At 46.7% G+C, this 576716-nt stretch overlaps 5 protein-coding genes across 20 annotated transcripts; 1 reads left to right on the top strand and 4 right to left on the bottom strand.

Moving 5' to 3' along the window:
• Positions 1 to 119811: 119811 nt before the first annotated feature.
• On the bottom strand, positions 119812 to 149190 carry ERCC6L (ERCC excision repair 6 like, spindle assembly checkpoint helicase). 2 transcript variants are annotated; one of them, XM_068264336.1, is made up of 4 exons: positions 149041 to 149190; positions 131090 to 133655; positions 125310 to 125450; positions 119812 to 121023 (listed from the first exon to the last, which is right to left on the bottom strand). In XM_068264336.1, the coding sequence occupies exons 1-4, from the start codon at positions 149136 to 149138 to the stop codon at positions 120028 to 120030; spliced, it is 3801 nt and encodes a 1266-aa protein (XP_068120437.1). In that variant the 5' UTR covers positions 149139 to 149190; the 3' UTR covers positions 119812 to 120027. The 2 variants fall into 2 exon arrangements, with proteins under 2 accessions (XP_068120437.1, XP_068120439.1); XM_068264338.1 differs by lacking the exon at positions 125310 to 125450.
• A 16090-nt stretch (positions 149191 to 165280) lies between these two features.
• Positions 165281 to 349051, bottom strand: KCNQ2 (potassium voltage-gated channel subfamily Q member 2). Of its 4 annotated transcripts, XM_068263700.1 has the most exons (17): positions 348667 to 349051; positions 283820 to 283910; positions 281963 to 282089; positions 277670 to 277845; positions 266542 to 266670; positions 260769 to 260879; positions 258863 to 258958; positions 248777 to 248871; positions 243536 to 243559; positions 239974 to 240042; positions 225205 to 225234; positions 203729 to 203958; positions 201544 to 201655; positions 200386 to 200517; positions 191633 to 191740; positions 176845 to 176968; positions 165281 to 170012 (listed from the first exon to the last, which is right to left on the bottom strand). In XM_068263700.1, exons 1-17 carry the CDS (start codon positions 348963 to 348965, stop codon positions 169275 to 169277), a joined length of 2691 nt encoding a protein of 896 aa, XP_068119801.1. In that variant the 5' UTR covers positions 348966 to 349051; the 3' UTR covers positions 165281 to 169274. The 4 variants fall into 4 exon arrangements, with proteins under 4 accessions (XP_068119801.1, XP_068119797.1, XP_068119798.1 ...); XM_068263696.1 differs by lacking the exon at positions 191633 to 191740; XM_068263697.1 differs by lacking the exon at positions 191633 to 191740 and having other exon boundaries at positions 201544 to 201652.
• Positions 293933 to 524599, top strand: PPDPF (pancreatic progenitor cell differentiation and proliferation factor). Of its 11 annotated transcripts, none has more exons than XR_011025342.1 (8): positions 294054 to 294172; positions 382950 to 383048; positions 438726 to 438789; positions 463238 to 463371; positions 486309 to 486406; positions 503054 to 503230; positions 516808 to 516898; positions 520960 to 521037. XR_011025342.1 is itself a non-coding variant. In XM_068263703.1 (5 exons), exons 2-5 carry the CDS (start codon positions 516844 to 516846, stop codon positions 524324 to 524326), a joined length of 336 nt encoding a protein of 111 aa, XP_068119804.1. In that variant the 5' UTR covers positions 503139 to 503230; positions 516808 to 516843; the 3' UTR covers positions 524327 to 524599. The 11 variants fall into 11 exon arrangements, 2 of the variants coding, with proteins under 2 accessions (XP_068119805.1, XP_068119804.1); XR_011025341.1 differs by having other exon boundaries at positions 382947 to 383048; XR_011025345.1 differs by lacking the exon at positions 294054 to 294172 and adding an exon at positions 332551 to 332603.
• On the bottom strand, positions 406197 to 458079 carry EEF1A2 (eukaryotic translation elongation factor 1 alpha 2). 2 transcript variants are annotated; one of them, XM_068263701.1, is made up of 8 exons: positions 457971 to 458079; positions 447689 to 447869; positions 426787 to 426966; positions 424216 to 424512; positions 415137 to 415287; positions 412900 to 413156; positions 407903 to 408137; positions 406197 to 406549 (listed from the first exon to the last, which is right to left on the bottom strand). In XM_068263701.1, exons 2-8 carry the CDS (start codon positions 447830 to 447832, stop codon positions 406422 to 406424), a joined length of 1392 nt encoding a protein of 463 aa, XP_068119802.1. In that variant the 5' UTR covers positions 447833 to 447869; positions 457971 to 458079; the 3' UTR covers positions 406197 to 406421. The 2 variants fall into 2 exon arrangements, with proteins under 2 accessions (XP_068119802.1, XP_068119803.1); XM_068263702.1 differs by lacking the exon at positions 457971 to 458079 and adding an exon at positions 455129 to 455232.
• A 14668-nt stretch (positions 524600 to 539267) lies between the features above and the next one.
• LOC137541640 (uncharacterized) lies at positions 539268 to 540326 on the bottom strand (the record flags this gene model as incomplete). The annotated part of the gene is made up of 1 exon (XM_068263042.1): positions 539268 to 540326. A coding segment is annotated over one exon (1059 nt), but the record flags the coding sequence as incomplete, so codon positions are not given.
• Positions 540327 to 576716: the final 36390 nt, after the last annotated feature.

The following is a 576716-nucleotide window of genomic DNA, read 5'->3' as shown; positions in this document are numbered from 1 at the left end:
CAATCTGTGAACCTGCTGAGTATGTTGAAGGAATTTTATCAGCCAATGCCAGAAAATCCTTCTAGCAGCAGCACCACCAGTGGGCAAAGCAGTCACTGCCAGCGGCTGGCCCGTATGGTGAATGATTTCTTGGGGTCAGCCAGTGCTCCAGACAATATGGAGAGTAATGATGACCTCATGGAGTATTGGACAAAACAACTGGATACCTGGCCTGAACTCGCTCAGTATGCCCTGGAGGTTCTGGCATGCCCCGCCACCAGTGTTCTTTCTGAGCGAGTATTTAGTACTGCAGGTGGGGTGGTCACCAACCAACAGACCCGTCTGTCCACAGACAATGTGGACATACTAACGTTCATAAAAATGAACGAGTCATGGATCAGTGACAATTACAAGGCCCCTCACTGATTCACGATGATGATTAGACTAAATTAAAATGTGCTGTTTTTCAAGCCTCAAAGGCTCTCCCTCTCAAACTCTGCTGCCTATCAACATCATCACATATTTTTACATTTTAAGAGCAAACAGTCTGTTTTTGCAGCAATCCGACGTAATATTACTAACCCTAGGCTTTTTGCCAATGACTACTCCTGCTGCTTTAAAAAAAAAAAAAATTAGAATGCCTGCCGTGAAACCATCTCTAGGTCCCATGGCCTACGACAACTCCTGCTGCTCTAGGTCCCATGGCCTACGACAACTCCTGCTGCTCTAGGTCCCATGGCCTACGACAACTCCTGCTGCTCTAGGTCCCATGGCCTATGACAACTCCTGCTGCTCTAGGTCCCATGGCCTACGACAACTCCTGCTGCTCTAGGTCCCATGGCCTATGACAACTCCTGCTGCTCTAGGTCCCATGGCCTATGACAACTCCTGCTGCTCTAGGTCCCATGGCCTATGACAACTCCTGCTGCTCTAGGTCCCATGGCCTACGACAACTCCTGCTGCTCTAGGTCCCATGGCCTATGACAACTCCTGCTGCTCTAGGTCCCATGGCCTATGACAACTCCTGCTGCTCTAGGTCCCATGGCCTACGACAACTCCTGCTGCTCTAGGTCCCATGGCCTATGACAACTCCTGCTGCTCCCCAAAAAAAAAAAAAAAAATTACCGGTGGAACAGCCACTAGGTCCCATGGCCTACGATGTTTAAAAACAAGGTTTCAAATGAGATTACTGAAATTTTACCACCGGAACGCGGAATTCCGCCGCAATGTAATGGTTTACGGAATTTCGTTCTGATGGAATTCCGAATTTCCGCGGAATCGGAAATCGCCCTTTCCGATTATCCCTAGTGGGAACCATGACTTTTGCCCACAGTTTTAGGCTAAATCCTGATGTCATTTCTTCCCTTAACTTTTTTTCTTTTCTCCTCCAATCGCTGAGTCACCTCAGACTTGCTTGAAAACACAAGTGAGCAGAGGATCATGTTTCAGATAGGCAGCTAGACAGGGAAATAAAGGGAAGGAAGGGGAATATATTATAGATAAAAAGAGCCCCTAGCATGCAACTGTTTGGCACTGACTATTAAAGGGCCAGTGCTCATAAAGTATGTGATAACTCCAAACCATAACAGCAGAAAATTTTGTGAAAGTTTTGAATGCAGGGTTAGCATCTTTATCACTTAATACACTCAGACCAGTTGCTGTTGAAATTTGATTTTTATGGTGACAATCCCGCTTTAAAACACATACATACGTATGTAAATTTGCATGTGACTTTCACATCCGAAAAATTACATAGTGGAAAACGTACCCTGAGCTTCAGAGAGCGACAGAGGGCAAATCAGAAACTATGTGGCAAGTTTCATGAGCGAGGTTTTCTCAGCGAGCAGAGGCGTACCTAGAGGGGTGCTCATGCTATGGGCGCCATCTTACCCAGAGATGCCACTGGTGAGTGTTATATCACATTCCAATTTCTTTTCTGCCCACTTTGCATTATGTTATGTACATTCCGGGGCGGACCTACCATAAAGCTACCTGAATTGCGTGATTCAGGCAGCAAAATTTAGGGGGCAGCGTTTGGACAGACAGTTCGAGCCACCTGGCGTCTGCCTCCTCTCCATTCTCCCACCCGTCTTCCTGGCACATACTACCCTACCTAACCATGCATCCCCCCCTGCCGCCCTTCCCTATGACATCATAAGCAGGTGAGCTGCTACGGTAAAACCTAACCAGTGAGAGATCCCCATGTCCAATCAAAGGAGACATCAATAGGTCACTGGTACTCATCGATTGCAAGGATTAGCACCAGTTAGCAAAAGGATCTGCGGGTGACCAGTCTGGTGCCAGCATGTCCCCATCATATACTGTATGGGGTTCACCATATCCTCCAAAGTTTGCTTCTGGCAGCAGAAAGTCTAGAACCGTCCATGTACACGTTACAACACAATTCAATGCCACAGTGTGAAACTAGCCTAAATGTCAGCTGCCACATGCATTCTGCCCTCCCCTTTGCCTGACCCCCACCGTAGTCTGAACAGGGATTGCTCTTTAAACATAAGTCACTTGCGGCTTGGAGTGGCGTTCATTTGTAGAGTAATCCGCGGGGTCGGGCAGGTCACCCGCCTCGGCAGAGTCTCAGGTGCGGCAGTGACAAGCCCGGAGACAGGAAATCAGAATGCATAGCCTCGTCCGCCTGTCAAGTGCGCCGTGCGTCCCTATCGCCAGCGGGAGATGTGTTCCTACATGAGATTGCGGTTTATTTCTGGTCGAGGACGCGATACAATCTCCAGGCCCTTGTCGCTAATAAGAATCATGAAAGATGAGGGCTGTGGGGCGCTATCGCATCTATACGTTACATGCAATGTAAGCCTCCACATCTTCTGAGAGAGGAGAGGATGTAAAGACATTTCCCCTCCACATGCAGCTACACTCAGGAGAATCCTGCATTATAGATCATATACCATCACTTCAATATACGCACCTCTCAAACACATCTCCGGGGCTTAGCCACTAAGCTGGACCGACTCTGGAGAGAAGGAATTACCTGCAAACCTTCAGATAGAGTTCCCACTTAGCTGTGCAGAAACCATAAACTTTATCTGTGTGTGTGTCAGTTTTCCAGACACGATGCACATTCTTGGGTGAGAGGTTGCGTGTGTTTTTTCAGAATAGCTAATGAAAGTCAATGAGTATGCCAATTTATACTGCCATACGTAAGGTGTTTCACGCATCTGAAAACACAATTTTTTTGTATTTAAAGAGAAACTCCGACCAAGAATTTAACTTTATTCCAATCAGTAGCTGATACCCCCTTTTACATGAGAAATCTTTTCCTTTTCGCAAACAGACCATCAGGGGGCGCTGTGTGGCTGATATTGTGGTGAAACCCCTCCCACAAGAAACTGAGTACGTACTCTTGGCAGTTTCCGGTCTGTGAACCTTGCTGCATTGTGGGAAATAGCTGTTTACAGCTGTTTCCAACTGCCAAAAAAGCATGCAGCAGCTACATCACCTGCCCACAGTAAAAATGTCACCATGTAATAAATGTCAGAATGTAAATCAGGGATTTAAAAGATTTTACAATGGGCAAACATTGACTAAATCATTTATACATAATTATTGTAAAAATGAAGCACTTTTTTTATTACATTATTTTCACTGGAGTTCCTCTTTAACAGCTACAACAGTGTAGTGAGGAATCAGCTGTTGAAGAAACGTTGTATATACTTTCTCAGCCTGTGTAACTGACAAACTGTTTACATGTCTCCTTCTAGACGGGATAATACACAAGTACCGAATAAATACTATGTATTTATTCTTAAAAACGTGAACGCAATTGCTGCACAAAGCGATTTTGTGAGCGTTTTGTGTTTTCTCTATACCTTCCATTGAGACAAATCGCCTCAAAAATGGCTCAAGCACCACTTTACAAAGCAGAACGCAAACAAGCCGCTCATTTGTAAACTCTCATATGCAGAATCATTGTGTAAGCGCTTTCAGGGCGATTTTAAAAAATAATAAAAACTCCTGCAGTGTGAACAAACCCTTACAGCAGACATATGGAAACTCGCCTGTACTTCGCTCTCCACAATTAATGGACAACTGAAGCGAGAAAGATATAGAGGCTGCCATATTTATAAGCAATACCAGTTGCCTGGCTGTCCTGCTGATCCTTTGCCTTTAAAGGCCATCAGTATTTTGAGGCTCTTGGAGGCTCTGGTACAAAGACAATGGTTAGGTTTAGATGGAATTTAGAAGGAACGTAGAAGGAAAGTACATGCAGGCCTCTTGTAGGGGGAAAGCTGGTAAAGGTGGGCATTAGGAAAGTATGAAGGTGAAGAGAATATCACACCTGCACAAATCAGACAGCTATCTCCAGTGTTCCATTTAGCAAGGGGCCCCCGGATGCCCATACTTTAACCCCACCACCACCAGTGAAATAATTATACTAATGTACCCCTTACCCATTTCCACATTAGGTTAAGGTAAAGTACAGACACAACCCCCCCCCCCCCCCCTCCAAAAATGTTTTTTTAAATGAATGTTCTTAACCACTTAATGACGACCAGACTTATAAAAAAAATGTCCAGCTAGAGCCCCTTAAAGGCTTTATAAGTTAAACAGTGCTGCTGCCGCTGTGCGCATGCATGTGAGATTACACACCTTTATTTCCAAATACTATATTGTCACCATACTTTGTACTAGGGACATAATTCAAATCTTGTGATCACCAGGACAAAATAGGCAGATAAAATGTGTGGGTTTTATGTACAGTAGCAGTGTTTATATTAAAACTATAGGGGGATGAAATTGGAGAAACTGTATTTTTCATTTTTTCCCTTTAAAATGCATAGAAAATAAAGTAATTCCTGAAAACAAATATCAACCCCAAAAAGCCTAATTGGTGGTCAGGGCAGTTTCTAAGATAAATTTTACCCAGGGCGAGGGTGTAAAAATCGCCCCCCCCCCCCCCCACCACCACCACCACCGTGGAGCCAGGTATAGGTGCCCACAGTATAGGTTAGCTACTACGTAGGTGCAACCAGTATGGGTTAGATAGCTAGGTGCCGCAGCATAGGTTAGATAGGTAAGTGCCTGCAGTGTAGGTTAGGTAGGTGACTGCAGTATAGGTTAGATGGGTAGGTTCCTGCAGCATAGGTTAGGTAGTTAAGTGACTGCAATATAGGTTAGGTAGGTAGGTAAGTGACTGCAGTATAGGTTAGGTAGGTAGGTGCTGCAGTATAGATTAGGTAGGTGCTGCAGTATAGATTAGGTAGGTGCTGCAGTATAGATTAGGTAGGTGCTGCAGTATAGGTTAGATAGGTGCTGCAGTATAGGTTAGATAGGTAGGTAGGTGCTGCAGTATAGGTTAGGTAGCTAAGTGATTGCTGTAAAGGTTAGGTAGGTGCTGCAGTATAGATTAGGTAGGTAGGTAGGTGCAGTATAGATTAGGTAGGTAGATAGGTGCTGCAGCATAGATTAGGTAGGTAGATAGGTGCTGCAGTATAGATTAGGTAGGTAAGTGACTGCAGCATAGGTTAGATAGGTAGGTGCCTGCAGTATAGGTTAGGTAGGTAGGTGCCTGCAGTATAGGTTAGATAGGTAGGTGCCTGCAGTATAGGTTAGATAGGTAGGTGCTGCAGTATAGATTAGGTAGGTAGGTGCTGCAGTATAGATTAGGTAGGTAGGTGCTGCAGTATAGATTAGGTAGGTAGGTGCTGCAGTATAGATTAGGTAGGTAAGTGACAGTGGCGGTGGAAGCGGGCATAATAGTAATAACTCACCTACCTTCAGCCGAATAGCCGATCCCATGCAGCTTCAAAGTCCTTCCTTTCCTGGCATCTGTCTCAGTAACAGCGCCCCTGTGATGACGTTCTGCATGTCATCACAGGAAGCGCCGTTACCGAGACAGATGCCGGGAAAGGAAGGACTTTGAAGCTGCGTGGATCGGCTATCCGACATGAAGGAATGTGAGTTATTACTATTATGCCCGCTCCCATCGCCACAGCGCCCCCCTCCTGCAGCAACAATCCAGCGCCCCAGGCGATTGCACGTGAAAAAAAAAAAAAGATATAGATCATTTTATTGTGATTAGTAGTGATTAAGCTATTTGCAAATGAAAGGGATGAGCACTGAAAGGTGAAAATCGCTCTTGTCCGTTACGGTAAAAACCACTTTGGGGTGAAGTGGTTAACCTTCCTGGCGGTATGATTGCCACGGCCGCAAGGTTTTTTTTAAACCTTTTTTTTTCCAGCATGTAGCTAGCTACATGCTTCCCCCCTCCCTGCGGCGTCCCCCCGTACCGTCTGATCATTAACCATGACACTGCCAGGGCTAAATAAAATTGAAAAAGGTGCGAAATCGCACGCGAAATCGCGGGTAAAAACGCATGTAACAAACGCATGCGTTTTTACTATTAAATACATTAGCGGCGATTCGCACGGATTCCCGACGCAGGCAAAATCGTTGGCTCTTTTGTGCGTTTTTTTACCGCTGAAAAAAACGCACCTCAACAACGCTACAGTGGAAACAGGCCCATCCACTTGCATTACATGTGCGGATCTGCATGCGTTGGACGCATGCAGATTCGCGATAGTGGGAACGAGCCCTAACAAAACATCTGTGCACAAAGATATTAACGGTTTTTAACAGATAAATGCACTTTTCCAATAGAAAGCATTGCTAGCAATCTCACCTGCTCTGCAGTCAGCCTGCACTGAGTACTAGACCAGACCAACTGACCACATGCACAGAGGGGGGTTATGGGAGAGTCCATTATGGAGATCCAGTCTGATAGAAACTTCCCTCAGTTTTTGTTAAGAACATATAGAATGTGCTTGCTTTGGCCTCTCTGGAAACTTTAGTAACAGGATTGGAGCATATTACATAACATTTATTTAGTGTGCTTGCTGCAGTACTTGACAGAGTTAGGGATGGTCAATAAAATGGGTTTGTTTTTTTTGTTTGTTTTTTGTTCTTTTTATTCTGGTTGGACTGCAACAAAACTAGCTATATGAAAGTAAAGGAAAATGATCCCCAGTTGGTGCAGGATCATGCAAATTTTGTATGCGAGTTTATGTAGCTTGAAAATAGACCAATGAAATACCATGGCAGGACTTGATTGGTCCAGTTTCAAGCTTCATCAATTTACATACTAAATTTGCATAATCCTGTACCAATTCAGGATTATTTGCATCTCAATGATCATCCCTGGAGAGCTTGAGGGCCCATTGACACTCGGGCACAGGGTTTCGCTTTTTCAAAGCACTGCTGCACAAGCGCTGCATAAGTAATCCTATGAGATTATTCTCACTGCGGTGATTGTGGCACGCTGGTGATTGTAGCTGGTCACAAACGTGCCACATGCAGCATTTTCCCGACGTTTGCGTCGTGATTCTCATTGGAATGAGAATCGCTAAACGCAATCTCCAGGAAAGTCGCAGAGTATCGCAACACAAAAAAAGTGCAAAAAATCACATAGCAAATCACACCGCTATACAGTTTTTCGGTCATTTTAGCCATTCGGACACCCTTCCTGATGCCTAAACTTAACACCCCCCCCCCCCACTCAAACACCCTACCTGACACCTAACCCTAACTGATGCAGACCCCCCCCCCCTCCCCGCATAAACGCTCTTCCTGACGCCTAACTTTAACCACCTCCCTGCTGTCAATCGCCTTTCCCCACTGCCACAAAAAAAAAATACACAATTTTTTGAGCACCCATTGAAATAACGGCACTAATGGGTAAGATAAACATCGCTTTTTCAATGTGCGGGGCTGCAGTGCAACTGGTATTATTTGAAAGGAAATAAATATGGCAGCCTCCATATCCCTCTTACTTCGGGTTCCTATTAAAGGGAACCTTAAAGGGGTTCTCTGGTACCTGTAAATAAGCTAAAACTGACACTTACCTGGGGCTTCTATCGTCCCCCCCCCCCCCCCCTGCAGCTGTCATGTCCCGCGCCGTGCTCCTCCCATGCTCTGTTCCCCGCCGCCGGTAACCTGCTAATTATTCATCTAACGAGACAAATAGAACTGCTGCTGCGCTGCCGTGGCCGTGCGTGTGCTCGCTCCCACACGTGTCATCGGGAGCTTACTGCGCACAGGGACGGATCTAGGGAGCGGGGCAAGCGGGTATCTTGCCCCAGGCGCAGTTTGTTGAATTCTTAAAAAGGAGGCAAAATTTGGATGGGGAATGGCAGTTTAGGCGCCAAAACCTGACCTTGCCCCAGGAGCAACTTGGTCTAGATCCATTCCTGGCTGCGCAGGCACAGTACAAAGTTTTCTTGTACTGCGCCTGCGCAGTAAGCTCCCGATGCCACGTGCGGGAGTGAGGACGCGCGCAGCCACAGCGGCACAGCCGCAGTACTATTCATCTAGTTAGATGAATAATTAGCAGGTTACCGGCAACGGGGAACAGAGCATCGAAGGAGCATGGAGCGGGGCATGACAGCTGCAGGGGGGCCGATAGAAGCCCCGGGTAAGTGTCAGTTTTAGCTTTTTTCCAGGTACCAGAGAACCCCTTAGGGCCCATTCACACTAGAAGCTCTTTTCTGAGCGTTTTGCGATTGATTAGCATTTTTTAAAATCGCTCCCATTCACTTTCATTAAAATTGCAGGAAAAAATAGCAGCAATTTCGCAATTGCATACGCGAAAATTGCAGCGATTTTTACTGCGATTTTAATTAAAGTGAATTGGAGCGATTTTAAAAAACGATAAGAAAAACGCTTCTAGTGTGAATCAGGTGCACAAGGTGCACAAATAACATAACATGAAATGCTGCATTTTATGTCAGGTTTCATTTTATGTTGTGTGCGTTTTTTGTGCGTTTTTGCTGCATTTTTGGTGTGTTTGTGTTAGCATTCTTTTTTTTTACGCAGATGCGTTTTTCTAGTGTTTTGCGTGCATTTTAACGAGTTTGCGGTTAGCGTTCTGTACGCGTTTTTCATACGTTTAATTGCGTTAATAGAAAGCGGAAATACATCACAAAACAATTTTTTCTTACAAAATTACATAGAAAAACGCATTTAAAATGCATACCATTGTGCTTCCATTGACTTTCATTATGTGTGTTTTGATGCGTTTTTGAAGGATATGCAACAAAACAAGCGTTTTTGAAAACGCAGGGAGTGAAAAAACGCATCTCCGTTTTTGATCTGCATTTTTTCCTGCGGCCCATAGACTCCCATTAGCGGCAAAAATGCAGCGTTTTCTGCAACGCTTGCATTTCTGCTAAGTGTGCACCTAGCCTCACTGAGATCGATATGGATGTTTCCTGTTAAACAATACCAGTTGCTTGGCAGTCCGGCTGATCTATTTGGCTGCGGTAGTGGCTGAATCGCACACCTGAAACAAGCATGCAGCTAATCCAGTCTGACTTCAGTCAGAGCACTTGATCTGCAAGCTTGTTGAGGGGGGCTGTGGCTGAATGTATTAGAGACACAGGATCAGCAGGAGAGTCAGGTAACAGGTATTACTTTAAAAGGACAAATCCATATCCTTCTCAGCTTAGGTTCCCTTGAGGGCTCGTTTCCACTAGTGCGCCGTGCGTCTCGTAGACGCACGTCGGCACTGAGCGGGTGGGCGGGATCGCAGGCGAATCCCATGAGCCGTGCCATGCACGGCTATAGGAATCGCAGCCTCTGTCGCAAATTCTGTAGGGGGTTCCGGCCAAAGAGTTTCCCCGCGCGATTTGCCTGCAGGGAAACTCTGCGGATTCGCGGCCATTTCCGCGACAGTGGAAACGGGCCCTAATGGATACCCGAAGTGACATGTGACATGATGAGATAGACATGGGTATGTCCAGTGCCTAGCACACAAATAACTGTGCTGTGTTCCTTTTTTTCTTTCTCTGACTGAAAGAGTTAAATATCAGGTATGTAAGTGGCTGACTCAGTCTTGACTCAGACAGGAAGTGACTACAGTGTGACCCTCACTGATAAGAAATTACAACTATAAAACACTTTCCTAGCAGAAAATGGCTTCTAAAAGCAGGGAAGAGATAAAAAGGATCAATATTTCATACATTTTAGCTCTGGCATACGTCAATGAATGTGTCATTGAGCAAAAACAATAAAACACTTAAAACTTAAAAAGTAGAGTTAAAGAGAACCAGAGATGAAGCAACCTCATGTATTTTACCTTATAAATCAGTGGGAACATGACAACACCTAATCTGCTCTTTGTTACATTGTTCTCTGTTTAATTTGCCTGTTATCACCTCTAAGATAAGAATCCCGACTAAGCAGTCGGTCTGGCTTTGCTACAGAATAATTATAGCTGAGACTGTGTTCTTTGCTGTCTTCAAGTCCAAGCCTGCCCCCTGCTGGCTTTGCTCAGAAATCATTATAGCTGAGTCATTATAGCAAAGCCAGAATCAATGCTCAGTCCGGGATTCTTATCTCAGCTAGATAACAGACACTTTTAGCAGTGAGGATGGAACAGAGAGCATGGTAAATGTTTTCTCTAATGTTCCCACTGATTTCTATGGTAAAATACACAAGGGTGCTTCGTCTCTGGTTCACTTTAAACATAAAATAAAACGGTGGGATATCTTAAAAAGTCATTTTTAGTAGAAGGAAGATAGATACAATCATTTATTTCATTAGTTTATTTTCGCCTCGGATGTCCTTTAAGGTCTGCTTGAATGGGTTGAGAGTTGGTGCGAGCTTAAAGGAGGGAAGGATGGCATTCCAAAGAGTAGGGGCTGTATGAACATAGGTATGTTTCTGGCAGTGGTCAGCTGGGTGCAGGGAGAAGCCGATAGACCACCCTACATCTGCTAGGCAATATAGGGGAGCATAACAAATACCTACTGATTTGTCCCTTTGGACACGTAATTCGGGATCCGGCTATTGCCAGCACCCGAATTATAGTGATTTGAGGAAAAACTCCCCCAGCGCCGCTATAGCCAGAATTAACATTATGATCTATGGACCAAGTCGAGCACTACACGGTGCTGCACAGGCGCCGAGATGACTCACTGACTGTATGGCATCTCTGTATCTAAAGTCCTGTACCAATGGTCTATATTCAGCTCATCACATTTTTTGTAACAGAATTTTTTTTTTAATACCGCTTGTCATAACAACGCATCGTTCAGACATCCGATTTAATCAGCGCACAAAACTCTGAATGTCTATGATCTGATGATCACGGTTGTACGTCTATGTGCAGCCACCTTCCAGCAGCTATTTTGTTCTACACACACAGCCATTTACTCCAGATGGAAAGCAGCAAAAATAAAACTGAAAACGTGAAGGTGAATTTGCGCTTCATGTAAGTCTTCGGAGGCGCCCGAGGCAGCGGAGAGGTTAAAGAGCGGAGCCCGATTGCACACCTCCTGCCGCGTTTCACCGTATGCTAATCAGAACAGCTAATCACTGGCTGATGATCGCTGCCGGGCCCGCCGTGGCGGTGAGGCTGAGCGGAGCTGACACGCGACCCCAGAGGGGCTGAATGCTATTCCTGATTCTCACACTCCAGCGGGGAGCACTGCGCATGCGGAGGGGGTCAACTGCTCAGAGTCAGCTGCACACGGAACAGTTCCATCCAGGAGTGTGTCGCTGCACCGCAAGGCCCAGAAGTGGCTGTGTGATGAGATCCAAGGCGACATGTGAGCAGCGAGAACGGAGTGCTGCGGCGCTGGACTGTCAAGAGATCATCGTTCAGCCGCCTCATCCCTCCTCACTTCCCCATACCCAGGATATGCAGATGGTGAAAAAGCATGACACAGCTCATATCCCCCACAACTCTCCTACTGTATACAGGGACGTAACTACAAATTACGGGGCCTCCAGCAAAACTTTGATGGCACCCCCCAATATTAAAGAGGAACTAGTAAAAATAACATAATGAATAAAATTACTTAATTTTTTACAATATTCATTTAGGCTTTGTTCACATTATAATTTGCCAGCGCTATCGTAAGCACTGAGCGATTTATCGAGAGTTTTTTAAGCACTTTTCCCTGCGTTTTGAAAAACGCTTTTCTAAGCGCTTTTGCAGAGCGATTCCTTTTTTCATTTCCTGACGTCAGTCAGGAAGTGAAATCTTTCACCCGGAAATTAATAAATACAATGTATTTATTCATAGAAGCGCTCGGGAAATCGCTATACAAAGTGCTTTTTTCCCTAAACCTTCCATTGAGGCAAAGTGCTCAGAAAATGGTACATGTAGTGCATTTGCGATTTCAATGAAATTGAAACACTTACATGTGAACACTCTCATAGGAAATCATTGCACAAGCGTTTTTTGGGGCGAATTCTAAAATCGTCAGCGCTTAAAAAATCCCTGCAAACGCACATAGTGTGAATGAGCCCCTTAAGGGCCCGTTCAGACTACAAGAGCTTTTTAAACGCTAGAGATTTTAAAAGCTCTTGCTAATGCAATGCTATGGGGGATTTTTACAAAATCACACAGCTCCAGTGTGAACACTCACATAGGATAATATTAGCAAGAGCTTTTAAAATTGCAAACGCTTAGAAAAGCTCTTTTAGTGTGAACAAGACCTATTTACAGATAATTTAGTCAGTTTTTGCCATAGAGTTCTTTGCACACAGGGAGATATTGTTTGCTTGGCAGTTGGAAAAAGCCATTATTTCCCACAATGCAATAAGGTTCACAGACAGGAAACGGTCAGGACCATGGTCATGACATCACACTGTGGGAGGGGTTCCACCACAATATCAGCCATACAGATGTCCCTGATGAGCTATTTAAAAAAAGGAAGGTACAGATTTCTCGTGGTAAAGGGGGTATAAGCTACTGATTGGAATGTAGTTCAATCAGTAGCTAATGTTTCAATCCCTAAATCCCCCTCCTAAAGCTAGCCCACCTTCCACAAAGCTGGGATATGCGGCTATGAAGAAGGTGGGATCATTTGTTGCGGACTGGCTTTGCGGGAAAAAAATAGCGGGCAATACAGACCTCAATCCAACAGAGAGCCAGTAGTCAGAATGGGGAAAAATACCAGTGGCAAGCTCATAGGGACATATGAGAAGCTATCTGCAGCTGTAATTGCCATCAAAGGTGGCTCCACAAAGTACTGACTTTAGGGGGGTGAATAGTTACTTATGTATGCTTAAGTTTTCAGTTATTTTGCCCTATATATGGTTTGCCTCACAATAAACCAAATAACACATCTTGAAAGTTGTAAGCATGTTCTGTCGATTAAATGGGGCAAACTCCAAATCCATTTTAATCCCAGATGGTGACATGAAAAAAATATAAACAATGCCGGGGGGCATCTTCCTCCTGTCTTCCTGTCTGGTCACCTCTTCTCACCCCCACTTACAAGACTTCTCACAATCCTCTCCCCTCCTCTGCAACACTCTCCCTCAACACATCCGCTACTCACCTACACTTACTGTACTCTTTTTAGCCGCAATTTGAAAACTCACCTCTTCAGGCAAGAATATTCTCTTAGGGATCGTTCACACTGCAGGCGTTTTCTAAATTTTGTTCTCCACTTGCGCTTTTTAAATACGCCCCCCCCCCCCCCCCCCCCCGAATGCTTGTGCAATGAAATCGCTTTGAGAAGCAATTGCGTTCACGTTTTTTAAGAATACATTGTATTTATTATTTGCCGAGTCAAAGAGTTCATTCCTGACTTGTGTCAGAGAGTGAATTAACCGCTCGGGAAAAGCACGTAGAAATGCGCTTTGCACAAAAACGAATCACCCACCTGAGCGCCGGGAGGAGAAAACTCCTCCAAAAACGGCCAACGCGAATGGCCACGCAAGCAGAACGCAATGTGAACAAGGCCTTACCTAGGACACCTTGCCCACTGACCACCATTTCTACCATACACAGCTTCCCTTTACCTACTGTCCTATACCAGGCTAACCTTGGCACTACAGCTGTGGTGGAACTACAAGTCCCACGAGGCATTGCAATATTCTGACAGCTCTAACCATAACTCGGGGAGGCAGAGGCATGATGGGATTTGTAGTTTTGTCACAGCTGGAGTGCCAAGGTTAGCCATCACTGTCCTATACCTTTAGACTGTAAGGCCTTTCGGCCAGGGCACTCTTCCTCTTTTTGTCTTGCATTGCTGTGTAATGTGTGTACATATTTCTCACCCGTGTAAAAACTTGTAGCTGATTTGTTCACTGCATCAGCGGTAATCCACCATTGACTTGTATTAACCTCCCTGGTGCTAACCCCGAGTCAGGTTCTGGGTGGAAAAAAGCAGCCAGGAGCGGTAACCCTGAACCTGACTCATGGTAACCGCCGGGAGCTCTATGCAGAGTTCAGAGTACAGCGAGTGTTTTAACTCACCTCCCCTGGGATCCAGATCCATTCTACTTCCTGTCTTTGGAGGACGACAGACAGCAATCTCCCTGCAGGGTTACAGCTCCACCCGGAGGACGGAGGGAGAATTGCAGCGCTGGATTCCAGGGAGGTGAGTAAATGCTGGGCTGCCACAGATCTCTGCGGCGTGATTCTTTTCCCCGATTTTAGCATTTAAAAATCATGCTAAAAAATTGCACCACTTATAGACACTAACATCTGGAAATAATCAAACCGCCAGGGAGGTTAGCTGTTGTATTGTTTGTTTTGTATTGTTATACCCTGTATGTTGTTGTACAGCGCCACAGAAGATGCTGGCGCTATATAGATCAATAATATTAATATGCCAGAGGTGTAATATTCTAATTATTCTATGTACTGTACTATTATTTCCCATCCTCTGCAGCTGCTAGGTAACTGGAGATACAGATTTCACTGTGTAACATTTGTGATGCTTTACATTAAGCCATATTATTCGCATGGAATATGCAGAGGTCAGGCCATGTTGGATTTAACGATTTCTCTTCTCTGCTGATAAAAGTTTTAGCACGTACCTGAATCCTATGTCTAGAGATATGCCAGCATACCTCATTAGAGCCTTCTTAGGCGATGTAGCAGAGCAGGGGGGGCGCAGGGGGCTATGTTTTAAACCTGCAGCCTTTTGATCTGCAGTGTTCGGAGCAAGATTAATACAGTCGGCGGTGAGAACAGTCATTATCTGTCTCGTGTGAAGCCAGGAGAGTCGCTACTGATGTTTTCATCACGGTTTATTAATCTGTTATCGTGCTATTTCAGGACAAAGCGAGCGTCTCTAATGATCGCCGTGAACCAGTTACAAACATTTCTGCAGACTGTGTGCGCTGATATAACACAAACACCTGTTTATTATCGCAGACTGCGGGGGAAAGCAACCTGATTGGAATCCTAAATTAAAGTGTACGGGCCACTTCTGAGAATTTTCTCTGCCTCGCCTCGAAACTCTATTTTGGTGGCCCCAAAGCCCTTTCGGTGATCGCTAAAGGTACAGCGTCCAAATCTTTAACCACTTCACCTCCAAGGGTTTTTCCCATTAAAAACCAGAGCAATTTTCACCTGTCAGTGCTCCTTCTATTCATTCGCCAATAACTTTATTACTACTTATCACAACAAAACAATCTTTATCTTGGTTTTTTTTGCCACGAATTAGGCTACATACACACTTGAGATAAAAGTCCTTGGAAAAGGCGAGATCACAGACCAATTTTACCCCATTCCATGTAGTATGAGAGCCATACTCTACACAGTCTATTATATGGAGCTGAACTCCCCATCAGATAAAAAATCTTTGCAAGATGCTGGACACAAAGATGCTGTACACATGCAACAGATCAGTATCTGCAAAAGATCTCTTCCTGCAAAAGATCTGTTCCTGCAAAATGCATTCATAGTCTATGATATCTGCAGATCCTCATACACACCTTGTTTAACAGACATTCATCTGCATATCTGACAATCATCTGCAGATCTGAAGATCCATCCTGGTGCATCTGATCTGCACATGAATGTCTGTTAACCCTCCTGGCTGTCTAATAAATTCCACCAGGAGGCAGCGCAGCAGTTTTTTTTTCTTTAAATCATGTAGCGAGCCCAGGGCTCGCTACATGATAGCCGCTGCTCAGCGGCTTCCCCCCGCCTGCTTCGATCGCCTTCGGCGATCTCCGATCAGGAAATCCCGTTCAAAGAACGGCATTTCCTGGAGGGCCATGGCGACGGGGCGGGATGACGTCAGCGACGTCGTGACGTCATTGGGAGTCCCGATCCACCCCTCAGCGCCAATCAGTGCCAGGCAGCGCACGGGGTCTGGGGGGGGCGGCACAGCGCAACGAATAGCGGCGATCGGTGTGTTGACGCAGCTAGCAAAGTGCTAGCAGCGTGCAGCAAAAAAAAAAATGTGCAGATCTCATAGACTATGAATGCATTTTTCAAGAACGGATCGGAGAGCAGAGGGGGAGTAAGCTGGGATGGACAGGGGAAGCGGGCACTATCAATAACAAAGTGCCTGCTTCCCCCGTCCATCCCAACTTACTCCCAGCGCAACTCCATCTAGCATGTCACGCTAGCTTTATTAGTGGAGCACACACGCTGGGAAAGGAGGGGGTGGGGGAGTGTCCGTTCTTCTGCCGTCATGATGCGATGGCAGAAGGGAAGATTATAGGACATACTGCGCATGCCCAGCACAGTATGTCGGGGTCAGGGGTCAGGAGAGTTGGCCGGTACCGGCAGCTGTGGGAACCGAGCGGGGGCCGACGGCAGGGAGCAAGGGAATCGGTGAGTATGTCCTTTTTTCCCCCTACGCATAGCAGCATTAATTTTACCACAGCCTCTGGGCTGTGGTATCCTTTAATAGAAATGTCCAAAGACAAGAAAATAAATCGGAGCTTCTAAGCAGATTTCATGTAGATTGTTAAGCTGCTTGAGATTGGAGCAATCGATTGAATTTCTTGCTGAATCAAAATACTGCAGTGTCAAGCTACATACAATCTTCATCTTAATGACCAACATTTTTCTTGCTCAGTGTATAATAAAGCCATGTGCACCTTTAAAGTGTACCTGAGTCAGAGCTCAGGTACAAAATTAGATACTTACCTAAAGAGAGGGAAGCCTCAGGATCCTATTGAGGCGTCCTTTGGTATTCTAATGTCCCCCGTCACTGAGTGCGGCCCCCTGGAAGATCAGTGACTAGGCATTGTCGCTAATCATATCGATGCCACACTGCTCCTCGTCCTCTTCCTGCAGCATGGTGACACAGTAGCCGCGCGAGCCCGTCCATGTGCAGCAAGCCAGAGCGGCGGGCTAGGGTTTCCAGTGCCCGGGCACAAAGACAGTTTTTGCGTTCCCCCGGTCGCGGCCATGCATCAGAACATGGGCGGGGTCATGGGAGGAGCCAAATGTACAAATGCTGTTTAAATAGCTAGATGTCCCCTCCTTCTCCCCATTGAGATAGCCAAATGTGCCCCCTTTCCCTGTTCAAATAGTCTGTGTGTCCCCTATAGATAACTAGATGTGCCCCCCCTTTAGATGGGCAGATGTGCCTCCCTTACCTCTGTCCAAATAGCCAGATATGCCCCTTCCCTCATTCATATAGCCAGATGTGCCCACCTTTCCATTGCCAGATGTAACAGCAGAAGGCTCACCGACTCCAACGTTCCAGTGATGACATCATCTCTCCTCTGCAGTGCGCCCAGTATCCTCTACTTGGAAACACTGGCGTCTCTTATCACATGACACCGCTGTTACCAAGGAGAGGATGCTGGGTGCGCTGCAGAGGAGAGATGACGTCATCACTGGAAAGTTGGAGCCGGTGAGCCTTCTGCTGTTGTTAATGTTGCCACACTCTTCTGCAGAGGTAGGCAGAGAAGCGTAGGTACTATCACTAGGCCCGGATTTACACCACAGTAGGCAGTAGCCTATATCCCTGGCACCCTAGACTTCGCCCTCCATGAGGTTACCCCTGCTAAAACGCAATGCAAGTGTGCTGGCTGGCCCAGCTGTTACTTCTCCCTTATTTCCCTTGCTCATCATGGGTAGCTACAGGTGTCCCTTAGTATTAGGGAACCAGAGGACCCCTCAGTATTAAGCTGCATAGGAAAAGAGGGAGGAAGGCACTCGAGGAGCAGAGGGAGACGCCTTTCTCTCATCAGGTGCCTGTAGACGCGTGCCTACAGTGCCTTATGGTAAATCCAGCCCTGACTATCACTCGCTTGGGAATTCAGCGGACGTGCTGAGCGCCACCACAGTGCTGCGCCCAGGGACATATGTCCCCTCTTGCCCCCCCCCCATAGCTACACCTCTCGGCTCACACGGCTACTGTGCGGCCACACTGCAGGAAGAGGAGCTTTACATCAGGACTGGGCATAGCAATGGAAGACCTTGGATCACCAATGGAAACCTCAATAGGATCTCGAGGCTTCCCTTTCTTCAGGTTACAATCTTACTTTGATCCCGAGCTTCGGCTTGGCATCGCTATAATAAACTTACCTTGTCTGCAACACGTTCACACTGTTGTTTTTTGTTTAACCACTTTATAAAGACACCAAGGCAGGGTGAAATGCGGTTACACAGTAAGCGGGACAGAGAGAAAAGACTTGGCTCAGTTGCGGTGTTGCAGTGCTGGCCGCAAAGAGTTTGACCCTTAGTCAATGCAATTTTTCTCCTAAGTTTTCTCCTAGGTGATATTTTCACACTTAATTAATAGAATGCCGTTTAAGTAACCAGCAAGCAAGAAAAATTTGATGGCACCTTTTTTGGTACTTTTTCAATAGCAGAGTGCTGAAAAGTCATTTTAAACAGGAGATGAAAAATGACCTCCTAGGAGAAACTTAGGAGAAAAAGTGAAGTGAATGAGCGCGCTCATCTCTTAGCAGCAGAGGGAGGTGGTGGGCGGAGTCAGATGATCTGTGCTCACAGGGAAAGACAGCCTCTTCCTGGTGCTGGATGAGATAGAGGGAGGAAAAGGAACCACAGGACCCAGCCAGCCCACTGCTTTCATTATAGTTACTGGAAAAGCCACGATTAGGGTACCCTGTATCGCATCGATACTCTTACCGTCATCCTGGACGCCGTATGACTCTGCAGCGCTTTCTCCTTTAACCACTCGCAATCAGTGATTTCCGTAGCCACTCATTTTAAAACAATATCCATTCAATTGAAGCTGATTTTGAAAATGAAACGGTAATTCTATTGAACGCTCATTTTTAATTCATGAGCCTTTTTTTTTCCTTTTTTTCGTCGGCGCTCCCTGTTCTTCCCATCAAGCGTTCTGCATTATTCTTACACGTGCGTTCCTCCCCACAGCGTGCCAGCAGAGGTTAAACACAGTCTTTTTAATTGCAGGAGATAATTGACTGTTTGTTTACAGTGCGATGCGTTCCGGGCGCTCTATACGTCAAGCGCGCAGGTAACGATCGCTCACTAAAAGGGAGGTGCGAAAAGAGACCTTGACCTGTTTTGATGAAATCTACAGCGCACTAATCAAAAGTAGTTCCAAAGAGACAATGCTTATAACTATGTTCTTTATGTGATAACCTAGGCAACGCGTTTCGCGCGGCACGTAGGAGAACACAAACACAGTACTTGTTACAATATCTCATCAAAGATAAAGAGGAAGTGCTAACAATAATGGAAGGAAGAATGGAGGAGGTGCAGGGAAATTTGGAGCCAGGTGTCTGACCGAACAACCCCTCCCCTCTTTTTTTTTATAATTAGCCTATTTGTGGCAGCGGCGGAACCCACACGAAATTTGCCCGCATTCAAAGCCCGCCAGCCACTCCGTGACACATTGCAGTGCGGCGTTCTTTAAAAATCATCTTCAGCCCCCCGAGGGCTCTGCAAATGAAATTTTGGAAAACAGGAAATAGAAAATTGGGAAAGGGCTCGTAGTTCTCCGAAAATAACTCATTATGTAAATGTGAAGGGGGAGGGGGGGTAATGGATTGAGAGCGCTGTCAGGTAAGGATGCACAGGGGGGTGTATGCAAAGTGGTCTATATCAATTATACCACAGCGAAATTCATTCTGAGTAACGAGTTACTGAACAGAGAGGAGCAGAACCGGCGGGTTTTCAGTGTATAATTTGTTTCCCGGAAAATTAAAAAAAGAGGATGTGAATTAAAGAGGCCCTGTAGTGGCATAAAGTGGAATGCAGTAAATTACAGTGGGATCTCTTTTATAGTAAACCTCTGGATATGGTAAACTCAGTGCTCATGTCCCAGCAAATGCGTCTGTATAAATATACAATGCATTAACCTATTCTGATATAGTAAACTTCTGATATTGTAAACAAGACAAGACAAATAACATTTATATCGCGCTTTTCTCCTGGCGGACTCAAAGCACCAGAGCAGCAGCCACTAGGGCGCGCTCTATAGGCAGTAGCAGTGTTAGGGAGACTTGCCTAAGGTCTCCTACTGAATAGGTGCTGGCTTACTGAACAACAGGCAGAGCCGTGATTCAAACTCTGGTCTCCCATGTCAGAGGCAGAGCCCTTAACCATTACACCATCCAGCCACCACACAAACAGGGCTATGGAGTTTATGAAACCACCGATTCCGACTCCAGGTACACAGGGCCGGTTCAAGCCACAATGGGGCCCTAAGGCAAAATTAATCTGAGGGGCCCCCTGCCCCTTCCCCCAGCATATTCACCCCCAGGGCACCTGAGCCAGCTGCTGTGCCCACAAGATCTTTCCCTTAAACTTTACTGTGTCGTCCCCCAGCTAAGCCTGCACTGTTTTTGTCAGACTAGGAACTCACCTATCCCAGCACGCTGTTCCATCCATGCTCCCTGTCTTCATCCCTGCTGGCTGCCTCTTCTCTATGACTCTGGATGAAGACAGGGAGCTGCTCCATCCATGCTCTCTGTCTTCATTCCAGCTGGCTGTCTCTCCTCCATGACGAGTCATTGCGCAATAATGGATCGGAGAGGCAGCCAGCTGGAATGAAGACAGAGAGCATGGATGGAGCAGCGCCCCGGTGCCAGGATAGGTGAGTTGCTATTCTTACAGATTGGTGCAGGGGGCACAAGTCAGGGGAGATCTGGTGGCCCTTCAGTACTCAGGGGCCCTGGGGCAATTGCCCCCTGTTCCTCTATGGTAGCACCGGCCCTACAGGTACACAAAATTGCTGCGACTCCGACTCCTCGACTAGTAAACTACTTTTCCTGGTCCCTTGGCGTTTACTATAAAGGGATTCTACTGTATTCACTTTTGTGGTAATTTTCCTGGTTTCATCATCAGAAACACTTCTTATATCTATATATTGCTGTATATTGGTATGTAACCCCCCCCCCCCCCCCCCTTCCCGGTGGTTCTTAGCCTAGGCTGTTAACCACTTAAGCCCCTTAAGAACCAGAGACCGCTGGTACAATAACAATGGAATCCCGATGAATCGCCACACGGCGGGACTCCAGGACATAGACTCTGTTATCTCTATTGTGGCAGAGTCATGTGAGCCGGTCAGGAGCCGCTTTCATTGGCTCCTGACCGTATCTACAGTATCAATGTAAGCCAATAGGAGCGGCTTACATTGATAGACATGGCCAGGAGCCAATGAAAGCGGCTGCTGACCGGCTTACCCGGATATCCGTAATCCGGATGAGCATCCCTGGTACTGATATCACCAGGAAGATAGCATGCGCAAAAAATGTGAGCAGGGACAACCTGAAGAGGGCGCTGCCCCAAGAAGCATACAGGCAATATCCAACAAGAAAATAACCCCATATAGCAGCATACATGCACCACACTGGAGAAACATGCAAAGATTTTGAACGTGGGACCACAAACCATACTGAAAATATGTTACAGATATCTGAAGACAAAGCCCAGTGATGGCATCTACAGAAATGAATGAGTAAGGACACATGTGGCAGGGGTACATTGGCATTAGTGAACTGGAGGGGGCATGGAGTATTGGCTAAACATTTCCCAATGCTAAAGTACTTGTATTGTGTCGTGTGTGTGGCCACCTTTAAAGGACAACTGAAGCAAGAGGGATATGGAGGCTACCATGTTTATTTCCAATAATACCAGTTGCCTGGCTGTCCTGCTGATCTCCTCCCTCTTATACTCTTATGGCTGGGTCACACGCGTTTACCGCCAAGCGTTCGGGACTCGTCGGTTAAACGCTCCCATTCAAGTGAATGAGAGCGTTTACCATCACGCGGTTACCAGCAATTACCGTCGATTATGCAAACGCGACGTTTCAATCTCGATTAACCGCGTCGTTTCAGCCAGCCCTAGAAGCTGCATGCGGCGTCCAGAGTCGCCTAGCCGCAGCGTCTTCATGTCCCCTTGCGGGGATGAGAAACGCCGATCGCTGCCCCGAACGAGACGTCACAGGACGTCCCTGCTTCCAGCCGCCTGAAGCCGCCTGCGGCCCATGTGAACCAGCCCTAAGCCTTAGACCCTGTGAACAAGCATGCAGACCAGGTGACTGAAATCAGACTGAATTAGCTGCATGCTTGTTTAAGGGCCCGTTTCCACTCTCGCGGAAACGGCCGCGAATCCGCAGAGTTTCCCCGCAGGCAAATCGCGCGGGGAAACTCTGCCATAGGGGACAACGGCGCCGCCGGCCGAATCGCTTGCAGTAGCGATTCGGCCGGAAACCCCCACAGAATTCGCGGCGGAGGCTGCGATTCCCATAGCCGTGCATGGCACGGCTGATGGGAATCGCCTGCGATCCCGCCCACCCGCTCAGTGCCGGCGTGCGTCTACGAGACGCACGCCGCACTAGTGGAAACGAGCCCTCAGGTGTATGATTCGGACACTACTTCAGCCAAAGAGATCAGTAGTAGCGGCCATGCTAGTGAAATATCCCAGTCGCACCACACTACATTGCGTGGCAAATGCAAGGAATGCACGCAACTTAAGAGCGCTTGCTACCCAATAGGATCACGCGTAGTGTGTGCGCACGCTAATTTTATCCCGTGCTGCATATTACTGGGAGGTTTAGCGCTTGTGAATACACCTGTATCTTCCTGAGGGCTGATTCACACTGCAGGCGGTTTTTTGGGGGGGCTTTTTTTTTGCCGGCGTGCGGTTTTTTAAAACGCCCACCGACTGCGTGGACATTGAATGTTTATGAGAAGGTTCATAGCGCGGGTCGTGCGCTGTCCGTAAAGCGCGCGTATATCATTTATGAGGCGATTCCGCCTCAATGGAAAGTATAGGAACGGCGCAAAACACTCACAAAATTGCGTTCGCGTTTTTAAGAATAAATACATTGTATTTATTCTTTTCCGGGTCAAAGAGTTAACTTCCTGACTTGTGTCAGGGAGTGAATTACAAAACCGCTCGGAAAAAACGCTTAGAAAACCGCTAAGTACAAAAATGAATCGCCCCACCAAGCGCCGGGAATCGGAAAAAAAAGAAAAGCCTCAAAAACAGCCCTACGTGGACATGCGAGATGAACGCAATGTGAACGAGGCCTGAGAGTTGATAATTGTGCACAATTTGGTATCATCGGCAAAAATAGCAACATTACTCTCTACTTCCTCTACTTTATTAATAAATAGAAGTCTGCTTTGTTTTTGCTTTATTTCCCAGGACACTAGTCCTCTCCTCTCTCTCTACCCTGCAGAAGGCATATTGCGGTTACTGGTGGATTTTGTTCTTCATATCATATCGGATTAGCCGTTTCCGTTCCCTTGCAGGTCAGGCCAGGACACAACGTACAACCGGCGCACACACTTCACTGGTGGCCCCGGTGTTAGCAGACATCTCAGAGCCCATGAGATGTTCCTCAGCCTCACGGCCTCCGTGTTTCAGCCAGATTACAACTAATTGGCTAATTATTGCAGCAGCGCCGGGAGAGGCTGCGAGATCTACATAACGCTCTACGTAGACTCTCCGACCTGGAATGTGTTCTGCAGAAGAGGGGACAGTCTGCAGCTCAGTGACATAAGAACACAGCTAAGCACTATTATAATCTAAATCTGGTCACCTAACATAACCCCAGCCTCCTGCATAACACCGAAAACAGCAGAGGTAAGTATAGGAAAGAGTATTTCTGACCGAGAGTCTACGGTTTTCAACGAGGCCGAGCTGATATATCTACTAGCGTGGTGTTAGGTGTTAGGTTTTTAAGGGAAACCAGTGGGGAAAAAGTGCCCCTAAGGACTCTTTGAGGGCTCGTTCACACACTAGAGGCGTTTTTCATTTTGCTAAGCGCTGGCAATTTTTCAAAATCGCCCTGAAAGCACTTACACCATTATTCTCTATGAGACAGTTCACATCTGAGCGGTTCAGTTCCGATCTGCTCAGAAAAGTGGTTCATGGGCCATTTTTGAGGCGATTTTGCCTCGTTGGAAGGTATAGGAAAAATGCAAACGCTCACAGCAGCGATCGCTTTCGCGTTTTTAAGATTAAATACATTGTATTTATTATTTTCCGGATCAAAGAGTTCACTTCCTTACTGACATCAGGAAGTGTAAAAACGCAATCACTCGGAAAAAAACGCTTAGGAAAGCGGTTCACACAAAAAACAGCGTGCAGGTAACCTTGATTGTGCAGGAATCTCGTCGTTTGAAGCCGCTGGACCCGCAGGGGCTCAGCGCTGGTTCAGTGGAGCGCTCATTAAGTTAGCAGCGCACGCTATGCTGCACTACCGCAGCATAGCGTGCACAGCAGATCTTTACCTCGCGCTGCTGTCATTAAAGCTGCAGCTTAGTGAATCAACCCATAGTCCGCAGCAAGAGAAGGGCTACAACACGACAAATTACAGCTGAATTCAATGCAGGTGCGCCACAAAGTTTATCCCAATGCACAACAAGACCAACTTTGCAAACGATGGGCTTTAGCAGCAGGAGACCATCAAGAGCGCCTTTGGTATCACAGAAAAATAGGAAAAGACGCCTGTTGTGGGCCCTTGCCACCATGCTCAATTGGTCTTAAATTGCTTTGAGGAACATCAGTCAGAGTTTAACCTGCTTCCCTGGCCAGCTCAGTTCCCTGACCGCAATCCTATTGAGCATTTGTGGGAGGAAGTCAAAAGATCACTTCAAAGCTTGGAAACGCCACCATCCAATCTGCTCCATCTTAGAGCAGCCAACAAGTCAACATAGGTGAACATTCCTCAGCAACTGTATCAGCTTCTTGTGGAGTCCATGCCAAGAAGAATATCGGCTGTGATCAGAGCTAAAGGTGGACCAACTCGTTATTAGATGAAAAAATTGTGCAGAAATTTTCACTACTCGCACTTTATTTTTTTGAAAAAAAAAAAGACAGCTTTAGATTCTTTTGTACATCTGATCAAATTACCTTGAAATCAGTATCGTGTGTGATTCGAGAATTTGATCAAATTCTGAAAAAAAGTTGCTTGCACCTATTAGGCTCCCTTCACATCTAAAATCGCAAAACGCTAGCGATTACCGCTAGCGTTTTGCGAAAGTGATTTTTCCGCGATTAATACAGAAAAATCACTAGACACTGTAGCGTTTTGGTAGCGATCACGATTAGCGGTTCTGTACATGCTAATCGCAATCGCCGAGAAAACGCCGCATGTAACGCGTTTGCAGTTAACACTAACCGCAAAACGCTGCGACGCCGCAATGAGAACACTGCCATAGGATTAAATGCTATGTGGGTGAGCGGGATTTGGGGTGAGCGGGAATCGCGCGATTCCCGCTCAAGTGTGAACGAGCCCTAAATCTAGAAATGTATAATCTTCTGAAAAATGTATCAGAATTTTCTACCACTCCCAATCAACTTATATAGAAAAAAGCTGCACATTCGATCACATTTTTTGCTAAAAAACAACTTTTGATTTTTCTGTACAACGGTTTATACAAAAAAATGAGTGTTAAAGTGGCAACACACATACAATAAAAATGTGATTTTCCAGTTTTTATAAGGCTCGCATCTTTAAAGAGAACCCGAGGTGGGTTTCTTACATCAATATTAGGACACAGAGCAGAGGCACATTCTGCATACAATGCCCAGCCTCTGTGTCCTTACAGCGTGCACCCAGTCCCCCCCCCCCCCATACTCTGTTGTCCCCCAATATAAAAATCGCTGACTAGCGCCAATCTGCGCAGAGAAAGCACAGCGCGGCTGTGATTTATGGGAGATCGCAGAGCGCAGGGGGGCTTAGGGGGGATCTGGATAGCAACAGAGGCTGGGCTGTATAGGCAGACCCAGCCTCCGTATGCGGATTTCATTGTCAGAATCCCACCTCGGGTTCTCTTTAAGGATTCCAATGGCACGCCAATACTGGGAAGTTGAAAAACTAGCATTTGTAATATGTCTTTAGAGAAACGGCATTTTAAAATACTGAACTCGGTGCCTATCTCTTTGCGGTTAGGATGTATAAACGCCGGTGACAGCCGCTGTCTGTTTGTATAGCAGTGATTCGCACTGGCGCTTCGTGTTCTATAGCGGAGGCAAGGCTTGGCCAGGCTTGCCATGCAAATGGAGGAGCGTGTGATAGAGGTGACGCCGACACTTGTCCAAGAATGGCGCGGCGTGCCAAGACTCATATCTGCAGCTTGCGGGATGCGGCACCTGGGAGCTCGCCACTTATCCGCGGCCTCCAGGAGAGGATTTGAAGGCCTGTCAGTCAGGATAAAACAGTGTGGCACTCTGCTGAAGTCCGGCGTTATCAGCACAGAGACGGGGAGGGGGGTGGTGGGGGGAGAGGACATTGTGTGCCGGTTTTCTGGCCATGATGAGCAGGACTATGCAGACACCTTGCAGAGAAACGGTGTCACAAAGCGACAAGGAAACATGCAGCAGTGATTAACCCTTTAGCAGACAATTTATTTAGAGGCTTGTAAGTGCTCCAGTCAATTTATTTTAGCACATATTTTCATTCTTATTTGTTACATTTCTTTGCTTCTAATTAGTACTGCTGTAATGGGTATAATCGCTTATCACTAGGGGGCAGTGTGAGACAATAACAGAGGACTTCTGCTTTCAGTTTCTATATTTTCTGCTAGTAGAGAGACATCATAGTATTCCAAGAATTTACAGCACAACGAGTTCTGCCGGCGGAGGTCAAAAGCAGCGCACTTATCTTAAATGAGATAACTCTATTGAAGCTGCTAATAGGTAAATAACGAGGGATCGGATGATGGAGCAAAATTAATGGCAAGCTCTTCTGTTTCTTGCCTCTGATTTCCTGGCAGACCACAAGGTCTCCCATCTTCTATGTCATGCTAAAAGCTTTATATTACTCAAAAACTATAACTGTACTCACACTCAAAAAGTGCACTTACTGTCGGAATCGGAATCAGAATCGGAAAACGGATTTGCAGTGTGCAGGGAGCCTGATACTCACAAGCCAGGGTTACCTCTCAGGCAACCACTGTAGATGCAGATGGGAAGATTAGACCCATCCCCACTCAGGGTTAAGAAGTCGCTCTCCGTAGATCAGAAGGAAGGGGTAGCACACCTCCACCAGGGGTGGACTTGTATAGTACAAGGTGAACAGAGGCGCCAAAAAAGTAACAATAGATAAAACCTTTTAAACATGGGGAGGCAGTGGTGGATTTACCTCCTCCAAGTAGACACAAAAACATATTAACATTTAAAACATAGAAAATGTATTGATACACTCCAAAGTTCCTTGCAACACGTTTCGCAGGTATGACACTGCTTCATCAGGCAATGAGGTAGGAGTATATAGTAAATGCAGGTCTCAGTCTGGGCCAAGCGCCTCTGGCCCAGACTGAGACCTGCATTTGCCATATACAGCAACCCCATTGCCTGATAAAGCAGGGTCATAGAGTGTATCAATACATTTCTATGTTTTAAACAGGTAGGGTGTCTATGTAGGGGGAAGTGGTTAGAGTAAAGGCATCAGGTAGGGTATCTGTGTGGGGAGAGTGGTTATGGTTAGGGGTCAGGTAGGGTGTTTGTGTGGGGGTTTGATCCAGGGCACCAACCCCGAACCTGTTGCCATGGTGCCCCGGATCCTCCCCCAGGGCCATTTAGGCCAGTTTGAGCGGCAGGAGGGGGCGCGCTGGGCGGAGCGGCAGGGGGAGCGGGCACAGGTAATTACAAACTCACCTTCCTCTGCGATCCCCGCACAAAGCCTCAAGCTTCTTTCTATTTCCTCCCCCGGTGTCCATCCGTTGGTTACAGCGCCTCCTGTGATGATGTAACCGCATGTCATCACAGGAGGCACTGTTACCAATGGATGGATGCTGGGGTAGGAAGTAACAAGTGGAGGCTTCGTGCAAAGATCATGGAGGAAGGTGAGTTTGTAATTACCTGTGCCCGCTCCCCCTGCTGGAGGCACCTACCTATCTAACCTATACTGGGGGCACCTACCTATCTAACCTATACTGGGGGAACCTACCTATCTAACCTGTACTGTGAGCATTTACCTATCTAACCTATACTGGGGGAACCTACCTATCTAACCTGTACTGGGGCACCTACCTATCTAACCTATACTTGTGGCAGCAGAAACAGCCATTGATTAGCAGCTGCCACTGTGCCAGCAGCAGTAACAGCCACTGATTAGCAGCCGCCACTGTGCCAGCAGCAGTAACAGCCAACTGATTTGCAGCTGCCATTATTCCAGCAGCAGTAACAGCAACTGATTAGCAGCCACCACTATGTCAGCAGTAGTAACATACACTGATTAGCAGCCGCCACCATGCCAGCAGCAGTAACAGCCACTAATTAGCAGCTACCACTGTGCCAGCAGCAGTAACAACAAATGATTAGCAGCCGCCACTCTGCCAGCAGCAGTAACAGCCACTGATTAGCAGCTGCCACTGCTATTTAAAGGTGTACATGTGTTTGAGGAGGCAAGCAGTTGCTGGTGTTTGCTGCAATCTTGAGCACAAATAGAACGGATTGGATAAAAATTGTGTTTAATCTCGGTAGTTCGGGTCTCTAGTGCTCTCTAGAATGGTATGGCCCTTGGCCTGAATAGTTTAGACACCTCTGGTCTACAGTAAAACTTTCTTAACGTACATCTAAAAGCTCCTCACAAGTATTATACAGGAGGGCAGTGGTTAAAAAAAAATGAGAGCAATCTCTTTCGCATTACAGCTTCCCCATCCCAAATCTCGGGGGAACACACTTGTCATGTCCTGCAGATGACCTCTGATGACACTCTGGTGATCGGATCGCTGGATCCGGAGGGATTCTTAGAACATTGCGTCCCCCTCAAAGTCATCCCACGCATTACTAGAGTGCTGACATCTCCAGTCATTATCCCGCTCGCAATGTCTCTTCTGCTAAGAGCTGTTATATAATAAGTGACAAAAAAATCGAGTTGATGGCAGCTTCCCCTGCCATCTGCGGGCAGGAGCGGTTATTGCGGCGCGCCGCGTGAAAATACATGCCGATCACCGATTCAACCAATGCATCAATCTGACATGCTGGAAATTCTCAGGCTGACGTGGTTGATTGCCAATTTCTGATTCCATGGAAATTCCAATTTCTACTAATGCTAATTTTCATTTTTTGTGATTTTCCGAGTATTTAATTAGTCATTTTTTGCATCACAGAATGTAAAAAAAAAAAAAAAAAAAGGAAAAGATCGGAATAACGGAAATCAGAAAAACTGAAATTTTTGCTGAAAAATTCTGCATTCTCTGATAGACCAATGCTTCTGAGTTCTGTGACTGGGCCAAAATTTCCAAGTTGCGGTAAAATCGGATTTCGACTGAATTCCGATTTTCATTTTCCAAATTCCAATCAGAAATGCCGATTTTCAATCGAAAATGCAGGAATTTAAATTCCGCAGTATGCGAATGAGCATCCCTAGTGGTTGATTGGGTGCACGGAGGTGACAATGTACGACATCCCGACAGCTGACAAACCCAACGGACCCCCAGCCACTGTCCCCCCAAATGTAAAAGCTCCCTCCTGTCCCATTTGTCCAGCAGTCGGGACTCCTTGTCTCCTCCGAGCGGCGCTAAGCGCATGTGATATAAGAGGCACATAATCGCTAATGTTTAACACCTAGGGCTGGGTTTGTACAATTTACTGCACAAGGCCTACAGTAACCAGTCTCTCCCCCTAACCGCGGCATCTGTTGTGCCCCTGTCTTGTGTGCTTATGGTATACTCTGCATGCTGAGCTGGGGGAGGACAGGATGGGGAGTGCATGCGGAGACATGGGGGGATGCCACCGCGGGAACGGGAAAAAAGGGCGCAGGCAGCAAGTGGACAAAAAGGGCGCCGCCATTCACTCCCATAATAAATAACGTTTAATGGGCACCGAGCAGGAAAAAAGGGCGCCGGAGCTTTTTAATGTTTTATAACTGTGCTTGTGATGATTTACGTTTAGAAAATGCACCCGTGACAAATAACGTTTATAAAAATACTAAACATATTTATCCTATTTAACTAAAACATTATTTAAAGTTTTATCCCTTACTGTTTGTAAAACACTATTATTCACAAAATAAAGCAATCAGTACGTAACGTAAATTGCAATATATTTTTTACAGATGAGTGCTTACCTGCAAAAGAGTGCAAGCCCCACTTATGGGATAAAATACACACTGAGCATACACACATGACCTGTCTACCACTTGGAGGATGTTAGTTTCCTATAACAGCTTGCATGCAACTTGTTAAGTACTTGTCCCTCCCACTATCGAAGAAGTCTTTCCTCCATGGGAGGGGACCTAACGCTAACTAAATCCTACCTATGCATATGCATAGCCTGGGCGCGCTACCAATTTTATTTGGTAGCGCGCCCAGGCTATGCATATGCATAGGTAGGATTTAGTTAGTGTTAGGTCCCCTCCCATGGAGGAAAGACTTCTTCGATAGTGGGAGGGACAAGTACTTAACAAGTTGCATGCAAGCTGTTATAGGAAACTAACATCCTCCAAGTGGTAGACAGGTCATGTGTGTATGCTCAGTGTGTATTTTATCCCATAAGTGGGGCTTGCACTCTTTTGCAGGTAAGCACTCATCTGTTTTTAAGTAGCGCTGTTCATTTCTTTGCTATGTTTTAATTTATTTCTGGTCAGCTGCTCCCACTTAACAGTTTTGCCTTTGGTGTATATGCAGAGCCTCTGTTTGGGTTCAAGGTGCGTTTGTAGTTTCTGAGGGGGCTCAGCGCATCTCTGAGCAGAGGCCATTCAGAGGCGGCCTGGTGATGCGCTGATCCCACTTTTTTGCGCAATATATTTTTTACAGTCACTATTTGTAAAACATTGTTATCCACATCATAAAGCAAACACTAAGGGGGGTGGTTAGGGTTAGGCACCACCAGGAGGGTCTTAGCTTTAGGCACCTCGGGGGGGGGGGGGTCTTAGGGTTAGGCACCTCCAGGGGGGAGTCTTAGGGTTAGGCACCTCCAGGGGGGAGTCTTAGGGTTAGGCACCTCCAGGGGGGAGTCTTAGGGTTAGGCACCTCCAGGGGGGTCTAGGGGTTAAGGATAGGTACAGGGAGGGTTCTGTGTGAGAGTAGGGTTAGGTATAGTTTTAGTAATACTAATGTTTTACAGCACTTATTACAAACGTAGTTATATTTATATCATCGTTATAAACAATATTTTCAGATTTTATTATTAGAAGAAACCATAAATGAAGGTTAATCACTATAATATACAATTATAACGATTAACCATATATTCGCTTTTTTTAATAAATGTTATTTTACGTTTCACTTTTGAAACAGAGAAGATTAACGTTTTCACTATTGCCGATTTCATACACATTATTTAATGATTTATAGATTTGTAAAACATTATCTGTACACTAAATACAAAACAATATTATCGTTTACACCCCACGCCCTTTTTTCCTGACACCCTTTTTGTACGTACGCTGCCACCGCCGCAATGTGCCCTGTGAAAGCAGGGCATCTGCGGACTGGGTCTGTGACCACTGTGATTTACATGTTTAGTAGTTAAATTGCCTGAGTGTGCCAGTCCACTGCCTGCCCCTTGCTTTCTGGTGCCCTAGGTCATGGCCTTTGTGGCTTTGTCTCAAATACAGCCATGTTAACACGAGACAGTTTTTCTATTTGCTGGTGCCAGGTGGTGGGTGACACCGTTTTCCAGGGACTGAATGACAGAAAGCGAGGAGAAAAAAAGTGTGCAAGATTTAACAGAACTGCATCTTCCCTTTGTACTGGAGTCCAGAGAAGTGACTTCTGTCAGAATTACACATCGCCACCCCTTTAAAGAGACACTGAAGAGAAAAAAAATATGATATGATTTGTATGTGTAGTACAGCTAAGAAATAAAACATTAAGATCAGATACATCAGTCTAATTGTTTCCAGTACATAGCAAGGAAAAACAGCCATGCTTTTGGTGTATATGCAGAGCTTCTGTTTGGGTTCAAGGTGCGTTTGTAGTTCCTGGGGGGGCTCAGCGCATCTCTGATGGAGGCCATTCGGAGGCAGCCTGGTGTTGCGCTGATCCACCTTTTGCGCAATTTTTAATTGTTTCCAGTACAGGAAGAGTTAAGAATCGCCAGTTGTTATCTCTATGCAAAAAAGCAATTAAGCTCTGCAACTTTCAAAGTCATGAGGGCTGTTATCTGACTTTTATTATTTCAAGTGTTATTGAACTATTTACTTTTTCTCTGCTAGAGGAGAGGTCATTACTTCACAGACTGCTCTGTCGGACTTCATTCATTGACACACCAGCAGTCAGCCTCAGACAAGGATAGAGACCTTGTACAAAACAGAAGTTGAATTATTGATGATTGCTTCAAACAGTGATACAGACTTCAGGTCCTCATCCTTCCCCAACTTTCTGACTTAAAAGGTATGTGTGACTTTAAAACAGAGATAGATTAAGGTGTACTGGGGCCCTAAGCAAGGTAGTAGATTTAGCAACCCCTCGTGGTCTTTTTGGTAAGCAGAAGTGTAGAGAGGTCAAAGAAGGTGGCAGGTGGGCCCCTTGACACCCAGTAGGCCCCAAGCACCTGCCTGGGTTGCCTGGTGGATGATCCTCAATGTCCCAATCTATCTCCGCCGTCTTCGCCTTGTGTGGCGCATCCCCACTTGAACGGGAGGTGAGAGACAACACCTACCCGACTTTGGTTATACCCAGGTCTTTAGGGCGCAAGATATTGAGGCTGAAAGCAGGGTGGATTTAGATAGATCGCCAACACCAAACACAAGAAACAAAAGCAGAGTCCAATAACAGTCCGGGGTCATACACAGGTATCCAAGATTCGCAGTACAGAAGGAGCAGGCACGAGAGTAGTCAAAAGTTTCCAGGGTCAGTTCAGGCGGCGAGCAAGGAAGGTCCAAAATCAGGCAGAGGTAAAAAATCCGAGTAATCCAATAAAGAATAGTTTTCAAACCAGGATACACGCACCCAGCAGCTAGACTACCTAACGCTATCACGGGCAATGACAGGAAGCACTCAGCAGGTTAATATACTACATGCAACCAATCAGTGGCCGGCCACATGCACACAACAGCCAATCACACGCAGGCATTAATCAGCTGACAGTGAGATCAGCTGATACAGATGACCACAACAGGTCAGCTTAGCCACCCAGTACTGACCAGCAAACCTTTCTGACAGTATCAGCCATAGCACAGTGGTCAAGCTCTCACCACCTCTGATGGGAGAGACCAGTGTTCAATCCCAGGCAGGGTCAGCAACCAGTTCATATATTATTTAAATAAAACCCCTGCCTAAATGTCAGCTGACTATCCTGTCAGCTGACACTACCTCTGTCGCCGCCTCAGACCATACTGCGGCCGAGAGGAGCGGACCCTTACAGATACTCACCTTAGTAGAGGAAAGCTTCTAGATAATCCAGAGGTTTCCCCCGGTTGCGTACATAATAAAAGGGTGCCTCAAAACGTAGGCACACAGGAAAGCCGATAGCAGAATATCGCAAACATATCATGGATTTTTTGCAAAATACAGATTTTTGCAAGAAATGTGTTTGCGCATGCATGTCCAAAAATTTTCACTCATATGTTAAGCTGTGTGAAAATGTGTTTTCTTTTGCCTGTAGACTTCAGTGCATTTGGTGAAAATTAGTTTTCTCTAGCCAATATATTTTCAAGGATATTCACATTTGTTCGAAAAAGTAGACCACTACTTCACTATTCACTAGTAGATCTGCTAAAAATGCAGCTGCAGGCTAGGTGCGGCAACCTCAGCAGGAATTTTTGAACCACACCCTGAGTAAGAACCTGGGCAGGACTTTTTGAACTTACCCCTGATGAAGAACCTGGGCAGGACTGGTTGAACCACACCCAGAGGAAGAACCTGGGGGAAGGAATTTTTGAACCACCCCCTGATGAAGAGCCTGGGCAGGACTTGTTGAACCACACCCTGAGGGAGAACCCGGGCAAGACTTTTTCAACTACACGCTGACTGAGGTAGACCTACTGTAGGTGTGGAAGAGAAACATATTGATAATGTCACTGGCCCACCTCCACTTACACCCAGCTTCACATACATCATTTGGCCACAAACTCATGCCCATGCCCAATCTCTGCTCTTTCTTTGATGCCCAGATTCTAGCAATGCCCCTGCACATGGCTATTGGCTAAAATGATCCACCTTGACAATTGGGTACTGCTGTAACTGCTTAGTGTTGTAGTTTACTTAGTTTGATCTGGTTTTGCCTTTCACCTAAGCTTGACCTCTGTCTACCTTGGCCTTGGCATACATTTCAACTCCTGTTGTTCATAGCCTGCCGTGGCCTCTAGTTTGATCTTGACCTTGCCTATCTCCCCCAGCCCTGACCTTCTGCCTCTTCTTGATTGAAGACCAGGGACCACTTAAACTCTGCACCCTGGGAAGGCCTTGTTAACACTGTTGCCAGGATCAGCAGAACACCACAATCCTAACATGCATAACACTCGCTTTATGTTGCAGGTGTCTCTGTGTATCCAGGGCCGCCTTCAGAAATTTCTGGGCCCCATACAGGGAAAACCTACTGGACCCCCCTCATGCCAGATCATAATCTGCAGAAAACAACTCTTTAAATGCCTGAAAACATGGGTGCTCTTGGGCCCGCTTTTCATCTGTAAGGTCTGGGGCACACAAGAGCGCTTTTTGGAACGATTTTAGAGTTTTGAGAATTGCCGGCACTTGTAAAAAAGCTTTGCTAATGCCAGGCTATGGTGTTGAGCCCACTAGAGAGATTGCGATTTTGGAAATCGTAATCACAGGACATGCAGCATTTTGTGAGCATTTGTACTCAGATACATAGTATATGAGTTAGCGTAATCGCTGGAAAACGCAGCTGCAATCACCTACAAAGTGCTTACACCAGGGACACATACTACATGCATACCTCACACACAGGCAGTATTCCTCACTGTCTCTAAACAGCAGAGAAAATTACAGCTTTCTCTGCTCTGAATAGCTTGGTCTCCACTCTCCATTCAATTGTCATTATCTACTAGAATCACATATACAAATGTTACAGATTGCCCAGCAAGGTTATGGTGAACCAGAACTCCTAGGAATTGTGTAATGCTGGGCATACACGGAGCATTTGCTCCTTATCAATCGAGCCGCTGATGGCTCGATTGATAATATCCAACAAGTCCGATGATCTGCCGGATAGATTACCCGCTCGATCCCCACGGGCGGACAATAGTGGGGACAAGCGGGGATCGATGCAGGCGCCGGCAAGGATGAGCGGGGATGCGCTGGGATCGAGCTAGCGGCTCGATCCGGCGCATAATCTGATCCGTGTATGCCCAGCATAAGGGGCTGAAAGAGACCAAAAAAAACTCCATACTAAGATAAATTTATGAACAAATGTGAACAGGAGTTCCAAGATGATTACTTACTCTTGCAGTCAGCACTATCTCCAAGTGGGGAGGATGGAGACTAGAGATGTCGGCGAACATCTCACCTTGTACTACTTCTGGGTCGCTATGACCCGTAGTAGTACGCCTGCGCTGGCCCGGTGGTGCGCGTCCTAGATCGCGCTCCTGTTGACAGGCACTTTCTGCTCATGTGCGTAACGTCATGAGTGATGTCACGCTCATGCGCAGAGAGTGCCCGGCAACAGGCGCGCGATCAAAGACGTGCACCTTTGGGCCAGCGCAGGCGTACTACTCCGGGTCATAGCGACCCGGAAGTAGTACTAAGCCCATAGAGATTCGCCCGCGAACGGTTCGAGCCATCTCTAATGGAGACTGAAGTGAATAATGATGAGAAGATGCATTCACATGGAGGGGGGGTCAAGAGGTCTCTGTGACAAACAGAAGCTGGTGCTGCTATTGAATGAAATGATTATACCAGCAAGCATCCCCTCAGATCTTGCAGCTCTGGCCAAGTGTGTGATAAGTGCCTTCATGTGCTTCATGGTAGAACCCCCCTGGCGGGGCCCTAGAATTCTCTGGGCCCCACCCCAGACTCCCCTCACTGATGGTCTATCTTCGGCCCTATGTGTATCCACTGGCTTCATTTAGGGATTCATTTTTATTTTGTTAACATCTGCTTGCCTCACCCTATGAGTTCCTCACATCATATACAGGTTACATGTTTGATTGAGTGAACTAGCATTTTTCACATGGTCAACCGCTAACAGCCGCTAACCTTTCACGAACCTTTGCTTTATCCTAATATGTTACCGATTCTCTCTACCTAATAAGAGACAAATTTCCAGGACAGGTTTGGAGGATGAGTTACAGCAGTTTCCCAGATGTTCTCCAGCCTCAAAGAATCAGACCTATCATTTTCTGGATCAATATTAAGCCCCCTTATACCCACTCATAACTCATACTGGCCTTCCAGAATAATGTTTTGGTCCCCTTTCCAAGCCGAAGAATCCGCCGTAACCTTCAGCAAGGTCACCAAGCATCCGCGGTCAATATCAGCCATAGTAAAACCGTTGAGGACTCCTGATGGACATAAATACTTATTTGTTATGCATTAAGCAAAAGACAATGACAATCTTCCTCAAGGTCTCTTCTGGGCCTCCATCGGCATTCATGATGTGTCATGAGATGCCGCAAGTTGACAGGGAGATCGAAAGCGCTCACTCTACTTAATACCACCAGCCACCTTCTCCTTGTATGCTTTCTCACTTATTCTTTACGCTCTCCATGTCCTGTTTACCCTCCCTGCCTGCTACCTCTCATCTCAGCAGCTCTTCCCCTTCACTGGCTCCTTCGCTAATTCACCTCGCGCCAGCGCTTTCTGACGGAAAGTTAACTCTTGCCTGACAGTTGGTCTTGTGTTACTGTTGGAAAACACGGCCAGCCAATAAAAGAAGCAGGAGACAAGCCTTTAGGAAAGTGTTCTCAACCAAAACAGGATGCTGCTATTGAGAAAAAATAACGGCTAGCGACCGAACTGAAAGGATTATTTTTGTTTTAAACAAGTTTTTAGTGAAAAAGTAATCAACGCCTTGATAAAATTATATTTTGCCATCAGACAAAATTATACATGTCTCATCTCAGGCATATAATAGCTCTTTCACAACAGAAAGATGGACAGCACTTGTCGGATAGTATGGTTTTAGTATTAAGCATAGTCAATTTTATCAATGTGAGTAAAGGTGGCCAATGGCCGTACATCACGGCCGCATCCCCCAAAGTGTACATGTAACATCCCCCCCTCCCCGCGATGCCCAAGCAGTAATATTTTACCTGTGGCAGCTGTCTCTGCACTCTTCTTCCTCGTTCGCGCACCATGCGGTTGCCGGTGTATTGCACATGGGCCGCAAATGAGGAAGAACAGATACAAATATTACTCCCATAGCTCTTAATAGGATCTATTGCATAGGCAAAACGGATCACATGACTTCAGGGTACCAGGAGAAGTTTGTATCCTTAGGTTTAGAGATTGGTTTAAGATGAAATGAGGTCCTTGGCAAAGAAGGAGCTGTGCTCTCCCTACTTGCTACATTAAAGTTAGGAAAAAAGAGGGTTTGATAGATCAAAGGGGTGGTGGCTAGAATAGGTATTACCACAGCGCCGCACCAGTTGGGCGCTGGGATAAGTCACTAATAGTAAAATATCTGCTTACCAGACACCTATACTAACCTTAACACTTCCTAAAAGTGACAAACACTAATGTAAACACTAATGAGACGCCTGCCAGTCGCGGCGCCAAAACTACCTGCTAACCATGACCCTGGAAACCAATCTGGAATCAAATATTTACAAATAAGGTATGCACACCTAATTAAATTGCACTAAAGATATACAGCAAAGGGTGCTGAGTCCATAAACAGGCCTACGATAGGCCATACACTAGCATTAATATATACAAATGACTCGCACACCAGCACAGAGATCTATGCAAGGATCTATATATATAATAGAGTAAGTGCCTCAACCTTCGAGCAAGAAGAAGAAGTACTTTGCATGAGAAAATGTATGCGTGCTCAATCACCAAGTTTTAGGCTTCTTTTCCACGGACTGTTGAGCTGTGTGCTCAGCAAGCAGTTACCAGGCAGCAGCAAGCAGTTACCAGGCAGCAGCAAGCAGTTACCAGGCAGCAGCAAGCAGTTACCAGGCAGCAGCAATTACCAGGCAGCAGCAAGCAGTTACTAGGCAGCAGCAAGCAGTTACCAGGCAGCAGCAAGCAGTTACCAAGCAGCAGTGAGCAGATACCAGGCAGCAACAAGCAGTTTCCAGGCAGCAGCAAGCTGTTACCAGGCAGTAGTGAGCAGTTGTAAGAGTTTGAGAGGCATGTTACTGCCTATCAACTGTCCGTGGAAAAGAGGCCTACCCTAGCAAGTCTGGCTTTGCAAATCTGGCCTAATTGGATATTCATGAGGCAATGCTCATGCAAATATGCATTTGCTTTTGCATGCCAAACTATGCAGGGTCAAAAAACCAATACTGCAAAGCATTCGCCCTGCTACATGCCAGTGATGAGCGAAAATGCAAAAATTTGTTTCGATAAATTTTTACCGAATTTTCGCCTAATTTCGTTTTGACAGGCAAATTTTCCATCTAATTTTTTCACGTTAATTTTCGCCTAAGGCCAGTCATTTTCGCATTACTTGCGTATGATTGCAGACATTTTCCACATAAGGGCATTAGCGCCCGCATTCAGAGAAGTTTCTTGCGCATTATTGCGGGCATTTTTCCGTATAAACGTCCGCATAGATTGAATTTCCATGCGGATGTGAGAGAGCCTGGGACCCTGTGGTCCCCCCGGTTGTATAAAAGGGGGGCATTGGGAATCCTCCCCGTGGCACTCCTGGATAGTGCTAATGTAGCATGTAGCAGTGTTGCTTGTGAATTTTCGCCTCGAAAATCCTGTTTTCGTTTTTTGGCGAATTTTCACGAAAATCTTCAGAAATATTTGTGTTTTCGACCAGCATCGAAAATTCATTGTATGCGGATGCTTATGCCCTTATGCGGAAAAATGTCCACAATAATCCGCATGGAAATATAGACTATGAATGTATTTTGTAGGTACTGATCTTTTGCAGGAACGGATCTTTTGCAGATAATGATCTTTTGAATGTGTACAACAACTTTGTGTGCAGCATCTTGCAAAGATTTCTATCTAATGGGGAGTGCAGCTCAATAGAATAGACTGTGTAGGTGTGGCTCTGATACTACATGGAAGGGTGGTAAGATTGGTCTGTGATCTTTCATTTTTCCAAAGACTTTTATCTGATGTGTGTACCCACCTTTATTCTTCTTGCTTCAAGGTTGAGGCACGTACTCTATTAGATAGATAGAAGATGCGGCGTATGCTACGACGCGGGACGGCTAGTAATTTATAGTTGATGTAACAGCCCATACAAAAATTGTAAAAAGTTCACAGCAGTTGCATCATAAGAACACAACACAGTTAGTGAAATTAGCAGCAAATGCACAAAGGTTTTGTCCCAACACACTCAGGGTCTCGTTTGGAACTTGATTGTGACCTTTTCAATTTCTTTAGGACCCTAAGAATTAAAGCGTTCTTCTCGAATCAAGCCACGTCTAGTAGATCCTCCACAGGTGTCCAATTATTTCCACCAGAGATAGACCTTACGATGTGCAAGGCAAAGAGTAAGTGGCTTCCGCCTACAACTTCTCATACAGTGGAAACTTTTATCCACATGGTCCAGCGTGACCTTCATGATGTCGGTAGGCCTGATCGTCCAACCCATGGCAATTTACCTCCACAGGAGCTTCAGGCTCTCAATTCTTTATGCGCTAACCCAGGGTTGGTAATCAAGCCTGCCGACAAAGGCGGGGCCACGGTGGTTATGAATAGCTCTGATTATAGGCATGAGGTCCTACGTCAACTGAATGACACGAGTGTCTATTCGAAACTTTCAGGTGATCCGACAGCCTCGATCAAACTGGAGATTGATGGTTTAACTTCAAGGGCATTAGAGGTTGGAATTATCTCTAAACAACTGCATGACTTTCTTCACACTCCATTTCCTCTCACTCCTCTTTTTTATGTTCTTCCTAAAATCCACAAGTCTCTTGTTCACCCCCCAGGTAGACCTATTGTGGCGGGTACCAATTCTGTTTTTCAACCACTGGCTGTCCTACTTGACCAGGTTCTTCGCCCTAGGGTCTCGTGCATGCGGTCCTTTCTGTTAGACACAACTGATTTTCTGGCTAAACTCTCTGGTTTTGGGTCTTTTCACCTTCCGATTCTCCTCTGCACGATGGATGTCACTAGCCTTTACACTTCTATTCCTCATTCTGAAGGCATCTCGGTGATCAGTAACAATTTATCCAAGATGGATATGGCTCCCGCCCTGACTGATTTCCTCCTGCAGTTGTTACAACTTGTTCTCACAAAAAACTACTTCCGATTTGAAGATAGTTTTTATCAACAGCAACAGGGTACAGCTATGGGGAGCAATGTAGCCCCCAGTTATGCAAACCTCTTTATGGAGGCCTTTGAGGCTCAGTTTGTATACACACATCCTCTGTACCTCAGCCATGCCTTGTGCTGGCTGAGGTACATTGATGACGTCTTCCTGATATGGACAGGCACTGAGGAATCCCTCCTTAGTTTTAAACAGGACCTGGATGGCTCATTTTCTACTATCACCTTTAGTTTGGACTATAGTCCATCAAAGGTCCATTTTTTGGACGTTTTGGTCTCTGTTGAGGGGGACACATTGCACACAGCCCCATACAGGAAGCCGACTGATAAAAATACTTACCTGCTGGCAAAGAGCTACCACCCACAGAGGCTTAAAAAGGGACTGCCCTACAGTCAGTTTTTGAGACTTCGTAGAATTTCCTCTACAGATGAGGCCTTCTTTAGAGAGGCAGGTATTATGCTGGAGAATTTCAGACAGAGGGGGTATAGCCCTGATTTGCTGAACCAGGCTTTGGAGAAAGCTACTAGGCAGGACCGTACTTCCCTTCTAAAGAATAAACCCAAAATAAAATCAAAGCGTATTCCTATGGTTCTAACGTATTCACCTTTTTCATTGCAGGCTCAACAAATAGTTAGAAAGCATTGGCATGTATTGAGCAGTGATCCGGCGTTAGCCGAAACATTCCATGATCAGCCTATATGCGCTTACTGACGCTCCAGGAATTTGAGGGACTCCCTAGTTCATGCCAGGAGCACAAGCTCACCAACATCAAGTCGAGATAATTGGCTTGGCAGCTTACCAAGACCTACGGGTATGTTCTCATGTGGACATTGTGCACAATGCAGTTATGTACAAAGGGGCCCCTCTTTTCCCCATCCACGTACAGGGGAGCGTATTGTGCTAAAAGGGTTTGCCAACTGCTCTTCTAAATTTGTGGTGTATTGCCTGCTGTGCCCATGTGGCCGACTGTATGTCGGACAGACCACTAGGGAGGTTAGGACCAGGATAAGTGAGCACCGCAGCAATATTCGCTGCGGCGACATGGATTCGCCTGTTGCACGTCACTTTTGGGAGGCGGGCCACAATGTAACCCAATTGAGGTTCAGGGTGATAGAAGAGGTGACCCCGTCGTATAGGGGAGGGGACTTGGAGCAAAAGCTGTTACAGATAGAATTGTACTGGATATATAGACTGGATAGCAAAATACCTAATGGGATGAATGAGGAGGTGGATCTATCACCATTTCTGAGATGAGGGGTGTTGATTTGGGGGCCGCTTGGTCAGATCTAGGGTAGTGACATAAGCATGCCTTTTGACTTCCCCAGATTTTTATCCACATTGTTATTGACCTTTCCCTTTAAAAATTTGACTGACTTCCGGTTTTGATACTAATAGTTGTTTTTATTCCTTCTTAGATTATGTCTTTGTTTGTGATTCCGCCGTACCCGGACTCTGGACATCCTTCTTTGAACAAATTCTGAAGCCCCCGCCATCTGGACGCACTACTCTGCATTATGCTTATTACTGTGGCTTTTACTTGTATGTGGCTAGTGTTAGATACTATCCCGGTACTGTCGCTCCGCCCGCGCATGCGCGGCGGCCATACTGGGGATGGCTTGTCTGTCTCCGGGTGGCTGGCTGCACAGGAAGCGGAGCTACGGGTTTCCGGAAGGCGTATTAGGTATAAGGTATTTAAGGCTTCACTTGTGTTGGGATTATACAGCAGCCGGAAGGTCATATATACTCTCTGACGAAGGACGATTTCCGAAACAGCGCGCTGTCAGGGTATATACTTGACATTATGGGGATATCACTATGATTTTTTGCATTGGCTACTCTCATGTTTATTTCCTTGCTGTAACTTATATGTATGCTTGTATCTGCAGTTGATATCCCCTTTGTGCATTTGCTGCTAATTTCACTAACTGTGTTGTGTTCTTATGATGCAACTGCTGTGAACTTTTTACAATTTTTGTATGGGCTGTTACATCAACTATAAATTATCCTTGCATAGATCTCTGTGCTGGTGTGCGAGTCATTTGTATATATTAATCCTGGAAACCAATCTGCCCTCAGGCATCTGCGTTCCACTGTACAGTACAGTGGGCAGCATTGCAGGAAGTGACGAGTGGTGTAACGCGGAAGGAGGTGAGTCATTGTTTCCCCGCCCGCTGCGTTAACAGCTGGAGGGGGAGAGCGGATGGGGGGACCCTGCTGTGCTTGCTGCCCCCCTTCCTGCCTGCTACCTCCAGCTAGGTGCCCCCCCCCCCCACGCCCAGACGGGCGCCGCCCCCCCTGCCTTCGTCCACCCGAGGAACCTGCCTCATGGATGGCCCGGGGCTGCACATTTTTGCAGATAAAAGAATCAAGTAGTTCCATGCCTCCAGATAAAAGAACCAAGTAGTCACATGCCCCCAATAAAAAAAAATTAAGTAGGTACGAGCATCCAGATAAAATAATTAAGTAGCCATTTGTCTCAAGATAAACAAGTAGCCAACCCCTCCCCCCCCCCCAGTATGGGTAATGAGAGGTGTCCTTCAGTCTAAATAGCCCTCAGCAGAGGCATCACTAGGGTTGGTGTCTAGTGTATAGCCTTACTCCATTCTCCCTTAGACTGGAACTTGGTGTCACCCCCTGTGCAGGTGACATCTGGTGCGGTGCGCACCTACTGCACCACCCTAGTGACGCCACTGTACCCCAGTATACAGTAGGTAGTGAGAGGTATGCCCTGGTATGGTGGTGCAGCAAAAGGAATGAGGAGGCAGGCATGGTGCCAATGTCGCTGTGAAGCCCACGGCACGAGCCATGTCTGCACCCCTTTGAGATACGCCACTGGCGATGAAGCCCAGGCTCGAGGGTGTATATTGCGTTTTGTGCGCAGAGACTCTTGGTTTTTTCTTTCCTCCTACATGTTTCTTTAGCCCCCCCCCCCCCGTTGGCATGCGGAGCTATTGTATGGCGGGAAGTGACAGGCGTTGTTACGCCTGACAATTGAGAATATTTCAGCGGTTATTATTCTTCACAAGACTCCGTCCTGCAGACACAAGAGATGACGCGCGCACAATGCCTGTGAATGGACGCGCTGAAAGCCTCGCTGATGACCAGATGAGGCCTTAGATGTGTCTGTGGATGACAATGGCGTCCGCGCAACGCACAGCTGACAGCCACGCTCTGAATGGGAATGCGGACATCCGCAAAACACAATATTTATCAGCAGCTGTCGTCTGTCCGCGCTCCGAGAACATTCACTCCATTCAACATTATTATTTCACAGCCATTGTGGGGGAAAACAATTGTAGAGGGAAAAAAAGGACAATACCAATTCTCAGATCTTCATTTCTTCCCCAACCTCCAGCTGCCTGCTCATCTTCAGCTATGGATCTCTGATGAGATGCTATATCTAAGCAGCGTAAAAACTTTTTTGTTTTGTTTTGTTTTGTATACTATCGTGATATATTTTTTCATGAAAATGCTTAATAAAAATATTTTTTAAAAAGCTGCTTAAAAATTGCCCACAAAAAATTGGGGATTACTTTTTAGCACTGCCATTGACTTGCTTTAAAACGAAAATTGTACACCACACAAGAAAAAAAAAAGAAAAGAAGGCCTGAAGTGAGAAGGATATGGAGGCTGCCAGTAGGGCTGCTCAAATCCGGATCCGGGAGAAACCCGGATAGTTGCTATCCGGATATCTCCCAGTAAACCTGTGCGGGCTGGGGGGTCAAGGTTACCTGTCTGATATCTTCTTTGTCCGTCCCTGGCACCTCGCACGATGCGTTCCACGAGCATCACGTGACTACAAACACTTCCTCCTTCAACCCGGAAGGAGGAAGTATTTGTAGTCACGTGACCCTAAACAACTTTTGTTGTTCTGTCTACAGGAAATAGCAGCTAACCAAGTTAAAATAAAACATCATCTAGGTTTAGGACTAAGCAGCATTCCAACAGTTCATTCCTACACATTTCTAGAATTAACAGCACACTTTTCAAACCTCTTAACATCTACTCCATATTGATCAGAACAGACTCTGCCAAGATCAGAGCTTCTTGTAAGTCACAGAGGCCTAGTGCACACCGGAGCGTTTCCGCTGCGGTTTGCGATCTGCTTGCGAGTGCAGATCCGCTAGGGTAATGTATTTCAATGGGCTGGTGCACACCAGAGCGGGAGGCGTTTTGCAGAAACGCATACTCCCGGGCTGCTGCAGATTTTGGATTGCGGATGCGTTTCTGCCTCAATGTTAAGTATAGGAAAACCGCAAACCGCTCTGAAAAACGGCACTTCAGAGCGGTTTGCCAGGCGGTTTTTGTTACAGTAGCTGTTCAGTAACAGCTTTACTGTAACAATACATGAAATCTACTATACCAAAACCGCTACAAAACCGCAAAACGCTAGCTGAAACGCTGCAGAAAAAATAAGAAAAAGCGTTTCAAAATCTGCTAGCATTTTTCGGATCTGCTAGCGGTTTTTGGTGTGCACTAGGCCTAAGTCTATGCCAGTGTGGAAAACAAGCAACAGCTGTTCCTACTCCGTGCAGCAAATGCCGTCTACAGGAAGGGAAAACTACCTGGACTGTCTGTAGAGAGAACCAGTGAGCTGCAGACTCGCAGAGTACAGACACCAGACCAGAAAAGTAATGCATTGCAAATTAGGCTTACAGACAGTTTTTGGAAATCTTTGTCCATAGATTGAAACAGACTACGCTGAATTCCAAAATCAATTTATGCCACCCTGATACATATTTATAACAAATTTGAAGCAAAAAAAAATATTTCAAACTCGGTTTATTTGATATTGGCTAATTATTTTAACCACCTTAGCGGTATGGACGAGCTTAGCCCCTGGTGGGTCTTTTTTTACAATTTTATTTAAAAACCCGCAGCTAGCACTTTGCTAGCTGCGTGTTTAATTCGATCGCCGCCGCCGCTCGCCGCCGATCCGTGCAGCGAAAGAGGGCCCACTCCCCCCAGACCCTCAGTGCAGCCTGGCCAATCACCGCCAGGCTGCGCTATGCGGTGGATTGGGACGCCCTCTGACGTCATGACGTTGATGACGTCATTCCGATCGTCACCATGTCGACGAGGGAAGCCCTAACAGGAAATCCCGTTCAGAGCGGAATTTCCTGTTGGGTATGATCGCCGGTGGCGATCAGAGGGGTGGGCGGGATGGCGCGGGGAGGGGGAATCATGTAGCTAGTGCTAGGCTAGCTACATGATAAAAAAAAAATAGGTTAAAAAAACCCACCCACAGCCGAGCGCCGCAAAAAAATAGAACACCAGGGTGGTTAAAGGGAACTGAGGTGATAAAGGTTATAAACAATGCAAGTAGCCTGGCTGTCCCCCTGATCCTCTGCCTCTAATACTTTTAGCCATAGACCCTGAACAAGCATGCAAATCAGATGTTTCAGACAAAAATCTAACAAGATTAGCTGCATGCTTGTTTCAGGTGTGTGATTCAGACACTACTGATGCAGGATAGATCAGCAGGACAGCCAGAAACCTTTTCCTGGCCAGGATTGGACTGGAGAAAAGTTTTCATAAAACTTTTGTTTCTGATCTCATTCATTACGACTCTGAGCGCCGCGGTGTTTGGCTGTACTGCGTTGCTCATCACTCGAGTATTGGCTGCGGGCGTTCGCATGATAGACTCAGAGATCTGAGCGACGTCTATGCATCAGCCTCCACTGCCCGTCCCTCCGATTTATCATAACACAGGCCAGAGCTGGCCACTTGCCGCGCCTCATCTGGGAAGCAGTGACGGGAGTTTGTGCGCGCAGAGCGGCTCTGCTCTCATTAGGCACTCAGAGCCAGGCGTGCACGCAAGCGCTGGGTGTGTAATGCCAATGTTCTGGGCTGGAGAGCTCTTTAAATATGCAGTAGCTTGGTAAAGTACTCTGTAGGCTTCTCTCCTCTCTCCGGGCGGTTAACTCATCGCTTGCTGTCTGCGAGGAGGCATGCGCGGGGAAACCGGCACTGTACTCTGCACGAAAGACGCTCTTAAAGAGCAACTGTAGTGAAAATAACATCATGAATAAAAATACTGATTTTCTTTCTCTTTTTTTTTCAATATTCATTTTAAAACTATTTGGTCAGTGTTTTCCTATTGTAAAATCTTTGCTTTCAGATTTACTTTCTGAAATTTACCACAGGTGGCGACATCTTCACTCCTGTCTGGTGCAGCTCTGCAGAATATTTGTTTACTGAGAATTCCAAAGCCAGTGAAAATAATACCTGATCTCCCAGAATGCTCTGGGAGAAGAATGGCGCAGATAGAGCTTAAAAGACAACTATAAGCTGTAGAAAAAAAATAAAATAAACGTACCTGGGGCTTCTACCAGCCCCCTGGAGGCGTCGTTTGCCTGCGCCGGGACAGAACGATTCTCCAGTCCCCCAGGTGCAGTGGTTCGCGACATTAAAGCCACAATTGAGCCGTGGCAGGGACTGGAAGATCGTTTTGTCCCGGAGCAGGCACAAGATGTCTGCGGGGGGCTGGTAGAAGCCCCAGGTAAGTTTTGGGGGTTTTTTTTACAGCTTATAGTTGCCCTTTAACTGCCTAGACAAAGCATCACTGGGCATCACTGTGAGGGTGAGGCTACATACCAATAGTTAGCAATATATAGCTATGGGAAGCGTTTCTGTTGCTGAAACCAGGTATTAGCTGGTGGTATATTGCACAAATGACACATTCCCTGAAATAAAGAAAGGTTTGCACTACACAGAGAAACTCCTTTTTACAAACCCTGCTCCTTCTCCAAGGGACTTTAAATTGGTTGGATAGTGGGAGGTGCTAAAGAGGAGTGCTACCAATCAGAAAGAAGCATCGTGAAAGGTTATATCAGCCTAAACAAATGACTGCAGTGAGCTTATATTTGCAATTTTAAGCAATGTTAGAAGTGCTTTTAGGGCTCGTTCACACTAGTGGCGTTTTCGTCCTATTTTTAAGCGCAGGCGATTTTGAAAATCGCCCACAAAATGCTTGTGCAATGTATGTCTATGAGAAGGTTCATATCAGCGCTGTTCGTGCGCTGTGCATTGAGCAAAGCGGTGCCTGTACTATTTTTAAGGCGTTTTTTTGCTATAATGGAAGGTATCGGAAAAACGCAAAACACTCACAAAATCGTTTTGTGCAGCGATTGCATGAGCGTTTTTAAGAATAAATACATTGTATTTATTCTTTTCCGGGCCAAAGAGTTAACTTCCTGACTTGCGTCAGGAAGTGAATTACAAAATCGCTCTTGAAAAGCTCTTAGAAAAGCGCTTTTACCAGAAACGCAGCGCACAGTGGAGCGCTGGGAAGAGGAAAAAAAAGCGCCCAAAACACTTGCGTTTGTGATTTTAGGTGTGAATGAGGCCTTATTGCGGTCTGTGGAAAAAACTATTGCATTTCAGTGTGCAACGAGATAACCTGAATATGCGTATGTCTGTGGCCTATGCCACATTGTTAGGTTTGGAACCCTCCACAGCACTTTTTTGAGTGTTTAGGGAGCGCTTTAAATCGCTAGCGATTTCCCTAAACGCTCTGCCAATGTCAAAAGATGTAACAAATTCCACAGTAGCGATTGCGATTAGCAAAACTGCAATTGCAGGACATGCAGCATTTTGAGAGCGTTTGCGCTTCAATGTAAAGTATTGAAGTGCTGGCAAATTGCTCATGAATCGCTACACATAGCGATTTGTGTGCGATTTTAAATTACTGCAAACTGTAAAAAAAAATAAAAAAATAAAAAGACCAATTAGCATTAGAATTGCTGATCGCAAATCGCTATCACAATCGCAAACACTTTTTAAAACCGCTACCAAAAATCGCCGGAAAACGCTCATGAAATTGCTTACAAAACGCTAATTAAAAAACGCTAGCGATTTGTACTGGGTTCCAGGCCTCACAAACATTTGATTATGTCAACCTTTATGTGTTTATGAGATCTAATGCAGCTTTCACACTTATCCCTGCAATTTCTGGCTGCGTTTTTAAGCATTTTTTTTGCATTTGCTTTTCTGCATTTTGTGATGTTTCAGTTCCGAATCTTCTTTGGTTTGAGTTGTTTTTTTATGTGAAATTTTTCGGAATGGAATTTTTTTTATGCATACTAGTGAGATTAATTTACATAAGCATGTATCTAATGAACTTAAATTTTGCACATTTTTCTTGCATTTTTAATGCAAAAATTTGCAATTCCTACATGCAAATCATTGCATAAAAAGCAGGCATGCTCGCCAAATTTTTTTCATAGAAAAATTGCATCTGAAAAATCGCAGAATACAAGCTGAATGCAATGCCACTGATTTGCATTAGATGTGCAGCGAACACATATTCGCAAAAACGCAAAATTCCGTTCTGTGTGAAAAGGACCTAGAGTATTTTTTGACATAAACCAGATCACATTAATATGTTAGTTTCGGAAACAGACTTAAGCCTAGTACACACTAGCAATTTTGATAGGCCAATCATTGGTCAATTTTACCACCTCCATGTAGTATGACCATTTACCTATATAATCTGCATAGAATTGAAAATCTGTTTGGCCCTCATACTACATGGAGGTGGTAAAATTGACGAATCATTGGCCAATCAAAATTGCTAGTGTGTACTAGCCTTTAGATGTAATGGAGCCCTGGGCAAGGTAGTAGATTTTTAGCCCCCTTGTGGTCTTTTTGGTAAGCTGAAGTGGACAGAGGTCAGAGAAGGTGGCGGTTGGGCCCCTTGACATGCACTAGGCCCTAAACACCTGCCTAGGTTGCCTAGTGGATGATCATGCTCTGGTTCGTTTACCTAAAGGCCATGCAAAGGTAGAACTGAAAAAAAGAAAAAACAACTGACTGCAGAACTAGTGCCAAAAGTACAGCACCCCACTGTTGGGTATTGTAGTCAAGAAACCGAGTAATGAACAGCAACTTATTAGCAGAATTATCAGTCATTAGCAGTTCACACCAGGGTGAGACACAAGCAAGGCTAGAGGAAACATACACAGTGCAGTATGCAGAAGATAATATAACACTGACACCTACAGGCACAAGTCGGGAATTTAATCTTTGGTTAAAAGAATTTAAAAAAAAGCAAATAAACATTTTTCTAAAGTTCTGTAGAATGAAAACTAATTGTAACCAATATTAAGAATAAACAGGACAGTGGGGGAAAAAATACAGTATATGTTGCATTCAGTTATATCACACAGTTCCTATTCTTTAACCGCTTGAGGACCATAGGCTCCAGTGGCGTAGCTAAGGAGCTGTGGGCCCCGATGCAAGTTTTACAATGGGGCCCCCCAAGCACTCTATATATAAAAATTGATACGGCGCACCAAAACCTGCCAATGGTAACTACAGTGTCAGAGGTGCAAGAAGGGAATGGGGAACAGTTTGTTAATGATTACCACTATTCAAAGTATCTATAGAAGTGATTATTATGAGCACAGGACCAATAGAGAGCTAATACTGGAGTTGAGGGAGGCCCCTTCGGGGCCCCTCTGGCCCAAGGGCCCCGATGCGGTCGCTACCTCTGCACCCCCTATTGCTACGCCCCTGATAGGCTCACACCCCAAAGTGACCAGGCTATTTTTTTTACAAATTAGGCCACTGTAGCTTTAAGGGCTCACTGCAGGGCCGTACAACTCAGCACACAAATTATTCCCCCCCCCCTTTTTCTGCCCACCATCAGAGATTCTGTTGGTGGGCTCTGATCGCTGCAGGGATGTTTGTTTGTTTGTTTATTTATTTATTTTTTTTAAATACATTTTGCCTTTTTTTTCTATTATTATTTATTTAATCACTGCCCCTCCCTCCCCAGCTAATGACGGCGATCGGCTGTCGTAGGCATCAGCCTATGACAGCTGATCACTCCTGTGCCTCTGGAGGGGACAGCCAAGTGTCACAGTTCCAATTGGCGTGGAGCAGTCAGCAAGGGGTTAAAGAAATATTTAAGTGAGGAAAAAAAAAGAGTGAATTTAACTTACCTGGTGCTTCTTTTAGCCCCCTGAAGTCATCCTGTGCCCAGAACATCTTCCTGGCTCCCTCCAGTAACCAGCAGCGACCCATCGCTAATGTACCCCAAATATATGTTCAATTTTTCTCCGATTAAAAAAAAAAAGAATTGAAAACGCTGAAAAAATTGCTTGGGTCTGTGCATCAAGAAATTGACAAGCTACCACACACCATTCAATTTTCATAAAAAGTGATCAGAAAAATCCAACACCCCTGATCTTCTTTTATTGAAGAAAAATTGGGAAATTCAATCAGTTTAAAAAATATTGAATTATTTTATTGTATGGTATATGGCCACCTTAACCACTTGATGACCCAGCCTTTACCCCCCCCCCCCCTTAAGGACCAGCGCTGTATTTGCTGATCTGTGCTGGGTGGGCTCTACAGCCCCCAGCACATATCAAACACCAGGCAGAGCGACCAGATCACCCCCCTTTTTTCCCCACTAGGGGGATGATGTGCTGGGGGGGTCTGATCGCTCCTGCCTGCGTGTGGAGGGGGGGCACCTCAAAGCCCCCTCCACCGCAGGATTCCCCCTCTCCCTCTCCTCCCTCCCTTCCCCGGAGATCCGAGGCTGCACAGGAACGGATCTGTCCTGTGCAGCCTCTAACAGGCTCCCCGCTGTCATGTGACAGCGATCCCCGGCCGCTGATTGGCCGGGGATCGCTGATCCAGTACAATGCTGCTACCGTTAGCAGCGTTGTACAAATGTAAACAAAGCGGATTATTTCCGCTTGTTTTTGTATTTAGCCTGCGAGCCGCGATCGGCGGCCCGCAGGCTATTCACAGAGCCCCCCACCGTGAATTGACTGGAAGCAGCCGCTCGTGCGAGCTGCTGCTTCCTGATTAATTAACCTGCAGCCGGCGACGCAGATCTGCGTCGCTGGTCCTACAGCTACCACTTTGCCGATGCGCGTTATGAGTGCGCGGTCGGCAAGTGGTTAACACTAAACATTGCTGTCCCCAACACTACAGAACTCCACTGCCATTATTTCCACAGTACAGAGTTCGGGTACACAGTAGCTGCACTGTCCACCGTCACTATCAAACTTTGGCACCCAAATAGCTGGGTTTGGTGATTTGCCTTCTTAAAACTGAAGGTACTTGCGATAATTCAGCTTTAAATGACCATCTGTAGTTAGGCACAATGCACTGCTACCAGGCATGCTCGAATGTACCAAAATTCGATTCAGGTACATTCGAATTCGGGGCCGGGGAAAATTCGTATTCGGATTCGGTTGCGATCGCCGAATTCGGTTCGGATTCGAATTCGGTTCGGGGTCGGTAACAAAATTCGGGCAAAAATTTGTGTTTGGGAATTCGGATGTCTTTTTATGTAAAAGAAATCCTCTTCTTCCTCTCCTTCTTGTCTTGTCTTCCAGGGATTTGCAGGATGTCAAAAACCAGCTCACATACATTGACCATGGCCAGGAATCAAACCCAGGTCAACTGCTTGGAATGCAGCTGTGAGAAAGCGTGGAGGAGCCGCCGCCATGAGCCAGCGGCAGGCGGCTCCTTCCGCGCATAGTGAGCCTGCAAACGGAGAGGCAGCCGCCTCCTCTCGGTATGAGGCGGCTGTCTCCGTGCAGGGCTCAGCGGAGCGCGGAGAAACCGCCGCGCGCATACCCCCGCTGCGGAGACACCGCAGAGCGGGGCTGCTATGGCTGGGACTCGTAGTCCCTCTAGTTTCAGAGTGACGCGCGTGCGCGCACTCAGGCAGGGAATTTATGGCAGCCAGAAAGGAGTCAGCTGACCAGGCTGGTCAGCTGACTCTGGCCCCACTCGTCATTGGCCCAGCACTTAGGGAGGTGCTGGGGGAATACCTGTGTATATATCCCACGGGTTGTTCACTTGCTCATGGTCTGGCGTGCGATCACATATGTGAGAGCACCCAGATCCGTAGTCAGATCCATAAGTGTGCCGGGACCAGCTGGAGCTGTAATCCTACACTTAGCTAGATTCTGTTGATAGCTAAAGTACTAGTTTGATTTTGATTATCTGTTATGACCTTTGCCTGCCTTGACTATCCTCCTGAACTCTGATCTTGTACCTCGATATTTCTGATACTCTGTTGCCGAACCCAGGCTCGTTCCTAGACTCCGCCTCAGCCTCCTGATTCTGTACCTCGATATATCTGATACCCCGTTGCCGAACCCTGCCTGTACTTAGACTCCGCCTTTGTCTTCTGATCTTGTATTGTATCTGTCCGTGTGTGTACGACCTGGCTTGTCTGACCTCGAGAACCGACCTTACCGTTAGAGGCGGTTCCTCGCTCTGTTAGCGACCCTTCATCCTGAGGGTTACTTTCAGACTATCCTTCCTACTGTCAGTCTGACTCCTCCTGTCTTGGAGAGCTCAGGTCTGCGGAAGGAATCTGTGCAGTACTCCTTGCTGCACTGAGGCCTAGTCCTTGAAGTGTTACTGTTACACCAAACACTACACTCTACTCAGGTGAACAGAGGTTAGCTAGTATATCGGATTATCGGTGATACTGCAGATCACTTATAATCTGGTATATATCTGTATTCCCAGTGATACTGCAGATCACCGGTAATCAGATCCTCTCTGTGCTTCACCGATCGTTACAGAACGCCAGACCCATAAACAGATGGACGCACGCGCTGACCCTCTGACTGTGCTTGCCACTTCGGTGGATACTATCCATCAAGCACTGGGCCAGCACAAAGCTTTAATTGATGCCCTAACAGGCTCTGTGCAAACCCTTCAGACGTCAGTTGATTCGGTGCGATCCCCTCCTAGTGATGACATACGGATGCCCATACCAGACAAATTTTCCGGCCACAAGTCTGACTTCCGGAATTTTAAGAGTGGAGTGTTGTCATACTTCGAGACGAGCATTATGAGTACCTGGTGATGCCCTTCGGGCTATGTAATGCCCCAGCCGTTTTCCAGGAACTCATTAATGAGGTCTTAAGGGAGGTGTTGGGGAAATTCGTTCTAGTCTATCTAGACGATATCCTTATCTTCTCCAACAACCTCTCTGAACATAGGAACCATGTGAGGTTTGTTTTGAATCAGCTAAGGCAGAACTCTTTGTACGCAAAGCTTGAAAAGTGCATTTTTGAGGTAACATCTGTCACTTTCCTGGGGTACATAATTTCCACCACAGGCCTGTCTATGGATCCTGCCAAGGTCTCCGCTGTTTTGGAGTGGCCACAGCCGGTTGGGTTGAAGTCCCTGCAGCGCTTTCTTGGCTTCGCCAACTATTATAGAAGGTTCATAAAGGGGTACTCCACGGTCATTTCTCCCCTTACCAGTCTCACTAAGAAAGGGGCAGAAACCACTCACTGGTCTCCTGAGGCTTTACAGGCTTTTGCCACCCTGAAGGGCCTATTCTGTTCAGCACTTATCCTCAGACATGTGGATACGTCCTTCCCGTTTATTGTTGAGGTGGATGCTTCGGAGGTTGGGGTGGGGGCTGTGCTGTCTCAGCGGTCAGGCTTGCAGGGTAGAATGCACCCGTGTGCTTACTTCTCTCTTAGGTTCTCCCCGGCAGAGAGGAACTACGATATTGGCAACAGGGAGCTCCTGGCCATTAAATTGGCTTTCGAGGAATGGTGACATTGGTTAGAGGGAGCTGAGCATACCATCACGGTTTACACCGATCACAAAAACTTAGAGTACATCGAGGGGGCTAAGAGGTTGAGCCCTCGTCAGGCTCGATGGTCGTTATACTTCTCTAGGTTCAGTTTCATTATTACGTACACCCCAAGTAGCAAGAATGTTAAGGCGGATGCTTTATCCAGATGCTTCGAGTCAGAGACAGCACAGCCCTCCGTTCCAGAGACCATTGTTCCCCAGAGGTTGATACTGGCAGCAACTGAAACTTGGGAGGATTGGAGGGAGACTTTGATTCCCTTTCAGCAGGACATCCCGGAAGGGAAGCCCGCAGGGGTTCTGTTCGTTCCTCTGCCGTTTCGCCTCCAGGTTCTAGAGATGTTCCATGCGCATAAGAATGCGGGGCATCCTGGAGCATCTAGAACACAGGATCTGGTAGCCAGATGCGCCTGGTGGCCTTCTTTGGCAGCGGATTGCAAAGAATACGTGAGGGAGTGTGCGACATGTGCCAAGAGTAAACCCTCCCGGGTGGCACCTGTCGGTACCTTGCAGCCTTTGCCCACCCCGAGTGAGCCGTGGACCCACCTGTCCATGGATTTTGTGGGTGAGCTCCCCAGATCTGAAGGTATGGCGGTCATTTGGGTGGTAGTCGACCGCTTTAGCAAAATGGCCCATTTTGTGCCATTGAAAGGACTCCCCTCGGCTCACGAATTGGCCGAGTTATTCATCATTCATGTCTTCAGATTACACGGCATTCCTGAAGACATAGTCTCAGACAGGGGAGTCCAATTTGTCTCTCGATTTTGGAAGGCTTTTTGCCAGCTTATGGGCATAAAGCTGTCATTCTCATCAGGCTATCACCCACAGACTAACGGCCAGACTGAGAGGATAAATCAGTCCTTAGAGCAGTTTTTGAGGTGTTATGTGGCAGAAGCGCAAGACGATTGGGTCAGTTTCCTGCCCTTCGCAGAATTTGCTCAAAATAATTTAAAGAACTCGTCCTCCGGATTTTCTCCTTTTCAGGTAGTGACGGGGAGATCACCCAAATTTTCCCCATTACCAGTAGCCGCCACTCCGTTCCCAGCCCTGGAGGCCTGGCAAAGGTCATTTAAGGACCTTTGGGGGACGGTAAGAAGTAACCTGGAGAAGGCCTTTCTGAGTCAAAAGGGTCAAGCAGACAAGAGACGATCCGTGGAATGGAAGTTTCAGCCAGGGGATTTAGTCTGGGTGTCCACACGTCACTTGACCCTGAAGCAGCCTTCTGCCAAACTGGGTCCCAGGTTTGTGGGTCCATTCCCAGTGACCAAAAGAATCAATAATGTGACTTACGCCATTGATCTTCCTACCAGCATGCGTGGCGTAAGGTCGTTTTATGTGTCCCTACTCAAACCTGCGGTCCAGGTGGGTCCCACTCCTCCTCCTCCTGTGTTGGTAGATGACCAACCTGAATACGAGGTGGAAAAGATTTTAGATTCACGCATTGTGCAAAACTCGGTACAATATCTTGTACATTGGAAACGGTATGGCATTGAGGAGAGACAATGGGTACCAGGGACTCGCATGCATGCCGATGAATTGAAGAGGGAGTTTCACACTTTGCACCCAGGGAAACCTGGAAGGAGCTGTCCGGAGTCCACTCCTCGGGGGGGGGGGGGTACTGTGAGAAAGCGTGGAGGAGCCGCCGCCATGAGCCAGCGGCAGGCGGCTCCTTCCGCGCATAGTGAGCCTGCAAACGGAGAGGCAGCCGCCTCCTCTCGGTATGAGGCGGCTGTCTCCGTGCAGGGTTCAGCGGAGCGCGGAGAAACCGCCGCGGCTGGCGCGCATACCCCCGCTGCGGAGACACCGCAGAGCGGGGCTGCTATGGCTGGGACTCGTAGTCCCTCTAGTTTCAGAGTGACGCGCGCGCACTCAGGCAGGGAATTTATGGCAGCCAGAAAGGAGTCAGCTGACCAGGCTGGTCAGCTGACTCTGGCCCCACTCATTATTGGCCCAGCACTTAGGGAGGTGCTGGGGGAATACCTGTGTATATATACCACGGGTTGTTCACTTGCTCATGGTCTGGCGTGCGATCACATATGTGGGAGCACCCAGATCCGTAGTCAGATCCATAAGTGTGCCGGGACCAGCTGGAGCTGTAATCCTACACTTAGCTAGATTCTGTTGATAGCTAAAGTACTAGTTTGATTGTGATTATCTGTTATGACCATTGCCTGCCCTGACTATCCTCCTGAACTCTGATCTTGTACCTCGATATTTCTGATACTCTGTTGCCGAACCCCGGCTCGTTCCTAGACTCCGCCTCAGCCTCCTGATTTTGTACCTCGATATATCTGATACCCCGTTGCCGAACCCTGCCTGTACTTAGACTCCGCCTTTGTCTTCTGATCTTGTATTGTATCTGTCCGTGTGTGTACGACCTGGCTTGTCTGACCTCGAGAACCGACCTTACCGTTAGAGGCGGTTCCTCGCTCTGTTAGCGAACCTTCGTCCTGAGGGTTACTTTCAGACTATCCTTCCTACTGTCAGTCTGACTCCTCCCGTCTTGGAGAGCTCAGGTCTGCGGAAGGAATCTGTGCAGTACTCCTTGCTGCACTGAGGCCTAGTCCTTGAAGTGTTACTGTTACACCAAGCACTACACTCTACTCAGGTGAACAGAGGTTAGCTAGTATATCGGATTATCGGTGATACTGCAGATCACTTATAATCTGGTATATATCTGTATTCCCAGTGATACTGCAGATCACCGGTAATCAGATCCTCTCTGTGCTTCACCGATCGTTACAGCAGCTATGTTCACCATTATACCACCAACACTGCCTGCGGAAGCCAGCCTAGCATGTACCATTGTGATATACCTTGAATCTACATGGCTATCTGGGGTTCTCTTCGGACAACTGTTGAACAAAAACTGCAAGGCTATCCCTGGGTGGGCTTGAACCACCAACCTTACAGCTAACACCCAAACACACTAACCAACTGCACCACAGAGAATGTGTGCACAACCATTGCTACACTTTCTCTTACAGGGCTATGGAAACAGTTCTGCCCATGCGATAAAGCAAGGTGCAAAAATGAAATCATGCCTAGCAGAGGATGGTTTTGATCTTTCAACTTCTGGGTTATGGGCCCAGCACACTTCCACTGCACCACTCTGCACTAGAGAGAGATGAATCTACATGGCTATCTGGGGTTCTTTTCGGACAACTGTTGAACAAAAAAGACAAGACTGTCCCTGGGTGGGCTTGAACCACTAACATTTCAGTTAACAGCCAAACACACTAACCAACTGCACCACAGAGAATGTGCACACAGCCACTGCTACACTTTCTCTTACAAGGGCTATGGAAACCATTTTGCTCATGCGATAAAGTGAGGTGCAAAAATGAAATCATGCCTAGCAGAGGATGGTTTTAATCCATCAACCTCTGGATTAAAAGCCCAGCACACTTCCGCTGCACCACTCTGCAATTGAGAGAGATGAATCTACATGGCTATCTGGGGTTCTTTTCAGACAACTGTTGAACAAAAAATGCAAGGCCATCCCTGGGTGGGCTTGAACCACCAACCTTGCAGTTTACAGCCAAACACACTAACCACCTGCACCACAGAGAATGTGCGCATCTTCCCTGCTACACTTTCTCTTACAGGGCTTTGGAAACCGTTTTGCTCATGCGATAGAGCGAGGTGCAAAAATGAAATCATGCCTAGCAGAGGATGGTTTCAATCCATCAACCTCTGGGTTATGGGCCCAGCACACTTTCACTGCACCACTCTGCACTAGAAAAATGTGAATCTACATGGCTATCTGGGGTTCTTTTCGGACAACTGTTGAACAAAAAAGACAAGGCCATCCCTGGGTGGGCTTGAAGCACTAACATTTCAGTTAACAGCCAAACACACTAACCAACTGCACCACAGAGAATGTGCGCACAGCCACTGCTACACTTTCTCTTACAGGGCTATGGAAACCGTTTTGCTCATGCGATAAAGCGAGGTGCAAAAATGAAATCAAGCCTAGCAGAGGATGGTTTTGATCCATCAACCTCTGTGTTATGGGCCCAGCACACGTCCGCTGCACCACTCTGCACTAGAGAGAGATAGAGAGATAGAGAGATAGAGAGATGAATCTACTCTTTGGACAACTGTTGAACAAAAAAGGCAAGGCCATTCCTGGGTAGGCTTGAACCACCAAGCTTGCAGCTAACAGCTAAATACATTAACCAACTGCACCACAGAGAATGTGCACACAGCTACTGCTACACTTTCTCTTACAGGGCTATGGAAACCGTTTTGCCCATGCGATAAAGTGAGGTGCAAAAATGAAATCATGCCTAGCAGAGGATGGATTCAATCCATCAACCTCTGGGTTATGGGCCCAGCACACTTCCGCTGCACCACTCTGCAATAGAGAGAGATGAGTCTACATGGCTATCTGGGATTCTCTTTGGACAACTGTTGAACAAAAAAGGCAAGGCCATCCCTGAGTGGGCTTGAACCACCAACGTTACGGTTAACAGCCAAATGCACTAAACAACTGCACCACAGAGAATGTGCGCACAGCCACTGCTACATTTTCTCTTACAAGGCTATGGAAACCGGTTTGCCCATGCGATGTGCAAAACTGAAATCATGGCCAGCAGAGGATGGTTTTGACCCATCAACCTCTGGGTTATGGGCCCAGCACACCTCCACTGCACCACTCTGCATTAGAGAGAGATGAATCTACATGGCTATCTGGGGTTCTCTTTGGACAACTGTTAAACAAAAAAGACAAGGCCATCCCTGGGTGGGCTTGAAGCACTAACATTTCAGTTAACAGCAAAACACACTAACCAACTGCACCACAGAGAATGTGCACACAGCCACTGCTACACTTTCTCTTACAGGTGTGATGATCGCTGCTGCAGCAGCTGTTGCTGGAAGTAGTAGTGCTGCAGCTCAGGCAGTTCTGATCTATTTCCATGCAAGCTGCATAGCTTTGTCTGTCTTTCCCTGCTGTCAGCTTGTGACTGATTATCATTCACCTGTGTGGGAATCTGCATGTCTGCTCCCATTGGATGGCCTCAGTATAAAGATCTGCTTCCTGCAGGGTTTCCTTGGGTTTTCATAGCTTCAGTGTAAGCCAGTCTTGCTGTCGCTTCATCCCCGATCGTGTTTCTTGTTCTAAAGATACTTTGCTGGTCTTTGCATCATATATTGGTTCATTGCCAATATATATGCATACCAGCACGTTTATTATTTTCCTTGTATTTGTGTTACGTTGATACATCAGTGTCGCTGATGTATACGTACACGAACTGTTTATATCCTGTGTGCAGTTAGTCAGCTTTCCAGCACGTTTTGGTAGGTTGCGCGTACCGTGACCACCCGTGCTGAGGTAGTTACCCTGCTCCTGGTTCTGTTTGTGGATTGCGTTCATCTCTGCGAAGAGATAACGAATCCTTCTGAATCCTGTTCTGTTACCGTTTGTGGATTGCGTTCATCTCTGCGAGGAGATAACGAATCCTTCTGAATCCTGTCCTGTTACCATTTGTGGATTGCGTTCATCTCTGCGAAGAGATAACGAATCCTTCTGAATCCTGTTCTGTTACTGTTTGTGGATTGCGTTCATCTCTGCGAAGAGATAGCGAATCCTTCTGAGTCCTGTTCCCTGTATTACTCCATTCCTAGTCAGCGTTCCTGCTTATGTCATATATCGGTTCATTGCCGATATATACATATGTTAGTCAGACGTTACAAATAGTTTCATTGATAGCTGTAATTGTAATACGCTAGGAAAACATACTTATTGTATATTTATCTGTGTTACGTTCATCTATCTCGATCCTGCTATTTCCTGTCTATCCTGTCCTGTCTTTGTGAGGCACGCCATCGCCGCAACGCATTGGCTGCCTCATTCCAGTCTGTCTGGTTTTGGACGCTTGCTGTCGCTAAGTAGCCGCTAGCTAGCAAGCGTTCATTCTGTCTACCTGTCCTGATCTCCTCAGTTCTGGTTTATGCGCTAAGCGCTACTTTGCGCAGAGACGTTATAACGAAAGCATTGTTTGTGGCTGTCAGATCTGCACCGGCTCTGTGCGCCACAATCTCCTATTGGAGTCAGTCCTCCCCTCCACTATACTAGGGATAGCCTGTTTCTTTGTGCTAGTGTGTGTACCTCCTCCACGTCAGCTCATGCGTTGCATGCTGACTGTGGAGAATACACCACCAAGCCTTACAACAGGGCTATGGAAACCGTTTTGCTCATGCGATAAAGCGAGGTACAAAAATGAAATCATGCCTAGCAGAGGATGGTTTCGATCCATCAACCTCTGGGTTATGGGCCCAGCACACTTCCACTGCACCACTCTGCACTAGAAAATGATGAATCTACATGGCTATCTGTGGTTCTTTTCGGACAACTGTTGAACAAAAAAGACAAGGCCATCCCTGGGTGGGCTTGAAGCACTAACATTTCAGTTAACAGCCAAACACACTAACCAACTGCACCACAGAGAATGTGCACACAGTCACTGCTACACTTTCTCTTACAGGGCTATGGAAACCGTTTTGCTCATGCGATAAAGCGAGGTGCAAAAAAGAAATCATGCCTAGCAGAGGTTGGTTTTGATCCATCAACCTCTGGGTTATGGGCCCAGCACACGTCCACTGCACCACAGAGAAATAGAGAGATAGAGAGATGAATCTACTCTTTGGACAACTGTTGAACAAAAAAAGGCAAGGCCATTCCTGGGTAGGCTTCAACCACCAAGCTAACGGCTAACAGCTAAATACATTAACCAACTGCACCACAGAGAATGTGCGCACAGCTACTGCTACACTTTCTCTTACAGGGCTATGGAAACCGTTTTGCCCATGCGATAAAGTGAGGTGCAAAAATGAAATCATGCCTAGCAGAGGATGGATTCAATCCATCAACCGCTGAGTTATGGGCCCAGCACACTTCCGCTGCACCACTCTGCAATAGAGAGAGATGAGTCTACATGGCTATCTGGGGATCTCTTTGGACAACTGTTGAACAAAAAAGGCAAGGCCATCTCTGAGTGGGCTTGAACCACCAACCTTACAGTTAGCAGCCAAATACACTAACCAATTGCACCACAAAGAATGTGCGCATAGCCACTACTACACTTTCTCTTACAGGGCTATGGAAACCGTTTTGCCCATGCGATAAAGCGAGGTGCAAAAATGGAATCATGCCTAGCAGAGGATGGTTTCAATCCATCAACCTCTGGGTTATGGGCCCAGCACACTTTCACTGCACCACTCTGCACTAGAAAAATATGAATCTACATGGCTATCTGGGGTTCTTTTCGGACAACTGTTGAACAAAAAAGACAAGGCCATCCCTGGGTGGGCTTGAAGCACTAACATTTCAGTTAACAGCCAAACACACTAACCAACTGCACCACAGAGAATGTGCGCACAGCCACTGCTACACTTTCTCTTACAGGGCTATGGAAACCGTTTTGCTCATGCGATAAAGCAAGGTGCAAAAATGAAATCAAGCCTAGCAGAGGATGGTTTTGATCCATCAACCTCTGGGTTATGGGCCCAGCACACGTCTGCTGCACCACTCTGCACTAGAGAGAGATAGAGAGATAGAGAGATGAATCTACTCTTTGGACAACTGTTGAACAAAAAAGGCAAGGCCATCCCTGAGTGGGCTTGAACCACCAACCTTATGGTTAACAGCCAAATACACTAACCAACTGCACCACAGAGAATGTGCGCACAGCCACTGCTACACTTTCTCTTACAGGGCTATGGAAACCGTTTTGCCCATGCGATAAAGCGAGGTGAAAAAATGGAACCATGCCTAGCAGAGGATGGTTTTGATCCATCAACCTCAGGGTTATAGGCCCAGCATACTTCCACTGCACCACTCTACACTAGAGAGAGCAATGAATCTACATGGCAATCTGGGGTTCTTTTCGGACAACTGATGAACGAAAAAGACAAGACTGTCCCTGGGTGGGCTTGAACCACTAGCATTTCTGTTAACAGCCAAACACACTAACCAACTGCACCACAGAGAATGTGCACATCACCCCTGCTACACTTTCTCTTACAGGGCTTTGGAAACCGTTTTGCTCATGCGATAAAGCGAGGTGTGAAAACAAAATCATGCCTAGCAGAGGACGGTTTCGATCCCTCAACCTCCAGGTTATAGGCCCAGCACACTTCCGCTGCACCACTCTGCACTAGAGAGAGAAGAATCTACATGGCTATCTAGGGTTCTCTTCAGACAACTGTTGAACAAAAAAGGCAAGGCCATTCCTGGGTGGGCTTGAACCACCAACGTTACGGATAAAAGCCAAATGCACTAACCAACTGCACCACAGAGAATGTGCGCACAGCCATTGCTACACTTTCTCTTACAAGGCTATGGAAACCGGTTTGCACATGTGATATGCAAAACTGAAATCATGGCCAGCAGAGGATGGTCTTGACCCATCAACCTCTGGGTTATGGGCTCAGCACACTTCCACTGCACCACTCTGCACCACTCTGCATTAGCGAGAGATGAATCTACATGGCTATCTGGGGTTCTCTTTGGACAACTGTTGAACAAAAAAGGCAAGGCCATCCCTTGGTGGGCTTGAAGCACTAACATTTCAGTTAATAGCCAAACACACTAACCAACTGCACCACAGAGAATGTGCACACAGCCACTGCTACACTTTCTCTTACAGGGCTATGGAAACCGTTTTGCTAATGCGATAAAGCGAGGTACAAAAATGAAATCATGCCTAGCAGAGGATGGTTTCGATCCATCAACCTCTGGGTTATGGGCCCAGCACACTTCCACTGCACCACTCTGCACTTAAAAAAGATGAATCTACATGGCTATCTGGGGTTCTTTTCGGACAACTGTTGAACAAAAAAGACAAGGCCATCCCTGGGTGGGCTTGAAGCACTAACATTTCAGTTAACAGCCAAACACACTAACCAACTGCACCACAGAGAATGTGCGCACAGCCACTGCTACACTTTCTCTTACAGGGCTATGGAAACCGTTTTGCTCATGCGATAAAGCGAGGTGCAAAAATGAAATCATGCCTAGCAGAGGATGGTTTTGATCCATTAACCTCTGGGTTATGGGCCCAGCACACGTCCACTGCACCACTCTGCACTAGAAAAAGATGAATCTACATGGCTATCTGGGGTTCTTTTCGGACAACTGTTGAACAAAAAAGACAAGGCCATCCCTGGGTAGGCTTGAAGCACTAACATTTCAGTTAACAGCCAAACACACTAACCAACTGCACCACAGAGAATGTGCGCACAGCCACTGCTACACTTTCTCTTACAGGGCTATGGAAACCGTTTTGCTCATGCGATAAAGCGAGGTGCAAAAATGAAATCATGCCTAGCAGAGGATGGTTTTGATCCATCAACCTCTGGGTTATGGGCCTAGCACACGTCCGATGCACCACTCTGCACTAGAGAGAGATAGAGAGATAGAGAGATAGAGTGATGAATCTACTCTTTGTACAACTGTTGAACAAACAAGGCAAGGCCATTCCTGGGTAGGCTTGAACCACCAAGCTTGCGGCTAACAGCTAAATACGTTAACCAACTGCACCACAGAGAATGTGCACACAGCTACTGCTACACTTTCTCTTACAGGGCTATGGAAACCGTTTTGCCCATGCGATAAAGTGAGGTGCAAAAATGAAATCATGCCTAGCAGAGGATGGATTCAATCCATCAACCTCTGAGTTATGGGCCCAGCACACTTCCGCTGCACCACTCTGCAATAGAGAGAGATGAGTCTACATGGCTATCTGGGGTTCTCTTTGGACAACTGTTGAACAAAAAAGGCAAGGCCATCCCTGAGTGGGCTTGAACCACCAACCTTACGGTTAACAGCCAAATACACTAACCAACTGCACCACAGAGAATGTGTGCACAGCCACTGCTACACTTTCTCTTACAGGGCTATGGAAACCGTTTTGCCCATGCGATAAAGCGAGGTGCAAAAATGGAACCATGCCTAGCAGAGGATGGTTTTGATCCATCAACCTCAGGGTTATAGGCCCAGCATACTTCCACTGCACCACTCTGCACTAGAGAGAGCAATGAATCTACATGGCAATCTGGGGTTCTTTTCGGACAACTGATGAACGAAAAAGACAAGACTGTCCCTGGGTGGGCTTGAACCACTAGCATTTCTGTTAACAGCCAAACACACTAACCAACTGCACCACAGAGAATGTGCACATCATCCCTGCTACACTTTCTCTTACAGGGCTTTGGAAACCGTTTTGCTCATGCGATAAAGCGAGGTGTGAAAACGAAATCATGCCTAGCAGAGGACGGTGTCGATCCCTCTACCTCCAGGTTATAGGCCCAGCACACTTCCACTGCACCACTCTGCACTAGAGAGAGAAGAATCTACATGGCTATCTGGGGTTCTCTTCAGACAACTGTTGAACAAAAAAGGCAAGGCCATTCCTGGGTGGGCTTGAACCACCAACGTTACGGATAAAAGCCAAATGCACTAACCAACTGCACCACAGAGAATGTGCGCACAGCCATTGCTACACTTTCTCTTACAAGGCTATGGAAACCGGTTTGCACATGTGAAGTGCAAAACTGAAATCATGGCCAGCAGAGGATGGTCTTGACCCATCAACCTCTGGGTTATGGGCTCAGCACACTTCCACTGCACCACTCTGCATTAGAGAGAGATGAATCTACATGGCTATCTGGGGTTCTCTTTGGACAACTGTTGAACAAAAAAGGCAAGGCCATCCCTTGGTGGGCTTGAAGCACTAACATTTCAGTTAATAGCCAAACACACTAACCAACTGCACCACAGAGAATATGCGCACAGCCACTGCTACACTTTCTCTTACAGGGCTATGGAAACCGTTTTGCTTATGCGATAAAGCGAGGTACAAAAATGAAATCATGCCTAGCAGAGGATGGTTTCGATCCATCAACCTCTGGGTTATGGGCCCAGCACACTTCCACTGCACCACTCTGCACTTAAAAAAGATGAATCTACATGGCTATCTGGGATTCTTTTCGGACAACTGTTGAACAAAAAAGACAAGGCCATCCCTGGGTGGGCTTGAAGCACTAACATTTCAGTTAACAGCCAAACACACTAACCAACTGCACCACAGAGAATGTGCGCACAGCCACTGCTACACTTTCTCTTACAGGGCCATGGAAACCGTTTTGCTCATGCGATAAAGCGAGGTGCAAAAATGAAATCATGCCTAGCAGAGGATGGTTTTGATCCATTAACCTCTGGGTTATGGGCCCAGCACACGTCCGCTGCACCACTCTGCACTAGAAAGAAATAGAGAGATAGAGAGATAGAGAGATGAATCTACTCTTTGGACAACTGTTGAACAAAAAAGGCAAGGCCATTCCTGGGTGGGCTTGAACCACCAAGCTTGCGCAAACAGCTAAATACATTAACCAACTGCACCACAGAGAATGTGCACACAGCTACTGCTACACTTTCTCTTACAGGGCTATGGAAACCGTTTTGCCCATGCGATGTGCAAAATTGAAACCATGGCCAGCAGAGGATGGTTTTGACCCATCAACCTCTGGGTTATGGGCCCAGCACACTTCCACTGCAACACTCTGCATTAGAGAAAGAAGAATCTACATGGCTATCTGAGGTTCTCTTTGGACAACTGTTGAACAAAAAAGACAAGGCTATCCCTGGGTGGGCTTGAAGCACTAACATTTCAGTTAACAACCAAACACACTAACCAATTGCACCACAGAGAATGTGCACACAGCCACTGCTACACTTTCTCTTACAGGGCTATGGAAACCGTTTTGCTCATGCGATAAAGCGAGGTACAAAAATGAAATCATGCCTAGCAGAGGATGGTTTCGATCTATCAACCTCTGGGTTATGGGCCCAGCACACTTCCACTGCACCACTCTGCACTAGAAAAAGATGAATCTACATGGCTATCTGGGGTTCTTTTCGGACAACTGTTGAACAAAAAAGACAAGGCCATCCCTGGGTAGGCTTGAAGCACTAACATTTCAGTTAACAGCCAAACACACTAACCAACTGCACCACAGAGAATGTGCGCACAGCCACTGCTACACTTTCTCTTACAGGGCTATGGAAACCGTTTTGCTCATGCGATAAAGCGAGGTGCAAAAATGAAATCATGCCTAGCAGAGGATGGTTTTGATCCATCAACCTCTGGGTTATGGGGCCAGCACACGTCCGCTGCACCACTCTGCACTAGAGAGAGATAGAGAGATAGAGAGATAGAGAGATAGAGAGATGAATCTACTCTTTGTACAACTGTTGAACAAAAAAGGCAAGGCCATTCCTGGGTAGGCTTGAACCACCAAGCTTGCGGCTAACAGCTAAATACGTTAACCAACTGCACCACAGAGAATGTGCACACAGCTACTGCTACACTTTCTCTTACAGGGCTATGGAAACCGTTTTGCCCATGCGATAAAGTGAGGTGCAAAAATGAAATCATGCCTAGCAGAGGATGGATTCAATCCATCAACCTCTGAGTTATGGGCCCAGCACACTTCCGCTGCACCACTCTGCAATAGAGAGAGATGAGTCTACATGGCTATCTGGGGTTCTCTTTGGACAACTGTTGAACAAAAAAGGCAAGGCCATCCCTGAGTGGGCTTGAACCACCAACCTTACGGTTAACAGCCAAATACACTAACCAACTGCACCACAGAGAATGTGTGCACAGCCACTGCTACACTTTCTCTTACAGGGCTATGGAAACCGTTTTGCCCATGCGATAAAGCGAGGTGCAAAAATGGAACCATGCCTAGCAGAGGATGGTTTTGATCCATCAACCTCAGGGTTATAGGCCCAGCATACTTCCACTGCACCACTCTGCACTAGAGAGAGCAATAAATCTACATGGCAATCTGGGGTTCTTTTCGGACAACTGATGAACGAAAAAGACAAGCCTGTCCCTGGGTGGGCTTGAACCACTAGCATTTCTGTTAACAGCCAAACACACTAACCAACTGCACCACAGAGAATGTGCACATCACCCCTGCTACACTTTCTCTTACAGGGCTTTGGAAACCGTTTTGCTCATGCGATAAAGCGAGGTGTGAAAACGAAATCATGCCTAGCAGAGGACGGTGTCGATCCCTCAACCTCCAGGTTATAGGCCCAGCACACTTCCGCTGCACCACTCTGCACTAGAGAGAGAAGAATCTACATGGCTATCTGGGGTTCTCTTCAGACAACTGTTGAACAAAAAAGGCAAGGCCATTCCTGGGTGGGCTTGAACCACCAACGTTATGGATAAAAGCCAAATGCACTAACCAACTGCACCACAGAGAATGTGCACACAGCCATTGCTACACTTTCTCTTACAAGGCTATGGAAACCGGTTTGCACATGTGATGTGCAAAACTGAAATCATGGCCAGCAGAGGATGGTCTTGACCCATCAACCTCTGGGTTATGGGCTCAGCACACTTCCACTGCACCACTCTGCATTAGAGAGAGATGAATCTACATGGCTATCTGGGGTTCTCTTTGGACAACTGTTGAACAAAAAAGGCAAGGCCATCCCTTGGTGGGCTTGAAGCACTAACATTTCAGTTAATAGCCAAACACACTAACCAACTGCACCACAGCGAATGTGCGCACAGCCACTGCTACACTTTCTCTTACAGGGCTATGGAAACCGTTTTGCTTATGCGATAAAGCGAGGTACAAAAATGAAATCATGCCTAGCAGAGGATGGTTTTGATCCATCAACCTCTGGGTTATGGGCCCAGCACACTTCCACTGCACCACTCTGCACTTAAAAAAGATGAATCTACATGGCTATCTGGGGTTCTTTTCGGACAACTGTTGAACAAAAAAGACAAGGCCATCCCTGGGTGGGCTTGAAGCACTAACATTTCAGTTAACAGCCAAACACACTAACCAACTGCACCACAGAGAATGTGCGCACAGCCACTGCTACACTTTCTCTTACAGGGCTATGGAAACCGTTTTGCTCATGCGATAAAGCGAGGTGCAAAAATGAAATCATGCCTAGCAGAGGATGGTTTTGATCCATTAACCTCTGGGTTATGGGCCCAGCACACGTCCGCTGCACCACTCTGCACTAGAAAGAAATAGAGAGATAGAGAGATAGAGAGATGAATCTACTCTTTGGACAACTGTTGAACAAAAAAGGCAAGGCCATTCCTGGGTGGGCTTGAACCACCAAGCTTGCGCAAACAGCTAAATACATTAACCAACTGCACCACAGAGAATGTGCACACAGCTACTGCTACACTTTCTCTTACAGGGCTATGGAAACCGTTTTGCCCATGCGATGTGCAAAATTGAAACCATGGCCAGCAGAGGATGGTTTTGACCCATCAACCTCTGGGTTATGGGCCCAGCACACTTCCACTGCAACACTCTGCATTAGAGAAAGAAGAATCTACATGGCTATCTGAGGTTCTCTTTGGACAACTGTTGAACAAAAAAGACAAGGCTATCCCTGGGTGGGCTTGAAGCACTAACATTTCAGTTAACAACCAAACACACTAACCAATTGCACCACAGAGAATGTGCACACAGCCACTGCTACACTTTCTCTTACAGGGCTATGGAAACCGTTTTGCCCATGCGATAAAGCGAGGTGCAAAAATGGAATCATGCCTAGCAGAGGATGGTTTCAATCCATCAACCTCTGGGTTATGGGCCCAGCACACTTTCACTGCACCACTCTGCACTAGAAAAATATGAATCTACATGGCTATCTGGGGTTCTTTTCGGACAACTGTTGAACAAAAAAGACAAGGCCATCCCTGGGTGGGCTTGAAGCACTAACATTTCAGTTAACAGCCAAACACACAAACCAACTGCACCACAGAGAATGTGCGCACAGCCACTGCTACACTTTCTCTTACAGGGCTATGGAAACCGTTTTGCTCATGCGATAAAGCAAGGTGCAAAAATGAAATCAAGCCTAGCAGAGGATGGTTTTGATCCATCAACCTCTGGGTTATGGGCCCAGCACACGTCTGCTGCACCACTCTGCACTAGAGAGAGATAGAGAGATAGAGAGATGAATCTACTCTTTGGACAACTGTTGAACAAAAAAGGCAAGGCCATTCCTGGGTAGGCTTGAACCACCAAGCTTGCAGCTAACAGCTAAATACATTAACCAACTGCACCACAGAGAATGTGCACACAGCTACTGCTACACTTTCTCTTACAGGGCTATGGAAACCGTTTTGCCCATGCGATAAAGTGAGGTGCAAAAATGAAATCATGACTAGCAGAGGATGGATTCAATCCATCAACCTCTGAGTTATGGGCCCAGCACACTTCCGCTGCACCACTCTGCAATAGAGAGAGATGAGTCTACATGGCTATCTGGGGTTCTCTTTGGACAACTGTTGAACAAAAAAGGCAAGGCCATCCCTGAGTGGGCTTGAACCACCAACCTTATGATTAACAGCCAAATACACTAACCAACTGCACCACAGAGAATGTGCGCACAGCCACTGCTACACTTTCTCTTACAGGGCTATGGAAACCGTTTTGCCCATGCGATAAAGCGAGGTGCAAAAATGGAACCATGCCTAGCAGAGGATGGTTTTGATCCATCAACCTCAGGGTTATAGGCCCAGCATACTTCCACTGCACCACTCTGCACTAGAGAGAGCAATGAATCTACATGGCAATCTGGGGTTCTTTTCGGACAACTGATGAACGAAAAAGACAAGACTGTCCCTGGGTGGGCTTGAACCACTAGCATTTCTGTTAACAGCCAAACACACTAACCAACTGCACCACAGAGAATGTGCACATCACCCCTGCTACACTTTCTCTTACAGGGCTTTGGAAACCGTTTTGCTCATGCGATAAAGCGAGGTGTGAAAACGAAATCATGCCTAGCAGAGGACGGTTTCAATCCCTCAACCTCCAGGTTATAGGCCCAGCACACTTCCGCTGCACCACTCTGCACTAGAGAGAGAAGAATCTACATGGCTATCTAGGGTTCTCTTCAGACAACTGTTGAACAAAAAAGGCAAGGCCATTCCTGGGTGGGCTTGAACCACCAACGTTACGGATAAAAGCCAAATGCACTAACCAACTGCACCACAGAGAATGTGCGCACAGCCATTGCTACACTTTCTCTTACAAGGCTATGGAAACCGGTTTGCACATGTGATGTGCAAAACTGAAATCATGGCCAGCAGAGGATGGTCTTGACCCATCAACCTCTGGGTTATGGGCTCAGCACACTTCCACTGCACCACTCTGCATTAGCGAGAGATGAATCTACATGGCTATCTGGGGTTCTCTTTGGACAACTGTTGAACAAAAAAGGCAAGGCCATCCCTTGGTGGGCTTGAAGCACTAACATTTCAGTTAATAACCAAACACACTAACCAACTGCACCACAGAAAATGTGCACACAGCCACTGCTACACTTTCTCTTACAGGGCTATGGAAACCGTTTTGCTTATGCGATAAAGCGAGGTACAAAAATGAAATCATGCCTAGCAGAGGATGGTTTCGATCCATCATCCTCTGGGTTATGGGCCCAGCACACTTCCACTGCACCACTCTGCACTTAAAAAAGATGAATCTACATGGCTATCTGGGGTTCTTTTCGGACAACTGTTGAACAAAAAAGACAAGGCCATCCCTGGGTGGGCTTGAAGCACTAACATTTCAGTTAACAGCCAAACACACTAACCAACTGCACCACAGAGAATGTGCGCACAGCCACTGCTACACTTTCTCTTACAGGGCCATGGAAACCGTTTTGCTCATGCGATAAAGCGAGGTGCAAAAATGAAATCATGCCTAGCAGAGGATGGTTTTGATCCATTAACCTCTGGGTTATGGGCCCAGCACACGTCCGCTGCACCACTCTGCACTAGAAAGAAATAGAGAGATAGAGAGATAGAGAGATGAATCTACTCTTTGGACAACTGTTGAACAAAAAAGGCAAGGCCATTCCTGGGTGGGCTTGAACCACCAAGCTTGCGCAAACAGCTAAATACATTAACCAACTGCACCACAGAGAATGTGCGCACAGCTACTGCTACACTTTCTCTTACAGGGCTATGGAAACCGTTTTGCCCATGCGATGTGCAAAATTGAAACCATGGCCAGCAGAGGATGGTTTTGACCCATCAACCTCTGGGTTATGGGCCCAGCACACTTCCACTGCACCACTCTGCACTAGAAAAAGATGAATCTACATGGCTATCTGGGGTTCTTTTCGGACAACTGTTGAACAAAAAAGACAAGGCCATCCCTAGGTAGGCTTGAAGCACTAACATTTCAGTTAACAGCCAAACACACTAACCAACTGCACCACAGAGAATGTGCGCACAGCCACTGCTACACTTTCTCTTACAGGGCTATGGAAACCGTTTTGCTCATGCGATAAAGCGAGGTGCAAAAATGAAATCATGCCTAGCAGAGGATGGTTTTGATCCATCAACCTCTGGGTTATGGGCCCAGCACACGTCCGCTGCACCACTCTGCACTAGAGAGAGATAGAGAGATAGAGAGATAGAGAGATAGAGAGATAGAGAGATGAATCTACTCTTTGTACAACTGTTGAACAAAAAAGGCAAGGCCATTCCTGGGTAGGCTTGAACCACCAAGCTTGCGGCTAACAGCTAAATACGTTAACCAACTGCACCACAGAGAATGTGCACACAGCTACTGCTACACTTTCTCTTACAGGGCTATGGAAACCGTTTTGCCCATGCGATAAAGTGAGGTGCAAAAATGAAATCATGCCTAGCAGAGGATGGATTCAATCCATCAACCTCTGAGTTATGGGCCCAGCACACTTCCGCTGCACCACTCTGCAATAGAGAGAGATGAGTCTACATGGCTATCTGGGGTTCTCTTTGGACAACTGTTGAACAAAAAAGGCAAGGCCATCCCTGAGTGGGCTTGAACCACCAACCTTACGGTTAACAGCCAAATACACTAACCAACTGCACCACAGAGAATGTGTGCACAGCCACTGCTACACTTTCTCTTACAGGGCTATGGAAACCGTTTTGCCCATGCGATAAAGCGAGGTGCAAAAATGGAACCATGCCTAGCAGAGGATGGTTTTGATCCATCAACCTCAGGGTTATAGGCCCAGCATACTTCCACTGCACCACTCTGCACTAGAGAGAGCAATAAATCTACATGGCAATCTGGGGTTCTTTTCGGACAACTGATGAACGAAAAAGACAAGCCTGTCCCTGGGTGGGCTTGAACCACTAGCATTTCTGTTAACAGCCAAACACACTAACCAACTGCACCACAGAGAATGTGCACATCACACCTGCTACACTTTCTCTTACAGGGCTTTGGAAACCGTTTTGCTCATGCGATAAAGCGAGGTGTGAAAACGAAATCATGCCTAGCAGAGGACGGTTTCGATCCCTCAACCTCCAGGTTATAGGCCCAGCACACTTCCGCTGCACCACTCTGCACTAGAGAGAGAAGAATCTACATGGCTATCTAGGGTTCTCTTCAGACAACTGTTGAACAAAAAAGGCAAGGCCATTCCTGGGTGGGCTTGAACCACCAACGTTACGGATAAAAGCCAAATGCACTAACCAACTGCACCACAGAGAATGTGCGCACAGCCATTGCAACACTTTCTCTTACCAGGCTATGGAAACCGGTTTGCACATGTGATGTGCAAAACTGAAATCATGGCCAGCAGAGGATGGTCTTGACCCATCAACCTCTGGGTTATGGGCTCAGCACACTTCCACTGCACCACTCTGCATTAGCGAGAGATGAATCTACATGGCTATCTGGGGTTCTCTTTGGACAACTGTTGAACAAAAAAGGCAAGGCCATCCCTTGGTGGGCTTGAAGCACTAACATTTCAGTTAATAACCAAACACACTAACCAACTGCACCACAGCGAATGTGCGCACAGCCACTGCTACACTTTCTCTTACAGGGCTATGGAAACCGTTTTGCTCATGCGATAAAGCGAGGTACAAAAATGAAATCATGCCTAGCAGAGGATGGTTTCGATCCATCAACCTCTGGGTTATGGGCCCAGCACACTTCCACTGCACCACTCTGCACTTAAAAAAGATGAATCTACATGGCTATCTGGGGTTCTTTTCGGACAACTGTTGAACAAAAAAGACAAGGCCATCCCTGGGTGGGCTTGAAGCACTAACATTTCAGTTAACAGCCAAACACACTAACCAACTGCACCACAGAGAATGTGCGCACAGCCACTGCTACACTTTCTCTTACAGGGCTATGGAAACCGTTTTGCTCATGCGATAAAGCGAGGTGCAAAAATGAAATCATGCCTAGCAGAGGATGGTTTTGATCCATTAACCTCTGGGTTATGGGCCCAGCACACGTCCGCTGCACCACTCTGCACTAGAAAGAAATAGAGAGATAGAGAGATAGAGAGATGAATCTACTCTTTGGACAACTGTTGAACAAAAAAGGCAAGGCCATTCCTGGGTGGGCTTGAACCACCAAGCTTGCGCAAACAGCTAAATACATTAACCAACTGCACCACAGAGAATGTGCACACAGCTACTGCTACACTTTCTCTTACAGGGCTATGGAAACCGTTTTGCCCATGCGATGTGCAAAATTGAAACCATGGCCAGCAGAGGATGGTTTTGACCCATCAACCTCTGGGTTATGGGCCCAGCACACTTCCACTGCAACACTCTGCATTAGAGAAAGAAGAATCTACATGGCTATCTGAGGTTCTCTTTGGACAACTGTTGAACAAAAAAAACAAGGCTATCCCTGGGTGGGCTTGAAGCACTAACATTTCAGTTAACAACCAAACACACTAACCAATTGCACCACAGAGAATGTGCACACAGCCACTGCTACACTTTCTCTTACAGGGCTATGGAAACCGTTTTGCTCATGCGATAAAGCGAGGTACAAAAATGAAATCATGCCTAGCAGAGGATGGTTTCAATCCATCAACTTCTGGGTTATGGGCCCAGCACACTTCCACTGCATCACTCTGCACTAGAAAATGATGAATCTACATGGCTATCTGGGGTTCTTTTCGGACAACTGTTGAACAAAAAAGACAAGGCCATCCCTGGGTAGGCTTGAAGCACTAACATTTCAGTTAACAGCCAAACACACTAACCAACTGCACCACAGAGAATGTGCGCACAGCCACTGCTACACTTTCTCTTACAGGGCTATGGAAACCGTTTTGCTCATGCGATAAAGCGAGGTGCAAAAATGAAATCATGCCTAGCAGAGGATGGTTTTGATCCATCAACCTCTGGGTTATGGGCCTAGCACACGTCCGCTGCACCACTCTGCACTAGAGAGAGATAGAGAGATAGAGAGATAGAGAGATGAATCTACTCTTTGTACAACTGTTGAACAAAAAAGGCAAGGCCATTCCTGGGTAGGCTTGAACCACCAAGCTTGCGGCTAACAGCTAAATACGTTAACCAACTGCACCACAGAGAATGTGCACACAGCTACTGCTACACTTTCTCTTACAGGGCTATGGAAACCGTTTTGCCCATGTGATAAAGTGAGGTGCAAAAATGAAATCATGCCTAGCAGAGGATGGATTCAATCCATCAACCTCTGAGTTATGGGCCCAGCACACTTCCGCTGCACCACTCTGCAATAGAGAGAGATGAGTCTACATGGCTATCTGGGGTTCTCTTTGGACAACTGTTGAACAAAAAAGGCAAGGCCATCCCTGAGTGGGCTTGAACCACCAACCTTACGGTTAACAGCCAAATACACTAACCAACTGCACCACAGAGAATGTGTGCACAGCCACTGCTACACTTTCTCTTACAGGGCTATGGAAACCGTTTTGCCCATGCGATAAAGCGAGGTGCAAAAATGGAACCATGCCTAGCAGAGGATGGTTTTGATCCATCAACCTCAGGGTTATAGGCCCAGCATACTTCCACTTCACCACTCTGCACTAGAGAGAGCAATGAATCTACATGGCAATCTGGGGTTCTTTTCGGACAACTGATAAACGAAAAAGACAAGACTGTCCCTGGGTGGGCTTGAACCACTAGCATTTCTGTTAACAGCCAAACACACTAACCAACTGCACCACAGAGAATGTGCACATCATCCCTGCTACACTTTCTCTTACAGGGCTTTGGAAACCGTTTTGCTCATGCGATAAAGCGAGGTGTGAAAACGAAATCATGCCTAGCAGAGGACGGTGTTGATCCCTCAACCTCCAGGTTATAGGCCCAGCACACTTCCACTGCACCACTCTGCACTAGAGAGAGAAGAATCTACATGGCTATCTGGGGTTCTCTTCAGACAACTGTTGAACAAAAAAGGCAAGGCCATTCCTGGGTGGGCTTGAACCACCAACGTTACGGATAAAAGCCAAATGCACTAACCAACTGCACCACAGAGAATGTGCGCACAGCCATTGCTACACTTTCTCTTACAAGGCTATGGAAACCGGTTTGCACATGTGATGTGCAAAACTGAAATCATGGCCAGCAGAGGATGGTCTTGACCCATCAACCTCTGGGTTATGGGCTCAGCACACTTCCACTGCACCACTCTGCATTAGAGAGAGATGAATCTACATGGCTATCTGGGGTTCTCTTTGGACAACTGTTGAACAAAAAAGGCAAGGCCATCCCTTGGTGGGCTTGAAGCACTAACATTTCAGTTAACAACCAAACACACTGACCAACTGCACCACAGAGAATATGCGCACAGCCACTGCTACACTTTCTCTTACAGGGCTATGGAAACCGTTTTGCTTATGCGATAAAGCGAGGTACAAAAATGAAATCATGCCTAGCAGAGGATGGTTTTGATCCATCAACCTCTGGGTTATGGGCCCAGCACACTTCCACTGCACCACTCTGCACTTAAAAAAGATGAATCTACATGGCTATCTGGGGTTCTTTTCGGACAACTGTTGAACAAAAAAGACAAGGCCATCCCTGGGTGGGCTTGAAGCACTAACATTTCAGTTAACAGCCAAACACACTAACCAACTGCACCACAGAGAATGTGCGCACAGCCACTGCTACACTTTCTCTTACAGGGCCATGGAAACCGTTTTGCTCATGCGATAAAGCGAGGTGCAAAAATGAAATCATGCCTAGCAGAGGATGGTTTTGATCCATTAACCTCTGGGTTATGGGCCCAGCACACGTCCGCTGCACCACTCTGCACTAGAAAGAAATAGAGAGATAGAGAGATAGAGAGATGAATCTACTCTTTGGACAACTGTTGAACAAAAAAGGCAAGGCCATTCCTGGGTGGGCTTGAACCACCAAGCTTGCGCAAACAGCTAAATACATTAACCAACTGCACCACAGAGAATGTGCACACAGCTACTGCTACACTTTCTCTTACAGGGCTATGGAAACCGTTTTGCCCATGCGATGTGCAAAATTGAAACCATGGCCAGCAGAGGATGGTTTTGACCCATCAACCTCTGGGTTATGGGCCCAGCACACTTCCACTGCAACACTCTGCATTAGAGAAAGAAGAATCTACATGGCTATCTGAGGTTCTCTTTGGACAACTGTTGAACAAAAAAGACAAGGCTATCCCTGGGTGGGCTTGAAGCACTAACATTTCAGTTAACAACCAAACACACTAACCAATTGCACCTCAGAGAATGTGCACACAGCCACTGCTACACTTTCTCTTACAGGGCTATGGAAACCATTTTGCTCATGCGATAAAGCGAGGTACAAAAATGAAATCATGCCTAGCAGAGGATGGTCTCAATCTATCAACCTTTGGGTTATGGGCCCAGCACACTTCCACTGCACCACTCTGCACTAGAAAAAGATGAATCTACATGGCTATCTGGGGTTCTTTTCGGACAACTGTTGAACAAAAAAGACAAGGCCATCCCTGGGTAGGCTTGAAGCACTAACATTTCAGTTAACAGCCAAACACACTAACCAACTGCACCACAGAGAATGTGCGCACAGCCACTGCTACACTTTCTCTTACAGGGCTATGGAAACCGTTTTGCTCATGCGATAAAGCGAGGTGCAAAAAGGAAATCATGCCTAGCAGAGGATGGTTTTGATCCATCAACCTCTGGGTTATGGGCCCAGCACACGTCCGCTGCACCACTCTGCACTAGAGAGAGATAGAGAGATAGAGAGATAGAGAGATGAATCTACTCTTTGTACAACTGTTGAACAAAAAAGGCAAGGCCATTCCTTGGTAGGCTTGAACCACCAAGCTTGCGGCTAACAGCTAAATACGTTAACCAACTGCACCACAGAGAATGTGCACACAGCTACTGCTACACTTTCTCTTACAGGGCTATGGAAACCGTTTTGCCCATGCGATAAAGTGAGGTGCAAAAATGAAATCATGCCTAGCAGAGGATGGATTCATCCCATCAACCTCTGAGTTATGGGCCCAGCACACTTCCGCTGCACCACTCTGCAATAGAGAGAGATGAGTCTACATGGCTATCTGGGGTTCTCTTTGGACAACTGTTGAACAAAAAAGGCAAGGCCATCCCTGAGTGGGCTTGAACCACCAACCTTACGGTTAACAGCCAAATACACTAACCAACTGCACCACAGAGAATGTGTGCACAGCCACTGCTACACTTTCTCTTACAGGGCTATGGAAACCGTTTTGCCCATGCGATAAAGCGAGGTGCAAAAATGGAACCATGCCTAGCAGAGGATGGTTTTGATCCATCAACCTCAGGGTTATAGGCCCAGCATACTTCCACTGCACCACTCTGCACTAGAGAGAGCAATAAATCTACATGGCAATCTGGGGTTCTTTTCGGACAACTGATGAACGAAAAAGACAAGCATGTCCCTGGGTGGGCTTGAACCACTAGCATTTCTGTTAACAGCCAAACACACTAACCAACTGCACCACAGAGAATGTGCACATCACCCCTGCTACACTTTCTCTTACAGGGCTTTGGAAACCGTTTTGCTCATGCGATAAAGCGAGGTGTGAAAACGAAATCATGCCTAGCAGAGGACGGTGTCGATCCCTCAACCTCCAGGTTATAGGCCCAGCACACTTCCGCTGCACCACTCTGCACTAGAAAAAGATGAATCTACATGGCTATCTGGGGTTCTTTTCGGACAACTGTTGAACAAAAAAGACAAGGCCATCCCTGGGTGGGCTTGAAGCACTAACATTTCAGTTAACAGCCAAACACACTAACCAACTGCACCACAGAGAATGTGCGCACAGCCACTGCTACACTTTCTCTTACAGGGCTATGGAAACCGTTTTGCTCATGCGATAAAGCGAGGTGCAAAAATGAAATCATGCCTAGCAGAGGATGGTTTTGATCCATCAACCTCTGGGTTATGGGCCCAGCACACGTCCGCTGCACCACTCTGCACTAGAGAGAGATAGAGAGATAGAGAGATAGAGAGATAGAGAGATAGAGAGATGAATCTACTCTTTGTACAACTGTTGAACAAAAAAGGCAAGGCCATTCCTGGGTAGGCTTGAACAACCAAGCTTGCGGCTAACAGCTAAATACGTTAACCAACTGCACCACAGAGAATGTGCACACAGCTACTGCTACACTTTCTCTTACAGGGCTATGGAAACCGTTTTGCCCATGCGATAAAGTGAGGTGCAAAAATGAAATCATGCCTAGCAGAGGATGGATTCAATCCATCAACCTCTGAGTTATGGGCCCAGCACACTTCCGCTGCACCACTCTGCAATAGAGAGAGATGAGTCTACATGGCTATCTGGGGTTCTCTTTGGACAACTGTTGAACAAAAAAGGCAAGGCCATCCCTGAGTGGGCTTGAACCACCAACCTTACGGTTAACAGCCAAATACACTAACCAACTGCACCACAGAGAATGTGTGCACAGCCACTGCTACACTTTCTCTTACAGGGCTATGGAAACCGTTTTGCCCATGCGATAAAGCGAGGTGCAAAAATGGAACCATGCCTAGCAGAGGATGGTTTTGATCCATCAACCTCAGGGTTATAGGCCCAGCATACTTCCACTGCACCACTCTGCACTAGAGAGAGCAATAAATCTACATGGCAATCTGGGGTTCTTTTCGGACAACTGATGAACGAAAAAGACAAGCCTGTCCCTGGGTGGGCTTGAACCACTAGCATTTCTGTTAACAGCCAAACACACTAACCAACTGCACCACAGAGAATGTGCACATCACCCCTGCTACACTTTCTCTTACAGGGCTTTGGAAACCGTTTTGCTCATGCGATAAAGCGAGGTGTGAAAACGAAATCATGCCTAGCAGAGGACGGTGTCGATCCCTCAACCTCCAGGTTATAGGCCCAGCACACTTCCGCTGCACCACTCTGCACTAGAGAGAGAAAAATCTACATGGCTATCTGGGGTTCTCTTCAGACAACTGTTGAACAAAAAAGGCAAGGCCATTCCTGGGTGGGCTTGAACCACCAACGTTACGGATAAAAGCCAAATGCACTAACCAACTGCACCACAGAGAATGTGCGCACAGCCATTGCTACACTTTCTCTTACAAGGCTATGGAAACCGGTTTGCACATGTGATGTGCAAAACTGAAATCATGGCCAGCAGAGGATGGTCTTGACCCATCAACCTCTGGGTTATGGGCTCAGCACACTTCCACTGCACCACTCTGCATTAGAGAGAGATGAATCTACATGGCTATCTGGGGTTCTCTTTGGACAACTGTTGAACAAAAAAGGCAAGGCCATCCCTTGGTGGGCTTGAAGCACTAACATTTCAGTTAATAGCCAAACACACTAACGAACTGCACCACAGCGAATGTGCGCACAGCCACTGCTACACTTTCTCTTACAGGGCTATGGAAACCGTTTTGCTTATGCGATAAAGCGAGGTACAAAAATGAAATCATGCCTAGCAGAGGATGGTTTCGATCCATCAACCTCTGGGTTATGGGCCCAGCACACTTCCACTGCACCAGTCTGCACTTAAAAAAGATGAATCTACATGGCTATCTGGGGTTCTTTTCGGACAACTGTTGAACAAAAAAGACAAGGCCATCCCTGGGTGGGCTTGAAGCACTAACATTTCAGTTAACAGCCAAACACACTAACCAACTGCACCACAGAGAATGTGCGCACAGCCACTGCTACACTTTCTCTTACAGGGCTATGGAAACCGTTTTGCTCATGCGATAAAGCGAGGTGCAAAAATGAAATCATGCCTAGCAGAGGATGGTTTTGATCCATTAACCTCTGGGTTATGGGCCCAGCACACGTCCGCTGCACCACTCTGCACTAGAAAGAAATAGAGAGATAGAGAGATTAATCTACTCTTTGGACAACTGTTGAACAAAAAAGGCAAGGCCATTCCTGGGTGGGCTTGAACCACCAAGCTTGCGCAAACAGCTAAATACATTAACCAACTGCACCACAGAGAATGTGCACACAGCTACTGCTACACTTTCTCTTACAGGGCTATGGAAACCGTTTTGCCCATGCGATGTGCAAAATTGAAACCATGGCCAGCAGAGGATGGTTTTGACCCATCAACCTCTGGGTTATGGGCCCAGCACACTTCCACTGCAACACTCTGCATTAGAGAAAGAAGAATCTACATGGCTATCTGAGGTTCTCTTTGGACAACTGTTGAACAAAAAAGACAAGGCTATCCCTGGGTGGGCTTGAAGCACTAACATTTCAGTTAACAACCACACACACTAACCAATTGCACCACAGAGAATGTGCACACAGCCACTGCTACACTTTCTCTTACAGGGCTATGGAAACCGTTTTGCTCATGCGATAAAGCGAGGTACAAAAATGAAATCATGCCTAGCAGAGGATGGTTTCGATCCATCAACCTCAGGGTTATGGGCCCAGCACACTTTCACTGCACCACTCTGCACTAGAAAAAGATGAATCTACATGGCTATCTGGGGTTCTTTTCGGACAACTGTTGAACAAAAAAGACAAGGCCATCCCTGGGTAGGCTTGAAGCACTAACATTTCAGTTAACAGCCAAACACACTAACCAACTGCACCACAGAGAATGTGCGCATAGCCACTGCTACACTTTCTCTTACAGGGCTATGGAAACCGTTTTGCTCATGCGATAAAGCGAGGTGCAAAAATGAAATCATGCCTAGCAGAGGATGGTTTTGATCCATCAACCTCTGGGTTATGGGCCTAGCACACGTCCGCTGCACCACTCTGCACTAGCGAGAGATAGAGAGATAGAAAGATGAATCTACTCTTTGTACAACTGTTGAACAAAAAAGGCAAGGCCATTCCTGGGTAGGCTTGAACCACCAAGCTTGCGGCTAACAGCTAAATACGTTAACCAACTGCACCACAGAGAATGTGCACACAGCTACTGCTACACTTTCTCTTACAGGGCTATGGAAACCGTTTTGCCCATGCGATAAAGTGAGGTGCAAAAATGAAATCATGCCTAGCAGAGGATGGATTCAATCCATCAACCTCTGAGTTATGGGCCCAGCACACTTCCGCTGCACCACTCTGCAATAGAGAGAGATGAGTCTACATGGCTATCTGGGGTTCTCTTTGGACAACTGTTGAACAAAAAAGGCAAGGCCATCCCTGAGTGGGCTTAAACCACCAACCTTACGGTTAACAGCCAAATACACTAACCAACTGCACCACAGAGAATGTGTGCACAGCCACTGCTACACTTTCTCTTACAGGGCTATGGAAACCGTTTTGCCCATGCGATAAAGCGAGGTGCAAAAATGGAACCATGCCTAGCAGAGGATGGTGTTGATCCATCAACCTCAGGGTTATAGGCCCAGCATACTTCCACTGCACCACTCTGCACTAGAGAGAGCAATGAATCTACATGGCAATCTGGGGTTCTTTTTGGACAACTGATGAACGAAAAAGACAAGACTGTCCCTGGGTGGGCTTGAACCACTAGCATTTCTGTTAACAGCCAAACACACTAACCAACTGCACCGCAGAGAATGTGCACATCATCCCTGCTACACTTTCTCTTACAGGGCTTTGGAAACCGTTTTGCTCATGCGATAAAGCGAGGTGTGAAAACGAAATCATGCCTAGCAGAGGACAGTTTCGATCCCTCAACCTCCAGGTTATAGGCCCAGCACACTTCCGCTGCACCACTCTGCACTAGAGAGAGAAGAATCTACATGGCTATCTGGGGTTCTCTTCAGACAACTGTTGAACAAAAAAGGCAAGGCCATTCCTGGGTGGGCTTGAACCACCAACGTTACGGATAAAAGCCAAATGCACTAACCAACTGCACCACAGAGAATGTGCGCACAGCCATTGCTACACTTTCTCTTACAAGGCTATGGAAACCGGTTTGCACATGTGATGTGCAAAACTGAAATCATGGCCAGCAGAGGATGGTTTTGATCCATCAACCTCTGGGTTATGGGCCCAGCACACGTCCGCTGCACCACTCTGCACTAGAGAGAGATAGAGAGATAGAGAGATAGAGAGATGAATCTACTCTTTGTACAACTGTTGAACAAAAAAGGCAAGGCCATTCCTGGGTAGGCTTGAACCACCAAGCTTGCGGCTAACAGCTAAATACGTTAACCAACTGCACCACAGAGAATGTGCACACAGCTACTGCTACACTTTCTCTTACAGGGCTATGGAAACCGTTTTGCCCATGCGATAAAGTGAGGTGCAAAAATGAAATCATGCCTAGCAGAGGATGGATTCAATCCATCAACCTCTGAGTTATGGGCCCAGCACACTTCCGCTGCACCACTCTGCAATAGAGAGAGATGAGTCTACATGGCTATCTGGGGTTCTCTTTGGACAACTGTTGAACAAAAAAGGCAAGGCCATCCCTGAGTGGGCTTGAACCACCAACCTTACGGTTAACAGCCAAATACACTAACCAACTGCACCACAGAGAATGTGTGCACAGCCATTGCTACACTTTCTCTTACAGGGCTATGGAAACCGTTTTGCCCATGCGATAAAGCGAGGTGCAAAAATGGAACCATGCCTAGCAGAGGATGGTTTTGATCCATCAACCTCAGGGTTATAGGGCCAGCATACTTCCACTGCACCACTCTGCACTAGAGAGAGCAATGAATCTACATGGCAATCTGGGGTTCTTTTTGGACAACTGATGAACGAAAAAGACAAGACTGTCCCTGGGTGGGCTTGAACCACTAGCATTTCTGTTAACAGCCAAACACACTAACCAACTGCACCACAGAGAACGTGCACATCATCCCTGCTACACTTTCTCTTACAGGGCTTTGGAAACCGTTTTGCTCATGCGATAAAGCGAGGTGTGAAAACAAAATCATGCCTAGCAGAGGACAGTTTCGATCCCTCAACCTCCAGGTTATAGGCCCAGCACACTTCCGCTGCACCACTCTGCACTAGAGAGAGAAGAATCTACATGGCTATCTGGGGTTCTCTTCAGACAACTGTTGAACAAAAAAGGCAAGGCCATTCCTGGGTGGGCTTGAACCACCAACGTTACGGATAAAAGCCAAATGCACTAACCAACTGCACCACAGAGAATGTGCGCACAGCCACTGCTACACTTTCTCTTACAAGGCTATGGAAACCGGTTTGCACATGTGATGTGCAAAACTGAAATCATGGCCAGCAGAGGATGGTCTTGATCCATCAACCTCTGGGTTATGGGCTCAGCACACTACCACTGCACCACTCTGCATTAGAGAGAGATGAATCTACATGGCTATCTGGGGTTCTCTTTGGACAACTGTTGAACAAAAAAGGCAAGGCCATCCCTTGGTGGGCTTGAAGCACTAACATTTCAGTTAATAGCCAAACACACTAACCAACTGCACCACAGAGAATGTGCGCACAGCCACTGCTACACTTTCTCTTACAGGGCTATGGAAACCATTTTGCTTATGCGATAAAGCGAGGTACAAAAATGAAATCATGCCTAGCAGAGGATGGTTTCGATCCATCAACCTCTGGGTTATGGGCCCAGCACACTTCCACTGCACCACTCTGCACTTGAAAAAGATGAATCTACATGGCTATCTGGGGTTCTTTTCAGACAACTGTTGAACAAAAAAGACAAGGCCATCCCTGGGTGGGCTTGAAGCACTAACATTTCAGTTAACAGCCAAACACACTAACCAACTGCACCACAGAGAATGTGCGCACAGCCACTGCTACACTTTCTCTTACAGGGCTATGGAAACCGTTTTGCTCATGCGATAAAGCGAGGTGCAAAAATGAAATCATGCCTAGCAGAGGATGGTTTTGATCCATTAACCTCTGGGTTATGGGCCCAGCACACGTCCGCTGCACCACTCTGCACTAGAATGAAATAGAGAGATAGAGAGATAGAGAGATGAATCTACTCTTTGGACAACTGTTGAACAAAAAAGGCAAGGCCATTCCTGGGTGGGCTTGAACCACCAAGCTTGCGCAAACAGCTAAATACATTAACCAACTGCACCACAGAGAATGTGCACACAGCTACTGCTACACTTTCTCTTACAGGGCTATGGAAACCGTTTTGCCCATGCGATGTGCAAAATTGAAACCATGGCCAGCAGAGGATGGTTTTGACCCATCAACCTCTGGGTTATGGGCCCAGCACACTTCCACTGCAACACTCTGCATTAGAGAAAGAAGAATCTACATGGCTATCCGAGGTTCTCTTTGGACAACTGTTGAACAAAAAAGACAAGGCTATCCCTGGGTGGGCTTGAAACACTAACATTTCAGTTAACAACCAAACACACTAACCAATTGCACCACAGAGAATGTGCACACAGCCACTGCTACACTTTCTCTTACAGGGCTATGGAAACCGTTTTGCTCATGCGATAAAGCGAGGTACAAAAATGAAATCATGCCTAGCAGAGGATGGTGTCGATCCATCAACCTCTGGGTTATGGGCCCAGCACACTTCCACTGCACCACTCTGCACTAGAAGAAGATGAATCTACATGGCTATCTGGGGTTCTTTTCGGACAACTGTTGAACAAAAAAGACAAGGCCATCCCTGGGTAGGCTTGAAGCACTAACATTTCAGTTAACAGCCAAACACACTAACCAACTGCACCACAGAGAATGTGCGCACAGCCACTGCTACACTTTCTCTTACAGGGCTATGGAAACCGTTTTGCTCATGCGATAAAGCGAGGTGCAAAAATGAAATCATGCCTAGCAGAGGATGGTTTTGATCCATCAACCTCTGGGCTATGGGCCCAGCACACGTCCGCTGCACCACTCTGCACTAGAGAGAGATAGAGAGATAGAGAGATAGAGAGATAGATCTACTCTTTGTACAACTGTTGAACAAAAAAGGCAAGGCCATTCCTGGGTAGGCTTGAACCACCAAGCTTGCGGCTAACAGCTAAATACATTAACCAACTGCACCACAGAGAATATGCACACAGCTACTGCTACACTTCCTCTTACAGGGCTATGGAAACCGTTTTGCCCATGCGATGTGCAAAACTGAAACCATGGCCAGCAGAGGATGGTTTTGACCCATCAACCTCTGGGTTATGGGCCCAGCACACTTCCACTGCACCACTCTGCATTAGAGAGAGATGAATCTACATGGCTATCTGAGGTTCTCTTTGGACAACTGTTGAACAAAAAAGACAAGGCCATCCCTGAGTGGGCTTGAAGCACTAACATTTCAGTTAACAGCCAAACACACTAACCAACTGCACCACAGAGAATGTGCGCACAGCCACTGCTACACTTTCTCTTACAGGGCTATGGAAACCGTTTTGCTCATGCGATAAAGCGAGGTGCAAAAATGAAATCATGCCTAGCAGAGGATGGTTTTGATCCATCAACCTCTGGGTTATGGGCCCAGCACACGTCCGCTGCACCACTCTGCACTAGAGAGAGATAGAGAGATAGAGAGATAGAGAGATGAATCTACTCTTTGGACAACTGTTGAACAAAAAAGGCAAGGCCATTCCTGGGTAGGCTTGAACCACCAAGCTTGCGGCTAACAGCTAAATACATTAACCAACTGCACCACAGAGAATGTGCACACAGCTACTGCTACACTTTCTCTTACAGGGCTATGGAAACTGTTTTGCCCATGCGATAAAGTGAGGTGCAAAAATGAAATCATGCCTAGCAGAGGATGGATTCAATCCATCAACCTCTGAGTTATGGGCCCAGCACACTTCCGCTGCACCACTCTGCAATCGAGAGAGATGAGTCTACATGGCTATCTGGGGTTCTCTTTAGACAACTAGCAGAGGATGGTTTTGATCCATCAACCTCTGGGTTATGGGCCCAGCACACGTCCGCTGCACCACTCTGCACTAGAGAGAGATAGAGAGATAGAGAGATAGAGAGATAGAGAGATTAATCTACTCTTTGGACAACTGTTGAACAAAAAAGGCAAGGCCATCCCTGAGTGGGCTTGAACCAGCAACGTTACGGTTAGTAGCCAAATACACTAACCAACTGCACCACAGAGAATGTGCACACAGCCACTGCTACACTTTCTCTTACAGGGCTATGGAAACCGTTTTGCCCATGCGATAAAGCGAGGTGCAAAAATGGAATCATGCCTAGCAGAGGATGGTTTTGATCCATCAACCTTGGGGTTATGGGCCCAGCATACTTACACTGCACCACTCTGCACTAGAGAGAGCAATGAATCTACATGGCAATCTGGGGTTCTTTTCGGACAACTGATGAACGAAAAAGACAGGACTGTCCCTGGGTGGGCTTGAACCACTAACATTTCTGTTAATAGCCAAACACACTAACCAACTGCACCACAGAGAATGTGCACATCACCCCTGCTACACTTTCTCTTACAGGGCTTTGGAAACCGGTTTGCTCATGCGATAAAGCGAGGTGCGAAAACAAAATCATGCCTAGCAGAGGACGGTGTTGATCCCTCAACCTCTGGGTTATAGGCCCAGCACACTTCCGCTGCACCACTCTGCACTAGAGAGAGAAGAATCTACATGGCTATCTGGGGTTCTCTTCAGACAACTATTGAACAAAAAAGGCAAGACCATTCCTGGGTGGGCTTGAACCACCAACGTTACGGTTAGTAGCCAAATGCACTAACCAACTGCACCACAGTGAATGTGTGCACAGCCACTGCTACACTTTCTCTTACAAGGCTATGGAAACCGGTTTCCCCATGCGATGTGGAAAACTGAAATCATGGCCATCAGAGGATGGTTTTGACCCATCAACCTTGGGGTTATGGGCCCAGCACACCTCCACTGCACCACTCTGCATTAGAGAGAGATGAATCTACATGGCTATCTGGGGTTCTCTTTGGACAACTGTTGAACAAAAAAGGCACAGCCATCCCTGGGTGGGTTTGAACCCCCAACCTTGCGGTTTACAGCCAAATACACTAACCAACTGCATTACAGAGAATGTGCACACAGCCATTGCTACACTTTCTCTTACAGGGCTATGAAACCCGCTTTGCTCATGCGATAAAGCAAGGTGCAAAAATGAAATCATGCCTAGCAGAGGATGGTTTTGATCCATTAACCTCTGGGTTATGGGCCCAGCACACTTCCACTGCACCACTCTGCACTAGAGAGAAATGAATGTACATGGCTATCTGGGGTTCTCTTTGGACAACTGTTGAACAAAAAAAGGCAAGGCCATTTTTGGGTGGGCTGGAACCACCAACCTTTCGATTAACAGCCAAATATACTAACCAACTGCACCACAGAGAATGTGCACACAGCCACAGCTACACTTTCTCTTACAGGGCTATGGAAACAAAAAATAAATGTTTTGAGGAGCGAAAAAGAGGGCGTATATCCCAGATATACCACAGAAAACATCATATATCTATTAAAATATCATAACTTTATTGATTATATCATATAAATATATAAAAAAGCCTAGTACAGTGAATCGCAATACCCCTCCGCTCACACACAAATCCAGTCACTCTCCAAACATTCACTCCTTCCTCTATATATATAGTAGTACTGGTACCAGTGAATTGAGTCTTCCAGCTCCAAATTGACTATTGGTAAGTATATTTATGCACAACAGAACAAGTGCTAGTCAGACCCTAATGTACTTCACGGCAGAAAACATCATCAGTGTTGGTATTAGGGCAGATGTTAGAAGGGAAGAAAGCACAGTCCTTGGAAACAACATCCAGCATGGGTGCATCACAGCAATCGGTTTAGGTGATGTTAATAGCAAAATAGCCAAGCAGGTTAGCAAAGGGACTATCTCTGCAGGGTAGTTTAGTAAAAGCACTGTCTCTAAAAGGTGCTTTCCAGCATCATCCAGCAGGACAAGTCAACACTGTATGTGGTAAGAAGTCACAGCTGCATCGTAAACATGACATCAACATCCATAGCAAAGAGATGCGCATCCAGCCAAAAGCCAATGTTCCAGGCAATTGAGGATCAAAGCTGCATGTACCGCTTAACTTAGATTATAAGATGACATACAGTACCATTGTGTTGGTGTTGGGCTTCCAGAAGTCCTGCACATGTGTCCGGAGATATCCTGGCAAAATCTACCTTCCGCAGAGTCCCAAGCTGTGTAACAAACGGAGTCCCAACTGGAGTGGACGGAGATGGCTGTTATGATCCGACTGAGAAGGGGCGGTGAGGAGCAGCGGGGATGCATCAAACACGCACCAGGCAAACCACGCTAGCCCACGACATGTTTCACCGGACACTTCCGGTTTCCTCAGGTGGGCGTGGTAAAAGGCATACGACATCATTCAACTTCCCTGCATACTATAACGAGAAGTCCAACCAATCGCAGCGCGCGGAGGTCACCCGCCCCCAGCCCAGCCCCCTCAAGGAGGGACCGAGGAGAGACCAAGCACCGTCACCCCATCTCAAGGCGGGGAGGGGCGAGCACACCGTGACAATTAAAAATGGCGCACAGCGCCAGGGGAATGAAAAGGGCGCCTCATACACTTACATTATATAACGCTATTTAGCGTTATAAGTGTTAAAAAATGGCGCAGGCAGTGGACCTTACACTTATAACGCTAAATAGCGTTATAAGTGTTCACAAATGCAGAGGGAGGAGAGAGGCAGCGGGGCTCGGGGCAGAGAGAGGCAGCGGGGGTCGGGGCAGAGAGAGGCAGCGGGGCTCGGGGCAGAGAGAGGCAGCGGGGCTCGGGGCAGAGAGAGGCAGCGGGGGTCGGGGCAGAGAGAGGCAGCGGGGGTCGGGGCTGAGAGAGGCAGCGGGGGTCTGGGCTGAGAGAGGCAGCGGGGGTCTGGGCTGAGAAAGGCAGCGGGGGTCTGGGCTGAGAGAGGCAGCGGGGGTCGGGTTAGGTCGGGGCAGAGAGAGGCAGCGGGGCACTGGAGGGCAAAGGCATCAGGGGTGGATGTGTGCAGAGACATACATTACCTTGTCCTGGGCAGCCGATCGCTCCTTCCCTCCGCTCCTGCACTTCTTCCATGTGTTTGCTGTAGTCCTGCAGCCGGCCAATCACCATGCGGAGACTGAAGCTATATGGTGATTGGCCGGCTGCAGGACTACAGCAAACACATGGAAGAAGTGCAGGAGCGGAGGGAAGGAGCGATCGGCTGCCCAGGACAAGGTAATGTATGTCTCTGCACACATCCACCCCTGATGCCTTTGCCCTCCAGTGCCCCGCTGCCTCTCTCAGCCCCGACCCCCGCTGCCTCTCTCAGCCCCGACCCCCGCTGCCTCTCTCAGCCCAGACCCCCGCTGCCTCTCTCAGCCCAGACCCCCGCTGCCTCTCTCAGCCCCGACCCCCGCTGCCTCTCTCAGCCCAGACCCCCGCTGCCTCTCTCAGCCCAGACCCCCGCTGCCTCTCTCAGCCCAGACCCCCGCTGCCTCTCTCAGCCCAGACCCCCGCTGCCTCTCTCTGCCCTGACCCCCGCTGCCTCTCTCTGCCCCGACCTAAGCCGATCTCAGCTGCCTCTCTCTGCCCCGACCCCGCTGCCTCTCTCTCTCTGCCCTGACCCCCGCTGCCTCTCTCTGCCCCGACCCCCGCTGCCTTTACTAGCAGCCCCTGTGTGTTTTTTCATGGCGCACCGCTCTGCAATAAATGTATCATAAAACGCTATTTACTGTTTTAATGTATTTACATTAAAACGGTAAATATCGTTTTATGATACATTTATCGGCAGAACGGTGCGCCATTTTTCTCCCTGCGCCATTTTCAGATGGACCCGAGCACACAGCCACAGCTACACTTTCTCTTACAGGGCTATGGAAACAGTTTTGCCCATGTGATAAAGCGAGGTGCAAAAATGAAATCATGCCTAGCAGAGGATGGTTTTGATCCATCAACCTCTGGGTTATGGGCCCAGCACACTTCCACTTTACTAGAGAGAGATGAATCTACATGGCTATCTGGGTTCTCTTTGGACAACTGTTGAACAAAAAAAGGCAAAGCCATCCCTGGGTGGGTTTGAACCACCAACCTTTCAGTTAACAGCAAAACGCACTAACCAACTGCACCACACAGAACATGCACACAGCTGCTGTTGAATGATTTTATGGTGAGGTATGCGTTTCTTTTGGAGGGAGGAGGTAAGTCTGCTCCAAGAAGTTTAACGCGAATTTTTTCCCACAACGAAGCATTCCCTATGTGGCAGTGAAGTAAAATTGTGTATTATAACAAAATGGCCGCCTGAAAGCCATGTTGTACATTTCCTTTATTCATTCTCAGCAAGAAAACCCACGTTCTCACAGACTTCATGGGATTGGAATGTGCAGCTGTGAGATTTTGGGTTGCTATCGTTGCAGATAAGACAATGCAGTGTATCCCACTAGCTATAACCTTGGGATACAGAGATCTATTGTCCAACAGCATATCTTTCAGCCAATTAATGTCTAATGTGCTTATCTACCTAAATATTCATGTATTCATTTATGCTTTTTGTATCATCCAATACGTTGGCTAACTCACATATTAGGACCAATCAATGGTCAAAGTAGGAGGAATAATTGTAATCTGTAATTCATTTCAATGTGTATATCCATCTGGTTCAAGCTTTCTTAGTTCAGACACTTGCTATGATTTGGTGAATGTCTCCTGTACAGTAAATAAATCAATGCTTTACTTCCAAGGGATTGATTTGTGGTGTTTCACAACAGCAGCAGAAGTGTGCTGGGCCCAGGGCCGGGCCAAGGCATAGGCTGGAGAGGCTCCAGCCTCAGGGCGCAGCGTAGGAGGAGGCGCACAATTCATTCAGCTGTCATTCCTAATTGTGTTTGAAGCAGAAAGAAATAATAAAAGGGGATACGTAGCAGTGACTGCAAGCCAAATAACTAGATATTAGGTGTTGGGGAGGTTGTGGGCCCTGTGGCCCTCTTAGTCTAATAGCGATCAGTGTGTGATGGCTGGGGTGGGAGGGATGGAGGGGCGCACTTTGGTGTCTCAGCCTTGGGTGCTGGAGGACCTTGTCCCTGCTCTGGCTGGGCCTATAACCCAGAGGTTGATGGATTGAAACCATCCTCTGCTAGGCATGATTTCATTTTTGCACCTCACAAGAAAGTGTAGCAGTGGCTATGTGCACATTCTATGTGGTGCAGTTGGTTAGTGTGCTTGGCTGCTAACTGAAAGGTTGGTGGGTCAGGCCCACCCAGTGATGGCCTTGCCTTTTTTGTTCAACAGTTGTCCCAAGAGAACCCCAGATAGCTATGTAGATTCAAGGTATATCACAATGGTACATGCTAGGCTAGCTTCCGCAGGCAGTGTTGGTGGTATAATGGTGAGCATAGCTGCCTTCCAAGCAGTTGACCTGGGTTTGAGTCCTGGCCTTGGCCAATGTATGTGAGCTGGCTTTTGATATCCTACAAATCCCTGGAAGACAAAGCAGGAGGAGGAGGAGGATTTCTTTTACATAAAAAAAAAGACATCTGAATTCCCGAACACAAATTTTTGCCTGAATTTGCAATCATTCGGCCGAATTTGAGAGACACTATTCGGGTAGATTCGAATAGTTTCGAATTCGAATCATCAGAATTCGGATTCAAATTCGGCAACCATGAAAATTGACCCGAATTTTTGGGTACATAACAAATTCACGAATTTGGAGAGCAACCTTGACTGCTACTAAATATGCAAATTATCTCTTTATGCCCCTGTAGCCAGGCTTACATCCTGGTGTATAGCAAGCCTATAGCTTTAAATCTTACAGAGCCACATCAACCCCACATGCAGACAGCCTGTTTCAGACATTTGATCCTCCTTAGTGCATGGCAGGGATTGATATAGCTCTATGGGATAGGGCATGGAACAATACAACAGAGTACCAAGCAGCTTGGGGTGACCCAAAGCACTAGCAAAGTATAGGGGACTAAAGGAGACTGAAAAGCCCTCCTACTAAAAAGCAAGTATTAGAGAAGTCAGCCCCTGGGGTCTCTGAGCCAGCTAATAGGCGATTTAGAGGGTGGGTAATGAGTGGCATTGAGTAAATCTGATTGGTCAAAGGCACCCATGTGACTGCCTACCCAGAGTGCATAGTGCAGTACCAATTGGTCATATGTACACATGTGACTGTCATATGTACAAATGGACTGTCTCCTTATAGTATATAGCTATGTAGCTGCATCGCACCGCTTCTAGTGGAAATGGGCCCTTAACATATTGTTTCTTTAGGGCTGGTGCACAACGGAGCAGTTCTGGAGCGTTTTTCTAAACGCTTGCAGGGGGAAAACCGCTTGGCTAATGAAAGTGAATGGGATGGTGCACACCAGAGCAGGTCATTTTTTCCACAAACGCAAACTCAGGGGCTGCAGCATTTTTTTGATTTCTGAGGCATTTCTGCCTCAATGTTATAGTATAAGTGTAATGATCGGTGTTAGTAAGCAGAGAGAATCTGATTATTATTAGTGATCTGCAGTATCACCAATAATGCAGATGTCACCTGATTATTGATGATCTGCAGAATCACCAATAATGCAAGTGCAACTAACAGAGCCGGGACAAGGTCCTCCAGCACCCAAGTGTATTGCTATGTTTTTGGCGTTGCTAAGGCCTCACACTCGACTCACACTAGCACACAGACTAGGTAAATACATAGCTTACAACTTCACACTGTATTAGGATATTTATTCAATTATTTACATTATTTACAGGTATAGCAGTGAATCATGGATAAGTAATAGAGTAAAGAATCAATACATTACTGGATATTGCATCATCACTCCGTATCGGGGGACCAGCGATTGTCAGGAGGCAGCGCATACACAACATCACACAACTCGTCAGTAGTGGAGAGTCCCATCAGAGCAAGGGAAATCTCTCTGTCTTATACTCATAGCTCCACCCATTTTCCCTATTGCATCCTGGGGATGCACAGGAATGAGCTTCACTACGGTTGGATGACTTATAGTCAATATTTTCATAAAGAGAACTAGTTCTGGTTAAGTCGCGCAGTCCCTGAAACAGTTAATTCAGGGTTACGCGCTTATTGCAACACAATGTTATATAACCATATCACGTGCCACGCATGCTCAGTACTTGTTTGCAGAGGGTATAGTCGACCATCAGCCTATCCACAACGTGGAAGTATGATTCATCCCTCGTGCCCACTGCGTGATGGCAGCGCAAACAACATGTTTTTATAACTTGCAGTAACCTCTTGCTGCTCTGTCCATGGTTTTTCTATGGAGAATGGTGCATCGCTACTAAAAGATCAAAATATGCCCTATCTGCCTGCAGACTAGCTTGCTAATGTGTTTTTCTCCTAACAGCCAGTCAATCACACAAGCTCTTCAGACGTGTATCACACCAAGGCTGAGACACCAAAGTGCGCCCCTCCATCCCTGCCACCTCAGCCGTCACACACTGATTGCTATTAGACTAAGAGGGCCACAGGGCCCACAACCTCCCCAACATCTTAATATCTAGTTATCTGGCTTGCAGTCACTGCTATGTATCCTCTTTTCTTATTTCTTTCTGCTTCAAACACAATTAGGAATGGCAGCTGAATGAATTCTGCGCCCCCTCCTACACTGCGCCCTGAGGCTGGAGCCTCTCCAGCCTATGCCTCGGCCCGGCCCTGGCAACTAACCTCTGGATACATTAGCAGAGAGAATAACAATCAACAATGTACAATATACAAGACTGTGGAAATATCCACCACACGGTGATTCCTCAGAGGTGTGGTTACCTCTGAATGGGAACCCCGTGTGTGAGATCCTCGGCCCAGGTGAAGATTGGGATCTCAGCCCCTGGCAGTAATCGTCTGCTAGGTGTAAGGAAACGCGGAAAGGCCGCCGTCTCTCAAGGTGAGGCGGCTGTTTCCATGTCCAGCATGGCGTCACAACGCGGAAAAAACGCTGCATGCCGCATAGGCAGTGCGGCGGAATCCGCATTGGTAACGGCGGAATCCGCATCAGAGGCGGCCCCCGCACTAGATACATTGCATGACAGTGCTGGTGTGGCTGGGACTGATAGTCCACCAAGATTCAGACTTACACGCGCGCGAGCACAGAGGCAGAGTTTAAATAACAGTTAGAAGGGAGTCAGCTGACCAGCTGGGTCAGCTGACAATTTCCGCTGCTCTCATTGGACCAGCAATTAGGGAGGTCCTGGAAAGGTCCTAGAGTATATATACTGCTGGTTGTTCACTTGCTCTTTGTCTGGCGTGCGATCACATACGTGGAAGCACCCAGATCCGTAGTCAGATCCGCAAGTGTGCCGGGACCAGCTGGAGCTGTAATCCTACACTTAGCTAGATTCTTTTGATAGCTAAAGTACTAGTTTGATTGTGATTATCTGTTATGACTTTTGCCTGCCTTGACTACCCTTCTGAACTCTGATCTTGTACCTCGATATTTCTGATACTCTGTTGCCGAACCCCGGCTCGTTCCTTGACTCTGCTTCTGCCTCCTGATTTTGTACCCCCATATATCTGATACCCCGTTGCTGAACCCTGCCTGTACTTTGACTCCGCCTTTGCCTCCTGATCTTGTACTTTATCTGTCCGTGTGTGTACGACTTGGCTTGTCCGACCTCGAGAACCGACCTTACTGTTAGAGGCGGTTCCTCGCTCTGTTAGTAATCCTTCCTCCTGAAAGTTACTTCCAGTCTGTCCTTCCTACTGTCAGTCTGACTCCTCCCGTCTTGGAGAGCTCAGGTCTGCGGAAGGAATCTGTGCAGTACTCCTTGCTGCACTGAGGCCTAGTCCTCTAAGTGTTACTGTTACACCTAACACTACACTCTACTCAGGTGAACAGAGGTTAGCTAGTATATCGGATTATCAGTGATACTGCAGATCACGTATAATCTGGTATACATCTGTATTCCCAGTGATTCTGCAGATCACTGGTAATCAGATCCTCTCTGTGCTTCACCGATCGTTACACTAGGGCAGGCGTCTCGGAGAGGCAAGCCTCAGAGATATCCCACCAGTGGGAGACGTTCCACTGGGGAAAAGAGAAAGGTCAGACAGGCAGAGGTTCGGCAACAGAGAGACGGTAGCAGTACAAGAACAGAAGGCTGATTCAGAGTCCGTTTAACAGGCAGGGTCGGCAACTAAGAATCAGATAGGCAAAGGTACAAAATCGAGAAGAGGAGAGAGTAGTCAGGGATAGCCAAAGTCAAGACACACAGATAAATATGCAATACAATCCTAAACTGAGGTGTGATGTCCTTGATATCAGCACCCGGGAACTGAGCTAAGGTCTGAGCGTTTACATCTAAGTATTCACGACAGCAGACAGTGAGCAAATGACATCTGTGGGCTTAAATGCAGAAACCCAGTTCCACCAGCCCGCCCAGGGGGCTGGACCTGAAGTCAGCATGTGATTGGCTGGCTAAGGTCAGCTGATCGTCGGATCAGCTGACCTGTCTTGTCAAAGAATAAATATCCTGCCACCTCGCGCACGTGCACATGACCCCCTGCCTCTGAATCTCAGAGAGGCCAGGTCCCCGGTCAGCGCACGCCCGCACACGGAAGTCCGCCGGCTGAGTAGCGGGACCCGCCGCCATCTTATCAGCCGCGGCGGTGGCTGCCCTGCTCTGTGCCGGCGGCTCCGTGTGGGATTCGGAAACCGCCGGCTGGGAAGCGGAGGCCGCCGCCATGCTGCCCTGTGTGGCGGCGGCTCTGCTATTTTTCCCAATAGGAAAGTGGAAAACAGCTCTGAAAAACGCTAGATCAGAGCGGTTTTCCGGGCGTTTTTGTTAAAGAAGCTGTTCAATAACAGCTTTACTGTAACAATATATGACATCTGCTACACAAAAACGCTCCAAAAACCGCTAGGCATGTTTAGAAAATTTCTCCATGCCTAGAATTGCTCTTAAATCTGCTTCAAAAACCTCTAGCGTTTTGCAGATCTGCTAGAGGTTTTTGGTGTGCACCGGCCCTTACTCTGTATTTACCTTTCTGACACTGCAGCTGTCCTTGGTAGGTTTTGGGGCACCACATCAATACAGTGGTTGGGGCCTTATGTAAAAAACTTGCAGTGGGACCAATGCTCCTTGTTACGCCACTGGGCTTAGGTATAGAGAACGGGTCTAAAATGTTTACAGCAAGCTCAGCATTGGACGACAATATACAGACAACTCTCATCTATACACTGCATTCCCGCACAGGATATCCAGCTGGCGTAAGTCTTAAGTAAATGGATTTTCCTGACAGTGATATATGGGCAGCCAAGCCTATAGGTTTATTTAGCGTGATTTTTTTTTTTTTTTATATATTCTACATTTGCAGATCCAATTTTCATATCCGCTTTTAAAAATACGAATGAGTCTCCGCACTTCCACACTGATCTCTTCACCGCTAAATAAGTTACGTTTTAATATCATGCCGTAATTTCAGCTGAGCCGAGTGGAATCCTGGGAGCCGCCGTCTGCCATGTTGTGATAAGCGTTCTCTCCCCGCTCGCTCTCCAGCCAACCTTATTAGTAAATGATCGACATTATTAACTTCATAGGCTGGCAGCAATGGATGGCGGGTGCGTGTCACTGCCGCATCACTCTGATGGGGTGGAAGGTATTAATAGAAGGGGACAATCATTTGAATAATTTTTGCACGTGTTATGAACCTGAAGTTTCCAGTGATAATTGTTATTAATATACCTGACCGAGGGGCATTGCCTGTGTACGGAGGTGACAAAACGCCAGCAAGCCAAACAGGGTGAGAGATTTTGTTCATGAAGTTTTTCCACTGTGGGGAAAAATGAAGAATTTAAGAGGAATGGTCGGAAATGCCAATTACTGATTTAATGGAAATCAGAAGATCCAATTTGGTTTTCCACTGAAAGTTTTGGGGGGAGGGAGTTTGCTATTTTTGTAAATAAAGTTATGCAATTTAAGAAACAAAAGTTGTTTTTGCAGAATCCCCTTTATATTACACATGTGTGCTATTATGCAGATACACTTCCGAATTCTCTCATTAAAATATTATATTTAATTTGACCAGTCAGAGAATGCAGAGATTTACCGTGGAAATCGTAATACCACGGAAATTTTAGGCCAATCATAAGACTCAGTAAAACTTGGTAGTATCCGAGTCTTGTCATTGGTCTGAAATGTCTGCGGTGTTCGGTTTTCCATAAACTGGAGCCTCAGGCTTTGTTCACATTGCGTTCCATCCACTTGTCCATCTGCATTGGCCTTTTTAGAAGCATTTTTTTTTTCGATTTCTCTGCGTTGTAAAGAGTACAACAGTGTGTGTGTGTGTGTGTGTGTGTGTGTGTGTAGGTAACTAAACGCGAACACCGCACTCATTCGCAATAGTGAACGTGTTTAAGCACGTTAGGCGTCCAGTGATAAGCGTGCCACCCTAACTAACCAATGACACACAAACACGAAATAGAGAACGCGAACGCTTGCTAAACAGTTACCTCACCGAGCCTACAGCAAGCGTTCGTACAAGACAAGACAGAGAGAAGGAGCAGCCAGCAGCTCTGGCCTACACTCCCAGACAGAGTTCAGAAGGAACCACCGCTGCTACCGCTAGAGCGAATGCGATCCAGACAGATGAAGAGATGGGGCTACCAGTAGCAACCGCTGCTCTGGTTAGCACCCCTGAGGCAGAATACAGAAGGAGGCACTGCCCCTACCACTAGGGCTAATGCAATCCAGACAGATGGAGCAGCCAGTAGCAACCGCAGCTCTGGCCTACACTCCCAGACAGACAGAACGATTCCCTGTCGACCGCTGCTGGCGACAAGGCAATCGAGACACAGAAGGAAGCACTGCCACTACCATTAGGGCTAATGCAATCCAGACAGATGGAGCAGCCAGTAGCAACCGCAGCTCTAGCCTACACTCCCAGACAGACAGAACGATTCCCTATTGACCGCCGCTGGCGACAAGGCAATTGAGACAGAGAGACAGAACTAGGCAAAACAGATAATACAACCTGACTGCACTAGAAGGGATGCCTAGAGCAATCCCCAGGAATTACTCTAAGATAATCTTAGCACATGACAGCAAGGCGCCTGACACTCTAGGAGTGTTTGCAGGAACAAACCTTCATGACCAGCAAAGGATTCTGGGAGCACATGGTCTTTATACTGCAAGCCTTCAAAGGAGGCAGCTAGGCAGTTTGCATGACAAGTGTATGCAAATTCCTCAGCAGCAGAGCAGGTCTGAAACTTGCAAAGCAAAGACAGGTCTCTTTTCCAGAGACCTGCAGCCCTCAGACTTAAGGAATGGACAAACAGCTGTCTGCACGTGCAGACAGCTGAGCAGATCGTTACACATACCAAGAATTACAGTGGAGGTGGACATTTTAAGAACCAGGAACTGTATTTGTTCTTTATGCAACACTCCTAACTGACATGTTAACACAGGAGTCTGATTAAGTGGTTGTTTCTCCTGCATTGGTGAATCATCCATTGCGGTAACCACCACCTGACGTCCCTCAGAAAGGAGAGGAAAACCAAATTTAACGGCAAAATCATAGGCCATCACATTAACTGTAGTATCCAAGTCTATAAAGGCCTGGGTGGGATGAACCTGACCCTCCCAGGCAATAGAACACAGGAGAAGTAAACGATTGTTTTTTAGAGGTAAGACTGGATCGCCTAGGGTAGTACCTCCAGCTACACCTAGGAGATAGAGTTTTCTGCTGTAACGATTGGTGTCAGCTAAACAGATTTTCTGATTATTGGTGATCTGCAGTATCACCAATAATACAGACGCTATACCTGATTATGTGGTGATCTGCAGAATCACCAATAATGCTAGTATAGCCAGACACAGGACTACCAATGTGAGATAGTGTTTGGTGCAACAGTAATGAGGAAGATAAGGTCTCCCGAGGAGCGGGTGACTACAGACAATACTGCAGCCAAGGATCACCTGAGGAGCAGGCGAGTCCGGCTGTACAGCAGCTAAAGGGCACCTGAGGAGCAGGAGCTACTGGTAATGCTGCAAGGTTGATCACCTGAGAAGCAGGTGATTCAGACAGTACTGTAGCCAGTAGACACCTGAGGAGCAGGTGCCACCGGTAAAGCTGCAAAAGGTGATCACCTGAGGAGCTGGTGGTTAAGACTATACTACAGCTATTGGATACCTGCGGAGCAGGTATTACAGACAGTACTACAATAAAGCTTCACCTGAGGAGCAGGTGACTGCTGCAGATTCCTCACCAGTGGCTAGGCCCACTGGCGAAGATAGAGAGGTCAGACAAGCAGAGTAGGCAACGTACGGACAGATAAGGTACAAAGACAGAAGGCTGATTCAGTGTTGTGTTCAGGCAGGGTCGGCAACGTGAATCAGGTAGGCAGAGGTACAGAGTCAGCAAGCAGGAGAATAGTCAACGAAAGCAGAAGGTCATAACAGATAAAACAATGTAATTAGTACTTTAACCTCCTTAGCGGTAACCCCGTGCTGGACACGGGGTAAGCCGCCGGAGGGTGCCGCTCAGGCCCTGCTGGGCCGATTGCCGAGGCGCCGCTACCCGCCGTGATACATGGCCCCCCCCCCCGCATATCCCTTGCGCAGCCTGGCCAATCGGTGCCAGGCTGCGCTATGGGGTGGATCGGGATTCCCTGTGACGTCGGCGACGTCGATGACGTCACTCCGTTCGTCACCATGGCGATGGGGGAAGCCCTCAAGGAAATCCCGTTCAAAACGGGATTTCCTTATGGGCAAGCGGCGCCGGCGACGATCGGAGGGGACGGGTGGAAACCGCGGGGAGGGGGGAAGCATGTAGCTAGCGCTAGGCTAGCTACATGCTAAGAAAAAAAAGTGAGAAAAACCCTCCTGCGGCCGTGCAGCCGCACAATTCATACCGCCAGGTAGGTTAAGCTATCAACAGAATCTGGCTAAGTGTGAATCCCCTGCTCCAGCTGGTTCTAGCACACTTTGGGATCTGACTAAGGTCTGAGCGCTCACACGTAAGCATTTGCAACAGCAGACACGGAGCAACTGACAGTCTTGGCAGATCAGCTGACTCCCCTTCTATTCGCATAAAGGTCCTGTCACCTGGCGGGCGCGCGCACGTAGCCCTCAATCTATGTGCAATGGAAGGGCCAGGCAGATCACCAGCATGAAACTGCGCGACAGAGGCCGCCGGCTGATACGCGGAGACAGCCGCCATGCCGCCTGTGTCCGCAGCGGCATCTCCGCTATCCCTTACATCTGCCTTTCTGGGACAATTTGACACTATGTGTCCTTTCTCTGCACAATACAGACAGAGTTTCTCAGCACGTCTCCTGTTCTTTTCAACCTCCGAAAGTTTGGCCTGTCCAATCTGCATTGGCTCATCCAGAGACGGAGGGGAAGGAACAGGAGGTGAAAAAATACCAGGAGTGATTCTCCCTGGGATTTTACCCCGAGTTTGCTTTTTGTAGCGAACTAGCCGATCAACCTTGATTGCCAAAGATATAGCCTCATCTAATGACTTAGGCTCAGGGTGACCTAACATCAAAACAGCTACAGCATCAGACAATCCCGTCAGGAAAACAATCCAGCAGTGCATACTGCCCCCATCTGGCTGACACTGCCCACCTTCTAAATTCAGCTGCGTAAGTCTCGACATGGCTATGCCCTTGTCTGAGAGTCTTAACTCTCCTCTCAGATGTTGTAGCCAAATCGGGATCGTCATATATAACTGCCATCGCTTTAAAGAATTCCTGCACAGAGGCCATAGCCTCACTACCCTCGGGGAGACTGTAGGCCCAGGACTGGGAATCCCCAGTTAATAAGGTCTTTAAAAAAGTGACCTTCTGACTCTCTGTACCTGAAGATACTGGCCGTAACTCAAAATATGATAAGCTTGAAATTCCGAAAGTCAGAGCGATGCCCCGAGAATCTTTCAGGAGGGGACATCCTGGACTCAATAACTAGAGGGGAGGACACTTGTGCATTAGGACCTTTAAGACGGTTAACTGTCTCAGACAATTGGTCAATCTGGGTTTGCTGTATGTTAATCGTCTTGATGAGATCGTTAAGGGTCGTGGTCAAAAGTTCAACCCGATTGCACAGTGTCTCCATAATCTTTTGGTCTGCTGTTCTGTAACGATTGGTGTAGCAACACAGACGTCTGATTATGTGTGATCTGCAGAATCACCAATAATACAGACGCTATACCTGATTATGTGGTGATCTGCAGTATCACCAATAATGCAAGTATAGCTGACAGAATATAAGGTATGTAGTGCTTGGTGCAACAGTAACAGAGTAGTATAACTAGACCTCACCAGAGGAGCTGGTGGGCCCTATAGGTACACAATAAACTGAATAGTCTGGCTAAACCTCACCAGAGGAGCTGGTGGGTACTATTAGAACACAGTAACTGACTAGTTTGACAAATCCTCACCAGAGGAGCTGGTGGGTATTATTAGAACACAGTAACTGATTAGTTTGACAAAACCTCACCAGAGGAGCTGGTGGGTACTATTAGAACACAGTAACTGATTAGAACACCTCACCAGTGACAAGGGCTCACTGGTGAGTAGAAGGGTCAGACATGCAAGGATCAGTAACAGGCGGGCACAGTACAGAATCGACAGGCAATGAGAGTAGTGAGGTATCAGGCAGGGTTCAGCAACAGAGTCAGATGGGCAGAAGTACAGAAACGATAAGCAAGAGCAGAGTCAGAGGGTAGTCACAGAATATCAAAATACAGTAATACAATAATCCTAGTCTTGTGTGAAATCCCTGGTTTCCTCCCAGATCAAAGCACAGCGGATACTATCTAAGATCTGAGCGCTAACACGTGAGTATTCGCAACAGCAGACAAGTTGCGAGTGAACGCTGAGGCTATTTGAAGCAGAGGAGACCCCACGGCCACGCCCACAACAATCAGCCAATCCAGAGCGCCGTGAGTCTCCTCTGACATCAGCCGACCGGCCGGTCAGCTGACGCGCCTCCTCCCCGCATAAAGGTCCTAAACCCTATGTGCAATAGACAAACCCGTCCTCGGCATCTGTCTATTACAGTCAATACAGTCTGACTAAGCAGGAACTATGACGAGCAAAGACTTCTGGGAGGAAGTGACATTTATACTGAAGCCCTTCCAGAGAAGTAGAGAAGTCAATTTGCAAAACAAGTGGAAGCAAATTACCACTGCAGCAAGCTGCAAGCTGACAAAAGGTCTCTTTTCTAGAGACCTGCAGAATGCAACCCTGGAAATGACAAAAAAACTGCCTGCTTGCGAAGGCCAACAGAGCAGATCCTTACATACCCTAACCAAAATATAAGTCTGATGGACTCGGACCATGGTGCCCTGGATCTTCCAGAATTCTAGAAATGCCAATGGATGGAACATTAGGAGGCTCTGACACTTTACAAAAAATTCTTAACAATGGGAAATCAGGACAGCAAGCAAAAAAACAAGATGTTCCAACAGAGGCATAGCTAAGGAGCTGTGGGCTCTGATGCAAGTTTTACATGGGGCCCCCCCAAGCACTCTATACATAATAATTGATACAGCGCACCAAAACCTGCCAACAGCAAATACAGTGTCAGAGATGCGAGAAGGGGATGGGGAACAGTTTGTTAATGATTACCACTATTCAAAGTATTTATAGAAGTGATTATGAGCACAGGACCAATAGAAAGATAATACTGCAGTTGAGAGAAGGCCCTTCGGGGCCCCTCTGGCCCAAGGGCCCCGATGCAGTTGCAACCCCTATTGCTACGCCCCTGTGTTTCAACTTCTTCCCACACTTTCTAAATCAAAGATTAGGAAAATATTTCAGGACTTAACACCAGTGCTGCTCAACAGGATTCCGGATATCCGTGGAGACCCGGATATACAAACTTTTTTCAACTATCGGATCCGGATTCCGGATTTGTTTTAAATCCGGAAAGCTATCTGCGGATAGTTTCACCCCTGATCCGGATATCCACGGATTTCCCAGATATCCGAATCCGATTACTACTAGTTCAGTGGCAAAAAGGACCACCAACCCCCTCTCGTTAGAATTTGTAGGATGTCAAAAGCCGGCTCACATACATTGGCCAGGAATCAAACCCAGGTCACCTGCTCGGAAGGCAGCTGTGCTGTGCTCACCATTATACCACCAAAGCCTGACTAGCATGACGTATGACGTATGAAGCATGAAGCCTGAAACCAAAGATTAGGAAAATATTTCAGGACTTAACACCAGTGCAGCTCAACAGGATTCCAGATATCCGGGTAGACCCGGATAGCCGAACTTTTTTCAACTATCGGATTCCGGATTTTTTTTTTTAAATCCGAAAAGCTATCTGCAGATAGTGTCACCCCTGATCCGGATATCCGCGGATTTCCCAGATATCCGCGGATTTCCCAGATATCCGAATCCGACTACTACTAGTTCAGTGGCAAAAAGGACCACCACCACCCTCCCTCTCTCTCTCGTTAGATGTTGTAGGAAAAGCAAGCTCACATACATTGGCCAGGAATCGAACCGTGGTCACCTGCTCGGAAGACAGCTTTGCTCACCATTAAACCACCAAAGTCTGCCTTGCATGAAGCCTAGCATGAAGCCTAGCATATACTATTGTGATATACCCAAGAGAAAAAATGACAGAAAGATCATGTGCCCCCATGGATGATGCTGGTGTAACACACACAGCAAAGGACAGCAATTTTCAGTCTGGAAGATTCCAAGGTAAGGGTGGGAAGGATGAAAAGCTAGGTGGCCATGCAACCATTCCTGCTAACCTAAAGCTTAATTGTGTCTTACAACACATTGGTGTAAGACTTTGCCAAATCCAATGCTCCAATATGGGGAAGCTTTGCTGTTTTTTTTTTTTATTTTTTTTTTACCTCTGGGTTATGGGCCCAGCACGCTTCCACTGCACCACTCTGCTGCCACATAGGGAATGCTTCGTTGTAGGAAAATAAAACGATAAAGCGACGTGCAAAAATGAAATCATAACTAGCAGAGGATGGTTTCCATCCATCAACCTCTGGGTTATGGGCCCAACAAACTTCCACTGCGCCACTCTGCTGCCACACAGGAAATGCTTCGTTGTAGGAAAATAAAGCGATACAGCGAGGTGCAAAAATGAAATCATAACTAGCAGAGGATGGTTTTGATCCATCAACCTCTGGGATATGGGCCCAGCACACTTCCACTGCGCCACTCTGCACTAGAGAGAGGTGAATTTACATGGCTATCTGGGGTTCTCTTCAGACAACTGTTGAACACAAAAAGCAAGGCCACCCCTGGGTGGGCTTGAACCAGCAACCTTTCAGTAAACAGGCTAATGTGCTAACCAATTGCGCCAGTCACACGATTGCTGCTAAATTATTTTTTGGGGATGTATGTGTGTCTTTCGGAGGGAGGAAGTAAGTTTGCTCCGAGAAGTTTAACATCAATTTTTCCTACAACAAAGCATTCCCTGTGTGGCAGCAGAGTGGTGCAGTGGAAGTGTGCTGGGCCCATAACCCAGAGGTTGATGGATTGAAACCACCCTCTGCTAGTTATTTCATTTTTGCACCTCGCTTTATTTTCCTACAATGAAGCATTCCCTGTGTGGCAGCAGAGTGGTGCAGCAGGAGTGTGCTGGGCCCATAACCCAGAGGTTGATGGTTTGACACCATCCTCTGCTAGTTATCATTTCATTTTTGCACCTCGCTTTATTTTTCTACAACGAAGCATTCCCTATGTGGTAGCAGAGTGGTGCAGTGGAAGTGTGCTGGGCCTATAACCCAGAGGTTGATGGTTTGTAACCACCCTCTGCTAGTTATGATTTCATTTTTGCACCTCACTTTATTTTCCTACAATTAAGCATTCCCTGTGTGGCAGCAGAGTGGCGCAGTGGAAGCATGCTGGGCCCATAACCCAGAGGTTGAAGGTTCGAAACCATCCTCTGCTAGTTATGATTTCATTTTTGCACCTCGCTTTATTTTCCTACAATGAAGCATTCCCTGTGCGGCAGCAGAGTGGCGCAGTGGAAGCATGCTGGGCCCATAACCCAGAGGTTGAAGGTTCGAAACCATCCTCTGCTAGTTATGATTTCATTTTTGCACCTCGCTTTATTTTCCTACAATGAAGCATTCCCTGTGTAGCAGCAGAGTGGTGCAGCAGGAGTGTGCTGGGTCCATAACCCAGAGGTTGATGGATTAAAACCATCCTCTGCTAGTTATGATTTCATTTTTGCACCTCTCTTTATCACATGGGCAAAATGGTTTTCATAGCCCTGTAAGAGAAAGTATAATAAGGGCCCTGCCGTGACATAGATATTACGGTAGCTAAGACAACCCCTGGGCCTTTCTTGTAGTTGAAGAGATGTGTGAACTGTGACACCACACTTTAAAAAAAAAAAAAAACCAGCAAATAGCAGAGCTTCCCCATATTGGAGCATTGGATTTGGTAAAGTCTTTCGTCAATGTGTGTTGTAAGACACAAGTAAGCTTTAGGTTAGCAGGAATGGATGCATGGCCACCTAGCTTTTCATCCTTCCCACCCGTACCCTGGAATCTTCCAGACTGAAAATTACTGTCCTTTGCTGTGTGTGTTACACCCAGGGCTGTGGAATCAGAGTCATGGTCGGAACAATTTTGGGTGCCTGGAGTCGGGAAAAAATGCTCCAACTCCTAATGAATTTGTAGCTGTAATTAAAATAGAAAATATGATAAAATGTTCTATTTCTCAGATAGTCATTAAAAATAATGTACCCGTATTTCGCGCCGTATAAGACGCTCCGGCATATAAGACGCACCCAGGTTTAGAGGGCAAAAATCTGGGGAAAAAAATAATCGAAACCTGGTCTGGAGCGTCTATATATCAGGAGCATCTTGTACATGTCCTCCCCCAAATGGAGTCGTCCTATGTTCCTCATGTGTCCCCCCCTGTGTCCTCCTGTATGCCCCATGTCTCCTCCCTGTGTCCTCTGGTGTGACCCCCCTTGTCCTTCCATGTCCTGGACTCCCCCCTGTGACCTCCTGCTAGACCCCTGTGTGTTCCTGGCAGCCCTCTGTGTCCTCCTGGCAGCCCCATGTCTGTTTGGCAGCCCCCGTGTCCCCGCTGTGCCTGCCTCGTGTGCCTGCCTCGTGTCCCTGCCTGCGCGTCTCCTCCCTCCCCTTGTGTCTCTGTGCCCCCCCCCCCCCCCCCCCGTGCGAGCAGTGGCAACAGCTTACCCGCTCCGATTGAAGACATCCGGCTTTTCCGTGCGGCTTCCTCTAGTGTCGGGCTTCTGACGCGTCATTAGAAGCCCGGCACTAGAGGAAGCCGCACGGAAAAGCCGGATGTCTTCAATCGGAGCGGGTAAGCTGTTGCCACTGCTCGCACTGGGGGGGGGGGGGGGGGGGCACAGAGACACAAGGGGGAGGGAGGAGACGCATCAGGGGGGGAAGCCAGGCACAGCGGGGACAAAGGCAGTGAATCCCCGATGGCGGCGGGTCGTATCGGCGGGCGTTCGTAAGTCGGGGATTCCCTGCCTTTGCCATATAAGACGCAGGGACTTTTTCTCCCCACTTTTTGGGGAGAAAAAGTGCATCTTACACGGCGCCAAATACGGTATATATACAGTATATATAGTAATAGCTGTGCTCAGTCCACAAAAATGAAATAAACCAATCAAAATTAGTTACTTGTGCTGCTTCAATAAAGCAGTCCCCGTATTTTTAAAGTCAGATATACATATCTGATTGTGACTGTATACATGATGTGTACACAGGAATCTCTTATATATACTAAATAACATCTATGCTGTAAGAATAAAGCCTGATGTGTAGCCGTGTCACTAATAGAGATGGTCATTGAGATGGAAATAATTCTGCATTGATGCTGGTTTATGCGCTCTCTTTGCTCATGAAATCAAATAATTTAAAATGTTGTTAAAATTTGGTTTGGTGACTATGAATTAAAGGGTACCTGAGACGGATGAAAAGAAGAGTGTTATACATACCTGGGGCTTCTTCCAACCCCCTTCAGGCTAATCAGTCCCTCGCTGTCCTTCACCACCTGGAACTTCTCCTATGAGTCCCGGTAATTCAGCCAGTCAGAGCAGTCTGGCTACATGCCGCTTCCACAGCCAGGAGCATTCTACACCTGCGCAATAGTGCTGCGCAGGTGTAGTACCCCCCCCCAGCGGCAGAGTGTGTGCATGCGCACTACACCAGACTGGCTCAAGTACCTGGACTCATAGTAGAAGATCCAGGTGGCGAAGGAGGACAGCGAGGGACTGATTAGCCTGAAGGGGGCTGGAGGAAGCCCCAAGTATGTATAAAACTTTAATTCCATCTGTCTCAGGTTTACTTTGGTACACAGTAGTACTATGCTCTACATATGCACTCCCCACAGAGCTGCAGGGAATCCACTGAGAATGTTGTGCACATTGAACACAGAGGTGTTGTCTGTCACCCATAAACCTTGTTCAGATTGTGCATGAAGAATGTGTAATAGAGGAAGAATCTCCTCATTCCCCTGCAGAGTACCTGCACATCACTCTTACATGTACCCACAGTTACATTGCCTAGGGCCTGATAGATGTCCTTTGTTCCGGTCTGTACCTTTTACAAGTACTCTTACCAAGGACTAATTTTAGTCTAAAGGAAATAAATATAGTAGTCTCCATATCCTTCTCACTTCAGTTGTCTTGTAAAATTCCTAAGCGTTGGCAGTTAAGAGACAAATTTTACATTACATACTGTTAATCAACAAAATTGTAATATGCAAATGAGGAGTCGGAGTCTGTGGAATCCTAAGCTGAGGAGTCGGTGGATTTTTGGACCGACTCCACAGCCCTGGTTACACCAGCATCAACCATGGGGCACATGATCTTTCTGAAGTCATTTTTCTCTTGGGTATATCACAATAGTACATGCTAGGCAGGCTTTGGTGGTATAATGTTGAGTACAGCTGCCTTCCGAGCAGGTGACCTGGGTTTGATTCCTGGCCAATGTATGTGAGCCAGCTTTTGACTTCCTACAAATTCTAACCCAAATGAGAGGTGGTGGTATTGTTTTCAACTTCTAAAACTGTTAAATGGTCTTCTAAAGACCATTTCCGGTTTGCAATCCGGATATCCGAATCCGGCCGGAAACTGGAGTCGGATATCAGACCTAGATTCAGATTGAAAATGTTTTGATCCAGATATCCGACTCGGATCAGATAGAGGGGAATCCGGATCTGAATTAGTTCAAGATAGTGAAAAGTGGTATCCGAGCAGCACTGCTTAAAGAGAACCCGAGGTGGGAATTACTAATACTATTGGGGCACAGAGGCTGGTTGCACACACTAAGACCAGCCTCTGTTGCCCCATCGTGTGCCTCCATGTCCCCCCTGCTCGCTGCTATACCCCCGCAGTGCTGGCGACACGCAGCGTGTCGCCAGCACAATGTTTACCTTAGCGCTGTCTGTCAGCGCCGCTCCTCCGCATCGCCGCACCCGCCCATGTCCCTTCCCTCCCGCTGATAGGAGGGAAGTGACGCGGGCGGGTAGCGGCGATGCGGAGTAGGCGGGGGAGCGGCGCTGACAGACAGCGCTTAGGTAAACATTGTGCTGGCGACACGCTGCGTTTCGCCAGCACTGCGGGGTCTGCAGCGGCGAGCAGGGGGGTCTTTGAGGCACACGATGGGGCAACAGAGGCTGGTCTTAAAGACCCCCTGCTCGCCGCTACAGACCCCGCAGTGCTGGCGACACGCAGCGTGTCGCCAGCACAATGTTTACCTAAGCGCTGTCTGTCAGCGCCGCTCCCCCGCCTACTCCGCATCGCCGCTACCCGCCCGCGTCACTTCCCTCCTATCAGCGGGAGGGAAGGGACACGGGCGGGTGCGGCGATGCGGAGGAGCGGCGCTGACAAACAGCGCTAAGGTAAACATTGTGCTGGCGACACGCTGCGTGTCGCCAGCACTGCGGGGTCTGTAGCGGCGAGCAGGGGGGACATGGAGGCACACGATGGGGCAACAGAGGCTGGTCTTAGTGTGCACAACCAGCCTCTGTGCCCCAATAGTATTAGTAATTCCCACCTCAGGTTCTCTTTAACACATCTTCTAGGTACTCTACTTACACTAAGAACAGACTGTTTGTATTCCAAGAAGCGAAGAGTCTTCACCAAAGCACCACAAAAGGGTTGATGGGCGGTGAAAAACTTCTTTTATGCCCAGTAGCCAAGTCACCAGGTCATGACCCCTAGAGATTGTTCTACCAGTAACGTTATTTGCATTGTCGGTTGTAGTCAATTGTCATGACAAAAACCAATGATCTCACTATAAAGCAACAGCTCCACCTGGAGGATGGAGAGAGAATTGCAGCACTGGACCCCAGGGAGGTAAGTGCCAGGCTGCTGCAAATCTCACTGCTGTATGATTTTATTTTATTTTTCCCCCTGGTTTTAGGGTCTAAAAGTGTGAGAATAAAATCCTAAAACCCGGATATAATCATACTGCCAGTATTCTAAGTAGCAAGCAGAGGCGCCAATGGGATAAAATAGGTAAAATTGCTTGGAAGGCAGTGGTGGACTTACCTCCTAAAAGCAGACACAAAAACTGTCAATTTCAAAAGACAAATTTAGCAAATTTAGTGATACACTCCACAAAGTGCTGCAACATGTTTCACAGGTATGGTCCTGCTTCTTCAGGCAATAAAGGAGCATATGACAGCAAATGGTCACGGATGCAGCAGGCGCCTCTGTCAGACAGGTGATCTACCCCCTTTTTCCGATCTACACAAAGCAAATTCTTACTCCTGATAGACAGGTCTAATCTTCTCACCTGCATATACAGTGGTTTCCTATGAGGTAGAACATCTAGGCTCAAAACTTTAACTTACTCTCTTGGACTAGAACTCTGGCAGGTTTATACTGGGAGCCATTATGGCAAGTTGTTATAAATATGACACATTTGTCAATCTCAGCCTAAGGCCTCTTTGTATCACTTGATGCACTTGTCAGAAGCTGATCCTAATGGCTGCACAGATCGGCACTTTAGCATGGAGATTACGGCTGATTTTCTAATGATGCTGAAGAGGGAGTACCACGCCGCTAGTTTCAGGTTATTAAATCAGAACCCTCCATGTCCCTCTCCTCCACTTACTCCCTAATGCGGGGTGGTGGTGTCAATCAGCACAAAGCTCCTGTTCTTATTTAGATACCTCTAACGGTGGGAGGCAGATCTGCAACAGAATACAATGAAATGGAAAGTCAAAGAACAAACTCTCCGCAAGATAACATGTAGCAGTGATAGTCAGATGTGCATTTTTGCCCAGCGTGAACCAGGGGCGGACTGACAACTCATGGGGCCCCTGGGAAGTAGGAGATTATGGGGCCCCTGGGAAGGAGATTATGGGGCCCCATACACCTGCAAGCCACACCCACCTGCACAGCAGAGGCATAGGTGTCTTCAATACAGGTAGCCAGTACAGTTGCCCCCAGTATAGGGTAGGTAGGTGCCTTCAGTACAAGTTAGATAGGTAGGTTCCCCCAGTTTAAGGTAGATAGGTAGGTGCCCCCAATATAGGTTAGACCAGTGTTTCAACATTTGATTAGGGTGTACCCCTTTTAAATCCCTGTACGCATCGAGTACCCCCTAGCATAGTAAACATGATCACAAGTACCCCTTGACAAATATATATTTAATTGTAGTACATGATAATTGGTTCTAAACAATGTGCAAGCATTTATTATTGCTTTTAGCTAAAATACTAATTTGGCGTTTAAGAATTATAATTTTCTAAATCTCTAAATTTGTTATTGTTGGTTAAGTATATGAAGCCCGAGTACCCCATGGACCCATCAGAAGTACCCCCTGGGGTACACGTACCGCATGTTGAGAACCTAGGAGTTAGACAGGTAGGGGCCCCCAGTATATGTTGGATAGGTAAGTGCCTGCAGTATAGGTTAGATAGGTAGGTGCCCCTCAGCAGCGGGGGGAGTGGGCATAGTAGTTACAACTCACCTTCAGCAGCCGATCCCCCACAGCCTCCATCTTCTTCCTCTTCCAGCGTTTGTCACATTGGTAACAGCACCCCGTGATTACATGCAGTCACGTCATCAAAGTGAGGTGCTGTTACCAACGCGATGAATGCCTGGGAGAGAGGAAGGAAATAAGAGGCTTGGGGAGGGGGAATCGGCAGTGGAAGGTGAGTTTTAACTACTATGCAAACTCTGCCCGCTGTTGCACCCCCTCCCTGCCTCAATTGTGCCAGGGGTGGGTCCCCTAGTGACCACAGTCCCTTGGCCCATGCCTGAGTGCCCAATGGTCAGTCTGCCCCTGGCATGAACATTGATGGACTCCATACAAGTAAACTACAACTGATTGTTTTTCACAATAAACGCACACCATTGGTGTGTTGTGCTTGGTCATAAAATACCAATGATGGGTTTACTGTCCGGCATCAGAGCTGTTCTTCAGATTGGGGACATAAGGGCAAACATAATCGCCACAAATATATTGCATGAATCCTTGCAATCATTTGTGTTGTATTGTAAAATATTGCAAACACTATCTCTTATCCAATTAACATTTTCTCCAAGGAGAAATCTAAAAATAACTTTTTAGCAATGTAATGGATATAATAAAATAATCAAGTTGATATAATTGCCCAGCAAGTTCTTAACATGGTATCCAGTTACCCTTTTCATGTCTCCGGGTATCAATGCTTCCCGGCAGACATGAGCATTAGCTTAGACCTGCAAAAAGCAGGTCTAAACCAGCTAACGCACATAGTCGCCGCAGCATCTCATCTGGGGGTCTCTCAATAAGGAGACCCCAGAGCTCCCCATTGGGTTGCCACACACCTTAGAAGCCCCCCACGTAGCTCTGCCGGGATCCCCTGTAAACATACCGCCGCTAATCACCCAACGCCTCTCGCCGCAAATTCTGTTGCATAATTACAGTGCAACTATGACTAATTACTGTGCGCATAGGAGCCTGGGCAAAGCATCTTTGAAACTGCAGCCGGGCTCCCCATTGGTCTGCAGTCTGAACCAATAAAATGGCTCAGACAGCAGACCTATGGGGAGCCCCAGCTGCAGATTCTAAGATTCTTTGCCCGGGCTCCTGTGCGCACAGTAATTACAGTCATAGATACACTAATTACACAGCAGAATTTGCAGCGGTATGTTTACAGGGGATCCCGGCAGAGCTATATGGGTGGCTTCTAAGGCGTGCGGCAACCCAATGGGGAGCTCTGGGGGTCTCCTTATTAAAGGGAACCAGAGACGAAGCGCCCTTGTGTACTTTTCTCTAATGTTCTTACTGATATATATGGTAAACACTAACCATGCTCTCGGTTTCATCCTCACTGCTAAGTGTCTGTTAGCTGTGATAAGAATCCCAGAGCATTCAGTCTGGCTTTGCAGGGAATAATTATAGCTGAGTCATAGCAGAGCCACAAGGGGGCAGGCTTGGGCTTGAAAAGACACCAGAGAAGACAGTTTCAGCTATAATCCTTCCATAGCAAAGCTAGATTGAGTGCTCAGTCAGGGATTCTTATCAGAGGTGAGAACAGTCAGATTAAACATAAAACAAAGAGGAGATTAGGCGTTTACTGTCATGTTCCCACTGATATATAAGGTTAAATACAAGAGGGTGCTTCATCTCTGGTTCTCTTTAAAGGAGACCCCCAGATGCTGCGGCGGAAGATGGTGGCGATGTTCGGCGGGTGAGTGTGCATGTGTGGGGAGTGATGCCGTGGTGCTGAAAGACAGCACCACAGCGTAAACCTCACTTGCCATTTTCCCGGTAATAGGGAGCATCGCTCAGGCTTTTGCCTGAATAATGCTCCACAACGATCAGCTATCGCACAAAGGATATGGGCAATAGGATTTGCTGGTAAATCCTTGCATAATGGCAGGGTGACAAGTAGCTCGCATCTGCAAGATACTTATCACCTTGAACAGGATATGGCCCCAAGTGAGGAAACTAATATTGGTGTTCTCATCCAATCAGTGTCTTGGAAGAAAGAGCCAATATCTGCAAACCACAAGCTCTTTGTATGTTGCTTGTGTTTCAGTATGGCATGCAGTATGTACATTTTGTATAGGAAACTACCAGTGTTTGCCCAAAAAAAAAAAAAAAAAAAAAACGACATCCCCTGAAAATAAGCCCTAGTACATATTTTAGAGCAAAAATGAATATAAAACAGTTTTATTTTTGGGGAAAAAGAACATGAAATCAAATAATTGTAGCCAAGAAACTGAAGTTTTTAAGCCTTTATTTAAACCATCAAAATCTACATAACAAATATTGTGTCCAACTCAGTTTAATTCATAGCTCTTCACATAAATATTTGCCTTTAAAAAGTTACAAAGTTAAAGTGATTGTTTATAGAATAGAACAATGCATCTTACAGATTGCCCAAAGCAACAGCAAATAGGTGCGGTGTTCATTCCCCAAGGGTCCATTTACACTAGCAATGGCAAAAAATAGCTAGGATTTGCAAGAGGCATTCATAGTCCGATATCTGCAGACACACACACACACACACACACACACACACACACACACACACACACACACACCATGTTTAACCTCCCTGGCAGTACGCAATTTGAGGCTACGTCCGCAGGAGGGATTGTTAGAATAAAAGTTGTTTTATAGCTGGTAGCTAGCACTAGGCTAGCTACCTGTGGCCCCCAAGTCCCCGGCACCTATCGGCTCCCCCCGATCGCCGCCAACACTCACTCGTCCGCGATCCTGCAAGAGCCGCAGCTTTCCAATTAGCTTCAGTCGACGCTATGGCGACGATCAGACATGACGTCATCAACATCATGTGCAATCCCGATCCTCCCCATAGCAAAGGCTGGAGCTGATCGGGATTCACAGGATCACAGGATTCCCGGGAGGGGGAGCAGAGGCACTTGGGGGGCATAGGTAGCTAGCCAAGTCCTAGCTGAAAACTATTGCAGTTTTTATTTTGAAAAAACCCTCCTGGGGCCATGCGATCCCCTGCAGCAGCTAGCCTGACCTTGTCGGGCTTACCACCAGGGAGGTTAACGGGGGCCATACACTGGTCGATTTGCCATCAGATTGATCCCTCTGATCAGAGAGATCGTATGGCCACCTTACTGCAAACAGATTGTGATCGGTTTCAGGCTGAAATCTATTCACATTCTGTGGAGCTGGAGCCCCCCCGCATACATTACCTGTTCCGGCCGGCGCAAGTCCCCTGGTCCCAGCTGTCTTCTCCGCTCCAGGCTCCAGACCGTTCCTGCAGCTACTGAACTTCCTGTCCAGGGGAAGTTTAAACAGTAGAGGGCGCACTACTGTTTAAACTTCCTGCCGGGACAGGAAGTTGTGTAGCTGCAGCCAGTCCGGAACCCAGCACGGAAAGAAGACAGCTGGGACTAGGGGACTCGCGCCGGCCAGAACAGGTAATGTATACCCGCTGTATTGAGTCGGTCATTTGGGCATTCGAACGCCGATATAGACGCACTCCCGACCCGCCGGCGATCGAAATCGATCGTTCATCGATCCATGCGGAAGATTTCTCTCGGACGGAAATTGATCGTTCTGTCAGCGGTGTGCGTGGCGATGTCACAGCAGATTCGATCACTGATCTAACTATTTTTCCCGCCGATATACAGCTGATTCGGAGTATGGGCCCCTTAACAGTCAGTCATCTGCAGATCAGAAGATCCATCCTGGTGCATCTGATCTGCAGATAATGGTCCATTAAACAAGGTGTGTATGAGATCTGCAGGTCTATGAATGCATTTTGCAGGAACGGACCTTTTACAGATACTGATCTTTTGAATGTGTACAGCATCTTTGTGTGCAGCATCCTGCAAAGATTTTTATCTGATGGGGAGTTTAGCTTAACCTGCCTGGCGTTCTATTAAGATCGCCAGGCAGGCTGCGGGAGGGTTTTTTTTGAATAAAAAAAAAAATATTTCATGCAGCCAACTGAAAGTTGGCTGCATGAAAGCCCACTAGAGGGCGCTCCGGAGGCGTTCTTCCGATCGCCTCCGGCGCCCAGAATAAACAAGGAAGGCCGCAATGAGCGGCCTTCCTTGTTTTGCTTATATCGTCGCCATAGCGACGAGCGGAGTGACGTCATCGACGTCAGCCGACGTCCTGACGTCAGCCGCCTCCGATCCAGCCCTTAGCGCTGGCCGGAACTTTTTGTTCCGGCTACGCTGGGCTCAGGCGGCTGGGGGGACCCTCTTTCGCCGCTGCTCGCGGCGAATCGCCGCAGAGCGGCGGCGATCAGGCAGCACACGCGGCTGGCAAAGTGCCGGCTGCGTGTGCTGCACTTTATTTGAGCCAAATCGGCCCAGCAGGGCCTGAGCGGCAGGCTCCGGCGGTACTGGACGAGCTGAGCTCGTCCAGACCGCCCAGCAGGTTAATAGAATAGACTGTAGGTATGGCTCTCATACTACATGGAATGGGGTAAAATTGTCTGTGACCTTTGATTTTCCAAAGACTTCTGATGTGTGTACCCACCTTAAGACCTCTTGCACACTACACACGATTCTGATTTTATACATTTTTTTTTTTTTTTTGATTCAAAAAATTTAGCAGCATGCAGTACTTTTTAATCTTAGAGATTGCATTTTTTATTATCGGGATCACATGTAGTGTGCAAGAAGCCCATTTATTGTATTTATAAAGCGCCAACATATTACACAGCGCAGCCAAACATGCATTGCACTCAGCACAACTCATGCACTCAATGCACACATTGTGATATCATGCAATCTGTGTTCTCCCCAGACTCTTAGCTGGTTGCTCCACCCAGTTAATTTTGGGGAGCACCCACCCGTCATCGGCTTGCTGCCTCATCTTCCTATGCTGTAAGCAGAGCTGCACCAGCCCAGCATTCCCTTTGCTGCGCCCCACCCAGCTAATTTTTCATGCCACCCAGGTGGAAAAAAATTCTGGGGAGAACACAGACTATGCTATTGCACAATGTGTTACCGAAGCAACACACTAAGTACATAAACTGTCGGAATTCAACTTAATCAGGCACCACCGATGTATTTATAGCATTTTTATTGGTCACATGTAATTAAAAAGCAGTAACATGCCAGACTGCTGTTTTGAGCAAGTCTGCTCTTTTTCAAGTTGACAAGACTTGAAAAAGAGCAGACATGCTCGAAAAAGCAGTCTGGCATGTTGCCGCTTTTTAATTACAGGTGACCAATAAAGATGCTATAAATACATCGATAAAGAAACACCGAGAGCCCAATATAGTGTAGTATGCAAAACATGGGGTTGGAAATGAAAAGTATATAATGGATATACTCACAAACGTGGGTTACCGCCTAGGTAACCACTGAATAGGCAGGTGAGGAGATTAAACCTGTCCGCACTCATGATTAAAAGTCGCTCTCTGCAGATGAGGAAAAATGGGGATCAACCCCTCCACCAGGGGTGGATATTGATAAAGTAAGAGAGAACAGAGGTGCCAGCAGGATAAAGGGTTATAAAAGGCTTAAAATCCCTTAGGAGGTGGTGGTGGACTCGCCTCCCCGAAGCAGACAAGATACCATCAGTTTTATGACAACAGGTTTATTAATATACTCCAAAACAGTGCAACGGGTTTCACGGGGTATGTTCCCGCTTCCTCAGGCAATAAACAGATTGGAGTACACTGTAAAGACAGATAGCGTGTCCTTAGACCAATGTATATGTGTGCTGATGATTCATCAGCACACATACATTGGTCTAAGGACACGCTATCTGTCTTTACAGTGTACTCCTATCTGTTTATTGCCTGAGGAAGCAGGAACATACCCGTGAAACGCGTTGCACGGGTTTGGAGTATATTAATAAACCTGTTGTCACGGTATCTTGTCTGCTTCGGGGAGGCGAGTCCACCACCACCTCCTAAGGGATTTTAAGCCTTTTATAACCCTTTATCCTGCTGGTGCCTCTGTTCACTCTTATGCTATAAATACATCGGTGGTGCTATACCAAGTTAGATTCGGACAACGACAGCTCCAGTGGTGTGAAACGCTGATCTCTTGGGCACACCTCCTTTTCAATGTGTGCTGTCCCACTCTATTACAGGCCAAGTACACAAAAGTGTAAATGCAGCAATTTTACATTTCAACATTCAGGGAATCAACCCCGTAGGAACTTCCATTAGCCATAGAACAAAATATACTCCAAATGTAATCCTAGCACATTTCCCTTATAGTCCTTAACATTAATCAGGTAAGGAGCTTCGGTTGCCAACTTCGCTCTCCCCCTTAGGGCTAAGCCACACTAAGCTTTTCTGCATGCATGTGATGGATTAGGGCTTTGAATCCTAACAAAATAAGCAAAAAAACTCCCACTTTCAGTAATAGTGGTAAAAAAAAAGTCACTGCGATTTTACGCCTATACAATTTTTATGAAAGTGAATGGGAGCCATTTAAAAAGTGCTCAGAAAGCGCTAATGAATCACAAGTGCTTAGAAAAGTGCTTATAGTGTGAACTACTAGGTGTATGAACACTTTTTCCATCAAGGCTGTCACCTCCCATCATGCAGTGTGACTGCCAGGTGCTCAAACTTTCAAATAGGGGGAAGTGCTGAAACCGCTCTTTAAAGCAGACCTGAAATAAAAAAAGTAAGAAAGTTTCACTTACCCGGGGCTTCTGCAAGCCCCCTTGTGCTCACGCCGTCTCTGAATGATCCTCCAGTCAACCGCCACAGCTAACTTTGGAACTGCCGACATTCAAGTCAATGGCCACTGCACAGCACTGGCCGCGTGCATCCTCATTTGTGCTCCTATCGCCAGGAGCTTCCTGCGCATGCACAGTAAGAAGAAACCTTGTATTGCACAGGAAGGTCCCAGCGAGGGGGAATATGAATGAGGCCACACAGGCACCACTGACCTGCGATAACGAAAGTTAGCTGTGGTGGTGGTGGGGGGATGGATTGTACAGAGAGAACAGGCACAGGGAGGCAGCCAGAAACCCCGGGTAAGCGAAACCCTTTTATAAACATATTTCAGGTTTCCTGTAAGCCTCAGCTATACATGCCCTCCCACATTCTGACTGGAGTAGAGAGCAGCACTTAAAGGACAGCTGAAGCAAGGTATATGGAGGCTGCCATATTTTCTTTTAAGCAATACCAGTTGCCTGGCAGCCCTGCTGGTCTATATGGCTGCAGTAGTGTGAACACCAGCAGAAACAAGCATGCAGCTAATCTTATCAAAATTTGACAAAAAAGTCAGGGACATTGATTTGCTGCATGCTTCAAGGAAATCAAGATGGCAGCCTTCATATACCTTTAATATCAGTTGTCCATGTTAGAAGTCATGACATATCCAGCTGCTCTTCTCTTGTGGGAAGAGCAATGATCTTTAGGCAGGGGGGGGTCACACTAGTTTTGCAGAAGTTTGTGGGGGTTCGATAATCGAATTGGCTGCCAAAGTCGCCTGATGCATGGGCACCTTTATAGGTCTAAAACATTACCAAAAAAACCAAACACAACGGGGGAGGTCTTGGCTAATCTCCCCCCTCCCAAAAAAAAAATAAAAAAAAAATCATGCCCGTTTAGGCTGTGTGGTGTAGCCATTCCCATCAAAGGTGCCCATGGTAGTATTCACCTCAGATCAAATAGGCCAAACAATTTGAAATGGGAGTTCTTACAATAGGAAATGCACAGGAGCAAGAGGTGAAGGGTAGTTTGAGTACACACACCTCTTACACCCAACACATGTAGGTAGCGTTAGTCAGATTGCAGACTCACAATGCAACACCCACAGCCTTTATAGAAGGCAATAGAATATCAATTGTAGGAATCAAATCACAAGAACAGCATACTATATACAGTGCAAGTATATAACTTGACCAGTCTCACCCTTTAGAAGGGCTTCATCAACAGAACCATAAAGTGCAATACAAACAAACAGCCCCCCCCCCCCCCCCTACACAGCCAAAAAGTCAGAGCTCAGCTTTCTTCTGGTTATGTTACTACTATATTGGCACAGTACCAACCTTCTAGAGTCACATGACCGCTACTCAGGAAGATAAAACTGAAGATTCAAGAAAAGATTTTTTTCAGGTGAGTAGTGTATTGTATTAAATATATTATGACTTTATACAGCTGTATAACTACTTTTGGGCATTTAGAAAACCTGAAACAAATGCATTAAGGGCTCAGCCACACTATGAGCTTTCCTTAGTGCTTGTGATTGATTAGCTTTGAGAGCTTAAAAAAAAAAAAAAAAAAACTACCATTCACCTTCATAAAAAAAAAAAAAAAAATCGCACTAAAAAAAATCGAATCACTGCGATTTTTACCATGATTTTTAATGAAAGTGAATGGGAGCGATTTTTAAAAAGTGCTCAGAAAGTGCTATTCACAAGTACTCAGAAAAGAGCTTAGTGTGTTTGAGCCTTAAAGCGAACCCGAGGTGTGTTTAAAGAATGTTATTTGCATACAGAGGCTGGATCTGCCTATACAGCCCAGCCTCTGTTGCTATCCCAAACCCCACTAAGGTCCCCATGCACTCTGCAATCCCTCATAAATCACAGCCGTGCTGTGAGGCTGTATTTACATCTGTAGTGTCAGTCTCAGCTGCTCCCCCGCCTCCTGCATAGCTCTGGTCCCTGCCCCCGTCCCTTCCCTCCAATCAGCAGGGAGGGAAGGGATGCAGGCGGGGACCAGAGTTCTGCTGGAGGCAGGGAGAGCAGCAGACTGACACTATAGAGATAAACACAGCCAGCTCTGACAAGCTGTTTGCAATCCCTCATAAATCACAACCCTGCTGCTGACAGAGTGCAGGGGGATCTTAGGGGGGGTTTGGGATAGCAACAGAGGCTGGGCTGTATAGGCAGATCCAGCCGCTGTATGCAGATATTCTTCAAACCCACCTCAGGTTCTCTTTAACTCCACAAATAGCTTCTAGTTAACTGAATTTATGACAACTCTTTATACAAATTTAAAGTGATCATCATAACTTCAGGGTCTCCTGATTTAATGTCAAGTGCTTTCAAGAAACAGTCGAGCGATTCCTTGATGTGGCCATTGTCCTTCAGTTCCTTGCCACGTTGAACCAAGATTGAGTAATCCTCAAGGCATAGAGGCTTTGGCTCGGTAAATGCAGCATCTTGAGCTAAAAAGTCAGCCTGTTCATCAGAAGGAAGCTCTTCAGCAGCCTCTTCAGCCTCAGCATGTGAAATGTCTTCCTCACTAGATTCAGTGATACTTTCTTTTAGGTCTATTGCTTCTTCAACAGCAATATGAATAAGAGAGCGTCTCGATGCTGTAGACCTTCGCCTCAAGGAGCTTGCTTCATTTTGCAGACCAAAGAGTTTGTCAGTTAAAGACCGTTCTAACTTTGGTGTTGAAGCACTTATGGCTTTGGCTGAAGGGCTGCTGTAAGGTGAAAAATCTTGCTCAGTTTCATTCATGAGCACAAAGCTCTCGTCTTCACTATCTGAACTAATTCTTGCAACTCTCCTCCTGGCATTATGGATTATCTCCTCATCATCCGTCTCTGCACCAACTGAGTCAACTACTCCATGACTGACCACACTATGATGCTGAAATGAGTTCTCAGTCTGAAGAGGACGTTGTGAATTTGCATCTTCAGTGGCCTGTTCTACTGAACGACCCAAGCCGTATTCTTCAGTGGAATCCTCTAGTAGGAGCATAGGCTCCCTTTCTTGAGCCAATGAGGATTCCATCACACTGTCATTGGGTAAAGATTGTGCCTGAGGAGATGCAAGAGAAGTGGAATCTTCCAATTCCAAATTGAAATCACAAATCACCTGAGAGTCTAACAGAGGTAAACTTGCGGCTTCATTGAAGCTCATGCCTTCCTCTTCCAGATGAAATTGCTCCAGATGGGCTGCGTCACTGGTGGACCGTTCTGTACCATGCAGTCCACTTCTTAAACCAGGATTGGAATGCTGTAAGGGGAGAAGTAAATCCTTCAGTCAGCATTTCCAGAATAATCCGTTTTTAAAATAATCTAAGTTACACAGAATGGAGGAAACCAATCTAAAGAGGGGGGGGGGGGGGGGGGGGGGGAAGAGAAAGAAAGAAGGAGTGTACCACTTCACTGCCTTTTATGTCCTGTCAGCTCTTGTTCTCCACATCCTCATATCTGCCGCCATCTTCACTGCTGTGCCACTGACTTGGAAGTACGGCCCAGTGCACACCGAAACCGCTAGCAGTTTTGGGAGCTGATTTCAGAGCGATACTTGGTATGTTTAGAGAGGTTATCTAAACATACCTAGCGGTTTTGGGTGCATTTTTGTGTAGCAGATTACACATTGTTACAGTAAAAGCTGTTACTGAACAGCTTAACAAAAACACCTGGCAAACCACTCTGAAGTAGCGTTTCAGAGCGGTTTGCGTTTTTCCTATAGTTCACATTGAGGCAGAAACGCTTCTGCAATCCGCAAACGTGCAGCAGGAGGCACGTTTGCAGTTTGCTACAATCCTTAAACCGCCGGTGTGCACCATCTCACTGAGATACATTAGCCAAGCGTATTTACATGCTGATGCGGCCGGATCGCACTTAAAACCCGCTCAAGGTGCACTGGGCCTACCTCTGGGTCAGCGCCATAGCAGCGAGGATGGCAGAAACAAGAATGGCGGTGGAACGGGAGAGCTGAAAGGGTGGAAAAGGCAGTGAAGGGATCAATGGAATACATACTTTCAAACAAGTTATTGCATACGCAAATTAGAGAGGCCCAAGTCCAGGAATCTGGAATAAAACTGAGGATGATTTTTGTACAGGCTCCACAACCCCGATTACAAGTGAAATATTTAATTTACAATTAATTGGCTGTTCGTTCAAGAATGTTTTTATTCCAGCTGGGCGGAATGGAATACCTGAGGGGAACAGACAAGAGGCTCTTCAACATGCCACATGACATTCTTTGTAAGTTTTCATTAATGTCAGTAGCAATTAAATAGATTTCTACAAATGCATTTTTTTTCCTGAGTGGGGTGTAGGCTTGTCTGCTGCCAATCTAGTGAGAAAGATGGGCAAGGAGAGGAGAAAATAAATAAAAACAGATTGAAAAAAAAAAAAATTTAAGATGTTTTAAGTACCAGGGCTGTGGAGTCGGAGTCGGGCAATTTTGGGTGCCTGGAGTCGGGAAAAAATGCACCGACTTCGACTCCTAATGAATTTGTAACTAATTAAAATAGAAGATATGATAAAATGTTCTATTTCTCAGATAATAGTCATTACAAATTTTGTATATATACAGTAATAGCTGTGCTTAGTCCACAAAAATGAAATAAACCAATCAAAATTAGTTACTTGTGCTGCTTCAATAAAGCAGTCCCTGTATTTTTAAAGAGAACCCGAGGTGGGTTTGAAGATTATTATCTGCATACATAGGCTGGATCTGCCTGTACAGCCCAGCCTCTGTTGCTATCCCAAACACCCCTAAGGTCCCCCTGCACTCTGCAATCCCTCATAAATCACAGCCACGCTGCTGACAAACAGCTTGTCAGAGCTGGCTGTGTTTATCTCTATAGTGTCAGTCTGCTGCTCTCCCCACCTCCTTCAGAACTTCAGTCCCCGCCTGCATCCCTTCCCTCCCTGCTGATTGGAGGGAAGGGACTGGGGCAGGCAGGGGAGCAGCTGGCTGAGACTGACACTACAGATGTAAACACAGCCTCACAGCACGGCTGTGATTTATGAGGGATTGCAGAGTGCAGGGGGCCCTTAGTGGAGTTTGGGATAGCAACAGAGGCTGGGCTGTATAGGCAGATCCAGCCTCTGTATGCAGATAACATTCTTTAAACACACCTCGGGTTCTCTTTAAGGTCAGATATACATATCTGATTGTGACTGTATATATGATGTGTACACAGGAATCTCATATATACTAAACATCTATGCTGTAAGAATAAAGCCTGATGTGTAGCTGTGTCACTAATAGAGATGGTCAACGAGATGGAAATAATTCTGCATTGATGCTGATTTATGCAAATGTATGCACTCCCTTTGCTGATGAAATCAAATAATTTGATATGTTAAAATTTGGTTTGGTGACTACAAATTAAAGGGTAACTGAGATAGATGAAAAGTAAAGTTTTATGCATACCTGGGGCTTCCTCCAGCCCCCTTCAGGCTAATCAGTGCCTCGCTGTCCACCACCCGGATCTTCTGCTATGAGTCCTGGTAATTCAGCCAGTCAGCGCTGTCCGGCCGCATGCCGCTCCCACAGCCAGGAACATTCTGCACCTGCGCAATAGTGCTGCACAGGTGTAGTATGCTCCTGGCGGCGGAGTGTGTGCATGCGCACTACGCCCGACTGACTCAAGTACCTGGACTCATAGCAGAAGATCCAGGTGGTGGAGGAGGACAACGAGGGACTGATTATCCTGAAGGCGGCTGGAGGAAGCCCCAGGTATGTATAAAAAACTTTAATTTCATCTGTCTCAGGTTTACTTTGTTACACAGTAGAACTATACTCTACATATGCACTCCCCACAGAGCTGCAGGGAATCCACTGAGAATGCTGTGCACATTGAACACAAAAGGTGTTGTCTGTTTACAATCTCCTCATTCCCCTGCAGAGTACCTGCACATCATTCTTACATGTACCCACACTTACATTGCCTAGGGCCTGATAGATGTTCTTTGTTCCGGTTTGTACCTTTTACAAGTACTCTTACCAAGGACTAGTTTTAGTCTAAAGGGAATAAATATAGTAGTCTACATATCCTCACTTCAGTTGTCTTGTAAAATTCCTAAGCGTTGGCAGTTGAGACGAATTTCATGTTACATACTTTTAATCAACAAAATTGTAATATGCAAATTAGAGGAGTCGGAGTCGAGGAATCCTAAACTGAGGAGTCGGAGTCTGTGGATTTTTGTACTGACTCCACAGCCCTGTTAAGTACACCTGAATGGAGAAAGATAGGGCGAATGCCATATTTCATTTTAAACAATGTCCGTTGCCTGGCAGTCCTACTGATGTTTCTGGTGAGTAGGGTCTAAATCACACACACCTGTAAAGCATGCAGCTAATCTAGTCAGATTTGTCAGACATCTGATCTGAATGCTTGTTCAGGGGTCTATGGTTTAAGGGCTTGTTTCCACTGTTGCGACGCGATTTCGGCCGCATTCCGACGCTTGTAAAAACGCATGCGGATGCGTTTCCGCATGCGTTTTTACCCGCGATTTCGCATGCGATTTCGCATGGCAGGGTGCCATGCGAAATTAACCATGACACTGCCAGGGCTAAATAAAATTGAAAAAGGTGCGAAATCGCGGGTAAAAACGCATGTAACAAACGCATGCGTTTTTACTATTAAATACATTAGCGGCGATTCGCACGGATTCCCGACGCAGGCGTAATCGTTGGCTCTTTTGTGCGTTTTTTTACCGCTGAAAAAAACGCACCTCAACACTACAGTGGAAACAGGCCCATCCACTTGCATTACATGTGCGGATCTGCATGCGTTGGACGCATGCAGATTCGCGATAGTGGGAACGAGCCCTAAAGTATTAGATGATCAGCATGATAGTCAGGCAACATGCATTATTTAATTACCTGCCGACCTCCCCACACCAATGGGCGTGGCGGCAGCCCCAGGACCGCCTAATGCCAATTTGCGTCAGGGGCCAGCTACTGCAGGAGATCACGCGCACATCTGCTTGAGGGGCAGAGCTCAGCCTTCAGATAGCCGCTCAGGAGTCTGTTAGATGGCGTAATCGCGTCTATTTACACAGTAAAGCGCTGCGATCAGCAGCAGCGCTGTACTGGGGACAGCCATGTGACACAGCTGGCCCCCTAGAGCACTAGAGTGCGATCGGCTCTCATAGGCAGAAGCCTATGACAGCAGATCACCAGGTACCCCTAAATAGCTCAGACTCCTCAACTCAGACTCCTTAGTCTAAGTACCAGGGCTGTGGATTTGGTAGAAAAATACTCCAACTCTGAAGTTTATGAAACAAATGAAACCACCGCCTCCAACTTCAGGCACCCATAATTGCTTTGACTCCCCAGCCCTGAGTTTTACACTGGACGTTGTGAATTTGCATCTTCAGTGGCCTGTTCTACTGAACGACCCAAGCCGTATTCTTAGTGGAATCCTCTAGGAGCATAGGCTCCCTTTCTTGAGCCACCAAGGATTCCATCACAAATTCATTGGGTAAAGATTGTGCCTGAGGAGATGCAAGAGAAGTGGAATCTTCCAATTCTAAATTGAAATCACAAATCACCTGAGAGTCTAGCAGAGGTAAACTTGCAGCTTCATTGAAGCTCATGCCTTCCTCTTCCAGATCAAAATGCTCCAGATGGGCTGCGTCACTGGTGGACCCTTCTGTACCATGCAGTCCACTTCTTAAACCAGGATTGGAATGCTGTAAGGGGAGAAGTAAATCCTTCAGTCAGCATTTCCAGAATAATCAGTTTTTAAAATTAATTTAACTTACACAAAATGGAGGGCTGTGGACTCAGTTTATGAAACCGACTCCAGGTACCCAAAATTGCTCTGAGGAGTTGGATATTTGTCTACCAACTCCACAGCCCTGATGTGTACATCTCAAAAAAAAAAAATGAGGCTTCATATGACCCTGTGCAGCGACAGGGTCATATGCACAAGTTTAAGAGACTCTGAAGCCTCACAAAATCTCCCTTTTTACTAACAAATCCTCGTGCGATAGGGTACTAGCTGAAATGCTGCTATCCTGCGGCTAAACGAGTCCTTAGTACTCCAAATCCCCGGGGGAAAAATCCTCGACTTTCTTGGTCGTGGATTTTGCTGCCCGGGAGGCAGGGCTTTTGGCTGTAACCCCGCCTCCTCTCCGCCCCTCTCAGTGAAGGAAGACAAGAGGCGGGGAGAGGCAGCGGTCAGAGCAGATTGAAGCGCCTAGAGGCAGGGTTACAGCCGAAAGCCCTGCCTTATAGGAAGCGATCCCCGGATTTTGCCCCGGGGATTTGGGGTACTAAGAGGACTCGTTTAGCCGCAGGATAGCGGCGTTTCAGTTAGTACCAGATCACACAAGAGGATTTGTAAGTAAAAAGCAGGGCTGTGGAGTCGGAGCAATTTTGGGCACCCGGAGTCGGATGATTTTTGTACAAAATCCACAGCCCTGTTAAATATTAGACTAAGGAGTCGGAGCCGAAGACATTCTGGGTACCCGGAGTCTGAGTTGGAGTCGTGGTTTCATAAACTGAGGAGTCGGAAGATTTTTGTTCCGACTCCACAGCCCTGGTAAAAAGGGAGATTTTGTGAGGCTTCTGAGTCTTTAAGCATACTTAAGCTACACAGTAGTACTATACATATGCACACCCTGCAGTAGGGCTGCAAGATTTTAGGGAAAAATTGAAATTGCGATTTTTCTCTTAGAAATTGCGATCGATTTTTTCCAAAACAACCTTCAGCACTAAATTCACAATGTACAGTAACATTTACAAACATGCACTGACAGAAAATGAAATATCAAACTGAGTGTAGTATGATGTCATTTTCTGTCATGTTTGTAAATGTTACTGCATTCATGCGCAGATTAATTTAATACAGTCCTGCGACAGAGAGATAGGGGGAGAGAGAGTGGGGCAAAGAGAGACACACAGAGGGAGGGAGAGAGAGATAGGGATGGAGGGAGGGAAAGAGAGAGGGGGAGGGAGAGAGAGAGAGACATGGAGGGAGGGAGAGAGAGAGACATGGAGGGAGGGAGAGAGAGATAGGGGAGAGAGAGTGGGGCAGAGAGAGGGAGAGAGATAGGGGGAAGAGAGAGTGGGGCAGAGAGAGGGAGAAGGAGAGGAGAGAGAAAGATGGTGGCCTGGCTACCACAGGGGCCGGTGGACCTGGGCCACTGGCATAGCTGACAGTGGCCGCAATGTTAGTGTGGCTGAGGGTGGTTGTGGCCATGATGCCCTGTGACAGAGAGAGGGAGGGAGAGAGGGGGGGGGGGGCGAGACACAGGGGGCAAGAGAAAGAGAGAGAGGCGCGCGAGAGAGAGAGGCGCGCGAGAGAGAGAGGCGCGCGAGAGAGAGAGGCGCGCGAGAGAGAGAGGCGCGCGAGAGAGAGAGGCGCGCGAGAGAGAGAGGCGCGCGAGAGAGAGAGGCGCGCGAGAGAGAGAGGCGCGAGAGAGAGAGGCGCGAGAGAGAGAGAGGCGCGAGAGAGAGAGAGGCGCGAGAGAGAGAGACGTGAGAGAGGCGCAAGAGAGAGAGGTGCAAGAGAGAGAGAGGCGCGAGAGAGGCGCAAGAGAGAGAGGCGCGAGAGAGAGAGAGGCGCGAGAGAGGCGCAAGAGAGAGAGGCGCGAGACAGAGGGGGAGGCGAGAAAGAGAGGGGCGAGAGAGAGGGGCGAGAGAGAGAGAAAGAGGGGCGAGAGAGAGGGGCGAGAGAGAGAGAAAGAGGGGCGAGAAAGAGGGGCGAGAGAGAGGGGCGAGAGAGAGAAAGAGGGGCGAGAGAGAGAAAGAGGGGCGAGAGAGAGGGGCGAGAGAGAGAGGGGCGAGAGAGAGAGGGGCGAGAGAGAGAGGCGCGAGAGAGAGAGGCGCGAGAGAGAGAGGTGCAAGAGAGAGAGAGGTGCAAGAGAGAGAGAGGTGCAAGAGAGAGAGGAGAGAGAGAGACGCGAGAGAGAGAGGCGCAAGAGAGAGAGGGGGAGGCGAGAGAGGCGCGAGACAGAGAGGGGGAGGCGAGAGAGAGAGGGGCGAGAGAGAGAGGGGCGAGAGAGACGAGAGAGAGAGGGGCGAGAGAGAGAGAGAGAGAGAGAGAGAGAGACAGAGAGGCGCGAGAGAGAGAGAGAGAGAGAGACAGGGGGTGGCGAGAGAGAGAGAGAGAGACAGGGGGTGGCGAGAGAGAGAGAGAGAGAGAGAGAGAGAGAGAGAGAGAGAGAGAGAGAGAGAGAGACAGGGGGAGGCGAGAGAGGCGAGAGAGAGAGACAGGGGGAGGCGAGAGAGAGGCCAGGGGGAGGCGAGAGAGAGACAGGGGGAGGCGAGAGAGAGACAGGGGGAGGCGAGAGAGAGACAGGGGGAGGCGAGAGAGACAGAGAGAGGGGGAGGCGAGAGAGACAGAGAGAGGGGGAGGCGAGAGAGACAGAGAGAGGGGGAGGCGAGAGAGACAGAGGGGGAGGCGAGAGAGACAGAGGGGGAGGCGAGAGAGACAGAGACAGAGGGAGAGTGGGGGGAAGAGACAGAGCAAGACAGAGGGGGGAAAGAGACAGAGGGGGCAGATAACAGAGGGGGAGGCGAGAGACAGAGGGGGGGTGAGAGGGAGGGGGAAGACAGAGTGGCCGGAGCTAGAGGTGGCCGCTGCACAATGCAGGTGGAAGGACTGGCTGGGGGAATCTGTTGGCAGGCTGAGGCCTCTCGCTCCCTGCCCCCATTAGGTCCAGCAGGCTGAGGCACAGCAAAGTTGCTCACCGGTGGCGATGGCAGGCAGAGGACATCCCATTTCGCGCTGGTGGTAAGGGGGCAGCGGCAGGCATCCATTTCGCGCTGGCGAGAAGGGGCAGCTGCAGGTCGTCATTACGTCAAGGCGGGCGGGAGGCAGCATGACTCCAGTCACTTCCGGATTCTGCCTCCGCCCGCACCCGGTGCACACCAGCAGTGCATATTTGTGAATGGTAATGAGCCGGGTAGCGGTCTCGCCCTCCCCCTGCTGCCTGGCTCAGTGACATTCATAAATATGCACTGTATTTTGCCTCGGTGGCTCTTTTTGACGACGACGCGGTAGGCGGGACAAAACCGCAGCTACTGACGATCTGTAGATCGTCTGCACGTGAATTGCGGTTTCGGTTTAAAACTGCAAAACCGTGCAGCCCTACCCTGCAGAGCGGTTGTGAATCCACTAAGAATGTTGTGCACATTGAATGCAGAGGTTTTATTATCTGAAAAACTGGTTCATATTGTGCATGACGAATGTGTAATAGAGGAAGAATCCCCTCATTCTCCTCCATAGTACCTGCACATCACTCTTACATGTACCCAGTTACAATGCCTGGGGCACGATCCATGTTTTTGTTCCTGTCTGTACCCTCTACAAGTACTTAGGACTAGTTCTGATTTATTTTCACAGTAACCGCTTCTCTACAGCAAAATCCTAAGTTAGAATGCATCTCTGGTGTACATAAAAAAAAAGAAAAAAAAAAAAGGTTATGCTAATGCCTAAAAAAGTTAGAGTGTCCCAACACACTAAGAAGATTCACTGGAACCCTGCATCAGCTAGGCTCTGGTGCATACATCTGCCCCCTTACAGAAAACGGCCCTGGTCTTTTCTGTATCAGATCTAGAAAAAGGCAGGTCTTTTTCTGCCAGGGCTACATGCTGGAAAATGGCTGATATTGGGCTCCAGTGAATATTACAAGACAACATACTGGGGCATTCACATTGACGGGGTAAAAAAAAAAAAAAGTCAGCCTCGGGCCAGTAGCTTTTTGTTCCCAAAAGCAGATGCCATATTAATATAGCTTTAACGGACAACTGAAGTGAGAAGAATATGGAGGCTTCCATTTATTCCCTTTTAAAAGCAGTGCCAGTTGCATGGCAGCCCTGCTCATCTATGTGGCTGCAGTAGTGTATACATAACACCAGAAACAAGCATGCAGCCAATATGGTCAGATCGGACAATGTCAGAAACACCTGCAATTGATCAATGTGCGCCTGGGACACATCAGCTGGGTGCACATGACGACAGGAAGAGAGCGCCAGCGCAGAGCCCGAACTAGCGTACTGCGTAAGGGTCAAAGGGCGCCCTCACAGATTGATTACAATGCCGCCGCCACCGGAGGAATTACTAGGAACGGATGGGGACGCAGCCACAAGGGAGGTGCGGTAAGAGACCACACACCTCCCCATACACAAAGTGTACCCCCAGCTAGGTCTCAATTTCGGAGTAGGTCTTATATTTCAAGCACGCTTGAAATATAAGGGAGGCCTTACTTTCGGGGTAGGTCTATCTTTAAGGGAAACACGGTATGCAAACTAGAATTGCCAACTGAGTAGTTTTGTACCAACTCCACAGCCCTATATTTTACAGCATGTGGTAAATAAATTCTCCCTCAGTTCAGCAATAGAAAACGTTGAATATTGGCACTTTTTTCTGAATTTACATTATAGACTAATGACGAATTGTACCACCTGGGGAGAAACATAAGCTGCCTATACAGTGAGATGTGGTTAGTATTAAGAAAAGTTGCCATATTGGGCACTTTGAAAAAAAAAAAAGTGTTTGGGTTGCAGTTTCGGAATGGTATCGAAAAGGTTCTCCATTACAATTGAAGATAATGCCATGATATGGTTTCGGATTTGAAATGGTATGCACTAAAGAAAAATTGTACCATCCAGTGAACACTGATCACCTGCACTTGAGATTTATATCTTGCGAAGTGTTGAGGGGGCTACATATCAGAAGCCGGCAGCAAAATTAGGGAACAAACAAATACAAGCGGTGGCGATCAGACCCCACCAACAGAGAACTCTGTCGGTGGGGAGAATCACTTGTGTGCTGTGCAGCCCTGCAGCTTGGCCTTAAAGTGATACTTCCCTCCCTGGGGCTTCCCTCAGACCCCTGCAGCTGTCCGGTGCCCTCGCAGCATCGCTCCGATCCTCCTGTCCACGCCAGCGGCTGCTTCCGGTTTCAGCGACAGCCGCCGACAGGCTGGGAACGCGAGTGATTATTCACGTTCCCAGCCAGAATAGCGCCCTCTATGATATTGCGGCAAGAAGGCCGCAATTACAGCATAGAGGGTGCTATTGTGGCTGGGAATGCGAAGAACCACTCGCGTTCCCAGCCTGTCGCCGAAACCGGAAGAAGCCGCCGGCGGGGACAGGAGGATCAGAGCGATGCTGCAAGGGCACCGGACAGCTGCAGGGGGCTGAGGGAAGCCCCCCAGGTGAGTAAAACTTGACTTAAGTATCACTTTAAAGCTGCAGTGGTCAATTTCACAGAAAATGGCCTGGTCTTTGGGGGGGGGGGGGGGGGGGGTTTAGCAAGTGCTGCTATAAAATAGCGTATACCCTGTACTTTGAATTGCTTTAACTTAAAAAAACTTACCAATAAAGACAAATCATCCTTTAAACCAAGGGCAGGAAAAGCTTCTACGGTTCTGAAACTGTTCTCAGGTTCAACCTTGAATGGAGCTGGAGGCAAAACTTCCTCATCAGAATCGATTGTGATCAAGCTGGTCATGTGACAATTTCTCTCATTTGCAGTTGTGTTTGTTGTAAGCTGTGGGGCGTTTTCTTCTGCAGGGTCATCACTTACTACACTCGCCTGACCATTTATTTCATTTGACAAGTCTCTTTTGACTGAATCAAGAGATGGTTCTTCAATAATCATACTGTTCATCTGACAGCTCACAGAGGAAAGGTCTTCTGTTAAATCTACAAGTTCAGGAGGCACCTGTGGTTTTGCACTAGGAAGACTCCGTGCTTCAGGCTTTTCAGGAGCAACATTTTGTCGTAGCCAAGCACCTTCAGATGCGCTACTTACATGCTCCATTAGCTGTTGATTCATCTGAGACTCCATTTGTACAAGTTCATGAGCCTTCTGTACCCGATTGTTGATGTAATATTCTTCATCCTCATCTCTACACTCCTCATCTTGGGAAGAACACTCCTGGGTATAGAGGAGGTCATGGTCAGACATGCCAAAAATGTTCAGCGAGTGTAAAAAAGCTATATGCTCATCCAGACCAGCATCGGTTTTCCTTTGTGAAGAGTGCATATTTTGGAGCTGAATTTGGGTTGTAGAGGTCTGGGTATCTTCCAAACTAAATAGCTCTTTCAACTCTTGCTTTGAAAAGTAACGGAAGGGATTTTTCTTGTCGCCAGTTGTTTGCCTTATTAGAGAGTCTTTAAAGATCTGCCGCCTGTATATTTTCTCTTCTACTGTGCCACATGTTATAAGCCGATAAATTACCACGTTGGCTTGTTGTCCAATTCTGTATGCTCTGTCAACAGCTTGAGAATCAGTAGCTGGATTCCAGCTGGGGTCAAAGATGACAACACGATTAGCTGCAGTCAGGGTTAACCCAACCCCTCCAACCTGGGTGGTTAACAAAAGAACAGAATAGTTAGCACTACTCTGAAACATTTGTATCCTTTTTTCCCGGTCTAGAAGGGTAACTGTTCCGTCAATGCGCATAATCTTAAAACGTCTGTTCTCCAAAATTCGAGCTATCATGTCAAGCATTTTTCTTGACCGGGAAAAGACTAGGGTTTTGTGGCCTTCATCTCTGAGTTTATGAAGCAGCTCAAGAAGAAGCTCAAGTTTCCCAGACTCTTTAATAAGGATTTCATCAGAGAGGTGATCAAATTTTGAAACGGATGAAAGATCACTTTTTTGCATCTCATCAGCCTCTAATGCCAGGTAAGACTCAGTACTTGTCACCTCATCTCCTTCCAACCCAAGCTGAACACATGCTCTAGCCGACAAGAGTCTGGGATGGTCGCACAAGGTTTTCAAAATAGTCAGGTGCGCTAGAGGAGACTTTGTGGTCGTTAGCAACTCTTTAATTTCATCCAGAGATATAAATTTTTTGTATATCTCTTCTTGAACTGGTGATAGATACACCCACAGTATGAAGTCATTTTTTCGGGTAAGAGAGGGCATGGTGAGCGTTTTAGAATCCACCTCAGAGACCATCTTCCCTTTTGATGAGGTTTTGTTCTGTACGTCTTGTTTTGTTCTCCTTAGGAAATAGGGTTGTATAATTTTCATCAAGTTCTCGGAAATCTTTAGCCCAAGTGCTTTTTCACCTGGTGTTGCGTCTCTCTCTCTAGCCCTTGTAATTGGATTTTCATACTCCATTTTAAAGGTCTTTGCAGTACCAAGCAGTGTTCCTTGGCAGGCAAAGTCATACAAAGCCCACATCTCTCTTAGGTTGTTTTGGACTGGTGTGCCGGTGAGCAGGACACGATTTTTGGCAGGAATAGCAGCACAGGCTTTTGCAGTTTTTGTTGTTGAAACTTTAATTTTATGAGCCTCGTCCAAAATAATATAATCCCAGACAAACTCTGCACCATTATAGGAAGACACTTGCTGCCAGTTATTTAGCATCATCTGGTATGTAGATATAATTATGCCACCTCTCCTCTGTATTTTCTGTAGATCTTTGGTTCGCTCTCTCTCACTTGTTCCATGAAATTTATTGACCATCATGCCTGGTGTCCACTTTTGGAGCTCCCTCTCCCAAATGCTTATTAGTGTTGTTGGCATAATTAAAAGCACAGTTTTGATTAGTTCAGCATCAAACATACCAGAGAGGAAGGAAATGACCTGGATGGTTTTACCAAGCCCCATGTCATCAGCCAAAATGCCTCCCCTTTTCCCATCTCTGTACAGACTGTACAAAAAGGCCACACCTTCCTTTTGATGCTCGTACAATTTATCAAACATCTCTTTGTACAACATCAGTCCACTGCCCAGAACCTCTACAAATTCATCATCATCAGCATCGTCATCCTGTTCAATATTTAACCGCTGTAGGGCAGTTTCAAGTTTTAAAATTCGACCTTTAAGCTTTTCACTTGGTTGTATTGTGTCGGCTCTTTGAAAATAATCAATCGATTTCAAGAGATTGCCAGCCTTTGCCTCTTCCTTGCCTTTCCGCACACAACTAAAAAAAAATAAAAAAATAAAAATACAATTACTATAGGCATACAAAACAAGCTTCACGATACATCATTAAACCAGATTAGCAAATAGTCCGTACAATTTCATAGAAATGCCTTGTACACTAGATGGGAGCCGCCTCTGCTGAGACTCTATACGGCGTACAACAGCCACTGATCCCCTCTATGAGTCAGCAAGAGATCAGCCTGGCAAATTGCAGGCTGAAGACATTGTTGCTCTACTCACCCTGCCAACTGTCTTGCCATTGTACCTCTTCCCTATCAGCAGAACACTTAGCGTAGGCTCTAGAGAAACAGCTGTACAGCATTGGGCACCAAACTATTCCTCAAGCTGGCGTCTATAAGGGAGAAGTTGCATGTCTACTTTTAAAATATGCCCAGTAGAACATGTACAAGCACTTCCCTGTCGAGACATTCTTTAACATGGCCAGTAGCAGTCAGAAGATGGTCCTGGGCCATGAAACGCATGTCCAACCTTCCCACAAAGTACAGTAGCTCCTGATGCCCCGCTCTAACCTTAACTACTTTACTACTGAAAGGTTTTTCCCCTAATGGACCAAAGTAATTTTAAAATGTCAGTGTGCCTGCTATTCATTTGCCAATAACTCACTACTTATCACCTCTAAATGATCTATACTTTTCTTCACCACAAATTAGACTCTTTGGGTGGTGCTTCTTGCTACAAATTATTTTATTTGCCTTTTAACAGAAATTATAGTTAAAAAGTAAAAAAACGAAAAAACGACATTTACATTTCTCCCAGTTAATACAACATTGAAATCATGTTCCTAGCAAAATGCATGACTATTTGTAAGGTTTATTTCTATTTTACAGTTTTTAGTTCTCATTGTACTCTACTACAAAGCTCAATTTGCAAAAGTAAAAAAACCAAAAAAACAACAACCCACAAGCAATGTCTATGTAAGAAGCTGTGAGTCTGAGATGGGTTGGCACCACCAAAATGTATAATAGCCCTTAAAGAGAACCCGAGGTGGGATTTAATGTTAGTGGGGCACAGAGGCTGGTTGCGCACACTAACACCAGCCTGTGTTGCCCCATGGTGTGCCTCCAGGACCCCCCTGCGCGCTGCTATACCTCCCGCAGTGCTAGCGACACAGCGTGTCGCCAGCACAATGTTTACCTATGCCTGTCTGTTAGCGCCGCTCCCCCACCTCCTCCGTATCGGCGCTACCCGCCCGCATCCCTTCCCTCCCGCTGAAGTGGTTGAAGGTTTTTCATTTTCTAAAACTCAATGAGTGAATTTGAAACATTGGTAGATCTCCTGGCCTCAGCGAATTTTAAAGCCAATGGGTACCAATGTAAAAATAAAAAAAAAAAGTCAGATACTCACCTAAGGAGAGGGAAGGCTCGGTCCTAATGTGCCTTCCCTCTCCCGGTGCCCTCGGTGCTGCGCTGGCTCCCCCGTTCGCGTCCGCCGCAGGGACTTTGGAGGTCTTCGGGAGCACTCGGGCTTCCGAAGACGGGCCGCTCCATACTACACACGCGCGATTGCGTCATAGAGGATGCTCGCGCATGCGTACTATGGAGCGGCCCCGTCCTCGGGAGCCCGAGTGCTCCCGAAGGCTTCCGAAACATCCCTTCGGCAGCGGAAGTGGCAGTATTTGTTCAAACTGGTCGAATACTGATACGGGGGATCCTGCGCGGGACTGGGCGAGGAGAGGGAAGGCTCATTAGGACTGAGCCTTCCCTCTCCTTAGGTGAGTATGTGACTTTATTTTTAAATGGACAAACATTCACTTTAAAGTAGCTCACGAGCCGAAAAAGTGTGGGCACCCCTGCTATAGAGCATACAAGTAAAAAAGGCACTAAAATAGGGCGCAGGGGATTGCCGCAAGTAAAACCTCACTACACTTAACATTCTACTACTGCATTTGATAGTAAAATAGCAATTGCTAGCAGCTTTTATTATTTATAAAGTGCCAACATGTTCTGTGGTGCTATACACAGCAAAAAACAAAAAAATGGGGTACATAATACACCAATATACAAAATACAGAAGAGGCACTTTTTTTTACAGAAAGTGCTCCTGCACCCTTATTTCCCTTTTTCACCTATAGAGCATTCATCCTACAGTCCCTTCATTCTAGTGCTGTGTCTCCAGTTAGCAGTCACCAACCATATACATTATAAAATATCTGTTATATATAACCATATATTTTACTTTGGCAGGGGACAAAGGATCAATAGCCTTTTCATTGTTAATTGCAGTGCAACATACAGCTTGGCCACTAGGTGTCACCTGCTTAAAATGCAGAAGCATTCCTAGCAAAGTGGTGTTTTTCCTACACTACAAATTTTCGTTCAATAACCAGTGCTGTAACACTTATGCTGGGATTACGCGGTACGTTTTTCGTCAAGAATCGTTCCGATAGATCCCTTTGATGACAAAATTCCGACATGTTCGACATTCCATTCAATTCATTTCCGCTCGATTTCTTATAAAAGTCAATGGAAAAAGATAAAACGAGTGGAAGACAATCAAGCAGAAAATCGTATGGCTAATAGATCGCGTGCCTAATTGAACGCGAAAAACGTACCGTGTAATCCCAGCATTAGATTGGGGAATAAGAATGTTTTCAAAAACCCAATCAATCTAACCAAGGCTGTGGATTTTGGGTACCTGGAGTCTTTTTTTGTACCAACTCCACATCCCTGTTTGACTAAGGAGTCAGAGTCAAGGAGTCAAAGGGATTTTGGGTACCTGGAGTCAGGAGGTTTGTTGGATGATTTTTGTACCAACTCCACAGCCCTGGATCGATTGACTGGAATCAGGGCAGAACAGGCATGGGAGCCACTCATAGAAGGCAGAAGACTGATAGCTATGCCCCTGGGACTTTAGATGAAGTTGAAATACTGCCTTGGCACAGATAACTAGTTAAACTCTAACCACAAGTTTTAAATCTCACTTCCTATATTCCCCAAAGCAAAAAGCCTGTACCTATCCAGTGCTCACATTAGTTCATACCTTGCCAAAACAAAAACACAAAAAGCAGATGCAGAATACCAAACTACATAGATTATAGAGGCCACCAGCACCTGCTATATAAAAGCACAAGTTGGGCACCAGCATTTGGATGTAAAAACATATTCAGAACATGGCTAGAATACAGCCAAACATCTTTGCCTAAATTAGAAACGTGGGCACTATTCTTGCATGGGCTCTGTGGCCACTAATAGACGCTAAGCTTCCAAACTGAAGCTCATCTCCAGGGAGAATGTTTCTAGCAGACTTGTAACTTGCTGTTGTCCAACCCCCTCAACCTACTTGGTGGGATCCCCAAACCTAGCACTTACATCATGCCAGGGCTACCATCTGATTTCTCATCGCCTTGATAATGTGGATATTACAGCCACAGAACTTCCGCAAGTAAATCAAGCAAGGTCCCCACTAAAACATTTTACTAATGCAATGCTGTGTGTGATCCCACTTGAGGCATGTGATAAACCCATAGCATTACATAAGAGCTTTACAAATCACAAGTGCTTAGAAAAGTGCTGCCAATGGGTTCCAAGCCTAAAGGCGGCCACACCATACAAGTAAAAGATAAAAATTTACAACAATTGGATAATTATGTTAGTTTGCCTTGCCCAGGAAAAAAAAAAGTTCTCTATTTGTTCAAGAAAATTTACCATTTTTAGTAGGAGGAAGATTGGGAGTGTTGCTTTTTTCTGATCAATTTTTAGCAAAATTGTTTGGTACATCAATTACTTGATGTACAGACGTAATCAATTTGTACGTTTTCAATCTTTTATTCATAATTGGTGAAAAATGAAATGTGTGTGGTACATTGCTCAGATTTTTTTCTGAAATGGTAGAATCAGTCAGTAAAGTGATCGCAATTCTTGAATTGAGAGAAAAAAAAAAAAAAGACAGATTTTTACATACCTGCAGCTTCCTCCAGCCCCATATGCTCTGATTGCTCCCACGCCGCCATCCTCAGTCTTCTGCAGCTCCTGTAGTGGGTCCCCACACTCCGTCATTCGGAGCCAGTCTGGCGTAAGAGAAATGCGCCTTCTACATCTCTCTCCAGCAGCTGCTTTCACAAAAGTTCCCCCTACCCATGAGGCAGAAGTTCGGTAATTTACCAAACAAACATGCCTCAATTCACTAAGCCCTGCTCGGTAAAGGTGGCCATACATGGTACAATTTTTCAATTAGATAATTTAGTTCGATTATTCTGTTAGATCGAATATAAAGATTTTTCCAGCATGTCTGATAATTTTTCCCGAAAAAAATGGGCGTTCGAATTTCTTGATCGAAAAATAAAAAAAATTTCAACTTTCATTCAATTCGATCATTTAGATCGAATAAACAGGAAAATCGAACATTTTTATTGTACCGTGTATGGCCACCATAAGTGTCACTTACCAGCCTTCTAACAGGGTGATGTGTGCAACTCAGAGGTTTTCCAGACTGTGCAGCCTGTCATCCCTTTAGATGTGCTGCAGCCACCAGGGGGAGCTCTGTGTTAAAATACAAATATGCACATCTAAAGGGATGCAGGGATACCCGCCAATAGTCAGCTTCTTTTGCATTGATACAGTGAAAGACCCACCGGCATCCCTGTCGCATCCAATTAGCATGAGAAGCAGGCTGTGTGGCTCTCCCTATTGGCTGCCTGGCTCTCCCCAAAAGGTTGCCAAGTTACCACACAGACTGCAGGGGGAAGAGCCAGTTATCTGCTGTGAGCTGGAGAAAAATTCTCAACACTTTTGGCCAGTAAATGATATGCGGAAATCTTTATGAATTGGGATTTCCAGAGGTAATTACCGTAATTAGTCTAATTTGCCTCACTAGTAAGGAACAGTGATTTTCTGCGTGGTAATTGGTTGTGTCCATCTATCACGCTGGGTTCTAAAAGCTGCATACACCATAGCAGCGCTTAGTGTCTGACATATGCTATGCATAGTTAACATGCATGCGGAACTCGGCAAGATGGACGGACACCGCATGGCTGCTGACACCGGACGGACACACGAAAATATTTTAGACTACTGTGTGCTAATTCATAAACACTTTCACAGCGGTGGTAGAAATGCAGAAATAACAGGAGGCTGAGTTGATACATTAACCTTTTGGGGACAGACGTAGGTTGAATCTACGTCCAGCAGGTGGTGCTGCCGCCCTGACTGGACGTAGAGTCAACGTCCGCGCTAACGAACCGCCCCGACGCGATCGTGCGCACTGGAGAGGGGAAATTAAGCTGTCATGACAGCTCACATCCCCCCTCAGTGATCAGCAGCCATCGCGTATGGCTGCCGATCACTACGATCGCCAGCAGATCGTAGTGATCAATCTGACAGCTGCAGCGGTAGGGGGGGAAAGAAGAGGATCCACTCACCTCCCTGCCATTCCCGCGACGATCGGCGCTCCCCACCGCTTTGGCCGGCATCTCTGCTCCTTCTGACGTCAGCACTGGGTCCCGGCTTGATGACGTCATCAAGCCGCGACCCGGAACTGAGCGGCAGTAGGAGTAGAGGGGTTCACTGCGGCTCGTCGCTGGAGCCTGGAAGGTGAGTGAAAGCAGCTGCTAAACTGGGACACCTGGCCACACAGGGGGACCAAGCATAAAACAGCGGCGATCAGGGGGACCGGAGCAGGCCGGCGGCAATCAGAGGGGTGATGTAGCTAGCCAAGTGCTAGCTACACCCCCTCCGAAAATTTGGTGGAAAAAGACCCTCCAGGGCCTGAGAAATCCACCGCGGCGGTGATGGACGAGCTGAGCTCGTCATTACCGCCAAGGTGGTTAAAGCGCTGACTGCAATCACTTTGAAATTGCAGAGGTGTCCAGTGATTTTTCCACATTAGATCGCGGAAAAGTCACCCATGCAAAACACCAGCGCTAATCTCGTGTTTGACAATTTGTCATTGTGATTTAGGCATGCTTGTTTTGGCAGCACCAACTTTCATCCAATTATAATAAGCCAATTAGATGGTCAATAAGCCGCTAATGCTGGGTACACGTGATTTCCCGATCGATCCGCAGGCTCAAGTGGGATTGATCGATTATTTCCGACATGCTCGATCGATACAGCAGTCTATTTTGTACGAGTATGCAAAATCGATGGCTGTATCGCTCAAAACCCCATCAAACATGTCGGAAATCGAATCGATCCCGTGGATCGAGCGGGAAATCGCAACATGTGTACCCAGCATAAGTCACTAAATCTAGCCACCAAAGCATAGCAGCAGATTAGCTGGAGCCAAACATTGCGGGCAGCCGCAAGGCTTAACCGGTTCAGCACCGCAGTCCGAAAATCTCATGCATCCGAGCAACGTTCACCTCCCATTCATTCGCCTATAACTTTATTGCTACTTATCACAATGAATTGATCTATATCTTGTTTTTTCCGCCACTAATTAGGCTTTCTTTGGGTGCTACATTTTGCTAAGAATTATTTTTTTCTAAATCTATTTTAACAGGAAGATTAAGAAAGAAATGAAAAAAATTCATTATTTCTCAGTTTTTGGCCATTATAGTTTGAAATTAATATACGCTAGCGTAATTAAAACTCATGTATTTTATTTGCCCATCTGTCCCGCTTATTACACCATTCAAACGATGTCCCTATCACAATTTATGGTGCCGATATTTCATTTAGAAATAAAGGTGCATTTTTTCAATTTGCGTCCATCACTATTTATAAGCTTATAATTTTAAATAATATAATAACATATTCTCTTGACATGCATATTTAAAAAGTTCAGACCCTTGGGTAACTATTTATGTTGTTTTTTTTTTTATTGTATTTTTTATTTTTATTTTTAATAAAAAAAGTGTATGTGGGTAATTTTTGGTGTGGGAGGGAAACTGTTAATTTTAAATGTAAAATATATATATATATTTTTATTAAAAATGAATTGTGGTGCAGTTTACTATTCGGCCACAAGATGGCCACAGTGAAAATAGTCCTAGATGAGAACGATTTCGCATCTAGGAACTTAAAAGCAGGGGAAATGTTTCCTGGGGGCATAAATACCGCGCTCTCTGGAGAGAAAGCGTCGGTATTTCTGCGGGGAAGATAGATCGGTGAATGGGTATTATCGGGGGGCTAGCAGCGGGCAGCGGGAGCGCGCGGGGGGCGCGCCCGATCGCGCGCACGAGGCGGCGGCAGCAGCAGTCCCTATCTGGACGAGGAAGCTCGTCCAGATAGGCCGAACTGGTTAAAGAGAATCTGTACTCTAATATTCTTACAATAAAAAGCATACCATTCTATTCATTATTTTCTCCTGTGCCCCTCTGTGCTGTTTCTGCCATTCTCTGCTGCAATCCTGGCTTGTAATTAACAGTTTTAGGCAGTGTTTACAAACAAACTAACCAGCTTCTAATAGGCTCAGCTAAGCATAGTGTATGAGTCATTCAGAGTATGCAGGGGGCCTGCAGAGGGTGTGTATCGCTTCTACCAATCACAAGCAGCCCTGCACATTCCACACAATCAAGCTTTAGCACGACAAACAGGACAGAGGAAAGATACATTGATTTATTACAGAGACAGTGCAGTTAGGAAAGACTGCAGTAAGCCAGAGCAGATTAGAACAGGCATAGGAACTTATAGGATAGAAGAACTAAGGCTGAAAAATTTGTTACAGAGTCTCTTTAAAGTGGCTCTGTTTAAGTTTTTAAAAACAAAACCTGCCACTTACCTGGGGCTTCTATCGGCCCCCTGCAGCCAGAATGTCCCGTTCTGTCCTCCGCCACCAGCACCGGTGTAATTATTCATCTAACTAGACGAATAGAAGTGCGGCTGTGCAGCCATGCGCTCTCCCACGTGTCAGCAGGAGCTTACTGCACACTAAAAAGTTTTCCTTACTACACCTGCCAGAGGCACCTCTAGGCACCAGCTGATAAGCCAACTGCCTGAAGCGCCAGATTTATCTGGGGGTGCTTTCAGGGGGGAAAAAAGTTTATTTTTCCTGTCCTTAGAGACTGAAAACTGAGGGTGCGGAGATAAAAAGTTCTAATGAAAGCATCTGCTGCTCAGCCTCTCATAAGGAGTCTACAAAACTTGTCTACAACCCTTTGTAGGACGTTCCCTAATAAATTATCTTGGGATCTAGGAGTGTGTGTTCACTCCTGTCCCACCCTTCCTTATGTCTGCGAAAAGAAAACATCAGCAGAGGAGGATGGTGTCTTTCTGGGAAGCAGGTACAAGGCATTCCAGAACAGACTGGCCGGGAGCAAAGGGGGGAGACTTTCCTCCAGGCTGCTGGTACAGTGCCTGGTGCATTGGTTTTTCTTGTATAAGGCAATGTGAAGCACTAGGCTGGCTGAGGAGGCTTGCCTTATGCAGAGTCCATAGAAAAAAAACTGTCTGCTCTCTCCCCATTGTAAAGACTGCATGTGGGCAGCCTGATAAGGAATTACACAGGTTGAAAAGTTTTCGACTGTCCCTAGACTCAAGGAGGGCTGCTTGCTGACTTGTGTGAGACTTGCAGGGACAGGAGTCACATTACAGGCAAGTAGCCGCTGTGAGATATGGGACTGCAATACTACCTAAGCTTCCTGCCTCATCTCTCCACTTCTGTTCTCTCCCTTATTAACCTTTGTTTCCCCTTTCTCCTAGTGCTGGCTGTCTTGTCATACAGGGAAGCTAAATAGAAGTTCTTTTCTCCCCTCTCTCTGGATAGTGTAATGGTTAAGGGCTCTGCCTCTGGCAACCTGGGTTCAAACCTCAGCAATTCCTGCTCAGTAAGCCAGCACCTATTCAGTAAGGCCTAGTGCACACCAAAACCCACTAGCAGATCCGCAAAACGCTAGCGGTTTTGGAAGCTGTTTTTCTTATTATAAAGAGTTTAAGCTAGCATATTGCGGTTTTGTGTAGCAGATTTCATATATTGTTGCAGTAAAGCTGTTACTGAACAGCTACTGTAACCAAAACACCTGGAAAACCGCTCTGATCTGGCGTTTTTCCTATACTTAACATTGGAGGCAGAAATGCCTCAGAAATCCAAAAATGCTGCAGCCCGGGAGTATGCGTTTCTGCAAAACGCCTACCGCTCTGGTGTGCACCAGCCCATTGAGATACATTACCCAAGCGTTTCTAAAAACGCGACCAAAACCGCTCGGTGTGCACTAGGCCTAAGAGACCTTGGGCAAGACTCCCTAACACTGCTACTGCCTATAGTGTCCTAGTGGCTACAGCTCCTGAGTCCGCCAGGAGAAAAATGCAATATAAATGTTCCTTGTCATTCTCTACTTTGCCCCCAGGGCCCCCACCACCTCTTACCCTCACAATTTAATCACCCCGATCTTATTAGTAACCCTAGCCTATAGCGGTCAATGCATGCATTCATTTTCATTGACAGATTCTTTCACAAGGATTGAATCTGGCGATTACCAACCACCCACAGCGATTATACTTTCGATCAATGAATCCGTTGCAAAAATGTATCAAAAAGTACATTTTTCAATTGGACACAGTAGTATAGAAGCGGTAGATCGGCGGCTCATAGTATTGCACCGAACCACTACTGTAATACGATTATTTTCTGGCGAAATGCTGCAGCATTGTGATTTTAACGGGGGGTGGGGGGAGACACATTTCCTTTTTTCTCAGATTTGGGGGGTTGATTTACTTTGTAGGATGAGATCCCTGCACTTTGGCCCTATAGTCTGCCTCCTGTCAAGTGACAGGCAGCCTATCGGGCCAATGAAAGCGTGGGGATCTCGTTCTACAAAGTCACTGGACCCGACAGGGTCCAAAATGGGACAACTGGCGCAGGCGTTCATTTTGGGATAGTGCGTGTAAGTTAGTAGTGCATGCTACAGCAGTAGCATGCAATGCACTAATTTTAAAATGTTACTTGCACTGCCACATTAAGCTGTGCTGCTTGAGCAGTGTAGCTTAGTGAATCATCCACTGATTTGTATGTTAGCCAGATGTAGCCATCAAGAGCCACATCTGGCTCCCGAGCCATACGTTCCCTACCCCTGGTCTAGCTAGATGAATAGTTACACTGATGCTGGATGTGGGGAACAGCACACCAGAAGGTTGGCACGGGACATTCCGGCTGCAGGGGGCCAATAGAAGCCACAGGTAAGTGGCAGTTTTTGTTTTTACAAAAATGTAACAGAGCCCCTTTAAAGAGAAACTCCAACCAAAAATTGAACTTTATCCCAATCAGTAGCTGATATCCCCTTTTACATGAGAAATTATTTCTTTTCACAAACAGACCATCAGGGGGCTCTGTATGACTGATATTCCACAAGAAAAGTTTGTACTTTTTTGGCAGTTTCCGGTCTGTGAACCTTCTTGCATTGTGGAAAATAGCTGTCACAGCTGTGTCCAACTGCCAAAAACCATGCAGCAGCTACATCACCTGCCAACACTAAAATGTTCACTGGAGTTCCTCTTTAAGCTTAATTGCCAGTAAGTTGCACAAACCCCACTGCAGCTCCAGGAGAGCCAGTGCTGGAAGGTTCAGATCAAGTATATACAGAACATGCCATCAGCCTGCGCACATCACACAATCAGATCAACACCTAATGCCAGGCATACAGAGTGCTTTTTTGCGCCGGAATAGAGCCGCTGGCTCGATGCCGGAACGTCCCCGCTCGTCCGCGTGGATCGAATCCCACTCGTCCCCGCGGGAGCTTCTTATCTGCCGCTCTTTTTTTTCTATTGTCCGCCCGCAGGGATCAAGCGCAGAATCAATCCGCCGATGTGATCGGACACGTCGGATATTATCAATTGAGCCATCAGCAGCTCGATTAATAAGAAACGAACCATGTATGCCCAGCATTAAAGAAGAGCTGTTAGGTATAAGGTCTCAGAGAAAAACACATATCAGTAGATAAATATAGGCTGTACTTACATTACATATGCATTTCACTGTCCACGTTTGGATTTCACAGAATTTGTATATAGTATATGCAGAGATTGATGCTCCTGACAGCTCATGGCAGGTTCCATGTTTTTCTGTCTTCTATGAAGCCAATTGTGTCATCATGTCCTCCCTGCTTCCTGATCACAGAAAAGCTCGTACTGAATAACACAGTGTGCAGTGAATATTAATGAGCCATGTGGCTAGGAACAATAGCTGACTCCTGCAGTGTACTCTGCCCAGAGATTTATCAGTGCTACACGCTGGACTGATTACAAGCTGCTGTAACGTCTCATTAGCAGCCGAGGGGAGGGCCCCAGAATGCTTTGCAGTATAGTATGCGGCTTGCGGCCTGCTTGGGTCTAACAGCTTTGCTGATAAGCACACATCAAAGGTAAGAGATTTTTATCTTCACTAATGCCTTTTTCGCTTCCTTCTAAACTGTTAAACACAGGAGAATAGAGGTTTAAATTAGCTTTTGCAGCCTGACAGTTACTCTTTAAGCAGCTACGCAATCAGGGCCGGATTTGTACCTTTCACCGCCCAAGGCCTGCTGTGAATAACCGACCCCCCCCCCCCCCCCTCAGTCAAAACATACTCACCAGCTACCCCCTTAGCGATACGTACACAGGAAATGTCCTGTTCAATGTTCATCGACACCCTCCATAGCAACGGGATGCATTGCTTGCCTGAAGGCTAGTGACCTGAGAGATCATATCACAATCCCTGTTGGGGATTTATGTGAAACCTCAGGACTATCTAGAGGCATGTCACAAAGGGCTGGTGCACACCAGAGCGGTTCTGAAGAGTTTTTTTAAAACGCTTGCAGGGGAAAACTGCTTGGCTAATGAAAGTGAATGGGATGGTGCACACCAGAGCAGTTCGTTTCCACAAACAAACTCGGGGGCTGCAGCATTTTTTTAGATTTGAGGCGTTTCTGCCTCAAATGTTAAAGTATATGAAAACGCTATAAAAACGCTAGATCAGATCGGTTTTCCAGACGTTTGTTACAGAAGCTGTTCAGTAACAGCTTTACTGTAATAATATTTGTAATCTGCTAAACAAAAACGGCTAGCCATGTTTAGAAAACCTCTATACATGCCTAGAATCGCTCTGAAATCTGCTTCAAAAACCTCTAGCGTTTTGCAGATCTGCTAAAGGTTTTTGGTGTGCACTGGGCCTAAGGCACATGTGTCAAACTCTGGCCTGCGGGCCAAATTTGGCCCGCAGCACCAGAAAAGTTGGCCCGCAAGTGCTTTTTTTAAACATTGATTTTGGCCCTCAACCATGCTCCCGGCTCCGCCCCTTCCACTTTAAGATTGCGCTGCCCGCCCTCCCTCCTTTATGAGTGATAGAGCGCGATTACGCTCTATCACTCCCTTGCTCCGCCTAACGAATGGGGGGGTCTTTATAGTCCCCCACAGACATCCTGTGCCCGTGCAGCCACTCCCCAATGCTCAGGCCCCACCTCCGGTTCACTTCTGGAATGTCAGACTTTAAAGTCTGTAAACCACTGCGCCTGCGTTGCAGTGTCCTCACTCCGGCTGATGGCACCAGGAGCGTACTCAGCAGGCCCAGTATGGTCTGTGCCTGCGCTCCTGGTGACATCAGGGGAATAGAGGACACGGCAACGCAGGCGCAGTGGTTTTTAGACTTTAAAGTCTGAAACTCCAGAAGTGAACCGGAGGCGGGGCCGGAGCATCGGTGAGTTGTTGCACGGGTACAGGATGCCTGCAGGGGACCATTAGAAGCCCCGGGTAACTTCAACTCATTTTCCCACGACCCCCCTACAGTATCCCTTTAAAGGGAACCAGAGAGGAACGTGACAAAAAAAAAAAAAAAAGAAGCTTTTATACATACCTGGGGCTTCTTCCAGCCCCATAAGCCTGGGTCGCTCCCACGCTGCCATCCTCCGCTTCCTGGATCGGCGGTACCGAGTCCTGTCACTTCCGGCGGACGCGGCCAATTGTCCGCATCACAGCGGCTCCCTCCTTACCCGTACGCATGAGGCTGCGCAGTAGGCAGCCTCACGCGTACATACATGGAGGGAGCTCGGTGTGATGCGGACTATTGGCCGCATCAGCCGGCTGACTGGCGACCATGACGGGACTCTGTACCGGCGGATCCAGGCAGCAGAGGACGGCGGCGTGGGAGCGATCCGTGCGTATGGGGCTGGAGGAAGCCCCAAGTATGTATAAAAACTTATTTCTGGGGCCTCTGGTTCCCTTTAACCTCCTTGCCGGTCTAATTCCCGATGGCAAGGAGGCAGCGCAGAACCTTTTAATTTTTTTTTTTAAAATCATGTAGCGAGCCCAGGGCTCGATACATGATAGCCACTGAGCGGCGGCATCCCCCCCATCCACTCCGATCGCCATCGGCGATCAGGGTAAGCAGGAAATCCCGTTCAGAACGGGATTTCCTGCAGGGCTTCCCCGGTCACCATGGCGACGGGGCGGGATGACGTCACCGACGTCATGACAACACAGGGAATCCCGATCCACCCCTCAGCCCTGCCTGGCACTGATTGGCCAGGCTGCGCAGGGGTCTGGGGCGGCTCGGCGGGTAGCGGCGGCGATCGAATGTTACAAGCAGCTAGCAAAGTGCTAGCTGCATGTAACAAAAAAATTATGCAAATCGGCCCAGCGGGGCCTGAGAAATCCTCCTGCGCAGGTAACCTTGAGCTGAGCTCGGGATAACCGGCAAGGAGGTTAAAGGACTTACGAGGCCAAAATCCTTAAAAAGTCAAGTACCTGGAAGATGTTTAAATGCACGGAGGACGCCGTCCACGCCCTCCGTGCAGTTCCACCGGGTCCCCTTTCTGAAAGCGCCCCCCATGCCGATCGCGACCCCACAGGCCGGGTCATGTTCTTTTCCTCATATTGTCACAGGCTAAGGCCTGGAGAGGCTATCAGCTTTGTGTGTAAATTCAGTCCCCTCCTCTTGCCTTTGAGCTCCTGTAAGTCCTTGCTATTAGAGATGGGAAGTTCGGATCTTTTCAATGATCCGGATGATTCGAATCGGATCATTGAAAAGATCCGGATCTTTGATCCGAATCTCGGATCATTTTACTACCGAAGCATTCGGGGGTGAAATGAATAGCAGGACAGGTCTTTCCCTGCTGTGGACAGGAGAAGGGGAGGGGAGTGTACACACAGAGAAGGGGAGAAGATAGACAGAGGGCAGGGAGTGGACAGAGATGGGAGGAGGGACGAGCAGAGAGCAGAAATGTTTGCTTGCACACAATACCCACATGCTGCAATCATATGCTTTACGTATATTTCACCTATATGTTCATCTGTATACTATGAACGCAAACGTCGCACAGTGAAAGAAAGCATTCCCCAAAGTGAAGTGCAGCTGTTTAGAGCAGTGCAGGAGGATCATATTGCACTGCAATCACAGTGCCTGCAAAGTTACTGAGCTCTGCTGAGCTAAACCAAAAGTTTCCAATGTGTTCACTGTGCACAACTACAGAACAGGCAGCCTATAATGAGCAGCACATTGCAGCCAGTATGTGTGCTCTACACATATCTGACAGTGGCACCGATGTCCCCTCTCTCATCTACCTGTGGCTGTGCAAGGCTGGCTCCCCTCCAACAGAGCGATCCATCTCAGCTCTGCTTCCAGGACCCCGCTGCGCACTGAGAGGGGCATGTCGCTCCTGGCCCCACCCCTTTTGCGATCCAAATCACTCATTTTGATGATTCGGATGATACGACTCACAAAATAGATTCAGATCAAAGATCCGAATCGTTCATGATCCAGACAACACTACTTGCTATTGTCTGAAAATGCCTTTACACTCTGAAAAGCTGTGGGCGAGGCTTGTTAGTTTATATGGAATTAAAGTATTAAAACAAAAAAAAGTATTTGGCTTGAGAAATACCCTATAAAACTATCAGAAAGGGACATAATTATGCAATGAGTAAAAGTTTCTCAGACCCACTTTAAATCATATCTCTCTCTCCCCTAGCAGCCAGGCAACTGCAAGACCTCTGATTAAACTTCTGAGCAACTGTACCTGGCTACAGGCAGCCTGCAGCGTGCTAACGAGTGAGTAGAAGGGGGAGAGATTGCAGGCACAGGGGGACAAGCTGATGGAGCTTACTGTGAACCTCGGAGGAGATAATGCAGCAGACACAAAGCACAGATCCCTCTTCTTACGGCTCACTGGTTTCAGTCTGTGCCCCACAAGCAGCTGACCAGGAGAAGGTAATGAAGAGGGTGGAGGGAGAGTTAGAAAGCAGATACACGCTTTATCAGCAGGGTAGTCAGAGCTGCAATTCCCATTCAGCTGTTCCTTGCTTGCTGAGCGCTGCTCCCGCTCTGCTCCGTGTCACACGCTTCCTGACGCCCGCTGCCCTGCCTGCACACACGTGTCTGCACAATGGTGAATGGCCCGGGCGACATTCCTCATGTGATGGAGTGGAGGGCTCCCCACCCGCAGCGCCATTCACATTTCCTCGCCCTAGTCCCGGGCCCTGTGCATTGCAATACCCAGCAATGGCTGCTCGCCCACTCACCGCTCGTACTTGTATACCAGCTCCGGGTCCAGCTGCGCTCCGGACATGGCACCAGCGTCACCCGCTCCGGGGGAGACCGTCTGCTGCGCACTCGCCATAGTCACAACGTATCCTCACACTAACCAGCCAGCTTCTACTCCGCACCGCCTTTAATTCAAATAGCCTCCCACAATGCATCGCGGGAAAAGGACAGCCGAGAAGCGTCTGCGCAGTAGTGAGAAGCTGGCAGGGGGCGGAGTAACCGCAGTTCAGGAAGCCGCGAAAAGCAGAGAATCAGGCTGCACCTCCTCCTCATCCCTCCCTCCAGTCAGAAGCTGTCTTTTCTGGCTGACAGTTCCTCCAGCCAATAGAAGCAAGAGGTAGCAGAAGGTATCCCACCCCCACAACACTGAGTCCTGCCCAGCTTAGAGATGGAATTTCGGATCTTTTCAATGATTCGGATGATTCGAATCGGATCATTGAAAAGATCCGGATCTTTGATTCGAATCTCGAATCATTTTTACTAGGGAAGCATTGGGGAGGGGGGGATATAATGACTAGCAGGACAGGACTTTCCCTGCAGTGGACAGAGAAGGGGAGGGGGTGGACGGACAGAGAATGGGAGGGTGGTGCCCAGTCTGATGTGTGTATGCACCTTAAGGCCTGATACACACTTTCAATTATGATTGGTCAATCACTGACCAAGTTTGCCAACTCCATGTAATATGAGGACTTACCTAATGTGCTCATAGTATTGAATATTTGTTACATTAAACTTAAGGTAGCCATACATCAGTAGATTACAGGCAGATTCAACAAAGAGACAAATTTATCTGTAAGCAAATCTGATTAGAGAGAGATCTGCATCTTTGTCGAGCTGCCATATACAGCATTAAATCTTCAGGGAATCGGCTGAGTCCACTGTATCTGCCCTGCCGCTGCCCCCTAATGTATAAATTGTATAAATGCGCCCCCCAATGTGTGCATTTACACATTACCTTTCCTGTGTCAGCCTCCACGTGGTGTCCGGATGTCCTCTGGGTAGCTCTGCCGCATACACGCTGGTTGCGGCGCACAGTGTCACACGCTATGTGCTGCCGCCAGCGTGTATGCGGCAGAGCCACCCGGGGGATGGACGGGCCCCACGCGGAGGCTGACACAGGACAGGAAATGTATAAATGCACACACCGGGGGGCTCATTTATATATGGGGGAAGCGGCGGGTTTTTTTCGTTGTTTCGTCACTTGTTCCGAAATTTGCCGCCATACCGCCGCACTCCTGACCAACCAACTTCGGACTGGCATCTTGCAATTGGTGCGATCGAGTAACACGACCAATTTTGGCCCACAATTGGTCACATAGTTGATCGGGCCTGCACTAGGCGGCATCGATTTTCAACCAATTCAATAATAATCACATTTTTTGGTCAATCTGCTTCCAAAGTAACCTGATATATGGGCACCTTACATGGTCAATGATTGGAAAATCATAATTGAAATTGTTTGCTAAACTTCAGTCAAACGTCACTCTCCTTAAGGTGCGCACAACACACATCCAATTTTGATTGACCAATGTTTGCTCAACAGGTTTTGAATGCAATGAGCAGATTGCACAGGTAAGGTGTCTGGAAGTGGTAAAATTGGGTAATTATTGGACAATCAAAATTGAATGTGTATGCACCCTAAACGTGGCCAAAAACAATCTGTAAGGATTCCTCCTGTGGCGTGTTCTGTCCATTGGGGTGGAGCCACAAACGGACAGTTCTGGCTTGTCAGCCTGCATTCGGTTGTGCATTCGCAATGAGTCACATTGGGCTCTATTCATAAAACATTTGTGGAAAAAAAATATTGGAGGGAAAACACTGCATCGGTATTTTAGACTTTTGTGTGCTAATTCATAAAAAAGTTTACTATTGCGATGAAAGGTCGGGAAATTCCCGAACTAAACTAGCAGTGCTGGCTGAGGTTGATACATTTTCTCTGTGCAGAGACAGTTACTATAAAGGAGGCAGCCCCAGCATCCTTTTACATGTGCATTTTTTTAAAAACTTCCTCTCCTTGCCCTGAATCTATTAGTCTTTCTAAACAAACTATTTAATTGCCACAGCTTAGAAGAACTTCAAGAAATGTTACACATGCAGGCTTTCTGATGTGAAATTTATCTGAAAACAGGTACCCAAGGGGTTAAAAAACACGACCTTGGTATTTTGGGATGCCTTGTTTGCTCTGCTGCTGTCTGGGAGGTCTGTCTCTATTAGCTTGGCTGTTATCCGCATGTTTATCACGTTATCTAAACAGTCGGTGGTCTCCGTTCCCATTCCGCCTGCTCTAATCTTTATGAATTGACATGTAGTGACATGTGTTGTGATAATCTCCGCACAAGGCGGTAATTTCCCGCACTGCTCAGGAACTGTAGCTTTTCATGCGGAAACAGCTTTTATGAATGGACACTTTGCTAAATGGTCGGTAAAGTCAGCTGTTTTGAGCATTACCGCATGCGGGAATGCTTTATGAATAGAGGCCAAAGTAATTTGCAATTGCTTTGCAGTTCTGGGCAGCTCAGGATGCTGTCCTCATTCCACCAATTGCTTGTTGCAGCTGAGCTGCGGCCAGATAGCGCTGGATTTCCTGCAGGCATGTTGTTACATAATACTGCATGTATTTCCTATGAGAGTCCTTTGCATTCACAACCAGCTAGCAAATGGTAATCAAGCCAGCTCAGGATTGGATGATTACCATTCAGCTGTGTGGAGATTTGCATGCTTGCATCCATTGCTCAATGCTGGCATAAAAGACTGCCTCCCCTTTTAGACCTCGCCCATCATAGAGTTCAGCTCTCTGAGTTGTCATTGGGTCTATGCTGTGAAAGTTATTGAAAATGTATAATGCCTTGCTCTGTATTGTCATGTCTGCTGGATGTTTGCTGACCTGTGGGGGCTCAGTGAAATCCTTCTGATCCTGATAGTTAGATTCTGCCAGCACCACGCTGGTGACTGGTAGTATTCCTTCTAGCCTTGTTCTTGAGGATGAACTATAACAGCGGTTGCCATTAGTTCGCTCCTACCTGTTAGTCTTGCCTATCTCAGTGTGAATGTTGCCGTCGCTGAAACAGCGACTAGATTGGCTGAGCATTCTGTCTGTCTGTTGTCAGTCTTGTTAATTACCATTACTTGTGCTTAGCTAGCTCTTGATAAATATATATGTAGACTTGCTAATATATATTTATCCATTAGTTGAGTCGTTTGTTATTTTCTTTATTCGAGCTATGGAGATTTTTCAGTTACTGTGTTAGCTAGTCAGTTTAGCACGTTTCGGTAGGTTGCGCTTATCGTGATCACCCGTGCTTAGCTAGCATAGTTGTGTTGCTATTAGTTAAGTTCTTTCCTGTAGTCTTGCCTGTGTGGATGCTTGCTGGTGACATTTGTTAGCCTGCTTGCTCTGCTTCTGTGGACGTGACTGTGAGCTGTGGTTGCCACTATCTATAGTCCTGTCTTGTATCTGTCTGAATGCTTGCTATCGCAAGAGCAGCGCAACATCGCACTGCGCTGCCATTGCGTCTTATTTGTAGTGATATCGGAAGGCCAGAGCTGCAGTTGCTCTGGGCAGCCTGTGTAGCCTCTTCCATTATCCAGCTCTTAGCCTTGTTGTGCTGGGTGGTCAGAAAGTATGACCCCCAGCATTACACAATCTAATTTCTGGCTAAAAAAATCATTTGAGCGATCAGATAATTCTGATCGATGTGATCAGATTGGTTGTAAATATTGTCCACTGATGGGCACAATCGATCCACCCATCGTCAAACCGAAATTTGCAATTTATGGTTGGCTGTGATAAATGGGAAGCAAATTGGCTTGTTGATGGTGTTAAGTATATTACAATATTTGACTTCCGATCAGAATTATCTGATCACTTGAATGATTTTTTTGCTAGAAACTGGATCGATAGTGGCAACCTTAAAGGTGGCCTGGCCACTAATGGTCCAGTTTTTAGTGAAGAATTGTTCAAGCAATCGGACGATTGTGATCAGACTGGCAAAAATAAACTTACAGTCCACCCATCCAGCTCTGTGCTCCGAGGGCAATGACCGAGCAGCCCACCCATCCAGCTCTCTATGCTCCGAGGGCGGTGAATGGGCAGCCCACCCACCCAGCTCTCTATGATCTGAGGGTGGTGACCGGACAGCCCACCCATCCAGTTCTCTATGCTCTGAGGGTGGTAAATGGACAGCCCGCCCATCCAGCTATGATCCGAGGGCGGTGAGCAGACAGCCTACCCATCCAGCTCTCTACGATCCAAGGGCAATGACCGGGCAGCCCACCCATCTAGCTGTCTATGCTTCGAGGACGGTGACCGGACAGCCCACCCATCCAGCTCTCTGTGATCCGAGGGTGGTGACTGGACAGCCCACCCATCCAGATCTCTATGCTCTGAGGGTGGTGACTGGACAGCCACCCATCCAGCTCTCTATGCTTCGAGGGCAGTGACCAGAAAGCCCACCCATCCAGCTCTTTATGATCCGAGGGCAGTGACCAGACAGCCCACTCATCCAGCTCTTTATGATCCGAGGACAGTGACCGGACAGCCCACCCATCCAGCTCTCTGTGATCCGAGGGTGGTGACCGGACAGCCCACCCGATCCAGCTCTGTATGCTCCGAGGGTGGTTACCGGACAGCCCACCCATTCAGCTCTGTATGCTCCGAGGGTGGTGACTGGACAGCCCATCCATCCAGCTCTCTATGCTCCGAGGGCAGTGACCAGACAGCCCACCCATCCAGCTCTCTATGATCTGAGGGTGGTGACCGGACAGCCCTCCCATCCAGCTCTCTATGACCCAAGGGCGGTGACTAGACAGCCCACCCATCCAGCTTTCTATGATCCGAGGGTGGTGACTGGACAGCCCACCCATCCAGCTCTCTATGATTCGAGAGCGGTGATCGGACAGCCCACCCATCCAGCTCTCTATGCTCCGAGGGCAGCCAGTGACTTGACAACCAACCCATCTAGCTCTCTATGATCCGAGGGCAGTGATCAGACAGCTCACCCATCCAGCTCTCTATGATCTGAGGGTGGTGATTGGACAGACCACCCATCTAACTCTCTATGCTCCGAGGGCAGTGACCGGGTAGCCCACCCATCCGGCTCTCTATGATCCGAGGGTGGTGTTCGGACAGCCCACTCATCCAGATCTCTATGCTCTGAGGGCTGTGACTGGACAGCCCAGCCATTCAGATCTCTATGACCCAAGGGCGGTGACTAGACAGTCCACCCATCCAGCTCTCTATGATCAGAGGGTGGTGATCAGACAGCCCACCCATTCAGCTCTCTATGGTCCGAGGGTGGTGTTCGGACAGCCCACTCATCCAGATCTCTATGCTCTGAGGGCGGTGACTGGACAGCCCACCTATCTCATTCTCTGTGCTCCGGGAACAGTGACCGGACAGCCCACCCATCCCGTTCTCTGGTGGAAGATCATGATGGTGGAATGGGGCAAATCACATGCAGCAGGATTTGTGGGCATACAGGGAACCCTATATTGGGTGTTTTTATGTTTGGGGATTTGCAAACACTGGTTTGCAAACTTTGTTTGCCCCACCAAACTGTCATCTATACTTATCATCTCAATGTCCCCTCCTGTCTTAGTATTCCAGCGTATCCTCTCACTATTACTTTCTGCATTCCAATATCCCCCTCATTGTGCATCCCATGTAGTGATGAGCAGTAATTTTGCAAAATCGTAATGCAAAATTTCATGTAAATCTGAAGTTCTATCTGAAAGTTTACCACAGAATTCCGAATACCATGGAAATTTTAAGCCAGTCGCAGGAATCAGTAGTGTCTGAGTCTTGTGATGGGTCTAAATTTACTGCAGTAATTCAATTTTCACCGAAAAATTCTGCATTCACTGATTGGCCTAATGCTTCTGAGTTTTGTGATTGGTCTAAAGTTTCAAGTAATGTGGCATTTGTGCTGAACAGCTGAAATTGCCAGAACAGCCACAATACTGCTGTAGTCACATCCTTGGCAAATATGCTCATCTGGATCCCGGGTATCCGACCATTTTTCCGCTATCCGGGTCGAATCCTGCTCTGGATACCTGGGCCCAGATCTCGATAGCTATCTGCGGATATCTGGCCGCATAACCCGGGTACCCACGGATATCCGGATCCGGGTAGTGAAAGTAAGGAGATGATGTCATTGAGCCAATCAGAGGGCTCCCAGCAGAAGCCCTAGCAGCCAATCACAGAGGGGAACTCTGGCCAGCCCCATCTGACCTCATTGAGCCAATCAGAGGCCTCCCAGCCTAAGCCCTGGCACCCAATCACAGAAAGGAACCCTGGCCAGCCCCCCTGTGTAGTAAGGAGGACTGGCATGATGAGACAACTCGTCCTTGCTTGTGTGGCTGGCTGGCTGCTCACTGACAGACTTGCTCCAGTGCTGTTGGCTTAGCAAGTGCTGTACACAGTGATAAACCTAGAGTTTTGAGTGCTAAACACCTTCACACTACACTATTTTTTTTTTTTTATTGTTTGATTTCATTCACTCAGTTAGGTCCTGTTTGTGTCTGTGTGTGCTGTGCAGGTCAGCAGGACAGTATAGGGAATAGGAGGATTACTGTGTTATTGTATTGTAGTTAGTACTGCAGTTAGTTGTTATTGTGGGTACACACGGTGCGTTCCTGCACTAAATTTCCCGCTAAATTCCCGTCAACTCTATTATTTCTGACATGTCCGATTTGCGTTTCGATGGATTGTTAGGTCGATTTGCATGTAAAGTATGCCAAATCAACCTAATGCTCCATCGAAACGCAAATCAGACACGTTGAAAATAATCGAGTCGATGGAAATCGAGTGGGAAATCGAGTGCGGGAACATACCGTGTGTACCCACCATTAAACAGTGTCCACTGTCTGTCCTCTACTCTGCAGTCTGTCACTCCGTGCTGATTTGATTTAAAGTCCAAAGCCGATTTTATTAAAGTAAAAGTACCCCACATCATCTGGTGACATCATCACGTATAAGTTGTACTATGTCTGCTGGCACCGGCAGCCAGGAGAGGGGCAGCAAGGGCAAGAGGACAGGGAGCAACATTACGGCCACCCTCAGAAGGTCTGCCGTGTCAGTGTCGACCCCAACGGGCAGCCTACCCTCAGTCAGCGAGCTTTTTGCTCCAGGCGCCACGATTGAACTCAGGGCTGTTAGCCGCAAGGAGTTTGAGGAGGATATTCTGGGTTTTTTGAGGCGGGATGAGCATGAGGAGTTCAAGAGGCAAGCTGGCGCTGGCTTCCACCACGGTGCCACAGGCCACTGCTACCGATACCACCACCTATATTCAACCCAAAACACAATTGTGGTGTCATTTTTTGGAGGTGTCTGGGCTGAAAACTGTCATGTCCCAGTTGTGCGGTTGGACTTTGGACACAATTTGGGCTGCACGACTGTCGACCGCTGTCTGGAACCTATCCTGAAGTAAATAATTTACAAGCCTTTTTTTTTCCAATTTATGTTAACAAAATAATAAATTAGTGTTTCCCTTTAAAAAAACATGATGCTACATGCATCATTTACCCTAAAAACCCTTTTTAAAGCTATTTAAAGGGCACTTCCGGTTTTCCTATCCAGGTACCCGAATAGGTCGGGTACCCGCGGGTAATTTGGTCGGATATCCGAATTTACTCGGGTACCCGCAAGGTCAGATCCGGATATCTGGGTAGTCGGATCCGGATATCTGGGTACCAGGATCCGGGCGGGTTTTAAAAAGTACTACCCGAGCAACCCTGGTTCCTACCCAGATACAGAGGATTCCAAGTAAGGCCTCTTTAAGGCCTCCTTTCCATGGACTGCTGAGCTGTGTGCTCAGCAAGCAGTTACAGGCAGCAACAAGCAGTTACCAGGCAGCAGTAAGCAGTTGTAAGAGTTTGAGAGGTATTTCAATGCCTATCAGCAGTTCGTGGACAAGAGGCCTTAAATGGACTGTTTATAGGTAGTGAAATGCCTCTCAGACTCTCAGAACTGCTTACTGCTGCTTGGTAACTGCTCACTGAACACAGTTCAACTGTCCGTGGAAAAGAGGCCTTAATTCAGGATTATTCAAATTTTGTATGCAAATATATGCATTTTGAAAACAGACCAATCGAATTTCACATTGGTGAAATTTGATGAGTTCATTTCCAAGCTGCATAAATTTTCATAATCCTGCACTGCAGGCTGGGAACACACTAGGCAGTGCGTGCAAATTAGCACTTAGATGCATATGCGTTTTTCTTGCATTTTAATGTATTTGCAGTTCGCATATATAAATCTGCATAATGTATGAGTTTTCGATATGTGTTTTATGCTAATCACTAGGAAGTTAACAGGAAGCAGAAATACATCATACAACTTTTTTTTTTTTACGCACTAAAATGCAATACCGATGCATCACCATTGATATTCAATATGTGCGTTTTAGATGCATTTTGGAAATTCCTGCACATTGTAGAACGCAAACATGTATTTTTCCATGATGTGCATTATGTGCATTTTCCACCACGCTATCATTTCTGCCTTGTGTGTTACCGTAGGGCCAGTGCACACCAAAAAACAGCTAGCGGCCCCGCAAACATTAGCGGTTTTTGAAGCTGTATTTCAAAGCGATTCTAGGCATGTTTAGAGTGATTTTCTAAACATGCCTAGAGTTTTTTTGGAGCGTTTTTCTATAACAGATTTTATATTTTGTTACAGTAATCTGTCACTGAACAGCTTCTGTAACAATAACGCCTGTAAAACCACTCTGATCTTTTCCACTTTCCTACACTTAACATAGAGTCAGAATCGCATCAAAAATCCACAAAAATGCTGCAGGACCCGCAATTGCGTTTGGGGAAAACACGAATCGCTCTGGTTTGCACCATCCCATTGAAATACATAAGCCACCCCCCCCCTGCAAGCATTTTAAAAAACGATCAGAACTGCTCTTGGTGTGCATCAGCCCTAAGGCCTCTTTTCCATGAACTGTTGAGCTGTGTGCTCAGCAAGCAGTTGCCAGGCAGCAGTGAGCAGTTACCAGGCAGCAGTGAGAGTTTGAGAGGCATTTCACTGCCTAGAAACAGTTCATGGAAAAGAGGCCTAACAGTCCATGGAAAAGAGACCTAACTCAGAATTAATAACATCTCCTTGATTGTTCCTAATCACCATGGCAACCTCAGATGCAGCATTTTTCGTTACAATGAAATTCATAAAGAGGAACTGTAGTGAAAATGACATCATGAATAAAATTGCTTATTTTTTTTTTTACAATATTCATTTACAGATATTTAGTCAGTGTTTGCCCATTATAAGATCTTTCCTCCTGATTTACATTCCGAAATATATCACCAGTGATGAGCTCCGGCTGAAATCCAAATGAGTTTCATTCGGATTTCATCCAGATAATTAGTGCAGCTGATGTGGCTGGTGAGCAGAGCAGGGGTTAAGCTCCTCAGCGGTATGGACGAATATATCCGTCCATCACCGCCGGAGGTCGCCGCTATTTTTGCAAAATAAAAAGCAGCACACGCAGCCGGCACTTTGCCAGCCGCGTGTGCTGCCTGATCGCCGCCGCTCTGCGGCGATCCGCCGCGAGCAGCGGCGAAAGAGGGTCCCCCCAGCCGCCCGAGCCCTGCGCAGCCGGAACAAAAGTTCCGGCCAGCGCTAAGGGCTGGATCGGAGGCGGCTGACGTCAGGACGTCGGCTGACGTCACTCCGCTCGTCGCTATGGCGACGATGTAAGCAAAACAAGGAAGGCTGCTCATTGCGGCCTTCCTTGTTTATTCTGGTCGCCGGAGGCGATCAGAATGACGCTTCCGGAGCGCTTTCTAGTGGGCTTTCATGCAGCCAACTTTCAGTTGGCTGCATGAAACAGTTTTTTTTTAATTAAAAAAAAACCCTCCCGCAGCCGCCGTGGCGATCTTAATAGAACGCCAGGGAGGTTAAACTTACTCAGAAGCCCTCTTCTTATTTAATCCATCTCACGCTGCGTCACGTGACTACCACGCTTCCTACTTCAACCCAGAAGGAGGAAGCGCAGTAGTTACATGAACGCAGCGCACTAATTATCTAGATGAAAGCTGAATAAACTCATTCGGATTTCATCCGGAGCTGATCACTGTGTATAACTGGTGGTGACATCTTTAGTCCTGCCACTCTGCCAGGTAATCTGTACGGAATGTTCGTTACTGATAGCTCTTTGCACAGAGGGAGATAATGCTTGCTTGGCAGTTGGAAAAAGCTGTTATTTCCCACAATGTAACAAGGTTCACAGATAGCAAACTTCCAGGGCCATGACATACTGTGGGAGGGGTTACACCGCAATATCAGCCATACAAACCCTCCTGATGATCCGTTTGAGATAAGGTAAACATTTCTCATGGGAAAGGGGGTATCAGCTACTGATTGGGATGAAGTTCAATCCTGGGTTAGAGTTCCTCTTTAAGCACCGACACACACAGACCAGCACAGAAAAAAACCTTTAAGGCTGAACGCACACTTGAGCTGTGCAAAACCAGTGAGGCCTTGTACACATTACAAATCACCACATGCTTTTCTAGGCACTTTCAGAGCGATTTTCGCTTTTCTAAGGGCTTGTTCACAATGCAGGCGTTTGTTATTTTAAGCTCTTACACAATGATTCTCCATGAGATAGTTCATATCTAAGCGCTTCGTTTCCGATCCATTTAGATAAGCGGTGCTTGAGCCATTTTTTCCGCCTCAATGGAAGGTATAGGAAAAAAGCAAAATGCTTACAAAGCCGCTTTGTGGAGCAACTGCTTTCGCGTTTTTAAGAATAAATTGTATACAAAGAGTTCAAACACTTGGGAAAAACGCATCAGAAACCGCTAACCACAAAAAAGAATCGCCCACCCAAGCGGCAGGAATCGAAAACAAAAACGCCTCAAAATAATAAGCCCACCGCGGACGGACACGTGAGCTGAACGCAATGTGAACAAGGCCTCAGCGCTTTTGTGTAGCTTTTTTTCACTTCCTGACATCAGTCAGGAAGTAAACTCTTTGCCCCAGAAATGAATAAATACAATGTATTTATTCATTAAAAGCGCTCGGGAAATCGCTTTTCAAATCGCTTTTTCAAACGCTTAGTGATTTCTATTGACTCGCAAACGCTCTGAAAATGGTGCAGGAGCCGCGTTTGCGATTGGATAGAAAGCTCATCGCTTATGTGAGAGCTCTCACATAAGCGAACATTGCACAAGCGCTTTTAAGGCGATTTTTAAAATCACCAGCGCAACAAGCCCTCAAATATTTGCCTCAATCGAGCTTCACTGCATTCGCATTTTCGAGTGTGCGATTCTCAGTTTTTGAAAGGCGTTTGCATGCGTTTAAAAGCTTGGTGTTCGGATACAGCGAATTTGAAAGCCTTGCAGCATGCAGAAAAGAAACCTGGATGTACGCAGTTTTTTTTCTCCCTGTAAACGCAAAGAAACACAAAAGAATGATTGCCGAATCCCCAGCAGCTCATAGCAAGACATCACAGGTGCAGCTCTTTGTGTTCAACAGGACGGGATTTCAGCAGGTGTGCGCCCAGCCTCAGGCCGTCGCTGTTGACAGAGATAAAGCCAAGACACACAGTCAGTTGTACAAATAGATCTTTAATGACTTCAGTCAATGGATCTCCATAGCGCCCCCTCTCTGCACAGAAAGGCACTCCGCAGCAATGTTCTCACATTACAGAGTAAAACGGTCACAATCCTCTGGCAACAATGATGCTCAACATGATTCCGCTTTATATCAATTTATCAGTGGAGAAGGCCAATGCAATAATAAATACTCCTTACATGGAAATGTAACGCAAATTGTATGCATATCTTGGAGCTGCACCAGCCCAAATTGGCCGGAAGTTCACAATTCCAAGCTAGATGCAATTTGCCATTATATTTGCATGCAAGCCACAAAAACAAGCATTTCAAGAAGTCATCATCCCGGCCTGCTATAATTGTCGATTTACCACATTCCAAATAGTCTTTCTTGTTGCCGGCCACACTCCATTTCATTAGTAAAGCTGCAGTAGTCCGCTTCCCAATTTCTAGTTTTCTATTCTCTGCCTCAGCATATTTTACTTCAGAACCTGCCATACTCATGTCCCGACTTCTTTTTAGTTGTGTATAGGTGATGATTTTGGGTGACTTATCTACCTAGTCTTTTTTTTATCCTTGGAGTTATAAATACATTTCATATTTATTTTGATGTGACTGCCGTATCATCTATGAGAAGGTAAGTCCACCACTACCCCCCAATTCTAAGCTTTTAACAATTAAAGGACTTGCGATGCGATCATGCAAAAAATGTTAGGTACCTCCGCGTCCTCCCTTTCATTTTGTGGAGCTTTATTATATTTCTGCAGACCCAGACGCTCCCCAATGTCACCTTATCTGATACAGATTAGGATCGCCGCTTTAAAATTTAGCACCTGCGCTGGCCTAGATCCCTGACCTCCGTGTCCTTGCTCCCAGCCGTCTCGTACACGTCATGCGGGTACGCTCACATGACTACTAGCCAGGGTAGTAGTCACATGACTACTAGCCAGCTTCAAATTTTTTGGGGTTCACAATGGCTGGTGGGGCCCATTTGGGTGATCAAAATCAATGTTTGCATGGCAGCTTTAGATATTTTTTGCCTAAATCAGGTGATAAAATTAAGGCTAACCAGTTCAGCAATGACAGGAACCAAATGTAAGCAACACAAACAGAACTAATGGCTAATATAAAATAAAAACAGTAAGCTTTCAGCTTGTAAGCCTTTTTCAGACTCTATTCCAGTTGAATGATAATGTTAGAACATACAATCAGAAGGAGGTAGGGAGATTTTTTTGGCATCCAGTATCATCCAGATATATTAATTACAAGGGGTCTTGAAAGGATTGTGAGGTATTTATGGCAAATAGATAAGACCCTTGGTTTACTTAACACCTACATAGACTCAGGCTGACATGGAGAATTCTTTTTATAGACACCATCCTGCTCACTGTATGCTGCTGGAGCCTGGAAACTGTATGTTAATGAGCAAGGGAGGCACAGTGATTCCCAGGGGGCGGGCAGTGTAGCGCCGCCCATGCTACTAGCAGTGCAGGTGAGGCCTCACCCCCTCAGCAGAAACGAGACGCGCTGAGCAAGGAAGGACGTGGGATGCATCTCTTGTGAGCATATACTATATAGGCACTAGCGGCTATGCTAACTACACAGGCCCTCAATTTAAAGCCGAAATCCTAATCCATATCAGATAAGGTGACTCTGGGGAGGGTCGGGGTCTGCTCTGCTTCGAAGCCTGCAGAAACCTAAAGCTCTGGAAAGCTAAAGGGAGGGCGCAGATGGTCTACCAGGAGGACTGCAGTGTGAAAGGTACCTAACTTTTTTTTTTGCATGGTTCACATTGTAAGTCCTTTAAGTTTTTTTTTTATTCTTGTTGGAGCCTCTACATATTGTCCATCCACCCTGATGGAAGGGTTTCTTACCCTAGTTTTCTATCTACGGAGAGCGACTTCTTACACGAGTGGGGACGGGCTATTTTTCTCCATTGGCTTATGCAGTGGTTGCCTTTGAGGTGACCCATCCTTATGAATATTCTAGAATTCAACTACTGCAATACCCTATTCCATTAACATTATACACTATTGTGGGCTCTCAATGCTTGTCCCCTTTTTTGTTTCCTATCTACCTTGTTGTACAAGTAACCTCTAAGGTTGGAGTTGAAATACTCTTTGGCCAGTTGCTGTAACTGGTTCTGCTACAGCTCCCAGCAAGACATCTACTGCTCATTTGGGAATGGTCAATAACATGCTGATAAATCTCAAATGATCCAAATTGGATTCTAAATTTATGCAGATTTGTGAAGCTCGGAATTCCACCAAAATGGCCAGCTGCTGTATTGGATTGGTCTAATTTTAAGCAACATAAATTTGCTTTGAAATGCTAACCTCTCATTGGCCATCCCTGTTAAGGAATGTTTTGACTTTCAGAAGCCGCAGACTTGTTCTAGTTCCGCAACTTTAAAAATGGTTATATTTATAGTTACCATACATACCCAAGGCATGGTAGCATCTGACAAACGTGCAACAAGTTGGCAGGAATTTTATCTGCAGATCAGGCTTGTGGAACAGTTTCCTCAGTGGTTGGAAGGGTGTTGAAGCCTAGAGTATACATAGGAAGCGTGACTATTGAGTTATACCCTCCTCCCCAGAATTTGACTCCTCATGCAAACCTAGCGTACCTGTGGAGTGGAGTTTAAAAACAATGGTGTAAATTCACTACCCTGCGGTACAAGGCCAATTTTACCAGTACTAATGCCAGTGGAGTAGCGCGGTTATGCAAGTAAAGCAAAGCTATTCTGGTGGTGTTGGCACAGGCACAATTGCTGTGCGCTATCTGCACTTGACATTCTTACTGTGGGGGCGTGAGTCAACTCCAATATTTGAAACTTCCGTAGCGGCCGATACTCCTGTAGCCCACCGATCCAGTGATGGGACCCTCTGAACCTATTCAGCAAGAGCTTGTTGAATATGCTTCTGTAGATTGCGCTTCCACCATGCACAAGTGCTTCAATACTGGGCATGCGTGAGTGTATACATCTAAAACAAGTGAAGGGAATGTGTCTGTACTGACTAATAGCAGTTTGCTCAACATCCAGAAATACAGAATGTCTGGACAGTTCCAGACAAAGGTGTAGCTGCGGTGTTGGCACAGCCTTACAGAAGATTAGGGTCTGGACTCAGAGCACTTAATAGTGACTCTTGTGTGTTGCAAAATTCCTGGAAAACCATGTTATCAGTTCAATCAGATTTGTAAGGCTCTTATTGGTTTGCCATGATGAAGCTAGAAGCGATCACAGCAAATCAGAGGCTCACAGGTCTACTACTTGTCCAAACCGCTTTGAGGACCCTATTGTGCAATAACACTGCTTGCTGGATGCCATTTGATGGACCTTTCTGCTCAGAGCCAATTAGTAGTATGAAGAACCAAGCCACACAGGAATCATGCACGTTCAAATGCATTTATGTGGTTTCTAAAACTGTGCAGGAACCTACGCTAAGACTACCAAAATGGACATTAGCGGGCAGGAAGAGCGAAGTTATTTAAGTCAGAGGTGGTCATAACCAGAACCCGAATGCATGTTTCTAAGGCGCTGGGCAAGATTTAACTTTTTTATGAAAATATATATATATATATCTATCACGTACAATGACCTCAGGAGAGATCCATCATGAACCTTCAGTGCACCTTTATAAATGGCCTCTCCTTGGGTTCGTCAACCCGATTGGGCTTTCAGATTGGCCATCTTTTCAGAGTGGCTGTCTCTTGAATATTGTAAGGATTTGCCAGTTCCAGTCTAACGGATTTGACCCCAATTTCATTTTAGTGTTTTTGATACCTGAAACATCTGGTATTACCGAGTAAGGTAAATAATATCTGAAGCCCAGATTTAGGCATTTCTTCATATTCATTTAATAAAACACTTTACAAATTATGTTTAGTTTTTTTCCCCAAAAAAATACAAAAGAAAAACGTGCTATGCCAATGCATGGATCGACTAAACCTTTGTGGGCAACAGCTGAAAGCTCCGAGTGAGCCACAAACATACCCCCTTTAATCACATGGTATTGCAGAAGGACGTGCAATTGCTCTGCGATCTGGAGCCACGCCTCCCTGCTAATTCATAGCCTATCACACCGAGCAATTTCTAGTAGGGAGTCATGACTGGGAGCCAGCAAGCAATGTGGAGGCTATTGTGAAGGGCATCAGGAGATATGAATATGAATTTTCTCTTTTTTATTTTTCATAAGCTATAAATATTTTTTTTACAAAACCTTTGAAGAGACTCTGAAGTCTCCCGAAAATGAGGTTTTTACTTTAAGAACCTCGTTAAGATTATTGTCCCTCTTAAAATGCTGCAGAACCGCTGCTGAAAACCCCCTCAATCACCCCAAACTCACGGGGGTACACGGCAGGCAAAATCCACGACTTTCTTGGTCATGGATTTTGCTGCCGCCTCTATGCGCATCAATCAGCACGTATATCCGCCTCTGCCCCTCTCCGTGAAGGAAGACAGAGGGGTGGGTGAGAGGCGACAATCCGGGATGATTGACGCGCATAGAGGCAGAGCTGCGCTGCCTCTATGCGGAAGGAGCCCGCGATGTACCCCCGTGAGTTTGGGGTGATTGAGGGGGTTTTCAGCCGCGGTTCTGCTGAGTTTTAAGAGGAACAATAATGTTAATGAGGTTTTTAAAGTAAAAACCTCATTTTCGGGAGACTTCAGAGTCTCCATAAGTTGAAATAATGTTTTATTAAACAGATATAGAAAAAACGGTGCCTAAACTTGGTCTTCACGTAGTTGCACTAGAGAAGAAACAATCAAGTCTACTTTTGACAACCTCATAGGTCTTGCAGAGAAGCAAACTGGCCAATGAACATCTTGGAAGGCAAATCCTGGAGTTCTTTTCTTCTGAGAGAAGAACTATCTCAGGCAGTCCGTGGTGATTACAGCAAGCAAGTTCTTCCATACTTCAGTGGGACAATAAAAGGAAGAATTTGGTTGCTGAGACTGTCCAAGAAATCCAGTGCAAGTCATTCTTTTACTCTGACTCAGACGGCTTGCCTCATTATCAATGATATCAAAGTCCTTATTTGTATGGAATGAGCTTTTAATAAGCCAGCACCTTGCCCTTTTAATGATGGATAAGAAATTGCACAGCAATGACCGAACGCCTCTAATATTGAACAGAAGTCATTCCTTTTCACTTGCCATTAACCACTTTCCTGCCACAGCATCTGGCAGACAGCCGTGTAGATGTTGCATGCGATTGTAGCAGTTGCTTGGTTAAGGCCCAAAACTCACAATGCATAACGTAACAAAAAAGGGAGGGGGGGGAACAGCGTAGCAAAAAGCCATCACGGTCTGACAGCCATGCACAAGGTGCAGAAAAATCCCAAGATGCAGCAGTGCAGTAAACCTGTCGAAGGCCTTGCCTGAGATAGCAAAGCCATAGACAGGGCCTTGTGTAAGACCCCATTACAGAACCGTAATTTACAAAAATAAAAGGCAATTATGTAAACAGTTTCTTTGGAAAGAATAAGTGCAACATAAAGCCAAGGCTGTAATGCAAAGACAGTGGGCCAATGATTGGTTAGGGGCAGCCAAAGCAGAAGTGGCCAGTAAAGTTTTTTTTTATTTTGTTTTATTTTTCCTTTTAACCATAAAAATGAAGTCATTGTCTCCCAGTTGACCCTTTAAGTCCAAAAGGCTAGAAAGTAGTAAATATGAAGCATTCCTGTGCCCATCAAAGCACTGAACCTGAGCTTTGTATGTGGAGAACTCCTCAGCACTGTTCTGGATCTTCTCTCCATGAATGTTCCTCCAGCAACCAAAGGTGCAACCACATCACCTAACCTTTCTATAGTTCCTATACAGATGGCCACAATCACAGCAACCCAAATCCCAAGGAGGACAACTCAACTACTGGTCACTACTAGCAGTTTCTGCAAAGTTTACATTATTTTCTTTTGCACACCAATTCATGCTCAATCACCTCCTTTCTTATTTAGCTGTGTTAGGTAAGATCTAGGATTGACTCCATCATGCACTTCTGCATCACCTACAACCAGATCATTACTATACATGTTAATTATTTTTCAAGCATTCTATGGAATTACCTACTGCTCATACTTGTAAGATGCACTTTCCTTAACCTTGGTCTTTGAGTTAATACAAAGTTCAAAAGTTAAAGTTCACTTTGAAGGGACAGGAACCATTGTCAAGAAAACAAGGTTTCACAAATCAATGTCTCTTCTTAACTCAACTATGACATATGCTCTACTAATATTCTGTTAGTGAACCACTTAAAACACTTCATATGTTCATTGTATGTAGTTTAATTCTAAATTTGAACAAAAACAGTAATTCTGGATGATCCTTGTCCAATCACTACAAGTTTTGGAAAGTCCAGAGGAAGTTGCCCCCCAAACATGCATGATGACAGAGGTGTATATGTAGATTAGCAGTGGTCCTAAGCCCTTTTATAGAGGTTGAATGAGGAGCTGTAGATTATAGTTTTCTATAAAGCCAAAAATGGTGTATGTGGGGGTGAACAGGAAGTGGTGGACGAAAGATTGTGAAAGTGAAAGCTGGGAAGAGATAACAGAAAAATTCCCTCCCTTAAACTTATGAGCCAGATAACGTCAAACGGTCCAAGTCTACACAAACCATTGAGACTATGGGCGGATTTTTACCATTAATGACTTAAAACTGGAGAAGCTTATTAACTGAACCATGCATCATCATCAGCTTAATTGTAAAATACATTTCATACATAGATAACGGGTGCTCCAAAAAAAGTACCTATGTCCCACAGAAACTAATCCCTTTCCAAGGACGGGTTACAAAATGGAACCTGCAGTCCAAATTTTCATAAATTATCTTCTGCTATTGCACTCGGTTAGCACGTCCGCTTTCAAAACTCAGTAGTATATACATTCCTTGCATATATTATTATAAAAAGCCCTCATTTACATATTACCTTCCTGCGAGAACCTTCAAAAGTGTCAAACTTTATCTACAAGTAACAAACTACAAACTATTAATAGGTTACTGCGTATAATAAAAATATCTAATCTACATTATAGGAGGACACGTTAGCGTCTTCTACAGACCACAGAACAAAATAAGGCAACCGAGTTGTGTATATACATTTTTTGAAGCTTATATACAATGTCGCTGTTCACATGCGGTGGTCAGACTCAGCCTGTTTCATGCAAAAGGTGGGAAGGGGGTTGCTTCCAAAAAAGTTCTTACGTAAACATGATATGTTTTGGGTTTGTTGGTCAGTCATTATACTGCAATGTTATTAGCGAATCTGGCAGCTTCCTTATCACGTGTTTACTTTGTAGAAAAAAAAAAAAAGATAATTATTCGCTACTCAGGATTAAGCCCCTGAAGTGTTTAACAAGCTTCTTAAACACCTTGAGAACCAGAATTAAGTTCAATAGAAAAGACTTATTTGAAAAGTTTACACGTTTATAAAATTAATGTTTGAGGTTTCTTTGTCTCCGTAGATGAGAAGTAAAGTCGAAGAAATGAAAAGAGGGCCTTTGGTTTCAACCAAAGTTGTTACGTCATCGCTAAACCCAACACAACCCATAAACACTTATTGTTTTTTGCCTCCATTCAATGATGAGTAACTATTTACATTCATAAATGGTGTCTGGTAGAAGGGAACTAGCAGCAGCCAAAGGGGACGCTGGTAGGCTACATCTTCTCTAACCCTTCGTCGCTGGTTCTTTCTATGAACAGCTGGCCACTTACTTATAAGGCAATAAGCTCATAGAATCTTGTCTGCCAAGCAAAAAAAGTAAAAGCTATAGACAGCCAGGGAAGTCCCACCACAGTAGAATGGAAGACCCCATTTTTACACAGTTACACTGTCCACAAAACCTGACAGTCTATTAGAAAATAGGTTGTTGGTAAATGGTGTTTATACGCATGTAAAGTTCTAAAAGTCTCATTGACAGATCTGTACACACACGGAGGAGGCCTGAAAAGGTCATCCTACACAAAAATGCAGTAATCGATTTTGAGAAAGATATACATAAATGGAGAATAGTCCAGTGCAATATCTGTACATGTCAGAAAAAGAGACCGTTAACTCGGCAAGAGGGAGAGTAACTAGATGTTGGTAGTTGTGTGTGTAGGATGTTGGGGTATACCTAGTTCTGAAAACTGTACAGGTAAAAATACAGACTTATGAGATGACATTACAAAGACGCAGTAAACTCTACCCACATAAAGAGGACTGTGAAGTTGTGGGTGTCCTGTAAACAAGAGATGGTGCGGAAGACCATTCTAAGGGTCCACCAAGTAGGACAAAAGTGTACGGTATAAAAATGAGAGTGGAAGGTCTAACTATTAGGGGATAACACAATCTTAGGAAACCTGTTCAATAAAGAAATTTTAAGTATAGTATCCTATTAACTGGTGGTTTATACAACTCTAAACCTAATGTAAGCATAACAGAATAATAAGTTACCAGTTTCCCACAACAAGGCAGTTTCTATTGAAGGACATTTCTTGCCCTAACAAACTTGGAAACAAAAACGCTTAGCCACATCTGCTGCTAAATTAATGGATGTGGTTGCACCTTTTAAAGAGGAAGCCGATAAGGAGGCCATTTTTATTGGGCGCATTACATTAATGGCTTGTTGCCAGTAACTATACAGGTCCAAAAGAATCTCAGATGCCAGTCTACTTGCCAGCTGGCCATGCCATATCTCCATAAGGTCCATCTCCTGTAGCTGACCTGGGAGGTGGGCCACACGGGGTGCAGAGGTCTGAGTCCGTGTCAGACTCTCCCTCCGCAATGTAAGGACGAACCCTTCCTGTGGGGCCAGGACCTGCCACTGCCCCATTGTTCAAAACTTCCAGGTTCTCCTTAGACTGGGAGATGCTGAAGCCACTAAAAGAACGCTCCAATTCTTCGTGGTCTACAGATGGTATAGATATGGAGGTATCACTATCTCTCAGGGCGGTCGTGTCTCGATTTTTGCCTATTCCCTCTTCTCCTGACCCCAACCTGCTCCCTCCGTAGGCAGAAAATGAACGCTCATGTGAAGGGGGAGGAGGAATCCTGACCATGGAGCCTGGGTCACCAACCGGAGAGGAACCATGACTGTGCCGATGTTGTGGCTGTGGCTGCTGCTGTTGCCAAGAGGTGGACGGCGGACAATAAGGGGTGGAAGATACCCCTTGATTGGGTGGTGCACTAAAGTTTTTTTGGCCCACTGAGCTTGTGGAGCGAATTATCTTGGTGATGCTGCAGCTGTTCTTATCTACAGGATCCCGGCTATCCTCGGGACTGTGATATGGTGGTGCCGGCTCACGATCCTTGGATCCAAAGTAAGCCTCAGTTTCTGAAGGTGGTATTCCCATTCTCTGCATGTAGATGTTTACCAGGAAGTCTAGCTTCTTCTCCATTGAGAGAACCTGCACACAAAGAACACAGTAGTTATTCTTCACCAACCACAGTATACTGGCATCCAGCGCCAAATCTAAGAGGGGCCCTGTGAAAAATCCCATTGCAACTAACTATTCAATGGGCGCTGTAATGTCTAGTTAAGGAGCAGATCACTTATAGACATACAAATGTGTGAAAATGGGCATAACTGATTAAGGAGCCTTTTGTGCCCAGCTAAGGTTAGTCAATAGGAGGGCGCAATAGGGTTTAGACGGGTTATCCATGCCCGTGCAGCAAACTGTTAAAGTTGCAGAGTGCTGAATTGTAAAAAATGGCTTGTTCACCAGGGGGGTGTAAGCCTGTGGTCCTCAAGCGGTTAAAGTAGTTTTTTTTTTGTCCCCCTGTAGTTCAATGTTAAGCCCTACCTATCTAATTAACCCCTTGTGTCACCTACAGGCAAAACTCTTATGCCTTTATTTGTTATAATTTGGATGATTATGGCTTACAGCTTATGAAAACCCCAAAATCAAAATCTCAGCCCATTACAATATTGTGAAAATGTTCAATATTCTAAACTCAAAGGCCTCAATTCACTAAGATCATGCTAGAGATAATAAGGCAAGAGAAAACTTACCTCCACATGTGAGAGTTATCTTACCTCTTCATTCCTTAAGTTACCTCTCCTGTAGTTAATTTACCTCCTCTGTAGTTATTTTCACATGCAGCTAATTAACAGCTTGTCTTTAACTCTGGAGTTATTTTAAGGATTGGAGAGTTAATTTAAAGACAGAAGAGTTAACTTTAGGCTTGCCTGAGGTAAAATGTTTCCTGAATACTACATGCCTTATCACCATGGTAACAACTCTAGAAGAGTTATTAAAGACAGGAGATAAGTTTAGTGAATTGAGGCCAAAGTGTCAGACTCTAATGGGCTAATTCATCCAAAACACCTGCAAAGGGTTCCTATTTCATATACACTGCTCAGAAAAAGTAAATAAATAAAGGGAACACAAACAATAACTCAGTCAATCACACTTCTGAGAAATCAAACTGTCTGCTTGGGTAGCGACACTGTTTGAGAATCAATTTCACATGCTGTTGCTCAAATGGAACAGACAACAGGTGGAAATTATAGGCAATTAGCAAGACATCCCCAATAAAGGAGTGGTTCTGCAGGTGGTGACCACCAGGGGCGTAGCTAGAAATGACTGGGCCCCATAGCAAATTCCTCCCCCCCCCCAGCAGCGATCAACTCTCTCCCCCATCCCCCCCACAGCGGCCAGCAATTCTCTCCCCCATCTCCCCCCCCCCCCAGCAGCCATCAACTCTCTCTTTCCCCCATCCTCCCCCGCAGCAGTAACTGTCTCCCCTGCCCTATTCCCCCCCCCCCCCCCCCCGCAGCCAGCAAGTCCCCCGGGCCGGCCCCATGACCCACCCACCTCCGTCCACTGCAGGCAGCAGCACCAGGCACTGAGCTGAGGCACATGGCAGCAAAATACTTACAATCTGCAGCTGCCTTGCCAGCTTGCGTGGGACGGTGGGGTCGGGTCGGTGTGCTCCGCTCTCCTCCTCGAGTGGGGGACGGTGGGGTCGGGTCAGTGTGCTCCGCTCTCCTCCTCGACGTAGCTGGTCCGCTTCCTCCTGCCTTCTGGTCGCACCACGTGACGTCTGAGTGTCCGAGAGAGAGAGACTGAGACTCTCTCTCTGACTAGAGTTGGGCCGAACGGTTCGCCTGCGAACGGTTCCAGGCGAACTTTGGGGGTTCGCGTTCGCCTGCATCAGGCGAACTTTTGCGTTAGTTCGATTCGCCCCATAATGCTCTATTAGAGCAAAATTTTGACCCTCCATATCACTGTCAGCAGACATGTTATTGTCAAACACACTGCTCTCAGTGCTAGAGAACCCGCCCACCCTCCCTTCAAGCTAGGTCCTTTATACCATTTTACTCAGTTGTCTGCCTACACTAATTAATTATGGGACAGCCGCTACACACTCTGCTAGGGAGATTTTAATTGGCCTCCTCCACCCTCCACCCTTCTACCTATTCCCTCCTACCGGAGGGAGGAGGGTCTCTTCTGCCAGGGAATTATACTATTTTAAAAACCAGTATACATCATACCATAGCTGGGAATCGAACCCAGATCTCACTGTGTGGTGGGCACGTCACCCTAAGCACTGTACCACTACAGTAGTAAGTGAAGCTAGCCTAAAATTTAACATTTATGCTCAATGCAAAAGAACCATTAGGTTGCTTAAAGGAGAACTGTAGTGAGAGGTATATGGAGGCTGCCATATTGATTTCCTTTTAAGCTATACCAGTTGCCTGGCAGCCCTGCTGATCTATTTGGCTGCAGTAGTGTGAATCACACCAGAAACAAGCATGCAGCTAATCTTGTCAGATCTTACAAAAATGTCAAACACCAGATCTGCTGCATGCTTGTTCAGGGTCTAGGGCTAAAAGTATTGAAGGCAGAGGATCTGCAGGATAGCCAGGTAACTGGTATTGCTTAAAAGGAAATCAATATGGTAGCCTCCATATACCTTTCACTACAGTTCTCCTTTAAAGGGAACCTTAACTGAGAGTGATATGGATGTTTCCTGTAAACAATACCAGTTGCCTGGCAGTCCAGCTGATCTTTGTGACTGCAATAGTGGCTGAATCACACCCTGAAACAAGCATGCAGCTAATCCAGTCTGACTTCAGTCAGAGCACCTGATCTGCATGCTTGTTCAGGGGCTGTGGCTAAAAGTATTAGAGACACAGGATCAGCAGGCGATTCAGGCAACTGATATTATTTTAAAAGGAAAAATCCATATCCTTCTCCGTTTAGGTTCCCTTTAAGGATTTGTAGCATAAAAGCCAACTCACATTGGCTGGGATTTGAACCTGGGTCTCACTGTATGGTGGACAAGCACACTAACCACTATACCAACTGAAGCTGGCCTGAAATTGATGGCCTAAAATTTACTATTTATGCTCAATACAAGAGAAAAAGTAGACAAGACAAATAACATTTATATCATGCTTTTCTCCTGGCGGACTCAAAGGACCAGAGCTGCAGCCACTATTGCATGCTCTATAGGCAGTAGCAGTGTTAGGAAAAGAGAGAGATATGAATCTACCTGGCTATCTGGGGTTCTCTTTGGACAACTGTTGAACACAAAAGAGAAGGCCAGGGAGGAGGGAGGAGGCCAATTAAAATCTCCCTAGCAGAGTGTGTAGCAGCTGTCCCATAACTAATTAGTGTAGGCAGGCAAATAGTATAAAGGACCTTGCTTAAAAGAGGGAGGGTGGGCGGGTCCTCCAGCAGTGTGGCTCCAGGTATTAGAGCTTTTGAAACATGTTTTCTATCATTTTTCCAGCCAGTAGAATTTTTTAAAACTTTCAAAGTTCGCCTCCCCATTGAAGTCTATTGCGGTTCGCGAACTTTTTCACGAACCGAACCTTTCGCGGAAGTTCGCGAACCTAAAATCGGAGGTTCGGCCCAACTCTGTCTCTGACTCGTCCTGCTGTCTCCTCCTTCTTCCTCCCTCCCTGGCTGGAACTATACAGTAAGTGTCGGCCCGGCCGCCAGGGAGGTTCAATGCGCCGCCACGTGGTCCCCCTCCTCACCAGCCACCTTATCAGAGGAGGGGGGCCGGGGGAGGGCGGCATGGCGCCGCTGTTCTGAAATTATGGGGGGGGGGGGGGGCCCGGGAAGCCTGGTCGGGGGCCTGGGGACGGCATAATCATTTATAAAAAAAACAAAAGAAAAAGTCCTCTGCCTCTGCACGAGCCCCTGTGGCGTAGGGATCCCAAGGGCCCCATAGCAACGCTATGGTGGCTATACTGAATGCTACGCCACTGGTGACCACAGACCACTTACAGACTCAGTTCCTATGCTTTCTGGTTGATGTTTTGGTCACTTTTGAATGCTGGCGGTGCTTTCACTCTAGTGATGGCATGAGACTGAGTCTTCGACTCACACAAGTAACTTAAGTGCAGCTCATCCAGGATGGCACATCAGTGCGAGCTGTGACAAGAAGGTTTGCTGTGTCTGTCAGCGTAGTGAACAGAGCATGGAGGCACTACCAGGAGACAGGCCAGTATATCAGGAGACGTGGAGAAGGCCGTAGGAGGGCAACAGCCCAGCAGCAGTACGGCTACCTTCGCCTTTGTGCAATAGGAATAGGAGGAGTGCTGCAAAATTACCTCCAGCAGGCCACAAATGTGCATGTGTCTGCTCAAACGGTCAGAAACACTCCATGAGGGTGTTATCAGGGCTAGACGTCCACAGGTGGGAGATGTGCTTACAGCTTAACACCGTGCAGGACGTTTGGCATTTCTGAAAGAACACCAATATTGGCAAATTCACCACTGGCGCCCTGTGCTCTTCACAGATAAAAGCGGGTTCACACTGAACACATGTTACATAGCCTGGAAATGCTGTGGAGAACGTTCTACGGCCTGCAACATCCTCCAGCATGACCGATTTGGCAGTGGGTCAGTAATGGTTTGGCACTTCTTTGGGGGCTCAGCACAGCCCTCCATGTGCTGACCAGAGGTAGCCTGACTGCCTTTAGGTACAAAGATGAGATCCTCAGACCCCTTGTGAGACCATATGCTGGTGCATTTGGCCCTGGATTCTTATTAATGCAAGACAATACTAGACTTCATGCGGCTGGAGTGTGTCAGCAGTTTCATAGCATTGATGCTATGGACTAACCCCCCCCCCCCCCCCCCATTCCCCAGACCTGAATCCAACTGAGCACATCTGGGATATCATGTCTCGCTCCATCCCCAACACCACGTTGCACCACAGACTGTCCAGGAGTTGGTGGATGCTTTAGTCCAGGTCTAGGAGAAGATGCCACAAGAAACCATCAACAACCTCATCAGGAGCATGCCCAGGTGTTGTAGGGAGGTCATACAGGCATGTGGAGGCGACACACACACACACACACACACACACACACACACACACACACACACACACACACACACACACACACACACACACACACACACACACACACACACACACTTTTGTGTGATTTCGTTGTCACCACATTCAACTATGTAAAGATTGAAGTATTTAATAAGAATATTTAATTCATTCTGATCTAAATAGTTGTATTTTTGTGTTCCCTTTATTTTTTTTTCGAGCAGTGTATTCATTTAACCTTTTAAGTTGAATTACTGAAATAAATGGACTTTTGCAAAATATTCTAATTTATCGAGTTTCACCTTTGTACTTGGCCTTAAGATTCATGGAAACTTGTAACGGCTGCCCGATCAGATGCGATCACTAGGACGTCATTTCAGGGACCAGACGCTGTATAGAAGCATCAGCATACATTTGAAATTGGCGCCGGTAGACTTGGGCGCAGGATACAGCCGGTATATGGCTTATCCTGCTTCTGCACAAGTCCCGGCCGTGTTAATTACTATTCCCCCTCCAGGCTGCCATGGATAGTGGGGGAATTATATAATTCGGCTTCCAACGATTGCTGAAGGCCGAACTATTGTGTTTTTAAGCAACTTCGGCTCCGTCTTCTGACGGCGCCGACGTTACTCACTGAGCGCCGCTGTAGATGTGATTCCCTTTATCTATGGTGGCGCTGACTGCGCCTAAATCTAGCAGCACTGAAAAGCACTGCTCCGGATGCATCACTATGCTGCTGCTCAGCATAGCATCTGCATGGCACCGGGGTCCCCAAACTGTGCACCCCAGAAATCACATCCAATCGCTACAAATGCATAGGCTGGTGATAATGAAGCACTACATGCACTAGTAATGAAATATTGCATATGTGGCATCATTTTAACCTGGAACAAGCCAAATAATACACATTTGTATATTACATTTGTATATTTTATAACTGTGGCACTTGTGTGAAAATTAGGAAAGGAGTAAAATGAAAATATATATATATATATATATACACATACTGCATTTACACCCATATTTCCCTGTAAAGTGGCAATAAAATGTAACAATTCTTGGAAAAAAATATATGTATCACTTTGAACGGCCACTATTGCGAAAAAAGTAGGCAGAACCAACAGAGTACATCCCCTCATGAGGGATTCTCAGGGTTTTCTTTGTTTTCAAAAGCATTTCCTGAACAGCAGTTGCAAAATCTAACGGACATAATAGTGTGCAAGTGATTAGGGAGGCTGCCTGGTCTCTTACTATTTTGGCAGTTATAATACTGTTCAGGAAAGGCTGTTGAAAACAAAGAAAACCATGAGAATCCCCCATGAAGAGATGGACTGGCCCAAAACCGGTCAGTTCTGTCAGATTTTAACTGCCCATTGTTTGTGATAGTGTTCGTTTAATACACAAACTTATTGCTGTATCAATAGCGACACAGCGGAAAGGTCAAAATTGTCTGGAATTTTAGGGGGGAGGGGGAGTACACAGAAGGTTACTTATATTTCTTATCTACTCTTTTGTAATATTTTGTGGATAAGCTGCTGGGAAAACTGTGAGAAAACTGTGAAAAAAAGCTTACTAAATAAGGGCGAGATTATGGTGAGAAAACTCATGAGAAATGTTTTGAGCATTAAGGGCACATTTCCATTGGGCTACCATGCCCATTTCCCATGCTGATTCACATCTGTATCCTTTCCCATTCCATGTACAGCTATTTTTTTTTCTGCCGCCCACTTTTCGGATGCAGCCTATTGATTTAAATTAAAATCCGCAACCAAAATCATGTGCAGAAGGAGGTTGAGGTTTGTGGCTAGTGGAATTAGGCCCTAATTCCTTTTACTGGTTTCTTCCTTCCACTTATGATTGTGAATACAATGGTGGTTGCATTGGTAGCCAATGGGTCACATTATAAAAATAATATAACTTGGTCAAAGCATCTCACCTGCTTCTCCACCTTGCCCAAACGGCCCATCATGCTTGGGTCTTCAGGCATTTCTGGTTCTGTTCCTCCTTTTGTCCTGTCTTTTTCTGTGATGGAACCTCCTCTTCCGACTATCTGGTCCACTCTACCCGAAAGAGAAGAGATACCCCAGAAAGCACAGAGATTAGTCACAAGTCTAGACAAGTGAGGATTTGCTTCTGCTCTATTGGATGAAGAGATAGGTTCTCTTCTCCCACCAAGAGGCAGGTCCACTTCAAATCAAGCTTTAGTACCAGGAACTTTCTACGCTAGAATCTACTACAGCATCTACCAAGGCATCAGAAACAAGTCCGCTAACACAAGCCTAATACCTAACAGCATGGAACTAAAGAAGATCCCAAAAGCAGCCAGTTGAAGAGTCCATCAAGAGTTCAATGCTCACTTGAATTACAATATAATTTGAGAACCTTGGTTCTAGCGTAACCAATTTGGGATTCAGTAGGGAACTGAAAATTTGAACCACAAATTGGCCTTCAAAACGGTTGTCAGGGATCAAAAACAGGACTCGAATTTGAGTCACAGTCTTATCTTACAGTTCCATCAATACAAGAAGTTCTAACACCAAATGAGGCTAATGGTCTTGATGGAGTAATGGTGTAGTTCTTCCAAGAACGGTTTTTAGTTACAAAGTACACTTTGATTGGACACTGGTGAAAAGTCCACTCTTGGGAAACTCTTCCATTGACTGTTCTGGTCCACATCATCTACAGGTAACAATTCCCACATCTCTTTGTAACGTTCATCACATCTGTGTCACAGTTTAATGCAGAGCGGCTCCTACCAGCCGGCATGACATGTGATGGGGACACGTGCATTTAATGATGGGTGGGTAAGGGGGTCCAAGATGGAAAGGACACGGACAGACACAGTGACAGCAAAAAGGATGAGGAAAGGCCAGGATACTGCAAGGCACAAAGCAACAGCCTATGACAGAAGCCTGATCTACAGGCCAAAGCGCACCGTCGTGTACAATTGGGAAGAGTCTCACGTCTCTGCTCACGAAGACTCTCAGGAGTTTTGAGGATTTATCTGTTGGTTTCTCAAATCTAGTTGCTTCTAAGTGTTCCACTGGAGTAACGCATGATGCTACATTTTGGATGGTTAATGGTTGAAGTGTTAATGTACTTCTAATAATAATAATAAAAAAATGTTTAAAATGACATCAAATGGGGCCCTGATCAGTAATGCAATCTGCTTGCTTTAAAGGACACCCAAGGTGACATGTGACATGATGAGACAGACATGTGTATGTACAGAGCTAGGCAAACAAATAACTAGGCTGTGTTCCTTTTTTTTTTCTTTCAATGCCTGAAAGAGTTAAAAATCAGGTATCAGGTCGGACTATAACATAACCCTCCCCGATAAGCTATAAAACACTTTCCTGTCAGCAAATGGCTTCTGAGAGCGGGAGAAAGGGGTCAATAATTCATAGATTTGAGTTCTAGCAAACTTCAATGAAGGTGTCATTGAGCAGAGACAATGAAACAGTAAAAACTAGATTTAAATAAAAAATAAAACTGGGATATCTAATAAAGTCATTTTTTGGAGGAGGATAGATACAATTGTTTTCTCATCAGTTTATTTTCACCTCGCATGTCCTTTAAGGTCAGTTCACACTATGTCCACTCTTTATCGGTAGCCAACCAATAAAAAAAATATGTACAGGAGACTTGTGCTTTTACGTGGGCCCATACCGTACGTCTTTTCTCCTGATGGACAATCTCGACCTGCACAATTTTTATGGACAGAAGAATGCATTGCTCTCTATTCGATAGAATTGCTTGCATTTTCTTCTAAATCGACAAACACTGCAATTAAATTTTACAGTAGAACAGTATGCCCATGCGGACATTCCCCCTCTTTAGGTGGGGCAGGCATAATGTGAACTGGGCCTTATTGATTTTAGCTGTGTCCTAATAAATTGCATGTCAACCGCGGTATGTACAAACTGACCAGCTGTTAGGGCTCTTCCACATCAAGGATGGTCAAGGAGATGCACTTAATTTAACCACTTTACCACTGAGGGGTTTTGCCCCTTTGCACCAGAGCAATTTTCAACTTTCAGCGCTCCTTCCATTCATTCGTCTATAACTTTATCATTACTTATCACAATGAAATGAACTATATCTTGTTTTTTTCGCCACCAATTAGGCTTTCTTTAGGTGAGACATTATGCCAAGAATTATTTTATTCTAAATATGTTTTAATGGGAAAATAGGAAAAAAATGTGGGAAAAAAATTCATTATTTTTCAGTTTTGGACCTTTATAGTTTTTAAATAATGCATGCTACTGTAATTAAAACCCATGAAATTCATTTGCCCATTTGTCCCGGTTATAAAACCGTTTAAATTATGTCCCTATCACAATTTTTGGCGCCAATATTTTATTTGGAAATAAAGGTGCATTTTTTTTAGTTTTGCGTCTATCCCTAATTACAAGCCCATAGTTTATAAAGTAAGTGTTGTACCCTCTTGACATAAATATTTAAAAAGTTCAGTCCCTAAGGTAACTATTTATGTATTTTAATTGTAATTTTTTTTTTTAATTACAAAAAAAATAAATAAATTGGGGAGTGTGGGAGGTAGAGTTAATTTTTTGTGTAAAACTAATGTATTTGAATTTGAAAAATGCTTTAGGGTGTAGTTTTACTATTTGGCCACAAGATGGCCACAGTAACTTTTTGTTTATGCGACCTGCAAGCGTCGGAAGGACGCTTGCAGGAAGTGCTATGAGGCTGGGAAACTGGGTTGTTTTTTTTCACAATGATCGCGCTGCTTCTCATAGAAGCAGCGGATCATTGCGGGGCTTAGATCAACGAATGGGAACTTTTTTCCCGTTCATTGATCTCCGGCCGAGCAGGTGGCAGCATGCACGAGAGCGCGCGCACGAGCGAGCGGGAGGTGCGGATATTTCTGTCCCTGGGGGTGAAAGGATGAAAAAAGGGACAAAGATATCCGTACGGCTGGGGGTAAAGTGGTTAAAGTTGATGCAGCATTATGCACATTTTGTATGCAAATTTATGCAGTTTGAACATGAACCAAGCAAATCCTGCATCAACGGGAAATTATTTGCATCTTATTGACCATGCCTATTCCACGGTAAATGCGCTTCAATCTGATTTTCGATGTGTTTTGCCAATCACATGGGTGCCATAACATAGTAATCGCATTTTTCCTGCGTTGGCATTAAATGAATGGGAGCCCAAGCAACTCGCATAGCAAAACGCGGTGCTATGCGGTTTTCCTTGCAATCTCACATTTGCAAAACTTTGTGGGTTGTTTTACATGTTAGGAATCCTAATCACACCTGCCGATCACATCCGTAGTCGCAGCAAAACGCACACTCAAAAACAAGTGATAATCACAACCACTGCGCACCGCAATTTTCAGTGTGGAAGGGCCCTACACTTTGCCTGTACTGAAAGTAAACTAGCCAGCTGATTCTCATACACCAATCGATTTCCCCAGCAGATTCGATGCCCCAACAAGGTTGCCCAATCGTAATTCCAAATCCATTTCTCTCCAGAATCCATCAAAATGATCTATTTTAGGGGACAGAACAGTTGTCTAGAAAGGAGCCAGGGGTATGGAGGTAGGTAATTGCCCAAGGCCCATGATGGGCTCCCAAGGCCTCCCCCCCCCCATGCTAATAGCCTCTGCAGAGTACTGGTTGCAGCAGACTAAACTCACCTGTCCAGCCGGCGCACTCCCTCCAGCCAGTGTTCTTCAGTCACCATTTCCACCACCTCTCTGTGACCAGCCCCATGGCATGCTGGCCAAGGAAAAAGACTGAGTGGGGGGAGCATGCTGGGCGGAGAGGTCAGTTCACTCCACTACTGTAAGTATTCAGATAGGCCCAAGTGGTCATACATACATACATACATATACGCCGCTGGTGAGCTGGGCACAGAGTTAGCTGAATGACTGCTGCCACTCAATTCACCAGTGGCGTTAAATGCTTTTCTCCCTCTGAGTCATAGCAACTAAGTAATTTGGGGTCTGGCGATCGCTGGAACCCCGAATTGCCCTTGCGCAGGGCGCGTAGTATAGCAATAGTGCTATAGTGGCACCAAGTTTTGGTGCTCAGCATCTGGCACCGAAACAACCTGCTTCACCAAGGGGGACAGTTCTCTCCGGGAGGGGGGCACTTAGCGTTTCCATAGATTTGTTTTTATAGATTTCATGCTGAAATCTATTAAAAATCTATGTGTAATGAGAGTCAAAAATACATTCCTCTCTGATTAGATTTTGATTTAAGAGGGATCTATCGTTTGCCCACATTGAGTGACTATCTACAGTATAAGTGTATGGGCCTAGTTACCTTTGACCGTCCCGATTTTCCGCCGATAGACAGCAGATTCGATCACTGTGTTTGAATCTGCTGTGAAATCGATGCGCAAACGCTGACCGATCGACCGATTTTCGGACGAAATCGATTGATCCCGTCGATCTCTCCGCGCAGAAAATTTTGCGCGATCGCTGGCGGGTCAAGAGTGCATCTATAGCGGCGTTCGAATGTCCGAGGGCCGACGATACATTACCTGTTCCGCTGGTGTCTGTTCCCGCTGTCCCTTCTCCGCACTGGGCTCCAGCTGGCTTCACTTTACTTCCTGTTGGGGAAAGTTTAAACAGTAGAGTACCCTCTACTGTTTAAACTTCCCCCGACAGAAAGTGAAGCTGAATCCCAGAGCGGAGAAGAGACAACGGAGGCCGGCTGGATCAGGTAATGTATACAGGGGGCGGCGGCAGCGGCAGCTCCACAGATTGTGAATAGATTTCATAGTGAAATCTATTCAAAATCGGTTTGCAGTGTAGGCAGCCAATAGATCCCTCTTTGATCAGATTACAGAGGGATATATCTGCTGGTCGATCTGGTTGCAATCGACCAGTGTATGGCTGCCTTAAGGGTGCATGCACACATCCAATTTTAATTGGACAATACTTGGCCAATTTTATCACTTCCATGACGTTTGAGAGCCTAAAAATCTGTTGGCCCACATACTACATGGAGATGGTAACATTGGTCAGTGACTGGCTGATTAAAATCAGATGTGGGTATGCACCTTAAGAGAGTACCAGCTAGCCAGAAGCCAGTTTACAATAAAAAAAATAAATTGAGTGGCATGCCAGTATTTCAAAAGACATGTCGGTATTTTAAAACGCAGCTAAAATTTAATACAAGCATACTGCAATATTGCTTAGAGTCGCATTTTTACATACCATATATTCTGGCGTATAAGACGACTGGGAATATAGGACAACCCCCAACTTTTCCAGTTAAAATATACATTTTAGGCTATACTCGCCCTATAACACTACCCCTCTTGACTCTTGGACATTTGTATACTGTACTGTATGTACTGGTGCTATACTGTACAAACTGGTACAGACACTGGTGCTGTACTGTATGTGGTAGCCAGTATACAACAACCAGCCAATTACAGCAAGCGATGTATCTTATCGGCTATTGGCTGGTTGTTGTATACAAAGCCTGCTTGAATTGGTCAGCTATCCCTGTCTCCAAGACTATCAGAGCGGTAGCGCAAACATGCCCCTTCCCCCGTCTGGCCCGCCCTTATATACTATTACCTCCTTCTCTGCCTCTCAGATCTCGCAAATGTTCGTTCGTGATCTGAGAGGCAGAGAAGGAGGTACGGTAATAGGATACAAGGGCAGGTCAGATGGGTGAAAAAGGCGTGTTTTTCTTGCTCAAAAGGTGGATCAGCGCATCACCAGGCCGCCTCCAAATGGCCTCGAATCAGAGGTGCGCTGAGCCCCCCCAGAAACTGCAAATGCACCTTAAACCCAAACAGAAGCTCTGCATATACACCAAAAGCAAAGCTGTTAAGTGGGAGCAGCTGACCAAAAACGAATTAAATTAGTACATAGCAAGGAAATGAACAGCGCTACTTAAAAACAGACAAGTGCCTACCTGCAAAAGAGTGCAAGCCCCACTTGTGCGATAAAATACACACCGAGCATACACATGACCCGTCTACCACTGGAGGATGTTGGTTTCCGTAACAGCTTGCATGCAACCTATTAAGTACTCGTTCCTCCCACTGCGAAGAAGTCAATCCTCCATGGGAGGGGACCTAACACTAACTAAATCCTAACCTATGTATATGCATAGCCTGGGTGCGGCTAATCAAGTAAAATCGAAAATTGAAAATTGCGCAAAAGGTGGATCAGCGCATCACCAGGCCGCCTCCGAATGGCCTCGAATCAGAGGTGCGCTGAGCCCCCCCAGAAACTGCAAACGCACCTTGAACCCAAACATAAGCTCTGCATATACACCACTGCTTTCATACGGTCACCGCTTATGGTGGGGATACGGCCGCAGACGTTTTTGAGCTCCCCCCACTGTATGCGGCAACCGCAGATTCTCCAGTCCGGCTCGGAAGTTTCAGCACCCGCCCTATAAGACGACACCCGACTTTTGAGAAGATCTTCCTGGATTAAAAAGTAGTCTTATACGCCAGTATATACAGTACTAATACTTTAAACTATACTTTTGCCAGGACAATCTAAGCAACATAAAAAGGTCCATGAATGTTAATCGATTTGTATAAAGAACAAAGGGAATCCAAGCTCTCGTCTGTTCTCGCCATCTACAATGCATCTGAGAGGCTTCTGAATTTTTTGCACAGGTCTCTACTCAAATAATTGCCTTAAATCAAAGAAAAAAATAAAATTATTTTAACGCTATAGTAAAACAGTCCCAGATAATGCAATTCTAATGTATTACTGATTTTACTCCATTAGGACCCTCACGTCCCTCCTATTTGTATACAAACACTTATCCACAGTAACTGGTACACCATCTGTGATATCTCTGCATCCTTGTGTGTCACCTTTACTCACATGACCTGTAGATCAGATAGGAGCATTGCTCTGTGCTGTCCTTCCAGTTCCTGTCTATATTGTGTACACTGCACACCAGCTCTGATATCTCTGCATCCCTGTGCGAGAGCTTTATCACATGACTTGTAGATCAGGCTGATCATTGCTCCATGCTGTCCTTCCAGTTCCTGTCTATACTGTGTACACTGTACACCAGCTCTGATATCTTTGCATCCCTGTGTGACAGCTTTACTCACATGACTTGTAGATCAGGTCTGATCATAGCCCTGCGCTGCCCTTCCTGTTCCTGTCTAAACTTTATACTGTGTACATGGTACACCTGCTCTGATATCTCTGCATCCCTGTGTGACAGCTTAAAGAGTCTGAAGCGAGAATAAATCTCACTTCAGACCTCATAGATAGCAGGGGCATGTGTGCCCCTGCTAAAACGCTGCTATCCCGCGGCTTAACGGGGGTCCCTTCACCCCAAATCCCCTCCGTAAAGCGGGGGAGCGCTTCCGCATTGGGGCAGGGCTAACCGCCTCAGCCCTGTCAGACGCGTATCTCCGCCTCTCCCCGCCCCTCTCAGTCTTCCTTCACTGAGAGGGGCGGGGGAGAGGCGGCGATGCGCGTCTGATAGACGTGACTGGAGGCAGGGCTTCAGCCGTTAGCCCTGCCTCCAGGAAGGAAAGATTTACGACCAACTATACGACCAAGGTTTGCGAGGGGGGGTTTGGGGGTGAAGGGACCCCCGTTTAGCCGCGCGATAGCGGCGTTTTAGCAGGGGCACACAGGCCCCGTCTAACTATGAGCTCTGAAGCGAGATTTATTCTCGCTTCAGAGTCTCTTTAACTAACATGATGAGTAGATCAGGTCTGATGCTTTGCACTGTCCTTGTCCCAGTCTATACTGTATATACCAGCTCTGATATCTCTCTGCATCCCTGTGTGACAGCTTTACTCACATGACTTGTAGATCAGGTCTGATCATTGCTCTCTGCTGTCCTTCCTGTTCCTGTCTATACACAAGCTCTGATATCTCTGCATCCCTGTGTTTTAGCTTTATCACATGACTGTAAATCAGGCCTGATCATTGTTCTGCACAGTCCTTGTTCCTTTCTATACTGTATACTGTGTACACCATCTCTGATTTCTCTGCATCTCTGTGTGACAGCTTTACTAACATGATGTGTAGATCAGGTCTGATCATTGCTCTGCACTGTCCTTCTTGTCCCCGTCTATACTGTATACACCAGCTCTGATATCTCTGCATCCCTGTGTGTCAGCTTTACTCACGACTTGTAGATCAGATCTGATCATTACTCTGTGCTTTCCTTCCTGTTCCTGTGTATACTGTGTACACCAGCTCTGATCTCTCTGCATCCCTGTGTGACAGTTTTATTCATGTGACTTGTAGATCAGGTCTGATCATTGCTCCGAGCTGTCCTTCCTGTTCCAGCCTATGCTGTGTAAACTGTACATCAGCTTAAATATATGTGTCACAACTTACATACCAGGATAGACACTGACACCCAACATTCCAGCTACAGGTGGTCAGTAAGATGCTAATAATTCTGTGTAGAGTACAAGATAAATGTAAATTCTATGCAGGGATGAGGGTGAGCATTCTCAATAACAGGAAGAGCAATGGTCAAACCTGAAGCAGACAGGAGGGGTTTGTACACTGAAGGGCAGCCAAGGGCTATATCAGGGGGTAAAATCAGTAAAGCATTCACAACTGCAGAACTGATAAGTGAGCAATTCACAGCTCATTTCAGAGCAGAACTGAGCAAATACTAAAATCCTTCAGCACATCTGTGTATGGAGTAAAGCATACAGGTGTCAGGGCACATATAAACATCCAATTTAGATTGTCCAATAATTTGGCCAAGCTCCATCTGGCCTATGTACGGGCCATTTTCATATGTCCCCCTCCTTTCTTACCTAAAGACCTCCTGGCAGCCTCTTTTGGCTCGCCAGAGTCAGGCATCAGTGCGCAGTTATTTTAAGAAGGCAAATCACACTAAGCATTGCTTTTTAGTAGGAGGGCTTTTTAGTCTCTTTTAGTCCCCTATACTTTGGGTTACCCTGAGCTGCTTGGATATTCTGGAGGGATAAACAAACAAAGGAATAAGTCTTTATTAGTTTTTTTGCTGCTGAATTTCAAATTGACAGGTACACACTGCTATATACAGGAATAGAGCCAGCTGAAAGACTTTAGTGTCTGTTCAAAGTTACGTTTATGTGATTAGTATACTTATTCTTAAACTCCAATCACTATCAAGCAAACTCCTCCCTCTGTAGCACCTAGGTGAAAACAAGACTGATTATAGGATCCTTACTGTCACCTGTCCACGAGGACCCCAAAACCCCATCGACAACAGTTTGTCTTTTAGAGAAGTTAGAAGAAACATGGAAATATTGCTTGGAATCAGCCACGATGCCATCTTTGTCATGCTTCAGTAGACCACATGCTTTCATGCAAAAGAATAAAGAGAAAAAAAAAACAAGGTAGAATCCAAAAGAGCCAAAAAAGAAAAGACTAGCAACAGAAAAATAATAAAAAACAAAAGATGCTTGTCTTCTCATTCTCATGGCAGCTCAAACATACAGTGAACCCCTTTCACTCACGTGTGTGATGGACACTTACCTTCTAAGCGGGTCACCTTGGCAAAGGCTACGCTGACTACACAGGTGTGCCCTAATTTGGAACACCAGAGGTCTGAATTGGCAGTAGGGGACGAGGTCTGAGGTTTGAATTGGGAGTTGGTAATGAGGTCTAAATTGAGAGTAGGGAACGCAGTCAGAACTGGGAGTAGGGAACGAGGTCTGAATTGGGAGTAGGGAACGAGGTCTGAATTGGGAGTAGGGGACGAGGTCGGAATTGGGAGTAGGGGACGAGGTCCAAATTGGGAGTAGGGCACGTGGTCTTAATAACAAGGATCACCCACAATTCACCTACCAACATGTTGTCCTCCTACTGGCGAGAGGATTATTCAGATCTCTAATGTTCCAACAAAATATCCTGTATACATAATATATTATTTTCTTGTTGCAAAAGTGGTGGATTGCGAACCAGAATGAGAGGCAGCTGCAGACCTGTCTACCCTAATCTCCTCCCTTCCTCTAGTAAACCCCACCTCCTCCTTTCTCCCCCAATATTGATCAGAGGATGAAGAAGGTGGGGGGGGGGGGGTGTCATGGACTGAAACCCTGCAAGCCATGCTTTTTTACAGACCACTACAGATGACATGTCTAGCACAAGTGATTATTGGACACCATTTTAATTATTTATAGGATTATAACAGAAATGGCATGTAAAGGATACTTTATTTTATTTGTGGACTATATTTGTTTGCTTTAAGGAGTGACCAATGTCTATACTCTGCCTGAGATTGGCTAGGAATTATTGTACACAGTAAGGAGTGTGAAAAAACTCAATTCCATCATTTCTAGTGGTATCGGTAGCAAACATTCTGTTTTTAGCAATATAAAGGAGGGAAAACCATGATTCAAAGAGCATCTACAATAACTGATAGAACTAAAGGGGGTTATTTTATTTACTATCCCTATCACTATCCTTTGCCACGTAAGTCATAATGACTTAAAGAGAAACTGTAGTGAAAATAAGAAATACAATTGATTTTTATTTTTATACAATATTAATTTATAAATGATTTAGTCAGTGTTTGCCTGTTGTAAAATCTTTCCTCATTGATTTACATTATGAAATTTATCACAGGTGGTAACTAGAGATGTGGCGAACGGTTCCCGAACCGGTCGCCGGCGAACATCTCTAAATCCATGGGCCTCTTACTACTTCTGGGTCGCAATGACCCGGAGTAGTACGCCTGCGCTGCCCGGCGGAGCGCGTCCTAGATTGCGCTCCTGTTGCCGGGCACTCTCTGCGCATGTGCGTGACGTCATAAGTGACGTCACGCTCCTGCGCAGAGAGTGCCCGGCAACAGGAGCGCGATCTAGGACACGCTCCGCCGGGCAGCGCTGGTGTACTACTCCGGGTCATTGCGACCCGGAAGTAGTAAGAGGCCCAGAGAGGTTCGCTAGGCGAACTGTTCGGCCCATCACTAGTGGTCACATCTTTAGTCCTGTCAGGTGCAGCTCTGCAGAATGTTTGTTTACTGAGAGTTCTGAAGCCAGTAGAAAATTATACCTAGTCTCCCAGAATGCTCTGGGAGGAAAATGCTGCATAGCTTATAAGCCTAGGCTACACATCACTGAGAGGGTGGATTAATATACCAATATACATCAATACATAGCTATAGGAAGGGTTTCTGCTGCTGAAACCCAGAAAATTACCATAAAAGTGGGTAGCCTGAATAATTTACGGCTTTCTTCTAATTGTCACTACAGGGCCTCTTTAAGCATGACATTTTTACTATTGTGCGGTGTTTCTCCAATTCTATGTGCTGTAGAGTGCTAGGGATATTGGCTAGATAGCTTTCCTCCAAGGACATCCTAATTAAAGATGAACTCCAGACAGAATGTGGAATTCACAGCAGTAAAAAAATAATCACAAAAATTGTCTTACCTGCTATTGTTATATTTAATACTTTCAGTCCAGCCAGTGATTCAGACAGCCCAACTGCAGAGCACCGCCATACATCTAGCTCTGTACTTGCCCTGTTCACCTCTCCCAAGTCGAGTAAAATGGCCTGAGTAGAGCCCCTCTCCCCCAGACCACCGCCGGGGCAGATGATGAGCTATCACTAGTGTTGGTCATGTCTAGAACTCATGGAAAAGCTTGTGATCAGTTTGGTCAGGTGACAGATATGCAACTTTCTGATTTGCTGGTCATGATCATGTGATGAAGCAAGATGTGATCACAGCAAATCAGAGCTTTGCAAATCTATCAGCTGATCCAACAGATAACATGCTTCTCCATGAGTTCTAGACGTGATCATCATTAGCCATCACTCTGTTCTCTTCCCCCATGGTCAAGCTCACATCAATAGTGTAACTATGGAGGCACCTGAATGATTATTTAAAAGACAATAACTTGCAATTAACTCAAAAGGGGGAAAAAAGTTCATAAATTATGGACTTTATTGGGTAGAAAAAAATGTTTTGTGAGACAAGTTCTACTTCTTCAGGTAATTAGCAGAACATATGTGAGCACCTCTTGTCTTTTATAGAGTCACTCACCAATGTTGTGTTGTTCAGTTTGGGACTAAGTACCTGGTGAAGAAGGAGCTGTCCAACAAGTGGTTGTTTCTTTATGCCTAATAAAGTCTGTTTAATAACTACTGTTTCTAGACTAGGCGAGTGATCACTCAAGCTACATTTTTGAATTGCATGGTTCTTTTTATTAATTTTTTTTGGGGGGCAACTCCGTTACTATGCTTTAGAGGTAGATCTTTTGGTATAAGGAAGAAAAGTTTTTCCGTTGCCTTGTTTTGTGCCGGAGAAGAACCATGATTGCTGAGGTCCTCGAGTAGAGATGGGACTGGCTCGCCACATGCGCACACTATTGGATGCCCTTAGCCATTTATCTTTGTAAGTAGTATGCTACTTTATATGCTTTACTGTGTATTTAGCAAACTTAATTCGTCCTCGTCTTGCCTTCTGTCTCCCCCTAGCCTAAAGTTCAAGCTTTTCATGCCAACACTTTATCTTCTGGATCTAAAGTTCCTCAATCTTAACCTCACACTCATGGACAGCCAATAACTTTGAGGTCAAAGAAAAAACACAATCCAAGGTATACCCAAGTATTAAAAGGCTCTTGTGCACCTTCTTGTTCTACTTGATGACAATGTTGGTGAACAAGTCTCTAAAAACACCTGCTTCTGGTCAGTACTTGAGACATGGTGGACCAAGTAAGAGGACAAAGTCGGGGATTCTTATCAGAGCTGGTAACAGGCAAATTTAGCAGAGAAGAATGAAGCAAAGAGCAGAGTAGGTGTGTACTGTCATGTTCCCATTGATATATATGGTAAAATACATGATGGTGCTTCGTCTCTGGTTCTCTTTAAGATACTTTGGCCCTTATTCAATTGACTTTTTCTCTTAACCACTTGCCGACCAGGGGATTTTTCAATGATCGGTGCTGCGTGGGCTCTACAGCCCGCAGCACCGATCAGGAGTGCAGCAGGGCGATCAGACTACCCCCCTGTTTTCCCCACTAGGGGGATGTCCTGCTGGGGGGGGTCTGATCGCCGCCGGCTGCATTTGCTTAGCGGGGGGGCTCTTCAAAGCCCCCCTCCGCAGCGTTCTCCGCCGTCTCGCCGCTGCCTCCCTCTCCCTCCCCCTGTGAGCTGCGCAGGACGGATTTCCGTCCTGTGCATTGAAGGATAGGCTTCAGCCTATCATATGCCGGCGATCCCCGGCCAATCAGAGGCCGGGGATCGCCGATCTGCCTTACGGCGCTGCTGCGCAGCAGCGCCGTATGATGTAAACAGTGGGGATTTCTTCCCCGCCTGTTTACATTTTGCCGGCGAGCCGCGATCAGCGGCTCTCCGGCTGTTCGCGGAGACACCCTCCGTGAACTGACATGGAAAGGCCGCTCGATCGAGCGGCCGTTTCCACGGTAACCCGCAGACGACCAGTTTACGCCAATCGGCGTTAGCTGGTCGTCAAGAGGTTAAGTTTTCTTCAAGGAGATCATTTTTCATCTTCTATTTAAAATAACTTTTCCGCACTCTGCAAATGTAAAAGTGCTAAAAAGTAGGCCAAAAAGAACGGTCAGAATTATTTTGAGTATTTTCTTGTTTGCTGGTGACTTAAAAGGCATTAGAGGAAAAAGTGAATTGAATAAGGACCATAATCTCTGTCCCCTAATCAATATAAGTGCTATATTATAGGTCATATGTCCCATTTAATAATGTAAGGGTATGACCTGTGTGCTTCTACTTTGCCTCAGATCAAACCAATTTTTGGCTCTTTAGACACACTCTCTGGGCACCTTCTCCTGGGAGAGGACTTGTTGATACTTCACCCCCTAGTTCACACTCCTGACACTAGTGATACTTACCTACCAAGATCAAGAATCCTCATAAGTTTCCCCCTGCGGTGGCATCTTCAATATTAGACACAAAGACCCTCTTGTCTTTAGACAAAACAATACTTACCTACCAATATGCATGCTCTTCCGAGTAGCTACCTACTCGTAGCTACTTGGAATCAAAAAGTTAATTAAAGCACCTCTGGGGACGGTTGAGGGAGGCTTAACTTACCCATGCTGACATTTGTTCAAAAGTGCTCCACTCGTGTCCCATGTTGCATGCCAAGTCGCGTTCCAGCCACTCCCATGCTTCCTCCTTCAACCCGGAAGAAAAAAGTGTGGAAGTGACAAGGATCGCGACTTGGAACACAACGTGGGATGTGATTGGAACGCTTTTGAACAGACAGCAGCATGGGTAAGTTAGCCCTCCCTCACCCTCCTCCTCCTCAGGTGCTGTAATTAACTTTTCATTTCCAGGTAACCTACATGTAGTTAGCTGATCGGAAGAGCATGCCTACCTACCAAATCCCCAAATAAGTCCCCCTGGTGAGTACTCCAAAACATCGGAAACAATGACCTTTTTAACTCCTCTAATGAAACTTACTTTCCAAGAAAAAAAACTCCATAATTACTTACCAAGCTCTGGAACCAGCAAGCAAAGCATCGAACAACAAGATGACCTGGTGATGACCTGGTTCTAATTTGGGAACAGTTTAGTTAGTAAAAGTATAATCATTGTTCATTATTTCCTATTTGCCAGGAGTTCATCTTTAACTGAAATCATAATCAAAGGCCTCATATGGATTTGTTGTCGCTGCCAAAGGTTTCCCAGATAACTACATACCGCCATCACAAACCATGACATGAAAGGGGTTCACCTTAAGAAAAAAAGAAGAGAATTATAACAGAAGGCAGGCCAGACAAAGAGGCGTTTTGGTGAAATCCTAACCTAGGAGAATACTGGGGAGATTCTTTGGTAGAGAGCATTGATCCTTTGGTAAGAAACTTCTTGTGCCGGGGTGTAGAAGGGGGTGGGGCACCCACAATCATATCTATCCTGGCAAAGTAAATAGAGAAACAAAAACACCAGCAGAGATGCATAATGAAGCAACGTGGGGGAAAAGTCAGGGATGTAAAAGGAATATAAAAACAACAACAAAATAAAAATAAAAACCAAAAAAATTGAATAAGTGTCTGGAAATATATTCCATATGGCTGAATTCTAGAAACGTACGTGGCCGTTTTGCCACTGGCCTTGGCTGGGAACACTGGAATATATTTGCATGTATATATGAGGCAATATCCTGGGTGGAATATCGGATATAGGTCAACATATATTCCTATGAATCGAGGTGAAGAACACAGTGTGACCATAGAGAGAGAGAGAGAGGGGAGTGTGAGTCGTGATGGAGGTGTTGGGATAAAATACACAATAGGACACAAGAGAAGACAGTTAACCACAAGAGTGTCAGTTATGTATACAGTCGCCAGGGTGCACAGGTTGGTGAAACGGGCAATCAACCGATCTACAGAAATCAATACAGCCCCAATATATGCATTTCATAGAACCTTTATTATACATAAAGCTTTGCACGGAAAAAAATATAGTTTTTATGGAACAAACTGCTCAACCAGTTAAACTTTCATGGACTGACTGCCTCCGTCTCTCACAAAGTCAGTCTGAACCACTCCCATTAACTTACATGGCCATGGAGGGGGACAGTCATTGCGCTTGCCACACCTCTCTGCTGACTTATAGCTTATCAAGCCTTTAAAGTGAACCTCCGGACTAAAAATCGACTCAGCAGCACGGAAAAGGCTTTGTGTTTCTTTAACAGTTTCACAGCATCAGAACTTTGTTTCTCTTATACAAGCCTCATTTTTAGCTGCACAGAAGAAAACTGCCCGGGCTTTTTTCCCCTGATGCTGTGCAATGCATGATGGGATTTCTGATTTTGTTGTTCTCGTTCTACTGTTTTGGTGCAATTTTTTTTTTTTTTACATGTTGAATTTGACATTTGAAGCCTAGCGTGTGCAGCTGGGAGGGGTAATCAGGACACAGGATAGTTGGACCTGTGTCTCAGGCTCCTTGTCACCTCCTTTCAACCAAAAAGATGGCTGCCCCCATGACAAAGATGGCAGCCCCCATGAATCACAAACATTTGCCTGTTCTTTTAAAACAGAGTGGGTAAGAGATTATATTACCTATCTATTCTAATTAACATAACTAATGTAACTTGATGACAGTATTTTTGTTTAGGCTGAAGTTCCCCTTTAAGTAGCCTGGGAGGGAGGAGAGAGTGAATGAGTGAGATTGCCAAAAACAGCAATTTGTATTTCCAAAAACAGCAATTTTTATGCCTAATTAATTTAAAAAAATGTTCTACTAAATGCATATAAAATTGTGCCTAAACTGTGAATTTAAAGAGTAACAATAGCTTCTATAAAACTCCCCCTTGCACATTCAGACCACCTTCTGATTATTTTCCGAATGTGAGCTTAAAGTCTGCAAATCCCTTCAAATATTTCTTTGAAGCCTCTCATTTATCTAAGACTTGGTATGTCCAAATAAAAACAAAATGCAAAGTAAGCTTTATTTACATTCTACAAGCCATTTCAACACTCATATCTGTCGAACATCTTCTGGTTCTGATGAAGTGAAGTAAATAGCCAGATAGTTGTATGTCGGCATTATTCACTTACCAACAAAAGGTCTAGCTAATGAACACCCTTAGAGGGAATCTGAAGTAAAAATAAACTTATGATATAAGGATTTGTATCTATAGTACAGCTAAGAAATGGAACATTAGTAGTACAGATATTTCTTGTAGTTTTCCAGGACAGGAAGAGTTAAGAACTTCAGCTCTCCATCTTAGGGTGCATACACACATCAGACCATAGTCTTTGGAAAATGAAAGATCACAGACCAATTTTACCCCCTTCCATGTAGTATGAGAGCCATACTCTACACAGTCTGTTCTATTTAGCTGAACTCCCCATCAGATAGAAATCTTGGCAAGATGCTGCACACAAAGATGCTGTACACATTCAACAGATCTGTTCCTGCAAAATGCACTCATAGTCTATGATATCTGCAGATCCTCATACACACCTTGTTTAACAGACATTCATCTGCATTTCATAGTCAGAGAACGGTGCTATTTTCTGAAGCACTTATCTTAACCTGTCTCTCACTGTTTCTTGCTTGTTTAAGGTATTACTGCAGAGTTAATGACCCTTTGAACTTTCATGCTCTGTTTCATAGTTTAAAATAGAGTATAGTTTATAAACTGAAAATATTAGAGAATGATGCAATGTTATAAAAAAAAAAGCTATATAACTGAAAATAAAAATAGGAGACACTTTACTTTGCTACTAATGTTCTATTTCTTAGCTGTACTACCCATACAAATCATATCATAAGCTTTTATTCTCTTCAGTGTCACTTTGAGGCAGGGAACACACTTGTCTTTTAGTTTTCTGTGCGCGTTTTTCTGTGTACGTTTTTTGCACACCAAGGGCTTGATTCACTAACCGGCGCTAAGCGCTTTCACTTAGTGGACGCAAACTATGGCACTAAGTAGTTTGCGCCCACACATCAGTCTTAGTACCGCTCACTGCACGCACAGTGCGGGTGCGCTTATAATAGTGCACGGTGCGATAATGTCGCACCCGCTGCCCCTTGATAATGGCGCATCGGGTGCCCCTGCTTCGGGGGCACCCGATGCGCCGTTATTGTCGCACCAGGTGCGACGTTTAAGGGGCAGCGGGTGCGATGTTATCGTCGCGCCGCACACTAATATAGGAGCACCCGCAGTAATACTTAGCGCCGGTTAGTGAATCAAGCCCCTAGTGTGCAGAAAGAGTGCATGTTTTTTCACAGCAGCTGATGTAATTGATACAGGAAACTGACAAAATTTGCAGAATCATGATGCAGAATGTCATTTTTTTTTCTGCACGTGAAAGACACAAGTGTGAACTAGCCCATTGATTAACATGAGTTCTCAGTTTTTCTGTGCAGAAAACGTGTACGAAAACAAGTGTGTTCCCTGCCTAAAGGCCCGGTTCACAGCGACTCTACAAAATGTTGGTGTCCTCCCAAGTGTATGTGCCCCATCCCCCCCAGTGCGCAAGGTTGGAGGCTCACCTGGCTCGTGCCAGCACAATTTCTGGTCTCCTCCATGTGCCAGTGTCACATGGCGCAGGCGCTCACTATGACTCTGGACACTCCAGACACCAGCCTGCTTACCGCAACAGATCCCACGGACCCATTGCAGACTGACACAAATGCAAAGACTCACCTGTCACACGCTGGCATAAATCCTGGTGTGAACGGCTCCTATTTATAAGATACTAGTGACCTTAGCCCGTTTAAAAACGGGCTAGGTCTGTCCACGAATCCGCTAAAAAAATAAAAATAAAAAAATAAATAAATGTATGGTATGTGGCCACCTTAATGGTTAAAGTGAACCTCCAGACTAAAAATCTACTTAGCAGCACTGAAAAGGCTTGGTGTTTAACAGTTTCACAGTATCAGAACTTTGTTTTTCTTATCAAAGCATCATTTTTTTGCTGCACAGAAGCTAAGCTCCGCCCCATCAAAGAAAACTGCCCGGGCATTTTTCCCCTGATGCTGTGCAAAGCATGATGGTATTTCTGATGATGTTGCCTAGCAACTGTTAGGGGTGATCAGGACACAGGACAGTTGGAACTGTGTCTCATGCTCCCTGTCACCTCCGTTCAACCAAAAGGATGTCTGCCCTCATGATATCACAAACATTTGCCAGTTCTTTTAAAACAGGGTGGGTAAGAGATTATATTACCTATTTTAATTAACATAACTAATTAACTTAATGACAGTATGTTTGTTTAGGCTGAAGTTCCTCTTTAAGCACTACATACCTTCACCCAGGGAAGGTAAAAAGATAACACACAAATAGATAGCGAGCATCCATTAGCAAAACTGTTTGCTGGATGGAAACTGTAATTATGACTTTGCTCATTAAACCTGAAGAATGTGCTAGGTACAAGTGATAAAGCAGCCAAATAAGTTTTGTTTATCATTTGGATATACCTTTAACCACTTGAGGACCCACCCTTTACCCCCCCCCCCCTTAAGGACCAGCGCTGTTTTAGCTGATCTGTGCTGGGTGGGCTGTGCAGCCCCCAGCACAGATCAGGGTGCAGGCAGAGCGACCAGATCGCCCCCCTTTTTCCCCACTAGGGGGATGATGTGCTGGGGGGGGGTCTGATCGCTCCTGCCTGCGTGTTGCGGGGGGGGGGGGGGGGGGGGGGGGCACCTCAAAGCTCCCCTCCGCGGCGAAATTCCCCCCCTCCCTCCCTTCCCCGGAGATCCGAGGCTGCACAGGAACAGATCTGTCCTGTGCAGCCTCTAACAGGCTCCTGCCTGTCATATGACAGCGATCCCCGGCCGCTGATTGGCTGGGGATCGCTGATCTGGTACAACGCTGCTACTGTTAGCAGCGTTGTACGGATGTAAACAAAGCGGATTATTTCCGCTTGTGTTTACATTTAGCCTGCGAGCCGCGATTGGCGGCCCGCAGGCTATTCACGGAGCCCCCCGCCGTGAATTGACAGGAAGCAGCCGCTCGCGCGAGCAGCTGCTTCCTAATTAATTAGCTTGCAGCCGGCGACGCAGAACTGCGTCGCTGGTCCTGCAGCTGCCACTTTGCCGACGCGCGGTATGAGTGCACGGTCGGCAAGTGGTTAAGTAACTAAGTATCCTGATGACATCATGTTGCTCATCTTTGATTGATGCGGCCTTCTTAATCAAATGTCTGCTGGGCTACACTTCCCACAATCCCTAGCAGTGACCCTTGCTAATGTTAAATTGACAGCACAGTCCTGATTGGTTGGTGCCGATTGGCAGTTCTGCTGGCTGGCACATGACAGTTGGAAGGAACATAAATTCCGTAATTGAACTCTTCACTGTCACCTCAATACAGGAAGTGCCATTATACTGTATTTGTCATCTACATCCAAAAGAAAAATGCAAGACAGGACAAAGGAAATCTTCATCTAACAAGATCTATGGGCACGGTGGGTCTATTTCTCACATTTTGTTCGGAATTCCACTTTAAGCATTTGGTGCAATTAGTATAGGGTTAGGGCACAGGGTTACTTTAGAGCTAGCATAACACACTGGCTGAAAGTCATGATTGACTCCAGTCCTTTCAAGAGAGATTGTAAATGAATAGAGATCTAAAGGGTGGGGGCAGAGAGAGAAGTAAAGGTAGGGAGCATAGGGAAAGAGGAGTAAAAGAAGGGAGCAGAGGGAGGAGTAAAGGGAGGCAGCAGAGAGGAGTAAATGGAGGGAGGAGTAAAGGGAGGCAGCAGAGAGAAGAGTAAAAAGAAGGGAGCAGAGAGAGGGAGGTGTAAAAGAAGGGAGCAGAGGGACGAGTAAAAGGAGGGAGCAGAGAAAGGGAGCAGAGGGAGGAGTAAAGGGAGGCAGCAGAGGGAGGGAGGCAGGAGAGGGAGAAGTAAAGGGAGGCAGCAGAGGGAGGGAGGGAGCAGAGGAAGGGAGCAGAGGGAGGGAGCAGGAAAGGGAGGCAGCAGAGAGAGGAGTAAAAGGGAGGGAGAAGAGGAAGAGAGGAGTAAAGAGAGGGAGGGAGGAGTAAAAAGGAGGGAGCCGGGGGAGGGTAAAGGGAGGCAGCAGAGGGAAGGAGGAATAAAGGGAGGGAGCAGAGGGAAGGAGGAGTAAAGGGAGGGAGCAGAGGGAAGGAGGAGTAAAGGGAGGGAGCAGAGGGAGGGAGGAGTAAAGGGAGGGAGGAGTAAAAAGAGGGAGCAGAGGGAGGGAGGAGTAAAGGGAGGGAGCAGAGGGAGGGAGGAGCAAAGGGAGGGAGCATAGGGAAAAAGGAGTAAAAGAAGGGAGCAGAGGGAGGGAGGAGTAAAGGGAGGCAGCAGAGAGAGTAGTAAAAGGAGGGAGGAGTAAAGGGAGGCAGCAGAGGGAAGAGTAAAAGGAGGGAGCAAAGAAAGGGAGCAGAGGGAGGAGTAAAGGGAGGGAGAAGAGGAAGGGAGGAGTAAAGAGAGGGAGGGAGGAGTAAAAGGAGGGAGTCGGGGGAGGGTAAAGGGAGGCAGCAGAGGGAAGGAGTAAAGGGAGGGAGCAGAGGGAGGGAGGAGTAAAGGGTGGGAGTAGTAAAGGGAGGGAGCAGAGGGTGGGAGGTGTAAAGGGAGGGAGGAAAGAGTAAAGGGGTGGAGCAGGGAAAGGTGGTGTAAAGGGGTGGAGCAGGGAAAGGTGGTGTAAAGGGGTGGAGCAGGGGGAGGTGGTGTAAAGGGGTGGAGCAGGGGGAGGTGGTGTAAAGGGGTGGAGCAGGGCAGGGGGATAGCTAGAGATTATGTGGCCCCATAGCATAATTGTAATAGGGCCATCAGACCTAGGCAATTGTAAGCTATTCCACCTGGCCCTTCCCTATAATATATGAGTTGACTGGCCAATGTAAATTTCTATGCGACGTACACTGCAAACATGGGCACCTGTACAAGTTAGTGGCTCCTGAAAGATCCAAACATCCCCCCACCCCCATCAGTAGTATTTTTTGGTAGTATTCCAATTGGTTCATCTCCTAAAGCGTAAAAAAAGTGAAGTGCCAAGTAAATGTATCACCAGTTCCACCCATGAAAACCACTCCCAGGACCACTATTGGCAAACCTTATTTAAGACCCATCTAGTGCTAGAATTACACTTTTGAAAGTTCAGATGATTGTATTAGCCCAGTTTCACCATACCTGCGCACCCCAACTTGCACACACACATGGCAAACAATGTGAAGAACCTGGTCTGAAAACATTATGGATGATCATTCATAAAGTTCTCCAACCTTCTGTGTCACTGAAAGATACAGATTGTTTTTCTAGCGGACCAATGGAGGACTGTAGGATCCTTTTTTTGAGAGATTTCCTTAATCAGTGGACGGTTGGCAAAGTGTAGGCCACAAACAGGCCACAATCTATTTCATGAAAGCCAGTTACCCAAATAAGTGATAATTCTACAGATTTATTTGAGAACAGGAAAGGGAACACATAATGGCCCTACATGAGTTCTATTTGGTATCACTAATAAAACTTCTTCAGTTGAGCGGAGCTAAAGGAAAAATACTTCTAGTCCTGTTGTTCCAAGAAAAGAGAAGTCTAGCCAATTGACACTTCTGTAGATGCTAACTTATTGAATTGCCTGGCAGATGGTGTGTGTAAACTGTCCGGGTAACTAGGATTAAAAAAAAAAAGCATTTTAGATCATAGATCCATGATGCTGAAGGTCCCATCTGAGGTTGAGGGATGAAGTCCGATATACAAAAGCCACTTCGCCAATCTTGAGAGACGCTTTTCTTATTTCTTATTAAATGTATACCTCACAATCCTGAAAAAAATCTTCACTCTCTTCGAGGTGTAGGTAGACTACAGGGGACTGACCTATGTTCTGCCATACATTTATTTGGGGGATCCATGGTCTAACCTAGAAAGAAAATACTGTCCACCGCCACACCCTGGACTGCAGATACTGAGTAGTTTTGTTTGTGTTTAGGTTTTGAACTTTCAGGTTGTACAAGTTTTGGCCTCGGTATGGTGCTTTGTGTGAAGACAACAGGCATGTGAGGTTTGGCAAAGGTCCTCCTGGCTTTCCTGGACTCTCCATCCATGTGTGGGATTACCCTCTCCTCTTCTCTTTTGCTCTCTGAAGATCTTACTGTTTTTCTATATTGGCCAAGTCTAAGCAGTCTCAAACGTTTGAAACTTCTCTGAGGTGTTTGTATTACTTGTTCTTTCGTCCTTTGCCGGTAGTCATCTCAGCCCAGTGTTGTAGAGTTCTAATAACACATAGCTTGTGTTCCAGTGGGTGGTAGTGCAATTTCCTAAGTAATTCTATGCAAGGCTGTATTTATACTATTTCCGCCCCTAAGACACCTTTCTTGAGGCTCCCCTTCCATGTGTGGCACCCACCTCTGATCCTTGTGCTGCCTCCTCTTCCAGCTCTAACCTTCATGTACAGCAGCCTTCCTCAGTTCTATACAAGTACCTTGGGCAGCAGCTTCATTTTTCCATGTGTTGATCCTTATTTGCAACCTCTGTATTCCATTTGCAGCATCTTCTTCCATATGCAGCAATCACTCTTCCTTGGACAGCCGCTCCTTGGCCAGCTGCTGCCCAAAGCCCGGGCCTTTATGGCCTTTCCAGAAATCTGGCCCTGATTCTATGTGTGAATATCCTTCCAGATACAATTGGTCTCCATCATGCAATTTTGTTGGCAGACCAATGGCTGTATTCTGTGGCTCGAAGAACGTGGACTATCTATCTATCTATCTATCAACTATCTATCTATCTATCTGGTATTTCTTTACCTCTACTAAACTGGAGGAAGTCACTTGCACTCGCAATGAAATGTCTCTCAAAAGATTAAGAGCTGTTAAGCAGAAACAACCATATATATTCCATCCTATAAGATGATAAATCTGTTGAATTCAAGCCTGTGCGCAATATCTGCCAACCTTCCACTGAACAGGAAGTCATTACTGTGTATCAAAGGATTACACGTCAACAGATCCTGTCTGTATCTCTCCCATATAGATCGTTAGATTATTCTAAGGACTAAAGTGTCCCTGCAGTGTCAGAGCACACCAGCACCCCATGTCCGTGTGTAGTCATGAAGTGTACAAAGCAGCCAATCAGCTCCTAAGGATGCCTTGCCTGGATTGCAGGTTTTTTATGCGGGAAAGCATGTCTAGATGCCCAGCCGAGTACTGTTCTATCACGTCCATGACATCGTAGGGCCGGAGGCTCTCTTTAAACTTCCGCTTCGATACCAGAAACCGCATAACACTGAAAAGAAAAAAAAAAAAAAACTTATCAAACATCATGCAAACATTGTTCCTTCTGACTATTAAAACAGTTCCAAGGTGCTTAAATCTATATCAGCATGGCATACCTAGACAGCAATAGACTGGTAAATGGCACACCCAAAATTTCCATAGCGCACACTTCGGGCGGTTCATCTTTAGACACACCCAATTAAGGCCGGGGAAGCTTTGACTTTTACGTGACCGCCACTACAAGCAGCAACAAGCAATGATCACCATGTTTATATCTAGCACTAGAGGCAGAGATTCCAACTCCAGTATAGCTAGCCGGATGTGCCCCCACGTAAAAGGTAACCCCCCCCCCCCCCCCAGTAGGGGGCAGTACCCATACAACCTGCTGTATGTGCTACATATTTTCATAGTATTATTACAGATACAGATCTTTAACTAGTGCCACCATATTGAGCAGTAGGTGGACTTTTATCTCACTTTTGAACTCCATATATTGCCAAAGGATTTACAGCACACCTGAAGTGAAAGGGATATGGAGGCTGACATATTTATTTCCTTTTAAACAATACTAGTTGCCTTGTCAGATTTTTGTCAGCAACACCTGATCTGCATGCAAGTTCAGAGGCTAAATTCATTAGAGAAAGAGAAGCAAGCAGGAAGTTACTGGTATTGTCCAATAGGAAATACATATGTCAGCCTCCATACCCCCTCTTCAGGTGTCCTTTATGATGGAGTAGATTGGACGGTTCACAAGATTAGGCACCCAGTATAACAAGTAAAACTGTTTACTGATGAAAACGTGCAGAAACAAATCATACACTGCCGTCCTGAAATGCAGCTTACTTAGAACAGAGAGAATACAGAGTGAATACAGGAAATCCCAATACCATAGAGATCATCACCTCACTTTACGTAAACAGTGACATCTTGTGGTTGCTTTACTATTTACTGCAGTTTAAGTAATCCTGTTGATACTTCCAACACTTTAAACACACATGAAACAGGCCACTGAATGGATGGACAGTGCCACACTCACCACACGGCTCGGATTGAGGCCTTCAGTCCTGGCGTCCATTCTTCAGACAGGAACTCACAGTTACAGCTTCTGTTGTCCGGTTCTGGAATCTCCTCGCCTGGTAGGCTGGCTGCTAGGAGGAGAGACCTCCCATCAATTAATATCACACAGACAATATCCCGCCCCTGTAATAACAGTGCCAACCTCACTGCTGTACCGAGCAGTGAGGTTCCAACAAGACAAATTGCTTTCCCTCAATATTCCAGGGCAAATCTTGGGCTCTTTCAGTTGAGCAGCTAAATAATGCATTATATTTGCCATTTGGCCACTCAATTGCCAGGGCTTGGGCTCGGTTCACATCTGCGTTTTTTTTACGGAATGTAACCGGAACGTATACTGTACAAACGGAACGGATGTGAATGGATCCAATGCTAACCTATTGGATCGTTCACATGCGTCCGTTGGTACGGATACGTTCCGTATGTTCCATTCCCGAGACCAAAAAAATGCAGCAGGCCCTAATTTTCTGGACTGTTCTGCCCAACAGAACGGAACTGGACAAAAAATGCTTTTGCATTGGGGCAATGGAGAACAGAACGTTTCTTCACACTAGTGATACGGACCATTCCACAGGGGATGGGGGGGATGTGGGGACACGAACCAGAGCGTCGGGATGGTGCGCGAGGGTGTAGCAGCCAGGCGGGTAAGCGAGAGTAATCGGCCCTTAAATACATACCTAAAGGCTGGCAGTAGAGGCTTCTGTCTTCTTCCGCGTCACGTGACTACATGACACGTCATGTGACTAGTCACATTACGCGCTGTGTAATCACAGCGCAAGAAGAGGAAGCCTCTGCCGCTGCCATTAGGTATGTATTTGCTGGCAAACGGAGTGAAAACCGATCCATCTGTGATTAGATCAGTTTTCCCAATCCGTTTGCCAATGTGCACAGAGCCATCTGGATTCGGTGAAGCGGAAACCGGATCCGTTCACTGGATCCATTTGGCTCATATTTGCTAATGTAAACCGGGCCTAAGTGCCTTCCTGTTGCCAAATAGTGCAACAGAACATTTGTAACCACACGTGTATTAGCAATGGACTCGCGGTTTGTTTACTGTCTGATAAAATATGCAGCGTGTAGCGTCCAGGACTGGCTGCCACCCGCTTAGATGCCACAAGTGATTGCAGCTCCATGCTGCAGTGGCCTGCTGTTATGCTAGGTACACACCATGCAATGTTCCAGCACATCAACAGATCGAAACCACTATTTCCGACATGTCCAATATGCTGCCGATTGATTCTCCAATCTGAAAGAGCCCTTATTAATAGTGAGGGTCATGTCCAAGAGAACTTCTGGAGAAGCAAGTGATCTGTTTGATCAGCAGATTTGCAAAGCTCTGCTTTGCTGTGATCACCTCCTGCTTTAGCACATGATCATGACTAGCAAATCAGAGACTTGCATATCTATCACCTGATCACATACTACTCCATGAGTTTCCGTGGTAATCTATCGAAAACGATCGGTCGTGTCTATTAATGACAAAATATCTTAGGGATAAAAAGCTCTAGTATAGTTCCACCCCAAAATGTACGCACTTAGAGTATACAACACGGTCCCAAGACAATAGGGTCTTTTTTGGAACAGCAAAAAGTTCTTTATTCTTCAATAATACTAAATTTTTCTCGATTGCAGTCATAAAATGTCAAAAGTTGATGCAAAGATCCATTACACAGAACAAAGGCTGCCTTTGTTCTGTATAATGGATCTTTGCATGAACTTTTGACCTTTTAATAACTCCTCTTTGACCTTTTAATAACTTTTCTACTGGCTCCTCTGACCAATGCTTAGGAGCTGTGCTTGGGATACCTTCCAAAAACTAGCAGCTGTAAGCAAATTGAGTGTTGCTTCTCCAGCACAAAGCTCACTTGACCCCACCCAACAGAAAGATTTACAGGGGATTTTTAACGTAGTAAACTGCCTTCTAGATATGCTAATTCCCTTTCAAGAACTGCCATTATTAAATCTACTGAAGAGATACCACACTATGAATGGCAGACAGGAAGGAAGGGCTGTGGCCAAGCCTTTCCCCCTTAGAGTTTATGAAGCATTATGGCCCGGCAATCATCATACTTAGAAGGCGGTTAGCAATGACTGCCTCTGAAATGACACAAATAAAATTTCCAGACTTAGTGCCACAATACCCTCACCTTCAGAGTTCTGGCGAGACGCCGACCCCTTAATGCGGAAAGCCTGACGAGTTCTCCCCCGATCTCCAAAGCTCCAGCTCTTGTGCACTTTGCTTGGACTCTCCTCCATGCTTTGGTCGGCGCTAGGAGATCGGCGGACGGTCTGGGACTGCGGAGAACCTTTGCCTTTGGTGGCCACACCTCTGGGGCTGGAGAAGACCCTCTCTTTCAGGCTGACTTTTTGGCTGCTGCTAATCAACGAGAAAAGGGGAAACTAACCAACAAGGCAAGCATTCAAATACTAATAGGCTGCTGAGAAATGGAGGACCAACAAGATGTAAAACAATGATGTGCATGGACCACAAATGTCAGCGAATCCAACCACAAGCTATGTAGACAGTCAACCAAGCCATCTTTAAACAGAATATCCATTACGTAGCAGTGATGTACCCTATGCAAAAGTTCTTAAATAACAGAAGCTCCACTTTCACATTTCAGGCATGGGGTCCAATTAGGGGTGTAACTACAAACTATGTGTGGCCCCTAAGGAAATCATTTATGGGGGCCAACAATGTTCACAACTATCCCACTGCCCCATGTCCATTTGCTGGGGGTCGCTTATTAAGTTTGTCTACCATGCTCCCCCCATAGCAGTGTGGCCACACCACCACCTGAGTGCTGTATCGGAGTAAAAAGATATGAGTATTTGCCCCCCCCCGCCAAGCTTTAAGCCCCTGTGGATGCAAGAACTGCTTGCCAGCAGTTACCCCATCTGCAGGGGCATAGCAATAGGGGGTGCAGAGGTTGCAACCACATCGGGGCCCTTGAACCAGAGGGCCCTCCCTCAACTGCAGTATTAGCTCTTTATTGGTCCTGTGCTCATAATAATAACTTCTATAGATACTTTGAATAGTGGTAATCATTAAAGGGACTCCGAGCAGTGCAGAAACTATGGAAAGATGCATATCATTTTAAAGCTCTCTTTCTCCTCTTTCCAATGATATATAAACCGCCACCCTACGCCTTTTAGTTTTCGCTATTTTCTCGATCGAAATTGCCGCGACCGCGATTCCGGTCGCAAAAATAGAGAAAACTAAAAGGCGTAGGGCGATGATTTAGGGGTCGTCAGAAAGAGGAGAAAGAGAGCTTTAAAATGATATCCATCTTTCCATAGTTACTTGTATTACACAGGACAACACTTTCCCCAGTGTCAGCAGCTCCATTCTGCAGAAAAAGTCGCCCTGTGTAATACAATGTAACTATGGAAAGATGGATATAATTTAAAGCTCTCTTTCTCCTCTTTCTTGCGACACCTAAATCGTCGCCCTACGCCTTTCAGTTTTCTCTATTTTCGCGACCGAAATCACGGTCGCGGCAATTTCGATCGAGAAAATAGCAAACTAAAAGGCGTAGGGTGGCGGTTTATATATCATTGGAAAGAGGAGAAAGAAAGCTTTAAAATGATATGCATCTTTCCATAGTTTCTGCACTGCTCGGAGTACCTTTAACCAACTGTTCCCCATCCCCTTCTTGCACCTCTGACACTGTAGTCGCCATTGGCAGGTTTTGGTGCGCCATATCAATTGTTATAAATAGAGTGCATCAGGGCCCACAGCTCCTTAGCTATGCCACTGCCCATCTGGCTTCTATTATCCTGTGACAGTCTACTACTACTGCTGGGATTAAAGGCTAAGTTCCAACAAAATGTTGTGCATAGTCATTTCACAATGGAAGTAGTGCTACCTGAACAGACTCTGAAGCTAAAACATATCTCAAAACAACAACATTTGTATAGTTTATTAAGGGCCCATTCACACTTGCAAAATGCAAACCGCTAGCGCTTTTGCTAGTGTTTTGCTCTGGCGATTTTTGTCGATTAACGCAGAAAAAAAAAAATCGCCATTCACACTTGACGATTTTTTTGCGAACGAGTTTAGCGCTTCTATAACACTAAATGCGATCGCCGGGAAATCGCCTAAAAATGGCGGACACAAATTTGCGTTTAGCGATTTGCGTTGATCGCAAATCGCCTAAGTGAGAACGGGCTTATAGGGTATTATGGCACTAGTGCTTTAAAAAGCGCTAGCGCTTGAGCGTTTCGCCGAAATCGCCGGCAAAACGCTCAGATGTGAACGGGGCCTAACAGTTGTGGGCAGAAAAAGAGCACCTGCTATCCAATGAAAGTAAAAAGTCACACCTTCCTACGCTGTCTTCAAGGATTTTGGAAACCCTGACGGGTTAAAAACACATATGGTCTATATGGAGGACTCTAGCGGCAAGATGTTTCAAACGTAACCCTCAATTCCCCTACCTTTACCAGGGAGCTTTTCTGGAACTGCCAATTGCGCATCCAACCGCCATCCAATTTTTATCTGCAGATGTCCGGCCAATTTTACCACTTCCATGCAATATGAGAGCCTACCTACACAGTCGGTTCATAGTATTCAAAATCCCGTGGCCCTTTTACTACATGGCAGTGGTATAATTGAACAATCATCTGCAGATTAAAATTGGATGTATACGGAGCCTTTTTAGAAACAAAATGTGTGAGATCTCAGACACAGAATAATTTGGGTAGTGAAGCAACTGGTTGGCATCTACTGGGGGAAAAAAAAAAAAACTTTTTAAAGTACTTGAAAATGGTCAACTGCAGAAAAGTAACAAAAAGAGTTAAGGCTCATACACATGCTAGTTTAAAGTCGGCTGAGGTGGCCAATAACAACCACCTCAACCGATGATCCACTGCGTGTACAGCGGCCCCTGACCTATCTGCCGCCCAGCCAGCGATCTGCCAGGTGGATCAATGAGGTTCAGCGATGGCCAATAGCGTTCTCCCAGTATAATCTGCACCACTCTGTTAGCCCTCTGCCCCATGTATTGCAACAGAATGCCTCCTTTGGGCGGCATCACTGTGTACGGGCCTTAACAAGTAACACAGAGCATGTAGTGGTATTTATAAGTAACATTCTAAATAAACTCTGCCTGACAGAGCACAACCTCCTAATACACATGGGATAATTTACTACAGTTGGAGAAGACTGAAGAGCAGAAGTGATCCATCTCAATTCATTTTTATTTATAAAAAGTGTCCAAGTTGTGGTGTTCTGCATAAGCTGTGGGCGGGGCACAGCTATCGCTCGGTGGTCAAGAATTGTGAGTTACCAATGGGTGGAGTCATAACTACAAATCAGGGGCTGCCATTAGCAAAACATTTAAGAGACACTCCCGACGTTCACACCTTCTTCCTCCTTGAAGACCAGGAGATCCACCTGCCAGCAATCATATAACAAGCATTGCGGGATTTGATTGGTTGATTTTCATGCTACATAAATTTGCATCAGGAAAAAAATTGGCATCAACTCGGAATTATTTGCGTCTCATTGACTATCCTTAATGACCACCAGGAACCCTCCATAACAAGTGTGGCCAACACAACACCCGTTCCAGAAGGGCAGCCCCAATACCGGAAGGATAGGACTTTGTCCCTCCCTCACCCACTGCGGACCCATTGTTGCTGCAGAGGCTTATAAGGGATAGTTCTACTCCTTACACATGAGATATAATTAGTATGCCAAAATTCTAGTGTCCCCACTGGTGCTCCCCATACTTTGAAAAGTTGAGATGTACTCTTAAGAGGACTAGAAAACTGTAGCCCGTCCATGTATGGCTTCCCTTTAGATTGTAAGCTCGCAAGGGCAGGGCTTTCTCCCCCTTTTGTGACTTGGAAATCATTATACATTTTATTCATCATGTTACTTTTATCACTGTCATTACCACTTCTGTATTTTTTATTGTGTATGCTGTATAATTTTTAGTATTTTGTCACTAATTATGTATCTTGTATATTAGTGTACACCATTGTCTGTATTATGTACCCCATGTTTGTTTCTCACTTTGTACAGCGCCATGGAATATGTTGGCGCTTTATAAATCAATAATAATAATAATTGTTTTGTAACCCTACCCCAGGCATATGCCACCGGTGAGCTGGGCGCAGGATGTGTCGAAGGAAGGATCACCCTGCTGTCGCTCAAATTCCTGATGGCATAAAATACTATGCCCCCTCCGTGTCGTAGCAACTGGGAGGGAGAAGCAATTCGGGGTCTGACAATCGCAGGGCATGCACTATAGCACTAGTGCTATGGCGGTGCCCAAGTCAGGCGCCACGCGGCCGGCGCCAAAAGCACCTGCTTCGCTGTCCCAGCACCCTTCGATTTCTCCCATATTTTACATCCACCCCAGATGTATAGACAGAAGCTGAGACCACTTGTTACATCTGACCGACTGGGGAGGTTGTATTGTTACAGCTAGGACAGCCACACTGTGTGGGGGACTCCCTTTCATTGTAAACTCAACTACTATCGAGTGGCAGTAGTTTCCCATCTGCAACCACATGAATTACCCCTTCTTCACCCACATGAATCACCACTTCATTAACCATTCAGAGACTCTTGTTATATATTCTGATACGCCCCAGGCAAGTAGTGGTAAACGTATGCCACCTTAAAGAGGAACCCCAGTGAAAATAATTAATAAAAAAGTGCTTCATTTTTACAATAATTATGTAGAAATGATTTAGTCAGTGTTTGCCCATAGTAAAATCTTTCCTTTCTGATTTACATTCTGACATTTTTATATGGTGACATTTTCACTGCTAGCAGATGATGTCACTGGAAGGAGATGCTGCTTGCTTTTTTGGCAGTTGGAAACAGCTGTTATTTCCCACAATGCAACAAAGCTCCCACAGTGTGATGTCACTACCTCAATGCTGTGAGGCAATGACATCACACTGTGGGAGGGTTTCACCACAAAATCAGCCAGGCAAATCCACCTGATGATGCGTTTGAGAAAAGGAAAATATTTCTCACGGGAAAGGGGGTAACAGCTACTGATTGGGATGAAGTTCAATTCTTGGTTACAGTCTCTCTTTAAATCATGTTTTTAAAAAAATACAGATCGGGTTTGCTGAATCACTTCTATTCTCCAGTTTTTCCCAGCTTTAGTAAATCAACCTGAAAACCTCTTGAGCACAGACTGATGTTGATGCCCTGATATATCCCATCATGCACTGGGAGTCAATACCGAGGATGCCCAGGCATGTATCCTCCTATGGTTCAATGATATGACATGCCGTGATAACATGTAACGGACAAAGGGTAAGGATCAAGCACAGGAGGGGATCATTGTAATATTAGATGCCGGGCTTCAGTAGATAAGATGTAGTTTTCATGCAGTCCAGGAGTGCCCAACCCATAACTTTATAATACAAAGCATGCAGCTCTGAAGCAGACTCTGTGATATTTTAAGGATTACCCGAATCTTGCTTTCAGGCATGAGATGATTAACATGATGTAAATTGTATGCAGCTTTACAAGCTAAAAATATCATCTAATGATCCATCTTAGTCACCTTGAGTTGTGTACAACTACAAGCAATTGTCCTCATTTTACCATGGTTTGTGATAGGAAAGGTCTTGTTTAGAAGTATGGAAGCAACCATATCTGTTGTCCTCTGACATAATCCAACTTTTTCTGGTTATAATGCTGGTCAACCAGACTTTTCTGGTCATGTTGGTGGCGTAGATGAGACATCCACTACCATCCCACCAAACAACCATGTTACAAGTAATACTGGTCATCCAGACATTTCTGGTCATGTTGGTGGCCTCGATGAGGGATCCACGACCATCCCACCAAACAACCATGTTACTACCGTAGTAATGCTGGCCATCCAGACATTTCTGGTAATGTTGGTGGCTTAGATGAGACACCCACTACCATCCCACCAAACAACCATGTTACAAGTAATACTGGTCATCCAGACATTTCTGGTCATGTTTTTGGTCTAGATGAGATGTCCACTACCATGCCACCCAACAAGGATGTTACTAGTAAAACTGGTCAAATCCAGACATTTATGGTCATTTTGTTGGTCTAGATGAGACACCCACTACCATCCCACACAACAACCATGTTACTAGTAATGCTGGTCATCCAGACATTTATAGTCATGTTGGTGGCCTAGATGAGACATCCACTGCCATCCTACTCAACAACCATGTTACTAGTAGACATTTCTGGTCATGTTAATGGCTTAGATGAGATATCCACTACCATCCCACCAAACCCGCATGTTACTAGAGCTCTACACAGATCATATTGCAAAACTCTTTCTCATCAGCTGTAAGCTAAGATGGCATTACAGATACTGGCTTTTGAACTGTGCAAGGTTAAAGGACCAAGACAATTTTAAATGCGTGTAAACATATAAAAATAAGCAGTATTTTTCTTCCAGAATAAAATGAACCATAAATTACTTTTCTCCTATGTTGCTGTCACTTACAGTAGGTAGCAGAAAAATGACAAAACCTACAGGTTTTGGACTAGTCCATCCCTTCATGGGGGATTCTCAGCATGGCTTTTATTCTAAAGACATTCCCTGAAAATAATTTCTACAATGACGCTGGACAGCCTCCGTGCTCGCTGCACAATATTCTGGCAGTTGGACTGAGCAACGGCCATTCACTAAGTGCTTTTGAAAATAAACAAAACCATGAGAATCCCCTATGAGTAGATGGGCTAGTCGAAAATCTGTTGGTTCTGTCAGATTTCTACTACCTACTGCAAATGAAAGCAACATAGGGAAAAAGTAATTTTTTACGGCAGAAACTTATTTGTATGTGTTTACATGTATGTTAAATTTTACAATTTTCGGGATAGTCCTTTAAACCCAATGATCCTCCTTTTTTTTTTTTAAACATGGAGAATGCCGCATGCATAGTAGCACATGTGGCTGGCCAAGCATGCGCACTACAGCATGACTGAGCTGAATAGAAGGAGAAACTGGCTGGCCAGTAGATGATCGGAGTGGCCCAGGAGGATGGCAAGGGAACCAATGGCCTAAAGGTGGCTGTAGGAAGCCCCAGGTAAGTAAAACTGCTTTAACCATTTTCATGTCAGGTATACTTTAAGAAGTGTTTTTAGATCATGTTTATACCTTGTTTCTTCTTAACATGCTATAGTTTTAACTTCTATGGATGCAGCAACAAACTTTGCAGTGGAAATCACTTCCTGAGCTCAGATTGAAATCAGTGGAAATCACTTCCTGAGCCAAAGATCACGGCCATCCAATACTGGCTTTTGGCCTAGACCATTACATTCAGAAATGTCTCTGAATTCTGTACTGCAGATAATCCTCACATTCTCAGCAATTTTTTGGGTTGAGGACCTTTATTTTTGAATGGTTGCACTATCCGCCTGTGCAGCTTTTCCCCATCTTCTAAAAGACTACCCCACCACCATGTCAACCTAAGTTATTGGGAGATGGATCAGGTTGTTTTTTTTACTTTTTAAGCATTGCAAAACTTTTGTAGGACCTTTATGCCCACAGGCCAACCTTTCAGAACCGTAGCTGCATCAAATTCAAAAAAAGCATGTTTTTCATAAAACAATTAAAATGTCTCATTTCCAACATTTGCTATGCTGTCTATGTACGGTTTTCAATTAACTAGGCAGTTTAAACAATCTGCTAATCACATTCTGTCTTTATTTACATTTCCCTCAGCATCCCAATTTTGTATGCCAATGGAAAACGTAATAACGATTTAACAGGAAAAATAAAAATTATAATTGAAATAATCATTCGATTAGTTGCTATGGTAACAGATTTTTCCGAAACTATAATTTAAAAAGAAAAAGTGCAGCAATGCGAAACAGAAAAAAATACAGCTGTGTTGAGACAACCGAGAAAGCACAAGTCTGAAGGCCACACTTTAGACACAATTCAGCCAATGGGATCATTCAGGGCCAACTATACAAAGAATCTGGCGTTATTAATACACAATACTAGTCTGTGCAGCACATATACATATTGCTGTTAAAGGACAACAGAAATGAACAGGATGTGGAGGCTGCCATATGCATTTCCTTTTAAATAACACACATTGCCTGGCAGTCCTGCTGATCCTCCGCCTCTAATAATTTTAGCCATAGACCCTGAACAAGCATGCAGCATATTGTCAGATCTGACAAGATTAGCTGCATGCATGTTTCTGGCGTGCGATTCAGACTCTACTGCCGCCAAAAAGACCAGCAGGTTTGCCAGGCGATTGGTACTATTTGAAAATAAAATAAATATGGCAGCCTCCATATTCCACTCAGTTCAGGTGTCCTCTAAGCTAAAGAGACCACCATTGCTTTTAATCAAAGTTCTTGTTAAAGAGTACCTCCAGTATAAAAAGGGTCTCCGATTTAATGACGTACTTGATCGGCTGTAAGGTGATGCTCCGCCCCCGCCTTGGCAGTGCAGTTTCGGCCATGTTTCGGAAAACTGCCAAAGCACTGCCATGGCCCGCCCCCCCATGGCAACCACCAAATAAGCACTGGCTGGCAAGCAGGCGGGGGCATGGCGCTCACCTGAATGAATTACATCAGTTCAAGTAAGAAATGAACCATGGCAGGCCTCTGTGATTTATACTGGAGGAACTCTTTAAACTGCTGGACTGTAGTGATGGTGAGATGCAAACAAGTCATATACAGCTTGGAAACGAACCAATCAAATGCACTTCCTGTTGGTTTTGATTGGCCCAAATCCAAGCTCCATACAATCTGCATTCAATGTGTTTGCATGCCGTAATTATGAACAGCCTATTGAGCATTTCCATGGGGATGACTAGCAGCCTCAGCACATCCTGGACGAAGGTTTGTCTTTATCTGCATGGAAGTTCAATTATCATCCCTTATGTCCCAACAACCAGTAGAAAAAGATATGCTGCTTCTGTCTTATCCTCACAAAATGCCCCAAGCGTTGACATGAATGCTGCCAAGTGGATGCATTAATCAGTGACTGAATGGCTGTAGATCCCCTGGCAGATTGGAGGTTAAAAGGCCACTATTGTGAAAAATTACAACATTTAAAATGCATACTTCTAAAATGTACTATAAATTACTTTTTTCCTATGTTGCTGTCACTTACAGTAGGTAGTAAAATGCTGACAGATCTTGGACTAGATCCCCACCTTCTTATGGGGGATTCTTAGTAACGACTTTATTCTTTACAAAAGCACTCCCGGGAAATGATCTATATAAAGATGCTGGCTGGCTTCTCTACTCTATGCACACTATTTTAGCAGTTGAATTAAAGCACTGCTATTCACCAATTGCCTTTGTATATAAATAAATACCTTAGAACCCCCCATGAGGAGATGGACTAGTCCCAAAAAAAAGTCAGACTTTAAACTACCTCCTGTAAGTGACAGTGACCTAAAAAAAAAGTAATTTACAGTGGGAGAAAACTACACTTTATTTTATTTAAAAGAATTGGGTACTTGGTGTGGTTTTCTCATATTGCCTAGCCCACTGACTTGAGCGCCTAGGCTTAAAAACTCATCTGGAACAGGAACAGTTTTCTGATGTTCCAGACCTGTATGCAGTCAGATGGAGATCAGCAGTGACTGTTCCCATAGTTCTCTCAGTAGCCATAGAAAAAAAGCATTCTAGAGAATATTGGAAAACAAGAAATTCAACTAATCTGGATCAAATAAGTGAATGTGTCATCAGAACAGAACAATGTACGTCTGCTAGTGGCTGTGTCATCAGAACAGAACAATGCATGTCTGCTAGTGGGTGTGTCACCAGAACAGTGCACGTCTACTAGTGGATGTGTCATCAGAACAATGCATGTCTGCAAGTGGGTGTGCCATCAGAACAGTGCATGTCTTCTAGTGGGTGTGCCATCAGAACAGAACAATGCATGTCTGCCAGTGGGTGTGTCATCAGAACAGAACAAGGCATTTCTGCTAGTGGGTGTGTCATTAGACCAGAACAATGCACATGTGCTAGTGGGTGTCATCAGAACAGTACAATGCATGTCTGCTATTGGGCGTGTCATCAGAAAAAACAATGCATGTCTGCTAGTGGGTGTGTCATTAGACCAGAACAATGCACATCTGGTAGTGGGCGTGTCATCAGAACAAAACAATGCATGTCTGCTTATGGGTGTGTCATCAGAACAGAACAATGCATGTCTGCTAGTGGGTGTATCATCAGAACAGAACAATGCATGTCGAATAGTGGGCGTGTTTTCTAGAACAGAACAATGCATGTATGTTAAGGTGCGTACACACGCACTGCTGTAATAAACAACGGGTCCGTCAGACCCTCCCGCGCTGGGCGGGTGTTCTGCTGACAGCAGTGCGTGTGTACAGTCTGTCGGCACACTGATAAGGCTGTTTATTCAGAAACAGCCTTATCAGTGTGCCTGACAGACTGTACACACGCACTGCTGTCGGCAGAACGCCCGCCCAGCGCGGGAGGGTCTGACGGACCCGTTGTTTATTACAGTAGTGCGTGTGTACGCACCTTTAGTGGGCGTGTCATTGGAACAGAACAAAGCATGCAGGAAGTTTAGTGGTTAGCAGCTGCTTCACATGCAGTTCCATGCACACATTCATTCTACTTTTTACCACCCAAGGCCAACCTAAACTCCTCCATACCCCCCCCCCCCCCCCCCCGCAACATGGCAGAGATTAGATTGTAGGCTCCTCTGAGGACAGTTTGTGATTGGTAACGGCACGGATTCAAGTGTAAGCTTCTTGGTGAGTGACACATTTGGTGAGTGACAGGCGGCTCAGAGATCACTGTAAGTGCCCATTCGCTGCCCTTTCATCCATCGAGTGCCAGATTCGGCTGTTTGTAGCCACCCGATGTTATGTGCAAACTCTGTGTAGCCAGACACATTTTTGGCAGGCTAAATGCTACTGCCTCCCTGCTGCCCACAGACCACCGCTTGCTTTCCTGGTGCCCTAGGCCATGGCCTATGTGGCCTTGCCAGAAATCCAGCCATGAGCAGGATAGTGACTTATTACAATAGGATCTCGACAGCATGGCCATATAGGTAGGTACATGGCAGATGAAATTTAAGGTTGATAAATGTCATACACCTTGGAGTTACAAACAACAGAATACCATAAAAAATAAATGGCATACAACTGGTCACCTTCCACTTAATCTGCTAGGCTATGTGATAGTACATGGCAGTGTTGTACAAAATATGTTATGTTTCTGGTTTCAACAAAGCTATGCAACAAAGTTTGTCTGCTGCTTGCAGTTGGGATAAAACAGATGGTCACAACTTAAAGCACCAGTTTTAAGTGGACTGGTCCATAAAACAGTAATGTCAAGATTCTTCTAATCCCAGCATTCTCCGCCTCACCACAGTGATGCCTTCCTGTCTAGTGGGCATTATTGCCACAGCCACCTCTCCCTCAGAGAGAGGCAATGGCACATGCTTTAAGGTTCAGCGCGGCAGTCCGAAAATCTCATGCATCCGAGCAACGTTCACCTCCCATTCATTCGCCTATAACTTTATTGCTACTTATCACAATGAATTGATCTAGATCTTGTTTTTTCCGCCACTAATTAGGCTTTCTTTGGGTGCTACATTTTGCTAAGAATTATTTTTTTCTAAATCCATTTTAACAGGAAGATTAAGAAAGAAATGAAAAAAATTCATTTTTTATCAGTTTTAGGCCATTATAGTTTGAAATTAATATACGCTACCGTAATTAAAACTCATGTATTTTATATGCCCATCTGTCCCGGTTATTACACCATTTAAACGATGTCCCTATCACAATTTATGGTGCCGATATTTCATTTAGAAATAAAGGTGCATTTTTTCAATTTGCGTCCATCACTATTTATAAGCTTATAATTTTAAATATTATAATAACATACTCTCTTGACGTGCATATTTAAAAAGTTCAGACCCTTGGGTAACTATTTATGTTGTTTTTGTTTTTTTTTATTGTATTTTTTTTTTTAATAAAAAATGTATGTGGGTAATTTTTGGTGTGGGAGGGAAACTGTTTGTTTTACATGTAAAATAATAGTTTTCTTTAATTAAAAATGTATGTGGGTGCAGTTTACTATTTGGCCACAAGATGGCCACAGTGAAAAAATTCCTAGATGCGAACGATTTCGCATCCAGGAACTAAAGATCAGAGGAGTTGTTTCCTGGGGGCAGAAATACCGCGCTCTCTGGAGAGAAAGCGTCGGTATTTCTGCGGGGAGGTTAGATCAGTGAATGGGAATTATATTCCCATTCACTGATCGGGGGGCTAGCGGGGGCGGCGGGTGCGAGCGCGCGCCCGATCGCGCGCACCACGCAGGGGAAGATGCAGTGCCTATCTGGACGAGAAAGCTCGTCCAGATAGGCCGAACTGGTTAACTTAACTTCCCGCCTGTTGCTTGCTATGGGAGGGGGTATCACCAGTACTTCCTTCTACCATGGCCAATAGGTGTACGCATGGCCACAAGAGCCACTTGCTCTTTCACCCTAAGAAGAAAGTTGAGAAAAGGAAGGGGTTTTGTAGCTAGTAATCAATTGCCCTACCTCTCATGTTTTCCTACAGAGATGTGGTGCGATTTCGAAAATCTGGGGCAATTCTACTGGTGAGTATCAGGAGGGATGTCTAGCTGCTCAAATGAGTAGTTACTGGAATGCCTAATGTGGAGTTCTCGGTTAGTCAATTATGAGGGCATTTTATGGGGGCACCAACAGGTAGGTTTTAGGACGGTAGTGCCAGGACAGATTAAGAAAAAGTCAAGGAGGAAGGCTTTGGTGACAGAAGAAAATAGAATTTTCGAGCTATTATCATTAGAAGTTCCTTTACTCAAGATTTGAGCCGGGGTGTCCTGCTTGGATCCCGAGAACCCCAGCTACTCTCCAAGCAGTCTGAGCTTTACAGCAAAGGCATTAGTCTTATTAGTTTCAAAGGGTCTTCCGGCCAAGCAGAGTTGCCATGAGTGATATGAGGACAACTGAAAGAACCAATCCGTAATACCACCATGATTAGGTTTCAGAAATGTAGCCATGACAATGCCACCTTTTTGTAGATTTTTGGAAATACAGATTTGACATTTCTGGAAACTCTGCTAAGCAGAAAGGGTTGTGGGCAGGTTAGGAGGATGGTTAGAGGTCCAGGACATGCATCCAGGAAAGGTTGGGGGATAGAGGAGGTGGGATTCTTGCTAACAATTTCTCACGGTACCTATCTTCCCCAGTGCAGCAACTGCAGATATGTTTGCCTTTACTGGAAATTGGGTGAGAGGAAAACGTTAGCAATAACAAGCTGTGGCAGAGAAAGACAAGGAGAACAACGTTTTCTAAAACTTGTCCTCAGTCCTGAAACATGGAAAAACAAAGTATGTTATGTATAGAAATGCCATGTCAACGTTAAAAAATGTCACATAAAGCCCTTATGAGAGGATTATGAGGGTCCTGCTGCCAATGTCCAAAAACATTAATGAGCAAATCTCCACTGACCCAAGGAGAGAATCACATTTAGCCAATCATAATTTAATTATCCAGCTACCAGCTAATCAATTTACAGCTGTTGGCTGTGACTGGCCCAAGTGCTTAACCTTCCTGGGTCAGTGGAAATCTGCACGTTAGGAGTTTAGTAAGTGGGTTTGTGTGGGGTGGGGTGTGGGGGGTTTGTGTGGGGTGGGGTGAGGAGAGGGAGGAGAGACTGAAGTGTAGTGGGGAAAGGGTTGGACAACATGTCTCTCTGGACTGGAGTCTGTCAAAGAGCTACACTATCATTTAATGATGAAGACCAGCAATGGACATGACAGAGGAAGTGAAGCTCTTCGTGCAAGGTTTTCAGATTTAATACTTTTTTTTTGTATTGCCACAAGTGGCATAAGGTCACAACACTAAAGACGCACAAGTGGAAGAAGGTGACAACACTACAGGCTCAAACAGGTTTGTAAGGTCTGGTCTTCAAAGGATAACTGAAGTAACAATGCAAGTTCACTCACTCTGTGCCACCCCCAAACTGGTACAAAAAATGAAGTGCAATACTTACCTAAACAATATGTCCAAGGACCAGGAAGCAGTGTCTGCTCTGTACCAACATAACTGATGGGCAGGGGCAGGAGGTGGTGGATAGGCGAGGGGGCGGAGTGCAACCCCCCCCCCCCCCCATACCATTAAGTTATCTTGGTACCGAGGAGACTACTGCTAGGAAAATAAGAGGAGAACAAAGCCTAGCAAGGAAAGGAGTAGTCCGGTACTCCTTGCTCTGATCTTCAGCTACAGAATTTATAGGCGTGCGGTAGCACACATCGGACATAAGTTAGTCAAGAAGTTAACGGGACACTTAAAGCGGACCCAAACCAAACATTTTTTTTTTAATTCAAAATATTTCGTTGCACCAGTCTGACACATCCAAAGATAAATAAACGCTCCTTCAAGCCTATGAGCATTTCAGTGCAGGCTTTTCACCCTTCTCTTTTCATAACTAGGGTTATACAGGTGGCAGCCATTTCTCTTCGCGTTCCCGTCTGCAATAGCATCCTGCGACAGTGCAAGATGCTATTGAGGACAGGAACATGAGGGAGGATACGTGTGGCCAGGCCTGTGCAGGCGCAGAAAGCCCGCCGACTCCCTGTCAGCGAAAACAAAACTAGCTGGCGGCGGGGGAACGGAGGCTCCATGAGTGACTGCAAGGGCACGGGATGGCTGCAGGGGACTGGTAGAAGCCCCAGGCAAGTAAGACTGATTTTTTTATTCCTGGCGTAGGTATCCCTTTAATAAATCAATAAAAAAGTAATAAATAAAAAACATTTCCCTATATAAGTGCAGGAAAATAAGTGAACAAGGTAAAAAGGGTCACAAAACTAAAAAGAATAAGGTGATCATGGCCTGTACAAACAAACACAATGACGTGTAGGTGAAGATGTGTGATCTCAACCGACCCCATTGATGGTACAATATTTTCCTCAAATGCAATCATTCGATCGGGTTTTTTTTTACAATCAAATTGTACAGAAAAATACACAGTTTATGGAGAAAATCATCGTAAAACGATTCTATGGTTAATTGCAAGACAAAATTTTGTTGATCAGAATGGTGGATGATCACCAAGAGAGAAAGTGTCCTAATGGACCCATTTATGGGATACAAATCCTGCAATAAATCTGCTGTGTGTCTACTTCCTGCTTTCATGGAGGCAGACATTGTTAACATCCAGTGTTTACCAATTAGTTGCTCTACCAAGCCAATCAGCTGACACAGCTGAGAGATCAAATTAAACATTGCGATTAGTCACAGATGAAGGGGAATTAGACAGGCTAAACTATCTAAATACATACAGGGTGCATTTTTCGGTTTTCCTTCTGTCCTGTGCAGGAGTTTAGGGCCACTTTAAAGGATAACTGAAGAGAGAGGGCTATGAAGGCTGCCGTGTTTATTTACTTTTAAGCAATACCAGTTGCCTGGCTGTCCTGCTGATCCTCTGCCTTTAATACTTTTAGCCAAAGACCCTGAACAAGCATGCAGCAGATCAAGCGTTTGACATTATTGTCAGATCTAACGAGATTACCTGCATGCTTGTTTCTGGTGTTTTTCAGATACTATTGCAGCCAAACAGATCAGCAGGGCTGCCAAGCAACCGGTATTGTTTAACAGGAAATAAACATGGCAGCCTCCATAGTCTTCCCACATCAGTTGTCCTTTAATGGAAATCTACACAGCTTCCAAATCAGAGACCAAGTATGTCCAGAAATCAGATCACAGTGACTGCCTGAGACTGTCATCGTCGGTCCCTCAAGAACTGCCTCTGCCATAAACTTGTCAAGTTACGAGTCTAGCGTGTCGGATAAACGGCGGCACGCTCTGTGGCACAACGTGGGCTGGCGATAATGAAAAGGTCCAAAGAAGATTCAGCTCCCTCTGTGCCTATAAACCTGTCAGCTGACACGGCCGTCATATCAGATTTATTACAGACGATGGTGTAGAGACTTGCAGCAGAACACAAAAATGGCTGGAAGCGCTAAGTACCCATCACCATGGAAGGCTGTAAATCAATGCAAAGGCTTGGACAACAATGAAAATGTCAGCCCTCAGTGAGGTTTACATGGATGCCAATGCCTTAAAGTGTTAAAGTACGTATTCTTAAAGAGCCACTATCACTAAAAATTGTCAGATTTACAATACATACATATAAAAAGTACACTTGTCCCAGAGTAAAGTGCACTATAAGTTATGTTTTTCCTATGTTGCTGTCACTTACTGTGGACATTAAAAAGCTGACAGATCTGACAGGTTTTGGACTAGCTTTGAAGAGACAAAAATGAAACCAAGAGCCCAATATAGTGCAGTATGTCAGGATCAATCAGAAATTAATGAAGAATAACAGTAGATATGCTCACAAAGCTGGGTTACCACAAAGGCAACCACTGGAACAGCAGGTGGGGAGAAATATAACCTGACCTCACTTAGGTATTAAAACGTCGATCTCTGTAGGTAGAAGAAAGATGGGGATACACCCCTCCACCCAGGGGGACTAATCAGTAGAAAAAACAGGAGTAACAGAGGCGCAAACAAGGATAAAATAATTAAAAGCCGTTTAAAAGGAGGAATGCAGGTGGACTCGCCTCCCTCAGGTAAAAAAGACAGACTAGTCAATAAGCCGTTAATTAATAACAATACTATTTATTGGGGACTCTCCAGGTATGCAATGCGTTTTGGACTAGTCCATCTCCTCACAGGGGATTCTCAACATTACTTTTTTTTCCCACTCGCTGGATCTTTATCAAGATGCAGGTCAACCTCCCTACTTGTTTGCCCACTATTCTGGCAGTAGGACTGAGCAAACTGCAGTTCAGTAAGTGCTTATGTAAATAAAGAAATGACTGAAAATCTCCCTGTGAGGAGATGGACTAATCCAAAACGTGTCAGATTTCTACTACCTACTGTAAGTGACAGCAACATAAGAAAAAAAGTAATTTATAGTGAATGTTACTCTGGGAGAAATGAACATTTATACCTATCCATTTAAAATGTTTCACCATAGATATGCTTTAAAGTGAACCTGTAATGAAAAAAAGAGTCCCCAGGAGGGACTTACCGTGGGTGGATCAAGCCTCTCGATCCTAAAGAAGCTTCCCTCCGTCCTCTCAATCCTGCCCCAGGAACCTCAAACTCTTCAGGGCCATAACAGTCCTGTGAGAGCCTCGCGTAGGCGCACTTGCGACTTATTTTGTGCTCAGGCAGAAATAACCGAGCGCTATCGCATCCACTGAACTGCGCAGACGCACACACCTTGCACCTGCGCAGTTGAGCGGATCAGACAGTGATCGGCTAGTTCAGTCTGAGCCCAAACAAAAGCCGCAAGTGCACCTACACGAAGCTCTCACAGCCAGGACTGTTATGGTGCACCATCAAGCTTGTTGGTGGATTTTTTTGGATCGGGGCTACACAGGAGGATGGGAGAAGTCTTGTTACCCCTCCAGAGGTAAGTATCCCACAGTGGCTGTTTTTTTTGTTAAAGGTTTACGTAAAGTTACATGTAACATGATGAGATATGTATAATAGCAAGAATACAAATAACCAGGCTGTGTTCCTTTTTTCTTTTTCTACTTGAAAGAGTTAAACATTAGTTATACAAGTAACAGTTTTTCTCCAGTCAGGACCTAGTTGGATTCTAGCATGGCCTTTACTGATAAGGAATTACAGCCATAAAACTATTTTCTGGAAGACATACGCTTCTGAGAGCAGGAGATCGATTAAAAAAAAAAAAAAAAAAAAAAAAGGTCAATAGTCCATAGATTGTGGTTCTCTGTGACACAGAAACACTGGGTCATTAAGCAGAAACAAAAACAATAAATATTTTTACCTTTAACATAGAATTACGGAAAAAAGGTCATTAGGAGTAGGAGGATAGATACAATTGTTATCTCATCAGTTTATTTTTACTTTAAGTGTACCCGAGATGAAACAAACAAACAAAAAAAAAATCATACATACATGGTGCTTCCTCCAGCCCCCTTCAGCCCGATTGTTCCCTCGGCGCCGTCCTCCTCCTCCTTCTGGGTCCTCCGTAAGGGCTCCCGGTAACTTTGGCCAGTCGCCGCATATTAAGCGCAGCCGCGCGCGCTCCCTGTCGTGCTCCTGCGGCCAGGAGTGTTCTGTACCTGCAGAATGCTCCCGGCGAAGGGAGCACAGCAGGGCGTGTCCACGGCCGGGTCGCGCATGCGCAGTAAGCCCCAACTCCCAAAGTTACCCGGAAGATCCAGGAGGTGGAGTACGGCGCCAAGGGAGCGATCGGGCTGAGGGGGCTGGAGGAAGCTCCAGGTATGTATGATTTTTTTGTGTGTGTTTCATTTCACGTAAAACAAGGTCCTGAGCAATAATGCAATGTACAGGCATTATCTATTGGAAATCTGTTCCTAGCGTGTGGCACACATCAGATAGATTCCTGTCAGATTAGACTTGACAGCCATCTGACAGAAGTCTATCTGATGGTCGAATCTGCTGTAAATCTATAAGTGTATGGTCACCAACAGTTCCTAAAAACCATCGCTGGACATCTCCTGACTTCGGCTGCAAAATGCCGTAGATCTGTACCAAATGAAGGACAATGCTGCCCCCTTGTGGCTCATTTGAGAAAACAAATAAAAACTTGCATACTTATATAAATATAAAAAAAATGACAGATTATCTCAGCTGGGTGATATGTCTACAAAGCTTTGGCATGAGTTTTACATCATCATAGATATTCTCAAAATTAATAATGAGCCTATGTATGCTATAACAAACTATGCAAACACCACTACCATTAATTTGAGGAGCAAGACAGCCCCAATTACACCGGTGACTGATATGAAACAAAACACGAGGCACGGTGTGCTATAGATTCTTGACTTCATTAGAGTGATCGAATCTGCTGGAAATTGACCAGGAAAATCAAACTGTATGGCACGCACTGGATGTTTTTAAGAGGTTTGTGTCAGACTTAATTAAAACACTGATGCTATTGATTACTATCTAAAGCGACAAACACACTCAGTTCCTGTAGCCCAGAATGATGGTTGGTGATCTTTCATTGAAGATTTAAGAACGACTGACATGCAGAAGAGCTCTTACAGGCAAACAGGCCTCCCTGTGGTCCAATAGCACAAACCTGTCTTTTAAGAACCACTTGAAAGGGTTAACACGTTAATCTTCACTTTCCCCCGGAGCCCGATTGGACTGAGAGGAACTGTGCCAGCTCTCTCCAATGTGAGGAGATTATGTTTTTACTTAGAGAAGAGATAAGCTTCTGTTTGCCAAGTAAACAAAAGGAGGAAGCTTCTGTCTGATCCCAAAGCAACCAAGGCCCAGATTTAATTAACTTTTCTCCTGAGTTTTCTCCAGGGAGATAGGTTTTCATCTTCTCATCTAAGTACTTTTTTCAGCACCTATCAAGCGAGAAAGCACTACATAGAGGGCAAAAAAAGCCATCAAACTTAAACTAATTTGGGACAACATATATTAAGTACTGTTTTTCCTGGTTTGGGGCTAAAAAGTAATGATTAGAAGTGAAAGCCTCTCCTGTGAAGTAACTCTGGAGAAGGGTTAACCAAATCAGGGACACAACATTTTGGATAGAACAGAAAGTCTACCTAATCCAATAACCTGAGTCAGAGGGGGGGGGGGGGGGGGGAGAGGAAGGTGGTGGGGGGGGGGGGGGAAGAGGAAGGTGGGGGGGGAGAGGAAGGTGGTGGGGGGGGGGGGGGGAAGAGGAAGGTGGGGGGGAAGAGGAAGGGGAGGGGGAAGGGGAGGGGAAGAGGAAGGGGAAGGGGAGGGGAGAGGAAGGGGAAGGGAATGGCTTAGATGAAAAAAAAGGGGGAGATGAGGAGGGCAGAGAAAATAATGGGGGAGAGGAAGAAAAGGATGGGGGCAGGAAAGGGGAGGGTGAAGGGAAGAGAAAGGAGGAAGAAAGGGTAAGAGGAAGTAAGGTAAGGGGTAGAGAGCAAGGAAGAGGGGGGCAAGGAAGGAAGGGGAGGGGGTGGGAGATGAAGGAAGGGGAGGGGGTGGGAGATGAAGGAAGAGCCCTAAGTTTATGGCATTATGGCCTCTATTCGATTAACATTATTTGGGGGCTGCCATATTTACTTCCTTTTAAAACAATATCAGTTACCTGGCTATCCTGCTGATCCTCTGCCTCTAATACTTTTAGCCATAGATCCCGTGCTGCAAGGCGAGCGTGCTATCCACTACGCCACCATGCTGCCCATGAAAACTCGTCAGCAGCAAGAAGTGAGGGGGAAAAGTTTTGACCTGGTGCCATAGGGTGCAGTAATAACCACATATATTCTAACTTCTCCTCTTCTGTCTAACCAAAAACTTACAAGAAAAATGTTCCAAGTTCCACTTGTAACCAGCAAATCCTGATACTCTAAATGACCACAAAAAACTCAGCTATACTGGACAAGTTGGTCTCACACAGTTAATAAATGGGGGAAACTGATCTCATGCATACAGGGCTGACGGGGGCAGACAACACACACAAGTCACACACATGAAGCGGGTAATAATACAGTTACTGAATAGTCGCAAGACCAAGTTAATACATGTTTCTTATACCGGCTGGAGGCTGCCATTTTGAGAGAGGAAGCCATCTTCGTAAAAATTCAGCCTGCTATGATGAAGCAATGACATCACTGAGGCAACCTTGACAACGTATCAATGGGACGAAAAGTTTGGTCAAAACGGCTAGTATCAACCAAAAATTATTTTTGTCTATTAGAACCTTTTCAGCTACCTTAAATAGCTTACTGTTCACTTGGACTCCAGAAGTGAGGTCTCAGGACACCACACATGGCTATTTTAAACTTTCCAATCTTCTACTGGATTCCATGTTCACTTAAAGTTAGAACCAAACTTCAGCCTCATTTTTTATTCTATTTTTGTTCGGGAGTAAACACTTAGGTTGAGTTGTTTCTACCATAAGAATTATCCTACTACTGTTAGTATTATTCTTCAGGAGTATTTGTAGCAGTCCCTGCCCAAGCTGGACAAGAATCAATAAAAACAGGGTCTTTTTTTCACCATGTTTCTCAAACCTTTGAGATATTCATTGATGCTCCTTACATCTTTTTATGATGACCCTGGCCATCCACTGGAATTAATGTAGAGGCTATGGCATCACCAAGTCCGGAAGCTTGTAAAACCTGGAATAAGTCTGATCACCTTCCCTCATTATTTTAAAAATTATGAATAAAAAAAAACTGATTTGGCAGGAAATGGGCCTACCTAGGAATGCTCAAAGTGTGGAGCAACACTCTGGATGTGGCCGCCCATGGCAGTAATCTAACCTGTGGTGAGATGGAAGAAGCCACACTAGGTGGATTTCACTGATTATATTTCACCTACAACAGAAATAGCTAGTTTTTGGTAGAATGACCCTTTACTACCCTTTCGATTATGAAGTCACCGTTGCTCCAAGAAATAATTAAAAAAAAAAACACGATGGCTTGACCTCCGACCACAAAATAGCTTCCTCCATTTAGGATAAGAAACCTTTAGAGTTAGTGAAGTTAGGATAGGAACATATATGCATTAGAGAAGCGGAGGACGGGGAGATTAGACAAAACACACAAAGTAACACAATGTAGTGAGGTGGAGGATGAGGTAGGTTACCAGGTAGCACGCTCCAGGATACCAACCTGGGAGGAGGTTCGGCTTGCTGCTCCTTCCTTAAAACAAGAAGCAACATCATGTTAGCTGCAATGCAATGAAAGATGGCGCAGTCTCTGTTATTAGAAGGACATCTACGGCCTGGGCTGCGGGCGTTAGTAAGAGCAAGCTAGGCATGTGACTGGAGGTAACATGAGGCCACAACTGTCCATACTCTCCACACGTCAGCCAATGCCACCCTGGGTCCAACTCAGGAACATCTGTGAAGCCCAGTCAGGACTCCAACCATGAAAGTTACAGCACACCTGAAGTGTGAGACATAAGGAGTCTGCCACATTTATTTATTTTTAAAGTGTGCCAGAATTCTCGAAAAGTAAAGATTTGATGCTTACCCGGGGCTTCCTCCAGCCCCATAAACAAGTCTGAGTCCCACTCCATTCAGCCACAATCAGCCCTGGTAACAGGCTCAGTCAGGTCAGTCTGGGTCTTCTGCGCATGCACAGACCTCCGCGCATGCGCAGTAGACCTGGACTGATGTAACTGAGCCTGTTACTGGGGCTGATACTGGCTGAACGACGTGTTTATGGGGTGGGAGGAAGCCCAGGGTAAGTATCACATCTTTACTTTTCAAGATCTCTGGTTTACTTTAAGCTGTACCAGTTGCCTGGCTTTCCTGCTGATCCTCTGCCTCTAATTTAGCCACAGACCCTGAACAAGCATGCAGCAGATCAGATGTTTCTGACATTATTGTCAGAGCTGACAAGATTAGCTGCACGATTGTTTCTGGTGTGATTCAGACACTACTGCAGCCAAATAGATCAGCAAGACTGTCAGGCAACTGGTATGGTTTAACAGGCAATACATATGGCAGCCTCCATATTCTGCTCACTGCAGGTTCCCTTTAAAATTAACTATGTGTTGTCAAGACAGAGATGGGTCAACAAGAGGCCAATCATTCAGGCTGGAATTTGGTCAAATCGTGCGTTAACGCATTTGATTGGCCCTGCCTACAATTTGCATTTCACTTGCATGCAAACTGGAATTATCAGCGTCTCATTATCCATCTCGACCTAGAATTCCTACAATTCAAATACAAATCTATAATGAAGACTTCTCTTCACGTATTAAAATGACATTAGATAGGCCCAACCGGACAGTACAAAAAATACAAAGGAAATACACAGTCACACTCTGCACTGATGCAGTAATAGCAATATAGGAGAAAGACCTTGTTCACAGTGCTCAATTGTGTTCCAGAATAATACTGCAGGTCAACTCGCTGCCCATACAATCCTATGAGCCTGTTCACAGTACTGCACTGTAACTGATCGCGTTATTCTAACTCGCTGCATGCAAACTTTGTATTAAAGTCTATGTCCAGCCTCCATTCAATGCAACTGATCACTGTGAACGTAGCCAAAGAGAAAAGGAGGCATTAAAGGGTACCCGAGATGCAGATAGGAAAAAAAAATATAAACATACCTGAGCAGGGGCGTAACAATAGACCCTGCCAGGGATGTAGCTGCAGGGGGGCCAGAAGCAGCAGGGGGCCTCATGTAAGGAGAAATGTATTTCCTCTGTCCTTAAAGACTGACAACTAAAGGCACAGATTGAAAAAACCCTTTCTGCTCTCTGCAGAATTGTTCTAAGGACTGCATCTGCTCAGCCACTGATAAGGAATCATACAAACTTTTGCAGACATAGCTTCGTAGACAGTCCCTATTCAGTGTTCAGCAGGGTCAAGGGAGGGGGTAGCCCCATCCAAAGTTTCATAGAGGGGCCCAGTGAGTTCTAGTTACGCCACTGTACCTGAGGCTTCCTCCAGCCCCCTCCAGGCTGATCACTCCCTTGGGACTCTCCTGCACAGTCTGGATCCTCCGCAATTCCCCCCCTAAAATCCTCGTCGGGGGCCAGGTGGCGCAGACGCAGCCTGGACGTGCGTGGTGCTCCGTCGCTTCTGTGCCTGCGGGCGCGCGTTCAGCCTGACCGCACATACGCCACAGACCAGAGGACTTTCAGGTGTGAATTGCGGAGGATCCAGGCGGCGCAGGAGGACGGTGAGGGAGCGATCAGCCTGGATGAGGCTGGAGGAAGCCCCGGGTATGTACTTCTTTTTCCTCTTCACCGTCTCAGGTTTTCTTTAAAGTGTGCCCAAAGCTCGGATCAAGAAGGAAATACCTAAGGAGAAGGAAGCTTTGGATCCTGTAGAGCAGAGGTGGCCAAACTTTTTGGACCAAGGGCCATATCACCGGTCTTGGGATAGCTAGGGGGTCAAACTACTGAAATTAAACACAATTTCTTCTGATTGCCCCTAGGTACAGTATGCCTATTATGGTTATCTCAAATAAACAATTTCTATGGGAAATAAACCATATTCCATGTGTGCTGTCAGGATGTCCCCTTCAGTGTGCAGTGGTGACTGCTAGTGAGTGGCTGCTGATGACATAGCGGTGACTGCTAGTGAATGGCTGAGGCTGACATAGTGGTGGCTGCTGCTGACATAGTGGAGGCTGCTAGTGAGTGACTGCTGCTGGCCTAGTGGTGACTGTTAGTGAGTGACTGCTGCTACTGACATAGTGGTGGCTGCTGCTCCTGACATAGTGGTGGCTGCTAGTGAGTGGCTGCTGCTGACATAGTGGCGGCTGCTAGTGAGTGGCTGCTGACATAGTGGTGGCTGCTAGTGAGTGGCTGCTGATGACATAGTGGCAGCTGCTAGTGAGTGGCTGCTGATGACATAGTGGCAGCTGCTAGTGAGTGGCTGCTGCTGCTGACATAGTGGTGGCTGCTAGTGATAGGCTGCTGATGACATAGTGGCAGCTGCTAGTGAGTGGCTGCTGATGACATAGTGGCAGCTGCTAGTGAGTGGCTGCTGCTGCTGACATAGTGGTGACTGTTAGTGAGTGGCTGCTGCTGACATAGTGGCGGCTGCTAGTGAGTGGCTGCTGCTGCTGACATAATGGCGGCTGCTAGTGAGTGGCTGCTGCTGCTGACATAGTGGTGGCTGCTAGTGAGTGGCTGCTGATGACATAGTGGCAGCTGCTAGTGAGTGGCTGCTGATGACATAGTGGCAGCTGCTAGTGAGTGGCTGCTGCTGCTGACATAGTGGTGACTGTTAGTGAGTGGCTGCTGCTGACATAGTGGCGGCTGCTAGTGAGTGGCTGCTGCTGCTGACATAGTGGTGGCTGCTAATGAGTGGCTGCTGATGACATAGTGACAGCTGGTAGTGAGGGACTGCTGCTGACATAGTGGTGACTGCTAGTGATTGGCTGCTGCTGACATAGTGGAGGCTGCTGCTGACAGAAGCAGCTGCTAGTGAGTGACTGCTGCTGGCCTAGTGGTGACTGTTAGTGAGTGGCTGCTGCTACTGACAGTGGCAGCTGCTGCTTCTGACATAGAGGTGGCTGCTGCTGACATAGTGGTGGCTGCTAGTAGTGAGTGACTGCTGGTGACATAGTGGTGCCTGTTAGTGAGTGACTGCTGCTGGCCTAGTGGTGACTGTGAGTGGCTGCTGCTACTGACATAGTGGCGGCTGCTGGTGAGTGGCTGCTGCTCCTGATATAGTGGTGGCTGCTAGTGAATGGCTGCTGCTGACATAGTGGTGACTGTTAGTGACTGACTGCTGCTGGCCTAGTGGTGACTGTAAGTGAGTGACTGCTGCTACTGACATAGTGGCAGCTGCTAGTGAGTGGCTGCTGCTCCTGACATAGTGGCTGCTGCTAGTGAGTGACTGCTGCAGACATAGTGGCGACTGTTAGTGAGTAACTGCTGCTGGCCTAGTGGCTACTGATGGCATAAGTGGCTACCCTTCACTCACCAAGTCCAGGCCCGTGTGTTTGTTTTTCCTCCCCTCCACCGAGACTTCTGTGGCCATTTTCCATAATTACTATAGGACTACACAAAATGGCTGACATTTTCCAGTGTACACTGAGTATACAAGGCCATCTCCTTGTAGTTCTATACTAATTCCTATAGGACTGCAGGGGAGCAGAGGGGGAGGCAGAGCAGTGACACAGGTTGGCCCTAAACATTGGTACATATGGAGCCACAGCAACAGCCCGCATGCAATGAAAATCTCACAAGAGCTTTAAGGGCCACTGGAACAGGCTGGACTTTATACACCCCTGCCGGGGATTTCCGGGTACTCCTCGCTCCTGCCGCCGCTTGCTGGGACCCTTTAGAAGATCAGAGCTGCGCTTCTTTTCAAGGCTCCTCTTCACGGCAATGCTGCACCCACACAAGCTCCACCTTACGGTACAGACACGCGGCCTTACTCATGCTTGAAGGGAAGCACGGCAAGACCAGATTTTAAACAAGCCCTTGTTGGAAATTTTTTAAGGGTCTGCAAGTGACAACGGTGGACAGGAGGCCGCTATGGAAGCCTCCACAGGATCCAGAGGCTTTCCTCTTCTTAGGCAAGTATGTGCTTTTTGATCCAAACTTGAGCTCGGGGTCACTTAAAAGGTTCATTTCATATTTAATGGTATAAAAGTCTATGAAAAAAAGCCTGTATACATTTAATAAAATAAAATACTGTACTCTATTCTGCTGGGTCTAAAAATCATGTTCCGTACAGAAGGTTCTCTTTTTGTTAAGTTCCTATAAATTGCAGTATAGCCTCCTTAAAGTGCACCTCTGCTCACAGAAATCAGACTAGTATTGCTTCACGTGAGGTAAGACTGAACGCCAATAGCACAAAATTATTGCAAATTATTAAATTGTACCCTTCAACTTTTATCCTCACATGCCAGAATAAGAGTCACCTCTCCTCCTGCCCCACAACAAAATGTGCCTTTGTGCCTTCTGAAAGGTTGAACTCCAGTCCACAAGGGGGCCGTACACATTTTTGGCACAGCTCAAATTGATTGATGGGACTAAATCAGGAAGGGTGTGTCTCATCATGTAAAACACAAGTCTCTATTGCCTCAGTCCATTCTAAACACCGGCAAGGATATGGCCCTGGAGGACTGGAGTTCAGCACCTGTGCTTATGCCTGGTACACATCATGCAATTTCTCATCAGATTTTGGGTCTAAATGATTATTTCCGACAAATCCAATCTGATCCCCAATCCTTTTTCTGATTGATTTTGTATAGAAGTGATCAGAAAATCGATCAGAAAAAACGATCGGACCTTTTGGAAATCATAAATGTGATCTGAAATCTGCCAGGAAATTGCATGGTGGGTTCCAGGCATAGGAGGAAGGCACTGCTATGTACACCACTGATGTAAGCTATTGTATCTACTGTGCTTGTGGTGTGTTTGTAGGGGGATGGCAGATGCCTTGTGAACTCTGAAAGAGGACATGCAAATGCATATGTTTAGCATATGCGCAAATGAATTTGGCGCAAGCTAATCCCAATAGTAATTATATTGGTAAATAATGTATTACCAAAATTATAGTATGTAGCACCTATTGCTCGTGGCACACTCAACTTGCAAAACCGATCATGTCACACTAACCATCCTATTTCCTATGCCTAACGCTAACCCTCCTAGCACTACGCCCGCCACTACCCTTCTCAAGGACACGCCTAATACTAAACTTCCTACCGATACGCCTAACACTAAACTTCTTACCGATACGCCTAACACTACCCTTCCTATCGATACACCTAACACTAAACTTCCTACTGATACAACTAACAAGGATACGCCTAACACTAAACTTCCTACCGATACACCTAACAACGATACGCATAACACTAAACTTCCTACCGATATGCCTAACAATGATACGCCTAACACTTAACTTCCTACCAATACACCTAACACTACCCTTCCTATCGATACGCCTAACACTAAACTTCCTACCAATACGCCTAACACTATTCTTCCTACCGATACGCCTAACAAAGATACGCCTAACACTAAACTTCCTACCGATACGCCTAATACTAAACTTTTTACCGATATGCCTAACACTACCCTTCCTACCGATACGCCTAACACTAACCATCCTACTGATATGCCTTACACTTATTGAGACACTGATCCATCAATGGCGATCGCTGTGCAGCACACACGACCTTTGCCAATCGCCAAGCACGTTTACCACCGCTTGCAAATCACCGTGCGGTGCTCACCTAATACTCTAGCCGCTTACAGATCATCATGCCAGACCTAAACAACTCCCAACCACTCTCCTGAGATGCGATGGTAGCTTTTATGCCAAAATGTAACTGCTTCAATGCAAATTGGGATTCTGGGGGAACCAAAACACAGTCAAAATTTAAATGTTAGAGATAATTTATGGCTTATGCCATTGGAGGAGACGAGGAGAGGTACAGAGATGTGGGAAACAGTCCTTACACAGGAAGTATTTACATACCACCCCTATCTGCATGCAATTATAATTACTATGACTAAAGCGTAGAACACACCTTCAATCTTGATTGGGCGATGATTGGCCAATATTACCACCACCATGTAGTGGGAGAGCTTACCTACACAATCTGTATATAGTATTTAAAGAGGAACTTAAACTGCTTCCTGACCGCCTAACGCCAATAGGCTTCGAGAAGCTGGCAGCCCAAATACCACGTAACTCTGAAAGGCGTCAAGTCCTAGGGCGGGATTTTGCAGGGGATCGCACGCTGATGCATGCGCATCTTCGCTGGAATGACGGAGCTCAGTTCCGTCATCAGCCTCCAAGTGGCGATCGCCGCTAGGAGACTGTTAGACTGCGAAACCGATGTCTATTTACATTGTACAGCGCTGTGATCTATGACAGCGATTTACTGGGGACAGCCGTGTCACTCGGCTATCCCCTGGGGAGGCTTAAGAGAAAACAGCTGTCATAGGCTGATGCCTATGACAGCCAATCACTGTCATTAGCTGGCTGGGGGTATGATATGAAGGAAGAAACTTGAACTATGCATAAAAAGAAACAGATAGCGTGCATCTTCCGTCTTAAGCATACATATTTATTCCCAGTGTTCAACATCAAAATGCATTCTGTGCATAGTATATTCCATGATTGCATATAAAGACTGCAAATATTGTGGATATGATACCTTTTGAATCCAGGTGTAGGCCTGTCAGCATGGGAGGTGGGAGTGTGGGACAGATGTGGGAGGAGGAAGGAGGACTCCCGTATGTATGCGGTGGCTTTGCGGCGCCGGCCTGCAGTGGAACACGGCGTGACCAAGCGTCCAGGAGGACGCGAAACAGCCGTGGCCAGGCCCGTTTTCAAAATGGAGGACAGAGAATTCCATTTATCACATTAGACAAATGGGACGCTGGAGAGGATAAAAATTGAGGAGTAGATGGGAGGCAAGTATGACGTGTTTATGTTTATTTTGACTTTTAATTTTCAGTTTAGGTTCTCTTTAACCAAGGATTGAACTCAATCCCAAACAGTAGCGGATACCCCTTTTCACTTGAGAAATCTTTGGGTCTGCATGGCTGATATTGTGGTGAGACCCCTCCCACAGTGTGATGTGATGACCATGGTCCTGACAGTTTCCTGTCTGTGAACCTCATTGCATTGTGGGAAATAACTGCTTTTCCAACTGCCAAGCAAGCAGTATCTCCCTCTGTGCATAGAACTCTCAGTAACAAACATTTTGCACAGATCACCTGGCAGAACTAAAGATGTCACCACCAGTAATACATTTCAGGAGGTAAATCAGGGAGAGGAAGGATTTTACAATGGCCAAACACTGACAATCAGTGTCATTTTCTCTATAGTTCATCTTTAAAATCTGTTGGCCCTCATACTACACGGAGATGGTAAAATCGGCCAATCTAAATTTAAGGTGTGTACCAGGCTTCAGAAGCAGGTTATTTTTGCAGCGTTGTAGCAGGTTTGAGCTGTGCTGAGACAACACCCTACAGATGCCATCAGATACCCGGCAGATAGAAACCGACTATTTTTACTGTCAGAAGCATTCTGCATGCGCCTTCACTTCATTTACATAATAGTTATGGAAGGCGACCGTAAGCGATTCTCATTAGCATAAGCCTACGGCCGAGAAGTCTCTGCTCTCATCAGTGTTCACCTCACATCCATCAGATCACAAGAAGCGATGAGTCATTGCCTAGGAAGCGTTGGCATGGTAACTGCACTCACTCAAAACCATGGCAACCGTGTGTTGTCTGTCTCGTCAACTAAACAGAATAAAAGAAAAGGAAGCTGCCAAAGCTGTACGTGACCCCCATTGACAGAGGTCAGCGACTGTTAAATTATGCAGTTGATTCCATAGCAAGGGGGCCAGCCTTCCTCTGGTACATCATGAAACGGAATACAGAGTGGGAATGCTGTATTAGCTGTATTATTGATGGCCGCCTAGGGCTGTAAGGACGCCACGCTGTACAGCTGACCCCCAGGTGACGAGAATATGAATATTTAGCGCCTGAAAGCCTTCCGAGTCAAAAGAGCAGTGACAATAAAAATGTCATCTTTACAGTGCAATTCTGCCTAAATTGGCAGTTTGATATACGTAGAAATAGATTGTTTTGCAAGTGGCTAGAATGAGGTTGGCAGGCCAGTATTATTAAAGGAAATCTGTAAGAAAACTAAAAACCTCCTCTGGGGGATACTTTCCTTGGGAGAGGGAAGCCTCTGGATCCGAACAAGGCTTCCCCCGTCCTCCTCAGTGCCGGGGATTCAGCGCTGGGAGCCCCCGAACATCAGAGAGGTAAATATTTACCTGCTGCGATCCTGCGCAGGCACAGCAGCAGCTTTCCGATGGGCTCAGGCGTAAATAGCTGAGCTGGATCGGGTCCACTCTACTGCACAGGCGATTTGCGGTAGGTTCATTGCTGCAAATATTGCTGCACCTGCACACCGCTTGTCGGGTGACTTTCACGGGAGCCAGTGCTGGATCCCCCCCAGGATACAGAGGACTATGTAAGCCTCATTAGTAACCCGAGGCTTCCTATTCCCTAGCTAAGTACCCCATGGGGACTGTTTTTGTTCTTACAGGTGTACTCTAAAGCATCTTAGCAGCTGCTAATCAGTGGCCGTCACTGTTGCTGGCATAGTGATGGCTGCTAACCAGTGGCTGTTACTGTTGCTGGCATAGTGGCAGCTGCTAATCAGTGGCTGTTACTGCTGCTGGCACAGTGGTAGCTGCTTATCAGTGCCTGCTACTGCTGCTGGCATAGTGGTGGCTGCAAATCAGTGGCTGCTACTGCTGCAGGCATAGTGGCAGCTGCTAATCAGTTGCTGTTACTGCTGCTGGCACAGTGGCAGCTGCTAATCCGTGGCTGTTACTGCTACAGTGGTGGCTGATAACCTACAGCTACGGTCTGCAGGCGCATGGAGTTAACGACTTTAGAGAGCTTAGGGGGCACCAAAAAGGCTTGGTGGGTCGCATTTGGCCCCAGGGCCAGACTTTGGGCATGCCAGCCATGACGCCTTGTCGGTTCCATCTCCCTCTCCTTATTCCCCCACTGTCCAGCCAGTGAAATGATTCAACCTCCAGGTTGAATGAGTCTTTGACTCTTCTCAGGCGGCCTTCAGAAGTCCTCGAGTCCTTCCAAAGACCAGCGGATCCCTACTGTGCTGATCCCTACCTTCTTCAGAAGCAGTAGAGAACACAAATGCTTCAATGGCCTTCCGAGGACTCTCGAAGTTGGCAAATTTGAACAGGATACAGCAGTGGAACGAGGGGGCAGAGACGACACCAGATACTGTCTAGTTTTCTGCTCCCCCCTCCTGCAGTCACCATGCCAATGTCACGCTCCCTCAAACATTGCAACATCTGTGGCATTGTGCTGTGTGATCAAACTGCACATTTCAGAGTAGTCTTTTATTGTAGCCATCCTAAAGGTACGTACACACGTCTGATATTTCTGCACGACTAGTCGTTAAAACCGGTCGTTTGGACGACAGTTTGGTATGTGTACGAACAACCATTAGACTGATAGCAGCAGTTTTGACTGATCCGCTTGGCGGACCTGTTGGACTAACTGTACACATGTATGGACCTAACTGTCGTTTGAACAACAAACGACTTGTTGTTTGAAAGTCTATTAGTTTGACACTAAAGAACATACAAACAACAAGTCGTTTGATCAGTCATTTGATCAAGTCCATTGTTCTAGCAAGTCCATTGGCCAGTCAAACGACTTGTAAATTAGCTGTAATTAGCATTTGAAACGTTTTTGTCGTCTGTGTGTACAAGGAGTCTGAACCACAAGTCGTTTAAACGTCTGGTTTGAACAACAATTGGGCATGAAATCAGACGGCACCTTTAGGCGAACCTGTGCAATATTCATGGTGTCTAATCAGCACCTTGATTTGCTACACCAGTAAGATGGGACGGATTATCTCAGCAAAGGAGAAGTGCTCACTAACACAGATTTAATGTGGCCATACATCAGACGACTTGGTGGCCAATCGACCATCCGATTCGATTATTATAATGGAATTAGAAGAAAATCAGTGCCACCAAGTGGAAGGAGTGTTCAGGACGAAATTGGTCGCATAAGTCAATCACACATGCTGCAAGATATAGGGCCGACTTGCACGATCGGGTGCGTGGCGGTAACAGCATGCACTTTCGGGATGATCGACCGCAATGAAATCCCCCGCGCTACCCCTCTAATGTTACATGCCCCCACCCTTCCCCAGTGCCTAGTGTATGTTATACATTACCTTTTCGCCGCCTCACTTGTCCCTGCAGGCTCTGGGCGCACTCCACATGGATGTCTAGTAAGGGCGTGCGTGATGTCATACACACAGCCACATTACTAGGAACCGTGTGGCTCACATGTATGTAGAACAGAGTAGGACAAGCAGAGGTTGTGGACAGATAATGTATAACATGCACTAGGCAGCAGGGGGATATCGTCAGCGAGGAGGCCGGATGCGGCATCACAAGGCCGATTCCAGGTCGATTTCAGCATGAAATTGATTGGGAATCGGCTTGCAGTGTATGGGCAGTCAATAGATCTCTCTCTCTAATAAGATTTAAATAGAGAGAGATTTGTCTCTTGGTCGAATCTGCCCATCATCGCTAGATGTGCGGCTACCTTTAGACAGATTTGTGGACAATAATTGAAAGTAATGGGTCTTTTGTGTATGTTGAAAATGCTTCAGTTCTTTGAGTTCAGCTCATGCAAAAATGGGAGCAAAACCGAAAGTGTTGCGTTGATATTTTTGCTCCATGTACTTGGCTTGAGATATGCAAATAATTCCATGCGGATGCAGAATGATGTGAATGTTACCGCAAATCCACGCAGGTGGGAAATGGACCGATTAGTCTATTTACATTTTAGATCTTCAGGTGCACTGCTACGAGGAGATGTTCCTCAAGCGCTTGTTGAAGAAGATTTGACCCAGAGCTAGGTGAAGCGGGAGGCTGCCAGACGTTTAGGGAAGCCCATGGACTATCCAGGGGCTTCTCTGTACTGAGGTAAGTATACATGAGAATCTTGTTATAGTAAACTCTGATATAGTAAGCCTCTGGCTATAGGAAACTCAGTCCTCAGGGCCTGACCATGCACCTGTATGAATTTAAAATGTATGACCAATTCTGACATAGTAAACGACTTGGCCAGGTCCCTTAAAGGTACTCCGAGCAGTGCAGAAACTATGGAAAGATGAATATCATTTTAAAGCTCTCTTGCTCCTCTTTCCAGTGATATATAAACCGCTGCCCTACGCCTTTTAGTTTTCGCTATTTTCGCGATTGAAATTGCCGCGGCCATGATTTCAATCCCGAAAATAGAGAAAACTAAAAGGCGTAGGGTAACGATTTAGGTGTCGCCAGAAAGAGGAGAAAGAGAGCTTTAAAATGATATCCATCTTTCCATAGTTACTTACACAGGACGACACTTTCCCCAGTGTCAGCAGCTCCATTCAGCAGAATGGAGCTGCTGACTTTAAGAAAAAGTTGCCCTGTGTAATACAAGTAACTATGGAAAGATGGATATCATTCTAAAGCTCTCTTTCTCCTCTTTCTCGCGACACCTAAATCGTCACCCTACGCCTTTTAGTTTTCTCTATTTTCGCGGCTGCGGCAATTTCAATCGCGAAAATAGCGAAAACTAAAAGGCGTAGGGCAGCGGTTTATATATCATTGGAAAGAGGAGCAAGAGAGCTTTAAAATGATATGCATCTTTCCATAGTTTCTGCACTGCTCGGAGTCTCTTTAAAGTTTACTATAAAGGGGTTCTATCCAGATTTTTCTTGTTCTTTACATATTTTGTAATTATTTTTATCATTTAGAAGTGTCAAGGTTCATACACACTTCTGGTTAAAGTCAGCTGAGGCGGTCGTTATTGGCCTCCTCAGCCGACAATCAACTTTGTGTATGGCAATCACGAACGCTAACCCACGAGCAATCCGCCCAATGGGTCTACTCACTCAATCGGTGGGAAACTTGTTTGACGACACCACTCCCCTTGCCTGTCGCATGACACTGTCCCTTTGCCCGACCGCCCATAGCTAAAGTATGTGTCATCATGTACTGGCTGGCCCAGCAACGTTGCCCAGGGATTGGATACCGATCCCCGATTAGCAATCTCAATTACAGGTGTGGACGTACGTTACTTTCGTTGGAACTTGATCAAGTTACTGTTTATGTTCCCCTGACCAGGAGTCGTCAGATTTACCCATACATGGAAAGATAATTGGCAAACCGTGGAAACTGGGAGAATAGTCGGAAATCTTTGTGCAACGGCACTGCATAGAACTAAAAGGCAGCCATACACTGGTCAAATTACATCTAGTTGATATCCCAATCTTTTTTATTTTTTTCTGTAGTCAACAGCATTGCTTGCAAATTTTCGCCAAAGTTATTTTCGCATCAAAAATGCTATTTTCAATTTCGAGAATATATTTGCGAAAATACATTGTATTTTCACAATATGGTCAACGGAAATTATTTTTTTTTCCGATGCGAAAACTTGCAAAAAAATAAGATAAAAAATGGCTGTTTTTGTAATGGTCATACGTGACAAGAGAAGAGGTTTGTCTGTGTGGTGAAGTTGCCTTAGCTGAGGAACTGAACTGTGTTCGGAGGACTGAGAGCGTGTCCTAATTTTCATATCTTAAATCAGATGGCTGACAATATACTTTACAAACAAAAACACACAACATAGCGGGAATAATTCACAAACAAGATGGAACCACAACTCATCCCCAACTGCACCAAATAAGAGTTGCTTTAAAGGAAACCAGAGCTGAGTAATAATTAAAGTTGTATACATACCTGGGCCTCCTCCAGCCCCATACACACGGATAGTTCCCTAGCCACCATCCTCAGCCTTCTGCAGCGCTGGCACAGGGTCCCGTAACTTCCTCCAGCTGTGGTCAGTCTGTGCAAGAGAAGTGCGCTCTCTACGTATCTCTGGCGGCTGCTGGAGAGATACGTAGAGAGTGCAAGTCTCTTGCATCAGACTGACTGAGACTGGCCGCAGTTACGGGACCCGGTACCAGCAATACAGAAGGCCAAGGATGGCGGCATGGGAGCGATCTGTGCACATGGGGCTGGAGGAGGCCCAGGTATGTATACAACTTTATTACTCAGCTCTGGCACACTTTAAAGCATATCCGATGTAACTCTAAGGCGAACGAAGAGATACCTGCCTAATCTTGCAGAGGTTCCCCATGTCCTCCTGGCCACCACTGTTGATGCCCCATGGGCGTGTGTATTAGTACGCCGCCAGTGAGCTGGGCGCAGGGTGAGCCGAAGGACGCCACCTACTTCGACCGAAGGACCCGGAAGGAAATCAGACAAGAGCTTGTATTTATGATGGCGACCACGCTCCTCATCATGCACAAGCAACTCTGTGCAACTGCGTAGGCATGGCCATACCCGTACATGAAGAGGAATGGGGTTGTCCTCTTCAGGAGGGTCCCGGGCAGCCATGGTGGTCTTCAGAAGGACACAGGAAGCACCTGGAGGATCTGGGGTGGTGGGGGGGCAGCACGCTGCTCCCTAGCAAGTGCTCTTCCATCTTCTCCAGGAAGACCAGCAGCTGACTGAAGTGCCTGCGGCACTATTGCATGTACCTGGACGTCACAATGCATGCTATATGTCCTCACATTGAAGGAATATCTCGGCCTGTGAGAGCTTGATGGATACTGAGTCAGCTGTGGGTCTCCCTGGAGAAGGCAGCAGAGCATATTCTAGTGGGTTGCTATGAAAAATAGGTGCTTGGTTGCCTTTACCACCTGCCCTGCCCTGATATCGGTGCCACCAATAGACGCAATTTATCGGGTGCTGCAGGGGCCCAAATTAGCTGCTTTGCACCATTGTCTGTACTGTACTCTGTAGAGCGCCACGGATCACCATGTCAATTTATTAAAAATCCTTTGTCACCCTATTTGTGTCTCAAGTTTTATTGCAACAGGTCATTCATTATACAGGACATAAGGGGGCACACTTCCACGGGATGCAGATTATTCAGCAATCCAATCAGTCTTGGGTTGTTATTTGGGCAACAAACATGCTCTTGCTAAAATGTCTTCAATGTTATATCTCTCTAAGGAAAAATTAAGTTATACTTTAAAGTAGGGATGATCAAAGGGATACAAATATTTCAGAGTTTATGAAAATGTATGTCAATTTTTCTGCAAATATATACAGCTTGAAAATGGACCAATCAATTTAAACCTGGGTGGGACTTGACTGGTTTATGTTCAAGCTGCATACATTGGAATAAAAATTTACATAAACTCGGAAGTATTTGCATACCATTGATCATTCCTAACAAAGCAATTCTGAACCACAGCCGACAATATGGCTATAATTTCAAATGACCCCCTTTCACAGTGAATTGTCCTCTATTATTCGGAATTTCAGTTCCCCTCACCCCTTCCCAAACTCAACCCAACATCTGACCTGAATGTCAGTCCCGATTTGCTCTTCAGGTTCCGGAGAAGATCCAGTTGATTGAGCGGTGGGATCAACCTAAGAAAAATATTAAGAAATATGCCATTAAAACCTCACTTCTCAAATCCCATGAGGACTAGGTTGATGGCCACTAATTTGCCTTTTTCTTATGGAGTACGGAGGTCAATATTTCAGCAGAAACGAATTCAAATCTAACTGAATGAACTGGCTGAGGGCCTAGGGTTTGGAAATATACATAATATATGTCTTTTCATGATCCTGACCTACGTGAAAGATGGCGGGGAAAGCCATTTTGTTTCTAAGCAGAAATGTGGAGAAACATATTCGGTGAAGATGATGCAGCATATCCAAGAATGTCAGAAGAGAAATGCCATTTCAAGAGGGGTTAAACCAGAACCAGCAGGCCACAAAGACAAGCGGTAAAATGGGGTTAATTACAACACAACCACAGAACAACTCAAGTAACCAAGCGAGCAATAAGGAAAGACGCCAAGATCAAGCAATATTCAGTCATCTTTTTTTCGAAATGTGAAGATGAGGTTGGGATAGAAATATTGGGCCTGAGCAAAGCCATTGGTACCTCACGGAAACCGCATTCTCACCGGCCATTGGCTTACATCTCCCCGATAGCCATTTTGTTGACTAACCAACAGAAGGCAAGCTATTGGTTCAGGGGGAACCAGTTTAACCTGAATTAAGACAAATATAGAGGCTGCCATCTTGTTTTCTTTATAAAAGAAACCGTCTGGCTTTCAAGCTGACCTATTGGCTTTGGGGACTGGAGTTTTATAGTGTACCCAGGGTGACATGTGACATGATGAGATAAACATGTGTATGTACAGTACAAAACATTAATAACCAGGCTGTTTTACTTGTTTTATTTTGCTGCCTGAAAGAGTTAATTTCTAGGCATGCAAGTGACAGCTTCTGTCTTGTCGGTACCGTGTCGGGAATATAGTAAACATCACTGATAAAAAAAAATTACAGCCATAAAACTTTTTCTGGTACAATACAATTTCTAAAAGCAGGAGGGGATAGAAAAAGTTCAATAGTGTATGCATTTTCATTTAGAGACACTTAATAGGCTAGCACTAAGCAGAGAGCAAATACAACCGTGGAACATTTTATAAAAAAAAGTTATTTTTAGGAGGAGGAGACTAAATACCACTGTTTAGCGCATCCGATTATTTTCACCCCAGGTTCACTTTAAACTCGGATAGATAGGTCTACTTTCTGTGTATCCATAGCTACAAGAACACCGCCAGACCCAGAAAAAAAAAAGAAGGTAAAACCAGTAAATCCTTCAAAAACAAAAATCGGAAAAAGTAAGATAAATCATTAAAAAAAAAAGAAAATGGAAGGGAGTATACAGTCTTTATGAGGCAGTAACAATTTTTTTAAAACAATGAGGCAATATTATTGGCATTTTTACAGCAATGGCCAAGTTCATATTTCTCTCAATTCAGGTTTCCTTTAATATGTGGATGGCTCCTAATAGAGATGGTCAAAGAGATGCTAATGCTGCAGAGTTGATGCTAATATCAGGCAAATTTATGCTGTATGGAAACGGACCAATCTACATTAACTCAAACTCATTAGCATCTCATGGACTACCTCCTGATAAACTGATGTTACGGTGTAAGGCTAGACAAAACGTGTCATTCTAAATTGGAAACGAATCAGGAAGAATTAAAACCAGTTTCAACTTTTCAGTACAAGTTGAAAAGATTATTATGATATGCACTACACAATGACAGATTCCACAAAGCTTTACAGTGTACTGTATAATTCATGTAGACATCTTTTACTCTCACAATCCAATACCACTGCCAGAGTCATGGTCCAATGAGCCGACCAGAGTCATGGTCCAATGAGCCGACCAGAGTCATGGTCCAATGAGCCGACCAGAGTCATGGTCCAATGAGCCGACCAGAGTCATGGTCCAATGAGCCGACCAGAGTCATGGTCCAATGAGCCGACCAGAGTCATGGTCCAATGAGCCGACCAGAGTCATGGTCCAATGAGCCGACCAGAGTCATGGTCCAATGAGCCGACCAGAGTCATGGTCCAATGAGCCGACCAGAGTCATGGTCCAATGAGCCGACCAGAGTCATGGTCCAATGAGCCGACCAGAGTCATGGTCCAATGAGCCGACCAGAGTCATGGTCCAATGAGCCGACCAGAGTCATGGTCCAATGAGCCGACCAGAGTCATGGTCCAATGAGCCGACCAGAGTCATGGTCCAATGAGCCGACCAGAGTCATGGTCCAATGAGCCGACCAGAGTCATGGTCCAATGAGCCGACCAGAGTCATGGTCCAATGAGCCGACCAGAGTCATGGTCCAATGAGCCGACCAGAGTCATGGTCCAATGAGCCTACCAGAGTCATGGTCCAATGAGCCTACCAGAGTCATGGTCCAATGAGCCTACTAGAGTCATGGCACAATATCCCTACCAGAGCCATAGTCCAATGTCCCCACCATAGACATGATCCGATATCCCTACCATAATCATGGTCTGATATCACTGCCACAGTCATGGTCTGATATCACTGCCACAGTCATGGTCCAATATCTCTACCATAGTCATGGTCCAATATCTCTACCATAGTCATGGTCCAATATCTCTACCATAGTCATGGTCCAATATCTCTGCCATAGTCATGGTCCAATATCTCTACCATAGTCATGGTCCAATATCTCTGCCATAGTCATGGTCCAATATCTCTGCCATAGTCATGGTCCAATATCTCTGCCATAGTCATGGTCCAATATCTCTGCCATAGTCATGGTCCAATATCTCTGCCATAGTCATGGTCCAATATCCCAATCCCTACCATAGTCACAGTCCAATATCTCTACCATAGTCAAGGTCTAATAGCACTACCATAGCCATAGTATAATATTCCTACCATAGCCAGGGTCCAATATCCCTACCACAGCCATGGTCTAATTTCTTTACCATAGTATGGTAACTGTAGATTCTGGCGAGCAGAAGATTAATTTATTTGCTAGTATTGGGATGCGGCTGGATTTTCAGCTTTCGCTTTCAAAAGCTTAGTGGACAGATACTGGAAACTTACTCGGAGTTATCTTGAGTAATGTATCCCTAATCCCTGTCCTAGTAACACCACAAGAAACAGGTAAATATTCTGAATGGAAGCACAAACAGAAGTAATAATTCTAACAGAAGTTTTAACTCCTCCTAACACCATCAAAAATGAAGACGTTTTGGCTAGTTTTACACCAGAATAGATCTTGCCTCAGAGCACAAAATGGCCTCTAGGGTGTCCAGGCAACATGTAGGCATGTCACACAAGCGGAGAGACGGACAGGCTCTTCTATCCAGTCGGCATGCGTGGAGGAGGAGCATCTTGCTGATTGGACACCACCATATAATCATACTTGACAATCGCACAGTAGCACCGCCAGATGGTCAGGTGCCCTCACAGTTCCTGTGCGCACACAACATCACAATGGCGAGGGAACAACACCAAAATGCCAGGAAAAGGGGCAGAAGACACCAAGCTCCACATATATCTGTGCCATACCTGGACGCCCCATACGTTTGAGAGCTGCTCGTCAAAATGCAAAGTGTGGGGAGGGAGGAGAAAAAGGAGGAGGGGAAAGAAGCAAAAGTAAAGTCAGGAATTCTCTGGAGGTGTTTAATTCAGGGGTGGGGAGAGAGCAAACATGCCGGGGATACTAAAACGCCAACAGGCCTGAGGATAAAGTCAAGAAGTCTGTAGCTTCAGGCAGTAGGTGTTACTGAATAAACCATGTTAATGCAATACTGTCTCATAGCATGGGATAAGAAAGCTACAGCCACTGTATAATCTACAAAAAGCAGCATGTTCATGAATGAACTCATTTACACATACACACAAAAAAAAAAAAGCTCTAGAGGCAAAATATAAGTACTACATTCAAGTAAAAAAATAAAATAATGAACAACACATATACAGTATAAAAAAGTGGCTCAGAAACTGTCATTTTAAAAAGAAAACATAAAAATTACAAATTATACTTATGTGCAAGCCCATACAAACATATTTACATACACTCAAGGAAACACCTGGAAATGCATATAACCCTACAAGCATACGCAAGGCGCATTCTTGCGCGCACACAAAACAACAAGCACACACACACACACACACACACACACACACACACACACACACACACACACACACACACACACACACACACACACACACACACACACACTTTACTGACAGCAGAGGTCAGCACACACTGCAGCTAGCTTACTATCTCCAGTATGTACAGTATAAACTGTTACTGTGCCTGTACGGATAGTAAACTACCTGCAGCGTGTACCAATCCCTGCTACCTCCAGTATGTACAGTATAAGTTGTTACTCTGTACCTGTACTGATAATAAACTAACTGCAGTGTGTACTGATCTCTTCTACCTCCAGTACTGAGTTCCCATCTGCAGCCAGTCCACAAACGGACATCGGGAGTTGATTATGCAGTGTCGGCTCCGATGGACTGCTGTGGTCTGGCTGAAGCCCGGGGTGGAAGCATTTAAACCATAGGCTATATGGAAACGCACGCTTCTGTCTGGGAAAATCCCAGACAGCACAGAAGTGCGGCTCGCTTACTCCAATGGACCACTTATACACAGACATATAGACACACACACAGCGCCTGCACACAAACCGCACGCTTGCGCATACACACAAAGACACACACACACAGCTCATGTGCGCACACACACACACACACACACACACACACACACACCCATACACAGCTCTCGCGCACACAAACACACCCATACGGGCATACACAAACACACCCATACGGGCATACACAAACACACCCATACACAGCTCATGTGCACACACACATACACAAACCTATATACAGTGCGTGTGAACACACAAACGCGCACACACACCCATACACAGCTCTCGCGCACACACCCACACACAGCACACAAACACAGCCATACACAGCTCGTGCACACAAACACACCCATACGGGCATACAAACACACCCATACACAGCTCTCGCGCGCACACACACACACCCATACACAGCGCATGCACACAAACACACCCACACACAGCGCACGCACACAAACGCACCCACACACAGCTCGCGCACACAAACACACCCATACGGGCATACACAAACACACCCATACACAGCTCGCGCACACAAACACACCCATACACAGCTCGCGCACACAAACACACCTATACGCGCATACACAAAAACACCCATACACAGTGTGCGTCCGCACACACACACACACCCATACACAGCACACGCGCACACACACACACACACACCCATACACAGCACGCGCACACACACACACACCCATACACAGCAGGCGCACACACACACACCCATACACAGCACGCGCGCACACACACATACACACCCATACACAGCACGCGCACACACACATACACACCCATACACAGCACGCGCACGCACACACACACACACACACACACACACACACACACACACACACACACACACACACACACACCCAATACACAGCACGCGCACACACACACCCATACACAGCACGCACACACACACACACACACACACACACCCATACACTGCACGCGCGCACACACACACACACACCCATACACAGCACGTGCACACACACACACACACACACACCAATACACAGCACGCGCACACACACACACACACCAATACACAGCACGCGCACACACACACACACAGCACGTGCACACACACACACCCATACACAGCACGCGCACACACACACCCATACACAGCACGCGCACACACACACACCCATACACAGCACGCGCACACACACACACACCCATACACAGCACACGCACACACACACCCATACACAGAACGCGCACACACACATACACAGAACGCGCACACACACATACACAACGCGCACACACACACACACACAGCACGCGCACACACACACCCATACCCATACACAGCACGTGCACACACACACCCATACACAGCACGCGCACACACACACACCCATACACAGCACGCGCGCACACACACACACCCATACACAGCACGCGCGCACACACACACCCATACACAGCACGCGCGCACACACACACCCATACACCGCGCGCGCACACACACACACACACACACACACACACACACACACACACACACACACACACACACACACACACAGCACGTGCACACACACACCCATACACAGCACACGCACACACACACCCATACACAGCACACGCACACACACACCCATACACAGCACATGTGCACACACACATACACAAACCTATATACAGTGCGTGTGAACACACAAACGCGCACACACACCCATACACAGCTCTCGCGCACACACCCACACACAGCACACAAACACAGCCATACACAGCTCGTGCACACAAACACACCCATACGGGCAAACAAACACACCCATACACAGCTCTCGCGCGCACACACACACACACCCATACACAGCGCATGCACACAAACACACCCACACACAGCGCACGCACACAAACGCACCCACACACAGCTCGCGCACACAAACACACCCATACGGGCATACACAAACACACCCATACACAGCTCGCGCACACAAACACGCCCATACACAGCTCGCGCACACAAACACACCCATACACAGCTCGCGCACACAAACACACCTATACGCGCATACACAAAAACACCCATACACAGTGTGCGTCCGCACACACACACACACAGCACATGCGCGCACGCACACACACACCCATACACAGCACACGCGCGCACACACACACACACACACCCATACACAGCACGCGCACACACACACACACCCCCATACACAGCACGCGCACACACACACACCCATACACAGCACGCGCGCACACACACACCCATACACAGCACGCGCGCACACACACATACACACCCATACACAGCACGCGCACACACACATACACACCCATACACAGCACGCGCACGCACACACACACACACACACACACACACACACACCAATACACAGCACGCGCACACACACACCCATACACAGCACGCACACACACACACACACACACACACACACACACACACACACACACACACACACACACACACCCATACACTGCATGCACGCGCGCACACACACACACACACACCCATACACAGCACGTGCACACACACACACCAATACACAGCACGCGCACACACACACACACACACACACCAATACACAGCACGCGCACACACACACACACACACAGCACGTGCACACACACACACCCATACACTGCATGCACGCGCGCGCACACACACACACACCCATACACAGCACTTGCACACACACACACACACACCAATACACAGCACGCGCACACACACACACACACACCAATACACAGCACGCGCACACACACACAGCACGTGCACACACACACACACACACCCATACACAGCACGCGCACACACACACCCATACACAGCACGCGCACACACACACACCCATACACAGCACGCGCACACACACACCCATACACAGCACACGCACACACACACCCATACACAGCACACGCACACACACACCCATACACAGCACACGCACACACACATACACAGAACGCGCGCGCACACACACACACACACACAGAACGCGCACACACACACACACACAGCACGCGCACACACACACCCATACCCATACACAGCACGTGCACACACACACCCATACACAGCACGCGCACACACACACTCATACACACACCCAGCGCACACACACACCCATACACAGCACGCGCGCACACACACACACCCATACACAGCACGCGCACACACACACACACCCATACACAGCACGCGCGCGCACACACACACACCCATACACAGCACGCGCGCGCACACACACACACCCATACACAGCACGCGCGCGCACACACACACACCCATACACAGCACGCGCGCGCACACGCACACACACACCCATACACAGCACGTGCACACACACACCCATACACAGCACACGCACACACACACCCATACACAGCACGCGCACACACACACCCATACACAGCACGCGCACACACACACCCATACACAGCACGCGCACACACACCCCCATACACAGCACGCGCACACACACACCCATGCACAGCGCGCGCGCGCACACACACCCATGCGCGCGCGCGCGCGCACACACACCCATGCGCGCGCGCGCACACACACACACACACACACACACACACACACACACACACACACACACACACACACACACACACACACACACACACACACACACACACACACACACACACACACACACACACACACACACACACACACACACACACACACACACACACACACACACACACACACACACACACACACACACACCCATAACCAGCACGTGCACACACACACCCATATCCATACACAGCGCGCACACACAGTAACTTATAGTTACCTAAAGTCCCCGAGGGGTCTGGCCGTCTTCATAGGCTGATATGGAACAACAATACACTACGAGTAATGGGAGGGAGTGACGGGGTTGAATGAGAAGATAAAAACGAAAAGGGGGCAAAAAACAAAACAAAAACAAACAAAAAGAATAAAAATTAATGCAATAATAACAAGGAAATCAAACATGGAATTCAAATTAAAATAAATCAAACTGAAAATTCTCAAGCAATGGAAGCATGGTAGAGCGATGGGCGGGGAGGAGAATGGAATTCTGGGGGAGTGATGTCAGAGTAGTGATGTTACGCACACCGCCTCCCCCTCAGCTACCTGTACATGGGCACAGCCACGCTACGCTCGTAGTAGTGCCAGGTGGAGTGCAGGTCCATGCGTGACAGGTTGGTGGCGTAGAACCTCCAAGACGACTGAAAGAAAAATCAATAGATACACACACATTAGATACAATGACTACCAGCCTATGAAATTCATAAACAGTAAACACAGAGGTGCGCAATACAGGCCGGGGCCTTGGGCACTCACACAGCCTGGGACCCCGCTCTGCAAACCAAAAGCCAGGAGGGGCAGGAGCAGCGCAGACAGCCCCCCAAAATGCTCTCACAACCTAGGGGGACCATCCACAGCTACACCAACAACTAAGGAGATTACCCACAAACTTCCTCCCCAAAACATCCCAGGAGGGGCAGGAGCAAAGCAGACAGTCCTCATATGTGACTTGGGGAGGAGGTTTGAGGGTAATCTTAGTGGTGGGGGTAGCTGTAGACGGTTCCTCCAGGTTGTGAGAGCATTTCAGGGGGGCTGTCAGCGCTGCTCCTACCCCTCCTGGGGTGTGGGTTGCAGAGTGGATTCCCAAGTGGTGTGAGTGCCCAGGGCCCCACCTCTATTGCACACTTCTGTGTATTTATGATGAAATCCCACTGGTAAGTTGGCTTCCAAGTCACAGATTAGTGGTAGGGCCCTTTTCGACTGGAGTGGACCTCATCGTGGTGAAAGGGTCCAGTACAGAATGCCTTTGCATGAAAACCATTTTTGGAAGCAAACATCTTCCATTAGTGCAACTAAATACAAAATTATGCAAATAGCGCATCAGGTAAATTTCATTCAATTTTTTTTTTTTTTATTAATACTAGAATTCAACCTATTACGTGTAGTTGAGGGTGTCCCTTAACCTTGAGGGGTTGTTGGGGTCAGTTCAGCCCTTGCATCATTTGGTACTGCAGTTTAAATGCATATTATGTGCCTCTAATTTGCTAACAGGCTTCTGCAGGCCATTCCTAAGGAAGGTGCTGCTTGGAAGCGCTCTTACTTTGTTGTGTGTGTAAATTCATAAACAGAGCAGCCAGATTGTTCCCCAAACCAACTCCAGCAAATGGATCAGAAGATTCCAAAACAGCCACATTTCTCTATGACCAGAATCTATCCAGAGAGTCACGTATTTCTCTAAGGTGGCCCTAAATGGATAATCTTGTCTCTGCAGGATACTGGGTCCCATTTATTCTGACTTAACACTCAGCCAGGGAAAAGGAGCATTTTTGTCTATGAGCTCAGGTCTACAAATTTTAGGAGAAAAAAAACAAAACAAAAAAAACTTTCAAGATTTATAAAAAAAAATTAGGCTGATAAGGTGCAGTAACCGTAGGCATCCAGAGGGTGGTGCTGCTTCACAGCTTATCTATGTACATCCTGCTGTATAACAATATGATATAACAGATGGGGAAAATGAGGGACGAGAAACAACCTCAGAGAAAGCAAGTGATGAGGGACAGAGAGACAGAAAGAGATATAGGTTGGAGGAAGGGGAAGTTCACAATGGAGAAAACAGAAAAGGCACAAGGGAGGGAGGGGCGGATCAGTGAATGGCGCACAGCGCCTATGCATAAAAATGGCGCCGCATTAAAAAGAGACACTTATCGCTATTTATCGTTAGTACTGCATAATGATGGCGCACAGGGAAAAAAGAAGAAAAACGGCACACACTAACGTTATTTATCAATAGCTAACCTACATAAGCCAAACTGCAGAAGTTATTTAAAGGGGTTCTTTCGCGAAAAAAGTAGGCAGTTAAAAAATGTGACAGATGACAGGTTTTGGGCCAGTCCATCTTTTTAAGGGGGGTTCTCGGGGTTTTCTTTGTTTTCAACAGCATTTCCTGAACAGCAGTTGCAAAGTCTAACTGACAAAATAGTGTGCAAGTGAGTAGGGAGGCTGGCTGGTATCTTACTATGTTGGCAGTTAAACTGCTGTTCAGGAAATGCTGTTGAAAACAAAGAAAGCCCTGAGAATCCCCCTTAAAAAGATGGACTGGCCCAAAACCTGTCATCTGTCACATTTTTTAACTGCCTACTTTTTTCGCGAAAGAACCCCCTTTAACTGCAAAACGGTGATTAGGTTTAAAGAGAACCCGAGGTGGGATTTAATTATATTAGTGGGGCACAGAGGCTGGTTGTGCACACTAACACCAGCCTCTGTTGCCCCATGGTGTGCCTCCAAGATCCCCCTGCGTGCCGCTATACCCCCCGCAGTGCTGGCGACACACAGCGTGTCGCCAGCACAATGTTTACCTAAGCCTGTCTGTTAGTGCCGCTCCCCCGCCTCCTCCGTATCGGCGCTACCCGCCCGCGTCCCTTCCCTCCCGCTGATTGGAGGGAAGTGACGTGTGCGGGTAGCGCAGATACGGAGGTGGCGGGGGAGCGGCACTAACAGACAGGCTTAGGTAAACATTGTGCTGGCGACACGCTGCGTGTCGCCAGCACTGCGGGGGGTATAGCGGCACGCAGGGGGGTCTTGGAGGCAAACCACGGGGCAACAGAGGCTGGTGTTAGTGTGCACAACCAGCCTCTGTGCCCCACTAACATAATTAAATCCCACCTCGGGTTCTCTTTAATGTAACACTGTCAAGGTTAGGGTTAGGCATCATCAGGGGGGTGGTTAGGGTTAGGCATCATCAGGGGGGTGGTTAGGGTTAGGCATCATCAGGGGGGTGGTTAGGGTTAGGCACCATCAGGGGGGTGGTTAGGCACCACCAGGGGGGTGGTTAGGCACCACCAGGGGGCTGGTTAGGCACCACCAGGGGGGTGGTTAGGCACCACCAGGGGGGTGGTTAAGCACCACCAGGGGGGTGGTTAGGCACCACCAGGGGGGTGGTTAGGCACCACCAGGGGCGTGGTTAGGCACCACCAGGGGCGTGGTTAGGCACCACCAGGGGCGTGGTTAGGCACCACCAGGGGCGTGGTTAGGCACCACCAGGGGCGTGGTTAGGCACCACCAGGGGCGTGGTTAGGCACCACCAGGGGGGGGGGGGGAGTCTAGGGGTTAGGGATAGGTACAGAGAGGGTTCTGTGTGTTAACCAGGGCTGTGGAATCGGAGTTGGGGTCGGAGTAATTTTGGGCACCCGGAGTCGGAGTTGGAGTCGGAGTCGTGGTTTCAGAAACTGAGGAGTCGGAGTCGGGAGTCGGAGTCGCATGATTTTTGTACAAAATCCACAGCACTGTTAAGTATTAGACTAAGGAGTCGGAGTCTGAGCAATTTTGGGTGCCCGGAGTCGGAGTCGTGGTTTCAGAAACTGAGGAGTCGGAAGATTTTTGTACCGACTCCACAGCCCTAATGTTAACGCTAATTTTCAATAAAATAAACAGAGCTAAATAACGATAAGGCTTTAATGTTAAATAGCGATAAGCGACAAACTGATTAACGGCAACACCGTGCGCCATTATTCGTAGGCGCCATTTTCAGATGGATCCAGGGGGGGGAGGAGGAGAAAGCACAAGGGAGGGGGGAGGTGGGAGAGAGCACAAGGGAAGGAGAAGGTGGGAGAGAGCACAAGGTAAGGGGAGAGAGCAAAAGGGAGGGGGAAGGTGGGAGAGAGAGCGCAATAGAGGGGGAAGGTGGGAGAGAGAGCAAGGGAGGGGGAAGGTGGGAGAGAGCACAAGGTAGGGAGGAAAGGGGAGAGAGCACAAGGAATGGAGGGGAAGGATAGAGAGCATAAGGGAGGGGGAAGGTGGGAGAGAGAGCGCAATAGAGGAGGAAGGTGGGAGAGAGAGCAAGGGAGGGGGAAGGTGGGAGAGAGCACAAGGTAGGGAGGAAAGGGGAGAGAGCACAAGGAATGGAGGGGAAGGATAGAGAGCATAAGGGAGGGGGAAGGTGGGAGAGAGAGCGCAATAGAGGAGGAAGGTGGGAGAGAGAGCAAGGGAGGGGAAGGTGGGATAGAGCACAAGGTAAGGAGGAAAGGGGAGAGAGCACAAGGAAGGGAGGGGAAGGATAGAGAGCATAAGGGAGGGGGAAAGTGGGAGAGAACGCAAGGTAAGGAGGGAAGGGGAGAGAGCGCAAGGGAGGGAGGGAAGGAAGGGGAGAGGGCAAAAGGGAGGGAGGGGAAGGCAAGAACGCTAGGGAGGGAGGGGAAGAGGAGAACGCAAGGGAAGGAGCAGATAACACAAGGGAGGGAGGAGAAGGGTACAGAGCACAAATAAGGGAGAGTCAGGGAAGATAGTACAAGGGAGGAGGGGAAGGGGAGAGAGCAGGACACACACAGCACTGGGCATCAGGATTAGTCCATGCAGGGCATACAGCACTGGGCATTAGGATTGCTCCATGCAGGGCACACACAGTACTGGGCATCAGGATTTGTCCATGCAGGGCACACAGTACTGGGCATCAGGATTGGTCCATGCAGGGCACACACACAGTACTGGGCATCAGGATTGGTCCATGCAGGGCACACAGTACTGGGCATCAGGATTGGTCCATGCAGGGCACACACAGTACTGGGCTTCAGGATTGGTCCATGCAGGGCACACACAGTACTGGGCATCAGGATTAGTCCATGCAGGGCACACAGCACTGGGCATTAGGATTGGTCCATGCAGGGCACACAATACTGGGCATCAGGATTGGTCCATGCAGGGCACACACAGTACTGGGCATCAGATCTCATTTTCCTCCAGTCACACGGGGAGCTGTCAGACATTACTGGAAGAATGCAGATGGTGTTCGGGGGAACAATGCCCATCTGCCAGGGAATCCTCTTGCCAGGGAACCTCACCGAGGGGGTTCAACGCACAAACAGGAATTATTTAGGTCACTGATATTTTTTTTATTTCAGGACTGGAGAGCTTTTTATTTAACCCCTCCCTGTCCTCATTAGGAGCAGCTGAAGTATCCAGTCTGATGGAAGGCATGTAGGCAGAGATATGAATTATTTAGCTGCAGGGTAGTCTGCTAATAGATTCGCTTTAGTGACATTTCTGCCCTTCCCTTATCAGGGTGACAGAGCTCTGCTGCTACCGAGACCAAGAAGAATTGCACGGAACACGCATGTTGCACCGGTCACCGCCGTGCACACGCATCCATCGGATTCTAAAGGATCTTTTGCATCTGAGCCTGTTTTCTGCATTTTAATGCAAAGTCAATAAAATGCAAGTCCATAGACTTTCTTTTCACCTTTCACATACGATGCTGCATTTTGGTGCGTTGCAGTTCAACGCACCGGGCGCTTTTAATCGTCGGGAGCCGGTGTTTTCACGTCGGGTGAATTAATAACTACCACCGCTGATTGCGTCACACCGCAATATCCTGACGATATGCCGCAGGCCATAACGCGCGCAGGAGAATGGCACCTGCACGCATTGTCAGATGTTAAAGAAGCCTAAGTCAGTCTTTGGGTACGGCGGTAAATATTGATCTGTCTTGCACACAGCAGAATGTGCCTCTACACAAGCTGCCACCTCTGTTCCTTGCAGGAGACCCTCTTGTCCTCTAGCTTGGTCACCTCCTCTCACTTCCTCATCCAGGACTTCTCACAAGTGTCACCTCTCCTTTAGAACTCTTTCCCCTATTCCCCTACCTTGTCCATCATGCTCCGAAACTGGAAACCTTCAATCGTACTCTAAAAAACACACCTGTGCAGACAAGCCTATAATTTGCTATAGGTAGCATTGGAAGTTCACAGCCTCATCCACTAACCCCCAATGGCTTTCATTCATAAAGCATTACCGCCTGCGGTAATGCTGAAAACCGCTGACTTTACAGAGCACTTAGCAAAATGTCAATTCATAAAAGCTGTTAGCGCATGAAAAGCTGACATTCCCGAGCAGTGCGGTAAATTACCGCCTTATGCGGTGATTATTTCAACACATGTCACTAAATGTCAATTCATGAAGATTAGAGCAGGTGGTATTGGGATGGAGAATACCACTTGCTTTGAAGAGGCGATAAGGGTGCGGATAACAGTAAAGTTATTGGAGACAGATCTCTCAGGCAGCAGCAGTGAGAGCAGAACAAACAAGGCTTCGCAGAATACCAAGGCTGTGTTTTTGAACCTCTTGGGTACCCGTTTTCATATGTTTTTTTACATCAGAAAGCCTGCATGTGTAACATCTCTTGAAGTTCTTCTAAGCTGTGGCAATTAAATACATTGTTTAGAAAGACTAATAGACAGATTAGGCGCAGATTCAGGGCAAAAAGAGGCAGTTTAAAAAAAATGCACATCTAAAGGGAAGTTGGGGATGCCTCTTTTATTGTAACGCTGTCTCAGCACGGAGGAACTGTATCAACTCAGGCAGCTTTTTAGGCTCGATTCACAAAGCGGTGCTAACCCAGTTAGCACGCCTAAAAGACTTTAGGCGTGATAACCATTGCACCACGCTGGTGAAAAGCCAGTTTAGGCGTGATAAGTTTAGGCGTGATAAGTTTAGATCGCGCGCAAAGTCCTGCACGCAAAGCAGCGCCATTAAACTATCAGAAGTGCACCAGACTTTGCTAGCGCAAAACTTTTGATCAGCTGTGCACTGCGGTGCTAACCCAGTTGGTGCTTAAACTTATCATGGCTAAACTTATCACGCCTAAACTGAGTTTAGGCGTGATAAGGGGCTTTTCACCAGGGTGCTAACTGTTAGCACCGCTTTGTGAATCAAGCCCTTTGTGTTACCGCCAGCCTTAGTTCGGGAAAATACCGAACTTCTATCACAACTGTAAACTGTAAACATTCATGAATTAGCACACAAAAGTGTAAAATAGCGAATGCGGTATTTTCCCACGCAGATTTTTTTTTTTACCGAACACACTTTCATGAATGATAGCCGATGTCTCCAATGCACTACACTCTAGAATGTAAGCTCACAAGGGCAGGGACCTCCGCCTAGTGTTTGCTGTTCTGTTGTAATTTATCATATAAACGTGTACCTATTTTAGGGGCATCAAACCTCACATCATGATATATGTCTTTATACTTGTATAGCTGGATGTCACGACTGTACAGTGTCTTGAACTTCTCATGTATGCATGTTCCACAATATTTGTTTTGTACTGTGTACAGAGCTACGGAAGATGTTGGCGCTATATAAATACAAATAATAATAATGTGCCTGAGGAAACAAGCAATAAAAATAGGTAAAAGAGTGAGTGTGTGAGTGTGTGTGTGTGTCTCCCAGCTGATGATTTGAAAACTCCATTGGCAAAATTGCTTGACCAAATGATTGGCAGGAACCCCCCTTTGTGTGTGTGCACCTAGTGATGCAACTGTACAGTGCTTGGCTCAAAACAGTCACCTGAGTGATTGGGCCCCGATCTATATGGGTGACTGTCACTGTGCATATAAACACACAAAACTGCTAGGCAGCATGCACCAATCGGGGTAGGGAGAATTGTGAGCAGCTGGCTGCAGTCAGGGCAATGGGGTTACAGGGAGGAGCAAATTGCACATCCACTCCACAAAGAGGTGAGGCAAGACAGGCAGGGCAGTGTTGAACTCAGAGCACTAGCTCTGCTAATACTTTTTAAAGGGAACCTGACCTTAGAGGTATATGGAGGCTGCCATATTTGTTTACTTTTAAACAATACTACTTGCCTGGCAACCCTAATCTATTATGCTGCAGTACTGTCTGAATCACACACCAGAAACAAGCATGCAGCTAATCCAGTCACACGTCAGTCAGAAACATGATCTGCTGCATGCTTGTGCAGGGTCTATGGCTAAAAGTATTCGAGGCAGAGGATCAGCAGGGCTGCCAGGCAATGTGCATTGTTTAAAAGGGAATAAATATGGCAGCCTCCACATCCCTCTCACTTCAGGTTCGCTTTAAGTTTCAAGGAAAAAGTAGAGCAGGTTTCCTCTTGGAGGTTTATACCTCAGCTGAACATTATGAATACAGGTAGAGGTGCACTTTAAAGTGGCAATTAAAGTTTAGGACCGTAACAGAATGTTTATTATGAGGTTTCACTTTTGCGGTTTTATGGCATCATACCACGGCACGGCGGTCTCATCTGCTATTCCGGTTTACGAGTTTTGGCTATTCCTTCTGTAGCGCCTGTGTTCAGCTACTCGCTACGGCAGAGAACACATCTGGCTGCATTACAGTAATGACAGCGGTAATAGCTCATCTGTTCAAGCAGAGCTTCTAAACACCTCTCTTCCAGGAGCAGAACCTCCTCTTTACTAGTCCCGCTGCTTCTACAGTTCAACCACACCCAAAACCAGGCAAGGCAAATGCCAATATCAATCAGGAGGATAAGTGCATACGAACGCTGTACAGAAGCAACAGGGTGGCTGGAACAAGACCGGAATATGTTTAGCAGGACGCCAGATTTACAGGCACAGATGTCCTGGCACCCTAGACTTCAACCTCCATGACGCTACAATCCCCCACCAAACTACACCGCAAGTGTGCTGGCTGGTCCAGCTGTCACTTTTCCCTTACTTCCCTTGCCGTCATAGGTAGCTACAGGTGCACCTTACTATTCGATAGCCAGAAGTACCCTCAATATTAAGTAGCTAAAGTTGCCCCCTAGTATCAGGTAGCTAGAGAAACCTCAATACTAAGTAGCTAGAGGCCCCCCTGACTGAAGGGAGATCTCATCAGTGGAATGCCGAGACCTGGGTGAGTAAGCTCATTTACACGCTCATCAGGACTCTGCATAGGGAAGGAGGTGGGTGCTCGGGGAATGACGTGAGACGCCTTTCCATCATCAGGCGTCTGTAGGCACTTGCCTACACTGCCTTATGGTAAATGTCGCCCTGACAGTGGGTGAACAATGACCAAGTAATTTCTAAATGAATACTGAAAAAAAATAAAGCAATCATTTATTAAATCCCTCTAAACCTATTTGACATAAGCTTGTTGAATGGGTTTCATGGGGCTGCACTTCTGCCGTGTATGATGTATCTGAACCATGTAAAACGAATCTGCTCGTGCATGGACGATAAAGCTTATGCGTGTGCAGTTTTCTGTCTACTGGATATGGGTAGACCTTACTCAAGCATGCCCAGTCCAGATACAAGTAACCACGGCCGGAAAGATTAGCCAGCAGATGAAAACAAGCTCTACCCTGGAACTGTGGGCCGTAGAAAGATACTTAAAGGAGTTATCCGGGCATTCTAAAGAAAATAAAGGCTACTTACCGGGGGCTTCCTCCGGCCCCAAGCTCCCAGGACCTCCCTCGCCGCACCTCTGCGCGCAGCCGTTCGCCGTAGCTCCGTCCCGGTCCCCGGCGATGACGTCAGAGCGACCTACAGGTCGCTCTGTACTGCGCCTGCGCGAGCGGCGCTGTCAATCACCGCCACGTGGGCCGGAGCGGACTGCGCAGGCGCAGTAGTTCCCCGGTAAGTAGCCTTTATTTTCTTTAGAATGCCTGGATAACTCCTTTAAAGGGAACCAGAGACGAAGCACCCTTGTGTATTTTACCATATATATCAGAAAGAACATTAGAGAAAACACTTACCATGCTCTCGGTTTCATCCTCACTGCTAAAAGTGTCTGTTATCAGCTGTGATAAGAATCCCGTACTGAGCATTCAGTCTGGCTTTGCAGGGAATAATTATAGATGAGTCATTATAGCAGAGCCACAAGGGGGCAGGCTTGGGCTTGAAAAGACACCAGAGAAGACAGACTCAGCTATAATCTTTCCGTAGCAAAGCTAGACTGAGTGCTCAGTAGGTGATTCTTATAAGAGGTGATAACAGTCAGATTAAGCAGAGAACAATGAAACAACAGAGCAAATTACGCGTTTACTGTCATGTTCCCACTGATTTATAAGGTAAAATACAAGAGGATGCTTCATCTCTGGTTCTCTTTAAATCCCCCGGCTGCCATGATGTCATCAGGGTGTGAAAGAGTGATATAGGGTCCTGGGGACTACATCTCTCCCCCTTACATGCCCCGGGCTAAATAAAACTCCCACCCTTAGATCACTGGAGATCTGGATATGGACAATGTTCTGCTCATCACTGGTCATAAGGATAAATTCTCCTAACTAGCTCATTAGGGGGAGACTGGATGGAGAAACTGGAGCAAGCAAGTCACTGCATAATGAACTGCTGGCTGAATGCCTCAGCAGAAATTTGCTTTGATTTGCTAAGCCCGACTTCCTGGGTGGAGCTAATCTGATTATTAGGACATTGGACCTACCTGGATGAGCCCCGCTGCAGGATTCCGCCTCTTCTCGAAATGTTTCTGCCGGTGCTGCTCCTGGACCTTCAGGGCGAATCCGGAGCCCAGGATGCCCTGCAACACAAATGCCCCCCCCCCCCCCTCCACATTACAGAAAGCCAGGAAAATGAGAAAGCCAATGCTATGCTAACAGTTTCAGCGTGCAAGCATCCTTCATGCCAAGTGTATGCTGCCTGGAATTCAGCCAATCAGAACAGACAGGAAGTTGATTTGATTGGTCCAGTGCAACTGGAATTACTAGCATCTTATTGGTCATCTCTACTTAGTAACAAAGCCAAACCTCTAAGATACTGAGTAGCTTCCTGTAAGCAAATGGAGGTCTTGGCAATTTTCCTCCAGCTACTTCCAGCCATCTACAAAGCCTGTACTCTCAACTCAAGGAGGTACGCTTTCCACTGCAATAGAGGGATGCTAAGAAATGTAATCAGGCATCTATTCCTCCTGTGTAGGGTGTCACATGACCACAATTGATGGTGCTAGTCTAGTTTAGGGGACCCAGCAGAAAGCCTCATAGGGAATGGTTCTCCAATCACAGCACTCCCTAAAGCATAAAGTGTTGTGATTGGCCGAATAGTGTGGGTGTAGTTTACTGCAACTTATCTGAAACCTTAATGGACATCTGAAGCAAGAGGGATATGGAGGAGGACATATTTATTTCTTTTTAAGCAATACCAGTTGCCTGGCTGTCCTGCTGATCCTCTGCCTCTAATACTTTTAGACACAGACCCTGAACAAGCATGCAGCAGATCAGACGTTTCTGACATTACTGTCAGATCTGACTGGATTAGCTGCATGCTTGTTTGTGGTGTGATTCAAACACTACTGCAGCCAAATAGATCAGCAGGGCTGCCAGGCAATGGGTATTGTTTAAAAGGAAATAAATATGGCAGCCTCCATATCCCTCTCACTTCAGTTGCCCTTTAAAGTTCAAGAGGGTGCTGTGCATCACTTTAGCAGATTTTTCCTATAAGGTTTCCTGTTGGGCACCCTCAAGCAGACATAGCACCCAATGATTGGCTAGCCACAGTGGCGAAGCTAAAAGCTATGGGCCCCAATGCAAGCACTCCATCCATAACAAGTGATACGGTACACCAAAACCTGCCAAGGCCAACAACAGTGTCAGAGGGGCAAGAAGGGGATGGGGAACAGTTTGTGAATGATCACTACTTTAAAGCATCTACAGAAGTGAATATTACCAGCTCAGACCAATAGAGGGCTAATATTGTGGCTGAGGAAGGGCCCCTCTGGCCTAAGGGCCCCAGTGCAATCGCAACCTCTGCACCCCCTATTGCTACGCCACTGCCCAGCCACCTTCTGAATCCAGTATTCCACCTCCCAATTTGGTAAGTAAATATGACAGAATACCAAAGCAGCTCAGGGTCACCCAGAACTACTAGGAAAGTATAAGGGACTAAAAGAGACCGAAAAGCCCTCCTACTGAAAAGCAAAGCTCAATGTACTTTGCCTTCTTAAAACAGAAGGTATACTGTTTACTGTAAGTAAATATGGTCAGTGCACAGAACCAACCTGACTATGATTAGCAATTGCCTTATTTCTAGATTTAGCTCCCTCAATTTTAACTTTAGGCAACAAGTAAAAAATGACCTAATCTACTATAGAGGAGACATTTGCCCCCCCCCCCCCCCCCAAATCGCATGCAATCGCACATATAGAACTTGCAGTATATTTGCTCTTATTTCCCATCATCAGTTACAATCCATTTCTGATCTATTTAGTGCTCCAGAATTTAATTAATAGGAAGGGTGCAGTACTGTGATCTGTACAACAGAGGGCACCTCAGGCCTTTGCCTGGACAGCCTGCACCCAGAAACGGTCCCATCTTCAGACAGAAAAGGAGACTTACAGCTGGCAAGGCGAAAAAGGAGACGCCAATAAGGGTGAACGTCGCTGCCAGTAGCCGGCCGTTCCAGGTTGTTGGATACTTATCGCCATAACCAATGGTGGTCAGAGTGATCTGAAAAGAGAGAAGCCAGCATAGTTACAACAATTACGTATATCACAGATGCATAGTTACAAAAAGAAAAAAAAAAAGTTTAAAAAGGTTTTCTGTTTATTTTTGAAGGTTTAACCACTTCCTATGCTTGGACATGACTCACATGCCCCATTTTGCCTCTCTAAAGATTCCAGGCTGTGAAAGTCATGTCCTGCTGCATTGCTCATGGGTGCCCCAGTCATTCCTACACCTGTATATATGTGCACCAGCTTAAAAGTGAATGATTGCTCTATAGCAGCAATCATTCATTGTAAATTAAAAAACAAAACATGTTTAAATAGTGTAAAGTGACAGCGTCCCATTAAATAATAAAGTGTTTTTCCCCCTGGTTAAATTAACCCTAACATATTTTATTAACCCCTTGTGTCACCTGTTCTTGGTCTTAAAGGAAACTGTAGCGAGAGGTATGTGAAGGCTGCCATATTTATTTCCTGTTAAACAATACCAGTTGCCTGGCTATCCTGCTGATCCTCTACCTCTACTACTTTTAGCCCTAGCCCCTGAACAAGCATGCGGCAGATCAGGCGTTTCTGGTTGCATACTTGTTTCTTGTGTCATTCAGACAACACTGCAGCCAAATAGACCAGCAGGGCTGTCAAGCAACTGGTATTGTTTAAAAGGAAATAAATATGGCAGCCTCCATATTCCGCTCACTACAGCTGTCCATGAATCTTAAAGGACAACTGTAACGGCTGCCACCCACAGCCATCGGATGCGATCACTATGGTGACAGCTCGGAGACCCAATGCTGTGTAGATGCATTGCTGTGCTGCTGCCTAGCAATGTCTGTACAGCACTGGGGGCTGCAAACTGTGTGCCATGGCGATTGCATCCAGTCGCTACAGACGGACAGACTGGCGATGATGGTATGCTACATGCCCAACCAGCAAGTGATGAAATATGGCATTTGTGGCATCATTTTAATTGGGACAAGCCAAATAATGTATAGAAATGTTTTACCACTGTGGCACAATTAACCACTTGAGGGCCATAGTCTTTTCGCCCCTTTGGACCAGAGCCTTTTTCTCCATTCAGACCACTGCAGCTTTCACGGTTTATTGCTCGGTCATACAACCTACCACCTAAAGGAATTTTACCTCCTTTTCTTGTCACTAATACAGCTTTCTTTTGGAACTATTTGATTGCTGCTGCGAGTTTTACTTTTTATTATATTCATCAAAAAAGACATGAATTTTGTCAAAAAAAATGACTTTTTTAACTTGCTGTGCTGACATTTTTCAAATAAAGTAAAATTTCCTATACATTTGAGCGCGAAAGTTATTCTGCTACATGACTTTGATAAAAAAAAAAAAACATTCAGTGCATATTAATGGGATTGGGTAAAAGTTATAGCGTTTACAAACTATGGTGCCAAAAGTGAATTTTCCCATTTTCAAGCATCTCTGACTTTTCTGCGCACCTGTCAGGTTTCATGAGGGGCTAAAATTCCAGGATAGTACAAATACCCGCCAAATGAAAGAAGACATCCCAAAGTATTCAGTGAGAGGCATGGTGAGTTCATAGAAGATTTTATTTTTTGTCACAAGTTAGCGGAAAATGACACTTTGTGACAAAAAAAAAAAAAAAGTTTCCATTTCTTCTAACTTGCGTTAAAAAAAAATGAAATCTGCCACGGACTCACTATGCTCCTCTCTGAATACCTTGAAGTGTCTACTTTCCAAAATGGGGTCATTTGTGGGGTGTGTTCACTGTCCTGGCATTTTGGTGGGTGCCTAATTGTAAGCACCCCTGTAAAGCCTGAAGATGCTCATTGGACTTTGGGCCCCTTAGCGCAGTTAGGCTGCAAAAAAAGTGCCACACATGTGGTATTGCCGTACTCAGGAGAAGTAGTATAATGTGTTTTGGGGTGTATTTTTACACATACCCATGCTGGGTGGGAGAAATATCTCCGTAAATGACAATTGTTTGATTTTTTTTACACACAATTGTCTATTTATAGAGATATTTCTCCCACTCAGCATGGGTATGTGGAAAAATACACCCCAAAACACATTATACTACTTCTCCTGAGTACGGCGATACCACATGTGTGGCACTTTTTTGCACCCTAACTGCGCTAAGGGGCCCAAAGTCCAAAGAGTACCTTTAGGATTTCACAGGTCATTTTGAGAAATTTCGTTTCAAGACTACTCCTCACAGTTTAGGGCCCCTAAAATGCCAGGACAGTATAGGAACCCCACAAATTACCCCATTTTAGAAAGAAGACACCCCAAGGTATTCCGTTAGGAGGATGGTGAGTTCATAGAAGATTTTATTTTTTTGTCACAAGTTAGCGGAAATTGATTTTAATTGTTTTTTTTTCACAAAGTGTCATTTTCCGCTAACTTGTGACAAAAAATAAAATCTTCTATGAACTCACCATACTCCTAACGGAATACCTTGGGGTGTCTTCTTTCTAAAATGGGGTCATTTATGGGGTTCCTATACTGCCCTGGCATTTTAGAGGCCCTAAACCGTTAGGAGTAGTCTTGAAACCAAATGTCGCAAAATGACCTGTGAAATCCTAAAGGTACTCATTGGACTTTGGGCCCCTTTGCGCACTTAGGGTGAAAAAAAGTGCCACACATGTGGTACCGCCGTACTCAGGAGAAGTAGTATAATGTGTTTTGGGGTGTATTTTTACACATACCCATGCTGGGTGGGAGAAATATCTCTGTAAATGACAATTGTTTGATTTTTTTTTTACACACAATTGTCCATTTACAGAGAGATGGACGTGGGTATGTGTAAAAATACACCACAAAACACATTATACTACTTCTCTTGAGTATGGCGATACCACACGTGTGACACTTTTTTGCAGCCTAGGTGCGCTAAGGGGCCCAACGTCCTATTCACAGGTCATTTTGAGGCATTTGTTTTCTAGACTACTCCTCACGGTTTAGGGCCCCTAAAATGCCAGGGCAGTATAGGAACCCCACAAGTGACCCCATTTTAGAAAGAAGACACCCTAAGGTATTCCGTTAGGGGTATGGTGAGTTCATAGAAGATTTTATTTTTTGTCACAAGTTAGTGAAAAATGACACTTTGTGAAACAAACAAAAATCCAATTTCCGCTAACTTTTGACAAAAAATAAAATCTTCTATGAACTCATCATACACCTAACAGAATACCTTGGGGTGTCTTCTTTCTAAAATGGGGTCACTTGTGGGGTTCCTATACTGCCCTGGCATTTTACGGGCCCAAAACTGTGAGGAGTCTGGAAACCAAATTTCTCAAAATGACTGTTCAGGGGTATAAGCATCTGCAAATTTTGATGACAGGTGGTCTATGAGGGGGCAAATTTTGTGGAACCGGTCATAAGCAGGGTGGCCTCTTAGATGACAGGATGTATTGGGCCTGATCTGATGGATAGGAGTGCTAGGGGGGGTGACAGGAGGTGATTGATGGGTGTCTCAGGGGGCGGTTAGAGGGGAAAATAGATGCAATCAATGCACTGGGTAGGTGATCGGAAGGGGGTCTGAGGGGGATCTGAGGGTTTGGCCGAGTGATCAGGAGCCCACATGGGGCAAATTAGGGCCTGATCTGATGGGTAGGTGTGCTAGGGGGTGACAGGAGGTGATTGATGGGTGTCTCAAGGTGTGATTAGAGGGGGGAAATAGATGCAAGCAATGCACTAGCGAGGTGATCAGGGCTGGGGTCTGAGGGCGTTCTGAGGTGTGGGCGGGTGATTGGGTGCCCGCAAGGGGCAGATTAGGGTCTAATCTGATGGGTAACAGTGACAGGTGGTGATAGGGGGTGATTGATGGGTAATTAGTGGGTTTTTAGAGGAGAGAAGAGATGTAAACACTGCACTTGGGAGGTGATCTGATGTCGGATCTGCGGGCGATCTATTGGTGTGGGTGGGTGATCAGATTGCCCGCAAGGGGCAGGTTAGGGGCTGATTGATGGGTGGCAGTGACAGGGGGTGATTGATGGGTGGCAGTGACAGGGGCTGATTAATGGGTGATTGACAGGTGATCAGTGGGTTATTACAGGGAATAACAGATGTAAATATTGCACTGGCGAATTGATAAGGGGGGGTCTGAGGGCAATCTGAGCATGTGGGCGGGTGATTGGGTGCCCGCAAGGGGCAGATTAGGGTCTAATCTGATGGGTAACAGTGACAGGTGGTGATAGGGGGTGATTGATGGGTGATTGATGGGTAATTAGTGGGTGTTTAGAGGAGAGAAGAGATGTAAACACTGCACTTGGGAGGTGATCTGATGTTGGATCTGCGGGCGATCTATTGGTGTGGGTGGGTGATCAGATTGCCCGCAAGGGGCAGGTTAGGGGCTGATTGATGGGTGGCAGTGACAGGGGGTGATTGACGGGTGATTGACAGGTGATCGGGGGGATAGATGCATACAGTACACGGGGGGGGGGGGGGGGGGGTCTGGGGAGAATCTGAGGGGTGGGAGGGGTGATCAGGAGGGAGTAGGGGGCAGGTTAGGGACTAAAAAAAAAAATAGCATTGACAGATAGTGACAGGGAGTGATTGATGGGTGATTAGGGGGGTGACTGGGTGCAAACAGTGGTCTGGGGGGTGGGCAGGGGGGGGTCTGAGGGGTGCTGTGGGCGATCAGGGGGCAGGGGGGGGGGGAAATCAGTGTGCTTGGGTGCAGACTAGGGTGGCTCCCTCGGACACTGGGACCACCAGGGCAGGAGGCAGCCAGTATAATAGGCTTTGTATACATTACAAAGCCTATTATACCAAGCTCATGCGGCGATCCGGGTGCTAGTAACCCGCCGGCGCTTCCGAACGGCCGGCGGGTTACAGCGAACGGGGGGCGGAGCCAGTCCCCGGCGGCTGATCGCCTCACGAATGACGCGATCGCCGCATAGCAACACCCGCAGCCTCCCCCGCCGATGGGCGTATTGCGGTCGTTTGGGCCCGTACTTTGCCGCCGCCCATCGGCTGGGGGCGGTCCTTAAGTGGTTAAGAAGAGGGAAAATGGAAAAAACAACAAATCACAAAAATTGTCTTTTCCGCCTTTACTACAATTTTTCCCCTGTAAAATGCCTGTAAAATTAAACAATTCTTAAAAAAAAAAAAAAAAAAAGGTACTTACCTAAAGAGAGGGACGTCTCTGGGTCCTATAGAGCCTTCCCGTTCCCCTCAGGGTCCCCCTGTTAAGCACCAGGTCCCCCATTTGAATCCTCCGCCACGGATGGCCTCAGAAGTCGCCGAGAGTTGAATGCTCCCGAAGACCGGCGCCTTTGTACTGTGCACTGAGAAAGAGGGTGCTCGCACAGGTGCTGTATGGAGCCGCCCGTCTTTGGAAGTACTCAACTCCCGAAGACTTCCCAAGTCTCCTGCGATGGCAGAGAGCAGTATTCGACTGATCGGCCGGAGACTGCTCCCAGGGGACCCAGCGTTGGAACAGGGGATCCGTGAGAGGAGCGTGAAGGCTCTATAAGACGCCTTCCCTCTCCTTAGGTAAGTATCGGTTTGATTTTTTTTCTTCCCATGTACTTTAGGTAAAAGCAGCACTTTTGGGATGAAAGGAGTGATCTATGGTTGCTAGGAACAACAGACCATAATATTTTTCATGCTTCGTAGCCTCAGGATCAGTACAGTCCAGTAAACTGTCCCGGCTTGCTTGCCTCTGGGTGACTTACCAAACCCCACCAAAGGGCGTCCGCGTAGGTGTCGAACATAGCGCTGTTTTCCTCCTTCTCCGCCAGATATACCAGGAAGGATGCCAGGATGAGGCAGAGGAAGCCGATGTACCAGGCTGTTATCAGCTCCTGCAAAACAAGAGGTTCCAGGCTTAAAATGAAACTTCGCTATTTCAATGGGGAAATCCATCCCTCCCATCCCCATACATTGCAGGGATTACTGGCACTACTTACTTCAGTTACTCCACGGGGTTCCCAGCAACGTCAGAGATGGGAGTGTCCAAGTTATCTGCCAATTCCTGTACAATTTCAGGCCTCATTTCCACTATCGTGCTGCATGCAACGCAGGTGGGCAATCCTGACGCACGGCACTGCGTTGCTAGGTGATTCTCCCCAATGCGGTTGCGACCACTTTCATTTATAATGAATGGAATCGCACTACAAATGTACATAAATGCAGGAAGCCATGCGTTGGGAGTCCTGGGTGAATCGCAACGCATAAATGGAAATGTGCACTTTCTGACATCCCTGCGAATTGCATCACCATGCGTTACCGAAATCTCGGCCATAATAGCGCAAGTGGAGAAGAGGCTTTTAAGAGGAACTTTAATGAAAAAAAATGTACTTTATCCCAATCAGTAGCCAATACCTTTTTTTCCCACAAGAAATATTTACCTTTTCTCAAATAGATCATCAAAGGGGTCTGCATGGGTGATATTAGGCTAAGACCCCTCCCTTAGGCCTCTTGCACACTGCACGCGATTCCGATTCCGCTTTTTAATCAGTTTTTACATCCGATTCAGATTCCGATTTGCAGTGTGCAGGGAGCAAACTACAAATCAGAATCTGAATCGGATGTAAAAACTGATTAAAAAGCGGAATCTGAATCGGATTTGCGTGCAGTGTGCAAGAGGCCTTAATGTGATGTCATTGCCATGGCAGTTTCCGATCTATGAACCTCGTTGTTGCATCGTGAGAGATAATGGCTGTTGCCTACTGTCAAGCTAGCCAGCATATGTATGTGTGTGTATAGATAGATAGATGGGGGATAATGCGTGTGTGTACAATCTCATTATAGTAAACCTCTGGATATGGGAAACTTAGGCCCGGTTCACATTAGCGGCTGCTATCCGGAATCGCCGTGCCGGAGCCGGACCGCATGCGGACCGGACGAAACGGACGCACGGCATAGCAATGAAAGTCTATGCGACCGTTCACATGCGTCCGTTTCGTCCGGACCGGAGCCGGACCGGATCCGGACTCCGGCGTCCGTTCCAACATGCGCTATTTTTTGGTCCGGCTGGTCCGGCTGACGTATCCGGACCGGAGCCGGAATGTTGCATCCGGCCAATGGAAACCAATGAGAACCGGAGAGCGCACAACACACTGGCTATAAAAACCGGATGTTGTACCACACTTCCTATGCTGACTCTATGGTATGGTGGCCATTTTGGATGGGGACCACATGGCACCAGCGTTCACAGAGTGGAGCAGCAGTGACTTCATGCTGGAGCTCTTTGGCAGCAATATGGAGCAGGATCTGTCTGATAGCGAGGGGGTGAGGCCCTACACATCAGAAGACCTCATCCTACAGGTGCAGCAGGTACCAGCCCTGTGGGACAAGGGGGATGCGGACCACAGCAACATCAAAAAATGCAGAGGCCTGTGGAAAAAAATTGCCAAGCTGTATGTGGAGGACTTTGAGAACTTGAGCAAGAGACAGCAAGGCACAGAGGGTATGTTGACTAGAAGTTTTTGGGGGGGGCTTGTGGTTTAAGCTTGTGATGTATTCCACTTTTGCTATGGATTTGTGTTGCCCACCCACCTGTTCCCCACCCACCTGTACCCCACCTGTGATGTATCCCACCCACCTGTACCCCACCTGTGATGTATCCCACCTGTGATGTATCCCACCCACCTGTGATGTATCCCACCCACCTGTACCCCACCTGTGATGTATCCCACCCACCTGTCCCCCACCTGTGATGTACCCCACCTGTGATGTATCCCACCTGTGATGTATCCCACCCACCTGTGATGTATCCCACCCACCTGTACCCCACCTGTGATGTACCCCACCTGTGCTGTATCCCACCCACCTGTGATGTATCCCACCCACCTGTACCCCACCTGTGATGTATCCCACCCACCTGTACCCCACCTGTGATGTACCCCACCTGTGATGTATCCCACCTGTGATGTATCCCACCCACCTGTGATGTATCCCACCCACCTGTACCCCACCTGTGATGTACCCCACCTGTGCTGTATCCCACCCACCTGTGATGTATCCCACCCACCTGTACCCCACCTGTGATGTATCCCACGCACCTGTGATGTATCCCACCCACCTGTACCCCACCTGTGATGTATCCCACCCACCTGTACCCCACCTGTGATGTATCCCACCCACCTCTACCCCACCTGTGATGTATCCCACCTGTGATGTATCCCACCCACCTGTGATGTATCCCACCCACCTGTACCCCACCTGTGATGTATCCCACCTGTGATGTATCCCACCCACCTGTACCCCACCTGTGATGTATCCCACCCACCTGTACCCCACCTGTGATGTATCCCACCCACCTGTGATGTATCCCACCCACCTGTACCCCACCTGTGATGTATCCCACCCACCTGTACCCCACCTGTGATGTATCCCACCCACCTCTACCCCACCTGTGATGTATCCCACCTGTGATGTATCCCACCCACCTGTGATGTATCCCACCCACCTGTACCCCACCTGTGATGTATCCCACCTGTGATGTATCCCACCCACCTGTACCCCACCTGTGATGTATCCCACCCACCTGTACCCCACCTGTGATGTATCCCACCCACCTGTGATGTATCCCACCCACCTGCGATGTACCCCACCTGTGCACATAAAACATACACAATGACCAATTATTATACATCAATAATTTATTGTAAAAAATTAATACATTTAAAATCACTCAAAAACTTGAAACTCTAAAATAAACACATTTCAACAAAACATATTAAAAACCAAACATTCACCCTCGTCCTGGTGGTGTGGTAAAATAAAGTCTCAGTTGGTCCCTGTTCCGCAGTGACACTACCCTTGGCCTGGTTGCATACCTCCGCAGGGGCATTAGTGGAAGCACATTCGGGGGTTCCGGAGTCTCTCTTTCCTCCTGCCGCACAAAGTTGTGGAGGATGCATGCTGCCTTCACCACGACAACTGCGTTGCCCGGTTTCAGCAGCATGGGCGTGTGGAACACCCTCCACTTTGACACCAGGATCCCAAATGTGCACTCCACCATTCTCCTTGCACGGCTCAACCGAGCATTGAAGTGTAGCTGGCTGGCATCAAGTCCCCTGTCTGGGTACGGACGCATTACATGGTCGGACAGGGCGAAGGCCTCGTCCCCCACAAACACATAGGGGTAGGCCGGTGCCCTTGTCCCAGGCCAGGGTCTGTCACGGGGGAGACGCAGTCTGCCTTCCTCCATCAGCCGGCAAAGGGTCGTACGCTGGAAAATTCCAGAGTCATTGGAACTACCGTACGACCCCACGTCCACGTACACAAACTTGTAGTCCGCATCTGCCACTGCCATTAGAACAATGCTAAAGTATTTTTTATAGTTGAAATAATGGCTGCCACTCCCCACGGGTTTCTGAAGCCGGATGTGCTCCCATCCAGTGCGCCAACACAATTAGGAAACTTGCACTCGGTCCAGAAGCCCTGGGCGATCTCCTCCCATTTCGTGGTGTCCGGCACAGGCATGTATCTGGCCCTCAGTCGCGTCCAAAGGATCCTCGAAGTCCTCACGACGATGCCTGCCACCGTGCTCTTCCCAATACGAAATGTGACATGTAGCGATGTATATGTTTGTCCAGTTGCGATGTACCTACAAGAGAAATAATCGAAATCAATTTTTCATGTCGTTACAGGAGAAAGGTTCAAGACAAGGTGGCGCAATATACGGGATGCATACGTGAAATGGCTACGGAAGAAAAAACTTGCCGAACGAAGTGGCAGTGGCGGGGGAAGGCGACTTCTCGGGATTCTTCAGAGCCACCAAACTCTCATAACCCGGCAGTTGCAAGATGAGGACAGGGGCCATATCATGGAGCAGTTCAAGTCCCACATCACTTCACTGCAATGTGAGCTCGACGCTGTACATGGGCACTACAGGGACGAGCTTAAAATGGTGCATGAGATGCACAGAGGAGAAATCGACCAACTGCGTGCGCAGCATCATCAGTCGGTGGGCCAGCTGCAGAACATGATGCAGCAAATGCATCAACAAAGCAAGGAACTACTGAAATTGCAGGCACACCCATGTTTTCACACTGTGATGTCTCTAATACCATATCTGGAAAAGGTGCCTTCCCAAAACCTGATGGCGTGCCATTCCAATTTGCTGGAGGTGATTAAACAGCACATGGACACGCCATTATTGCAACCACCAATTTTTAGACCCCCACAACCAACAGCGGTGCCCACCTGGCAATCATCACAGATGTACACCGGCTACAGAGGCAGTCAATATGGGCCACCGCTGTCAGGGTCCAGCTCATCCACGACCAGCACCCAAGAGAGTCCAGATTTCCAGGCAGCAACTCCCACCTTTTCTAGTAGTGGTGCCGATACAATTTGAAAAAAAAAGTCAAATTGTTCCTGGACATGCTCCTCTGAATACCTCCGATCCTCGGAGGAAGGATACCATCACAGGGCTTTTTAACTTTTGGTTTTGCTGGACTTGAACTTTAGGGCCTGGTGTCCCTGAAAGACACTACCTGGGTCACAACCTTGTGCCTGTTGCACTGCACCTGTAGTCCTGCACCTGTGCCTTTGATTCCTCTTGTTCCTTACTTTGTTGATCCTAATCACTTGCACAAGACCCTTGGAGCCATGGGTGAAGGACAACTTCACTGGTCGGTGAGAGGCCTAGCCTTTTCACTGACCTGTGTCCTTCATCCATGGCTCAGAGGGTCCTGTGCCAGTGGTTAGGTTTTTGAAGCACTTCAATTTTAGGGCCTGGTGTCCCCGAAAGACACTACCTTGGTCACAACCTTGTGCCTGTTGCACTGCACCTGTAGTCCTGCACCTCTGCCATCGGTTCCTCTTGCTCCTCACTTTGTTCTTGTTCCTAACCACTTGCACAAGACCCTTGGAGCCATGGATGAAGGACACCTTGACTGGTCGGTGAGAGGCCTAGCCTTTTCACTGACCTGTGTCCTTCATCCATGGCTCAGAGGGTCATGTGCCAGTGGTTAGGTTTTTAAAGCACTTCAATTTTAGGGCCTGGTGTCCCCGAAAGACACTACATGGGTCACAACCTTGTGCCTGTTGCACTGCACCTGTAGTCCTGCTCCTCTGCCATTGGTTCCTCTTGCTCCTCACTTTGTTCTTGTTCCTAACCACTTGCACAAGACCCTTTGAACCATGGATGAAGGACACCTTGACTGGTCGGTGAGAGGCCTAGCCTTTTCACTGACCTGTGTCCTTCATCCATGGCTCAGAGGGTCATGTGCCAGTGGTTAGGTTTTTGAAGCACTTCAATTTTAGGGCCTGGTGTCCCCGAAAGACACTACCTTGGTCACAACCTTGTGCCTGTTGCACTGCACCTGTAGTCCTGCACCTCTGCCATCGGTTCCTCTTGCTCCTCACTTTGTTCTTGTTCCTAACCACTTGCACAAGACCCTTGGAGCCATGGATGAAGGACACCTTGACTGGTCGGTGAGAGGCCTAGCCTTTTCACTGACCTGTGTCCTTCATCCATGGCTCAGAGGGTCATGTGCCAGTGGTTAGGTTTTTAAAGCACTTCAATTTTAGGGCCTGGTGTCCCCGAAAGACACTACATGGGTCACAACCTTGTGCCTGTTGCACTGCACCTGTAGTCCTGCTCCTCTGCCATCGGTTCCTCTTGCTCCTCACTTTGTTCTTGTTCCTAACCACTTGCACAAGACCCTTTGAACCATGGATGAAGGACACCTTGACTGGTCGGTGAGAGGCCTAGCCTTTTCACTGACCTGTGTCCTTCATCCATGGCTCAGAGGGTCATGTGCCAGTGGTTAGGTTTTTGAAGCACTTCAATTTTAGGGCCTGGTGTCCCCGAAAGACACTACCTTGGTCACAACCTTGTGCCTGTTGCACTGCACCTGTAGTCCTGCACCTCTGCCATCGGTTCCTCTTGCTCCTCACTTTGTTCTTGTTCCTAACCACTTGCACAAGACCCTTGGAGCCATGGATGAAGGACACCTTGACTGGTCGGTGAGAGGCCTAGCCTTTTCACTGACCTGTGTCCTTCATCCATGGCTCAGAGGGTCATGTGCCAGTGGTTAGGTTTTTAAAGCACTTCAATTTTAGGGCCTGGTGTCCCCGAAAGACACTACATGGGTCACAACCTTGTGCCTGTTGCACTGCACCTGTAGTCCTGCTCCTCTGCCATCGGTTCCTCTTGCTCCTCACTTTGTTCTTGTTCCTAACCACTTGCACAAGACCCTTTGAACCATGGATGAAGGACACCTTGACTGGTCGGTGAGAGGCCTAGCCTTTTCACTGACCTGTGTCCTTCATCCATGGCTCAGAGGGTCATGTGCCAGTGGTTAGGTTTTTGAAGCACTTCAATTTTAGGGCCTGGTGTCCCCGAAAGACACTACCTTGGTCACAACCTTGTGCCTGTTGCACTGCACCTGTAGTCCTGCACCTCTGCCATCGGTTCCTCTTGCTCCTCACTTTGTTCTTGTTCCTAACCACTTGCACAAGACCCTTGGAGCCATGGATGAAGGACTCCTTGACTGGTCGGTGAGAGGCCTAGCCTTTTCACTGACCTGTGTCCTTCATCCATGGCTCAGAGGGTCCTGTGCCAGTGGTTAGGTTTTTGAAGCACTTCAATTTATTAGGGCCTGGTGTCCCCGAAAGACACTTGGGCAGCTATGCCCTACAACTCTTCCAGCACAAAGTTGGTGGTTGGTGTTCCTTAAAACTGACCGGGCTATACCATAGATATGTTATTTTTTTGTCTTCCATGTTGGAAGAATGTTTCCATGTTGGAAAGTGGTTGTTTTTGCAATAAAAAAATTTGTTTTTACATACCTCAGTGTGATGAGTAGTTGTTCTTGTGGTGTGACTGCTCTCCTGAACGTGGTATCCTTCTTCCTAAGGTCATCCTTCACCATCTCCAAAAGGGTATCAAACCTGTCAGGAGATGGAAAGGAAGAAGCTGTAAAGTATGTTGTGGGACAAGGTGTTGGGTGGAGGATGGGGGAGGTGTGTTTACAGAGGTTTGGGAGTGTGGTGGAGGGTGGGGGTGTAGTGTATAGCTAGGTATACAGGGGTGTGGGGGTCAGGGTGGTGTGTTTAGCTAGGTATACAGGGATGAGGTGTTGTGGGGGTGAGGGTGGGGTGTTTAGGAATGGTGGGGGTTGGTGTATTTAGGCCTATATACTTACAGGGGAATAGACATCCGAGTGTAGCTGTAGAACTTCTGTGGGTGTCGTCTGAGGTCCCGGTAGAGGGCCTGGAACTCTCCCTTCCTCTGCCTCCTGGCTAGTAGCGGGTGCACCCACCATCTCCTGCGAGGAGCACGCCTTCTCCCCACATAGTAGTAGGTAAACAACAGGAAGGAGAGAATTCCCAGGTAATAAGCGTAAAAAATGACTGGATCCATGGTCCCAACTGCTGTCTCTGTATCCAAGGATGGTCTCCACACGTCCAGCTGTCTCCAACAATGACCCCAGAGCTTCTGCTGACCTCCCAGAACCCCAGGTATTTATACAGGTTGTTATCTCTTTAAGAATCCGGATCCGGACCGCAACCGTGTTCATACCGCACGGAAACCGTATGCAACCGGACCGGATCCGGACAGGAACCGTACGGTTCAGGTCCGATCCGGCTCCGGTGCGTTCCGGACATCCGGTGCGGTTTTTGCAAAACCGCAAGTGTGAACGGGGCCTTAGTCTTTAGGTCCCAGCAACTGCGTCTGTATAAATATACAATGTATGACCAATTCTGATATAGTAAACTTATTTTCCTAGTCCCTCGGAGTTTATGGATTTATTTTTTCCTCCTACTACTGGTACTTCTTTTGGTTAAATTCCTCTTGAGTGTGAAAAAGCATTTTTTTTTTTTTGCACATCCAATTACTGCATGGAAATGGCCAATAAGATGTTAATAATTGAAGCCTGCTGCAAATTTAATGGGAACCGCATGCAGGATTGCTTGGGCCTTAAAGAAAACCTGTAACATCAAAAAGTTCCCCTGGGGGTACTCGCCTCGGAAGGGGGAAGCCTCAGGATCCTAATGAGGCTTCCCACGCCTTCTTCCGTCCCTTGGGGTCTCGCTGCAGCCCTCCGAACAGCAGCGTTGTAAATGTTTACCTTCCCGGCTCCTGCGCAGGCGCTGTGGCGGCTCTAGGTTCTGAAATAAGCGGAAATACCCGATCGCCGTCGGGTCTGCTCTACTGCACAGGCGCAAGTCTCCGGCGCCTGCGCAGTAGAGCGGACCCGACTGAGATCGGGTATTTCCGTCTACTTCGGAGCCGAAAGCCGCAACAGCGCCCCCGCTGGAGCCTGGAAAGGTAAAAATTGAACAAGCTGTCGGATCTGTCGGACCGCTGTTCGGAGGGCTGTAGCGAGACCCCCGTGGGACAGAGGACAGTGTGGGAAGCCTCATTGGGACCCTGAGGCTTCCCCCTCCCGAGGCGAGTAGCCCCAGGGGAAATTTTTGATGTTACAGTGTCTCTTTAAGCATCATGCACAGGTACGAACACTGTCACACAACACCAATCGGGACTCATTCGCTCAGGCGACAGTTCGGGGGTAGCTCTGTACTGACACCTTACTAGCCTGCAGTGCATTCTGATGCTATGGAGACCTCAGGCTATAGCCACTCGGGGAGTCACAGACCAAGATAAGAGGTCCATCAAGCCCCCAAATACAATACCGTCCATACACATAAAATCCAATATGGACTCCACCCTCCAGGGAGAATTTTCTCTCTAATTTCTAATTTTTTAATCTTTGCTCTTTATTTTCATATAGAAGCGGAGATACAGCTCCTGAGCACTTGACAAAGGGCATGTAGCCCGAAACGTTGTGCTTTTTTGTTGCTGTATCACCGCTTTTATATGAAAATAAAATACTGACGTATGCCCACTTCCTGTTTGTGTTCAATCTATTAGGGCTCGTTCACACTATCGCGAATCTGCATGCGTCCAACGCATGCAGATCCGCACATGTAATGCAAGTGGATGGGCCTGTTTCCACTGTAGCGTTGTTGAGGTGCGTTTTTTTCAGCGTGAAAAAAACGCACAAAAGAGCCAACGATTTCGCCTGCGTCGGGAATCCGTGCGAATCGCCGCTAATGTATTTAATAGTAAAAACGCATGCGTTTGTTACATGCGTTTTTACCCGCGATTTCGCGTGCGATTTCGCACCTTTTTCAATTTTATTTAGCCCTGGCAGTGTCATGGTTAATTTCGCATGGCACCCTGCCATGCGAAATCGCATGCGAAATCGCGGGTAAAAACGCATGCGGAAACTCATCCGCATGCGTTTTTACAAGCGTCGGAATGCGGCCGAAATCGCGTCGCAACAGTGGAAACAAGCCCTTAAAGGTGGCCACACACCATACAATTTTTTAAATATCTGTTCAATTTAAGAATGGCCATCAATTTTTCTGACTGATTGTAACATTTCAAAAATATGACCAATGTACCACACACCTATGTTCAATTTTTCCCCAATTATGATAAATATGATTGGAAACTGAGAAAATTGCATGGGTGTGTGTCAATTTATTAATATAATCTAACACACACACCATACAATTTTTAGAGAAATTGAAAAAAAATATCTGGCATTCCGGATAAAAATCGAAAAAAACGGGAAATCCGATCGGATTTTTCAGTCGAATGAAAAAAAGCTTTCGTTTTTATCGAATTGCCGTAAAATTAGATCATTTTATTGTATCGTGTATGGCCACCTTTAGACAGACTGCTCAATTAAAGAAATGCTAAGAAATTACCGTATATACTTGCAAGCAAGCCGAATTTTTCACCCCCCAAAAGTGGCCCAAAAGTTGGGGGGGGGGGGGGTGTCGGCTTGCTTGCGAGTCATGGGTAGGTGGGTGGGTAGGTGGTGCCCCTCTCCGCTCCCCCTCGCGGCCGCAGCCCACAATTACCTTAGGCGGCGCCGCTTCCTCTATCCCCGTCCTGCTCCGATAACTAACTAATTCACAGCAGCGCGCCCCCCGCTGCTGTGATGACGGAGGAAACCATAGAGAGCGGTTCCCATAGTAACGGCATTGCCGCTACAGGAAGCGGCTCTCTATGGTTTCCTCCGTCATCACAGCAGCGATGGGCGCGCTGCTATGAATTAGTTACCGAAGCAGGACGGGGATAGAGGAAGCGGCGCCGCCTAAGGTAATAGCAGCGGCGGCCGTGGGGGGAGCGGGGAGGGGCACCAACTACCTACCCACCTACCCATACTGGCACTATGCTAGCTATACTGGGGCACTATGCTAGCTATACTGGGGCACTATGCTAGCTAAACTGGGGCACTATACTAGCTATACCGAGCACTATACTAGCTAAACTGGGGCACTATACTAGCTAAACTGGGGCACTATACTAGCTAAACTGGGGCACTATACTAGCTAAACTGGGGCACTATGCTAGCTATACTGGGCACTATACTAGCTATACTGGGCACTATACTAGCTATACTGGGCACTATACTAGCGATACTGGGCACTATACTAGCGATACTGGGCACTATACTAGCTATACTGGGACACGCTAGGGGAATAAGGCGGCCAGCATTTCCTACCCCCGGATTATATGGGGGTCAATAATTTTTCCCTGTTTTTTCAGGTGAAAGTTGGGGAGTCGGCTTACATGCGGGTCGGCTTGCTTGCGAGTATATACGGTACTTTTGTTCAATGTCTAGTCCTTCCTGATGGTATGATGGCACAGAAACCTAAAACATTGCTGTGAAGTTACCCATTTGCTCTCCTGTGTGCACAGTACTGATCACCGGAAAAATGTCAGCAAGAAACAAAAATCAACTTCGTGAAACGGAAACATACTGAAAATGCCCCAATGAATGTACAGTATGCCTTGACTAAAGGTTTGCTGCAAACCATTACCTTACTGTGTGCGTACACCACAGAACCCAAGAGCTTCCACGTTCCTCCTCTCCGGTCCATACGAATCATACGCAGGATCTGTAAAAACCTCAGACTCCTGAGGGCGGAGGTAGCGAACACATTGCCCTGGGAACCTGCCGACAGGACCGCGATGGAGGCAATAAGGACCAAGATGTCTGCAAGAGGGAGGAGAGAAGGAAGTAAGTCTGACATCCAGGGCCGGATTTGTACTCTTTACTGCCCAAGGCTACTGTCAGAAGCTGCCCCCCTTCAATTTAGGTAGCCAGATGACACCCTCCCCCTCATCCCCAGTATAGGTAGCCAGAGAACCCTTCTCCCTCCACCCAGTATAGGTAGCCCGTTGACCCTTACCTCTAGTATAGGCAGCCAGATGACCTTTCTCGCCCAGTATAGAGAGAACTCTTTCCCCAACTGCTCCAGTTTAGATGTCCTAATAACACCCCCTTTCCGCCCAGTATTGGGTAGCCCGATGACCCCTTACACCCCCCTCCACTCCAGTATAAGAAGATCTCCCCCCCTCTTCCGTATAGATAGCCCAAATACCCCCTTCCTCCAGTATAGGTAGCCAGGTGATCCTTCCTCCTCCCCCAGTTTAGCCTGCTGCCCACCCGCCCTTAATCCTGTGGTGCCCTAAGCCATGGTCTATGTGGCCTTATCTTAAATCCGGCCCTGGTGACATCTGTCCAGGCCACAGGCTCCTCCCCTTCCCTAACATGGGCCTCAATTCACTGAGCATTACCACATTCAGGAATGCAGAAAACAGCTGATTTTACTGATCAACTTCCCAAATTCCAATTCACTAATTCTATTACCGCACAGAAAAGTAATTACCGATTAGTGAGGTAAATTACCAACCTGTGTAGTAAATGCTTCAGAAAATGTCAAGAAATTGCAATTCACAAAGATTTATGCATTCGGCAAATCAAGTAAAAAAGTGTGATATTTCTCTGCAGCTCTAGCAGCCAATAACTAATGCTGCATACACACTTGAGATAAAAGTCTTTGGAAAAGGCAAGATCACAGACCAATTTTACCCCATTCCATGCACAAGGTGTGTATGAGGATCTGCAGATCTCATAGACTATGAATGCATTTTGCAAGAATGGATCTATTGCAGGAAGAGATCTTTTGCAGATAATGATCTTTTGAATGTGTACAGCATCTTTGTGTGCAGCATCTTGCAAAGATTTTATCTGATGTGGAGTTCAGCTCCATAGAATAGACTGTGTAGAGTATGGCTCTCATACTACATGGAAGGGGGTAAAATTGGTCTGTGATTTTGCCTTTTCCAAAGACTTTTATCTCAAGTGTGTATGCAGCATTACTCTCTCCATGCAGTAACATTGACAGACAGCCAATAGGGAGAGCCAGGCAGCCAATAGGGAGAGCCACACAGCCCTGCTTCTCATTCTGATTTGGTCCAACACCATGGAAGACAGGTCTTCACTGTAGCAGAGTAGGGGAAGGTGATATTTTATGAGGCTTTTCTGCATCCCTTTAGTTGAGAAAATCTGTATTCTAGCATACAGAAGAGCTCCCCCTGGTGGCTCCCTAAAGGGATGACGGGGCACTGGACAGAGAGCCCTGACTCATACAAACAGCTCACTGCCGACCAGCTCCACAGCTTACTGAGCAGGGCTTAGTGAACTGAAGCAGGTTTGCTCGGTAAATTACCAAACCTCTACCGCATGCGGAAAATCTTTAGTAAATTTGAAAAAAAAATAAAAAAAGCGTAAAAATACCAAATATGGTATTTTACCAAACTAAATTATTTTACCAAACTGCCTTTTAGTGAATTGAGGCCAAAGTTACTTCTACAGTGGTTTGCAAAAGTATTGGGCCCCCTTGAAGTTTTCCATATTCTGTCATATTACTGCCACAAACATGAATCAATTATATTGGAATTCCACGTGAAAGACCAATACAAAGACCAAGAAGTGAGAAGTGGAACAAAAATCATGCATGATTCCAAACATTTTTTACAAATCAATAACTGCAAAGCGGGGTGTGCGTAATTATTCAGCCCCCTTTGGTCTGAGTGCAGTCAGTTGCCCATAGACATTGCCTGATGAGTGCTAATGACTGAATAGAGTGCACCTGTGTGTAATCTAATGTCAGTACAAATACAGCTGCTCTGTGACGGCCTCAGAGGTTGTCTAAGAGAATATTGGGAGCAACAACACCATGAAGCCCAAAGAACACACCAGACAGGTCAGGGATAAAGTTATTGAGAAATTTAAAGCAGGCTTGGGCTACAAAAAGATTTCCAAAGCCTTGAACCTCCCATGGAGCACTGTTCAAGCGATCATTCAGAAATGGAAGGAGTATGGCACAACGGTAAACCTACCAAGACAAGGCCATCCACCTAAACTCACAGCCCGAACAAGGAGAGCGCTGATCAGAAATGCAGTCAAAAGGCCCATGGTGACTCTGGACGAGCTGCAGAGATCTACAGCTCAGGTGGGGGAATCTGTCCATAGAACTACTATTAGTCGTGCACTGCACAAAGTTGGCCTTTATGGAAGAGTGGTAAGAAGAAAGGCATTGTTAACAGAAAAGCATAAAAAGTCCCGTTTGCAGTTTGCCACAAGCGATGTGGGGGACAGAGCAAACATGTGGAAGAAGGTGCTCTGGTTAGAGGAGTCCAAAATTGAACTTTTTGGCCAAAATGCAAAACACTATGTGTGGCGGAAAACAAACACTGCACATCACTCTGAACACACCATCCCCACTGTCAAATATGGTGGTGGCATGATCATGCTCTGGGGGTGCTTCTCTTCAGCAGGGACAGGGAAGCTGGTCAGAGTTGATGGGAAGATGGATGGAGCCAAATACAGGGCAATCTTGGAAGAAAACCTCTTGGAGTCTGCAAAAGACTTGCGACTGGGGCGGAGGTTCACCTTCCAGCAGGACAATCAGGGGCGCTTTATCCACCAGGCGGAACCAAGCGGTCACCTGAGGCGCCGTGTGGTGGGGGGGGGGGGGGGCGCTGCCCCGGGTGGGGTGGGGGGGGGGGGCGTGCCGACCACCCAGGTGGTAAACTGGCCGCGGTGTCCAGTTCACTCCTCGCAGCTCACCTCAGCCTGCGGAGTCAGAGCAGGGCTACGGGAAGATGGCTGCTGATGCCCTGCTCTGGAGACTATTTGTGTCTCCAGTACAGGGCTTTGGGCGCCATCTTCCCGTAACCCTGCTCTCTGCCTGTCAGCGCAGGACTTTCAGCTGGCTGCAGACACATCATCGGGGAGCTGCACGTCACCAGGAGAGGAGACTTCTGGCAGGTTAGTAAATGCTTTTTTTTTTTTTTTTTTTTTTACCAGGCTACATTATTTTCGAAAGAAACGCTGCCCACATTATAATAATTTTCTAGCGAAACATTGCTGCAATATGATTATTTTATGGGGAAACGCTGGCCAGTCACGATTATTTTATGGGGAAACGCTGGCCACATCATGATTTTTTTCTGATGAAACATTGCTGTATTGCGATTACTTTTTGTTTTCTAGTGAAAGACTGCTGCATTATTATTGATTATTTTGATTATTTTCATGGGGGGCATCGGGGACGGGGACGGGGTGGGGGGAAGCGTTGGATTCACAGGTTTTCTCGACTGGAGTGACAAAATGGCTAGAGGCGCCCCTGAGGACACATACCCTAAACATAAAGCCCGGGCAACAATGGAATGGTTTAAAACAAAACATATCTATGTGTTAGAATGGCCCAGTCAAAGTCCAGATCTAAATCCAATCGAGAATCTGTGGCAAGATCTGAAAATTGCTGTTCACAAACGCTGTCTAGGTAATCGGACTGAGCTGGGGCTGTTTTGCAAATTAGAATGTGCAAGGATTTCAGTCTCTAGATGTGCAAAGCTGGTAGAGACATACCCTAAAAGACTGGCAGCTGTAATTGCAGCAAAAGGTGGTTCTACAAAGTATTGACTCAGGGGGCTGAATATTTACACACACCCCACTTTGCAGTTATTTTTTTTTAAATGTTTGGAATCATGTATGATTTTCATTCCACTTCTCACGTGTACACCACTTTGTATTGGTCTTTCACCTAGAATTCCAATAAAATTGATTCATGTTTGTGGCAGTAATATGACAAAATGTGGAAAATTTCAAGGGGGCCAAATACATTTTCAAACCACTGTATAAACCATGCTTTGCCAACAATAAGGGGACAGCAAACAAGCCTACCAAGAGCAGAAAATAATGCTTCCAATATCCTGATCCTAGCTCATTCATAAGTGTGACCACGCCTTCTATTTCTCACCAATGACGCAGAATGGCTTGCGGGCAAACTTCAGCCTTCCTCTCCACCCCCGGTATCGGCAGCAGCAGCCAGCAGCCCATATCCGCACAAAGTACTCCACTCCGAAGACCACGATGGTGACAATTTCCTAAAGGGAGAAAGAGAAGGCAGGAGCAGAATATAATTCATGCTGACATTCAAATGTACAATCTTGGGTGGGATCAATGAGGAGTCAAGGTTGAACACTTGGCTGCCAAACGTGGTGAGATATAGGGCTTGATTCACAAAGCGGTGCTAACTGTTTAGCACGGGTGTGTTAAACAGTTAGCACGTGAAGTGCCGTTCGCGGACTTTTGTGCGCGCAAAAGTCTGCGATCGCGCGAATCGTGGCACTTTGCGTGCGCAAAAGTCTGCGAACGGCACTTCACGTGCTAACTGTTTAACACACCCGTGCTAAACAGTTAGCCCCGCTTTGTGAATCAAGCCCATAGAATACAAAGTATACATGAAGCTTTTCAGGAGCCTAATCTGTAAATGAGGCCCGATCTGTGAACAAGGCCTAAAAGGACTGTGTGACAGAGGCCTAAGGGTTTACGGTAATCTGTGACCGAAGGATAATCTGCGACCCAGACCTAAAAGGCCTGATTTGTGCACCGAGGCCTAATCTGTGCACCCAGGCCTAATCTTTGCACCCAGGCCTAATCTGTGCACCCAGGCCTAATCTGTGACCGAAATTTTATCTGTGACCGAGGCCTAAACTGAGACCCAGGCCTAATCTACAAATAAAGCCTGATCTGTGACCCCAGTCTAAACTGTGCCCCAGGCCTTAACTGTGGCACCAGCCTAATTGAGGCCTTATCTGTGACCCAGGCCTAATCTGTGACCAAGGCCTAATCTGTGACCGAGGCCTAATCTGTGACCGAGGCCTAACCTGCAAACAAAGCCTAATCTGTGACCAAGGCCTAAACTAACTAACTAATCTGTGACTGAAAGCTAATCGAAGCCAAATCTGTGACCAAAGCCCAATCTGTGACCGAAGCCTAATCGAGGCCTAATCTGTGACCAAGGCCTAAACTGTGACCGAAACCTAATCTGTGACCGAAGCCTTATCGAGGCCTAAACTCTGACCCATGCCAAATCTGTGACAGAGGCCTAATCAGTGACTCAGGCCTAATCGAAGCCTGATCTGAGACCCAGGCCTAATCTGCAAACAAAGCCTGATCTGTGACAGAGGCCTATTTGAAGCCTAAATTGTGACCGAGGCCTAATCTATGACCGAGGTCTAATCTGTGACCAAGGCTTAAAATGTGACCGAGGCCTAATTTGTGACCAAGGCCTAATCTGATTAGGGATTTTTTTATGTGGAAGGGAAGAGTAATCTTGGAATTTTTTGTCTGTTACTTGGGACTGTAAAGGGGAGCAGTATTTTTCCTAGATGTGCTATTAAGGCTACAGACGGCCAGGCCAGGGCTACAGTAGGGAACAGGATGGAAAACTGTTGTACAGAGGGGCACAGGCCTGCAGGGCAACACAAGGTGGTGGGGCATGGAGACATTGGGTGAGGGAGCAGCACAGCTCTATCTGAGGAGCACAAGTCAGCACCTGTGAGGGAAATGGGCCAAGCTGGAAATAGGATGGTTTGAAGGCATTTCGGGTAAGAAAGTAAGAAGTGGTTCAGAAACTACCAAGCAGGTGGCGATTACAATACAGACATGCAAATGAACTCTTATCTAGGCCTGCAACATGGCACACAATGTACCTACACACAGTCTGGTGCACAAGACAGAGGCAAATATATCTCCCCCCACCCCCCACCCCCCCCCCACCCACCTTCCCTAGAACTTCAAACCATACTTGCCATACTTTCGCCCCACATACCAGTATATAAAGTGCTCCTTCCGATTTCTCTTCATATTCTTTAATAGTAGAGAAGACCGAGAGGACAAGGCAGGAGAAGACAAGCAGGAACCTATGGAGAGAAACAAGAACATTCCTAGCTCGTCACTCAGAACATGGAATTATTTTATCAATAGAAATCAATACGGTAATGATAAGTGGTCTCTGAACCAGCACGTGAAAGATTTTACAATGGGCAAACACTGACTAAATAATCTTAAATTATCGATCAATGAATAATGTAAAAAAATAATAAATAAATAAAAAAATAAAAAAGTAATTTTACTCTGTACATTACACTACAGTTCCTAAATGTATACCTAAGCCTGTCATTGTAGCCTTTTCATGCTATTTGCTAAAGAGCATCTATAGTCAAAATATCACAATTTTTTTTTTTTTTTTTTTTTACAATATGATTTTTTAAATTTAGTCAGTGTTTGCCCATTGAAAAATTTTCTCGCCATGATTTGCATTCTGACATTTATCACTGATGGCAACATCTTTAGTCCTGTCAGGTACAGCTATGCGGAATGTTACACAGTTCCAAAACCAGTGGAAAAGAGCTCTGGTCTCCCAGAATGCTTTGGGCGGGGTGGGGTGAGGGATTCTGCATATCTAAACAGCCTAGGCTAATGCTGCGTACACACTGGCGACTACGGTCGTTTGAAACAGCTAATTAACGATCGTTCCGCCGACAATCGGGGAAAGAACTCTACCAAACGATCATTAACACGAACGACAAAAGAACGACATCGGGAAGATGGAAATATCCAACCTGACGGATCGTATCTACCGACAATCGTTACAAAACTATAGTGTGTACAGACATCGGCCGAGAACGATCGTTACAAGGGCCAATGTGCCTGCGTTGAATTCTGCCCAGCTTCAGTACTTCCTTTGCAGCGCGGCCGTAAAGATTGTTACATTGCTCATTTCAATTAAACTTTGTGCTCAAGTTAACAATCATATATTTGTATCTATTGTAACTCCATGTCAGTGGTTTTTTTTTTATTTTATATAAATATGTACGCAACATATCCTTCTGATCGTTCTTTTCTGCGAGAACGATCGTTAAAATGTGTATGATGATCGCTGCATCCCATCGTTGCATTCCAATATCGTTCGTCTGGTAACTATCGTTCCTTGCAAACGATAGTTATCGCAAGTGTGTACGCAGCATAAGCCTCACTGGGAGGGCGGGGTCACCAATATACAGCAATATATTCAGTGGATATAGGAAGTCTTTCTGATGCTGAAACAAGAATTATTACCGAGAAAGTGGGTATCCTGAATAATTTACTGTATTCTATATGTCACTACAGGGCCTCTGAAAAAAAAAATCATTAACCTTTAAGGATGAACAACAGACAGCAGAAACTAGCCCCATACCATTAGGTGTGAATGCTGGTGACTGCTGTGAGTGAAAATACCAGGTGATCAGCAGTTTTCTGAAATACTCAACCAAACCCATTTGGCACTAACAATCAGACCACAATCAGTCAATGAGCCTGCTAGTGATTTGGAAAAGGTCTTGCTAATGTAATGCTATGGGGGATTTTTATAAAATAACATCGCTCAAGTGGAATCACAACCATAGCATTACATTAGCAAGACCTTTTCAAATCACAAAGCGCTCAGAAAAGCACTCCTAGTGGGTTCCAGGCCTGAGAAACAGCTTGAGATAAGGTTTTACTGCAGGGAAGTTCAAAGGGCCATTATTTCTGCTTTGTTTTGTCGCTTAAAGGATACCACAACCGAATGGTTGTGGTAAAATTGATTGCCGCACTGTGTAGGGGGTGATGAGCGCATACCTTCATTTCCTCCCGCCCCCCTCCGTCTGCCGCCGTTCATACTCTATACACTCCGGTGTGCGGCGACTTGCTTGACCTCTGCCCCGGACATACTGTGCCCTGTGTGCGCAGTATGTTCTTCCCCCTTCGCTTCTGGCTGGCGCATAGTGCAAGGCTCAGAAGCACGCTGTCCCCTTTTTGCTGCGTGTGCGCTCCATTACACCGAGCGTCACATGCTAATCATGTGACGCTCGGTGTAATGGAGCGCACACGCAGCAAAAAGGGGACAGCGTGCTTCTGAGCCTTGCACTATGCGCCAGCCAGAAGCGAAGGGGGAAGAACATACTGCGCACACAGGGCACAGTATGTCCGGGGCAGAGGTCAAGCAAGTCGCCGCACACCGGAGTGTATAGAGTATGAACGGCGGCAGATGGAGGGGGGCGGGAGGAAATGCAGGTATGCGCTCATCACCCCCTACACAGTGCGGCAATCAATTTTACCACAACCATTCGGTTTGGTGTGGTTTCTAAACTGAAAATGTGACATGATGCAGGTTATAAAATAAAGCCATATAATGGAAAAAATAAAAATTAGACTCTTTTCTTTGCTACTAATGTTCTATTTGTTATCTCTACTACACATACAATTCATCATACCCCCCTCCCCCCCTTTTAGGTTTGCTTTAAAGGGGACCTTGATCCTGGAACCTAAAAAAAAAAAAGTTACTTACCCGGGGCTTCCCCAAGCCCCCTGCAGTCACCCTGTGCCCACGCCGCTCCTTGAGTGTCCTCCGGCCCCGCGTCTTTTTCTCCGCCTTGCCGGCGTCAAGCATCCTGCGCAGGTGCTGTATGCATGCGCAGGATGCACTTGACGCCGGCAAAGCGGACAAGAAAACTCATGGAACTAAACGCACAGTGGAGGTCAATAAACCAGAATTAACGGTACACAATCTCCCGAACGACTGATCATACAATTGGTCGGGTAGCGCCGCTGATGGAACCATTCCAGAACTGAAAAAATGGATCAATTCCACTGAATTGCATCCGATTGGTTACATTTCCCCCCTTTTGTGAGACTGAACAATCATTTCAGAAGATTGTTCCGTTAGTGATATACCTTATAAAGAACCCGAGGTGAGAGGCATATGGAGGATACCATATTTATTTATCTTTAAACAATACCAGTTGCCTGGCTGTCCTGCTGATCAGTAGTGTCTGAAGCACACACCTGGAACAAGCATGCAGCTAATCTAGTCACACTTTAGTCAAATATCTAATCTGACTGCATGCTTGTTCAGCGGCTATGGCTAAGCGTATTAGAGGAAGTAGATCAGCAGGACAGCCAGGCAATGTGCATTATTTAAAAGGAAATAATGTCAGCCTCCATATGTCGCTCACCTTGGTTTCCCTTTAAAGCAGACCTGAACCCAGAACACCTCTCTGCTCTAAAAGATACACAACAGCATAAAAACCTTTAACGAAAAAACATTTGTTACAGCTTATACAATCCTAAAATAAATCTGCAGTGTGTCTACTTCCTGCTTTCATGGAAACAGACATATTCTTAACACCCTGTGCTTTCAAATTAGCTTATCTCCCTTATTTGCCATGGCAGTCACGTGACACAAGAGGGAGATCAGATTACAACTTGTGATTAGACACAAATGCGGGGCAATTAAGAGTCCAAACTCTCTAAACACATACAGGGTGCATTTCTCTAGGTTTTACTTCTGTCCAGTGCATGGGTTAAGGTCCACTTTAAAGTGTACCCGAGGCGATATGCGACATGATGAGATAAACATGTGTATGTACTGTACAAAACATTAATAACCAGGCTGTTTTACTTGTTTTATTTTGCTGCCTGAAAGAGGCATGCAAGTGACAGCTTCTGTTGTCGGGAATATAGTAAACATCACTTATAAGAAAATTACAGTCATAAATGTTTTCCTGGCAGAATACAACTTCTGGGGACAGGGAAGAGGTAGGACAAGGTCTTTAGTTCATGTATTTTCACTCTGGGACACTTAATAGGCTGATACTGATTAGAGGCAGTAAAACATTTAACCTACTTTGTAAATGTTTAAATATAAAAGAAAACCCAGGGATACTTTTAAAAGTCATTTTTAGGAGTAGGAGGATACAGATAGTCATTTATTGCATTAGTTTATTTTCACCATTGGTTCATTTTAAGACCCCTACACATTTTCAAAGGTCACCGACAGGCAGCACACAAGGGAAAGTATTCTGCCAACGTGTAAGTCAGAACACAACGTGATTGCTCCTCCATTGTCGTTTAGCGATTTGCCATACCTGCCCGCCCTCTGCGGTCCTCCAATTAACTACGTCTGACCTCCCCACGCATTTCTCATTCCCATGCACGCTTACAAGACTTCTCAAGAGCTGCCCGCACCCTATGGAACTCCATTCCACTCCCCCTCAGACTCGCCCCTTTCTTCAACACCTTCAAGCAAGTCCGCAAAACACATTTCTTTAAAATGGCCTACCCCACATCTACCACACTAACTCTCTCAGGCAATCACCTTTTCCACAGTCCTACCTTGTGTGTCCCTCCCCCACCCTTTAGATTGTAAGCCTTTGGCAGGGCCTCCTCTCTCCCTTAGTGTGTCCTTCTTAAAAGATACCCGAAGTGACATATGACATGATGAGATAGACATGTGTATGTACAGTGCCTAGCACACAAATAACTAAGCTATGTTCCTTTTTTTCTTTCTTTGACTGAAAGAGTTAAATATCAGGTATGTAAGTGGCTGACTCAGTCCTGACTCAGACAGGAAGTGACTACAATGTGACCCTCACTGATAAGAAATTCCCCTTTCTATCTCTTTCTTGCTCTCAGAAGCCATTTTCTGCTAGGAAAGTGTTTTATAGTTGCAATTTCTTATCAGTGAGGGTCACACTGTAGTCACTTCCTGTCTGAGTCAGGACTGAGTCAGCCACTTACATACCTGATATTTAACTCTTTCACACAGAGAAAGAAAAAAAGAAACACAGCATAGTTATTTGTGTGCTAGGCACTGTACATACCTATGTCTATCTCATCATGTCATTTCGGACATCCTTTAATTTTACCACCCCAGCAATGACACCCTTCTCATAGACTAACTCGGACTTGTTTTGCCGGGTCTCTGTAAATTGCATTTTATACCCTGATATGCAATATAACCTTGTGCTGTGTTGTATAACCGTTTGCTACCTCTCTGTCACCCCTTGTTGCAATGTATGTATCCCTATTTATTTCTAGCGCTGCGTAGTATGTTGGCGCTTTATAAATACAATAAATATTAATAATAAATAGTAATACCATCGGTCAATGAAGTCATGGGATAACAATACATCCACACGCACTAGACGCTCCTCCGAGATATTGCCAAACAACTGTCTCAGAGGGAGTAACTTAGCATGCGTTCGAGACTTCATATTTGACCTGAACTCTTGCACAGTACAGAAGGAAAACAGAGAAATACACCCTTTATGCATTTAGAGAGTTTAGCCTGTCTAGTTCCCCTTCATCTGTGACTAATCACAACTGTAATTTGATCCATCTGCCTCGGCAGAGAAGCTCATTTGTAAACACAGGATGCTAACCCTATGTCTGCTTCCATGAAAGCAGGAAGTAGAATCACTGCAGATTTATTGCAGGAGTTCTGTAAGCTGTAACAAAGAAGTGTTTTCTTTATTGTTGCTCATCTTTAAGAGTAGAGAAGAAGTTCTGAGTTCAGATCTGCTTTAAAGAGAACCCGAGGTGGGTTTGAATCAAAGCCACGCTGCTGACAAACAGCTTGTCAGAGCTGGCTGTGTTTATCTCTATAGTGTCAGTCTGCTGCTCTCCCCGCCTCCTGCAGAACTCCGGTCCCCGCCTGCATCCCTTCCCTCCCTGCTGATTGGAGGGAAGGGACGGGGGCAGGGACCAGAGCTATGCAGGAGGCGGGGGAGCAGCTGAGACTGACACTACAGATGTAAACACAGCCTCATAGCACAGCTGTGATTTATGAGGGATTGCAGAGTGCAGGGGGACCTTAGGGGGGTTTGGGATAGCAACAGAGGCTGGGCTGTATAGGCAGATCCAGCCTCTGTATGCAGATAACATTCTTTAAACACACCTCGGGTTCTCTTTAACACTCATCCTGCAGGACAGATGTTACACGCAGTACTACGTTTTTAGATGTACCTCTACCTATCGGCTTTACTAGCCACCCACATGACAACCAGATCGCCGTAACTAAGCACGGAACTTATAAAACCCTAGACAAATAAGATGTACCAGAAACAAAGCCTCTAAATGAAGGACGCATCATCACCGGATGAGGCGGTGGTGCAAATTTTTATTCTTGTCAGTTTTTTGTTAGAGGTGCGAAGCTGAACTCACGCTCAGAGATCGCTTTCCCCAGAGCCCGGCTTAACGAGCTGAGAATTTTTAGCTCTCGCCCTCCACTTAGACAATTCAGCCCTACAAAAACACAATTTGTTAACGCGCCTCTCCCTCCTACGTGACAGATGAGGCTCCGACACCTACAGGAATGGCAGCCTGCGGAAGCTGGTAATTGCACAGGAGATGGAGGAGGCTAGGCAGACCAGATCCCCGGAGATCAGCACTATATACAGAAAGGCAAATACAGAGGGGGGGGCGGCTGCGTCCTATCTATACCCGGGGGGGATCTCAGATTTACAGAAACGCTCTGTAGGCAGTCGATAAATTCACTTCAGCACTTTTAGACGTCTTTCTGCCATCAGCAACTCCACCTTTAACCCTATTTTCAGTGACCCACCAAGAAAGCGGGTCCGTTCACAGCGAATGCACAGATAGAAGTGTAATTTAAAATATACAATATGAAATGTTGATCTGTTGTTGACACATCATTTGACGTTGTTATTTAGGCTTATGAAGGTCTAAAAATATCATGATGGGAGCCAAGTACCTGAAGAGAAGCGATAACTCCACCGCATTCCCAGCCTGAGGCAGATGCAGGGCGTGCCTATCAGCTGCACACGCAGTCCATCCTCCCGCACAGAAAATTTGAATAAAAAGCAGAGCTGGAATCGTGTCGCTAAGTCATTTATTACCCATCTAACAAATTGTAAAATGGAAAAGCTAAATATGCCCATTTCTTTGTCCAGTGAGGACCCTGCAGTGCTCATGTTTGGTCACATGGCCCGATGCTGCCTTGCTCAACAAATTAAAGGAAGACTCTGGTTACAATAAGAAATAGCAGAAGAGGAGTCAGACAGCGTTCCTGAGGTGCAGGACCAGATAAGCAAAAACAATCCTAAGGGTGGCACACTCCAGTATAAACAGTTGCTTGTTTATTTAGCAACCATGACAGTGATCCATTCACATAACCAACGAATCGTTTCTGGGGCCCGAGGGAAGGTAACAGCGGACCTGAACTCAAAACTTCTTCTCTGCTCTAAAAAGATAAGCAGCAGCATAATAACATTTAAAGAAAAACATTTCTTTTTTTACAGCCAACACAAATGCTGCAATAAATCTGCAGTGTGTACTTCCTGCTTTCATGAAAGAAGACATAGGGTTAACATCCTGTGTTTATATATTACCTTCTCTGCCAGCCAGCTGACACAGCTGAGAGATCAAATTACAGTGGTGATTAGTCACAGATAGGGGGGGGGGATTAGACAGGATAAACTCTCTAAGTACATACAGGGTGCATTTCCCTCTGTTTTCTATCTGTCCTGAGCAAGAGTTCAGGTCCACTTTAAAAAACACCTGAAGTGAAAGGGATATGGAGGCTGAACTATTTACCAGTATTTCCTTTTAAACAATGCAGATTGCCTGGCAGTGCTGCTGAAGCTCTGCCCACAAAACATTAAGGGCTCGTTTCCACTATCGCGAATCACGCATGCGGATTCGCACATGTAATGCAAGTGGATGGGCCTGTTTCCACTGTAGCGTTGTTGAGGTGCGTTTTTTCAACGGTGAAAAAAACGCACAAAAGAGCCGCAGAATTCGCCTGCGAGTGGAATGCATGCGAATCGCATGCAATGTATTTAATAGGGAAATCGCATGCGGTTTCCCCATGCGTTTTTTGGCGCGAATTCGCATAGGTACCAATGTAAATTCACACAGGCAGTGACATGCTTAAAATCGCATATACCCTCACCTATGCGAATTCACGGCAAAAACCGCATGGGGAATCGCATCCGCATGCAATTTCATCAGCGGTGGAATCCAGGCGATTCCGCACCACAATAGTGGAAACGAGCCCTGAGCTATAGACCCTGAACATGCATGCGGATCAGATGTTTCTGACTGGAGTCTGACTATTTGCCGCATGCTTGTTTCAGGTGTGTGAGTCAGACACTACTGCAGCCAAAGAGATCAGCAGGACTGTCAGGCAACTGGTATTGTTTTAAAGGAAATACATATGGCAGCATCCATAGGTCTCTCACGTTTGGTTCATTTTAAAATGTTCCCCGAAATCCCAGAAGGGGTCTTGAAAACAGGCATACAGGTACTGTAGTGGTGGGGGATGCCGACACCAACAGTAGAATACTGGTAATTTTGCCTATCACGGTCACTTTACCTACCCCTCTATTTAGACTTACCCACCACCCACCTACTCCTTACACTAATTAACCCCTTTCCACTCCTAACACTAACCCTACTTACACCTAACACTACTCTACCGCTATCTGAGCCTAACACTGACCTAGCCCAACATACTAGGACTCACTGGTGAAAACAGGGAGCATAAATATCGAAATAAAATTGAGCCGATCTACAGGTGGTGCAAGGACAACAATCTCATACTAAATACAACAAAGACTGTGGAACTGATTGTGGATTTCAGAAGGAACGCATCGCCACCCAGACCGGTCTCCATTGATGGAACTGATGTCTCCAGGGTACACAGCTCCCTGTTCCTAGGTATCACCATCACTGAGAACCTGAGATGGGACATAATTGCCACCACAATCCAAAAGAAAGCCCAGCACAGGCTGTTCTTCCTGAGGCAGCTGAGGAAGTTTGCAATGCCGAGGGAGATACTGTCCAGTTTCTACACTGCTACTATTGAATCTGCCCTTTGCACCTCCATCATTGCTTGGTACTCGGGGCAAATGCAAGGGACAGACAAGAACTCCAGAGAGTGATCAATGCCACAAAGAAGATCATCGGGCCACCCCTACCCCCTCTGGACCTCCTCCACACAAGGAGGATGAGGTCCAGGGCCAACAGGATCACACACGACCCCTCCCACCCTGGCAGTCGCTTCTTCAACCTCCTCCCCTCAGGCCATTACAGATCCATCCCCTGTAATACCACCAGATGTAACACGTTCTTCCCCCAAGCGGTCGTCCACTTCAACTCAAGCTGAGCGCTTGCCCATAAGCTGACTCTCATACCATACGTTTCTAATTCATGCAAGTTCTGCACAGGGGGGTTGCAATCTGTAATTGTACTACTGTTGCTAGCACATTGTTGCTATGCTCATGTTGTTAAAATTATGTTTATGTCGTTGTAGTTGCCAACTGCCATGTGTCCACAAATAACTCCGGGTGTGAGGCCTGTCGCACTTGGCGAATAAATGAATCTGATTACCTATCCCCAACACTAACCTACCACCAACACTGACCTAACCCCAACACTAAACTACCCCTACTTAGTCCTAACACTACTCTACCGCTATCTAAGCCTAACACTGACCTACCCCTAACATTAAACCAACCCCAACAGTAACCTACTCCTAACACTACTCTACTGCGATCTGAGACTAACACTAACCTACCCTTAACTACACTTAACACGAACCTACCCCTACCTACTCCTAACACTACTCTACTGCTATTTAAGCCGAACACCCACCAACCACCAACATTGACTTACCCCCAACACTAACCTACCTACTTCTAACATTAAACTATCGCAATCTAAGCCCAACACTAAAACTAGCCAGAAAACCAAAACTTGAAATGTGGAGGAATCAGAGTACCTGAGCAGCGGTACAGACCGCTTGGTGAGCCAGCTGGTCACCTCTCTTTACCGCCCGCAAAGGTTCCACTGCTTGTGATAACTTCCAATAATCCAGATAACCGCTGCCGATAACCATACAGCACAAGAGCCACTGGACTTCCTGATACTGCATGCTGCCTGGATACTGCTCCCCCCTTCCACTAGGAGTCGGTTGCTCTTCTCTAAGTAAGGGAGCATTAAGGGGACAAAATAGTGCAGACAGCTGCGATTGGGACATGCAGCTATAAATGCTTTGATGTGCAAGTTTTTATTCAGCAAGTAGCAGTATCTGTTTACAGGATTTATTTCCAATGCAGTCTGCACTATTTTGTCCCCTTTATCTTCCCTTACTCAGAGAAGAGAAGCCGGCCCCGGGGCCCCCTAGTGGAAGGGGGGAGCAGTAAGTGGACCAGGCAGTGTGCACTATCAGGAAGTCCAGTGGCTCCTTATGCTGCATGGTTGTCAGGATAACTGGAAGTAATCACAAGCAGCAGAATCCATGCGGGCGGCGAAGAAAGGCAACCAGCCGGCTCACCGTGCGGTCTGTACCGCTGTGCAGGTACTTCAGATTCCTCCACATCTTGCTTAAGGTGGCCACTAACAGTCCAGAAATTGGACCATTAGTGGCCACCTTTACTTACTCCTATGTCCAGTGGAAACTCTCCAGACAAAGCCACTGGAGTGTTCTGCCTGCAGTATCAGTCACGGAGGCACTGAAAGTCTGATGACACAATGTGAATGCATATATTGTTGCATATTCTGCCACCTCATTTAATATTACCTAAGGGCTACAACCCACTAGAGTGATTTTTTGAGCATTTAGGGAGCGATTCAAAACGCTAGCAATTTCCCTAAACGCTCGGCTAATGTTAAAGGGACTCCGAGCTCTAAATAAAAACGAAATTGGTACTCCCCTGGGGCTTTCTGCAGCCCACCGTAGGTCAGGAGGTCCCTTGGCGTCCATCTGGCTCTTCTCCCAGGGCCTGGCCAGAAATTGCTCCCCGGCGCCACTGGGCCTGAGTGTCGGGCTCCTTCTTCCTGAAACGTCACGTCTGTAGTCACCACGCCGGCCGCCTCATGTCATCACGCCGGCCGGCGTGACAGTACGTGCATGTGCGATTAAACCAGGTGAGTTCCAATTTCATTTTTATTTAGAGCTCGGAGTCCCTTTAAAGGATGGGGCAAATTCCACTGGAGCGATTGCGATTACCAAAATGGCCATCGCAGGACATGCAGCATTTTTTGAGCGTTCGGGGTCAAAGCACTTTTGGGTACCTGGAGTCAGAGGTTTCATAAAATGAGCAGTCTGAGTCGGATGATTTTTGTACCGGCTCCACAGCCCTGATATAAATACATAATCCTATATAATAAACCCTAAGCGTCTCCCTGCGTCATCCTGTCCCTGTGTCCATGTGTTGCACTACTGTGCATGTGCAGGACGGACAGCCATTGGGATAGGAGGACGTGGACGGGTGTGCATGTGCGCGGCAGACGGTGCACCCACATGTGCACTGACGTGACGGTTTGAAGAGACCTAGAGCCTATTTTTAAACAGACTTAAGTCTACTAGTAATAATAATAATACTATGGTAGAACATTACACTATGACTATGGTTGGATTAGCTTGTGAGCTCCTCTGAGGACAGTCAGTGACATGACTATGTACTCTGTAAAGTGCTGCAGCAGATGTCAGTGCTATATAAATACGTAACAGTAGTTAAAATGAGACAATGGGATAGAGATGGTGAGACAGACACAGGAGAGTGGGAGAAAGAAATAAAAGAGAGAGGTACAGAAGGAAAGTAAAAGGTAGGATGCCTGTAGACAGGTGACTCAACTTGTGCCCGTCCCCAGACCCTGCACTGCCCTGGTTTGAGAGAGGACTCTGGGCACCAGTAATTCACCATCTAAACTTTCCTTTGCAAGTACCATATTTCATCACAGCGCCGGGGGTAACCTTCTGTCTTCCCATTTCATCCACAGGCTAATAGGAAATAGGACCTAGCCCCTCCCCTCTGGCAGCTCCTGTTGCGCTGCTCTTTTACATGTATTTACTATACTGATGTGGTGGATTGGATGCAATCGACGAATGCGACAGACCCCTGGCCGCTATCATCCCAAATGTAATTGTGCCCTCCCTGTATTGAAGAACTCACCTGCTCCAGCTGTGCCGACTCCAGCTCTTATCTCTTGTCTCCCCCGAGAGCCACCAGGCATGTGACATCACACAGACGCCAGGCGGTACATGCACCACCACATGGCAGCGTTTGGTGTGATGGTGGTCGGGGTTGAAATCTGAGTCAACCGAGAGCAGCTGTATAGTCGAGCCAGCCGGAACAGGTGAGTTTACAATGCGGGGGGCGGGGGAACAGCGGCATTGCGAGGCCAACTTCTCACGAGATTTCATGTTGAAATCAAATCCGGAATTGGTGTATGGGCAGCCAAGAGATCTCTCTCTAATCAGACTGGATCAGAAAGAGATCGGTCTCATGAAATCTGAGAATTCGGACAATTCCGTTCTCCTCGCTGCGCTCCAAACAGCTTGCACGCATCCTATTGGACGCATTGCAAGCCTCACCACGGCGTAAAAAACTCCTTCCGGCTTGCAATGAGTCCAACAGGATGCGTGCAAGCTAATTGGAGCGCAGGCAGTATGGTGTAATTGTGGGTAAATAGCACCTTATCCTCCAGCTGCGGCAATTAAGGCTCATTTTAATTACGAATTCGAGTCCTTACGAACTTGTGATTACCCGTGAGCCCATCCCTGGTTCCAATCCCAGCCAGGGCACTATCTGCACAGAGTTTGTCTGTTCTCCCAGTGTCTGTGTGGGCTTCCTCCATGCACTCCAGTTTCCTCCCACATCCCAAAAACATACAGAGAAGTTATTTGGCTTCCCCCTAAATTGACCCTAGACTACAATACATACACTACATGATACATACAGGACTATGGTAGGGACTAGATTGTGAGCCCCTCTGAGGGACAATCAGTGACAAGACTATATTCTCTGTACAGCGCTGTGGGAGATGTCCACCCTATATAAATACTAAATAATAATAATGCCATAGTTATGTTTATATTGTGTAGTGTATGTATTATAGTCTATTGCCAATTTCGAGAATCTGTCGATTCTTGAGATGTGGGAAGAAACCGGAGTGCCTGGATAAAACCCACGCAGACACGAGGAGAACATACAAACCCCGTGCAGATAGTGTCCTGGCTGAGATTGAACCATGGACCCAGCGTTGCAAGGCGAGGGTACTACGCCACCACACTGCCTGCATCATTATGTATGGCACACAACTCTGCCTACCAAGAAATCTGACTTACAAGCAACCTCACAGAAGCAGTTAGTAAGCATGTGCCAGTATATCATGCTTCTGGCGTTGTCGCAGAATATGCTTCGGCTTTCTTTGTTTTACAGTAATATCTGGGATTTGATGGTCTTCGGAGATTTATGGCGACGCACATTTTCAAGAGGGTCACAGAAATGAGTCATTTTACATTCCTGTCACTAGCAGGCCTCTGCTAAGCAATGAAAGGATATGTATGCATGCGTTTCACCCACAGCCCCCCCCCCACAGGCGCTCGCCATAATCACAGCACGGAACAACCGCCCGCAATAATCATCCACCAGCGGTTATTAATCACGTCCTGCCTGTTACACAAAACGCACTTCGAAAATTTCCTGGGAATTCGGGAAATAATGAAATAAATGGGAAGACTTGTTATCCAGATCTCCGACAATTAAATAAATGGAGATGGAAAATTAATTTGTGGTTTCAGAAAAACTCGCTTTAGTAAATCCGTTTATAAGGGGAAAATAATGGCTTTCCAGCAGCGATAAACAGAGCTGGATAAAGTGAATTATGACAGATCTGTAGATGTAAACGGATACAGGAAGATGAAATGGACTCTTCTAGAGCCTGCATGGGCATAAATCTACATCCACAGAGGAAGTCAAGCCAATGGTCCTAGCCACACTATCTACTGCATCAGAAGGTGCCCGTTAAGGGTACAATTTTTCCTTCAGATTCGATCTTTCAACACACTTTTTATGATAGAATTGTATAGAAAACTGCTGTTTGTGGCGCAAATCGATTTGATACAATTCTTTGGTCGATCAGAAAAAGAAAAATTACCGATCCGAAAGTTGGATTTTATAATGGAGTCAGAATTTAAAAGTTTTTTATATGGGAACGTTAATTGCTTTCCAATTAGTAACGATCGTTCAAATCGTGTTGAAAGATCGCATCTGATGAAAAAAATTGTACTGTTAATGGGCACCTTTTATTCAAGTTATATGCAAGCTTGGGGCCTCAAAAAAAAAAAAAAAAAAAAGGACAGGAAGTGGATTTCATTGGCCCATTTTTAAGCTGCATGCTCGTTGGCCATGCTGAGGCTTAAGGCTCATACACACATCAGACCATGGTCTTTGGGAAATGAAAGATCACAGACCAATCTTACCTCCCTTCATGTAGTATGAGAGCCATACTCTACACAGTCTAGTCTATGCAGCTGAACTCCCCATCAGACAGAAATCTTTGCAAGATGCTGCACACACAGATGCTGTACACATTTAAAAGATCAGTATCTGCAAAAGATTTGTTCCTGCAAAAGATCCGTTCCTGCAAAATGCATTCATAAGGCCCATACACACGTCTAATTTTTTTAAACGATGGGTCGTTTGGACGTTTCGTCGTTCAGTCGTCCGAACATCAAATCGGGCATGTGTACAGTCCTTCGTTCAGCTGATAAGACTGGTTTTGAGCGATCCACTAGGCGGATCATCATACACACCTTGTTTAACAGACATTCATCTGCAGATCAGATCCACCAGGATGGATTTTCAGATCTGCAGATGATTGTCTGATTTGCAGATGAATGTCAGGTAAACAAGGTGTGTATGATGATCTGCAGATCTCAGACTATGAATGCAATTTGCAGGAACGGATCTTTGGCAGAAACAGATCTTTTGCAGATATTGATCTTTTGTGTCTGTACAGCATCTTTGTGTGCAGCATCTTGCAAAGATTTCTGTCCGATGGGGAGTTCAGCTCCATAGAATAGACTGTGTAGGTATGGCTCTCATACTACATGAAGGGTGGTAAGATTGGTCTGTGATCTTTCATTTTCCAAAGACTATAGTCTGATGTGTGTATGAGACTTTAGGCAGGAAACACAATTGGTGTGCAGAAAAAGTATGCAGAACAATGCGCGCAGAAAACTGAAAGACAAGTGTGTTCCCTGTCTTAAAGGACTTCCGAGGCCAAATGTTTAAAAAAAAAACAAAAAAAGTTATATACCTGGGTAACTTTGTAGGACACGGAGGATGCCGTCCGCGCCCTCCGTGCCGGTCCGCCGGGTCCCCGCCGCTCATAGCCCCCCCGGACGGCTCCCGACCCTGGCCAGGGTTGGGCTCTCTCCCTGTATCAAGATGGCCGCCGGCCCTGGCCGCGCACTCCGCATTGCCGCTAGTGCGGCTGCGCAGCTCCAGGGCCAGCCCCCCAATCCACGCATCCTGTTGCAACAGGATGCGTTGCAACAGTAGGAACCTACATTTTCAAATAAAGTAACACTGTTGCAATTCTACTAAAATCTTCAGTTAATCTTAAAATTCTTCAAGTGTAGAAAACCAGCTGGAGCCAGAGTCAGGATCATAAAAATACAGCCCAATGAGCAAGAAATTAAAGTGGTATGAAACTCTGCATTCCTTCTTTGCACTAAAAAATGTACAGCATAAAATCTACTCTACCACAAAAACCGCTGGTAGCATAACAGCATTCTTTTTCAATGCTTGCTGCCGCATTCGAAGAGGTGATAATGTAATTTTTTGTCTGCTACAATGAGTATACATTCCTAGCTGTGCTGAAAATGAGCTCTCTCTGCTGAACAAGCAGAGAGAGTAGAGAAGTGATCACTGAATAGATTTCAATACATAAATACAGCAGCTGTGCAATACAATGCAAAGGCAGCCTTCTTTCAGAGCACATAAACTGTACTTTGGGAACTTGTCATTTGTAAACAGACAATTTTACTTGTGCACAAAAGCAAATATGGTAGCTGTATGGGTAATAAAAAGTAGGAAAACACCTTTTTATTGAATTATGTCAGAGTTGTATCCTACTTTAAAGGTCAACTATTGAGAAAAATGACAATTTAAAATACACAGATTTCTCCTTGAGTAAAAGGCACTAGAAAATTACTTTTTACCTATGTCCCTATCACTTACAGCAGGAAGTGAAAATCTGCCAGGTTATGAACTAATCCATCTCCTCATGGGGGATTCTTAATTATTACGGTAATTTATTTACAAAAACACTTAGGCTGCATTTCCACTTGTGCGGTGCGAATCGCCGCGGTAAAAATTCGCATGCGGATGCGAATTTCGCATGCGGGTCTATGCGAATTTTCATGCGAATTCGCATGGATGACGATGTATGCGAATTTAACTATGGCAGTGCTGGTGCGCTTTTCCATTGTTTCTATGCGAATTCGCATAGAAACAATGGAAGAGCATACCCAAACCTCATGCGAATTTCCTATTAAATACATTGTATGCGATTCGCATAGCCGTATGCGATATGCGAATTCTGATGGCTCTGCCATGCAAATTTTTTCTGCACAGAAAAACGCAAAGGAATCCTGACAAGTGGAAACAGTCCCATTCACTTGTATTGCTATGCGAATTTGCGATAGTGGAAATGGGCCCTCACTGAATGGCAGTTGCTCAGTCCAAGTGCCCAAATAGTTTGCAGAGCGTAGGCAGACCCACTAGCATCTCCGTATAGATACTTTCCAAAGAGTGTTTTTGTAAAGAATAAAAAAGGTAATTGTGAGAATCCCACATGACTTGATGGCCTAGTCCAAAATCTTTCTGATCTGGCAGTAGTAGTGACTGCAGTATTATGTGACAGAAACAAAGGAGAAAAAAGTAATTTGTAGTGCGTTTAACTTTGCATTTCTATGCATGTCTTTTTCTTTAATTTTACAATTTTTAGCGAGCAAATCACATTTTAAGGGGTGTTTAAAGTTAACAGGAACCTAAAAAAAAAAAAAAGCTCTGGGCCGTGTAGAGCCTTCCAGCTCCTCCCTAGGGATGATCACAGATATGCATTTTTTTCAGAGTCGATGCAAATGTATGCAAATTCTTATGCAAATATATCCTGCTTGAAAATCGATCAATCAATTTAAACCTAAGTTTTAATGTCAAGCTGCATACATTTGCATAAAAATTAGCATAATTTCAGAAACATTTGCATCTCATTGATCATCCCTAGTCACATTCCAGCGGTGGATCCCCAGTAGCAGTACTTGACCGATCGGTCAGTTGAATACGGCTCTCTTTCGCCGCAGGAGGCTTCGGAAGCCCGATCGCTCTTGAAGATGGGCGGTTGTGTACAGCGCCTGCACTAGCACACTCACACATGCGCAGTACAAAGCCACCCCTCTTTGGCAGCACTCAGGCTCCCAAAGACTTCCTAAGCCTCCCACAGCAGGAGATTCAAACGGGATGACATTGCTGGAAGGAGGGGACTGGGAGAGGACCGGTAAGGCTTTATAGGACCCAGACCCTTCCCTCTCCTTAGGTTCCCATTAGCTTTAAACCAGAATGCAGTAGTTACAATACATGATGTAGCCCTTATGTGCCTACAGGGTGAGAGCTCATTAGGAAAAAGAGAAAAGAGAAATCAATACACAGCCTTCCAGCATACATGATTTTCTCATATTACCGACCCTGGCTTGTCATATAGGAGCTCAGGCTGTTATGTGGTCTAGCCTGATCCCTCCTCTACCTCCGCTAATGGCCGATGTCCGCAGACTGAGTGCTGCAGGAAATTCACAGAGAGCACAATGCTTCATATCGATCGGAAATACAATGGCTGTGACATGGGAACTGACCAGAATCCAGAGTCACATGACCACTGCCAAGGCAATGAGTCATTAGAAGCCTCCACGACGCCTCATACTCAAGAAAGCATTTAGCAAATAGTAAATCGTTACAGACCAAGCTTAATTCAGTCTCCGGGAGGTCTGCCTCCTCCCTTTCACAAACTATCAGATTTCTGTTTAGATATTTTCTTTTTAATGTGTCTCTAAAAAGCTATAGCATGCAGAGAAAATAATTGTGGGTAGAGGAGGAACCGATTAATTTCCTCCTCTTGTTTTTTTAGCGATTTATGAAAAAAACAAAACACAAAATAAAAACAACTTTCTAGAATGTACAAGGCTGTAAACAATGCAAGATATAATCATTGAAACACAGGTGGGAACTGGAACCAGTGGAATAATGGAATAGTGCTATAGAATAGCAGATAACTGCTACACCCCCATCTACTGTCCATTTATTATAGTACCTCCAACACAGTTGTCAACTCCTAAAGAAGAATATGAGCAACTTTCATTGCCTGCGCCAACTGAATCCATACAACTGTTACTTTATCCCCAACCCTAGTAGATAATCACAAAATAACTAATGCAATAAAGCAACACCAGCAAACAGGATATCAAACCCAGTACTATATAACAATATATAGCGCCCGTCTCACCTTAATAATCAGACAATGCAAAAGTATTGAAGAAAGGGAGCTCTGGGCTAACTTCCATGTATATATAATTAATTAATTTATTGGTAATTCATGATGCAAAAAAGACAGACAAACATTTAAAAAGACCCCCCTAAAAACAGATTCCTAACTGGCCAGCAACAAGCATGTGTCCCTATGTAGGCGTGCACTCCCTGCGTTGACAGGTATCAATCATGCATGCATATATTATTCTTCAGGCCCAGTTAGAACTGAAATGGTGACCACCAATATCCAGATCCGGCTCACTTGGTTCTCTTCAACTCTGACCCCGTGTGCATGTACAGCACGCCTCTCTGTATAGCTACGCAACCATTACTGACACCCAAAAGATATGTCAAACCTCTACCGGACTTCCCGCATAGTCTCTGAGATGTTGCTACTTCATAGCCATATAGAGCAGTTATGGCAGACGGATTTCCGCTCACCGCGCGATTCCTCACGTACCTCAAGCAGGTCTACGTGGTGCGGGAGCTGATGATCCCAGCCTATGCTGCATACATACTTGGTTTTGGCGAAGAGTGGAAAGCAGCCGTTCACGGCGAGTTTACAAGGCGGAAGCCAGGAGGAAGGTTGCGGAGGCACGGGGAACAGAGAACACGCCCACCGGACATCGGACGTCACACACACGTGACGCGTTTCATCCCAAACAGGATTTCATCAGACGTACAGCGTCTTAAAGGGCACCCGCTTTTATCCCCTTACGGGTACATTGTCCAATTAAAATTCCAACAGCCTGTCATACTCATCCATATGTAGCAGGGCCGAAAACGGACATGGTTCCAAGGACCTCTCAACGGGTGGAGGATTCCAATACTATAGGAAGACCTTCATATTCAGGTCTTTATTAAGACCAAATGGCATTAACCTTCCTGGCGGTAAGCCCGAACTGAGTTCGGGCTATGCCGCCGGAAGGCACCGCTCAGGCCCCGCTGGGCCGATTTGCATAATTTTTTTTTTGCTGCACGCAGCTAGCACTTTGCTAGCTGCGTGCAGTGCCCGATCGCCGCCGCTACCCGCCGATCCGCCGCAATTCCTCTCGCCGCGGCCGCCCCCCCCCCCCCAGACCCCGTGCGCTGCCTGGCCAATCAGTGCCAGGCAGCGCTATGGGGCAGATCGGAGTCCCCTCTGACGTCACGACGTCGATGACGTCGGTGACGTCATCCCGCCCGTCGCCATGGCGACGGGGGAAGCCCTCCAGGAGATCCCGTTCTTTGAACGGGATCTCCGGATCTCCGATCGCCGGCGGCGATCGGAGGGGCTGGGGGGATGCCGCTGAGCAGCGGCTATCATGTAGCGAGACTTTGTCTCGCTACATGAAAAAAAAAAAAAAAAATTTAAAAAAAAAGATTTGCTGCCCCCTGGCGATTTTTTTGCAAACCGCCAGGAGGGTTAAGCTTCCACATTTATAAATCAATTCAGATTCTTTCTTTCTCAATTCAGAGTCAAAGTCCCCTCTTCTCCAGCTGATATTTAATTTATAGATACCCATGACCTGCAAACCTCTAGGATTTGAGTCATGGCAAGTTTTAAAATGCAGGACCATGGGATTTAGCTTCTTTTTATCCACATTTGGGTTTCTTATATTTGCTACATGCTCCTTTATACGGGCATTCAATGCCCTGTACGTTTTCCCCACGTAAATTTTATCACATGGGCAGCGAATTTGATACACAACTCGTTCTGTGCTGCAATCAATTCTGTCATTAACATAAAACTCTTGAGATTGATCAAAATTGTGAAATTTACTGCCCATCAATACATATCTGCAGATATCACATCCAGCACATCTAAACATACCTTTCTTCCCTGTCACTTTCCTAGCGCACCTGTCCCAACCGAACTCACTGCTCACTAGCAGGTCATTAAAATTGGCACTCCTAGCAGCCACATGGGGATAGTCTCCCACAATTTTCGCCACAATAGAATCCCAGTGTCTATTCAAAATTGCACTTATTTCTTTAAAGTGCGCCCCATATGTCAATATGACCCTTGAAACACCAGCTTCAGCATTGTGTCCACGTGGGGCAGGTGCACGTCTCTGAGGATCAACCTTTGATCCCAAAAGGGTGGATCTCTCCCTTATTAGGGCTTTTTGATAGGCAGACTTGACAATTTTGCCGGGGTACCCCCTTGTCCGCAACCTTGCACTTAGCTCTTTGGCCTCCTTTTTAAAGGTATCCAGGTCAGAACATGGCGAAAATTGTGGGAGACTATCCCCATGTGGCTGCTAGAAGGAGTGCCAATTTTAATGACCTGCTAGTGAGCAGTGAGTTCGGTTGGGACAGGTGCGCTAGGAAAGTGACAGGGAAGAAAGGTATGTTTAGATGTGCTGGATGTGATATCTGCAGATATGTATTGATGGGCAGTAAATTTCACAATTTTGATCGATCACAAGAGTTTTATGTTAATGACAGAATTGATTGCAGCACAGAACGAGTTGTGTATCAAATTCGCTGCCCATGTGATAAAATTTACGTGGGGAAAACGTACAGGGCATTGAATGCCCGTATAAAGGAGCATGTAGCAAATATAAGAAACCCAAATGTGGATAAAAAGAAGCTAAATCCCATGGTCCTGCATTTTAAAACTTGCCATGACTCAAATCCTAGAGGTTTGCAGGTCATGGGTATCTATAAATTAAATATCAGCTGGAGAAGAGGGGACTTTGACTCTGAATTGAGAAAGAAAGAATCTGAATTGATTTATAAATGTGGAAGCTTAATGCCATTTGGTCTTAATAAAGACCTGAATATGAAGGTCTTCCTATAGTATTGGAATCCTCCACCCGTTGAGAGGTCCTTGGAACCATGTCCGTTTTCGGCCCTGCTACATATGGATGAGTATGACAGGCTGTTGGAATTTTAATTGGACAATGTACCCGTAAGGGGATAAAAGCGGGTGCCCTTTAAGACGCTGTACGTCTGATGAAATCCTGTTTGGGATGAAACGCGTCACGTGTGTGTGACGTCCGATGTCCGGTGGGCGTGTTCTCTGTTCCCCGTGCCTCCGCAACCTTCCTCCTGGCTTCCGCCTTGTAAACTCGCCGTGAACGGCTGCTTTCCACTCTTCGCCAAAACCAAGTATGTATGCAGCATAGGCTGGGATCATCAGCTCCCGCACCACGTAGACCTGCTTGAGGTACGTGAGGAATCGCGCGGTGAGCGGAAATCCGTCTGCCATAACTGCTCTATATGGCTATGAAGTAGCAACATCTCAGAGACTATGCGGGAAGTCCGGTAGAGGTTTGACATATCTTTTGGGTGTCAGTAATGGTTGCGTAGCTATACAGAGAGGCGTGCTGTACATGCACACGGGGTCAGAGTTGAAGAGAACCAAGTGAGCCGGATCTGGATATTGGTGGTCACCATTTCAGTTCTAACTGGGCCTGAAGAATAATATATGCATGCATGATTGATACCTGTCAACGCAGGGAGTGCACGCCTACATAGGGACACATGCTTGTTGCTGGCCAGTTAGGAATCTGTTTTTAGATGGGGTCTTTTTAAATGTTTGTCTTTTTTGCATCATGAATTACCAATAAATTAATTAATTATATATACATGGAAGTTAGCCCAGAGCTCCCTTTCTTCAATACTTTTTTAATGCAATAAAGCCACGCCTTGTTCCTAAAGATGCGCCCCTATTCTTTGAAACCTCCCACACACTCACCAGGCTATGCTGATCCTCCTCACCCCTTGAGGAAATACCTGCACTTCCTACAGCTATGCAAGCTATAATCTACTAAATAAGACTCTTGGATAGAATGCGGACCAGAATGTAAGCAAACCTGACAGCACATGGCTCCCGCCATCAAACAGGAAGCCACTCAAACCAGGAGACGGGGCCCTTATGCAGCATTTGATTGGTTAGTTATTTTTATAAAAACTAGGTTTGAAAATGGGAGTGGGCTTCTCTGGCATCTGCTACAGCTCTCTAGGTTATATTATGGGGAAAATATTGGCAGCTTTACTTTAAAGTGGACCTGAACGCTTGCACAGGACAGGAAAAATAACTGAGAAATCCACCCTGTATATATTTAGAGAGTTTAGCCTGTCTAATTCCCCCTCATCTGTGACTAACCACAACTGTAATTTGCACTTTCACCTGTGTCAGCTAATTTGTAAACACAGGATGTTAACCCTATGTCTGCTTCCATGAAAGCAGGAAGTAGACACACTGCAGATGTATTGCAGGATTTGTATCAGCTGTAACAAAGAAAGGTTTTTCTGTAAGGTTGTATTGCTGTTGCTTATCTTTTAGAGCAGAGAGGAAGTTCTGAGCTCAGATACGCTTGAAGGCATGCCAGGACGCTCTCACTCACCAGAAGTAATCTAAAAACACACGCCTCCCGTTTATACTGGAATATTAAAGACAATCGTGCCATAGAGATAAAAACACAAGTGTTACACCGACACAACTGCCAGATCAGCTGCTCTGCCACCGCACTTCATTTATTTAAGGCTTTTAACAAATGAAATTAGATCCAGCGACATCAAGCAGGAGCCGGATCCAGGCTGGATTCTGCTGACCCAGCTCTTTCCCGCTGCCTGGCAGACAGCACCAATCAAGCCTGGATAGATTAACCTGTGCACTGCTGAGGCTGGGGGAGGGGAGGCAGACAGCACCAATCAAGCCTGGATAGATTTACCTGTGCACTTCTAGGGCTGAGGGGGAGGCAGACATTACCAATCAAGCCTGGATAGATTAACCTGTACACTGCTGAGGCTGGGGGAGGCAGACAGCACCAATCAAGTCTGGATAGATTTACCTGTGCACTGCTAGGGCTGAGGGGGAGGCAGACATTACCAATCAAGCCTGGATAGATTAACCTGTACACTGCTGAGGCTGGGGGAGGGGAGGCAGACAGCACCAATCAAGCAAGGATAGATTAACTTGCGCACTGCAAGGGCTGAGGGGGGTCTAATGGATGGGCCAAATTCCACTGGAGCGATTGCGATTACCAAAATCGCAAATGCAGGACATGCAGCATTAGCGTTTTTTCTGCAATGTAAAGTATATAAACGCTGGCATAATCGCTCGGCAAAATGTACACAAAGCGATTTTGCTAGCGTTTTTACATCACTGCACACTGTAACAAAATTAATTGAAAGGACCAATCAGAATTTAAAACGCTAATCATTAAACAACCGCTGGCAAATTGATTACACTTTTTAAAATTGCTCCCGAAAACGTTCATTAAATTGCTTACAAACCACTCATACCAAACGCTAGCGTTTGCAATAGCGTTTTGTAGTGGGTTCCAGCCCATAATTTTTTTTCCTTTCTCCTAGAAATTGCATGGTCATATCTAGCTTGCTGGCTGCCAGCTATTGCTGGCGGCCGAGTGACAGGGTTTTAAAAGTAACTTCAGCTCAGTGTTCTGAAGGCGCCGAAGTTACTCACTGTGCGCTACTATAATCGTAATTCCTGTTACAGTTTATGGTGGTGCTGGCTGCGCCCAAATCTCCTGCGCTGGATATAATGTGCTCGTCTGCAGTAAGGTGTATTTACCTTCTCAGCCTCGTGTCACATTGAACTGTCCTCAGCCAATCAGTGAGGAGCAGGAATGTGGCTATGTACTAGAATAGAGCCAGGCTGACTGAGATAAGATTTATTAAGCAGAAACATGCAATACAGGGTCAGGTTGTAGACTGCATAGCAATACAAAAAAAAAACACCGGTCTCCCAGAGTGCTCTGAGGAAAATTCTGCATAGCTAAACAGCCTAGGCTAAGCATCACTGGGAGGGCGGTGCTACACACCAATGTACAGCAACATTCTACTAACTGTCACTACAGCATCTCTTCAATATTCTGATGACAATTGTTGCAGGCTAGCAGTGACTGTTGGCTGCTGCTACCATGTTGTCCTGGAGGCGTGTCAGTGAGCAATCACTGAATGGCTGGCCAAGGGTGCTGGTTTGATAATGTGGCAGGATTTAGCAACAGTAAATTCTGTTGGCTGATGTCACTTAATAGTTGCCCGCTCAAGCTTTCTAGAAGACCAGGCATTAGGGCTGGATGCAAAACTGCTGCACAGAAGTATATCAGTTGTTCCCCTTTGATTGCCTGATAAAGCGGGATTTTACCCATGAAACGCGTTGCATGCTGGAGATCTAAATAAATGTTATTTTTGTAATAAAAATAACGAAACCTTGTCTGTTTACCTTAGAGGGCGTCAAGTCCACCATTTCCCCTTTTTAAACTGTTTTTAGATGGTTTTACTCTACCTTGGCACCTCTGTTCAAAAAGTTTTGCATCTAGTCTAGTCCACCCTTGGTGGAGGTGTGTTACCCCCATTTTCCTATCTACAGAGAGCGACTTCTTATACCCGAGTGTGATCATGTTACAATTCTCCCCACCTGCTGTTACAGTGATTGCCTGATTGGTGACCCATGTTGTGAGTATATCTAACTACTCTTTGAATCCCTATTTGGATCCTCTAACTCAGGGGTAGGGAACCTATGGCTCGGGAGCCAGATGTGGCTCTTTTGATGGCTACGTCTGGCTCACAGACAAATCGGTTGATTTACTAAGCTACACCGCTCAGGCAGTGCAGCTTAGTGTGGCAGCGCAAGTAAAATTTTCAAAGTAGGCATGCTACTGCTGTAGCATGCACCACTAACTTAATTGCGCTCCCCCAAAACGAACAGCTGCTCCAATTGTCCCACTCTGGACCCTGTCAGGTCCAGTGACTTTGTAGGACGAAATCCCTGCACTTTGATTGGCCCAATAGGCTTCATGTCACTTGATTGGGATCTCGTCCTATAAAGTGAATCAACCCCCAAGTCAGCTAGCTAATTGTACAAGCTGTTAGTCGGTATTTCTCCTGTCTGGCTCTTGGGGAAATTGCTGATGTTGCTAAAACCCAAGAGAAGCTGAAGACGTGTCTGACACTTCCGCTGCCAGGCGGATCAACTGCATACACATCACCATGGCAACAGGGACGTGAGCCCTCTGCTGTACATGCGCTCTGTCGCAGTTTGAGGCCACTTGCACACTGCAAGTGATTCCGATTCAGATTTCGCTTTTTAATCGGTTTTTACTTCCGATTCAGATTCAGATTTGCAGTTTGCTCCCTGCACACTGCAAATCGGAATCTGAATCGGATGTAAAAACTGATTAAAAAGCAGAATCTGAATCGGAATCACTTGCAGTGTGCAAAAGGCCTCAAACATATTGTATGGCTCTAGCAGAAGTTACATTTTAAAATATGTGGCATTTATGGCTCTCTCAGCCAAAAAGGTTCCTGACCCCTGGCCTAACTACTACACTATATTGGGCTCTTGCTTTTCTTTTCTTTCTTCAAGGCATTAGGGCTGGTTCACACTGCAGAGCTTTTTAACCACTTCCCGACCGCCGTATATACAATTGGCGGCCGGGAAGTGGACGCCGCAAGGACCGCCGTATTGACAATTGGCGGCGGTCCTTGTATGGGCATGGGCGGAGCGATCGCGTCATCCGTGACGCGATCCTCCGCCTCCGCCTGGCGCCGCTCACCCGCCGCAACATCCCGCCGGCCATACGGAAGCGCCGGCGGGATGTTAACCCGACGATCGCCGCATACAAAGTGTATAATACACTTTGTAATGTTTACAAAGTGTATTATACAGGCTGCCTCCTGCCCTGGTGGTCCCAATGTCCGAGGGACCACCAGGGCAGGCTGCAGCCACCCTAGTCTGCACCAAGCACACTGATTTCCCCCCCCCCCCTGCCCCAGATCGCCCACAGCACCCATCAGACCCCCCCCCCCCCTGCCCACCCCCCAGACCCCTGTTTGCACCCAATCACCCCCCTAATCACCCATCAATCACTCCCTGTCACTATCTGTCAACGCTATATTTTTTTTTATACCCCCCCTGCCCCCCGCTCCCTCCTGATCACCCCCCCACCCCTCAGATTCTCCCCAGACCCCCCCCCCCCCCCCATGTACTGTATGCATCTATCCCCCCTGATCACCTGTCAATCACCTGTCCATCACCCGTCAATCACCCGTCAATCACCCCGTCACTGCCACCCATCAATCAGCCCCTAACCTGCCCCTTGCGGGCAATCTGATCACCCCCCCACACCAATAGATCGCCCGCAGATCCGACATCAGATCACCTCCCAAATCCATTGTTTCCATCTATTCTCTCCTCTAAACACCCACTAATTACCCATCAATCACCCATCAATCACCCCCTATCACCACCTGTCACTTTTACCTATCAGATCAGACCCTAATCTGCCCCTTGCGGGCACCCAATCACCCGCCCAGACGCTCAGATTGCCCTCTGACCCCCCCCCTTATCAATTCACCAGTGCATTAATTACATCTGTTCTTCCCTGTAATAACCCACTGATCACCTGTCAATCACCTGCCAATCACCTATCACCCATCAATCACCCCCTGTCACTGCCACCCAACAATCAGCCCCTAACCTGCCCCTTGCGGGCAATCTGATCACCCACCCACACCATTAGATCGCCCGCAAACCCGCCGTCAGATTACCTCCCAAATGTATTGTTTACATCTGTTATCTTCTCTAAACACCCACTAATTACCCATCAATCACCCCCTATCACCAACCGTCACTGTTACCTATCAGATCAGACCCTAATCTGCCCCTTGCGGGCACCCAATCACCCGCCCACACGCTCAGATTGCCCTCAGACCCCCCCCCCCTTATAAATTCGCCAGTGCATTAATTACATCTGGCCTTCCCTGTAATAACCCACTGATCACCTGTCAATCACCTGCCAATCACCTATCACCCATCAATCACACCCTGTCACTGCCACCCAACAATCAGCCCCTAACCTGCCCCTTGCGGGCAATCTGATCACCCACCCACACCAATAGATCGCCCGCAGATCCGACATCAGATCACCTCCCAAATCCATTGTTTCCATCTATTCTCTCCTCTAAACACCCACTAATTACCCATCAATCACCCATCAATCACCCCCTATCACCACCTGTCACTGTTACCCATCAGATCAGACCCTAATCTGCCCCTTGCGGGCACCCAATCGCCCGCCTACACGCTCAGATTGCTCTCAGACCCCCCCTTATCAATTCGCCAGTGCAATATTTACATCTGTTCTCCCCTGTAATAACCCACTGATTACCTGTCAATCACCTATCAATCACCCATCAATCACCCCCTGTCACTGCCACCCATCAATCACCCCCTGTCACTGCCACCCATCAATCACCCGCTGTCACTGCCACCCAACAATCAGCCCCTAACCTGCCCCGTGCGGGTAATCTGATCACCCACCCACACCAATAGATCGCCCGCAGATCCGACATCAGATCACCACCCAAGCGCAGCGTTTACATCTATTCTCTCCTCTAAACACCCACTAATTACCCATCAATCACCCCCTGTCACTGCTACCTATCAGATTAGACCCCTATCTGCCCCTAGGGCACTCAATCACCCGCCCACACCCTCAGAATGCCCTCAGACCCCAGCCCTGATCACCTCGCCAGTGCATTGCTTGCATCTATTCCCCCCTCTAATCACACCTTGAGACACCCATCAATCACCTCCTGTCACCCCTAGCACACCTACCCATCAGATCAGGCCCCAATTTGCCCCGTGTGGGCTCCTGATCACTCGGCCAAACCCTCAGATCCCCCTCAGATCACCTCCCCAGTGCATTGATTGCATCTCTTTTCCCCTCTAACCACCCCCTGAGACACCCATCAATCACCTCCTGCCACCCCCCTAGCACTCCTATCCATCAGATCAGGCCCAATACAACCTGTCATCTAAAAGGCCACCCTGCTTATGACCGGTTCCACAAAATTCGGCCCCTCATAGACCACCTGTCATCAAAATTTGCAGATGCTTATACCCCTGAACAGTCATTTTGAGACATTTGGTTTCCAGACTACTCACGGTTTTGGGCCTGTAAAATGCCAGGGCGGTATAGGAACCCCACAATTGACCCCATTTTAGAAAAAAAGACACCCCAAGGTATTCTGTTAGGTGTATGACGAGTTCATAGAAGATTTTATTTTTTGTCAAAAGTTAGCGGAAATTAATTTTTATTGGTTTTTTTTCACAAAGTGTCATTTTTCACTAACTTGTGACAAAAAATAAAATCTTCTATGAACTCGCCATACACCTAACGGAATACCTTGGGGTGTCTTCTTTCTAAAATGGGGTCACTTGCGGGGTTCCTATACTGCCCTGGCATTTTAGGGGCCCTAAACCGCGAGGAGTAGTCTAGAAAACAAATGCTTCAAAATGACCTGTGAATAGGACGTTGGGCCCCTTAGCGCACCTAGGCTGCAAAAAAAGTGTCACACATGTGGTACCGCCGTACTCAGGAAAAGTAGTATAATGTGTTTTGGGGTGTATTTTTACACATACCCATGCTGGGTGGGAGAAATTTCTATGTAAATGGACAATTGAGTGTAAAAAAATCAAACAATTGTCATTTACAGAGATATTTCTCCCACTTAGCATGGGTATGTGTAAAAATACACCACAAAACGCATTATACTACTTCTCCTGAGTACGGTGGTACCACATGTGTGGCACTTTTTTACACCCTAAGTACGCTAAGGGGCCCAAAGTCCAATGAGTACCTTTAGGATTTCACAGGTCATTTTGCGACATTTGGTTTCAAGACTACTCCTCACGGTTTAGGGCCCCTAAAATGCCAGGGCAGTATAGGAACCCCACAAATGACCCCATTCTAGAAAGAAGACATCCAAAGGTATTCCGTACGGAGTATGGTGAGTTCATAGAAGATTTTATTTTTTGTCACAAGTTAGCGGAAAATGACACTTTGTGAAAAAAAACTATTAAAATCAATTTCCGCTAACTTGTGACAAAAAAATAAAAACTTCTATGAACTCACCATACTCCTAACGGAATACCTTGGGGTGTTTTCTTTCTAAAATGGGGTCATTAGTGGGGTTCCTATACTGTCCTGGCATTTTAGGGGCCCTAAACCGTGAGGAGTAGTCTTGAAACAACCTGTGAAATCCTAAAGGTACTCATTGGACTTTGGGCCCCTTAGTGCAGTTAGGGTGCAAAAAAGTGCCACACATGTGGTATCGCCGTACTCGGGAGAAGTAGTACAATGTGTTTTGGGGTGTATTTTTACACATACCCATGCTGGGTGGGAGAAATACCTCTGTAAATATTTTTTTGTGGTGTATTTTTACACATACCCATGCTGAGTGGGAGAAATATCTCTGTAAATGGACAATTGTGTGTAAAAAAAATTAACAAATTGTCATTTACAGAGATATTTCTCCCACCCAGCATGGGTATGTGTAAAAATACACCCCAAAACACATTATACTACTTCTCCTGAGTACGTCAATACCACATGTGTGGCACTTTTTTGCAGCCTAACTGCGCTAAGGGGTCCAAAGTCCAATGAGCACCTTTAGGCTTTACAGGGGTGCTTACAATTTAGCACCCCCCAAAATGTCAGGACAGTAAACACACCCCACAAATGACCCCATTTTGGAAAGTAGACCCTTCAAGGTATTCAGAGAGGGGCATGGTGAGTCCGTGGCAGATTTCATTTTTTTTTGTCGCAAGTTAGAAGAAATGGAAACTTTTTTTTTTTTTTTTCCTCACAAAGTGTCATTTTCCGCTTACTTGTGACAAAAAATAATATCTTCTATGAACTCACTATGCCTCTCAGTGAATACTTTGGGATGTCTTCTTTCCAAAATGGGGTCATTTGGGGGGTATTTATACTATCCTGGAATTCTAGCCCCTCATGAAACATGACAGGGGGTCAGAAAAGTCAGAGATGCTTGAAAATGGGAAAATTCACTTTTTGCACCATAGTTTGTAAACGCTATAACTTTTACCCAAACCAATAAATATACACTGAATGGGTTTTTTTTAATCAAAAACATGTTTGTCCACATTTTTCGCGCTGCATGTATACAGAAATTTTACTTTATTTGAAAAATGTCAGCACAGAAAGTTAAAAAAATCATTTTTTTGCCAAAATTCATGTCTTTTTTGATGAATATAATAAAAAGTAAAAATCGCAGGAGCAATCAAATAGCACTAAAAGAAAGCTTTATTAGTGACAAGAAAAGGAGCCAAAATTCATTTAGGTGGTAGGTTGTATGAGCGAGCAATAAACCGTGAAAGCTGCAGTGGTCTGAATGGAAAAAAAGTGGCCGGTCCTTAAGGGGTAGAAAGCCCTAGGTCCTCAAGTGGTTAAGCATTAGCACTTAGGCCTAGTGCACACCGAGCGGTTTTTGTAGCGATCCGCCGGCAGCATCCGCCTGGAAAAATGCTTGGCTATTGTATTGCAATGGGATGGTGCACACCGGCGGTTTGAGGTTTTTGCCAAGCCGCAAACGTGCCTCCTGCTGCACGTTTGCGGTTTGCTAAAAAATCTCAAACCGCCGGTGTGCACCACACATTGAAATACAATAGCCAAGCGTTTTCACTGGCTGATGCGGCTGGTGGATCGCATACAAAATCCGCTTGGTGTGCACCCGGCCAAATATCTGCTCTCTGCTCCCAAAACCGCTAGCGTTTTGACGATCTGCTAGCGGTTTTGGTGTGCACTGGGCCTCAGAAAAATCTTGCAGTGTAAATTAGCCATTTTCACTGGCTTCGGAACGCTCTGTAAACATTCCGCAGAGCTGCACCTGAAAGGACTAAAGACGTCACCACCTGTGATAGATTTCAGAAAGTAAATCAGGAAGAGGAAAGATTTTATGGCTAAACACTGACTGGTTAAATCCTTTATAAATATTGTAAAAAAGAAAAAAACAAACAAAAAAAATCCTTAAACCGAACCTGATCAGAAAAGTTTTTGGAGACGCATACAGGAAACATTCCAGGAGCCCGGTGGTCCCCATTAACATTTTATAATTATTAAAACAAGCGTGGCAGTGTGGCAGTTAGTGTGGCACTACATCAGTTATAGTGGCAGTGGATCAGTCAGCAAGGCAGTGGCCAACCACAATAGTAAGACATCTGTAAAAATAACAGATATTCTACTACCGCCAAACCTAACCATCTTCTCACACTAACCCTAATCATAACTCTCTATCCCATTAGATCATTAACGAAACAAGATAGTGGCAATGTGTCAGTAAGTGTCAGTGTGGCAGGGAGGCAGTCAGCGAGGCAGGGAGGCAGTCAGCGAGGCAGGGAGGCCGGGCAGTAGTCAGGGAGGTGGGGTGGCAGTCAGTGAGGCGGGGGTCTAGTCAGTGAGGCAGTCAATGCGGTGGATCGGTGTAATCTAATTCTTGGCGACTGTACGGCTCTATTGCTGGCTGGAAGTTAAGCAGGAAAGGTAATTTTTCAGAATAAGATTAGAAAATGACTTGCACAACTCTGATAGCCGCCGGAGCAGTTTTTTAATGACTGTTTATCTTTAATTCAGAGGAGCTCTGGCTGTCAGGATGTCGTCACTCATCCCATCACTGAGCCAGTAGAGGTCTGTGCCAGTGACAGCCGCCATCCGGGGCTGCAGCGCGGGTAACCAAGTCATATGATGAGCACCATAGCCAAACATCAAGCCAGACAAGCTTGTTAAAATGCCCATACATCAAGCGATTAACGGGCAGATCGCCCCATCTGAGACAGATCTCTCCCATCAAATCTGAGGGGTCTGTTGGCCGTCCTTACACCACAGACCGATCCCTATCAATTTCAGCATGAATCAGAAATCAGCCTAGGAACCTTACCTTACCGGTGTCCCTGCTCTCTAAAACTGACGTGTCACCAGGCGGGTGTGTGACATCACATGTGCGTCGTGCCACAGGCTATTGGCACACAGCGCAGTGGAACATGAAGGAGAAGATTATCTACTTACCCGGGGCTTCCTCCAGCCCCTGGTAGCCGTCCTGTGCCCTAGCCGCAGCCCTAGTGACCGCGCTCACGCAGAGTCAGCATCTGCAACGGAGGGGATCCCGGAACACCAGAGCTGCGGCGAGGGCACAGGACAACTGCCAGGGGCTGGAGGAAGCCCCAGGTAAGTAGATTTTTTTTCATCCTTCTTTGAGGCCTCTTGACACTTCCAAGCACAGATGGCGGTAATATCGGAATGCAACGCCTGCTGCAGATCCCAAGCACTACAGGGAATTTGTCAGTTATGCGTTTTGCCGGAAAATGCATGCAGCAGTGCGATAGTGCATCGCAGCTCATGTAGACTGAACATCAGACATTGCATGCAATTCTGATGTTCCTGCGTGTTGCATGGCAACAAGTGTAGTGTCAACAATTCAAAGGAATCAGTAAAATTCACACTGAACATATTGGAGAAAGCAGAGATCAGCAAACACTGCAGCTAGTTTACTATCAGTACAGGCACAGAGTGACAGCTTATACTGTACATACTGGAGGTACCAGAGATCAGCACACACTGCAGCTAGTCCAAGAACAGAGAAGATGATGGGCATCTGCTGCATAAAAACCCTTTATTGTGGTGGGTGGACACAGTGGTTACAGCAGTGGGGGGGAAAAAGTGATGTCTGACAGCTGTTTCGCAAAGATGAACTTTGCTTCTTCATCTTTGCGAAACAGCTGTCAGACATCACTTTTTTCCCCCCACTGCTGTAACCACTGTGTCCACCCACCACAATAAAGGGTTTTTATGCAGCAGATGCCCATCATCTTCTCTTGGACTGCAATTTGAACGTTTGTGGAGCACGCTGCCGGTAAGACCGTTTGTGGTTATATCCTCCCTGCTGCATTTAGTGCCGGTGCTTTTTCTCTCACCTTGTATGAATCACACTGCAGCTAGTTTACTATCAGTACAGGCACAGAGTAACAGCGTATACTCTACATACTGGAGGTAGCAGAGTTCAGCACACACTGCAGCTAGGGATTTGACTCGGGCAGTTTCCAAATCTTCATCATCTACAGCAGGGGCATGGCTTACGGACGGTGACAGGGTGGATGTATAAAGGTATGGGGGCGGGGCTTTGCATTTTCCAATATACTGGACCTTTTATAATTAACTTATGTAACAGCACAGCCGTTTCTCCCACGCTAATCGCCGCAATCCATCCACTCCGCGAATGACGAGGCGCAGAGCACCGCCAGACTGCTCAGAATGAGCAGCCTCCTATAATCCACTTATAAAGCAAAAATCAATACTGGAAAATTTGAGGACGTCTGGAATGGAAGAATGACGAATTGTTGGGGACTTCCAATATTTTATACCTGGTGGAGGGTTTAACCATACTGTGAGTTAATGCTTAGTAAAAATAAAACCTTCATATACGAGGGATAGACGATCAATCATTGTCAGATATTTTATTATTAGATCATATAGTCACTATAGTTTTTAAATAAGAACAGTTAAAGCGGAACGGAATATTAAAACAAAGTGTTTGACTTACCTGGGGGTGTCTGCCAGCCCCTTGCAGCCTTCCTGTCCTGCGCCGGTTTTCCACGATCCTCCATTCTCCCGCTGGAGGATATTATTCCCGTTAAAATGATACCCTACATGCCATATTTCCTCACTAGTTGGGAATGTGGCGAACAGTTATCGCCCGGCTATGCGTTTGTAGCGATTGGATCCGATCGATATGGCGCACAGTTTGGGGACGCCAGCGCTGTACCGATACATTGCTAGGCAACAGCTTAGCAAGGTATCTGTACAGCGTTGGGTCTCGGAACTGTCGCCTAGCATCGCAGCAGCCATTACAAGTGTCCACTGATCCAAGTAAGTTAAGTAAGCTAAGTATAGGTGACACAAGGGGTTAAATAGTTAGGTAAGCATTATTACTTTGCTTAGGGGGGGTTGTGAACACTTTATTGCTTAATGGGGACACTGTCACTTTTTTTTTCTTGTTTATATGAATGAGTGCTACTATTAGCAGCAGCTGATAAGCTAGTAAGTGCACGAGCGTGCATGTGAGGGAACGATGGGAGCACGCGCACAGCAAGGGGTTAAAAGTGCAGGATGTGAATTTCACATTCTGGAATGCACAGGAGGACTAATCAGGACATGAAATTCACGTCCAAACATCTAAACAAGTTAAGCAATACCAGTTGCCTGGTGGTCCTGCTGATCCTCTGCCTCTAAGGTTTCTTTCCCACCAGGATGTTGCGTTTTAGGGGACGTTAAAGGTCGCATAACGTGCCCCTAACGCAAAGCCTGGTGGTGGTGGACGAGGACGCTACCTAGAACTTATGCAGCTCTTGGTGCGCCTTTTTTGTGCCATGCATGAGGAGACCACGTGATCCGCATCATGTGGTCCCGCCAGCCAATCTCTGCACAGAGCGGCCGCTCCAGGAAGTAAACCCTGCACGTCACTGAGTGCAGTGAATATTAATTAGCCATGTGGCTGGCCGCGGAGGAGGAGGGGAGACTTCCTCCTCCTCCAACATTACTGAGCATGTGCAAACTAACGCGGCTTAGCCTACTATAACGTACAGCATGCAGCACTTTATTTAAACGTGCTGCGTTACAATGTAACACAACGTGGGCACTGTGAACAGCCCATTGATTTTTCATTGCTGTGCGGTGGGCTGCGTTACAGGCTGCACTAACGTGCGCCTGTAACGTCTTGCTGTGAAAGCAGCCTAAGGGTAGGAACACACTAGGCAGAATCACATAGGAGTTTTCCATTATGTGCTACGGAAAACGTATATGCGATTCTGCCTAGTGTGTTCCTACCCTAAGGGCCCGTTTCCACTTGTGCGGTGGGAATCGCCGCGGTAAAAATTTGCATGCAGAAGCGAATTTCGCAATGTGGTTGAATGCGAATTTGCATGGATGATGATGTATGCGAATTTAACCATGGCAGTGCCTGTGTGCTTTTCCGTTGATGCCATGCGAATTCGCATGCAAATTCGCATGAATATTCGCATACCAAAACCGCATGCGAATTCCCTATTAAATACATTGGCCTCAATTCACGGAGCAGTATCAAACGTTTACCAAACACTTTATCAAACGTTTGATAATTTACCTCATGCATGAAATCTCATTTTGAATTCACTAAGGTGTTATATATTTGTTGAACGTTTTATCGGTAAAACATTCGATAAATATATAACACCTTAGTGAATTTAAAATGAGATTTTACCCATGAGGTAAATTATCAAACGTTTGATAAAGTGTTTGATAAACGTTTGATAATGCTCCGTGAATTGTGGCCATTGTATGCGAATCGCATAGCGGTATGCGAATTCTGATGGCTCTGCCATGCAGATTTTTTCTGCACAGAAAAACGCTCAGAAATCCTGACAAGTGGAAACAGTCCCATCCACTTGTATTGTCTATGCGAATCTGCATGCAGGAAACGCATGCAGATTCGCTCTAGTGGAAACGGGCCCTAATACTTTAAGCCAAGCCAACAAGCATGCAGCAGATCAGGTGTTTGACATTGTCAGATCTGACAAGATTAGCTTCATGCTTGTTTCTGGTGTTATTCAGACACTACTGCAGCCAAAAGATCAGCAAGGCTGGTATTGTCTAGAAGTAAATAAATATGGCAGCCTCCATAGTGTTCTTACTTCAGTTGTACTAAAATAAAGTGTGGTTTTAAAACTGCAGATGTGACAGATTGATGCAATGTTATTAAAAAAAAAAAATACATGTTTTTCATATCGGGTTTGCTACCACTTGGGCGCCTCTGGCAAACACGCCGACACGGCCTGGAGCGTTCTGCGCAGGCGCTGAAAATGCCGACCTCACTAGGAGGGGACCCCGGGCCAGCGGCTAGGAGAGGAACTGTTGCAAGGGACAGTGGCTGGCAGGGGATGGAGGAAACCCCAAGTAAATGGATCTTGTTTTTGTATTTGTTCGCACCTGTCCTTTAACTTTGCTATGTAGCTGCAAGCCGGCTGTAGTTGCAAATCTTGCCAATGTTTCTAATGAAAATATGTCAGCAGTCTCCTGTTCAAGGCTGAAAAATGACTTGTTGCCATTGATTTCTGGCGGATTTGATCAAATGATCGAATTGACCAGATACCAATGAAAACCATCAAACCAGTGTATGACCACCTTATCACGTCTAAATTTATGCCAATCAAAAGTGCCCCCCAAGCACTATATCATAGCAACTGATACGGCATACCAAAACCAATGAAGGACAACCACAGTGTCAGAAGTGCAAGAAGATGATGTGAAACCCAGTGTATTAATAATTACAACTATTCAAAGCATCTATAGAAGTGAATATTATCAGCACAGGACCAATAAAGAGTAAATACTGTGATTGAGGGAGGGTCCCCTGGCCTAAGGGTCTTGATGCGGTTGTTACTAGTGATGGCCCGAACAGTTTCGCATAGGAACTTATTCGCGCGAACATCGTGGGTTCGCGATCGAACGCTAACTTTATGCAAGGTCGACCCGTCCCCTATACTACATCATTGGGCTAAACTTTGACCCTGTACATCACAGTCAGCAGACACATGGCAGCCAATCAGGCTGCACTCCCTCCAGGAGCAAACACCTCCCCCCCTTATATAAGCCAGCAGCGTCGGCCATGTTCTCACTCTGTGTGCTGCAGTATTAGTGAGAGAAGGGAGGGACATTGGAGAGATAGAGAAAGCGATAGTTAGGAGGTCTGTTAGCTTGCTTCTTGCTGATATTTGTTGCGAAAAAGCCCCCCAAAGCAGCTCTTTTGAGAGCTAATGTTCTTGTGATGTGGTTTTTTTTTTTTTTTTTTTTTTTGTGTGTGGCCCACTGACACTTGCATATACAGCCCTGTCTGTCGCAACTGTCCCTTGCTAATTGCTATACTGTGCCAGACCCAGCACATTAAGTGCCTACCTTTTCACTGTACCTGTGTGTGACAGCTGCACATTTGTAATACCAGTCCGTGTGTAACATCTGCAACTATGGCGGCTGCGGACACGCAGGGTATATCCGCAGCCGCCTTTGTTCCCTGTTCACAGGCCTCATCCATTGCGTCGGTGTCTAGCACGCCGGGAACGGTACTGTCTCGTGCTCATAGGGTCGCTGTATCGCACAGGCGCGCACGGAGACAGGACCTTTATGCTGGAAGAAGGCGCGTCAGCTGACCTGCCTGTCAGCTGACGTCAGAGGTGACTCACGACGCTCGGATTGGCTGATTGATAAGGGCCGCGGCTGTGAGCTCTCCTCGGCTTCTTAAGGTGGCCATACACTGGCCCGATTCCCGGCCGTTTCGACAGCAGATTCGATCCTAGGATCGAATCTGCTGCCAATCGTTCGCGGTAAACGCCGCCGACGATCCGATTTCCGCCCGAAATCGGATCGGTTCGTCGATCGCGCCGTGCGGGAAATTACCCTCGATCGCCCGCGGTTAAGTGCGCGTCGCTAGCGGCGGCCGATCCGATGAAAAATACATTACCTGATGCGGGCTCCCGGGCGCCTTCTCTGCATCTTCTCAGCGCTGCACCCGCTCCATCCCGGCGCTTCCTGGGTCACTGCAGTGACCCAGGAAGTTCAAATAGAGGGCGCTCTATTTGAACTTCCTGGTCACGGAGTGACACAGGAAGCGCCGGGATGGAGCGGGTGCAGCGCTGAGAAGATGCAGAGAAGACGCCCGGGAGCCAGCGTCAGGTAATGTATACGGGGGGGGGGGGGGGGGACAGGCGGCAGGAGCAGCTGAACAGATTGTGATCGGTTTCAGGCTGAAATCGATTCACAATCTGTTTGCAGTAAAGGCAGCCATACGATCCCTATCTGATCAGATTCGATCAGATAGGGATCTGTCAGCTGGTCGATCTGATGGCACATCGACCAGTGTATGGCTGCCTTTAAAGAGAACCAGAGATGAAGCACCCTCTTGTATTTTATCTTATAAATCAGTGGGAACATGACAGTAAACACCTAATCTGCCCTTTGTTTCATTGTTCTCTGTGTAATCTGACTGTTATCACGTCTGATAAGAATCCCCGACTGAGAAGTCAGGCTGCTCCGTCTAGCTTTGCTACAGAAAGATTATAGCTAAGTCTGTATTCTGTGGTGTTATTTCAAGCCCAAGCCTGCCCCCTTGTGGCTTTGCTATAATGACTCAGCTATAATCATTCCCAGCAAAGCCAGATTTAATTGCTCAGTCTGGGATTCTTGTGACTGCTGTTAACAGACACTTTTAGCAGTGAGGAGGAAACAGAGAGCATGGTAAGTGTTTTCTCTAATGTTCTTACTGATATACATGGTAAAATACACAAGGGTGCTTCGTCTCTGGTTCCCTTTAAGCCTTCCCTGGTCACTTGCAACTTGTCTGCTGTTGCGAATACACTCGTGTTAGCGCTCAGACCTTAGACTAGTATCCGGTGTGCTTTGATCTGGGAGGAAACCAGGGATTTCACACAAGACTAGGACTATTGTTATATTGTATTACTGATTACCTGTGTATGATTCTGGCTAGACTCTGACCTTGCTATTGCTTATCAATTCTGTACTTCTGCCTATCTGACTTTAGTTGCTGAACCTCTGCCTGATAACCCACTATTCTTCTGCCTCACGTTTCTGTACTGTATTCGCCTCTTAGTTGCCAAACCTTGCCTGTCTGACCTCTCTACTCAACAGTGGGCCCTTGCCACTGGTGAGGTGCTCTTTTGACTAATTACCCACCAGCTCCTCTGGTGAGGTTTAGTTTAAGTTTACAGCTCCTGTGACTGATAGTACTTTGCCAGCTCCACTGTTGAGGTCTATTAGTTTTACTACTGTTGCACCAATCACTACACTTCTGTGTCCTCTCATCTATACTGGCATTATTGATGATACTGCAGATCACCATATAATCAGGTATAGAATCTGCATTATTTGTGATTCTGCAGATCACACAATAATTAGACGTCTGAGTTGCACACCCAATCGTTACACCGTGCATACCTGTTCACTGCACCTATGTGACAGCACGCAGTTTTATATACTAGTCACTGCATACCTGTTCACTGTACCTGTGTGTATGTGACAGCTGCACATTGTATTAATACCAGTCACTGCATACCTTTTCACTGCACCTGTGTGATTGCACATTGTATTAGTCAAGTCAGTGCATACCTTTCGCTTCATCCCCCCCCAATATAGACAAAACAGGCAAAGGCAGAGCCATAGGCAGGCCACCCGGCAGGTCTGTCAAGGTCGTGCTGCCCTGGACCAAAGTACAGTGTTCAGAAGGCACGTGCCATCAACCCCCAAGATTGTCAGGACGTAGTTGACTATTTAACACAGAACACCTCATCTTCCTCAGCTCCCGCATGAAACCGTGGCACATGTTCCTCCTCCTGCTCTGATTCTGGCACCGCACTTAACAGTCAGTAGGCAGCCATCAAAGTGCCATCATCCCAGGGCTCAGCGGTGTGGAAATTGTTTTGTGTGTCTGCCTCAGATGAGAGCAATGCCACCTCTACTCTCTGCCACCGAAAATTGAGCCGTGGAAAGACCAAGACCCGCGTAGGGACAACTTTCTTACGAAGGCACATGATGACAAAGCACAAACTGCAATGGGATGACCTCCTGAGGAAAAGCAGCACACAAAAGCAAAGCCACACACTGCAGTGGAAGATACCAGGCTGCAATTATTTCTCAAAAAAGGTGATACCCAAACTGTACTGTGATGTTGAAAGGCAAGTGGTGTCATCTCTGGCACACAGCGTTGGGTCAAGGGTCCATCTAACCACGGATGCCTGGTCAGCAAAGCACGCTCAGGCCTGCCCGAAGACTAAGTCAGTGCCCACACACAGCATCTCTGCCTGTACGCCGTGTGACTGCCTGCCCCACGACTAAGTAGCTCCTCACACAGCTTCTCTGCCTGCAGGCCGCTTGACTGCCTGCTCCGCCACCACCAACAGGGTCCAGGACTCAAGGTGGATTCCTGAATTTTTAAGGCCGCTGCTAGCAGTGGCCGCTAACAAAAATTTTTTTTCTGGTGCGTGTACATGCCTGCCTAATTTTTCTGGCTGTAACTTCCCTGGGACTTTTTGCGTGTATCTCACTCCGCCATGCCCCCCTCCAGGTGTTAGAACCCTTAAAACATCTTTTCCATCACTTTTGTGGCCAGAATTAATGTTTGAAGTTTTGAAAGTTCGCCTTCCCATTGAAGTCTATTGCGGTTCGAAAAGTTTGCATGTTCGCAAACTTTTGCGGAAGTTCGTGTTCGAGGTTCGCGAACCTAAAATTGGAGGTTCCAGCCATCTCTAGTTGCTACCTCTGAACCCCCTATTGCTACGCCACTGCACAAACACAATGGAAAAAATGAATAACAAATTCCAAGACACAAAAGGGTGAGATAGCCCTGCCCTTGCGAGCTTACAATCTAAAGGAACAGGGAGGAAACAAGAGGTGGGGTAGTATACAAAAAATATCCCTAGAGGCAGTGTGTTTTTGGATACGTAGCAGGAGTGCAACTTGGCCAGAGGTCAAGGGGAGAATGCCCTAAGGTAGAGCATATGCTTGTTAAGTTTTTAAGGGAACGTTTAAAGTAAACCATAGACGTCGAAGCTTTAAAAAAAGTTTTATACATACCTGGGGCTTCCTCCAGCCCCATCCGCACGGATCGCTCCCATGCTACCATCCTCAGTCTTCTGTACCAGGTCCTGTAAGTTCGCCGCAGTTGCTGCCAGTCTGCACAAGCACAGTGCGCTCCCTCCGGCTCTCTCCGCCGGGAAATAGTACTGCGCATGCTCGGACTGGCCGTAGTGACGGGACCCAGTGCCGGAGAAGTCGGAGGATGGTGGCGTGGGAGCTATCTGTGCGGATGGAGCTGGAGGAAGCCCCGAGTATGTATAAAACTTAAGTTTTGTTGTCTCTGCTACACATTAAAGATATCAAAGATTGGAAAGTGATTGATGTGTTGTGGAAGGGGATTCCAGAGGAGGGTTGAAGCATGTAAGCATGTGAGAAATCTTGTACAGTATACGTGAATGCGAGGAGGTGATTCTAGAGGAGGACAACAGCAGGTCATGTTCAGATCTGAGATTACGATTGGGTTGGTATCTGGAAACGAGTGAAGAGATGTACAGGAGAGAGAGACTGTGGAGAGCTTTGTATGTTATGGTGAAGAGTTTGAACTGGATCCTTTGGTTAACTGGCAGCCAATGAAGAGCTTGACAAAGAGGAGCAGCAGAGGAAGAGTGAGAAGAGAGATGAATGAGACAAGCAGCCGAGTTCAATACAGATTGGTGCCGATCTGTTGGTTGGCAGTCCACAAAGCAGTATGTTACAATAGTCCAGACAAGCATGTATTAACCTTTTAGTTGTGTCCTGAGTGATGAAAGGTCAGATGTGAGATATGTTTTTGAGTTGGAGATGACAGGACCTGGTTAGGGAGTGAATGTGAGGAATAAAGGAGAGAGAGGAGTCAAATATTACCCCTAAGCATTTTTCTTTGGAAACTGAAGTTCTGAAGGTATCATTGTTATATCAGTCAGAGAGGTAGACAGATAATTCTACCGTCTTTCCCCTAAAGTAAAACATCCTCTGATTATAAGGCCTAGCTGCAATTTCATGCCTTCTCTGTATATAAGGCATCCTCCGAATATAAGGCCTAGCCCCAAAGCCACACATCCCCAGCCGCAGAACACATATCCCACCCCCCCAGACTGTCTCTTGGCTCCCCTGTTTTAAGTGCCCCCCCCTTCCGACCCGTGTTGCCGCTCTGTCCCGCTTGCTTGTCTGGGTCTCTGCTCCCCGTGCATCATGTCCCCCTCCCTTCCGACCCCTGTGGCTGCTCTGTCCTGCCCCCTTGTCAGTGTCCCCCCGCTCTCCGTGCACGCTAAATGTAATGGCAGCCAGCGTGTCTTACTGTAGCCATGCTGCCCGGAGATCTCTGGCGTCCTCACTTCTCCCTCTAGTAGCCGGCGCTTGTGTAGATGACGTCATCTACACAAGCGCCGGTTACTAGAGGGAAGAAGACAGGACGCCAGAGATCTCCGGGCAGCATGGCTACAGTAAGACACGCTGGCTGCCATTACATTTAGCGTGCACGGAGAGCGGGGGGACACTGACAAGGGGGCAGGACAGAGCAGCCACAGGGGTCGGAAGGGAGGGGGACATGATGCACGGGGAGCAGAGACCCAGACAAGCAAGCGGGACAGAGCGGCCACAGGGGTCGGAAGGGAGGGGGACACAATGCAGGGGAGCAGAGACACAGGCGAACAGAAGGGGACACATCATGCAGTGCCGATCAGGCACTTGTCATGTCATCCTTGCACACAGCAGGTTTATCATCTGTGTGCAGGGATGACATGACAGGTGCCTGATTGGCACTGTGACATTACAATGAGCAGCAATAAGAGGTGGCCAGCATGGGACATATCATGCAGTGCCAATATAAGACATCCCCTGAAAATAAGCCCTAGCACACTTTTTGGAGCAAAAATTAATATAAGACAGTGTCTTATTTTCGGGGAAACACGGTAGGTTCTCTTGCAAAACCTATAGACGTGCCGTACAAGTCATACAGGAATGCCAGCCGTCAGGTAGGGGCTTAGGGTTTTTACTCTATGCGTGCGTCAGCAGCCGCAGGTCATTAAAGAATGCCACAAAGCAATATTCCTATCTGAAGTGTCTACACAACACAAGCACGGTAATTGCCACCATGGAAGTCTCTCTGGAATAATCTACTTTCCATGAATTGTGCCGGATGCAGTGAAAGATTTATAGCTTCACAGAAATAACTACAGTCTGCAGATTAGATGTCTGTATGAGACCTTCTTCCTGAAGTGTCATCTTTAGCTACATCAGAGCATTCTGGTCACCATGGACATCTAAGTATCCTCAGAGGAACCCACCATTAGCTGCAGTAGGTTCCTGTGTCCTTCACATGTTGACCCTACATGAATGACTATGGGGTGTTTTGTAACGGTAGAATTTCACACTGCATAGGACCATCTAAAGCACCCCACATAAGCAGGGAAGGGTTTAAGTGTAACGGGGCCGTGGAGAAAAAAAAGAAATTACTTACCGCGGGGCCCCTTATATTTTAGTACCGTACTGACATTAATGTGAAGGGGCTTGAGGTGCTAGACTTTGCCTCTATGGGCACTGCAAACAGGAACAACGAAACATTTGTGAAGTGCTTTTCTCCCATAGAGCCCAAAGTGCATAAGCTTGTCTCACATCAGTACATAGTTATCTGTACAGGGGGAAAAGTTATTTGTTCATAATTGCCAAACTAAATAGATGGCTTTTCAGTTTTGATTTAATCGTGTCCAGGGTTGGAGCTGTCTTGATTAAGTTTGGCAAGGCATTCCACAGGGTAGCGGCAGCATGACAGAAAGCTCTGGCTCCAAAGGTTTTTTTAGTTGAACCAGGGCTGTGGAGTCGGTTTAAAAATCATCAGACTCCAACTCCTCAGTTTATGAAACCACTGACTCCAACTCAGACTCCAGGTACCCAAAATTGCTCCGACTCAGGGTAATATTTGACTCCTCTCTCTCCCTTATTCCTCACATTCACTCCCTAACCAGCTCCTGTCATCTCCAACTCAAAAACTCCAACTCTACAGCCCTGAGTTGAATATTGAGGGTGGTCAAGTTATTGGATTATTTTGATCTGATGTTACACAGTTGCAACAAACCTTCAGGTATCCTGGGCCTAGGCCGTGAAAGGATTTGAATGTTAGCATGCTGATTTTAAAAAGGATTCTCCATTTTATTGCTATTGATTTTATGTGCGGGGTTAGCTTGTTAACAGTCTTGCGGCAGCATTCTGTACTAGCTGCAGGCTGTGTAGGTCTTTATTTGGAAGGGCTGCATAGCCAACAGTGATGTGATGAAGGGGTGAGGGAATGAGTTGCTTAATTTCTTGCAATATTCCATAGCGGAGATTTGATTCCTGAGATGTAATTCCCCATCAATCAGTAAACCCAAGCTGCGCACAGTGTTGGAGCTAGTAAGGTCCGAGTTTCTTACCCACAGAACCATTGCAAAGATTGTGTCTAGAGCTGCTTTGCTGTTAGGCATTGACCTCCGATGACAAGAGCCTCAGTTTTAGTTGAAACCAGGAAGCAGACCTCTGGGGATTGCTGGGACAAAGCAAGAAGATATCTCACCAACACGGAGAAGAACCGCAATATAAACCTGGTGGAGATTAATAAACATTTCCCGTAAAAAAAAACGACGCCAATATTCTATCTTCTTAACAGCATGGGGTACATAAACCAAGAAAAACACCAAAATATCTCAGTCACCGTCAGCCGTGGCCTCCATCCTGACATAAAAATACGGCACAATCTATCTCCTCCTGCCAGAACCCCACGCCGATTGGTCTAACTTCGTGATTACATCAACACTGGAAAGGGAGCTATTAATTTCCATTACGATCGAAGCAGACATGAATCACGCGAGTTCTGCGCCGGCCGAGCCGTCAGACACTCTTCCAATGAAGAGAAGACTTTACTTCTGAGTAATTAATTCACCGGCTGTCAGGTGTATTCAAGGAAGAGGAAAACTTAATTAAAAATCTCAGAACCTTTAGAGGGAACAAGGCTGATCAAACGACTTCCGGCCTGAAGCCAAGATCACTGAGAGCCTAAATGAGCCTTCAACTGTCCATCTGAAATAATAGCCATAGAGTTACCATAACAACTTGGAATAATTTCCTGTCTTTCTGAAACCTGCTTTCGAAATCAGAACAGCTGGAGACTGATGGCACTTTTTCTTTTTGGCTTTTGACTCATCAAGAAATCTAGGACAATGATGCGACTTCTCATCATGAGCCGTACAAACGAACAAGGCTGACTATCTAGGCAAGTCTCTAAAATAAGAAAAAAATCTACGGCATACAGTGGTTGTGCAGATTCTCTTTTCAGAGGTCAACTCTAACCACATGGCTAAATATAGAGTAACCACTGAATTCAGCTAACCGGAAGTCCAGAGGTCAGGTGCTGCAACGCTTTGTCAACTCTTCAGAAATTTCTATAGCTTAACCTACGTAAATCAGTTTTCCATGTAAGATCTCAAACCGGATTGTTTAGTTACCTAGACTCTTTAATGGGAAGGTCACTGGGATGCTAAGAATTGCAACTTGTATGTAACTGCGTACCAAGACAACACAAAACATTTACTGTATATAGCGCTTTTCTCTTGGCGGCCTCAAAGTGCCAGAGCTGCAGCCACTAGGGCATGCTCTAGAGGCAGTAGCAGTTTTGCCCAAGGTCTCCTTGCTGAATAGGTGCAGGCTTACTGCCGATCCTCTGCCTCTAATACTTGGCCATCATAGATCCTGAACAAGCATGCAGCAGATCAGGTGTTTCTGACATTGTCACATCTGGCAAGATTAGCCACATGCGTGTTTCTGGTGTTATTCAGACACTACCACAGCCAAATAGATCAGCAGGATAGCCAAGCAATTGGTATTGTTTAAAAGTAAACAAATATGGCAGCCTCCATATCCCTCTTGCTACAGTTGTCCTTTAAAGTGAACCCAAGGTGTGAGGGATATGGAGGCTGCCATATTCATTTTCTTTTAAACAATACCAGTTACCTGGCAGTCTTGCTGATCTCTTTGGCTGTGGTAGTGTCTGAAATAAACCAGAAACAAGCATGCAGATAATCCAGATACACTTCAGTTAGAGCATCTGACCTGCATTCTTGTTCAGGATCTATGTCTAAAAGTATTAGAGGCAGAGGATCAGCAGTACAGCCAGGCAAACTGGCAATAAATATGGCAGCTTCCACTTTACTTTCACCTCGTGTTCATTTTAATGTCTGTGTTGGAGGGTCACAGCAAAGGTTGCCCAATGTATGGTTTTTGACTACGAGAGGTTGATACTGAGGTGTACGATGTTGGCGGCAACTATGCAGTAAAGCACCATTATCTATTATTTGGTGCCCAATATATGGGTTCCACCAAACAGCTGAGCATCATTTGGCTATAACAAACGGTGGCAGGAGGGAAGACGGCACAAGGCAAGTAATGATTTGGGTTAGGTGCCATTTCATTAGTATTAGTGTTAGGTGATAGATTAGAGGGAGGTTACATTTAACGGCTAGAATTAGAAGGTTGAGGTTAGGCATATGAGAAGGTTTATGATGGGAGGAAGCAGTTAGGGTAAAGCATTATGTCTGTATGTGAGTGACATGGAAAATTACCAAAACACACCTACAAAAGAACGATTGCAAAGTTGATCGTATAACCGCAGGACTAGCACCCCAAAGTTACGCGAGAACTACAGGAAACATATCTGGATCTTCACCAACCAAGGGTTATATTTACAAAGACAAGTGTGTGGAAGTGTGTCATGGTTCAAACAAAGGAGACTTCTAAGGACCCCCGATAATTAGTTACTGACGTTCACCAGGCAAGGAAAGGAAGGATTTCCAAAGAGTTGTGACTTATGTAGAAATTAAGGCAAGTCAACATCGTGGTTTCCCTCCTCAACAAGGATAGCCCCAAGAGCAAAGTATGTCTGGTCCTCTCTAGTATTCTCTTTTATCCGTTTCACTGCCACCCATTCCTCTTTCACAGCACATGTAACGTGAGGGGATTTGATTTGGACCAAGCGAGATGGAAGACAATAAGAGATAAAACATACTCTTGGTGGACCTTAAGGACAGGGTTGGGAAACACTGCTGTAGTTGACACATGATGTGATGACAATACTTTTTACTAGAGATCCTTGCAGAGCTGTGGAGTCGGTACAAAAATCATCCGACTCCAACTCAGTTTATGAAACCTCAGACTCCAACTCCGAGTACCCAAAATTGTTGAAAAACCAACTTCACAGCCCTGAATCCTTGTATGGAGAGTGACCCCACAATTCCAATTATTTCCAGGGTGAAGAGGCTGTTGTGAAGTGAAAAATCATTCTACATCTCCAGTGGTCAGGTCAAGATTAGGGTATAGTGCTCCATACATAGAGGATGACAAAACTGAAGGACAACCATAACCAGTGGAAGTGGGATTACACTCCCAAAACTAGCATTTCAGTAACTACTCTGTTTCATGAAAGAACATTTGAAAGCATTCCTTGCGTTTAAAATTTTTTAGTTTCACTGCAGAGAGCAGTAGAAGATTTCTTATCTCTGGTCATGGCAAATGTAATCATTACCAGCTGAAGATCTCTGAGGAATGTGTCTTTACTCTGTCCCCCTCCCTCTGCTGAACAGACATATCGCCCTGGCAAAAGCTGAGTCACTTCAACAGAAAAGGAGGGGGGCAGAGTGAAGACATTTTCCTCAGAGAGCTTCAGCCAGAGATAAGCAAGCTTCTCCTACTTTTTACACACAGGGAATGCTTTCAATTTTTAGGTACATAAATTAAGAGTAGTTACTGAAAATTTAGTTTTGGGATTATAATCTCTGGTCAATGACATGCTCATAATGCTGAGTTGATGGAGAGGTTATGCAAATGTACACAGCAGACCAACCAAATGCAGCATCGGCCTCATTTAATTGAACCTTTTCTTAGCCGTTTACATTTGCATACACTTTGCATCAACTCAGCATTAATAATACAGTATCTCATTGACCATCCCTGCTTTTTGACTATCAGGCACCAAAGTAATGTAAACACGGCCGGCCTTTGACCTGAGCGACCAGAGCGGTCGCTCAGGGCGCCGGCTTCCAGGGGGGCGCTCCTGCCGTTCAGGCACCTATGTATATGTACTTGGCTGCGGGCTCTGGCAGGTCCATCTTCCGTGGAAGCTCCGCCCAAGTTCGTACTGATCAGTGTTCTTCAATACTGAGCTGCTGATTAGCACTGCAGTAGAAGGACTAGTGCCTAGAGATGGGAAGTTCGGATCTTTTCAATGATCCGGATGATTCGAATCGGATCATTGAAGAGATCCGGATCTTTGATCCGAATCTCGGATCATTTTACTACCGGAAGCATTCGGGGGTGAAATGAACAGCAGGACAGGTCTGTGGACAGGAGAAGGGGAGGGGGGTGGACACACAGAGAAGGGGAGAAGATGGACAGAGGGCAGGGAGTGGACAGAGAAGGGAGGAGGGCATGGGCGTCCCTACGTCTGGCAAAATGGGGCAGACGCCACCCCCTGGCCAGCTGCTGCCCCCCCCTAGCCACCCGAACTCGGAAGTGTTTGAAGCCGCGGCTGCCACTTGCTCCCCGAGACTGACAGGCTGCTGCTGTGCTGCCCATCACCCACCCACTCTCCCCGTGCACTGGGCGGGTGGCTGGCAGGTGAACAAGTCCCGGTGCCCACCCTCCACAGAGTCCCCCTGCGTCCCTGTACCTATGCACTGCAGCGCTATCATCAGACAGATGACAGGCGCTGCAGAGACTGTAGCATTACTGTTGCTAGGCAACAGCAGGAAGCGGTGTTGCCTGGGTCTAGGAGTGGCCCCACTTGCTTGCCATCCAAGCCATCATGGGACACGGGAACTTCTGGAAGTCTGGCACTGTGACTGCACAGTGTTCAGCATCTGACAGGAATCCCCAGGCAGCAGACAGCAATGAGCTCCTCCACATGACCTCACCAGCCAGAGCCAGGCAAACTTCACGTGCACTGAATGGCTAGTTGTCGCCCGTACTCTGCTGCAAGACGAAGGTATGGGGGAGGGGGTAATAGAGGCTGTAAAGCTGCAGCAGAGAGACGTCTGTGAGCATGTCCCCCTCCCAATCACATAACTGTGTAGGTGTTCTAAGTCTCCCTGCGCTGTAGAGCCCTCAGTGTAACTGCTTCCCCCTCTCACCTCAGGCATTCATTATGTGTAAGGGGGCTGGGAGTTGATTAGATGTGTGTGTCAGTGTGGTGTATGTGTGTGTGTCTGTGTGTCTGTGTACAGTGTGTGTGTGTGTCTGGTGTATGTATGTGTCTGTGTACAGTGTATGTATGTGTCAGTGTATGTATGTGTCTGTGTACAGTGTGTATCAGTGTGGTGTATGTGTCTGTGTACAGTGTGTGTGTATGTGTGTCAGTGTGGTGTGTGTCAGTGTGGTGTACAGTGTGTGTGTCAGTGTGGTGTCTGTGTACAGTGCGTGTGTATGTGTGTCAGTGTGGTGTGTCTGTGTACAGTGTGTGTGTGTGTGTGTATATTTTAGCATACATTCAAAGTGTACCTGTCACTAGGGGTAGAAGAGGATTTATTCTTCCAGCCATTCTTCCAGCCATCAGCTCAGCCATTCTTCCAGCCATCAGCTCTGTTATTGCCCTCCTGGTGCCCTTCAGTGCCAAACACTAACCTTTCCCCTAACTACACCTACCACCAACCCTCCTCCTCCCTACACCTACCACCAACTCTCCCCCACCTACACTTACCACCGACCTTCCGCCAACCTATACCTTACAACAACACCACAACTATCACACACACACACACACACACACACACACACACACACACACACACACACACACACACACACACACACACACACACACACACACACACACACACACACACACACACACACACACACACACACACACACACACACACACACACACACACACACACACACACACACACACACACACACACACACACACACACACACACACACACACACACACACACACACACACACACACACACACTACTCGGAAAAAGCACCGGTGGAATTTACACACCTGAGGCGGGAGGCCTCAGGTATGCAAATTCCACCGGTGCTTTTTCCGCTGTTCCTGTCGCTACAGAGTTATGTTCCAGAGTAGCAGGAATCCACTGCTGCTATTGTGCTGTTCCCGCCACTAAAAATGTTAGCGGAACTCCTCTGCTGCTACCATGCTGTCCAAACAATACACGTGCCCTTAGCAACTGAATTACTGGCAGTGGCCGGTAAATCTACCATTTAACATGGGCATCTATGGCGTCGCTCAGTTTCTCGGCCGCAAGTTGCTTGGGGGCGCACTTTGGAATCTCTGCCTCTGGTCAGGACAAGGTCCTCCAGCACCCAAGGCTGAGACACCAAAGTGCGCCCCTCCATCCCTCCCACCCCAGCCGTCACACACTGATTGCTATTAGACTAAGAGATGCCCCAGGGCCCCCAACACCTTCATCTCTAGTTATCTGGCTTGAAGTCACTGCCATGTATCGCCTTTTCTTATTTCTCTCTGCTTCAAACACAATAGGGGAATGATAGCGAGTGAGTGAGTTGTGCCCCCCTCCTACACTGCGCCCTGAGGCTGGAGCCTCTCTTGCCTTTGCCTCAGCCCTGTGTGTGCCCCCCCTACACTGCGCCCTGAGGCTGGAGCCTCTCGCGCCTCTGCGTCGGCCCGGCCCTGCTGGAGGACCTTGTCCCGGGCCCTGGCTGGATGATTGATTTTGATCGGCGCAAAAGCCAATTGTGGGGGAAGGGCGGGTGGCCATGGAGACGGCGGGTCACGTGGTAGCAGGCGGCAGCACAATCTGACAAGGGCCGCTCTGCTCCTGATGTGACGTCACACACCCACACTCTGCACTCCCGCAGGGAGGGGGGTGCGGCTAGAGCCCAGCCCACATGCAGAAACAGTGAGGGCCTATTTCCACTATATGTGTGGATTCTGGATGCAGAAAACTGACTCCAATGAATGCCTATGGGAAATCTGCTTCAAAAAAATTGCGTTTAGTGGAAACAGGCCTATAGGCATTCATTGGAGTCAGTTTTTCTGCATCCAGATATTGAATCTGTGTGTAGTGGAAACAGGCCCTTAGACTGTCTGTCTGTAATGTCAGCAAGGAGGCGGGCATGGCCAGGGAGGGACTGTGTCATGAGCAGACTGCAAATGAGTCGGGCGGCAGGCCAATCTGCAACTGATTACAAGGGGGGAGGGGAAATAGGGGTGGAGTACAGGGAAACTGTCTGTCTTTGTACCTACTGCTGTGCTGTGGTTAGTTCTGCCCCCCCTGTCACTACCTGAACTGGGGTGCTTCTGTCACTACCTAAACTGGGGGGCACCTGTCACTACCTAAACTAGGGGCTCCTGTCACTACATACACTGGGGGGTCCCTGTCACTTCCTGAACTGGGGGGCACCTGTCACTGCATACACTGGGTGGCTCCTGGCACTACCTAAACTGGGGGTACCTGCCACTAACTGAACTTGTGGGCTCCTGTCACTACCTGAACTGGGGGGTACCTGTCACTACCTAAACTGGGGGGTACCTGTCACTACCTAAATGGGGGGGGGGGGTACCTGTCACTAACTGAACTGGGGGACACCTGTCTCTAAAAGGACTGGGGGTTGGGGCTCCTCTCACTACCTGAACTGTGGGGCCCTGTCACTACCTAAACTGGGGGGCTCCTGGCACTACCTAAACTAGGGGGCACCTGTCACTACCTAAACTATCAAGGCCAGCCAGCCCAGCATCACCACCAGCCAACCAGCCCAGAATCACTGTCAAAAAGGCCACAGCATCACCACCAGTCAGGCCAGCATTTACTTCAACCAGCCAAGCATAGCCTAGCATCACCGACAGCCAGTTCAGCCACAGCATCACTGCCAGCCAGGCCACAGCCCACACATCACCCCCAATCCAGCCAAAAACAGTATTGCCAGGCCAGCCAGGCACAGCAGCCAGTAGAGGAGAATTCAGAAGCCAGGTGAGAGGTGTCTACCATATTAAAGGATACCCGAAGTGACATGATAATAATTGCCTCATGGTTACTGAATTTGTCTTGTTGGGGGCCTCATAATTGCTGAATTTGTCTTGTTGGGGGCCTCATGATTGGTGAATTTGTCTTGTTGGGGGCCTCATAATTGCTGAATTTGTCTTGATGGGGGCCTCATGATTGCTGAATTTGTCTTGTTGGGGGCCTCATGATTGCTGAATTTGTCTTGTTGGGGGCCTCATAATTGCTGAATTTGTCTTGTTGGGGCCCTCAGGATTGCCGATTTGTCTTGTTGGGGGCCTCATGATTGCTAACAGCGAGACTATGAGAAAAGCTGAATCATCATCATAAGAGAAAATAGCATTAAACCTACTTTTTTAGCTTTTTAAAACAAAAAATAAAACTGGGAGGTTCTAAAAAAAGAGTATATTTTTCAGGAGTAGGATGGATGAAGTTATTTATCTTCACAGTTTATTTTCAACTTGGATTTTCCATAATGTTCATGTATGAGTTAAAACATTTGTATTTAGTTTAAATTGCTGTTGCCACTTTGCGATAGATAAGTGACTTTTGGGTTGCAGTTTGGGCACTCGGCCTCCAAAAGGTCCCCCACCACTGTCCTAATCTGATGTTCCACATTGCTAAGTTCATGTAAATTTGTCTCCACCCATGACCACACCCACATTCTGGTCCATGGCCACACCCATTTTTCGGCGCGGCGCGCTAAGCGCGCCGCACAACTTCTCCAACATTTTCGGCGCGGCGCGCTGCGCGCGCCGCACCACTTCTTCCTCCCCTTCTTGCCCCCCCCTGGAAACATTTCTGCGGACGCCCATGGAGGAGGGATGAGCAGAGAGCAGAAATGTTTGCACGTAATACCCACATGCTGAAGTCATACGCTTTACATATATTTCACCCATATGTTCATCTGTACACTTTGAAAGAAAAGGTCGCACAGTGAAAGAAAGCATTCCCCGAAGTGAAGTGCCGCTGTTTAGTGCCCAGTGCAGGAGGATCAATCACACTGTCTGCAAAGTTACTGAGCTGTGCTGTGCCAAAAGCTTCCCATGTGATCACTGTGCAGCACTACGGAACAGACAGCCTATAATGAGCAGCACATTGCAGCCAGTATGTGTGCTCTACACATATCTGGCAGTGGCACCCATGTCCCCTCTCTCTCATCTACCTGTCCCTGCAAGGCTACCTCCCCTCCAACTCAGCGATCCATCTCTGCTCTGCTTCCAGGACCCCGCTGCCCGCTGAGAGGGGGCGTGTCGCTCCTGGCCCCGCCCCTTTTGCGATTCGAATCACTCATTTTGCTGATTCGGATGATCGACTCATAAAATAGATTCGGATCGTTCATGATCCAGACAACACTACTAGTGCCCCGCCTACCCCTCCTCCTGCTTCCTCCCCCCTTGATGTCTCTTCAGCTGCGTGTCAGCGTTCAGCAGCTACTGTGGCGCGAAATTTGTACTAAGGAGTGAGGAGCAGTGGAGCGAGACGAGCACACTGGGAGCTGTACCAGGAGGAGAGAGGAAGATCAGAGACTCAGGCAGACCCAGCTGGCAGCTGTACATGAAGGGGGAGATCGGAGACAGATAACAGCGTCATAGCCTGTGAGCTGTACATGGAGGTGAGAGCAGAGACGCAGCCAGACTGAGGACACTCAGTCAGAGAGAGGGAGGAGGTGATATTCTAGGCTCCTTATTTTTGCCATTTGATCTCTATTCTTGTGTCCATCTCTGTCTCTATCCTGTGTCCACCCTCTCTCCCTGTGCATCTCTCTGTGTGATTACTCTCCTGGAATCCTACTGTGCTCACCTTCCTTGCATGCTGCGCTGTGCTCACCTTCCTTATGCCCCCTGTGCCCACCTTCCTTGCATGCTGTGCCCACCTTCCATGCAGCCCCCCAGTGCCCACCTTTTCCATGCGTCCCCTGTGCCCACCTTCCATACATCCCCCTGTGCCCACCTTCCATGCATCCCCCCTGTGCCCACCTTCCATGCATCCCCCCTGTGCCCACCTTCCCCATGCATCCCCCCTGTGTCACCTTCCCCATGCCTCCCCCTGTGCCCACCTTCCATGCATCCCCCCTGTGCCCACCTTCCCCATGCCTCCCCCCTGTGTCACCTTCCCCATGCCTCCCCCTGTGCCCACCTTCCATGCCTCCCCCTGTGCCCACCTTCCATGCCTCCCCCTGTGCCCACCTTCCATGCCTCCCCCTGTGCCCACCTTCCATGCCTCCCCCTGTGCCCACCTTCCATGCTTCCCCCACCCACCCACCTTCTTTGCCTCAGTCTACGTGCATCCCTCTAATGTCCTACCATATTATTATTATTATTATTATTAATTTATATAACGCTGACATGATCTTCTGCAGCACTTTACAGAGTACAGTCATGTCACTGACTGTCCTCTGAGGAGCTCACACTCTAATCCTACCACAGTCATAGTCTAATGTCCTACCATATTATTATTATTATGTATTTATATAGCACTGACATCTTCTGCAGCACTTTACAGAGTACATAGTCATGTCACGGACTGTCCTCAGAGGAGCTCACAATCTAATCCTACCATAGTCATAGTGTAATGTCCTACCATATTATTATTATGTATTTATATAGCACTGACATTTCCTGCAGCACATTACAGAGTACATAGTCATGTCACGGACTGTCTTCAGAGGAGCCCACAGTCTAATCCTACCATTTTTTTTTTTTTATTATAAATGTTTTTATTTAGTGCTGACATCTTCGGCAGCACTGTACAGAGTACATAGTCTTGTCACTAACTCCCTCAGAGGAGCTCACAATCTAATCCCTACCATAGTCCTACTATGTCTATGTATGTATCAGTGTAGTGTATGTATTCCTGTCTAGGGCCAGTTTAGGGGAAAGCTAATTAACTTATCTGTATGTTTTTGGGATGCAGGAGGAATCCAGAGTGCCCAGAGGAAACCCATGCAGACAGCCGGGGGGGTTGGGCATACAAACTCCATGCAGATGTTGGCTTGGCTGGAATTTGAATCAGGGTCCCAGTGCTGCAAGGCGAGAGTGCTAACCACTACGCGGCCGTGCTGTTTTAACATAGTCATAGCCCAATGTGCTACCATTTATTATTTATTTACACAGCACTGGCATCTTCTGCAGCACTTTACAGAGTACATAGTCATGTCACTGTCCTCAGAGGAGCTCACAATCTAATCCTACCATAGTCATAGTCTTGGATCTGCCTATATACACCAAGAGGATCTGCAAGCCTAGCCTATACATACACTAAAGGGGGGAATCTGCCTTTATATAATAAAGGGGGGACCTGTGTGTGTGCGTGCTGCGTGCGCGCGTGTGTGAAGAGGATGAATGGGGGGGGCACCAAAATCAGTTTTCGCTCAGGGCGCTGTGAAACCAAAGGCCGGCCCTGAATGTAAATAGCATTATGCTATTTTTAGACGTTATTTTACACATCTCATTAAAGTAAAACAGTTCAGTCGTCTATCTAAATTTCAGCATTTGTCAGAACGTCGTTAGCAGGCATCCACGTAGGTTGGCACACATCTACGAAGTTTGCATGTACTGGGACATAGAGGACCATGCCTCCCCTATTACTGCTGAGATGTCCTTTGTGTTTACACAATACATTACATAAAAGGCAACGACCACATTCATCAGGGCTGCGGGGGGTGCCACACGTCCCCCGAGCGTTTTCACACCCGCTGATATTTTACAAGGCAGCCCATCGATCGGCAGTGAGCGGGTGCAGGGCATATGGAAGCCTTTGCCTTCACACAATGCCCACCACATGAAGATGACAATCAGCTGAGTGGGAAATGCTTGCCGCTAGATCAATTTCTGGATGGCGAGAATGAGCTGAACGTAGAAGGGAGGGCGCTCTTATCACAGGTTGGCGGAGAGACAGAAGAGGAGTGATGGAGCTTTCTAGCACAGCCGATACACTTTAGAACATTCCCTCCGACATAGGGCAAGGCTCAGCCTTCCGATGCTCTTAGACTCGCCTATGACGTCCTAAAATTCTCAGAATGGATGTCTCTTCCCCTTTTGTGTCTAGGGAGGGTGGGATGGGCTACAAGCAAACAATATACATGGATAATATGCATTTCAGTCTGGCGTGTAAAAAAACCAAAAACAAGAGCTGACGGAGGGGGCACAGCGACCGATCACAACGGATCAGCACAGCAAGCAGACGAGGCAGAAAAGCCTACATGCCAAGAGGCTGGGTTCCTATTGTACCTAAAGCATCAGGGAAGGTTCAGAATGGCTTATCTGTAGACGAGCAGAGAGAGCAGAACTGAGATAACACGTCTGGCATTGTTTAGCCCGTATGAGGGACCTAAATGGCAAATCAGACCAAAACATACCGAGACGACATTGTTAGGGTGGGGTAGGCAGGATAGGCTGATACCTTCTGGTGGTAAATAGGCAGCTGGGTTGCTTAGGACAACGTTAAAGATACATAATGAACCAAGCCACCTGAGACGTGGCACATACACAATAACACAAGGTACAAAAAGCCATCAGACTAGCATGAAAAAGGATAGTAAGCATAGGGCGATCGTGAGGATATCTGTGTACAGAACTAGACTTCCCAGCCTACACTGATTGTTCTGCTGCTGTCATTCCTCAGCAGGATTGGCTCGCTCTTCTTTGGCAGCAGCTTACAGAAGATGCTGAGGCTAGCAGATTGTACAGTTGCACTAAGCTCATGCTGGAACTTGCAGTTCCACACCACTCGTATGAGCTCGGCTTGACCAGGCCATGACTAAACAAAAAGGTGTCTGCATTATTCATGTGCCCTCCTGCCCCCGGCATGATCCCAGACACACAGGAGCCGATATTATACATTTGTGTGTTCCTGGATGTCTGCTTCTGCCAAAGCCATCCTTCACAAAGCAATAACAACCTTCCACCCTCTTTCCCCATGAGCAGACATGCCCTTACATCCACTCATTACAGGCAGACATCTACCCGCTACAGAAAACATCTACCTGCAGGCCTTCCTTCCAACATAAAGCCATACAGACAACCATAGACATAATCCTCAAGCCATTTACAATCCACATGCAGAACATGCGAATCTGCTCTCAGCCATGTGGTCTTCAGCCAAACATGGCTCTGGACATTCTAGACTAACGACAACCCAGATATCTAGGGTTCAAACCCTACAACAAAGACACAACTGAAGTAATTGAAGGTCTCCTAATCTAATTATTTGTGCATATAATGCTGGGAACACATGATGCAATTTCCCGTCCGATCGATGGGTGAACAGACAGGAAGTTGTAGCATGTGTACATGTCCAAACAGCTCCATGTTCGCAAAATCAATCCCTTTCTTGATTGGAAATAGATCAGACATGTCGGAAATTGCCCGATTCCTGCTGATTAGACTAAAATTGCATCCTGTTCCCAGCGTTACATACTTAATGTCAACATGGAAATCCGTGGTTATTTTACACAGCACTGTATATAAAAGAAGACATTGCAACATCACGCAACGGTGGACTTTTGCCAAACTAAAGTCCATATTTTATTTTAACTCTTTTGGCGTAACCCGATACGGTTATCAATAGCTAAGCAGCTTTTCTCACAGTGCAGCGCGTGACGCTGAAAAAGGTGGTATTTCAGTTCTGGAGTTAGGTAAGGTGTCCCAGTTTTATGGGAAGAACATGCCCATCTGCAGCATGATGCGATTAATGGTAAATGCGAGTATAACTCATACATCAGGGGTGGACAGATCTCTGCCAGGAGGCAGGTAGCCAAGGATGCCTATAAATAGCTGCCCTCGTAAGTTCCCAGATTTTCTAGAGTTGTCAATTTAGTTTCCTCCTTAAAAAAAAAGAAAAAAAAAAAGAAAAAACAAATCCTCCTTGCTCCTGAATTCCACATTATGTAGTCGACTCCTGGCACAGACCAACGTCCCCGGGATTCTCAACTGAACCCAGGCCCTGAACTTTATGGTGGCTCAGATGTACAGTTATCCCCACTCAAACAAGCTGGTGGTAAAGCTCGACACAGGCATGGCAAGATACTAGAAGGTAGCCTACTTCAAATCATTCTGATGCAAAATTCTGATGATGGTCCCCTACAGAGACACAAACTACACTACCCCTGCGTTGATCCCATGGCCAGACAGCCCATTTGCCAAGCGCGTACATGTAATTAAGGCGCAGGAAATTTGGGCACAGGGTAAAGCCAAAAAACAGCTCACCCTGCTCCTGCAAAAGTCCCGGCAACGTTAATTACTATTTCCCCTCCAGGCCGCTGTGGACTGTGGGTGTTACAGTGTTCTCCCCAAAATTCTATTCCAACCAGGTGGCATGAAAAAGTAGCCGGGTGGGGCGAGAAGAGAGAATGCAGGGCAGGTGCTTTTCTGTATAACTGTGCTTACAGTAGAGGAGGAGGTGAGCTGATAGCCGGGTGCTCACCAAAACTAGCCAGGTGGAGCACCCAGCTAAAAGAGCCTGGGGAGACCACTGTGTCATTCGTCTTCCTGCTATGGCTGACGGCCGAATTACGCCGTTTTAAATCATAATTTGGGCTCCATCTTTTGGCGGCCCCCAAGCTACAGACTGAGCGCCGCTATAGCCGTGATTCAAATTATGGCCTATGGCAGCGCCCAGTGCACCCAAATTTCCAGCGTTGTTCTTGCTGATTAGTTTCCAGGCATCATATATCAAGTGTGGCCAGAGGGAGAGTACAAAACTGGGAACCCTCACAGGCCAAGGCTGCTCCCCCAATAGGTAGACTCCTTCCATGTCTAACTTTTGAGTTTCTCTCGATTTGTTGGTAAACTGGCTCCTAACAATTCTCCTGCTTGGTTTGACGAACTGGCTTCTAAATTCTATATTCATTTGACCGCCCTTGATCCAGCGTATCTAGATATGTGAGTGATGTTGGTAGAATACAGTATGCACAGCTCGGTGTAACTTAGGATGCAGAACTAAGTCAAGAACAGATTGTGGAACTATGGCATAGGGTCTCCAAGTCCCTGGTTGTCTACGTAAAGACACCATGATCCTGACCTGAAGAGGAGGGTAAGACCCATGAAATGCGTGGTCCTTAAATGTGTCCAGTAAAATAGTTTTTTGATCCCCTACTCCTCACTCGACGTAAGATTGACTATTTTAACAATCTTCATTATTTTGGGTGCACCTCCTTCTACCCATCCCAATGTAGCACTAAGTGATACAACGTATCCAAGTTTTTACCCACATCGCAGCTCTAGACATAATACATTATATAATATGTGCAGAACTAAGAAGACCACACAGAGCTAAACACAGTCCATGTTGGTACCCTAGTATTAATGCATGGACCCCTTTACACTCACTCACAGGACAACGAGAATTCTGCAGTTTTTGAGTACCCATCATGCAAAGTAAATTACATCTCTTCTATAGAGGTGGTCAGTAAGGCAGAACTTTGTGGCAAATAAAATTGAGCCAAATAAACTCGGCAACCAATGACTGATTGGATTAGTTTCAAGTTGCATGCTACTTGCAACAAACTCAGAAAAGGATTGTTTTGTTGACCTCCACTCATCCACAGCGTACTACATTACCAGAGCAGGGTCATCCACCAGGCAACCTAGGCAGGTGTATGGGGCCTAGTGGGTGTCAATGGACCCACCTGTTACCTTCTCTGACCTCTCTCCACTTCAGCTTACCAAAAAGACCACAAGGGAGCCCCAAATGCCTTGCCTATGCCCCCTTACATCTTATTCCATCTCTGCACATCACCTGTGTACCCCCAAAAGAACATCAGATAACTCATAGTAATGAGACGACTAGACATGGTCGGCGAGAACTCTGGCTGACGTGCAAATTGAATGCAAATTGTATGGAGCTTGGAAGTGGGCCAATCCAAACGTGCAGGAAGTAGATCTGAATGGACCAAGTCCAAGCGGCTAAAACTTGCTTGCGAGATGGAATCATTCGCATCTACCAGCGTCCTTCCTATATCACAAATCCTCCCTTAAGCCTGGTACACACTTTCAATTATGATTGGCCAATTTGACCACCTCCATGTAGTATGAGGTTTAACAGATATTGAATACTATGAGCAGATTGTGTAGGTAAACCCTCATACTACAAGGAGATGGTAAAATTGGTCAGTGATTGGCCAATCTTAATTGAAAGTGTGTACCAGGCTTTAGTTGGTGTACCTCATAATCATAGCAGTGGATTCATGCAGAAGTACCCCAGGTCTAGTACACCATCATTCAGGTACTCACATATCAGAATGTTAATCTGACCAGTACCCCAATACTATACGAATGTAGGCAGTACAGCCTAAAAGCACCTCATGTACTCTCATACTGTTAAAGACCCCATCATTCACTATAGCGCATTCAGAGAAGAGCAAATGGTTGGCACTACAGTGAAATGGCATGCACGCATCAGCTACGGCAACAGGCAGTTTGCACAGGAGGACTACACATACACCTCTTCTCTGGACCTCTTCAGCGTGCTCAAGCAACAACATCACATGGCAAGCAGACAAAGATAGCAGGAAAGCTGGCACTGCTGCAAGTGTTCAATTTATTGTAGTAAAGATAAAGTGCAAACGTTCAACATCTTGCAAAAAGTATTGGCATGAAATAAACACATACCCTGGTGAGAAGAGGCGTGGAGGGTGGTGGGTGCTGGGCACAGGATGCCTGACGGCCGTTTCGCGCTAAACAGCGCTTCTATGGAGGTTGCAGCCTCCGTAGAAGGCTGTTTAGCGCGAAACGGCCGTCCCACCACCCTCCACGCCTCTTCTCACCAGGGTATGTGTTTATTTCATGCCAATACTTTTTGCAAGATGTTGCACGTTTGCACTTTATCCATTCACTATAGCACACCCTAGTGTTCATGGTGCACAAAGTTATCCCAACGTCTTATGTACCCTCGTTGTTTAAAATACACCCCCAGTTATTAGATTCATAGAAACATAGTGAGGTTCTGTATTATGTATTATGAGCATGTACATAATCACACCCCTCTCTCTATGGTGCACCCAATACTGACAATAGATATACTGGCACCCCTCACTCTGTAGTGAACCCCCATCCAAGTAGACATAACATACAAGTAAAACCCTGTTTTTGTGGTTCCTCCTATATAAGCTGACAAGGTATAAGGACACCCCTCTTTATGTAATGAACTTCCCTACAAGCAGACATGGTATACAAGGACACCCCTCTTTCTATAACGTACCCTCATACAAGCAGGAATGATAGATAAGGACACTCCTACTTCTATAGTGTACCCCATGCTAGAAGGCATAGTATAGAAGGATATCCTTTCTACAGTGTGCCCCATACATGCCATTTCAGTGAATGAGAATCGCAACACAATTGCCGGGAAAATGTCGGAAGATCGCAAACGTGCTACATGTGCAACCTACATTTCCGATCTTACTCAGAGGCATGCACCTAGCCTCTTAGTCCGCTCCTCCAATGAACTTCGCCTGACCGCCCCCCGCATCACCCAGTCCCATGCACGCCTCCAGGACTTCTCAAGAGCTGCTCCAACACTATAGAACTCTCTACCTCTACTCATTAGGGCAACTCCCTCCAACATCTTCAAGAAGGCCCTCAAAACTCACCTTTTCACTCTGGCCTACCACCCCTAACAAGTGTTCTAAACCCACAGCTGAACTCTGGTCCCCTATCTTTCGTGTCCCTACCTCTCCCTCTAGATTGTAAGCCTTTGGGCAGGGTCCTCCTTTTGCGCCCTACCTGATCTTGCACCTCCATCACTGTGAACCCATGCTATGCATCTGAGTGAACCTAACTTGCCTAATCTCCATGCTCCATCCAGTGACTGAGCATTACCTGGTACTCATACTGTGCTGCGTGATCTGGTCTGTCTTGTATTCCTGTATTGTCATATTGCTGTATGTCACCCCTAAATATTGTCTGTAACCTAAACTAATGTCCAGCGCTGCGTAATATGTTGGCACTTTATAAATACAATAAATAAATATATATAAGCACGGAACACAGGAGGACCCCCTCATATCTGTGGTGCCCCCATACAAGCAGATGTGGTTTATAAGGACACCCCTCTTTCTATAATATAACCCCATACAAGAAGGCACAGTATATAAGGACAACCCTCTTTCTATGGTGTACCTCATATATGCACAGTACACAGGACCCCCTCATGTGGTGCCCCCATATGAGCAGATGTGATATATAAGGAAACCCCTCTTTCTACAATATATCTCCATACAAGCAGGCATTGTACAAAAGGCCACCCCTCTATAGTGTACCCCATACAAGCAGGCATGATATAAGGACACCCTTCTTTCTATAGTGTACCCCACACAAAAAAGCACCGTATATATGGACACCCCTCTTTCTATAGTGTACCCCATACAAGCAGGCATGATATAAGGACACCCCTCTTTCTATAGTGTACCCCACACAAAAAAGCACCGTATATAAGGACACCCCTCTTTCTATAGTGTACCCCACACAAAAAAGCACCGTATATAAGGACACCCCTCTTTCTATAGTGTACCCGACACAAAAAAGCACTGTATAGAAGGACACCCCTCTTTCTATAGTGTACCCCACACAAAAAAGCACCGTATATATGGACACCCCTCTTTCTATAGTGTACCCCATACAAGCAGGCATGATATAAGGACACCCCTCTTTCTATAACGTACCCCCATACAAGCAGGCATATATGACACCCCTCTTTCTATAGTGTACCCCAACACTAGCAGCCATGGTACACAAGGACACTCCTCTTTCTGTAGTGTACCCCAACACTAGCAGCCACGGTATATAAGGACACCTCTTTCTATAGTGTACCCCATATAAGCACGGCACACAGGACCCCCTCATATCTGTGGTGCCCCCATACAAGCACACATGGTATACAAGAGCCACCCCCCATATCTGAGGTACCCCACATGCAAGCAGGTATGGCACATAAGACTCTCCTGTATATGTGGTATCCCCATGCAAGCAGGGACAGTATTTAAGGACCCCCTGTATTTGTGGTGACCTCCATACAAGCACAGTATGTAGGGACCACAGTATTTGTGGTAGCCCCCATACAATCAAACACGATTAATTGGGACCCCCTGTATCTGTGCTAGTCCCCACACAAGAAGACACCATTTAAAAGGCCCACCTTGTATCTGTGGAATCCCCATGCAAGCAGAAATGGTATATAGGGACCCCCTTGTACATGTGGTACCCCCATACAAGCAGGCATGGTATCTGTGTCCCCCTGTACTCACACATAGGCATGGCATATATAGGGAGCCCCTGTATCCGTGGTACCCACAGACAAGCAGGCACGGTATATATAAGCCCCTCCATATATTTACTCACATAGGCATGGTATATATAGTGCCCCCTCCATATATTTACTCACACATAGGCATGGTGTATATAGTGCCCCCTCCATATATTTACTCACACATAGGCATGGTGTATATAGTGCCCCCTCCATATATTTACTCACACATAGGCATGGTGTATATAGTGCCCCCTCCATATATTTACTCACACATAGGCATGGTGTATATAGTGCCCCCTCCATATATTTACTCACACATAGGCATGGTGTATATAGTCCCCCCTCCATATATTTACTCACACATAGGCATGGTATATATAGTGCCCCCTCCATATATTTACTCACACATAGCCATGGTATATATAGTGTTCCCTCATATCCATACATTTACACATAGGCATGGTATATATAGTGTACCCTATATCCATACACTCACACATAGGTATGGTATATATAGTGTCCCCCATATAATATATATACACACATATAGGCATGGTATATATAGTGTACCCTATATCCATACACTCACACATAGGTATGGTATATATAGTGCCCCCCATATAATATATATGCACTCACACATAGGCATGGTGTATATATAGTGCCCCCCATATAATATATATACACTCACACATAGGCATGGTGTATATATAGTGCCCCCCATATAATATATATACACTCACACATAGGCATGGTGTATATATAGTGCCCCCCATATAATATATATACACTCACACATAGGCATGGTGTATATATAGTGCCCCCCATATGATATATATACAATCACACATAGGCATGGTGTATATATAGTGCCCCCCATATGATATATATACAATCACACATAGGCATGGTATATATAGTGCCCCCCTATATCCATACACTCACACATAGGTATGGTATACATAGTGCCCCCCTATATCCATACACTCACACATAGGCATGGTATATATAGTGCCCCCCCTATATCCACACACTCACACATCGGTATGGTATATATAGTGCCCCCCCTATATCCATACACTCACACATAGGCATGGTATATATATAGTGCCCCCCATATAATATATATGCACTCACACATAGGCATGGTGTATATATAGTGCCCCCCATATAATATATATGCACTCACACATAGGCATGGTGTATATATAGTGCCCCCCCATATAATATATATACACTCACACATAGGCATGGTGTATATATAGTGCCCCCCATATAATATATATACACTCACACATAGGCATGGTGTATATATAGTGCCCCCCATATAATATATATGCACTCACACATAGGCATGGTATATATAGTGCCCCCCCTATATCCATACACTCACACATAGGCATGGTATATATATAGTTCCCCCACATAATATATATGCACTCACACATAGGCATGGTATACATAGTGCCCCCCCCCCCCTATATCCATACACTCACACATAGGCATGGTATATATATAGTGCCCCCCATATAATATATATGCACTCACACATAGGCATGGTGTATATATAGTGCCCCCCCCATATAATATATATATATATACACACTCACACATAGGCATGGTGTATATAAGGTGCCCCCATATGATATATATACAATCACACATAGGCATGGTATATATAGTGCCCCCCTATATCCATACACTCACACATAGGCATGGTGTATATATAGTGCCCCCCATATAATATCCATACACTCACACATAGGCATGGTGTATATATAGTGCCCCCCCATATAATATCCATACACTCACACATAGGCATGGTAGATGAAGGTCCAGCCCCGGGGTCTCTCCAGCACATTGTAGAGGAAATTCTGCAGCTTGCGGTAGAAGGCGTTCCGTTTGGGGGGTCTGCCGGTGCCGGACACGGCGGATCGGGGCTTGCTGAGGATGCCGCCCCTCTTGCTGGTGTGATCGGAGCCGTCAATGAGCAGAGCCCCGTCCCGGCTACATTCCGGGGCCCCCGGGTCCAGCCCCACGAAGCCCACCTTCAGCTTCTTCTCCCCGGGGGGCGCGGGGTACACCCCCCCATTGCGGGACTTCTGCACCATGCTGATCACCGGGGCCCTGCCAGAGGGGGGGTCCGGGCACCTCGGGCTGCGGGGCCCATGGCACTGCCTAGCATCAATGCAGCGACTCAATGGAAGTGGGGGCAGATCGCTGAATCTCTGCAATCCCTGCCCAGACTCCGCCCACAGCCACACGCCACGCCCACCCTGTCCCTTTCTCTTAACCCCTTGCTGTATGGGGATGATGACAGCTGGCTGGGATACAATGTACCTGTTCTGATTAGTCAGGTAGTCAGCAATTACATCAATTATAATTAATATTATTACATCTTGTTCTCAGTGGCAATGTACAGATTACAAAACAGACAATAGTGGGGCTATCAATACCAGGGCTGTGGAGTTACCGAGTCAGAGTCAAGGAAGGAGCAATTTTTGAGTACCTGGAATCGGACTGCCGAAATAGCCTAACCGTCGAACTGTCTACATTCACTGACAAATGCATATCGGCAGTACGTATTGCGATGTCGCTGTATCACCTGGGTGCCAGGAGAAGCGACAAATTGTAAAATATTGGTAATTGAAGTTACGAATATTTTACAATATACTACTCTTAAGCTACGCACGCACATGCGATAACGCACGACCGATAACGACTATTTCAGCCGACGATCATTATGTGTGTACATCTGTTGCTAATCAATATTGCTCAGACATTATTAAAGAGTCGTACTGTTGCGTTTTTTTCACGTCCCGCCGACCAATTGAAGCAGCTCTGCTGTACGACATCATCGTCCCTCCACCCCTCGCCATAGCAACACAACACATCGCTAACCTCACGGCTAGCAATGTGTCTTACAGCATCGTTCTGTGGATCATTGCCCGAGGGATCGTTTTTTGATCTGACAGGCAACAATTCTGTACTTAGCTTAAGTCTAACCCTTAACCCTCCAATTTTATGCTGCACAAGAGAAAGGGATGTGTGCTCTGACCAGTCAACTTCTGACTTAAAGAGGACCTCCAGTGAAAATAATGTAGTAAAAAAAGTACTTCATTTTTACAATAATTATGTATAAATGATTTAGTCAGTGTTTGCCCATTGTAAAGTCTTTTAAATCCCTGATTTACATTCTGACATTTATCACATGGTGACATTTTTACTACTGGTAGGTGATGTAACTGCTGCTTGCTTTTTGCAAACAGCTATTTCCCACAATGCAACAAGGTTTACAGACAGGAAACTGCCAGGACCATGGTCCTCAGAGTTTCTTGTGGGAGGGGTTTCACCACAATATCAGCCATACAGAGACCCCTGATGATCCGTTTGTAAAAAGGAATAGCTTTCTCATGGTAAAGGGTGTATCAGCTACTGATTGGAATGAAGTTCGATTCTTTGTCACGGTTTCTCTTTAAATACTGGCTGCCTCAAGTGTATTGATTAATTAAAATGGCAAAGTGTTTGCATGTTGCATTCGCCCACCAGAATATGCAGGATCTAAACTATCCACCTGCTCTTCCTGCAGGAGTTGGCCCATGCAATATATTGCATCTCAACAGGGGTGCCACATGTAGGCCTCCTTGTACCCCCAAGGAATGAAGGGCAGCAGAGACACCACCACAAGGCATCCATTGCCCGGGGGTGCCGCAACTGCCCCTCAGGGCCAGGGACCCTCCAATGTTGGTGGCTAACCTTAACCCCCTCTACCTAATGCCTAACCCTTAACCCTCTGATGTTGGTGCCTTACCCTAACAACCCCTCCCGCTTTCCTCACCTAATACCTTAAAGTGTACCCGAGCCAAAGCTCGGGTACTCATAATCAGATACTTACCTAAAAAGAGGGAAGCCTCAGGATCCTATTGAGGCTTCCCTCGCTATTACTTGGTCTCCTGTTGCTGAGCGTAGCCCCCCGGAAGTTTAGCGACAATGCATTGTCGCCAATCACATCAGGGCCGTGCAGCTGCTCTTCCTGGTTGATGTGTGTGCAATAGCCAATTGAGCCTGTCGGCACATGCGCAGTAGCACACGCATCTCCAGGCGGGCTCGTGCAGCCATTGTGCGCACATCAACCAGGAAGAGGAGCTGCAGGACCCTGATGTGAAGGGGTGGCCGCGCACAGCAACGGGGGGTGGGGGGGGGGGGTTGTCGGAACTGAGGGAAGCCTAATTAGGATCCTGAGGCTTCCCTCTCTACATGGTAAGTGTAGATTTTGAACCCTTTGGCTCGGGTTCACTGTAAGTTATGTACACACGTCCAACAAAGTAGACGACCAACACCACGACATGACCAACAGAACAACAAATCGTTTACACAACTTGTATTTTTACACGCACCAACCAACTGAATGATCAACTCATTTATATACTGTGTGCTCAGGCAAAATGATGGATTGTACGACATTCAAAACAAGTACATTATCCAAACGATATTGTGGCCAACTGCACGATATTCGCCCAACATTCATGTGAGTTGATCCGTCAGATTTATCTGGCAATCCGCCTGTTATGAGTCGCTCATCTAGTCGTTTGCCATGTGAACACATGCCTGATTGTTGTCCAACAGACCAAAATCAGAAGACAATCAGGCGGTTTGGTTGAGCATGTGTAGAGGCCTTAAGCCTAACTACCAATTGTTGTAGAGTGTAGATGATCAGAGATGATTGGCGCATGATAGCAGAAATTTAACACAGGCGTCTTTTAGACACCTGCCGACTACGGCGTCCAAAGGACCAGATTCGGGAATCGGCGTTTCATAAACTAAGGATTTGGAGTTGGATGATTTTTGTAACGACTCCACAGCCCTGATAAATACATACATTGTTCATGTACAGTACATACTGAACATCCAGTAACACAAGTACAAAATACAAACATTAGTCATGGATGGGGGGCACCCTCCAGCAATATATGTACTGGTTTATTACATAGAATATAGACACTACAGAAATAAACAACACTAGGAGAAGGACTCTGACCATGTGCGCTTACAGTCTAAAGCTAAAGGGGATAGTGGGATGAAGATTTTAGGAGGACTCTGACCATGTGAGCTTACAAGCTAAAGCTAGAGAGGATAGTGGGATGAAGATATTAGGAGGACTCTGACCATGTGAGCTTAGAATCTAAAGCTAGAGAGGATAGTGGGATGAAGATATTAGGAGGACTTTGACCATGTGAGCTTACAAGCTAAAGCTAGAGAGGATAGTGGGATGGAGATATTAGGAGGACTCTGACAATGTGAGCTTACAAGCTAAAGCTAGAGAGGATAGTGGGATGGAGATATTAGGAGGACTCTGACCATGTGAGCTTACAATTTAAAGCTAGAGAGGATAGTGGGATGAAGATATTAGGAGGACTCTGACCATGTGAGCTTACAATCTAAAGCTAGAGAGGATAGTGGGATGAAGATATTAGGAGGACTTTGACCATGTGAGCTTACAAGCTAAAGCTAGAGAGGATAGTGGGATGAAGATATTAGGAGGACTCTGTCCTTGTGAACTCACAATCTATAGGGGTACAGCAGACTTTAGAAGGATGACTCTACCCTTGTGAGCTTACAATCCAGAGGGGTACTGAAGACATTAGGAGGACTCTATCCTTGTGAACTTACAATCTAGAGGGGTACTAGACACTTTAGAAGGATGACTCTACCCTTGTGAGCTTACAATCCAGAGGGATACTGAAGACTTTAGAATGAGGACTTTATCCATGTGAGTTTACAATCCAGAGGGGTACTGGAGACATTAGAAGGAGGACTCCACCCTTGTGAGCTTAAAATCTAGAGGGTTACAGTACACTTTAGAAGGAGGACTCTATCCCTGTGAGCTTACAATCCAGAGGGATACTGGAGACTTTAGAAGGAGGACTCTATCCCTGTGAGCATACAATTTAGAGGGGTATTGGAGACTTTTGGAGGAGGATTCTACCCTTGTTAGTTTACAATCCAGAGGGGTACTGGAGACATAAGGAGGAGGAATCTACCCTTGTGAGCATACAATCTAGATGGGTACTGGAGACTTTAGGAAGAGGACTCTACCCTTGTGAGCTTACAATCTAGAGGGGTACTGGAGACATTAGGAGGAGGACTCTATCCCTGTGAGTTTACAATCCAGAGGGGTACTGGAGACATTAGGAGGAGGACTCTATCCCTATGAGCTTACAATCCAGAGGGGTACTGGAGACATTAGGAGGAGGACTCTACCCTTGTTAGTTTACAATCTAGAGGGGTACATAGACTTTAGAAGGAGGACTCTATCCCTATGAGCTTACAATCCAGAGGGATACTGGAGACTTTAGAAGGAGGAATCTACCCTTGTGAGCATACAATCTAGATGAGTACTGGAGACTTTAGGAGGAGGATTCTACCCTTGTGAGCTTACAATCTAGATGGGTACTGGAGACTTTAGGAAGAGAACTCTACCCTTGTGAGCTTACAATCCAGAGGGGTACTGGAGACATTAGGAGGAGGACTCCACCCATGTGAGCTTAAAATCTAGAGGGATACAGTAGACTTTAGAAGGAGGACTCTATCCCTGTGACCTTACAATCCAGAGGGATACTGGAGACTTTAGGAGGACTCTATCCCTGTGAGCATACAATTTAGAGGGGTATTGGAGACTTTTGGAGGAGGATTCTACCCTTGTTAGTTTACAATCCAGAGGGGTACTGGAGACATAAGGAGGAGGAATCTACCCTTGTGAGCATACAATCTAGATGAGTACTGGAGACTTTAGGAGGAGGATTCTACCCTTGTGAGCTTACAATCTAGATGGGTACTGGAGACTTTAGGAAGAGGACTCTACCCTTGTGATCTTACAATCCAGAGGGGTACTGGAGACATTAGGAGGAGGAAGCCTCTATCTTTGTGAGATTACAATCCAGAGGGTTACAGCAGACTTTAGAGGGAGGACTCTACCCTTGTGAGCTTACAATCCAGAGGGGCACTGGAGACTTTAGGAGGAGGACTCTACCCTTGTGAGCTTACAATCTAGAGGGGCACTCGAAACTTTAGGAAGAGGACTCTACCCTTGTGCTATCTTTATTGGGAAGGGGGCTACCTAATACTGGGGGCACATCTGGATACCTATACCGGGGAGGATGGGCTACCTAATACTGGGAGCACATCTGGCTATCTATACTAGGGAGGGGGGTACCCAATACTGGGGGCACATCTGGCTATCTATACTGGGGAGCGGGGCTACCTAATACTGGGGTCATTTTTAGCTATACTGGGGAGGAGGGCTACTTAGTACTGGGTGCACTTCTGGCTATCTATACCAGGGGGGTGGGCTACCTAATACTGGGGGCACATCTGGCTATCTTTAATGGGAAGGGGGGCTGCCTAACACAGGGAGCGCATATGCCTACCTATACCGGGGAGGGGGGCTGCCTAATACTGGGGGCATATCTGGCTATCTATACCGAGGAGGGGGCTGCCTAATACTGGTGGCACATCCTGCTTTCTATACTGGGGGGGGGGGGGGGGGGGGGGGCTACCTAATACTGGAGGCACATCTGGCTATCTATACTGGGGAGGACTACCTAATACTGGAAGCACATCTGGCTATCTATACTGGGGAGGACTACCTAATACTGGAGGCACATCTGGCTATCTATACTGGGGAGGACTACCTAATACTGGAGGCAACATCTGGCTATCTATACTGAAGAGGGGGCTACCTAATACTGGGGGGCACATCTGGCTATCTATACTGGAGAGGGGGGCTACATAATACTGGGGGCACATCTGGCTATCTATACTGGGGAGGGGGGCTACATAATACTGGGGGCACATCTGGCTAGTGACTACCTAAACTGAGGGGGGGGGGGTAATCCACTCCTACCTATACTAGGGTGGGCACAATTGGGGGGGAGGCTGCCTCTAGTGCTGCACCTGCTCATAATTATGACTTTATGTAAAGCATATATGTCAAACTCCAGTCCGCGAGCCAAATCGGGCCTTTAGAGCCATTAAATTTGGCCCCAAAGTGGTTTCCCTACTTTGCACTATGTGTGACCCACTCTAGACCACCAGGGAAGCTATATTGGAGATGAAGCACTAGAACACCAGGGAAGCCATGTGGGGGAGGCAGGGGGAAAGCACTAAACTCTAGGGAACTGTATAGGGGAGGGTGACACACCAGTTGCGGTCGCTGTCTGTTCAGCGCCACACGCTGTCGTCATGTAGCTACACTCTCATTACACACACACAAAAGAAATGCTCACTCCCTGACAGCATTCTGCCACTTATATAGTCTGTAGACTGCCCGTCAGCCAATGAGAAGTGCAAATACATTACACCTAGTCTGCAGTACTTAATTAAGCAGAGTCTGAGCAGTTCAGCCAATCGTTGGAGAGGGCTTCAGTTGCATATAGACAAAGGCTATATGGCCAGCAGGGGGCACCAGCGTGCAGGCGGATGAGAGGGAGTTTGTATACAGTAATGTATTTGCACTTCTCATTGGCTGACGGGCAGTCTACAGACTATATACAAGTGGCAGAATGCTGTCAGGGAGTGAGCATTTCTTTTGTGTGTGTGGTAAGTTGAAGGAGTAGTGGGGGCAGGTTCCTGGTAGTGGGAGCTCAGGGGCTTGCCTGCGCTCCCTTATTGTGTTACATGCTGGTTTTGGGGTCTTGAGCAGTGGCAGTGCTCGGGGCCCCTGCCTGTCATATGCACTAGTGTTTGCACATTCTCATTACACACACCAGCAATGGTCGCTGTCCGTTCAGCAGCACATGCTGTCATCATGTAGCTAAACTCTCATTACACACACCAGCTCTGGTCGCTGTCCGTTCAGCACCACACACTGTCATCATGTAGCTACACTCTCAGCATCAAATGCTGTCATCATGTACTGTAGCTACAATCTCATTACACACACCAGCTCCGGTCGCTGTCCTTTCAGCACCACACGCTGTCATCATGTAGCTACACTCTCATTACTCACACCATGTCCGGTCGCTGTCCATTCAGCACCACACACTGTCATCATGTAGCTACACTCTCATTACACACACCAGCAATGGTCGCTGTCCGCTCAGCAGCACACGCTGTCATCATGTAGCTACACTCTCATTACACACACCAGCTCTAGTTGCTGTCCATTCAGCACCACACGCTGTCATCATGTAGCTACACTCTCATTACACACACCAGCAACGGTCGCTGTCCGTTCAGCACCACACGCTGTCATCATGTAGCTACACTCTCATTACACACACCAGCAACGGTCGCTGTCCGTTCAGCAGCACACGCTGTCATCATGTAGCTACACTCTCATTACACACACCAGCAATGGTCGCTGTCCGCTCAGCAGCATATGCTGTCATCATGTAGCTACACTCTCATTACACACACCAGCTCTGGTTGCTGTCTGTTCAGCACCACACACTGTCATCATGTAGCTACACTCTCAGCATCAAATGCTGTCATCATGTACTGTAGCCAGGGCCGGATTTCTGGCAAGGCCACATAGGCCATGGGCTAGGGCACCAGAAATTTAGGGGCGGCTCAGTGAGGGGCAGTAAAGCTGTTTTATGCAGCCATCCCTATCTACAAAGACAGCTTTATCCTTTGAACTATCTGTCCTGTACTTGTGTCGTCCCTGCAAGACCTGTAAGCTCTATCCTGCAGGTACACATCATCCTAACTCTCATAGTGACACAATGGGTCCATCATTAACCACCCTGGCGTTCTATTTCCCCAGGATTTCCGTGCAAAAAGTGGTTCAATTAATTTCCAATAATTTTCAACCAATTTTTTTTTTGCAATCATTTTTTTTTTATATTGAATTCAATACAGGTTATTGTATTGAATTCAATTTAAAAAAAAGTGTTTGCTGTGAGATTTTGATGATGCTGTGTGACACTGGTGCCATTAACGCCGATCGACGGGGGACATGTGATCGCCAAGGGAGAAGCAAAATCCGCCAAGGGACATGAAAGAAGGCACTGGGGAAGCTATCAGTGGTACGCGACGAGGGATCAGCATTCCAATGGTGAGTATAAGACTCAGATGTATTAACCAGATGTGCAGCCAGGTATAGTTAGCCAGATGTGCAGCCAGGTATAGTTAGCCAGATGTGCAGCCAGGTATAGTTAGCCAGATGTGCAGCCAGGTATAGTTAGCCAGATGTGCAGCCAGGTATAGTTAGCCAGATGTGCAGCCAGGTGTAGTTAGCCAGATGTATTAGCCAGGAATAGTTAGTCAGATGTATTAGCCAGGAATAGTTAGCCAGATGTTTTGCCAGGTATATAGGGAGCAAGATGTTTGCCAGGTATATAGGGAGCAAGATGTTTGCCAGGTGTATAGGAGACAGATGTGCAGCCAGGTCTAGGGAGTCATATGTATAGGGAGCCAGGTTTGCGGGTGCCTCTGCCCCCCCCCCATTGCCCCCAATGCTGTGGCCGGGTGTCCCTTCTGTGGGGGGGGCTCCCCTTCTGTGCTGGCTGGTAGTGGCCGGCGGGGATCCCCTCTGTGGGAGAGGGGGGGAATCCCCATACTGTGCATGCGGGTGGCCCTTCTGTGTGTGCGGGGGGGTATCCCCTTCTATGGGGGCTAGCCGTGGTCGGTCGGGGACACCCCCTTCTGTGGTGGGAGGAAGGTGGGTGTCCCCATCTATGCGGGCTGTGGGTGGCCTCTCCCTCCTCTTCCCCCATCCCTCCCTCTCTGTCCCCCGTGTCCCCCCCCCCCATCCCGTGTCTCCCCCCTGTCAGAAGCCCTGATCTACTCACCTGAGGGCTTTCTCCTGCGGCGGAAGCGGCACACTTCCTCCTCCATCGCGAAGTCTCGTGTTCTCTGTAATTACAGTACGCGGCTTGGTGACGTCACCAAGCCGCGTACTGTAATTACACAGACCGGGACTTCGGCGATGGAGGAGGAGGGTGTCCATCGCGGCCGGCGCAGGAGAAAGCCCTCAGGTGAGTAAAGCAGGGCTTCTGACGGGGGAGACACGGGATGGGGGGGGGACACGGGGGACAGAGAGGGAGGGATGGGGGAAGAGGAGGGAGAGGCCACCCACAGCCCGCATAGAAGGGGACACCTCCCCCCCCCCCCCCCCGCACAGAAGGGGGTGTCCCCGACCGGCCAAGACCAGCCCCATAGAAGGGGATACCTGCCCCCCCGCACACACAAAAGGGTCACCCGCATGCACAGTACGAGGATCCCCCCCCGGCCCCCCGCACAGAGAGGATCCCCGCACCAGCCACCCGCCGGCAAAGAAGGGGAATCCCTACACAGCCTCACACATTCTCTGCCCCGCCGGCTGCACAGGGATTCCCAGGGTGGCTGGATGCTAGTTCTGTATGCTGTGGGTAGCACAGATCGCTACCCACAGCGTGCTGACAGGCATCCAGCCATCCTAGGGAATCCCTCTGATGAGTGAAAAGTGCAGCCGGTGGGGAAGAGAAGCAAGAAATCTCCCTGGCGGTATTGACGAGCTCAGCTCGTCAATACCGCTTTCAGAAAGTTTTTCCTGGATGAGCTGAGCTCGTCAATACCGCCAGGGTGGTTAATGATATGGCAAACATAACATAAAAGTTCTTAAGGAAAACATAACTAATAATCTAGACACAAATTACTAAAATAGTTATTGTCTGTGACATCCAATGATGGAAAGTAAGTAGAATCCTCATTGGGGCACACAGAGATAACAACCATACAGACGGTATAGTTGGCCTTGGGCGGTAAAAAGTACAAATCCGGCCCTGCCTGTAGCTACACTCTCATTACACGCACCAGCTCCGGTCGCTGTCTGTTCAGCACCACACACTGTCATCATGTAGCTACACTCTCATTACACACACCAGCTCCGGTCGCTGTCTGTTCAGCACCACACACTGCCCTCATGTAGCTACACTCTCATTACACACACCAGCTCCGGTCGCTGTCTGTTCAGCACCACACACTGGCATCATGTAGCTACACTCTCATTACACACACCAGCTCCGGTTGCTGTCCTTTCAGCACCACACGCTGTCATCATGTAGCTACACTCTCATCATTACACACACCAGCTCTAGTTGCTGTCTGTTCAGCACCACACGCTGTCATCATGTAGCTACACTCTCATTACACACACTAGCTCCGGTCGCTGTCCGTTCAGCACCACACGCTATCTTCACCCTCTGGCCTGCCGTTCCCTTATAGCCATTCTTCACGAGACCCTCTGGCGTCTGAGCACACAGCAATGACCGTGGCCCCTTCATGTGCTGACAAGGGTCACTTCCAGGCCTTGCCGTTCTGGGAGTAATTACTGCAGCCATTTATCTGGCGTTGGCATGTAAACATAAAATCTAACAAGCTCTGAACAGATTTGCCGTTTGCAGCATTTTTATGGAGTTGGGCTTTATCCCAGAGCAGGCCTTTGCCGTCTTCAAGTCCGCAGGCTGCCCGGAAAACTCTAGAAAGCCAGATACAAGTGTTACCTCCTTCTTTAAATGGGATTTCCACTTTTTTATTTTTAATTATTTTATTTTTTTCATAAACCTTATGAAAAAATACATTTGGGCTGCATGTGTTTTTGTAACTCTTACCTTGCTGTGTAACTAATTAGATGCAGAGAGCAAGAGTCCTTGGTACTCGCTTTCAATACTTAGACTCTCCCCTCTGTGGAACGTCTGTGTTTTATTTGCACACAAAAACAAAGTACACACGCTATAATGTTTGCCAGAAGAAGATTTTGTCGTTTATGTTTTTTAGAAGTGACCTCAAGCCGAAGTCTCTGACGATAATTACCAGCAAATACCATCCCTTCCCAAAAGAAGAAAAATCGCTTTCCTTAAATCCTTACTTTAGGCCTGTGATCATTTCATGAATATCATGTACAATTTATAATAGCCAGCAATGCAATCTCCCTATTGTTTATTTTTTATCTTCTGCCATGAATGCCTGGTATACTCCCTGGTACACACTATGCAATTTTCCGTCAGATGGATGGGTTGAAACGATTTCTGACAGGTCTAATCAGGTTTCCATTTATTTTTGTTCAGAAACCTGATCAGACCTGTCGGAAATTATCTATTTGACTCGTCGATCTGATGGGATGTGTACCAAGCATAATACCTTTAGCCATAGCGCCTGAACAAGCATGCAGATCAGATGTTTCTGACTGAAGTGTGACTCGATTAGCTGTATGCCTGATTCAGGTGTGTGATTCAGTAACTAATGCAGCCAAAGACATCAGCAGGACTGCCAGGCAACTTGTATTGTTTAAAAGGCAATAAATATGGCAGCCTCCATACCCCTCTCAATTCAGGTGTCCTTTTTCGTTTTCACACTTATTAGTAGCCATGCGATGCAGTGCAAGTACCACAGAAACCATCCTTCATATAGCCCTGCGCCACCCTAAAGTAAAAAGTAAACAAATAAATAATACACATTCCAGGACGTAACATAATACAGATAATATACAGTCACACAACACTCAGTAAGGCAGGAAACACACTAGCTGTGATTGTTTGGGACAGCAAACACACACAATATCAGCAAGGAGTGGACTATTTTCCTCCACAACACTAGTGGATTTGTTGATATGATTATTGGGCCATGTGATGCAATCATTTTACATTTACATAGGACTTTCCTTCATCATGTAGAAATTGTTCTCTGAAGCATTACCAAAGCCTGCGCAGCCATAATAATGTGGGCAATAAAAATTCTATATTGTGGTGGGATGCTGGTCTCACGGGCAGGGTGTTTAATGACCACAGCACATCTAATAGGCTATAATTAACTTTAACTGTAAAAGTTAACCCATCCCCGCCAACACACACACTATCCACCTTAACCACTTGACGACCGCAGTATTAAACCCCCCTAAAGACCAGGCTCAGTTTTGCTGTACTGGGCTGTGCAGGCTTTTCAGCCTCCTGCACAGCCCAGCTATGGAGCATGGCGATCGGACTCCCCTCCTATTTTTGTCCCTAAGGGGACATGCTGCTGGAGGTGTCCAATAGCTGCTGTCACTTTTTTTTCTTTTGCCTCATAAAGGCTCTCTTTCCCATCCCCCTCCCTCTCCTTTCTCCCCTCCCCTCCGCCTATTTGATTGGAACAGAACGGCGATCCGTCCTGTTCTCCGCCTCTCATAGGCATTAGCCTATGAGAGGATGGCGATCCCCGGCCAATCAGAGGGCGGGGATCGCCGATCTCGTACAGCGCTGCCGGGGACCGCAGCGCTGTACTGATGTAAACAAAGGGGATTTCTTTCCCCTTTCATTTACAAATAGTCTGCTAGCCGCGATCGGCGGCTAGCAGGCTAATCACAGAGATCCGCACCGTGAATGGGCAGGGAACGATCGCACATGCGTGCGGCCGTTCCCTGAGAAACTGCAGCTCAAGGACTTGATGCCAATCGGCATTAGGTGGTCCTGGGGCTGCCGCCGCATTCACGCCCATTGGCGTGACACGGTCGTTAGGTAGTTAAAGGACACCTGAAGCTCTAAGCATTGCTGCATTCAGTAATGCAGAAAACAGGTGAATTTACTGATCACAAATTAAAAAATAAATAAATAAAATAGCAGTGTAACTTACCTGGGGCATCTTGTAGCCCCCTGGAGTCATCCTGTGCCCACGCCATCCTTCCAGGACCCTCCATCAAGCAGTGGCGGCCCCCAGTCAGAGGCTACTGCGCATGGGCTGCTCCGAACTGCACACCCTGATCACACTCCCGTTGCAATTTTCCCGTACTGCGCATGTGCAGTAGGGTGCCATGTACGGGGATGCGGGGATGTGGTGAGGAGACGCATGGCCGGACAGCTTTGAAGGGGTCGCTGCTGCTGGCCAGAGGGTCTTGGGAGAACTGTGCAGGCACATGATGACACCAGGGGGCTGCTAGAAGCCCCAGGTAAGTTAAAGAAAATCTGTTAGGAAAAAAGGGCCCATGGTGGATACTTACCTCTGGATCCTAACGAGGCTTCTCCCATCCTCCTCCGTCCCTCCGTTGCTTTACCGGGACTCCCTGAATCGTGGCGAGGTAAATATTTACCTACCGCAATCCTGCGCAGGCGCACTAGCCGCTCTTCATTTGGTAAGGTGGAAATAGCGAACCTGATCGATCCACCTACTGCGCAAGAGCGCGTCCTTTGCACCTGCTTAGTAGAGATACGATCGAGCTCGGCTATTTCCGCCTAGCCCGAACGAAGAGCTGCTACTGCGCCTGCGCAGGATCCTGGAGAGGTAAATATATTAAGCCTTGTGAGGCTTGTCAGGGGATTGCCTGCAGCTACAGGGGAGGGGGAAGCCTCAATTGGACCCTAAGGCTTCCCCTCCTGAGGTAAGAGGTGTGTTTTATGTTACAGAGTCTCTTAAACTGCCCCTTTAGATTTTTCCCTTTTGGATTTCCTTTAAAAGACAATAAATATGGCAGCCTCCATATCTCTCCATATACGGAAGCCTCCATGCTCCTTAAACCCCCATCAAACATGTATTACAACCCGCAATCACTTTTATTTTATCTATAAACTGTCTAAAAGCAATTGGAAATGTATCCAACCATCATCTTCCATCTTAGGGTCACTAGGTCACTGGCAGAGCCCAGCCCTGTAATCCAAGGTGGCCATACACTGTGTAGCGTATGGCCACCTTACTATGATGAATTAGCGGGCTTCATACTATTATTCAAATTTTGACTTACTGATATTAAAAAAAATAATATTATGTGTAATAATTACAAATTATTTTCATGGAACTAGTAAATATTTTCTTTGGATGAGTGTTCCTCTTATTGTTGTTCTAATAAAGATATTGAAAGAAAAAGATACCAGAAAAATTGCACACAAAAGAACCCGAGGCTAATAAGGGTTTCAGGGGCGTCCCTAACGCCTTCATCAGGAAAATGTGAGCATTCTAGCACTGTGCAGGTCTAGAAGTATTATGGAGGAATTTGGGGTAACAGTTCTAACTCTGCATCAAAAGGTTGGAGTTATTTTTCCAAATAAATATGAAATGAGCAAATATGAAATTAGCGTTCTCACTAATTATAGATCCTTGTCTATTCCTCAGGAACCTACAGATGCCAGCTCACCATCACTAGGTCTGAAATCGCGCTGGTTGCAGGAAAACTGGCAAATGCAGTCTGTCATCGAGCCCTAACAGGCCCATTGATTCTGGCTGGGTGATTAGTCACCTTCTCTTTGTCCCTGTTCCCTCTCCTCCCTTTAGCAGGGTCAGTAAAGGTGATTACTAACGGTCCAATCGTTCAATCGACTGGATAACTGTGATTGGATTGGCAGAAAATAAACTCTGCTGATGTTCCCAATTGACTGCGAACGATTCTGAAAGCGATCGTTTGATGGCAATTTTGACGATCGAATTTTTTTTTTATATAACTGGCTGTGATGGATAGGAAGTAAAGATTGGTTTGTTGATGGTGAAATAATCAATGTATTACGACGTGTATTTCTGCATTTATCTGCTCACTCAATTGATTCTTCATTAAAATTGGACTGTTAATGGGGTGGCCAGTATCAATCCAATAAGCCTGATGATCGATTGGTTCTGATCTCCACTATAATCAGAAACGGATCAGATAGCCAGCGGCTTACACAACATCCCTCAATAAACAATCTTTTGTGCCACATATCAGTCTGTCAAACCTTCCTGACAAACCTATGTGACAGATTCATTCCTCAGTTTGCAAAGTATTTATTTGATGGGGGTACTCAGCTTAATAGTATAAACTGTGTAGGTATATGTCTCACACTACATGGAGGTGGTAACATTGGTCTGTGATCTTTACTTTTCCAAAGACTTTTATCTCATATGTGTACTTAGCTTAACTTACCAAAGTTGTTGTTGTAGCAAGCAGCTGCAGCATTCAAATCTTCCTTTCTGCCAGGGCTGCAGTGTATTGCACTATGGGAGTTGGGGTGGTGACCATGCCAGGCAGTTGCTCCAGTTCTTGGCCTTCTTCCTGTTTCCTCTCTGGGCTCTTCAGAAAAGGGGCGGAGCTTGACGGAGCTTAGCCAGACAGAGTCCCGCAGCACAGTGATGATGTGCTAAGCATCATCAGCTGAGGCTCTGGGTCAGATTTATCAATATTGTCTGTCTGAAAGTAAAATCTTAGAAGGCTTTTAGAAATCATGCAGAAGTGTCTCAGACATTGCCACAGGAGGAGATGAGGATTCTCAGAAGTGGTGCAGTGTGTGTGTGAGAGAATCCTATGAGGGAGGTAAGATGTACCATAGCAGCTTTAACCACTTGGGGACCGCGGTGTTAAACCCCCCTAGTGACTCAGCTATTTTTTACTAATTGGGCAACTGCAGCTTGAAGGCCTTCGCTGCAGGGCCGCACAACTCAGTACACAAGTGATTCCCCCCCCTTTTCTCCCCACCAACAGAGCTCTCTGTCTGTTGGTGGGGTCTGATCGCTCCCCAGCTGTTGTTTTTATATATATATATATATATATATATATATGTATATATATATATATATATGTATATATATAAATTTTTAATTTAATAAATGTATGCATTCTTTAAAATTAACTGTATATCCCACCCTCCCTCCCTCCCCCCACCAGCCAATCAGCATGAACGGATGTCAGAGGCTTCAGCCTATGACAGACGATCACTTCCCTGCCTACAGAGGGGACAGCCATGTCACACGGCTGTTCTCGGTACAGCGCTGCCTTAGATCGCAGCGCTATACAGGGTTATTTGACGGTGTTCCTCCCGATGGGAGATTGAAGGCGGAGCGGAGCCAATTGGCATGGAGCGGTCGGCAGGTAGTTAACACAAAAAAAGAGGGAACATACTTGACTGTTTTCTGCACAGAGAGCTCATGGTAATCAGTTGGCTTAGTTCACACGCAGAAAAAACCTGACATTCTGCATGATAATTCTGCACATTTTGTCAGTTTCCTGTATCAATTACATCAGCTGCTGTAAAAAAGTGCACGTTTTTCTGCATAGAAACACACTTGGTGTGCAGAAAATGAATGCAGAAAAACGCGAGCAGAAAAATGCAAGACAAGTGTGTTCCCTGCCTTAGTATTTTATTGGGAAACTGCATTAGTCAGATCCCTTCTTAGGGTAGGATGGGCTTAAAGTGAACCTAAACTGTAAAAAAAAAAAAAAAAAAAAAAAAAAAGAATTTCACTTACCTGGGGCTTCCACCAGCCCCTTGCAGCCGTCCTGTGCACGTGCCGGTTTTTCAACGATCTTCTGTCCCTCCTCCATCAGCTAGTTTTGTTTTCACCGACTTAGAGTTGAGGGGCCACTGTGCCTTCGCAGCTCTGCCAACGCCTATCTTTCTTCGCATTGCTGTCTGTAATAGCGTCCTGCACCTGACAAAGAGTAGGGGCTGTTCTAGAGAAGTCTTGGAGCCGCGTGAGCAAGTATTTCTACTTTGGGGTTCACATCATGGTCACACATGTTTGACACATTTACCAGCTGCATCCAGAGAGGAGAGGACATTTGCTGTAGACCAGTTTCCCATAGACACTTGGTGCATGAAACACGTTTCCACTACTTTGCTTCTACACTCTGTATTCCTTGTCAATGTAATTGCTATTTACAATCTGCTTTGCTTGGTTTTTGTTTTCTTGGGAGGGATTTAATTTCCATAACAGCTCTGCTTGGCTGCTTCTTGTCATGTTACATCACCCACCACCCCCAAATAAGCCCCTTAGCTTAATCAGTGCATTACCTGGAAGTGATCCAGCCCAGAGACTGTACAACACCGCCCCCAGTGGCCAGACTGTAAAATTACATTTTCCTGTTCCCTTCTGTTTATTGTTTGTTATTTTACAGTGAATTATTTTATTGAGAAAGCCATAACCGTTGAGTGATGCTCTGTATCCCTCAGTCAGCCAGTGTTATATTTCAGCGGATTTTATGATACTCTAGTTTCACGGCCTTCGTTAGCGGGCAATTCATTCTCTCCAATGATCAGGACAACCTACTCCGCCGCAAGCTTGACATGTCCATCGCCACAGGTGTAAAGAAAAGAACACCAGCAAATATGCAAAGCAAGCAAAGGTAGCCATATAGCGTATAATGTTTTCAACCTATTAGACATTCGATCAGACAGACTGTTAAATCGAAAGCAAGTGTTTAACCACTTGACTGCAGTCTTAAAACCCCTTAAGGTGGACCCAAATTAAAAATACAAGATCTCAAAAATAACATCTATTTTCTAAATTATAATAATAAATAGCAGCCTTTTGTCAGCCGCATAATGACAAATATAAAATATTTTACATTTATTGAAGGAACCCCTCCCTTTCTTTCATATTGCCGGGATTTTTCCGGCAAAATGCTGGAGTAGGTGGTGTCCAGCAAAGGAGGAATTGCTAATGGCTGCCCCCAGTATAATCCTAGTTATGAAAAGAGAAGGGTGAAAAGCAGGCACTGAAATGCTTATAGGCTTGAAGGAGTGTTTATTTATCTTTGTATGTGTCAGAGTGGTGCAACTAAATATTTTGAATTAAAAAAAAATGTTTGGTTTGGGTCCGCTTTAAGGACCAGACACTTTTTTTCCATTCAGACCATTGCAGCTTTAACGGTTTATTGCTCGGTCAAACAACCTACTATCTAAATGAATTTTACTTCCTTTTCTTGTCACTAATACAGCTTTCTGTTGGTGCTATTTGATTGCTGCTGTGATTTTTAGTTTTTATTATATTAATCAAAAAAGACATGAATTTTGTCAAAAAATGATTTTTTTTAACTTTCTGTGCTGACATTTTTCAAATAAAGTAAACTTTCTATATACATTTTTGTCTAAATGTATTGTGCTACATGTCTTTGATCAATAAATAGACACTTATTGGATTTTTTATTTGTTTGGGTAAAAGTTATAGCGTTTACAAACTATGATGCACCGTGCAAAAAGTGAATTTCCCCAGTTTGAAGCATCTCTGACTTTTCTGAGCACCTCTCATGTTTCATAAGGTGCTAGAATTCCAGGATAGTATAAATACCCCCCAAATGACCCCATTTTGGAAAGAACACATCCCAAAGTATTCACTAAGAGGCATGGTGAGTTCATAGAAGATTTTATTTTTTGTCACAAGTTAGCGGAAATTGATTTTTATTGTTTTGTTTCACAAAGTGTCATTTTCCACTAACTTGTGACAAAAAAATAAAATCTTCTATGAACTCATCATACACCTAATGGAATACCTTGGGGTGTCTTCTTTCTAAAATGAGTCACTTGTGGGGTTCCTATACTGCCTTGGAATTTTAGGGGCCCTAAACCGTGAGGAGTAGTCTAGAAACCAAATGCCTCAAAATGACCTGTAAAATCCTAAAGGTACTCATAGGACGTTGGGCCCCTTAGCGCACCTAGGCTGCAAAAAAGTGTCATACACGTGGTATCGCCGTTTTTAGGAGAAGTAGTATAATGTGTTTTGGGGTGTATTTTTACACATACCCATGCTGGGTGGGAGAAATATCTCTGTAAATGACATTTTTTTTTATTTTTTTACACACAATTGTCCATTTACAGAGGTATTTCTCCCACCCAGCATGGGTATGTGTAAAAAGACATGCCAAAACACATTATACTACTTCTCCTGAGTATGGCGATACCACATGTGTGACACTTTTTTGCAACCTAGGTGCGCTAAGGGGCCCAAAGTCCTATGAGTACTTTTAGGATTTCACAGGTCATTTTGAGGCATTTGATTTCCAGACTACTCCTCACGGTTTAGGACCCCTAAAATGCCAGGGCAGTTTAGGAACCCCACAAGTGACCCCATTTTAGAAAGACAACACCCCAAGGTATTCTGTTAGGAGTATAGTGAGTTCATAGAAGATTTTATTTTTTGTTACAAGTTAGCGGAAATTGATTTTTATTGTTTTTCTTTTTTCACAAAGTGTCATTTTCTACTAACTTGTGACAAAAAATAAAATCTTCTATGAACTCATCATACACCTAACGGAATACCTTGGGGTGTCTTCTTTCTAAAATGGGGTCACTTGTGGGGTTCCTATACTGCCCTGACATTTTAGGGGCCCAAAACCGTGAGGAGTAGTCTTGAACCCAAATGTCTCAAAATAACCTGTGAAATCCTAAAGGTACTCATTGGACTTTGGGTCCCTTAGCGCAGTTAGGCTGCAAAAAAGTGTCACACATGTGGTACTGCCGTGCTCAGAAGAAGTAGTATAATGTGACTAGTAGTCTAAGCATCTGCAAATTTTGCTGACAGGTGGTCTATGAAGGGCTGAATTTTGTGGAACCGGTCATAAGCAGGGTGGCCTCTTAGATGGCAGGTTGTATTGGCACTGAAGTGCAGGATGTTCTCAAATCGTGACCTGGACATGGCAGCAGAGAACATGGGCATGTGATGTATTGGGTGCGTAGATCAATAAGACCGCAATACATTCTTTTTGACTAGACCCATGTTAAGGAGAAGGCCGCAAAAAATGTTAAGTTTGGAAACTTGGAGTGGTTTCCACCGAAAAGGCTGGGCATGGTAGCTCTTCCGATTGGCGGTTGCGTATTGTGTGGCATAACGGTTGGTCTCAGCCACAATTAAGTCGTAGAGATCCACGGTGCAGAACAGATGAAAAAAGTCTAGGGCCAATCCTAGATTATCTGTCTCCACCTGGACTTCAGACTGGGCGATGAAAGGGGGCAGTACGGGTGCGGCGGAACCAGGGGATTGCCAATTGGGATTTGCCAGCACCTCTGGGAGACTATGGGTAGTACGGGCCCGTTTTGCTGGTGGCTGCGACTCGGGTCTTAATGCACGTGTCACCGAACCAGTTTCTACTACTATGCTGGTGCTCGCCACCTCACCAGGGTCTACGGTAGTACTGGTGCTAGGTCCACGAGATGCTACGCTGCTGGTGCATGCCTCACCAAGAAACCTCGGATCAGCACTAGCACTACTCTGCTGCCCATGAGTCTGATCCTGCGGTCCAGTGACATGGGATGTGGTACGCCTGGCACTAGCCGGGACCTCAACCTCATCATTGCTATCGGTCAGAGAGCCACTGCTGTTCACCGGTTCGTATTCTGACTCGGATGATTAGTCGGATGAGGCTTCCCAATCGCACTCACCCCACTGGGCTAGAATCTCGGCACCTCTTCAGCGGAATACCCCTTTTTTGCCATGGTGGACTGATAAATTTAGGGGGTATTCCTCTGAGACTACCCAGGAAAAAAAGCACCTACCTAGCAAAAGAGAGTACTTGTGAAGTAGAAAGCTGTGGTCACTGAGTTTTGATTTTAAAAAAATCAAAACTGATCTTTTCAGTGCCACAGTTATTGTACAGTGTTTTTTGCAGTGATCAGGAAAAAAAAAATTCTGTCACTGCGGTGGGGCGGGTGAGGGTATGGCCGGGTGATTAGAAGCCTGCAGGGGGCAGATCTGATGGGTAGGAGTGCTAGGGGGTGACAGGTGGTGACAGGAGGTGATTGATGGGTGTCTCAGGGTGTAATTAGAGGGGGGAATAGATGCAATCAATGCACTGGGGAGGTGATTAGGGCAATCTGAGGGTGTGGGTGGGTGATTGAGTGCCTGCAAGGTGCAGATGAGGATATGATGGATATGATGGGTAGCAGTGACAGGTGGTGATAGGGGGTGATTGATGGGTGATTGATGGGTCATCAGTGGGTGATTAGAGGGGAGAACAGATGTAAATAAAGCACTGGGGAGGTGATCAGGGGGGGTCTGAGGGCAATCTGAGGGTGTGAGCGGATGTTTGGGTGCCCGCAAGGGGCAGATTAGGGTCTGATCTGATGGGTAGCAGTGACAGGTGGTGATAGGGGGTGACGGGGTGATTGATAGGTGATCAGGGGTCTGATCTGATGGGTGTGATGGGTAGAAGTGACAGGGGGTGATCAGTGGGTGATTAGAGGGAAGAACAGATGTAAATAATGCACTGGGGAGGTGATCAGGGGGGGGGGGTGTCTGAGGGTGTGGGCGGGTGTTTGGGTGCCCGCAAGGGGCAGATTAGGGTCTGATCTGATGGGTGGCAGTGACAGGTCGTGACGGGGTGATTGACAGGTTCAGGAGCCCCCAGGGTGCAGTTTAGGACCGAATAAAAAAATATAGCGTTGACAGATAGTGACAGGGGTGATTGATGGGTGATTAGGAGGGGGATTGGGTGCAAACAGTGGTCTGAGGGGGTGATCGGGGAGGGGGTCTGAGGGGTGCTGTGGGCGATCAGGGGGACAGGATCAGTGTGTGCGTGTGTCTACATACACAGCTGCCTCCTCCACTGGTGGTCACTCGATCACTGAGACCACCAGGGGAGGAGGCAGCCTGTATAATACACTTTGTATACATTATAAAGTGTACTATACACTTTTGCAGGGGAGATCGGGTTATTTAAAACCTGCCGGAGCCTAATGCCCGCGGATGCGCATCCCCGGCTAATTCGTCCCCCAGGTGCCGCCGATCGGCGTTACGCGGTCCTGGGGGTGCAACTTTTCCGCCGCCTATTGGTAGTGGGCGGTCGGCAAGTGGTTAATGCAAACATAAAATGAAAATAAACTTATGATATAATGATTTGTATGTGTAGTACAGCTAAGAAATAAAACATTAGCAGCAGAGATATGAGTCTAATATTGTTTCCAGTACAGGAAGAGTTAAGCGACTTCACTTGTTATCTATGCAAAAGAGCCTCTCTGAGCTATTGGACTCAACTTGGGTCTAAGACAGTCCTGTTTTCTAAAGCACTTATACATCAAAAAACAGTGAGAGACAGGTTAGATAAGGTTTTACTGCAAGAAAGTTCAAAGGTACATTAGCTCTGCCAAAGTATGGTTTGTAAACTGCAACTGTGACAGAATAAATACAATGTTATATATAAAAACAAAGCTATATAATTGAAAAGAAAAATATGAGACTCTTTTCTTTGCTACTAATGTTCTATTCATAATCCGTACTACACATACAATTCATTATATCATTTTTTCTTTCTTTGCTTCAGGTTTGCTTTAAAATTCACTTTGATTTACATCTCTGATAAATATTAACCACTTTACCACCACAGGTGAGTGTATCTACGCCCCTTTTAACACCCTTTCCCCACCAGGGGGCGTAGATACACGCACCCCCGGCCGCTACCGCCGCTGTCCGCGCTCGTGCGCACGCTCCCGCACTCATGCATGCTGCCGCCCGCTTGCCCGGAGATTAATGAACGGGAAAAAACATTCCTGTTCGTTGATCTAAGCCCCCCAGCAATGATCGGCATGCTTCTATGAGAAGCAGCGCGATCATTCTGAAAAAAAAAGTTTCCCAGCCTCATTGCACTTCCTGTAAGCGTACTTCCTACACTTACAGGTCGCATAAACAAAAAATTACTGTGGCCATCTTGTAGCCAAAAAGTAAAACTACACCCAAAAACATTTTTCATATATAAATACAAAGGGCTTGATTCACAAAAGAGTGCTAACTGTTAGCACTGCCGTTTTCGCACGAATTTTCGCATTGCGTGTGATCGCGAATTTTCGCGCGACACCGATATCGTTTCCGTGGAAAAAAATCACGTTTGTGCTCGAAAATTGTTATTGTTTCGCGCGAAAATTCGCGATCGCGCGCTGTGCGAAAATTCGCGCGAAAACAGCCGTTCTTACAGTTAACACTTTTGTGAATCAAGCCCATAGTGTTATATTATAAATTAACTCTTTACCTCCCACACTCCCATTTTTTTTTTTTTTTTTTGTAATAAAAAGAAAAAAAAATTACAATAAAAATAAAATACATAAAGAGTTACCTTAGGGACTGAACTCTTTAAATATTTATGTCAAGAGGGTATAACACTGTTACTTTATAAACTATGGGCTTGTAATTAGGGATGGACGCAAAACTGGAAAAAAAAAGCACCTTTTATTTCCAAATAAAATATTGGCGCCTAATATTGTGATAGGGACATAATTTAAACGATGTAATAACCGGGACCAGGGCAGCCATCAGGGGGGTACAAGAGGGACAGCAGTATGGGGCCCAGGAAGGGTCTGGGGCCCAAACAGTGGCAGTGCCCTTAAAGAGAACCCGAGGTGTGTTTAAAGAATGTTATCTGCATACAGAGGCTGGATCTGCCTATACAGCCCAGCCTCTGTTGCTATCCCAAACCCCACTGAGGTCCCCCTGCACTTTGCAATCCCTCATACAGTCGTGCTGTGAGGCTGTGTTTACATCTGTAGTGTTAGTCTCAGCTGCTCCCCCGCCTCCTGCATAGCTCCGGTCCCTACTCCCGTCCCTTCCCTCCAATCAGCAGGGAGGGAAGGGATGCAGGCAGGGACTGGAGTTCTGCAGGAGGCGGGGAGAGCAGCAGACTGACACTATAGAGATAAACACAGCCAGCTCTGACAAGCTGTTTGTCAGCAGCGTGGCTGTGATTTATGAGGGATTGCAGAGTGCAGGGGGACCTTAGGGGGGTTTGGGATAGCAACAGAGGCTGGGCTGTATAGGCAGATCCAGCCTCTGTATGCAGATAATATTCTTCAAACCCACCTCGGGTTCTCTTTAAGCCTCTGCTGGCAACTTGGCTATTCTACCGTGGCATAACAGGAGTTGTGTGGTCATCTCCCTCTTCCCTGCTGCATGATTGGTGAACGCGCATCAATGCATGGGGGAGGGTGTTATGGGCCCCAGGCAAGCTGCTTTGACTCTTCCCCACATAACGTGGCTCTGCCCCCACACAATCTACCTATCAGATTATTATTTGGTGTGAGGGGGGCCCTGTAGATTGATAAGTACGGGGCCCAGAAAAATCTGATGGCGGCCCTGACCAGGACAAATGGGCAAATACATTTCATGGGTTTTAATTACAGTAGCATGCATTTTTTAAAAACTATAATGGCCGAAAACTGAAAAAATAAAGGCCATTAGATTGATTGTTAGATCGGTCGTAATATTGCCTACAAGTGCCTGATGATTGAAAGGCGGCTCATTCTGCTCCCCGAGTGCCTCCATCTCTCCCTATGCAGAGTCCTGATGAGAGTATAAATGAGAGGCAACTCACCCAGCTCTCTGCATTCCACTGACCAGATCTCCCTTCAGCCGGGGCAACTTAATACTGAGGGTACCTCTGGCTACCTAATGCTAAGGAGCACCTGTAGCTACCTTTGTAGTAGTTACAGAGGCGCCAGCAGAATAAAAATTAGTAGTCTATTAAAACCAAATAAAAAATTGGGGGACCTGGGGGGATCCGTCTCCCCAATATATATGACACAACCACCATATATGGTATCCAGAAAAATATATATTTTATCAGTACTCTACATAAAATTATGCAACGCGTTTCGCGGGTCCCAAGCCCGCTTCTTCAGGCAAATACAAGAGCAGGAGTAACTCCGAGGTTGTGCAGATAGGTGCAGCGCCCGGTCTCTATGATTCCCTGCAGGCTCCTCAGTTAGCAGTGTACAACCAATTGGTTGTGGACTGCTCTCTTCCGGGTTGGGGAAACGTCTGAAGCATTCGGAAGCACTCGGGCGTCTGAAGTCATGCCGCTCCATACTGCGCACGCAGGAGCCCTCTCTCCTACACTCGCGCGTGCGCAGTACAGACCCGCCAGTCTCCAGAAGCCAGAGTGCTTCCGAAGATTGCCGAAGCCTCCTGCAGCAGGAGATATAAACGGAGGGGCCTGCGGGGGAATGCGGGGACCGGTCCGGGAGGAGAATGGGAAGGCTCATTTGGACCCAGAGCCTTCCCTCTCCTTAGGTAAGTATCTGTTTTTTGTTTTAATTTACGCTTCAGAGTCACTTTAATGGGGTTCTGTGGTTCTTTTAAAAAACAAAAAACTGACACTTACCTGTAGCTTCTACCGGCCCTCTGCAGCTGTCCTGTCCCGCGCCGTCCTCTACGATCCGGTCCTCTACGATCTACGATACGGTCCGCTCCCCGCCACTGGTTACTGTCCAATTATTCGTCTAACTAGATGGATGCAACTGTGCCTCAGCGGCTGCGCGTTTCCTCGCTCCCACTTGCGTCCCTGGGAGCCTCCTGCGCAGGCGCATTATGAAGTTTTCTTACCTTGGGCTTCCTCCACCCCCTGGACTCCTACTGTGCCCACATTGTCTTCCTGATCCCCTCTGGGCAGCAGTGGTGACCCCTGCAAAGCTGGCTACTGCGCCCCGAGCCGCTCGCACCCAGGTCCCATTGCAGGTAATGTGAGTGTTCTGCGCATGCACAGTAGCGAATGATGCGTACTGCGCATGCGCAGCACGCTTCTGGTCATGGGAGTGCGACCAGGGTGCGCTTGGCTCAGGGCCCTGCATGCGCAGTAGCCCAGCTTTGCGGGGGTCACCGCTGCTGCCCGGAGGGGATCAGGAAGACGCAGTGGGCACATTAGGAGTCCACGGGGTGGAAGAAGCCCCAGGTAAGTTAAAACCCTTTTTTTTTTTCACTTGAGATTCCCTTTAAGGTGTACCACTGAAAATCTCAGGTCAAAAAACGGATAATTACCTAAAAAGGAGTCCTCTAGATCCCGTAGATCGTGGCTGATAATGTCATTGCATAAAATAAAAGCCCTTCCACCATAGATGAAAGAAATGTTTATTGGATATAGGGGCACCTCTAGTCCCCGCCCACACTGCAGTATACACATATATACTGTGTCTGCAGCACTGCCGCTCAGCGCACTGCGCTCACCCGCGTCCTAAGGTACATTATTAATGAATTTCCTTTACTGAAGTTACCTGAAAGGGAGTAGACAGCACTCTGAAGCCAGCCGCCTGCTCCGCAGCACTTAATGTGTCCTACTTTCTGCTCCAGCCTATCAGATTTCCCCAGACGCTGCAGTAAGCGATCCCCCCACTATCCCACCCACCACCACAAACGGCCGCCCCCATTCCTTCTCTTGTGTACCAGATCTGCCCTCCCTACGCTGGGAATTCTCTTTTCTTAAAGGGAATCTGAAGTGAAAATAAACTTATGATATAATGATTTGTAGGTGTAGTACAGCTAAGAGATAGAACACTAGTAGCAAAGAAATCCGTCTCATATTGTTTCCAGCACAGGAAGAGTTAAACAACTTTAGTCATGTATGCAAAAGAGCTGCTCTGAGCTCTCAGACCCAACTTGGGTCGAATACGGTCCTGTTTTCTGAAGCACTTAAAGAGAAAATCCGACCAAGAATTGAACTTTATCCCAATCGGTAGCTGATACCCCCTATAAATCTATTCCTTTTCACAAACAGACCATCACGGGGCTCTGTATGGCTGATTTTGTGCTGAAACCCCTCCCACAAGAAACAAGAAAAGTACGTACTCTTGACAGTTTCCTGTCTGTGAACCTTGCTGCATTGTGGAAAATAGCTGTTTACAACTGTTTCCAACTGCCAAAAACCATGCAGCAGCTACATCACCTGCCAACAGTAAAAAAAATCAAAGAAATGGTCTAAAACAGCTTCAGGGCTCTTGTACACTACATGCAATTCCAATTGCAATTTTGACGGGATTTTACATGCGATTCCGACTTGCAGTTTTTGATAGGTACTGCATGCTGTGTTTTTTCTTCTTATTTTGATTGCATCCAGGGAAAATCGGGATCGCAAATTGAAATCGCAAATCGGATTTGCAGTGTACAGGGGGCCTCAGAAAAGATTTTACTGCAGGGGAGTTTGAGGATCATTAGCTCTGCTCTGTTTCATAGTTTAACCACTTTACCACCGCAGGTGCGGATATCTACGCCCCTTTTTCCACCCCTTCCGCACCAGGGGCGTAGATATCCGCACCTCCCGCCGCTGTCCGCGCTCCCGCTTGCTCATGCGCGCGCTCCCGCGCTTGTGCACGCCGCCAGTTCCCTACCCGGAGATCAATGAACGGGAAAAAACCTTCCTGTTCGTTGATCTCAGCCCCCCAGCAATGATTTTCCCAGCCTCACTAAACTTCCTGTAAGCGTCCTTCCGACGCTTACAGGTTGCATAAACAAAAAAGTACTGTGGCCAAATAGTAAAACTACACCCTAAAGCATTTTTCATATACAAATACATTGTTTTACACTATAAAATAACTCATTACCTCCCACACTCCCCAATTTATTTATTTTTTGTAATAAAAAAAAATTACAATAAAAAAAAACTTAAATAGTTACCTTAGGGACTGAACTTTTTAAATATTTATGTCAAGAGGGTATAACACTGTTATTTAATAAACTATGGGCTTGTAATTAGGGATGCAAAACTGAAAAAAATGCACCTTTATTTCCAAATAAAATATTGGCGCCAAACATTGTGATAGGGACATAACGTAAACGGTGTAATAACCGGGACAAATGGGCAAATACATTTCATGGGTTTTAATTACAGTAGCATGCATTATTTAAAAACTATAATGGCCGAAAACTGAAAAATAATGATTTTTTTTCTTATTTTCCCATTAAAACACATTTAGAATAAAATAATTATTGGCATAATGTCCCACCTAAAGAAAGCCTAATTGGTGGTGAAAAAAAAAAGATATAGTTCATTTCATTGCGATAAGTAATGATAAAGTTATAGACGAATGAATGAAAGGAGAAGGTGAAAATTGCTGAAAGGTGAAAATTGTTCTGGTGTTTCAGGGGTAAAACCCCTCAGTTGTGAAGTGGTTAAAATACAGAGTGTGATTTGTAAACTGCAGTTATCAGAGAATGATGCAATGTTATAGAAAAAAAGCTACATAACATAAAATAAAAACATGATAGTCTTTTCTTTGCTACTAATGTTCTATTCATTATCCGTACTACACATACCGTTCATTACATCATACGTTTTTTGTTACATTTATTAATAAGACTCAATAATAAGACTCGTTCAGAACCCATGAGGGGGCCATTAATGATACAGTCTTGATTGTACAATCTTACCACTTCTGGGTAACACGAGGGATTATCTAGTGTATCTGTTCAAATTTTATTCACTTGGTTTACCCTTCTACTTTATAGATTTGGTAAGATTATACAATCAAGATCGTATCATCGATGGGCACCCATACCCAGGAGAAAAGTCTTAAGAAGCATTTGACCTGGCACAGACCCTGAACCATAAAACTTCCCAGACCATCGATAGCATCTACAGATCACACCTGACTGCCATAGTAATGTATGTACGCGTCATAATGTAAATTACAACACAACACTGGGGTCGGCATCTACTGCGCCTGCACGAAAGCCGCTCTCTCCATTGGTCTGGAGTGTACTGCGCTGGTGCAGTAGTTTTGCGAAGTTGATGCCCGTTGGCCCGTCAGATACTGAACTGCTGAGAAGATAGACGTGGATCTGGTGGAATTGAATAGGCGAGATTGCTGTCTGTGAGGCGGAGCAGCCTTGCCATTAGGTGAGCGTGCCAACTATAAGGTGGAGCACCAGGTGATGGAGGTGGTCCAATAGTAATATTTTTCCTCACTGATAACCCCATAGGGTGGTGGTTATCCTATCAGAGAATCCAATACAGACTATACTATGATTTCTTTCTCGTTGTGTTTTATGGTTTTCTGCGATGGAGATACTGTGTGACCTGTGATCTGTTGAATGCAACGTGGTATTGAATATAAGAGCTCCTCAGGAACTGCAAACTGTGAGAACTTTGATGGGAAGCGCACTTCAGTACACAAACTAGAGTTAAGGCCCGTTCTCACTTGAGCGGGAATCGCGCGATTCCCGCTCAAGGCAAACTGCTAGTGGTTTTTAAAAAAACGCTACAACATGTAACACATGGCAGTGTTCTCACTGCCACGTTTGCGGTTAGCGTTAAACGTAAACATGTTACATGCAGCGGTTTGCCGGCGATTCGTGATTAGCGATCGCGATTAGCATGCATAGCACCGCTAATCACGATCGCTCCAAAACCGCCACAGTGTCCAGTGATTTTTCCTCGTTAATCACGGGGAAATCACTCCCGCAAAACGCCAGCGGTAATTGCTACCCAATACTGGGTGGCATCTCTGGCTACCTAATACTGGGGGCAGCTCTGGCTACCTGATACTGGGGACACCTCTGACTACCTGATACTGGGTGGCATCTTTGGCTACCTAATACTGGGAACACCTCTGGCTACCTGATACTGGGTGGCATCTTTGGCTACTTAATACTGGGGGCACATCTGGCTACCTAATATTGGAGGGTACCTCTGGCTACCTAATACTGGGGGCACATCTGGCTACCTAATATTGGAGGGTACCTCTGGCTACCTAATACTGGGGGCACATCTGGCTACCTAATAGTGGAGGGTACATCTGGCTACCTGATACTGGGTGGCATCTTTGGCTACCTAATACTGGGGGCACATCTGGCTACCTGATACTGGTTGGCATCTTTGGCTACCTAATACTGGGGGCACATCTGGCTACCTAATAGTGGAGGGTACCTCTGGCTACCTAATACTGGGGGCACATCTGGCTACCTGATACTGGGTGGCATCTTTGGCTACCTAATACTGGGAGCACATCTGGCTACCTAATATTGGACGGTACCTCTGGCTACCTAATACTGGGGGCACATCTGACTACCTGATACTGGGTGGCATCTTTGGCTACCTAATACTGGGGGCACATCTGGCTACCTTATACTGGGTGGCATCTTTGGCTACCTAATACTGGGGACACCTCTGGCTACCTAATAGTGGAGGGTACCTCTGGCTACCTAATACTGGGGGCACATCTGGCTACCTAATATTGGAGGGTATCTCTGGCTACCTAATACTGGAGGGTATCTCTGGCTACCTAATACTGGGGGCACATCTGGCTACCTAATATTGGAGGGTACCTCTGGCTACCTAATACTGGGGGCACATCTGGCTTCCTAATACTGGGGGGACCTCTGGCAAATTAATGCTGGGGGGCACTTTTGGCTACCTAATACTGGGTGTACCTCTGGCTACCTAATACTAGAAAGCACCTCTTGCTACCTAATACTGGGGGACACCTCTGGCTACCTAATACTGGAGGGCACCTCTCGCTACCTAATACTGAGGGGACCTCTGGCTACCTGATACTGGGGGACACCTCTGGCTACCTAATACTGGAGGGCACCTCTGGTTGCCTGATACTGGGGGGACCTCTGGCTACCTGATACTGGGGAACACCTTTGGCTACCTAATACTGGAGGGCACCTCTGGCTGCCTGATACTGGGGGGACCTCTGGCTACCTAATACTGGAGGGACCTCTGGCTACCTGATATTGGAGGGCAACTCTGGCTACCTGATACTGGGGGACACCTCTGGCTATCTGATACTAGAGGCATCTCTGACCACACTGAGCTAATGACACCCCATCCACCATCCTAGTATATCTGCAGTCAGGGCCATCTTGCTGCCTTCCTGTTGAGGGTTTATGTGGAGCATTGAATGACAGACGTGCTGTTCAAAAATGGATAATGTTATTCCATTTAAGAGAACGCAGCTGCAGATTGGCAATGCAGGGTAATTACAGACCAGCAATTAAACCACTAATCACCACCCTGCAAAATCTGATTGCCCTTTTATAAATATGCGGCTATGGAAGTGCCAAGCAGGATTGCAAAACTGGGGAGCAAAGTGTTCTGTTCTTCTATCGTTTCAGATCGACACTTCTTTATTAGTAGGCCCCTTGCTTCATTTGCTATATGAAATCTGATTGGTTGACACTGGACAAATGCTCTACTCCAAAGCAAGGTGCACAACCAAGATAGGTGAGTCATTTAAATGTATAGGGTAGGAAGGGGGGCCATTAGACACCAGGGACCTGTATGGGGGGGTAGACACCAGGGAATTGTATAGGGGAGGGAAGGAGGCCATTAAACACCAGGGAACTGTACAGGGGAGAGGGCCCATTAGACACCAGGGAACTGTATAGGGGAGAGAGGGGACCACTAGACACCAGGAACATGTATAGGGTAAGGAGGGGGGCCATTGGACACCAGGGAACTGTATGGGGGGGATAGACACCAGGGAATTGTATAGGGGAGGGAAGGGGGCCATTAGACACCAGGGAACTTTATAGGGGAGAGAGGGGGCCACTAGACACCAGGAAAATGTATAGGGTAGGGAGGGGGCCATTAGACACTAGGGAACTGTATAGTGGAGGGATGGGAGCCACTGGACACCAGTAAACTGTATATGGGAGTGAGGCCACTAGACACCAGGGAACTGTATGGGGAGAGAGGGGAGCCACTAGATTCCAGGGAACTGTATGGGGAGCAGGGGAGGCTACTAGACACCAGAATACTTTTTTTTTTGGGGGGGGGGGGTAGACACCAAGGAACTGTATAGGGGAGAGGGCCCATTAGACAGCAGGGAACTGTATAGGGGAGGGAGGGGCTTCCACTAAACACCAAGAAAATGTATAGGGAAGAGGGGGAAAGTAGAGTGAAATGGACAACTAGACAGCAGGGAACTCTGTATAGTGAGAGGAGGGGGCCACTAGCCACAAACTTAGACTCACTTTAAGATAAAGTACATCTTTTGTCTTCACCTGGCAGAACTCATAGTGCTGTAAATATTTGGCTTACTTTGATCTCTCTCTCCAAGCACAAAACCTAGAAATTGAAAGCAGACGTCCTCTGTTATTATCTCACACTGCCCCCTGGTGACAAGTGGCCATAAATGCACATTACAGAAGTACTAATTAGTAGCAAGGAAATATAACAAAGAAGAAAAAAAATGTGCTAAAATAAATTGGCCTGGAGCACTTGCAAGCCTCTAAATAAATTGGCTGCTAAAGGGTTAAAGATCTGGTATTCCGCAGTATAGGTGACACCTAGCGTTTGTATGCATCTTTAGTTTGTGTTTTCTGCGCACCTGTCTTGATAATTTGCCCCCTCTGTGTGAAGTATCTATTAATAAACAGAAGCAGGTACTGGAGACGAAGCCTGTGTCGCCCCCCAGAGGATGGGACCTTGTGTCACCGCCACGCAGCTTGCACAGGTCAGCAATAGTCCCCCGCAGGACAGCTGCAGACGTGTAGGACGCCCGGCAGGCAAGCTCGCTGTCACATCGGTTCACAGTGCAGGAGAGTGCGTACGTTACGCCTCCCAGCAATGTCACTGAAAGCCAACCGAAAGTGACATATCCCCCCGATCTGCAGATCCCAACCAGCCACATGGAACCAGGAGACACTAGCTAGACCTTGTCAGGCTGGCCTACCTTGCATCGGCACCCTCTAGCCCTGGATACATGTGCATGAGGAGCTAACACAGTCTATGTTGTGTCAGTTGCCTAATATGTTGTGCCATGACATTACAGCTGCGCCTTCGCTGACATCCTATACCGCCAGATCCCTGGAAATGACAGGCCTGGGACTTATGATGGCTCCAAACTACAGCTCACAGCTGCAGCATGTCCATTGATTAGCATTAGGCCATCCGTGGGGTTTCTCTGCCAAGAGTGCTGTAAGGCCGGCAACATCACTTCAGCAATGCGTGGGCTACTGGACCCACACTCCTGCCTTCCAGGCCTTAAAGTGAACCCGAGATGAGAGGGACATGGAGGCTGCCATATTTATTTCCTGTAAAGTGAACCCGAGGTGAGAGTGATATGGAGGCTGTCATATTTATTTCCTTTTAAGCAATACCAGTTACCTGGCTGTCTTGCTGATCCTCTGCCCCTAATACTTTTAGCCATAGCCTCTGAACAAGCATGCAGATCAGGTACTCTGACGGAAGTGTGACTGGATTAAGCTGCATGCTTGCTTCAGGTGTGTGATTCAGACACTACTGCAGCCAAATAGATTAGCAGGGCTGCCAGGCAACTGGTATGGTTTAAAAGGAAATAAATATGGCCGCCGCCATATTACTCACACCTCAGTTTCGCATTAAGGCAATGCACATTGTCCAGCTGTCCTGCTGATCCTCTGCCTCTAATATGTTTAGCCATAGACCCTGAGCAAGCATGCGGCAGATCAAGTGCTCTGACTGAAGTGTGACTGGATTAGCTGCATGCTTGTTTCAGGTGTGTGATTCAAATCAGTGTCTGACTGGTAGCTGGAGAAGCTGAGGACTTGCTGGCCAAGCAGTAGTAATCAGGTGTTGCTGTTCGCAGTGAAGACTTACTGCTGGTTTCTATTGGGAGTGATAACACAGAGTTTCTGCAGCTTGGCCAGCAGGTGGACTTCCTCAGCTTTTCCACCTCCCAGTCCGACACGGATTCAAATACTACTGATGCCAGGATGATCAGCAGAACTGCCAGGGAACTGCCAGGTTTAAATTAACATAAATATGTCAGCCTCCATATCACTCACTTCAGGTGTCTTGTAAAGTGAATAAATCTGGTCGACGTCCTCCATATGAAGTGACTTGCCCGCTTATTTACTGTGTTACTGTTACACCTTACTACCTAATGGGGGCACCCTACTACCTAACGGGGCATGTTACTACCTAATGGGGGCAAATTACTACCTATGGTGGCACCTTACTACCTATACTGGGCGCCCTAATAATTACCTATATTGGGGACATCTTTATATCTTATCTTCATCATATCTTCATAATTACCTATACTGGGGGCCCCTTACTTCTTATACTGGGGGCCCCTTCCTATACTGGGGCCCCTTACTACCTATACTGGGGGCCCCTTACTACCTATACAGGGGGCATCTTCCTATCTCTTGAGGGACATTACTACCAATACCAAGGACACCTTACTACCTATATTGGTGGACACCTTTGGCTACCTATGGGTAAGGCTGGATTTTTACTTTTTGTGCCCCTAGGCTGAGTGTGTTGTGGCTTCGCTTTCATGTGCAGCAGCGCCCCTCCCATTCCATGTTCAGCCCCCTTCCATGTGAATCATCCATGCACTGCAGTCCTTCTGCTTCATGAGCAGCTGCTTTGGGCATCAGTTTCCCTTTGTTATGTGTTTCTCCCCTTTTCAGTCTCCTCTTTCATGTGTAACAACCCCTCTTTCATGATCAGGTGCCCCCTAGAGCTGCAGCGCCCCAGGCCAGGGCCTATGTTGTCTTTCCAGAAATCTAGCTATGGGTGGAGGCTACCAATACTTGGGGGCACCTTTGGCTACTGGTGGCTACCTATACTGGGGAGGCATCTTTGGCAATCTTTACTGGGGGGGGGGGGGGGGGGTTGGGGGGACAACTACCTATTGTTTTATCTGGAGGCATATGATTACTTGATGGTTTTTTGAATGCATGTGCAAGTAATCTAATCTCTATAACTGATCTCTCAGCAGCACTAAAGACGGCAGCAACAAGCTCTCCAACAAGCCAACCCCAGCCAACCAGACAACTGCAAGCTCTTCGGCCAGCAAGAAGCCATTCACCGACACCGGGTGAGTCAGTGAGTCTGTCCTTTAGGCCTCATTCACACTGGAGCATTTTACTAGCGATTTTAGCTTGTCTGTAAATCGCTAGCGCTTGGAAAAGCGCTCTGGCAATGGTAGTGTTCACACTGTGCGATCACCAGTGATTAGTGGTTTGCTGAAATCTCAAACATGGTGCATGCAGCATTTTTGGAGTGATTTTGGAGCGATTGCATTTCAATGTTATAGAATCACAGAATGCAATCACTCCAAAATCACTTTCCTGTACAGTGACAAAATCACTTTGCAAAACACTACAGATGTTTTCTAGCATTTTGCCATTCCCAGTGTGAATGGGGTCTTAGAGAAGTTCACAATCTAATCTCTTGACATATTATGTATTCATATAGCACTTGTATCTTCTTTGGCACTGTAGAGAGCGTATAGTCATGTTACTGCCCTGAGAGGGTGAATTCCGTAAAAAAAACAATCCGTTTCTTAAATTACCTAACTTTATTAAAGAGAACCCGAGGCGAGGTTCTTACATCGCAATCCGCATACAGAGGCTGGGTCTGTCTATAGAGCCCAGCCTCTGTTGCTAGTTAGTTTCCTCCAAAGACCCCCCTGCGCGGTGTCAGACCCCATAAAACACAGCCGCGCTGTGCGGGCTGTGTTTACCTCACGAATGTCAGTCTCGGCTGCTCCCCCGCCTCCTGAATCGCTCCGGTCCCCGCCCGCGTCCCTTCCCTCCAATCAGCGGGGAGGGAAGGGACGTGGGCGGGGACCGGAGCGATTCAGGAGCCGGGGAAGAGCGGAGACTGACATTAGTGAGCTAAACACAGCTGGCTGCGACACGATGCGTGTTGCCAGTGCGGCTGTGTTCTATGGGGTCTCATAGCACGCAGGGGGGGCTTTGGAGGATACTAACTAGCAACAGAGGCTGGGCTCTATAGACAGACCCAGCCTCTGTATATGGATTGCGATGTAAGAACCCCGCCTCGGGTTCTCTTTAAAGAGGAGCTGTTAGGTATAAGGTCTCAGAGAAAATAAACACATATATCAGTAGCTAAAGATTGGCTGTACTTACATTACATATGCATTTCACTGTTAGGGTTGCCAGGTGTCCGGTTTTACACCGGACAGTCCGGTTTTTGTGCGCTGTGTCCGGTGCAAAAAGGCATGCTAAACCGGACAATTAAGTTGTCCGGTTTAGAGCCCCCCCCCCCCCCCCCCGCAGCGCAGGAGGAGAACAGTGCAGCAGAGAGAGAGCTGGGAGCAGCGGTGGAGAAGGGGGGCAATCCCCCCCCCCCCTTCCCTCACCTTAGGGTGCTCTCTCTCCCCCGCTGTCTCCTCCAGGATGATGTGCAGGCTGGCGAGTGGCTGCAGGCGGAACTTACCTCGGTGTCGCTCCAGCGCCGGAAGTTCGGGTCCCGCAGCCGCTGAGATTCGACTCAAAAAAGATCCGGATCAAAGATCCGAATCATTCATGAGCCGGACAACACTAATCAGTCTGAATAGTGTTGTCCGGCTCATGAATGATTCGAATCTTTGATCCGGATCTTTTTTGAGTCGAATCTCAGCGGCTGCGGGACCCGAACTTCCGGCGCCTGCGACACAGAGGTAAGTTCCGCCCGCAGCCACCCGCCAGCCTGCACATCATATTGGAGGAGACAGCGGGGGAGAGAGAGCACCCTAAGGTGAGGGAAGGGGGGGGAGATTGCCCCCCCTTCTCCACCGCTGCTCCCAGCTCTCTCTCTGCTGCACTGTTCTCCTCCTGCAGGGGGGGGGGGCGGGGGGCACCTGGCTACCTAACCTATTCTGGGCACATCTAGCCCCTGGCTACCTATTCCGGGCACATATACCCCCTGGCTACCTATTCTGGGCACATATAGCCCCTGGCTACCTATTCCGGGCACATATAGCCCCTGGCTACCTATTCCGGGCACATATAGCCCCTGGCTACCTATTCCGGGCACATATAGCCCCTGGCTACCTATTCCGGGCACATATAGCCCCTGGCTACCTATTCTGGGCACATATAGCCCCTGGCTACCTATTCTGGGCACATATAGCCCCTGGCTACCTATTCTGGGCACATATAGCTCCTGGCTACCTATTCTGGGCACATATAGCCCCTGGCTAACTATTCTGGGCACATATAGCTCCTGGCTACCTATTCTGGGCACATATACCCCCTGGCTACCTATTCTGGGCACATATACCCCCTGGCTACATATACTGGGACATATATACCCCTGCCTACGTATACTGGGACATATATACCCCCTGGCTACATATACTGGGCACATATATCCCTGGCTACATATACTGGGAACACTGGCTGTTTGTCATTATGTGCATTTAGTGGTGAAAAGCTGTCTCTTTTGTGCATTTACTGGTGAAAAGCTGTCTCTTATTATGTGCATTTACTGGCGAAAAGGTGTCTCTTATAATGTGCATTTACTGTTGAAAAGCTGTCTCTTATGTGCAGTTACTGGTGAAAAACTGTCTCTTATGTGCACTGGACCAGTACTACTGGTGAGGACAGTTAGTGACATGGCTATGTACTCTGTAATGTGCTGCAGAAGATGTCAGTGCGATATAAATACTATAATTTTTTTTTTTTAAAAAGCCCATTGCTTAGAGCCACTCTACATAAAAGTGTGCTTCTGACTCCGCCCCTAACTCCACCCCTAACTCCACCCCCTGTCCGGTTTTCTCCATCAGCCGACCTGGCAACCCTATTCACTGTCCACGTTTGGATTTCACAGAATTTGTATATAGTATACGCAGAGATAGATGCTCCTGACAGCTCATGGCAGGCTCCATGTTTTTCTGTCAAATGTGTCGTCATGTCCTGCCTGCTTCCTGATCACAGATAAGCTCGTACTTGAACAACACAGTGTGCAGTGAATATTAATGAGCCATGTGGCTAGGAACAATAGCTGACTCCTGCAGTGTACTCTGCCCGGAGATTTATCAGTGCTACGGGCTGGACTGATTACAAGCTGCTGTAACGTCTCATTAGCAGCCGAGGGGAGGGCCCCAGAATGCTTTGCAGTATAGTATGCGGCTTGCGTCCTCTTGGGTTTTAACAGCCTTACTGATAAGCACACATCAAAGGTAACTGAGATTTTTATCTTCACTAATGGCTTTTGGGCTTCCTTCTAAACTGTTTAACACAGGAGAATAGAGGTTTAAATTAGCTTCTGCAGCCTGACAGTTACTCTTTAACAAAAATGGCAAACAACAGCACTTTCTGCAGAAATGTGAAATCCGTTAGGATGTTGCGGTATCGGTAATCAGCATTTGCAGTAATCGAAATTCGTCAGAATTGAAAATCGACATTTCCGACCATCCCTACTTCTCAATGTTTGGGGACCATGATCTCACCACGAATATTTTTGGTAAATTTGAAATATCTCTGTTAGATTAAAATACTATGTGGCGCATAAAACTGAAGGTGCTTTTTTTTTTTTTTGAGAAAGTGTCCAATACTTAATACAGTAAGGCCAGGTTCACATTAGCCTAAAAAACGGAATGTAGAAGTGAACAGAGGCGCCAGTAGAATAAAAATAGCAAAAACTTTTAATATTAGGAGAGGCAGTGGTGGACTTAATTAATTAAAATACACACATTTTATTTGGCCATTTGTCCCGGTTATTGCAACTTTAAAATTATATCCCTAGTATAATGCATGGTGACAATATTTTATTTGGAAATAAAGGTGCATTTTTTTCAGTTTTGCATCCACACTAATTTTTGTTACCTGGACCATCTGCCCGCAGGATCGCCCGCACAGCACAGCAAACTGCAAGGACATGACTAGCGTGTTCCCGCGGCTGTAGCAGCTACCGCTGCGGACATGAAGCTCACATCCACGCGACATAACTGGTTAATTGCTGCCATAATGCCTGGTACACACCATGCAATTTCATGACACAAAGACGGGTCGCATTGATTATTTCTGACTGGTCCGATCTTATTTCCGATCATTTTTTCTGATTGATTTTGTATAGAAGTGATTGGAAAAAAAACTCTTCATATGCTTCAGGGGGAAATGTTCCCAGTGTCAGCTGTTACTGAGATAGGGGTGATCTCTCTCAAAATTCGCCAACGTACCCCAGCAGGTGTGAAGATTGCTCCTCCCAGAGGAATGAATGGGTCATTGCAGTAATCCGCAAATCTGCAGGGTGCAAAGGGAGGGATACATTTCACTTTCTGCTCTGTGAAGACTTCTCAGCAAGTGAGAAAGAAAGAGGAAAATTGGGGTGATTTAAGGCTACTTGCACACCAAGACGTTGCGTTAGGTGCTACGTTAAGGTCGCATAACGTGCACCTAACGCAAGGCCTGGTGCTTTTCGATGTGGACGTCAGAGTGAGCCGCGTTGTGCAGCTCACTCTGGCATGCGTACTCTTGGACGCATGCGGCATCACGTGGTCCCGCCGGCCAATCGCCACACAGAGCGGCCGCACCAGGAAGTAAACACTGCACGTCACAACGTGCAGTGGATATTAATTAGCCATGTGCCTGGCCGCTCTCCGCTCCTCCCCAACATGACTGAGCATGTGCAAACAGTGTAACGCGGCTTAAGCCGCTGTAACGCCGTAGCATGCTGCACTTTCTGGAGAACGTGCAGCGTTACATGTAACGCAACGTGGGCAGTGTGAACAGCCCACTTGTGTTACATTGCTGTGAGTTGGGGAACATTACAGGCTGCACTAACGTGCGCCTGTAATGTCCCTGTGTGTAAGCAGCCTAAAGGAAACCTGAGGCGGCCCAAACAAAAAAAGTTAGACGAAATATTTACCTAAGATGATGGAAGCCCCTGGATCCTCAGAGACTTCACATGTCCTCCTCATCCCCACCACCACTGGCCGAGACCCTCTTTTATTTCTCGGCCAAACTCACATGGGAGATTGGAAGCCTCTGGATGATAATGATGGGTGAACATCACAATTTCGTGTTTGTGAACCCGTTTGCGAGCGTTACCACCAGGGCCGGATTTACCATAAGGCACTCTAGGCATGTGCCTACAGGCGCCTGATGATGGAAAGGCAGCTCACTCCCCCTCCACTAGTGCCAGCCTCCCTATGCAGAGTCCTGAGCAGAGTGTAAATGGGATTAACTCTCCTGAACAGCGGAACTTTGCTGGAAACTGTTCTGCCATCCATACTGGATGATCCTGAAGCTTCTCTCTACCTAGGTAAGTATGTTATTTTTCTTTTTGGGGGGAGCGCCTTGGGTTCATTTTAAGCATCCAGCTGTACATTGTTATTTTGGACTTCTTAAAAGGAATTAGGGGCGTAACAATAGACCCTGCAAGGGATGCAGCCGCAGGGGGGGCCCAGAAGCCGCAGAGGGCCCCGTGGGGGAGAAACTTATTTTCCCTGTCCTGAGAGACTGACAACTAAGGTCACGGAGTGAAAAGCCTTCTATTCTCTGCACAATTGTTCTAATGACTGCATCTGCTCAGCCACTGATAAGGAATCATACATAGATTTTTAGACAGTCCCTATTCAGTGTGCAGCAGGGTCTTGTGTACAGAGCCCTGCCCCACCCTCTCTACCCCTCCCCAAGTGCTGTGTACTGTAGTGATCCTAGAGGAGTCTGCACTCTGCAGAGCCATTTCTGCTCCATCAGAGATGGACAGAGTAATAAGTGGAGGCTGGGAGCACACTCGTCTGTCAGTTTTCTGTATGTGCTTTTTGCACATCATGGGCCAGATTTACTAAACCGTGATAACTCAAATATCACACCTTATCAAAGATATCACACCTTATCAAAGTTAACACACCTTATCAGCGTAGCATAACGAGCGCTACCAACCCGCAGGGGTTCAGGGCAAGACGTGTGCCATTGCCAATTAGCAGGCATAAATTCGTAGCGCTCGCTATGCTACTCTAATAAGGCATGTTAACTTTGATAAGGTGTGATATCTTTGATAAAGTGTGATATTTAAGTTATCACTGTTTCGTTAATCAAGCCCCATGTGTATCTGTATGTGTGAAAACATGCACTATTTATCACAGAAGCTAATGTAATTAGAGAAAATGCATGCAGTGCTTCACTGCTGTCCAGTGTTGCCAACTCATCCCTTTAATTACTGACACTTCTAAGTTATACAGTTTCAGGGGCTATTTTCAACATAATCAGTGCCTTAACTTCATCTACCTAGCCACAAAACCTGTATAATTCATATGTGTCAGTAATTAAAGGGATGAGTTGGCAACACTGCTGCTGTCTGTTTTTATCTGCATGGGGAAAACACATTCAAGTGTGCACTAGCCAAATGAATAACATTGGTTCTCATTTTACCTGTGCACAAAGTTGAGGGGGGGAGGGGCAAAGTTTCACAGGCGGGCCCAGTGATTTCTAGTTACACACCCCTGAAAGGAAACAATATCACATTTGCAGGCTGAAGGCAAAATATATAAAATTAATGACTTTTGAAGTCACTGATGGTCACTGAGATACTATTAGTTCTAATTTGTAGATAAAGTGTTTGCAACTTGGCTATGGGTCATTGAAATTCACTTCCTGTGATTGAATGCTAAGAAATGTGCATGAAATTATCAGCCAAGCCAGCAACTCATTGACTGTCTTTAGGGAACAGATTCTGTATGTTGTCCAAATGTTAGTACAAAGGTGGAGTAACCCTTTAAATAAGTCTGCCAGTTCTATTATATCTATTTGGAGAGACAAGTTTCCGATGTGAACGGATTGAAAATAGGGGAAATGAAGACAAGCGTTTTCCTACAGATGACAATGCTTTTGACCACAAGAGGGTGCTGCTATACTATGATAAATAATAAGAGGAGTAATAATCATTTTTTTGGTTGTTTTCAGGTGTGTAAATTAAAGAGGATCTGTAATGAAAAAAAACCCCTCTGGTGAATACTTACTTCGGGAGGGGGAAGCCTCCAACGGCATCCCCCATCCTCCGGTGGCCCAACAATCCAGTGCTGTCCGCCCAAAACCTACCGCAATCCTGGACAGGGCCACTAGCGGCTCGTTCGGGTAAGGAAGAAATAACCAAACCTGACTGTATACGCTCTACTGCACACGCACGAGTCTTTTGTGCCTGTACAGTAGAGCGAATACGATTAGGCTGTGCCATTTCCGCCTAGGTGAATGAAGAGCCGCTACTGGGGGGGGGGGGGGGGGGGGTCGGTGATAGCCAGAGCTGGATTCCTGCTGTCTACAGAGGTCGGGGAAGCTTTATTGGGACCCTGAGGCTTCCCCCTCCCGAGGTAAGTATCACCTAGAGCAGTGGTCCTCAAACTAAGGCCCCCCGAGGCTTTTACACTGGCCCTCAAAACACAAAATTTATAGCTTCTAGATACGACCCACTGCACCTTTAAATATCCGCGGCCCACATATAGAATAGCAGTGCTGGCACCACCCGTCCACTGCTGTAGAAGCCAGCGAGCAGTCATTCCCTGGCTTCCAATTCTGCATCAGGTGATACTGCTGTCCAACCGGAAGATAGGTTGTCACCTGAGTATGTTTCAGTGTCTGGTACACAAAGATGTTCGTCGGGCACCGCATGACTGAATGGCTGCTGCTGGCTGGTAGTTCTCCTCTGGGCATGATTGGATGGGGGGGGGGGGGGTTAATCAATACCTTGATTTAATGTAATGTTTTTCAAGATCATTTTCTGTATGTTCCCGCCCCCTAGCAGTCTGACATATGTTGACCCGGCCCTTGACCAAGAAAGTTTGTGGTGGATCCCTGACCTAGAGGGGTTTTTTATTTACAGAGTCTCTTTAAGGTACCACTATAATTGAAGGTCCCTTGCACACTCCCCATGATACTCTTCCCCACCACAAAGGACATTCAAGTCTGCGGAGACTTGCACAGTTCAAAGGTTGCGACACTGCGCAACAAAAGTATCGAAATCTCCGCAATGCCGTCTAGGGTGCCAGGACGTCTGTGCCTATAGGCTCCTGTGATGTAAATCTGCAGACACAGACTCAGCACCTTCTCTTCAGATGCTCAATCAAGCTCAATGACAGACCTAAGGCTGCAGCGCATTACCGCATGAACTGCACGGATCATGCATTCATGCAAGTCAATGACAGGAATGCGGTATACATGTGTTGCCCGACAGGAATCCCAGTGACGTTCTTCCTGCCCAGCAGGGAGTATATCATTAACCAGGGGGAAGGCCTATGCTTATGACTCCGTCACAGCACCAGGGTCATATGTATTGGAGGTATAACAACATAATTACCTTAAACTGCAGTATAGTAAAACCACCAGAAGATGTCACTGTGTGTAAAACATGATGGTAATCTTTATGGTATTGTAATTTCCTGTATTTATTCTGTGTTCCTCTCTGTTCTAAGTAAGCTGCACTTCCTGATGTTGGTGTATGATTGATCTCTGCATGTTTTCTCCAGTAAAGAGTTCTAACTTGGTATACTGGTTGCCTATCTGCATGTACAGACCACTCTGCTCCAACAATATAAGGATTCATTTCTGCAGTGCATGCACACATCCAGTATAAGACCAGCCTCAATGGTAGACATTCTCCTGTACCCACAGCAGAGAAATGAAAATCCCTCATAAACGTTATGTCCCAAAACTCCTCAGAAATGACGCTTTCACTGCGTGATATATCTTCATCTGGCAGCAGGACAGCTGAAGGGAACAAGGTATCCCACTTTTTACTTCATCCCTCCCATCCAGTAAGACCACTAACAGACAGAGAAGGATTATCCACCAGGCAACCTAGGCTTGGGGCCTAGTGGGCAGAGTTGGGACAAGGTCCTCCATCACTTAAGGCTGAGACACCAAAGTGCCCCCTCCGCCCCTCTCACCCCAGCCGTCACACACTGATTGCTATCAGACTAAGAGGCGCCCCAGGGCCCCCAATCCCCTCCAACAGCTTAATCTCTAGTTATCAGGCTTGCAGTCACTGCCATGTATCCCCTTTTCTTATTTCTCTCTGCTTCAAAAACAATAGCAGAATGATAGTTGAGTGAGTTGTGCGTCCCTCCTACACTGTGCCCTGAGGCTGGTCCCTCTCTCGCCTCTGCCTTGGCCCAGCCCTGCTAGTGGGTGTCAAGGGGCCCACCTGCTTTGACCTCTTTCCACTTCATCTTACCAAAAGGACCACAAGGGGGCCCCAAATCTACTACCTTGGCCAGGGCCCTGTTACATCTTAAAGAGACTCTGTAACAAAATTTTCATCCTTATTTCTTCTATCCTATAAGTTCCTATACCTGTTCTAATGTGCTCTCTCTAACTGCAGCCTTTCCTACTTGCACAGTGGCTGTATTATCTCTGTTATATGATCTAATCTTCTCTCCTCTGTAAGCTCTGTCGGGCTGAGGCTGGAATGTGTGGAATGTGTGCTGTGCTGCTTGTGATTGGCTAGAAGCTATACACACCCTCTCCAGGCCCCCTGCAGGCTCTGTGTGACTCACACACTCAGCTCTTCTCAGCATATCACTTGCTATGTCTTTTGTTTGTAAACACTGCATAAAAATGGCAATTACAAGCCAGGATTGCAGCAGGGAGAGGCAGAAACAGCACAGAGGGGCCCAGGAGAACATAATGAATAGAATGGTATGCTTTTTATTGTAAGAATTTTAGAATACAGATTCTCTTTAATCCATCTCTGCTAACAGACGTTCCTGCTCAAAAGAAAGTACCAGGTCAGCGGTTTGTTAGGCAATAGATGGCTTGTCAGATGGTAGAGGTCAAGTGAAGGGGGGAGAACTAGAAAGACTACGCTAGCAGTGCAGTGACACTACTCTGAAGTCATCAATAATCTTCAGCGTGTAACTTGAATCCAAATAAAACCGCATCACTAGTCTTCCCAAACACGATATATTTTATCCCCCCACGTGACAAGCCGCTCCACATGGGAAGGTGGTAAGAACTATCTGACTCAGGGGGCATTAGTGAATGATGTGGACTGACTTCATGGTAGTCTTTCAGTAAGTTTCACAGACCTCTGAGACTTTACTTTACAGTTACTGACATGTTTTGGACCAGTCTATCTCCTAATGGGGGATGTTTCCTTAAAATATGTTTTTAAATCACTCCCTGACAAGGATCTCTACAAAGACCTCGGACGTCCAGCCTGGACGTCCAGCCTACTTGTCTTTTCCTCTCTTTGTTCCCCATGATCTTCATAATCACTCCTTGAAAAATGTGACTTTCAGCTAAAGTCAAATTTTCAGACAGTAAGAGGCAGGCCTAACCCTAGCCTCCTCCCATTTCCTGTGCATAGCCCCTAATCTCCTCCCATCTCTTGTGCCTAAAGACCCATACACATGTCGGATTTTTGCGACCGACCCGTCGTTTGAACGTTCCGTCATTCCGTCGTTCGCACGTCAAATCCGACGTGTGTACAGACTATCGTTCAGGTAATAAGACTGCCGGGCGGATCGCTGAAAACCAGTCTTATCACCTGAACGATAGTCTGTACACACGTCGGATTTGACGTGCGAACGACGGAACGTTCAAACGACGGGTCGTTCGCAAAAATCCGACGTGTGTATGGGCCTTAACCCTAGCCTCCTCCCATATCTTGTGCATGACCCTAGCCTTCTCCCCAGGCACGGAGCTAGGGGGGGTCGGGGTAGGACAAGTGCCCCCGGGCGCCGGGTCCCCAAGGGCACCCAGCTGAGCTGCGTTCTTTTTTTTTTTTTTTTTATTATTTCTTTTGGGGAGGGGAGCAGCACAGAGAAGAGGGAGAGCTGTGCAGACGGTGGAGAAGGGGGGCATCTCCCCCCCCTTCCCTCACCTTAGGATGCTCTCCCCAGGCGCGGAGCTAGGGGGGGTCGGGGTAGGACAAGTGCCCCCCCGGCGCCGGGTCCCCAAGGGCGTCCAGCTGAGCTGCGTTCTTTTTTTTTTTTTTCTTTTGGGGAGGGGAGCAGCGCAGAGAAGAGGGAGAGTTGTGCGGACGGTGGAGTCGGAGAAGGGGGCCATCTCCCCCCCCCCTTCCCTCACCTTAGGTGCTCTCCCTCCCTCGCTGTCCCCTCCATTATTGTCCGGGTGGCTGTCAGCGACGGGCAGAACTCACCTCCGTCTCGCTCCAGCGCCGGAAGTTCGGGTGCGCAGCCGCTGCTCTGGTCTGGACCAGACCGAGTAGCGGCAAATCCATCCGGCGCTACGACGAGACGGAGGTAAGTTCCACCCGCCGCTGCCAGCCACCCGGACATTAATGGAGGGGACAGCGAGGGGGGGAGAGCCCCCTAAGGTGAGGGAAGGGGGGAAGATGGCCCCCTTCTCCACCGTCCGCACAGCTCTCCCTCTTCTCTGCGCTGCTCCCCTCCTGCTGGGGGGGGGGGGGGGGACACACCTTGGCTACCTACTCTGATAATATCAGAGGTACATCTTCCCCATACAGGCACCCCTATATCTTTAAAAGATTTCGCTACATGCAATACTAAGGGGGTCGTGTATTATATCAAGTGCCCCTGTGGCCTAGGATATGTGGGCCAATCCACCAGGGAGATTAAAAACAGGCTCAATGAGCACAAAAGTAACATCCAAGTCCTCAAACGAGCGAGAGAGGGAGAGGTTGACACCACTAAGGTGTCCCCGCTAGCACGACATTTTGTGTAACAGAGACATAATGTAAGTTAGCTCAGGTGGCAGATATTAGAAGTTGTAGTTTTCCCGGAGGGTAAATCCCACAAGAACACCCTTCTGAGACGGGAAGCTTTTTGGATGGAGCTATTGGGAACTCAGTCACCTAATGGCCTTAACGAAGACTTCAGTCTGAGATGTTTCCTTTAACAGGTATACTGCTCTTTCCACTAGAAAGGGTTAATCAAGTATTAAGCAATGTGCCCGCCCCCCAGTGTTTTGGGTGTGGTGAGATGTGAGATGTCTATATATGTTGTATGTTGAGTCAGAGGTTTTGAGCACTTGATAAAGGGCCAACGCCCGAAACGTCGTGCTATCTGTATGCTGTATACATATCTGGCAATAAATATGGATCTGATATAACGTCCAAAGAGGGTTGAGTCTTATGGGAATTGTGATGCGATTTTGAACCTAGTGAGATTGGGAGGTGTGATGGACCTTCCACCCCATTAAGCCCCCCCGCAAATATATATGCTATCCTGAGGCTGGTGGACTACCCTTGTACAGTTACCTACTCTGGGGACATATAACCCTGACTACATATACTGGGCACACATACCCCTGGCTACATATACTGGGCACATATACCCCTGGCTACATATACTGGGCACATATACCCCTGACTATATATACTGGGCACATATACCCCCTGGCTACATATACTGGGCACACATACCCCCTGGCTACATATACTGGGCACATATACCCCCTGGCTGCATGTACTGGGCACATATACCCCCTGGCTGCATATACTGGGCACATATACCCTATGATCCAATAGATATGGCTCTGTGCACAGGAATGGCTATTCGTAATAGACACAGAGTGCAAAAAGGCCAAAAACTATATGCAACAGTTCATGTCAAAAAAGAGAGAAAGGGCCTTGCACATCACTTAAAACTTCACTTTTAATGGAGCCAATAAAAAGCATACATTACATCTCCTTTGAGGTGGAAAGAGAGGTACAGGCAGTAGGGATAGTCGACAGCTGTTTCGCGCCGGTTAGATACAGTGGCGCATCATCAGGACAACCCGCCCCTTGTGAAATCACCCCTTAAATAAGTGTAACACTCACCCCATACGAGCAGCCGCCATCGTTCAGCTTTGGGTACGCCCTCAATGTATGGCACGCACGCCGGCAAAAAACGCCGCATCAAAGTGTAGTTTCCTGGTTGTGGAACGCTAAGCCGGAAGTTGACGTCATAAAATTGCGTCGGGACAAAGCGTCAAATTTGACGCAATACGTCACCGCATGCGTATCGCGGACGCACATAAACTGGCCACCAGAGGGCGAGCAAAAGCCATAGAGCCGTACACCCTACAGAGTAAAACTCTTACTCTGTAGGGTGTACGGCTCTATGGCTTTTGCTCGCCCTCTGGTGGCCAGTTTATGTGCGTCCGCGATACGCATGCGGTGACGTATTGCGTCAAATTTGACGCTTTGTCCCGACGCAATTTTATGACGTCAACTTCCGGCTTAGCGTTCCACAACCAGGAAACTACACTTTGATGCGGCGTTTTTTGCCGGCGTGCGTGCCATACATTGAGGGCGTACCCAAAGCTGAACGATGGCGGCTGCTCGTATGGGGTGAGTGTTACACTTATTTAAGGGGTGATTTCACAAGGGGCGGGTTGTCCTGATGATGCGCCACTGTATCTAACCGGCGCGAAACAGCTGTCGACTATCCCTACTGCCTGTACCTCTCTTTCCACCTCAAAGGAGATGTAATGTATGCTTTTTATTGGCTCCATTAAAAGTGAAGTTTTAAGTGATGTGCAAGGCCCTTTCTCTCTTTTTTGACATGAACTGGGCACATATACCCTCTGGCTGCATATACTGAGCATATATACCCCCTGGCTGCATATGTTGGGCACATATACCCTTTGGCTGCATATACTGGGCACATATACCCCTGGCTACATATACTGGGCACATATACCCCTGGCTACATATACTGGGCACATATACCCCTGGCTACATATACTGGGCACATATACCCCTGACTATATATAGTGGGCACATATTATACCCCTGGCTACATATACTCGGCACATATACCCTGACTATATATACTGGGCACATATTATACCCCTGGTTACATATACTGGGCACATATACCCCTGGCTACATACAATGGGCATATATACCCCTGGCTACATATACTGGGCACATATAACCCTGACTACATATACTGGGCACATATACACCTGGCTACATATACTGGGCACATATAACCCTGACTACATATACTGGGCACATATACACCTGGCTACATATACTGGGCACATATACCCCTGACTATATATACTGGGCACATATTATACCCCTGGCTACATATACTGGGCACATATACCCCTGACTATATATACTGGGCACATATACCCCTGGCTAAATATACTGGGCACATATACCCCTGGCTACATATACTGGGCATATATACCCCTGTCTACATATACTGGGCACATATACCCCTGGCTACATATACTGGGCACATATACCCCTGGCTACATATACTGGGCACATATACCCCTGGCTACATATACTGGGCACATATACCCCTGGCTACATATACTGGGCATATACCCCTGGCTACATATACTGGGCACATATACCCCTGGCTACATATACTGGGCACATATTATACCCCTGGCTACATATACTGGGCATATATACCCCTGGCTACATATACCCCTGGCTACATATACTGGGCACATATAACCCTGACTACATATACTGGGCACATATACCCCTGGCTACATATACTGGGCATATATACCCCTGGCTACATATACTGGGCACATATACCCCTGACTATATATACTGGGCACATATTATACCCCTGGCTACATATACTGGGCACTTATGCCCCTGGCTACATATACTGGGCACATATACCCCTGGCTACATATACTGGGCATATATACCCCTGGCTACATATACTGGGCACATATACCCCTGACTATATATACTGGGCACATATTATACCCCTGGCTACATATACTGGGCACATATGCCCCTGGCTACATATACTGGGCATATATACCCCTGGCTACATATACTGGGCACATATAACCCTGACTACATATACTGGGCACATATACACCTGGCTACATATACTGAGCACATATACCCCTGACTATATATACTGGGGACATATACCCCTGACTACATATACTGGGGACATATACCCCTGACTACATATACTGAGAACATATACACCTGCCTACATATACTGGGCATATATACCCCTGCCTACATATACTGGGCACATATACCCCTGACTACATATACTGGGCACATATACCCCTGGCTAAATATACTGGGCACATATACATCTGGCTACATATACTGGGGACATATACCCCTGCCTACATATACTGGGCACATATGCCACTGGCTACCTGTTCTGGGGACATTTATACCGCTGGCCACCTATTCTGGGGACATCTATACTGCTGGCCACCTATTCTGGGGACACCTATAGACCTGGGGCTACCTATTTTTGGGGAACCACTGCTGTCAGATTGAGTGTATTTTGGGGAACTGCTGCCAGGTGAGAGGGGTCTACCATATTAAATGGCATTCTGCCTATTTATGTGAAATGCTGTCTATTTATGTGCCTCATGACTGCTGAATTTGTCTTGTTGGGGGCCTCATGGTTACTGAATTTGTCTTGTTGGGGGCCTCATGATTTGTTGGGGGCCTCAAGATCGCTGAATTTGTCTTGTTGGGGGCCTCATGATTGCTAAATTTGTCTTGTTGGGGGCCTCATGTTTGCTGAGTTGGTCATGTTGGGGGCCTCATATTTGCTCATGATTGCTGAATGTGTCTTGATGGGGGGGGGGGGGGCTCATGATTGCTGAATTTGTCTTGGAACATGCTGGAAGGTACATACTGAGGGAGGGTGGGTGAGTGTGAGCCTGCTAACCTCCATGTAAATTTGGCCCCACCCATAACCACGCACACATTTATTATGTGGCCACGCCTCTTTTTTGGCGCGCGCCGCAGCCTTCACCTTAGGAGGAGCATTGATAGTCTTTGTCCCCGGGCGCTGAAAGCCCTAGCTACGCCTCTGCTTCTCCCATCTCTTGTGCATAACCCTAACCTCCTCCCAGCTCTTGTGCACAACCCTTAAGTCCTTCCACCTCTTGTGCCTAACCCTAGTCTCCTCTAATCTCTTGTACATAACCCTAGGATCCTCCCACTTTCTCCTGTGCCTAACCCTATCCTCCTCCCCAGGGCAGCAATCGGGGGGGGGGGGGGAGACACTGACACTGCAGTGAGGGGACCTGAGCTTCTGGGGGCCCTGGGCTCCCAACAAAGCATTGGAAGAACCGCATGTGCAGGCTGCGGGCCTGTGGTTCACTAACCAGCACACCGCGTTCCAGCACGTGGGGAGCAGATGAGTGAGCCAGCTACAGCTGACTTTCTATACTGGGGCACCACCTATATCTGGCTACAGGATGCCTATACTGGGCCATCACCTATACTGGTGCGGGAACCACCTATACCTAGCTACCTATACTGGGGCACCACCTATACCTGGCTACCTATACTGGGGCACCACCTATACTTGGTTACCTTTACTGAGGGCACCACCTGTACCTGGCTACCTATACTGGGACACCACCTATACTTGGCTACTGATACTGGGGCGTCTATAGCTTGCTACCTATACTGGGGGCACCTGTACCTGGCTAACCTATACTGGTGCACCACCCAATACCTGGCTACCTATACTGGGGGCAACTATACCAGGCTACCTATACCAGGGCACCACCTATAGTAGAATACCTCTACTGGAGCACCTGTATCTTGCTGGCCTATACTGGGGCGCCTGTATCTTGCTGGCCTATACTGGGGCACCAGCTATAACCAGGCTACCTATACTGGGGACATCTACACCAGGCTACCTATACTGGGGCACTACCTATAGCTGGCTACTTATACTGGGGGAACCTATACCTGGCTACTGATACTGGTGGCACTTATGCCTGGATACCTATACTGGGGGCAGCTATACCTGGCAAGGGCAGGAGGACGAGCTGAGACAGAAGGGGACAAGAGGTAACACAGGGGGATAAAAGAGGCACAGGGGGAACAGAGGCGGACAAAAGAGGCACAAGGAGAAAAGAGATGAGACGGGAACATGAGGTCACACAGAGGGACACAAAAGAGGCACAAACTGAGGTGAGACAGAGGGGGACAAAAGAGGCACAGGAAGAAAAGAGGGGGACAAAAGAGAACAGAGAAAGGATAAAAATGGACCTAAAAGTCCCTATCTCATTTGTTAACCAGGGACTACCTGTATTTTGGCTCCGGCCACAACATGCCACTTTTTGCCGCATCACGCTGTGCATGCCACTTTCTTCAGTGTCGGAGCCATGCACATTTTTCGCCGCAGCACACATTGTGCACGGACATGGGGGTGGGGTAGCTAGTGGGTGGGCACTGCAACCAGTGGGTGGGCCCTGGGAGGGGGGGGGCAGGCCTGATGATGTGTGAGGGGCCCCAAAATTTCTGGTGGCAGCCTTGCTCCTCCCATCTATCCCTAGCATCCTCCCTCCTCCTCCTGTGCCTAACCCTATCCTCCTCCCATCTCTTCTGCCTAACTCTGAAGTCCTTCCACCTCTTGTGCCTAACCCCAGTCTCCTTTACACCATCCTTATTTTCCTTTGCACTAAGATGCGTCCACATGCGGAATCTTAGGGCCAATCATGCTGAACTGTTCAGTAAGCAAAATTGGCCCATTATGCCATTACGTTTTTGGCTGCTTCTTGCCTGCACCTCTATAAGTATCAAGCCCTCCTAAGAGCCTTGTCTTGTTGGAGGAGTTCAATGATAATGTCACCAAAGCTATTTTGAGGCATCTAAACACTTTATATTTTCAAAGTTTTTAAGTAAACCTAATTGTAGGAGGGTCATAAATATGTGTGGAGGATTTATTAGGTTGCGGCAATCCTTTTAAACCATATGAAAAGCTGGAGAAAACACCTTTACCATCTTGCCATCTACTGGTCAGTCACCTTCACTCTGTCTTTCAACTGTAACGTGCTTCTATGTCTAAAGTCTTCCCTCCTTTAAACCCATAGTTCACCTCAGTGGATTATGACTTGAGTAGAGGTGTCCTTTGGTTTCAGTAGACTCTTTAGTGGTCAACAGAGAGAAAAACACCACCAAATGGATTTGTATCTGCTAGCCATCTGAAGTCCCATTAGAAGATAAGGCCTCGTCTACATAGGCAGTGGCAGGTGGTGCCTTTTCTGTCCGTCTGATGCTCCTGTGTATCTACTGGGTGGTTGCATGCATCGGGTGCGCGGATCAGGTCATTTGGGATCCACAATCAGCAGCTGTCTAATAGATGTCTAATAGACGCCTGTGTTAATTTTCGGTAATAGGGCGGCCAGGCAGTCATTCGGATGCCCGATGCGGATAGTAGTTGACCGGTTACTACATAGTATTTAATAGCCGTAGCCAATCGTGGACAATCAACTACTAATATCAATCTTTTGGGCACACGATTTCTAGTTTAGTATTAGGCAGGCAAGGTTAGGCAATAGGTGTGGTATGGTGGTATGGTTCGGAACCTACAAGGGGGATTAGGGTTAGGCATTAGGTAGGTGAACTTCTTTTTAGGCTCTTACAGGGAGGCTAAGTTAGGCATTAGGTGGAGGGTTAGGCACGTACAGGGGGAGATAGGGTTAGGCATTAGATGGGGGGTCAGGGTTAGGCACCTGCAGGGAGAGGTAGGGTTAGGCATTAGATGGGAGGTCAGAGTTGGGTACCCACAGGGGGAGATAGGGTTAGGCATTAAGTATGGGGTTAGGCCCTTATGGCACAAGGTTAAGGTTAGAATAGGTGCTGGGTAGTGCCTTGTAAAATATCAACAATTTAAATTTGGGCCCAACAGATGATGCAGTGCTGCAATAAGTACTCCTCGGCGCAGGCAGTGAGGGGCATCCGTGCAATGAAAGCACATCTGAACACAGTGGCACTTGCACTTATGGCATGAGATAATTGGTTTGGGCTGCTGGTAGGCACATGTAGGCGTAAAGGCCCCGCTGTGTAGCAAGTGTGGCCTTCAGCCATCCATGTGAAAACGGCCCCAAAAGTGCCACGCTTATTAAGGGTTTTTCTTTTCCCCTATCTGTGGCTCACCCAGGGTCTAGGGAGGTGCAGGATTACACAGATGACTGGGCACTATCCAAAGATAGGTTTATTGGGCAAACTATCGGCAATGTACACAACACTTGGTGCATGTGTGGCGTGTGGTTATACAAATGTGGATGAGTCTCTAGGTGGGTGAAAGTGGATCCAGTGAGGCACAACACCCGAATCATGTCATTCAATGCTTGTTGACGTGGTTGACAATCAACCACTAGGGAACTCCGATTTCTGCCAATGCCAGTTTCCGGTTTCGTTTTTTACGTTTTATACCCATTTCAGGTTTTTCCCAGAGTATTTTATTTGTCTTTTTTTTTTTTGCATCAAACAATGCAAAAAATAAAATATCAGAAATTGGAATTTTGAGATTGGTCAAAAATCACTGCAGTAATCCGATTTTTGCGGATTTCTGCAAAATTACAATCACAAAAGCGGATTTCTAATCGGAAATTTCAACCCCACGGAATCAGAATGAGCAACCCACGTCAACAAGCATTGAATGAGGTGAATCAGCTGTGGTGCCACACTGGACCCACTTACACCCACTTAAAGACTCACCGACTTGTATAACCACACACCGCACAGGCACCAAGTGTTGCGTACATTGCCGATAGTTTGTCCAATAAACCTGCCTTTACATAGCAAAGATGGTCAATGAGATGCAAATCATTTTGAGTTGATTCAGCATTATGCAAATTTTATATGCAAATTTATGCAGCTTGAACATGAACCAATCAAATCCTGCTAAAGGGAAATTGGTCCATTTTCAAGCTGCACACATTTTCATACAAAATTTTCGAGTAGATGCAGCAACAACTGGAAATGATTTGCATCTCATTGACCATCGCTATGCCTAGTCATTTGTTTCCTTGATGCTAGTCTTCTGGGAAGTCGTGTGGTTTTCCTCAACTGTGAGCACTTGCTTTGGAGAAACACGTTGATGACGCCACAGGCGTCGCATGAATTTGCATTTGCCGTTTGCACGGTTGCACCTTTTGTACATAGACTGTGAATCCTGAGTACCTTCATTCAGGCTTTGTTCGCATCTAAATTCGAAATCGCAAACGCCAGCGTTTTACGATTTTGTGAGTGATTTTTTTTTCCCACTCCGGGGGCTTACCTGCGTGCTACGATTTTGTGTACAGCGCTTTTGCCAAAGCCATTTGTTTTTTTACTTCCTGACGCAAGTCAGGAAGTGAATTATTTGACCCAAAAAAGAATAAATGCAATGTATTTATTCTTAAAAGCGCGAACGCAATTGCCGCAAAAGGCGATTTTGTGAGCTTTTCTCCTATACCTTCCATTGTAGCAAAATCGCCCTAAAAATGGTACAGGCATCACTTTGCTGAGCGGAAAGCTGATGAATGGCGCTGATATGAACTATCCTATAGGGATTCATTGCACAAGTGTTTTTAGGGTGATTTTTAAAATTGCCGGCGTTGAAAAAATGCACAAAACGCCCTAGGTGTGAACAAGCCCTTACAGGATTATGTGCAGTGGCATAACTAAGGAGCTTTGGGCCCCGGTGCGAGTTTTACATGGGGCCCCAAGCACTCTATTGTTATGGAGCCAAAACCTTCCAAGGACATCTGCAGTGTCAGGCCTCCTGCTGCCTGGTAATTGCTCACTGCTGCCTAGTAACTGCTCACTGCTGCCTAGTAACTGCTCGTTGCTGCATGATAACTGCTTATTTCTGCCTGGTAACCGCTTGCTGAGCACACAGGCCATTCGGAGGCGGCCTGGTGTTGCGCTGATCCACCTTTTGCGCAATTTTCAATTTTATTTGATTAGCCGCACCCAGGCTATGCATATACATAGGTTAGGATTTAGTTAGTGTTAGGCCCCTCCGATGGAGGATTGACTTCTTCGCAGTGCGAGGGACGAGTACTTAATAGGTTGCATGCAAGCTGTTAATGGAAACCAACATCCTCCTCTAGTGGTAGACAGGTCATGTGTATGCTCGGTGTGTATTATATCCCACAAGTGGGGCTTGCACTATTTTGCAGGTAGGCACTAGTCTGTTTTTAAGTAGCGCTGCTCATTTCCTTGCTATGTACTAATGTAATTCGTTTTTGGTCAGCTGCTCCCACTTAACAGCCATGCTTTTGGTGTATATGCAGAGCTTCTGTTTGGGTTCAAGGTGCGTTTGTAGTTCCTGGGGGGGCTCAGCGCATCTCTGATGGAGGCCATTCGGAGGCGGCCTGGTGTTGCGCTGATCCACCTTTTGCGCAATTTTTACACAGCTCAACAGTTCGTGGAAAGGAGGCCTAAGAGAGGTGTAATCAGAGTAAAGCCTGGAACCCACTAAGGCGATTATTGCAGTGTTTTGGGATCGCCAACAATTTTCAAAAACACTTTGCAAATGAGCGGGGAGAACCCATTAGTGCGATTGCTATTAGGGGTAATCACAATCGCAAGACATGCAGCATTTTGAGCGTGTTTGCGCTCGATGCAAAGTATATAAGCGCTGCATAAATCGCTTATCAAAGCTATTATGCAGCGCTTTGGGGAGGCTGAGCGATTAGCCTTAAAACAAAAAAACTTTATCATACTTTTATACTTACCAACTTACCGGGCCTCTGTATTTCCTTTTTATGTTCGTAGCCCGCCCCCAAAGGAAGAGATCACAGGCGCTTCTCTGATTGGTCATAGAGGACCTATGACCTCTTCCTTTAGGGGGCAGGGCTATGAACGGAAGAAGGATGCCTGATGAGTATAATTAAGTTTTACTAAAAAAAAACAAAAAAAAAACCGCAGATTGCAAATCGGAAGCACTGCACAGTTTACTGTACAGCACTTCCAAGCGTCGGGTAATTGGATGGTATACGCCATAGGAATCGCTGCACACAGCGCTGCGGTGGTTTTAAAGCAATGCAGCAATTCTTAGCCTGAGGAAACAGTTAGGTAAGGATTACCACTGTTCAATGCACATATAGAGGTGTTCATTACCAGCATAGCACCAATGAAAAGCTAATAAGATGGATGAAAGAGGGCCCCTAGTGGACCCCTCTGGTCCAGGGGCCCCAATGCGGAACCTCTGCACCCCCTATTGCTACGCCACTGATTATATGTGGTTCTGCAAGTATTTGATTGAACTTTGCAAAATTCATTCTTTCAGCTTACAGGGAACCTAAACTGAGAAGGATGTGGATTTTTCCTATTAAAATATTACCAGTTTCCTGACTCTCCGGCTGATCCTGTGTCTCTAATACTTTTAGCCACAGCCCCTCAACAAGCATGCAGATCAGGTGCTCTGACTGAAGTCAGACTGGATTAGCTGAATGCTTGTTTCTGGTGCGTGGTTCAGCCACTACTGCAGCCAAAGATCAGCAGGACTGACTAGCAACTGGTATTATTTAAAAGGAAACATCCATATCCCTCTCAGTTTAGGTTCCCTTTAACTATGTAGGTATGTTAGGAGGCCATACCTAACTAGAAACGGTCAATGAGATGCAAATTATTCTGAGTTGATGGATATTTTATACTAATGTTTATGCAAATGTATGCAGCTTGAAAACTGATCAGTCAAATAACGCAGCGGCTTCAATTCATTGGTCTGTTTTCAAGCTGTGAAAGTTTGAGTTAAAATTAATGTAAATTCTGCATCATCTTGGAATTATTCGCATCTCACTGACCATCCCTAGTAGCGACCATTGTTATATTAAGTGCCTCCAGATCTTGCTAATTGAAATCTACGCCCTGTTTGGGACCTGTTATCCCTGCTAGGGCGTAGATTTCAATTTCTACGCTGCGCGCTCCCGATCGTGCCCCTGAAGCCCATTTGCTGTACTGTCATTATGAGCCAGTCTGGAGACAACTTCATTGGCTCCTGACCATGTGAACCCTGTGATTGGCTGTGATTGGCTCATAGTGATCACAGGGTCAGGAGCCCATAAAATCAGCGCCTGGCCTACTGCTCGTGCTCTGCTGTCATAATTATAGCAGATAACATACCAATAGCAAAGCAAGTGGGCTGCATCCTCTGTACCCTCCAGAGGCTTCCCCTGTCTCCCTCCACCTCGCTGTTCCAGCAATGTTTCCTCCGGGAGCTTGCGGGTGTGATCCCAACAAGAAAGAGAACGGCCATATGGCACTTCAGCATGGACCTGCTCAGGCTTTGGCAGAAAAAGCTAAGCTCAATCGAGTGTGTGCTGCTGCACAGGAATGAGCCGTCTACCAGGGCTTGTCAACAGTTTTTGGGAGGACACAGCACTGGAATGGCCTGTGGAGTACAGAGGAAGCCTCTGGATTATTAAGAGACGTCCCTCTACTGAGGCAAGTACCCATATGGGGGCACTTTTTTCGCTACAGGTACACTTAAATCAGATAAGTTAACAAGACACAGTATGACTAAAAGGGTGGTCATCAGACAGAAGTAGTTGAAAGAAAGCCCAGAGCCATATTTCATGATGTTGAACCGATTTTACTGGTAAAATGGACACTCGGGGGTCACACGGTAGGGCATGCTTTTCCTCTTAAAGAACTTCCATTGGACTTTAATTGTAAGCATCCAGTCGTTGACGTATAGGCTTTTACAAGCAGATGGGCTGACGTGCACCTCAAAGGGAAGGGGGCGGACCCTCTCGGAGGGGCAGGGCTTGTGTGCCAGGCGCAGGGAGCCTACGATTCATTTGCCAGCCTTCTGGGCCTTCTGTGCGGACTTGGTGACCTTGCCTGCACCTCCGCTCTTCTTCTCCACGTTCTTGATGACCCCGACAGCCACAGTCTGCCTCATGTCCCGTACAGCAAAACGCCCTGGAAAAGAAGCAAGAGGTGGAGTCTGTTAATGATCACAAGAAGCCCAAGATATTCATTTCTGCGGGATAGAGTCCATATAGAGATTTGACAACACAATCAAGTTTTGATTTGACTAGATTAAGTTGTGTGTGGCTACTCTCACCTTCCACAGGCTCTTTGGCATTGTGGCCTCTTAGAAGATACCTAGACTACTTCAGACCTTGAACAAAACAATTCCAAGGGGAGTCAGGAAATGTGGGAGCCTGGGGCTAATGGACTATTTGGGGTGCCCCATAGGCGCTAAGGCAAAATATCGGCTAGTGGGTGCCAAAGAAGACATTTAGGCGTCCGATAAATAGCAGGCGTCGGGCTATCCAACCGAAATGTTAAGTTTTGAGAATTGTTTTGAAAAATATGGTTTTTAAATTTGTTTTGACAATTACCATTTTGTAAATTATCATTTTAACTTTTTTTATTTTAATCATTTTGAAATTCGACTTGAAAATTATAATTTCGTACTTGATCATTTTGAAATGTACTGTCTTATAAATGTATCGCTTTTTGTATTAACGTTACTTGTAGAGGAGAAAGGGGATTTTAGGGTTAGGCGTCAGGAAGGGGGGTTTAGGGTTAGGCATCAGGAAGGGAGGTTTTAGGGTTAGGCACCATCAGGGGGGAGGGTCTTAGGATTAGGCATCACCAGGGGGTTTTTAGGATTAGGCATCATTAGGGGGGTTTTAAGGTTGGGCACCATGGGGGGCGATGTTTATGGTTAGGCATCATTAGGGGGGTCATAGCATTAGGCACCACCAGGGGGGTCTTAGGGTTAGGCACCACTGGGGGGGGGGTTAGGGTTAGGCACCACCAGGGGAGGTCTTAGGGTAAGGCATTAGTAAGGGGAGGGTTCTGTGTGAATGTAGGGTTAGGTTTAGTAGTAGTAAAATATTGGTAATATTTACCCAATGTTTTACTATGCTTATTACAACTGTAAATATACTGTAGTTTTTATTGTTATAGGAAATATTTTACGATTTTGGCGCCCTTTTATTACTGTTATTTTAACATTATTCTATCGCAGACAAAGATGAAGAAACATTATCGAGTATAGTTATAGACAATGTTTTAAAGTTTTGTCTCTACCCCACGCCCTACTTTCCAGCCGCCCTTATTTGATGGTACATTCCAAGGTACAGCAACCCAGACAGGGATTAAGGTGAGATGAAGCCCAAGGCCACCAACCTTTTTTGGGAAAGAGGCTAATGGAGAAGAGGCAGGACAGGAGGTGGAAGCCTGGTTCCTGGGCTCCTCGGTTGCCTTGTAGATGTTCCAGCTCTATAGTGCATGTGTATTGTTGTCATGGAAGGTACTCACCAAGAGGAGGGTACTGGGAGAAGCTCTCCACGCACATGGGCTTTCCAGGAATCATCTCTACGATGGCAGCATCTCCGGACTTCAGTGCTTTAGGGTTGTCCTCCAGCTTCTTACCGGAACGGCGGTCGATCTTCTCCTTCAGCTCGGCAAACTTGCAGGCAATGTGGGCGGTGTGGCAATCAATGACAGGGGAGTATCCAGCGCTGATCTGGCCAGGGTGGTTCAGTATGATCACCTGCAGATGAGGGAACACCGGTAGTTATAAGCTTGGGGCGAGAGTAGGACAGGCCTAGACTTTAGGGGGAACTCTAGTCCAAAAATAATAAACCCTTTTAAAGCAGTTATAGTGCCTGCAGTAAAAAAAAAATCTCCTATTTATCCGAGCAGATACTTCTTGCTCACTAATTCCACAATGGCCTCAATTCACTAAGCATTAGCTCATTCAGTAATGCAGAAAACAGCTGATTTTACCGATCACCTTGCCAAATGCCAGTTCAATAAACCTATTACTATACTGAAAAGTAAAATAGCTCAAGAAATTGTAATTCACAAAGGTTAAAGCATTCGGTAGATTAAAAGCATATAGTATTTACCTCCAGCTCTGACCAGCCGGTAACTTACAATATCCATGCCGTAGCAGGGAGAACCACACAGCCCTGCTTCTCACCCTATTTGATCCGATACTCTGGAGGGCGGGACTTCAGAACGGCAGAGCAGAAGAAGGGAGACATTTAGATTTTTTTTCTGTATCCCTTTAGATACACATATCTATATACTGATACACAGAAGAGCTCCCTCTAGTTGTGGCTGCAGCACATCTAAAGGGATGCCAAGGATGCATTGAACAGAAAAATCACGAATCATGCACACCACTTGTGGGAAGACTCACAGCTTCCTGCCTGAGCTGTTCCACAGCTGGTGACTTTTACCAAGCAGGGCTTAGTGAATTGAAGCATGTTTTTTTTTTCTGGAATATTACCAAACTTCTACCACATGCAGGAAATCTTAGTGTATTCGAAAAAAAAGTGTAAAAAAAAAAAAAATTGGCGGTATTTTACCGACCTAAATTATTACACTACTTTAGTGAATTGAGGCCATAATCTATGCTGTTTCAACCTGAGATGGGGCAAAATAAAAAAATGTATACATACCTGGGGTTCCTCCATCCCTCTCCAGCCTGATCGCTCCCTCGCTGCCGCCATCTGCTGCCTGCAGCCTCGGAATATTGCCCCAGAAAGTCTTTTGGTCTGGGACATACTGCTCATGTGCGTACCCAGCACGGCTGTGGAGTCGGTACAAAAATCTTCCGACTTCAACTCTGACTCCGACTCCTCAGTTTATGAAACCACGACTCCGCCTCCGACTCCAGGTACCCAAAATGGCCCAGACTCCGACTCCTCGACTCAAACTCCTTAGTTTAATACTTAACAGGGCTGTGGATTTTGTACAAAAAATCATCCGACTCCGACCCCTCAGTTTATGAAATCAACGACTCCGACTCCAAGTCCGACTCCTGGTGCCCAAAACTGCCCCGACTCTGACTCCTCGACTCCAACTCCGCAGCCCTGGTACCCAGGAGTGTTCTGTGCCTGCGCAGTAGTACTGCACAGGCGCAGAACGTTCACGGTCACGATGAGGGACTGAGCATAGCCGGACTGTGCCCACACCGACTGTCCTAGCCTGGCCAGTTGCAGCAGAAGAAGGCGGTAATGGAGCAATCAGGCCGGAGGGGGCTGGAGGAAGCCCCAGGTATGTATAAATGTTTTTATTTTTCCCCATCTCAGGTACACTTTAACCACTTACGTACACTGATGAGAGAGTCTCATGTCTCAATTGGCTACACTAAAGATTACTGAATGTGAGAGTCACTTCCTGCACTAAGCCATGTGCCATTGCAGCAATCATTCATAAAAAAGTTTCGAGTTTAAAAAGGTTTTTTTTTTAACAAAAAGTTAAAGTGACAGTGTTTGCATGCAATTGCTACAGAAGCACAGGCTGGTGATAATGGTGCGCTACATACCGGACTAGTGATGAAGTATGGCATGTATGGTATCATTTTAACCGGGACGAGCCAAATAATGTATTTTGAGGTTTGTTTTTTTTTAAACTGTAGAACTTGTGTGAAAATTAGGAGGGCTCAAACATGAAAAATATGTAATGTGTCTATTTTTCCCAATTAAAATGCCTTAAGGCTGGTTTCACAGTGGGACGTTACAGGCGCACGTTAGAGCAGCCTGTAACGCACCCCACCGCACAGCAGTGAAAAATCAATGGGCTGTTCACAGTGGCCACGTTGCGTTACAGTGTAACGCTGCGCCATAATGTAACGTACTGCATGCAGTACTTTGTAAGCAGCAGAGCCGCGTTAGACTGCTTGCACATGCTCAGTAACGTTGGGGAGGAGGGGAGAGCGGCCAGGCAAATGGCTAATTAATATTCACTGCACTCAGTGACGTGCAGTGTTTACTTCCTGGAGCGGCCGCTCTGTGCTGCGATTGGCCGGCGGGACCACGTGATGCCGCATGCGCACAAGAGTACGCATCACGGCATCACGGACGCCAGAGTGAGCTGCACAACGCGGCTCACTCTGACGTCCAAAGCAGGGAGCACCAGGCGTTGCGTTAGGGGCACGTTATGCGACCATAACGTCCCCTAAAACGCAACGTCCTGGTGTGAAACCAGCCTTAACATTAAACAATTCTTGAAAATAAAAAGTCACCCATAGAAAGCCTTAATTTTCCCCATATCACTTTGATGGCATAAGTAATAAAAAGCAATTCCTGTATCAATAGTAACACAGTTAAAATGCCAAAATTGTCAGTAATCTTAAAGAGAACCTGAGAAGGCATAATATGGTGTATTTATACTTATCTGGGGCTTTCTCTAGCTCCATGAGGTGCGGGGGGTCCCTTGCCGTCTTCTCCGGTCGCTCGGTTCTCTAATAATAGCTCCCAGTAATCCGGACGGCTGCGCTCTTTTGGTCATGCGCGGCTGGCCGTGTGCGCACCCTCCATCGCACTCCTGCACCTGGGAGCGTTCTGCGCCTGCGGGACACAGAAGCATGGTGGGGGGCGTGTGCATGGCTGAGTCATGCGTACCCAGAAGCGCACGACTTCCCACAACTGGCCAGATTACCAGGAGCTATTTACAAGCGAACGAAGAGTTGGCCAGGGAGGACCCCCAAGCACCTCATGGAGCTGGAAGCTTAAAGAGAACCCGAGGTGGGTTCTAAGAATCCAATTGGCATACAGAGGCTGGTTCTGCATACAATGACCAGCCTCTGCTGCTATACTGTTTTCCCCCAGCCCCCCTCTGCGCTCTGCTGTCACCCATAAATCAATCGCCATGCTGGCGACTTGCAGCAGGCTGTTTACATGGGAAGTGTCAGTCTGTCGCTCCCCCGCCTCCTCCATAGCACCGGTCCCTGCCCGCATTCCTTCCCTCCAATCAGCAGGCAGGGAAGAGACGCGGGCGGGGACTGGCGCTATGGAGGAGGCGGGGGAGCGACAGACTGACACTTCACATGTAAACAGCCGGCTGCGTGTCGCCAGCATGACGATTGATTTATGGGGCATAGCAGAGCGCAGGGGGGAGATTAGGGGAGACAGTATAGTAATAGACAAGTGTTGTGTTATACGACTATGATACATTAAACGCCAGTATGTTCAGGTAATGAAAAGTAAACGATGATCCTACCTTAAAAAAGTAGTCCATCCATTTAGTAGTATAAAAGAAAAAAACCTTTATTGGGCACTTTAAAATGACAACGCGTTTCGCGGAACAACTGCTTCCTCATGTCGAGTGCTGTGCCCTCAGGGCAATAGAGCAGCTATCACAGGCGCCTGAGATAGCTGCTCTATTGCCCTGAGGGCACAGCACTCGACCTGAGGAAGTGGATGTTCCGCGAAACGCGTTGTCATTTTAAAGTGCCCAATAAAGGTTTTTTTCTTTTATACTACTAAATGGATGGACTACTTTTTTAAGGTAGGATCATCTTTTACTTTTCATTACATGAACATACTGGCATTTAATGTATCATAGTCGTATAACACAACACTTGTCTATTACTGGCGCCTCCTACCCTATCGTGTTGACGTTTACCTCAAATTGGGGTCACCACTTTGGCAAGTGGATTTTTTTGAAGGAGCAGCGACCACCCACGGACAAGGCCGAGCGGGGACGGTACCTCCCCGCATGCACACAAAGTGGTTGCTTAGCCTGCAACCCAATTTTGTGAGTACAACAATATAGGATTTTATGTTGATTTAACCATCAAAACTTGCAATACTGCACCAGATTGGGCTCCCGGCTTTTCCTCCCGTCCCTTTTCTATTTCACCACAGCTTCAGTATAGTAACAGAGGCTGGGCATTATATGCAGACCCAGCCTCTGTATGCTAATTGGATTCTTAGAACCCACCTCGGGTTCTCTTTAAAGAAAACCTGAGGCAAAGAAAAAAAAAACGTATAGTATAATGAATTGTACGTGTAGCATGGAAAATGAATAGAACATTAGTAGCAAAGAAAAGAGTCTCGTATTTTTATTTTTTATAACTGCATCATTCTGTCACATTTGCAATTTTAGAACCACACACTGTATTTTAAGCTGAGCAGAAAAAATGACCCTTTGAACCTCCCTGCAGTAAAACCTTATTTTAAGCTGTTTCTCACTGTTTCTTGGCTGTTTAAGTGCTTCAGAAAACAGGGTTGTATTCAACCAAAGTTGGGTTGAATAACTTAGAGAAGCTCTTTTGCATAAATAACGGCTGAAGTTTTTTAACTCTTGTGCTGGAAAAAAAATGAGACTTTTCTTTGCTACTAATGTTCTATATCTTAGCTGTACTACGCATACAATTCATTATCTCATAAGATGATGTTTAGGGAAAACCAAGCTTCTCCTTACTCCACACCATGTGCAGAGATCTCTCATAAAGAGCATGGCCAACCATCCAAGTATCTCTAACCCAGTTTCCACATTGTCTCCAGGAGCTTACAGACCTGAGAGGTGAACTGGGCAGCCTCTTGGGGCGGGTCGGCCTTGCTGTCACCGCAGACATTGCCACGGCGGATGTCCTTGACGGAGACGTTCTTAACATTGAAGCCAACGTTGTCGCCAGGCAGGGCCTCACTGAGAGCCTCATGGTGCATCTCCACAGACTTCACCTCAGTTGTGATGTTGACGGGGGCAAAGGTCACCACCATGCCAGGCTTCAAGATGCCAGTCTCTACTCGGCCAACGGGAACAGTGCCGATACCTGAAAGGCATGGAATGTAGAGTTGCCATGACCTCAGTCACGTTACTGTCCATCTAACACTGAATCTAGCTAATCCAACTTTATATAGACAGACCTCAAGTCACCCCAGCAGTCCTAACTCACGAGCTGTCAGACCTCAGTCTCCAGTGGCGATCACACTTATGGTAATCAAAGAAGCTGTTTCACTGTAGAGGTTGTTAGCTACTCACAGGTGCATCTACCCAGTCTGGAGGTCCAAGTGGAAATAAATATTACAATTTTAAATGACAACTGTAGTGAGAAGAATATGGAGGCTACCATATCTGTTTCCTTTTAAACAATACCAGTTGCCTGGCAGTCCTGCTGATCTATTTGGCTGCAGTAGTGTCTGAATAACACCAAAAACAAGCATGCAGCTAATCTTGTCAGATCGGACAATAATGTCAGAAGCACCTGGTGTGCTGCATACTTGTTCAGGGTCTATGGCTAAAAGCATTAGAGGCAGAGGATCAGCAGGATAGACAGGCAAATAGTACTGCTTAAAAGAAAATACATAGGGCAGCCTCCATATACCTCTAACTTCAGTTGTCTTTTAATGTCAATGGGAAGCAAAAAAAAACAAAACGTATCTCACCTAAGGAGGGGGAAGGCTCTGTGTCTTATACGGCCTTCCCGTTCCTCTCACGGTCCCCGAGTTCCACTGCTGGCTGCCCTGGTAGCAGTATCCAGCTGATTAGTCGAATACTGCTATCTGCCACCGCAGAAGATTCGGAAGTCTTCGGGAGCCCGAGTGCTCCTGAAGATGGGCCACTACATACTGTGCCTGCGGCAGCACCCTCTCTCGCGCATGCGCAGTATGAAGCCGCCCATCTTCAGCAGCACTCGGGCTCCCGAAGACTTCTGAAGCCTCCCGCAGCGGGGGTTTCCAATGGAGGAGCCAGTGCTGGAATGCGGGGACTGTGAGAGGAACGAGAAGACTCTCTATAGAAACCAAGGCCTTCCCTCTCCTTAGGTAAGTATCTGTTTTGAGGGTTTTTTTTCTGCTTCCTATTAGATTTAAGTTCAGCTGCTACTATTCAGACAGTGTCCAAAGTAATCAGTGGAAGGTGCCTAAGTAGCATCGGAAACAGCGAGCAGCCAAGCCAAAGGTTGGACAGCCAGATTCAAGCCCAGGTGTCCTCCAGGTTGTTGGAGTAGTCTCCAAAGGGTGGCGATGACTAGTGCTTCCCCAACTGGACCAGCCAAACCAGGAGCTGGAGACTGACCAGAGGCCTAAACCTCAGTGGCCCTCTACATCTTAAGTCTCAAACTCTCCTCTCGAATCTCTAGAGGAGTTATGGTTCACCATGAGCTTGCTGGGTAGTCTGTAACACTGGGTGTTTCGAGTCCTACCCCATAGAGCCACATTAATCCATGCCATGCACTGATAAAGACCAACCAGTATGAAACAGTCTATATGCATGTTGGATTATTATGGCTATGTACAAATAACAAGCATAACATCATTGCATTCCAGCGGATCTGCAGGTGTGGCTAGCTTACAGGGACAACAATGGGTGATTTGCATATTTAGCAGTGATGCATTGTGGGACACCTCAGAAGCACACTCCAACCTGAATTATTGCAAATACTCTCTGTTTTAAGAAAGCAAACTCCTGTTTTCTATAACATTTTAGTAAGAGGGCTTTTTGGTCCTTTCTAGCCCTTTACACACTCATAGGAGTTCTGGTTCACCATAAGCTTGTTGGGCACTCTGTAACTGTGGAGGAGGAAGACATCCATACAAACCCTCAGATTCCACAGATTCCAGAACACTCTCTTACATTCGCCAGTTTATAACACATGTACACTGCATGGTAGCCATATATCTACTCTACTGGAGGATAAAATTATTCTGTGATAGCTGCCACTCTTAGTTCCTTCCCATGGGGTCGGAGTTTAGCACTGTCCTCACATGTATAACCATCTCAAGACAACAGCTCTGGAATTTTGGTTACTCGCCTCCGATCTTGTAGACATCTTGGAGGGGAAGTCTCAGGGGCTTGTCTGTGGGACGAGTTGGGGGCAAGATCGTGTCCAAGGCTTCCAGGAGAGAAACTCCATTGGCGTTGCCTTCTTTCCTCTCCACCTTCCATCCTTTGAACCAGGGCATCTGCAGGCGTGGTAACCAGAAGGGGGCAATAGAATCGGAGGGGGGAAAGAAAGCGATGATAAGACTGTAGACCTTCATGAAGGAACGTAACATATGTCAAAACGATTTTTACTTCTGAAACTTAATAGCTAGACAACCTTCTGAACCCCAGAAGTCCAGGCCATTGCAGAGTCCTACCAGAACTCAAATGAGTTTCATTTAAACCACAACAAAAACACCACAACTTGGTTATGTTTGAAAATGTAAACAATTCAAACAAACACACCCTTGGCCAGCAGTGGAGGGTTGGCAGGAATTTAAAATGGGTAAATTGTCTGCCCAACAATAGATTTCAAACTCAAGTATGCTTGGTACTTGTTACATTGATCAGGAGACCATTTGGTGTATTTTGATGGAGAGGTAAGGGTTGAACATTTTTGAGACCCTCAGTAATATGGTGCATGAAAAGGACACCTTAAGTGAGAGGGAGTTGGAAGCTGCCATACTTATTTCATTTTAAACAATGCAGATTGCCTGGCTGTCCTGCCGATCCTTTAATACCTTTAGCCAGAGACCCTGAACAAACATGCAGATCAGGTGCTCTGAATGAAGTGTGACTGACTGGCTTAGCCAAAAGCTTGTTTCAGGTGTGTGATTCAGACACTTTTACAGCCAAACAGATCAGCAGGACTGCCAGGCAACTGGTATTGCTTAAAAAGAAATAAACAGAAGCAATTTTACTCATCAGTTTATTTCCACTACAGTTCCTCTTTAAGTCTCCTCGGAAGGTATAGTGGCTCCGCCCACTCCCTTCTAGCCACACGGTTGACAAAGTATTGACGCACGCTGAAAGGTGAGCTATGTAAGAGCCTTGTTTGGACGGCAGACGGTCCGCTAGCAAAGGGCCGGGGTCTTTTTATAACTGGCTTTATAGGATCCGATGCCCGGGGAATGTTCTGGACGGGACCAGGGAGATGATAGCGATGAGTCAGCCCCCTGTGTAGCTAAATGGAGAGGCTGGAAGGGGTGAGGGGAGGAGAGGAGACACTGCTTTTCCATATTAAGTGCAGACTGGCGCTGAATATACGCACTCTTGTCCACTTTAAAGGGAAGGTCCGAGGTGATTAAAAATGAAAAAATCCACTTACCGGGGGCTTCTTCCAGCCCCTGGCAGCCGTCCTGTGCCCTCGCCGCAGCTCCGTTTTCCGTCTGTGGCCCGGGGTCCCCTCTGGTGCAAGATGTCCACTGTACCAGTGCGAGCGGCTCTCAGGGTCGCACTTACGTCATCCGGACTGTACTGCGCAGGTGCATTGGTTCTGTGCCTGTACAGTACAGTCTGGATGATGTCAGTGCAACTCCGTGAGTCACACGCTGCAGCGCAGTAGATGCCGACCTGGTGAGGTCGGCATTTTCACTGGAGGGTACCCTGGGACACCGGAGCTGCGGCGAGGGCGCAGGATGGCTGCCAGGGGCTGGAGGAAGCCCCAGGTAAGTAGATTTTTTTTTTTAATCCACTCGGAGCTTCCCTGGGCTGGGGCCCATAAGAGCGATTTTGGCAGCATTTTTGGATCACCAATATTTCCCAAAAATGCTTCGTCACTATAATTAGATGTTGGGGAAGCCACTAGTGCGATTGCGATTAGGGTTTATCACAGTTGCAGGACATGGAGCATTTTGGGCGCATTTGTGCTCAATGCTATATCGCTTTGAAAAACGATTTTGCAGCGATTTGGGGGTTGAGCGTTTTAATTTTTAAATAAAGTTAATTACACTTACCGATTACCCTGATGTCTGGCTTCTGTCCCTAGACCCGCCCCCTAGCAGAAGAGCTCATAGGCCCTTCTCTGAATGCTCCAGGGATCGGGAGCACGAGGAGGGGGGGGGGCGCGTGGCTGAGCCGCGCATGTGCGCAAGCCCTCCACTGGCGGATGCTGACTGGAATTCCGGGAGTTGCACCACCAGAAAGGAGGAGCTGAAGAGGACTGCGCTGCTCATGGGGCTGGAGGAAGCCCCGGGTAAGTATAAAGTAGCGATAGTGAACCATCTTAGGTTCGCTTTAAGGTAGCCATACATCTAGAGATGATGGGCAGATCGACCAAGACACAAATCTCCCTCTAATCCAATCTGATTTGAGAGAGATCTGTCAGCTGCCCATATACACCACAGGCCGATTCCCGATCAATTTCGTGTTTAAATAAATCCGGAATCGCCCTTCTGGCGCCGCATTCGCTGCCTCGACCGCCCCAACGCTCTCCCCTAATAGTCACTGTGCTCCTCCCACCCGCTGTCCAGTGTAAGTTATACATTACCTGTCCATGTCTGCCTCTTGTCCGCTGCTGGCTCCGGCTCCATCCATACATGTCACACGCCTACGTGTATCCAGGCAACCACGTGGAGCGTGTGTAGGATGGAGGACGGAGCCAGCAGCGGACAAGTGATTGACACGGGCTGGTGATGTATGGATCACAGTGGCAGGAGGGGGGGGGAGGGGGTGTAAGGGTGACTTATTGGACAATAGGGGGGGACAGTGTCGGAGGTTTCCTCACATTCATCGCTCATCCCGATATCATTCACCATTACCGCCACGTACTCGATCAACCATGATTGCCCAACATCTTGCAGGATGTCCGATCGACATGCTTGTCTCAAAATTAGTCAAATCGGGTACTCAATCAGCTGCTAAGTCGATAGATGCATGGGCACCTTAATAACTAAGATCACATGATCCCCGGGGAGGAGGGTACCCTGTGAAGTAGATAACCAACACCTTAACGTTGTGTAAAATAGATTAGCGGACTGCTGCTGTTACTCATTCAAAAGTCATTCAAAGAAAGAGGACACCAGCGACCACAGGGAGAAGTGATCATGGCATTCCGGTGCATGGGATTAATTAATACCATGTTATAAAAGCCACTCGAAGACTAAACAACTAAAGTGTGCTTTTCAAGGGCTAAAAGCGTTCAAAGCATATCATTAACCCACAGAAACTAACCTATAATGGCCATCAGGGTTCCTTCAGCTATTTGTCTACAGACCTGATGAAGTGGTGAATATTACACGAAACGCTTTGTCCACCACTTACAGTAACTACTGCCTGTGTCTTTTTGCTTATGCTCCTTTTTAGTTTATTTTTTTTACAGTCAGTTAATGTTTTTGAAGGCATCTCCTACAGTTCCTAGATATAAATTGCCAATGTTACAAATGTCATGGTGACCGTTTATATTCAGGAGTGTCTGAGTCTCACATAGACAAGCATTTATTAGGGCCAGTGTACTTGGCCCCTTAAAGTTCACCTGAAGTGAGAGGGATATGGAGGCTGCCATATTTATTTCCTTTTAAATCATACCAGTTGCCTGGCAGCCCTGCTGATCTTTCATGCATCAATAGTGTCTGAATCACACACCTGAAACATCTGATCTGCATGCTTGTTCAGGGTCTATGACTAAAAGTATTGGAGGCAGAGGTTCAGCAGGACAACCAGGCAATGTGCATGGTTTAAAAGGAAATAAATATGGCAGCCTCCATATGCCTCTCTCTTCAGTTGTGCATAATCACAGAATACTTGATTTGCCCTATGCAGTGGGGAAGGGAATTTGGGATAGGCAAATCTGGACCTGGAATGATGGTTGGTGATTGCTTCAGCTGATAGTTTTAACTAGGGTTGGTGGTTTCAATGTGCATGGTTATCATACCATGCACATCGTCAAAATACCGGTTTTTCTACTTCCGCATTCGCCGCCCGTTGCCGCCCGTCACCACTCAGTGAGTCGGCTCTCAGGCGCCGGATATGACGCGCGTCCAGTGAGTACGCGGCTGCTGGAACGCACAGACTGCCTCCCGGGCTCCCACTAGCGGCGCACTATACAGAGCACTTCTCCTGAGTCCTGGGCTGGCGTCATCAATGACGCTCGTTCCCGCCCAGCGTCTCTGCACTCTAAGTGAATGAACACTTAGGACTGAGGACTTGGCTGCTGACAAGTGAGTATTTGTCCCCTGACTCCCCTCTCTCTCCCTCTGGCTCTCCACCTAATTCTAGCTACACCTATCCCTATGCTGCGGCCACCTACCACTAGCTACACCTATCCCTGGCTACCTATTCTGCGCCACCTACCACTGGCTATACCAATCCCTGGCTACCTATGCTGCGCCACCTACCACTGGCTACACCTATCTCTGGCTACCTATGTTGCGGCCACCTACCACTGGCTACACCTATCCCTAGCTACCTATGCTGCACCACCTACCACTGGCTACACCTATCCCTGGCTGCCTATGCTGCACCACCTACCACTGGCTACACCTATCCCTGGCTACCTATGCTGCACCACCTACCACTGGCTACACCTATCCCTGGCTACCTATGCTACGGCCACCTACCACTGACTACACCTATCCCTGGCTACCTATGCTACGGCCACCTACCACTGGCTACACCTATCCCTGGCTACCTATGCTGCAGCCACCTACCACAGGCTACCTATGCTGCGGCCACCTACCACTGGCTACACCTATCCCTGGCTACCTATGCTGCACCACCTACCACTGGCTACACCTATCCCTGGCTACCTATGCTGCACCACCTACCACTGGCTACACCTATCCCTGGCTACCTATGCTACGGCCACCTACTACTGGCTACACCTATCCCTGGCTACCTATGCTACGGCCACCTACCACTGGCTACACCTATCCCTGGCTACCTATGCTGCGGCCACCTACCACTGGCTACACCTATCCCTGGCTGCCTATGCTGCACCACCTACCACTGGCTACACCTATCCCTGGCTACCTATGCTGCATCACCTACCACTGGCTACACCTATCCCTGGCTACCTATGCTACGGCCACCTACCACTGACTACACCTATCCCTGGCTACCTATGCTACGGCCACCTACCACTGGCTACACCTATCCCTGGCTACCTATGCTGCAGCCACCTACCACAGGCTACCTATGCTGCGGCCACCTACCACTGGCTACACCTATCCCTGGCTACCTATGCTGCACCACCTACCACTGGCTACACCTATCCCTGGCTACCTATGCTGCACCACCTACCACTGGCTACACCTATCCCTGGCTACCTATGCTACGGCCACCTACTACTGGCTACACCTATCCCTGGCTACCTATGCTACGGCCACCTACCACTGGCTACACCTATCCCTGGCTACCTATGCTGCAGCCACCTACCACAGGCTACCTATGCTGCGGCCACCTACCACTGGCTACACCTATCCCTGGCTACCTATGCTGCGGCCACCTACCACAGGCTACCTATGCTGCGGCCACCTACCACAGGCTACACCTATCCCTGGCTTCCTATGCTGCGGCCACCTACCACTGGCTACACCTATCCCTGGCTACCTATTCTGCACCACCTACCACTGGCTACACCTATCCCTGGCTACCTATGCTGCACCACCTACCACTGGCTACACCCATCCCTGGCTACCTATGCTGCGGCCACCTACCACTGGCTACACCTATCCCTGGCTACCTATGCTGCACCACCTACCACTGGCTACACCTATCCCTGGCTACCTATGCTGCGGCCACCTACCACTGGCTACACCTATCCCTGGCTACCTATGCTGCGGCCACCTACCACTGGCTACACCCATCCCTGGCTACCTATGCTGCACCACCTACCACTGGCTACACCTATCCCTGACTACCTATGCTGCACCACCTACCACTGGCTACACCTATCCCTGACTACCTATGCTGCACCACCTACCACTGGCTACACCTATCCCTGACTACCTATGCTGCACCACCTACCACTGGCTACACCTATCCCTGGCTGCCTATGCTGCTGCCACCTATTACTGGTGGGTGGGGGCACATTATTTAATGTAAGGGGGTGGGGCCCAGGTCCAAATAATTGTTTAATACCGTATACCGTAATACCGTCATACCGTGGTATTTTTTTTGACGGTTATCATACCGTGGAATTTCATACCGTTGCAACCCTAGTTTTAACTACAGCTAAGCACCCTGCTCTATGGAAAGAGAAGGGTGACCAGTGCCAGCCGAGAGGCCAAACGGCAGAGCTCATTCAGTGTAACTCAATTTGTAACTCGGCGGGGCGGATCCCTACGCAACATGGCGGGAACTGTACTCACACTAGATTGTCATCTGAGATGATAAAGAACGATCGCATTGGCCAAGGAAAATCAGTTTTCAGTGTTTGATTTGGGGTGAATACACACATCCAATTTTCACTTGTCAACAAATGGCCAATTTTAGCACCTCCACGCAGTGTGAAGACCTACAGATCTGGAATACTTTGTGCAAGAAAGCTCTCATACTACACAGTAGTGGTAAGACTGGCCAATCAAAATATGATGTGTGTATGGAGTATGGCTGGGCCGTCCTCAGAAGCACTCCGTGATGTGTGGACTTCTGAGGCTGGGTGCACACATAGCTGAAACACTAGCATTGCGGAAAATGCTGCGTTTTTGCCTCTAATGAAAGTGTATGGGCCGCATGAAAAAACGCGTATAAAACGCATATGCATTTTTAAAGCTGCGTTTTCAAAATGCTGGTTTTGTTGCATAATATGCAGGAATGCTGCCAAAACGCACATAATGAAAGTTAATTGGAACGCAGTGGTATGCGTTTTTATATGCGTTTTTTCCCAAAAATATTTAATTTTTACTGTATTTTCGCTTCCTGCTGTCTTCAATCTGATTTGCATAAATGAAGATATAAAAACGCATACAAAACGCATATGCGTTTTGTATATGCAAACCGCAAATGCATTAAAACGCACGCATGAACCCATGAAAAACCGCATAGCAAATGCACCAAAAACGCAGTGAAACCAAAACATGCACACAACATTAACATAAAACGTGACATAAAAATGCAGCCTTTCATGCAATGTCATATGTGAACCCAGCCTGAAGGCTGCGGAACTTTAACCTCCCCGGCGTTTAATTTCTGCATGATTTTTGTACCAAAATAAGTATAATTTTCTTTAAAGGGGAACTGAAGAGAGAGGTATTTGGAGGCTGCCATGTTTATTTCCTTTTAGACAATACCAGTTGCGTGGCAGCCCTGCTGATCCTCTGCCTCTAATACTATTAGCCATAGCCCCTGAACAAGCATGCAGCAGATTAGGTGTTTCAGACTTTAAAGTCAGATCTGACAAGACTAGCTGCATACTTGTTTCTGGTGTTATTCGGATACTACTGCAGAGAAATAGATCAGCAGGGCTGCCAGGCAACTGGTATTGATTAAAAGGAAATAAATATGGCAGCCTCCGTATACCTCTTACTTCAGTTCCCCTTCAATCGTCTCTGTATATTGTAAACATTTTTGCGGTCCATTAAAAGTCAGCAAGCATGCATACAATATAAAAAAGCACTTCACTTTTTTTGTTTTTATTAAAAATATAAACCGTATTCTTCAGAATATAAGATGCATTTTTTCTCCCCCAAAAAATGGGGAGAAAAAGTCCCTGCGTCTCATATTCCAAAGACAGTGAGTCCCCGACTTATGATCATTCGCCGATATGAGCCACAGACCCGCCATGACGTCGGGGACTCCTGGCCTTGTCCCCCTGTGTGGTCCTCTGCTCCCCCCCCCCACACACACACACACGTCTCCTCCACTCCCCGTGTGTAAAAATAACGAGCAGCAGCGTAGCTCACCCCACACCATGGGGCAGGAGGGGACACACAGAACCACACAACAGGACAAGAGGGGACACATAGGACCACACACAGGATCACTCAGGGGGACCGGAGGGGACACACAGGAACACACAAGGGGAGCAAAGGGGAAACACAGGACCACACAGGGGGACCAGTGGGGGACATACAAGAAGACCAGTGGGGACCCAGAGAAACTCAGGACCACACAGGGGGACCAGTGGGGACATAGGGAAACTCAGGACCACACAGGGGACAGAAAGGGACGAAGAGGACACATGGGGGACACAGGAGGACATCTACAAGACGCTCCTGAACAAAGGACGCACCAGGCTTAGTATATATTATATGTATATTTTTCCCCTGGTTTTTGCTCTCTAAACCTAGGTGCGTCTTATATTCCGGAGAATCCTATATTCTGAAAAATACAATACAGTTTTTTTACTTTAATGTTTGCTGCTATGGGCAGGCATTGTGCAGTTGGCAGGGTTTGTATAATGTCATTCAAACGACATTGTTTCCCAGCATGCTCGCATGTCGTGTGAAATGTCTTTTCCACTCGCACACACAGAATTCAAACGACATAATCCTTTAAAATATCGGTGTGTGTGAACAATGTCGTTTAAACGACTTGTCGTTTCTTTTTGCTATAATGCTGTCTACGTGACGTCCCTTGTTTGTCTGACTTCAATCTAGTGTGTGTACAGATCTTTACATACCGTAGTCATATTTTTGACACTGCTAATAGAACCCAGAACAATTGATTCTCCTGCAGGTTTCAGACGCTACAGTCAATCTTAACTGCATTTACTGCACTGAAGTGAAATCTGATTGGCTGTTGGGAGATATAAGGATTGGTGTAAGGGCTTGTCTCCACTACAAGCAAGCAAATTTGCACGCGAATTCGCATGCGTATGCAAATTTGAATGTGTTTGCAACCTTTTTTCATGTGAGTTCGCGAGTGTAAGCAATTTTTTTTTCTGTCGTAACTCATCACTGTTGGCATATGCACACGAAAATATGCAAAAAACCCCATGAAAACGCAATAACTGTGCGGAAAATTGTTACGGAGTCGTCCGTTTGGTTTTTTTTATGCCGGGGGGGGGGGGAAGCGATTTTCGCCTGTAATGGAAACAGGCACATTGAAATACATTGCGTATGTGAGTTTGCATGCGGCTAATGCATGCAAATTCGTCATAATGGAAACAGGCCCTAAGATCACAGCTTTTTGTTGTGCCACATTCACAAGCTATTGTAGTTAAAGAGCGGGGGTATTAAGGCACTTACATTGGGAGAGGGCTCCAGCATGTTGTCCCCGTGCCAACCAGAGATAGGCACGAAAGGCACAGTGGCCGGGTTGTAACCGATCTTCTTGATGTAGGCGCTGACCTCCTTCACAATCTCATCGTAACGCTTCTCGCTGTAGGGAGGCTCAGTTGAGTCCATTTTGTTCACGCCCACAATGAGCTGTTTCACACCCAGGGTGTAAGCCAGGAGGGCGTGCTCTCGGGTCTGGCCGTTCTTGGATATTCCAGCCTCAAACTCACCCACACCAGCAGCCACGATCAGCACCGCGCAGTCCGCCTGGAGAGGAAAGAGAACGTGTTCTGATTCGACGGCTCTCAGACCATTCATTCCATCATCCCCGCCATGTCTCACAGTACTTCTACAATACATTGGTAAGGATGGTGAATGCATTACAAACATGGCAAACAATCTTATGACAGCGGTGAAGTAACTACCCCATAAAGCTGAAGGTGGCCATACACGGTACAATTTTTTTATTTTGATTTGATTCGATCAAACCAATGCAATTTTTCAGTTGACCGGAAGTTTTTAAGATATTGTATAATTTAACATACATGTGTTTGAAATTGCCACTATTTCAGGGAAATTGAAAAAGTTGGTTGGCTAGAAAACCCTCCTGCATGGCAACTCACTAATCAACTTTTCATAATTTTGCATTTTCATAGAACTACATTTTCCACTGTGTGGCCTCTTGTGATTCCGATTTTTTTATATGATCCGATGTTTGATTCCGATTAACCCCATCCCAACTGCCTACCGATCGGCGGCGGGAGTGTAGCAGCCCAAGGACCGCCTAACACCGATTGGCGTCAAGAGCAGGGGGGCGTGGATTATGCATGATCGTTTCCTGTTGAGACATGGAGTGGAGCTCCGTGTTCAGCCTGCCAGCCGCCTGCCAGCCGCGATCAGCAGCTGGCAGGCTGTAAAATAGAAAAAAAAAGATCCGGTATTTGTACAGCGCTGCAATCTTAAATAAAAAAAACAAAAACAAAAAAACATTGCAGCAGCAATCAGATGCCACCAACAGAAAGTTCTGTTGGTGGCAAGAAAAGGGGGGCAGATTAATTAGTGTGCCCAGTTGTATGGCTCTGCAGTGAGCTGTTAAAGCTGCAGTGTGCTGAATTGTAAAAAATGGCCTGATCACTAGGGGGGTGTAAGCCTGTGGTACTTAACCTCCCTGGCGGTAAGCCCGACCTATGGTTGGGCTAGCCACCGCAGGGAATCACATGGCCCCGGGAAGAATTTTTTTAATAAAAAGTGTTTTATTTTGTTAAGCTAGCGATTCGCTAGCTAACCATGTGGCCCAAGTCCCTCCGGGCCCCACCGATCGCCACCATTATACGCACCCTCAGGGATCCCGAGATGGCGCAGCCTCCCAATCAGCTCCAGGCTTCGCTATGGGGAGTATCGGGACTGCGCAATGACGTCGATGATGTCATGTCCGATCGTCACCATAGCGACGGGTGAAGCTGAATGGAGAAGCTGCGGCTCTTGCGGGATCGCGGATGGGTAAATATAGCCGGCGCCGATCGGGGGGCTCAGAGAGGTGCCGGGGGGCTTGGGACACATAGTTATCTAGCCTAGTGCTAGCTAACAAATTAAAAAACATTTTTTATTAAAAAAAAATCCATCCTGCGGACGCAGCCACTGCAACTGCGTACCGCCCGGAAGATTAAGTGGTTAAAAAACATAGCAGCATGCAGTACCATACTTTTTTTTAATCGGAATCAAAAATTGGATTGTATTAAAAACATCTACGGTAAATCACATGTATAGTGTGCAAGAGGCCTGACATTTATCACCATTTTCCATCTCTGTACATCTATCAATATCTTATGTCAGTGCTGTCCAACTGCTGCTCCGCCGGCCGAACTTGCTTGCACTGACTATTTTTGTTAGTTTTTTGAGTTAGGGCCCCTCCTCTGGCAGGCCCACTTCTTGTTTGCATCCCAAAATCCAGTATAAAGAAAACCTTCATGGAGGTGTTAAAATTAGTCAGTGATTGGGCAATCATAACTGAAGGTGTGTACCAGGCTTGTCAAAAATAAAATATTTACCTCCAGGTCCTCCAGAGGCTTCCCTCGCGGTCCTCTGGACTTCCGCCACTGTCTGGCACCCTCCTGCACATCGTGGCCACGCCTGCGCAGTAGCACAGAGCCGATCATGTATGAGCTGCTCCAGCTTGCTGCGCGGGCCCAGCACAGCCACGCTTGAGCTTGAAGAGGAACGCGGTTGTGTGATTGGAATACGAGAATCTCTTCGGATTCCTTTGACGGATTCCGCACTCGGCAATGGTGGATCAGAGGACATCGTGGGAGGCTGCTACAGAAGTCAGAGGCTTCTATCTTCTTAGGTAAGTAGTTGACTTGTGACTCGAGGTTGGACTCGGTTATACTATAAGCATGTTAGCAGACCATAACCTGACCTCTCTCTCCACTGCACCATTACCCTTCTCCCTTTCTCTTCTCTCTCCCCTCCCTCTCTCTTGCCCCCTATTTCTCTACAACCCCTTCCCGCCCACTTCCCCTACTTCCTCCCCCCAAGTCTCACCTGGGAAGTCCCGGTGATCATGTTCTTGATGAAGTCACGATGTCCGGGAGCGTCAATGATGGTGATGTAGTATTTTGTGGTCTCAAACTTCCACAGAGAGATGTCAATGGTGATACCACGCTCCCGTTCCGCCTTCAGCTTGTCCAGGACCCAGGCGTACTTAAAGGAGCCTTTTCCCATCTGTCGAGAGACACAAACATAGATGTAAAATTATATATGAAGCTCATTGAAACTCAACGAAAGCAGCAGAGAGGGGAGATACATTTCCCCTCGCCCAATCAACTTGCTTTAAAGAGGCTCTGTAGTGACATATAGTAGAATGAAGTAAATTATTCAGGATACCCACTTTTATAGTAATTCTCCTGGTTACAGCAACAGGAACACTTCCTATATCAATACAGTAAAATCCCCATTATCCGGCATCAATGGGGATCGGCATACGCTGGATATGTAGATTTATGCACCCTGCAAGACCACAATTTTTCTGGTTGCTTGATACTTCTGGTTAACTGAGTTCTGGATAATGGGGCTATTGCTGTTTATTGGTATGTAGCCCCACCCTCCAAGTGAAGTCACAGCCTAGGCCAGTGATGGCTAACCTTGGCACTCCAGCTGTGCTGGAACTACAAGTCCCATGAGGCATTGCAATACTCTGACAGCTCTAAGCATAGCTCTGGGAGGCAGAGGCATGATAGGATTTGTAGTTTTGCCACAGCTGGTGTGCCAAGGTTAGCCATCACTGGCCTAGGCTGTTTAGCTGTGCAGAATTTTCCTCCCAGAGTATTCTGAAAGACCAGACATTGTTTTCACTGGTTTTGGAATTCTCAGTTAACAAACATTCTGCAGAGATCACTTTGACAGGAGTAAAGATGTCGCCACCTGTGATAAATTTCAGACTGTAAATCGGGGACAGGAAAGATTTTACAATAGGCAAACACTAACTAAATAATCTATAAATGAATACTGTAAAAATATTGTAAAAAAAAAAAATATTAAGCAGGTCATGTAATGCCACAAGACACACAGACCAGCAAGGAGACGAGTGACAGGGAAGCAACACTGCAGTGGAGAAAGCAACCTCTCTGCTGTATGTACAGTATAAGCTGTTACCCTAAGGTTATACTGATAGTACACTAACTGCAGTGTGTGCTGATCTCTGCTGCCTCCAGTATGTACAGTATAAGTTGTTACTCTGTGCCTGCCCTGATAGTAAATTAGCTGCAGTGTGTGCTGATCTCTGCTACCTCCAACATGTACAGTATAAGCTGTTACCCTAAGGTTATACTGATAGTACACTAACTGCAGTGTGTGCTGATCTCTGCTGCCTCCAGTATGTACAGTATAAGTTGTTATTCTGTGCCTATACTGATAGTAAACTAGCTGCAGTGTGTGCTGATCTCTGCTACCTCCAGAATGTACAGTATAAGCTGTTACTCTCTGCCGGTACTGATAGTAAACTAGCTGCAGTGTATGCTGATCTCTGCTGCCTCCAGTATGCATAGTATAGGCTGTTACTCTGTGCCTGTACTGATAGTAAACTAGCTGCAGTGTGTGCTGATCTCTGCTACCTCCAGTATGTACAGTATAAGTTGTTACTCTGTGCCTATATTGATAGTAAACTAGCTGCTGTGTGTGTTAGTCTCTGCTACCTCCAGTATTTACAGTATAAGCTGTTACTCTGTGCCTGTACTGATGGTAAACTAGCTGCAGTGTGTGCTGATCTCTGCTGCCTCCAGTATGTACAGTATAAGCTGTTACTCTGTGCCTGTACTGATAGTAAACTAACTGCAATGTATGCTGGTCTCTGCTACTTCCAGTATGTATAGTATAAGCTGTTACTCTGTGTCTGTACTTATAGTAAACTAGCTGCAGTGTGTGCTGATCTCTGCTACCTCCAGTATGTACAGTATAAGTTGTTACTCTGTGCCTATACTGATAGTAAACTAGCTGCTGTGTGTGCTAGTCTCTGCTACCTCCAGTATGTACAGTATAAGCTGTTACTCTGTGCCTGTACTGATAGTAAACTAGCTGCAGTGTATGCTGATCTCTGCTGCCTCCAGCATGTACAGTATAAATTTTTACTCTGTGCCTATACTGATAGTAAACAAGCTGCTGTGTGTGCTAGTCTCTGCTACCTCCAGTATGCACAGTATAGGCTGTTACTCTGTGCCTGTACTGATAGTAAACTAGCTGCAGTGTGTGCTGATCTCTGCTACCTCCAGAATGTACAGTATAAGCTGTTACTCTCTGTCGGTACTGATAGTAAACTAGCTGCAGTGTGTGCTGATCTCTGCTACCTCCAGTATGTACAGTATAAGTTGTTACTCTGTGCCTATATTGATAGTAAGCTAGCTGCTGTGTGTGCTAGTCTCTGCTACCTCCAGTATGTACAGTATAAGCTGTTACTCTGTGCCTGTACTGATAGTAAACTAGCTGCAGTGTGTGCTGATCTCTGCTGCCTCCAGTATGTACAGTATAAGTTGTTACTCTGTGCCTATATTGATAGTAAACTAGCTGCTGTGTGTGCTAGTCTCTGCTACCTCCAGTATGTACAGTATAAGCTGTTACTCTGTGCCTGTACTGATAGTAAACTAGCTGCAGTGTGTGCTGATCTCTGCTACCTCCTGTATGTACAGTATAAGTTGTTACTCTGTGCCTATATTGATAGTAAACTAGCTGCTGTGTGTGCTAGTCTCTGCTACCTCCAGTGTGTACAGTATGAGCTGTTATTCTGTGCCTGTACTGATAGTAAACTAGCTGCAGTGTGTGCTGATCTCTGCTGCCTCCAGTATGTACAGTATAAGCTGATACTCTGTGCCTGTACTGATAGTAAACTAACTGCAATGTATGCTGGTCTCTGCTACTTCCAGTATGTATAGTATAAGCTGTTACTCTGTGTCTGTACTTATAGTAAACTAGCTGCAGTGTGTGCTGATCTCTGCTACCTCCTGTATGTACAGTATAAGTTGTTACTCTGTGCCTATACTGATAGTAAACTAGCTGCTGTGTGTGCTAGTCTCTGCTACCTCCAGTATGCACAGTATAGGCTGTTACTCTGTGCCTGTATTGATAGTAAACTAGCTGCAGTGTGTGCTGATCTCTGCTACCTCCAGAATGTACAGTATAAGCTGTTACTCTCTGCCGGTACTGATAGTAAACTAGCTGCAGTGTGTGCTGATCTCTGCTACCTCCAATATGTACAGTATAAGTTGTTACTCTGTGCCTATATTGATAGTAAGCTAGCTGCTGTGTGTGCTAGTCTCTGCTACCTCCAGTATGTACAGTATAAGCTGTTACTCTGTGCCTGTACTGATAGTAAACTAGCTGCAGTGTGTGCTGATCTCTGCTGCCTCCAGTATGTACAGTATAAGTTGTTACTCTGTGCCTATATTGATAGTAAACTAGCTGCTGTGTGTGCTAGTCTCTGCTACCTCCAGTATGTACAGTATAAGCTGTTACTCTGTGCCTGTTCTGATAGTAAACTAGCTGCAGTGTGTGCTGATCTCTGCTAACTCCAGTATGTACAGTATAAGCTGTTACTCTGTGCCTGTACTGATAGTAAACTAACTGCGGTGTATGCTGGTCTCTGCTACTTCCAGTATGTATAGTATAAGCTGTTACTCTGTGTCTGTACTTATAGTAAACTAGCTGCAGTGTGTGCTGATCACTGCTACCTCCAGTATATACAGAATAATCTGTTACTCTGTGCCTGTACTGAAAGTAAAATAGCTACAACGTGTGCTAAACTCTGCTGCCTCCAGTATGTGCAGTATAAGATATTTCTCTTTGCCCGTACTGATAGTACACTAGCTGCAGTGTGTGCTGATCTATGATGCCTCCAGTATGTACAGTATAAGCTGTTGCTCTGTGCCTATACTGAGAGTAAACTAGCTGCAGTGTGTGCTGATCTCTGCTATCTCTAGTATGTACAGTATAAGATGTTACTCTGTGCCTGTACTTATAGTAAACTAGCTGCAGTGTGTGCTGATCTCTGCAGCTGCTACCTCCAGTATGTACAATATAAGCTGTTACTCTCTGCCAGTACTGATAGTAAACAAGCTGCAATGTGTGCTGATTTCTGCTACCTCCAGTATGTACAATATAAGCTGTTACTCTGTGCCTGTACTGATAGCAAACTATCTGAAGTGTGTGATAATTCCTGCTTCATTCAGTATGTACAGTATAAGCTGTTACTCTGTGCCTCTACTGATAGTAAACTAGCTGCAGTGCGTGCTGATCTATACTACCTCCAGAATGTACAGTATAAGCTCTAAAGGTGGCCATACACTGGTCGATTTGCCATCAGATTCGACCAACAGACAGATCCCTATCTGATCGAATCTGATCAGAGAGGGATCGTATGGCTACCTTTACTGCAAACAGATTGTGAACCGATTTCAGCCTGAAACCCCTCACAATCTGTGGTGGTGGTGGTGGTGCTGCCGCCGCTTCCCCCCATCCCGCATACATTACCTGCTCCGCCGGCACGACTCCCGGGTCTCCGCTCTTCTTCTCCGCTCTGGTCTGGTCTCCAGCATGCTTCCCTTCTTCCTGTCTGGGGGAAGTTTAAACAGTAGAGCGCCATCTACTGTTTTGACTTCCTGCCGGGACAGGAAGAAGGGAAGCATGCCGGAGACCAGACCAGAGCGGAGATGGAGAAGAAGAGCGGAGACACGGCGGAGCAGGTAATGTATGCGGGCTCTATTGCGTCGGTCGTCGGGCACTCGAACGCCGCTAGCGATGCGCTCTTTACCCGCGGGCGATCGACGGTTATTTTCCGCACGACGGGATCGGACGGAATGGATCGAAATTCGGCGTGTAGCGTGAACGATTGGCAGCAGATTCGATCCCAGTGATCGAATCTGCTGTCGAAACAGCGGCAAATCGGGCCAGTGTATGGCCAGCTTTAGTGCTTTTACTGATAGTAATCTGGTTGTAGTGTGTGCTGATCTCTGCTACCTCCAGTATAAGCTGTTACTCTGTGCCTGTACTGATAGTAAACTAGCTGCAGTGTGTGCTGACCTCTGCTACTCCCAGTATCTACAGTATAAGCTGATATTCTGTGTCTGATACTCGGTGTCTGTATTCAGGGCCGGGCCGAGGCATAGGCTGGAGAGGCTCCAGCCTCAGGGTGCACTGTAGGAGGGGGCGCACAATTCATTCAGCTGTCATTCCTAATTGTGTTTGAAGCAGAAAGAAATAAGAAAAGGGGATACATGGCAGTAACTGCAAGCCATATAACTAGATATTAAGGTGTTGGGGAGGTTGTGGGCCCTGTGGCACCTCTTAGTCTAATAGCAATCAGTGTGTGACGGCTGTAGTGGCAGAGATGGAGGGGCGCACTTTGGTGTCTCAGCCTTGGGTGCTGGAGGACCTTGTCCCGCCTCTGTCTGTATTGATAGTAAACTAGCTGCAGTGTGTGTTGCTGTAATAAAATGTTTTAAAACTATTTCAAATACTTCTACTCTCTGTACCCCTTACTATCTCTCTTCTGAATTGTGGATAATACTGTATGTGGAAACACAGAGTACAGGTTTGCAGACTGCTAATGACTCGTTCATGTAACCTGAACAATGACAGTAGCAAGCTTATGTTGAACACATTCAAAATCACTAACACTATCTGATTACATTGTTGTATAGGTTGTTATTGCTTTCCATGCAGTTAGGAAAGTCCACAAGCTGATAACATTTCTAACTGTTTTCATCAGAAATCCTCATGTATGAGTATTCTCGCTCTTCCTGCCTGACCCACATTTTTTTTACTTTTCAAATACATCAGTTGAAATATGATTAGGCCAGTGAACAGAGCCGTGCTAAGGAGCACGCAAGCAATGAGGAAGAAGAGTATTGAATGGTGGTTAGTCGCAGGGGTTAGACCAGGCACGGGCAAACTTGGCCCTCCAGCTGTTAAGGAACTACAAGTCTCACAATGCATTTGCCGTTATGAGTCATGACTGTGGCTGTAAGACTCCTGCAATGCATTGTGGGACTTGCAGTTCCTTAACAGCTGGAGAGCCAAGTTTGCCCATGGCTGGGTTAGACACTTATGGATGGTGCTGCTGATATCTTGTCCCAATGGTATCAATTGGACATCCTGGAAAATCTCAGGTCGACATGCTCGAATAACATGCGCAGGAGTAACCACGTGCATTAATCGCAAATGACGTTCACAACGTAAACCCCCTGCTTCATCCCCCCCAAATGCATCATGTGACCCCCCCCCCCTTTACCTTTCAGATGTCTGCCGCTGTGTCCACACTCCTCTTCCGAGTTTGCACCACACATGGTTACCGGCATTGCCACGTGGGACGCGAACCCGGAAGAGGAGTGTGGACACAGCGGCGGACACCCGACAGGTAAAGCACGGCACACCCTGGGCGGGAACAACATACATTCTGGGGTCACAGCCGCAGATGCAGCGTCTCGAGACAAAGACAAATAACATTTATATTGTGCTTTTTGTCTGGCAGACTCAAAGCGCCAGCCACTAGGGCTCGCTCTGTAGGCAGTAGCAGCATTAGGGAGTCTTGCCCAAGGTCTCCTCACTGAAGAGGTGTTGGCTTACCAAACAGGAAGGGGCAAGATTCAAACTCGGGACACCTATGTCAAAGGCAGAGCCCTTAACCAGTACACTACCCAGCCACTACCAGGCCAATTCCCGAAAGACTTCATGCTAAAATCGATCAGGAATTGGTCTGCGGTTTATGGTGGCCAACAGATCTCCCTCCGATCAGATTCCATCAGAGAGAGATCTGTCTAAATCGCTACATGTATGGGTACTTTTACCATGCGAACACTGCATGTAATGTATTGTATTACACCCTACTCATCGCAAGCAAGAAAATACTTTTTGGTAATTTTGCTGTTGCAGGGTGCTGAAAGGGTGTCTTAAAGAGGTGAAAAAATATCTCCTAGGAGAAAAATAAAGGTACCCATATACATTATTCAATTTGCGGAATCGATATCCAACATCACTATGATGAATGTGGCAGAGAATCACTGCCGTACCCTGGCCACACAATTGACTGTACTGTGATCGGTTTCCAGCCCAAATCGAGTGAAACGACCAATCTGGCATGCTGGAAAGTTCATGCTCGAAAGGGCTAGGCCTGCTGTGCGACAGTAGCGGCGCTCGAATTCCCGACAACCGACAGACCCGATGTACCCCAGGCGGTCTCTCCCCACTAAAAATGTGTACCCCTCGGACATATAGTGGGGGAGATTTATCAACGCATTACCGATAGTTTTTTCTTCTTAATCTGTTCTAACCAGCAGGGAGAACAGTTCTGCATGATAATAAGAACCTTCTTAAATCCTAGGTAATAGTGGCAGTTTAGCGTGGATTTCTAGAGCTGCACTACAGTTAAGAAAAGTGCAAATCCCTCCCTAAACTGGCGCAGATTAAGGCCCCGTTCACATCAACAAACACGGATGGCCGTGCGTTCGGAATGCAACACATACGAACACACGCCATCCGCATTTGTATGCGTTGCGTGGCTGATCCCATTCACTGAAAGTGAATGGGTCAGCCGCGCGTTTTGGGAAAAAATGCGTGTAGCATGCGTTTCCGGGCCGCACTGGTCCGGAACGCATGCAGTGTGAACATCAGACAGTGCAGTCTATGCACTGTCTGATGTAGAGATGGCCCGAACGGTCCGCATGCGAACGGTTCCAGGCGAACTTTTGCGGAAGTTCAATTCGCCCCCATAGTGCACCATTAAGGGTCAACTTTCACCCTCTACATCACAGTCAGCAGGCACATTGTAGCCAATTAGGCTACACTCTCTCCTGGAGCCACTCCCCCCCCTTATATAAGGCAGGCAGCGCTGGCCATTACACTCACTTGTGTGCCTGCATTACTTAGTGAAGGGACAGCTGCTGGCAGACTCTCATCGGGAAAGATTAGTTAAGCACCTGTAGGCTTGTTAGCTTGCTCCTGGCTGATTGTTATTGCTAAAATAGCACCCCTCAACAGCTCTTTTGAGAGCTAATGTTCTCCTGATGTGTTTTTTTTTGTGTTGCCCACTGACACTGCATTTTACAGCCCTATCTGTTGCAGCTGGACCTTGGTAATTGTTATTACTGTGCCAGCCAGGCCCTGCCTAACTATCTATACTGGGACACCTACCTATGCCTACCTAACTACTGGGGCACCTACTTACCTATACGGGGACATCTACCTATACTAGGGCACCTACCTATGCCTACCTACCTATACTGGGTCTCCTACCTATGCCTAGCTAACTACGGGGGCACCTACCTATGCCTATCTAACTATACTGGGACTCCTACCTATGCCTAGTTAACTACTGGGGCACCTACCTATGCCTATCTACCTATACTGAGACACCTACCTATGCCTACCTACCTATACTGGAACTCCTACCTATGCCTAGTTAACTACTGAGGCACCTACCTATGCCTATCTACCTATACTGGGACACCTACCTATGCCTACCTACCTATACTGGGACTCCTACCTATGCCTAGCTAACTGCTGGGGCACCTACCTATGCCTACCTACCTATACTGGGGCACCTACCTATGCCTACCTACATACAAGAAGATAATAAGGTCGTAGCTTCATTGTGGACAGACCAAATTTGTTTAGCTGGACAGTCACTGTTGTTCTATCATTAAGCTACCACAGCCCGGCGACCATATGGGCTTGAACACCGCCACGGCCTGCACAGCCATGCTACGCACCAGTCCAGTAAGGCCATAACTGCGCAAACAGCTGTTTGCGGTGTGTTACACAGTGAGTTTGGTGTGTCAGTGTGAAGCAGTACCCTAATTACACTCCCTGATTGATGTATACACATGCAAGATGTTTGAAAGCACTTTAGTCCTGCAATTTAGCATTCAATGTGATTTCTGCCCTTAAAACGCTGCTTTGCGTCAAATCCAGATTTTTCCCCGGGACTTTTGGCATCTATCCCACTCATCCATGCCTCCCTCCAGGTGTTAGACCCCTTGAAACATCTTTTCCATCACTTTTGTGGCCAGCATAAAGGTTTCTAGTTTTTAAAGTTCACATCCCCATTGAAGTCTATTGCGGTTCGCGAAAGTTCACGCGAACCGAATCTTTTGCGGAAGTTCGCGAACCCCGTTCGCGAACCTAAAATCGGAGGTTCGGGCCATCTCTAGTCTGATGTCGTGCGTGTCTGCCTCCTACACACGTTGCCAAAATCCGGATGGCAAAGGAAAGCGTGCAGTGTGAACTGGGCCTAAGAAGTGCTTGATAGCAGTTCTAAAGATGTAGAACTGCAGGCTAGACATGATTGCAGAGTGCAGGCTAGACATGATTTGTGATGTGCCCCTCCCACCTGCTGAATTCCTCCTCAGAGCCTGCTGCTATCAATACAGCAGGTGTGTTGGTTACCTCAGCAACAGGAATTCCCCTCACACACTGCACTGTCTGAAAGACCTTCCTAGCTCCTCCTATTTTTCAACTAATCTAACATCTAATTATTTCTTAAAGTGAACCTCCGGACTAAAAATCTACTCAGCAGAATTGAAAAGGCTTGGTGTTTCTTTAACAGTTTCACAGCATCAGAACTTTGTTTTTCTTACCAAAGCATCATTTTTAGCTGCATTTTTACCTGAACTCCACCCATCATAAAAAAAGCCCGGGCTTTTTTCCCTGATGCTGTGCAGAGCATGATGGGATTTCCTATGTTGTTATTCACGTTGCCTAGCAACTGGGAGAGGTGCTCAGGACACAGGACAGTTGGAACTGTGTATCATCTGGTCAATTATGGAGAAAAGAAAAGAAAAAAACCGCAGGGGTACCAGGAGCCCTTATGGTGTATTACCTTCAGATAAGGGAATAAAAATTAAGAGTAAATATACTCACAAGTGTAGGTTGCTTAGAGGCAACCACTTGTACAGGCTTGTGGGGAAGTCCCGTCCCCACTCGGTCTTTATAGTGATCGGTCGCTGCTCCTTAGAAAAAGGCTTCACTTCTCGTCGGTCGTGAAGGACCCCACGCGTGGGGTAATACAGGATTGTTTTTCGAAGGGGGTAGGAGGCGCCCGTATAGTGTGTTGAGTGTTCCCTTTGTACAAGGAGACTCCACTTGATAAATTGTTTGGCGCTCTGGCTCTCCGGGCTCTCTGATAAGCACCTGTAATCGACCTGAAGAAGCGGCTTGGACCGCGAAACGCGTTGTCTATTGTGCTAAATAAACCCTCTTAACCATTTATCAAGTGGAGTCTCCTTGTACAAAGGGAACACTCAACACACTATACGGGCGCCTCCTACCCCCTTCGAAAAACAACTGTGTATCATGTTCTCTGTCACCTCCTTTCAACCAAAAAGATAGCTGCGATCATAAAATCAAACATTTGCCTGTTGTTTTAAAACAGGGTGGGTAAGAGATTATATTATCTATCTATTTTAATTAACATAACTAATGTAACTTAATGGCAGTATGTTTGTTTAGGCTGAAGTTCCTCTTTAAGATGCCTGAAACAGTTCTGCATGAATTTCTAAAAACCTACCAATATTGTGTCTCAGACACTCTTGATAAATCTGGCCCAGTGAGTGTTGTTATTAATTAGTATTTATATAGCGCTGACATCTTTCACAGCGCTGTACAGAGTATGTTGTCTTGTCACTGACTGTCCCTCTGAGGGGCTCACAATGTAATAACTACCATAGTCCTATGCCCATCATAGTCTATGGCCAATGTAGAGGAAAGCCAATTAACTTATCTGTATGTTTTTGGGATGTGGGAGGAAACCAGAGTGCCCGGAGGAAACACACACACGCACAATAGATTCCTCTTTAACCAGATTGCATAATAGCAGGATCTATCTGATTATGGATCTAGTGGCTCTCCAGTAATTAATGCCCCCCCCCCCCCCCCCCCTTTTAGGAGATCAAGTGACTTGAATAAGAGCCATTTTCTCTCACTTCCATTCCCTGCTACCTCTTCAGGGGCTTAGTGATCACGGCAGGAAATCTGTCAGTCCTGGGACAGGAAATGGGCAACAGCAGTAACAAATAATGAATTACCACTCTTCCCCTCTTTACAAATAATATCTCTTTCCTTTCCATCTGTTTGTTATGGGGACACTTCCCTACTTCCCATCTGCACAGAAAGTTCTGGAAATTCAACGATGTGGATGAAAAACAGCGATAAAAATACAAAGAGGACTCAGCATCAGTGTGCTAACACTTTAAAGCAAACCTGAGCTGAAAATTAAAAGTCAAAATACACACAAAATACAAATACATGCTATACTTACCTCCCATGTAGTCTCCTTATCAATCTCTTTCTCCTCTCCTACGTCCTGTTTGTCCACTGTGATCAATGAATTCTCTGTCCTCCATTTTGATAATGGCTATTGCCCCATAACAGCTTCCTCGTCAGTACACTGTTAAACTGTAATATCGCCCACTTCAAAAGTGAAAAAGAGACGAAGCACCCTCATGTATTTTACCATATATATCAGTGGGAACATTCGAGAAAACACCTACCCAGCTCTCTGTTTCATCCTCACTGCTAAAAGTGTCTGTTATCAGCTGTGATAAGAATCCCGTACTGAGCATTCAGTCTGGCTTTGCCGGGAATTATTATAGCTGAGTCATTATAGCAGAGCCACATGGGGGCAGGCTTGGGCTTGAAAAGACACCAGAGAAGACAGACTCAGCTATAATCTTTCCGTAGCAAAGCTAGACTGAATGCTCAGTCGGAGATTCTTATCAGAGGTGATAACAGTCAGATTAAACAGAGAACAATGAAACAAAGAGCAGATTAGGTGTTTACTGTCATGTTCCCATTGATTTATAAGGTAAAATACATGAGGGTGCTTCGTCTCTGGTTCTCTTTAAGCCATATGGAAACATGGACAAAACCTTGCTTATCAGTTGTCCTTTCAGTTATAACTGTCAGTAGCTGATACATAACTGACAGCAACTGATATATTTCAGTTCCGACAGGAAGGAATCGTTGCAAGAAGAAAATGGTGAGCTTCTGAGAGGAACTGACGGCGCGGTAAGTATGTAATATTCATTTGCAGGTACATCATCTGTTTTTTTTAAATAATTTTTTACTGGGTTTAGGTTCACTTTAGGGCCTGTTTCCATGCCAAACCCCACAGGCAAATCATGCGGGGAAACTCTGCCATAGGGCACAATGGCGCCGCCTGCCGAATCGTTTGCGCTAGCGATTCAGCAGACATTGCCATCCGAAATGGTGCGGGGGGCTGCAAATCCCATAGCCGTGCATGGCACAGCTGAGGGGAGTCATCTGCGTGCCCTCACACCAGGAAGTGCCGCTGCGCTACTTGCAGACGCGTGCATCACAAGTGGAAATGGGCCCTTAAGCTCGGAATAATCCTGCGATTTGGTAACGCTGATCCCCGTGACATGGCGGTTTTAGTGACAGGTGCACTTTAACGCCTAAAGAGAGACGTGCGACTGATGGAATTATTATTACCAGCGGAGAGCGCTCTGGATGTGTCCAGGAATGGGTTAAGGTCACTGATATCCTCCCCCCCCCCTTCCCCCCGCACGATGATTGCATGGCTGTCTCGCGTTTCGCAGCTGTACGCGGCTGATAGGATGGCGTACCCTCTGCATCGCACACAGCAAATGGAGCCTGCCAGCTCAGCTATAATTAAACCTGGCAGCAGCGGAGCTCTCTGCACCCTCCGCTCGCCCAGCTGCTGCTGCTGATCACCGAGGCCAATACGGACATCCCGAGAACACGAAGCTCTGAGCGCAGTCTGTGCTCTCCGGGGTCTGTGCTGAGAACGACGACATGTAAAACATCTCTGCCGCAGCCATTTTATTACCCGCAAGCCCCGCTCTACCGAAAACAAAAGTAGCACCCAATCAGCTTCCAGCTGCTATTTTTACCGCCTAAACGTGCAACCAGAACGAGGAATCCTATTGGTAGTCCTCCTGGTCTCCTTCTCAAGAATACTATTAAAAAGTCAGGTCTGAGAGCTCGTTCACACTAGGGGCGTTTTTGCCCTTGTTTTCCAGCGCAGGTGATTTTCAAAATTGCTCACAAAACGCTTGTGCAATGAATCTCTATGAGAAGGTTCATATCAGCACGACCCATCCGCAAAGCGGTGCCTGTTCCATTTTTGGGGCGTTTTTGCTATAATGGAAGGAATAGGAAGAGCGCTAAATGCTCACAAAACGATTTGTGCAGCGATTGCGTTTGCGTTTTTTAGAATTCTTTTCCGGGTCAAATAGTTCATTTCCTTGCGTCAGAGAGTGAATGACAAAACCGCTCTGGAGAAGCGCTTTTACCAAAAACGCAGCGCGCATTGGAGAGCCGGGAGGGGGAAAAAAAACACTGCACAAAATCACAAAATGATTGTGTTTGCGAGTACGATTTTAGATGTAAACGAGGCCTAAATATAACACTCACACAGGGTCAGCGTCAGGTTTACCATAAGGCATTGGAGGCTCGTGCCCACAGGTGCCTTATGAAGGAGAGGCGGCTATACTGAGGTGTGGGGGGGCACATCTACTAGACAGATTATGTATTATTGGGGTTATCAAATACTGGGAACAATCTGCCTACCTAGTCAGGGGAGGAGGGATGCCTACCTAAAAAGGGGGTGTGGCCTGAGTTGAGTGGCAGAGTTTAGGGCGCCAGTCTCTACAGGCTCCTGAGCTGTAAATCCGGCTCTGCACAGGGCGCCAGCTTTACCAACCCAGTCAGCCAGGTAACAGAAAATTAATGATGCAAAAAAAAAAAGAGACCGATAACCTTCCCTCTAGCCCTGACTGTTCTTCAGGGGGAATGGCAGAAATTGCTGTCGGGCAGGAGGGATGAGGGCACTCTTTCATGAAATTCAGGATGAATATACAGGGTATATATAAATACAATGTCTGATAATAGAACTTGTGGATTTGCATATGTCTGCATCCAAAGCAAAAGTGTCCTACTTCTGAAAGGTTAAATCTCACAGCCACATAATTTACACATGCCAACAGACTAAATGTGTCATTCTTAAAGGACAACTGAAGTGAAAAGAATATAGAGGCTGCCATATTTGTTAGCTGTTAAACAATACCAGTTGCCTGGCAGTCCCGCTGATCTTTTGGCTGCAGTGGTGTCTGCATCACACCAGAAACAAGCATGCAGCTAATCTTGTCAGATCTTACATTAACCATTTCAGTCCGCGGGTTGTTTTCACCTGGACAAGAGGAATTTTCACAATTCAGCGCTCCTCCCATTCATTCCCCAATAACTTTATCACTACTTATCACAGCAAAATGATCTATACCTTGTTTTTTCTGCCACCAATTAGGCTTTCTTTGGGTGGTACATTATGTTAAGAATTATTTTATTCTAAATGCATTTTACCTGGAATAATAAGAAAAAAATGGAAAAAATCATTATTTCTCAGTTTTCGTCCATTATAGTTTTAAAATAATACATGCTGCCGTAATTAAAATCCACACATTTTGTTTGCCCATTTGTCCTGGTTATTGCAATGTTAAAATTATATCCCTAGTATAATGCATGGTGACAATAGTTTATTTGGAAATAAAGGTGCATTTTTTCAGTTTTACATCCATAACTAATTTCTAGCCCATAATTTAATAATAATGTACCCTCTTAACATACATATAAAAAAATTATTCCCTAATGCCTATAGGTGTAATATTACTATTTGGCCACAAGATGTCCCCATTGAGTACTTCCTATTCGCGTACAATACATAGGTAATAAGTAGCAATGTGTTGCTACATTGTAACTAGGGAAGTGACGCAGGCTTCAATGGAAGCCTGCGATCACAGTGGCCTGCGGGGAGATTAATAAATGGGAACTTTGTTCCCATTCATAAATCTAATGATCGGCAGCGGAAATCAGCGGCGGGAGGAAGCGTGGCAGCTCTATTTAAGAATAAACACTGTTCACTGATTAGAAATTCTCCTTTTTATCTCTTTCCTGCTCTCAGAAGCCATTTTCTGCTAGGAAAGTGTTTTATAGTTGGAATTTCTTATCAGTGAGGGTCACACTGTAGTCACTTCCTGTCTGAGTCAGGACTGAGTCAGCCACTTACTTACCTGGAATTTAACTCTTTCAGGCAGAGAAAGAAAAAAAGGAACACAGCATAGTTACTTGTGTGCTAGGCACTGTACAAACACATGTCTATCTCATCATGTCACATGTCACTTCGGGTATCCTTTAATGTTAGACACACCTGTCCTGCTGCAAGCTTGTTCAGGGGCTATGGCTAAAAGTATTAGAGGCAGAGGATCAGCAGGATAGCCAGGCAACTGGTATTGCTTAAAAGGAAATATATATGGCATCCTCCATATCCCTCTCACTTCACTTTCATAAAAATGTATTTTTTAAAAAGTCTGTTTTGTGTCGTGAACTGCTGAGGGGGCCTGTCAGACCTCTTACTAGTCTTGTATATGCTCCACCCACAGCACATACGCAGCCACTGGGCGGGGCCCCTGTAACTGTTGGACCTTACTCAAACAAGATACAGGAAACTCATAACTAATAAGGGTCCATACATACATCCAATTATGAAAACTATGAACAGATTATGTAGGTAAGCTCTCATACTACATGGAGATGGTAAAATTGGCTAATCCAAATTGGATCTTGTATGTGTTACGGCCAGAACCCGAAGTCTGGCCACTTCGGGTTCTGGCCGGTCAGATCTAGAAGTGGCCGGCTCATGCGGCCAATGTTCAAAATGAAGCTTCCCTGCGGACTTTGGCCGGCCAGAACACGTTCTGGCTAAGTGTGGCCGGCCAAGTCCCGAGTCCCCTCACCTCTCCCCCGCTGCCTGCACTTCTCAGACCTCACATCAGGACGACCCGGACTGGAGAGGCAGAGCAGCGCGCACACGCGACCCGCAAGACGCATGCACTTCCATGCTGAAGTGACGTCATTGCTCACTTCCGCATGTGAAGTGTATGGGTCAGGGCGGGTAGCGTGCGCGCTGCTCTGCACCTCTCCGCCGCTCTGGTCGCCCTGATCTGAGGTCAGCAAATAGCGCAGGCTGCCCCCCCCCACTCACCCCACAAGCCATGCAAAGCACACAGCAAATCCCTCCAGCCATGCAAAGCACCCTGAAAAGCCCCCACCCCCCACAGCCATGCAAAACTACCTTAGCAATGCACAGTGCCCAGCAAAGCCCCCCCAGCCATGAAAAACGCCCAGCAACCCCCCCCCCCCCCCCCCCACAGTCATGCAAAGCGCCCAGCAAATCCCTCCCCTCAGCCGTGCAAAGCAAACAGCAAATCCCCCCAGCCATGCAAATCGCCCAGCAATGCCCCCCCCCCCTCCAGCCAGCAAAGCACCCCCCAGCCATGCATCCCCCCTCATCTGTGACTAATCGCCACTGCAATTTGATCTCTCCCCTGTGTCACCTGACTGCCACAGCAGAGCAGCTAATTTAAAAGCACAGGATGTTAACAATATGTCAGCTCCCAAGAAAGCAGGATGTAAATACACTGCAGATTTATTGCAGGATTTGTAACAGCTGTAACTAAGTTAAATGCTTTTCTTTAACCCTCCTGGCGGTATAAAAAAATCTGCCAGGAGGGAGCGCAGCAGTTTTTTTTAAGAAACATTTTTCCTATATCATGTAGCGAGCCCAGGGCTCGCTACATGATAGCCGCTGCACAGCGGCATCCCCCCGCCCTCTTCGATCGCCTTCGGCGATCTCCGATCAGGAAATCCCATTCAAAGAACGGGATTTCCTGGAGGGCTTCCCCCGTCGCCATGGCGACGGGGCGGGATGACGTCGTCATTGGGAGTCCCGGGCCACCCCTCGGCGCTGCCTGGCACTGATTGGCCAGGCAGCGCACGGGGTCTGGGGGGGGGGGGCCGTGCGGTGCGACGGATAGCGGAGATCGTGCGCGGGGCGGCGGCGATCAGTGTGCTGGCGCAGCTAGCACAGTGCTAGCTGCGTCCAGCAAAAAAAAAATTAAACAAATCGGCCCAGCAGGGCCTGAGCGGCACCCTCCGGCGGCTTACCTCGAACTACGTTTGGGGTTACCGCCAAGGAGGTTAATAAAAAGATTATTATGCTGTATCTTTAAGAGCAGAGAGGAAGTTCCGAGTACCATTCATGATGCAGGACAGGACCCGGGATGCTCTGGGATTTGTGCGTTTTGGACTTTGGCTGACTGACTTTGGCCATTTCTAGAACTGGCCGGCCAATGTCAGAAATTCCCAGCATTTTGGACTTTGGCCGACGTCAAATCAGCCAGTTCTAGAAACGGTTTTGGCCGTAACATATGCACCCCAAGATGATGATATAGCTGAGGTCAACTTGATGGACAGAAATCTAAACCTCCATCAATTCAGACCAGATTGGACAGCTGATTTTCTTGGCATGACCTATAAATAATTTTCTCTTTCTATTAGGCCACGTTCCCCATAACAGCAGGAAAGCAATGGATCGGGACTGGGTAGCCGCTTGTTATCCGCACACTGCATCGGCACAGTGAAGCATACTTTCAATAAAAAAAAGTATGCTTCACTCTTACTGCTAACGCCCAACCCGTTAGGCCGCAACACACCCACCGCACTGTGAACGTCAAATTGGTGGTGCATTACAGTGCGGAGAGCTGTGTTACAAAGCTGCCATTACACTGCAATTCACTGATGTGAATGTGGCCTTAAACTGACTAGAGTTCAGACTGGTACACACTTTCAATTATTATTGGCCAATCAGTGACCAATGTTACCACCTCCATGTAGTATGAGGTTTTACCAACACAATCTGCTGATAGTATTTAATATCTGTTGGTCTCATTCTACACGGAAGTGGTAAAATAGGTCAGTGATTGGCCATTCATATTTGATAGCGTATACCAGGCTTAAAGGGAACCTTAACTGAATGGGGGGTAAAGCGTTTCACTTACCTGGGGCTATTACCAGCCGCCTGCAGCAGTCCTGTGCCCTCGGAGCCACTCTGGAATCCTCCGGTCCCCCGCTGTCACTTAGTTTCGTTTTTGACGACTCACCAGTCGGCCGGCCGCCATGCGTATTATTGGACGCATTGCCTACTTCAATTAGCGCTGTTGCGGACCGCAATGCATACAAAAATACGCGTTGCTGCATTCCGCACGCGTATATATGCGGCAACGCGTACTTTTGTAGGCATTACGGTCCGCAACAGCGCTAATTGCAGTAGGCAATGCGTCCAATAATACGCATGGCGGCCGGCCGACTGGTGAGTCGTCAAAAACGAAACTAAGTGACAGCGGGGGACCAGAGGATTTCTGAGCGGCTTCGAGGGCACAGGACTGCTGCAGGGGGCTGGTAATAGCCCCAGGTAAGTGAAACTCTTTACCCCCGTTCAGTTAAGGTTCCCTTTAAGGCAAGAGAGGCAGGTGCCTGGGGAACGCAAGCAACAGGAACTGCATAACACAATCTTCAAATAAATAAGTCAATAAAAATGTAAAAAAACAATATTTTTCGATAGAACAAACATTTTCGACAGAAGTCAAGGTAAAACTTTTTTAACTTTTACAAGGAATCACCAGGACGGAACGCAAAGGGAGTTCCAAACTGGCCACAGCTGTCAGTGAGTTTAGTCGGAGGGTTGCCTTACATTCTCCTGCGGGTCTGCGTGGGGACAGGAAGCTTTAAGAAAGCTCATCAGCCGGGGCCACAGACAGTAATAAAACCTAGACAGAGCTCAGTACTCCAAAACAAAAAAAAGAACAGCCTTGATGCCCTGTGGCAGCCCTGGGAATTTGTCCAAATCACATTCCCTGTGCCCTGATGAAGGCTACGTCTGGAGTGCAAGGCTTTTACAGAGACTGTGCTGTAAATGAGCATTTATAAGAATCTGAATACTAGCACATACTCCTTTGAAGGACCTCATATATCATGCAAGTGGTTTTAGACATTTTGCCACTCACACAAGCGACTTCCTCAGTTCAGATATGAGGGTAGGACACACCATAAATGATTGACTTATCCCAGCCAGCGAACTTCCAAGTTCCAACAAACCACCATCCACGTGTGATGTAGTGCAACTGAACGCCAGCATTGTAACCACACTTGTTAGTTGATGACACACTTGGGGGTATATTCACTAACAGAAATAGTGTGAGTAACCTCCACTCGCGCTATTTCAACTGCGTGCATTAAAGTTAAGTGGCTGACTGATTGGCTGACTGGCGCCTGCTAACCAGATAAAGGTAGGAAATTGCTTTAGCTGGAAGTGAGCAAATGTGTGTGTTTTGCAGTTAGCATTCAGTTTAGAGGCAGTGGGGGTGAATTCCCTGGGAGTGAGAGGTCCAGGGCCCGCCCTGCACTTCCCTCTAGGTATTGCATGGTGGTTTGCGGGCCCCAGCTAGTAAGAGAGACTGGGGGCCCCGGCTGTTGTGCGAACCAATGTGTGTGATTTTTAAATGTCTTTTTTGCAGCTTCCAGGATGTGGTTGACAGGTGAGTGGTCAGGAAGGGGACCGTGTGGGAGATGTGCCTACACGGGGCGTCCCTGTAACAGATGCAATCCACGATTACGGCCAACTGAAGCCTTCCACCTGAATGCTAATTTATGCAATTCCTGCTAGATTTGGTACAGCAGGCAAAGTGTGTATGACAGTGCACCTGATTGGCTGACTGTTGCCTGCTGACCAGATAAAGGTAGGAAATTGCTTTAGTTAGAAGAGAGCAAATTTGAGTGTTTTTCTTCCTGCTCTACTGAGCTGAACTGAGGAAGCAGCTTATAACAGCTGAAACCTGAAGTGAGAGGGATACGGCGGCTGCCATATTTAGTTGCCTGGCAGCCCTGCTGATCCTCTGCCTCTGATACATTTAGCCATAGACCCTAAACAAGCATGCAGATCAGGTGCTCTGACTGAAGTGTAACTGGAATAGCTGTATGCTTGTTTAAGGTTTGTGATTCAGTCACTAGTGCAAACAGAGAGATCAGCAGGACAGCCAGGCAACTGGTATTGTTTAAAAGGACATAAATATGGCAGCCTACATATAGACACAGGCACGGAACATTTATATCGCTTTTCTCCTGGTGGACTCAAAGCGCCAGAGCTGCAGCCACTAGGGAGCGCTCTATAGGCAGTAGCAGTGTTAGGGTCTCCTACCGAGTAGGTGCTGGCTTACTGAACAGGCAGAGCTGAGATTCAAACCCAGGTCTCCTGTGTCAGAGTCAGAGCCCTTAACCACTCCACTATTCAGCCACCACATATCCCACTCACTTCAGGTTCCCTTAGACTAATGTGCCCCATTATAGACAGATAGTGTTTGGGTTACAGTACCATGTAACACGTGTGTTAGCTGTAGGTTTACTATACAGCAGTGGTTCTGGTACGGTCTTCTCTGACGGCCCGCTGTCAGCCTGTAATGGATTACCAACCCCATTGGATCTCTTCTACACATGCGTGGGGTGCACACACGCTGCCCTTGATCGTGCTCACATAGCCGAGAGTGTCGTGCGCATGCGCAGTAGTACTCTGACTTTTGTTAACTGTGTGCTTTTCCAGGTGTATGACTCAAACCAATGAAACCAGAAGATCAGCACGAGAGCCAGAGAACTGGATTTTTTTACAAAAATTTGCATTTCTCTCAATACAAGTTTCTTTTAACGTGAAACTTATGAAGAGCAGGCACATTCGGCTGAATGCCTTCAGCTCAGGCAGCACCTTAGACAGCCTTATTAGGAGGCCTTCCAGCCTGAGAGGAACTGGAGATTGTCAAAATAAAACATCAAGAAAGTCAAATTCCAAGATTGGCAGTAGTTCTCTAGTTTCCTGAGTGGAGGTTCAGGTTGTTCGTAATTCAATAATTCTCTTGAAATGGTCAACTCATGAAGAGCTGGCCAGCTCTACGTTAGGTGGCCATTTCTTGAAGCCCATATTTAGTTTTTCTACATCTCATGTATGCCCAAACCAAACTGCATCACTTGACCTTATCCCTCTTACCTCAGCAGCTTCCTTCTCGAATTTCTCTATCGTCCTCTTGTCGATACCTCCACATTTGTAGATCAGGTGGCCAGTGGTGGTGGACTTGCCAGAATCGACGTGGCCAATGACCACTATATTAATGTGGGTCTTCTCTTTCCCCATTCTCTTGGGGGTATTGCTGTGTAACAGGCGAGGGTATCTGTAGAAACAAGAAACGTTGTTACCACCCGCACCCCTATAACACCACAGACTCATCTTCCATTCCAGAACTATACCTGAAGGAACGTTCACCCCCAAACCGGTCACAAAATCCCTTTAATGGTGAGTTCAGTTCCACATATGCACTATGTATACTCAGCAAATAATACACAATTCAAGAAGAATTTTAATCAACCAATAAACATAAAGTGATACTAAACAAATAAACATTTGAAGCTCCGCCCCGACATGTCCTGCAAACTCCCCTTTCCCTGGTGCTGCAATGGCAAGATACTAAGAGGCGGAGTCAAGGCATGGCATGCTACCAATGGAGAGACATAAGGAAAAGAACATTTCCGTTAGGTAAATATCATTTTTTTCCTGCTTCTCTTCTCTCCCCACTATGTTCAGCTCCAATGCCCAACCCCTTAGACAAGCTAAGCTTTTACCAAGGGGCATTCAGATAGGACTTGTATGATGTAAGCTAAAGTGCCAGCCCAAGACAAATGCATCTTACCAATAACGTGAAAAATGTTAAGAATTAACAGACAACTGTAACAAGAGGGATATGGAGGCTGCCATATTTATTTCCGTTTAAACAATACCAGTTGCCTGGCTGTCCTGCTGATCCTCTGCCTCTAATAGTTTTAGCCATAGACCCTGAACAAGCGTGCAGCAGATCAGGTGTTTCTGACATTATTGTCAGATCTGACAACATTATCTGCATGCTTGTTTCTGGTGTGATTCAAACAATACTGCAGCCAATCAGGTCAGCAGGGATGCCAGGTAACTGGTATTGTTTAAAATGAAATAAACATGGCAGCCTTTAGTTGTCCTTTAAGGAGGGACTAAGTAAGATAAATAAGGGCAGTATTCTCCGGGTGTTCCCCAAAATTAACCGGGTGGAGCACCAGGCTAAAAGAGCCTGGGGAGAACACTAAATAAAGGTATAAAGCACTAATCATTAGAGTTTGGATACATATGCTGGTATGGACCTACCAACCTCACCACTACACCGCGAGGAGATGAGGACATTAACCTGAACTCTGAGCTTGGGTGACCAATCAGATGTCTATGAAATAAAATAGATGGGGCAAAGAACCATCACATGCTTTTGTTGTTACTCATCCTTGGAAGAACTACAGAGATTATGTATGTGCTTCAATCATGTCCATTACAATAATCGTCAACAATGACTTTCTAGATGCCACCTTGAAGTTCAGCCTCTGTCTATCCAAAAATGTTGACATGGGCCAACTCTCAGTTAATGCATGATTTGAGTTGTCCTATACACTCAGCATGAACCCATATGTCCAGCATAGCTCCAAGCCTAGGCCACATGATCTATGTGAGAATCTTTCAGGTTCTATGGCCTGCAAAACATCTGCATGGTGCATGTCAAGTCAATACGGTCTACGTTTGCTGTGAATACTGAGTGGACATCACCCCCTCCTGATTGGTTCAGTGCAATGTTATGCTGATTTGAATCCACTGACCCTCCCTCCCTGATAACTATTTAAAGTTGAATATCAAACTTCCAGTATATAAACATCAAAGTCGCTGTTATGTGAGTTAAAGAAATTACTTGCAAGGTAGTAAACCCAAAAATTCCAGGCTGGGGAAAACACAAAAAAGACAAAAAAACAAACAGAAGCCAAATAGTGTAATAAGCCAAGACACAAGATAAATTCTAGAATACTCAAAATATTCGGGTTGCGAAATGTAACCACCAATGAGGCCTACAGAGGAACAACCCCCTCCGCTCGGGCTTGCAGAGGTCCTTGCTGGCTGCGGTGCTAGTGCGATAGTAGCCTGATTGGGACATACTAAAATACAACCTCCCATCAGAGGTGCTTAGTAACAAACTGAAGGATGGAGGCGCCCAAAAATAATGACACTTGAGACAGATCTTCTTTAGCCACATGCCAATTTTTTATACTATTGACCCGATGAAGAGGGGAATGCCAGTGAAACGCATTGTCTGAACCTGTTTATTTTGTGCAATAGATATTTGATTTTCCAGTAAGTCATGTTTGGCTATTTTGCACCACAGTAGAGGTAAGCTAACTGCTAACTGTTTTTAATAATTTTATCATTTTTCTGCGCCTTCATCCTCCAGTTTATGCAATGACAACAGGCAAACTCCAGAAGGTTGACGGTAATGCTGCCACTCCAGAGCAAGATTGTATGTTGATGATAACTGGTGTTGAAGGCCCCCTCCCTTCCATTTTAAGATAGATGTTCTAGTTTAATATAAATACCCTCCTTCACCTCCCTTGTGAATTGTTTTTCTTCTCTGTCCAAAGATGTTGTCCTCACCGTTCTAGAAGGTATGTCCCTCACCTCGAGGTGAGCGTAGGCCACAGAGCCTTGGCCTCCTGAGTCAGCCCTCCTATATTACACCATACGGGCGCTCGGTTTCCTCTAGTGTAAAAGTCTTTGCACTTTTTAGCACACTGAACTGCATGAACTCCCTTGTTTTCCTTATGTTCAATGCTAGGAACACACCATACAATTTTGTGTTAGATAGATGGTTCGATAATTTCTGTCATGTCTGATCTTATTTTCGATCGTTTTTTCTGCTTGATTTCTCATAGAAGTGAATGGAAATTGATAAGAAAAGATAAGAGAATTGAGAGAGAAATCGAACGGAAAAACGAATCGAAAATCGATTGAACGGAAAATCTAGCAAAAAACGCATCATGTGTTCCTAGCATTCAATCGTCAGTAGAGGGAGCATTCAACACCATTTATCATCAAAACAGAATGTTAATTCAAGGACAAATACACACCTTCAGCCAGATACCGTATATACTCAAATACAGATACCGTATATACTCAAATACAAGTCGAACTCGTGTATAAGTCGACTTCAATATTCAACCCTCTTAACAAGCTTAGCGGTATGGACGAGCTCAGCTCGTCCATGATCGCCGCGCTGGATTGCTCTGGCCCTGGTGGACCGATTTTCATGAATTTTTTTCTAAACGCGCAGCCGCCGATGCGCCGCTACCCGCCGCGTAACAGGGCCCCCACCAAGATCCCGTGCGCTGCCTGGCCAGTCAGTGCCTGGCACCGCTGAGGGGTGGATTGGCACTCCCTCTGACCTCACGACGTTGATGACGTCATCACGATCGTCGCCATGGCAACAGGGGAAGCCAAACAGGAAATCCCGTTCTAAACGGGATTTCCTGTTTGCTCTGATCACCGGAGGCAATCGGAAGGGGCGGGGGGATGCCACTGCTCAGCGGCTATCATGTAGGTAGCGGTAGGCTAGCTACATGGTTTAAACAAAAAATTTTTTAAAAGAAAGTGCTGCGCAGCCACCCTGGCGCAATCAATAGAACGCCAGGGTGGTTAAGCTAGATTTTTTTTTTACTCAAGTATACATAAGTCTTCCCAGCAAAGTTAATCGCTGCACTTGAGGCCCAGGAGGGGTCAATGACTGCACTGCATACAGTATTGCTTCCATTATCCCCTCCTGTGCCAGGGACGAAGCACCCTCATGTATTTTACCATATATATCAGTGGGAACATTAGAGAAAACACCTACCCTGCTCTTTGATTAATTCTTCACTGTTCAGCTTGCTTCTTGCCAGTCCTGATAAAATCCCCGACTGAGCATTCAGTCTGGCTTTGCTATAATGACTCAGCTATAATGATTCCTAAACAGAGCCAGAAGGGGGCAGGCTTGGGCTTGAAAAGACATCACAGAAGACAGACTCAGCTATAATGATTCCTGAGCAAAGCCAGACTGAATGCTCAGTTGGGGATTTTATCAGGGCTGTAAACAAGCAGGCTGAGCAATGAAGAATGAAACAGAGAGCAGGGTAGGTGTTTTCTCTAATGTTCCCACTGATATATATGGTAAAATACATGAGGGTGCTTCATCTCTGGTTCACTTTAAGTGCAGCCAATACCTCCTCCAGGCTACCAAGTGCTGCAATTATTCACTCCCTTTTATGCAGCCCAGTATTTTCCCCTGCCCCTTTCCTTGTTAATTGGTGTGTCCAGGACTTTCAGACCTGTGTTTTCTTGGCATGTGCGTTCCTCAATGTGTCACTTACCACTGGGTAAATTGCTGCAAATGAGAATGTCACTATTAGTACACACATTACTCAGTGTGCTCAGTGACCTCTATACTTTTATGAAGTGAATCAGACCTAAATTTCTAGACTTATACTCGTTTATACAGTAGCTTAAAAACCCTGACACCTGCATAATGACAATAAGGCTAGACTCTTTGTGCCTGAAGTAAGGGCCCGTTTTCACTAGAAGCGGTGCAATGCAGCTACATAGCCGCATCGCACCGCAGGTGTGCTGAAACACATGCACGGCAATGGAATAGTTTCCACTGCGTGCATTCGCGTGGGGAGCTGTGCGGAGCGATCCGAGAATCTGCAGCATTCTGGACATTCTTACACAGCCGCATCCCATATCCTCAATTGACTTAGCGGGCGCCAGTGGAAGTGATGCGAAGCCGCTAGGTAGCCGCATTCGCATCACTATCCCTGTGGAAATGGGCCCTAAGTGTTTCAGTCTGTGCAAATAAAACTCTGGCCATATCTTCTAACTCTTTGTGTCTGGAGTAAAGGCTCATACACACGCGCAACAACTGTTGGATTGACTTGAGCTGTGTCTTATCAGTTGGTTGAACAATAGCAAACAACTTTTTTAGTTTGTTTCAACAACAAAAGTTGTTTGATAATTGTGCATATAAAATACTTGTGTTGAGTGTATGAGCCTAAAGGTTCATACACACCTACCAACTATCTGTCCAACTATCTGCCAAACTTGTCTGTTAAGCCCCATACAACTTTTGTTGTGAAACAAGTTGAAACAACTAAGGGCCTGTTTCCACTACACGCAGATTTGATGCAGATTGGATGCAGAAAAATTGACTCCAATGAATGCCTATGGGCCTGTTTAAACTAAATGCGATTATTCTGATGCAGATTTTCCCATAGGCATTCATTGGAGTTTTTCTGCATCCATTCTGCATCCAATCTGCATCAAATCTGCGTGTAGTGGAAACAGGCCCTAAGGGCTCGTTTCCACTATCGCGAATCCGCATGCGGATTCGCACATGTAATGCAAGTGGATGGGCCTGTTTCCACTGTAGCGTTGTTGAGGTGCGTTTTTTTCAGCAGTGAAAAAACGCACAAAATAGCCGCAGAATTCGCCTGCGAGTGGAATGCATGCGAATCGCATGCAATGTATTTCATAGGGAAATCGCATGCGGTTTCCCCATGCGTTTTTTGCTGCGAATTCGCATAGGTACGAATGTAAATTCACACAGGCAGTGACATGGTTAAAATCGCATATACCCTCACCTATGCGAATTCGCATGCGAATTCGCGGCAAAAAACGCATGGGGAATCGCATCCGCATGCGATATCATCAGCGGTGGAATCCAGGCGATTCTGCACCGCAATAGTGGAAACGAGCCCTAAGTGTCTCAGTCTGTGCAAATAAAACTCTCCTCTGCCTTATTTGAGCACAAGGAGGTGCTTCTACTAGTGGTGAAATAATTTCTAGAACACAAAGCAGGAGTTGAAGCTAATTCACTTTTTCCTGTGGGATTTGCATGGCCTAGAGACAAGATCACATGACCCATAATTATTCACACAAAGCAGAGATGCCGCAGGGGCTGATGGGTAACTTATTGGGCCACTACAGCCTCCAGCCTTTTATAAATAGATCCCTTAGAGCATTTTTATCACGCAGAGAAGTGACAGGAGTGAAATCATAACCAGCTGGGTATTCCCATACCAATTCACCTTGTTTACATTGAAATGTGGGCAATGACTCAGCTTCATACCGAGCTGTGATAGGCCTTCTATATCTCTGGTGTGCCACTAGGCCACAGACACCCCCTCAGATGATAGGGCATGACTCCTGGGGGCATATCAGAAGGAGCCCGAATTTAACAACAAACGTCACCCATCTTAGTATACTGGCAGATGACTGGGTGCCCCGTGCCTTCCCCTTCACCCAGGCAGTGCGCCACGGTCTATATTATTCATTCCACCTTGCACCCTCATCAGCCTGCCAGCTGCAGGAGAACTACAAAGCCCAGCGTGACCAGCCTGATGGGATTTCAGTATCTCTAAAATGCATCAGTGTTATGGCATATATCTGCCAAGCACCAATGTACAGCAACCCAGCGCAGCCAATCAAAAAGCAGCATTCACTGGCTTCACTGAACCCTACTGCTGAATGGTGAGGGGGGATTGGTTGCTACGGGATACAACACATATGACATGCTATATGAACAGACAGAAATACATGGTATAATGGAGGCTGATAGATGAATGGATGGAGGAATACTGTATGTTCCTTCTGTCCTGTGTAGGTGTGGCCCCTGACCTCTGTTCTGTGCATATGTGGCCCCTGACCTTGGTCCTTCCATCCTGTGTATATGTAGCCCCTGACTTCAGTCCCTCTGTCCTGTGTATGTGTGGCCCCTGATCTCGGTCCCTCTGTCCTGTGTATATGTGGCCCCTGATCTTGGTCCCTCTGTCTGTGTACATGCGGCCCCTGACCTCAATCCCTCTGTCCTATGTATATGTGGTCCCTGACCTCAGCCCCTCTATACTATGTACATGCTTTCCCTGACCTCGGTCCCACTGTCCTGGGTATATGTGGCCCCTGGCCATGGCCCCTCTGTCCTGTGTATATGTAGCCCTGACCTCAGTCCCTCTGTCCTGTGTATATATGGCCCCTGACCTGGGTTTCCCATCCTGTGTATATGTGGCCCCTGACCTCGGTCCCTCGCTCCTGTGTATATGTGGCCCTGACCTCTGTCCCTGTCCTGTGTGTATGTGGCCCTGACCTCTGTCCCTGTCCTGTGTATATCTGGCCCCTGATCTTAGTCCTGTGTATATGCGGCCCCTGACCACGGCCCCTTTGTCCTGTATGCGGCCCCTTACCTCAGTCCCTCTGTCCTGTGTATATGCAGCCCCTGACCATGGTCTCTCTGTCCTGTATGCGGCCCCTTACCTCAGTCCCTCTGTCCTGCGTATATGTGGCCCCTGACTTCAGCCCCTCTGTCCTGTGTATATCTGGCCCCTGACCTCGGCCCATCTGTCCTGTGTATATGCTGCCCCGGACCTAGGTCCCCCTGTCCTGTGTATATGCTGCCCCTGACCTCGGTCCCCCTGTCCTGTGTATATGTGGCTCCTGACCTTGGTCCCTCTATCCTGTGTATATGTGGCCCCTGACCTCGGTCCCCCTGTCCTCCATACAGTCGTGTCTGACCTGATATCTGTTCACTAATGGCTGACACTCTGTTGCCTCCAGCGTGTCCTCTGTATTGCTGGATGTCCTCTAGATCTGCGCCCAAGGTCTGTGTGTCTCTTGCAGATCTCTGTGCCCTGCGCCCAGGCGTGTGCATGCCCAGTGACAGCGTATACCTAGCTCCCAGCCATCCTGCCGCTCTCGCCTCCTCCTCCTCCTCATCAGCAGTTTGTGATGGATTTTACACTACGCCACAGATGCAAAGTCCCCATACTCACAGCAGTCACACATTCCCCAACGTCCCCAATGCAGATAAAAAGCAGCCCCAGGCCCCACTGCCACAATCTCTAACAGTCTTACCGTGCCTTACAGAGTGTTGGGGTGCCAGCAGTGAGGGGGCTATAGATCCCGGGGTGACTGACTCAGGAGAGGGGGGTGACTGTCACCCTTGAAATGCCAATAAGGAAGCCTCATCCACATGCACATAGTGCCCAGAGGCTGCCTGGCATAAGGATGGGCACAGCCAGAGGAGAGGCCACAAGACAGAGAGGGAAGGGGGAGGCATTGCTGGCTGGCCTTTGTGGGTACAGTATATTCTGGAATAGGGGGCTCGCAAAGGTTGGGGAAGGGGAACTCTAGAACTTCTAAACTGGCTGAAAAAAAAGGGGAGGCTGGATCAGAGCAGAAACTGACAAGCGGGGGTTACTTGTAATAGTAAATAGAAGAAGGGGGGCTGGGGTAGATAGATCATATAGCTGAGCAGGAGATGGGGTGCCAGGTGTGTGGATGCCGGAAGAAGAGAAGGGGGCGGGGCAGGGATAAGAAAAACATGGGGTAATGGGTAATGTCCTGGCATAGAGGGGTAACTGGGGCTGTGCAGCAGGGATTAATACACATTGGGGTGTGTTGAGGGGCACTGAGTGACACTAGGGTGTATTGAGGGGAGCTGGGTGACACTGGGGTGTATAGAGGGGAGCTGGGTGACATTGGGGTGTATGGGGGGGACTGGGTGACACTGGGGTGTATTGAGGGACACTGGGTGATACTGGGATGTAAGGAGGGAAGCTGGGTGACACTGGGGTGTATAGAGGGGAACTCAATGACACTGGGGTGTATGGGTAGGCTCTGAGTGACTCTGGCGTGTATGGAGGGACACTGTGTGACACGTGGGTGTATGGAGGGGAGCTGGGTGACACTGGGATGTAAGGAGGAGAGCAGGGTGACTCTGTGGTGTATGACGGGACACTGGATGACACTGGGGTGTATGGAGGGGCACTGAGTGACACTGTGATGTATCGGGGGTACTTAGTGACTTTGGGGTGTGTGGAGGGGCATAAAGTGACACTGGGATGTATGGAGAGACACTGTGCGACACTTGGGTGTATGGAGGGGAGCTGGGTAACACTGGGGTGTATGGACGGTGCACTCGGTGACACTGGGATGTATGGGGGGTATTGAGTGACTTTGGGGTGTGTGGAGGGGCATAGAGTGACACTGAGGTGTATGGAGGGGAGCTGGGTGACACTGGGGTGTAAGGAGGGGAGCAGGGTGACTCTGGGGTGTATGGAGTGACACTGGGGTGTATGGAGGGACACTGGGTGACATTGGGATGTATGGGGGGTACTTAGTGACTTTGGGGTGTGTGGAGGAGCATAGAGTGACACTGAGGTGTATGGAGGGGAGCTGGGTGACACTGGGGTGTATGGAGGGGCACTGAGTGACACTGGGGTATATAGAGGGACACTGAGTGACACTGGGCTGTTTGAAGGGGCACTGGGTGACACTGGGATGTATGGAGGGACACTGGGTGACACTGGGGTGTATGGAGTGGCACTGAGTGACACTGTGGTATATAGAGGGGCACTAAGTGACACTGGGCCGTTTGGAGGGGTACTGAGTGACACGGGGGTGTATGGAGGGACACTAGGTGAGACTGGGCTGTATGGAGAGGTGCTGCTTGACTCCTGGGTGTATGGGGGACACTGAGTGACATTGGGGTGTTTGGAGGGGAAATTAGTGACACTAGGATGTATGGAGGGAAACTGGGTGACATTAGAATGTATGAGTCAGGCTTAGGGTGACTTTAGGATGTAAGGACAGGCTGGGGGTGACATTGGGGTGCAAGGATAATAGCTGGGTGACATTAGAGTGTATGGACAGGCTTAGGACGAATTTAGGGTGTATGGACAGGCTTTGTGTGGCATTGGGATGTAAAGACAGGAGCTAGGGACATTAGAGTGTATGGTCAGACTTAGAGTGACACTGGGGTGCAAAGACTGGAGCTGGGTGACATTAGAGTGTATGGTCAGGCTTAGAGTGACACTGGGGTGCAAGGACTGGAGCTGGGTGACATTAGAATGTATGGTCAGGCTCTAGGTGACATTTTCAGGCAGTGGGGGACACTGGGTGTACAGGCAGGCTGTGGGTGACAGTGAGGGCACAGGGAAGCTGTGGGTGACACTGGGGTAACAGGCAGGCTGTGGGTGACACTGAGGGCACAGGGAAGCTGTGGATGACATTGGGGGTGCAGGCTGGTAGTGGGGGGGGGGGGGCACTGGGGATGCAGGCAGACAGTGGGAGACACTGGGGGTACAGGCAGGCAGTGGGGGACACTGGGTGTACAGGCAGGCTGTGGGTGACATTGGCAATGCAGGCAGTGGGGGGCACTGAGGCTACAGTCAGGCAGTGGGGGACACTGGGGTTACAGTCAGGCAGTGGGGGACACTGGGGGTACAGGCAGGCTGTGGGTGACATAGGGGGTACAGGAAGGCTGTGGGTGACACTGGTGGGACAGGCAGGCTGTGGGTGACAGTGGGGGTACAGGCAGGCAATGGAGGGACCCCCGGGGCGCAGCAGCTCTTACCTGTGGCTGAGCTCTCAGACAGCAGGGGCAGCTGGCTCCTGATCAGCTAGTTTTATTTCTCCGGGTGGGGGTCCACCTATTGACGGCCCGGCGCAATGCAGTCAGCCCTGCAGCACAGCAATGCGGTACCGGGGCTGGCAGAGGAGGAGGAGGAGGATAGGGAGGAGGAGAGGAGGGGTGATCCAAAACATCATGCATCATATTATCATTCATCACTCTCTACACACCTGGCTCTGCTCTGTCCTCCATCCATACACACATCACACATACAGTATATACAATACTGAGCCACATCTACATTCTATCACCCTCCATCACCCTATGACGTCACGCTCTGCTCTCTGTTCACATCAATACATAGCTATGAAAGCTCTCTATTTGTGAAGTCACTGCACAGCGCAGATTTGTTTTTCGGATCTGTGCGTATTTGTGTTTATATACATTCATCCATATTATGTAACTGTACATTACAGATTCTCTATCTCTCTATCATGTCTCTGTACATTTCGGAAGTCTTTTACAGGTATGACGTCACTGCAGAAAAGTCAGACTTCCTATGGTTTCATTGATGTCACTGATTCACAGGAACTCCAATGTCTGCATCTTTTGAATGTATGACATCAGCCCCCGTTCACATCACAAACGCGGATGGCCACGCATGCGGAACGCAACGCATGCGAACGCACGCCATCCGCGTTTGTGTGCGTTGCGTGGCTGATCCCATCACTGAAAAGTGAATGGGACAACCACGCGTTTTTACAAAAAATCCGTGCAGCATGCGTTCCCGGACCGCACAGGTCCGGAACGCATGCAGTGTGAACATCAGACATTGCACTCTATGCAATGTCTGATGTCGTGCGTGTCGGCCACCTGCACGCGTTTCCAAAACGCGGCTGGAAACGCGTGCAGTGTGAACGGGGCCTCATACTCCAGTAGGGCAGTGTGAACGCTGTACCTATGCTATGGTGTGAGGCTACGTTCACATTATAAATCGCAAGCGCTGGGCGTTTTTGTGTGCGACTTTTTTTTTAAGCGATTCCCAGCGCTTTCTGAGCATTGGGCGATTTTGTGTAAGCGATTTTCTAAGCGCTTTTGATGAGCTAATGAGAACTCTTTTACCCGGAAAATAATAAGTACAATGTATTTATTCATAAAAACGATCAGGAAATCGCAATCCAAATCGCTTTTTTCAAGCTCTTAGCAATTTCCCTATACCTTCCATTGAGCCAAAGCGCTCAGAAAATGGTACAGGCAGCGCTTTTGGAAGTGGATTGCAATCGAACCGCTCAGATGTGAACACTCATAGGGAGTTATTTCACAATTGCTTTTAGGGCGATTTCTAAAATCGCCAACGCTTAAAAAAATACACACATGATCATAGTGTGAATAAGCCCCAGTCGAGAGCTGCGTTTGCGCAGTGTGCATCAACGCTGTTACCTCCAGCGATCGTTGGAAAGGGTGAAATTCAAATCTGACAAAATTCCAAAATGGATTCCGAGTTTGTCATTTATTTGCGAAAATATACTCACAACAGATTACAATTTTGCATCGAATTTATTTTTTTGTATCTTAAAACCTACTCAGTGCACATTGCACGGTGGTGCACACATTTATTTGTGATTGACAGGGGCGTAGCAATAGGGGGTGCAGAGGTTGCGACCACATCGGGGCCAGAGGGGCCCCAAAGGGCCCTCCCTCAACTACAGTATTAGCTCTCTATTGGTCATGTGCTGTAATAATCACTTCTATAGATACTTTGAATAGTGGTAATCATTAAACTGTTCCCCATCCCATTCTTGCACCTCCTGACACTGTAGTTGCCATTGGCAGGTTTTGGTGCGTCATATCAATTGTTATGTATAGAGTGCTTGGGGGGCCCCATTGTAAAACTTGCATAGAGGCCCACAGCTCCTTAGCTACGCCACTGGTGATTGATGTGCAAAAATACATTCATGCACTAGACAAACGTAATTTGGCAATACTTTAGGAATTTGCTTGTCGAAACTCCAACTGACAAGTCAAAATTGCGAAATCCAATTTGAAATTATGAATTTTGTTTTCGGATCTATTATTGAATCGTTTACATTTTTTGGTAGTGGTACTTGCGTATTAGCCCATCTGGAAAGTTTAGCAGCTTTTTGTTAAAGTTCTGTTTGATCCCCCAGGAAGATCTGACCATTTTTGGAAAGCTGAAAGTCCCAGCTTTCCTTTGCACTGGGTCCCGAGTCAATGTGATGCCCCATTCCCAAGTTAGGGGGGTTTGGGGGGGCGGCTGTCCCCTGCACTTTTCTGCAGAGAGCACAGTGGAATTGAGTCTCCTGCCCATGCCAGTAAGACAGAGAGGAGACGAGGGGTGCATAGCCACGCTGCTCCTTCATCTGTAATGAGACCCAGAGCACTTGACATAAGTTTTGAAGACACAGATTTATGCTGCGAAGGAAGAAGACCTACCAGGTGTGCTGCTATAATCATGTCGGGTTCGTCCCGTACTTCTGTAATTGCACTTTCTGTAGCCAAGTGCAGGGTACACCCCTCCTTCAATCAAAACCCCATAACTTGAGAACTTAGCATCATACCGACTCGGAACCTGGTGCAACAGAAAACCGGGACTTTCATCTTTCCAAAGATGGTCAGATCTTTAAAGAGACTCTGTAACATCAAAAACCTCCCCTGGGGGGTACTCACCTCGGGTGGGGGAAGCCTCGGGATCCTAATGAGGCTTCCCACGCCGTCCTCTGTCCCACGGGGGTCTCGCTGCAGCCCTCCGAACAGCCAGCGACAGACCCGACTGTAGATTCAATATTTACCTTTGCTGGCTCCAGCGGGGGCGCTGTGGCTGCTTTCGGCTCGGAAATCTCCGTCGGGTCCGCTCTACTGCGCAGGCGCCGGAAACTTGCGCCTGCGCAGTAGAGCAGACCTGACGGCGATCGGGTATTTCCGCCTACTTCGGAGCCGACAGCCACCAGACCGCCTGCGCAGGAGCCGGGAAGGTAAATATTGACGTCACCGCTGCACGGAGGGCTGCAGCGAGACCCCTGAGGGACGGAGGATGGCGTGGGAAGCCTCATTAGGATCGGGAGGCTTCCCCCACCCGAGGTGAGTACACCCCAGGGGACGTTTTGTCGTTACAGTTCCTCTTTAACAAAAAAGCTGCCAAAACAGAACTTTAACAAAAAGCTGCCAAACTTTCCAGATGGGATAATATGTAAGTACCCTTTTTTTTATCCCCACTATGAGCCCAGTTGATTGTTGCTTTCCAATCACAATTATGAGAATAAAAGGTTGATTGTTCGCTAAAATTGTATCATTAATGGGCACCTTAAGAAGAAATCTATAGTAGTAATATCAGGAGAAAGAGAGATATACGCCAACATTGTGAAATGACAGTAAATATAACTTCTCACATTATTGTCAGATCTGACAAGATTAGCTGCATGTTTGTTTCTGGTGTGATTCAGACACTACTGCAGTCAAATAGACCAGCAGGGCTGCCAGGCAACTGGTGTTGTTAACCGGAGATAAATATGGCAGCCTTCATATGTCTCACTCTCACTTCAGGTGTCCTGTAAACAGTAGTTGGCCGGCATTTGTGGTTTCCAGACAAAGTAAAACACATAGCGCTGAAAATGGAGACTAGTAAGGCAACGCTGCCACCATTCACCCACAGATCAAACACAGCTGCCTGACCCTGTGTGCAAGCTCTAAATACTGCTTCTAAAAACCATGCATTATATTCCATTTCCTTTGTGCAGTTTTCAGAACCACGGAACCCTGGACAGCACCCTCTCAGTGACTGACTGCTGGCAACACTCAAAAATTAACTAAGGATCTAATGCAACAGTTGCCCCCCCTCCATACACAACTGCATTCCAGCATCCCTCCAGTTTTTGCTCCCTGATATTTGATTTAAAATACAGTACTGTACACCTGGAAATTAAAGGATACCCGAAGTGACATGTGACATGATGAGATAGACATGTGTTTGTACAGTGCCTAGCAAATAACTATGCTGTGTTCCTTTTTTTCTTTCTCTGCCTGAAAGAGTTAAATATCAGGTATGTAAGTGGCTGACTCAGTCCTGACTCAGACAGGAAGTGACTACATTGTGACCCTTACTGATAAGAAATTCCCATTTGTACCCCTTTCTTGCTCTCAGAAGCCATTTTCTGCTAGGAAAGTGTTTTATAGTTGGAATTTCCTTATCAGTGAGGGTCACTTCCTGTCTGAGTCAGGACTGAGTCAGCCACTTACATACCTGATATTTAGCTCTTTCAGGCAGAGAAAGAAAAAAAGGAACACAGCATAGTTATTTGTGTGCTTGGCACTGTACATACCCATGTCTATCTCATCATGTCACATGTCACTTCGGGTATCCTTTAAAGAAAAGATACCTCAGTGGTGGGAAGCCTCTTGATAGACCAGCAGCTTGCTGGACTCTACCCAGCACCCAGGGTAAATCAATACCTACTTACCTAGTCAAATCAGTGCGAATTGAATAGGTTTCTTCTGGGCACACTCCCAACCATTGAGTAGTGCATCCATACTGGTCATACGTGAATAAGGTCCACTCCACACATGCACAGTAGAACAAATCACACATACAGAGATTTAAATTAAATGTGGTGTGCATGCGCTTCTTTCTACTGGGCATGTGTGGACTGTATTTGCACACGCCTAGTCCAGATGCCCTCGTACACGGCCGGAAGGTGCAGAAGAACCCTGCTCCGCAATGGTGGGCTCTGCATAGATGCAGGAAGCCCCTGGACTATCCAAGGGGTCAGGGACCTTCTTCCTCTAAAAATGCGTACACACGCACTACTAAATGCAACGACGGGTCCGCCGGACCCTCCCACTGGGCGGTCTTTTTGCTGACAGTATGTGCGTGTGTACGCGCTGTCGGCGGACTGATAAGGCTGTTTCTGAATGATCCGCTCATAAGGCTGTTTCTGAATGATCCGCTGAGCGGATCGTTTAGAAACAGCCTTATCAGTCCGCTGACAGCGCGTACACGCGCGCACACTGTCGGCTATAGACCGCCCAGTGGGAGGGTCCGGCGGACCCGTCGTTGCATTTAGTAGTGCGTGTGTACGCACCTTAAGGTAAGTATGTAACTTTTTGGTTTATTTAGATTTCAGGTGCTTGTCTAAAAAAGTGAGTTTTTGTTGTTCGGGCTTGTATTTGTTTGATGTATATTTTGTGGAATGTATCATAAATGGTGATGTACAAATATCTGTGCAATGTTCATTTTTTTATCATCTGGTTGGCAGGGTTTCCAGTGCTGCCTTCCTGTGCCAAGTCAGATTCCGCTATTCCATCGTCACCCAGATCCTGTAGAATGGGAGGAGTTGGAAAGGGGCACCAGCCAGGCTGACCCCACCCACAGGGAGAGCAAAAGGAGGAGGTGAGCGGAGTTAGGTGATCACTGTGTGCAAAGCTCTGCAGGTAACACTATATCTTGGGGTCATGTGACGGACTTCGCTAATGGGAAATTCTCAAGAATAGATAGTTGCCTGTTGCTTACTCGACAGCACTGAGAATTGATCTAATTTCTGATATATTCTTTATGTGCATTAGGGCCCATTCACACTAGAGCGTTTTGCCCATTCTTACTTGGGCGATTTCGCTTATCGACGCAAATCGCCCAAAATCGTGAAACGCAAACGCTTTGCCTGCACCATTTTCAGGCAATTTCCCGGCAATCGCGTTTCAGTACTATAGAAAAACTCGCTGCAGTGCTCAGTGATTCTTCCGCGTGAAATCGCTGAAAAATCACTCCTGCAAAACGCCGGCAAAAATCGCAGGCGTTTTGCAAACGCAAGTGTGAATGGGCCCTTAAGCAAAACTTTATTCTGAATGAATTATTCAAGAAAAAAAAGTAAAAAATATATATCCTCCTGCTGCCTGTTTCATTCATAAGTAATGTAAGATAATACAATGATGAATTAGAAGACATACGGCAGATGCGACGCCTACTTCATGATGCAGGATCAGCCAGTTTTCAAACTGCAAAGGAACCCTGCGAAATAACTGTTTTTTATCATGCTTAGATGTAGGGTAGCTGAAGTACTGCAGAATTTTACTGTTACAAAGACCAGGGTTCAATGGGATATAGAAATTAGTCCAGTGTTAGCCCTTTAGCAGCCAATTTATTTAGAGACGTGCAAGTGCTCCAGGCTAATTTATTTCAGCATATTTTTTATTTCTTATTTGTTACATTGCCTTGCTATTAATTAATTAGTACTGCTGTATAATGTATATTATGGCCACTAGGGGGCAGTGTGAGACATTGGCCTCAATTCACCAAGCTTATCTCCTGTCTTTAATGACATTTCTAGAGTTATCACCATGGTGACAAGGCATGTAGTATTCAGGAAACGTTTTACCTCAGGCAAACCTAAAGTTAACTTTTCTGTCTTTAAGTTAAGGTGAGATCTCTAAAGTTAATTCTTTAATCCTTAAAGTAACTCCAGAATTCTAAAGTTAAAGACAGGCTGTTAATTAACTGCATGTGAAATTAACTACAGAGGAGGTAACTTAAGGACTGAAGAAATAAGATAACTCTCTCACTGTGAAAACTTAATAAGGCAAGTTCGATGTGTGGTGGTAAGTTTTCTCTTGCCTTATTATCTCCAGCATGATCTTAATGAATTGAGGCCAATAACAGGACTTCTGCTTTCAGTTTCTATATTTTCTACTAGTAGAGGAAGATCAAAGCATTCCAAAAATTTACAGCACAACAAGGTCTGCCAACTGAGGTCAAAAGCAGCGCACTCAGGGCCGCGCCTGGGCGGGTGCTGTGGGTGTATTGCAGGCGGAGACAGGCGTATCGGAGACAGGCGCCGCAGCTCACCCAATGGCGACCAATAGTGCGGGCGCTAGGACCTAGCGCACCGCACTGATATGCGGAAGTGACATCACTTCCGCATATAGAGCAGGTGCGTCCGGCGCCCGCTCTAACTGGTCGGGTTGCCACTGATCCTGAGGTCTGACGACACTGCAAGGTGAGGGGGGAGCAGCGGCGGCTAGAGGGGGGGTCCCTGTCACTCACTACCTAAAGGGGTCCCTGTCACTCACTGCCTAAAGGCTCACTGCCTAAAGGAGTCCCTGTCACTCACTGCCTAAAGGGGTCCCTGTCACTCACTGCCTAAAGGGGGTCCCTGTCACTCACTACCTAAAGGGGTCCCTGTCACTCACTACCTAAAGGGGTCCCTGTCGCTCACTACCTAAAGGGGTCCCTGTCACTCACTACCTAAAGGGGTCCCTGTCACTCACTACCTAAACGGGGCTCCCTGTCGCTCACTACCTAAAGGGGGTGCAGGCTGGCTACATATACTGGGGACACTGGCTGTTTGTCATTATGTGCATTTACTGGTGAAAAGCTGTCTCTTATTATGTGCATTTACTGGTGAAAAGCTGTCTCTTATTATGTGCATTTGCTGGTGAAAAGCTGTCTCTTATTATGTGCATTTACTGGTTAAAAGCGGTTTCTTATTATGTGTATTTACTGGTGAAAAGCGGTCTCTTATTATGTGCATTTACTGGTGAAAAACGGTCTCTTATTATGTGCATTTACTGGTGAAAAGCGGTCTCTTATTATGTGCATTTACTGGTGAAAAGCGGTCTCTTAATATGTGCATTTACTGGTGAAAAGCGGTCTCTTATTATGTGCATTTACTGGGGGAAAGCTGTCTCTCATTATGTGCATTTACTGATGAAAGGCTGTCTGTCATTACGTGCATTTACTGGTGAAACACTGTCTCTTATGTGCATTTAGTGGGGAAATTTTGTCAGTAAAAATCTTTTGTCAGTAAATTTTTAGGTATTTGTCAGTAAAAAATAACGTAAAAGGTTGGCAACACTGGCAGGCTGAGCGGCGCAACGGGAAAGATACAGGCAGCCCACCTCACGCTTGGGCTTGGCGGGGGGAGGAGCCGACGACAGAGAGCGAGAGTAGGGTGGCCGTAGGCAGCCATAAGTACGCAGTGTGTGACTGCGTCGCACTCGCAGAGCCTCTCAATCTGAGTCAGTCCAGAGACTAGCAGACTCGCAGGCAGCCAAAGCCAGCCAGGAGCAAGCCAATGGAAGAGGGGTAGGAATGGGGTATCACATGCATGCGTAAAGAGGTGGAAGGTGTGGGTGTGATTAGGCAGGACATGGGTGTGGTTATGTGGTTGGGCGCGGTTAATTTAACCACTCCCATAGGCGCCAGAGAAAATCTTGCACCCAGGTGCCAGGCACCCCAGGCTCACCCCTGAGCGCTCTTATCTCAAACGAGATAACTCTATTGAAGCTGCTAATGGGTTAAACTACCTACACACTTTAGACTATAGCAGTTTAAAACAGCTTTACAACAATCCATCGTCAGTTAATTGTGCACACAACTTTCATTAACGATCATTAAAACTAACGACCGATATCACTGGAAAATGGGGATTCATCAGGACAGAGCTAATTGAATGGGGATTTTATTTCTAAAATTGTGTATGGGTATCGTTATATAGCGATTGTTGCCCGCATGCCCATATAGCCAGTCCGTATATGTTGTGTGAGCTCGTTCAATTAGGAGATCGGCACTCCAGTCGCTGAACGCTCGTTCCTCTGCTGATTATCTGTTGTTCCGAACGATAGTTATCTAATGTGTCTAGCTTTAGGGGACCTACACACATCCAATTTGTATTGGCCAAGAATTGACCAATTTTACTGCTTCAATGTACTATTAGGCCTAGTGCACACCAGAGCGGTTCGGCTGCGGTTTGCGATCCGCTAGGGTAATGTATTTCAATGGGCTGGAGCGGGAGGCGTTTTGCAGAAACGCATACTCCCGGGCTGCTGCAGATTTTGGATTGCGGATGCGTTTCTGCCTCAATGTTAAGTATAGGAAAAACGCAAACCGCTCTGAAAAACGGCACTTCAGAGCGGTTTTGCCGACATTTTTTGTTACAGAAGCTGTTCAGTAACAGCTTTACTGTAACAATACATGAAATCTACTACACCAAAAACGCTTCCCAAAACCGCAAAATGCTAGCTGAAACGCTACAGAAAAAGAAGAAAAAGCGTTTCAAAACCTGCTAGCATTTTGCGGATCTGCTAGCGTTTTTTGGTGTGCACCAGGCCTAAGAGCTTACCAACACAATCTGTGCGTAGTATTCAAAATCTGCTGGCCCTCATACGATATCGAAGGGGTAAAATTGGCCAATCATTGTCCAATCAAGGGACGTAGCTACAAGCCTGATTGGATGCTAAACGGTGCAGCAAACATGCTTTCAGGGTGAACTTAAACTTTAAGTTGGCTTAAATTCTAATCAGTGGAAATGTGCATCTAAGTTATATGCAAATTCTATACAGCTTGGGATTGGACTAACCCAAGTCAACAGGATCTTAACTGTCCCTAGACTGTCCTCAGACCAAGCTGCATACTATTTTCATTAAATTTGCATGCAAGGCAGATTTTTTTTTTGAATAACAGTCTCCACAGACAGTTGTGGCACTGTATATACAGAGCATCACATGTGGTGATCTTGAGCCTGGCTTGTGCAGGCACTGCCCCCTAGTGTCCTTCAAGGCATATAGCATTCTATTTAAAGTGATTCTCTCATTTATAATGTTTACTGTTCTTTTTTAAGTGGACCTGAACCCTTTGCACAGGACAGAAGGAAAACAGAGAGAAATGCACCCTGTATGTATTTAGAGAGTTTAGCCCGTCTAATTCCTCCTCATCTGTGACTAATCACCACTGTAATTTAATCTCTCTGCTGTGTCACCTGGCTGCCTTGGCAGAGCAGCTAATTTGTAAACACAGAATGTTAACCCTTTTTCTGCTTCCGTGAAAGCAGGAAGTAGACACACTGCAGATTTATTGCAGGATTTGTATCGGCTGTAACAAAGAAATGTTTTTCTTTCAAGGTTATTATGCTGTTGCTTATATTTTAGAGTAGTGAGGAAGTTCTGCGTTCAGGTCTGCTTTAAAGGAACATTTGTTTCTTTTCCTTAATGACAACTGTTATTTCATGGCCCAGGTACAATTATCAGCATCCCAGCACCCACCCCTAGTAGTCATATACTTAAACCCCTAACCTGTGCCTGCAGGCAGGCGAAGTATCAGCCCTGGTTCATTCAACAAAGTTTGTCTGGTGGTGCGAATGCTGCAGTGGACGGAGTTTTGCCGTTTGGCGAGTTGCCGTGGTTCACCACCAACCTCCTACGCAACAGAACATGCCATGAAAAACATCATGATCGGAGAATAGGTACACTCGAGACTAGGGTGTGTACAGCTGTGCTCATACCCTGGCAGAATTTATGGTTTCTTAACCATTTTTCATGGAATATGAATGAACACACAAAAAAAATTCTTTCACTCATGGTTAGTGGTTGGCTGAAGCCATTTATTGCCAAACAACTGTGTTTACTCTTTTTAAATCATAATCACTATACTAACTAACCAAATGACCCCGATCAAAGGTTTACATACCCCAGTTCTTTATATTTTATTTATTTATTGTATTTATAAAGCGCCAACATACAGTATTATGCAGCGCTGGACATTAGTTAAGGTTACAGACAATATTTGGGGTGACATACAGCAATAAGACAATGCAGGGATTCACTCAAGAGTTTGCTCAGATCCATTACGGTAATTTAGATGCATGAATAGGTCAGGGGTGTGGAGGTAGATCTGGGTGTCATCTGCATACAGATAATAGTTAAAACACATGGAGGAAATAACCTTGCCAACGGAGGATGTGTATAGGGAGAACAGTAGGCGGCCAAGGACCGAGCCTTGGGGGACTCCTACTGAGAGGTGGTTGGGGTGGATGAGGACTCATTGAAGGAGGTCTTAAAGGTGCGGTTGTAGAGGTAGGATGAGAGTCAGGCCAAGGCGAGGTCATGAATGCCCATGTACTGGAGGGACTGGAGGAGTAGGGGATGGTCTGCTGTGTCAAAAGCTGCTAAAACGGTCTAGTAGGAGGAGAATGGAGTATTTGCCTTCAGCTTTAGCTAAGGCGAGGTCAATGACCACTTTTTGAGAGTTGTTTTAGTTGAGTGGGCAGGCCGAAATTCAGATTGCAGCTTGTCCAGCAGTGAGTTGGCATTGAGGTACTGGGTCAGGCATTTTGAACCAAACGCTCAAGGAGTTTTGAGGCAAAGGGGAGGAGGGAGGGTTTCTTGAGCAGGGGTAGTACAGTGGCCTGCTTGAAGTCTGAGGGGAAGGTGCCTGCGGATAGGGAGAGGTTAAACAGGGCAGTGAGGACAGCAACCAAATCCGGGAAGTGAGGACGGAGTAAGTCAGAAGGGACGGTGTCAAGGGGGGAGGTAGTGGTATGGGAAGTCTGCCGTAGGTGGTTGACTTCCTCAATGGTAGTAGGAGTGAAGGAGGTGAGGGGAGGATAGGATGGAGGAGGAGCTGGATGGGAGGGGGTGGGAGGTGAGGATTGAAGGCTAGATATTTCCTGAGGAATGGAGGTGATTTTGTTGGTGAAATGGGTGGCTAAATCTGTGGCAGAGAGGGAGGAAACAGGGAGTGGGTTTAAGCAGGGAGTTGAAAGTGGCAAAAAGAAGCTGGTGCTCTGATGAGCTTGATGAAGTATTCCTACTTTGCATCAACAAGGGCAGTGTGGAAATGCAGCAGGTTAACCTTGTACTGTAGGAAATCCTGGTAGAGTCAAGTTTTCCTCCATTTCCGTTCAGTGGCGCGTGTTACCCTCTGGAGGTTGCGAGTATGGGTGGTGTGCCAGGGATGGGGGTTAGGGGTTGCGGTTGCAGCGGAATATTGGGAAAGCAGCTTCCTCTAGGGCCGATGAGAGGGTTTGACGATACTGAGCTGCAGCAAGACTGGGACAGGTTTGGGTGGGAAGAGAGGAGGAGAGGGCATGGAGGGGGTCGGCTAGGACACTAGGTTTGAGCTGACGTAGGTCTCGCTGCCGTCAACCAGGTGGGTAAGCGGGTGGTTAGTTAATATCGTGTATTGCCCCCTTTAACATCAATGACAGCTTGAAGTCTTTTGTGGTAGTTGTGGATGAGGCTCTTTATCTTCTCAGATGATAAAGATGCCCATTCTTCCTGGCATAAAGCCTCCACTTCCCATAAATTCTTGGACTGTCTTGTGTGAACTGCATGTTTGAGGTGTCCCCAGAATGGCTTATTGATATTGAGGTCAGGAGACTGAGAGGTCCATTCCAGAATCTTTATTTTATGTTGCTGAGCCTAGACCCTCACCAGCCCACTAGCCTCTGTCTCTACCCCCTGCCCACTCACCAACCCACTAGCTTCTGTCTCTACCCCCTGCCCACTCACCAACCCACTAGCTTCTGTCTCTACCCCGCTGCACCCTCACCAGCCCACTAGCCTCTGCCTCTACCCCCTGCCCACTCACCAACCCACTAGCTTCTGTCTCTACCCCCCTGTACCCTCACCAGCCCACTAGCCTCTTTCTCTACCCCCTGCCCACTCACCAGCCCACTAGCCTCTGTCTCTACCCCCCTGTACCCTCACCAGCCCACTAGCCTCTGTCTCTACCCCCCTGTACCCTCACCAGCCCACTAGCCTCTTTCTCTACTCTGCTGCATCCTCACCAGCCCACTAGCCTCTGTCTATATCCCCCGGCACCCTTCCCAGCCAACTAGCCTCTTTCTCTACCCCGCTGCACCCTCACCAGCCCACTAGTCTCTGTCTGTACCCCTCTGCACCCTCACTAGCCTCTGTCTGTATACCCCCACACCTCAACCAGCCCACTAGTCTCTGTCTGCCATCATCACTGCACCCTCACCATCCCACTAGCCTTTGTCTGCACTTTCCTGCACCCTCACCAGCCCACTAGCCTCTGTCTGTACCCTTCCCCTGCCCGCACCTCACCAGCCCACTACCTTTGCCTGTTATTAATTTGTAATGGAAACTTTTTTATTGGATGTTTGTGTTCAGTTGTGTGTGGGGTGCTGTGTCATGAGTGGGGGAGGGGCAGGTGCAAATTCCACATCAAGGCCCAGAGGTCTGTAGCTACGCCACTGGGAATACTTTGTGCTATTTGTGTACTAATGGCTTTCTTCTGGCAACTCAACCATGAAGCCCATCTTTCTTCAAGTTGCGTCCTTATTGTTCATCTGGAAAGTGCCACATTTTTTCAGAGAGTCCTGTATTTCATCTGAAATTATTTGTGGGTTTTTCCTTGCATCACAAACAATTTTTCTGGCAGTTGTGGCTGAAACGTCAGTTGGTCTACCTGACCGAAGTTTGGTTTCCACGGAAGCCGTCATTTTCCACTTAGTGCCCATTTCCACTAACAAGTGATGCAAGTGCAGCGACTTACCCGCATTGCATCACTTCCGCTGGCGTCCTTGTCACTTCCACATCTCCTGATGCGGAAGTGTATCGAGGGGACGGTGGGTGGATGTGTGCGGATGCGGCCATGTGAGAATCTGCAGCATGCTGCAGATCCTCGGAATGGAAACTGTTCCATTACTATGCATTGCTTACAGGACACACGCAGTGCGATGCGGCTATGTAGCCCCATCGCACCGCTTCTAGTGGAAATCGGCCCTTAATTAGAGTTTGAATACTGCTGATTGGCACTTTCAATTTCTTTGGATATTTTCTTACAGTATATCCCTTTCCTGTTTTACGGAGTTCAACTACCTATTCCGGCACATTCTTTGACATTTCTTTTGCTTCCCCCATGACTAAACACAGTTGTTGGGCAATAAATGGCTTCAGCCTACCACTAACCATGAGTGAAATAAACGTTTTTGTGTTATCATTCATATTCTATGAAAAAAAAGAAATCATTAATTCTGTCAGGTGTATGGAAATTTATGAGCACAACTTTACACACATCCAATTTTGATTGGGCAGTGGTTGCCCAATTTAACCCTTTCCATGTAGGATAAGAGCTTTGCTGCAGAGTCTGTTGATAGCATCCAAAATCTGTTGGCTCTCCTACTACATGGAGGTGGTAAGATTGGCAAGTGATTGGGCAATTTATAATTAAAAGTGTGTACTGTGCTTTAGAGGGAGTGCTGGAACGGTTGGCTGCAGGGGCATCTAGGTCTTTCCCACTAAATGTATGCACTCTTTAGGTGGCCATTAATGATCTAATTTCTCAAACGATCGACCACCTGATTAGACCTTTATGATCGATTGGAAACAATTGTTCGGGCTCACCAATGGAAGGGAAAAATGATGTGCAATCCGAAGAGACTAAAAAAAAACTGTTCAGAAATTCGGATGGATGGAACAATCGATGGAATGATCGTTCACTGTCGGTTGGCACCATTAACAACACCCAATCATTCAGGATCAGAATTTATTTTAATTACAACAGAGAAAGAACATGTGTGCATCAACCAAGTGAACCTGACAAATCTGGCTTTGCAAATTTGGCCTATTGGCTAATCACGAGACATTGCTCATGCAAATAAGCATTTGCTTTCGCATGCCTAAATATGCAGGGTCAAAAACCAAAAACCGCAAAACAATCGCCCTGCGGGAATTAGTTCATGCTAAATAGCACTATCCAGGGGCGCCACGAGGAGGCTTCCCATTGCCCCCATACAACCAGGGGGCCGCGGGGGTCCCAGGCACTCTCACCGCCTGGAACCCACACAGCGGCACCCCGGAGGTGGAGGCTGGGGGGCGCAGGCGATCTCCCCAGCGTGGCCAACGCCGGGAAGAGCCGCCTGCACACACCTCCCAAGATTAAAAACAGGCACTTACCTCAACGTCTATTGCGTTCTGCTATATGCGCATAACCTGGGCGCAACACATAAGGGGCGGACAGGCGCAAATAGCCTGCTCCAGGGCTCTCACCTCCTAAAACAAGCCACTCACTACCTGCCCTCAGAAAAAAAGAAATGCAATGCTAATTACAACAGAGAAAGAACATGTGTGCATCAACCAAGTGAACCTGACAAATCTGGCTTTGCAAATTTGGCCTATTGGCTAATCACGAGACATTGCTCATGCAAATAAGCATTTGCTTTCGCATGCCTAAATATGCAGGGTCAAAAACCAAAAACCGCAAAACAATCGCCCTGCGGGAATTAGTTCATGCTATATAGCACTATCCAGGGGCGCCACGAGGAGGCTTCCCATTGCCTCCTCGTGGCGCCCCTGGGGGCAATGGGAAGCCTCCTCGTGGCGCCCCTGGGGGCAATGGGAAGCCTCCTCGTGGCGCCCCTGGATAGTGCTATATAGCATGAACTAATTCCCGCAGGGCGATTGTTTTGCGGTTTTTGGTTTTTGACCCTGCATATTTAGGCATGCGAAAGCAAATGCTTATTTGCATGAGCAATGTCTCGTGATTAGCTAATAGGCCAAATTTGCAAAGCCAGATTTGTCAGGTTCACTTGGTTGATGCACACATGTTCTTTCTCTGTTGTAATTAGCATTGCATTTCTTTTTTCTGAGGGCAGGTAGTGAGTGGCTTGTTTTAGGAGGTGAGAGCCCTGGAGCAGGCTATCTGCGCCTGTCCGCCCCTTATGTGTCGCGCCCAGGTTATGCGCATATAGCAGAACGCAATGGACGTTGAGGTAAGTGCCTGTTTTTAATCTTGGGAGGTGTGTGCGGGCGACTCTTCCCGGCGTTGGCCACGCTGGGGAGATCGCCTGCGCCCCCCAGCCTCCACCTCCGGGGTGCCGCTGTGTGGGTTCCAGGCGGTGAGAGTGCCTGGGACCCCCGCGGCCCCCTGGTTGTATGGGGGCAATGGGAAGCCTCCTCGTGGCGCCCCTGGATAGTGCTATTTAGCATGAACTAATTCCCGCAGGGCGATTGTTTTGCGGTTTTTGGTTTTTGACCCTGCATATTTAGGCATGCGAAAGCAAATGCTTATTTGCATGAGCAATGTCTCGTGATTAGCCAATAGGCCAAATTTGCAAAGCCAGATTTGTCAGGTTCACTTGGTTGATGCACACATGTTCTTTCTCTGTTGTAATTCAGAATTTATTTTGCCAAGTACAACGTGAGTTGTGCCCGGAATTGATTTTGGCACAAACAGGGTCGGTGATGGTGAATAGTACATTAAGCATACAGTAGGTACATTAGATGTACAGTAGATACATACAGTGTCTGCCGATACATACAGTAGATACTTACAGTAGGTACAAAGCTTACATACCTCCCAACATTTTGAGATCAGAAAGAGGGACACTTAGGCCACACCCCTATTCATGCCCTTGACACACCCCTAGTCACACATACCATTAAGATTTCATAAGAAAAATATGATGTTTTATAATTCAAACCAAACTGGTTCTTTCTATGCTGGTTCATTTTCTTTCATATTAACATTTGAAAATAATAAACATATCAATTTAAAGGATATAAATAACATTTAGAGTATATTAAGACATTTTTTTTTCAGTTGAAAAATACACACATTTACATAGATCTGTACAAGAGTACTGAAAGAGGCATAAATGAGGGAGAAACAGGGACAGAGGGACAATATCCCCTAAGAGGGACAGTTGGGAGGTATGATAGTGGCAGTAAGCAAGGTGAGAATTGTTCAATTTTCAGTTCTGTGCTGATTACTTTCAAGTCCTAGCAGCTCTAGCGTGGTTCAGCATTAGGTATGGCTACCGCCAGAGGAAAAAAGCTGTTCCTGTGTCTGGAGGTTTTGGTAGCGATTGACCGGAATCTTACTCCTGAAGGCATGCGCTGGAAGATGGAGTGAGCTGGGTGAGAGGGGTCAGAGGCAATCTTGATCGCTCTCTTTCTGCCAATTATCCTTTCTGCAGTTCAGATGATGCGCTGTGAACTCTCCTTTTCTAATGCTGAGCAGGAGCCGAGCCATACAGTCATAGATGATGTTATGGTGGATTAGATGATTGCAGTGTAGAACTGCACCATTAGATTTTGAGGTAGGCCAAACTTTTTCAGCTGCCGTAGATGGTACATCCTCTGTTGCGCTTTCTTGACAATAGTGGTGGTGTTGTTGTCCCATTTTAGGTTGTGTGAGATCGTGGACCCAAGAAACTTGAATGACTCTACCTGGGTTATTGTGGATTCATTTATTGTTAAGGGGAGGTGCTGGGGGGAAGATCTTCTGAAGTCTATTATCATCTCCACGGTTTTAAGAGCATTTAGCATACATGTTGTTTATTTTTATTTTATGGTTAGATATTGTAAATACAAGAAGTTTTAAACCAGGATGATACCATTTATTGTAAATACGTTAACTGTGATTGAGTGATGACAGTTCATAGTTTTGCCTATGGCGCCAAAATGGGTAGAAATAGCCCTATTCACAGCAGTCTAGACATGAGACTAGACTACTAGTGTATTACCTCTCTGAGCTGCACATTCTCAATATTGCCAGCAGGTGGCAGCAGCACACAAGTATTACACTGTGGCTCCTGGTTGAGAAAAGGAGATTATTTCTATTCATCATGTAAAACTATAATACCATGTGACACAGGATTGTTACCTTCATGCAGGCTGCATGGCTCTCCCTTCCTGGCAGTGTCAGCTATTGGTTCCAGGGCATGTGTGATATGCATGCATATTTTTCCCATATTATAGTGCAATTTGCAAACTGAATTAATGGTACTGTATCATAGAAGCGCTGATTTCTGCCTCCTTATCCCAGCCACGTCCCTGCCACGCTTTGAATCACGCGCCCCCCACTACACCACTAGCCATCCATACCACTAAAAATGTATAAGCAAAAGCTGTAATTTTAGAATTCAAACCACACTGTCCTTTTCTATCATTGCTCGTTTTTCTTTTTATTAACATTTTAAATTAAGAAATATATCAATTTAAAGGGAACCCGAGGTGAGAGTGATATGGAGGCTGCCATATTTATTTCCTTGTAAACAATGCCAGTTGCCTGGCAGCCCTGTTGACCTTCCGGCATAACTAGTGTCTGATTTAAAACCCTGGAACAAGCATATGGTTAATCCAGTGAAAGCTGAGTACCTGATCTGCTGAATGCTTGTTCAGGGTCTATTGCTAAAAGTATTAGAGACACCGGATCATGAGGACTGCCTAGCAACTGGTATTGTTTAAAAGAAAATAAATATGTCTGCCTTCATAATACTCTCACCTTGGGTTCCCTTTAAAGGATGGGAATGATATTTAGAGCCAATTTAAAGGAAACCAGAGCTGAGGAAATTAAAAGTTTTATACATACCTGGGGCTTCCTCCAGCCCCCTCCGCACGGATCGCTCCCACGCCGCCGTAGTCAGCCTTCTCCATCTTCTGTACCGGGTCCCGTAACTTCAGCCAGTAGCAGCAGTTGCGGCCAGTCTGAGCAAGAGAAGTGCTCTATTTACGTATCTCTCCAGTAGCCGCCGGAGAGATATGTAGAGGGTGCACGTCTCTTGCGCAGATTGGCCGCGACTGGAGGAAGTAATGGGACCCGGTACAGAATACAGAAAAGACTTAGGATGGCGGCGTGGGAGCGATCCGTGCGGATGGGGCTGGAGGAAGCCACAGGTATGTATAAAACTTTTTTTTACCTCAGATTTGGTACACTTTAACACATTTTTCAGTAGAAAAATACATATATTGACACAGATCTGTACATCAGTACTGAAAGAGGGCCAAAGGAAGACTTTGGGTTCCCAAAGAGGGACTGTCCCTCCAAAAGAGGGACACTTGGGAGCTATGCTTATCCTGACCTCAGTGTGGCTGATTGCCTGGGACTCCATCTAGTTCAGCATCAAACTGCTCCATAAACTCTTTATGACATGTGCCGGCAGTCAGAGCCCTGTTTAGTCACACTTGGCCTAATGTGGCGGCAGTCAGAGCCCTGTTTAGTCACGCTTGGCCTCATGTGGTGCAGAGCTGTGGTGGGCGTGGCACGCCTGGGTGTGGCCCGCTCACCTGAGACTAGAGGTGACACACAGTGCTATTGTTTCCTGCTGGGACATGATGCAACCCTCTGCAATGCAAGACTCAGCAATACTGACAAATAGCTATAATGACTCACAGCTAGGGTAACTCCACATTCATACCAGGAACACTGCTTCCTCCAATACAGCTTCATACATATTATTATTATTATTATTATTATAGAGCAGCCTCGCTTGTAAGCAGGAAAGACTGGTCAAAGCTCATAGTGATTTATAGGGAGAGGTTTGACCTACATCTAAAAACTAACACAAGGTAGTATGTAGGCTAAATAGCTTCTAGGCAGGGGTTCCCCTGCGGCTGCATCCCTTGCAGGAGCTATTGTTACACCCCTGCTTCCAGGGCGAGTGACTAACCCCTGCCATAGAGACTCGGGTACACTGTTGTGATGTAGTTGGTAGCCAGAGGAACCCACCAGTATTAGGCAGTCCCTCATCATAGGCCGCCAGAGGTGCCCACAGTAGTTGGTAGCCAAATGAGTGTCCAGTATTGGGTAGCTAGATGTGACCCCCAGTATTGGTAGCTAGAGGTATCAGCCAGTAGTCTGTAGCCAGAGGGGCACCCAGTATTCGGCACGGCAGCCCCCAGTATAGGTAGCCAGAGGTGCTCACCAGTGGCGTAGCTAAGGAGCTGTGGGCCCCGATGCAAGCTTTACATCGGGCCCCCAAAGCACTCTATACATAACAAGTGATACGGCGCACCAAAACCTGCCAATGAAAACTACAGTGTCAGAAGTGCAAGAAGGGGATGGGGAACAGTTTTTTAATAATTACCACTATTAAAAGTATCTATAGAAGTGATTATTATGAGCACAGGACCAATAGAGAGCTAATACTGTAGTTGAGGGAGGGCCCTTTGGGGCCCCTCTGGCCCAAGGGCCACGATGCGGTCGCTACCTCTGCACCTCCTATTGCTACGCCCCTGGTGCTCACAGTAGTTGGTAGCCAGATGGGTGTCCAGTATTGGGTAGCTAGATGTGACCCCCAGGATTAGTAGCCATATCAATATTTTACTTTCGTAGTCTGTTACCATAGGGGCACCCAGTATTAAGTAGCTAGAGAGCTAGAGAGCCCCCTCCACCCCACAGTAGAGATATCCAGATATAGCCGCCCCCCCCCCCCCCCCCCCCCAGTGTAGGTAGGCAGAGGAACCCCCAGTATTCAGTAACCAGAGAGCCCCCCCCCTCCCACCTCAGTGTAGGTGTGTAGGTAGTCAGACAGGGGTCCGCCATCATGCAGATCGGAAGGGTGAGGAGACTCATCTCTCTAGGGTACAGGGACACATGCAACCCATCTTCCTCCTATGTGTCCCAGTTTCAATGGTTTCACTGGCGTCTGTCTTCACTTAACCCGCAGGGAAATGCCAGCAGGTCATGTCTCCTGTGGAACCATACAAACCAGGACACTGTGGAGGAGACACTGTGGAGGAAGATGAGTCGTGTGCTTCACTGAATCCTAGAGAGGTGTGTCTCCTCACCCCTTCTCTCTGCTGTAGAATGTGCATAGGCCACCTTCTCCCCACTCTACTCCCCACTCTACTCCCCACTCTATTCCTCTATCTTCTGATCCAGGCTTGGTTGGTGTTGTTCCTCTAGCTCCTGATCCAGGCTTGGTTGGTGGTGTTCCTCTAGCTTCTGATCCGATCCAGACTTGGTTGGTGATGTTCCTCTACCTTCTGATCCAGGCTTGGTTGGTGGTGTTCCTCTAGCTCTTGATCCAGGCTAGGTTGGTGGTGATCCTTTAGCTTCTGATCCAGGCTTGGTTGGTGTTTTTACTTTAGCTCCTTGTTAAGCTTGGAGGTGTAATCTCCACAGTCAGCATACAACACATAAGCTGACGTGAAGGAGGTACACACACCAGCACAAGGGATCAGGATATCCCCAGTTTAGTGGAGGAGAGGACTGACTCCAATAGGAGATTGTGGTGCACAGAGCCGGTGCAGATCCGTACAGCCACAAACAACACTTTCGTAATAACGTCTCAGCGCAAAGTAGCGCTGAGCGCATAAACCAGGACTGAGGAGATCAGGACAGGTAGACAGAATGAACGCTTGCTTAACTAGCCACTACTTAGTGACAGCAAGCGTCCACAATAAGACAGACTGGAATGAGGCAGCCAATGCGTATGCAGCGATGGCGTGCCTCACAAAGACAGGACAAGATAGTCAGGAAATAGCAGGATCAAGATAGATGAACGTAACACAGACAAATATACAATAAGTATGTTTTCCTAGCGTATTACAATTACAGCTATCAATGAAACTATTTGTAACGTCTGACTAACATATGTATATATCGGCAATGAACCGATATATGACATAAGCAGGAACACTGACTAGCACTGGAGCAATACAGGGAACACGGCTCAGAAGGATTCGCTATCTCTTCGCAGAGATGAGCGCAATCCACAAACGGTAACAGGATAGGATTCAGAAGGATTCGTTATCTCCTCGCAGAGATGAACGCAATCCACAAACAGGACCAGGAGCAGGATACTAGCTCAGCACGGGTGCTCACGATACGCGCAAGCTACCAAAACGTGCTGGAAGACTGACTAACTGAACACAGGAAATAAACAGTTCGTGTACGTATATATCAGCGACACTGATGTATCAACGTAACACGAATACAAGGAAAATAACAAAATGCGCAAGTATGCGTATATATTGGCGATGAACCAATATATGACACAAGACAAGCAAGTAACAACTTCTAGAACAAGAGCAGAACTAGGAGGACTCGCTGACCCCTTCGCAGGAGTCAGCGCAGTCCACACGGACCAGGAACGAGGTGGGGCACGAGCAGAGTAACAGACAGAATCTGAGACTATGGTAGCCCATGAGGCATTGCAGGAAGCAGTTCTTTATACTGAGGTCATCCAATGGGAGCAGACCTGCAGATTCCCACACAAGTGAATGGTAATTAATCACAGGCTGATAGCAGGAAAAGGCAGACAATGATATGCAGCCTGCAGGAAAGGGATTGCCCCTCCATTGCAGCAGACAATGTTTGTTTACACAAAAGCATATTAAACTGTCATTAACTTCAGAGCGACTGCAGATGGAATCAGCAACTAGTTTAAGTGCAAACCAAACTATGCACGCAAATGCATGTAATGACATTAGAAGTGCTTGGTTTGCAATACCACTGCAGTCAGCAGTAAACGCTGCAGAAGCGATCATAACACTCCTGATCCGATCCAGGCTTGGTTGGTGATGTTCCTCTAGCTTCTGATCCAGGCTTGGTTGGTGGTGTTCCTCTAGCTTCTAATCCGATCCAGGCTTGGTTGGTGATGTTCCTCTAGCTTCTGATCCAGGCTTGGTTGGTGGTGTTCCTCTAGCTTCCAATCCGATCCAGGATTGGTTGGTGGTGTTCCTCTAGCTTCTGAGCAAGGCTTCTTTGGTTGGGTTCCTCTAGCTGCTGAGCCAGGCTTGATTGGTGATGTTCCTCCAGCTTCTGAGCAAGGCTTGATTGGTGATGTTCCTCCAGCTTCTGAGCAAGGCTTGGTTGGTGGTGTTCCTCTAGCTACTGAGCAAGGCTTGGTTGGTGGTGTTACTCTGGTAGCTTCTGGCTGTAGCTGATGTAGATCTTCACCTAGTATGGATTTGGACCCATCATGAGGGGTGGTCTGATGAAGGCCACGTGACCATTAAAGTCTGGAGCTGAACAAGGCTGGAAACGATTCTGCTGACATTCAATTCACTCAATTTCTATGGATCAGTCTCTCCAGATCCGCCCTTTATTCTCTGTGAACCAGATTCCACTAGGTTTGTACTTTTTAGGCCAGTTGCTCAAGCAACCGGCAAGCACGTGTATCCGACATCAGGTAATCCCCGCTGGTGCTGAGGACTCTGCTGTATTTTCAGAAGGTGATTGGCAGAGATGGCCAATGAGATGCTAAAAGATTCTTGCTGCATAACCCTTCCGGTCCTATGTCGAGCTATGTCCAACATTGGCCTTTTCCTCTACAGTGTATAGGACCAGTGCTGGACATAGTCTGGCATAGGAAAACTGGCTGACGCTAGATGGCGCTGTTGTCAGATAAAATCCGACACAGTGTCACTTCATATCAAAGCCTGATCCACACTGGCCCCATCCCCGCTGCTGCTGTGCCACGTAATATAAGTATTATGTGGGTGCATTTGGACTGAACACGAAAGGTGCCCTAACATCATACGATGTTTGGGCAGATTGACCAAGAGACAGATCAATCTCTGATTGAATCTGATCGAAGAGATATCTGTTATATATATACCACAGGCCGATTCTTGATCAATTTCATGCTGAAATCGATCCAAAAATCGGCCTTGTGACACCACATCCGCCCTGCCCCGCCGTGATCGATATGTCCCCCCAAAGTGCCCAGTGCACTATACATTACATGTCTGCGTCCGCCGCTGGCTCCGCGCTCTGCCACAATACGCATACACGCGCCCATGTAACTCCGGTAACCACTTGGGTGTGTGTATGCATATTGCGGCAGAGCCCGGAACCAGTATCGTGCACGAACAGGTAAATATACTGCACCGGGCACCTGGGGGCACATTTAACATTATGGGCTTGATTCACAAAATCGTGCTAAAGGATAGCATGACTGTGCTATGCGTTTAGCGCGCAATGTACCGCGCGTGAAGGTTTGCGCGCATACAGATTTACGTGCACGTGCTAACGCAGCAAAGTGTGCGCAACAACGTTAGTTAGTGCGCACGTAAATCGGTACGTGCGCAAACTTTCATGCGCGGTACATTGCGCGGTAAACGCATAGCACGGTTGTGCTATGCTTTACCACGCTTCTGTGAATCAAGCACAATGGTAGACAGAGATGAGGGGTTCGTCACGTTCTTCGTTCGTCCCGATATCGCTAGCCGTCACCGCCGTGCCCCCGATCTACAACGCCCGACATTTTGCAGCATGTCTGATCATCAATCGGGCATGCACTTGGCGGCATCGATTTTCATCCGATAATAATTATCAAATCGGATGGTCGATCGGCCACCAAGTCGCAAGATGTATGGCTCCCTTAAGAGCCCTGCTGCCGGATCTAGTCCAGGCATGGTGTCCCCCTATGTAAATCACAGAGTCGATCAAGGTTACATGACACACGTGCAAGAAGCGGTGCTACAGAACGCAAGATGGCGGTTGCCCCTCCCCCATCAATCATGACGGTCACCTCGTCAGTCTATTGCGAGGAAGTATAGACCCTCTGGAAAGGGTTAATGCAAACTGTGTGCCGCTTAGAATTGTGTCAGTGAAACGTGCTCTCTGCAGATTGCGATTCGCCTGGTTCCCTAACTGCATGCCATTTGCAATTAAATTGCATGCTAGCTTGAAATATTAGTATCTCTAGCAGTTAGCCATGGCAGCTCTTGGATATCACCGGTGATTGATCCCGGTGACGGTTTTGCTCGTAGGCTGTTTTATTCTCGGTCAGGTGGTCGGGTGTCAGAGAAGGGGACCCGGGCGGAGTGCCCCTGTAATGTGCTGTCTGGGTAATGCTGGGTCAGCCTCTATCTGAATGTACCCAGCTCACATTTCTGCTCCAGTGAATGTAGCGTCAGACATGGCAGGAACAGATGTCTGACGAGGGCAGGAAGAGGTGTGGGCCATGTAGGCCAGCGGGGGGGGGGGGGGGGGACCGGTGACTCTCCTGTTTCCTCGTCTTGCTCCAGACTGGACAAGTCAGGTCATGTCCTGATGGCACGCCAGTAGCACGCTGCGCTCTCCAGGGCTCACTGACCTACATAGCTGCTTCTAATCTGCAGCTCTCAAGTCACACCATTTAAAGGGAAACTGAAGTAACAGGTATATGGAGGGTGCCATATTTATTTCCGTTTAATCAATACCAGTTGCCTGGCAGCCCTGCTGGTCTATTTCTCTGCAGTAGTATCTGAATAACACCAGAAACATGCATGCAGCTAGTCTTGTCAGATCTGACTTTAAAGTCTAAAACACCTGATCTGCTGCATGCTTGTTCAGGGGCTATAGCTAATAGTATTAGAGGCAGAGGATCAGCAGGGCTGCCAGGCAACTGGTATTGCTTCAAAGGAAATAAACATGGCAGCCTCCATATACCTCTCTCTTCAGTTCCCCTTTAATCCTCGCTCATACTGGGCTCTTTGCACCCTTTTCAGTAAGCCAGCACTTATTCAGTGGGAGACCTTGGACAAGACTGCCTAACACTGCTACTGCCTATAGAGCGCACCCTAGTGGCTGCAGCTCTGGTGCTTGGAGTCCACCAGGAGAAAAGCGCAATATAAATGTTATTTGTCTTGTCTTTCTGTGAACGACTGTGGCTGCCAATCCACAACAAATCGCAGCAGTGTGCGGTTTTCCATTGGACCACATTGAATTGCTCACATTTATTGTTATTATTTAGTATTTATATAGCGCCTACATTTTACGCAGCGCTGTACAGAGTATATTGTCTTGTCACCAACTGTCCCTCAGAGGGGCGCACAATTTACCACAGTCACATGTCTATGGATGTACCGTGTAGTGTACAGTATGTATTGTGTAGAGTAGGGATAATTTAGGCGTACGTATAGTTCCGTGCTGGTGTGCTGGGCGCAGGGTGAGCTGAATCACTGCTCACCCTGCTGCCGCTCAATTCCCCGGCGGTGTTAAGGTGGCCACTAACGGTCCAAGTTCAAGTGACAAATCGTTCAAGTGATCAGATAATTCTGATCGAATGTGATCAGATTGGTTGTAAATAATCTCTGTTGATGGGCACAATCGATTACAAATGATTTTAAAAACAGTCGTCCGATTGGATTATCGTCTAACCAAAATTTGGATTTTCTTGTTGGTTGTGATAGATAGGAAGCAAAGATTGGTTCGTGGATGGTGTAGTAAACGATTTCACTTCCGATTAGAATTATGTGATCGTTCAAATGATTTTTTAGTAGAAATTGGATCGTTAGTGGCCACCTTGTTATACTATTCCCCCTGTGAGTCGTAGCAACTGGTAAGGAAGAACTAATTTGAGGTCTGGCGGTTGCAAGGACCCCAAATTGCCCTTACGTACCCTGCGCAGTGTAGCATTACTGCTATGGCGGTGCCTAGTTTTGGCCCTCGGCACTGAGCGCCAAAACCACCTGCTTTACAATTGAGGGGGAAGCCAAAAGACATATCTGTATGTTTTTGGGATGTGGGAGGAAACCGGAATGCGCAGTGGAAACTCACACAGACAACATGGAGAGCATACAAACTCCTTGCAGATGGAGACTTGCCGGGACCCTCTTCTGCCACCCATATCCGAGCGTGGCCGAGCTGCACCGTCACTAGTACAACCTGCGCGATAGCACAAAGGCGCGCATGCGCGGAGGAAAAAGCTATACGCAAGCGGCTCTGTGCTTCTGTGCAGGTGTGGGCTATACTTGTGTCTGTGTGGTGTGACCACGCTTGTACATGGATGGGACCATGGTGGTGAGAACATATTCCACAAGGTCCTTGTCAAATATGGCTGGAGGGTCTAAGAGGTGGATCGTTGAATTGGAGAAGGATAGTAGAAGCCTCTGGACTATCCATTCAGTGCAGTATGAATCCAGCCTAGGGGTCGGTCCACACTTGTCAGGTTGCAGATCGTAATGCATTTTAAACGGATCATTTTTTCTAAAAACTGATCAGTTTTTCAAAATGTTGTGCTTTTGCAGCATACATTTTTAGTTCATTTAAACATATGTCAAAAACGCGTCCTTTCTTCTTGTGTGTTTCTATTGGATAAAGAAGTCTGCAAAGATGACGCTGAGGGGAGAAGCAGGCAGTCGGCAATCTGCTTTGGCATCCGTTTTGTGTGCAAAAGTTCTCTGTATAGAGGGAGACCTGTTTTTGTGTTGCTTTTCATTGCCGCTCCGTGTATCCGGGCTCAGTGAAAATCTGCAAAATCCAGACTCCCTGTTCAGTTTTCTAAAATGGAGCCCACGTATCCGTTTTTTGAAGTGTGTGAAGATAAACACTATTTTTAACATTGGTATCCGTAGCTCCGTTTTTGTCCAGGGCAAAAAAACTGAGCCACAGATTCGGTTTTGAAACAAGTGTGAACCGACCCTTACTTCTGGTAGGTGAGTTTTCTTACTTCAGGTTTACTTTAAGCCAAGGCCCCCAACTGTCCCGGATTTGGCACGACGTTCCCGGGTTGGGGGAGGGGTCCCGCTGTCCCGGGCTACCCCCCCTTGTGTCCCGGCAGGTAGAGGAGGGGAAAAAAGATCAAGGCACCAGCTGTGGATGGCCGCTGAAGTGTACTAATGCGGGGAGCGGAGCCGGCATCACTTCTCTCTCCCTCCCTCTGTCCCGACCACTGGAACGGAAAGGTCAACTAAACGCCGGCTGCGCACGTTCTCTGCATTTGTGAGGAGATTCAAGAGGGGGGCACATGATGGAAAGGGAGGAGTGATGTCAGCCCCCCTCCCCGCATAACGCTAAGTTCAGTGGCTGTCCGCGGCTGGTGCCTTGATCTTTTTTTTTTCTTTCTCCTCTGCCCACTGGCACCCTCCAATCCACCTCCCACAAAGAGTGCCACCCACCAAGAGTGGCACCCTCCTACCCACCCATTCAAAGTGGCACCCTCCTATCCACCCACCCACCCACCCAGAGAGTGGCACCCTCCTCCCTACCCACAGTGGCACCCTCCTACCCACCCACCCAGAGCGGCACCCTCCTCCCCACCCACAGCGGCACCCTCCTCCCCACCCACAGTGGCACTCTCCTAACCACCCACCCAGAGTGGCACCCTCCTACCCACCCACCCAAAGTGGCACCCTCCTATCCACCCACCCACCCAGAGAGTGGCACCCTCCTCCCCACCCACAGTGGCACCCTCCTCCCCACCCACCCAGAGTGGCACTCTCCTAACCACCCACCCAGAGTGGCACTCTCCTAACCACCCACCCAGAGTGGCACCCTCCTACCCACCCACCCAGAGTGGCACCCTCCTACCCACCCACCCAAAGTGGCACCCTGCCCACCCACCCAAAGTGGCACCCTCCTACCCATCCAGAGTGGCACCCTCCTCCGCACCCATCCAGAGTGGCACCATCCTAACCACCCATCCAGAGTGGCACCCTCCTACCCACCCATTCAAAGTGGCACCCTCCTACCCACCCAGAGTGGCACTCTCCTCCCCACCCAGAGTGGCACCATCTTTCCCAACCACTGACACCCTCCTCCCCACCTACTGACACCCTACTCCCCATGCAAAGTGGCACCTTCCTCCCCACCCACTGACACCCTACTGCCCACCCACTGGCACCCTCCTCCTACCCACTAGCACCCTCCTCCCCACCCTCGTCCCGCCCATTGTCACCCTCTCCCACCCTTCTGAAAAATCTAGGGTGTGGCTTCAGGCCGCACAGGGGGCATGGCTTAAGTGTCCCTCTTTCTCATCTTCCAAAGTTGGGAGGTATGTTTAAGCATCTGAGTGGTTCTGACAAGGACAGAATGGTGATAGATGACTGGACCAGAACATCTTCTAAACATCAGGTCTTTTGCTTAATTCCTAGTATGGAGTGGTTAACTACCAAAAAACAGAGAGGACATCCATGGACGGGCGACAGGATCATAGGCACTGAAGACTTGCTGATGCACCTGGGGGGTGAAGGTTAGTCCATATAACTGCCTGCCTATCATTACTACACTATCACTGCCCACCTACAGTACTACAATCTCACTGACTGCCTATTACTACTACGCTATCTCTGCCTGCCTATCACTACTACGCTATCACTGCCTGCCTATAACTACTACGCTATCACTGCCTGCCTATCACTACTACGCTATCACTGCCTGCCTATCACTACTACGCTATCACTGTCTCTATATCACTACTACGCTATCACTGTCTGCCTATCACTACTACGCTATCACTGCCTCTATATCACTACTACGCTATCACTGTCTGCCTATCAGTACTACGCTATTGCGGCCTGCCTATCAGTACTACGCTATCACTGCCTGCCTATAACTACTACGCTATCACTGCCTGCCTATCACTACTACGCTATCACTGCCTGCCTATCACTACTACGCTATCACTGCCTCTATATCACTACTACGCTATCACTGTCTGCCTATAACTACTACGCTATCACTGCCTGCCTATCACTACTACGCTATCACTGCCTGCCTATCACTACTACGCTATCACTGCCTCTATATCACTACTACGCTATCACTGTCTGCCTATCACTACTACGCTATCACTGCCTGCCTATAACTACTACGCTATCACTGCCTGCCTATCACTACTACGCTATCACTGCCTGCCTATCACTACTACGCTATCACTGTCTCTATATCACTACTACGCTATCACTGTCTGCCTATCACTACTACGCTATCACTGCCTCTATATCACTACTACGCTATCACTGTCTGCCTATCAGTACTACGCTATTGCGGCCTGCCTATCAGTACTACGCTATTACTGCCTGCCTATAACTACTACGCTATCACTGCCTGCCTATCACTACTACGCTATCACTGCCTGCCTATCACTACTACGCTATCACTGCCTCTATATCACTACTACGCTATCACTGTCTGCCTATCAGTACTACGCTATTGCGGCCTGCCTATCAGTACTACGCTATCACTGCCTGCCTATAACTACTACGCTATCACTGCCTGCCTATCACTACTACGCTATCACTGCCTGCCTATCACTACTACGCTATCACTGCCTCTATATCACTACTACGCTATCACTGTCTGCCTATCACTACTACGCTATCACTGCCTGCCTATAACTACTACGCTATCACTGCCTGCCTATCACTACTACGCTATCACTGCCTGCCTATCACTACTACGCTATCACTGTCTCTATATCACTACTACGCTATCACTGTCTGCCTATCACTACTACGCTATCACTGCCTCTATATCACTACTACGCTATCACTGTCTGCCTATCAGTACTACGCTATTGCGGCCTGCCTATCAGTACTACGCTATTACTGCCTGCCTATCACTACTACGCTATCTCTGCCTGCCTATCACTACTATGCAGGGCTGGATTATCCACCAGGCAACTGAAGCAGGTTCTTGGGGCCCAATTTGAAACCTGAGGGACCACATGAGCATTGTAGAACTGGCCTTCAGGCCAGGGAACAGGAGGGGGCACAGTGCAGAAAGGGGGGGGGCAGCGGTGGGCACAGAGCAGCACCTGGGCGCTATCTAGGGGGGTTCCACGCTTCTCTCACCAAAATACGGCACATCGGCTGCGAGCGGGGCAATTACTCACCTCTCCCTGGTTCCAAGCGCCAGAGCTCTGCGTGCCGCTGGTCTGGTCTTCTCTGTTGTCCAATGCTGCTCTCACTGTACTACCTGTGAGGGCGGTATTGAACAACAAACCAGACCAGCGGCACACAGAGCTCCGGCGCCTGGAAGAGAAGAGGTAAGTGGTTCTCTGCTCGCTGCTGCTGCATTTTGGAGGGGGGAGCATGGAAGGGGGACCCCAGGTGAGGGGGGGGGAAGCTGCCCCCCTATTGGCCTCTTTGTGCCTGCTGCTCCCCCTTCCAGAATACTGGGGACACCTATAGACCTGGCTACCTAACCTGGGGACACCTGTTGACCTGGCTACCTAAACTGAGGACACCTATAGACCTGGCTACCTTTACTGGGGACACCTATAGACCTGGCTACCTAAACTGGGGACACCTATAGACCTGGCTACCTACAGTATACTGGTGACACCTATAGACCTGGCTACTTTTACTGGGGACACCTATAGACCTGGCTACCTAAACTGGGGACACCTATAGACCTGGCTACCTACAGTATACTGGTGACACCTATAGACGTGACTATCTATACTGGGGACACCTATAGACCTGGCTACCTATACTGGGGACACCTATGGATCTGGCTACCTATACTGGGGACACCTATGGACCTGGCTACCTATACTGGGGACACCTATAGACCTGGCTACCTAAAGTGGGGACACCTATAGACATGGCCATCTATACTGGGGGCATCTATATCTGGCTACGTATACTGGGGGTACCTATAGCTGGCTACCTATACTGGGGGGTACCTAAAGCTCGCTACCTATACTGGGGCACCTATAGCTGGATGCCTATACTGGGGCAACTATACTTGGCTTTTGGGGGGGGGGGGGGCAAATCTGCTACTTTGCTTACAGCCCCATTTGGCCTTAATCTGGCTCTGCAACTACTATATCACTGCCGGCGTATTACTACTCTGCCATCAGTGCCTGCCTATCACTACTATGCTATAGAACTTGCTGATTCATATTGCAGTTTATGCCCACCTGCCCTTCCTCACCCAAGCCAAATGATATCCAATTGCTGCAACTGCACCTTGCCCCAGAGACGCAGTCAAGTACAACAGGGGCAAACTTGTTCAACCTGCTTCACACCTGACCATTTTGGTAGGGGGAGGGGTTCAGAGAAAGTTGCTTCCGGGCCCCTGGACAAGCCCAGGGCCTAGGCACATGCCAGAACTGCTTAATGGCTCTAATTACAGGCAAATACCCAGAAATTGGCAGCATGTAAGTTGGAATTCTGATACTGCAGCTGAGGGCTGTGGGCGAGCGATATACCAGCAGGGGCAGGCTTGGCTCACAGAGGTGAACACAGGAATCATGAAAGACAGCCGTACACTATACAACCGCATTGCAACCGATCAACATCACCAAGAACTGCTATTGCCGTGATGTTGATGGAAATACCGAATGCAGTGCTGATGGAAAAACACACTTTTTGCCCAATTAGACGCTTTTGTCTAATCGACTATCTAACTGGGCAAAAATAGATTGTATCTTGCTGGATCGGTCAGATTGGTGATTTAAGGTACCCATACACCTAGCGATTTTGGCGGCCAATCGACCAATACACAGATCTCTGTCTGACAGAATCTGATCATAGAGAAATCTGTCGGCAGCCATAAACCGTAAGCCGATTCCCAGTCGATTTAAAGGACACCCGAAGAAATTCCAACTATAAAACACTTTCCTAGCAGAAAATGGCATCTGAGAGCAGGAAAGAGATAAAAAGGTTCAATAGTTCATAGATTTTAGCACTGGCATGCTTCAATGAATGTGTCATTGAGCAAAAACAGTAAAACAGTTGAAACTTAAAAAGTAGATTTAAACATAAAATAAAACTGTGGAATATCTTAAAAAGTCATTTTTAGGAGAAGGAGGTTAGATACAATCGTTTATTTCAATAGTTTATTTTCGCCTCGGGTGTCCTTTAAGCATGAGATCTTGCATGAGATGGGGAGTGCGGACGCCGGACAGGTGAAGGGTTAACGCAGGTGCCCTGGGGGGACATGTACATTAGATGGAACAGCAGCCGAGGGTCTCCTTGGCATTCATCATTCGAGATTATCGCACACCTCTCACTGCCGCGCATGTATCAATCCGACTGATACATGCAACCAATTTTGGGCCAGTAATTGGTCACATTGTGGATTGGCAGGGCCGGCGCTACCATAGAGGCAAAGGAGGCAGCTGCCCCAGGGCCCCAGAGCTTGTAGGGGCCCCCAGTGGCTACAAGAGGAAAAAAAAATTCAAATCGGCCTTATAGTTTTTGAGAAAATCGATTTTAAAGTTTCAAAGGAAAAAAAATACACATTTAAAAACCTGCCGACTTTTATGGTTAATAGCAAATCCACTTTAAATGCTAGAAACCCTAAATTTGCAGGATATGTTAAGGAGATCATTAGGAATAAGAGGAAAAAACAATTTTTCAAAAAGACCTTATAGTTTTTGAGAAAATCGATTTTAAAGTTTTGAAGGAAAAAAGTATACTTTTAAATGCGGTAAACGTCACTTTTAGTAGCAAACCTAACGGTAGTGTAATTTTACATGCATCAAACGAAAGAGCAATACATTTCCTGACGGGGTTTCCTGGGGGTCTATACGCAGCCGCAGCGCTTTGGCCAGGGATCGCTATACAGCCGCAATATGGCTGTATGAAGATCCCTGGCATTTTTTCCTATTTTCCCCCCAAAAAATTATGTTTAGAGTGTGGGAATTAAAAAAAAAAAAAATTATGTGGGGTCCCCCCTCCTGAAACGTTTTAACCCCTTGTCCCCCATGCAGGCTGGGATAGCCAGAATGTGGAGCTCCGACCGATTGGGACTTCACACCCTGACTATACCAGCTGCAAAAAAGGTCCCCTAATGCCGATTTTTGTCCCGTGGTATATGTTGGGGGGGGGGCCCCCGGTTTATTTTGCCCTGGGGCCCCATTGTTGCTTTAACCGGCCCTGTGGATTGGCCACGCTTTTGGCGGCAGCAATTCACATGCAATTTGATAATAATTATTGAATCCGCTTATCGATCGGCTACCAAATTCTACAGATGAATGGCCACTTATAGGATAGGCCAGACAACAATCTCTTCCTCCAGTCAGCATTTCAAAGGGGTTAAATAGTTTCCTATTGTGTCAAGTACTTGTAACATCATCAGCACCTTTAGGTAACCTAATACCCTCTGGCTTAAGTGACTGCTGACTAGTGACTACTGGATGATCTTTTGAGATACAAATCATACTGGCTTACATCAGGGCCATTTCTAGCCTTCTTTTGTCACCCTGCCCCTGTTAAGAAATCCTATGTGACCACACACACACACATACACACCCCTGCACACCCACTAGAGTATAAACTATGTGCCATATAGGGTGGATGCTGCATCATACACAGTCCCTAAGATGTCAACAACCCACTGATCACATTTCATTGCACACCCCCTTCCTGCACTACCCCAGCTTAGTGTGTAAATGCAGAGTATAGTGCAGCAGAAGCTGTGCTCTCACCTCTTTGCTGGAGTCCAGTGCTGTGCTTCCGACTGTCCACTCGCCCTAGTGCCCAGCATCTCCTACCGCATGTAGTGTGATTACACACTACACAAGGAGAGCAAGCACTAGAGGGAGCAGGAGAGAGACAGGATGGTCGCACAGGCACAGCACTGGACCTTAGTAGGGAGGTGAGAGCGATTTGTATAACTATTCTGGATTTCATTAGCGCAAGCCTTTATGGCTACAATAAGTGGTTTTGGGTAGTAAATGTGCTGCAAAATAGTTTTGAACATCGATTGAAAAGCGATTTTGCAGCAAACCTATACAAACCACTCCAAAAACGATGCAGGCATTTTCCAAAATCGCTACTGTGGGATCACCAGGGCCGGGCCGAGGTAGAGGCGAGAGAGGCTCCAGCCTCAGGGCACAGTGTAGGAGGGGCGGACAACTCACTCAGCTATCATTCCGTCTATTGTGTTAGAAGCAGAGAGAAATAAGAAAAGGGGATACATGGCAGTGACCGCAAGCCAGATAACTAGAGATGAAGGTGTTGGGGTTCCAGGGGCGCTCCCTTAGTCTAATAGCAATCAGTGTGTGACGGCTGGGGTGGAAGGCATGGAGGGGCGCACTTTGGTGTCTCAGCCTTAAGTGATGGAGGACCGTGTCCTGGCTCTGGGGATCACCATCATTGACCTTCATTAGCTAGCCTAGCTCTATTGGAGTCGCCTGCAATTCAAAAGTGTGGCTGAAGGCGCTCTGGTGGGCCCCGGCCTGAGATCATTTTGGGCAGCAACTTTCATAAATATTTCTTTCATCCAGGCTCAGAACCAGCGCTACAGAAGTGCGCTATGCCAGCTTGCCCGCCATCCCCTCCCCCATGCAATAGCCCCCTCCAGTGGCATAGCTAAGGAGCTGTGGGCCCTGGTGCGAGTTTTACACACACTCTATACATACCAACTGATACGGCACACCAAAACCTGCCAAGGACAACCAGAGTGTCAGAGGTGCAAGAAGGGGATGGGGAACAGTTTGCTAATGATTATTATCATTCAAAGCATTAATAGAAGTGATTGTTACCAGCACAGGACCAATAGAGAGCTAATACTGCAGTTGAGGGAGGGCCCCGGTGTGGTCGAGACCTTTGCAACCCCTATTGCTACGCCACTGGCCCCCTCACATCACGGACTTTGCACCTTCCCTTTACTTTGGAGGCAAAGGCTGGGTATAACTGCAAAGGACTCATCACCCCATCTTCCCATCATGTGTGCCTGAGCAAGGGGAGGTGCCAGGATACAGAGAGTACCATGGAGCGCCCCAGAAGAAAGGTAAGTCACTTTAATAATCTGTGATGTCCTGGTTTTATTTAAAGGGACCCTGAGCAGGTGATAAAAACAGAATTTACACTTACCTGGGGCTTCCTCCAGCCCACCGTAGGCCGCAGATTCCCCCGGCGTCCTCCTGGCTCCTTCCCTGGTCACGGCTCCACCCCGGCGTCCTTCTGGCTCCTTCCCTGGTCACGGCTCCACCCCGGCATCCTCCTGGCTCCTTCCCTGGTCATGGCTCCACCCCGGCGTCCTCCTGGCTCCTTCCCTGGTCACGGCTCCACCCCGGCGTCCTCCTGGCTCCTTCCGTGGTCACGGCTCCACCCCGGCATCCTCCTGGCTCCTTCCCTGGTCATGGCTCCACCCCGGCGTCCTCCTGCCTCCTTCCCTGGTCACGGCTCCACCCCAGCATCCTCCTGGCTCCTTCCCTGGTCATGGCTCCACCCTGGCGTCCTCCGGGCTCCTTCCCTGGTCACGGCTCCAGTTACAGGAGGACTTCGGCCTGAAGTCGTCAGGTCTGTTTGCTGCTTCCGTGAATTGCGCCATTACGCCAGCCAGCTACACGTCATCACGCTGACCGGCGTGAGAGTCCTGTGCATGTGTGGTTCTATCATAGAGAACCGCGCATGCGCAGGGGTCTCAACCCATCCGACGTGATGATGCGTAGCCGTAATGGCGCAATTCATGGAAGCAGCAAACAGACCTGACGACTTCAGGCCGAAGTACTCCTGTAACTGGAGCCGTGACCAGGAAAGGAGCCCTTTAAGAGAAATTCTCAGATACGATTACAGCATACAAACTGTAACTCAGTCACCATTCATAATTCACCACTGTGTTCTGATATGACCCAGGTGAGAACTGCAAACTACTGACACCTAATATCAGACACTTAAAAAAAAATATCCTCCAGGTTTACCGGACCGCTAATGTTCTCCAGAGTTCCACAAACTTTTATAGGGTGCTTCATATACATTACTCTCTCCACCTTCATTGTAGTACTTTTTCTTCTTGCTGAGTTCTTAAATGGTTTACACAGATGAAGGGAAAACTAGCGAGAGATACTTTATTTTTCAGACTATAAGACGCACTTTTTCTCCCCCAAAAGTGGGGGGAAAAAGTCAGTGCGTCTTATAGTCCAAATACTACTATTATGACTTTTCCGTATCCTGCTTGTCCTAGTATCTGCGTGTACTACGCGCGGCTGCAGCTTTCCTCAGGCCGTCTGCTGCTTTTATCACCGAGCTGTCCCCCTGTCTGTAATATATACAGTTGTCCGCACTGTCCCCGTCTGTAATATATACATTTGTCCATGCTGTCCCTGAGTCTTACATACATACAATTGTCCACGCTGTCCCCCGGTACTGCCGCAGCTGTCTTGTGAGAAAGTCCGCACAACTTTACCGATTACATACACATCGTTCCTCATGCTGTCCCCGCTTTCATCACTGCGCTGTCCCCGGGTGCTGTCACCAGGAAGTTCCGCGTTCCTCATGCTGTCCCCGCTTTCATCACGGAGCTGTCCCCGGGTACTGTCGCCAGGAAGTCCCGCGTTCCTCATGCTGTCCCCGCTTTCATCACCGCGCTGTCCCCGGGTACTGTCGCCAGGAAGTCCCGCTCAACTTGGCAGAGAGATGCACCAATCAGGCAGGGGGCGCTGGCCCAAACCGCCAAACATGTTGCCCACTGCTCCTGGTTCCTCTCCTAATAGGGCACGCTGGTCCCGCAGGCGGGACCACCTCTCCGTCATTGGGGCCAATCACTGCAGAGCGCACATCTCTCTGCCAAGTTGAGTGGGACTTCCTGGGAACAGTACCCGGGGACAGCGCAGTGATGAAAGCGGGGACAGCATGAGGAACGCGGGACTTCCTGGCGACAGCACCCGGGGCACAGCGCAGTGATGAAAGCGGGGACAGCATGAGGAACGATGTGTTTGTAATCGGTAAAGTTGTGTGGACTTTCTCACAAGACAGCTGCGGCAGTACCGGGGGACAGCTCGGACAATTGTATGTATGTAAGACTCAGGGACAGCATGGACAAATGTATATGTTACAGATGGGGACAGTGCGGACAAATGTATATATTACAGACGGGGACAGTGCGGACAACTGTATGTATTACAGACAGGGGGACAGCTCGGTGATAAAAGCAGCAGACAGCCTGAGGAAAGCTGCAGCTGCACGTAGTACACGCAGATACTAGGACAGGCAGGACACAGGGAGACACCAGATACTGGGTCCCGGAAGACACAGGGATAGCAGACACTGGGATAATAAAGGAAGGGGGTAAGAAGACACCAGAGACACAAGGGGGACAGAGGAGAACACAGGGGACACTAGAGGTACAAGTAAGGCAAAGGGGGACATAATCATTGTGCGGGGAAAGGTCCATAAGACGCCCCTGCACCATGGACGCAGCAGGTTTAGTATTTTGTTTTTTTTCTTGGTATTTGCCCTCTAAACCTGTGTGCGTCTTATAGTCCGGAGCGTCTTATAGTCCGAAAAATACGGTCATTCTTGAGTAAACTTTTGTGAAAGTGTATCAGCCCTGAACTCAGAATTTCCTCTCTGCTCTAAAAGATAAGCAACAGCATAATAACCTGTAAAGAAAACGTTTCTTTGTTACAGCAAATCCTGCAATTAATCTGCAGTGTGTCTACTTCCTGCTGTCATGGAAGCAGACATAGGGTTAACTTGTGTTTACAAATTAGCTGTTCTGTGAAGCAGCTAGCTGACACAGCTGAGAGATCAAATTACAACTTGTGATTAGTCACAGATGATGAGGAATTAGACGGGTTAAAGTTTCTAAATACATACAGGGTGCATTTCTCCATGTTTTCCTTCTGTCCTGGGCAAGAGTTCAGGTCCACTTGAAGCAACCTCTATCAGTTTTTTTTCCCCTCCTTATAAAGCATTTTAGGCACCCAATAAGCAAAAAAAAAAAAAAAAAAACAACCTGTCAGGTAATAAAAGTGATATTGCAGTTGGGTTAAAGAGAACCTGTACTGAGTACAAATATTTAAAATAAACACATGAGGTAACTTCAAATGAACATTACATAGTTACCTTGCCATCAGTTCCTCTCAGAAGCTCACCATTTTCTTCTGACAATAATCCCTTCCAGTTCTGACAATATTTTGTCAGATCTGAAATATATCAGTTGCTGTCAGTTATTTATCAGTTGCTGTCAGTTAAATATGAGAGGAAAACTGATGTGCCAGGTAATGTCCATGTTTCCCTATGGCTTAAGTGGGTGATGTTACAGTTTAACTGTGTGCTGACCAGAAAGCTGTTATGGGTAATGGCAATTTTCAAAATGGAGGACGGAAAATTCCCTTGATCACAGTGGACAAACAGGACGCGGGAGAGGAGAAAGACACTGAGGAGAAGACTACATGGGAGGTAAGTATGGCTTGTGTCTGCTTATTTTTACTTTTAATTTTCAGTTCAGGTTTTCTTTAAGCTGGGTTAACTTTTTAAACTGACTTCAAGCTTATTGTACTGTATTACAAATATATCGCTTTTGGTATTAACCTTGTTTTCAGAATTATAATGCGTAAATTATGGTTTTCAGATTTATTATCTTATTACTAGTATATGGCTTTTAATATTACTGTTATTTTAAGATTTTTTTAATGCCTACGTGAACTTTTACTATTCATAATATTTTTAATGTGTACGTGATTGTATGGCTATTTATTCTATTATAAATATATACTGTAACTTTTTCTATTTATAATATTTTTAATGCGTACGTGATTGTAAAGCTATTTATTGTATTAAAAAGATATAAAGTATTCTATTCATGTTATTTGTATTGATGTATTTTACGGTATCAAATATATTATTGTTTCTATGTGTGTAAGGGTGTTTGTGCAGTGGGGATGGTTAGGGTTTGGCACCACCAGGGGAATTGTTAGGTTTAGGTCGGGAGCAATATCGGACATGGCGGATTTGATCTATCTGATCCATCTATTGCATGAAAAAAAAAGTAACATGTTTACCCAGCATTAGGTATAGTTCCAGTACAATAGTTGTAACATATACAATTTATGAAACTATGCTTATTACCACCAAGGGGTTGGTGGGTGGGTGGTTAGGATTAGGCACCACCAGGGAGGTGTTAGGGTTAGGCACCACCAGGTGGGTGGTTAGGGTTAGGCACCACCAGGGGGGTGGTTAGGGTTAGGCACCACCAGGGGGGTTGTTAGGGTTACGCACCACCAGGGGGGTGGTTAAGGTTAGGCACCACCAGGTGGGTGGTTAGGGTTAGGCACCACCAGGTGGGTGGTTAGGGTTAGGCACCACCGGGGGGTGGTTAGGGTTAGGCACCACCAGGTAGTGGTTAGGGTTAGGCACCACCGGGGGGTGGTTAGGGTTAGGCACCACCAGGTAGTGGTTAGGGTTAGGCACCACCGGGGGGTGGTTAGGGTTAGGCACCACCAGGTGGGTGGTTAGGGTTAGGCACCACCAAGTGGGTGGTTAGGGTTAGGCACCACCGGGGGTGGTTAGGGTTAGGCACCACCGGGGGGTGGTTAGGTTTAGGCACCACCAGTGGGGTGGTTAGGGTTACGCACCACCAGGGGGGTGGTTAGGGTTACGCACCACCAGGGGGGTGGTTAGGGCTAGGCACCACCAGGTGGGTGGTTAGGGTTAGGCACCACCAGGTGGGTGGTTAGGGTTAGGCACCACCAGGTGGGTGGTTAGGGTTAGGCACCACCGGGGGTGGTTAGGGTTAGGCACCACCGGGGGGTGGTTAGGCACCACCGGGGGGTGGTTAGGGTTAGGCACCACCAGTGGGGTGGTTAGGGTTACGCACCACCAGGGGGGTGGTTAGGGTTATGCACCACCAGGGGGGTGTAGGGAATAGGCATAGGTACAGGGTAGGATCTGTGTGAGAGTAGCGTTATGCCGGGTACACACATTACGTTTATTCGTGCAATTTTCCAACCCAATCGTTTTTGCAGCACGATTCCACACTCGATTCTGCGCTCGATTCTCTTATCTTCATTTGTTTTGCTTATCTTTTTCCATTCATCGCTATGAGAAATCGAGCGTGGAAAAGATCAGGAGCAATATCGGACATGACGGATTTTATCTATCTGAGCCATCTATCGCACGAAAAAACGTAACGTGTGTATATTAATATAATAATAATATGTGTAACATATACAATTTATTAAACTATGCTTATTACCACCAACGGGGGGGGGGGGGGGGGGGGGTTAGGGATAGGTATAGGGAGAGTTCTGTGTGAGAATACAGTTAGGAGTAGCTTCAGTTAAATACCTGTAATATCTACAATTGTATTACTATGCTTAATACAAATGTAAATATCGTTTTTTGTTATAGACGGTATTTTGCCATTTCATTACCATTAATTCAACATATTTAGCACTTGATTTTTGTTTATAACATAGAAACAAAAAATATTGTTTTCGATAAAAACGTATAATTTCGTCTATATCCCGCGCCCTTTATTCCAGATGTGGAAAAGTTCTCAGGACTCACCGGACTTGGCCGTATTGACCATTAAGGCCTCGTTTCCATATAGCACACTTTCAGGCGCTCTTATGGAAATGCGACCACAGGGACAGCAGATAGTGCATATACTGCACTGTCTGTTATTTCCATACATGCGCAGGATTCACCACTGAATCGCAGCACACGTTTGCCTGCATTCCAGGGCGATTGCGCCCACGATCCCATTCAGTATAATAAATGGGATCGCAAGCTAACCCCCCCCCCCCCCCACCACCACCACCGGTAGTGCCTCTACGCTGCAGTGGAAACGAGCCCTCAGGGCCATATCATCTGAGAATCCAGCGTCCGTATGGGGGTCTCACAAGGTTGCTAAACCTGGTTCACACTGAGATGCTTTTCTGCAGTGTTCCAGCACTTTGATGATCCCAGGCAATCAACAAAGCGATGTGTGCACTGTATCCTTATGGGGCTACTCTCACTGCAGCGTTTGCGTTTTATACAAATTGCAAACGCACTAAATGCAGCATTGCGGCCATAAATGCAATGCACTTCACGTTTCCCTGAAAGAGAATCGCAAAATGCAATCACAACAAAATCACAAAAATGTGCGCTGCAGATTGCTAGGTGATTGCGATTCCATTAGTCAACCAGCCCATAGATATCTATAATGCTGGTGAATGCGCTCATCATTCCATTCCTTCCCCCATCCACCAAAACCCACTCTGCCTTGCATCCTGCTGAGTTATACCCCAGCCATGTGTCTGTATAGAGCTGGCTCCCCGCAGCGTCCCCCTAAAAACTTATACAGGTGACTCAAATGTGCAGGTGTAAAGTGCTGCAGAAGATGACATGACTGTGTACTCTGCTGCAGAAGATGTCACTGCTATATAAATACATAATAATAATATGGTAGGACATTACACTATGACTATGGTAGGATTAGATTGTGAGCTCCTCTGAGGACAGTCAGTGACATGACTTTGTATTCTGTAATGTGCTGCAGAAGATGTCAGTGCTATATAAATACATAATAGTAATATGGCAGGACATTAGACTATGACTATGGTATCATTAGATTGTGAGTTCCTCTGAGGACAGTCAGTGACATGACTTTGTATTCTGTAAAGTGCTGCAGAAGATGTCAGTGCTATAAAAATACATAATAGTAATATGGCAGGACATTAGACTATGACTATGGTATCATTAGATTGTGAGTTCCTCTGAGGACAGTCAGTGACAAGTATTCTGCAATGTGCTGCAGAAGATGTCATTGCTATATAAATACCTAATAGTAATATGGCAGGACATTAGACTATGACTATGGTATGATTAAAGTGTGAGCTCCTCTGAGGACAGTCAGGGCCCTTTTCCACTAGAGCGTTTGCGATTGCTTAATCACAAAACCGCAAACTGCTAGTGATTTTAAAATCGCTACAGTTATGCTTTTTAACATAGGAACCGCGGTAGGTAATTTCCACTACCGCGATTCGTTATTTACTCAATCGTGCCGCGGAATGATTTTTGCCTCAATTTTTAATGTAGTGCATAGCATAGCAAAATAGCGATCGCAAACGTTGGGAAATCGCCGCGAAATTTTGTACATTTGCTGAATCGCAATCGCTAGCATTCAGCGTGAACGCTAGCAACTGCTAGTGGAAAAGGGCCCTCAGTGACATGACTATGTGCTCTGTAAAGCGCTGCAGGAGATGTCAGTGCTATATAAATACATAATAATAATATGGCAGGACATTAGACCATGACTGTGGTAGAATTCGATTGTGAGCTCCTCTGAGGACAGTCAGTAAAATGACTATGTACTCTGTAAAGTGCTGCAGAAGATGTCAGTGTTATATTTTATTTATGTATTTATTTATTGTATTTATAAAGCGCCAACATATTACGCAGCGCTACATAATCATAATATGGTAGGATTAGATTGTGAGCTCCTCTGAGGACAGTCAGTGACATGACTATGTGCTCAGTAAAGTGCTGCAGAAGATGTCAGCGCTACATAAATACATAATAATAATAATATGGTAGGATTAGACTGTAAGCTCCTCTGAAGACAGTCAGTGACATGACTGTACTCTGTAAAGTGCTGCAGAAGATGTTAGAGCTATATAAATGCATAATAATAACAATAATATGGTAGGACATTATGGCCCGTACTCACGGGCTGCAGAAGTGGCCTGTCGCCAGCACACGTGAGCGTGTGGGCGACAGGCCGGCGACAGCTCCTCGCCAGGTCCCTCCGCGTACACACGCGGAAGAGGGACCAGCGGCGAGACGGAAACTGTCGCCGACGTTCCTCCTCCCCCCGCCGGAAGCTCCATTTACCACAATGGAGGTTGCTGTCGCTAGTCCGCGTACTCACGCGGACTAGCGACAGTTGCGGGGGAGGTGCGGCGGCGACTGTCGCCATGCGATTGAAACTTTCAATCGCATGGCGACATGAGCGACGGACGACCGTTCGTGGTGCGCGCGCGCGCGACGGCCCATACTCACGGGCGACCTGTCGCCGCAACACGCGCGCGCCGCGTGTTGAGGCGACAAAAGTCCCTCGTGAGTATGGGCCATTAGACTATGACTATGGTAGGATTAGATTGTGAGATCCTCTGAGGACAATCAGTGACATGACAATGTGTTCTGTACATGATGTTAAATGCAAATGAACAAAAAAAAACTGTGCCTGAACAACAAAAGAAACAGCCAAACATGCTGTCAAATAGTTGCTGGTCTTTTTCTTCTGTTTCCCTCTGGAAGTGTCTCTCCTCCCCTCCCCTCTCTCCTCCCTCTCCCTTTAGGTCCACTCACTGAGCATACAGACTAACCAGCAAGCTCATGGTGACCCAGAACTCATTGGAGTGTGTAAGGGACTACAATGGTCCTAAAAGCCCCCTTACTAAGATGTTAAGAAAAACAAAAATTTGCTTTCCTAAAACAGAAAGAATTTGCGATAATTCAGGTTGGAGTGAGCTCGAGATGTCTCCCAGAGCACCACTGCTGAATATATGCAAATTAACCATTGTACCCTTAGAAGCTAAACACACCTCCAGAACCGCTGGAATGCAATGATGTGTCAGCTTGTTAAATTGTACAGAGCCATAATAATCCAACATGCATACAGACTGTTTCGGATTGTTTGATCCTCATCAGTGCATGGCATGGATTAATTTGGCTCTATGGAGTAGGGCTTGTAAACCGAGAGGTACAGACTAACCAGCAAGCTCATGGTGACCCAGAACTCATTGGAGTGTGTAAGGGACTACAATGGTCCTAAAAGCCCCCTTACTAAGATGTTAAGAAAAACAAAAATTTGCTTTCCTAAAACAGAAAGAATTTGCGATAATTCAGGTTGGAGTGAGCTCGAGATGTCTCCCAGAGCACCACTGCTGAATATATGCAAATTAACCATTGTACCCTTAGAAGCTAAACACACCTCCAGAACCGCTGGAATGCAATGATGTGTCAGCTTGTTAAATTGTACAGAGCCATAATAATCCAACATGCATACAGACTGTTTCGGATTGTTTGATCCTCATCAGTGCATGGCATGGATTAATTTGGCTCTATGGAGTAGGGCTTGTAAACCGAGAGGTACAGACTAACCAGCAAGCTCATGGTGACCCAGAACTCATTGGAGTGTGTAAGGGACTACAATGGTCCTAAAAGCCCCCTTACTAAGATGTTAAGAAAAACAAAAATTTGCTTTCCTAAAACAGAAAGAATCTGCGATAATTCAGGTTGGAGTGAGCTCGAGATGTCTCCCAGAGCACCACTGCTGAATATATGCAAATTAACCATTGTACCCTTAGAAGCTAAACACACCTCCAGAACCGCTGGAATGCAATGATGTGTCAGCTTGTTAAATTGTACAGAGCCATAATAATCCAACATGCATACAGACTGTTTCGGATTGTTTGATCCTCATCAGTGCATGGCATGGATTAATTTGGCTCTATGGAGTAGGGCTTGTAAACCGAGAGGTACAGACTAACCAGCAAGCTCATGGTGACCCAGAACTCATTGGAGTGTGTAAGGGACTACAATGGTCCTAAAAGCCCCCTTACTAAGATGTTAAGAAAAACAAAAATTTGCTTTCCTAAAACAGAAAGAATTTGCGATAATTCAGGTTGGAGTGAGCTCGAGATGTCTCCCAGAGCACCACTGCTGAATATATGCAAATTAACCATTGTACCCTTAGAAGCTAAACACACCTCCAGAACCGCTGGAATGCAATGATGTGTCAGCTTGTTAAATTGTACAGAGCCATAATAATCCAACATGCATACAGACTGTTTCGGATTGTTTGATCCTCATCAGTGCATGGCATGGATTAATTTGGCTCTATGGAGTAGGGCTTGTAAACCGAGAGGTACAGACTAACCAGCAAGCTCATGGTGACCCAGAACTCATTGGAGTGTGTAAGGGACTACAATGGTCCTAAAAGCCCCCTTACTAAGATGTTAAGAAAAACAAAAATTTGCTTTCCTAAAACAGAAAGAATTTGCGATAATTCAGGTTGGAGTGAGCTCGAGATGTCTCCCAGAGCACCACTGCTGAATATATGCAAATTAACCATTGTACCCTTAGAAGCTAAACACACCTCCAGAACCGCTGGAATGCAATGATGTGTCATGACTCCTCTCTCTCTCCCCGCCCCTTGGCTCCAGGCCCCTCCCACCCTACTATAAAAGTCCCCTCCACGGCTGCTTTGAGCAGAATTCATCGAGTGATTCAATCTCTTGTCGTGGAGAAAAGTCCCAGCTTTTCCTCCTCAAATGGGCCCCGTTGCCTAGCGTCTAACCCCGAGAGCCAGGCTCCTGAGGAAGAATCAAGTCGGAACACAGGTAGGCGCGCCCTTGAAGGGCTTTGTCGTGCGTTTCGCTGATGTATGATTATTGTATTTCATCGGTTCCTTCTCTTTGTGTTCCTCTCTCTTTGTGTTCCGTAAAGATATCGTTTAATGTTTAACTCATCGTCGTCCGTAACCTGTATTGTTAGTATTAATAATGATTTGTGTATCGCTGACATCTTCTGTGGTGCTGTACAAAGTAATATACTAACATAAATGTGGTAACGACAAAAAAAACTGCATTCACACCATGCGATTTTTCACTCCCAATCTTATTTTCGATCCAGAAAATGATCTGATCGCCCATAACCCCCGCCACCCCCCCCCCCCCCCCCCCCCCACACACACACACACATTATTTTTTTTTTACAGCTTTAGCTAGGTACACACCATACAATTATGACTTCATATATTATGTGAGCGATTGGTCGGATCAATAGTCATGTCCGACATCGATCGGATATAGAAGAAAGCTAGCGTACACTTAATGCCAGTTTTTCCAAATTCTGATCAGATTACCAATCATTTTTTCCGGTTGGCTTTTGATTGTAAAGGGGATTTAAAAGAAACACACACAGATCGATAGCCAGGATCTTAATCAGTATCTTCAAGCATATCAGATCTGCTTCCGATCAAGAGAGATCGATTTTTGAGCTTGGGATTGGTACAGTATACTGTATATAATTAATTTTTGCCCAACCCGATATTTGTCTCAATTGTAAATAGAATCCGATGTAACAATTGCATGGTGTGTGCCCAGCTTTACTGACTGCCGGTGACCGATACCAGCTCAAAAATCGATCTTAGTCGATCAGAAGCAGATTGGACATGCTAAAAAATATCGATTGAAATACTGGCTATTCCATTTTTGTTTTCCTGTCCGGAATACAGGACTTGCCACCTGCTTGATTGCTATAAATTGGGTCATCTCTGAAAAATAATAGATGTGTATTTATCGTCTTTCAAAACTCTTTTAGATTGTCATACTGATATATTGTTTTCTATCCTAAATTATATTGTTTAAACGCCTTTCTAGTCTTTTAAATGTATTGTATGTACATCTGACTAATGTTGCCCATAAACGGTACAATAAAAATGTTCAGTCTTTCCTGTGTATTCAACCAAAATGATCAAATGGGAAAAAGATTATTTTCGCCTTTTATCCGATCAAGAAAAACAAATATTTATTCTGATAAAAACGTGGGAAAAATCTTTACATTCGATCTAAAATGTATCTAATCGATAAAAAAAATGGTACCATGTATGGGCACTGTAACCTTTCCATAAGATGGCTATAGATGTCCCAATCCAATTGCTCAATCGACTGAACGTATGATTGAGCACGCTAGAAGTTTATAGCCAAACTTGCCAATAGCTTTCATCTCGTATGTAAACTGTATTTAAGTTGGATTTGGTCCAATCGTAATTGGCAGGGAGTGCATTTGATTTGCTCAATTACCAGCATCGTACAATTTGCATTCAGTTGGGACGCAAGTTGGAGTTACTCACATCTTATTGGCCGTCTGTATTACACGTGCATGGTGTGGAGGCGGAGCTATCGGGGAGGGGATATATTTTAGTTGCAGGGCAGAAACAGCAGCAGACCCGGATTCTCCAATCCAGAAACCATCTTCAACTTTCCCCCCCCCCCCCCCCCCCCCCCACTACCAGACTGACATTGCGATCGGTCACACACATGCACACCTACATTTGGTTGTCCAATGAATTTGCATGATACTTGCATGCAATCCACTACTATTAGCATCCCCTTGACCATCTCTGTTTTGGTTGGGTTTCTGCCGACAATCTGTGGGATAATGCAAGGATTTGACATGTATATCACATCCACTTACAGATCATACATACATACATACATACATACAATTTTAATTGGCCAATCACTGACCAATTTTACCACCTCCAGGTGGTAAGAGAAGATTGTGTAGTTGAGCTCTAACACTATATAGTGGGGGTAAAATTGGTCAGTCATTGGCCTATCAAAATTGGATGTTTGTATCAGGATTCGGATTAGACTGAAGCTGGCCACACATGGGATCAATTTAACTAAACTGGCCATGATCGATTGACCCCCACAAGCCTGATTTTGATGGCGGGAAATGTCCGTTGAATAGGTGGATCACCGTTGATCAGTATGAGAGCAGCATATCGATTATCAATTCAATTTCTGTTCAAACTTCATCAAGAGTAGCACAAGATGGGTAAATCGATCGCAATTCGCCAATTAATTTCTGAACAAGGTGTCCTCATGCTATCGATTGGTCGCCAGATTGTGCCACTCTTGAGGTAGATGGAAATCTTTGATCAGTGTGGTTGTACACGTCAGGGATTGATCCATGTATAGCCACCATTGCCATCGAGTGATTGTACGGTTGGATTGGCAAGGTGTATGTCTCCCCAACAATTTCTTTTGTAGGCGCACTGTCAGCCTATTCAGAGCAGAGCGGTTGTTTCTAGTTCGTTTTTATCGTTATTTGCTCTACTGTTTTTACTTTTTACGCTTTTTAGCATCATTTTCATATTTATTTGTTGTTTTTTTTCTTTACCTGACTTCCACCATACACAAACAAATCTTTTTTTTATATCAAGTTTTGTTCATAAAGTCCTTGTTTTGCATTCTATTGTAACCATTTTGTAGCTTTTTCTGCAGTTACAGGAAGTCTAGAACCATCACATTAATAATACAGATAGGGTAGGCGGATGTCTGTCTGCTTTGCACGGATAGATTGCTAGCTCTGTGGGTGAGAGTTCAGGACGGGTGTTATGTGAGCAGGATGGGTCCCTGGCATACAGGGACAGGAGGGGTGCAGCTGCTTGGTCTTTTGTTCCAAATCCAGCATGCAGTTTGTTTTTCCATCAGTCTGTGCAGCCAGTGGGGGAGGAGGGAGCAGGAAGCAGAGGAGGGGGGGAGAGGGGGAGGATGTGGTTAGTTTAGCTGGTTCAGACCAGTTTGAAGACAAAAAAGAGACTTATTCATCTTCCTTACAGCTAACTCCTTACTGCCTGCTTCCTAACACATTCCTAGCATGCACAAGGATGTAAATAGAGCATATGGCTGGGCAACACTGTAACCTATAAATGTACAGCATTTCTGGGGTAAGCAGTACAGCCACAGATTCTAACCCCGGTCACTGTCTGCATGGAGGTTGTTTGTTCTCCCTGTGTTCCATGGGTTTCCTGCGGGCACTCCGGTTTCCTCCCTCATCCCTAATGAACAGCCCCCCCCCCTTCCCCAGGCCCCCAAAAGTTGGAATATTAGCTGCCAGTTTTCTTTTTTTGGCTGTGGAAGGAAAACAGAGCGCCCAGAGGAAACCCGCTAAAACACAAGAGGAGCTCACAATCTAATCATACTATATTTATAGTGTAATATCCTACCATAGTATTATGTATTTATATAGCACTGACATCTCCTGCAGCACATTACAGAGTACATAGTCATGTCACTGACTGGCCTCAGAGGAGCTTACAATCTAATCCTACCATAGTCATAGCATTTTATACAAACCCTTTTTTCTACTCTATAAAACAATCTCATTTCATTAAAGGACACCTGAAGTGAGAGGAATATGGAGGCTTCCAGATTTACTTCCTTTTAAACAACGCAGATTGTCTCGCTGTACTACTGATCCTCTGCCCACTTAGGGCTCGTTTCCACTGTTGCGGTGCTGAATCGCCTGGATTCCACTACGGACGAAATCGCATGCGGATGCGTTTCCGCATGCTGTTTTCCCCGCGATTCTGCATGCGATTTCAAATGGCTAAGGAGCAGGCGAATTTAACCATGTCACTGCCTGTGTAAATTGTCATAGCAGTACATGCGAAATCGCGGGGAAAACCGCATGACAAAGCCACATGCGATTTCACTATTAAAAGCATTCGCCCGCATTCCAGCCGCACGTGAAATCTGGCAGATTTCGCCCGCACACCAAAACGCACCCGCACGACGCACAAGTGAAAACTATCCCATCCACTTGTATTGCCTATGCGAATCCGCATGCAGTGCCCGCATGCGGATTGGCTATAATGGAAACGAGCCCTAATACTTTTAGCCATAACCCCTGAACCAGCATGCAGATCAGATGTTTCTGATGGAAGTGTGACTGGAGTAGCTGCATGCTTGTTTCAGGTGTGTGATTCAGACACTACTGCAGCCAAAGAGATCAGCAGGACAGCCAGGCAACTGGTATTGTAGAAGTAAATAAATATGGCAGCCTCCATATCCCTCTCACTTCAGGTGTCCTCTAAAAAAGGTACCCATACACATTGATTTGGCTGATTCAACCGCTTTGATAAAATTGGGTTGAAAGTGATGCAGCAGGCAGCATGATCGATTTCTGGCGGAATGCGATTGATTTACGAGATGGGTCCGGACGAAATGTCTAGGTCGATAGGCTGTTGGACTGCGATGAATTTTCAATAGATTGGAAATTTGTTCCTAGTGTGTGTGGTAAACATCAGATTCCTGTCAAATTCCACCTGGCAGGCAGGTACCTTAAGACTCATACACATGGGCAAGGACTGTTGGGATATGGAGGCTGCCATATTTATTTCCTTTTAAGCAATACCAGTTGCCTGGCCGGCAGCCCTGCTGATCCTCTGCCTCTAATACTTTTAGCCATAGCCCCTGAACAAGCATGCAGCAGATCAGGTGTTGCTGACATTAATGTCAGATCTGACAAGATAAGCTGCATGCTTGTTCCTGGTGTGATTCAAATGGCCCATACTCACGGGCTACAATTGTCGCCGCAACACGCGGCCAAAACACTATTGCAGCTAAATAGACCACCAGGGCTGCCAAGCAACTGGTATTACCTGGAAATAAATATGGCAGCCTCAACATCCCTCCCGTTACAGTTATCCTTTAGGCCTCTTTCACAGTGCGACGTTAAAATCGCACGTTAGAAAATTTTATAACGCAGACTAACGCACAGCAATACTAAGTCTGTGCAACATTCATAGTGTACACGTTGCGTTTGTGTAACATGTAGCAGTATTAGACAGTGCTGCATGTTCTGTGTTATACACGTTATTAGCTGCGTTAGACTGTTTGCACATGCTCAGTAATGACCTGGAAGCATACTTTTCATTGCCTGTATGCGACGATAACAGGGCATAGAGTTGCGTTGTGAAATTTTTGGGACTTTGCGTTGTTAGTTTGCATTGCGACTTTAATGCTGCATTAAAATGCAACGTCCCACTGTGAAAGTACCCTTAATCCAGCGTTTATATGTGTACTGCTTTTCCGTGCAAGCGCAGAAATAATTAGAATCCCATTGTCCATATCTACTCAGTTTGTACATAGACATGCAACTAATCTTAAAAAAATTTTAAAAAATATAATGCCGTGCTTTAATTTGACGAGAAAGAAGGGTTGGCATCTGTCTCAAGTCCCCAAAACAATCAGCCAATAGTTGAACAGTGGAGTGGAACTGGCCTCATTCTTTTTAAATAGCCCCTTTCCATTCCAGAAGGCTTTGAGGGACAGACCGGTTTGCTCTGGTTGATCAGGCCTGTACAGACAGACTGCAAGCTCTTCAGCCACCCAGGAGGAGGGGAATGTGCTGATCTCTGCAGTCTGCGCTGGTGACAGTGACAATGGTCTCACCAGACCGGCGCAAGCTAGTTTGGTGGTTGCTGAGACTCCTACAGCGCACAGAAATAATCCCCCCTCCCCCGCCATGGGCGGCTTACTACCTGACCTGTTATGTAACCGGGAATAGCATGAGTCTGCTTATTGCTGAGCAGTTAGTCACCCGGCAACCCACGTTGTGCCAGTGGTAACTGGCCAACCCCCCCCCCCCCCCCCCCCCCCCCAGCAAGTGGTAACTGCCACCACCCTCCCCCTCCTACCTGCTGTACAATTAGAAAGCAATGACTAAACACAACAGTGTGATATACCCCCTCCCCCGATAATACATAAGCATCTCAGCAACAGAACAGATAATGAAAGGGGCTCATTTTGGTGGTAAACCTCAAGTGGAAAATGTACATTAAACTCTGGCTTGTCCCTAAAACCTACAGTTAAGTTAATTGGCTTCCCCCAAAATTGGTCCTAGACTATGCTACATACATAGACTTCTTTATTAATTTAAGTATTTACATAGCGCCAACATATTATGCAGCGCTTTACAGAGTATATTGTCTTGTCGTATGTCTGTATTGTGTAGTGTATATATCATAGTCTAGGGCCAATTTATGGGGGAAGCCAATTAACTTATCTGTATGTTTTTGGGTTGTGGGAGGAAACCGTAGTGCCCGGAGGAAACCCACACAGACATGGGGGGAAACATACAAACTCCTTGCAGATGTTGTCCTGGCTGGGATTTGCACCGAGGACCCAGTGCTGGAAGGCAAGAGCACTAACCTCTACGCCACCGTGCTGCTCGTAAGACTATGGGAGGGATTAGATTGTGAGCTCCTCCGAGGGACAGTTATGTGACAAGACAGAATACTCTGCACAGAGCTGGGGAAGATGTCACTGGTATATAAATGTTAAATAATATAATTTGTGCCTAAATTGATGGGAATGTAAAAATGTTCACTGTATTGTACAAATGGCTCATAAAAAGACCCTAAAGCCTCGTACACACCTTCAATCATGGTTGGCCAATCACTGACCCACTTTACCACATAAATGTAGTACAAGGGTGTACACAATCTGCTCATAATATTCGATATCTGATGACCCTCCAACTACATGGAGATGAAATTGGTTAATCACAATTGAAAGTGAATACCTGGCTTTAGCGACCTTTTCCACTAGCAAATGCAATCGTGCTGCAATGTGATCGCGTTTCCTTCCATTTCCACTACCACAATTTTGCCGACATGCCAATCGCAGTGCTGTAGTGATCTGCAAAACGTGAGGGAGCCGAATTTCGAATTTAAATGCACCTTGTGGAAAAGGGCCCTAAAAAGGGGGTACATTTAAAAACGCCATGAGGAAAAATGGGTGCGAGATATTACCGATCTCCTAGTATAGCCTATCTCAACCAACTTGCACACTAACCTTCCCCCATCTATACTTTAACTACTTCCATACCAGCAGTCTCTGCTCCCCACCAGACTGCTAGCATGGTAAAATGGCGCTTGCTGAGGAGTCCCCGCCAGTCACGCCGTTCTGTCCCCGCCGCAGGTTCCTCTCTCTGCCGTCCCTGTGACCGCAGAGCTGTGCGCCGGTCAGGAGCCGCTTTCATTGGCTCCTGACCCTGTCAATCAATTTAAGCCAATGGGATTGGCTTACAGTGATGACAGGGTCAGGAGCCAATGAAAAATGCGCCTGACTAGCTCAAATAGCTCTGCCGTCATATAGACGGCAGGGCGAGTGATCTGCGGTGGAGAGACAGCAGCGGGAACAGCAAAACCACGTGGCGATGAGTGTTGAAATCTACGTACCGTCAGATCCATGCAGCCAAATGCAGGACGCAGATTTCGACTGCGTCGATCCGGAACTGGTTAAAGGACAACTGAAGCGAGCGGTTGATCATAGAGGCTGCCATATGTATTTCTTTTTAAGCAATACCAGTTGCCTGGCACTGCAGCCCTGCTGATCCTCTGCCTCTAATACTTTTAGCCATAGCCCCTGAACAAGCATGCAGCAGATCAGTTGTTCCTGACATAATTGTCAGATCTGGCAAGATTAGCTACATGCTTGTTTCTAGTGTGATTCAGACACTACTGCAGCCAAACAGATCAGCAGGACGGCCAGGAAACTGGTATTGTTTAAAAGGAAATAAATATGGCAGCCTCCATATATCTTTCACCTCGGGTTCCCTTTAAAATGATGAGGATTATGTGTACAGACCATCATGCTTAGCTAGAAATGATCCCCACACCATTTAGACATATTTCATCTAGTCATAATTTCAGCGTGAAATCGTAATGCAAAATTTCGGGGTAAAAAAACATAATTTTGTTCATGGCCATAATAAATAAGCATAATTTCGCAAACGAGTCAAAAGGATTTTTCAAAAAGACCTTGTCTTTGAGAAAGTCTACTTTAAATGTTTTTTAAACTCAGAAAAATGACGGTTTAAAAACCATTTTTCTCAGAATATTGATGGTTCTCTTTGATCGACAAATTTTTTTTTTTTTTTTTTTTTTTGGGGGGGGGGGGGGGGGGGGGAAATAGGGTAAAATCGATCGCATTAGTTGAATGATGTGTGTGTGTGGTTCTGAATTGCATACAATTTGTATGCTAACCAAGAAGAGTAGCCAGCCTCTTGGTGAGTATCACTTTTGCCTGCTACACTCTTCCTATGTGGGTTGCAGGTTTGTTCGGCCTCCCACAGACACATAGCAGAGTTCTTCCAGGCTTGTGGCCAGTTCTGGGGTGACTGAATTTCAGACACATTTTTCCACAAACAAGAAATACTTTTTCCTCGAAGTGCTGTTGCAGAGTACAGTACATACAAACCTACTTCAAGATTGTTTTTCATCCAATCATTCATGACTGTTTAAGGTGATAGTCTACATTAGCATGTGTAAAGATGTCCCACAATAACACACATCCCTTACAACCGATGTCTTCCATTGATTTTTCTCAAGGATCTTGGTCTGCGGTGTGATCACTACTTCCTGTGGCACAGACCCCCTGAGCTGCAGGCATTGATCTTCTCAGGGGACTCGGTCTGCAGTGGGATGACTACTTCCTGTGGCACAGACCCTCTGAGCAGCAGGCATCGATCTTCACACCTCAGACCGAGTGCCCTGAGAAGATCGATGCCTGTTCAGGGGGTCTGTGCCACAGGAAGTAGTGATCTCAGGGCACTCGGTCTGAGTTGTGATCACTACTTCCAGTGGCACAGACCCCCTGAGCTGCAGCCATTGATCTTCGCAGGGGACTCGGTCTGAGTGATCACTACTTCCTGTAGCACAGACCCCCTGAGCTGCAGGCATCGGTTTTATTGGTCACGCCTCCATTTATAAAGCCTCACATTTGTTGTTGTTTTTGTTTTTTTTTAGTTGCAGAAGCCTTCTTGGAAATAAGATAACCTTTCAAATGTGGGCATTCCTTTTAATAATCAATCTGAGCATTGATGCTTAACTGCAGAAACTGATAAAATCACCATTTCTTGATCTGATCACAAATCGGCCCAGCCTAGCCATGCTGGAACTGGGAGTGACCAGAGCTCTCCCTAGTTCTCCTGTCCCCATCTCTTTAGTACTGAGTGACCCACTAATATAATATAATCTGCACTGCTTAACCTACTAATGTAATTGTATATAATTTGACACCGAGGGTTTGAGACTCAGGTGCTGAGACGTTTGCACAAGACACATTGCACTCAAAGGCAGGGTAGATATCTTTTACTGTGAAGCATGAAAGAACAAAAATCTGGGTCATGCTGGAGGAGAGCTACAGAAATCTGCATCAAATGTCAGGATTAAGAATGAGAGGCATTTCTAATAGCAGCCCACTAGATTCTAAATCCCACTACATGGAAAGCTAATACCATCCTATTTCTGGGACAATAAATATCAGCGCACACAGAAGGCACTTTAAATATAAACGGCAGTGTCTTATTTCTGCGCCTGTCAGACAGCCCTGCACTCACTGACCTCTCCCTGCAAAGCCTGAACCAACTCTACCTCTACCAGTGTAAACAGGACACTCCCAGCCTGCAAGGGTACAAGAGACAATAAAACCGCTGACACTGCTTCCAGTATATACATTCACTGAGCAATCACTTCCCAACACTATACTAATTCTGGGTAGGGTCTCCCATTATTAGGAACACTATACTAATACTGGGCAGAGCCTCCCTTTTTATTAGGAACACTATACTAATACTGGGCAGAGCCTCCCTTTTTATTAGGAACACTATACTAATACTGGGCAGAGCCTCCCTTTTTATTAGGAACACTATACTAATACTGGGTAGGGCCTCCCTTTATTAGGAACACTATACTAATACTGGGTAGGGCCTCCCTTTATTAGGAACACTATACTAATACTGGGTAGGGCCTCCCTTTATTAGGAACACTATACTAATACTGGGTAGGGCCTCCCTTTATTAGGAACAACAGAGTAACCAAGCAGCTCAGGGTGACCCAAACTACTAGGAATGTATAGGGGGATGAAAGGAACCAAAAAGCCCTCCCACTAAAAAAGCAAAGCTTGGTGTAATTGCCTTCTTAAAACAGAAGGAAATTTGCAATAATTCAGTTATAAATGAACATTTGTGGTTACCCACAATGCACACCTACTAAATATGCAAATTATCCCATTCCGCCCTTGTTAAAGAGAACCCGAGGTGGGTTTGAAGAATATTATCTGCATACAGAGGCTGGATCTGCCTATACAGCCCAGCCTCTGTTGCTATCCCAAACCCCCCTAAGCTCCCCCTGCACTCTGCAATCCCTCATAAATAACAGCCACGCTGCTGACAAACAGCTTGTCAGAGCTGGCTGTGTTTATCTCTATAGTGTCAGTCTGCTGCTCTTCCTGCCTCCTGCAGAACTCCAGTCCCCGCCTGCATCCCTTCCCTCCCTGCTGATTGGAGGGAAGGGACGGGGGCAGGGAGCAGAGCTCTGCAGGAGGCGGGGGAGCAGCCGAGACTGACACTACAGATGTCAACACAGCCCACTGTGATTTATGTCTGATTGCAGAGTGCAGGGGGACCTTAGTGGGGTTTGGGATAGCAACAGAGGCTGGGCTGTATAGGCAGATCCAGCCTCTGTATGCAGATAACATTCTTTAAACACACCTCGGGTTCTCTTTAAGCCAAGCAAGCATCCAGAACCGCTGGTTTATAGCAAGCCTATAGCTTTAAGTTTTACACAGCCATACCAAACCCACATGTAGACAGCCTGTTTCGGACTTTTGGTCCTCATCAGTACATGGCAGGGATTGATAAGGCTGTATAGACCAAGCCCTATTTCATACAGCCTTATCAATCCCTGCCATGTACTGATGAGGACCAAAAGTCCGAAACAGGCTGTCTACATGTGGGTGTGGTATGGCTGTGTAAAACTTAAAGCTATGGGCTTGCTATAAACCAGCGGTTCTGGATGCTTGCTTGGCTTAAAGTGAACCTTAAGTGAGAAAAAAAAATTGAGTTTTACTCACCTGGGGCTTACCTCAGCCCCCTGCAGCTGATCGGTGCCCACGACGAGTCGCTCTGATGCTCCGGGTCCCGCTGGCGGCCACTTCCGGTTTCGCCGTCAGGACCCGTCAGGCTGGGGAACGCGGCTGATACTACGCGTTCCCAGCCAAAATAGCACCCCTATGCGGCCATATGTCCGCATACGGGTGCCTATGCGGACATATGGCCGCATAGGGGTGCTATTTTGGCTGGGAACGCGTAGTATCAGCCGCGTTCCCCAGCCTGACGGGTCCTGACGGCGAAACCGGAAGTGGCCGCCAGCGGGACCCGGAGCATCAGAGCGACTCGTCGTGGGCACCGATCAGCTGCAGGGGACTGAGGTAAGCCCCAGGTGAGTAAAACTCAATTTTTTTTTTCTCACTCAAGGTTCAAGGACGGAAAGGGATAATTTGCATATTTAGTAGGTGTGCATTGTGGGTAACCACAAATGTTCATTTATAACTGAATTATTGCAAATTTCCTTCTGTTTTAACCACTTGATGACCCACCCTTTACCCCCCCCTTAAGGACCAGCGCTGGTTTGATTGATCTGTGCTGGGTGGGCTCTGCAGCCCCCAGCACAGATCAGGGTGCAGGCAGGGAGATCAGATTGCCCCCCTTTTTTCCCCCCTATGGGGATGATGTGCTGGGGGGGTCTGATCTCTCCTGCCTGCTGTGGGTGGCGGGGGGGGCACCTCAAAGCCCCCCTCCGCGGCGAAATTCCCCCTCCCTCTCCTACCTGCTGCCTCCCCCTGGTGTTCCGGGCTGCACAGGACGCTATCCGTCCTGTGCAGCCAGTGACAGGATGTGGTCTGTCACATGGCGGCGATCCCCGGCCGCTGATTGGCCGGGGATCGCCGATCTGCCTTACGGCGCTGCTGCGCAGCAGCGCCGTACAAATGTAAACAAAGCGGATTATTTCCGCTTGTGTTTACATCTAGCCTGCGAGCCGCCATCGGCGGCCCGCAGGCTATTCATGGAGCCCCCCGCCGTGATTTGACAGGAAGCAGCCGCTCGTACGAGCGGCTGCTTCCTGATTAATTAGGCTGCAGCTGGCGACGCAGTACTGCGTCGCTGGTCCTGCAGCTGCCACTTTGCCGACGCACGTTATGAGTGTGCGGTCGGCAAGTGGTTAAGAAGGCAATTACACCAAGCTTTATTAGGAACACTATACTAATACTGGGTAGGGCCTCTCTTTATTAGGAACACTATACTAATACTGGGTAGGGCCTCTCTTTATTAGGAACACTATACTAATACTGGGTAGGGCCTCTCTTTATTAGGTACACTATACTAATACTGGGTAGGGCCTCTCTTTATTAGGAACACTATACTAATACTGGGTAGGGCCTCTCTTTATTAGGAACACTATACTAATACTGGGCAGGGCGTCTCTTTATTAGGAACACACACTATACTCATACTGGGTAGGGCCTCTTTATTAGGAACACTATACTAATACTGGGTAGGGCCTCTCTTTATTAGGAACACTATACTAATACTGGGTAGAGCCTCTCTTTATTAGGAGCACTATACTAATACTGGGTAGGGTCTCCCATTATTAGGAACACTGTACTAATACTGGGTAGGGCCTCCCTTTATTAGGAGCACTATACTAATACTGGGTAGGGTCTCCCATTATTAGGAACACTATACTAATACTGGGTAGGGCCTCCCTTTATTAGGAGCACTATACTAATACTGGGTAGGGTCTCCCATTATTAGGAACACTGTACTAATACTGGGTAGGGTCTCTCTGTATAAGCAGTGGAACCTGACACAGTGCAATATGTTGAGCTTTCTGAGATGGGTTTTCTGGTTGCCACCTTTTTGTAAAGAGTTACGGTAGCCTTTCTGTCAGTTTAGGCCAATCTTAGACCTCTCATCAGCAAGATGTTTCTGTCTGTAGAACTGCAGCTCACCGGATGCTTTCCATTCCATTCATAGTGAACTCTGTAGATTGTGGTGTGTGATAATCTTAGTGATCAGCACTTACAAAAATATTTAAACCAGCTCGTCTGGCACAGTCATAAGATAGTAGGTATTTGATCTCAACCGTATTTGCATTGCACTGCTGCCACATGATTGATTAGCTGCATGAATAAGTTCATTATGTATATCCTATATGTTGGAGTATCAACATGATTACTGCCTAAACTGCAGTATAGTACAACAACCACAAGATGTCACTGTGCATAGATAATCTCTTTGTTATTGTGATATTCTGTATTCCTCTCTCTGTCCTAAGTACGGTAAGCTGCACTTCCTGATGTTGGTGTATGATCTTTGCATGTTTTGCTTCAGTAAAGAGTTCTAACTTGTTATACTAGATGCCTATCTGCGTGTACAGCACACTCTGCTCTATCAGTATATACTGTACATATTTGTCCTCACCTGTTGATCTTGTAGTGTGCTGGATGTTGCTGACACTGTGTACTGCTCACTTTGCCCTTCTGTCTCTTTCCAGGGTTTACATCTTCTTAAGTACAGAAAGGTTTGAAACATGGCATCCATTCCATCAAGTGGTTCTCTCGTCGCAACTCATGATTACTACCGCAGTGAGTATCTGTAGTGGGGACCAAGGGAACTCAGATGTTAAAAAATTGCCTTCTTTATAGCTTCTGTGTGTTACAATGTATCGCTAATCTCCATGTGGACTAGTAAAGGGGCAACTTGCACCTCTTACCAGTCTACAACTGCACTAAGTGAGCTCATACTGGTCCCCTGCCCTAGTAGTGTAGGAACTAAAGCAAAAGAGCTATAGTCACAAACTTAAACGTGCCCCTAACGCAACGCCTGGTGCTCTTGGATGTGGACGTCAGAGTGAGCCGCGTTGTGCAGCTCACTCTGGCGTCCGTGATGCGTACTCTTGAACGCATGCGGTATCACGTGGTCCCGCCAGCCAATCGCTGCACAGAGCGGCGCTCCAGGAAGTAAACACTGCACATCACACCGTGCAATGAATATTAGTTAGCCATGTGCCTGGCCGAGGAGGAGGAGGGAAGACCTCCTCCTCCAACACCACTGAGCATGTGCAAATAGTCTAACGTGGCTTAGCCGCGCATAACGCACAGCATGCAGCACTTTGAACTTAAGTGCTGCGTTACAATGTAACGCAACGTGAGCACTGTGAACAGCCCATTGATTAATCATTGCTGTGAGTTGGGATGCGTTACAGGCTGCTCTAACGTGCGTGTCTCACTGTGAAAGCAGGCTTAAAGGGAACCTTAACTGAATGGGGGTTAAAAAGTTTCACTTACCTGGGGCTATTACCAGCCCCCTGCAGCAGTCCTGTGCCCTCGGAGCCGCTCTGGAATCCTCCGGTCCCCCGCTGTCACTTAGTTTCGTTTTTGACGACTCACCAGTCGGCCGGCCACCATGCGTATTATTGAACGCATACTCTACTGCAATTAGCGCTGTTGCGGACCGCAACGCGTACAAAAATACGCGTTGTCGCATATCTACGCGTGCGGAATGCGGCAACGCGTATTTTTGTTTGTGTTGCGGTCCGCAACAGCGCTAATTGCGGTATAGAATGCGTCCAATAATACGCATGGCGGCCGGCCGACTGGTGAGTCGTCAAAAACGAAACTAAGTGACAGCGGGTGACCGGAGGATTCCAGAGCGGCTCCGAGGGCACAGGACTGCTGCAGGGGGCTGGTAATAGCCCCAGGTAAGTGAAACTCTTTAACCCCCATTTAGTTAAGGTTCCCTTTAAAGAAAAACATTTCTTTCTTACAGCTGATATAAATCCTGCAATAAGTCTGCAATGTCTACTTCCTGCTTTCATGGAAGCAGACCTGGAGTTAATATCCTAGGTTTACAAATTAGCTGCTATGCTGAGGCAACCAGCAACACAGCTGAGAGATCAAATTATACTTGTGATTAGTCACAGATGCAGGTAATTAGACAAGCTAAACTCTCTAAATACATACAGGGTGCATTTCTTTGTTTTTCTTCTGTCCTGTGCAAGAGTTCAGGTCCACTTTAACTAAGATCAAAACATACATACATACTAATTTTGCCTCAGTCCTCTGGACTATAGCTTTAGAACCCCTCGTCCCCACCCTATTATCTACCTATCCGTCTTTCTACATTTCATATTCCTTTACTATATCCTTCTATTCCAATTTATATCATCTATCTATCTAAATATCTACATAGTGGTTTTCCTATACTACGTTTTTACTTTAACTTTAAAGGACAACTGGAGTGAGAGGAATATGGAGGCTGCCATATTTATTTCCTTTTAAGCAATGCCAGTCGCCTAGCAGCCCTGCTGATCCTCTGCCTCTAATACTTTTAGCCCTAGCCTCTGAACAAGCATGCAGCAAATCAGGTGTTTCTGACATTATTATCGGATCTGACAAGATTAGCTGCATGTTTGTTCCTGGTGTTTTTCAGACACTGCTGCAGCCAAATAGATCAACAAGTCTGCCAGGCAACTGGTATTGTGTAAAAGGAAAGAATATGGCCTTTAAAGTGTTGTCCTTTAGGCCTAGTTCACATTATAAGTCGCTAGTTCAAGCGCTTTCGAAAGTGATTTCCCTTCGCTTTCAGAGATTTAAAGGGGTTCTGTAGGGGTTCCTGAGGAGAAAAACTGCCACTTACCTTGGGCTTCTATCAGCCACCTGCAGTGGTAATGTCCCACGCCGTCCTGCTCCCATCTGCCGTTCCCCGCAGCCGGCACCGGGCTATTATTCGGCTGTCACACAGACGAATAATGCGCGTTGCCGTGCCTCCGCTCGCGTCATCTGAGGCTTACTGCGCAGGCGCAGTACAACGGAGCCTTGTACTGCGCTTGCGCAGTAAGCTTCCGATGACGCAGGCGGAAGCGAGCGGGTGCGCGGCCACTGTAGCGCAGCCGCAGTTGGATCCCATGCCGCTTAGACCGGGGCCGGCGGCGGAGAATAGCAGATGGGAGGAGGACGGCGTGGGACATTACCGCTGCACGGGGCTGATAGAAGCCCAAGGTAAGGGTCTGTTTTTCTTCTCAGGAACCCCCACAGAACCCCTTTAAGCTTTGGTAAGCGCATTTCTAAGCGCTTTTGTCCGGCGATGTAGTTTTTCTTCCTGATGACGCTCAGGAAGTAAACTCTTTGACCTTGGACTGAATAAATACTATGTATGTATTTTTAAAAGCGATGGGCAAAGCGCTTTTTCAAGTGCTTTGCGATTTCCCTATACTTTGTATTAAAGCGCAAAAGCTCAGGAATTGGTGCAGGAGCCGCGTTTGCGATTGGAAAGGAAGCTCGTCGCTCAAGTAAGAACACTCACATTGAGCAACATTGCAGAAGCGCATTTATATATATTTTATATATAATTTTTTTTTTCTTAATCGCCAGCGCTTAAAAAAAACAAACTCTCAGGCCTGGAACCCACTGAAATCCGCAAACGCAAAACGCAACCGCTAGTGTTTTGTCTGAGCGGTTTGCAAGCGGATTCATGCACGTTTTCGGTCGTGTTTTGCAACAGTGTATTTTTTTGCTCAGCGGTTGTGTAGCGTTTTGCGTTTTTATCCTGATTGGTCCTGTGAATTATTTTTAATTTTGTTACAGTGTGCTGAACCGCAAAACGCTAGCAAAACCGCTCAGTTTAGGTTTTGCTGAGCGTTTCTGCTAGCGTTTCAATACTTTACATTGAAGCGCTAACGCTCCCAAAATGCTGCAGGTCCTGCGTTTGCGTTTCTGGGAAACGCAAACGCTCCTGTGGAAGTTGCCCCATCCATTAACATCAGCTGAGCGTTTTGGCAAAATGCTAGCGTATCGCAGCGCTGCCAAAATGCTCAAAAAACCGCTCTTGTGGGTTCCAGCCCTCACAGTGTGAACAAACCCTTAAAATGTTTATATAATTATTTACTGCTGCATTTTTATACTGCTTAAAATAAGGTCTATCAAATGTGCAATATAATGTTAGGTTTCTATCTTGTCAAGTGTCTTTGTGAAAATCTCACGTAAATCTGTACATTTCTGGGCCAGTCCAGTACTGTCCTGTCAGTTTTTTGCATCTGTTTTCTATTAGTTTTACCTGATGGAAATGTACACCTTTTTATAGAAACATAAAAACTGATGCCAACTTTCAAAAACTGACAGGACTGGACATCCTTTTAGGTGTGAACTAAGCCTTACTTCCTGCACAGACAGGAAGTGGAAAAATCTTCTTAAAGTAAATTTTTTTTTTTGCCAGATACTTAGAGAGGGCACCTAGGTAGCTTCACCTGGAGGTGGTAGCGAGAGCTAGCAAATCACCACTGAATAATATACACTGCTTCTGATCAGCTGGTAGTAGCTGGGATTTGCTCATTGCAATTTCTTTGGTGGGGCTAATGATCACATAAGTAGAATGCATTGTTTTTATTGTTAAAACTCAAGAAAGGGACAAATATAAAAGCGGCTAGAGATGGGTCTCCGTCCTCAGGTGTACTGTGGATATAGATTTTACGTTTGTGTACTGTTATGCTTTTGCAATGTATGTTTTGGTCGTCTTTTATCACTTATTAACTTGTGGTTGTGTAACCTGCATGGACTCATCTGCGGTGTTCCCATTGCTGGCTGTAGAGTTCTAGGTCATTATGGAGTCACGTGGTTGATGGGATTGTCTTTGTGTTTTTTTTGTATAGGACGCCTGGGATCCACCTCTAGTAACAGCTCTTGTGGCAGCGTGGACTACTCCGGAGAGGTCATTCCTCACCACCCAGGTGAGTGCCGTGACATTTGGGTGACCTCACGTGGGTCGTGACCTTCCATGGTGGGTGTGCGCCATACTCCTACTGGGGGCGTGCCCTCCTCCTGTTGACATTGACCAGATAATGTGCGACTTGCTCTCGTGTTTACATCAGTACGATAAGAGGAGGAGAACCATTTTGCAACTTGTGTGGTTGAGATTTAATCTTAGTTGCTCGAAAATTACTCCAAACCCAGATCAGACCAGAGGTTCTCAAACATGTCCTCAGGCCCTTTTTAAGAGTCTTGGGCAGATTAATAATTTCTCCTCTCCAACGCCAATTATACATAATAGTCTGAATTATTAGTATCTCATTGACCATTTCAACTACTGAGCTTGTCACCTCCCATAATCCACCCAGCTACTCCCACACAAATGAACTTGCATGGTGGCTGGGGGAGGGAATAATAAAATAACACAATAAAATTCTGAAGGAGGGAAGGAGCCATCCTGAAATCTTCTAGACACTCCTATTTCACTTGTACTCTCTAGTTTAGAAACCATGGCCATAGGGCACAGATGTTCAACTCCAGTCCTCCAAGGCCATATCCATGCCAGTGTTTAAGATGGACTGATAAATGTGTTCTACTTGATGGGCCGGATTTGAACATTTTACTGCCCAAGGCCCACTGTCAACAACCCCGCCGTTAGAGCAATGCACAGGATGGGGGGAGCACAGGACCAGTGCTCCACTGCTCATCCCTGTGGAAGCAAGTCAGCCACAGACTGATGCAGTTTACATGTTTGACAGTTTAACTGCCTAATTGTGCCAGCCCACTTCCCGCCCCTCGCTTCCTGGTGCCCGAGTCCATGGCCTTTGTGGCCTTGCCTAAAACCCAGCCTTTTGAACCACACGTTTCCTGATTCAGTTCCAGCAATTCATTAGAACTGTGCCAAAAAATGTCTACCCTTGAGGACTGGAGTTTGAATCCCTGCCATATGGAAATAGAAACAGTTATTTAGGGTAAGAAAATAGGCTTTATTAAAAGAAAAGTCTCTATTTCCCATGGAGGGAAAGTAGGGGAGAGCAGATATGCAAATAACTTTATAGTTTACTTTATAGTTCCAGTTTTTTGTTCTTGTTGTGTGACTTATGCCTTGATAGTCCTAAGCCTTTCCTCCTTCGCAGGTCTCCCGAAGTCTGATCCCGGCCACTGGTGGGCCAGCTTCTTCTTCGGCAAACCCGCACATCCCGTTATGACCACTGTTTCTGAATCACCAGAGAAGTAAGTAGACTGAATGGGCCTTGGGTGCATGAGTGGATGTCCATAACGGTTGTATGACTCCTCATAGGATTAGATCCTCAAACATGTGGCCATCATGCAGCTTCACCCTGATTACCTCCTGACATGTCTGCTCACGTTTCCACCCAACATACCGGTTTTTGTAATCTGGATGACTTATGGACATCGGAGCTCTCCTTTAGGCAAAACTCCTCCCCCAAGTCTGTACAGGAAGCCAGATAATTCCCCTTGCATTTCTAGTGTAATTTCATTGTTGCAGAGAGGACAATTCCCTCCGACGAATAGTGACTGTGATATAGATATAGATAGATATATATATATATATATATATATATATATATATATATATATATATATATATATATATATATATATATATATATACTCTTTACTCACGTACACTCACTGCTAAGTGCCTGAGGGTTTTTGGGTGTGGGGGTGAATGCAACAGGTTTCCTTTTTTGCCTCTTGACTCAAGAAATTCAGACTTTGACACAAAGGTGTAACTACAAAGCATGGGGGTCCACAGAGAACATTGATGGGCGGGGGCAACTTGTGGATACCTCCCAAGTCCTAGATCAAGTCTGATTGGGCAGGGGAACTTGTGGACCTCCAGGGTCATAGATCAAGTCTGCTTAGTCTCATGTTGTGGGCAGCAGACACCTCCTACACGGGGATGTGACATGGCCAGGAGCCCTGTCACTTCTTGCCAGTCTGCACGCTCTCATGTATATAGACCAGTGTGTCTATATATTAAATGGTGTTCAGCATCCACCCACATACTCTGCTAGCAGCCAGAAATAAAGTCTGCACGTTTCTGCCTGCAAGCCATGTAGGCGGGGACAGCGAGTCATTTTCTTACAGACTCTTCCACTTGGTGATGTTATTATAGATGAAGGGCTGGAGCTGTACACTGTTCTACTTTATTTGTCTCCCAAAAGAGTTTAGATCACCTTGCTGGGTGATGGGTCCCCAGCATTGCATGTACCGGTCCGCTAGCAGGACTCCCTGTAGGTTGGTATGTTCTGTGTTATGGAAAAGGGGAGGATGAGCAGTTTGTACTTGCCTATGGAGGTGAGGGGGAGGATGAGCAGTCCATACTCTTATGTAAAGGGGTGGGGGGGGGGCTAAGCAGCTTGTCCTGTAGAGATGGAAGGGGGCAGCCTGTACTCTTCTATGGGGGGAGGATGAGCAGTATGTACTATATTATAGGGAAGGTGAACAGCATCTACCACTCCTCAACTGCTGCTCCTCTCTGCAAATCTCTACACTGGCTCCACCCACCCCTGCTCCTCTCTGCAAATCTCTACACTCACTCCTCACACCATGCCTCTTCTGCTGCTTCTCTCTGAAAATCTCTACACTGGCTCCACCCACCCCTCCTCCTCTGCTGCTCTTCTCTGCAAATCTCTACACTCACTCCTCACACCATACCTCCTCTGCTGCTCCTCTCTGCAAATCTCTACACTGGTTCCACCCACCCCTCCTCATCTGCTGCTCTACTCTGCAAATCTTTTCTCTGGCTCCTCCCACCCCTCCTTTCTTTTCCACAAATATGTACAATGGCTCCTATGTACAATGGCTCCCAATTTCTAACTACTGTGGTTTCCTATGTTCCTGGCCTCCTCTGGCTTTCTGACCTACATACAATATCCCCTCAATACCCTTGCTGCTCCATCATTGACCTCCTAACATCACTGACTGTCACCATAGCGTCTTCGCGTGCACAACTCCAAGACTTTTTAATGGCTGCAACCTCTGTCTTGAACTCCTTTCCTCGCCTTTTTAGAGTAGACAGCAGTTTGAATACATCTATGTTAATCGTTGTCATTTTTGCATTTTTACAATTTGCACACCATTATCTAACTTGTTTGTGTTCTTAATCTAATCCTTTCTCTCTCTTCTCCCTCCAGCTCAGGAAGCTTCAGCATGACCAATGGCTTTTTCCCTTGTGGCCTGGCTCAGGATCCAGTGAGGAAGCAAGTCGAGACCAAGTCTGACTCCAGCGCCTCTGCCTAACCCCGCCATGCATTCCCCTCCTCACTGGATAGACGCTGGGTGGCGGAGCCCATCCCCCACCACCCCACCCCCATTCCCCTCCCTGCAAGGCTGCCCTTGCCATAGCTTTAGTCATGGACCTTATTTGTTTTTTTTATGGAAAAAAATTAACAAAAAATGTTGTTTTTACTACATCCGTGATACTGAAACATTCTTAATTGTTTGTTTGGTACCCCCAGTCTATGAGGCCTTGTTTTTATTTGTACTTGTCTAATAAAGTTGGGCAGCCTTCAATACCGGTGTGGTATGTTTTATTACTTTCATATGTTTTTTTTTAATTTAATCACTTGAGGTGGTTTGCGCATTCAAGACGTCTCACGAGCTTTTCCTGTCCTCTGTATTTACCTTGAAAAACACATCAGTCAGGCCTAGTGCACACCAAAAATCGCTAGCAGATCCGCAAAATGCTAGCAGATTTTGAAACACTTTTTCTTTTTCTGTAGCGTTTCAGCTGGCATTTTGCGGTTTTGTGAAGAGTTTTTGGTGTAGTAGATTTCATTTGTTGTTACAGTAAAGCTGTTACTGAACAGCTACTGTAACAAAAACCGCCGGCAAACCGCTCTGAAGTGCTGTTTTTCCGAGCAGTTTGCGTTTTTCCTATACTTAACATTGAGGCAGAAACGCATCCGCAATCCAAAATCTGCAGCAGCCCGGGAGTATGCGTTTCTGCAAAACGCCTCCCGCTCTGGTGTCCACCAGCCTATTGAAATACATTACCCTAGTGGATCCGCAGCCGCAAGCGGATCGCAAACCGCAGCAGAACCGCTCTGGTGTGCACTAAGCCTCACCAATCCTTGACAGATTTAAAGGATACCCAAACTGACATGTGACATTATGAGATAGACATGTGTATGTACAGGGCCTAGCACACAAATAACTATGCTGTGTTTCTTTTTTTCCTTTCTCTGTCTGAAAGAGTTAAATATCAGGTATGTAAGTGGCTGACTCAGTCATGACTCAGACAGGAAGTGACTACAGTTTGTTCCTTACTGATAAGAAATTCAAACTATAAAACACTTTCCTAGCAGAAAATGGCGTCTGAGAACAAGAAAGAGATAAAAAGGGGAATTTCTTATCAGTGAGAGTCACACCGTAGTCACTTCCTGTCTGAGTCAGGACTGAGTCAGCCACTTACATACCTGATATTTAACTCTTTCAGGCAGAGAAAGAAAAAAAGGAACACATCATAGTTATTTGTGTGCTAGGCACTGTACAAACCCATGTCTATCGCATCATGTCACATGTCACTTCGGGTGTCCTTTAAAGGGAACCTACCAAGCAGCAGTGAGCAGTCCATTTTGTTACTAGGTACAAACCTCTGGGGTTATCTTGCCTTAACCCTCCTGGCGGTTTGTCAAAATCCGCCAGGGGGCAGCAAATACGTTTGTTTTTGTTTCTAAAAAAAATGTTCTTCATGTAGCCCCTCCGATCGCCGCCGGCGATCGGAGAGTTTCCGTTCAAAGAACGGGATCTCCTGGAGGGCTTCCCCCGTCGCCATGGCGATCGTCGTGACGTCAAAGGGGACTCCGATCCACCCCACAGCGCTGCCTGGCACCGATTGGCCAGGCAGCGCACGGGGTCTGGGGGGGGGGGCGGCTGCGGCAACGCGTATAGCGGTGGATCGGCGGGTAGTGGCGGCGATCGGGCACTGCACGCAGCTAGCAAAGTGCTAGCTGCGTGCAGCAAAAAAAAATTATGCAAATCGGCCCAGCGGGGCCTGAGCTGTGCCTCCCGGCGGCATAGCCCGTGCTCAGCACGGGCTTACCGCTAGGGAGGTTAAAGGACAACTGAAGCGAGAGGGATATGGAGGCAGCCATATTTATTTCCTTTCCATCAACACCAGTTGCCTGGCTGTCCTGCTGACCCAATACTTTTAGCCATAACCCCTGAACAAGCATGCAGCAGATCAGGCGTTTCTGACACTGTCAGATAAGACAAGATAAGCTGCATACTTGTTTCTGGGGTTATTCAGTCACTACTGCAGCCAAATAGACCAGAAGGTCTGCCTGGCATTGTGTAACATGAAATAAATATGGCAGCCTCCATAGTCTTCTCACTACAGTTATCCTTTAACGGGTTCAGTGTTCTGAAATGTGATTCTTCATTGGTTTTTTTATTGTGTGCGTGTGTAGAAAAATGTCTTCTCAAATTTTCAATTCGCACACAATTTTTAATAAGTGTGAACCCATCCTTAGGCTATGGTCCCAGTGCTGTGGCGTAACGGCAGTAACGCACAGAAAATGTGCAGCGCTGGCGTTCCTGTTCTGTTGCCTTCCTGCTGTTACAGGGAACGCAATGCAGCTTCCACTGTGAACCTAGCCCAAGGTGCCACCATAAACCGCAGGCCAATTCCCCAACAATTTCAACAAGAATTTTTTCATTAATTGTCTGTTGACGCCACCTCGCCGCCTGACCCACTGTAGCCCATGCATTTACCTTCCTGGAGGTGCGTTTCTGTCTGGAATTATGAGTCAAAAGTGGTACTTTTTTTTTTTTTTTTAATTTTAAGCCTCCAATTCTTAAGTCATAGCTTACCAAAATGTATCAGAATAAAAGCCTGGTAGACATTCTGCAAATAAATAAAAGACGACACAAAATTGTTGAATTAATTACATTTATGAATAAACTTAAAATGTGAAACTGTAAAAAAAGGCAGGTAGAGAGTAGTCAAAATCCTGGCAGATGTCGGTGCAGGCGGCAAGCAGAGAGTAGTATAAGGCTTTTTGCACACAGGGACGTTACAGGCGCATGTTAGTGCAGCCTGTAACGCTCCCCCAACGCACAGCAATGTAACACAAGTGGGCTGTTCACACTGCCCACGTTGCGTTACATTGTAACGCAGCAAAGTGCTGCATGCTGTGCGTTCTCCGCAGCTAAGCCGCGTTAGACTGTTTGCACATGCTCAGTCATGTTGGGGAGGAGGGGAGAGCGGCCAGGCACATAGCTAATTAATATTCACTGCACTCAGTGATGTGCAGTGTTTACTTCCTGGAGCGTTCGCTCTGTGCGGCGATTGGCCGGGCGGGACCACGTAATGCTGCATGCGTCCAAGAGTACGTATCACGGACGCCAGAGTGAGCTGCACAACGCGGCTCACTCCAACGTCCACACCAGAGAGCACCAGGCGTTGCGTTAGGTGCACGTTATGTGCCCTATAACGTCCCCGAAACGCAACGTCCTGGTGTATAACTAGCCTAAATCCAGGCAGAGGTCAGTGCAGGCAGAGCTGAGACATGGTCCTTCAGCACCCAAGGCAGAAACACCAAAGTGCGCCGATTAGTCAAAATCCAGACAGAGGTCAGTGCAGGCGGCAGGCAGAGACTAGTAGTCAAAATCCAGGCCGACGTCGGTGCGGAAGGCAGGCAGAAAGTAGTGAAAATCCAGGCAGACGTCGGTACAGGCGGCAGGCAGCGGGTAGCCAAAATCCAGACAGATGTCAGTGCATGCGGCAGACAGAGAGTAGTGAAAATCCAGGCAGACATCGTAAGTATATACATACACACGGATGGACGATCAGGCACAGGGTCCAAATTTTTTTTTTACCAATCCCCTGATGACATCACGCCACAAACCACCGCTTGGCTGTCCTGATTGGCCGAAAGAAGAATGAAGCTAAGGGAATCCCAGTGGCCGAGCGGAGAAGCCTGGGTCCCGCTGGAAGCAACGATCACGCGTGGGACCAAGGAAAAGCCAGCGCGCAGCGTTTTTTGGCCAGCCTGAGTTGAGCTCGGGCTTACCGCTCTGGGTAAGTGAATCCCAGCCCGAGCTAAGCTCGGGATTACTGCCAGGGAGGTTAATGCTTTATCTGTCTGCTCTCCCCCTAGTGTCTGCCGCTTCTCCCTCATTGGCACCGCATGTGCTTGTCACACACCCATCCCAGCAGGCACAATACCTGGGGTGCCACTGGGGAAGAAGGTTGCAGACACAGAGGTGGACAGCTTGACACAGGTAAAGTATTAATGTACAAGCACTTGGGGGTACATCTAACACTTGAGGGGGGGACGACAGCTGGGAGTTTCCGTTGTGTTTGTCGCTAGCGATTATTGCATGCCCTTATCACCGCACACCTAATCAAGCACGTCAACCTGAGATTTTCCAGCATGTCTGATCGATATATGTGAACAATTAGTCGCATCGTCAATTGGGCATGTCTTGCCAGCAATGATTTTCATCCAATTCGATAATAATTATGGAATCTGATGGTCGATCAGCCGCCAAGTCCAGAGATTTATGGTCACCTTAAGGTCTCTTTTGAACGGACTGTTGCTAGGCAGTGAAATGCCTCTCAAACTCTCACAACTGCCTGCTGCATACCTCCCAACTTTTTGAGATCAGAAAGAGGGACACTTAAGCCACAACCCTGCCATGCCTCTAGCCACACCCCTGACACACCCCTAATCACGCACATTGAAAATATTTCATGAGAAAAATATGTTGTCAGAGGCGCAAGAAGGGAATGGGAAAGGTTACTAATCACGTCTAAGCATCTATAGAAGTGATTCTTATCAGCACAGGACCAATAAAGAGCTATTACTGTAGTAGAGGATGGGCCTCGATGCGGTCGCCACCTCTGCAACCCCCATTGCTACGCCACTGTGTCCTTGGAAAAAAGCCCTAAGGCCTCTTTTCCACGGACTGTTGATAGGCAGTGAAATGCCTCTCCCAACGGCTCGCTGCTGCCTGGTAATTGCTCACTGCTGCCTGGCAACTGCTTGCTGAGCACACAGTTCAACAGTCCATGGAAAAAAGGTCTAAAGGTTCAGCAGGAGACACAGGATCAGCAGGAGAGTCAGGCAACTGGTATTATTTTAAAAGGAAAAATCCATATACTTCTCGGTTTAGGTTCCCTTTAAGGCCTCTTTTCCACTGGCAGTTGAACTGTGTGCTCAGCAAGCAGTTACCAGGCAGCAGTGAGCAGTTGGGAGAGTTTGAGGAGCCTATCACTGCCTATCAACAATCCGTGGAAAAGAGGCCTTACAGAAATACAACAGTCTTAGGAGATAATCATGTTCCTGGCTTGGGCTGCACATGTTGGCATACAGATCCGGACTTTTGGTCTTTCTCAGAACACTGTGTGCCGGGAGGATTGTTTGTTTCACGGTTTCCATGGGCTGGTCAGGTCTCGGGAAGGGGGGGAGTGATCTCCCCCTTCTACCTGTTCCATAAATATACAGCCAGCCTGATGTTCATCATATCAGCCAGGCCAGTGCAATGATAATCAGAACTCCGAACCAAAGGAAACCGCTTGGACAGTAGAACTGGTCAATGAAAAGCAAATATTTCTGAGTTAATGCAGATTTATGTAAATTTTTATGCAAATATATGCTGTTTGAAAATGGACCAATCAATAAACCTGGGTGGGACTTGATTGGTCCATTCTCAAGCTGCATATATTTGCATAATAATTTACATAAATCTGAATGAACTCAGAAATATTTGCATCTCGCTGATCATCCCTATTGTACAGTTTGCGCTACCCTGATTTAAAGCGATGCTCCACTTTTATTGAAAATTGCTCAAGATTGTTTATCAGTGATCTACGGGACATTTTGGGCTCTATTCACAAAGAGCCAAAATTTCCGGAAAATTCTACCGCTATATTTCCGCCAGCGGTAAACTACGCATTTTTTCCACATTTACTAATATTTTCTGCATGTTTTCCGCATGCGGGAAAAAAGATGTGGAAACAGCCATTATTCATGCGGGAATCATGCGGTAAAAAGGTCGCATGAAAAAGAGTTTAAAAAAAAAAAAAAGTTAAAGTCCAGCAAGCAAAGCCCTTAAGCCTCCAGACTTCAGTAAAGTCAATGGGATGCGAAATATATCACCTACTACTTGTAGGTGATCAAAAAAACGGTAAATAACGACGAAATGATGCGCCTGAACAGTTTTGAGAATTGATTTTTTATTGCGGAAAATACCGACTTTTGCGGAAATTTTTCCGCATGAATCCCGCACTTTTACCGCATTTTTTCCGCATGCGGAAAAAACATGCGGAACATTTTGAGAGTGTCAACTTGACGGTGTTTTGGTCGCAAACTTCCCGCATGTACTTTACCGCATGCGGGAAGTCTTTGAGAATAGAGCCCATTGTATATTAATTTAGGGTAACAAACAAAACAAGAAAACGTTCATGCAATCTGCGAAGGCCTGGAACCCGCTACGATATTACCCCAAAGCGCCCATGATTTACCGAATCATGGAAGTGTCGCAATTTCACTGCGATTTTCAGAGCTATTGTGGTTTTACTTCTGCAGCTACTGAACGATAAATGATCTTGCTTTATCAGTTTATTTCCTGATCTGTCCCTGCAGTTAAAGGACAACTGAAGGGAGAGGGATTTGGAGGCTGCCATATTTATTTCCTTTTAGGCTGCATTTCCACTTGTGCGGTGCAAATCGCCGTGGTAAAAATTCGCATGCGGATGCGAATTTCGCATGCGGGTGTATGCGAATTTTCATGCGAATTCGCATGCGAATTCGCATGGATGACGATGTATGCGAATTTAACCATGGCAGTGCTGGTGTGCTTTTTCCATTGTTTCTATGCGAATTCGCATGAAAATTCGCATACCCAAACCGCATGCGAATTTCCTATTAAATGCATTGTATGCGATTCGCATAGCGGTATGCGAATTCTGATGGCTCTGCCATCCGAATTTTTTCTGCACAGAAAAACGCACAGGAATCCTGACAAGTGGAAACAGTCCCATTCACTTGTATTGCTATGCGAATTTGCATGCGAAAAACGCATGCGAATTCGCGATAGTGGAAATGAGCCCTTAAGCAATACCAATGCCTGGCTATCATGCTGATGCTCTGCCTCTAATATTTTTAGCCACAGCCCCTGAACAAGCATGCAGCATTTCCAGCTGCCTGCCTGTCCTACTTATCCTCGGCCTCTAGTACATTTAGCCATAGACCCTGAACAAGCATGCAGCAGATCAGGTGTTTCTGACATTATTGATCTGACAAGATTAGCTGCATGCTTGTTTCTGGTGTGATTCAGACACTACTGCAGCCAAATAGATCGGCAAGGCAGCCAGGCAACTGGTATAGTTTAAAAGGAAATAAATATGGCAGCCTCCATATTCTCAGTTCTTATCCTTTAGTAGTCTCAGTCCTAGTCTTTCAGTTGTCCTTTAGGGCCTATTTCCACGGGCCGCATTGCCCCGCGTGGGGTGGGATCATCGCACTGCACACACCCACATGCACTTCCAGTCGCGCCGCGATGCTGCTCAAGTCAATGCAACCCCCATGGAACTCATATGCGAACTGCAGAAAACTGCAGCATGCGATCGATGAATTTAGCCGCACTGCATTACTACTGGAAATTTGCGTTAATGGTAATGGATCCATTGATTAACATTGGCTGCAGTTTGCGTGCAGTGATTGCACCGTGTGAAACGGGCCCTTAAAGTGATGCTCCACTTTTGTTGAAAATTGCCTACGATTGTTTATCAGTGTTTCACGGAACATTTTTTTGTATATTCATCTTGGGTACAAAAACAAATAAAAAAAAACTTTCTGTTTATTCAATCTGCTCACAGCTATGAATCTGAAAGCCGGAGGCCTGGTACCCACTACTTGCTGAATCGTGGAAGTGCAGTTGCCAGGCAGCAGTGAGCAGTTGTGAGAGCTTGAGAGGCATTTCACTGCCTATTAACAGTCCGTGGAAAAGAGGCCTAATAAATCACTTGCATAAGGGCCCTTTAAGGTCCTCCCACAACTGCTTGCTGCAGCCTAGTAACTGCTCACTGCTGCTTGGTAACTGCTCACTGAGCACATACTTCAACTGCCCATATGAGGCCTCTTTTCCACGAACTGTTGACAGGCAGTGAAATGCCTCTCAAACCCTCACAACTGCTGACTGCTGCTTGGTAACTGCTTGTTGCTGCCTGGTAACTGCTGACTGCTGCCTGGCAACTGCTTGCTGAGCACACAGTTGAACAGTTTGTGGAAAAGAGGCCTCATATGGGCAGTTGAAGTATGTGCTCAGTGAGCAGTTACCAAGCAGCAGTGAGCAGTTACTAGGCTGCAGCAAGCAGTTGTGAGAGTGCTACAGTCTTTTAACTGCTCGTGTGAAAGGGCCCATTCACACTTGAGCGTTTTGCTGGCGATTTCGGCAAAACGCTCAAACGCTCGCGCTTTTCAAAGCGCTAGGGCAATAAAAGTCTATTGGCCCGTTCTCATTTGGGCAGTTTGCGCTAATCACCGCAAATCGCCCAAAACTGCTAAACGCAAACGCGTAGCCTGCACTATTTTCAGGCGTTTTCCAGGCGATCGCGTTTTAGTGCTATAGAAGCGCAAGACACGATCGCCAAAAAATCGCCAGGTGTGAATAGTGATTTTTTGGCATTAATCAGCAAGTGTGAATGGGCCCTAAGGCTGTATTCACATCATAAATCGCCAGCGCTATCACAAGCGCTGAGCGATTTACGAAGAGTTTTTTCCTTGGCTCTTCCCTGCACTTTGCGATTATAAAAACTTTTCTAAGCACTTTTGCAGAGCGATTCATTTTTCATTTCCTGACGTCAGTGAACTCTTTTACCCGGTAATGAATAAATACAATGTATTTATTCATGAAATCGCTATACAAAGCGCTTTTTCAAGCACTTTGCAATTTCTCTACACCTTCTATTGAGCAAAAACACTCGCGATTTTAAAAGTCAAGGGCGCAAAAAATAAATTGGGTACTTATCCGTTAGCCGGGCGCATCCGGCAGGTGGCGCTAATTACTATTCCCCCTCCAGGCTGCCATGGATAGTAGGGAAAGCTGTAACTCTGGTGGAGATTTGTCGCCACCTGCTGGATGCGCCCGGCTAACGGATAAGTACAAAAAAATCGAAAACGCCCTAGATGTGAACAAGCCCTAAGGCCTCTTTTCCACGGAATGTTGGAAGGCAGTGAAATGCCTCTCAAACTCCCACAACTGCTTGCTGCTGCCTGCTAACTGCTCACTGCTGCCTGCTGCTTGCTGAGCACACAGCTCAACAGTCTGTGGACAAACTGTTGAGCTGTGTGCTCAGCAAGCAGTTGCCAGGCAGCGACAAGCAGTAATCAGGCAGCAGTGAGCAGTTGTGAGAGTTTGAGAGGAATGTCACTGCCTAGAAACAGTCTGTGGAAAAGAGGCCTAAAACATGACATTTGCACCAACTGGAAGTGATTAGAATGTAATTGACCATCCGTGCTAACGAGACACCTGAGTGAATCACAGTGGATTGTTTTGGGCTGGCTTGTGGGATGGTCTTTATCTCTGCTCAAAAATCAAGGTAAGGAGGAGAAATCAGAGCCCTTGTAATGTTATGCTATATATTTATATTTTTTTATTTTGCTATATAGGAGTTCCCCCTACTTACAAATAGGTTACTTTCTAGGCGTTTGTTTGTGAGTTGAGTCCTGTTACACATAGGGAAATGTATAATTTACTAATTAGTTATAGCATAAACATGTTTTTTGTTATTAATGTGCTTTTCATTTGTTTTATACTACTTACAACAGTTAATAAATGATTGTAACCTGTAACATAACAAATAAGAAAACAATATTGTATACTATGTACATGGAGCAGGGTTGCCACGTTATCCCTTTAAATAGGACACATCTAAATCCTGGAACCCACTAGAGCGTTTTTTTTGCGAGTTTAGGGAGTGCTTTATATTGCTAGTGATTTCCCTAAATGCTTTGCCAATGTAAGTGGATGGAACAGATTCCATTAGAGTGATTGCGATTAGGCGAATCGCAATTGCAGGACATGCAGCATTTTGGGAGCCTTTCCATTCTAATGCATTGTTTGTGAGCAGGGAAATCGCTCTTAAAATCGCTTGCAATACACTCTCACAAATCGTTAGTGATTGCGATAGCATTTTCTGCTTTCTAGTGGGTTACAGGCCTGAGTTATACAGGTTCTGGGGCTACTCACGCATAATCAGTGCCTAAGCTGCATTTAACTAGCAACAAGGTATGTATAATTCATATGTGCCGGTATTTAAAGGGATAAGGTGCAATTCTGTCATGGAGACAACTTTGTTTGTATGCATGAAAAATTGTACCTTGTAGCAAAAAAACAAAATTAACTTAAATGGGGTTTCTAACAGCCCCCTGCAGCTGCCCTGTGCTGTCACTGAGCAATCCTCCGTTCCCCTTCTCTGTCTGAGCAAGTCAACGGCTACTGCACGTGGTTTTTTTCTGTTTAGTCATACTGCGCATGCGAAGAGCGCTCTCATGCACGGGAGCATGATTAGGAGGTGCATGGACCAGGGCTGCACATCAATTCAAAACTTGGGGCCTAGGGTACTACCTGGAGCTCCCTCCAGGCTGATCACTCCCACGCCGTCGTCCTCCACTGCTTGGTTCGTCTGCAACTGGCCCCGGGAAATCATCCAGTTGGGGCCAGTTGGTGCCGGCACAGTCTGACTGCGTGCATTCCCCCATAACATTCCCATCTCTGGAAGCATTCTGCAGGAGGCAGGGCAAGCAAGCGGCTGGGCCGTGCATGCGCAGAAAGCCCTAGACCAGAGGACGCTCCGGGCCAATTGTGGATAATCCAAGCAGTGGTGGAGGACAGCGTGGGAGCGATCAGCCTGGAGGGGGCCCCAAGTATGTGTGCGTGTATATGCTCCATGATTGCTGCAAAAATGCTACAGGCAGTGCTTTGCAGCGGTCTCCCAATCATTGGCAACCAGACAGCGCAGCTAGCCTTTAGTAGCTGAGGATGGCAACACACTTGTTTGTACAACAACAAAAAAAGGGGTTTTCTACCATGTGTGTTTCTGCATTTTATTTTGTGTTTTTGGAGTTATGTTTTTGTGAGCATTTGCATTTTTATTGCGGTTTGGTGCTAGTCTACTTTAGGGGACCCAGCAGTAAAAGTCATAGAGAACAGTTTTCCAATCACAACACCCTCTACAGCACAGTTTGTGGGCAGAGTTTACTGCAACCGATACTTATCCGTTAGCCGGGCGCATCCTCTAGGTGGCGATAATTACTATTCCCCCTCGAGGCCGCCATGGCTAGTAGGGAAAGCTGCAACTCTGCTGGAGTTATATCGCCACCTAGAGGATGTGCCCGGCTAACGGAAAAGAACCCTGCAACCTAACTGAAACCTAGAGGGTGCTGTCCAGCCAATCACATTGGCAGAATTTCCCTATGAGGTGTCTGCTCGGTCCCCTAGACTAGTGATGGCAGTTTGCATTTTTAATAATCTCCCTTTTCAACAAGGGGAAATACAATACATCACGTTTTTTTCTTTCTTTCTTTTTTTTATCATTACAAAAAATGCATAGCAAAGCATTGCATGCAATTTGCATACAATATGCAGAAATAAGGAACTTTTCTGTGCGATTTTAAAATCACATTGGAAAACGCATAACGATGCAACTTTATGCAGCCCATAGACTTACATTACTTGTGATTTCGCATGCGTCTTCCTCTATGTTGCAAAACACATGCAATTTAAATAAGTGTGCTCACTGCTGCCTCAAGCAATACAATGGGGAGCAAGTTCTGTACAGACATGCTACTCGGCTACATATCCGAAAGGCATGCACTGCTTAATGGAGAGGGGAGGAAGCATGACAGGGTACCGCAGGAGTGAACGACATCCGATGGGCAGGTAAGTATTGGCATAACTGGGTTTGTTAGCTCTTCAACTTTTACTAATGGAGAGTAACAGCTTGTCAACTGCTGCTGAGACGTGTAGCTACAAACACTTCCATTTGGTTGCATTATTTTGCGATCCGAGAGTACTTACAAACACTGGGTGGCTAAGTGTGTGTGTGTGTGTGTGTGTGTGTGTGTGTGTGTGTGTGTGTGTGTGTGTGTGTGTGTGTGTGATAGAGGGGCTTATAAGCATATTTTCTGTTCCTGTACTGATAGTAAACCAGCTGGAGTGTGTGCTGCTCCCTGCTACCTCCACTATGTACAGTATAAGCTGTTACTCTGTGCCTGTACTGATAGTAAACTAGCTGCAGTGTGTACTGATCCCTGCTACCTCCAGTATGTATAGTATAAGCTGTTACTCTGTGCCTGTACTGATAGTAAACTAGCTGCAGTGTGCTTTGGCCACTACTACCCCCAGGTTCCAGAGGCTTCCCTCTTCTTAGGGTAAGGTTTTTTTTGGTATGAGTGTTTACCTGCATAATCTGTTCATAGTATTCAGTATCTGTTGGCTCTCCTACTACATGGAGGTAGTAAAATTGATCAGTGATGGACAATCATAATTGACTGTGTGTTCCAGGCTTTATTGTGCATACACACATCCAATTCTGATTGTCCAATTTAACCACTTCAATGCAGTATGAGAGCTTACCCATACAATCTGTTAGTAGTATTCACAATCGGTTAGCCTTCATACTACATAGAGGTGTAAAATTGGCCAATCAAAATTGCATGTGTGTACCAGACTTTAGTCCCAGTGAGCTAATGAAGGGGGCGGAGAAAGACATACAATTGGTAAGTTGCAAGAGCCTCCCACATAGAAATTTGCTAGCCGTGGCAGATGGTGGCTAGGAGTGTCCAAACTGCAGTCTTTGACGCTTGCTGCAATTATCCTTGCTGCAATAATCCTGTGCTATTCTTCTATACCTGGGAGTGATCATTCTCTCCTAATAGACTTGCAGTATCACTGAGTGCAATGTGTGTAACTCAGCAATGTCCATCATCTCAGCTATCCCTGTGAAATAGATCGGCCAGCTGCAGCCAGTCCTGTCAGCCCACCAGAACACTTGCTGCTATTTCTACTGCTCCTCCATATAGACCGCCCTGCAGTGCACTGACATGCCAGCCAAGACTGGAAATCCAGCCAGACACTCAGGTCTAAAGCAACGAGGGGGACATCTTAAAGTGAACCCGTCACAACTGGGCCTGTAGAAATACATGATATTCATTGATTATTTGATTCCCTGCTCAATCCCCACATTATAGTTACAGTGCCCCCCCCCCAAATACCCTCAGACTCTGTATAGCTAGGTAGCCAGGTATAGGTGCCCCCAGTATAGGAAGTCAGGTGTCGACTCCCCCAGTATAGGTAGCCAGGTATAGGTGGAGTACATTTGAAATTGGCGCCGGTAGTCTTGGGCGCAGAATACAGCCGATATATGGCTGGTCCTGTTTCTGCACAAGGGCCGTGTTAATTACTATTCCCCCTCCAAGCCGCCATGGATAGTGGGGGAATTATTTTGTTTTTTAAACAACTTCGGCTCCGTCTTCTGACAGCGCCTACATTACTCATTGAGAGCTGCTATAGACTGATTCCCATTGTAGCCTATGGCGCCGCCGGCTGTGCCCAAATCTAGCAGCGCTGAAAAGCACTGCTCCCCGTATAGGTGTGCCAAGTATAGGTGCCCCCAGTATAGGTAGGCAGGTATTGGTGTCCCCCGTATAGGTAGCCAGGTATAGGTGCCCCCAGTATAGGTAGGCAGGTATTGGTGTCCCCCGTATAGGTAGCCAGGTTTAGGTGCCCCCAGTAGCATATGCTCGCGGCAGCTCCCTCCCTCTGCAGTGACTGTGGCGAGAGGACGCTCACTTACCAGCTCCATACGTTCCAGCGCTGCTGTCACTCTTCAGTGACCCCAGCGTCTTCTCCATGGTTACAGTGCTTTGCTCTGTGTGTGAGTGCTGTAACCATGGAGAGGACACTGGGCGCTGCTGAAAAGTGATGTCAGCACTGAAACGCATGGAGCAGGTGAGTGTCATCCTCTTGCCACAGTCACTGCAGAGGGAGGGCACTGCCGCTATACATGGAGGGAGGTAAATAGAGAGGGGCACTTTAGGCAGCCTGTGAGCCATCTGGTTTGGGGCCGCCTGATGGCCACCGCCTGAGGTACGCCCATCCCCACCTCATGGAAGATCCGCCCCGTTGGTAGCCTTATATCTTGCAGACTTTGCCTTAGAAGGCTCAGCCTAAGGATTGGATTTAGAGGTTGCCAACTTGGCTATCTTGGGTTTTACTGTTGGGCCTGAGTGTAAAATTTAGCTAAACAAGGGTTTTTAATGTGAATTGGGTCCCCTCCCCTTTCTACTAGGACTTGTAGTCTGGCATAGCTCAGGAGGGTAAGGAGGAGCACGCTCACTGCCCTCCTCTTACTAGTCTCCCATGCTGTGTGCAGGATCTGGTTGGACCAGGCTGGGTTTACAGCACAGGAGTCTATAGGCACAGATGTCCTGGCACCCTAGACTTTACCCTCCAACAAACACCCGCTGAACCACACCGCAAGTGTGCTGGCTGGCCCAGCTGTCACTTCATCCATACTTCCCTAGTCTGTCATAGGCAGCTACAGGGGGCATGTGACTGAAGGGAGATCTTGACAGTGGAATCCCGAGAGCCGGGTGAGTAACCTTTCATTTATGCTCAGCTCGGGACTCTGCATAGGAAAAGAGGGAGCTAGGCACTCTGGGAGGAGAGTGAGACGCCTTTCCATCATCAGGCACCTGTAGACACGTGCCTATAGCAGTGATGCTCAAATACCCCTTTTTAAAATTCGAGTTTGGTCGAATTCGAATAGTAAATTATTCGAGGTCAGTCGAATATTCGAGTCGAATAATTTTTACTATTCGATTCGACCTCGGACTTCGAGCTCACTATTCGAGTCGGTATTCGAGCTCACTATTCGAGCTGACTATTCGAATTGGCCTTAAATAGCTTCCAACACTTGTTTTGAGGGTGAATGATGCAAGAAACATCTTTTTTTCCAAGTAACAACAGCAAGTGATTATGTGGGGATGTTCCTTTAAAAAAAAATGTGGAAAGAGAAGTTGTGTCCTTAATTTTGTTCAGTAGTGTTACTGTATATACTTGTTCTTCTTCTTCTTTATCTTTCTTCTTCTTCTTCTAGATCTTCTTCTTCTTCTTCTTCTTCTTCTTCTTCTTCTTCTTCTTCTTCTTCTTCTTCTTCTTCTTCTTCTTCTTCTTCTTCTTCTTCTTCTTCTTCTTCTTCTTCTTCTTCTTCTTCTTCTTCTTCTTCTTCTTCTTCATCTTCATCTTCATCTTCATCTTCATCTTCTTCTTCTTCTTCTTCTTCTTCTTCTTCTTCTTCTTCTTCTTCTTCTTCATCTTCATCTTCATCATCTTCTTCTTCTTCTTCTTCTTCTTCTTCTTCTTCTTCTTCTTCTTCTTCTTCTTCTTCTTCTTCTTCTTCTTCTTCTTCTTCTTCTTCATCTTCATCTTCATCTTCATCTTCATCTTCTTCATCATCTTCTTCTTCTTCTTCTTCTTCATCTTCTTCTTCATCATCTTCTTCTTCTTCATCATCTTCTTCATCATCTTCTTCTTCTTCTTCTTCTTCTTCTTCTTCTTCTTCTTCTTCTTCTTCTTCTTCTTCTTCTTCTTCTTCTTCTTCTTCTTCTTCTTCTTCTTCTTCTTCTTCTTCTTCTTCTTCTTCTTCTTCTTCTTCTTCTTCTTCTTCTTCTTCTTCTTCTTCTTCTTCTTCTTCTTCTTCTTCTTCTTCTTCTTCTTCTTCTTCTTCTTCTTCTTCTTCTTCTTCTTCTTCTTCTTCTTCTTCTTCTTCTTCTTCTTCTTCTTCTTCTTCTTCTTCTTCTTCTTCTTCTTCTTCTTCTTCTTCTTCTTCTTCTTCTTCTTCTTCTTCTTCTTCTTCTTCTTCTTCTTCTTCTTCTTCTTCTTCTTCTTCTTCTTCTTCTTCTTCTTCTTCTTCTTCTTCTTCTTCTTCTTCTTCTTCTTCTTCTTCTTCTTCTTCTTCTTCTTCTTCTTCTTCTTCTTCTTCTTCTTCTTCTTCTTCTTCTTCTTCTTCTTCTTCTTCTTCTTCTTCTTCTTCTTCTTCTTCTTCTTCTTCTTCTTCTTCTTCTTCTTCTTCTTCTTCTTCTTCTTCTTCTTCTTCTTCTTCTTTTCTTCTTCTTCTTCTTCTTCTTCTTCTTCTTCTTCTTCTTCTTCTTCTTCTTTTCTTCTTCTTCTTCTTCTCTTCTTCTTCTTCTTCTTCTTCTTCTTCTTCTTCTTCTTCTTCTTCTTCTTCTTCTTCTTCTTCTTCTCTTCTTCTTCTTCATCTTCTCTTCTTCCTTTCTTCTCTTCTTCTTCTTCTTCTTCTTCTTCTTTCTTCTTCTTCTTCTTCTTCTTCTTCTTCTTCTTCTTCTTCTTCTTCTTCTTCTTCTTCTTCTTCATCTTCTTCATCTTCTTCATCTTCTTCATCTTCTTCATCTTCTTCTTCTTTCTTCTTCTTCTTCTTCTTCTTCTTCTTCTTCTTCTTCTTCTTCTTCTTCTTCTTCTTCTTCTTCTTCTTCTTCTTCTTCATCATCATCTTCTTCTTCTTCATCATCTTCATCATCTTCATCATCTTCACGTATTTCTCTTTTCAATTTTTTTTAAAGAAATGCAGCTATTTTTGAGCGTAACAAATAGCTGGGTGGCGCACGCATGTTGGAAGCGCCATTGTATGTGCTCCCTGGCAGTGGAAACACAAAGACAGCAGGAGGTAAATTCAGCAGCAGGAGGAGGAGGATGAGTGTGTGGCAGCAGGCAGTCAATGAGGCAGGCAGCTCGCCGTGACATAATAGCCCTGGTACCTAGCGGTGATACCAGGGCTGTAAATAAACACAACAGGAGGTCCCAGACAGCGGTCGTGCAGCCCACATTGTGTCCACTACACAACTGGGACAACACAGTTTTCAACCCGGGCACCTCAGAAAAATTAAACCTTTTTTTTTTTTTTTAATGGTTGTTTGGTTTTGGTTTTGCAACCAATATAGCTATTGTTTGACGTAATAGCTGGTGGCAGAGTGGCAGCAGAAGGTAATTCTGTGTACCCTGGCAGTGGGGAAACACAGACAGACAGCAACAGCAGCAGGAGGAATGGAGGAGTAATGTGAGCAGCTATTGTTTGACGTAATAGCTGGTGGCAGAGTGGCAGCAGAAGGTAAATCATCTGTGTAGTGTACCCTGGCAGTGGGAAACACAGACAGACAGCAGCAGCAGCAGCAGCAGCAGGAGGAGGTATGGAGGAGCAGTGTGAGTGTGGCAGCAGGTAGGCAGCGTGACATAATAGCCCTGGTACCTAGCGGTGATACCAGGGCTGTAAATAAACACAACAGGAGGTCCCAGACAGCGGTCGTGCAGCCCACATTGTGTCCAATACACAACTGGGACAACACAGTTTTCAACCCGGGCACCTCAGAAAAATTAAACCTTTTTTTTTTTTTTAATGGTTTGTTTGGTTTTGGTTTTGCAACCAATATAGCTATTGTTTGACGTAATAGCTGGTGGCAGAGTGGCAGCAGAAGAAGGTAATTCTGTGTACCCTGGCAGTGGGAAACACAGACAGACAGCAGCAGCAGGAGGAGGAATGGAGGAGTAGGCGAGCAGCTATTGTTTGACGTAATAGCTGGTGGCAGAGTGGCAGCAGAAGGTAAATCATCTGTGTACCCTGGCAGTGGGAAACACAGACAGACAGACAGCAGCAGCAGCAGCAGCAGGAGGAGGTATGGAGGAGCAGTGTGAGTGTGGCAGCAGGTAGGCAGCGTGACATAATAGCCCTGGTACCTAGCGGTGATACCAGGGCTGTAAATAAACACAACAGGAGGTCCCAGACAGCGGTCGTGCAGCCCACATTGTGTCCAATACACAACTGGGACAACACAGTTTTCAACCCGGGCACCTCAGAAAAATTAAACCTTTTTTTTTTTTAATGGTTTGTTTGGTTTTGGTTTTGCAACCAATATAGCTATTGTTTGACGTAATAGCTGGTGGCAGAGTGGCAGCAGAAGAAGGTAATTCTGTGTACCCTGGCAGTGGGAAACACAGACAGACAGCAGCAGCAGGAGGAGGAATGGAGGAGTAGGCGAGCAGCTATTGTTTGACGTAATAGCTGGTGGCAGAGTGGCAGCAGAAGGTAAATCATCTGTGTACCCTGGCAGTGGGAAACACAGACAGACAGCAGCAGCAGCAGCAGCAGGAGGAGGTATGGAGGAGCAGTGTGAGTGTGGCAGCAGGTAGGCAGCGTGACATAATAGCCCTGGTACCTAGCGGTGATACCAGGGCTGTAAATAAACACAACAGGAGGTCCCAGACAGTGGTCGTGCAGCCCACATTGTGTCCAATACACAACTGGGACAACACAGTTTTCAACCCGGGCACCTCAGAAAAATTAAACCTTTTTTTTTTTTAATGGTTTGTTTGGTTTTGGTTTTGCAACCAATATAGCTATTGCTTGACGTAATAGCTGGTGGCAGAGTGGCAGCAGAAGAAGGTAATTCTGTGTACCCTGGCAGTGGGAAACACAGACAGACAGCAGCAGCAGCAGGAGGAGGAATGGAGGAGTAGGCGAGCAGCTATTGTTTGACGTAATAGCTGGTGGCAGAGTGGCAGCAGAAGGTAAATCATCTGTGTACCCTGGCAGTGGGAAACACAGACAGACAGCAGCAGCAGCAGCAGGAGGAGGTATGGAGGAGCAGTGTGAGTGTGGCAGCAGGTAGGCAGCGTGACATAATAGCCCTGGTACCTAGCGGTGATACCAGGGCTGTAAATAAACACAACAGGAGGTCCCAGACAGCGGTCGTGCAGCCCACATTGTGTCCAATACACAACTGGGACAACACAGTTTTCAACCCGGGCACCTCAGAAAAATTAAACCTTTTTTTTTTTTTTTTAATGGTTTTTTGGTTTTTGGTTTTACAACCAATATAGCTATTGTTTGACGTAATAGCTGGTGGCAGAGTGGCAGCAGAAGAAGGTAATTCTGTGTACCCTGGCAGTGGGAAACACAGACAGACAGCAGCAGCAGGAGGAGGAATGGAGGAGTAGGCGAGCAGCTATTGTTTGACGTAATAGCTGGTGGCAGAGTGGCAGCAGAAGGTAAATCATCTGTGTACCCTGGCAGTGGGAAACACAGACAGACAGCAGAAGGGCAGTACACAGCAGCCCACTGTAGGTGTAAAATGTGTGGCTGCAGGCGACGTAATAGTCAAAGTGAACCAGGCTGGCTTAGTGAGCAGGAGCCAGGAGGTGGTAAAGGGTGGTAAGGCACATTAACGATGGTTCCGGCAGCCAGTTCATGTCCCCCTCTCGCCGACAACAGGGGCCAGGAACTCGCCTTCCACCCACGCCTGGTTCATCTTGAGAAACGTCAGTCTGTCCACAGACTTGTGAGACAGACGTGAGCGTTTCTCGGTGACCACGCCACCAGCTGCACTGAAGCAGCGCTCGGACAGCACGCTGGAAGGGGGGCAGGACAGCACTTCCAGGGCGTACTGCGCCAGCTCGCTCCAGATCTCCATGCGCTTGACCCAATACTCCATGGGATCAACAGGGGCATCGCTGTCAAGCCCGCTGTACGACCCCATGTAGTCAGCCACCATGCGGGTCAGGCGCTGGCTGTGACCGGAGGAGGATGCTGCTGCATGCATCTCCTCTCTAGTCACTGCTGCCGGAGCCTCTACAGTCCTGTAGAGCTCGTGGCTGAGAGACATCAGGTCTGTGGGGCGCTTGCTGCTGCTGGATGCAGGCACCTGCTGCTGCCTCTGTGCTGGCTGCTGGACAGTGGGGGTGGAAGGCTGGGGGAAGGCTTCCTCCAAGCGCTCAACAAGGGCCTGCTGCAAGCTCCTTATTTGTTGCGCTGGGTCTCCTCCTGCAGGCGGCAGGAACTGGCTCAACTTCCCCTTGAGGCGTGGGTCCAACATCATGCTGATCCAGATGTCCTCCCTCTGCTTCATCTGGATCACCCTGGGGTCCCTGCGCAGGCACGTCAGCATGTGCGCTGCCATTGGGAAGAGGCGGGCCACGTCTGCTGGCACATCGACGTCAGTGCTGTCCTCATCCTCCTCCTCTGCCGCCTCATCCTCTCTCCACCCCCGCACCAACTCAGCTGCGCTGTGCTGATCCCCCCTCATCAGCAGCCAGGTCAGGGACCTCCACCAAGTCCTCCTCCTCCTCCCCCTCAGAGGTGGACTGCGCAGCTGGTTGCCGCTCCTGCTGGTCCAAGGCTGCCGCTCCCTGTTCCAGCAAAGCATCGAGGGCCCTGTTCAGCAGAGAAACCAGGGGCACCCACTCGCAGACCATAGCATGGTCCCTGCTCACCATGTTTGTGGCCTGCAGAAAGGGAGCCAGCACAAAGCACACCTGCTGCATGTGCCTCCAGTCATCATCGGGGACGATGGACGGGATGTTGCTGGTCTTGTCCCTTCTCTGAGCTGCGGAAACAGTGGCCAGGGCAAGGTACTGTTTGACAGCGTGCCTCTGTTCAACCAGACGCTCCAACATCGCCAGGGTGGAGTTCCAGCGAGTCGGAATGTCAAGGATCAGCCGATGGCGTGGCAGATCCAGCTCCTTTTGCACGTCTTCCAGGCTCGCACAGGCTGCAGCCGAGCGCCGGAAGTGACGCACAACATTCCTTGCCGTTTCCAGCAGTTCGCCCATCCCCTGGTAGGTGCGCAGGAACTTCTGCACCACCAGGTTCAGCACGTGGGCAAGACAGGGGATGTGGGTCAGGTTTCCCCTGTCTATTGCGGCAACCAGATTGGCCCCATTGTCGGCCACCACCTCTCCGACTCTGAGGCCTCTGGGGGTCAGCCAAATCCTCTCCTGCTCCTGGAGTTTGGCCAACACATGGGTTGCCGTCCGCTTGGTCTTCCCAAGGCTGACCAAGTGCAGCAGCGCTTGGCAGTGGCGGGCCTTCACGCTGCTGCTGAGGCGGGGGGTTTGGCCAGGTGTGCCGGAGGATGGCAGAGGATCGGAGGAACCTGCTGCAGTTCCCCTGACCCTGCGGGGTGGCACCACCCACTGTGTTGCTGCTGCTGCTGTGCCCGCTGCTGCTCTCCCATCCTCACCCCCTTCCACCAAGCTGACCCAGTGGACAGTGAAGGACAGGTAGCGGCCTGTCCCGAAGCGGCTGCTCCAGGAGTCCATGGTGACGTGGACCCTTTCACCAACCGCGTGCTCCAGCCCTCGCTCCACATTGGCCATCACAAAGCGGTGCAGTGCAGGAATGGCCTTGCGGGCAAAGAAGTGTCTGCTGGGGAGCTGCCAGTCTGGGGCTGCGCAAGCAAGCAGCGCACGAATGTCGCTCCCCTCCTGCACGAGCGTGTACGGCAGGAGTTGGGAGCACATGGCCCGTGCCAGCAAGCCGTTCAGCTGCCGCACGCGACGGCTGCTGGGAGGCAGAGCCCTAACCACCCCCTGGAAGGACTCGCTCAAAAGGCTCTGGCGTGGCCTTTTGCTGACACGGGAATCAGCAGACACAGCAGAGGAGGCCACTGAGGACTGGCTGCCAGAACAGGCCTCAGTGTCGGCGGCAGGAGTTGCAGAGGGGGGAGGAGCAGTGCGTTTCCGCACTCCTGCTGGTGCTGCTGGAGGAGCAGGAGGGCGGGTGGCTGCTGTTGCTGCTGCTGCTGCTGAAGGCTGTGCAGTGATGGGTGTGGTGCCACTGCCAGCACCAGATGCCTTCAGCCTCTGGAACTCCTCATGCTGGTGGAAATGTTTAGCCGCAAGGTGGTTGATGAGCGAGCTGGTGCAGAACTTTAAGGGGTCTGCACCTCTGCTCAACTTCCGCTGACAGTGGTTGCAAGTGGCGTACTTGCTGTACACAGTGGGCATGGTGAAATATCGCCAGATTGGTGACTTAAACATCCCCCTACGGCATGGAAGCGCTGCTGCCTGTCTCCCTGTGGTGGTTGGGGGGGGGGCTTGGGGGGCTTGGGTGCGGCTGGTGGTGGTACTGGCAGATGCTGCTGCTGCTGAGCCTGAGACACCAGCAGGCTGTGGGACCTGCCTACTGCTGCTGCCAATGCTTGCAATGATGCGCCTCCTTGCAAGGCCCACAAGAGCATCCTCCTCCTCCTCCTCAGAGCTGCTGAGGACGACATCCCCTGGAGGTGGTGGCACCCAGTCTCTGTCTGTCACCGGGTCATCATCATCCTCCCCCTCCTGAAACATGTCCTGCTGGGATGAGGACCCCCCAAACTCCTCTCCTGATGCATGGATGGGCTGCTTGACTGTCGCCACAGTCTTGCTGTCCAATCCCTCATCCCCCAAAGTGCCCATCAGCATCTCCTCCTCAAAATCGCCAACAACAGCAGACAATTGACTCATGATGCCTGGGGTCAAAAGACTGCTGAATGACAGGTCGCCAACTGACGGTGAACTGGCCTCCTCCCCAGGCCCTGCTGGGCGGCTGCTGCGAACAGGGGTGGTGGTGGTGAGGGTGGAGGCCTCGGATGCAGAGCTGATGGCGGGCTGCTCATCCTCCGTCATGAGTTGCACCACAGTGTCTGCATCCTTTTCCTCAATGGGACGTTTCCGACCCGGCTGGAGGAAAATGGGAGCAGGTGCTACACGCTGCTGCTGCTGTGTCTCTGCAGCGTGAGTTGCAGATGCTCCTGCTGGGCGGCGCCCAAGGCGTCCACGGCCAGTGGCTATGGGAGGAATGTTAGCCACTGACGCTGCTGCTGCTGCTGCGGAACTGTGCATGGTGGCGCGCCCGCGGCTTGCCACAATGCTGCTCCCTCTCCTCCTGATTCCCTTGCTGCCCTTCCCCTTGCCCAAACCGCGCTGGCTGCCACTTCCAGACATCTTAAATGTTTTGGGCGTATAGACAAAAGTTTTGTAAAAGGGCGGCTGAAAAGTGGGGTACTTTAATGGAGTGGGTTGGTTGGTGAGGTGACTGAGTGAGTGTCCCCTAGTACAGTAAGTAAGTAGTAACAGTCAGGAAGTACAACTAGCAGTTACAATAATCAGTAGTAATCACAAGTAAATTTAGTGTGTGTACACTCAGACAGTGAGTGCACGCACGCAGGAGCTAGTAGCCTATGGACAGTGACTGAGTGTCCTAGACTCCTAGTACAGTAAGAGTAAGTAGTAACAGTAAGTAGAACTAACTAATTACGATAATCAATCAGCGATCAGAAGGAAATAGAGTGTGTGTTGTGTGTGTACACTCAGACAGTGAGTGCACGCACGCAGGAGCTAGTAGCCTATGAACACAGTGACTGAGTGTCCTAGACTCCTAGTACAGTAAGAGTAAGTAGTAACAGTAAGTAGAACTAACTAATTACAATAATCAATCAGCGATCAGAAGGAAATGGAGTGTGGGTGTGTGTACACTCAGACAGTGAGTGCACGCACGCAGGAGCTAGTAGCCTATGAACACAGTGACTGAGTGTCCTAGACTCCTAGTACAGTAAGAGTAAGTAGTAACAGTAAGTAGAACTAACTAATTACAATAATCAATCAGCGATCAGAAGGAAATGGAGTGTGGGTGTGTGTACACTCAGACAGTGAGTGCACGCACGCAGGAGCTAGTAGCCTATGAACACAGTGACTGAGTGTCCTAGACTCCTAGTACAGTAAGAGTAAGTAGTAACAGTAAGTAGAACTAACTAATTACAATAATCAATCAGCGATCAGAAGGAAATGGAGTGTGGGTGTGTGTACACTCAGACAGTGAGTGCACGCACGCAGGAGCTAGTAGCCTATGAACACAGTGACTGAGTGTCCTAGACTCCTAGTACAGTAAGAGTAAGTAGTAACAGTAAGTAGAACTAACTAATTACAATAATCAATCAGCGATCAGAAGGAAATAGAGTGTGGGTGGTGTGTACACTCAGACAGTGAGTGACCGCACGCAGGAGCTAGTAGCCTATGAACACAGTGACTGAGTGTCCTAGACTCCTAGTACAGTAAGAGTAAGTAGTAACAGTAAGTAGAACTAACTAATTACAATAATCAATCAGCGATCAGAAGGAAATGGAGTGTGGGTGTGTGTACACTCAGACAGTGAGTGCACGCACGCAGGAGCTAGTAGCCTATGAACACAGTGACTGAGTGTCCTAGACTCCTAGTACAGTAAGAGTAAGTAGTAACAGTAAGTAGAACTAACTAATTACAATAATCAATCAGCGATCAGAAGGAAATGGAGTGTGGGTGTGTGTACACTCAGACAGTGAGTGCACGCACGCAGGAGCTAGAAGCCTATGAACACAGTGACTGAGTGTCCTAGACTCCTAGTACAGTAAGAGTAAGTAGTAACAGTAAGTAGAACTAACTAATTACAATAATCAATCAGCGATCAGAAGGAAATAGAGTGTGGGTGGTGTGTGTACACTCAGACAGTGAGTGACCGCACGCAGGAGCTAGTAGCCTATGGACAGTGACTGAGTGTCCTAGACTCCTAGTACAGTAAGAGTAAGTAGTAACATTAAGTAGAACTAACTAATTACAATAATCAATCAGCGATCAGAAGGAAATGGAGTGTGGGTGTGTGTACACTCAGACAGTGAGTGCACGCACGCAGGAGCTAGTAGCCTATGAACACAGTGACTGAGTGTCCTAGACTCCTAGTACAGTAAGAGTAAGTAGTAACAGTAAGTAGAACTAACTAATTACAATAATCAATCAGCGATCAGAAGGAAATAGAGTGTGGGTGGTGTGTGTACACTCAGACAGTGAGTGACCGCACGCAGGAGCTAGTAGCCTATGAACACAGTGACTGAGTGTCCTAGACTCCTAGTACAGTAAGAGTAAGTAGTAACAGTAAGTAGAACTAACTAATTACAATAATCAATCAGCGATCAGAAGGAAATGGAGTGTGGGTGTGTGTACACTCAGACAGTGAGTGCACGCACGCAGGAGCTAGTAGCCTATGAACACAGTGACTGAGTGTCCTAGACTCCTAGTACAGTAAGAGTAAGTAGTAACAGTAAGTAGAACTAACTAATTACAATAATCAATCAGCGATCAGAAGGAAATGGAGTGTGGGTGTGTGTACACTCAGACAGTGAGTGCACGCACGCAGGAGCTAGAAGCCTATGAACACAGTGACTGAGTGTCCTAGACTCCTAGTACAGTAAGAGTAAGTAGTAACAGTAAGTAGAACTAACTAATTACAATAATCAATCAGCGATCAGAAGGAAATAGAGTGTGGGTGGTGTGTGTACACTCAGACAGTGAGTGACCGCACGCAGGAGCTAGTAGCCTATGGACAGTGACTGAGTGTCCTAGACTCCTAGTACAGTAAGAGTAAGTAGTAACAGTAAGTACAACTAACTAATTACGATAATCAATCAGCGATCAGAAGGAAATGGAGTGTGGGTGTGTGTACACTCAGACAGTGAGTGCACGCACGCAGGAGCTAGTAGCCTATGAACACAGTGACTGAGTGTCCTAGACTCCTAGTACAGTAAGAGTAAGTAGTAACAGTAAGTAGAACTAACTAATTACGATAATCTATCAGCGATCAGAAGGAAATAGAGTGTGTGTTGTGTGTGTACACTCAGACAGTGAGTGCAGTGCGCACACGCAGGAGCTAGTAGCCTATATGAACAGTGACAGTGAGTGTCCCTACGGGTACAGTAAGAGTAAGTAGTAAGTAAGTACAACTAACTAACAATCTATCAGTAATCAGAAGGAAATAGAGTGTGTGTGTACACACAGACAGTGAGTGAGTGCACACACGCAGGAGCTAGCTAGTAGCCTATAAACAGTGACAGTCAGTGAGTGTCCTACTCCTAGTACAGTATAACTACAATACTATTAGTAAAGGACAGCAGAAATACTGGTATAGATGAGAGAAATAAACAGAGGACAGCTGCCCACAGAGGCAAGGCCCCCCTGAGGCCTAAACCTGTAAGCTTGCAGCAGCTGCCTGTCTCTAATGTAACACACAAGCTACTAACTAAAATACAATGTCTATCTAACTAACAACAATATAGGTGTATATGGCAGGTGTAGGTGAGCAAAAACGCTAGGTAAATGATCACAATAGAGCACTTGCTAAGCCAAAGCACAAAGGAGCAACTCTCTCTCTGTACAAGTCTCAGGCAAGCATGGAGAAACGGAACATGGCGGCCGCTATTTATAGGGTAGGGGATGGCCAGGGTCCCCCTCTGTGATTGGCTGCCGTCAGAGGGCCTGGGAGCCCTCTGATTGGCTCTAAGGACATCAATCTGGGCTATGACGCTATTCGAGCTCGGTACCGAGCTCGAATAGCGCCGGGTTGCTCGAATAGCTCGAATAGTGAATGGGCTATTCGAGTGTACTCGGATAGCCCATTCGAATAGCTCCAGCTATTCGGAGCTCGAATACCGAGCTCGAATAGCTGAAAAAGAGCTCGAATATTCGAGCTACTCGAATATTCGAGCTCTGCTGAGCACCACTAGCCTATAGTGCCTTATGGTAAATCTAGCCTTGGGTTGGACTATGAATGAGGACCCCCATGCTATTCCGCATATGTTGAGTAGCCTGGCATAGTTTGGAGTGTAGAAGGTTTGCTTATTCATGTCAACTGAGTCCAAAGAGAAAATCTTGGGGCTTTGATAAAGTCCTATCTGAGGGTTTGTCCCTATATTACTTGTGGACCAACTCATCAAGTTGAAGAAGCTGAGCCATTTGCTAACTACTATGGGGGTGCACCATCTGCTGCTGTTCATGGAGAGAAATACAGTATCATATTCCTTTTATTAAGAATGCATCAAAACCATTGTAAAAAACACTGTCCTGTGTTTTCATTGCAATGATGTGTTGTTGAGAAATTTGTAGCAAGTTGTGCATTTAAAAAAATTGCATATGCATTTTTTAAATGTGACTCAAAGACTTGCTTGGCAGTTATAAAACAGCCATAATTTCCCACAATGCAGCGAGGTTCACAGGCAGGAAACTGTAAGGACCATGGCTATGACATCACACTGTGGGAGGGGTTTCACCACAATATCAGCAATACAGAGCCCTCTGATGATCTATCAGAAAAGGTAAAGATTTCTCATGGGAATGGAAGTATCAGCTGCTGATTGGGATGAAGTTCAGTCCTGGGTTAAAGTCCCTCTTTATTAATAAACTGGCATGGATACCCTGGGGGGGGGGAATCACCCCAGACCCCGTGCCACCGACAGTCTCACGGCTTTTGCCCTCAGCGGCTTTTCCTGTATCCTGATTCCCTGGTTGGCTCTGCCTCCACGTTCATGTCACTCAGACCTGACGGCGTGTGTTCTTTATCGTGCACCATGCAGGGAACGCTCTGTGCATGACGTTATAACTGACGTGTGCTGCGTGGTCTGCCAGGCCTGAGCCGACTAGGCACTGTCTGCAGGAAGACCCTCAGGGGTTTTTAGAAATTTAGGTGAGTGGGTAAGTTCGGGTCGGGCCCTGGGGGAGCCATTGTGTGTGTGTGTGTGTGTGTGTGTGTGTGTGTGTGTGTGTGTATATGTATATATATATGTATATATGTATATATATATATATATATATGTATATATGTATATATATATATATATATATATATATATATATATATATATATATATATATATATATATATATATATATATATATATATATATATATATATATATATATATAGGAGGAAATAATTATTTGACCCCTCACTGATTTTGTAAGTTTGTCCAATGACAAAGAAATGAAAAGTCTCAGAACAGTATCATTTCAATGGTAGGTTTATTTTAACAGTGGCAGATAGCACATCAAAAGGAAAATCGAAAAAATAACCTTAAATAAAAGATAGCAACTGATTTGCATTTCATTGAGTGAAATAAGTTTTTGAACCCTCTAACAATAAAAGACTTAATACTTAGTGGAAAAACCCTTGTTTGCAAGCACAGAGGTCAAACGTTTCTTGTAATTGCTGACCAAGTTTGCACACATTTTAGGAGGAATGTTGGTCCACTCCTCTTTGCAGATCATCTCTAAATCCCTAAGGTTTCGAGGCCGTCTCTGTGCAACTCTGAGCTTGAGCTCCCTCCATAGGTTTTCTATTGGATTAAGGTCCGGAGACTGACTAGGCCACTCCATGACCTTAATGTGCTTCTTCTTGAGCCACTCCTTTGTTGCCTTTGCTCTATGTTTTGGGTCATTGTCGTGCTGGAACACCCATCCACGACCCATTTTCAGTTTCCTGGCAGAGGGAAGGAGGTTGTCGTTCAGGATTTCACGATACATGGCTCCGTCCATTTTCCTGTTAATGCGATTAAGTTGTCCTGTGCCCTTAGCAGAAAAACACCCCCAAAGCAAAATGTTTCCACCCCCATGCTTGACGGTGGGGAAGGTGTTTTGGGGGTCATAGGCAGCATTTTTCTTCCTCCAAACACAGCGAGTTGAGTTAATGCCAAAGAGCTCTATTTTGGTCTCATCAGACCACAGCACCTTCTCCCAGTCACTCACAGAATCATTCAGGTGTTCATTGGCAAACTTCAGACGGGCCTGCACATGTGCCTTCTTGAGCAGGGGGACCTTGCGAGCCCTGCAGGATTTTAATCCATTGCGGTGTAATGCGTTTCCAATGGTTTTCTTGGTGACTGTGGTCCCTGCTAATTTGAGGTCATTCACTAACTCCTCCCGTGTAGTTCTAGAATGCTTTTTCACCTTTCTCAGAACCATTGACACCCCAAGGGGTGAGATCTTGCGTGGAGCCCCAGAGCGAGGTCGATTGATGGTCATTTTGTGCTCCTTCCATTTTCGAACAATCGCACCAACAGTTGTCACCTTCTCTCCCAGCTTCTTGCTAATGGTTTTGTAGCCCATTCCAGCCTTGTGCAGGTCTACAATTTTGTCTCTGACATCCTTGGACAGCTCTTTGGTCTTTCCCATGTTGGAGAGTTTGGAGTCTGCTTGATTGATTGATTCTGTGGACAGGTGTCTTTTATACAGGTGACTAGTTAAGACAGGTGTCCTTAATGAGGGTGACTAATTGAGTAGAAGTGTCTAACCACTCTGTGGGAGCCAGAACTCTTAATGGTTGGTAGGGGTTCAAAAACTTATTTCACTCAATGAAATGCAAATCAGTTGCTATCTTTTATTTAAGGTTATTTTTTCGATTTTCCTTTTGATGTGCTATCTGCCACTGTTAAAATAAACCTACCATTGAAATGATACTGTTCTGAGACCTTTCATTTCTTCGTCATTGGACAAACTTACAAAATCAGTGAGGGGTCAAATAATTATTTCCTCCACTGTATATATATATATATATATATATATATATATATATATATATATATATATATATATATATATATATATATATATATATATATATATATATATATATATATATATATAAAAATTTGATATTCCTGCTGGCATGTGGACCCCCCACCATGCAGATGTGCAGCAGACCCTCAGATTTATTCTGCCAGTCAGTAGTTGCATGCATGATGTGAAATATGTGTAGATCATTAAAGTGAATTGAAGTTAAAAAAAAAAAAGTTTAACTTACCTGGGGCTTCTACCAGACCCCTGCAGCCGCCCTGTGCCTGCGCCGTCACTGAGGGCTCGTTTCCACTATTGCGAATCCGCATGCGTCCCAATGCATGTGGATTCGCTCATGGTATACAAGTGAATGGGCCTGTTTCCACTGTTGCGTTGGTGATGTGCGTTTTTTTGAGCGGTGAAAAAACGCACAAAAGAGCCAACGAATTCGCCTGAGAGTGGAATGTATGCGAATCGCATGCAATGTATTTAATAGGGAAATCGCATGCGTTTTCCACATGCGTTTTTTGCCGCGAATTTGCATGCAAATTCGCATAGGTCCCGATGTAAATTCACACAGGCAGTGACATGGTTAAAATCGCATATACCCTCACCTATGCGAATTCGCGGCAAAAAACGCATGGGGAATCGCATCTGCATGCGATTTTATCAGCGGTGGAATCCAGGCGATTCCGCACCGCAATAGTGGAAACGAGCCCTGAGAGATCCTCCAGTCCCCAGCAGTGTCCCTCTTTTATTTGAATGCGCGACCCCGGTCCACCGCCTCCTGATCGTTTATGACTTACACTAATGGCTCTAGGCCCCGCATATGACACTCGCTCCAGGCCCCACGTACTCTAAGGCTGCCTCTGCCTAGTGCCTGAAGAGAGTCTAGGGGCCTGATGGATGATTGATATCTCCTACGAAATCTTTCCACAAAAACTAAGGTGACCATCAGCTGTGGGTAAAAACTGCCATCTTGCTTTGGGCCCTGGTTCATCTTAATCCATTGCTAGTCCAAAGAGCTTCAGCCATCAACAGCGAGGCTTCAGGTTTGCCAGGCAACTGGTATTGCTTAAAAGGCAATAAATATGGCAGCCTCCATATCCTTCTCACTTCCGGTGTCCTTTAGTGGGAAAAGCCAAGGTGAGAGGGATATGGAGGCTGCCATATTTATTTCATTGTAAACAATGCCACTAGCTTATGGCATATATCATCCAGCAAAACCAGTTAGAGTACCTGATCTGCTGCATGCTTGTTCAGGGGCTATGACAGTATTATGCTGGGTATACACAATGAGGGTTTTTTTGGGGGCAGATAGATGGCTTGATAATTTTTGACAAGTCCGATCTGATTTTGATAGTTTTTCTGATCGATTTTCATAGAAGTGAATGGAAAACGATTTGAAAAAAAACGATTGTAAAATCGACCGGCAGGTAAATTTGCCAAAATAACTCATTGTATATTCCCAGCATTAGAGACACGGGGTCAGGGTGACGGCCAGGCAACGGGTATTGTTTAAAAGGAAATAAATATGGCAGCCTCTGTATCCCTTTCATATCAGGTTCCCTTTAAAGTGGATCCGAAATATACTTTTACTCATTGCATAATTGTGTTCCTTTCATATAGTTTATAGGGCATTCCTCAAGCCAAATACTTTTTTTGTTTTGTTTTAATACTCTAATTCCCTATAAACTAAACAAGCCTCTCCCACAGCTCCTTTTGTGCCTTGGCACTGTAGCAAGGGCTTATGGGAACTCAGTCTGGGCAGGAAGAGGAGGGGGTTACTAGCCATTGATTTCAGAGGCAGAGGGGACTGAATTTACACACAGGCAAGCTGATAGCATCTCCAGCCCTCAGCTGCCCTCATTGTATCACCGGAATAAATAATCATAAACTTTTGAAGCTGTTTGCAGCTAGATTTGCTGTGTAAACTATCTACACTTTAGATAAGATATATAGACAAGTTACTTGTTATAGTTAGTTTTTCATCTCGGATCCACTTTAAGACAACAGTGTGCATAAAATGGCAGCGTAGTCCTATGATCTCAGGCCAGGGCCCCATTTTTGGCTGAGAACTACTCTGTTATTTCCAGAAATAATCTGTTTCTTTCATAGAACACACAGGGCCTGAACAAATATTTAGCAGTTCAGGGAAATGTTTGGAAACAAGCAGTCCTCCCGCCTCTGAGCTAACCAGTAACCAGGTGAGAGCGGAGAGGACGGTTTAGCTGACAACATGGCCCCAGGCCTCAGCCGCACCCTGGCTGGCTGTGGAGTCACTCTGACCTTTGTCCCACTTCTTATTTGGGATCTGCACATGCAGGTTAGACGTGGGGTGGTGGCAGGGGAATCCTGACAGGCGGATGTGGCTTGCGGGGGGACATGAGGGAGATGCAGGGCCGCTGCAAAAGGACGCCAGTAAAACCGGCCTAAAATAATTTCTGGATGGCTTTCCCGGCCAACCGCCGAGATCTGGTTGTGCATTTTCTGTCTCATGGCTGCATAATATCCCGGGAATGACTTCAATCACAGGAGAAGGATTTAGAGGAGAGTCATTTATAGCCGTAGTTATGGAGAAGTTTCTAAAGACTCGGACCATTCGGACCAGCATTATGTAATCGTTTCCGCATTTTTACGAGTGTACGAATTGGCAAATGACGCTTTGCTATGCGCAGTGACAACCGTAATGGCGGATCAGATCTTTAACATCCTACAGCATTTTGGGAGCCATTGCACTCGGGCAGCATGGTGGAGTAGTGGGCAGCACTCTCACCTTGCAGTGCTGGGTCCCTGGTTCGAATCCCAGCCAGGGCACGATCTACATGGAGTTTGTATGTTCTCCTTGTGTCTGTCTGGGTTTCCTCCGGGCACTTCGGTTTTCTTCCACGTCCCAAAAACATACAGATAAGTTAATCGGCTTCCCCTAAATTTGCCCTAGACTATGATACATGCACTACACGATACATACATAGACCTATAACTATGGTAGGGATTCGATTGTGAGCCCCTCTAAGGACAGTTAGTGACTAGACAATATACTCTGTACAGTGTTGCGTAATATGTCAGCGCTATATAAAATACTTAAAGAGAACCTGTAACAAAAAAAAAAGTTCCCCTGGGGGGTACTCACCTCGGGAGAGGGAAGCCTCCAGGGTTTCAGGCTTCCCCCTCCCCTGTAGCTGCAGGCAGTCCAGCGCTGGCTCCCCCGAAGTGTCCCAGAATCCTCCCTCGACAAGCCCGACAACCGCTGATGAGCACTGATTTATTTACCATCGGATCCGCAGTCCGCTCTACTGCGCAGGTGGCCCAGCAGCGATCGCCTATCTCCGAGCGGAGAGCCGATCCTGCGCTGGAGCCGGGAAGGTAAATATTTACATCCCTGCTGTTCGGGGAGCTTTATCTCCGCCACCGTGGGACCGAGGAGGACGGCGGAAGCCTCAATAGGATCCGGAGGCTTCCCCCACCCAAGGTGAATCGCTTTTCAAAAGTAACATTACAGTGATTTGGGTGGCAATTTTTTTTTCCCCTTAATGAAGTTTAAGGTACTTACCGGGTGATCCGATGTCTGACTTCTTCTGGCCCAGGGTAAATGGGGTTACTGACATGTTATGGTACATCCAGTATAGCCTGGTCAGGACTGGCGCTTCCATCGGGCACACTGGGCAGCTGAGCGGTTCCGCCATGTCTCTCTCTTCAACCCCATGTGAATAGTGGTCCCTATAGTCCCTGCACAACACTCCCCGCAGCAGAGCAAAGTTAGCTGTCCGCCCCCAACCACAGTGGGTTGCAAAAAGTATTCGGCCCCCTTGAAGTTTTCCACATTTTGTCACATTACTGCTACAAACATGAATCAATGTTATTGGAATTCCACACAGACCAATACAAAGTGGTGTACACATGAGAAGTGGAACGAAAATCATTCATCATGATTCCAAACATTTTTTACAAATAAATAACTGCAAAGTGGTGTGTGCATAATTATTCGGCCCCCTTTGATCTGAGTGCAGTCAGTTGCCCATAGACATTGCCTGATGAGTGCTAATGACTAAATAGAGTACAACTGTGTGTAATCTAATGTCAGTACAAATACAGCTGCTCTGTGAGGGCCTCAGAGGTTGTCTAAGAGAATCTTGGGAGCAACAACACCATAAAGTCCAAAGAACACAACAGACAGGTCAGGGATCAAGTTATTGAGAAATTTAAAGCAGGCTTAGGCTACAAAAAGATTTCCAAAGCCTTGAACATCCCACGGAGCACTGTTCAAGCGACTATTCAGAAATGGAAGGAGTATGGCACAACTGTAAACCTACCAAGACAAGGCTGTCCACCTAAACTCACAGGCCGAAGAAGGGGAGCACTGATCAGAAATGCAGTCAAGAGGCCCATGGTGACTCTGGACGAGCTGCAGAGATCTACAGCTAATGTGGGAGACTCTGTTCATAGGACAACTATTAGTCATGCACTGTACAAAGTTGGCCTTTATGGAAGAGTGGTGTCACAGGAGCCCTCAGTGGCTGACCGCACTTAGCCTTCTAAACGGTGCCAGCGCACAGATCGTGCGAACTCTGGTCGCAGTCAATGCGCAGGAACCGTTAAGAATTAGCCGCAGACAACTCAGAAGGGAGCCTGTGAGACACGGGTAATTACAACGTCACCTACTGGTTCAGAGTAAACTGCCACCACCGTGGTTACTATGGGACCGTGGGGCCCACTAACTGACTGACTAATCCTGCGAATAAAACGGTTAAACACACGATATTCTGTCTAGCCAACAACAAACAAACAGTAGCGTATCTTCAGAGACCCGGGATCATTTCTGTGTGTGCTGATAAGCAGGGTAGCGAAACAGTGAATGACTTGGGGAAAGTCGTTTATTCACGCAATATAAATAATTAATATATACAGACAATTATGAAAATCAACAATTATTAAAACAGTAATAGCCAGTATGAAAAATAAAAGAAGGGAGAAAAATACTTAGTTCCTGGAAAGATGTCCTTATTGTGGGAAGAATCATAAAGTTCTTGGTTTCAAAGTCCAGAGTTCAGAGTTCAGACCAGGTGGATGCCAGCATATCCTCAAGCTGGCATCTGATGAGTGCAAGATGGTTCAGTGTGGAGGACCCTGAGTTTGGGTCCTCAGCCATTCTTATGCCCCTGCTTCAGTAGGAGGGAGTGAGGGCGGGGAGCCATACACCCCCTTCAAAGATGAGATGAGCCCTCCCCTTATCCTGGGGCTAGAAATCATATCTACCCATATATGGGCTCTAACTCACAGAACCGTACAGGTCAGGGCAGATTTATTAACATTTTCAGGTCTGTCTCGATTTACCCAGCGCCCTGATACCAGACATGAGGGGTGGGACCCCTGTGGTATCATCAGGGCACTTTGAAACTGCCTAGCTGGCAGTCCTTACCTCCGAAGGTTCTGAAACTTCCTCAGAACCAGCACCGGGGCTCATGCTACACTTCCCCCACGTTTGGTGAAGCTGCCATCTCAGGAACTCCAGAAATATGACAGATCTGGGAAGTTATGGATTTGCTATGAGACTCAGGTTATTCCCAGGCAAAGGCTCTTTGAAGTTTGGAGCAGCCAGCGAGGTGTCGCCTCCCCTGCTGGGAGTGAGCCAGTGGGTCTGGCTTTTAGCCCAACTAGATTGCTCCTGCCATGGTGCTTGTCACCTTATACCTGATGGATGGGCCATCAGCACAGCTTGAAGCCAGGGACTCTCTGGGGCAGATTAGGCTCAGGCTCATTAGCATATCAAAAGAGCCATCCAGCCTTTGGAATGGTGCTCTCTTTGCTAAGGAAAGGACTTCAGCTGTCCCTACACACTCAACCCAGATTGTACCGTTTTGAAGCGCAATCGATGCAGGAATCGAGTGCGATCGTTCTTTTCTTCACGGGCGGTTCCAGGACGCGCCTGCGTCCCCGCAATCGTCCGTGACAAGTGGCGATAAGAAAGGCATTGTTAACAGAAAGCATAAGAAGTTCCGTTTGCAGTTTGCCACAACGTGGGGGACACAGCTACCATGTGGAAGAAGGTGCTCTGGTCAGATGAGACCAAAATGGAACTTTTTGGCCAAAATGCAAAACGCTATGTGTGGTGGAAAACTAACACTGCACATCACTCTGAACACACCATTCCCACTGTCAAATATGGTGGTGACAGCATCATGCTCGCTGAGTACATCTCTTCAGCAGGGACAGGGAAGCTGGCCAGAGTTGATGGGAAGATGGATGGAGCCAAATACAGGGCAAACTTCTCACATGTACACCACTTTGTGTTGGTCTTTCACGTGGAATTCCAAAAAAATTGATGCATGTTTGTTGCAGTAATGTGACAAAATGTGGAAAACTTCAAGGGGGCCGAATATTTTTGCAACCCAGTCCACTGTATATTTTTGTCCTCGCCAGTGCCTCTACTTTGTGACCTGGTGGCATGTTACTGGAGTATGACGCCACAGAGAGGTGCCCGTGAGGATAACGACAGAAGGACACAGACTGAAAAGGGAACGCAGAGCCAGGACAAGGTCCTCCAGCACCCAAGGCTGAGACATCAAAATGCACCCCTCCATTCCTCCCACCCCAGCCGTCCCACACTGATTGCTATTAGACTAAGAGGCGCCCCAAACCCTTAAAGTGAACCCGAGGTGAGAGTGATGTGGAGGCTGCCATATTTATTTCCTGTTAAATATCAGTTGCCTGGCAGCCCTGCTGGTATATTTGGTTGCAGTAGTGTCTGAATCACACTAGAAACAAGAATGCAGCTAATCTTGTCAGATCTGACAATAATGTCAGAAACACCTGATCTTCTTCATGCTTGTTCAGGAACTATGGCTAAAGGTTCGTATACATGTCCAATAAAGATCGCTCAAAAATGCCTGATAACGATAATTTGAACGATAATCGTTCGTTAAATAACGAACAATCGTTTTTCTGAACGATGACAATCGTTTATCCTTTAATTCAACCGATCCAACCCGTTCGTTATGGACGACTAATCATGTCTCATTTAAATATCGTGCCTATGTCACTGATCGGTCATTACCAACGATCTTGATCGGACGTGTGTACTAAGCTTAAAAGTATTAGAGACAGAGGATCAGCAGGGCAGCCAGGCATCTGGTATTGCTTAAAAAAGGGTATAAAAATGGTAGCCTCCATATAACTCTCACCTCGGGTTCACTTTAATCTCTAGTTATCTGGCTTGCAGTCACTGCCATGTATCCCCTTTTCTTATTTCTCTCTGCTTCAAACACAATAGGGGAATGATAGCTGAGTGAGTTGTGTGCCCCTCCTACACTGCGCCCTGAGGCTGGAGCCTCTCTCGCCTCGGCCCAGCCCTGTGCCAGCCAGAGAGTTGAGTTCCTTCCACTACCATCAGTACTGTGCAGGGACCCCGGGGGACCACTATTCACCTGACCTCTGTAATTCCAAAACAAGCCAGTACCCAGTTAAGACAGAAGTTGACTTTCGATAATGGTAGACTGTGGATGAGGAGGTTATAGTCTGGGTAAGTGGGTGCTATGGTTTGTTGGTCAAGGTAATCATGTGGGGGCCACGCTGCCTATATGTCATGTGGGGGCCACGATGCTTCTATATGTCATGTGGGGGCCACGCTGCCTATATGTCATGTGAGGGCCACGATGCTTCTATATGTTATGTGGGGGCCACGATGCTTCTATATGTTATGTGGGGGCCACGCTGCCTATATGTCATGTGGGGGCCACGCTGCCTATATGTCATGTGGGGGCCACGCTGCCTATATGTCATGTGGGGGCCACGCTGCCTATATGTCATGTGGGGGCCACGCTGCCTATATGTCATGTGGGGGCCACGCTGCCTATATGTCATGTGGGGGTCACGCTGCCTATATGTCATGTGGGGGTCACGCTGCCTATATGTCATGTGGGGCCACGATGCTTCTATATGTTATGTGGGGGCCACGCTGCCTATATGTCATGTGTGGGCCACGCTGCCTATATGTCATGTGGGGGCCACGATGCTTCTATATGTTATGTGGGGGCCACGCTGCCTCTATATATTATGTGGGGGCCACGATGCCTATATGTTATGTGGGGGCCACGCTGCCTATATGTTATGTGGGGGCCACGATGCCGATATGTTATGTGGGGGCCACGCTGCCTATATGTCATGTGGGGGCCACGCTGCCTATATGTTATGTGGGGGCCACGCTGCCTATATGTTATGTGAGGGCCACGCTGCCTATATGTTATGTGGGGGCCACGCTGCCTATATGTTATGTGAGGGCCACGCTGCCTATATGTTATGTGGGGGCCACGCTGCCTATGTTATGTGGGGGCCACGATGCTTCTATATGTTATGTGGGGGCCACGATGCCTATATGTTATGTGGGGGCCACGATGCCTATATGTTATGTGGGGGCCACGATGCCTATATGTTATGTGGGGGCCACGATGCCTATATGTTATGTGGGGGCCGTGCTGCCTATATATTATGTGGGGGCCACGCTGCCTATATGTTATGTGGGGGCCACGATGCCTATATGTTATGTGGGGGCCACGCTGCCTATATATTATGTGGGGGCCACGCTGCCTATATGTTATGTGGGGGCCACGCTGCCTATGTTATGTGGGGGCCACGCTGCCTATGTTATGTGGGGGCCACGCTGCCTATGTTATGTGGGGGCCACGCTGCCTCTGTTATGTGAGGGCCACGCTGCCTATATGTTATGTGGGGGCCACGCTGCCTATGTTATGTGGGGGCCACGCTGCCTATGTTATGTGGGGGCCATGCTGCCTATGTTATGTGGGGGCCACGCTGCCTATGTTATGTGGGGGCCACGCTGCCTCTGTTATGTGGGGGCCACGCTGCCTCTGTTATGTGAGGGCCACGCTGCCTATATGTTATGTGAGGGCCACGCTGCCTATATGTTATGTGGGGGCCACGCTGCCTCTGTTATGTGAGGGCCACGCTGCCTATATGTTATGTGGGGGCCACGCTGCCTATGTTATGTGGGGGCCACGATGCCTATATGTTATGTGGGGGCCACGATGCCTATATGTTATGTGGGGGCCATGCTGCCTATATGTTATGTGGGGGCCACGATGCCTATATGTTATGTGGGGGCCACGCTGCCTATATATTATGTGGTGGCCGTGCTGCCTATATGTTATGTGGGGGCCGTGCTGCCTATATGTTATGTGGGGGCCGTGCTGCCTATATTTTATGTGGGGGCCACGCTGCCTCTATATGTTATGTTGGGGCCACGCTGCCTATATGTCATGTGGGGGCCACGCTGCCTCTATATGTTATGTGGGGGCCACGCTGCCTCTATATGTTATGTGGGGGCCACGATGCCTATATGTTATGTGGGGGCCACGATGCCTATATGTTATGTGGGGGCCACGATGCCTATATGTTATGTGGGGGCCACGCTGCCTATATGTTATGTGGGGGCCACGATGCCTATATGTTATGTGGGGGCCGTGCTGCCTATATGTTATGTAGGGGCCGTGCTGCCTATATGTTATGTGGGGGCCGTGCTGCCTATATGTTATGTGGGGACCATGCTGCCTATGCCGATGGGATTGATTGGTCCCGTCAGAGCTGTTTTAAATTTTCAGAATGTTTATATCAACTCAAATTTAGTAATTTCTCGATGACCGCTTCTAGTGTCAGCCATTGGCGCTCTGCATCTGATGGGCTATTTGCACAGTTCTGCTCAGGTCCTGCAGAGCTCCACCCATTCTTCTGCTCTGGGCCTGGGGTGCTCTGTTCATTGTTGAGCTAAAAATAATCTGTCAAATTTCCCTTTACATTTCCAGTCATTACTATCTGTGTTATTTATCTCACTACTGCCATCTTGTGTCCTCTGGCTGAAATGCAAATCATCTTAAAGTGGACCTGAACTCTTGCACAGGACAGAAGGAAAACATAAAGAAATGTACCCTGTATGTATTTAAAGAGTTTGGCCTATCTAATTCCCCGTTATATATGACTAAGCACAAATTGTAATTTGATCTCTCAGCTGTGTCAGCTGGCTGCCACGGCAGAGAGCTAATTGGTAAACACAGGATGTTAACAATATGAAAGCAGGAAGTAGAAGCTTCCATCAATGCAGGAAGTAGACAAACTTCAGATTTATTGCAGGATATGTATCAGCTGCAGTCAAATGTTTTTCTTTAAAGGTTATTATGCTGCTGTGTAACTTTTATAACTGAGGAGTTCAGGTCCGCTTTAACAGTATAATCAGGGGTAGTCCTGCCATGATGCCACCTGATGGCTGGGCATCAGGTGGCATCTTCTATGGGGTGCCCCTTCCCTCCTCATCCGCTGCTCCTTTATCTCCTGGAGTCGGCTGTCACCCTCCTCCACCACATTGTCCCTTGTCCTCTGATCCCTGGCCCTTCTCTGCTACATGTCCGGCATGGCATGCAGCACAGACCTCAGCGTGGTGACTCGCTCCCAGACAGTGAGTGAGACACGGGTGGGTCCTAGTAGAGCATACAGGAAGTACTTACCTCCTGTACCTGCGGTGTCACCAGGGGAGCAGCTATTGTCTCACTCACTGTCTGGGTGCGAGTCACCATGCTGAGATCTGTGCTGCATGCCATGCCGGGCATGTAGCAGGGAAGGGCTGGGGATCAGCCGACAAGGGGCAATGTGGTGGTGGAGGGTGACAGTTGACTGCAGGAGGGACAGGGGAGGGAAGCGGGGGGACATGCTGGCTACCTATTCTAGGCCAGGGACACCTATGCCTGGCTATCTATACAGGGGGCACTTATACTTGGCTAACCTATAATGGGGCACCTATGCCTGTCTACCTAAACTGAGGCAACTGTACCTGGCTACCTATACTGGGGCAACTGAACCTGGCTACCTATACTGGGGCAACTGAACCTGGCTACCTATACTGGGGCAACTATGCCTGGCTACCTATACTTGGCTAACCTATACTGGGGCAACTGTATCTGGCTACCTATACTGGGGCAACTGTATCTGGCTACCTATGCTAGTGGCACCTATACCTGGCTACCTGCCTTCCTATGCTAAGAGGGTTTTTTGCTGGTTGCACCACAGTTATGTGTGGTGCAAATTGTTCTTTGCTGCGAGATCATATCAATGATCACACCGGGGGGGAAGATCTCTGTGCTTCACGTCTCTACTCACAGCCAATATATGAGCAGACAACCCTGCAAAAAAATCCCTATTCAACCCTTCTTACTCTGTACACGGTGTAAGAAACTGTAAGAAACTATATGTTTCTATTGGCAACTCACCTTTCTTCCGGCACCAGCAACTCAAGTCATTAGTAAGAGCTGCAAACCTGACTATCACAGCAAGCAGGAGATAGAACTTCTTTAGGCGTCTTCCAAGGTTGAAGATTTTATTCAGTCAACAGATATACAGATACAGTTCGTTACATCTTTGCAAAGCATCATTCTGCTTTAAGTCCATTTGTTGCGTTGCAAGCTCTTGATCACCTTCCTGTTGAAGGTAATCAGGTCATCTTCTGTCTATACTACGTTACATCTAACTACCTGTATAAAGCATACGTTATATCAAATTACATAAATAATGGAAAGTAGTTAGGGTTCCAGTCAGTAGATAGAGAGCGTGAAAGTAAGAGTGCGCTCCTTTGGCCCATCATGAACCTTAATACTGACCAGGAAAGAGTTAATTGTGACCTCATCTGAGCCATCCCCCAAAATCTACTATTGACTCAGACCCCTCGTGGTGTCATAATACCCACCTACTCGATTAATATTCTATGAGCCCCTTGTCCCACATACAGGAATGTTATGTTTATTAAATATTGGCCTCTGTTTTCCCCTTTGCAGTCTGAAAGTCGGCACACTTGGATAGTGTCCCTGTCCTTCCGACGAGGACAATCTGCTTCTGGAGAAATTATGCTTAAAGAGACCCTGTGCAAATCAAGCCTTTCAACTAACTCAGTTCAAATAACTGCGGCCTACATATAATACTTAAATTATAACACACGATAATACAACACCTAAAACGTAACTTGTAATATTTCTTATGATAAAATGTAGGGAATAAACCAACCATCACCATGTGACATGGGGGGGTAAATCAGAGGCTTCACGTGTAGTCACAGGAAGCTAAGACTATTACAGCCTATAGTAGAAGGGGGTGAGAGATGAGCCCAGATATAGTAATCGTCCAGGGCTAAGACCACCCCACTAGGCAGCAAATAAATGGCCAAGTAATAATGAGGTAAGCCACTATAGTTGCAATACCCCAATCATCACAACGCAGTCACAAGTCAGATAAAAATACCTCAAGCAAATGCAAAGAGGTTCAAATATTTTGAAAATCTGAGCTTTGACACAGAGAAGTTACCCCCAACATACAAACACCCGTTAAACCAACATGTTTCGCTTATACATTTAAGCTTCGTCAGGAAAATAATAAAAGGTGCAGTGCTCAAAAGTGCATTGTAATGTGACAAAGATATAGCCGAAGTCAGAACCTACCTGATAATGGCTCAAAATCAAGTATATATGGAGTGCACCACACCCTAATTGCACACACCCACTCATTATTCATCACCTGGTCCCCAGGGATTCAGAGTGGAGGAGGTATAGTAATGGGGTGTATCTCATCCATAATTAACCTTTTGGGGACTGACGTAGTTTGAATCTACGTCCAGCAGGTGGCGCTGCCGCTCTGACTGGACGTAGATTCAACTTCCACGATAACGAACCGTCCCGGCGCGATCATGTGCACTGGAGAGGGGAGATTAAGCTCTCATATGACAGCTGACATCTCCCCTCAGTGATCAGAAGCCATCGCGTATGGCTTTTGATAACTATGATCGCTGGCGGATTATACTGATCACTTGCAGAGCTGCGGCGGTGGGGGGAAAGAAGAGGAGCCACTCATCCCCCTGCCGTTCCCCCGGACGATCGGCGCTCCCCTCCGCTCTGGCTGGCATCCCCGCTGTATTGACGCTAAGTGCCAGGTCCCGGCTTGATGATGTCATCAAGCCGCAATCTGGAACTTAGCGTCAGTACGAGCAGGGAAGCCAGCGAGAGTGGAGGTGTCCACAGCTGCTCATCGCTGGAGCCTGGGAGGTGAGTAAAGGCTACTGGAGAAAAGGGGGACATCTGGAGGCAGGGGACACACACAGCCCAGCAAACCTCAGCAGGGATCTGGCTGCCTGCTCCCCCCCTCCCATGTAAAATGCCTGGTCCTTAAGGGGGGGGCTAGGCAGACGGTCCCGAAGGGGTTGAGAATGCCCCCTGTCAGGCAGGTAAACATAAGTCCAATCTTTTCTAGTGTCTTTTCCATATAGACTCAACATCAAAAGCCCACTACATCACTCAGGCAATAAATGTTGACCTGCATCTCCCACCCAGTAATATGTACGGGATTGTATGCAATCATAATCGGGTAATGTAGGCCCGCTATCTGATAAAGCGTTATAGCTGACAGGAGTAAGTTGTTCACTACTCAAAGCCCTACTCTACCTTAGGGTGATGCATCGTATTTACATGCTTATCGTGTCTTATATTTTGTACATGTGGTGCCGTTCTGCCCGCTCATAAACAATGGGATGTGGATGTAGTAAAGACTCCGCCATGGAAAAGTTGTCCACCAATCGGGCGCTCTTGCGTGCATACAGGGGGAGGGCTGCATATAGTAGAACCGCCCACATCCTCTACCCCCAGGAGTGCAGCACTGGGTGCTGTGTGTACAATTCATCCAACAATACTTGGCACTATGTGCAGATTGTGAATTGTGTTTTGCAGGGTTGTCTGCTCATATATTGGCTGTGAGTAGAAACGTGAAGTGCGGCCCTGAGTATAGTAAACGACCCTCTCAGCGCCACCCTGCAAACATACAATATCTTCCAGCATCCAGGTAACAACTACTAGCAAGATGAGAGAGGCCTTAAAGAGGAACGCCAGAGAAAATAATGTACTAAAAAAGTGCTTCTTTTTTACAATAACTATGTATAAATGATTTAGTCAGTGTTTCCCCTTAGTAAAAATTTTTAAATCCCTGATTTACATCCTGACATTTATCACATGGTGACATTTTTACTGGCAACTGATGCAGCTGCTGCTTGCTGTTTTGGCAGTTGGAAACAGCTGTAAACAGCTATTTCCCACAATGCAACAAGGTTCACAGACCGGAAACTGTCAGGAGTACCATGGTCCTCAGTTTCTTGTGGAAGGGGTTTCACCACAATATTAGCGATAGAGCCCCCTGATGATCTGTTTGTGAAAAGGAATAGATTTCTCATGTAAAAGGGAGTATCAGCTACTGATTGGGATGAAGTTCCATTCTTGGTCACGGTTTCTTTTTAAGGGAAATAAAGTCCTGAATCAGAAAAAAATGCTTTCAGTAAACCTGTAGTCTACCAAAGAAAAAGCGTTAATTACCGAGGTAGAGGGAAGCCTGTAGATGGTCTAGAGGCTTCCCATGTCCTCCTCCTGATCCTCTGAGAGTTTGAAGCCGCGCCCCTCCCCTTCGTGAACAAGCGCGTCCATACTGCCCCTCCACAGTAGTACACCCACCTCTCTGTGCAGACACTCCAGTACTCATACAGAAGTAGCACAGCCACTCTGGTTCATGAAAGGGATTGCGACCATGAGAATATATCCAACAAGTGCTTGTGGGGTATGTGCAGAGGTTCCAGAGGTAAGTATCTAACTTTCATTCTTTTGGAGACTATAGGTTTGCTTTAAAGGGTATCTGAGGTGAGAGGGGATATATGAAGGCTGAATTATTTATTTCCATGCGTATTGCATGGCTGTCCTGCTGATCCTCTGCCTCTAATAGGTTTAGCTATAGACCCTGAACAAGCATGCAGCAGGTCAGATGCTCTTTGACTGTATTTACTGCATGCTTGTTCCAGGGGCGTCTGATTCAGATTCTACTGCACCCAAAAAGACCAGCTGGACTGTCGTAACTCACCCTTCCGTACTCCAGTAACATCCTCCTTAGTGTCTCTGCCTCCATGGTGACATCGCTTATTAGGTGCCTAGCTAGGTTATTTCATGAGATACCATTGGAGCGATAGTCTAAGACGGGGGTAGGGAACCTATGGTTCGGGAGCCAGATGTGGCTCTTTTGATGGCTACATCTGGCTCGCAGTTAGGGGTTGATTCACTAAGCTACACCGCTTAAGCAGCACAGCTTAGTGTAACAGCACAAGTAAAAATTGTAGGCATGCACTGCTGTAGCATGCACTACTAACTTACTTGTGCTCCCCAAAACTAACAGCCCCTGCAATTGTTCCACCCTGGACACTGTCAGGTCCAGTGACTTTGTAGGACGAGATCCCCGCACTTTGATTGGGCCAATAGGCTGTCTGTTACTTGACAAGCAGCCTATTAGGCCAAAGGGGTCTCGTCCTACAAACTGATTCAACCCCCGAATCACTGAATCAACCCCCAAGTCACTACACACTTTTAGTCGCTTTTTCTCCTGTCTGGCTCTTGGGGAAATTGCTGATGTTGCTAAAACCCGAGAGAAGCTGAAGACGTGTCTGACACTTCCGCTGCCAGGCGGATCAACTGCATACACATCACCATGGCAACAGGGACATGAACCCTCTGCTGCGCATGCGCACAGTTCCAGTTTGAAACATATTGTATGGCTCTCACGGAAATACATTTTAAAATATGTGGCGTTTATGGCTCTCTCAGCCAAAAAGGTTCCTGACCCCTGGTCTAGGACTTTGGAGGAAGGTGGACTGCATAGCACAGACAGGTGTTGCTTCTTCACTCCACACTTCTTGGAGATCTGCGGCAGGCCTCCGTATCGCCTGATCTGACCAACTAATAATGCAGGGCCCTATAGCTACTTAGTGTAGTGCAGGAAACTGAGACGTATCTAGGGAAAACCGCGCCGATGGCTAACGCTGAAATCCGTCTATCTAAAATATGTAAGTAGAGATGTTGCAAACATAGAATTTTCTGTTTGCGAATGCGAACTTCTGAAAAATGTATTGCAAACAGACTAATCTGGAGAACCGCCATAGACTTCAATGGGCAGGCAAATTTTAAAACCTACAAAGACAGTTTCTGTTCTGGCCACAAAAGTGATGGAAAAGTTGTTTTAAAGGGTCTAACACCTGGACAGGAGCATGGCGTAGGGGGATCCATGCCAAAAATCCCACCAAAAATTACGGAGTTGACGCAAAGTCTGGTTTTGATCCCTAAAGGGCAGAAATCACAATTTGCACAGCTCTGTGGGTCAGTGGGCTGTGGAGTGTCACACACAGAGAAATGCAATAGTACTATCAGCAGGCCCGGATTTACATCACAGGAGCCTAAAGGCACAAATATCCTGGCACCCCACACTACTGTCTCCATGAACCCAAACCGCCGCCCGAACCACACCGCGAGTGTGCTGGCTGTCCCACTGTCACTTCTCCCTTTCTTCCCCTGCACGGTGTAGGTAGCTACAGGTGCCCTTAGAATTAGGTTGCCAGATGTACCCTAAATATTTAGTAGATAGAGTTGCCCCCAGGCCCGGATTTACATGACAGGAGCCTATAGGCACAGATCTTCTGGCACCCTAGACATCACCCTCCATGAACTTACAAAGGCCTGCCAAACCGCACCGCAAGTGTACTGACTGCTGCTCCGCTATATCTGCCTACTCCTCCTTGTTGCTGGGGACATTTCACCTAACCCTGGACCCCCACTCCCCCCTGCTAATCACACTGTTTGCAATAAATCAAATTTCCCTCCCTCTTACTGTAACCTTATTAATATTCCACTCCTTCCCCCTACACCCCCTTCCGATCTCGGCTGCCCTCTGGAATGCCGGCTCAGTCTGCAACAAACTGCCCTTTATCCATGATCTTTTCATTTCCAATGCTTTCACATTCTTTGGGATCACTGAAACCTGGCTGACCCCTTCTGACACAGTCTCACCTGCCGCCCTCTCCTATGGAGGTTTCCACTTTAGCCACACTCCTAGAGGTGGGAATAAGCATGGTGGTGGTGTGGGCATTCTCCTCTCAGATAATTGCTCCTTCAAGCCTCTCACTCCTATTCCCTCTCTCTCCCTGCCATCCTTTGAAGTCCATGCAGTCCGACTATATTCTCCCTTGAACCTCCAAATTGCAGTTATTTACCGCCCTCCAGGCCCTGCTTCTGTTTTCTTGGATCATTTCTCTGCCTGGCTTCTCCAGTTCCTATCCTCTGACATCCCTACCATCATCATGGGTGATTTTAACATTCCTATTGACACCAATAACACTGTCTCCAAAAAACTTCTATCACTTACTTCCTTCTATGGCTTGTCTCAGTGGTCCTCTACCTCAACCCACACTGATGGCCATACGCTTGACCTTGTATTCACTCGTCTCTGCTCTGTCACTGACTTTACTAATGATCCACTACCACTCTCTGACCATAACCTACTTAGCTTCTCTCTCTCATCCTCTTTTCCTACCACCCTGACACAAGCACGCTCACATACTCGAAGAAACTATCGCAATCTAGACATTCAAACTGTCTCTGATGCCCTGGCACCTCTCATGCCCTGTCTCTGATGCCCCGGTCCCTTCAGCAGCTTCGGCGGAACTAGTCGGACGGGCGCTGGAGCGCGTACGTACGAAAAGGGCGTCGGGAAAAAAGGGCGCGTGGTATAAACGATAAATGGAAATATCGTTTATAGAAATTATTGTGTAGAATTTCGTTTATAAATAGTGTTTTAAGAATTTATAAATCACTAAATAATGTGTATGAGATCGACAATTCTTAAAACGTTAATCTTCCCTGTTTGTAAAGTGAAACTTATATTTTCGTTTATTAAAAACCCTCCCTGTACCTATCCCTAACCCCTAGACCCCCTGTTGGTGCCTAAACCTAAGACCCCCCTGTTGGTGCCTAAACCTAAGACCCCCCTGTTGGTGCCTAAACCTAAGACCCCCCTGTTGGTGCCTAAACCTAAGACCCCCCTGTTGGTGCCTAAACCTAAGACCCCCCTGTTGGTGCCTAAACCTAAGACCCCCCTGTTGGTGCCTAAACCTAAGACCCCCCTGTTGGTGCCTAAACCTAAGACCCCCCAGTTGGTGCCTAAACCTAAGACCCCCCTGTTGGTGCCTAAACCTAAAACCCCCTATGGATAATAATATTTTACAGACATTAATAAATAAAAAATGTAAAGAAAAAAAATGTAAATTATTTTTTTGGGTGGATAATAATGTGTTAGAAATGTTTTAGAAATAGTGATTTATTATCTTCATAAACGTTATTCGTCACTGGCTCATTTTGTAAACTTAAATCATCACAAACATAGTTATAAATCCTTAAAAATCTCCGGGCGCCGTTATAAATCCTTAAAAATCTCCGGCGCCTTATTTTCCCCGTTCAGCGCCCATTAAACGATATTTATAATGGAAGTGAATGGGGCGCCCTTTTTGTCCACTTGTCTCATGCGCCCAAATCTACTGCTTCCCGCTGGAGCGCCCATGCAGCCGTCCCCATGTCTGCTTGACTTTCTTATTTAGGTGAGCCTTGCATTTTCCCATTTAATCTCATCTGACGCCCAATCGTTCTCCATTACTTCATTGCTAACAGTCTCTTCCTCTTCACCTTCACTCCCCTCTTTCTTCCCTTTTTTTCCCCCTTTTTTTTTCTATTTTTGCTAGCACAGGTATTACATGTTTTTCCCACACTGATTTATATATCACCATCAGCACCAAGCACTTTATTGAGCATTAGGCAGTTGCTCTTATATGTCATGCACATTTTTTGCACTTTATGACCTTTGCAATGTACTGTAAAACTAATATTGGAGTCCATATTTAGTATTTGTCTATTTTTGAGCATTATTGGGATTGTTTATATAAGCAGAACTATCTCCATATATCTACATATTGGTGTGTTCCTCCCGATGCATAGTGTGACTCAGTGTTCTATTTCTATTAATTGTTAGATATTTTTTTTGTAATACTGAGCTGACCCTTTTCACATGTTGTGTTGAGGGGAACACACTATAAGGCTATCATTGTGTCCTATTGAATATATATTGTGTTGTGCTTTTATTATCTGCCAGGCCACTGTATTATTATTACCATTGGGGCCTTATACAGGCATGGACATGGCGTGCTCTGTTTTTAGATGTTTTTAATTTTTCAATTTGGCTTGAATAAAGAGAAATATATTATACTTCCCTGGTGTCTTGGTCCAATCAAGTGCTCATGAATTATACATATATAGAGGGGTAGCCTTTTCTTTTTTCGTGTTTATATTTGAGTTTGGGTCGGTGACCCTCTTCCCCCATCTGCTATATGCTAAAAGCAATATTAATTGCACAATTATGCATGCTCGTCTTTTTGCCTTGTTTTAAAAAAGCCCTGGCACCTCTCCTCACACAATCCTTCACTGACCCAGACTCGGCTGCTATACACTATAACAGCTCCATTACAAAAGTCATGGATGACTTCGCCCCCCTCGTCAATGCCTGCCCTCACCGCGTCAGTCGCCAACCCTGGATGACCAAAACCACTAAACAGTTAAAAAGATGTTCTAGAGCAGCTGAACGGCGCTGGAGGAAAAGAAACACAAGTGAGGACTTAATCTTATATAAAATTGCCTAGAACAACTTCAGAAACGCACTCTCTGTGGCAAAAAAGTCCTATTTTTCTTCCCTAATATTCGCCCATTTACACAACCCAAAACGCTTATTCAGCACCTTCAACTTCGTTCTCCATCCCCCTCCTCCTTCATCTTGCTTATCAGCTGAAGAATTTGCAACATACTTCACTGATAAAATTGACAAAATCAGAAGTGAATTCTCCATGCAGCCCTCAAATCCCACCTCCACACCTCTCATGACTGTTCTCTAACTGCCTTCTCTACACTCTCTGAACACTCTCTTTCCTCTATAATTGCCAAAGCTCATCTAACCACATGTTCTTTGGATCCTATTCCCTCCCATTTCATTCCGCAGCTATCCTCATCTCTCTTGCCTGCACTAACAACGCTATTTAACCTGTCCCTCTCTACTGGCATATTTCCGTCCCCACTCAAAAAAGCTGTTGTGACAACACTACTTAAAAAACCTTCTCTAGATCCTACCACACTTGCCAACTACCGCCCAGTGTCACTTCTCCCATTTGCATCGAAACTACTTGAACGCCATATTCATGCAGAATTAAGCCATTATTTATCTGCTAACTCCCTACTTGATCAGTTCCAGTCTGGCTTTCGCTCTAACCACTCCACGGAAACAGCCCTTACCAAAGTGGCCAATGACCTTACAGCCAAATCCAAAGGTCAATTTTCCATACTCATCCTTATTGACCTGTCATCAGCATTTGATACTGTCGACCACACCTTACTCCTACAAATACTTTCAAATGTAAATAAATGAAAATAAAGGGCCTTGCTCTCACATGATTATCTTCCTACCTCTCTGGAAGGACCTTCGCAGTCTCCTACTCAGATCAGATCTCTTCTCCTCATGCTGTCGGGGTTCCCCAAGGCTCTGTCCTTAGTCCCCTCCTCTTTTCCATCTACATGCATGGTCTTGGTGATTTAATCAACTCATTCGGGTTTCAATACCACCTCTATGCAGACGATACACAACTGTACCTCTCTGCCCCAGACCTTAACTCCCTCCTTAAACGTGTTCCTGACTGCTTGTCTGCTATATCCTCCTTCATGTCCTCTCGCTTCCTAAAACTTATAATGAGTAAAACAGAACTAATATTTTTTCCACCGTCTCTGTCCACCTTCCTGCCTGAAGTAACAATAAATGTTAATAACACTCCCATAACTTCAGTTCCCAAAGCTCGGTGCTTGGGGGTGATATTCGACTCCTCTCTCTCTTTTATTCCTCATGTTCACTCCATAACCAGCTCCTGCCATCTCCAACTCAAAAACATATCTCGCATCCGTCCCTTTCCCACTCAAGACACAACTAAAATGTTAATACATGCTCTCATAATTTCTCGTCTGGACTACTGCAACGTACTACTTTGTGAACTGCCGTCTAACAAACTGGCCCAGCTCCAGTCAGTACTCGTCTCATTCATCTTTCTTCTCGATCTTCCTCTGCCGACCCTCTTTGTCAAGCTCTTCACTGGCTGCAAATTAACCAGAGGATTCAGTTCAAACTCCTAACCCTAACCTACAAAGCTCTCCACAATCTCTCTCCCCGGTACATATCCTCACTAATCTCCAGATACAAACCCAATCGCAATCTCAGATCGGCACATGATCTTCTGTTGTCCTCCTCTAGAATCAACTCCTCACATTCACGTTTACAAGACTTCGCATGCGCTTCACCCCTCCTCTGGAATGCTCTCCCACAACACATCCGTCACTCGCCAACCTTTGTTACCTTTAAACGCTCTCTAAAAACACACTTGTTCCAACAAGCATATGCGCTACCTTAGGTCACTTCCCTTTGTCCTAAGACCAAATTGCACTCCTACTAGGTATCCTAAAACACAAAGCCTCTATATATTTGCTGCATACTACCCCTCCTCTTGTTCCCTCCCCCATTCCCTTTAGATTGTAAGCTCGCAAGGGCAGGGCTCTCTCCCCTTTTGTGTCTTGGTAACCATTATACATTTTATTCATCATGTTAATTTTATCACTGTCATTACCACTTCTATAATTTGTATTTTGTATCATTCTTTGTATTTTGTCACTAATTATGTATCTTGTATATTGGTGTACACCATTGTCTGTATTATTATGTACCCCATGTTTGTTTCTTACTTTGTACAGCGCCACGGAATATGTTGGCGCTTTATAAATCAATAATAATAATAATAATAACTGTCCTAGCTACAGTGGCGTAGCTAAGGAGCTGTGGGCCCCGGTGCAAGTTTGACAATGGGGCCCCCCCAAGCACTCTATACATAACAATTGATATGGCGCACCAAAACCTGCCAATGGCAACTACAGTGTCAGAGGTGCAAGAAAAGCATGGGACACAGTTTCTTAAGGATTACCAGTATTCAAAGTATCTATAGAAGTCATTATTATGGGCACAGGACCAATAGAGAGCTAATACTGTAGTTGGGGGAGGGCCCTTCGGGGCCCCTCTGGCCCAAGGGCCCCGATGCGGTCGCTACCTCTGCAACCCCTATTGCTACGCCCCTGCCTAGCTATCACTTCTCCCTTACTTGCCCTGCCCTGGTTATGTAGCCACAGGTGTCCCATAATACTGAGTGCTCCTCTGGCTATCTAGTATTAAGTAGCTAGTGGTGCCCCCGACTGAAGGGACATCTTGTCAGTGGAATGTAGAGAGATGAATGAGTGACCTCTCATTTATGGTCCACTTGAGTTGGTAATGAAGGAGACACTCAAGGAGGGGAGTGGGCCGCCTTTCCATCATCAGGAGCCTGTAGGCACGTGCCTACAGAGCCTTATGGTAAATCCGGTTCTGGTTGCCCCCGAGTATTCGGTAGCTAGAGGAGCCCCGACTGAAGGGAGATGTTGCCAGTGAAATGCCGAGAACTGTGAGTGAGTAACCGCTCATTTACACTCTCATCTGCACTCTGCATAGGGAAGGAGGGAGGCACTCGGGGAGGGGAATGAGCCGCCTTTCCATCATCTGGCGCCTGTAGGCATGTGCCTATAGTGCCTTATGGTAAATCCGGCCCTAACTTTCAGAATACAGTGAAATAATAATGCACTGGAGTGGTTCTGTGCCTGTAATTTAAAGGGGCACTATTGCGAAAATTTGTGCAAAAATAGACAAATAAGTACTTTTTTCCAAAGTAAAATGAGCCATAAATTACTTTTCTCCTATGTTGCTGTCATTTACAGTAGGTTGTAGGAATCTGACAGAAGTGACAGGTTTTGGACTAGTCCATTTCCCTACCTATCTGCCATCAAGTCTGTCCCTGCTCTCACTAACAGTCAGCAGAGAATTAATCCAGTATGGCCACTGCAACTGCTTTTTGATAGTGGGTGCTAGCTGATTGGCTGCCATGTGTCTACTGACTGTGAGGTAAGGGGTCAAAGTTTAGCTCAATGATGATGTATAGGGGAATGAGAATGCGCATAGCTGATGTTCGCAGAATACTTCTCTCCGGCGAAGATTTCAGGCCATCACTATAAGTAAGGTCTAGTTTCAGTTGAATTGGTTGTGTCCAACTTGAAGTACAGCATGGCTGATAAGAATAAAGTATGGCAATAGATCCGTCTTTACCTATCCCCAAATAAAAATTAGGCAGCTTGTCCCCCCCCAAATAATGTAACCAGGCAGCAGAATCCCCCAGATGAAAATAGTACAATCCATATGGAGCAGCGTCCCCCAGTATGAAGCGCACATGGCAGGTGCCATGCTCACACCTCTGTAGATACGACTCTGGCTGGAAAGCCCTTTAGTTATAATACAATATATATTTTGCTTAGCGTGTGGTCAATGGAATGCATCCGTCAATCGGGAAAAGACGCTGCGGACCCAAACTTGCGGCCCATTTTGAATCGGCCCT

The sequence above is a fragment of the Hyperolius riggenbachi genome, chromosome 12 (assembly GCF_040937935.1).
Source record: "Hyperolius riggenbachi isolate aHypRig1 chromosome 12, aHypRig1.pri, whole genome shotgun sequence".
NCBI classification, from domain to species: Eukaryota; Metazoa; Chordata; class Amphibia; order Anura; family Hyperoliidae; genus Hyperolius; species Hyperolius riggenbachi.
This window is presented reverse-complemented; position numbering and strand designations above follow the sequence as displayed.

What these genes read in the sequence shown, in the direction of transcription:
- EEF1A2 (XM_068263701.1), bottom strand. Translation starts at nt 447,832, where the DNA reads ATGGGGAAAGAGAAGACCCACATTAATATAGTGGTCATTGGCCACGTC. An exon ending in TGATCACCGGGACTTCCCAG is followed by an intron (nt 424,513 to 426,786) that starts GTGAGACTTGGG and finishes TTTCCTCTCCAG; the next exon opens with GCGGACTGCGCGGTGCTGAT. An exon ending in AGATGTCTACAAGATCGGAG is followed by an intron (nt 413,157 to 415,136) that starts GCGAGTAACCAA and finishes CATGCCTTTCAG; the next exon opens with GTATCGGCACTGTTCCCGTT.
- PPDPF (XM_068263703.1), top strand. Translation starts at nt 516,844, where the DNA reads ATGGCATCCATTCCATCAAGTGGTTCTCTCGTCGCAACTCATGATTAC. An exon ending in AACTCATGATTACTACCGCA is followed by an intron (nt 516,899 to 520,959) that starts GTGAGTATCTGT and finishes TTTTTTGTATAG; the next exon opens with GACGCCTGGGATCCACCTCT. An exon ending in GGTCATTCCTCACCACCCAG is followed by an intron (nt 521,038 to 522,192) that starts GTGAGTGCCGTG and finishes CCTCCTTCGCAG; the next exon opens with GTCTCCCGAAGTCTGATCCC.
- ERCC6L (XM_068264336.1), bottom strand. Translation starts at nt 149,138, where the DNA reads ATGGCGAGTGCGCAGCAGACGGTCTCCCCCGGAGCGGGTGACGCTGGT. An exon ending in CTGGTATACAAGTACGAGCG is followed by an intron (nt 133,656 to 149,040) that starts GTGAGTGGGCGA and finishes ATTTTTTTTTAG; the next exon opens with TTGTGTGCGGAAAGGCAAGG. An exon ending in AGGATGATTTGTCTTTATTG is followed by an intron (nt 125,451 to 131,089) that starts GTAAGTTTTTTT and finishes CTCCCCTTACAG; the next exon opens with CATTCCAATCCTGGTTTAAG.
- KCNQ2 (XM_068263700.1), bottom strand. Translation starts at nt 348,965, where the DNA reads ATGGTGCAGAAGTCCCGCAATGGGGGGGTGTACCCCGCGCCCCCCGGG. An exon ending in TCTCCCCAGTATTCTCCTAG is followed by an intron (nt 176,969 to 191,632) that starts GTTAGGATTTCA and finishes TCTTTCGGGTAG; the next exon opens with AGTGGACCAGATAGTCGGAA. An exon ending in TGGGCAAGGTGGAGAAGCAG is followed by an intron (nt 170,013 to 176,844) that starts GTGAGATGCTTT and finishes CTTTGTGTGCAG; the next exon opens with GTTCTCTCAATGGAGAAGAA.